General features: G+C 38.9%; 1 protein-coding gene, 1 long non-coding RNA gene and 1 pseudogene across 2 annotated transcripts; 1 reads left to right on the top strand and 2 right to left on the bottom strand.

The window, feature by feature from the left end:
• Positions 1 to 49,928: 49,928 nt before the first annotated feature.
• On the top strand, positions 49,929 to 66,066 carry LOC125415862 (uncharacterized). The gene is made up of 3 exons (XR_007236709.3): positions 49,929 to 50,037; positions 59,700 to 59,844; positions 65,754 to 66,066. It is a non-coding gene; the product is annotated as an uncharacterized LOC125415862 (long non-coding RNA).
• A 34,538-nt stretch (positions 66,067 to 100,604) lies between these two features.
• LOC146890712 (R3H domain-containing protein 2-like) lies at positions 100,605 to 137,845 on the bottom strand (annotated as a pseudogene).
• A 1,181-nt stretch (positions 137,846 to 139,026) lies between these two features.
• On the bottom strand, positions 139,027 to 358,706 carry Kcnh8 (potassium voltage-gated channel subfamily H member 8). The gene is made up of 14 exons (XM_087897874.1): positions 358,631 to 358,706; positions 357,834 to 357,961; positions 351,936 to 352,176; positions 317,261 to 317,418; positions 312,866 to 313,073; positions 240,658 to 240,855; positions 229,027 to 229,226; positions 227,571 to 227,820; positions 217,862 to 218,076; positions 181,652 to 181,690; positions 162,540 to 162,898; positions 160,055 to 160,161; positions 157,864 to 157,940; positions 139,027 to 141,202 (listed from the first exon to the last, which is right to left on the bottom strand). Exons 1-14 carry the CDS (start codon positions 358,704 to 358,706, stop codon positions 140,525 to 140,527), a joined length of 2,934 nt encoding a protein of 977 aa, XP_087754000.1. The 3' UTR covers positions 139,027 to 140,524.
• Positions 358,707 to 416,362: the final 57,656 nt, after the last annotated feature.

The following is a 416,362-nucleotide window of genomic DNA, read 5'->3' on the forward strand; positions in this document are numbered from 1 at the left end:
AACGAAAGTTTAACTTCATCCTTTCCAATTTGAATCCCCTTGATCTCCTTATGTTGTCTTATTGCTATTGCTAGAACTTCAAGTACTATATTGAAGAGGTATGGAGAGAGTGGACAGCCTTGTCGTGTTCCTGATTTTAGTGGAAAGGCTTTGAGTTTCTCTCCATTCAATTTGATGTTAGCTGTCGGCTTGCTGTATATTGCTTTTATTATATTTATGTATGATCCTTGTATCCCCAGTCTCTCCAACACCTTTATCATAAATGGGTGTTGAATTTTGTCAAATGCTTTTTCAGCATCCATATGAAATGATCATATGGTTTTTTCCTTTCATTTTATTTATACGATGGATTACATTGATAGATTTGCGTATGTTGAACCAGCCCTGCATCTCTGGGATGAAGCCTACTTGATCATAATGGATAATTTTTCTAATGTGTTCCTGGATTCGGTTTGCCAGGATTTTATTGAGAATTTTCGCATCGATGTTCATGAGTGAGATTGGCCTGTAATTTTCTTTCCTGGTTGTGTCTTTATGTGGTTTTGGTATTAAGGTAACTGTAGCTTCATAAAAGGAGTTTGGCAATGACTCTTCTGTTTCTATATTGTGGAATACATTAAGGAGTATAGGTATTAGCTCTTCCTGGAAGTTCTAGTAGAATTCTGCATTGAAACCATCTGGTCCTGGGCTTTTTTTGGCAGGGAGATTTCTGATAACAGCTTCTAATTCTTCACGACTAACAGGTCTATTTAGATTGTTCACCTGTTCTTGGTTCAACTTTGGTATATGGTACTTATCTAAAAAAATGTCCATTTCTTTTACATTTTCCAACTTTGTGGCATAATCTTTCGTAGTAAAATCTAATGATTCTCCGAATTTCCTCTATGTCTGTGGTTATATCCCCCTTTTCATTTCTGATCCTATTAATTTGCATGTGCTCTCTCTGCCGTTTGATTAGTTTGGATAGGGGTTTGTCAATCTTGTTGATTTTCTCCAAGAACCAGCTTTTTGATTCATTGATTCTTTGGATTGTTTTATCTGTTTCTATTTTGTTGATTTCAGCCCTCATTTTGATTATTTCCAGTCTTCTACTCCTCCTGGGTGAATCAGCTTCTTTTTTTTCTAGAGCTTTCAGGTGTGCTGTTAGGTCTCCAATGTGTGCTTTCTCTGTTTTCTTTAGTTGGGCACCTATTGCTATGAATTTTCCTCTTAGCACTGCTTTCATAGTGTCCCATAGGTTTGAGTATGTTGTGTTTTTGTTTTCATTAAATTCAAGGAAGACTTTAATTTCTTTCTTAATTTCGTCCCTGACCCAGGGGTGATTTAGTAGTTGACTGTTCAACTTCCATGAGTTTGTTGACTTTCTGGGGGTAGCATTGTTGTTGAATTCTAATTTTAATCCATGGTGATCTGACAAGACACAGGTGGTTACTAATATTTTTTTGTATCTGTGGGAGTTTGCTTTGTTACCGAGTATGTGGTCAATCTTCGAGAAGGTTCCATGAACTGCAGAGAAGAAGGTATATTCTTTCCTATTTGGGTGGAGTGTTCTATAGATGTCTGTTAAGTCCATTTGATTCAATACCTCCAATAAATCTCTTAATTCTCTGTTTGGTTTCTGTCTGATTGACCTGTCCATTGGTGAGAGAGGAGTGTTGAAGTCTCCTACTATTAGCGTGTGTGGTTTGATGACTGCCTTGAGTTCTAGAAGAGTTTCTTTTACATATGTGGGTGCCTTTACATTAGGGGCATAGTTATTCAGGATTGAGAATTCTTCCTGATGAGTTGTTCCTGTTATTAGTATGAAATGTCCATCTCCATCTCTTCTGATTGATTTTAGTTTGAAGTCGATTTTGTTAGATATTAGAATGGCCACACCCGCTTTTTTCTTAGGTCCATTTGCTTGGAAAACCTTTTCCCAACCCTTTACTCTGAGTAGGTGTCTGTCTTTGTGGTTGAGGTGTGTTTCTTGTAAACAGCAGAATGTTGGATCCTGGTTTCATAACCAATCTCTAAGTCTGTGCCTCTTTATAGGTGAATTGAGTCCATTGATATTAAGAGATATTAATGACCATTGGTTGTTGACTCCAGTCATTTTTTTTTGGGGGGGGGTAATAGAGTGTATGTGTTTTCCTTCTTTTAATTGTGCTAGTGAAGGGTTGCTAGATGTCTGAATTATTGTAGTCAGTGTTGGCAATGTTGGATTCCTTGGGATGTAATTTTCCTTCTAGTATTCTCTGTAAGGCTGGATTAGTATTTACGTATTGTTTAAATTTGTTTTTATCCTGGAATATTTTGTTTTCTCCATTGATAGTGAACGAAAGCTTGGCTGGGTAAAGTAGTCTGGGCTTGCATCCATGGTCCCTTAATTTCTGCAGTACCTCTATCTAGGACCTTCTGGCTTTCATGGTTTCTATAGAGAAGTCTGGTGTAAGTCTGATAGGTTTACCTTTATAGGTTACTTGACATTTTTCCTTTGCAGCTCTTAATATCCTTTCTTTAATCTGAATGCTTTGTGTTTTGATTATTATATGGCGAGGGGATGTTTTTTTCTGATCCAATCTATTCGGTGTTATGTATGCTTCTTGCACCTTCATAGGAATATCCCTCTTTAGGATGAGAAAGTTTTCTTTTATAATTTTGTTGAATATATCTTCTGGACCTTTGATCTGCAATTCTCCTTCTTCTACTCCTATTATTCTTAGATTTTGTTTTTTTATTATGTCCCATATTTCCTGAATGTTTTGTGATGAGAATTTGTTGGATTTGCTGTTTTCTTTGGTCAGGGCATTTATTTTCTCTATGGTGTCTTCATAATCTGAGATTTGTTCTTCTATCTCTTGTATTCTATTGGTTAAGCTTGATTCTGTAGTCTCCGTTCGTTTACCTAGATTTTCCATATCCAGTCGGCCCTCGGATTCTGTTTTCCTCACTGCCTCCATTTCATTTTTCAGTTCTTGAACTGATTCCATTACCTGTTTGATTGCTTTTTCTTGGTTTCCCAGGGTATCATTTACGAATTTACTCATTTCTTCAACCTTTTTGTTATATTTGTCTTCCATTTCTTTACTCATTTCTTCCATCTTTTTGGTATATTTGTCTTCTATTTCTTTAAGTGAGTTATTCATACCCTGTTTAAGAGACTCTATTGCTTTCATAATGACACTGTTTTCCACTTCTTCCGGAATAGGGCGTTCAAGTCCTTCTGTCGTAAGATCACTGGGATCTGGTGTTTTCATGTTATTTTTCAGATTGTTGGAGGAATTTTTGCCTTGGCGCCTGCCCATCTCTTCCTTCAGATGCTCTCAAATGGCTCTTCCCTCCGCTGGGTCTTCTGCTACCAGATTAGTGTCCCTTGCTATCCAGGAATCACTTTGCCTGCAGTCTTAGCTAGCTGCAGGCAGGCTATTAGAACAAAGGGACTTCCTTCCCTTTGCACTCACCACCTGTCCCAACCCATGGTGCCCACCCCGGCTGGGATGGAGGAATTTAAGCCCCGAAAAAGGGAGAGAGGAGGGGAGGGGTTCGAGGCCGAAAGCTGGTATGGCGAAGCAAGAGAGAGGGATTAGCTGGGGGAAGCTGCCCCTTTGGAGCAGCCAGGGAGATAAGGATGGCGGGAATACCGTGTGTACCTAACCAGACTTGTATGGCGGTCAACACACTCACCCCTCCACAGGATCAGAGCCCCTCGCTGGTCAGAAGAGTCCCTGCCTGCGGTCTTAGCTTGCTGCAGGCCGGCTATCCGATGAATTCTTTTGAATGGCTAGTGTGCAAAATTGGATTAAATCAGTGGTGTCAGGTTTGGCCAGGTTCCTTACTGTTGGCAACAGTAACTTCTCAGTGCCCCAGAAGCTCAAGACTGGTAGGCTCTAGGGTATATAAAGCTATTTCCATCTATAAGATTTTGTATTTTCCTTGCCTGCACATATTGAACATTTAAAAAAGACTATTAATGTGTATTAGTGTTTGCTTGCATGCATGCATATATACCACATTCATACCTGGTGCTCACAGAGACCAGAACAGGGCATTGGATCCCATGGTACTGGAGTTACTGACAATTGGTAGAAACTGAGCCAGGGTAATCTTCAAGAGGAGTGAGTGCTGTTGATCACTGAGCCATATTTGAAGCTCCATATTCAACATTTTAAATAAAATACATATAAACTTACTGTTTAGAAGTTTTATTTATTTAATTCATTAAAATGTATATGTAAATATTAAAGGCTAATTTTCTTCCTCAATCATCTAAATCATTCTTCTAAACAATGCTGTGGGAATATTATTACACGAACATGTTTGCATTGCTCCTATTTTAAAGATTTAGTTTTATTTATGAACTTATGTTTGCGAGTGTATATGCATGTGTGTGCCTGCAGAAGTCAGAAGAAACTGTCTGAATCCTGGATCTGGAATTTGAGATAGTGGTGAGTTGCCCAATGTGAGTCCTGGGAACTGAATTTGTGCCTTCTGTGAGAATGGTGATTACCATTATTTACTTTTTAAAGCTGAGTCATGTCTCCATTCACTGATCCTATTTTAAAGCTAGAAAGAAATGGTGAAATCCTAGCAGTCATTTATGTCTAACCCCTCTGACAACTTATGGTAAATATCTTTTCTACATACAATGGAATGAAAGATGTCAACAACAGGAAGAAAATTGAAAGATTCACACATATGCAGAAATCAGACACCTCTTCTTAAAAAACCAACAAGTCAAAGAAGAAATTAAAAGGGAAATGTTCTAGTTTGCTTCTTATTACTGTTATAAAACACCATGACCAAAAGCAAGTTTTGAAGAAAGGGATTATTGTACTTTACAGGTTGTTGTCCACCATTCAAGGAAGCCAGGCCAGGAACTCAAAGCAGAAATCTGGAAGCAGGAGCTGAAATAGTAGCCCATGGAAGAACACTGCTTACTGGCTGGCTCTCCTTGATTGCTCAGCTGGCTTTCTCATACATCCTGGGACCTCCTGTCCAGCCAGGGATCGCACCACCCACAGTGGCGTAAGACCTCCCGCATCACTTAAAAACTGCTCCACAGTATGATAGGACATCTCTTGGGTATATTCCCAAGAGTGGAATTGCTGGGTCCTGAGGGAGGTTGACTCCCAGTTTCCTGAGAAACCGCCACACTGATTTCCACAGTGGCTGCACAAGTTTGCATTCCCACCAACAATGGATGAGTGTTCCCCTCACTCCACATCCTCTCCAGCATAGGCTATCATTGGTGTTTTTGACTTTAGCTATTCTGACAGGTGTAAGATGGTATCTCAAAGTGGTTTTGATTTGCATTTCCCTGATGGCTAAGGAGGTTGGGCATGACCTTAAGTGTCTTCTGGCCATTCGAAGTTCATCTGTTGTGAATTTTCTGTTCAGTTTAGTACCCCACTTTTTAATTGGGTTATTTAGAGTTTTAGTGTCTATTTTCTTGAGTTTGTTGTATATTTTGGAGATCAGACCTTTGTCTGATGAGGGGTTGGTGAAGATCTTCTCCCAGTCCGAAGGTAGCCTTTTTGTTTTACTGACAGTGTCCTTTGCTTTACAGAAGCTTCTCAGTTTCAGTAGGTCCCATTTATTCATTGTTTCTCTTATTGTCTGTGCTACTGGGGTCCTACTTAGGAAGTAGCCTCCTGTGCCTATATCTTTTAGACTACTTCCCACTTTCTCTTCTATCAGGTTCAAAGTGGACAGATTAATGTTGATGTCTTTAATCCATTTGGACTTGAGTTTTGTGCATGGTGATAGATATGGATCTACTTTCATTCTTCTACAGGTTGACATCCAGTTATGCCAGCACCATTTGTTAAAGATGCTTTCCTTCTTCCATTGTATACCTTTAGCTCCTTTGTCGAAAATCAGGTGTTCATAGGTTTGTGGGTTAATATCCAGGTCTTCTATTCGATTCCATAGGTCGAGTTCACTGTTCTCATGCCAATACCAAGCTGTTTTCAATACTGTAGCTCTGTAATAGAGTTTGAAGTCAGGGATGGTAATGCCTCCAGAAGTTCCTTTATTGTATAAGATTGTTTTGGCTATCCTGGGTTTTTTGTTTTTCCACATAAACTTGATTATTGTTCTCTCAAGGTCTGTGAAGAAGTTTGATGGGATTTTGATGGGGATTGCATTGAATCTATAGATTGCTTTTGGTAGAATTGCCATTTTTACTATGTTGATTCTCCCAATCCAAGAGCAGGGGAGGTCTTTCCATTTTCTGGTATCCTCCTCAATTTCTCTCTTCAAAGACTTAAAGTTCTTGTCAAATAGGTCTTTCACTTCCTTGGTTAGAGTAACCCCAAGATATGTTATGCTATTTGTGCCTATCGTGAAAGGTGATGTTTCTCTGATTTCCCTCTCTGCTTCTTTATCCTTTGTGTATAGGAGGACAACTGATTTTTTGGAGTTGATCTTGTATCCTGCCACGTTACTAAAGGTGTTTATCAGCTGTAGGAGTTCTTTGGTAGAGTTTTTGGGGTCGCTTATGTACACTATCATATCGTCTGCAAATAACGAAAGTTTAACTTCATCCTTTCCAATTCGAATCCCCTTGATCTCCTTATGTTTTCTTATTGCTATTGCTAGAACTTCAAGCACTATATTGAAGAGGTATGGAGAGAGTGGACAGCCTTGTCGTGTTCCTGATTTTAGTGGAAAGGCTTTGAGTTTCTCTCCATTCAATTTGATGTTAGCTGTCGACTTGCTGTATATTGCTTTTATTATATTTAGGTATGATCCTTGTATCCCCAGTCTCCCCAACACCTTTATCATAAATGGGTGTTGAATTTTGTCAAATTCTTTTTCAGCATTCAATGAAATGATCATATGGTTTTTTCTTTCAGTTATTTATATGATGGATTACATTGATAGATTTGCGTATGTTGAACCAGCCCTGCATCTCTGGGATGAAGCCTACTTGATCATAATGGATAATTTTTCTAGTGTGTTCTTGGATTCGTTTTGCCAGTATTTTATTGAGAATTTTCACGTCGATGTGCATGAGTGAGATTGGCCTGTAATTCTCTTTCTTGGTTGTGTCTTTGTGTGGTTTTGGTATTAGAGTAACTGTAGCTTCATAAAAGGAGTTTGGCAATGACTCTTCTGTTTCTATATTGTGGAATACATTAAGGAGTATAGGTATTAGCTCTTCCTGGAAGTTCTGGTAGAATTCTGCATTGAAACCATCTGGTCCTGGGCTTTTTTTGGTCGGGAGATTTTTGATAACAGCTTCTAATTCTTCATGACTAACAGATCTATTTAGATTGCCTACCTGTTCTTGGTTCAACTTTGGTATATAATAATTATCTAAAAATAAATGTCCATTTCTTTTACATTTTCCAACTTTGTGGCATATAAACTTTCATAGTAAGATCTAATGATTCTCTGAATTTCCTCTGTGTCTGTGGTTATGTCCCCCTTTTCATTTCTGATCCTATTAATTTGCATGTTCTCTCTCTGCCGTTTTATTAGTTTGGATAGGGGTTTGTCAATCTTGTTGATTTTCTCCAAGAACCAGCTTTTTGTTTCATTGATTATTTGGATTGTTTTCTGTGTTTCTATTTTGTTGATTTCAGCCCTCAGTTTGATTATTTCCAGTCTTCTTCTACTCCTCCTGGGTGAATCAACTTCTTTTTTTTTCTAGAGCTTTCAAGTGTGCTGTTAAGTCTCCAATGTGTGCTTTCTCCGTTTTCTTTAATTGGGCACTAGTGCTACGAACTTTCCTCTTAGCACTGCTTTCATACTGTCCTATAGGTTTGAGTATGTTGTGTCTTTGTTTTCATTAAATTCAAGGAAGACTTTAATTTCTTTCTTTATTTCTTCCTTGACCCAGGGGTGATTTAGCAGTTGACTGTTCAACTTCCATGAGTTTGTTGGCTTCCTGGGGGTAGCATTGTTGTTGAATTCTAATTTTAGTCCATGGTGATCTGACAAGACACAGGTGGTTACTAATATTTTTTTGTGTCTGTGGAAGTTTGCTTTGTTACCGAGTATGTAGTCAATTTTCGAGAAGGTTCCATGAACTGCAGAGAAGAAGGTATATTCTTTCCTATTTGGGTGGAGTGTTCTATAGATGTCTGTTAAGTCCATTTGATTCAATACCTCCAATAATTCTCTTATTTCTCTTTTAGGTTTCTGTCTGATTGACCTGTCCATTGGTGAGAGAGGAGTGTTGAAGTCTCCTACTATTAGTGTGTGTGATTTTATGACTCTCTTGAGTTCTAGTAGTGTTTCTTTTACATATGTGGGTGCCTTTACATTAGGGGCATAGATATTCAGGATTGAGACTTCTTCCTGATGAATTGTTCCTGTTATGAGTATGAAATGTCCATCTCCATCTCTTCTGATTGATTTTAGTTTGAAGTCCATTTTGTCAGATATTAGAATGGCCACACCCGCTTGTTTCTTAGGTCCATTTGTTTAGAAAACCTTTTTCCAGCCCTTTACTCTGAGTAGATGTCTGTCTTTGTGGTTGAGGTGTGTTTCTTGTAAACAGCAGAATGTTGGATCCTGTTTTCGTATCCAATCTCTTAGTCTGTGCCTTTTTATAGGTGGGTTGAGTCCATTAATATTAAGTGATATTAATGACCAGTGATTGTTGACTCCGGTCATTTTTTTTGGGTAGTAGAGTGTATGTGTTTTCCTTCTTTGAGTTGTGCTTGTGAAGGGCCACTAGATGTCTGAGTTATTGTAGGCAGTGTTGGGAATGTTGGATTCCTTGGGTTGTGATTTTCCTTCTAATATTCTCTGTATGGATGGATTAGTAGCTACATATTGTTTAAATTTGTTTTTATCCTGGAATATTTCATTTTCTCCGTTGATAGTGAACATTATCTTGGCTGGGTATAGTAGTCTGGGCTTGCATCCATGGTCTTTTATTTTCTGCAGTACCTCTATCCAGGACCTTCTGGCTTTCATGGTTTCCATCGATAAGTCTGGTGTAAGTCTGATAGGTTTACCTTTATAAGTTACTTGACATTTTTCCTTTGCAGCTCTTAATATCCTTTCTTTAATCTGAATGCTTTGTGTTTTGATTATTATGTGGCGAGGGGATGTTTTTTTCTGATCCAATCTATTCGGTGTTATGTATGCTTCTTGAACCTTCATAGGAATATTGTTCTTTAGGTTGGGAAAGTTTTCTTCTATAATTTTGTTGAATATATTTTCTGGACCTTTGATCTGCAATTCTTCTCCTTCTTCTACTCCTATTATTCTTAGATTTGATTTTTTTTATTATGTCCCATATTTCCTGAATGTTTTGTGATGAGAATTTGTTGGATTTGCTGTTTTCTTTGGTCAGAGCTTTTATTTTCTCTATGGTGTCTTCATAATCTGAGATTCGTTCTTCTCTCTCTTGTATTCTATTGTTTATGCTTGTTCCTGAAGTCTCTGTTTGTTTACCTAGATTTTTCCATAACCAGCTGGCCCTCGGTTTGTGTTTCTTCATTGCCTCCATTTCAGTTTCCAATTCTTGAACTTATTCCATTACCTGTTTGATTGTTTTCTCTTGGTTTCCCAGGGTTTCAGTTACGAATTTACTCATTTCTTCAAACTTTTTGTTATATTTCTCTTCCATTTATTTATTCATTTCTTCCATCTTTTTGGTATATTTCTCTTCTATTTCTTTAAGTGAGTTATTCATACCCTGTTTAAGAGACTCTAGTGCTTTCATAATGACACTGTTTTCCACTTCTTCTGAAATAGGGTGTTCATGTCCTTCTGTCGTAAGATTGCTGGGATCTGGAGTTTTCATGTTGTTTTTCAGATTGTTGGAGGAATTTTTGCCTTGGCGCCTGCCCATCTCTTCCTTCAGATGCTCTCAAATGGCTCTTCCCTCCGCTGGGTCTTCTGCTACCAGATTAGTGCCCCTTGCTATCCAGGAATCCCTTTGCCTTCAGTCCTACCTTGCTGCAGGCAGGCTATTAAAACAAAGGAACTCCCTCCCGTTTGCACTCACCTCCCCGTCCCGGCAGCGCCCACACAGGCTGAGTTGAAGGATTTTATGCCCCGAAATAGGGAGAGAGGAAAGGTAGGGGTTCCAGGCAGAAAGCCAGGATGGGGTAGGAGGAGAGAGGGTTTAGCTGGAGGAAGCCACCCCTTTGGAGTAGCCAGGGAGATAAGGATGGCGGGAAGATTGTGTGTTCCCTTACCGGATTTGTGTGGCGGTCAGGAACACACTTACCCGTCCATTGTATCTTTGGCTACCAGATCAGTGCCACTCAGATTCATATTTTTTTTTTAATGAAAAAGGGTATCATTGGTACTGGCCCATGAACAATATTATAAAAATAAAATAACACCATAACCACCCTCCTGTCTGGGGATTTCACTTAATTCAATCTTACTAGATGCTGTTAGCAATTTTTGGAGGAGTTATATTTTGTTAATGGGGTTCTTGTTGTTATTGTTGATTATGGAACTTTTTTCTTTTCTTTATATTTCTTATGTTATTGTGTTGGAATTACAAATATGTTGTTACTTTACTGCTTTGTTTAGTTATATTGTTGCATACTTATTTCTATACTATTTTTGGCAGTTTATTTTTTAACAGTTAATTAAGTCAAACTGGCCTGTTGTTAGCTGGCCATAGTTGTAATACCCAGCAGTTGCAGGTGTCTTAAAACTTTATATTCTATTCAGGGAATAATACAGAGTTTATACTAAGTACCTTCAACTCCCAGAATGAGGAGCTATTTTATGAGGTACATACTCAACTTCACTACATCTAAGCCATACATGAATATTGCAAATGCTTTAACTGAAAGAATATTGCTGATTAAAAAATAGACCAAGCCAACTGGAAAGATGGCTCAGCAATTAGAAGCTTATACCACTCTTGCAGAGAATCTGAGTTTTTTGCCAGCACCCATATTAGTTGGCTTGCAAACACCAGTAACTCCAGTTCCAGAGAATTCTGCATCCTCTTATAGCCTCTAAAGGCACCCACACACATAATCACACATATAACACATTTTTAAAAGAGCACTATGGAGTGAATTGCTGACACAGCTGAGAAGAATTGAAAGATGAAGTTCTTTGATCCATCTGGTGTTTTCAGACTCCAGGTGGTATCATGTGGGAGCAGGGAGAATGGAGCCTTTAGTCTCTGTGTTATCTGGGGTCTGGTTTGTAGAGAAGTGGTGATTGTAGGTACTGTTTAGGCAGGTCTCTGGGAAGCCTGACATCTACAGCATCTTTTCCTGGAGCTGTAGGTCTGGGGTGTGTGAAGAGCAGTCTTTCCATTTCAGCCCCTACTGCTGTTCCATGGGAAATATTTTTGGCCAAGTTGGTTGAGTTCTGCTGAATGGAGAGGATATCCAGCTGACTTTAGCTTTTCTGCTTTACTGCAGAGTTTACCTCTGTCTTAGGAAGTTCATTTCATCCCCATTTCGGTACTGAGGCTTCTACATGTTACCAATCACTTCTCTTGACCTTAAAACTAAAATCTTCTGTAGAAATTTCTTCCATGGCATTGTTGGCTGCACAGCAATGAATAAAAATGCTGGTCAGACCCTGTGGTCTTTCTCGCTACACAAAGAATCACAGAAACTAAGGACTAATAGGAGCTGGAGAAATAGTCCTTACTAGCGAAGAACATACCAAATGTTTATCCAATACCAAACAGTCAGCTCTGAAAACATATACGTGAAATGCAGACATTATAATACTGAAAAGGTTATATTATGGGATGTATATACATATAGTTTTATGCATGTAACAACAATTGATGAAAACAGAGGCCATGAATTTAAAAGACAACAAGGAGAGGGGGATTTGTGAAGGTTTAAAGGGAAGAGAGGAAAGAGGAAATGATGTAATTATATTTTTCTTCAGTTTACATACCAGTCCTAGTTCCCCTACCCTCCCATTCTCTCATCTCAACTTCCTCCCATCACACTCCCCATTCTCTCCTCAGAAGGATTAGGGCCTCCCTTGGGGAGTCAACAATTTCTGGTATACCAAGTTGAGGCAGGACCAAACCCCTTCCTCCTGTATCAAGGCAGAATAAGGTATCCTACCACAGGGAATGGGCTCCAAAAAGCCAGTTCATGCACCCAGGATAAGTTCTGGTCCCACCGCCAGCCCCCCAATAGATCAAACCACATAACTGTCATCCTTATTCAGTTCAGTCCCATGTAGGATCCCCACTTGACAATCCATAGTCTGTGAGCTCCCACTAGCTCAGGTCAACTGCCTCTGTGGTTTTTCCCCTCATGATCTTGACCCCCCCCCTGCTCATATGATCCTTTTTCCCCCTCTTCAACTAAGCTCCAGGAGCCCAGGTCAGACGTTGTGTCCAGCTCATCTGCGTCCGTTAGTTACTGGATGGAGGTTCTATGATGGCAATTAGGGTAGTTACTAATCTGATTATAGGGTAGGTCAGCTCAGGCACCCTCTCCACCATTGCTAGGAGTCTTAGCTGGAGTCATCCTTGTGGATTCCTGGTTTCACATTACCCCCATAATGACTCCCTCTATCAAGATATCTCTTCTGTTGCTCTCCCTCTTTGTCACTCTTCTAACTTGGCCATTTCAAGTCCTCATGTCCTCACCCCATTTCCTCCCTTTTGCTCTCCTTCCCAGTTTACCCAAGAGATCTTAACTATTCCCCTTTTCTGGGGTCCTCCATGTGAGTCCCTGCTAGGGTCCTTCATTTTACCTAGCTTCTCTGGGGTTGTGGCTTCTAGACTCGTTACCCTTTGCTAATATCCACTTATAAGTGAGTACATAGTGTGTTTGTCTTTCTGATTTTGGGTTATCTCACTCAGGATGATTTTTTCTAGTTCCATCCTTTTGTCTGATAATTTCAAGATGTCATTGTTTTTATTGTTGGGTAATACTCCATTGTGTAGATGTACCACATTTTCTTTATCCATTTTTTTTGTTGTTGTTGAGGGACATCTAGGTTGTCTCCAGATTCTGGCTATTACAAATAATGGTACTATGATGTAATTATATTGTTTTTTATGAGAAAAGATTTTTTTCACACAATAGATTCTTATTGTGGTTTCCCTTCCCCCTGTTCTCCCAGTTCCTTCCCATCCCACTTCTCATCTGAATCTACCCCTTTCTTTCTTTGTTAGAAAACAACAGGAATTAAGGAATAATAATAAAATACAATGATAAAAACAAAAACAAATTGGAATAGGACAAAATAGTCAAATGACAGAGTCAAAGATAAAGCACAAGAAACATATATAGATGAAGAGACACAAATGTTTGTACACATAAGAATCCTGTAAAATCACAACTTTGGAAGTCACAATACATATGTGCAAAGAACTTGTAAGTTAAAAGCCAAGAAAAATGCTCTGATATAACATTATGAGACAAAGAACCTCCAAAGATGCTACTGGTTTATTTCATGTTGGCCACCTGCTGCTGGGTGTAGAGTCTACGCTTAAGAGTGGTTTATTTCCCCAGTGAGACTCTCCTGCAGAAAACTAATTTTTTATTTTCAAGTGGCTGTCAGTAGGAGATAGCTTCTGACTTAGGGATGGGGGTAGGTATCCAGCTTTCTGCCCTAGCACTCCATATGGCACAGAGCTGGGCAGATGCCATGCCTTCTGTCATAGTCTCTGTGAGCTTATATGTGAATCAATCCTATTGTGTCTAAAATGCCTTGATTCCTTTATGTCAACCATCCCCACTGGTTCTTCCATCCTTTTTGTTGCCTCTTCCACAGAGTTCCCAGAAGCCTGGGAGGAAGGGATTTGATTTAGACATTGCTTTGGGGGATGAGTTTTCCAAGGTCTCTCACTCTTGTATGTCATCTGACTGTGGGTTTCTGTATTTGTTCTCACATGCTAGAGGAATTATCACTGATGGTGGCTAAACAGGACACAGATATATGTGTATAGCAGAATGTCTTAGTAATCATTATTTGCTGTGTACCTTTAGCAAAACAGTAGTGTTTAGGTTTTCCTTATGTCCATAACCTGTCTAGTCACTGGTTCTTGTCTGCTTGTGCAGTGTCATGCCCGAGTTCCATCTGATTGAGAGTCTTAACTTGAACTAGGTATTGGTTGGTTACTCTCACAAGTATTGTACCACTATTATGCCATCATATCTTTTATTCAGGCCACCGTTGAAGATCAAAGGGCTTGTAGTTGGGTTGATATTTTCTTTTCTCCTTTGGTAGCATGCAGAATACCTTACAGTTCCATGAACACTAATAAGTATGGCAAAGGCTCTAAACTGGCTTGAACTCAACTTCTCCAGGTTCAGTGAGTTGTGTAGGTGAGGTCTTCAGCAGGAGGGCCTTACTATCAGTTTGTGGAGAGACACAAATAGCCTCTCAATAGCTTAGACTGTTGGGGCTTCCTATGGGACCCTTTGGTCAATTGCTCAATTAGATGTAACCTATTTTCATTGCTGAAAGCCTTACTTGGTGATGAGATTTGTTTAGGTAGAACTCCATCTCCCCTATTATTTGGCAGTATCATTTAGATCATCTTCATATATGTATATAGTACAAAAAGCTCCTATTGTGCTATGTTTTCATACAAACCCTCAAATAGCCCTTAGTTTTAGCTGTCACTCCCCATATTCCCTCACTCACCCTATTTTATCCTCCCATTTCAGTCCCCTACTACCCAATGCAACCATAACTAACTATTCTATGTCCCACTTCTAGGGAGATCCATCCCTATTTCCTAGTCCCTTACTAGTCCCTAGCATCAGTGGCTACATGGATTACAGCTTGTTTATCAACGATTTAACAGCTAGCATCCACATTCAAGCAAATACACACTATATTTGTCTTCCTGTATGTGTGTTGTTTACTCAGAATGATATTTTTTCCTAGTTCTATCCATTTACCTGCAACTTTTATAATTTTGTTTTTTAACAGCTGAGTAATATTCCATTGTATAAATATACCACATGTTCTGTATCCATTCATCCATTGATGAACACCTACTTTGTTTCTAATTTTTGACTGTTACAAATAGAACATCATGAATATGATTGAGCAAAAGTCTGTGTGGCAGGATAAAGCATCCTTAGAGAATATGTTCAAGAGCAACATAGCTGAATCTTGAGGTAGATCAATTCTTATCTTCCTGGTGAACATCCATTCTAATTTCCATTGTGACTGTACAAATTTATACTCTCACTAGCAATGAAGGAGTACACCACAACTTCACCAGCATGAGTTGCCATTAGCTTTATTAATCTTGGCCATTATGATTGGTGTAAGATAAAATCATAAAGTAGTTTTGATTTGTATTTCACTGATGACTAAGGATGTTGAACATTTCTTTAAATGTTTCTCATCCATCTGAGTTTACTCTTTGGGGAATTTTCTATTTAGATCAGTAACCACTTTTTTTTTTTAAAAAAATAGGTTATTTGTTTTCTTGATGTACATTTTTTGAGTTTCTTATATATTTTAGAAATTAGTCCTCTCTCAGGTGTGTAACTGGTAAAAAATTTTTTCCATTCTGTAGCCTGCTGCTTTGTGTTACAGAAGTTTTTCAGCTTAATGAAGTCCCAATTGTTAATTGTTGATTTTAGTGCCTGTGTCAACAATATTCTGGTCAGAAGGTCTTTTCCTGTGTCACTGAGTTCAAGTCTATTCCCCACTTTCTCTCCTATTAGGTTCATTATATCTGATTTTGGATCCATTTGGGGTTGAGTTTTCGGGATGTATTTATTTGAGTTCTTCTACACACAGCCATCCAGTTTCACTAGAACCACTTGTGGAAGATGTTCTTTCATTCAATTATACGAACTAGGTATGGAGAGAGTAGATAACCTTGTTTTTTTCCTGGTTTGACTATGGACTTATTGAAAATTGCCTTTGTTATGTTGAGGTATTTTCCTTGCATCCCTAATTTCTCCAGGACTTTTATCATAAAGGGGTGTTGGATTTTGTCAAAGGCTTTTTCTGAAAAGATGCTCTTATCTTCATATCTGGCCTCTTTATCAAAAAGCAAGTGTCCATTGGTGTGTGACTTTGTCTCAATCTTCAATTCAATTCCATTGATCAACATATCATTTTTATTTTTCAGTACCAATATAAATAGTACAATTTGAGGCTAGGAATGATGATTACCTTCAGTTGTTCCTTTCTTGTTGAGGACTGCTTGAACTATCCTGAGATTTTAGTGTTTTACATATGAAGCTGAAATTTGTCCTTTCAAAAACCTGTGAAGAAATTTATTGGAATTTTGTTGTGGATTGCTTTGAAACAGTAGATGCTTTAGATAGGATGACTACTTTTACTATGTTAAGCATACTGATCTGTATGAAAGATATTTACATCAGTTGACAACTTCTTCAGTTTCTTTCTATAGTGACCTGAAGATTTTATCATATAAGTCTTTCACTTGCTTTGTTAGAGATAACCCAAGATACTTTATTTTATTTGAAGCTATTGTGAAGGGTGTTATTTCCCTGGTTTCTTTCTTAGACTGTTTACCATTTGTACACAGGAAGGCAACTGATTTTTGTGTGTTAATTTTGTATCTAGCTACTTTGATGAAAGTGCTTATCAGCTGTAGGAGCTTCCAAGTGGATTTCTGAGTCACTTACATATACTATCATATTATCTCTAAATAACAATACTTTGACTTTTCCCTTTCCTATCTGTATCCACTTGATCTCCTTCAGTTGTCTTATTACTCTAGTTAAGACTTCAAATGCTCTATTGAACAGGTAAGGAGAGAGTAGACAACATTGTCTTCTTCCTGATTTTAGTGAAAATGCTTTCTTTTTAGGTCGATGTTGGCTATGGGCTTGTAAATTGCCTTTGTTATTTTGAGGTATATCCCTTGTATCCTTAATCTCCCCAAGACTTTTATCATAAAAGGGTATTGGATTTTGTCAAAGGCTTTTTCTTAATCTAATGAGATGATCCTGAGGTTTTTGTCCTTCATTTTGTTTAAATGGTAGACTACGTTTATCGAATTGGGTATATTGAAACTTCTGAGATGAAGCCTCTGGATGATCTTTTTGATATGTTCTTAGATTTGGCTTGCAAGTATTTTATTGAGATTTTTTTGCATTTATGTTCATAACGGAAATTGGTCAATAATTTTCTTTATTTTTTGGGTCTTTATGTGATTTGGATATCAAGAAAAATATGGTCTATTACAATAAATTGGCAATGTTCCTTTAGTCTAATCTGTTGACTAGTTTGAGGAGAATTAGTATTAGTATTAACCCTTTCTTAGAAGTGTGGTAGAACTCTCTGTGAAAACCATCTGGCCCTGGGCTTTTTTGTTTTTTTGGATTTTTGTTATTTGGTTTTTTTTGGGGGGGTTGTTTTTGTTTTGGGGGGTTTTTTGATTGGAACAATTTTTTCTCTTGTTTTTATTTATGCTATGAGTCTTTTGAATTATGTATCTTGATCCCATTCGTTTTCCCATCCCTTTGCATACATTAGTTAAAACATTTTTAGTGACTGTTTCTATTTCACTAGGGGTTATAGGTCTGTTTAAATAGCTTCTCTGATTTTCATTTAACTTTAGTAAGTGGTATGTACTTAGAATTTTTTTTCTTTCATATTTTTCAATTTTGTGGAGTAGATGTTTTTAAAGTATGTCCTTGTGATTCTCTGTATATCTGTTATGCCACCCTTTTCCTCTCTAATCTTATTAATTTGAATTTTTATCTGTGCCTTTTACTTAATTTGGCTAAAGGATTGTTGAACTTATTAATTTTCTAAATAAAAACCCAATCTTTGTTTCATTGATTCTTTGTATTGTGTTTTTATTGTTGTTTATTTCTATTTTGTTGATTTCAGTTCTGAGTTTGATTATTTCTTGCCATCTGTTTTTTTGGTGTGATTTTTTTCTTTTTGTTCTATGGCTTCCAATTGTTCTGTTAAGTTAGTAATATGAGATGGCTTCATTTTTTATGTAGGTGTTTAGTGCTATGAACTTGCCTGTTAGAACAGCCTCCATTAGGTCCCATAATTTTTTTTACCATATTATGCTTTCATTTTCTTTCAATTCTAGAAAGTCTCTGATGTCTTTCTTAATTTTAGGTTTGCCCAGTTTTCATTCAGTAGAGAGTTATTCAGTTTCTGTGAGTTCAAAAGTTTTCTCTTGCTTATGTTTTTGTTGATATCCATCTTTAATTCATGGGATTCATGGTGTTATTTCATTTTGATTAAATCTGTTGAGAGTTACTTTGTGTTCGAGCATGTGGTCAATTTTGGAGGAAGCTAAATGAGGTGCTGAGAAGACGGCATATTCTTTTGTGTTTGGGTGAAATATTAAGTAAATATCTGTTTGGTGCATTTGGTCCATAATGTCATTTCACTCCATTACTTCTGTTTTGTTTTTGTTTGTATGACGTGTCTGTTGGAAAAAGTGGGGTACTGAAGTTTCCCCACTATCTGTGTGTGAGAGTTAGTACATGATTTAAGCTGTAGTGTGCTTCTTTTATGAACTTGGGTGCCCTTGAAATCGGTGCATAGATGCAAAGAATGGCAATGTCCTTTACATGGATTGACCCATTGATGAGTATGTAGTGTCCTTCCCTATCTCTTCTGATCAGTTTTGGTTTAAAGTATATCGTCAGATAGTAAAATGTTTATGCAACCTTGCTTTTTCTGTCTGTTTGCTTAAAATATATTTTTCCATCTCCTTACCTGTGGTCTGTCTTTCTGTATGAATTATGTTTTTGGATACAACAGAAACATGGATCCTGTTTTTCTTTTATCCATTCTATTAGCTTGTGTCTCTGTATTTGTAAATTGAGTAAATTTGTAAATAAATACTGTGTTATTTCATTGTTGTGATATGGGTTCCCCCCATCCTTGAAGTTTGCTGGTCTGATATTATTTATTTCTTGTGTTTTCTTAAGTGTGCTTAGCCACTTAAACTTGAAGTTTTCCTTCCAACATCTTCTGTAGGGCTAGATTTGTAGACAAATACTGTTTAAATTTGGTTTTGTTATGGAATGTCTTTCTTTATATACTTTGGTGGAGCACTTTGGTAGATATGGTATTCTGGGCTTTCAACTGTCATCTCTTGGAGTGTGCAAAACATTTGCCTAGGCTCATCTGACTTTTAGAGTCTGCATTGAAAAGTCAGGTGCAATTATGTTATTTGGCCTTCTTCACTTTAGGTTTTTAATTTTATTTCTTTTCTCCATACATTTTGTGTTTTGATAACAATGTGTCAGGTGGGGAAACTCTTTTCTGTTCCAATCTATTGTGCATGCTTCTTGTATCCTTGATAGACATTGACACCTTCTTTCAGTTGGAGAAATTTTCTTCTTTGATTTTGTTGAAAATATATTCTGTGCCTTTGATCTAAGTTTCTTCTCCTTTTTCTATTCCCATTTTTCATAGATTTGGTTTGTTCATAATGTCCCAGATTTCCTGGATGTTTTATTCTTGCAGACGTTTAGATTTAACATTTTTTTTGACTGATGTAGTAATTTCTTTTATAGCATCTTCAATGTCTGATATTCTCTTCAATCTCTTGTAATGTGTTGATGAGGTTTCCCTCTGATGCTTCTGAATTTTTCATTTCCATTGTTTCTTCAGTATGGATTTTCTTTATTGATTCTATTTCCGCTTACAAGTCTTGAACAATTTCTTCATTTTATCCCACTGTTTGTTTATTTTTCATAGATTTCTTTCATGGAATTACTAATTTTCTCTTTAAAGACCTCTAACATTTATAGAGTCTATTTGAAGTCTTGTCTTGTATTTCAGACATGTCTTGTCTGTGTCTTCAGCTGTATTGCATTTCTCAGAGCAGGGTTATTGAGCTCTAGTGGAGACATGCTGTTTTGGCTGCTATTGTTTGTGTTTTTCTGCTGGTGTCTAAGCATCTGGGTTTCAGGTAATTGTAGTTCTAGGTGCTCTTTTCTCTTTTGGGTGGGTTTTCCATTTCTTGGTTCATGCTGCCTTGTCAAGATCTTAGGAATTAACTCACAGTTAGGTTGTAAGTTGCCTGGTAAAGAATGCTTCTGAGATTCTGTCAGGTGTGGCTATAGGGATTTCTGGATAGAATAATATAGCTCCTTTTATTGGGAGCTGATACTAGAGAGTGAGCTAGAAGTAAGAAGGCAGAGTGTCTGAGGGGTTCCAAAAGGGTCTCTTGTGTTACCAGGATTTTCTTGGTCTTCAAGGAATTGGGGCAGAGAGGAAGAGAAGACTATAGTAGATAGTTTGATAAGAGCTGGGAATAAGACAGGGATTGGATTTGGAGGCAAGGAGGGAGAATGAAGGTCTGAAAATCTCTTCTTCCTTGTTTCCTGAGGTGACATGGCTAGTAGATTGTACTATACTTAAAAAAATAGAAGTTATGAAAAAAAAACAAAAAGCGTATGAATATGTGTCTGTGGGGATGCAGATCAGAACTGGAGACATGATTCAATTGTTAAAAGTATTTCCTGCTTTTGCAGGACACAAATTCAGCTGACAGCACCAATATCAGGTGGCTCATGATTGCCAGTAATTCCAGTTTAGGGGATAGGATGCCTTCTTCTGGCCTCCATGAATACCAGACATACATATGGTACACAGACATGCATGTGGTCATTCAACGAACACATAAAATAAAAGTAAGTAAATAGTTTTCTAAAAGTATACTGATCATTGCTTCCTTAATATTTAGGTTAAATGGATTCTTAGAATATAAGTCACATAAATTCAAAGAGCTGAGAACTGTCTTTAAAATCACTTAGTTGTCAACTGGTAGTTTGGAGACTGTGAGTAAAAGTTATTCAGAGATAAGCCTTTCTCTTCCAATAGTTTCATAACCCTTTACCTATTCTGTAGACAGTTATAAAGATGACCTACAAAACGTATTTCTGCAAGAAATGAACTTTCAGAAACAAGTATGAAGCAGTGGCAATGCTGAGCAACACTGTTGGGACTATTTCCTCACCCACCTCAAATGTGACCTGGGAGTAATGTGATGGCTTTAAATGGACAGCTACACTGTTTCTCTCGTGCAAAACATTAAAAAGAGCCTTCCAAGAGCTGCTTTTATGGCTGTGATAAGATCATAGAAGTGGTTAAACTGAGTGAGTCTGTCAACTCCTGAGGTGTAGATTGTATTCTGGGTTTATTTCTCAGTGAGACTGGCAAGCAGTGCTACTGAAGAAGGAAGCAGTATTAATCAATCCTGGGAAGTCAGGTGTGGTCAGTACTAAGAGCCCCATTTCAGGCTGTGTCCACACATTACGTGGTGGGTTTTCTCTTTAGTTCTAGGATAGTGTGGTGGATATTAATAATTGTCACTGTACCACTCTCTGTGTATCTAATTGAGCTCTAACATTCATCTGTTACAGTAATAGCTTCCTGAACTTTGTTCCTGACTTGTTCAAGGTGATACTTTGATTATCAGAGGATCCTGTCTCGACATACTGTGTTTTTATTGAGCAGTTGTTACATGCTAGATCTTATCTAGACCTTAGCACAGACGATTCTTCTTGGGCTTGGCAGTATTTCTATGTGCCACTGCACATGGCATTGTCTAATTGGGGAATGACAGTGGTACTAGTTATAGGACTGTCTTAGTCAGTGTTCTATTTCTGTGGAGAGATACTTTTGTAAAAGAAATCATTTTACTGGGGCTTGCTTACAATTTCTGAACGTTAGTCCAGTATCAGTATGGTGGGAATCAGGGCAGAGAGAACACCAGACTTGGGCTTCTTAGACCCCAATGTCCACCCAAGTGACACACTTTCTCCAACAAGGCCACACCTCCTAATTCGCTCAAGTAACAGCATTCACATATATGAGTCTATGGGGGCCATTCCTATTCAGAACTCCACAGTGGCTGGAAAAGAAAAAGTCAGCCTTTTAAGACAAGGAAGCTGGCTCTGTATAATCAAAGAGGAAAACAGTGAGAAATGGAGATGAGCCTGACCCAAACTATGTTGCAAGAGTCCAGATTTTGTTTTATCTTATTACAGAGAAGCTACTAACATTTTCAAACAAAGAAGAAATGTGCTTGGGTTGACATTAACAAGCAAAACTGTCTCTTTGGAAAAGAAATGAAAGGTATAAACAGAAAAATGTGGGACCTAGGAGAATATGTCCCTACCCAGGAAATCTACAACACTGTCTTGAGCTAGAGTTGATTTAGCTAGAATGTTGCCTTGTATTATAATCACACCTACGTCTGTGCTGTACCACATACAATCTATTATGAGTTTCTTTTCCCTTTGTGTGTTTGCTGAAACCATTCAAGACTTGAATGCCATTCTTTCTTAAAAGATTTCTTAATTCCATAGTAGTTCTCCACTTAATGGGTAATGATTAAATGAACATGGGATGAGTATAAGAAATGCATATATTGTGATAGTACAATAAAATAAATGAATAAAAAGAAAAACCCTTAGTAAATTATTTTGATTTATACCAGTGAAGAGGAAGGGATGAAATTAATTTGTCTTGGGGCCTGTGTTGAACCCTTGGCCTGTAGAAATATATATAGTTTATATTTTATATAACTATATAACTATAACTATAACTATAACTATATATATATATGGTTTATAAATTTCCAAGAAAGACATATTTAAAATAATGATGGTGCTTGTGTTTTGGATTCTTTTTGAAGTTACATGGTAGGAAAGGTACGAACTGAAAGAAAGATATAAGGGTAAGGGTGCAAAGTACAGAAACTATCTAAACAACTCAGAAACAGGCTGTCACATGCTGCACCACATCTCAAACTTTTAAAAGGAACCATTTAAATATAGTACAGGAACTGACAGCAACTCTTTTTAGTCTTTGTAAATTTTTTTCAATTCAAAGGCAAATAAGATTACAAAACCACTCAGACAAAAAAATCACAGATATTATTTACTGAATAGAAATTATTGTGAGGAAATCACAATGAAAATTTTACAAATAAAAAGACTCCTTAATAAATAATATTCCCCCTTTAATAGCTCCTACCAATGCTTTCTCATCTGTAGCAGTAGATGCTGTCTCTCACACTCTCACAGTACAGACTGTGGTACTGGAGTCTGGATGCCGTAGTCACTGGGTAAATTTACATAATTTGCTTACATTCTATGTGGTTTCATTTCTGGCCCATACTAAGAGGATAATGGTGTGATAAACCAGAAAATTCAAGTGAAAGGCTAATGCTCATATGAGCATTACACACACACACTGTGTGTATGTGGAGCCAGGTTTCACTTTTTCCATGTAGAACTGAACTTATGTGGTCAGCTTTGGCAGAAAGCCCCTCTGCTCACTCATCTATTTCACCCACCCCAGAAATGTGGTTATTACAGGTAATAAATGTGGTATGTTCCCATTTGAAAGTCTGTGTTTACCTGTCTCCCTTAAAACAAACCTCCAGCTCCTCCACCAACCCTACAACTAGTTCTTTAGTCCTTAGCCATCTCCTCCTTTGCTCAAACAACACATAGTGCAACATATGGTCTTATGTATCACCAGCTATACACTAATGAGTCAAAGCTCCATCACCTTTCGTGTTCCTGCTAGCCTTTGTTTCACATGTGTCTATCTTTCTTCCCCTAGTCTGGATATTTGCAGCAGCACCGCATTGATTTCAGTTTTTCATCTTTCTTCACATTGGCGGCCTCTTTGCAAATGAAAGTTTCTAACTCGGACTTTGGGTGTGGCTTGTGCTGTGCTTTGGCTAGTGGAAAATGGGCTGAAGGGATAGTGTAAGGCAGTTTGAACACCCAGGTGGTGTTATTGCCCACCTCTCCATCTTCTTTCAAAAACACCTACAAAACCAAACTTATCCCCCATCTAAAAATGAAAATGTTCCTGAGCATCCAAAAACATGCCGTTTTGTGTTCATAAGATCCATATGGATGAGCAAACTCAGAGCAGAGTTTTCACATCCAACCCAACATCTGTGTGTTGGAGGAGGCTGCTTGTTTGTCTTGGCTGCCCAGAACTGAAATAATTGCACAGGAACTGTAATATTTTAAGTCACTGCTTGGCCCATTAGCTCTAGCTTCTTATTGGCTAACTCTTACATATTAATTTAGTCCATTTCCAGTAATCTGTATCTCTCCAGGTGGCAATGGCTTACCAGCAAAGGCATGTCTGACTCTGGCTCCATGGCGTCTCTCTCTGAGAGATTCAGCTCCACCCTTCTTCCTGCCAGCATACAGCCTACCTTTCTTTTCTTTTTTATTTTATTTTACTTTTCCTTTCAATTATTTACACTTCCTTCCCTCCTCCCAATCCCCTCCCACTCCCCTTTACCCCCTCCTTCCTCTCTCACCCTGCTTGAGAGAGGGCAGGGAACCCTGTCTGTGAGAAGTCCAAGGCGCCCCCCCACATCCAGGTCTAGGGAGCTGTGCATCCATATAGACTAGGGTCCCCAAAAGCCAGAACATGCTGCAAAAACAAGTCCCAGTGCCTTTATCAACAGCTTTTCAGTTCACCCCTATTGTCAGTCACAATCAGAATCCGGTTTGATCACATGCTCATTCAGACCCGTTCCAGCTGGATTTCAGCCTACCTTTCTTTGCCTAGTTCTGTTCTTCCCTGCCATAGGCTCAAAGCAGTTCTTTATTCATTAACCAATAAAAGTAACACACAGACAGAAGGACCTCTTGCTCCTCCATCTATGAGCTGGAACAGCAGACACATCCTTTTAGGCTAAGGATAAATAGACCCTCTGCCTTTTGTCTACAATTCCACTGTTTTTTTCCAGAGAGTGAGACCCTGCTAAGGAAAGAGCTGGACTAAACACATGTCTTCAGTTCCCTCAGAGCCATATATCTATGTGACTCTAGCCACAGGGTCATGGGAAGCCTCGTGGCTGATACTATGAGAGCTTCTTCTGCCAGAATGTATTCCTGAGTCTCACTATGGTGTGTGTGTAGGACCAGACTATGTTGGATCCACGAATCCAGTACCTTTCTTTCCCACTATACATAGAATTAAGTTCATGCCCCTGGCTGTGGGCCCTGGCTTCCTATCCAACTTCTAAAACAGACCATGTAACATGCCCTGTGAGAATAGAGAGCCTCTGGGTAAACATTGGCTGAATGAGAGGTAACAGATGCCCTTTGGATACTCTTTCTTCTGAATACCTCCCCAGTCTTATGAATTGGGTTACTTAGAAACTTTTTCAAAAACTTTCTTTGATTTTTCATGTTGAGCACCTCAATTCTACCTCAGTGGTTCTCAGCCTTCCTAATACTGTGACCCTTTAATACAATTCCTCATATTATGATGGCCAACCATAAAATTATTTTGTTGCTATTTCCTGACTGTAATTTTGCTACTGTTATGAATCATAATGTAAATACCTGAAATGTAGGATATATGTATGTTATGTGACCCCCAAAGGAGTCACAACCCACAGGTTGAGAACCACTGTTCTACATTCTTTAACTATTTTATTTGTTTCTAGGTACTTATTTTCCTGCATGCATTATAAATATCTAAACTCAAGGGTGGAGTTTATAGTAAATTCAAACAAAATCTCTTGTGATCTGACAAGTGTTGAGTTACTACTTGAGTCACTGTAGGAACACACAATTCACCATTCTTATTTTCAACCTCTTTGTTGCAGCATCCTTTCTTCTACATGGTGCTTGTTAGCTCAGTTCAGTTGTATTGCTGCACAGCTATAATTTGAGTTCTCTTGAGGCTAAAGCAGGGGGATCACAGATTTGAGACACTTCCTGGGTTACATCGCAGAACTCTGTGCTGAAAACAAATTCAAACAAAATTAACAAAGAATTGTTTCAAAGGTATAGGTCTGATTTTTCCAGTAGATTGTGTATTTCCAAAGGTGTTGCATGTACCTTAGGTGTTCCCAAAGCATTTATCGCAGAACTAAGTGTGAACTAGGTGTTCAGCAAATGTTAACATTTGCTGTTTTTTTCCACTGATAACAGCCTGTCCACCAGAGGTTGCATATTTTTGTCCCAAGAGATCAAATGCACCACATCTTGTACAATTAAAAGGTGGGCATATGGTTTGCTTCTGGAGATTAGTGTCCCTCATTGAACAACGTAACCAAAGGCACTATAGATAACTCAAAATTTCAGAGAATGCAACTGTAGAAAAAGATGTCATTCGGAGTATTTATAATCAGAACTTTGTGATGTAGCAATTCCTTGCTGATTTTCTAAAATCAAAATCTACTTTTTTAAGAGAAACATGCAAGTTTCTAAGGAGAGATGACCTAGGATGATAAGTGTTCCAATGAGTGCCGTGAATGCGTTTAAGGATTTCACCACAGAAGCTTTGAGAGTTGTCCAGCTTGTCTGTTTCCTGTGTAATTCTTGAGAAGCCCTTATACCTTGATTTTTTTTTCTCTGTGAGGAGGATAGTAGTGCTATCTGTTATTAGGGACTTGAAGTAGTTTTTAGATTCACTTCCTGGAAAATTATCTCCATCATGGTCAAGGTGATTAGGTTGTTAGGGTAATGGGGCCCTCATGAATGGACAGATGGCATGGGCAGAAGACCTTGGTGGTAATGGTCTGCTTGCCTCTGTTCCTCTGCCCTGTAAGCAATAGCGTTCCTCTCTATCTCCCAAATTGATTTTAAAACTTTTCCATTTTAGACATTTTGATTTTCTTTTATAGGTGTTTTTATGCATGTATGTTGGTGGATCATGTGTGTAGCTTTTACCTGCGGCTATCAGAAGGCATTGGATTTCTTGGAATAGGAGTTATGGATGGTTGTGACCACCATCTGAATGTGGCTGACAATGGGGGCTGACTGAGAAGCCAATGATAATGGCACTGGGATTTGATTCTACTGCATGTACTAGCTTTTTGGGATCCTAGTCTGTTTGGATGCACATCTTCCTAGGCCAGGATGGAGCGGGGAGGGCCTTGGACTTCCCACAGGGCAGGGTACCCTGCCCTCTCTTAGGACTGGAGGGGGAGTGGGGAAAGGGAGTGGAGGAGTGGGAGGAAAATGGGAGGAGGTGGAAATTTTGAATGGCATTATTTATAAAGCAATAAAAAATAAAAAATAAAGGAAAAAACCCAGATCTAAACAGAGCCAAACAGAGATGAAGTTAGCAAATTTCCAATCTCATATCACATTCAGGGACCTTAGCTTTTATTACTTATATTTCTGTTCTTCCTGACTGATAAAGAAAAAATTTCAGATGTTAATATTGTATGGGATATTTTCTATTTCCAGATTTAGCAAGCATTTCCTCTTCTTTCTCCTGGTTTGTCCTGTGGATCCTTTGCTGTAGGGCTAGAACCACTTTCACTGGGGCTCTTAAGAATTGAGGCAGCTCCTGACTTCTTTAAATAAATCTTGTTTAACATTTTAAGAAATTAATAACTGACATTCGAAGAAAGAAGATTGAAGGTAGATAGGCCATTGGGCAGTCAGCCAGATGCATCTCAGTCACTGACAAGCATCAATCCCCTGAATTTGGAAGTCTTTCAGACTATGGGTATATGGTTATTTAACTCAGAACTGGCAAAGCAGCTTGATCAAATAGCACTGTGTACATGGAAGGTAAATTTCATTAATAGTAATTGTTAATAATAAGAAAAATGTTCAATCCAATATTAATTTTCTAAGAGAAAAGAAGATTGACAAAGAACAAATTACAGACAAGTAATCTTTATTTCTGCAGAACTCCCCTTTAGTTAATAATGATAAAGTAGACAAGAAACTAAGTGAAGGACTGTAAAGACAGAGCATGCAAGCTGACTTTGATATGAGGAAAATGCTCAGTCTCACACTAATGAATGGCAGCTTTTTTTTCTCTGTGACAGCCCAAGAACCTCTTGTCTTTGTTCCACAATGAAGCTCATTGATTCTCTCTTCAAAGACTTTGCAGAGAAGACAATGCCTATGACTATTAGGAATCTTTTAAACCATGATTGACAATCTTTTAAAAAGAGTAAATAGCTCTTTCTTTCTGCTCCCTCAACAAATAATCGGTTGGCCCTATTTTTCCTCCTCTTTAATCTACTTACTTTGGCAGAACACTCCAAAAGTTTGTCAAACTGAAAAGATCTTTTTACCCAAGGAATTTAATTAAAGAGAAAAAATCTGTTCCTAATGTAGGAACAGATGATGGGGAACACAGCCTCCATGTGAACAAAGTGGCTGCACACAGACTGAAAGAAGTCAAGCAGATGATCATATACTACTCATACAGGAAACCCATCTCTTCATTTGTTCCCCAGGAAGCAAGCCATGTGCCTACATAGAGAAGTCCATTATCCTCTCTGAATCAAGAGGTGCCTTCAATCATTCATCATCTTGAAACTTCTGCCTTTATTGCTGCAAATCTCTGGCTCGCAAGGAAAACATCCTTTTCTTTCACCTTTAGCTGATTTTGAGCATTTGCCATTTTTTTTTGTTCTTTTTCTATGATGTAGTGCCCAAACTTCCACATCCAGAAGCTTTTCAAATGACACACAGTGGCACTTGCTGCTTATGATGGCTAGTTTTTGCTATCAACTTTACTGGATTACAGAATTCTCAGGAAACATAGAAAGCATGGCTCTGGCCAAGGGTGTTTCTTGAAGTAATTGTATTATGAGTGCTCAGACATGATGACAGTATTAATTACTTGATGGGTTCACCAGAAATATATATACTGTTTTATAATTTTTAAAATATAACAATTATTGGTATTATTAAAAAGTGGCAAAATGCAAAATGTGGGACCTCATTGGAGAGCATGAGTCACTGGGGATGTGCTTTGCTTTGCGGCTGCATCTTTCCCTGCCTTCTTGGATTCTGTCTCCCTGCTTCTCATCTGCCTGAAGCGAGGTGCCATATGCTCCAATTACCACAATGTCTTGCCCAAATTTGAGGGACCAAGAAAACTGGAATAGAACTCTCTGAAACCATGACCAAAATTAAATAATTCCTTTATTTGTATTTGTGTGTGTGTGTGTGTGTGTGTGTGTGTGTGTGTGTGTGTGAGAGAGAGAGAGAGAGAGAGAGAGAGAGAGAGAGAGAGAGAGAAGGGCGCTCAAGGAGATGTAGGTGCCTTGGGAGATGAGAAGAGGGTATCAGACTATCAGACTCCCATGGGACTGGAGTTACAGGTGATTGTGAACTTCCTGATACAGTGCTGGAGCTGAACTCAGGTCGCATGCAAGAGCAGGAAGCCTTCTTAACTGCTGAACCATCACTCCAGCCATAGTGTATTTATAATTACAGCCATAATGGATTTATAATACTGGGCTGGGGAACTTTGAACAGTGTTTCACTTATTCAAAGACATGAACATGAAAATCTTAGGGAATAATCTAAACCTTTCTTACTGTGGCTGAAACTAGACTTGAAAGGGTTAACTAAAAATCAGGCTTTGAAATAAGATTTGAGCCACTATGTAAACCTCCTTCTCATTTGACATTTTAGCTACATATGATGTTGGTATAATGTCAAGTTTTAACAAATAGTTGGAGACAAAAATCACACTAATACTTGCTAAGAGCTCATTTTATGTTTGTTTAAGGTGTTTTAATACCCTAAACCTGTTTAGGTTGGGGTGTTTTAAACCCCCCAACCTGTCCTATTGTCTGTGAGGTCCTTGGCCCAGGAACAGTTCCTGTTCCTTCACTGAGGCTACCCACCCAGAGGGGTGAGCTTGCACCTGTCCGGCCAGAGGGGAGTGCACGGCCCCTCCAGCTCCTGCTGCAGGGGCTTCTTAACTCTGCACAACTCTACCCTCCCCCTCGAGTTTGCCCTTTTGTCTGCAAGGTCCTTAGACCTCCAAGAGTCCTGTCCCTGTGCTGAGGACAACCTTTCAGACCGGCCAACCTGGGAACAGTTCCTGTCCCTGCACTGAGGAGATCCACCCAGAGTCAGTCACAGCAAAGGTTGGACCAAGACACCAAGACTCTCCTGGCTGCATTTGAAGGAAGAGATGGGCAGGGGCCAGTGCAAGAATTCCTCCAACAACCTGAAAGGCAACATGACATCACCAGAATCCAGGGATCACGAAACAAGAAGAATTGAACACCCTACTCCAGAAGAAATAGAGGAAATCAACTTTAAACGGAACTTTAAGTCTTTGAAGTAAGAAATTGAGGAGGATACCAGAAAATGGAAAGATTTCCCTTGCTCTTGGATTGGGAGGATCAACATAGTAAAAATGGCAATTCTACCTAAAGCAATCTATAGATTCAATGCAATCCCCATCAAAATCCCATCAAACTTCTTCCCAGACCTTGAGAGAACAATAATCAAGTTTATATGGAAAAACAAAAAACCCAGGATAGCCAAAACAATCTTATACAATAAAGGAACTTCTGGAGGCATTACCATCCCTGACTTCAAACTCTATTACAGAGCTACAGTATTGAAAACAGCTTGGTATTGGCATAAGAACAGAGAAGTCGACCTATGGAATTGAATAGAAGACCCGGATATTAACCCACAAACCTATGAACACCTAATTTTCGACAAGGGAGCTAAAGATATACAATGGAAGAAGGAAAGCATCTTTAATAAATGGTGCTGGCATAACTGGATGTCAACCTGTAGAAGAATGAAAGTAGATCCATATCTATCACCATGCACAAAACTCAAGTCCAAATGGATTAAAGACATCAACATTAATCTGTCCACTTTGAACCTGATAGAAGAGAAAGTGGGAAGTGGTCTACAAGATATAGGCACAGGAGGCCACTTCCTAAGTAGGACCCCAGTAGCACAGACAATAAGAGAAACAATGAATAAATGGGACCTACTGAAACTGAGAAGCTTCTGTAAAGCAAAGGACACTGTCAGTAAGACAAATCCAACAAATTCTTAACACAAAACATCCAGGAAATCTGGGATACCATGAAAAGAACAAACCTAAGAATAATAGGGGTAGAAGAAGGAGAAGATTTACAGCTCAAAGGCCCAGAAAATATATTCACCAAAATTATTGAAGAAAACTTTCCCAACCTAAAGAAGGATATTCCTATGAAGATTCAAGAAGCGTACAGAACACCAAATAGACTGGATCAAAAAAACCCATCCCCTTGCCATATAATAATCAAAACACAAAACATACAGAATAAAGAACAAATATTAAGAGCTGCAAGGGAAAGGGGTCAAGTAACATATAAAGGGAAACCTATCAGAATTACACCTGACTTCTCTATGGAAACCATGAAAGTCAGAAGGTCTTGGATAGATGTGCTGCAGACACTAAGAGACCATGGATGCAAGCCCAGACTACTATACCCAGCAAAGCTTGCATTCACCATCGATGGAGAAAACAAGATATTCCAGGACAAAAACAGTTTAAACAATACGTAGCCACAAACCCAGTCTTACAGAAAATACTAGAAGGAAAATCAGAAACCAAGGAAGCCAACAACACCCAAAATAACACAAGCATCTGACAACCCTCCATCAGCACAACTCAAAGAAAGGAAACACACAAACACTACCACCAGGAAAAGTAACCAGTTTCAACAACCACTGGTCATTCATATTGCTTAATATTAATGGACTCAACTCACCTACAAACAGGCACAGGTTAAGAGAATGGATACGAAATCAGGATTCAACATTCAGCTGCCTACAAGAAACACACCTCAAACACAAAGACAGACACTATATCAGAGTAAAGGGTTGAGAAAAGATTTTCCAATCAAATGGACCAAAGAAACAAGTGGGAGTGGCTATACTAATATCTAACAAAATAGATTTTAAACTAAAATCAATCAGAAGAGATGGACATGGACACTTTATACTCATATCAAGAAAAATTCATCAGGAGGAAGTCTCAATCCTGAATATCTATGTTCCTAATATAAAAGCACCCACATATGTAAAAGAAACATTACTAGAACTCAGAACATACATCCAACCCCACACTATAATAGTGGGTGATTTCAACACTCCTCTCTCACCAATGGACAGGTCACCTAGACAGAAACTTAACAGAGAAATAAGAGAACTAACAGATGTAATGATCCAAATGGACCTAACAGACATCTATAGAACATTCCACCCAAACAGAAAAGAATATACCTTCTTCTAAGCATCTCATGGAACCTTCTCAAAAATTGATCACATAATTGGTAACAAAGCAAACATCCATAGATATAAAGAAATTGTAGTAATCACCTGTGTACTATCGGATCACCATGGAATAAAGTTAGAACTCAACAACAATTCTAACCCCAGAAAGCCTACAAACTCGTGGAAACTGGAGAGTCAACTACTGAACCATCCCAGGTTCAAGGAAGAAATAAAGAGAGAAATTAAAGTCTTCCTTGAAATCAACAAAAATAAAGACACAACATACACAAACTTATGGGACACTATGAAAGCAGTGCTAAGAGGAATGTTCATAGCACTAAGTGTTCACATAAAAGAAACGGAGAAAGCACACATTAGAGACTTAACAGCACACCCGAAAGCTCTAGAAGAAAAACAAGCAGTCTCACCCAGGAGGAGTAGAAGACTGGAAATAATCAAACTGAGGGCTGAAATCAACAAAGTAGAAACAGAGAAAACAATCCAAAGAATCAATGAATCAAAAAGCTGGTTCCTGGAGAAAATCAACAAGATTGACAAACCCCTATCCAAACTAATCAAATGCCAGAGACAGAACACACAAATTAACAAGATCAGAAATAAAAAGGGGGACATAACCACAGACATAGAGGAAATTCAGAGAATCATTAGATCTTACTACAAAAGCCTGTATGCCTCAAAATTGGAAAATGTGAAAGAAATGGACACTTTTTTATGTAAATACCATATATCAAAATTAAGTCAAGACCAGGTGAACAGTTTAAATAGAAGTGAAAGTCGCGAGGAAATAGAAGCTGTTATCAAAAACCTCCCTACCAAAAAAAAGCCCTGGACCAGATGGTTTCAATGCAGAATTCTATCAGAACTTCCAAGAAGAGTTAATACCTATACTCTTTAATGTGTTTCACAGAATAGAAACAGAAGAGTCATTGCCTAACTCCTTTTATGAAGCTACAGTCACCCTAATACTAAAACCACACAAAGACTCAACCAAGAAAGAGAATTATAGACCAGTCTCAATCATGAACATTAGTGCAATAATTCTCAATAAAATACTGACAGAATTCAAGAACACATCCAAAAAATTATCCATTATGATCAAGTAGGCTTCATCCCAGAGATACAGGCCTGGTTCAACATACGAAAATCTATCAACGTAATCCACCAGATAAATAAACTGAAGGAAATAAAACCATATGATCATTTCACTAGATGCTGAGAAAGCATTTAACAAAATTCAACACCCCTTTATGATAAAGGTCTTGGAGAGATTAGGGATACAAAGTTCATTCCTAAATATAATAAAAGCAATATACAGCAAGCCGACAGCTAACATTAAATTAAATGATTCTACTGCATGGACTGACTTTGTGGGAGCCTGGTTTGTTTAGATGCCTGCTGCGGGAGTACCTTCCGCTGCTTCAGCCAATAGTCGCTGCAGCACGAGCCCACAGTGTTGTTGGAGCGCCTTCAGCTCCGTCAGCCAATAGCTGTTGAAATACCAGCCCACTGGGGCGTGGTATATTTCTCTTTAAAAGAACAACGGCAAGCTCCGCTGGGGCTTTTGGTTCCGCCAAGCTCGGCTCGGGCTCTTGGTTCCGTCCCTTGGTTCTGGCTCCTGCTCCCAGCTCCTGCTCCAGCGATTAGGCTCCCTTCCTGACGGTTTATGGTGTATATAAGTTTTACCCCCCAAAATAAATACCCCCTTAAAAATAATTGGTGTGGGATTGATTCGCCATTAGATGCCCACCTTTATAGACTTGGATGGAGGGGGGAGGACCTTGGACTTCCCACGGGACAGGGAACCCTGACTGTTCTTGGGACTAGAGAGAGAGGAGGAGGTGGGGAAGGGAAGGGAAAAGGGAGGCGGGGAAGAGGTGGAAATTTTTAATAAAACCCAGTGCCATTGTCCTTGGCTTCTCAGTCAGCCTTTATTGGCAGATGAAGGTTCTACGGTGATATGCAAGATATTCATCAGTGTGGCTATGGGACAAGGCCAGTTCAGGCACCCTCTCCTCTGCTGCCCATGGAACAATCTGGGGACCTCTCCTTGAACCTGGGAACCCCTCTGAATCAAGTCTCTTGCAAACCCTAAAATGGCTCCCTTAATTAAGATATTTACTTTCTTGCTCCCTTATCCATCCTTCTTCCATCCTACCCATCCCATTCCCCCAAGCTTTCCTGAATCCTCTCTTTCTCTCTTCTCTCTACCATCTCCCCTTACCATCTCCCCCCCATGCACCCAAGTTTGCCTGGCAATCTTGTCTACTTTCAATATCCAGGAGGATAACTATATGATTTTCTTCAGGTTCACCTTTTTATTTAGCTTCTCTAGGATCACGAATTATAGGCCCAATGTCCATTATTTACGGCTAGAATCCACTTATGAGTGAGTACATAACATATTCCTCTTTTTGGATCTGGGTTACCTCACTCAATAAAGCATTTTCTATTTCCATCCATTTGTATGCAAAATTCAGGATGTCATTGTTTTTTACCGCTGAGTAAAACTCTAATGTGTGTATGTTCCACACCTTCTTTAACCATTCCTCTATTGAGGGGCACCTAGGTTGTTTCCAGGTTCTGGCTATTACAAATAGTGCTGCTATGAACATAGTTGAACAAATGCTTTTGTAGTATGATAGGGCCTCTCTTGGGTATATTCCCAAGAGTGGAATTGCTGGGTCCTTAGGGAGGTTGACTCCCAGTTTCCTGAGAAACCACCATACTGATTTCCACAGTGCCTGCACAAGTTTGCATTCTCACCAAGAATGGATGAGTATTCCCCTTACTCCAATATCCTATTTTTATCTCTCTTGTAGGCCTCTAGGATCTCCCAGGCATCCAAGATCAAAAGATCAGTGCCCCTTAAGGGATGTCTGGCTTCAAATCAAAATTCTTTAGACATTACAGGGGACCAGTATAAATTTTACTCAGGTCTGAGCACTCTAATGACTGGAATTATTTCATTTCTGGACAGTTCATTTCTGGACAAGTGTCATGGTGCTAGGACTGGCTGTCATGTCCCCACAGAGTCATCTCTTTAGCTCCAGATCATCATTTTTTTTTCTTTTTTAGTTCCAGCTATATGACCAGCATGTAAAACTTATACATTAAACTTTCTACCTGTTTTACATAACATCTCTGTTATGAAGCTTAAAATAGATTTCCATGAGTCTCTGGACTGGTTTTGTCTCAAAGTTTGAGGGTTATAGACTGTTTTTTTACAAGTGATAGTTGAAAACATGTTCCCGTATCAATAAAATGTTCACATTTCAAGTGACTCATCAAATTGAGAAAAGGCATAAGAAATTTCTGTATCCATGAAGCAATCATTGAGTATTCTCTGTGGCCACTCAATATTTGAATAGTCATTTCTTCATCACAATATACACTATTGTTTGCATTATTTAATTCACTTCCACTATTTATTCCAACTTTTGCCAGACAAGCAGCAATAATATTTTTAAAATAAAGAACTAAAAGTAATACAATTGAGGTAAAATAAATCTAAATTTCTTCCTATCTTCTTCCACTGCAAGAAGATTGATTGACTTTTCAATACTTGGTCAATTTGGGGCTCAACCATCATAAATTAGATTTGGCATTAACTTGAAAAATAGGCAGAGAAAATTGTAATGTACTAAACAAGTAAAAGGACCATTTGTCAATTGAAGTCATTCACAGAGTACTGCAAGGGTTGAACTATAGTCACTGACAGCCAATGTCTGCATCAGGAAGCATTAGTAGTGCTGATTAGAAATGTCTTATCTGTGTGATGGTGCTACCCATGATTATCACACACTTAATTTTTAACACGTATCTTTTAGGTCTCCAGAAGTCCATATATTCACAAATGATCTAAAACTTGACTGTTGAAGGATTTGTGGTGGTGAGACAAAAGTCAGCACTTCTTAGCAACTTCTGAAATGTGTTTTCTATTCTTCAAAAAAGCCCTGATCCCCAAGCTACTTGTCTTTATAATCCACATGATTAGTTTCCGCCAACATCTCTTGAGTCTGTCACTGTGCTCAATGTCTGGCTGTCTCCACTATTCTCTCTTGCTCTTCTGCTTCCTGAGCCCTGGCTGTGTCCAGTCTGTTTCTTTCTCTCTTCTCTGGACTCTTTCATATGCTTGTGGATATTTTCTTTCTCTCGGTTACAATAATTGAATGGTCATTTCAGCAGTTTCTTTACTGTACCCTCTCCCACACTGTATCTTATTTAATATCAAAATCATGAGAAAAGCAATCATTTTTCTTTGAAACAGGGTCTTATATTTCTCATACCATCCTCAAATTCAATTCTATCTTATTTTCTCCCTCTCTCTTTCCTTCTCTTTGCTTTCCTTCTTTTCCCCTCATTACTTTCATGCTTAAGATTTTCCTTTACTGCTCTTCTCTAAACCTGTGAAACCAGTAACACTTCCTTTGCCCATTTAGTAATTAGATATCAATTCCCTGTCTGATGTGTAGTCAATAATTTTTTCCATTTTCCATGTTGTCTCTTTACCTGGGTAACTGAATTCAGCTTTATATCATCCCATTGTCAATTCTTGAGATTATTTCCTGTGCTACTCCAGTCCTTTTCAAGACATTCTTGCTTTGTCTGAGTTCTGAAAGTGTTTTATGTATGTTTTTCTCTAGCAATTTTAATGTTCCAGGTCTTACCTTCAGAGATTTGACTCATTTTGAGTCGCTTTGTGGGCAAGGTGAGAGATATGGATCTAATTTCAATTTTTTTTTTGCATGTGGATATGCAATTTTCTCAGCACTATTTAAGAGCTGTCGTTTCTTTCTTTTCCAATAAGAGTACCATGGGTTGAGTGTGAAATGTCTCCTATAGGTTGATATATTTGTACACTCAGTCCTTAGCTGTGGCACTGTTTTGGAAGGTTGCAGAATCTTTTGGAGGCAGAGCCTTACTGGAGTAAGTGAGTTACCAGGGGTGGGCACTAAAGATTAGTAGTTCAACCCACTTCTTGTCTCTTCAGTGATAGATACAATATAATCTAGTTTCTTATGTTCCTTCTGCCACACCTTCCCCATCAGGATAGACGGAATCACCTCATGACACAAGTCAGATTAAATCCTTCCTCCATTAAGTTCTTTCTTGTCAGGTATTGATCAAAGCAATAAGAAGCACAGAGAGCATTGTGGGCTGCACTGTTGCAATAAGCTGGACTTTGATTTGGAGTTTTTGGATTTGCAAGGAGGGGTGAGGAAGTATTTGAAACTGCAGGACAGAAGTGTCTGGGATACTGTAAGATGACTTTAATGGGCCATTCTGGTGGGAGTTCAGATGATCTGAATACTGAGAGAAATGTGGACAGTAGAAGTTATCTCAGAAGGTTTCAGAGGGGAACAATAATACTATTTGGAACTGTTATTTCTGCTCAGGATTCTTCCATGATTCAAAGTCTCTTGCATATTTTTATATTTACATTTTAATTAGTTAATTAATTAATCTTATGTATGTGGGAAATTTATTTGCTTGTATGTATTGCAAAACATATACAGTGTTCACAGAGGACAGAAGAGGAAATAGATCATCTAGGAGTGGAGTTTAGATAGTTATGATCTGCTACACGGGTGCTGGGACTGGAATCTGGGTCCCTCAGAAGACTAGCCCAGACCTTTAAACTATAGAGCCATCTCTCTAGCTGTTGTGCATCTATTAAGTGAGAGTCCTGTCAGGGAGCCATGTGACTAGAACCTTATTTAGCATGGCTTAACTCTTTTTTAGCACATCACACACCTTTTCCTGATCACCTTCTCCAAAGATATACAGTCTGGTCTACTCTTATACTGACTCTTCTCCCTGACGGATTCACATTCCACATGCAAGTGAGCAGTTTCTAGTCCACACCCAGAAATCTTTTTACTTAATTAACTAATCTATATATTTATTTTGAGATGGTGTCTTGTTGGGCAATGCAAAATGTTATGGAGCTCACTCTATAGCCCAGGCTGGTCTTGAACTCTGATCATCAAGCCATGGCCTCACAAGTGTTGAGATTATAGGCATGTCCTTCACTCTTGTCTCTTTCTGTTTTTTTAAGGAACCTTTTCTTCCTAAAAATATGCAGATATATTATTCTTTAAATTTTGCTGTGGTAAAGACAGTTAACATGAGATCTGTCACTAAGAGAACTCAGTGAACAATATGACATTCTTGGTTATATGTGTCATGGTATACACACAGCACATCTGTAAGGTATTATTCATCCTTCTTAACTGAAGCTACATGACTATTTATTTTTAATTCCTCATTTCCCCTCCAAAACCTCTGCAAATAAATTCAACATGTAATATAAGTGGAGTTGTGTACCACTGTTACATTGTGACTGCCTAATTACTTACTGTACCATCACCAAGTTTTATTCAGTTTGTCAAATATTATATATATATATATATATATATATATATATATATATATATATATATATATATGATGTGGGATTTCCTTATATATGCTGTGAATATGTTTTATTACCATTGGTTAATAAAGAAGCTGTTTTAGCCTATGGCAGGGCAAAATATAGTGAGGCAGGATGAGACATAGAGAGAGTAGGTGGAGTCAAAGAGCCACCATGTAGCTGCTGAAGGAGTCAGATGCCCCCAACCTTTACCAGGAAGCCACAGCCTTGTTGATGATACACAGACTAATAGAAACAGATTAATTTAAGATGTAAGAGCTAGCTAGAAGTATGCCTGAGTTGTTGGCCAAGAAGTGTTTTAATTAATATAGTTTCTATGTGATTATTTGAGTCTGGACAGCCTGGAGACAAATGAGCAATCTCTGCCTACATGGATACATCACGTTTCTTTATCTCTTATATGACAGTAGATATTTAATCTTTTCCGCATATCTTGACTATTATGCTTAGTTCTTCAATGACTATACAAGTTAACATTCCTTTGTTAGCTCAATTTTGTTTCTTTTGTAGAGACATCAAGAAATAGAACTGCTAGATTATATCTCCATCTGTTTTGAATTTTTTGAGGAAACACCATACAACAAGTACACAATTTTTCATATCTACCATAAGTATACAAGTCTCTCAATCACTGTTCATTCTTACCATAGTTACCTTCTGTATTTTGAGGACTTGACATCCTAAAATAGTATCTCACTGTGATTTTGATTTTGATTTCCTGAGTTTTAATGATGTTAGGAAATTTCCACAGACTAATTAAGTATCTTTGGACAATTATGTATTTCAGTCCTTAGGTCAGTTTTTTCTTTAACAGTTGTCTTTATTTATATCTAAGTGTGTGTCTGTGTGAATGTATGCCAGATTCAGGTTTCCATGGAGGCCGTAAGAGGCTGTCAGATTTCCCAGCTGTTGTGGTTATACGCTGTTGTGAGCTGCTTGACATGGATACTGGGAACAGAACTTTGGTTCTCTGGAAAATAAGAAGTTCTCTTAACCACTGACCCATCTCTCCATCCCTCTTAGCTGTTTCTTAATTGAATTATTAGTTGTTTTACTCCTGGGAGATGAGATTCTGACGATAAGGTTTGTGACACACAGACATTTCTCTCACCCCTTAGGCTGTGAATCATGTTACTCTGTTGGTTATTACCTTTGCTGTGCAGACATTTTAGTTGTCTCACATATTTGCTTGCTTGTAAGTTTTAATTTTCGCATGTGGTTTTAAAACCATAGCCCATCAGTTAACCCAGTCATGGTTTCTGCGGTCTCTGCATGGAGCGATGGGTAACTCCAGTTTTATCTGTTTGGTCTATGCTGAGAGACAGCGTCTGCCAGAGCTGCTTCCTTCATGCTCCCTGAGTTGGCTGCCCTAGTTCTATTAGGCTCTAGGCCTTGGGGATTCCAAGACAAGGGTTTTACATGACTACAGGGAGCTTGAGGAACCAGTTCATCCATAGGGGAGCTGAGCACCGTAGTTTTTCTGCTTATTTTTTCCTGAACTGAGAGGAAGATCATTGCAGACTGTTCTAAACCCTTCTAGATTCTTCAGAATTAAAAGACTTTTGAGACAGAAGTCTGTTTTCCAAGGTGCCCCCATGCTGAGGAGTTGGATACACTGAATCTTTCCTAGTGGGCCTTGGAGCTGGAGAGTTCTTTCTTTCTGGTGAGATCTTCCAGTCCTCTTTTCCTGCCTCAATGCCTCTAACTTCACACTCTCCTACCGGTGTCGGGGGGGGGGGGGGGGGGGGGGGGGGGGGGGGGGGTAAGGGAGGGGTGGGGGGGCTTTCAGTCAATTGCTGACATTTTCCTGTAAGGACATGACCTGGAAATTATTGTAGCGTTAGTGTTAGTGGGGAGGAGGTGAGTCTGGGACCTTCTCTTCCAGTCTTGCTGACATCATTACCTCAGGAACAAGCTTTGCCTTGAGATCACAGAGGGTCATGTTTCCTGTAAGCTATATAAGGTAAGGAACATAAGCCCCTTTGTAATAAAACAAAAGCCACTGGAGGCTGCCAGCACTAGGCCCTGTAAGCAAGCATTCAAGTCAGGAGGGGAATGGGGAAGAAAAGGGAGAGGGCCCTACTAACCTCCTGAGGACCATGCCTCCAGTGAGTGGAGCACTTCCCACCAGGTACCAGGCCCCACCTCTCTCTTTGACACTAAAGGTAGAGACTATGCCTTTTAGACACAGGCTTCGGAAGGCACCCTCCGTGTTCTCTAGCGAAGATTTTGATTGTTTGCCTACTGGAAAAAGCAGCCATCTCAGTTTCACCAAACATTGCTACCCATGTGCTGATTGAACCCACTTGGTCATCCATCTATCAATCCATACTCAGTATGTGTCTTTTACTCAATATGACAAGTTGATCTGCATTTTTCTCATGACTTCTCATCACCAGAAGCATCATTTTCGAGGCCATAAGCTTCATATTTAATGGGAGAAAATGACACCAGAAGTAGGAATAGAATATTGATTTGTATAGCTTCAGAAACTGTACTTTTTCTATGTTTAATGTTTTGTTACTATAAATCCTCTATAAATCACTTTTCCCTGAAAAATAGAAGTCCCTCTAGAAAAGAACCATTGATGGTTTTGTGTCATTATCTCCAGACTGTGTGTAAAAAGTGAGGGCATTATTATAAGATGTCAATCAGACTATATAATTACAAGTTCATACTATACAGCAGAATAAAGGTGCTGGCTGCAAGCACATCAAAATTTGTGTCAACTGTCAACTTTCTATGATTAAGGTACATTTACTTGTGAAAAGGAAGTAAAATATTCTAGGAGAAGAATCTTAGATGTATAATGAGGTCGTAGTTATAAAAGCTTAAAGAGCTGGTACAAAGCATACGTGTTTGACAGTACTGTAGCAAATCACTGAAGATTAGAACAGTGAAATAATCTAGGGGGAGACAGGATAGGTGGTACCTTATTGTAGTCTTCCTAACTGTATTAAATGCAGCAATCACTTATTAAGCATTATCTATGTGTAAGACACTAAGCTAGGACCAATAAATGCTATTCAAATGAAGAAAGTAAATTCAAAGAATGAATCTAACTTTCATGTGGATTATTTGATGTGAATCAAACAAACACTTATTACAAGGTATATTTTGATGAGAAAGCCCAAATGTGGGATATTCACCTCTGCAGAGATTTTGGGAATCTACTATATCACCAATGACCTATGTAAAGGAAGGCACAAATGACAAGATAATAATTTATAACCATACAGATGATGCCCAGATTAGGGCTGAAAGCAAAGGTAAAGACAAGCTTGCATTTAACAACTTAAATATGTAAGTATTTTAAGAATAAGGGTAAAAATTGAAATGAGGTTTTTTTCCCCCCTGAGATGGTGAGGAAATAAGTCAAATTAGTGCTAATAGTGAGGCTTCCTGGTGCCATCAGAGGAAATAGGTTCCTTTTCCTTTGACTTCACATGGGTAATAAAGACAAGAACAAAAAAACAGTCAGGAACAGAATTAGGACATGTCTTGCTGTATTTAATAGGTTAACATTAAGTCAACTGCCCCTTCTAATACTAGGAGACTGTCTTGGTGGACTTTCACCCTTCAACCTACTGCAGCTCAGAGAAGTCTAAAGGGGGCATGGAATAGTAAATGAGTTTCAAGTTCAGCTTCTCTGAATGGGAATCCAGTACTGTCAATAACTCCTACTGTGTTCTAATGGATTGAGGATAATACGGATTTAAGTGTATTGTGTCTTTCTCTCTCTCTGTAGTATGTGTGTATATCTTTGAGTGATAGTGTGTAGTGTGTGTATGTTTGTGTGTAGAGTGTATGTTTGTGGTGTGTGTGTGTGCACGTAGGCACACATGTGTATGGAGTTGAGAGGTCTACATTGGATGCCTTCCTTCATTAGTCTTTACCATTTATTTTGAGACATGATCTCTCCATTTGACTAGACTGAGGGCCAGCAAGCTCTAGGGATTGGATTACCTGAATCCCAAGTGCCAACATTACAGATATTCACTGCCTTCTATGCCCCACTTTTATGTGTGTGTTGTGGATCTGAATGCAGTTCCTCATACTTATGCTCTGAGCCCCAAAATGTGTATCTTAGTGACTACTTAGATAAGTCTAGGGGTAATGATTCTGTTTCCATTACCAGCACAGTTTTTCTCCTGTTGTGTGAGCCTTAAGTTCAGTCAAAAAGCTGTTCATTGTTTCTGACACGTGAGTGCCACTTATTGCACCTTTAGCCTTATTACCATGTTGGTAATTAACATGGTTCATAGGTGTTGCAGCTGGGTAGGGCTGTTCTATTACTTCTCTCCCTTGGCAGCTTGCATAGTACTTTTTGAAACTATGGAAACTAGACCAAAGGAAAGAAGCTTTTGGATTAGACCCAGTTCTGGTCATCTGAGACTAGTCCTAAGTGCTCACTGTGTTCAGCTCTATATTTTTTGGGGGAGTTACTTGAACTACTCTGACAAACCACTTTAAAGGAAGTTTCTTGTGCCTAGTATTGAGGATTCATTGGTCTATGATTCTTGTGGGGTGTTGTCAAACCACATGGCTCAATTTCTTTTAATGCACACATGCTAACTACACACACACACACACACACACACACGTTGGAGCAAAACGGGCCTTTGGGCACAGAACTTCTCCCGCTTTGACCACTGATAAATGCATGGTGTCCAGACTGGACAGTGGAATACAAGCAAAAATACTGTTAAACCTTGCCATGACAGGGTAAAAGAGTTTTGTAAATTTTCCTGCATCTGTCAGATATTCTAGGCCTTAGTCAAAGTTGGTTGCCCCAATGTTAAAAATGAGAGTTTGGTGGTTGCCCAGGTAACCAGTTGTCTCTTTCATTTCTTGCACATTTTGGAAATTGCTTGATTGCACTTCCTATTTACTCAAGTAATATTATTTTCCTTCTCAGGTCTTTGATGAGGTTCAAGACTAGAGAGAGTTACTTTCCTTTCATGACTTAGCCAAGCCATTTTTAATATAAGACTTAGACTCCTTAGGATAGGATAACTATTGAAATGTTTAGCATATGTTTCTTGTTTGATGTTGTTCATGATGGTTGTAATTCTAATTTTTATGTATGCTTTTGTCTCTTCTTTTTCCTGGACAATACTTGATATTTATTCATACTGTATGTAGTTTTATATTGGCTTAGAACTCTCATTTAGAGAAAAGGGGGAGGTGCTGTGGGAATTTCTTCAGTCAATAGCCCTTAAGATACCAGCCCAATTTGGGCATGACCTTATGTACTATAAATGCAGGTGTAAAGTGTGCATGAGCTTCTTGGCTGCTGGATTTGGTTCCAATTCCCAGTACATGAAGAGGACTGCAGATAGCTACTCTTTCTGTGAGTTTATCCCTAAATAAATGAACTTTTGTTATACTCCATTCTGGGCTATTGTGGAACTCTTTTGTATGCCAACATACAAACACACACACACACACACACACACACACACACACACACACACACACACACACCATGGTAGCTATGTGTATAGGGACTACAGTGCTCAGTATCACCTTTAGGACATCTATACTTGCCACTGTGGGGAGGATGGTAACTCAGTGGCAGATCACTGGTTCAATCATTGATAGCATCAACAAATAATGAAGAAAACCAAACAGGGTCATGTACAGTTTATTAACAGACAAATCAGAATTAAAGTACTGCACTCACAGAACAGAATGAAGCTGTTGCTGCTGCTTTGAGTCCAACTGATACACTGTTGATATTTCTGCTATCAGCACAATTTCATTCCAAAAGGGTATGTGAATCAAGCCACCAGCCATTTGTACTCCCATGGCTCACTGTCAGCTAGTCTACAAACACAAGAGAGCATCTTTCACCCAACCCTGGCCTTTAATTCAGGTATTCATGTCACTAATAAAAGTTCTGCCTTTGGGCCAAGTCACTCCTTACAGTTGGCTTACTGACTAATGAGAAAATTCCTGCAACAAACCAATAACCAAACAGCAATGTACCTCTAAATAAAATCCTCTATACCAATGATTCTCAATTTTTCTAATGCTGCCATCTTTTAATACAATTTCTCATGTTGTGGTGACTCCCAACCATAAAATTATTGCCACTTTTACTTCATAACTGTAACTTTGCTACCATTATGAATTATAATGCCAATATCTGATATGTAATCTTTGTGAAAGGGTTATTTGACCCACAAAGGGGTGGTGATCCACAGGTTGAGAAAGGCTGCTCTAAACTCTTCCTAACCAAGTGAACTTCACTTCTCATTATCTCCTCTAAGAGTTCACTACCTTCTTGCCTCCACTGCAACCATCTATTGTCTTGATACTGTGTGTTATTATGCTCTCTTCGAATTGTTTAAATGCTGAGGAAGGAGCAACAGCTTCTAAAAGATGTTTGCTTATAAATGCTGCTGAATTAATCCAAGATAGGCATTTTGAAAATATCTTGGCTTCAAAATTAAAGTCAAAAGGCATGTTACTTTGGAGAAGAGATTCTGCTTTTGTTTCCACAGAAAACGAGAGGCTCTGGATTTATTCAGAGTTAAGAAAAATCACCTTTGACCAAGGGAGGCCACCTGAAAAATCTCTGACAGGAATAGATGGCCCAGATGACAGAGTTCTTCATCCAGAACAGGTTCAAGACTGCTGCCTGAGATGATCAGACTCACAGGATACTCCAATCAGGACATGAATATAACTCTAAATTTTCTTTAGGTCCCCATAAGATTATCAGCGTCCCCAACCAGCAGGAAGTAGCCTGAAATACTATGCCCACATTCCCAACAAATGGACTATGGGTATTTTCCTTTGTTTAAAAAAAAAGAGGGAAATGGTGTGGGAGAATTGTCTGTATTCTGTCAATCATATTTTAATAAAACGCTGATTGGCCAGGCAGGCAGTATAGGTGGGAAAGCCAGACCGGAAGTAGGGGTGGAGCAAAGAGACTGGGAGTATTCTGGGACACAGGACACTCCCTCCGCCACTCCTGCGCAGACCACCGAAGAGGCAGCATGTAACTTGCCCAGCTGAGAAAGGTACGGAGCCATGTGGCTAACGTAGATAAGGATAATGGGGTAATATATGTTATAGGAGTTAACAAGAAACCTGATCTAATGGACCAATCAGCTTTATAACTTATAAAGATCTCTGTGTGACTCTGTGTGATTGATTTTCTCTGGGACTTGCCGACTGTGGGGTACCAGGCGGGAACAGATACCCCAACAAGCGGGCCATCATGTTACAAGGAAGTACATTGTAAGCAGCTTCCAAAACTCTAGAAATGACAGAGACATCTTGTTGCCTGGACAGTCAACCAAAGTTGTTCTGTATCATTAGAACATCCATTTTCAGCCTACAGTTCCCATAGTATCCTGCAGAATTTTCCATGAAGCAGGAAACTTCAAATAAAGTTCAGTCACTTTCTTCTGTATCCTGCAGAATGTCTTGCAAACTCTTTCATGAATCAGGAACCCCAAAGGATCATCTCACCTTTAGGCAATTTTAGCAGTCCTCTCTCTGTGGGTTCTTTGTGTCAAGTTAAGCAGTCTAGGCAGGATTGGTTTCTTGCCCAAATGGCTAGCAAACTCCATAAGAAACCTCTTCGATGCCCATCTTCTTCAGGAAGTAGCTTGGTGCTGCCAGGAGCAGATATGTCTCATTGTCATGAAAAGCCTTAAGTTATTAAAACATTTTAAATGCCATATTCTGTAGTCTTTGATAGATATGGAGAATGCCTATCTAACTGAAATATATCTCTATATATCTAGAAAATCTAACTATCATGACTATAAGCTTGATTATTATTGATGAATAGTCATTAACAACCTATATTTCCTAATTATACATTACATTTTTAAATGAACTACACAATCACAATACCTTAATCAATATCAGAATTACATATACATATAACAAAATTGACCTTAGATTTCTATCAATAAACCAAGATCTATACCAAAGCAAATATCTATTCATATCTATTCATATCCCCATTTAAATGTAAAAGACCATTTAGAAACAATATTTGGGAATATGGGTACAGTTTTTCTTTCAAAACTGCTTCGTGCTGAATGGGGGCACTGTTACTCAGGTCTTTTATCATGAACCTTGTTTGCTAGGTTCATCTCAGTCATTAGTTGAGTGAAGTAATTTTCTGAGGGTGTTTACAGCAACCTTTCAGGAGGGCATGATCTATCATACCATATTGGTATAGAAGCAATCTACAGGGTCTCATCCTCTGTGAAAACAAAAGAAGAACCTCTTTTCCAAAGCATTATATCCTTAGACCCAAATTCTAAAGTCAAGATATCTTTATAATATACATGCTGGATTAGCTTAGCAGACCACACAATGAAATGTCTTTCTGTACTTAGCTCCTTTACAGTCAAAAAATTTAAAGAAAACACAATAATACATACAATCTAGACTATCTGTGAATTTTCCATTTTTACGAGGCTTATTTTTTTATTTTTTTAATCTATGACTATCTGTACTCTATCTCTTTAAAGACTTTACCCATTTTTTAAAGCATTAACTGTATTAAGACTCCGTATACTCTTTATCTTTTTTCTCCCAAGCCTACGTGTTTTATCTAACACTGTGACCCATCTAGAGGTCTTTTATGCCTAAATTTGTCCTATTGTGAGTCTGTAACTCTTTGCTGTCCAGAAACACTTTAGCTTTGTGGTTTTAAAATGCTAAGTTCTTAAGAATCTAAGCTGTGACAGTCAAATACAGGTACTGCCTGCTTGCCCTGCCCAGTCCAACAAGGCGGAGCTGCTTGTGCCTCTGAGTCACTCGTGCCTCTGAGTCTCGGCATGCAATGTCCCCCTTTTAGGCACACAGTGAGTCCAGTTACCATCAAAGAAACCATAGTGCTTTAGTCACAAACCCCATTTAAATGCTCTGTCTCCTGCAAGAGATAGAAGTCATGCTGGTGGCACAGTCCAGAAACTGGTATTTCAAAACTGACACTTTCTAGTAGACCTGATCCCACTGCCTACCCAGGCAGGGAGTGCCAAGCCACAGACATGGTCTCAGATACTTTGTTCCTGACCCCGAGTGGGTACACAAACATCCGTGCCCATAAATGGTCCATAGCCAGAGTTTGCACTGGTGGAAGGGCCCAAGAAGCCTCGTTTTTAAATGGCGCAACTTTTTTTTTTTTCTTGCTACAGCTGAATCAGGAAAATCTCTATGTGGCACACCAGCAGCAAACAGCAAAAAGCTGTGTTAAACTCTCTCTCTCTCTCTCTTTCTCTCTCTCTCTTTCCTTTTTAAGCCCTCTCAGGTTTTTAAGTGGATTTAGTCCATCATGTTGGACGCCAAACTGTTGTAGGAGTGTGGAGCCCCTTTGTTCCATCCTGCCCAGCTAGCTTAGCCCCCAAAATAATCAAACAGAACTTGTATTAATTAAATTATTGCCTGGCCCATGATCTCTGGCCTATTATTGGCTAACTCTCACATATTAGTTTAACCCATCTCCATTAATGTGTATCGCCACTTGATTGTGGCTTACCGGCATGAGTCTAACCAGCATTCATCTCAGGCAGGAGAACTATGGCGTCTGCCTGTGTCTGCTTTCTTCCTCCCAGAATTCTGTTCTGTCTTACCTGCCTACCTGAGATCTGCCTTATCAACTAGGCCAAGGCAGTTTCTTTAATAACCAATGAAAGGAACACAAACACAGAAGGACCTTCTACACCAGCTGTGGAGGCTGTTATACTTCTCTGTGAATACTGGAGATCCAGATTTAGAATTCCAGGCACAGAATTCAGTTTCTCATCCTAGCTTCTCTTTCCAGCAAAATTACACAAGAGTCCGGTATCTCAGAGCACTACATACAAACAAACCAGCTTAGTATTTCTTGTATCTTGCAGCATTTTGAGCAATGACCAAACATGGTATGTTGAACAGAGGGATAGAGGCGAGGCCTTTTGTTTTATCCACTACAGCAGGGAACATAAGTGCTACCACTCTGTTGAGAGGACCAGATATTCAGCATGTGAGGGAACCAGCTCTACTGGAGACTTGGAAACTTCAGCAGAGCATAGTATAAGATAGAATGAGAACAGCACATCTGATGAAAGATGCCACCAGAGGAAGCATTAGTGAAATGGCCCATTTATTTGCTTTCCCAAATATTGGAGAGGCTTGCTAAAATTGTTGGCATTTCCCTCTCAGAGTCAGACCTGATGCTGGGGTGAGACAAGAAGAAATGGAGCCCGAGTCTCCCTCATTAATTCATACACTTGTGGGAAATCTGTAGGCACACCTGTGCTTGGGGAGAATTAACAATTCCAGGTGCTGGGTTTTGTGAGACAGGACCTCATTAGCTTAAACTTGCCTCGAATTTATGCAGCTGATAATTGAAGACCTGCTGGTTCTGACTTAGCCCCCCACAAATTCTAGGATTAGAAGTGTGCACCTGACATCTAGCTTCAGAAAAAGCTCTCTTGGGGGGAATTTGGAAAGTCTTTAATAATAAGTGAGGAAAGAGACAATGGTTTCTGTTCAGGTGACTTACTGTCAAGGTCATTCCTGTTCAGGTGACTTACTGTCAAGGTCATTCCTGTTCAGGTGACTCACTGTCAAGGTCATTCCTGTTCAGGTGACTTACTGTCAAGGTCATTCCTGTTCAGGTGACTTACTGTCAAGGTCATTCCTGTTCAGGTGACTTACTGTCAAGGTCATTCCTGTGGAAGTGCAGATGCTGAAGACCTGAGGTGGATTTTGTACATATCTACTGCCCCTTTTAACTCTAGTTATACTTAATCTGATAGCCAACTTGGATGCTTAAATCAAACTATTTATGTGTGTTTGGTAGTATTAACTTCGCTATTTGTTGCTGTTAACAGTAGATGGGGAGCCTTCTGTTTCACATTTTGATAACTGCTATGTTCCTAGTTGGTGACTCTGTCAGTTAAAATTATCCTGGCTGCTGTGTCCCCATTCTCTATATATGTGACAGGAGGGAATGACATGAATACATATACATGGCAAAGGCAAAGAAGGGATGAATGGAGGCAAAATTTAGCAAAGACATAGGAATTTCAAGCTTTGTCAAATTGACTCAGAAACTGTACAAAAAACTATTTTTAATGATTTCATATTTTTATATGGTAAAAGACATGTAATAAAAACAGTAGTCTTAATGAATACACATTTATAACAACACATGGCAAATTGTTAGTTGTGTTTATTGTCTATGCAGTGACTAAGGGAAATGGTTTATCAGAAGTTGTGATTGGAGTGGACTGAGACAGGAAATAGAAAGGCCCAAAATGGGCACAGGGGAAAGATTGAAAATGAAGGGATGCATTAAGGAAGAAGGACATGAGTCTGTTCCTTCAGACTCCTATCTGCTATCAGTTTGGTTGCTTTTCCTGGATTTTGCTCTGCATGCATCTCTAGATCTTGAAACAGAAAAAAACCTTCATGTATATTCTGGCTATATCTATTAAAAAACATTTAGAACACAAGGCAGAGCAAACTCTTCACTGAATCTGAAAACTGGTTAACCAGTAAGCCAGATCTATGACATCATTGTATCTATGAGGTCATAAATACAAACAGTGGCTGTGGCTGTTTGTCAACGATCAGTACAAGAGAAAGTCAGTCAACATTTCAAAAGAATGGAGGAAAGGCTTGTGAGGTCCCACTCATAGCTGAGGTGCTATTGATGGCTGCCTGGAGAGGGTGAGAGCGAGTTTTTCTCAGCGTGTGACTTCTTGTATGTTGTCTATGCTCTGGTGAATGGTTTCACATTCATATCCATATGCACATTGCTAACTGGGTCAGCACATGGTGGCTTATAAAGGAGGGAAGGCTATGATGTTGGGAAGGGACTTGGCAGAGAGTAGCAGGGGCTAGTTATGATCATATGTAGAATTCTTAAATAACAACAAAATAATTGAATCTAAGCATTGCCAACTGAAAAAAAAATGAAGCCATTTATAAGAGCTGCTTTATTAAGACCTGGACCTCTTGGGCTAGCTTGAGTCTTTTTCTATGATAAAGGCCCTTCTCCTTTTGTTGGACCACTTTACCTGAGGGGTGCACAGTGGGAGGAGATGCTAAATGCCATTGTCCTTCATAAGTAGTCACTTCAAAATAATATGAAATTACTTTAGGGTTTTATCAAAGTCATTAGAATAATTTTAATATCAAAAAGGCTTTCAATTTTATAATGGAAAGCTACCCTTCACTTCCAAAGGGAACAGATATAATAAAGATAAAAATATTTTTTATCTATTTATTTATGTCAGTCTGTGTGTGGAGGTCTGTCTGTGTATGTATGCTACTTTGTGTGTTGTTCTATGTGGCTGTAGTTGTCTGTGAGGCTGCATCATCTCAGTCAGTTGTCTTGAAGCTGTTCTGAATGTTGGAGCACCTAGGGCATTGCTCCCATGGACACTTCTCAGGGGGGTCTTAGTTGATCATACCATTAGACCTGAAGAAAATCCAAAGCTTCTCATCCTCTGTGGAAGTAAAATCAGAACCTCTTTTCCAAAGCAACATATCCTTAGAACCAAATTTTGAAGTCAAGATATGTTTATCTTTGTTTACCTTAGCAGCCCCCAGAATCAAATGTCTCTCTACAGTCAAAATTCAAAGAAAACATAAAAATATACACAGTTCAGACTCTCTGTATATTTTCCATCTTTACATGGCTTATTTTTCTTTACTCCTTTATTATATGACTGTCTGTACTGTTTTATATTATGTTTACTGTCTCTTTAAAGCTATTTACTTCTGTTTATAACTGTCTATAGTCTTTTTACTCTCTCTCTCTCTCTCTCTTTCTCTCTCTCTCTCTCTCTCTCTCTCTCTCTCTCGCCTTCATACATTTATCCAACACTGTGACCCAATCAGAGGTCTTTCTCATTTGAATCTATCTTTACTGCATATCTATAATTATTTTCTGACCAGGAGTGCTTTTTTTTGGAAATTTCTTCCCAAGCTCTCTCAGATTTTATGTGGATGTAGTTTTCCTACACTGGCATGTCATTTTGTAAGTGGAGACTGCTTTACAACACTGCTTGTCCTATTAGCTCAGGCTTATTATAACCAACTCTTACATTTTAAATTAACCCATTTCTATTAATCTGTGATTTGGCACGAGGCTGTGACTTACTGGTAAGGGTCCGGCATCTGTTTCTTTCAGCAGCTACATATACTTTCTCTCCATATCTCTTCCAACCTGGCTATACTCTGCCCTGCTATAGGCTGAAGCAACTTTATTCAGTAGCCAATAAAAGTGACACATATACAGAAGGACATCCCATATCGAATTATGTGTATGTGTCTATGTATATGGGTGAATTTGTACATTGGAGTTACTTTGCTTAGAAAAATATTTAAAGGGCACATAATTAGTGAGTCATATGAAAAGTACACACTTAGTTTTAGAAGAAATTTCTAAGATATTCTCCATAGTGTTTTGCAATTTTTCATTTTTAGCAGTAATGTAGAAATGGTGAGACTTTTCTACAAAATTACCAGTGTTTGTTACTTGCTCATTTTGAATTAGGTTGTTTATTTTCTTACTATTGTGTTTTGAGAGTTTCCTTTTTATAGATTTTGTTTACAGATACATCTCTTAATACACAGTTCTTGATTTTCTTTTATTCATTTATTTATTAATTAAAAATGTCTACCTCCTACCCTCCTCCTATTTCCCTTCCACTCCTCCCCCTCCCTCTCCAGTCCTAAAAGAAGTCAGGGTACCCTGCACTGTGGAAAATCCAAGGCCTTCCCCCCTCCATCTAGGTCTAGGAAGGTGAGCATCCAAACAGACTAGGCTCCCAAAAAGCCAGTACATGCAGTAGAATCAAAACCTAATACCATTATCATTGGTTTCTCAGTCAACCACATTCAGAGAGTCTGGTCTGATCACATGCTTGTTCAGTCTCAGTCCAGTTGGCCTTGGTAAATGCCCATTAGATCAATCACACTGTCTCAGTGGGTGGACACACCCCTCATGGTCCTGACTTCCTTGCTCATGTTCTTCCTCCTTCTGTTCTTCATCTGGACCTTGGGAGCTCAGTCTAGTGCTCCAATGTGGGTCTCTGTCTTTATCTTCATCCATTGCCAGATGAAGGTTCTATGGTGATATGCAAGATATTCATCAGTGTGGCTATGTGAGAATGCCAGTTCAGGCACCCTCTCCTCTTCTGCCCAAGGACCTGGCTGGGGACATTCCCTTGGACACCAGGGAAACCCTCTAGAGCCAAGTCTCTTGGAAACCCTAAAATGGCTCTCTTAATTAAGATATCTTCTTCCCTGCTCCCATATTCACCCATCCTCCATCTCAACCATCCCATTCCTTCAAGCTCTCCCCAACCTCCCCTTCTCCCTTCTCTTACCCCATCTCCCCTTCCCCTCACCTCACCCCCACCCCAACTTTTGCCTGGTGATCTTGTCTCTTCCAATATCCAAGAGGATGACTATATGTTTTTCTTTAGATTCATCTTCTTATTAAGCTTCTCTAGGATCACAAACTATGGGCTCAATGTCCTTTGTTTATGACTAGAGTCCACTAATGAGTGAGTACATACCATATTCATCTCTTTGGGTCTGGGTTATCTCACTCAGTAGAGTGTTTTCTATTTCTATCCATTTGCAAGCAAAATTTAAGATGTCATTTTTTTTTACCACCGAGTAGAACTCTAATGTTTATATGTGCCACACCTTCTTTATCCATTCTTCCATTGAGGAGCACCTAGGTTGTTTCCAGGTTCTGGCTATTAGAAAAAGTGCTGCCATGAACATAGTTGAACAAATGCTTTTGTAGGATGATTGGGCATCTTTTGGGTATATTCTCAAGGGTGATATTGCTGGATCCTGAGTTAGGTTGACTCCCAGTTTCCTGAGAAACTGCCACACTGATTTCCAGAGTGGTTACATGAGTTGCATTCCCACCAGCAATGGATGAGTGTTCCCCTTCCCCCACATCCTCTCCAGCATAGGTGAATTTTGGTGGTTTTGATTTTAGCCATTCTGACAGGTGGAAGATGGTATCTCAAAGTTGTTTGATTTGCATTTCTCTGATTGCTAAGGAAGTTGAACATGACCTTAAGTATCTTTTGGCCATTTGAAATTCTTGTGTTGAGAATTCTCTGTTCAGTTTAGTACCCCATGTTTTAACTGGTTATTCAGAATTTTAATGTCTAGTTTCTTGAGTTCTTTATATATTTTGGAGATCAGACCTTTGTGTGATGTGGGATTGGTGAAGATCTTATCCATTTCAGTAGGTTGCCTTTTTGTCTTAATGACAGTGTCCTTTGCTTTACAGAAGCTTCTCAGTTTCAGGAGGTCCCATTTATTCATTAATTCTCCTATTGTCTGTGCTACTGGGGTTATACATAGCAAGTGGTCTCCTGTGCCCATGTGTTGCAGACTACTTCCCACTTTCTCTTCTCTCAGGTTCAATGTGGTCAGATTTATATTGAGGTCTTTAACCCATTTGGACTTGATTTTTGTGCATAGTGATAGATATGGATCTATTTTCATTCTTCCACAGGTTGACATTCAGTTATGCCAGCACCATTTGTTGAAGATGCTTTCTTTCTTCCATTGCATAATTTTAGCTCCTTTGTCAAAAATCAGGTGTTCATAGGTGTGTGGATTAATATCTGGGTTTTCAATTAGATTTCATTGGTCAACATCTCTGTTGTTATGCCAATACTAAGCTGTTTTCATTACTGTAGCTCTGTAATAGAGTTTGAAGTCAGGGATGGTAATGTCTCTGGAAGTACTTTTATTGTATAAGAATTTTTTGACTATCCTGGGTTTTTTGTTTTTCCATATAAAGTTGATTATTGTTCTCTCAAGGTCTGTGAAGAATTTTGATGGGATTTTGATGGGGATTGCATTGAATCTATAGATTGCTTTTGGTAGAATTGCCATTTTTACTATTTTGATCCTTCCAATCCAAGAGCATGGGAGATCCTTTCATTTTCTTGTATCCTCTTCTATTTATTTCTTCAAAGCCTTAAAGTTCTTGTCAAATAGATCTTTCACTTCCTTGGTTATAGTTACTCCAAGATACTTTATGCTATTTGTGGCTATCATGAAAGGTGATGATTCTTTGATATCCCTCTTTGCTTCTTTGTTCTTTGTGTATAGGAAGGCAACTGATTTTTTTTGTAGTTTATCTTGTATTCTGCCATATTACTAAAGGTGTTTATTAGCTGTAGGAGTTGCTTGGTAGAGTTTTGGGGTTATGTACACTATCATATCATCTGCAAATAATGAAAGTTTGACTTCTTCCTTTCCAATTCAAATCCCCTTGATTTCCTTATGTTGTCTTATTGCTATTGCTAGTACTTCAAGCACTATATTGAAGAGGTATGAATAGCGTGGACAGTCTTTTCTTGTCCTGATTTTAGTGGGATGGCTTTAAGTTTCTCTCTATTTAGTGTGATGTTAAATGTTGGCTTGCTGTTTATTGCTTTTATTATATTTAGGTATGAGCCTTGTATCCCTAATCTCTCCAAGACCTTTATCATAAAGGGGTGTTGAATCTTGTCAAATGCTTTTTCATCATCTAATGAAATGTTCATATGTTTTTTCTTTCAGTTTATTTATATGATGGATTACATTGATAGATTTTACTATGTTGAACCAGTCTTGCATCTCTGGGATGAAGCCTACTTGATCATAATGAATAATTTTTGGTGGGGAGCTTGGATTTGGTTTGCCAGCATTTTATTGAGAATTTTTGTGTCGATGTTTATGAGTGAGGTTGATCTGTATTTCCTTTTCTTGGTTGAGTCTTTGTGTGGTTTTGGTATCAGGGTCACTGTAGCTTCATAAAAGGAGTTTGGCAATGACTCTTCTGTTTCTATTTTGTGAAATACATTAAGCAGTATAGGTATCAGCTCTTCTTGAAAGTTCTGGTAGAATTCTGCATTGAAACCATCTGGTCCTGGGCTGTTTTTTGCAGGGAGATTTTTGATAACAGCTTCTAGTTACTTGTGACTTATAGGTCTATTTAAATTGTTCACCTGGTTTTGATTTCATTTTGGTATATGGTACTTATATAAAAAAGTGTCCATTTCTTTCACATTTTCCAATTTTGTAGTATACAGGCTTTTGTAGTGAGATCTAATGATTCTCTGAATTTCCTCTGTGTCTCTGGTTATGTCACACTTTTCATTTCTGATCTTATTAATTTGCATGTTCTCTCTCTGCCATTTGATTAGTTTGGATAGGGGTTCATCAATCTTGTTGATTTTCTCCAAGAACCAGCTTTTTGTTTCATTGATTCTTTGGATTGTTTTCTGTGTTTCTATTTTGTTGACTAAGTCTTCAGTTTGATTATTTCTAGTCTTCTACTCCTCCTGGGTGAGTCTGTTTCTTTTTTTCTAGAGCTTTCAGGTGTGCTGTTAAGTCACTAATGTGAGCTTTCTCCATTTTCTTTAATTGGGCACTTAGTGCTATGAACTTTCATAGTGTCCCATAGGTTTGAATAAGTTGTGCCTTAATTTTCGCTGAATTCAATGAAGACTTTATTTTCTTATTTATATCTTCCTTGACCCAGGAGTGGTTCAGTAGTTAACTGTTCAGTTTCCACTAGTTTGTGGGCTTTCTGTGAATAGAATTGTTGTTGAATTCTAACATTATTCCATGGTGATACAATCGTACACTGGTGGTTACTACAATTTTTTTGTATCAGTGAATGTTTACTTTGTTACCAATTATGTGATCAATTTTTGAGAAGGTTCCATGAGATGCTAAGAAGAAGGTATATTCTTTTCTGTTTGGGTGGAATGTTCTATATGTGCCTGTTAAGTCCATTTGGTTCATCATATCTGTTAGTTCTCTTATTTCTCTGTGAAGTTTTTGTCTGGTTAACATGTCCATTGATGAGAGAGGAGTATTGAAATCTCCTACTATTAGAGTGTGGGGTTTGATGTATTCTTTGAGTTCTAGTAATGTTTCTTTTATATATGTGATTGCTTTTATATTAGGGGTGTAGATATTCAGGATTGAGACTTCCTCGTGATTAATTGTTCCTTTTATGAGTATAAAGTGTCCTTCTCCATTTCTCCTGATTGATTTTAGTTTGAAATCAATTTTGTTATATATTAGTATAGCCACACCCACTTGTTTCTTTGTTCCATTTGATTGGAAAACCTTTTCCCAACCTTTTACTCTGAGGTAGTGTCTGTCTTTGAGGTTGAGGTGTGTTTCTTGTAAACAGCAGGTTGTTGGGTCCTGTTTTTGCATCCAATCTCTTAACCTGAGCCTTTTTATAGGTGAATTGAGTCCATTAATATTAGGTGATATTAATGACCAGTGGTTGTTAACTCTGGTTATTTTATCTGTTGGTTGTGTTTGTTTTTCCCTTTTTTGAGTTGTACTGGTGGAGGGTTGTTAGATGCCTGTGTTATCATGGGTGTTTTTGGCTCTCTTGGTTTGTGGTTTTCCTTCTATTACTTTCTGTAAGGCTAGGTTTGTGGCCACGTATTGCTTAAATCAGCTTTTTCCCCTGTAATATCATGTTTTTTCCATTGATGGTGAATGCAAGCATTGCTGGGTATAGTCGTATGGGCTTGCATCCATGATCTCTTAATGTCTGCAGCACATCTATCCAATACCTTCTGGCTTTCACGGTTTCCATAGAGAAGTCAGGTGTAATTCTGATGGGTTTCCCTTTATATGTTACTTGACCCTTTTCCCTTGCAGCTCTTAATATTTTTTTATTCTGTATGTTTTGTGTTTTGATTATTATAAGACGAGGGGATTTTTTTTGATCCAGTCTATTTGGTGTTCTGTATGCTTCTTGTACCTTCATAGGAATATCCTTCTTTAGGTTGGGAAAGTTTTCTTCTATAATTTTATTGAATATATTTTCTGGGCCTTTGAGCTGTAAATATTGTCCTTCTTCTACCCCTATTATTCTTATGTTTGATATTTTCATGGTGTCCCTGATTTCCTGGATGTTTTTTGTTAAGAATTTGTTGAATTTGCTATTTTCTTTAATCAGTGAGTTTATTTCCTCTATAGTATCTTCAGCGTCTGTGATTTTTTTTCTTCTATCTCTTGTGTTGTATTTTATACTTGTTTCTGTAGTTCCTTTTTGTTTATCCAGGTTTTCCATATCCAGCTTTCTCTCGGTTTGTGTTTTCTTTATTACCTCCATTTCATTTTTTAATTCTTGAACTGTTTCCATTACTTTTTTGATTGGTTTTTCTTGGTTTTCTTGAGTATCTTTGAGAGATTTATTCATTTCTTTTACCTTTTTATTTGTCTTCATTTTTTTAAAGGAGTTTTTCACATTCTGTTCAAGGTCCTCTATTATTTTCATAATGTTACGTTTAAAGTCGATTTCTTCTACTTCTTCTGGAATAGGGTGTTCAAGTCTTGTTGCGTGATCCCTGGATTCTGGTGTTGTCATGTTGCCTTTCAGGTTGTTGGAGGAATTCTTGCATTGACTCCTGCCCATCTCTTCCTTCAAATGCAGCTAGGAGAGTCTTGGCGTCTTGATCCAATCTTTGCTCTGACTGACTGTGTGCTTGAGAATTTTCTTGGTCTGCCCTCTCTTAAGGCCTCTTGGCACTGGAGTGGGTAGTGCTGGTGTATCTAAGGACCGCTCAGATGAAAAAGAGTGCCCTCTGGCTGGATCTCCTCAGTGCCGGAGTAGGATCTATTTCTGGGCCAAGGACCTTGCAGACAATAGGGCAGGCTTATGGGAGGCAGGGTCGTGTAGAATAAAGAAGCCCCTGCAGCAGGAGCTGGAGTGGTCCTGTGTTCCTTTCCTGGACTGTCTGCCCTGGGTGGGCACATACTAACCCGTCTGGATGGATCTCCTCAGCACAGGAACAGGGACTCCTGGCAGTCCAAGGATCCCACAGACAAAAGCAGCTCTTGCTTTTCTTGTGTGTTTTTTTTTTACAGTGTAAAGATTTTTTTATTTTGCTAAAACCTAGTTTATCAGTAGCTGCATTTATGACTATGCTTATATGACTCCTCTATGAATTTAACCTGAAGCAGCAAAAATTTTTTTTATGTTTTTATTTTCTTCCTGTTTCTGAGTCTCTATTTCCTTTTTTTTTTTTTTTTGGTACAGGGTCTCACTATCTAGCATTGACTAGCCTGGAACTTGATATGTATACCAGACTGAGCTAGAATTTACAGAGATTCACTTGCCTTTGCTTCTGGAGTGCTGGAATTAAACGCATGCACCAACATGTCCAGCCCAAAATGTTTGAAACCTTTTAAAAAGGCTTTTGATTTGGATTCTTATACTGAGACGGGAAGGCTAGAGTCACCATGACTTTTATTTGCTTTTTCCTGCGACTCCAAGCTTGGAAATATTTTAATAAGGACTATCCCTACAGTCTGTGCATTCTTTAAAATATGCATGACTGATGCTCTGGTAATTTTCTTGCCTGGTACTCCTGAGTTCTTGGAATTATGCAAAGTATAACATTGTATCACCCTTTTCACACTATGACAAACTACTGCACTTATGCATGCAGACCCTTCCCCATCTGAAATTGTATCCATTTCCCCAGTTACTCACTGACTTTTCCTTGTCTCATGTTGCTGCTGGAGAAATGGTTTGATTTTCACTGGTTATTGATTCATAAGACAGCTTCAGTATAAGCATAATTTTAAATAAGAATTGCGTTTTATTTTTATTTTGTGTATGTATTTGTGTCTATGTAGGGCTTGTTAATATAAGTCCAGCACTCAAGAAGACCAGAAGAGGGCATGAATTCACCATAGAATTGGCATTATGAGTGGTTTAGAAGAGGCAGACATTGGTATTGGGAACCAAGCTTGGTCTCTGTTTAGCAAGCACTTAAACACTGAGCTGTCTCACCATCCCTTGGAAGCTTAAATTTTAATAACTTAATATTTAACCTATTTTAAAATTATTTTTATTTAAGTTTTTTCATTTTACATACTAAACACAGTTCCCTCTCCTACCCCTCCTCCCATTTCCCCACCATTCTCCCCAACCCCCATGTACTCCTCAGAAAGGGTAAGGTCTCCCATGGGGGCCTACAAAGTCTGGCATATCAAGTTGAGGTAGGACCAAGACTCTCCCAATATTTAACCTTATTTAAAAGAGAGAGAAAGTCTGATAATATTTGAATTTCATCTCTCATGTGGTCACATCTCTCTGACAAATGCATGGAGTCATTGACTTTTAATTGCTCAAGTTCTAAATTAAATCTCTTTGGGTTAAAGGGTACATTTGGAAAATTAACAATCACAATTTTAGACAAAAATCCTTTTTGAAAACTCATATTCATAGATAATCCCTTTCTACCTCTGTAAATAACATGTATGTGCAAATTAATGGAAAATGTTGCTATCTGAAGTTTCATTTATGTTTTAAGATATCCTGGGTTGAATTCCTCCCCACATCCACCAGACAGCGCAAACTACAAGTCCTACCACACCTGCACACTTGCCTATCCTTCTACAACCTCATTGGAACTCTGAAACATAGCCTGCTATATACAATACCGACAGAACCAAGAGGTGAGTGATGAGCCACTTAGTGGGACACCCCACTCTCTAGGTCTTCCATAATAGGGCAAAACATTAGGCCCGTCCCCCATTTACCTCGGGGTCTCTAGCCAGGCAGCAGGAGAGTTTCTGCAGGTAGGCTGCCCCAATACCCACCCCATCCCCCAAACTCTGCAAGCTATAAGCCCTATGCCACCCTCAAACATGACTATCCTCCTAAAAACTAGATGGAACTCTGAAATACAGCCTGCTACAATACAGAGAGGACCAAATGGTGAATGACAAGTTACCCGGTGAGACATCCCATTCTCTAGGCCCTCCATAGTGGGGCAAAACCCTGGTCCTCTCCCCTACCTGTGTTAGTTTCTCTAGCCAGCCAGCAGGAAAGTTTCCTACAGAGAAGACCAAGAGAAGAAACTAAAGCATAAGCTGCGACTGCACAGAGTGGACCAAGAGAGCAGGCTAAGAGAGACCTCAGTGGCTCCCTGAGACACGGACACTGAAAGTACAGAGCAGACCAGTAACAATTCCCAAAGAAAGACATTTTATACTCATTACAGGAATAACCCATCAAGATGAAGTCTCAATCCTGAACTTCTATTCCCCTAATATAAGAGCACTCACATATGTAAAAGAAACATTACTAAAGCTTAAATCGTGCATCAAACCCCACACACTAATAGTAGAAGACTTCAACACTCCATTCTCTCATATGGACAAGTCAACAATACAGAAACTTAACAGAGAAATAAAAGAACTAACAAATGTCATGACACAAATGGACTTAACAGACATCTATAGAACATTCCACCCAAACACAAAAGAATATACTTTCTTCTCAGCACCTCATGGAACTGTCTCTAAAATTGACCACATACTCGGTAACAAAACAAACCTCCACAGATACAAAAAAATTGGTGCAACTCCCTGTATCTTATCAGATCACCATGGTTTAAAGTTAGAATTTAATAACATCAGTATTCTCAGAAAGCCTACAAACTCATGGAAATTGAATAGTGAACTACTTAACCACCCGTGAATCAAGGAAGAAATAAAGAAAGAAATTAAAGACTTCCTAGAATTCAACAAAAATGAATGCACAACATACTCAAACCTATGGGACACTATGAAAGCAGTACTAAGAGGAAAGTTCATAACTCTAAGTGCCTACATAAAGAGAGTAGAGAGAACTCACACTAGTGACTTAACAGCATACCTGAAAGCTCTAGAACAAAAAGAAGCAGACTCACCCAAGAGGAGTAGACAGCAGGAAATAATCAAATTGAGAGTTGAAATCAATAAAATGGAAACAAAGAAAAGAATACGAAGAATCAATGAGACAAAGAGCTGTTCCTTTGTGAAAATCAACAAGATAGACAAGCCCTTATCCAATCTAATCAAAAGGAAGAGAGAGAACATACAAATTACCAAAATCAGAAATGAAAAGGGGGACATAACAACAGACACTGAGGAAATCCACAGAATCATTAGGTTATACTGCAAAAACCTCTACCCCACTAAATTGGAAAATGTAAAAGAAATGGAAAATGTTCTGCATAAGTACCATATACCAAAATTAAATCAAGACTAGGTGAACAATTTAAACAGTTTATAAATTATTATCTAAATTGTTATAAACAATTGTTATAAACAATTTAAATAGTTTATAAACTGCAAGGAAATAGAACCTGTCATCAAAAGCCCCACCCCCCAAAAAAAAACCCCAGGGCTTCAGTACAGAATTCTACCAATGTAGAGCCCACAGTGCTACCCCTCCTCCCAGGGTTCATCTCGAGGACAGCTTCTGGCCAAACATCCAGTTTGTTCCTGTGCTCCCTCTACCCCCACTGGTGGTTAGCTTAGCGTTTTCTTTATTCTTGAGCCTGGTAATTTCCCGCTTGCCTGGGGGGATTTCCATTGTGCAGCAGCTAGGTATTTAAGATTTTATGCTAGCTTGAGTAAATGGCATTCAGCATTCTCTCCACAAGAATGACCCACATCTCTTGTGTGTTCCTTTAATCTCCAGGCCCTTGCCTAGCTCGCAAACAGTACCTTAGAGAGTAATGCAGGTGTTACATACCAGAACTTCCAAGAAGAGCTAATACCTATACTCCTCAAAGTGTTCCACACAATAGAAACAGAAAAAGCATTGCCAAACTCCTTTTATGAGGCTACAGTTACCCTGTTACAGAAACCACACAAACACTCAACTAAGAAAGAGATTTATAGATCAATCTCACTCATGAATAAATGCAAAAATACTCAATATGATACTGGCAAACTGAATCCAAGAACACACAAAAAAAAATCAACCACCATGATCAATCAGCTTTATCCCAGAGATGAAGTGATGGTTCAACATACGTAAATCTAACAATGTAATCAATCATATAAATAAACAGAAAGGAAAAAAACATATGACCACCTCATTAGATGCTGAAAAAGCATTCAACAAAATCAAACAACCCTTCATAATAAAATCTTGGAGAGATCAGGGTTACAAGGAACACATCATAAAAAGCAATATAATACAAGTCAAAAGCCACTGTCAAATTAAATGGAGAGAAACTCAAATTGATTCCACTAAAACCAGGAACAGGACAAGGCTGTGTACTCTCTGGATATCTATTCAACATAGTTTTTGAAGTTCTGGCTATAGCAGTAAGACAACAAAAGAAGATCAAGGGGATTCAAATTGAAAAGGAAGAAATCAAACTTTCAGTATTTGTAGATGATATGATAGTATATATAAGTGACCTAAAAAGCTCTACCAGGGAACTCCTACAGCTGATAAATATCTTCAGTAATGTGGCAGGATACAAGATCAACTCAAAAAAAGATCAGTAGCTCTCCTATATACAAATGATAAAGAAACTGAGAAATAAATTAGAGATACATTACCTTTTTCAATAGTCACAAATAACATAAAGTGTCTTGGGGTAATACTAACCAAAGATGTAAAAGACTTGATCAAAAAGAACTTTAAGTCTTTGAAGAAAGAAATTAAAGTAAATACCAGAAAATGGAAAGATCTCCCATGCTCTTGAATAGGAAGGATCAACACAGTAAAAATGGAAATCCTACCAAAAGCAATCTTTTGATTCAATACAATCCCCATCAAAATCCCAACACAATTTTTCATAGACCTCGAAAGAACAATAATCAACTTCACATGGAAAAACAAAAAACTTAGGGCAGTCAAAACAATCCTGTAAAATAAAGGAACTTTTGGAAGCATCATTATTCCTGATATCAAGCTCTATTACACAGTACAGTTTTGAAAACAGTTTGGTATTGGCATAAAAACAGACAGGTTACCAAGGAATTGAATTAAAGACCCAGATATTAATTCACACACCTATGAACATCTTATTTTTGACAAAGAAGCTAAAATTATACAATGGAAAAAAGAAAGCATCTACAGCATATGGTACTAGCATAATGATGTCAACTTGTAGAAGAATGAAAATAAATCTTTATCTATTCCTATGCACAAAACTCAAGTCCAAATAAACTAAAGACCTCAATATAAATCTGACTACATTGAACCTGATAGAAGAGAAAGTAGAAAGTAGCCTTCGATGCATGGGCACAGGAGATCACTTTCTAAATAAAACACCAATAGCACAGACACTGAGAGCAAAAATAAATAAATCGGACCTCCAGCAACTGAGAAGCTTCTGTAAAACAAAGAACACAGACAATAAGACATAAAGGCAGCCTCCTGAATGGGAAAAGGTCTTTACCAGTTCCACATCAGACAAAGGACTGACCTCCAAAATATGTAAAGATCTCAAGAAATTAGACATCAAAATTCCAAATAAATTAGTTAAAAATGGGATACACAAGTAAACAGAGAACTCTCAACAGAAGAATCTCAAATGGCCGAAAGATACTTAAGGAAATATTCAACATCCTTAGCCATCAGGGAAAGGCAAATCAAAACATCTCTGAGATACCATTTTACACCTGTCAGATGGCTTAAATGAAGAAAAAATACCAATGAAAACCTATGTTGGAGAAGGTGTTAAATAAAGGGAACACTCATCAATTGTTGGTGGGAATGCAAACTTCCATAACCTCTCTAGAAATCATTATGGTGGTTTCTTAGAAAATTGGGAATCAACCTACCTCAGGATCCAGCAATACAACTCTTAGGAATATACCCAAAAGATATTCCATCATGCTACTAAAACATTTGTTCAACTACATTTATACAGCATTATTTGTAATAGCCAGAATCTGGAAACCTCTCAGGGGAAGAATAGATAAAGAAAATGTAGCACATTTACATCTTAGAGTACTACTCAGCAGTACAAAAAAAATAACATCTTGAAATTTGCATGCAAATGGATGGAATTAGAAAACACCCTCCTGAGGGAGGTAACCTAGACCCAAAACAATGAACATGGTATGTCCTCACTTATATCTGGATACTGGCTATAAACAAAGGATATTGTGTTTATAGTTCGTGATCCTAAAGAAGCTAAGTAACAAGGTGATCCCTAAGAAAAACATACATAAATCTACCCGGAAAGTCAAAATAGACAAGATTGACTGATAAAATTGGAAATATGGGGGTGGGGGAAAAGGGAGAGCAGAAGGGGAAGAGGAAAAGAGAAGGGGAGGGGGGATAAGAACTTGAGGGAATGTGATAGGTGAGATGGAGGAAAAACAGAGTTGAGAGCAAGGACAGAGATATTTTGATTGAGGGAGACATTATGGGGCTAGCAAGAAACCGGAATCTAGAGAAATTCCCAGGAATCCACAAAGATGACCCCAGCTAAAACCCTATGCAATAGAGGAGAGGGGTCTTGAGCTGGTCTTACCCTGTAGTCAGACTGATGAATATCTTAAGTATTACCATAGAACCTGACAGCAGGGCCTCTGATATCAGCACAGACCTTAGCTATGGCCAGGGCATGGACCCAGACATGGTCTGGTCACAGCCTTGATTCATATGATGCCTTGGCCCTATATGGCAATGCATGTCACTCAGGTCTGTAAGGACACAACAGTGGCATAGTCCTTGAACACCAACATGGCCAAAGGTGGCAACTGTTCATCCTCAGAATCTATGTGGCCTTTTATGGTATCACGGGCCATGGATATCAACACAAACTCAGGTTGTGATTGGACCAGGGCCTAGACATGGTTCTTGGCAATTGCCTAAGCCTGGTTATCATTGTGCCCCTAGTTGGCACTGCAGATTGCCCTGACCAGCACGGCCCCAAGTACAGTATTACTTTAAAATGCCAACAAATCCCCAGGTAGCAGCCCAGACCCCTGGCATCTGCTTGGTCTTTGGTGACAATAGGAGTCGTGAACATTAACACAGACCCTGGTTGCAGTAGAGCTTAGAAGCCAGACCTGACCCTAGACTGCAGTTTTGGTGTGGAGGACACCATGGCCCTCGGTGCCAGCACAGGCCACTCATGTCTGTATGGCCCCCATGGAACCTTGACCCTCAAAGACTAAAACAGTTGTTGGCCCAGTCTGTGGGCCTCTTCAGGATCCTCAGTGGTAAACCAGAGCCTAGCCGCAACAGGGCTATATAGACCAAGACATGGCCCTACAGCCTAGGATGTGCTATTACCATGGCCTGAGGGAAAGAAGCCCATCTACATCAGCCTATTTCTCACTGCCCTCACCTCTTCAGATTTATCTCTCTCCTCAGCCCACATACCATTCTGTTTTACTCTTTCTCCAATTTCCCCACCCTGTGGAATTTTTCCACCATAATAATGTCTGACGAGAGGTGCCCAGTGGCTCCTGTTTGATTTCTACCTGCCCAGGCCAAGAGGCCGGGGACAGAGCTGTGGCTGACCTCCATGTGTCTGCCAAGGCCTAACCTACTGACATTTCTTGATGTCATTTGTGTCTTTACTATTTGGCTTTTGTCCTCTTTTGTAACTTTACAGGCACAGAACAGCTGTACAATTACAAAGAAGACAATGCAACAAGGACTCGGAGGGGTTGACAAACAGGATCCAGCTGGAAGTTAGGCCATAAAGGATATTAGAAAGGCAAATGGAGAACTCTAGCACCATGACACCCTTCTGGATCATTGGCACAAAATGCAATTGAAATGATGGGTGTGAAGTAACCATCATAGACTTTTCACATTTACTGGATTGAGAATCTCAAAACAGAATCTTGGCAATTCCGTGTCTTAAGAAGAAAAAACAGTATTAATGTTTCTCAGAAAATAAATAGAACTGCCATATGACTCAATATTGTATCCCCCTATTGTGTAGTAATTTCCTCAAAGATAGAGCATCTCATTTTGAAGTGAAGGTTTTTAAGTAAACACATCAAAAGCTTCAGGAAGTCCTGGAACTATGAAATTTACTGGGCATTTCCCTCTTCAAAATTTTGTTAGCAGGAAGAATGTATGTCTGTGCTTTTTACTATGTGTGGGTGTGTGTTCATGAGCACAGTGCCTAGAGATATTGTCGATTATAACAAAATAGTCCCACACTAGCTCAGTATGGAGTATGATAAAGGTTTATTTACTTAGGTGTATACTCACAGATCTGTAGTCCTCTGCATGAGTGGGGAACAGGAACCAAATTCAGTAACCAAGGGGTCACACACATTTTTATATCTTATATATAGTATATTTAACCATGCCCCAAATGGACCAGTATCTTACAGGGTATTGACTGAAAGAGTTCCCACAGCACCTCCCCATTTTGTCTAAAATAATTCTAAGTCTAATATAAAACTATATACAATAAGAACAAATATCAAATATAAAAATTAGAATTATAACCGGTGTAAACAATATCAAGCAAGAAACATATGCTAAATGTTTCAATAGTTATCCTATCCTAAGGAGTCTAAATCTTGTATTAGGAATGGTTTGGCTAAGTCATGAGAAGAAAGTAACTATGACTATCTAGTCTTCAACCCCATCAAAGACCTGAGAAGGGAAATAATATTACTTGAATAAACAGATTGTACAATCAAGAAACTTCCAAATGATACAGTAAATGACAGAGACAACCAACTACCTGGTAAATCACCCATGGCCTCATTTGCAATGTTGTGGCTATCAACTTTGGATAAGGCCTAGAGTAACTGACAGACCACTTTCAGAGGCAAGAAACATTTTAAAGCCATCATACTCTGCCTTGGCATGGTTTGGCTATCTTTTCTGTGCCTCATGTTGCAAGACCCTAGAATTTCTAAAGCCATGAGGGAAGTCCCCAGACTCAATAATCCAGGCCAGCAGATGCAACAGCAAGAGGTTTATGTCAATAGCGCTATTGGGTGACTCAAGACTTCAGGGATACTGAGCACACCGAGCAAAATTTCAGAAAGCTTATATAGGCAAAATTAATTACGTAATCGGCAGTTTTCAGAGCATAAAAATCACTGGTTATTTTAAACAGATCAGACAGTGACAATGGACAATGTTGTTTATCCATGCTATTTCCTAGATGTTCCATTCTGGCCTTGAAATTTCCCATCTGGTCTTGTTAGATTACTCAAGGGGGCAGACTGTTTCTTTTGTAAACTGCTGACATTCTAAATTTGGCACATGTGCTGACCACAGATATCCTATTCTCCTAAGCAAACGGGATGTTCTCATGAAAACAGTACAGCTGCAGGTCCTGATGTAGAAGGAGTGGTGGGCCGCTTCCCGCCGCCCGCCTCCCAGCTAGCTTTACCCCTGAAATAATTACATGAAAACTGTATTCTTTTAAACACTGCTTGTCCCATTATCTGTAGCCTCTTATTAGCTAACTCTTACATATTGATCTAACCCATTTCTAATAATCTGTGTAACAAGGTGGCTTACCAGGAGGATTCTAACCTGCAGCTGTCTCAGAGAGGAGAGTCATGGCGATGGCCTCATTGCCTTCTTCCTCCCAGCATTCTGTTCTGTCTACTACACCTATCTAAGCTGCTGTCCTATCAAAAGCCAAGGCAGTTTCTTTATTAACCAATGAAAGTAACATATAGACAGTTAACCCTCCTCCATCATCCTGGGGGTCTTGAGGGCTTTCAACCAAGCAGGACGTTCTCATGAGAGCAGCTAGCTGCAGGTCCTGAGAGTCTTTCAAGCAAGCAGGATGTTCTCATGAGAACACACCAGCTGCGGGTTCTGAGCAGGGGATCCTAGAGGGACTTTCAATGTTTGTCCAGTTGATACACCATGCATTTTATCAGTGGTCAAGGGAGGGCAAGTTTGTTGTCCAAAGGCCAGTTTTGCCAAGAAGAAAACAAGTTCCAAGTGGAGTGTGTTTGGTGCCCAACATTCTCTAAGGAATAGATCAATGCTGCCAGAAGCAATCATGTCTCATGTCAACAGAACCCTAAGGTATTTAAATGTCATATTTTGCAGTTCTTTGAAGTGGTTAAAGATTACCTATCTATGCATAATACAATCTTTATGCATCTAAAGAACCTGATTTGTCTAACAATAAGTATGACAAGCATGGATGACTATTACAAAAGATGAACAAGGTATGTACTCACTCATAAGTGGATACTAAGTGAAAAGCAAAGGATATTGAACTTATAGTTCATGATCTTAGAGAAATTAAGAAACAAGGTGAACCCTAAGAAAAACATGCATAGATCCACGTGGAAAGGCAAAATAGTTAAAATTGTCAAAAAAAAATGGGAGCATGGGGGTGGGTGGAGAAGAAAGATTGGAAGGGGAAGAGGAGGGGAGAAAAGAAGGGGGAGGAGAACTTAAGGAAACTGGATAGGCAAGATGGAGAAAAAGCAGAGATGAGAGCAAGGAAAGAGATCTCTTGATTGAGGGAACCATTATGGGGCTAGCCAGAAACCTGGCTCTAAAGAAATTCCCAGGAATCTACAAGGATGACCCCTGCTAAGATCCTAAGCAATAGAGGAGAAGATGCCCGAATTAGCCTTACTTTGTAGTCACATTGATGAATATCTTAAATATCACCATAGAACCTTCATCCAGCAACTGATGGAAACAGAGGCAGAGAGATTCATATCAGAGCACTGGGCTGAGCTCCCAAAGTCCAGTTGAAGAGTAGGAGGAGTGAGAATATGAGCAAAGAGGTCAAGAGCAAAATGGATACACCCACTGAAGCAGTTTCCCCAAGTTAATGGAAGCTCACTAACTCCAGCCAGACAGGGAAGGAGCCAGAATAGGTCCAAACTAGACCCTCTGAATATCCGTTCAGTTGTATGGCTGGGCTAGACTGAGGGGCCACTGGTAGTGGCACCAGAATCTATCCCTACTGCTTGTACTGGCTTTTTGGGAACCCATTCTCTTTGGATGGATACCTTGCTCAGTGTAGATGCAGTAGCGAGGGTCTTGAACCTTCCTCAAAATAATTTCCCTTACCCTCTCTGGGGATTGGATGAGGGTGGAGTGGGGGGTTTAAGTGGAGGGAAAGGCAGGAGGAGAGGGAGTGGGAACTGGAATTAGTATGTAAAATAAAAAAGATAGTTTGTTTTCTTTTATCCTTTTTCTTTTCTTTTATATTTATTAAAATTTTCCACCTCCTTTCCACCTCCCTTTTCCCTCCCCCTCCCTCTCCAGTCCTAAGAGCAGTCAGGGTTCTTTTTTTTTTTAAAAAAAGAATTAACTAGGTTCAGCCAAGAAACTGTCCTTCCGAAAAGGAAAAGAAGACAAACAAACAAACAAACAAAAACCCAAAAATGTTCATGGAAACTTAAAAGAGAATGATTAATATGTCTGTGTTAAAAACTTCACATTTAAAACAAAAGCACCTAGATTTTCTTTAATACATAATTGTCTTGGATTAAGGACGCTTTCTTCTTCAATAATCACTTGAAGATACATAGATTTTTAAATCTAATCAATAGAAATCATAGTCAACTAGTAAGACCCAGAAATGACCTCCCATTCCTCAAACTATCACATCAATGAAGGGGATCAGAGCTTTGGTTGTGTGGTGATAGTCTGAAAGACTTGAGAACGCAGCAGTCTGCCTGCAAGAGTGACATGCAGACTGAGTCCGGCACCTCTAGTCACTGCCAATGAGCTTTTAAACAAGGCTGCTAAGAATAGCTTACATGAGAAATGGAGTGGGTCTATACAGATTGGAAAATTCTGTTAGACCACAAATTATAGAAGAAATTTAATGTATTTTTCTTTATAAATTGTCTGAGTGCTGAGACGAGGCATCAATGTTGCCAGTTGTGTATCTGTTGTTGAGCCCACCAGGCTTGAGTGCATAGCTGCAAACTTGGCCTTGGTTAAACTCAGTGAGTCACAACACGCAACTAGATATTCATGTCAGTGGAGATGCAGAGGGAGAGGAAGGAGGACTGAAAGAGGGTGACAGTGATCAGTATGCATTATGTACATGGATGAAATTTTCAAACAGCACATTCAGTTAATGAAAGTCTTAGGAAAGAAATCACCTGAATACTCATAAATATTATTAATGTTCTGGGTGACTAATTGTCAAAGTAATTAACCAAGCTCTGACAAAGGTTATGTTTAGGGTTAATATTCTACCAAATTTATTTTAAATTAACTAAGGTTATGCACACACTTTTTAAAAAAACAAATTATAAGTGTCAACTTTCAATTAAGGAGCTGCTATTATTCAGCTACAAAATTAATAATGGGAGATAGAATTGATTGAGTGCTCACTGTATTTGCAGGTCTGACTCTAAGCACTTTACAGATACAGTAGCTTTTAGCCCTCTTAATGGATAGTCTAGTCTGAGGTATGTACTCTTGTATCCTCTTTGGAGATGAAGAAGTGGGTTACCAAAGACTCAAAAGTACAAAACCAATAAATTAGAAAGTCAGGATTAGAACACAGGTTGCCTAACTGCAAAGTCAAATCTTAATATTTACTGTGCAAGTTGCCTGTATGACACACAGGATAGGACATACTGTGTGTTATAAGTAATCTATTCTCTCTCTCTATTTCTGTCTCTAGCCCCTCTCTCCTCTCTCTCTTAATCTTTCCTTCATCCTTTATTGTGTGTGTGTGTGTGTGTGCGTGTGCATGTGTGTGTGCGTGTGCGTGTGTATAAATAATCTGGGCAACTTCTCCACAATTGACCTATGCCCCAGCCTGTTGTCTATAGTGTTTAATGTTTGTTTGCAAAAGAATTTGCTCTAGTCAACTTTGCCTGTTAACTCGCCTCTGTCTAAAGTCATCTGTGGGGGGAATGCTTAGATTAGAGTGGCCTGGATGCATGTCTGTGGGACACCATCTTTACTGTTAATTAATTTAGGAGCACAGCCACTGTCAGTGGAAATGTTTGCTGGATGAGTGGTCCTGGAATTTATAAGAAAGCTAGCTCAGCATGGGTCTCTGAGTGAAGCATCCAGGAGCATTCCTTCACATATTCTGCTTCAGTTCCTGTTTAAGTTCTTGCCCATCTTGATGTTCCTTAATGATGGACTGTGTCCTGGAAGTGTAAAACAAATAAATTAATTCTTTCTCAAGTTGCTTTTGGTCATAGTGTTTGTCACAGCAAAAGAATAAAGCTAGAACAAAGCTGTGTTTCCTCCACCCCCCACCAAATATCAGTGTTTATTTACAAGATTATCCCAAATGTTTTAGTATAACGATATTTTAACAGGAAGTCATCAAATGGGAATCAGCTTGGGTTTAAAGAGCACTAAGGGAAAAGGAGCCTTAGGGATCCTTTGAGGTTGATGTCTTGATACAGAAGCTCCAGTGTCCCTGTCAGTTGAGGAAGTACAACCTTTCTTCTCTATTGCTTTCTTTACTCATTGAAGGTGTCAGGTTGATTCAATGGAAACTGCATTTCTATAATCACATGTTGTGTTAGGTGACTTCCATTACTTTAAAAGCATATGAGACATGCATGTCCAATGTCAGTGGGCCTGTAACCTATGATGGAGTTGCAAAGAGAACCAGCTTGCCTAATGGAGTCTCTGAAGTAAAGGAGACCATTAACCCCAACTCCTTAGTTTCCTGCTTCTCAGTGACTGAAAATCTCTCTTTGGCCCCATTTCATTTTTTATTCTTTAGTCTATATTGTGATGGTTAATCGTGACTGTCAACTTAACTGCAACTGGAATTAACTGAAACCCAAGCAGTTGAGCACACCTGTGAGGGGTTTTCTTAATTGCATCATTTAAGGTAGAAAGACACATCCAAAATCTGGGCCACACTTTCTGGTGGCAGCCTACATAAAAGAGCATGAAAGAAAGAAACGTTGCTTTTGCCCATCTCACTCTTGCTGGCAAGTCCATTTATGCTTCTGCTGCTGTGTTAAAGTCAGCTCTCCGGCAAATCTCCAGGACTCTAGTGACAGAATGTGACTACTGACACATCCAGCTTCATGGACTGAACAACTATTGGATTCTCAGACTTTCCATCTCAAGATACCCATTGTTTGACTACTGGGACTATATGCTATAAGCCAGTCTAATTACATAGATATATTCACTATATATACATTACATGTATATATACATTACATATATGTAGGTTATATGTGCATATTACATGTAATATATATATAATCATTATATGTATATTTATCCTCAATCATCAGTTCTATTCTTTTAGAGAACCTTCATTAATACATCTTTCTTACTTATTTGTTTATTTGATTGTTGAATATGTGGTAAGATTTGTGTGGAAGGTTGATTCATTGTTTTGTTTGTTGTGTTTTTAAAACCAGATTTTCTGACATCTAATTCACACACAGCACAACTTAACTACCATTCACAATGATAAATAATACCACAGTTGATTTTAGAACACCTTCATCACCACAGAGAGAAACCTTATCTTTTCAACACTATCCAAGCAATGCCAAACAGTCATAGACTAAGACTGCCAAAATTGTGAGCAGAAACAAAGCTTCATTTAATCTAAATTGATTGCCTTAGGCATTTGCAGTCTGTGGTAGTCTGAATGAGAATGGCTTTAATAGGCTCCTGTATTTGATTGCTTGGTCCCCAGATAGGGGAACTACTTTGGGAAGGATTAGGAGGTGTGACCTTGTTGGAAGAGGTGTGAAGTTGTTGGAGGAAGTATGATACTTGGGGTTAAGTATTGTTAAGCCCAATCTTCTGCTCCCTGCCCCCCCCCCTCTCTCTCTCTGCCCCTCTCTATTTCTCTCTGTTTCCTGTGGATCAGGATATAAGCTCTCCGCTACTGCTCCAGCATCAGGCCTGTCTTCCTGCTGCCGTGCTCTCCACCATGGTAGTCATGGATTAACCCTCTGAAACTTAGATTTCCCAATTAAATGCTTCTTTTTGTAAATGTCCTTGGTCAAGATCTCTCTTCACAACAATACAACAGTAGCTAAGATTACTACCATAGTACATAGCCAACTAACTCAACTAACACACAGGCAAGGTTGGAAATCAGTTCAGTGTTATCAAATGCTATTCAGGACTTGTGTCCTATTTATAAATTTCACAGGAACTGTGCATTTCTTTTCCTACCATTCTCTACTGGAGGATCACATCTCAAAGTTCTGTACGAGGGCAAAGGTAAACTAAGTGAAGTTCGAGAGTTCAGGTTCTGGGGTAGAGCTGACTGGGGGAATGGGGATGGCTGTTATCGGGAAATGCGGCCTTATTTGGTACTTTCTAATTTAATTACCTCTAAGGATTTCCAGTTTGAAGCTTTTCCCAAGATGATGTATGGATTTTCAGATTTCATTTGTTGAAAATGATAGGGTTTCACTTTTGTAAGACAAAGTCCCTCATAAGTTTGAACACTTGGTCTCCAGTTGGGGACATTGCTTGGAGAAGATATGAAATTTTTAGAGCATGCAATATTGCTGGAGAAAGTACATCTCTGGGGTTGGGCTTTGAGAATTTATAGCCTCTTCCACTTCCTGTATTGTCTTTCTGCTTTCTTACTGTGTGGATGAAAATATGACCAGCCTGCTACCTGCTCCTGCCACCATGCCTTCCTGGACATTACGGACTATGTACCTCAGAAACCATAAATTAAGGTAAACTCTTTCTTCCTTTAGTTGCTTTTTGGAGGATATTTTTATCACAGCAACAGTAATTTACATAATTTCTAAAGCAAAAATCCTTTGTGCTAGCAATAGTTTATGCTTTATGTATGGTGGTTTCATTAAGTGCATGCTGGCAGTTTGTCAGCATTCCAAGTGCTTCCATTCCCCAGCAGCAGAGATTTTTTTTTTTGATAATTTTAATTTGCAGATGAGACTCAGGAATGGAAACTGAATGGGGTGGAGATGGGTCCATTAAGGCTTCCTTGTCCATTGGCCCTCCTTGGGATATCTGTCTCTACGTCCCCGTAAATAGCACAGATAATGGGGTCATGGAGTATCCCACCAAACTAAGTCAAATCTATAATACTTTGGTGGAATATTCTCTAAAAGTACATAACCATTAATAACAGCAGATATAACAACTTCTTTGGAGCTGATGCGAGTGTTGTACCTGGAGAAAGCAAGGTTACAGAGTGGGAAAAGGTTAATAATGGAAGTGCAGTCGTGAGGATATAGTTCCCACCAGAGTGTCACCAAGACATCTCAGTGCAGAGATGACAGACGTCACGAGCAGGGCTGAGCATTGCAGGCAGACCAGGGAAAGAGCAGGGTCAAATAGAGAACACTGGGGCACACAGTACAGGACCAGGATGAGGAGGAATCACAAATTATCTTGCCATCAGTTATCAAGGTCATTTGTGGTGATTCATTTAAGATATGTTCTGAACAGTCAAATCTGGAAGTGTGAAGCTGAACAGAGTCAATTTGCTTTGTTTTAACTTTGTCTCAGTAAGTCTTGGTTCTGTGGAGATGCTCTGCAGTGGAGCCATGTTTCCCGAGACCTCCTGGCTCAGTTTACAGCATCCTGGGCCTCAGTTACTTCAACTCCTGATGTGTTTTCCTTCAGCTTCCTAACACTTTCTGGGCCTTTGTTAAACACTAGGTAGAAGCTGCCCACTTCTCCCTCTGCATTGCTGCAGTAGGGATCCAGGATGGGAGAGAGAACCAAGTTCAGATCAGTCCAGGAATCCAGTTCACCCCCTCAAGTTTTGTTCTTGTTGTGATAAAATTATACATGACATAAACCTATGGGCTTTTTTTGTTTTTTTGTTTTTTAAAGTTTTGGGCACATAATTGGTGGCAAGAAGCACATCCACACTGTTGTCAGCACCATCTGTGTCCAGAGCTTTACCCATCTTCCCAGTCAGAAAGTACATACTCACTCCTGCTGATTTCAATAGTTAACTTGACTGGATTAAAAGGCACCTGGGGTTTGGGAGATTGAACTTTGGTTATGTCTGTGAGAATGTTTCCGGAGGCTTGACTAAAGAAAGAAGACTTTGATGTGATTGACACCGTCACAGAGGCTGGAGGTCCAGGCTGAATGACAATGGGAAAGAAGAAAGAAAGCCCAGATCCTGGTGTTCCTCACTCTCTGCTTCCTGGTCAGTCCATGAACCAGGCTGCTCTGGCTGCCAAGTCTCCTTATGTGGCTTGATCATATTCTTATTGGTGTACTCCATTCTTCTGAACTGATATCCAAAATAAACTTTTCCTCCTACAAGTTGCTTTTTGTGAGGTGTTTACTCACAGTGATGGAGAAACTAGCCAGCATGCCACAAAACAATCAAAAGGCAAAACACTGACTCCTGCCAGGGAGACAGGTAGGCTGGCTGCAGATCCTTAGCTCAACTTCTGCTCCTTCAAATGCAGTCCTTTAGTCTCATCCCAAGATCTTTAGCAGAATATCTGCTAAGTTTCCCATTCCTCTCTGTCTCTGTCCCTAAAGGATCACAAAGATCTTCAACCTTGCTTCTCTGAATTCAGCCTATTCTCTCAGTCTCCAACACTAGCATGCATTCCCTGGGAACATATCTGCTGAGCAGGCCAGGGCAACAAAGAAGCTATCTCTCTTTGTTAGGATTTCTATTCCTGCAATGAAAAACTATGACCAAAATTCAAGTTGGGGAGGAAGAGGTTTATTTTATTTTATACTTCTATATTACTGCTCATCATGCAATGAAGTCAGGACAGGAGCTCAAATTCATCAGGAACCTGGAGGCAGGAACTGATGCAGAGGCCATGGATGATACAGCTTACTGGTCTGTTCCCCATAACTTTCTCATCCTGCTTTTTTAAAAAATAGAATCCAAGACTACCAACCCATGTATAACACTACTCACAATAGACTGGACCTTCCCTCCTCAATCAGTAATTTTAAAAATGCCTTACAGATGAATCTTTTGGAGGCATTTTCTTTATTTTAACAACAGTTGATCATTAATATTGTTTTTAATTTTTCCATTACATTATTATTATTAGTAGTATTCTTTCAATTATTGCAACCTTGTAGTAATATTTCATTTGTATTCTAATAAATAAAGCTTGCCTGAAGTTCAGAGAGAAAACAGCTTCACTTACATGCCTGGCAGTGAGGGCCCACATCTTTAATTCCAGTAGCCACACTAGTTTGCCATAGAAACCTGGAAGTAGTGGTGTATGTTTTTAATCCCAGCACTAGAGAAGAAGATAAGACGGGAGGAGGCTCATACATTCAGTCTCATTCAGAGATTCCTAGAGGTAGGATTGCCATTTCGGACGGAGAGAGATAACAGCCAGTGCTGTTTTGCTTTTCTGACCTTTAGATTGAACCCCAATTTTTTGTCTCTGGCTTTTCATTAATCATGCTACATAAACTGACCACAGTTTGCCCTTCTTCCCCTCCCCCAGCCTCTCCTCTCCATCTCCTCTCTCCTCCAGATCCATGTTCCCTCTGTCTCCCCTCAGGAAAGAGCAGGCCTCCCAGGGAGAGCAACTAAACATGACATAGTATGTACAATAAGACCAGGTACATCCCATCACATCAAGGCTGTATGAGGCAACCATAATAGGCAAAAGAGTCAGTTACTGCCTTCACTCCCATTGGTAGGAATCCCACAAGAACAAACAAGAGTGATATACTTGGGTCTCGACATAGCTTGATTCCCAATTTTCAATATCAGTGGAGTCAATTACCTAATAAAAAGATACAGGCTAGCAGAATTGATTTGAAAACAGGATCCATCCTTCTGTTGCATCAAAAAAATGCACCCCAACATCAAAGACAGACATTACCTCATAGTAAAGAGTGGGGAAAAGATTTTCCAAGTAAACAAATCTGAGAAGCAAACTGATATAACTATTCTAACATATAACAAAATAGACTCCAAACCAAATTAATCAAAAGAGATTAAGACGGTTATTTCATATTTGTCAAGGGAAAAATCTACCAAGATATTTCAGTTTTTAACATCTATGCCCCAAATGTAAGGGTACCTAAATTTGAAAAAGAATTGGAGCCAGCAGACATTATGAATCAAATGGAATCAAATGGACCTAATAAATGTCTTTTTCTCAGCACCTCATGGAACATTCTCCAAAACTGACCACACCCCTGGTCACAAAACAAGTCTCAACAGATACAAGAACATTGAAATAACCTCCTGCATCCTGCCAGAGCACCACAGATGAAAGCTAGATCTCAACAACAGAAAACCCACAAGTGCATGGAAACTGAACAAGTCCCCACTAAATAGCTGTTATGTCAAGAAAGAAATTTAAGACTTCCTAGAATTCAATGAAAATGAGAGCACGATATACCCAACTTATGATATGCAATGAAAGCTGTGTTAAGAGGAACCTTCATAGCACTGTGAACTATTTCATAGTACCTTCATTAAAAAACATTAAATGAAGACAATGTTAAAACTTAAAAAAAAACTTCAATAGCAGATGTGGAGGGACTTCCATTCATTCTCTGTCCCTCATTTCAAGGAGACTAAATGAGCAGATCCGGTGGGAACACTGCTTTCCCCACCCCTTCTGTATTTCCCCTCAAACTCCTAACCTATTCCTACTCCTAAGGATCAAGTCTCAATACCCTAGAAAACACATGATGGCTAAGAATTTTGAGAAATTCCTTAGGTGCCTTTGGCCAGTTGAGATTTCTCTATTGAGAAATATCTGTTTAGATCTGTAAATTAATAATTATCGAAAGTAAGAATTAATTAAATTATTTGATATTTTGATGTCTAGTTTCTTGAGTTCCTTGTATATTTTGGATATCAGCCCTCTGTCAGATGTGGGGTTGATGAAGACCTTTTTCCATTCTGTAGGCTTCCATTTTGTCTAAGTGATTCAATTCCATTGTCCATTTGTCTCATGTTGTGCTGATACCAAACTGTTTTCATTACTAGAACTTGGGCTCAGGGATGGTGATGCCTCTGGAAGTTCCTTTATTATACAGGATTATTTTGGCTATCCTGGGTTTTTGTTTTTCCATATAAAGTTGAGTATTGTTCTTTGAAGCTCTGTGAAGAATTGTGCTGGGATTTTTATGGGGATTGCATTGAATCAATATATCGCTTTTTTTAAGAGTGCCATTTTTACTGTGTTGATCCTACCTATTCAAGATCATGGGAGATCTTCCTATTTTCTAATGTCTTTTTTAATTTCTTTCTTCAAAGACTTAAAGTTCTCATCATACAGGTCTTTCACTTCCTTGGTTAGAGTTACTCCAAGATATTTTATATTGTTTGTGGCTATTATGAAGTACGATATTTATCTGCTTTCTTTCTCATTCAGTTTATTATTTGTATATGGAGGACTACTGATTTTTTTGAATTACTCATGTCTCTTGCCACAAAATTGAAGGTGTTTGTCAGCAATATGAGTTTCCTGGTAGATTTTTTGGGTCACTATTGTATACTACCATATCATGTGTAAATAGTGAAAGTTTTACTTCTTTCCTTTCCATTTGTTTCCTTTTGAACTCCTTTTGTTGTCATATTGCTCTAGATAGAATTTCAAGCAACACACACACATACACACACACACACACACACACACACACACACGTATGTATACATGAAGAGACAGAGATTGACCTTGTCATATTTCTAATTTTAGTGGAATTGCTTTGCATTTCTCTCCACTCAGTTTGATGTTGTCTGTTGACTTGTTGTAAATTGTCTTTACTATATTTATGTATGTTCCTTGTATCCCTGCTCTTTCCAAGACCTGTATCATGAAGGGGTGCTGGATTTTGTCAAAGGCTTTTTCAGCATCTAGTGAGATGAATATATTTGTTTTTTTCTTCTTTCAGTTTATTTATATGGTGGATCACTTTGACAGATTTTCATATGTTGAACAATCTCTGCATCTCTGGGATGAGTTGACTTGATCATAGTGGATCATTTTTTGATGTGTTCTTGGATTTGGCTTGCCAGTATTTTACTGAGTACTTTTGCATCTATGTTCATGAAGGAGATTAGTCAGCAATTCTTTCTTAGTTGTGTCTTTCCGTGGTTTGGGTATCAGAGAAATTGTAGCCTTGTAAAAAGAGTAGGCAACATCCTTTCTGTTTTTAATGTGTGGAACAGCTTGCTCCTCTTGGAAATACTGGTAAAATTCTATGCTAAAACCATCTAGTCTTGGACTTTCTTTTGTTTGGGAGACTTTTGATAACTGCTTCTATTTCTTTAGGTGTTACAGGTCTGTTTAAATTGCTTATCTGGTCTTGATTTAATTTGGGTATGTGGTGCCTATCCAGAAAATTGTCTGTTTCTCTTATGTTTTCCAATTTTGTGGAGTTCATGTTTTTAAAGTATGATCTGATGATTCTCTGGATTTCCTCGGTATCTATTATTATGTCCATCTTTTTATTTCTGATTTTGTTAATTTGGTTATTCTCTTTCTGCTTTTTGGTTAGTTTGTATAAAGGTTTGTCTTCCTTCTTGATTTTCTCAAAGAACCAATTCTTTGTCTCATTGATTCTTTGTATTGTTTTCTTTGTTTCTACTATATTTATTTCAGTCCTCAATTTGATTATTTCCTGGCATTTACTCCTCCTGGATGAGTTTGCTTCTTTGATCTTAAGTCACTAAAATGAGATTTCTCCAGGTTATATTGGTACTCAGTGCTATGAACTTTACTTTTAGCACTTATTTCTTAGTGTCCCCTAGGTTTGGGTATGTTGCTGTACATTAATTTTTATTGAATTCTAGAAAGTCTTTAATTTCTTTATTTCTTCCTTGATCCTGGGGGTAATTCAGCTGAGCATTGTTCAGTTTCCATGAGTGTCTGTGCCTTCTGCTATTAGTGTTGTTGTTGAATTCTAACTTTAAGCCATGGTGATCTGATAAGATACTGGGGTTTATTCTACCTTTTGTATCTGTGTATGTTTGCTTTGTTACTGAGTATGTGATCAATCTTAGAGAAGGTTCCATGAGGTGCTAAGAAGAAGGTATTTTTGTGTGTGTTTAGGTGGAATGTTCTATAGACGTCTGATAAGCCCATTTGGGTTAAACATCTGTTATTTCCTTTAATTCTCTGTTTAGTTTCTATCTAGCAGACCTGCCTATTGTTGAAGTCTCCTACTATTAGTGTGTGTAATTTTTAAGATTTAGTGATAATTCTTTCACAATGTGGGTGCCCTCATATTTGGGGCATAGATGTTTAGAATTGAGACTTCATCTCGATGGATTTTTCCTGTGATGAATATGAAATTTCCTTCTTCATCTCTTTTGTTTCATTTTAGTTTGAATTCTATTTTCTTAGATATTAGGATTGCTACACCAGCTTGTTCATTAGATTCATTTGATTGAAAAATCTTTTCCCAGTGTAATATCTGTCTTTGAAGTTGAGGTGTGTTTTTTGTACCTAGCACAAGGAAAGATCCTATTTTCATATCCATTCTAGTAGACTGTATCTTTTTATATTTTAATTTAGCCATTGATAGACAGATGTGCTGCAGACTCTAAGAGACCAGATGCCAGTTCAGACTATGTCCAGCAAGACTTTCAGTAACCTTAGATGGATAAAAGAATTGATTCCATAATAAAATCGAATTTAAGTAATTTCTATCTGCAAGTCCAATCCTATAGAGGTGCTAATAGGAAAACTCCAGCTTAAAGAAGTTAGCTACGACTATGAAAACACAGGGAATAAGTAATCTCAGACTAGCAAAATCAAAAGAATGGAAACACACACACACCATCACCACCACCATAATCACTATCACTAACACATTAGCAAGAATTAACAATCATTGTTCATTAATTGTGGAACGAACCAAGTGATGAACAGACACTTGAGAGAAATCCAACACTAGCTCAGAAATGAGAAATAAATAGTTATTTATTTAGGGGTAAACTCATAAATCAGAATCCCCTGCTTGACCGGTCAAATCACGCAATCCAAATGAGCAGCCAGTGGAAAGGAGGAAGAAAAAAGGACGGACACAGGTTCTGTGTCCACATATATAGTATAGCCACACCCTATATATTTATAGCCATGCCCCAGAAGGCAGGTAATCACAAGCTGCAGGTCTTCCTACAGCACCTCCCCCTTTTGTTTAAATAAGAGAGTTCTAAGCCTAATATAAAATTATATACAATAAAAACAAATAGCCTATTCTAACTAGCTTAAGTCTCGTATAATAAATATCTTGGCCAAGTCATGAGAGGAAAGTAACTACAACTATCTAGTCTTCAACCCCATTGAAGATCCGAGAAGGGAAATAATATTACTTGAGTAAGTAGTAAGTGCAATCAAGCAACTTCCAAAATGTGTAACAAATGACAGAAACAACTGGCTACCTGGGCAATCACCCGAAGTCTCATTTACAACATTGAAGCAACCAACTTTGGCTAAGGCCTAGTGTAGGATCCCGAGTTTTCCCCTGCTTCTTGTGGTGCAAGTCACAAGGACTGTTTTTGTTAGTCAACTAGCTACCTGCTACTTTCTGTGCTTGTTCTGCTTTAGCCTGGTGATTTAGCTGCAGGGCTTTGTTTTACTTTTGGTATGGTAATTTCCCACCTTCCTGGGAGAACATGGCGCCAAGTCCCCTCTCCACTGTCTGTTGCTGCTCTCTCTGCCCCTGACCCCCTGCCTGGGAAGGAATTCCGACACAGTGCCAGGTTCCTCGCACTGTGCTTTCCCATCTGGCTAGGAGGGAATACCTCTACTGGGGCAAAGGTATATTAACTTTGCAGAAAGCTAAATAAAGTGGCATTCAGCTATCTCTTGACAAATGACCCAGGTCTCATTGTGTGTATGTCTTTTATTTCAGTCTCCAGGACTTTGCCCAAGTTCGTGGCCAGTACGGAGGCACACAGACCGTACAGAGAGAGGGCGTCGCAGAACCAGGTGGGACAATTGAAGGCCCCACTGGGATCTGAAGCGACTACACTCGTCTTCGGGATCCATCTGCGAGTTTTAAGAGGTAAGGGTACCTGAGAGGTCGCCCTCAAAAGGCTGGTTGGTCAGCAGGTAAATAAGTGGTGAGGGTGTATTGACTAAACGGGTGCAAGTATTTCTGCTCCAGTGTTAAAAGGTCAATTAACAGGCCAATTGTTAGGTATTTTGGAGAGACAAGGCACTGGTATTAAGGTTGAGACAGCACAAGTGATCGTTAAGATGTTTTTAGAATTTAGTCCCTGGTTTCTACATGCAGGGAGTTTTAATATCACTGATTGGGAGCAGGTGAAGGCTGATCTTCAAAATGCTCTGAAAGAACGAGGGTCGGAAGTTTTCCCCTAGCAATTTTTTCGTTACGGCGTTTAGTCAGAGATGCTCTCCTTAGTAGTGATGTAATAGTAAAAGAGCAGTTAGAGGTTTTGAACAAAACCCTTGAGGAGATTCAGAAAGCAGAATCTGTGAGTTCTATTAGGAGTTTTGAGGAGTAGGATGTTAGGAGTGTTGGGAATATAGAAGAGGAAGAAGAAATTCTAAAAAAGGAGATCATACTTTTAAATAAGCAGTTAGAAAAAGAGGAAAGCGAGGATACAAACAGAGATCTCCCAATGAGACCTCTGCTGCAAAAAACATTTTTTGCCACCTCTAATCCTTGCGCTACTGCTTCCGCCCCTATAGACCTAGAGGCAGAAATTCAAGAGATTCAAGACAGACTGAATAATCTAAGTAGGGAGAGGCAAATGTATCCTGTTGGAGAAATTATTGATCCTCAAGAACAAAGGACCAGGCAGCATAACTCTCTGGCCTTTAAGAATATCAAGCAATTAAAAGAAGCAATTGTGGCCTATGGAGTGCACGCCCCTTTTACTGTGGCGTTACTAGAATCTTTTGCAAAGCTCAACCTTACATCCAGTGACTGGATGCAGCTTTGCAGGGCTTGTCTTTCAGGGGGAGATTATTTGCTATGGAGAGGTGATATGCAGGAAAATTGCAAAAAGACTGCACAGAATAATGTCATCGCGGGTTTCCCCCAGTATAACCTTGACATGTTAGCCGGTGAAGGACAGTATGCTGGCTTAGCAGCGCACAGTGCGTATGATCCCGCGATTTATGCTCAGATAGCTGCGGCGGCCATTAAAGCTTGGAAGACTTTACCTAACAAAGGAGTAGGAGAACAGTTTTCTAAGACTCTGCAAGGACATACAGAGCCTTATTCTGAATTTATTGACCACCTTTTACAGGTGGGCAATCGTATTTTTGGGGATGTGAGCTCAGCTATGCCAGCCATAAAGCAATTAGCCTATGAAAACGCTAACAGATTTGGAAATGGGGACTTAAATTACTTTATGCGTTTATGCCGGGACATAGATAGCACTCCCGTGGTGGGTCAAGTAACTGCTTCTGCCCTTAGGGAAGGTCAAGGCGGAGCTAGATCTAGAAATTGCTTTCATTGTGGAAGGTTAGGACACTTCTAAAGGAACTGCCCTGCCAGTATAGGGGCAGTTAATCAACCCAGGAAAAAAGTCAGGCCAGCCCGGGGGCTCCGCTTGCTGCAGCTGCCCCCGGGCGCCCCTGTTGCCCGCGAGCTACTGGAGACAGCAGCCCCATGCGGGGCAATGGTGGTGCATGCCTTCCATCCCAGCTCTTTGGAGGCAGAGACCTACAGATCTCTGTGCGTTCAAGGCCAACCTAAACTACAGAGTGAGCTCCTAAAACAGTTAATGGCAGGATGCATAATAGCACCTGGCATGGTCCAGATCCTATACTAATCTGCACCTGGTATGGTCCAGGTCCTGTACTAATCTGGAACAGGGGAGTGGTCTGTGTCTTTCTGCAGAAAGCTGCCAATCCAGTTTGGGTACTTGAACACCTGGTAAGTGCTGTGGATTCTCCTGTCCAGAGGCTCGAAGACGGGACTAAACCAGGAGATCCAGCAGACACTGACCTGCCAATGGAAGAGCTGTTGGATTCCTGAGAAGCTGTGGTGGTGGTCCACGTGCCACGGACCCTTCCTTTACACATCTACCACTCTCATGTTATTGACAGCCATTGCTGTGACTGCCAGAGCAGCTAACTCTGCTAGATTTTTCCCTAAATCAGTCAGCTGCTTCTGCTGGCACTGTGAATACCCTCTCAGGGCAGGTTGCAAATGCTGTGGCCATTCAAATTGAGCTAAATTTACAATTGAATACTGCAGTTAACTTTACAATTGGTTGTGACTTTTTGACCTCTGCTTAGTCAGGATAGCTTTTGCTGTTTTTATGGACCCTGGAGTACAAGATTTACTAATTGGCTATTAATTATTATTCTAGTTAACTATACCAGGGTTCCTTCCACCAGTGCTGAGACCTTACTTAAAGGGCTTCACTTCGAGCAGACTTTTTAAGATTGTGCAGGCACAGTCTACTTTAGGAATGCTTGTATGAGCATCATCTTCATGATTTCATGATGCCAAAGCTAAAGGCTAGCTCAGGTCCATGTTGCCACGTGGCAAGTCCTTTTAGCATTTGCCCCGGAGTATCTCTTAGCGTAAATTTGGCTGAACTTGGTGATGAGTGACTAGTGAGCCAATGACAGGTAAGGTTTTTTGGTGGGCTGCCCCAACCTAAGACAGGAAATGTGTTTGGACCTGGATACTTTCCCATGATGGGTAAGGAGTTTTGCCTGACATCCATTGCCACCCAAGACCGACCGAGTCATATAATTTATATAAAAGGGGGACCTGTATGATCCCAGGTTTTCCCCTGCTCCTTGAGGTGCAAGTCACAAGGACTGTTTCTGTTAGCCAACTAGCTTCCTGCTAATTTCTATGCTCGTTCTGCTTTAGCCTGGTGATTTGGCTGCAGGGCTTTGTTTTACTTTTGGTATGGTAATTTCCCACCTGCCCAGGAGAACACAGTGCCAAGTCCCCTCTCCACTGTCTGTTGCTGCTCTCTCTGCCCCTGACCCCCTGCCTGGGAAGGAATTCCCACACAGTGCCAGATTCCTCGCGCTGTACTTTCCCGTCTGGCTGGAAGGGAATACCTCTACTGGGGCAAAGGTATATTAACTTTGCCGAAAGCTAAATAAAGTGGCATTCAGCTATCTCTTGACGAATGACCCAGGTCTCATTGTGTGTGTGTCTTTTATTTCAATCTCCAGGACTTTGCCCAAGTTCGTGGCCAGTACGGAGGCACGCGGACCGTACTGAGAGAGGGTGTCGCAGAACCAGGTGGGACAGCCTAGAATAACTGACAGACTATTTTCAAAGGCAAGAAAATTTTCAAACTCATCTTACCCTGTCTTTGAAAGATTTGACAGTCCTGCTTATCCATTTCCAGATACTATGTATCTTGTCAGTGGTTGAGACATGGACATTTCTTTGCCCAAAGGCCAGGTTTTGCCAGGAAGAAAACAAGCTCCAAGTGTAGTGTGTTCCATGCTTAACATTCTCTCGGGAAAAGATCAGTGCTGCCAGGAGCAATTGTGTCTCACTTAAGCAGAACTCTAAGTTATTGAAATGCCATTTTTTACAGCTCTTTGAATTGGTTGAAGATTATCTATCTATGCAAAATATAATCTCTATGTATCTAAAGAACCTGATTAATCTAACTATAAGTATGACAAACATAGTTGACTATTGATCTATAATTATTAATACCTATATAACTTAGAGACTAAGACAATAAACAACTGTGCAATAAATGAGAACAATGACCTCCAAATGTAAGCAATGTATAAGTATCTTGATCAGAGGTAGAAATGTACATTGCAATATAATAAAATTTATATCAATATATAAAAATGTTTTAAGCATAGGTAGAAGCATGCATGTATACAATATTCAGTATAATTTAACTTTATATCAATATACAAAAATCTATACCAATGTAATTGCCTATAAATAATAACAAGTATTCACTCTATTACTCACTATTATTATTAATGTGAGTAAGCTCATACCAATGTATTATCCCATCCAATTTCCCCTCCTTTTTTTTTCAAAAAGATCCCTAAGTTTATAAAATTCCCCCAACCCCCAACTCTATACCATTTATAATCAACCCCTAAATGATGTTCGTAACCCTGAGAACAAACTTTGTTGGGTGTGGGGATGTTGTCTTCTAGAATTACTTCCAGCTGTCATGGGGCAATGTTCTTTCTATGGGATCCTGTAAAAGTAAAATAATGTTTAAGTTCCAAGGTTCATGTCTGGTATAATTGCAAATAGTCTCCGAGTATTTGGTGGAGGTCTGGCCAGAATGTTGTAAAAATGTGCTCCATTTCAGTTAACCAAGTAAGAACCATCTTGAGCAGTTGGTACCCAAAACAGGTCTTGAAGTAGTGCTATCAGCATCATGATATCATATCCACCAGGTGGAGTTGTTGTTGTGGGGCCCATCTTCTTCCTGGAAACTTTAAAGATTACTTCAGGAAAATTTATTGTTCATTGTGGAAAACTTAAGCAATATTTATATAGACACACACACACACATATCCAATGAAAGGTATGATAAAGACAAAAATAAATGTGAAGAAAAGTAAAAAAAAAAATTCTAAATACTTTTTTCTTTCTGTCCCATATCATGGCTCCTGACATGAGAAAGAAATTCTGGGCTTTTCTTTTAACATGTTTGAAATTAGAGAGGGACAGAGCCAGTGTCCACCTCTCTCTCTCTCTCTCTCTCTCTCTCTCTCTCTCTCTCTCTCCATATATATATACAAACACACACACATACACAAACATATATATGTATGTATATTCCTCACCACCTCTACGGTTATCACCATTGTGGATGAGCTGTCATTTCTCCTTTTCAAGAGGCTTCTCCTCTTCAAACTGAATCATTCCTAATTTTGATCATATCCATCATTTTTCTTTTCCTATGGAAATGAGAGCAAAACCCCTTCCCTAATGTAACACATCTCCTGGCTTTCATTGTGAGATCAGCACATCTTGAAATAAATCAGTTTATTTAATTCAGAAGACTTTTCCATTATCGAATGTCTTTCTGCTGCCATTGTCCCTTTCTCATTAGCGTTAAGAAAATTCAGGGTTAATAAAGCATTATGTAACATATTTCTGGGGGCATTTTCCACCCCATTTTGTTTGTTTAACATATTCTGTAGAGTTCAATTTGATCTTTCTATAACTGCTTGACCTGTAGGATTGTGTGGTATACCTATAACATGTTTAATATTATAATAAGCAAAAAACCATGTCATTTTCCTAGAGACATATGCTGGACCCTTTTATTTGTGCAGGTATACCCATGATGGCCATAACTTCTAATAAATGTGTGATTACTGAATTAGCCTTTTCTGAAGTTAAAGCAGTTGCCCACTGAAAGCCTGAATAAGTGTCAATGATGTGGTGTACATATTTTAATTTACCAAATTCTGCAAAGTGGAACACATCCATCTGCCAGATTTTATTCCTTTGATTACCCTTTGGGCTAGTCCCTGCAGGTAGCAGTGTATGGTTATAGAAAGAGCAAGTAAGGCATCTCTTTATAATCTCCTTAGCTTGTTGCCATGTAATAGAAAACTGTTTCTTTAAACCTTTGCTATTGACATATTTTTTTATGAAATTCTAAGGCCTGCAACATGCTTACAATCAATAATTGATCAGTTTCTGCATTATCTTGTGTTAGAGGACCTGGCAGACTCACATGGGATCAGGTGTGTATTATGTATATAGGAAAAAGCCTATTTCTGATTATGTCTTGCACCTGGATAAATAATGAAGTCAATTCTGTATCATCTGGTATACATTCAGCAGTTTCAATATGCAAGATAACTCTTTCTACATATTGTGAATCAGTAACTATATTAAGAGGTTCTTTAAAATTCCTGAGCACCATGAGAATAGCATATAATTCTGCCTTCTGGACAGAATTTTAAGGTCTTTGTTCCACCTTACTTAATTCGTCTGATTTCTAACCTTCCTTCCTTAATTTATTAGCATCAGTAAAAAATGTACAGACTCCAGTTATTGGAGCATCTTGTACAATTAGGGGAAGAATCCAAGAATTTCTCTTTATTTGGTTAAGTTTGCTTTGGGGATAATTGCTGTTAATTTCTCCCCCCAAAATAAGCACAAGCTCTTTGCCATAGTTCATTGTCTTCCCATAATATTTTTATTTTATCAGTAGTTAAAGGCACTATAATTTTTGCTTGGACTATACCTGCTAATTGGCAAAGTCTCAATTTACCTTTTATAATTAATTTAGAGACTTTTTACACATAAGTTTTTAAATCTTTTACTTGGTTTCTGTGGTAGAAAGATCCATTCTAAAATACTATCATCCCTTTGCATTAAAATTCCTGTGAGAGAAATTCTGGAAGGCAATATGACTAGAATACAACTAAGCTTTTGATTCACACTATGCACATGTGCCTCCTGTTATTTTTCCTCAGCAATTGTCCACTCTTTTTCTGATGCAGCTGTTAATTCTCTGGGACTATTCAAATATTTATCACCATCTAAGGTTTTGTTTAAATGAATTATTAGATCAGGTGTTAGCCCAACAGCTGGTTATAGACTGGAAATGTCTCACAACAATCTTTGAAAGTCATTAAGAGTCTGTAACCAATCTCTCCTAATTTGGGGCCTTTATGTCCTAATTTTCTGTAAACCTATTTTATAACTTAGGTAATTGAAAGAATCTCTTCTCTGTATTTTTTCAGGAGCAATTTGCAATCCCAATTTTGGCAAAACCTTTGATATTTCTTTAATCATTCTCTTGAAAGTATCCATGTGTGACTCAGATAGCAAAATGTCATCCATGTAGTCGCAAGTTATAGACTTAGGAAATTGCTTATGTATTATTTCCAATGGTTGACTTACAAAGTATTGAAACAAGGGGAGGGCTATTGAGCATTCTCTGTGGGAGGACAATCCATTGATATCTCCTAGTAGCTGAGAATTATTATAAGTAGGCACTATGAAGGCAATTTTTTTCTATCGTTTTCTTGTAAAGGTATAGTAAAGAAACAATCTTTCAAATCAATAATTATAAGAGGCCATCCTTTTGGTAATAGAGAAGGCAGAGGAATTCCAGATTGTAGAAGGCCCATGGGTTGAATAGCCTTGTTGACAGCTCTTAGATCTATCACATTCTCCATTTATCAGACTTTTTTTGTAACAAATACAGAATTTCAAGGGCTGGTTGATTCCTCAATATGGTGAGCATCTGATTGCTCCTGTACCAGCTGTTCTAAAGCCTGCAACTTCTCTTCAGCTAGAGGCCACTGCTTAATCCATATTGGCTTCTCAGTTAGCCATTTTAAAGGTAGGGCTGTAGGTACCTCTAAAGGTTTACTAGTTGTTTTATGTTCTTGTAGAGCCTGAATGACTGGTGACCTTTGTTCATAATACTTATTATATCCTTCCCAGAATTATGAGTTCCTGGGACTGTAGAAACGTTAATCTGGGTATTTTATTGCTGTAGCAGGTCACAATCCCATAAATTTATTGCAATATCAGCTACATATGTCCTTCGTTTCCCTCTTTGACCTTCTGCCCCAATACAGTCAACCCATCTTGCGCTTTGTTTAACTTGAGATATGATTCCAGTTCCTAGTAATTGAACATCTGCCTCTTGAAGAGGCCAATTTGGATGCCAAGATTTTGGAGTGATGATACTCACATCCACTCCTATCAAGCCAACAATCACAATTCCATTTATGTGCACTATTAGGTTTGGTTTCTGATCAGTTATAGAAGTTTGCCAGAATATATGTTTCTTATTTCTTATATGAATTTTTGACTTATCTTTCATGTTTATGACATCATTCAGAACAGTATGGTCTTTTACAGATGGCTCTGAATTTTTTTTTTAAAATTTTCCTTGTGTGACATGTCTTCCACAGTTACTGGGAACAACTGGGCCACTTTCGGCTTGGGGGTCTGTGAGAGACCGCTCAAGGAGTTTCCCAATGTTATCAGGTTGCCTTGTTTGTCTGTTATTGACCTGCATTCATTGGTCCAATGTCAGCCTTTGCCACACCTGCTACATATATCTGAAGGCCAAAGTCTCCTATTTCACCATTCCCAGAGGAGATATTATTCCTAGAAATTCCTTGTCTACAATCCCTTCTCAGATGTCCTATTCTACCACAATTAAAACGCTTGGCAATTTGATGCCTTCTCATTACTTTGGAAATTGTTTCTCCTACCCAAGACTCAGCATTATAGTCAAATGTCTCAACATTCATTGTATGTAGAGTCCAACCTTTAAAGGCACAATTATCTTTTTGCATTCTAAACTTGCATTTTCAAAAGCTAGAGATTCAAAAATTATATGTCTGACATCTGTGTCTTTTATTCCTATTTGTTTTTTTCAGGTTTTATTATTATTACTAAAAATTTTCACCTCCTCCCTTCTTCCCATTTTCCTCCCCCTCTCTCAATTCCCCCTCCCCATTCCTCTTCAGTCCAAAGAGAAGTCAGGGTTCTTTACCCTGTGTGAAGTCCAAGGTCCTCCCCACCATCCAGTTCTAGGAAGGTGAGCATCCAAACAGACTAGGTTCTCAATAAGCCAGTACATGCAGTAGTATCAAAACCCAGTGCTATTGTCCTTGGCTTCTCAGTTAGCCCTCCTTGTCAGCCATGTTCAGAGAGTCTAGTTTGATCACATGCTCCCTCAGTCCCAGTCCAGCTGGCCTTGGTGAGTTCCCATAAGATCAGCCCCACCATCACAGTAGGTGGGCGTAACCCACTGTGCTTGGGATCAACCTACCCCAGGATCCAGCAATATCACTCTTGGGAATATACCCAAGAGATACCCTATTATACTACAAAAGCATTTGTTCAACTATGTTCATAGCAGCATTATTTGTAATAGCCAGAACCTAGAAACAACCTAGATGCCCCTCAATGGAAAATTGGATAAAGAAAGTGTGGAATATATACGCATTAGAGTACTACTCAGCGGTAAAAAAACAATGACATCTTGAATTTTTCATGAAAATGGATGGAAATAGAAAACACTATCCTGCTTCAGGTAACCCAGACCCAAAAAGATGAATATGGTATGTACTCACGCATTAGTAGATTCTAGACATTAATAAAGGATATTGAGCCTATAATTCTTGATTCTAGAGAAGCTAAATAGGAAGGTGAATCCAAAGAAAAACATGTAGATATTATCCTAGATATTGGAAGTAGACAAGATTGCTAGTCAAAAATTGAGAGCCTTGGGGGTGGTGGTAGGTGGGGGTAAGGGGAGATGGGTAGAGAGAAGTGAGAAGGGGAGGATGGGGAGAGCTTAGGAGAATGGGATGGTTTGGATGGAGGAAGAGTGGATATGGGAGCAGGGAAGTATAGATCTTAATTAAGAGGGCCATTTTAGGGTTGGCAAGAGACTGGACTCAAGAGGGGTTCCCAGGTGTCCAAGAAGATGTTCCCAGCTTGTTCCTTGAGCAGCTGAGGAGGGGGCACCTGAAATGGCCTTGTCCCCCAATGAATATCTTGTGTATCACCATAGAACCCTCATCTGGAGATGGATGGAGACAGAGACAGGGACCCACATTGGAGCACTGGACTGAGTTCCCAAGGTCCTTTTGTTCCTATTTGTACAACCTTACTTAATCTTTATAAAAAGTCAGTAAATGGTTTTCTCTGACCCTGTCTAACCCTGGCATATGATTCAATTCTTTTTCCTAGTTCTTGAATCCTGTCTCAAGCATGTAAGGCCACTTTGTGGCATAGGGATAAGATTTCTTTATCATAAAGAGCTTGGACCTGTGGGTCAGCATAAGGGCCTTTGCCAAGAATTTGATCTTGGGAAACCTCAAGGCCTGCTACATCCACGGCTGTCTCACCAGTGTAGCAGAAATGCTGACGGGATGGGCAAATATTGCCAGCAGGATTGGGATTTGTGCTTCTAGGAGCTGTGTGTTCCAGGCGGTCCCTTGGCAACCAGTTGTGGTGTAATGCTACCTGAGTCGCCATTAGTACTGACTCGACCTGGCTGTTCTTGGAGCCATATGTGTGTCTTTTCCCTTGTCTGTGTGTTCTTTGTGATTCTTACATATTGCTAACAGATCAGACTATTCCAGACAGTTGCGGATACAAACAAGACTGCTAAGGACATTTTTGAATTCTGCTCCGCTATTAATTAAAGCCTTAGAAAAGTAGCCAGTTCTGGGAATTGCCAAAATCATCATTAGGACAATTCCTTGATGATGTGGAACAAAAGGAGTTAATTTTACTAGGAAAAACCTTAAAAGCTTTAGGCATTTGTCTGAGAAATATGTACAATTGTAAACAGAAGGCCTATGAAACCTTTCTTATGGGAAAAAAAAGACCTAGCCTAAACTGACAATATCTAAACCTGAGAATTAAAAAGAGAGGAGAGTTAAAGTTAGTAAACTAAACTAAGTTTAGTAAAGTAAACTTCAGAGAGATTCAAGATTATGTATTAGAATTTTCCTAACAGAAAGCTTTCCCAGGGAGATAGTAGCCTTTTACTTTCTCACCCAGGCACACAAGGTCACTTAGCTCAAACCAACCAGCCACCTGCAAGCTGATAAAGATGGTCTAGCTCAAGGGCAGTGATCTCTTTAAAGGCAAGAGGAAAGAGTTTGTTTTGTAAAGTGTGAAAAAGCAGAAGTCCTTGTGCCCAAGTCAAAGCATCTTCAAAGATTCTTTTTGTAAACTGTTTTATACTGTTCTTTTCTGTTTTATGATTTGATGATGTATGCCATTGCCAAGTTCTTTGATTGTAAAAAAATATATAATCCTGCACTGAAGTAAGTAAATCGCAACAGCATGTCTCAAAAACATTGAGAGTGTCTGTGTGTCACTTTTCCTCGCCGTATCCTGATTTCTCCTGTGCCTTCGCCCTGATTCCCTTACGGTCTGAGTGGCTCTCCTGAGCCAGTCCGTAGCAAAGGCCTTTTGCTTTTCCCTGATATTCCATACTTTTGGATTCTTCTCTGAAATAAATTCTAAATATCAAGGCAGGTCCATCATCCAGGACTGCTGAAACTAATTGAAAAAAGTCAATGGGGTTTGTCCTGACATTAGAGGCCCAAGTCTTTATCATCCCCTATAAAATGTGGAATGTAATCCATAAGTTATGACAATTTGCTTAATTTCTTTTAGATCATTCATTCCGATAGGTATTTACCTACCTTCTTTGGCTCCCTTTGAGCCTTTAGAAGCTGATGCTTTGTCAGAGTAAATTACAGGGTAGAAAGCTAAAACCCTTGGTAAGCCATTCCTGACAATCACTGATGGTGCTAAATCCCATCCTGTGCCTTCTTCCCCTGTTCATCAACTCCAATAATTTCCTCAATCATTTCAAATATTTTTATTATTGTCTTTTGTAAAGCCTGAATCTCCTGACCTGTATATATTTGAGGTGACTTCATGGAGGCACTTTGTCTCTGGTACTCATTCTGCACATATGGTTCTAAGGTTTGAATTTTCTCTCTTAAAGATAATATCTCCTCCTTGAACTTTACTTGAATATTGTGTAAATTGCCACCTTGGAGATACATTTTTTTTCTGTTAATTTATCATAACTTTTTGACAACTTTTGATTGTCAAATTCAACAGTATGAATTCTTTCAGATAATTTCCTGGTACCCTTAAATATTCAATTCTGTCTGTCATAGTATTAACTTGTTCAGATAACCTCTGATTTTTTGATGATATCAATCCTGTGAACTAGCTGTTCATTATTAGTTTGTAAAATTGTATCATTCCTAAGAGTACCATATTCTTCCATAATGATAGAATATGGAAAGAAAACTGAAACCTAGAAACCGATAAATTGCGGTATCCCCATAGTCATATAAGCCTTGCATAGTACCATCCATAGTGTTAGTGAAAAAGGTATTAAAGGTAGCATTGGTAATAAAATCTGCATTATTACCTGTTATGTGATTTAGTAAACAGCAATCTTTATTGTCCAGCAGATGGTGTGGTTGCAGAGTCATGACTATAAACAATGCAATTGGTGAGAGTCCTGGGCTGCTTTAGTTTCTGCTTTGGTACTGGCTAAATACAGAGAAATGTGTGTTGTTTGTTAAATTAAAAGCAATTAAATCAATTATATACATGGAGCAAAAAAATCCAGAATCTAGAGGTAGGAAACAGAAACTCAGAAGCTGCAGAAGGCTGCCACATGGCAAGGAATCACCCTGGGGGGATGCAGTAGTTATGCATACATGCACCTGGGAAATTTCCAAGTCACCACACACAGCAAACTCTGCTGTGAAGGGGATTCTAGAAAAAACTGCTTAGGTAAAAGCAGGCCTGTCTGGGCTATGGAAGGGCCAAGCTGTCCACCACGTGGGCACCAAGTGTGGAGCGAACCAAGTGATGAACAGATGCTTGAAAGAAATTCCACACTAGCTCAGAAATGAGAAATAGATAGTTATTTATTTAGGGGTAAACTCATAAACCAGAATCCTCTGCTTGACCAGTTGAATCCCACAATCCACATGAGCAGCCAGTGGAAAAGAGGAAGGAAAAAAGGGGTGGACGCAGTTTCTGCATCCATGTACATAGTATAAGAGGCTACTCCCTAGTAGGTGGGTAATCACAAGCTGCAGGTCTTCCTACAGCAACTGGTATCTCTCAACATAATGGTACCAATTCCCCAACAAAAAGACACAGACGAGCAGAATGGATGAGAAAACAGGATCTATCCTTCTGCTGCATTCAAGAAACACACCTCAACATCAACAATAGATATTACCGCAGGGTAAGAAGCAAGCTAGAGCAGCCATTTTAATGTTGGACAAAATAGACTTCAGACTAAAACCAATCATGATACATAGAGAAGAAGACTACATACTTATAGTATGTAGGAAAAAGTCCACAGAAAAGGTACTACAATTCTTAACAACTATGGATCAAACACAAGGGCACCAAGTTTGTAAGAGAAATACTACTATAGCTGAAATCACATATTAACTAACCCTCACACACTGATAGTGGGAGGCATTGGTACGCTCTTCTTACTATTAGAAAGGCCATCCAGAAAGAAAATGAGCAGTGAAGTGTTGGACCTAAGAGATATTATAAACCAATTGGGCCTAACAAACATGTATAGAACATTTCACCAAAACACAAAAGACTATATCTTCTCAGCACCTCATGGAAGTTTCCCCCAAATTTACCACATACTTGGAATCAAAGAAAGTCTCACTAGACACTAGAAAATTTAAATAACTACCTGCATCCCATCAGACTATCAGTTTAATGATGAATCTCAAAAACCACAGAAACAACAGAAATCTGACAAACTCATGAAAACCAAACTACAAATGGACCAATACAGAAATTAGAAACTTTCTATAATTGAATGAAAATGAATACACAATATGCCCACAATTATGGGAGTGAATACATGTGGTTCTAAGAGGAAAGTTCATAGTACTAAGTGCTTACATAAAAAATGGAGATATCTCATACTAGCAACTTAAGAGCACATGTCATAAGCCACATTTTGGGGTGACTTCTGTCATAGTCCAACCATGACAGGTTCGTAGGCTTCAGGGTAGGGGAATATGGATTAGAAATGTTAAGAAGTAGGGACAGAGACACAAAAGAAATACAGAGACATAGGATAGTACTGGGAGGGAAGCTCAGTGTGTAATGTTCTGTCCCATTAAGTGACAAGCCACACCCACTCCCTTCCTGCTTGCAGCCTCAGCCTGCATCTCTCTCTCTCTCTCTCTCTCTCTCTCTCTCTCTCTTTCTCTCTCTCTGTGTCCTCTCTTGAAGAGGCAGCCTCTTTCACCCCCTTTCTCTTTCTCGCTCTCTCTTTCTCTCCCCTCCTTTCCCCCTTTTCCTTCTCCTACATAACCCATCTAATAAAAGTCCAATTTTATTCTGTATGGTGTGCCTATCTCTGTGCCTCCCACCCATCATCTACCCACACCACTCTTCAGGGACCAGCCAGCTGCCACATGCCTGGGGATCAGTCACCTTCATTTGGGGACCTACTGCCTAGTCTCAACCCCAACAAGCTGCTGAGGACTTGCAACAAATACATTTCATTGGTGCCGTGACTGAAGGGACTCTTCTGCTCCAGTTATTCTCCATGGCTCGGGATTCTGAACTAGGCTTTTTTCTACTCCCATCACCAGCTTCCTGGCTTCAATTGGTGAGTCTCCCCCATTCTGCTATGGTTGCTTCCCTTAACTAAAATTGTGTTTGGACTGACACAGGGTCAGTCAGCCCTGCTTTAGCACTGCAAACTCTGTGTGTTGCATTTGACTGGGGACCTAGGGTCCCTCACATTCTTTCTCTTTTTTTTTTCCATTTCTTCTCTTTTCTTTTTTTTCCCTCACTGTAAAAGGCCACTCAGAGTGGCCTCTGGCCTCCCTGGCTTCCAGTCATGACTGGATCCAGCCAGGCCTTACCTTCCCACTCATGGCCTGGGAGGACACCCCCCCTTGAGTCTTGCAAAGGTCATGCACTGATTCACACCCCGCCACAGTCAAGAGACATCTCACAGTGTGCCTTGTGCTGTTCTGCGGGTTTTCACAATTTCAGCTGTGGGGAGCAGCCTTCCATGTCTGTCCTCTGGCTTTTTTTAGTTCCAGCTGTGGCATGGTGCAGATTTTTCAGTTCCAGCCTTTTGCCCCCCTCTGTGGCTTGTGGTGTGGCATGGCAACTCTGCCACAGTACATATTATGCCTCTGGGTCCCTCTTATTAAGCTTAAAATCCCAGCAGCTCAAAGATATAACATGTGACTACTGCCATTTTGACTGGGGTTAGGTGACTTTAGCACCATCTTAGCTGAGAGCCAGATCAGGTGACCAAGTTCAACCATCTTTACTGAGGTAATCCCTGCCTGGTTTTCCAGTGTTAACTCTGCTACCTTACCGCCAAGCCAGGTCAGGTGACCAGGTTCTCCCATCTTTACTGAGATATACCCTGCCTTGTCCCCCGATTTACTTATGATTTTTTCAGTAAATTCCTCATGTTGACTCTGTTACATGTGTGTTTTGTGCAGTGGCATGCCTTTGGTAGGGTCCACCAAGACCATCCACTTTCCCCAATTCCTGTTCACTCTATGTGTGTGTTCATACATGTAATTTAAATGCACCCATGTTTTCTATTAAATGTTATAATTGTTCATTGAATCTCATTTCAGACAACAAAAACAATAAGTCTCATGTTTTATACTGGTATGTACTTTTAAATCTCTTACAAAATACCTGATATTTGATCCAACCCTCATTTAAAATACATTATGATGTTCTCTACTATTGTCAGTTCTGCTGTTAACCTTCTATTACAAGCAGTTTCTTCTTCTTTCTGTTTTTTTATGAGTGTAAATCTTACATGTTAACTTGAGAGCCAATGTGGTCAAGCTCAGACCCAGCTTTCCAGGTGGATTCTATACTGTAATTATGCCTAATAAATAGCCCTCAACTGCTCAGAGATCTGGGGAATGCGATATTTAAACATTTGATTACTAAAAAAATCTTTCATAACAGAAAGAGACAGACTGACTTTTAGCAGCAGCACTCTACTTCCTCCAAAGAATACAGAAGATAAATGAACACACAACTGTGTCCATCCACAGTTCACTTCAACTGTCAAGCACTGACCACTTGGCAAAACTGCCTTTCATCTAAACTGAAGATCTCCAGACAGTGGACAGAATCATTGGAATCAACAGCCTAGCTGCTCAGGTCAAGGTAGGCTTGTCTTCCTACAGATTTCTCAGCCCACAGGATCTTCTGGAGCCTGGCAGGCCCTGCGCTAAACAGCAAAAGGCAAGTGTGACCTTCAGTGACCATGGAGGACCCCAAGGAGTAGCTCTAGGTGCCAACCAAGTAAGTTCTCTGTCACTTTTTAATCAGTAACTCAAGTAAAATTTTATCCTTCTCAAAGATCTCTGATGCACTTTGACAGCTGAGAGGTTTTGTCAGTTTAAAAAGACAACCTCACTAAACAAATTTCAGATCAAATTTCTCTCTTATGCTGCCTTCCATAGTCTTAAAAATACTTTTCATTCTGCAAAAATTTCTGTCACAGTCATTCTAACATAAATATCCTACTGTTTATACAATATATATGTCTAAAACGTCTGTCTTCACAAACCCAAAGAATTTTTGTGAGTTTCAGGGAGCCAAATTGAAGGATCCAACTTAAATAGGTCAGACACATCCCTCTCAATTTCCTGGTCCTAAAATTTTTTTCCTTAACTTAACTTTGTCCTCTATTCTGCAAATACCTCAAACAGGTGTAAGAGACACCATACATTTCCATACCACAAACACTGGACAGAAGCAAAGAGACCAACTATACCAGGATGTGACCAGTACCCAGCCTTCTTAGGTTCCCCCTCTTAAAGATGATGCCCACAAATAAGCAGAAAGAAGACTTGAGAATCCACTGATCCAATTCCTTTAACCTGTGGTTCTAATCTCCTGCTTTTTATTATAAAAAAGAGATGGAAATGTAATGTTCTGTCCTTTTAAGAGACAAGCCATGCCCACTCCCCTCCTGCTTGCAGCCTCAGCCCCACTCTCTCTCTCTCTCTCCTCTCTCAAAGAGGCAGCCTCTCTTCCCCCCTCTCTCATTTATTTCTCTCTCTCTTTTTCTCTCCCCTCCTTTCCCCCTTTTCCTTCTCCTCCATAACCCATCTAATAAATGTCCAATTTTATTCTGTATGGTGTGCCTCTCTCTGGTTCCCCCTACCCACCGCCTGCCCACACCACTCGTCAGGGACCAACCAGCTGCCACATGGCGTGGGACCAGCCACCTTCATTTGGGGACCTGCTGCATGGTCTCTACCCCACAGCAAGCTGATGGGGACTCGCAGCAAATCCATTTTACAGTGAATACTGAATACTAAATTCACTTGTGTCTAACTTTCATACAATACAAAGGGGAGGGGGAAAGAAGGCTAAAACTGCTTTCACATGACACAAAGGACAATCAGAGCAGTTACTTGCTTCAATACTTGAGACATCACGCCATTATTTCCTGAGTAAAGCATTTTATGCTTTGGACAGAATATGCAGCAAATATGTCCTAAACCTAGTATACTGTAGGGAGCCACTCTCTTTGTCAAACTTCCTACTTTAAAATGAAGGAACAGGAAGGAACTTGAATTCTCTGCTTTTGTTGGGGTGTAGTGAGCTTATTTCTATACCAAAAATACTAATTAACCCCACATTAGGTCAGAATTTCTTGTTTATAGTCACATCTGTTATCAGCAACTTTGAAATAGCAAAAACAAGCTCAAACTCTCTGACAAGGTGGAAGAGACTCACATCTGTGTGTCCTCACAATCAGAAAGTTCTATGACAAAAAGAAGGAATCACATCCAAAAGGAATTTACAGCAATAAATAATAAAACTCAGGGCTGAAATCAATACTTTAGAAACAAAAAAACCCAAGAGTTTTAAAAAACCAAAGTATTAAAGAAACCAAAAGTTCCTTTGAAAAAAATCAAAAGTGTTGACAAATTTCTATACAAATTTACTAAAAGGCAAAGAAAGACTATCTAAATTAATGAACTCAGAAATTTAAAAAGGGACATGACAACAGATACCAAGGAAATCACCTAAAAACTTGAATTACAACAAACCGAAAAATATAAAAGCAATGGAGAATTTTCTATATAGCTTAAATCAAGATCAGATGGGCAATCTGAACAGATCTATAACTCCTGGTGAAGAGAAAATAGTCATTAAAAGTCCCCCCCCACAAAGCCAAGGCCAGATGGTTTAAGCATTAGTTCTGTGGGATTTTCACAGAAGAGTTAATGCTAATACTCCTCGAATAAATCCACAAAATAGAAACAGAAGGAACATTGCCCAATTCATTTTGTGAAGCCACAGTTACTCTGATATCCAAGTCACATAAAGACTCAACAAAGAAAAATATAGACCAGTTTTCATTGTGAACATAGATGCAGAAATGTTCAATAGATCCTGCAGATAGAATCCAAGAATACATCAATAAGATTGTTCATCCTGACCAAATATGCTTCATCTCAAAGGTGCAGGAATGTTCAACACACACACTTCCCTAAGTAACTCCCTGAACTAATGAAACAAGAGATTAAATAAAATATACAATGAATATACTCAGCAGACATTGCAATCGAATACTATGTATGTTATTGACACACAAATCTGAAAAAAAACCAGCATGCAGTGTTCTGGGGAAGGGACAGGGAGTCCCAAGTTTTTTTTTTTTTTTTGTAGGGTTTTTAGAGAGAAGATAGGGAAGTGAGAGAATAGGGAAATCAATTTATTTTTCTTACTTCTGTCCATATAAATATTTACATCAAGACCAAAAGAGAAAAGGGACATTGAGATGGCAAGAAAATGGGAGAAGAGGGGAGTGCGGGGCTTCAAGATTCTACTTGATGAAAATTATAATTGATGAAAATAATGAAAATAATAAAATTTTCATGGTGGGAAAGGAGATTTTGAAAAATGATAGAAGAGGGTGGGAAGAAGAGGGAAACAGAATGGGACCAACAGGGAAAACCATGGCAAGGGAGTGAAAAGGAGCTCCGTGGTGGTGTGAGAATCTGCTTCTCTCTTCAGTCATAAGGTGATAGAATTTAGGTTCCTCTGCTCAGTCCCCACTCCTACTGTACCAGCCCCTGTCTTCCTCTATTTATTCAGAACTAGCTTGCTCCAGGAGTCTCAGGTGGTAGCTCCTTTTAGCCATTCAAAGTTTGAAGCGACTCACAGAGTTGTTGAGGTGAAGGGAAGCATTTCAGATGGCCAGGGGACTGGGGCAGACAGTCTCTATAGTGGACAAGGCAGCGAGGTCCCTGCAGTGGCTGTTCTCGGCACCATTGTTCTCGGCACCATTTGTCCCATTGTTCTCCCCGCCACCTGCACCAGGCAGCCCCTGAGAATCCTTAAGCCACTGGATCTTGGAGCCAGACAGGGCAAGCTGGGTGAAGAGTTTGTCTGCCTCTGTACGGGTAATTTCTACAGGGAGGTCTGTCACCTCGAGCACCCTTTACAGCACACACCAGCTGTCCGCAGATCAGTGGAGGCAGGTCTGAGTGCTCCCCCAGTGCATCAATTTCCTTGCTTCAATTCACTCTGTCTCTGGTGCCATGTAAGTTGACTGACATGGAGCAAGGGAGGACAGAAGGACAAATTATATTATAAACCCTGATCCTATAGGGAATAGCATCCATCACCCTGTGCAAGACCTTCAGACTATGAGAATGATAGTGAGGACAGGCCATGGACAGAGTACAGACTTGCTGAGGCTAGTGACGGGAGGGTGCTGGAGACTGAAAAAACAAACCAAAAAGGAAATATCACATGATCACCAGGTGCCAAAAAAGGCCTCTGGAAAAATCCAAAATCCTGTCGTGATAAAAGTCCTGAAGAGATTGGGGATTCAAGGGACAAACCTTAGCAGAACAAAGGCAGTTTATAGTTGAACTATAAACTTAAGTTGAAAATCAACTTAAATGGAGGGAAACTCAAGATACTACTAAAATCAGGAACAAGACAAGTCTGTCCACTCTTTCATTATCTATTCAATGAAGTCTTAACTAAGAGTTTAAGGCTTGGCTAGAGCAAAAAGACAACTGAAGGGTATCAAGGGAATATAAATAGGACAAGAAGAAATCAAAGTATCTTTATTTGCAGATGATATGATAGTATACATAAGTGAGCCAACCTTCTGTTGGTTTGCCAACTTTGATAGTTCTTGTTTTATCTTATTATATTTTATTTATTTTGCTTTGTTGTTCTTTTCTAATGAGAGACAGAAAGGGAGTGGACAGAAAGGGGAGGTGGAGAAGAAGTGGGAAGAGTAGAGCAAGGGGAAACTGTAATCAGGAGACATTGTATGAGAAAAGAATCTATTTCCAATAAAAGGGGTGAGGATGTGTCATCACGATTAAATAATTTTTGAAATGAATTCTGGGGTAAAACTTGGAGGCAGAAAAATTATTTATCCCAAACTAAACAAATGGTTTCATGCTAGAAAGACATATTTAGTCATGTTTCAAAGAATAAGTACATGTTTGAAGAATATGGTTCCATTGACATAGATTTTGCTGCCGAACCAGAAGGTGTCCCCATGACTTGCTTCAGTTTCTGTCTTCCCAGGGTATTAAGGTTGTTGTAAAAAGAAGGCTTACACCACTGATGGACAGTGACTCATTCACTGATTTCTTTTAATACACAGCTCGTGTGACCTCCACATACTTTAAGACTTGAGGCACAAATGACCTATATATAAAGTTTAACTGATGCCAACCAACTACTAGGAGAGTAAGAACTGGGCTTACTTCTGAAGCTGTTGATTTTCTTTGTTTATTTGAGAGTATGCCTAAATCTCATAAATCTGCAGCATGGTGAACAGAGCAGATAGCTCTGTATTTTTAATGGAATTGGAAGAAGTTAGCTAGAAGCAAATAGTTATGATCATTAAAATTCCTTTGCTGAAAGAGAAAGCAGTAAAGAAGAAACAGCTGAATGATGTAAACTAGGACAGGCTAAGAAACCTAACACTAATTGGATATTTTACCACAAGAGAGTTTTGGGATTTGGCAAGAAATAGAAGAAGTGACTCCTATAATTTGAAATCGAACTAAATAGTTCTACTAAGTAGTTCCAGCTTGCTCATCTCAAAATAATTTATTGGATATTCACACAAATCTAATTCAAAGACCTTGGACTACTAAAAAAAATTGTGCTAACACTAACCTAGTAACAAAATTAATAAATGTAAATGTATTTTCAAAAACAAACACACAAATAAGCAAAAAATAAAATAAAATGAAAAGACTGATAATGCAGAGACCAGACAGGAATAAACAGAAAGAAAATGCTAACATTAGTCTTGATTTTAAGTAAATAAATTGAAATAGAAAGAAAAATGTGATGCAAGGCACTATAAAAAGAGGTTATGGACCCTAGATAACAACCTACTTTTACCTCTTCCCTAAAATCAGCATAATTTCTAATTGCATTCTAAACACATATCTTCATACCTACAGATAGTTGCAGCTCTTCTCAAATCAAAGAGGCCATTTCAAAAATCCGTAGCATGCAGGGATCTGTGATTTTCAGCACCATCTGATAGATACATTCATAACTCAACCCTGATACCCAAGGCTCAGAGAACATCGCAGAAGAGGATGCAGAAAGATTGTTAGAGCAAGAGGACCACGAATTTTGCTTTGAGGTTGTGATTTAGCTAGCTATCTGTACCTGTTAAATCTCAACACTATAGTAGTCTAAGCAAAAACCAGATGACATGGATGGATGGGGTTGATCCTCATCCCTGAATAAAGAGCTACAGAGAATTAATTGTCACTGAAAGGGGATTAGATCTTCTCCAGGGACAAACTTCCTGATAGGTTACCCAATCCCAAGTAGTCAATTTTAACCACATACATACAAGCAACACTAAGTGAACTCAGCAGGTTGTATTTATACACACACGCAGTATGAGTATTGGAAAGGTGAGATGAAGGAATAGAAATGATATAAACACAGAACCCTTGTATGATACTCTCAAAAAAAATAAAAAAATAAATTAAAAAACAGTGGAATCTACAATATCTGCCCTTTTGTGTCTGCCTTATTTCACTTAGCATCAGATCTTCAGGCTGATTTTGTGGGGGATGTTTGTCAGCATTTCCCTTTTAAGGTTGAATCATATTTTATTTTAATTATATACAGCACTTTGTATTCATTGTGTTCATCAATTGGTGGGTGCTTGGCTTATTTCTACATTTTCATTACGATGAATAATACCACTATGAGCACCAGTATTCCAGCATATACTTTGTTAAGACTATGATTTCAATTCTTGTGATTATATACCAAGAATCTGGATATCTGTATCAAATGGTAATTCTATGTTTAATTTTTGGAGAACCTATCATGCTACTCTCCATAATAACTAGATCATTTAGCGTTTCACTAATGTTTATGAGGTTCTAAGTTATACATTCCTTCAACATTTAGCTTCTGCTTTGTTTATTCTTCTATTGTCAATGCTTATTCTAATTGTCCTACTTGTTTTCAGTTGTGATAACCACCATTACCAAAAGCAATGGGGATAAAAATGGGTTTGTTTCATCTTATAGTCTATAAAGAAACAAAGTCAGGGGAAAACTCAGGGTAGGAACCTGGAGACGGTAACTGAAGCAGAGAACGTGGGAGAATGCTGCTTACTGGATTGTTCCCCATGGCTTACTCAACTTGCTTTCTTACACAACCCAGGATTACCTGCCCATGGTGGCACTGCCCAGGGTCGATTGGGTCCTCTCATATCAAATTAATCAAGAAAATACTGCACAGGCTGCCTACAGTCTGATTGAGGCAATTCCTCAGTTGAGGTTCCATCTTCCATTTTTTCAGGAGGACTGTGTTGTCATCTTACAGTTGAGAAAAAAGCAAGTGTTTCCACTCATTGAAATGCTTTGCCCTTAACATTTCCTTCCATGAAATGACAATTGTTCTCAGAGGCTGCTTGTTTGTTCCCGGCTGCTGAGACCCAAAGTAATCACTCAGAAACTATATTAATTAAGACACTGTTTGGCCAATCCCTTAGGCTTATTGCTAGCTAGCTCTTTTATCTTAAATTGACCCATTTCAAATATTCTATATTTTACTATGAGGTTCATGGTTTACTGGTAAGGTTCCCAGGCATCCGTCTCCTTCAGTAACTACATGGCATCTCACTGACTCTGCCGACTCTCTCTGTACATCTTTGCTTGGATGTTCCACAAGGATCTACTCTGTTAAACCATTGACTGAAAGCAGTTTCTTTATTAACTAATGACAAGAAAACCTATTAACAGCATACAGAGGGGAATCCCACATCAGGTAATGATCATTTCATCAACAACAAAATTGAAGGATTTATCAGAATTCATTATCTTTTAGGCTACCCAGATGGCCTAAGTATTGTCTAGTTCTACCATAGTTGTGTACATCATGGGAAGAGTAGATGCAAAGCAAATACTTTGTCCTTCTGCCATCATGTGTCTGATGTTCCATAATGAGATAAACCAAAGATCACAAGGTCACTGTGTTTAGTTCTAGCCTTTAAAATAAATGAAACATTGGGCATTTCATTATAGTTCCTCTTCAGAAAAATAAATAAAACCCAGATCTTCACAAAGCTAATTTCTGAAAGCAAAGAACATTCTTTGTGGACATAATAATCACGGAGATGTTATTTTTCAGACCATGAATAGATTTAACTATGCCACCTTGGCAGTTTTGTCATCTCCATTCTTTTAATTTATCTTCTGTTTTTGACAAGCTACTCTTTCTAAAGGACTCTCCTGTCCATATTTTAGTAAGTAAATCTCCTTTCCAAATTATTTCCTAGAAAGAAGATAGAAATATCTGCATCCCACATGAATGTGCTTTTATGTTTCTTGGGATGGAAGTACACACAATAGCTGATAAAGGTATAAGAAAGAAGGATGTATTTTTTTTCTTTAAGGTTGAGTCTCTATCACACAAAATAATTTGAAAGTCTCTTATTGGTGTTTTTGGTGATACAGTTCCTGCAAAGACCTCACTTTGGAAATTTATGCTCTTATAATAGAGATGATAGGAGGGATGTGGGAGAAAGATACAGAATATGTCTAGGGTATGTCTGTTTTTAACGGGGTTTAGAATGGTATATGTGTTGTTTTACCTCTATAATTCAAATTTGAGTTTCACATTTTACTAGCTCAAGATCTTAAAATTTATATGTAGCAAAATAATCTATCTAAATGCTCTGTGACTTGTGTTCTTTGTTCAATAACTGGGAAAGTGAGATGCCTGCTTCACTGAGAAGAGGAAATGGAATACATGAACATAGGTTAGAACCAGAGTGCTATGTGAACTGCAGTTACAATTAGTTTCTTGTGGTTTGGATTCAATTTGAGATGTTTTTCTTAGAAAAGGTAAAGATCAGTTGAATTCTGTGACCACACATATGGTTCCAGAGGTTATATTCTTAAAGAGCTAAATTAAGTATGTATTTAACTAAGTTTGCCCCAGTGAAGGAGAAACAAGATTACTTAAGTAAGAGAACCTTGTAGTCATTTCAGGACGTAAAACTTTGGGGAAACTGTGATGGGAAATCCTAGTTTAATAGTGCAGGGGCAGGATCAACCTTGTCAAGGAGATAAGCGTGGTACAGCAGATAAGCAGAGGTTTGAAATTAGAGTTGCCTGGAAAAAAGCCATGAGGTCTGTGGAGATCTAAGCCTCCCTTGGCCTTCAGCAGAACTTGGGAGCAGGTACTGCCTGGACTATAAAGTCAGAAGCCATATAAATTGTTACAGTTTGGAGAAATCATGAGTGGACACTGGAAATCTCTACATAGACAAGAAATGGCAAGAGTTAATACTTGACATAATGAAGGTCAGCTTTACTATAAATTCAACCATTATATATTTGTATTCTCAATTTTCCATATCAGAAAACCAAAGATGGGTGTATGAAATGTAGTAATCATGACTGTTTTAATTGCAGATGACTAAAACCAGTGTGAACTAGTTAAGGCCAAGTGGAATCAGTGTAGGAGGTTCTTCTGTCTATGTGTTGCTTTCATTGGTTGAATAAAGAAACTGCCTTGGCCTTTTGATAGGGCAGAATTTAGATAGGTGGAGTAGACAAAACAGGATGTTGGGAAGACGGGAAGTGTGGCAGACACCATCCTTCTCCTGCCCAAGATGGACATTGGTTAGACTCATGCCAGTAAGCCACAACCTCGTGGTAACACACAGATTAATAAAAAAGGGTTAATCAAGATGTGAATGTTCGCCAATAAGAGGCTAGAGCTAATGGGCAAGGCAGCAATATAATTAATATGATTTCCAAGAGGGTTATTTCAGGGTTAAGCTAGCCAGGCAGTGGGACACAGCCCACTCCCCATTACTACAGGAAATTGGGGCAATATTCAAACCATGGAGTAGCTAAGATAATCTTGAATATTAGTTTTCTAGAACAAGTGAGATAAAGTTGTCAGGCCCATTCTCTTCCTGGCCCCTACTCTCCCTACACTTTTTCTGGTTTCAACCTCATGCTTTAACAGTGATTTTTGCCATATAATTGGGAACATGGGTCTGGAAGTCCACCGCCTCACACTTCCATTATTCAGGAGACACTGACTGGTCTAGTGTGGACCATGTGGCCACTCGTAGGCCATTGAGAGTAAAAGGAATCAGATGCTCAGCTTGGTTGTATCAAAAAGTCCGGAACTTCAGTTTCAGATGGATAATTCAAAACCAAAACTCCATCACTCTGGTTGACTGACCAAAACTCTTCCATAGCTTGTAGATGATGGAACTGGAGTTGAAGTTTTCTCTGTTTTGCTCAGAAGTGCCTTTCTGTCCTTTGTAATCATTACTTTCTCTAAGCAATGACAACTGTCAGATGATGCATGGTGCTACTAATGATATCTAACAAATGTTTCACGTCCTTTAAAGTATGCTCATTAGTGATATCAAGTTCCTGTGTTAGTGCTCTCAGAAGACCCTTGTCGTGTAACTTCTGATTCTTTGTCTCTCAAGAACCTCAACTGTGTCGAGGAGTAGAATTTAACAAGAAATAAAGCCTAATGAATTGTTTATCCAAGATGTTCTTGCAAAGTCATACAGCTCATTAACTCCTGTAAAGGGCTTATGTGTAGACGTGGTGAACTGTTTGCTTATCACTGAGAGGATTGTGGGTCTGTGGTGTTTTGGAGAGAAGCATTTTATGTTTTGCATTTATAAAAAGCCAATGGCTGGTTAGAAAATGATTTCCTGTCTTTAGTTTCTATGTATTTCAAAAATCATCCACACAGTTCACTTGCTCACTTGTCTGTCCCTAGAAATTGTGACTCATGTTCATATATTAACATTCTGTTTTCTATGATTGTGACAGGGATTAGAAAATTCTGCTTGACCCTTATTTCTAATGTAATCTACAAGGCAGGCTACTACTTTATTTCTTTTTTTATTAATTTATAAAACTTTCCACTTCCGCCCCTCCTCCCACTCCCCTCCCACTCCCCCTACTCCCTCTCCTCCTCCCTCTCCAGCCCTAAGAGCAGTCAGGATTTCCTGCCCTGTGGGAAGTTCAAGTTCCTCCCACCTCCCTCCAGGTCTAGGAAGGTGAGCATCCAAACAGACTAGGATACCCAAAAGTCAGTACATTCAGACAAAACAAGTTCTAGTGCCATTATCGATGGCTTCTCAGACAGCCCCAATGTCAGCTACATTCAGAGAATCCAGTTTGATCACTTGCTTTTTCAGTCCCAGTCCAGTTGTCCTTGGTGAGCTCTCATTAGATCAATCCCCTTGTATCAGTGGGTGAACACACCCCTCACAGTCCTGACTTCCTTGTTCATGTTCTCCCTCCTTCTGTTCCTCATTTGGACCTCAGGGGCTCAGTTCAGTGTTCCAATGTGGGTCTCTGTCTCTATCTCCATCCATCATCGGATGAAGGTTCCCTGTGATCCTGCCTTCCTTGCTCATGTTCTCCCTCCTTCTGCTTCTCATTTGGACCTAGGGAGTTAAGTCCAGTGTTCCAATGTGGATCTCTGTCTCTATCTCCATCCATTGACAGATGAAGGTTCTATGGTGATATGCAAACCTGATAGAAGAGAAAGTGGGAAATAGTCTACAAGACATAGACACAGGAAACCACTTCCTAGGTAGAACCCCAGTAAAACAGACAATAAGAGAATCAATGAATAAATGGTACCTCTTGAAACTGAGAAGCTTCTGTAAAGCAAAGGACACTGTCAGTAAGACAAAAAGGCTACCTACCGACTGGGAGAAGATCTTCACCAACCCCTCATCAGACAAAGGTCTGATCTCCAAAATATACAAAGAACTCAAGAAACTAGACACTAAAACTCTAACTAACCCAATTAAAAAATGGGGTACTGATCTGAACAGAGAATTCACAACAGATGAACTTCAAATGGCCAAAAGACACTTAAGGTCACACTCAACCTCCTTAGCGATCAGGGAAATGCAAATCAAAACAACTTTGAGATACCATCTTACACCTGTCAGAATAGCTAAAGTCAAAAACACCAATGATAGCCTATGCTGGAGAGGATGTGGAGTGAGGGGAAGGAAGGGAGCCAACCTCCCTCAGGACCCAGCAATTCCACTCTTGGGAATATACCCAAGAGATGCCCTATCATACTACAAAAGAATTTGTGCAAATATGTTCATAGCAGCACCGTTTGTAATAGCCAGAACCTGGAAACAACCTAGGTGCCCCTCAATAGAAGAATGGTTAAAGAAGGTGTGGAACATATACACAATTAGAGCTTTACTCAGCGGTAAAAAACAATAACATCTTGAATTTTGCTTGCAAATGGATGGAAATAGAAAATGCTCTACTGAGTGAGGTAACCCAGACCCCAAAAGAGGAATATGGTATGTACTCACTCATAAGTGGATTCTAGCCATAATTAAAGGTCTAGGTCGTGATCCTAGAGAAGCTAAATAAGAAGGTGAACCTGAAGAAAATCATATAGTTATCCTCCTGGATATTGGAAGTGGACAAGATTGCCAGGCAACCTTGGGTGCACGGGGGGTGGGGGCATAAAAGGAAGGGGAGAGGGTTAGAGAGAAGGGAGTAGGGCAGAATTGGGGAAAGCTTAGGGGATTGGGATGGGAGAGGAAGGAAGGATGGATATGGGAACAGGGAAGTATATATCTCAACTAAGGGAGCCATTTTAGGGTTTGCAAGAGACTTGATTCTAGAGGGGTTCCCAGGTCCAAGGAGAGGTTCCCAGATTGTTCCCTGGACAGCAGAGGAGAGGGTGCCTGAACTGGCCTTGGCCCATAACCATACTGATGAATATTTTGCATATTATTTTTCTCCGTTTCTTATCTCGGATGTTGCAGCTGAGTATTTCATTTTGTACAAGCAAGGCCTTTCTGGAATACATAGCCGATTGGGAGCACCGACCAATTCCTCTAACCAGGACAGGATTTTGTCTACCATAAGACTTCCCCTTCTTGGGCTGTTTAGCCTCAGGGTCACTCTTTTTGACTGCAGCATTGGCAGTGGCATCACTGCTGGTCTTCTTGGCTGCAGGTTTCTTTTCTTTTGCATCAGGTTTCTCAGATTTTTCACCCACTATCTTGCAAGATGGGAAAGAGTCTCATAGGCTTTTATATATCTGAAAGCAAAAATTACGTTCAGTCCAATTTAAAGTTCCCATAGTCTTTTACAATCTCTATACTTTTTAAAAGATAAAAGTTCAAAGTCTCTTCTGAGACTTATTACAATCTCTTAATTATAATCCTGGCAAAATCAAAATTAAGAAGCAAGCCACATACTTACAATATATAGTGGCATGCAATATACATTACCATCCCAAAAAAGCAGGAAAGGGATCATAATGGGAGAATATTAGACCAAAGCAAGTCCTAGTCCCAGCAAAACAATCTCCGAATTTTGCATCTCCATGTTTGATGTCAAAGGCACTTCAGATTTCCAGATTCTTTTAGAATTATTCGCTACAACATACTTCTCTCTCCTGGTCTGGTCCCACACACAGCCTGCAGTTTTTCTTGGCAGATATCAAATGACTCTGATATCTCCAATATCTTGGCATCTCCAAGACAATCCAGGCTCCATTTTCATGGTGCATGCAATTTTTCTCTCGGAGCCTTTCTTTAGGAATTCCCCTGACACATGCCTGACCTGCCCATCTTTGTTATCTATGGAAGGACATTCTGAACCTTTTTCTTGAATCCTTGACTCTAAATCCAGAACCACAGAGCTTGGTGGAATTGGAATTTGGCTCCTTTGCTCAATCATCCTGTTGATGATGGCTTTTTTCACTACTTAAGCTTTTCTTTGATTTCCTTTTCTTCTGTCAGTGCCTTTCAGCTTTTTTCTCTTTTACTATTATTATTATTAATTTATTTATTTATGAAAAATTTCCACCTCTGGTAGCAGAAGATCCATCAGAGGGGTAAGTGTGCTCCTGACCCATGACAGAAGCTGGGCAACAGAGCACAGACATAATCTGACATCCTTAACTCCCTGGTCATTCTGCAGGGGCTATTCAACCCTGCTATGCCCTCTCTTCTCCTATTCCATCCCAGCTTTCACCCACGAACCCCTTCCCTTCTTCTGCCCTTCCTCAGGGCCATAAAATCCCCCAGGTCAACCCCTTTGGGAGCTGAACAGGGTGGTGAGTGCAACCAGGCAGGTGGGAGTTCCTTTGTTTCAATAGCCTACATTCAGGAAGGTAGGCCTTTTGTTATCGAGATTCCTGGCCAGCAAGGGGCACTGATCCTGTAGCAGAAGATCCATCAGAGGGCGAGGTCCCTGGCCAAGGGAACCCGATACTGTACCAGAAGATCCATAGGAGAGCATTTGAAAGAAGAGATGGGCAGTCGCCAAGGCAAGAATTCTTCCAATAATCTGAAAAACAACATGAAAACACGAGATCCCAGCGATCTTACAACAGAAGGACTTGAGCACCCTAATCCAGAAGAAGTGGAAAAAAGTATCATTATGAAAGCGATAGAGTCCCTTAAAAAGGGTATGAATACTCCCTAAAAGAAATGGATGAGAAGTATAACAAAAAGTTTGAAGAAATGAGTAAATCCATAAATGATACCCTGGGAAACCAAAAAAAAAAAACAATCAAACTGGTAATGGAAACAGTTCAAGAATTGAAAACTGAAATAGAGGCAATGAAGAAAACACAAACCGAGGGCCAGCTGGATATGGGAAATCTAGGTAAATGAACAGAGACTACAGAAACAAGCATAACCAATAGAATACTAGAGATAGAAGAATGAATCTCAGATTCTAAAGACGCCATAAAGAAAATAAAAGGTCTGATCAAAGAAAACAGCAAATCCAACAATTTCTCATCAAGAAAACATTCAAGAAATCTGGAACACAATAAAAAGACCAAACCTAAAAATAATAGGGGTAGAAGAAGAGGAAGAATTCTGGATCAAAGGCACAGAAAACATATTCAACAAAATATAGAAGAAAATTTTCAGAACCTAAAGAACGATATTGCTATGAAGATTCAAGAAGCATACAGAACACCGCATATACTGGATCAAAAAAAATAATCCCCTTGCCATATAATAATCAAAACACAAAACATTCAGATTAAAGAAAGATAATAAGAGCTGCAAAGAAAAAAGATCAAGTAACTTATGAAGGTAAACCTATCAGACTTACACCAGACTTCTCTATGAAAACAATGAAAGCCAGAAGGTCTTGGATAGAGTTACTGCAGAAACTAAGAGACCATGGATGCAAGCCCAGACTACTATATCCAGCCAAGCTATTGTTCACTATCAATGAGGGAAACAAAATACTCCAGGATAAAAACAAATTTAAACAATACATAGCCACAAATCCAGCCTTACAGAAAGTAATAGAAGGAAAATCACAACCCAAGGAATCCAACATTGCCAACACTGCCTACAATAACTCAGACATCTAGCAACCCTTCACAAGCACAACTCAAAGAAGGGAAACACACAAACTCTAATACCCAAAAAAATACAAATAAAAAAATTAACCAAAGTAAAAAACCACTGGTCATTAATATCACTTAATATCAATGGACTCAATTCACCTATAAAAAGGCACAGACTAAGAGATTTTAGTGGAAAGGCTTTGAGTTTCTCTCCATTCAATTTGATGTTAGCTGTCGGCTTGCTGTATATTGCTTTTATTATATTTAGGTATGATCCTTGTATCCCCAGTCTCTCCAACAACTTTTTCATAAATGCATGTTGAATTTTGTCAAATGCTTTTTCAGCATCCAATGAAATGATCATATGGTTTTTTTCTTTCAGTTTATTTATATGATGGATTACATTGATAGATTTGCATATGTTGAACCAGCTCTGCCTCTCTGGGATGAAGCCTACTTGATCATAATGTATAATTTTTCTAATGTGTTCTTGGATTTGGTTTGCCAGTATTTTATTGAGCATTTTCGCTTCAATCTTCATGAGATTAGCCTGTAATTCTCTTTCTCGGTTGTGTCTTTGTGTGGTTTTGTTATCAGAGTAACTGTAGCTTCATAAAAGGAGTTTGGCAATGACTCTTCTGTTTCTATATTGTGGAGTACATTAAGGAGTATATGTATTAGCTCCTCCTGGAAGTTCTGGTACAATTTTACATTGAAACCATCTCGTCCTGGGCTTTTTTTGGTAGGGAGATTTTTGATAACAGCTTCTAATTCTTCGCGAATAACAGGTCTATTTAGATTGTTCACGTGTTCTTGGTTCAACTTTGGTATATGGTACTTATCTACAAAATGTCCGTTTTTTTTTTTTTACATTTTCCAACTTTGTGGCATAATCTTTCGTAGTAAAATCTAATGATTCTCTGAATTTCCTCTGTGTCTGTAGTTATGTCCCCCTATTCATTTGTGATCTTATTAATTTGCATGGTCTCTCTGTGCTGTTTGATTAGTTTGGATAGGGGTTTGTAGATCTTGTTGATTTTCTCCAAGAACCAGCTTTTTGTTTCATTGATTCTTTGGATTGTTTTCTGTGTTTCTATTTTGTTAAGTCTCCAATATGTGCTTTCTCCATTTTCTTTAACTGGGCACTTAGTGCTATGAACTTTGCTCTTAGCCCTGCTTTCATAGTGTCCCATAGGTTTGAGTATGTTGTGTCTTTATTTTCATTAAATTCAAGGAAGACTTTAATTTCTTTCTTTATTTCTTCCTTGACCCAGGGGTGATTTAGTTGTTGACTGTTCAACTTCCATGAGTTTGTTGGCTTCCTGGGGGTAGCATTGTTGTTGAATTCTAACTTTAATCCATGGTGATCTGACAAGACACAGGTGGTTACTAATATTTTTTTTTATCTGTGGAAGTTTGCTTTGTTACCGAGTATGTGGTCAATTTTTGAGAAGGTTCCATGAGCTGCAGAGAAGAAGGTATATTCTTTCCTATTTGTGTGGAGTGTTCTATAGGTATCTGTTAAGTCCATTTGATTCAATACCTCCAATAATTCTCTTATTTCTCTGTTTGGTTTTTGTCTGATTGACCTGTCCATTGTTGAGAGATGTGTGTTTAAGTCTCCTACTATTAGAGTGTGTGGTTTGATGACTGCCTTGTGTTCTAGAAGAGTTTCTTTTACATATGTGGGTGCCTTTATATTCGGGGCATAGATATTCAGGATTGAGACTTCTTACTGATGAATTTTTCCTGTTATGAGTATGAAATGTCCATCTCCATGTCTTCTGATTGATTTCAGTTTGAAGTTGACTTTATTAGATATTAGAATGGCCACACCCATTTGTTTCTTAGGTCCATTTGCTTGGAAAACCTTTTCCCAACCCTTTACTCTGAGTAGATGTCTGTCTTTGTTGTTGAGGTGGGTGTGTTTCTTGTAAACAGCAGAATTTTGGATCCTGTTTTCATATCCAATCTCTTAGTCTGTGCCTTTTTATAGGTGAATTGAGTCCATTAATATTAAGTGATATTAATGACCAGTGGTTGTTGACTCTGGTCATTTTTTGGGGGGTATTAGAGTGTATATGTTTTCCTTCTTTGAGTTGTGCTTGTGAAGGGTCGCTAGATGTCTGAGTTATTGTAGGCAGTGTAGGGAATGTTGGATTCCTTGGGTTGTGATTTTCCTTCTAATATTCTCTTTAAGGCTGGATTTGTAGCTACATATTGTTTAAATTTATTTTTATCCTGGAATATTTTGTTTTCTCCATTGATAGTGAACAATAGCTTGGCTGGATATAGTAGTCTGGGCTTGCATCCATGGTCTCTTAGTTTCTGCAGCACCTCTATCCATGACCTTCTGGCTTTCATGGTTTCCATAGAGAAGTCTGGTATAAGTCTGATAGGTTTACCTTTATAAGTTACATGACCTTTTTCCTTTGCAGCTCTTAATATCCTTTCTTTAATCTGAATGTTTTGTGTTTTCATTATTATATGGTGAGGGGATTTTTTTTCTGATCCAGTCTATTCGGTGTTCTATATGCTTCTTGAATCTTCATAGCAATATTGTTCTTTAGGTTGGGAAAGTTTTCTTCTATAATTTTGTTGACTATATTTTCTGGACCTTTGATCAGCAATTCTTCTCCTTCTTCTACTCCAATTATTCTTAGATTTGGTGTTTTTATTATGTCCCAGATTTCCTGAATGTTTTATGATGAGAAATTGTTGGATTGGCTGTTTTCTTTGGTCAGAGCGTTTATTTTCTCTATGGTGTCTTCATAATCTGAGATTCGTTCTTCTATCTCTTGTATTCTATTGGTTATGCTTGTTCCTGAAGTCTCTGTTTGTTTACCTAGATTTTCCATATCCATCCAACCCTCGGTTTGTGTTTTCTTCATTGCCTCCATTTCAGTTTTCAATTCTTGAACTGATTCCATTACCTGTTTGATTGTTTTTTCTTGGTTTCCCAGGGTATCGTTTATGAATTTACTCATTTCTTCAAACTTTTTGTATATTTCTCTTCCATTTCTTTACTCATTTCTTCAATCTTTTTGTTATATTTCTCTTCTATTTCTTTAAGTGAGTTATTCATACTCTGTTTAAGAGACTCTATTGCTTTTATAATGACACTGTTTTCTACTTCCTCTGGAATAGGGTGTTCAAGTCCTTCTGTCATAAGATTGCTGGGATCTGGGGTTTTCATATTGTTTTTCAGATTGTTGGAGGAATTCTTGCTTTGGCGCCTGCCCATCTCTTCCTTCAGATACTTTCCAGTGGCTCTTCCCTCCGCTTGGTCTTCTGCTATAGGATCAGCTCCCCTTGCTGGCCACGAGTCACTTTGCCTGCAGTCCTACCTTGCTGCAGGCAGGCTATAAAACAAAGGAAATCCCTCCCATTTGCACTCACCACCCCACCCCGGCAGTGCCCACAGAGGCTAAGTTGGAGGATTTTATGCCCCGAAAAAGGGAGAGAGTAAGGGAAGGGGTTCTTGGCTGAAAGCAGGAATGGGGTAGGAGGAGAGAGGGTTTAGCTGGGGGAAGCCACCCCTTTGGAATAGCCAGGCAGATAAGGATGGTGGGAAAATTGTGTGTTCCCTTACTGGGCCTCTCCATTGTATCTTCTGCTACAGGATCAGTGCCACTTGCTGATCAGAAATCTCCTTGCCTGCAGTCTTACCTTGCTGCAGGCAGACTATTAAAACAAAGAACCTCCCTCCTGCCCGTTTGACCTCACCACCCCCTATCTCCATTTCTTTATGGAAGTTTTTCACCTCCTGCTTAAGTTCGTCTATTATTTTCATATAGTTTCACTTAAAGTCAATTTCTTCTATTTCTTCTGGAGTAGGGTATTCAATTCTTCTTGTTTTGTGATCCCTGGCTTCTTGTGATGTCATGTTGCCTTTTGGGTTATTGGAGGAATTCTTGCACTGTCCCCTGCCCATCTCTTCCTTCAAATGCAGCCAAGAGAGTCTTGGTGTCTTGGTCCAACCTTTCCTGTGACTGACTCTGGGTGGATCTCCTCAGTGCATGTGTAGGAACTGTTCCCCTTTTGGTCGGTCTGAAAACTTGTCCTCAGCACAGCGGCAAGACTCTTGGAGGTCTAAGGACCTTGCAGACAAAAGGGTGAACTTGAGGGGGAGGGGAGAGTTGTGCAGAGCTAAGAAGCCCCTGCAGCAGGAGCTGGAGGGGCTGTGCACTCCTCTCCGGCCGGGCGGGTGCACAATTACCTTTCTGGGTGGGTAGCCTCAGTGAAGGAGCAGGACCTGTTCCTGTTCCTGGGCCAAGGACCTCCCAGACAATAGGGCAGGCTTTGGGGGGTGGGGGTGTGGGCAGGGAAGTGTGGAATAGAGAAGCCCCTGCAGCAGGAGATATTGGGGCCCAGTCCTTTTCTTTGATTTCTTTTCATAAGTTGGAAGTGTTACTGTGTGGGGTCTTGCCATCAGGTCACCATTCCCTTAAATCCATTTAGCATCAGACTTTTCTTTAAACTTTGTATCTCCAAGTACTGTACTTAGTTCCATTACGCTTCCTGACATTTCTTTTCTACTCAACTCTGTATTTTATATTTTTGCTTGCTTAGCTTACTCCTTTTTGTCATACATCTGCACAAGAGTGATTAATAATAATTATTTTACATTGTCAATACTAGGCTGTCTGGAAATTTCCTATGCCAACACTATTAATGTACAACTTTACCCTCAGCCAGATTTGTATAGTAAATGCATATTCTTTCACAAGGATAATTTCAAGGTCACTTACTAATATTCTTCTTCTCTGAAACTTCTTGGGCAAGGCCTACATAGTTCAAATTATAATCAGTACTGTCTTCTATGTTCCTATCAGTGTGGCCCATTAAGCCCTGCATTGAGTGTTCCTGTGGGATGATCTTTCTTTATGCTGTGAATATCTGTTGCTCTCATTAGTTGATAAAAAAAGCTGTTTCGGCCAATAACCAGGTAGAATAAGATTAGACAGGTACAATAAAGCTGAAGATGGAGATGTACAAGGGTGGAGCTGAAGAGACACCAGTCACCCACCAAAGAAGGAAGATGCTAACAGACTGATAATGCCACAGCCACGTGGTAATACATAGATTAATAGAAATGTGTTGATTTAAACTATAAAGCTTGTTAGTAATAAGACTTCTCAATAGATCAAACAGTTTGCAATTAATATTAAACCTCTAAGTGATTATTTTAAACATGGCCGTGGGACAGAGTGTGACCAGAGAAACCTGCTTTCACATTCAGCACCCAATGTGGGGCACAAACATCCACATAAAGCCTGAGAAAGCTTAAAAAGGGGTTCTAGAACACATAAATGGAGCCAAAACAGCTTCCTACTTGTGTCTTCATGCGGGCAACAGTACAGAGATGCCGTCGCATGTGAGCTTGAGCTACAGCATGGAGGAGTCCTGTTATGGTACACGGAGTTGTCTCCAAGCAACATAGCATACTGCTTGGCAGATTTAGCTTTTGCTCATACAGACTTGATTCTTTCAGAAATCACTTGCTTATACTTCCTGCTTATTCAGGTAATATTATTGCACTCAGATATTTGATGGAGAAATGTAGATAGTTATAATTGTTTTCCTTAGTTATGATAAAAGATAAATTAGATATGAAGTTTAGAAGTCACAAAGATAGGATGGATGGTGGAGTATTTTCTTTAATCTTTCCAAATACAAGTAGACTGTATATTTTCTCTGGTTCTTGTTTACATACAACTGTTTTGTCATATGCAATTTTACTATGTTAAAAGATAAACCTTCTTTTCATTAGGCATGGTCTTTCTATCTGCTGTGAATATTTGTTTCTCTCATTGGTTGACACCAAAACTGTTTGGCCAATAGGTAGGCAGAACAAGGTTAGAGAGGTACAATCAAACAAAAGACAGAGATAAAAAAGGGCTCAGTTAAAGAGATGCTAACCATCTGTCCTAGAAGCAAGATGCCAGCAGACCAGTAACACCCTTACCACATGGCAATACATAAATTAAAAGAAATGGTTTAATTTACGTTGTAAAAGCTAGTTAGTAATAAGCCTGCTCAATAGGCCAAACAGTTTGTAATTAGTATTAACACTCTGAATGATTATTTTCAATGCAACTGCTGGGCAAAGTGGGACTGAAGAAGCCTCCTTTTATAGACTGTCCAAACATTTATGTTTTTTAAGGTCCCAAAGTCTTTCACATACCTTCAACAAACAGCATGATCATGCCTGTGACAACAACTCTGTCTTAGGCACTGTTAGAAATTCTATCTTAGTTGTTGTTATATTTCCATAAAGAGAAACCATGATCAAGGAAACTCTTATAAAAGAAAACACTCACTTGATGGCTTGCTTTTAGTTTTAGAGGGTTAGTCCATGATCATCATGGTGGCAGGCAGACAGGCATATCACCAAGCAGCAGCTGAAAGCTTTATTTCCGCAGTAGGCAGAGAAAGAGAGAGAGAGAGAGAGAGATTGGGCCTTTTGAAACTTCAAAGCCCATTCCCAGTTACACACTTTCTACAACAACCCACATCTACTTCAATAAGGCCTCACCTCCTAGTCCTTCTAAATAGTCTTTCAAATAGTGCCACTCTCTGATGACTAAGCATCCAAATACATAAATCTTTTGGGACCATTCTTATTTAAATTACTGCAATGGTAAAAACAAACAAACAACCAGACCTTAGAAACAACATAACAGAAAGAATCAACATTAAAGATATTTATGTATTTAGAACATTAAACATGTACTCAGTGTTGGCCTCTGCCATGGTAAAGAAAGAATGAGTCATCCTAGGAAAAATAATGCCAACTTTGTCATCTCATGTTGCAAAGACTATGAAAGAGCTAAGAGACGAGACGAGTGACTGATAAGAAAGCTAAGAGTTGCTGGCTACATCAAAAGATGTAAAACTTACGCTGACTTCTGTTTTAATTGCTGTGAAAACATACCATGATCATAGCCACTCTTATAAAGAAATGCATTTAAATGGGATGGCTTATAGTTTTAAAGATTTAGTCCATTATTATCATGGTGGGACATGATGGCATCCAGGCAGACATGGTGTTGCAGAAGGCGCTGATAGTTCTATGTCTTGACCAACAGGCAACAGAAAACTGTCTCAGACAGTGGGCCTAGCTAAAGTATATGAGACCTCAAGACTCACTTCCACACTTCCTCCATAAGGTCACACCTTCAAGATCATGCCTCCTAACAGTGATACTCCCTTTGGAGGACATTTTCTTTCAAAGCACCACAGCACCTCACTTATTTATCAAATTGCATATTATTCTTATCTTGTTTTGCATGTTAGAATTTACTAAATCATTAGAAGGTAGAATCTGAATCAGAACTCAGGAATGTTCAATTAAAATCTGTGAATATTCTAAGCTTTTCAAAGAGGCAAAACAAAATACTTGGGAAAGTCTCAAAGACTCTGGATTATAGAGTCTAGATATAAGATCATAATTAACTTTCTGGAAGCTAATTATCTGTCTGTCCAAAAGTCTAGATATGAGATCATAATTAACTTTCTGGAAGAACAAGCTGGGCCAGGAGTTGCATTATGTAGTGATATTTCATTTGCATTTTAATAAATAAAGTTTGCCTGAAGATCAGAGAGTAGAACAGTTCCACTGGTCAGTCCTACAGACCAGTCAGTGGTGATTGCCAGTAGTCACACTAGTTTGCTATAGAAACTGGACAGTAGTGGTATATGCCTTTAATCTTAGCCCTAGAGAGGAAAATAAGACAGGAGGAAACAGCTCACAGACACAGTCTCTCTGAGAATTCCTGGAGGCAGAATTGCCATTTTGGACTGAGATAGCAAAATAGCCAGTGATTGGCTGTTTTGCTTTTCTGACCTGTAGGTTGAGCCCCAATATCTGTCTTTGGATTTTTATTAATCATGCTTCAGCATTACTCAAGTAGATAAAAGGATGCTGTCAAAAACAGGGTGTGAGTACAGACAGTTAGGAACAATATTATGATCTAAGTGGTAGACAACTCCTTGGTGGGTGGAAGCTAAGGAACACCATAAAATCACACCTTGCAAGAGATCTCATGAAAGAGGTTTATTGGGTGAGGTAGGTGTACAGAGGTTGCCTCTGAGTGAGGGTGGAAAGACAAAGAGAGCAGGGAGAGAAAGTTCTTTCATTTTATAAGGGGATATAGCACCTCCTCACAGGAAGGATTCAAGACTTGTGGTGACAATGGAAATGTGTCACATCTTGGTGGCTGATGATGACATGTCCTTTTGTTGCTAGGTCACTAAAAGTGGACTTAGGAGTGGGATTTATTGCAATCACTCCCTCATATTTATTACAAATGATGACAAAGTATTTAGGTGTGACTGGTGGGAGCCCCATGCTTTTCAGATTGCTTCCTGTTGTCTGGGGCTGTCAACATCTTCACTGTCAGAGCATATTCTGGAGTCATGAGCTTCAGGCTCTGTGACGAGAAACTGGTAGTCCTGTAACAATAACTGATTAAATGTTTGATTAGAGAGTTTTTGAATTTGTTAATGGAGGAGCAATTGATAAAGCAGGGTGTGATTAGTAGAAGCAAGAACACTAGGTGAGGGATCAGGAAGGGAAGTATCCACTTCCATATGAAGTACTCAAGGGCCCCGGAGCTGGAAGCATCAAGTTGTTTTTGACATTTTTGTAGGTGTATTTGAAGTTTTTGGATTTTGCTGTTTTTTTAAATCATACTTTGTTAGTTGCCAAAGATGCAGCATTTTGAAGTCCCACCAATTTTGAAGTATCACTGCTACTAAAGAGTCAATTTGTTCTTGAAGGGTTTGGGCCCCTTGCTAAAGTATGGTTTGGGCCCCTTGCTAAAGGTCCTGGATGAACTGTGGGAAAAAACCTGATGACTCAAGGCCAGGGAGGTCAGTAAAGCTGCTGTTCTAGTGGAGACACCTATATTTATTTCTGCAACAGCCAGAAAGGACAGGACTTGGATCATCCTTCTATTACAACAGACAGCTATTGAGTCCATGACTGGAATCAGTATGGCTTTTTCTCCATGTATTACCTCCAACTTGGGGACGAGAAACACAAGCACTCAAACTCCTGACCAACTAACAGGTAGGCAATGATAGACTTGAGAACTACAAAAACTGAGGTGTTTCAACAGTAGAGCACTGAGCTGGGGTGGGATGTCAAGGTTTAATATTTTGTTGTAGTCTAGGTGATTTAATGCTCCTACAAAATGTGTTCCAGATGCCTTAAAGTAGTTTTCCATGCCAAAGAGGGTGAAAAGAAAAAAAGGTAGGGACTCATGGCAATACTGGACTCAAGGCAGTTGGTTTAAGGGGAGGTAAGATTAGAAGTTGTAAGTGACTGTGTTGAGCTAGTCCCAAGAGGAGCACACAGCCAGCGATCCCCAAAGCAGCCAGGTTGGGTGACATTAAGAAGCCAGTAGGCAAAGATCAGAGTCTGAAGATGGAAATGAAGTGACAGGTTTGCATTGTTTAGGAGAAGGGAAGTTGAAGAGATTATGATCTTGAAAGAATGTTGAATTATCTTCCCTGCCTCCCCTATCTCCAAGGCTTGAGGAATTGGGATATATTTTCTCTGGATTTTAGTTGTGATCCCTGTATGCCAGGAGTTGAGAAAAACAGTAGAGCTTATGGACAGCAGCCTGGGATCCCATAGGTCCACGATATAAGAAGTAGAGGGCCCCATCTTGTTGATAGAAGAGGAAATTGTAGCGAGGATGTATATGTGGCAAATGTTATTAGCAAGACCAGTGTGGGCAGCCTCTGTATCTGTCTTGACACTCTTTGCAATAGCCTCTCTCTGGTTACAGAGAAAACAGGCAAAAAAGTCAATAAATAAAGGGTGGATATGTGGTGTTGGGGATTTTAATTGATTCCTCATAGCCTGCTATAGAACAATTTCCCAACCCTTTTTTGGAAGGACTGTTAAAAATGAGGGTTTCCTGAACCCCAGATCTCCACATGTAAGAGTTTCCTGGAGGAAGAGGAGGAAGCATCTGTGTCCAATCCAGTAGAGTCAAGCATGGCTGTCAGGGTAAAGCCTCCTTCTGGAACTAGAAACAAGGTGGTCCATCTTAGTCTTCTGAAACTTGAGGAAGCAGGGTCCTTTTGGGGTTCATGTGTAGGAAGGGAAGTAATCTTGAGGAAGAGAAGTAAAGATCTTGAGGTGGGAATAATCCAAAGAGGAAGACCCTCACATTAAGCAGCTGTGGGGGTTGCAGGAATCACCTTGAAGGGGCCTCACTATTTAGGAGACGGAGGGAAGGACCTTGATTTGGGGAAGAGAGAAGGACCTGTTCCCAAAGCTGGTTGAAGATGGACAGGAGTTGGCATATGTCTGTGGTAGGCAGTGCTCAGTAAATTTCCATAGGAGGGAATGAAGATGCCAGAATAAGAGAGTGAGGAGGTGCTTAGGGAGAGGTGAGGGTTTGGGGGAAAGACCAGGAGTCAGAATCAGCTGTCTGGACATGAGCTCAATCAGCGGGGGTGAAGAAAGGTTGCTTGGGGAGAGCCCGTAGCCCAGGAAAGACCAGCAGTAGAAGCTATACCAGTGAAGGTGAAGTTCTAGTGAGTTCTAGTGACAGTTTGACAAGGTTTTTGTTTGTTCGTTTGTTTGTTTTTTTTTAAAGCAGTTAGTTTGGTCTATACCTTTCCCGGGGTGTCTGGGGATAGCATGGGTTATGGACATGTGAAGGATTATTGAGGGCTTTGGATAGGGTTTGAGAAATCTAGGAAGTGAATTCAGGGCCAATGTCCAACTGGTGGGAGGCAGGGATTCCAAACTTGGGAATGATTTCCATGAGGAGGAGGTCAGAGATGGTCTGAGCCCATTTGTTGGTGGTGGGAAATACCTCTATCCACCCTGAGAATGTGTTCACCAAGACTAGGAGGTACCTAAAGCATCAGACTGTGGGCATGCTGGTAAAGCAGGTTGTTAGTCAGTTCCAGGGAGATGATCTCTGGTCTAGGAAGTATGAAAAGAGGAGCTTCAAAAATTGGAGTTGTGGTCTGATATATGACGTACTATACAAGAGGTATTAATAGCCCTTAAGAAATGTAAATCCTCGGGGATATGCTGCAGGTAGGCAGTAATGAAGTGAAACAAGGCTTTTCTATCAGGGTGAAAGAGCTGGTGCAGATAGGACAAAATTTGTTAAGTGTCAAGGGTAATAGTGGGGATGTGGGTTGCAATACAAGAATTTCTGTGGTGATTGAGAATGGTCAGGGCTTCCAAAGGCTGTTGCTCTAACTGCCTCATTGGCTTAGTTATTTCCCTTAGAGATGATGGAATTGTTGGCATGGACTGGATGTGGAAAATTCTTTAGCCATGGGGAGCTCATGGCCATAATTTGGTCTGAGTTGTTACTGATCCTCCTTTTGTTATAAGTAGTTCAAGCTCTTTTCAGATGGCAGCATGGGACAGGAGGATATGAAAGGCTGATTTAGAGTCTGTGTAGACACTTAGGGATTGTCTTTGTGACACTCGGAAGGGGCAGGTGAGAACTATTAGTTCAGTCTGCTGATTAGTGGTGAGGGCAGGTGGGTGCTGCGCTTCAACTACCTCAGTACCTGATCCTGTGCCCCCTTTTGGGGCACTCCTGTGTAAAAAGGAGGTGCTGTGTTTGTACCATGTATAAATGACCTAGGACAATGTTCTCCCTCCCTCCCTCCCTCCCTCCCTCCCTCCCTCCCTCCCTCCCTCTCTCTGTCTCTCTGTCTCTGTCTCTGTCTCTGTCTCTGTCTCTCTCTCTCTGTGTGTGTGTGTGTGTGTGTGTGTGTGTGTGTGTGTGAGGGGTGGGGCAATGGTTTCGACATAAGAATGGGGGGGAGTGGCCTGTGTGTGGTCGAGGAAGAAGATTTGAAAGTGAAGGGTGGACATAATTGGAAAATAAGCATGGCATCTTCCACTAGTACCATCTGAAGAGAAAGAATCCAGAAGGGAGGTAGTGTTTGTAAGTCTTTATAAATTAAAGGTACATCTGAGACAGTTTTTGTCATGGAGAAGATAGTAATAGGTGGGCTAAAAGTAGGTTTTGCAATTCCTGAATGAGGAACTCCGCAGCTGCTAAAGTGTATAGGGAGGCTGCCCATCCCTGGATGGCACAGGGTTAAGAAAGGGAAAAGGAGGGACTTCAGAAATGTAAGAAACCACCTATTCCTAGGAATGATAAAATCTTCTTTTTGCAAGGGATTAGATTGCATATTTTCTATCCAAGGTAATGGCTTTTTTGGTCGGGGTAACGGTTTGTCCCCAGTAGGTGACCTGAGAAGTGGAGAGTTGGACCTTAGATGGTGAGACTCTATAGTACAAGCTGGACAAGACATTTAGAAGAGCAGAGGTGCTGGTGTTGGTCTGAATTGTTTTTTTTTAAACATACAGATTGCAGAGGAGAAGGTCATCTTAATTATGTATGAGTTTAGATTTGAGGAGAGACAGTGAGAGTAGATCAGAGGCTGGGTCTGGTCAAATAGGTGTGGGTTGTCCTGAAACTCCTGAGGTAGAAATGTGGGTGTTAGGGTCAATCCAGATGAAAGTAAAAATGTTGTGGGATTGGGTGTCAAGGGGTGATAGAGAAAAAATATTATTGAGGATATTATTGAGGTCCAGATTGAGAAATGGAGGTCCCTGAAGGCACAGTGGAAAGTACTTGTAAGGGTTGATTATGGTAGGGTAGGGTTGGATCACTGCAGAACTGACAAACAGAGATCATGAACCAGGTGATAAGTCCTGTTGGCTTTTTCAAACTGCAAATATAGGGGTGTTAAAAGGAGAATATGTGAGGTGAAGTAGTTTTCTCTTTCCCCCTTTCCCTCCCTATCATTCAGAGATGATAGGCATAAACCCACTGAGGCTCTGGGGTGAGAGTGGACACTGGGCTTGGGTGATATACTGGGTCATGCCCTGTAATTGATGATGATATGGAGAATGGTATTTGGCAACAGCTGGGAGGTTGGCAATGGAAATGACAAGTTGAAACCAGTATGCTGGGGGTCTAGGAGAATGACAAAAGGAGCTGCTACAAATCTGGGGCCATGTGAATTGGGGGAGCAAAGAAAATAGAGATTGCCACTTCGGCTAGAAGATGGCTTCCTAGTAAAAGGACAGGACTAGGTTGGCACCACTAGGGAAAAATGGGTAAGAGGAATGCCCCTGAAAATGCAATTGAGTGCTGGGGTCTGGCAAAGTTGGTAAGGTTGTCTCCCTACCCAGACAAAAGGCAAACAAGGAGCAGTGGGTTCCCAAAACTCTATCAAGACTGAGTAAGTGGTCTCAGTGTCTAGGAGGAAGGAGATGGGTCACCTTGATACCACAATGCCTACCTGGAGCTCTCTGTAGGAGATGACAGAGGTCAGGACAAGGAAATCTGGGACCCCTTCAGTAGTCCATGGCCAGTCCTTAAATGTCAGATGTAGGGTGATTTTGGTTCTGGTGCCCTTGTACCATGAAGGACAGAGGGGCACTCAGCCCAATGCCCCGCTTAATAGCACTTTGGACATGGGCAGGAGAGCTTGTGCAGGTTAGAACAGACCCAGCACCAGTGACTCTTCTGATCATAACTGAAACAGGGACCCGGTGATCCTTGATCCTTAAGGAGGCAAAAAATTCTGGGAAGTAGCTGAAGCTGGTTGAATGGCCTTGGTCAGTATTTGGTATTTCTGTTTATGGATTTTTTTCATCTTTCCCATGGTACACCTTAAAGGCTAGCAATGACTTCTGCCTGTTTAGTCAGTGATCCTCTCTCCAAATGCTAAAGTTTGGCCCTAATGTTAGGAAAACTCTGGGAAAATAAATAGGTCTTAAGGGGTTGTTTATCTTCTGGGTTTTGGGGGGTCTAGATTGGTATACTATAAAATGGCCTTTGTGAGGAATTCTAGGAACTCAGATGGATTTTCCTGTTTGTCCTGGATGACTTCCTGGAGTTTCTCATAGTTTACTGGTTTAAGCATGGCCTTATGAGACCTTTCAGGAGGCAAGTTATAAACAGACCTCTAACTAGAGTGCCTACTGGGGTATTGTAGTTCCATTGGGAATCACAGTTAGGGACCACTGCAGTCCCGAATGGGTGTCCTGTGGTAGTGTGGTGGGTTTCACCTGCATGTACTCTAGCCTGCTCCCAAACTTTCCTGTTTTCCTTCAGAAGCAGGATTTCAGTTGAAATCGTGTGTGTGTGTGTGTGTGTGTGTGTGTGTGTGTGTGTGTGTGTGTGTGTATGTGTGTGTGTGTGTCTAAGGTGAGACTATAGGGTTGGATGATATACTGGAATTCTGTAATGAAATTAGAGAATGTAAAGGAAACAATTTTTTTTTTCTATTTGAGAGAGTTTACTTAATGAAAAGGGAAAATGTAACTTGACCATGCCTTCCACCCTGGCAACCTCCTGCAAAGGGAAAAGTGTGAGTGAGTTAGACTGGATAGGGAGGGATTGAGGGGGTCACCCTGCAGAGTGGGAGCAAACAGTGGGAAGAGTGAAGGCTGCTAGTGGCGTGAAAGTGGGTACCAGAGTGGGAAGGTTAGAACAACACATGTTGCTGGGGAGGGAGAAGACGAGACCAAAGGAGCCGAAGTAGGTAAAGGAGCTGTGGGTTGGAGATGGTTAGGGGCAGAGTAATTGTTAGTAGATCAAGAGTGGGGGAGGATTTCTCTGGTTCAGACTTCATGACTAGAAGGAGCTGAGTAAGGGAACAGAAAGAGCAAAGGGAAGGCTTGGAGTGAAGATATGAGAAAACCTGGACAAAGGAACCCCTGCCCCATGTTTGCCTGATTGTCACAGCTGTAAATGTCCTGAATGATAATGGAATCTAGAGGACCATTAGGTGGCTATTTGTCTAGTTATCTAAGGTGTATTGAGGCAATAGCTGCAAAGGCAGAGAAATTTAGAGGCCTTTAAGTCAGGTGCTAGGTGTAGAGGTGTGAGGTTTTCCAAAACGGTGGAAATGTGTTGCATCTTGGTGCGGATATAGAGTAGTGCTGTTGCCAGGTTGCTAAAAATTGGCTCAGGGAGGGGCTTTTCCAACAAACAGGGCTGTGAGAATGATGTCATGCACATCTTGAACCACCATTTTGAATTTCCACACAGTCAATATGTAATTTAGAAGCTGAGGGACAAGCCTTTGAGACTAGACTCTCATCTCAGCTCTTCTACATACACTGAACATAGAATCTCAAGGGTATAAATGGAGCTGCAAATTCTGCAGTTATTGGTATAAGATTATGATGTAAACAAATATCTCAGTGGACAGATCTACATGAAATTTAGAGATCATGTAAGCTAATCATTTTGGTCAGAGGGTTATGAACACTGAATAACAGTACAAAAGGTTGAGTTCTACTCAGTTATATTATAACTGGACAGTCTAAGGAAATAGCAAAACAGAAGCAACCAAGCCTAACCTGCTTTTGTTTTGTTTTTCTGATCCTGTTTAAAAGAGAGATCATAGGTTTTCAACTACAGATGAGGATTCTGTTTTACTTTATGCCATATTTCCCAAGCAACCCACCTTGAAGTGAGTTAGTACTCTTTTTTTTTATTTCATTTTGTTTTGTTTTGTAAGTCTTTCAAGGAGAAATTGGCTTCTGCTCAACTGAAAGAATAAATGTCCCATTTTGATTGCACAAGTTTTCACTTGCTGTGCAACAACAACTGAGGCTAATGTCATTAAAAAAAAAAAAAACTCCATTGCATTGGGTTGGAACTGGAAGGCAGGTTGACTGAGTCCTGCATCAGAGTCTAACACAAGACTGCAATGAAGATGTAGGCTGGGGTGCTGTGTAGTGTGTCCATGATTGTTGCTACTGCTGTAGCCATCACTAGAGCAAATGTCCAGTTCAAGGGTCTACTGGATTAAGATGGAATTCCAGGCTGCTGATAGCATGGGTTCTTTGCAGTTTGTAAGGCCTCAGTCCCTTATCAGATTTTTAGCCAAATTCTGTCCTCAGTGAATAAGGTACCCAAATGAAAAACCAGCAAATAGGTCACAGTCCTTTGTTATGTCATAGTGGAGGTGACATCATTTTCTCTTCTTCTTCTTCTTCTTCTTCTTCTTCTTCTTCTTCTTCTTCTTCTTCTTCTTCTTCTTCTTCTCCTCCTCCTCCTCCTCCTCCTTCTTCTTCTTTCTCCTCCTCCTCCTTCTCTTCCTCCTCCTCCTCCTCCTTCTTCTTTTCTTCTTCTTCTTTATTTGCTGGAAGAATTCATGAAGTCTAGTCCACAGTCAAGAGAGTCACAGGAAGGCATGAACACCAGAAGGCAGGCTTCTCTGGGGCCTCTCAGAAATTGGATGCCACACATTCTCTTCCTGCAGATTGTTATGTCAGAGATATCATGACATCATGATGACTGAAAATGAATACAGCTAATTACTTAGAAAATGCAGACACTCCTGCAGTTTGTTGAAAACCCTTTATAAATGAAAAATGGAGTTCTTTGCTTCCCATAAGAGAGTTATTTTATGTGAATCATTTCTGATTTCATTTAAAGCGATAAAAAGACAGCCACATAATAGCCCCTGTGTGTCTACTGTGGCCTCTAACATGGCCTTCTCCTTGAGTAACCTACTTTTAAACATGTCTCAGTGAGTAAAGAAAGTGAGGTCCCTTGATATATGGTTTTCAAAGTATGTTTACACTCCATTTGGGTCAACAATCTTGATATTTGGCAGAGATATCTGAGAAGATGATGGAAATATTTTATTTCACATTTCTTCTGTTGATATTTTGACTTACAGGATAGGGCTTTAATGAGGACAGGGTGAGAGAGGGCAACGGAAAGGGATGGGGGAGGGTAAAGAACTTTCACTAAGTCTCAAGACTTACAATGATTTAATTATTTTAAAAAAGAGATTCTAGCAATATACCTGAGAATTTGGGATGTCCCCTCCAATTTATGTTTATTCCAGAATAGTTAAAACAGGACAGGAAGACTCACATTTAACTTATGTTTTAATGAGAGAATGAGAAAAAAAAAGTTATTTGCTTGTTTTGGGTGTTTGTGTGTGAGTGCCAAGGGCATGCCACTTTATTTTGGAAAAAGAAATTTTTTTTTGGTTTTTTTTTTCAATTTTTTTTTATTAAATTATAAAAGTTTCCATTTCAGCCCCTCCTCCCAACACCCTCCCACTCCCCCAACTCCCTCTCCTCCTCCCTCTCCATCCCCTAGAGCAGTCAGGGTTTCCTGCCCTGTGGGAAGTTCAAGTTCCTCCCCCCTCCCTCCAGGTCCAGGGAAGGTGAGAGTCCAAACAGACTGGAGCGCCAAAATCCAGTATATGCAGAGGAAGCAAGTCCCAGTGTCATTATCAATGGCTTTTCAAAAAGGCTCCAGGCCAGCCACATTCAGAGAATCTGGTTGGATCACGTCCTCGTTCAGTCCCAGTCCAACAGGCCTTGGTGAACTCTCATTATATCAGTCCCCTTGTATCAGTGGGTGCTCGCATCCCTCGCAGTCCTGATTACTTTTTTTATTTTCTTCATCCTTCTGCTCCTCATTTGGACCGTGGAGTGCTCAGTTCGGTGTTCCAATATGGGTCTCCATCTGTATCGCCATCCAACGTCCGATGAAGGTTTCCTGTGCCCTTGCCTTCTTTGCTCACGTTCTCTTTCCTTCTGCCTCTCATTTGGACCTAGGGAGCTAGGTCCAGTGTTCCAACGTGGGTCTCCGCCTCCATCTCCATCCATCGCCAGATGAGGGTTCTATGGTGACATGCAAAATATTCATCAGTATGGTTGTGGGCCAAGGCCGGTTCAGGCACCCTCTCCTCTGTCCAGAGAACCATCTGGGGATCTCTCCTTGGACCGGGGATCCCCTTTATAATCAAGTCTCTTGTAAACCCTAAAATGATTCCCTTAGTTGAGGTATATACTTGCCTGATCCCATATGCATCCTTCCTCCCTCCCCCCCATCCCAGTCCCCCGATCTTTCCCCAATCCTCCCCTACTCCCTTCTCTCTAACCCTCTCCCTTTCCGACAACCCTCCCACCCCCCCATGCACCCGAGGTTACCTGGGACTCTTGTCTGTTTCCTACCTCCTGGCGGATAGCTAAATAATCTTCATCAGGTTCATCTTCTTATTTAGCTTCTCTAGGATCACGAATAATAGGCTCAAAGACCTTTAATTATGGTTAGAATCCACTTATGAGTGAATACATACCATGTTCTTCTTTTTGGGTCTTGGTTACCTCACTCAGTAAAGCGTTTTCTATTTCCATCCATTTGCATGCAAAATTCAAGATGTCATTGTTTTTTACCGCTGAGTAAAACTCTAATGTGTATATGTTCCACACCTTTTTTAACCATTCTTCTATTGAGGGGCACCTAGGCTGTTTCCAGGTTCTGGCTATTACAAATAGTGCTGCTATGAACATAGTAGAACAAATGCTTTTGTAGTATGTTAAGGAATCTCTAGGGTATATTCCCAAGAGTGGAATTGCTGGGTCCTGAGGGAGGTTGACTCCCAGTTTCCTGAGAAACCGCCACACTGATTTCCACAGTGGCTGCACAAGTTTGCATTCCCACCAACAATGGATGAGTGTTCCCCTCATTCCACATCCTCTCCAGCATAGGCTATCATTGGTGTTTTTGAGTTTGGCTATTCTGACAGGTGTAAGATGGTATCTCAAAGTGGTTTTGATTTGCATTTCCCTGATCGCTAAGGAGGTTGAGCATGACCTTAAGTGCTTTTTAGCCATTCGAAGTTCATCTGTTGTGAATTCTCTGTTCAGTTCAGTACCCCATTTTTTAATTGGGTTAATTAGAGTTTTACTGTCTAGTTTCTTGAGTTCTTTGTATATTTTGGAGATCAGACCTTTATCTGTTGAAGGGTTTGTGAAGATCTTTTCCCAGTCAGAAGGTAGCCTTTTTGTCTTACTGACAGTGTCCTTTGCTTTACAGAAGCTTCTCAGTTTCAGTAGGCCCCATTTATTTATTGTTTCTCTTATTGTCTGCGCTCCTGGGGTTCTGCTTAGGAAGTGGTCTCCTGTGCCTATATCTTGTAGACTACTTCCCACTTTCTCTTCTATCAGGTTCAAAGTGGTCGGATTAATGTTGATGTCTTTTATCCATTTGGACCTGAGTTTTGTGCATGGTGATAGATATGGATCTATTTTCATTCTTCTACAGGTTGACATCCAGTTATGCCAGCACCATTTGTTAAAGATGCTATCTTTCTTCCATTGTATAGCTTTAGCTCCCTTGTCAAAAATCAGGTGTTTATAAGTTTGTGGGTTAATACCCGGGTCTTCTATTCGATTCCATAGGTCGACATCTCTGTTGTTATGCCAATACCAAGCTGTTTTCAATACTGTTGCTCTGTAATAGAGTTTGAAGTCAGGGATGGTAATGCCTCCAGAGGTTCCTTTATTGTATAAGATTGTTTTGGCTATCCTGGGTTTTTTGTTTTGCCATATAAACTTGATTATTGTTCTCTCAAGGTCTGTGAAGAAGTTTGATGGGATTTTGATGGGGATTGCATTGAATCTATAGATTGCTTTTGGTAGAATTGCCATTTTTACTATGTTGATTCTCCCAATCCAAGAGCAGGGAAGGTCTTTCCATTTTCTGGTATCCTCCTCAATTTCTTTCTTCAAAGACTTAAAGTTCTTGTCAAATAGGTCTTTCACTTCCTTGGTTAGAGTTACCCCAAGATATTTTATGCTATTTGTGGCTATCATGAAAGGTGATGTTTCTCTGATTTCCCTCTCTGCTTCTTTATCCTTTGTGTATAGGAGGGCTACCGATTTTTTGGAGTTGATCTTGTATCCTGCCACATTACTAAAGGTGTTTATCAACTGTAGGAGTTCTTTGGTAGAGTTTTTGGGGTCGCTGATGTACACTATCATATCGTCTGCAAATAACGAAAGTTTAACTTCATCTTTTCCAATTCGAATCCCCTTGATCCCCTTATGTTGTCTTATTGCTATTGCTAGAATTTCAAGCACTATATTGAAGAGGAATGGTGAGAGTGGACAGCCTTGTCGTGTTCCTGATTTTAGTGGAAAGACTTTGAGTTTCTCTCCATTCAATTTGATGTTAGCTGACGGCTTGCTGTATATTGCTTTTATTATATTTAGGTACAATCCTTGTATCCCTAGTCACTCCAACACCTTTATCATAAATGGGTGTTGAATTTTTTCAAATGCTTTTGGAAAAAGAAATCTTGTATGCATTCCTGTCTTGTTGTCCCATAAGAGGTAAGGTATTAACTTCAAACTATTGGTGGCCCTTTAAACTTTAAGAAAAGGAGCCAGTTACTTTGACTTGTAATTTTTGAGAAATAAGAATGAAATACTATGTGCATAGGTATGTATTTCCTAGATAATCTGAGGCATACATATCCTTACAAAATCCCACATACAGACTGTGTTCAGGGAATAGGTTAGGGATGCTGAAGACAGTGTCTGAAAAATGCTAGTGGAGTTCCTGCCTGACTCTGAGCCTCAAAGTCCTGTCCTCACCCATGTTTTGCTCCTATTTGATGACAGAATTAGATGCACAAGAAAGCATGTACTTAAAGAGCCTGATGTTCTTCAGTGCTGAGGAACTGCATAATGACAGGTCTTCTTATCAGTTTGCACATTGACAATGACCATTGCCAGATCACATGGTTGCTGAGATGGAATATTGATGTCCCTCTCCTGCCTTTCCTCCCCACTTTCCAACCAAGGTTTTATGATGTCATCCCTTAAATCATTTCACCAAAATCTTCAGAACATGCTTCTAGGGAAACACAAATTGCATCTCAGAGATGAAGGAAGAAAGTGTCTAAGAAATCAAGTAGTCAAGCAGTAGAGGTGAGTTCTCACTTCATCTCTGAAGTTTCCAGACTTGGGGAGAAAATGGTTTACTTCATTTTACATGTCACAGTCCATCATCAATGGAAACAAAGGCAGGAAATCAAGATGGAAGCTTGAAGCAAAAACCACTGAGGAATGTATACTGGTCTGCACAGCTACATCATATATACACACACATATATATGGCTACAGTTAATATATACACATATATGTTTATATAAATTTGTTCCCATATCTAGGAATGGTGCTGTCCTCAGTGGGTTGGGTGTGCATAGTCAATGAACAATCAAGTAATTCTCCATTGAGTTGCCCACAGGCCAGATTGATGGGGACAAGGAGGTTCTCTCTTGTCAAGTTGACAACCAAGATTAGTTAGTCATCACACTCTATAAAGGATTATCATGGCAGGAACCTGAGTAACATTAAAATAAAAAGTAATTTCTAATGATAGAAGAATCCTTTCTGTATAATATGCTGTCAGAGTGTGTTACATGAGTAGGGTGGCCCTTTGTTCCAGGCACTGGGCTAGCTTACACCCAAAATAATGACACAGAAATTGTATTAATTAAATCGCTGCTTGGCCCATTATCTCTAGCCTTTTATTGGCTAACTCTCACATCTTGATTTAACCCATTTCTAATAATCTGTATATCACCACAAGGTCGTGGCTTACTGGGAAAGATTCAACACGTCTGACCTGGCGGCTCCATGGCAGCTTTCCCACTCTGCTTTCTTCCTCCCAGAATTCAGTTCTGTCTTCTCCGCCTACCTAAATTTTGCCCTATTAGAACAAACAGTTTCTTATTAATCAACCAATGAAAGCAACACACAAATGAAAGTATACCAAGAGTGTACTGTCTCTCTAATCATATCCCAGGTGGCGTCTTATTTTCTGTGTCAGATGAGTAAGGTGTTACTGTTATGAATGATAATTCTGTTATGGCAGACAGTGGTATAGTTACACATTGAAAATTGAAGCTCTGATGCCTGAGTAAAACAATCATTTGAAATAAACACCAGTGAAGCCTTGGAACTACTATCTTCAGTCTTGGGAACTTGATGTCACAGGATCTACAGTGGTGATCTTATGCTATAGTCAATAACCATTTTTTCTCAAGCTCAGCCTCATAAGCCATCCTAGGACAGCACTTTGATAAACATGTTCCTGGCCTACACTGCAGAACTAGGCCAGATGGTGGGTCCGAAGTAGATTCTAATTCGAGGACATGTGACAGGCCCCATCTCTCAACATGGTTTAAAATAAGGAATAGTTCAAGGAGAAAGTGATGAGTATTCGGGAAGAAACTGGTGAGCATCTTATGATAGAGACACCATTGCTATGCACAAGTTCCTCCTACCTAACATTCCCTTCAGTTGACACCTCCTGTCTATGATGGAGTTGTATTTTATATATGGGGCTCAAGTTCCACTTGAGTATCAGAAGCAGAGGTGACTATTTGAACTGACTCCACAGGTAGTCTGATTAGAGTACCAAGAGATGTCATAACTTATTTTGGGCAACAGGTTGCCAAGACAACATTCAGGAATGGAGATGCTAATTTCTCAACATCACTACAAAGGTTAGCAAGGGGCCCAACAGACCTTAAGCACATTGGCCTTGTGGTTGCAGTGACAACAGGTAGTTTTCTGAGCAGGACAGTCATGTATGTACCCCTCAGCACTGTTCAGCCATGACCTGCCTGTTGAGCTCTGGGATAATTCTCTCTTGGGACAATAAATCACAGTGAAAGAGAGCACTATAGCTAGAGTTCAAGGGCAGTGCCCAGGGGAATATGACACTCTTCACCCTAAAGGGAATTCCTAAATAAAATAGTTCTTTCAATTAATTTGTTCTCAAAAATAAAAAGCATGTGCACACTTTTAAGTCTCACTTTCTTCAAATTTATTAATTGTTATGTTCACATATATCACACATGCTTTACTTTTTTGAGAGAGACAGAGAGAGAAAGAGAGAGAGAGAGAGAGAGAGAGAGAGAGAGAGAGAGAGAGAGAGAGAGAGAGAGAGAGAGAGAGACTGTCCAGCCCAATCTGTGAAACCCACTCTTCGATGCGGGTGCGCGCTTCCCGAACCGAGTCCACGAGAATGGATCAATATCCTGGGAGTTGAACGGACACACACAGAGAGACCAGGCTCATTCACCCAAGGAGTAAATGGCAGCTTTATTAAGCGCAATTCGGGTATATATACTTGGAGGCAGAAGGACGAGTGCCCCCTTCCATCCGGAACAGGGAAAGAGGGTGCCAGGCGCCCGGTGCCACCGGCTAGAGAGCAGCTGTGGTGTCAGATGTCAGACAGATTAGGCTCCTTGCTTGCAGGTGGAATTACCATAACAAAAGAGGACCAGGCTCTCTCTAAACTAATCCCCCAAGCTGGCGCAGTGAGCAGAGAAGCCAGGAAGTCAGAGGAAAAACAGCCCTGCATAGCACCTCGAAGAAAGGAAAAAACCCGGGTACCAACAAGAGACTAGAGGTTTAGTCAGCTCTAGCATCAAATTCCCTCAAGTCCCAGGCTCTTCTCTCCATATGGAGGAACCTAAACCAGAAGGAAACAGCCCAAGCAGGAAATGTTTTGCCTTCAAGGTGTATTTTGATCATTTGTCCTTCTTTTCCTTTCTTTTAATAATGCACTGCATATTAATCACTGGAAAGAACAGGTGTGAATATAGGGGTTCTCTCCCTTATTGGCTTGCCTTAACATCTTTAAAGAGTTATTTATTCAGAGCTCTGCTGAAAAATGAAACCCAGGGGAATAGTTCTTTCTGGACACTAGGTACATGGAGTAACATTTTACTCATTCATTCTGGAGGAACCCACCGGTTCCTGGGGGTTCCAGGAGGAGCTTGGAAGGCTTCCCTGTGAACTGGTGAGGGGTGATGGCCATTTAGCACTGAAAAACTTCTGTGCAGATATTCTTATTACTGCGGTAGTGGGTATGACTCCTCTATGTACTTAACTTCTGAAGCAACAGCAAATATCTTAAGAGAAATTTGGAAATGGGCAAATAGAAAAAACGGCTTGTGTTATGGAGCCCATTTCTGTTAATGAGTAAATTCCACAAGTCTTTATGAAATCGTAAAGAGGTTTTCAAAACACAGCTTGCTCAAATAAACCCACAACCCATGGTATGGAAGCTGGGGCAAGTGAGATAGATTTCTTTTATCTTTTTTGCCTCTATTACAAATTTCGTTATTAAAAGGTGAATGCTGACCTGGGTGCTGACACTGTAAGGCCCATGGTAGTTGGAAAGTTGTGTTCTGACCTATGGAGAAAAGACAAATTTCAGTCTCATATTTCAGACATTGGCCTAAGACAGGGAACAGACGATAGGAGAGGACAGAAAGAAGGCAGAGAGAAAGGGAAAAGAGAAAGACAAAAAGGGAGAAAGAGGAAATCCAGGAGAAGCTGGGGAGGAGACAGTTGGAGGTCAGTAAGAGTAGTTGAGTACAGAGGCAGGGAGAAACCCAGATGGCAAAGGGAAGGAAAGTGGGAGAGGGCCTGGAGGGGAATAAATCAGCATTTGCTGAGAGGTCCTTATATGCCGACTGGTGGGCTCCTACTTAAACTGCTTCTGTAAATCTCAGAGGTGTCGCATGTTAGAAGTGGTGGAAGGCCCACATTTTGGAAGCTCAGCAGTGTTGAATAACTGCCCGAGGTCATGCATCCAGGACCGTCCACAGTGGATCTCAAAGTCAGAGTTCTGTCTCCTTCTCAAGATCGTCTGAGAAATACGTGATTTGATGAAAGTTGCAAGCTATCTTACTTTGGGACTAATCAAGCTTATGCAGAATGCAGATACAGACTCATGACTCTTTCATGGATTTAGATTCTGGTCCATTTATATACACATCAGTAAATTGTAAACTTGTAATAGAGTTTAGACTAGTATTTGTTAACTTTTACTATATGTTAGTCACTCAGGGAGCTTGCCAAGTGCCAAATTCCTCAGACTCCAACTAAAGGCTCTGGCTTGAAGCCAGATGTTCAATGTTTCAAACACACTAGCTCACAGCTGACAGTCTATAACTCTCAGAACAGTACCATTCTGTCGAATAGCCAGTCTTTGAAGAGGATACTTTCCCTATTGCACATAACAAGCTCTATTTATAAGAAGCTTCAATATCAGAACATCCCTCTTACATTGAGCAAATAGATCTCACATAATCTGTCTGGTTTACTTAAACAGAACTGCATGTAGAAGATTAGAAGATTTAAGTTCCCATTATCATTATATTTCGTTTTTAAAGGTGTGTGTGTGTGTGTGTGTGTGTGTGTGTGTGTGCATATGTGTATACAAGTGTGTATACCTGAGGAAGCTGGAAGAGAGTATGGGATTCCCTGGAGCTGGAGATACAGGTGATTGTGAGGTACCTGGTATAGATCATAGTAATTGAACTTGGATCATTGGAAAGAACAGCAAGTGTTCTCAGGAGACCCCTTTCATTTTTTTAAAATATAATTTTTCCTGAATATTATTTTTAAGACAGTGAACTTGGTAAAGAAAATAACTATTTATGTTCCTTGTAGATCTGAGACTTGCTCCTCAGCACCTCTGATCGGACGATGGACTCTATGTTCTTTGCTGGGCAGTTGTCCGTAGGGAACCTCACACTAGAGAAGATGAGACTTCTCATTTCCTGTAGCAACATCATGGTGTGCATGGCCCAAATCAAACAAACCACCTCAGTCAGTGTTGCCTCCAAAATGGAAGATTCCTGTGTGTTAAGGTGGAGGAGAGGTTGGCCCCGAAGAGGAAGGCATTCTCCAGCTAGGCACCACTAGAAGCCCTGCCAGTTCTGAGGTTCTGCTTGCTTTTCTTTAGTTGCAATTCTATGCTGGCAGGAGCTGGTTCTTAAGCCACTAAAATCAACTGTGAGGAGAGAAGGTGCTGCATAGAAAAATACCACGTGTTTCCAAACATATCAATAGATATCTCAAATCCTTAGAGACTACTTCGTACCTGTTCACCTACTTAAAAAAACAGGAACAAGTATTTATTCATTGATTTAAGAGGGAATTAATTACTTATAAATTTTAAAAGGCCGCAAGTGTTCAATGTGGATGTGAAGCATCTGAAATGACAGTTTGAGTATATGTTCTGAAATTTAAAACAGTGTGATGAGGAAAATCAAAAAGAAATTATTCCAATTATTTATTTTAAAATAGAGATAATGATGATGATTTCTGTTGTTTGGTGATCATATGAGAGAGTAAAACGCATGTTAATTTCTAAACATCTCTTGCATACTGTCAGCACCAGAGAAGAGGTATCATTTTCTGAACGGAGAATCAGTGACAGTCCTGCTGATTTGTCATGAGGCTCTTCATGAACTTTTGGTTTAGCAAACTCTCCTTGAATAGCACTGAAAATGATGAGACAAGTAGAGAGAAGAAGTGTGGAGCACACAAATGAGCACATGAAATCTGGATGGTTGCTCTTTCCTCAGCTTGCCCCAAACCTAAGAGGAAACTCAAGACTGAACGTGTGAAGGCTAGACCATCTCAGGCTTTGGGTAGGTTGCCTAATTCTGTGCTGTTTCTTTTTCTTTCTCTTTTTTTTTTTTAAAAAAGATTTATTGATTATGTACACGGTGTTCTGCCTGCAGGTACACCAGCACAACAGAAGACACCACATACTTTTTTACATGGTTGTGAGGCACCATGTAGTTGCTGGGAATTGAACTCAGGACTTTTGGAAGAGTAGCCCTGACTCTTAACCCCTGAGCCATCTCTTCATTCACTGACCCCCCCCTTCCCCAACGTGTTGTTTTCTTAAAAGTTCTTTTTTGATTCTGCTGCTCTATCCAGGTTTAGGGTCACAAATCACACCAGAAACCTCAGCTCATTTTGATATATTTTTTTTAATGATGAAATTCTGCATTGTTTATCTTCTATGATGGGTATAAAACCAGAAGAGCTTCATAATATGGACTTAAAGGGAAACTGGAGAGGATGAAGTCCAAATGTCCTTAAACAGAATATGCAGCTTATATAAAGGTGCTTACATCATTGCCAAACATAGCATTGTCATTTCATGTTGGTGTGTGTGAAGAACAGGAAACATTCTGGGCTCTAGCTGTGAGCATCCTAGCCATGTAACCTCTTTTCCTTTCTCCTTCCACACATACAGCATTTACTGTGTGGAGCTTTAATTTCAAAGGTTCAGTGCTGCCGTAAGTTGAGCAAGTATCACGAGCCGTTTAAGTGAGCACTGTGCCCAGCAGTCACAGACCAGAAGTCTTTGTCTCATTTGGACATTATTACATGGCCTCTCCTAAAATGGGGAACCAAGGTAGGACACGCTAATAGTTTTGAACCCTAATTGACTTAATATAGGTTGTGGTCACATATTATACAAAGCTTAAGCTCTTCCACCACAGAATACAATACTGGGGTCCACAGAATAGCATGAGTTAGCAGCGATGAGGGGTCCTCTCCACAAACAGTTCAAACCTCATGGACTTCACGCTGAGTCCTTGTTTCTTTTTTTCGTTAAGAAAATATGATCCCACTGTCCTTTTGTAGCCCAGAAGTGTGAGAGTACATTATTTTTACTGTTTTCTAAACTACATGCAGATAAAAGGGGATTCTTTTAGAAACTACAACCTCTTAATGATAAATAATTTTTGATTTACTATACATAATAGTAGTGCATTTCTTGTTAAAACACCAAGTTTTTTTTTACCAAAATGAAAAGAAAACATTCATTTCTTTATAAATAGTTTAAGTAGTTTAAATACATATTTCATAACAAGATTATAAAAATAGTTTTTTCAATAAATAAAGACATTTTTATTTACATGGCAAATAATGTGCAGCTAGCTGACCACTATAGGCCACCAGCTCTATTTTGCTGATTGTCTAAGAGATGACATGCAGTGATAATTGTTCTTCTGCCCTCAAAAAGGGGAAAATAGATCAGCAGGAGCCATGCACGCAAGGCTAACCGTGCTATGGATATTGTTCAGAAAGGACAATCGGGCACTCAGGAAAAACCTTTGCTGCACTTCACAAAAGCCACTTGTTTCAAAACTGGTTCCCAAACTCTTTGTCTGGGATTTCTATCTACTCAGACCCTCAGGGTCTTTGGATTGGTTACCAAAGTCTGCCAAACAGACTAGTAAATTAATACCTGTACAGAAAAAAGGTTGATTCTTCTAAGATCTAGAAATTGTTGGCTACAGTATAGAGGTGGATCTGCCTTTCTCTGGCCCCCTGCCCTCTTTTCTGCAGAATTCCCAACATTGCTTAGGCTCCATGCCTACTAGAGGCCCAAAAGGCAAGCTAGAGCAGTCATGCAGCAGCAGTTTGGCATAGGAAGCTGCCCCTAGGTGCTGATATCATACGTTTATGGCTTTGCTGTCCTTTGCGTCTACTGCACTGGTGACAACTTCCACTGGAAAGTTCTCCAATGGTTCTGTAGAGGCCTCTCGGTCCCAAGAGCCTGGTAAATTTTCCAAACTGAAGGAACTCACAGGTCTGTTGGTGATACTGCCTTCTTCTGATCTACTTGGGAGAACTAGGTGCAAGGATGTTTCTGAAGAGGAGCAGACAGAGGAGGAGAGACTGGCTGAGATGGACTGCAAAGGTGTCAGTGTGGTATCAGAATGGGGGGAGATGCACCTTAGGAACTGCAAATGACCTTCCTGGATAACCTGGCACTGGGAGGGAGAATCATCAAGATTAGGAGAATGAAGCGGTTCACTGTCTGCTGGGGTTTGCTCATGAATTTCAGTTTGTTGAGGGCTGTTGTACAAAGAGGCCGGATCCACACTCCAGATGTCAGAGGTGATATTACCATGATAAAGTTGTGCTCCACCTGCCTGAAAATGTAGGCAAGGCTGATGAGCACTCCAGCTCATCCTAGTCTGTAAGCTTTCTCTGGAAGGACACATCGGAGTAGGATGGAGAGAGCAAAATCTTGATGGTTGTTGAGGTGAGAACATATTTTCCAGAAGCTGAATGATGTTCCTCATATCTTTCCCTAGTTGGGAAACCTCCTGAGCCAATGTTGTCACCTGTGTGGAGAAAGCAAAGCCATCAACAATGGTCACAGGCACACAGAGTCGACAGGTTTCAGAGCACTGAAGACAGGAAGGGAAATTTCTTAATAAGAGGGGCACTCCAACTTAGAGCTAACGAAACGCAAAGTGGACATCTAGATAGATTTATAAGCTGACCTAAAGATACATGCACCTTGCAGAGATGAGAGTGCTTAGGGGTCTTAATTATTGGCTGTGATATCATTGCAAAGAATTGGAGAGGTTCTGTGGCCTTGAACACCAATGACAGCTTCCATTTTCTAAAAGTGAAAGGGATGAAGACAGGTACACAGATGTCACCCAATGATCAACCCAGAGGGGCAGATACCCAGTACAACGCACCAGACACATTGAGCCTCTGTTCAGTGTGGGAACTGCACAGCAGCTCTCTAGCTTGACATTTCTAGGGGAGGTCTTGTGACTAGATTTCCAGAACCAAAGGAACCTTCAAGAAGTACAAGGTGTTGAGACCTCTTACCAGATGTTCTGTCAAGAGAATTCTTGGGAAAAATGGAAGTTACCAAATGAGATGAAGAGAAAGAGACTGTGAACTGGCTAAGGAGAGGCAAGCACTGTGAAAACCCAAGTGTTCTGGGATCTCCCAGCTAACAAGGTTATCCTTCAGTGTAATCCAGATTGCATTATGTCTGCTTCACTCACTGTAGAGGTGAATTTCTCAAAGAAGAAACAGTCCCTAAACACAAAAACCACAGAGAAGTATTCATTTAAAACACAATAAAATTCATTGACAGAGTTGTTTTCTTAACATTAGATTTAGATTAAGGTAACAGCAACAAAACCTCAGAGTCCACTCGAAGGCTGACTGTGGTTCCAATCTGAGAATTCTGAAGGAAGTTTGTATCACCTCAAACAGGATACACACAAATTTCCACTCCTTGAATTATCCAGCTCTTACACAATCTTGTGATGCATTGCTATCTCCACTTTAACACCTTATATCTTATGATAATGTTGCTGTGATTTGATTTTACTACCACAACCCACAAATGTCCCAGTTGAAGCCCTAGAACACCATCAGCACCCAAACAGAGCAGTCAGTTTCAACAGCTATGCTACCAAAATCAAGACTGCTGCTTGGGACAGGTTTCTTTATCTCTCTCTGTCTCTCACACATGTACACATTCAAAAATTATCTATATATCTAATCTTTGTACAAATGTGCATCTTACGATGGATATACCCTTTAAATCCCTCACTCTCCCTCTTCTCTCCCCAGTTAGTTCCTTTTGTTTGCTTAGACAACTTTATTTTCATTGTCTACACATTCCTAATTCATCCAGTCCACTTCTGGCCAGAGCATTCTGAAGCCAGCTCTCATTTGCAGCCCCAACAGCAGGTGGCACTGCTCATTTTAGGCATTAGAAACGTCTAGAAAGAAGTCATTCTTTGGTTCAGGCCACCAGCTGTTAATATAATGACTGAAATTTCAAGACCCAAACTCTTTGTGTTGGTGTGGAACTGTAGGGAAGCAAACAGATGCTTGTCTCGTTTGTTTTCCGTGGATCTGCAACTGCTGGAAAGGGAATAGTTCCTACCAGTCTCCCTATGGAGAAGAAGGGTGAGTATAAAGGACCTAGCAGTTTCTCCTGCTCTGCATGTATGACTCACACCACTCAGTGTGACAGAATCCCTGCCCCACAGATGAGCTGATGGTTCTGTAGAGTCCTCAGCTCCACTATCAGCGTTTTAGGATATATTCTGTCACCAAATGGAATTATTGAAAGGACATCTGAACGACTCTTTCTGTGGTCAGTGAGCCCATTTCCAAATCAAACTCATCAGAATTAGTGGATTAACTGAGCTTTAAGTCAGGATACCCACATGTGCTGTTTTGAAAGGAAGTGGCCCCCAAATGTAGTAGCATGACTGGGAGGTGTGGCTTTGCTGGAGTAGGTGTGGTCTTATTGGAGGAAGTGTGTCACTGTGGAGGTGGGCTTTGAGCTCTCATATATGCTCAAGCCACACCGAGTACGACCAACTCGGGTTCTCAAGATGTAGGAAGCTTGGGTACTTCTTCAGAACCTTGTCTGCCTGCACGCTGCCTTGCTTCCTTCCATTGATGATAATGAGCTAAACTTCTGAACTGTAAGGGAGCCACCACCACAATTAAATGTTTTTACTTATAAGACTTGCTGTGATAGTGTCTCTTCACAGCAATAAAAACCCTAACTAAAATAGCCCACCTGACCTTTCATTAAGAACTGGATATAGACAGAGAATTGGCAGATTGATTTTAAACTTTAGGTATATTAGGCATTACAGAATTCAGTGAAAATTTTACCTAATATAATAATACAACATTTTTATGATCAAACTAACCAAAAACATTAAGACAGACAGGGTTCAGTGTGTGAAGCAGAAGACTGAGGCTCAGAAATAAATGATGTTTTATTTTTAAAATGACAAGTGTTTGTGTGTGTGTAGGTGTGTATGCATATGTGTGTGGTAACCTCAGAGACCAGAAGAGAACATCAAATACCCTGGAACTGGAGGTACAGGTGGTTATGAGCCCCTGACATGGGTGTTCGGAATTGAACTCCTATCAATTGCAAGAGTCCATTGCTGTCTTAGTTGCACTCCTAGCAATTGCAAGAGTCCATTGCTGTCTTAGTTGCTGAACCATCTCTTCTGCTCCCAGATGGTGCTTTTAAGATTACTCATTTCATAAGAGACGTCTTTGGTCTAGAACTCAGGCCTTATCTTTTGCTGCAGTATGTTATTGTGATGTTTCTGAAGGAGCTGGGAAGTTCTTGCTAACGTGTTTAGAATTCTCCACAGAGCACAGTGACACAGACTATTGCTTCATGGATAAGAGTTATATAGACTGTCAATTCAATATCAGATAAGCAAATAGTGTAATCTCAGGAAACAATTCCAGAATGATTAAACAGTAAATTCTCTTCAAAGAAAATTATATGAACAACAACAACAAAAGATTTACTATAGGGTAAACATCATTATTCAGAATAAATGCATTTCTAGCTTTCAAAATAAAAATTTTCTGTTTATTCAGAGCTGCATTCTTGACATCTAACTTACACTGTACAATCACCACAACTTTGAGTCCATGAACTCAATGGGAACCCATGGACTCCACTGACTCCAGGAATATAAACACATATAACTGGTCCAAAAGGCAAATTACTGTCTTAGCTGGAACTAAAAACAACAGAGAAGTCAAGAAAATAGAACTTTCAAGTGCTATGAGGGAAAATTTCCATCATTGTGTGCCCAGGGACACGCCCCTGAACCCTATTAAAGTTCCATGAAGGAAATAATCTCTTTTATATAAGGAATCTCTCCCTTTTTAAGAACCAAGTCAGTTGCCACAAAAAGAGACAGCATCTCCTGAAGGCGGAAACTCCTGATGGGGGTAGTGACATCCACAGAAGACACAGTACATTTTATTGCGGTGGTGTGTGCTGGCCCCTGCTGGGTTGCAGAGTCTATTCTAAGACACAAAAGACAGTAGCTTTGATCAAGCATAAAAAACAAAGAGTTTACTTTTTGAGGGTGGTAGAATTCAAGTTGCCACCTGATTAAGAGAAATAGAATTGCTGATGAAGACTGTTGAGGCTGCTTTCTGTGTGGGATTGTCCAGTTGCAGAGTTGTGTCTTCAGCATAGAACTTAGTGCCAGAGCACTGTGAAGTGAAGTAATACAGCCAAAAAATCATCCTGACCAGACAAAGGCAAGTTTTCTTCTTACCCCAACAGCAACCTAAAATCCTTATATTTTTGTCACTCATATTAGAAAACATAGCGGTCTTTTCAAGCCCCACCTCTTTTCTTTTTTTTTTTTTTTTTGAAACTTTGCACATGAGGAGGCTATGTCGATGTGGACTTCTGATTAAGGTAGAGAGAATGTATAAAATGAACAATATTTGATGTGTATTCTCCATATGTATGTTTTGTCCATTCATTTTTATTTTTCTTCCTCTTCATTCCTATTCTTTGTCCCCTCTTCCTTCTCCTATGTGTGAAAACCCAGAAGTCTTGAACTTAAACCTGTTGGCCGAAGCAGTTCACCATCACCATCTCTCCAGCAAAGGGCTCACACTAACATTTCCTTTTTTCTCCAAGTCCTGTCAGAAAAAGGGAAGGAAGAAAGAACTATCTGTGCTCCCAAGTGACTCAGCTCTCTACTCCTGCACCAGAGCGTCCAAAGACTCCCCTCTTTTATTTTTGTCCCAGGATCATGCATTAAGGTTTCAGTTCACCAGGACCAGGAAGGTGTGTTAGAAATGTCTCTGCCATTCACAGGCATCCCCTCTTGTTACACAGCATGGGGCATCAAACTTGCCCAGAGTGATGGTCCATACACTGCATTGACCTTGACATGCATTGAAGAAGGGAACCACTAATTTACCACACTTCCTTATTTCACTCACATCCAAAATTCCTTAAAACTTCTCTGTCCTTGTTGGCCAATATTTCTAGAGCATACTGTTTACTTCTGTTGTGTTTGATCAGCTACACTGATGTATTTTTACCTGTCTCCCTCCCTCCACTGCATCATTTTCCCACAAGGACTATGATGTAGGACTTAAATAATACATGTATACATTCATACATATGAATCTCACATGCTTAACTACACACACACACACACACACACACAATCACATGTTTAACTATAACCAAACAGTATTTCCCCTGATCGCCTTCCTTTGTCCAACTGAAACCTTATGTCCTTTGCCTACTACCCCATCCTTCCAGTTCCTTGTACTCCAATCTGCTCTCAGTTTCTATAGTTAATTCCCAGTTCTCACAGAATTGCATCCTTTGGTTAACCCCTCACACTCTGAGCATGTAAGTCTCTTGTTCTCTGTCCTATTGGTGAATCTGCAGGTGGTGTTGAGCTGTGTGCACATGGCTCCTGGCAGCTTTCTTACTGTGATGTTGGCAGGCATGGCCTTGAAGGCGAAGATTAGAAATGCAGTGGGATTCAAGTCTCAATATATTCAATGATACAGTTTCACTTAGCTGAAATAATTTTACAAAAAGATGTTTCCTTACAGGTTATCTGATTTCCCATTCAATACAGGAAAAAAATGTAAATGTTTGATTTTTTCCTTTCCCCCAAATCAATGTTAAAAATAAGCTTATCTGTTACCCCTGAAATTGGTCAACTGGTTGCATACTGATAAGCATCTGAAAGAAATCCGTGAATCTAGGTGTATTAACATTATGATCTACTCTAGTCATTATTTCCACAGAAATTGTCATCTTTACAAGTGTGTATGTGATTTGATTACCTTGGAGACTGGTCACGGCTGAGCCCACTAACGTGCAGTCGTGAGATGAGGAGGGACTCCCCAGGTCTTGCCTTTCCCTGAGTATAAACGTGGACAGAAATAGTTGCAAAGAGTGGTGTAGTAGCTTCTTCAGTCACCTAAAATCCTATAAGTAACCTTGGCTGTGCTCATCCACACCCCTGTAAGTTACCCCTCAACTGTGCCTACCTGTGCTCCTGAGGGTAGCGCCATACCTTTACCCTTCTAAATTACCCTAAATTAATTCAGTGGTTCGATCAGACAGACTTAGGTGTAGTAATTGGTTTAGTCTGCTGTTGGTGCCTTATCTGAGGTGAATAGACCTGTTTGTCTTCTCAGAAAAAGATGCCAAACAATACACTACTGCATTCCTTCATAGAGTATAGGTGCTTCAAAGTCTAACGAAGAGTCTGCTCATCTCTCCATGTAAGTCTCTTATAAGAAACATTGACTAGATGTCTGGGGAACTTTTAAGGTCCAGAAACCTACCCCAAAACTACAAAGACTTGGAAATATATTAAATAGATCTACATAACAAGCTGCAAAATTAATGATTAAGAATAGTTTCATCTATGGTAGAACTAAAGGAATGGTAGAACTTAGGAAACTAGTATGTGTGAAACAGGTAGATCTGAAGTTGGGAACTGAAAATTTTAAAATATTGCTTGGAAAAAATCCTAGAAACATAATGAAATCCTTAGTTCATGAATGAGAAGATCTTCAGGTGAAAGTATTCCTCACTATGGTTCATGGGCAATATACTTACTTCCAGAAATTGAGGAAACATCACAGAAAGAAAAAGCCTAAGAGTTGTAGGCTAGAGAGGAGTGTCATGAAGTGTTGCCTTCTTGATCTGACATGGCTGTTTTACATGGGAACACAGCAGCTGCTGGTCAAGACCAAAGTGAACACACTTTTATTATTCTGCTAAATGGATATAGCATCAAACTGTCCTGTAAATTTGTCTCTCTACCTGTAGAATAGTACAGATCTTAGAAGTCATGAGATTAAGTTTCTTTGGGCAGTGGATGGTGCTTAACACAGAAACTCACAGCTGTTCAGAGTGCAGAGAATGAATGTCAGCAGAGTGCTCAGTCACAAATGGGACATCAGTATCACATGCCCTCCCAAGGCTCAAGGGCCATCATGAAAGAGTGGGCAGAAAGATTATAACAGCCAGAGGTCAGAGAGGACTCAAGGAAAGGAGTGTCTTTGTGATTTGATGGGGTCTTCACACTCATGGACTCGGCAGTACTGGGTGTCTGCATAAAACCAGTACAAGATCAAGTCATTCATCATTATAGCACAGAGCAGGAAGGTGTTGAGAAGATTGAGAAAAACCACTGGGGAGCAGTGGCCAGTAGGTAGCCTCTGGGGGAGGGAGGGTCACATTCTAACATGGAGCAGGAAGGTGTTGACAAGAACCCTCCTAGCTAGGGAGCTGTGTGCAGTTGATAGTTTCTGGGGTTGGAAGGGTCAGCATTTCAGCATGGAGCAAGAAGGTGTTGATAATAACCCTCCTCACTGGGGAGCTATGGACAGCTGGTAGCTTCTTGTGGAGGAAGGGTTGGGTTTCTGTAAGGGTAAGGCTACTGTAAGTGGATCATGCTCAAATGGATGCACCCATACCCAGAATCAGCACCCAGCGTAAATTGGAGTTGAAGGGCTATGAAATAAAAAGAGAGAACCTTATGTAGGGGGTAGGAGGTAGAAGTAGATCTAGGAGATGTTAGGAGGAATAGTGGGGCTGAATAATTTCAAAACACATTGTATGAAATTCTCAAAGAATTAATACATATATAATTTTATATATACATATTAAATTTTATATATACATATTATATATATATATTAAATTTCAGCATGGTGTGGGGAGGGGCTCACAAATCTCCACCCCATCTGATGAACTATTAGCACTTGATGGCTACTGGGAGAGGACGAGTCAATGTTCTTTGGGATTGTGGCCACCAGTGGGATGGCACCATGGCTATATATATATATATATGGGCAACACTGACTGGACTCAGTGGGTTGAAATACATAGTAAGTAAGTAAATAAATAATAGTGTGGGTGAAGTTGAGAGGGAGATGAGATTTGATCAGTCATTCTGAGATCAGTTGAGACTAATGTGATCAAAATACATTGTATACATGTATTAAATTTAAAACAATAAATAAAAATAACTTTACAAAAGAAAGCATACTCTTCTTTTTGTAGAAACAGATGTTTCTAAAGTTGGCACAAAGTCCTGGACTGTCAAAAGCTATCTTGAAAGAGGAGACTGAAAATGGAGGACACTTATCTTTCCATTTTGGAACTTGTTACAAAGCAAAGTAATAAAGACAGCAAAAAGCTAGGATACAGATAGACATAGTCAGTAGAATATAATTTTGAGGTCAGAAATAGCTAGGTATGGTAAGACACACCTGCACTTCTTCCTCTCAGGGGACTGAAGCAAAAGGACCATAAGTTTGAGACTATGCTGAGTTTTCCAGAAAGACTCTAAGTTAAAAAAAAAATATGTTCTGAGGTAAACTGCAATAGTTAACCTTAATTGTCAGCGTCACCGGAGTTAGAATTGTGATAGAAATGATCCTTTGGTGTGTTTATGTGTTTAAGTAGTTTTAGAAAAACTACTTGAAGAGGAAAGACCCATTCTATATGTGGTTGTCAGTGTCCTATGGACTTGAAACCCTGAGTGAATAGAAGGAGAAGCAGGTTGAGCAACATTAATTTCCTGAGCCTTATGATTATGAATGCAATGTGATGGTCACCTCACTCAGTTCCTTCCTCATGAGCTCCAAACCAAACAAATGTCCCTTCCTAGCATGGCTTCTTGTCAGATATTTGGTTATAGCAACCAGAATAGTAACACATGCACTAGTCATCACATTCACAGTCCACTGATTTATGAACATCGTTTTCAGACCTCTCAGCTGGAAATAGTGTTTTAACCAATGATGCTGTGAAAATCCATGTACAAATGTGGCTAAATGCACAACTCACACAATATATACAACTTAACCCAAAACAGATCAAAGGTACAAGTCCCAGAGACTACAGTATAAAATTCTGAGAAGAAAACAGAGGAATAAATATTCATTACACTGGATTTCTCACAGATATGACTCCAAAAACATAAGAAGAAAAATGAAGACAAGTTGGCTTTCTCCACAATTAATACTCATGTGTTTCAGGGGAGTCAAATGTCAATCTACAAAATGAGAGGAGAAAATCACAAATCATGTACTTCATAAGGGACTTGGTTCTGTAAATCATAAAGAACTCTTAAGAGTTAATAATAAAAAGAGAACCCAACTGAAACTGGGAAAAAGTTGGAAAGGAACAGTTCTGAAAAGAAGAGAGATAAATGACCAAAACACAGGCAGGCAAAGAGAGAATGTGAGTACCTGTTAGGAAGCTCTAACACAGAAGGAACCAGTATCTAGTTCTCCTGTATTCAAGAGGCCACAATACTTCACATTTGGTGACTACATTCTCAATATAGTTGTAAGTTCACATACAAACTCCTATTGTAGATCTTCTTACCTGCTGTGGGACATTGGCCTTGTACTTTGTAAAGATTTGTCACTTGTACTTTAATAAATGCTGGTTGGCCTATTAGATCAGACTTATTAACTAATTCTTCCATCTCAGATTAGCCCATTATTCTTGTCTATGTTAGCCACATGGCTTGGTACCTTTTATCAATGAGGTGTTCTCACCTTGCTTATTCTGTGTCTGGTTTCCTCTGTGTCAGCCACAGACTGACTCTTTCCTTCTCTCAGAATATTCCTGTTCTTCTCGTCTTGCCTCTACTTTCTGCTTGGTTGCCCTGCCTATACTTCCTGCCTGGTTACTGAACAATCAGCATTGTATATTATTGTGTTTTCTTTGAATTTTTTGACTACAGAGAAACATTTGATTCTGGGGACTGTTAAGCTAAGCCAGCATATATACTTTATTTTTTTCTAACTCTTTTATTTATTTACTTATTAAAAATTTCCACCTCCTCCTTGCCTCCCTTTTCTCTCCCCCTCCCCCTCCCTCTCTAGTCCTAAGAGTAGTCAGGGTTCCCTGCCCCGTGGGAAGTCCAAGGTCCTCCCCCCTCCATCCAGGTCTATAAATGTGAGCATCCAAACAAACCAGGCTCTCACAGAGTCAGTCCATGCAGTAGAATCAAAACCCAGTACCATTGTCCTTGGCTTCTCAGTCAGCACTCATTGACAGCCACAACCAGAGGGTCAACTTTGATCACATGCTCCATCACTCCCAGTCCAGCTGGCCTTGGTGAGCTCCCATTAGATCAGTCCCACTGTCTCCGTGGGTGGACACACCCCTCGTGGTCCTGACTTCCTTGCTCATGTTCTCCCTCCTTCTGCTCCTCATTTGGACCTTGGGAGCTAAGTCCAGTGCTCCATTAGTTATCCTCCTGGGTATTGGAAGTAGACAAGATTGCCAGGCAAAACTTGGGTGCACAGGGGTGTGGGGGGGTGGATGTAAGAGGAGATGGGTAGAGAGAAGGGAGAAGGGGAGGATTAGGGAGAGTTTGGGGAAATGGGATGGGTAGGATGGAGGAAGGGTGGGTATGGGAGCAGGGAAGTAAATATCTTAGTTAAGGGAGCCATTTTAGGGTTTGCAAGAGTCTTTAGAGGGGTTCCCAGGTCCAAGGAGAGGTCTCCAGATTGTTCCTTGGGCAGAGAGGAGAGGGTGCCTGAGCTGGCCTTGTCCCATAGCCACACTGATGAATATCAAGCATATCACCATGGAACCTTCATCTGGTGATGGATGGAGATAGAAACATATATACCTTAAAGGTATCTTGATTTCAAAATACGGGTCTAAAGATATGTTGGTTTGGAAAAGAGGTTCTTTTGTTTCCACAGAAGATAAGAATCTGTGGATCTCTTCCAGACTAGCATGGTTTGATAGACCAAGCCCACCCCTCAAAATTACTTTGCCCAACAAAAAGCAGGAAGTAGTTTGGAGAGAACTATGTACAAATTCCCTAAATGATTGTTTATAAATGTCTGTTTACATTTAAAGAGTGATATGCTGTAGAGATTTGCATTGCTATGGCTCTTGCTTTATTGATACAGATTTAAGATCAGTTTTGTTATATGTATATTTCTGGTCTTGATTAAGGTATTGTGTTTGTGCTGCTCATTTAGAAATATAATATATAATAAAGAAATACAGTTTAATAGATGATCATCTATAGTAGTCAAACTTGTAGTCATGTTAGGTTTTCTAGATATACAGAGATATACTTCAGTTAGACAGGTATTTTTCAAATCTTTCAGAGACCTTCAGAATATGGCATTTAAACTTTTTAATAACTTAGGTCTTTTCCTTTTTAGACACATGTGCTTGTGGCAGCACCAATTATATCAAGAGGATGATGGACATCAAAGAGGCTCCTTATGGAGTTGGTTAGCCAGTTGGGCAAGAAACTGCTCTTGTCTGGACTGCTTGATGTCATGCTGTATGAAATGGACATGCTGAACCCACAGAAAAAAGACTGCTGAACTTGAATAAAGGTAAGACTGTTTGGGGGGGTTTCTGCTTCATCAAAGAGTCTGCAAAATATTTTGCAGGATGCAGAAGAAAATGACTGATGAACTGACAATATAGGTGGAACTGTCTTTAGAATTTCCTGCTTCATGGAAAAGTCTGTTAAATACTATGGGCCTTTGGGCTGAAGATTGGATGCACCAAAAATACAGAAGAACTTTGAGTGACTGTTCAGGCAATAAGGTGTTTCTGTCATTTCTAGAGTTTTGGAAGTTGCTTACAGTGCACTTTCTGTTAACTTAGGTAATATTAAATTTTTCTAGGGCCTTTGATGGAATTGAAGAATAGATAGTTACAATTATAGCTTTCGTTAGTTATGATAAAAGGTAAAGTAGATATAAATATTTTAACTGTAATTTTGCTTGATACCTGTTTTTTATATGTAATTTTACTATGTCAAAGTTAAAACCTTTCTTTTTTATTTAAACAGAAAAGGGGAAAAGGTGTGGGAGGTCCTTCTGTCTATTTGTTGTTGTTATTGGTTAATGAATAAAGAAACTACTTTGGCCTATAACAAGGCAGAACTTAGCTAGGTGGTGGAAAACTAAACTGAATGCTGGGAAAAAGAAGGCAGAGTCAAGGAGAAGCCATGTAACCTTACTGAAGACAGATGCCAGAAATTTATTCGGTAAGCCACAGCCATATGGTCATACACAGATTAATGGAGATGGGCTAGTTTAGAGTATGAGAGTTAGCCAGAAATACGCTTAAGCTATTGGCCAAAAAGGTTACAAATAATACAGTTTCTATGTGATTATTTTGGGGCAGCCAGGAAAAAAACAAGCCGTTTCCACAACACTTACCTGCTAAGAGAAAAACAGTATACGACCAGGGAAGACAGCCACCTTATAGAAGAGACCGAGTGTGACCCTCAGCATTGCTTCCCTCCAGGGCAACTTTTCTTTTTCAGCAGTGTTTATCTTTTGTGCTTACTACACCTAAGCAGTTTTTTCCTTCTACACTGCTGTGATGTCTTTCTGGGTCAGCAGATTTGAGAAACTGGAGCACATGTAGCATTTACCTAAAACCCCTTCAGAAATGTAGTGTTTCACTCTAACAGCTCACGGCCCCTGAAGTGAGTTTTTATTGAAGTTGTCAAAGAATTTTCTTTGAGTCACAGCTTCAGTGCACTATAAAGCATGGGCACTGCATCTAAAGCAGATTAATACTGGTGCCTGCCCAACATCTTTAAAAATTTCTCATGTGTTCTGGGAATCTAAGTTAGTGCCAATGTTGTGCATTTTCTGACATTTAAAATGTATTTAACCAGTTAATTATGAAATGTACACAACAGAAAACAATTTCATACATATATATGAATTATATACATAAATAATTTCATTGTATTCTTGTGTGTGCATGCACGTGTGTACGTTTTTATGTATGTGAGTGTGTGCAAGTGCACAAGGTACCCAAACTGACTAGAAGACAGCATCAAATCCTCGGGAGCTACAGTTGTAGGAGGATATGAAGGTTCATGAGCTGCTGACATAGGTGGTGAGCACTGAACCCGGGTCCCCTGGAAGAGTACAAGTACTCTTAACCACCGAGTCATTGCTGTATGCTAAATCTTAGAGCAAATATCAGATGCGGATTCATAAGTGCTCCAGGAGTCAGCTGGTGCCTGCAGTCTGCACCATAGTTTCTATACTGCTGTCTGGCACTTTGGTAACAAACAAGAGTCATGCAGTAAATTCCACACTTACTACCAATACATTTCTTTCTTGATAGTAACCAAAGTAAGAGTAAAGCAATCAACCAGTTCAATCTACAAAAAGTAAGATTCATAAAAAGCAGAAATTAGGCATTGACTTGATTGTTTTGCTTTGTCCTATGTCAGCAATATGACTCTGTAGGAGGTGTGAGGAAAACATATGTGCACATTCTGAAGCTACTTTGTATTCTCACTGTACATGGCTTATTGACTTTTGATACATTACAAACAGGGTCAAGGCTATATAAATTAAATTATGTATAAAGGGTAAAGTTGCTTATATATTTTCTCTTTCTCTTAAACTACAACTGTGAGGAAATCAAGTATTTTACTATAAAAAGAATCTAATCCTTGGGAAGGGGGTGATTGGTCCACAATAATTTTTCTTGGCCTTCTTACTTCAATGAGTATTTCTCAACAGAAGAACAATGAGGAATATCTAGAATTGCAAGGCTCCTTTGTTTTTCAAATGGATCTCAGTTTATACTGACTGCTGGGCCACATTATCAAAGAACAATAATATAGCAATAATTCTTTAGCCTGACTTGGATAGTGTCCTTACTCAAAAGAAATAAGCTTCCTTTCCCAAGAAGAATGACTGACTCTAAGATTCAGTTAAAAAATAGATCAAACATTGAGAACTCTTCCGTATTTGTGTCAAATGGGAGTGGGAAGAAGTCCACTGGCAATATGTGTAGATTTAGACAGGCAGTCTCTAAAATGAAATTGCACAAAGGCAGGCTGATATTCAGATTACCAACAACATGTCTAGTTGCTCTTTTTCTCTTCTGTTTTAAAAAGCATTCAATTTTTAATCTTAGATCTTTAATCTGCATACCATATGTGCCTGATGCCTACAGAGGCTGGAACAGGTCCTGGAACATACGAAACTACAGCTGCAGGCAGTTGCAAGGTGCACCTGTGGATGGCAGGGACCAAACCTGGGTCCTCTGCGAGAGCAGACAGTGCTCCTGATACCTAACACTGGAGACATCTCTCCAGCTCCTTCTGCAGTTTCCAGTGGGGGGTTATTTGGGGGATCCCATATAGTTTGGACTAGTCACTATGATTTAAGAAATGTCAGTCCTGTTAGGGAGTTCTCTATACTGTCATTTCTGTTCTTCTCCGGATACTTTTCCCTCCTGTTAGTCATTGTTTCACTCTGGAAGGAGTGGATGGAAAGAGAGGTGGCAGCTGAGTACAAATCTTCACTAAGAAAGGACCCAAGTTTAGGAGAGACCTGGGCTGTCTCTAGCTATTACTACAGATCATTGTAAGTTTGTGTGACCACATGAATTTCATTCAGAAAATTCTCATTATTAACAGCACATGCTGATTCTACTCAGGATGATGACATGTAAGTTCTAACTTCAGTCTGAACTCTCCTACCCTTTTCCTCTTCACATGTCCATCCCATGGTCCAAAAGCATCCCAGAACTTCCTGAATTTTCATGTGAGTCTCTCCAGACTGTTCTGTGGCTAGGCTACTATAGACCCTCAGTCCTTCTTTTCTTTGTTTCTGGGATGAACATGTTTGAGTTGTCCCTGCAATCTCTCAGAGGTCCCCCAGAGGCCTGACCGCAAATTACCCACAAGTTAACTCATCAACACACATTTACTCTTCACCTTCAAGCTGTTCCATTCTCTGTTTTTCCATCATGCTTCATTCACTACTTCCGAAATAATTATTTTCATCTAAAATGTCCCAGAATATGTTTTAAACTACTGTTAATTGGGGAAAGCAATTAAAACTGAGACAGCAACCAAAAAACTATCAGAAAGTAGTCCCACAGTTTCACAAGGTATGGTTTCCTAGACTAAATGTCAATTTGAATGAGAGGTATTACTGGGGAGACCAAGCATAATCTAAAGCTAACTCTTGGTGATGGCTAAATGAATAAAAGACTAAGGCTTACTTAACCACCACATATTTTAAAATAGACAAATTTTATAATACCTAAATACATCTTAGTAATGTTGCTAAATATTATTTTCTTTTATAAGGACAATCCGAAGATTAAGAGAGGTAAAATGCTACATAGGAAATGAGTGTGGGAGAAAAAGCAAAACTTAGGCCAAAATGAGAAGTCACATTCCCCATGGACTAAAAATCTTGCTTTAGCTCATTAAAATGGAAGGATATCAGTTAAATAAAACACCTGCTCAGAATAAAACTTATACTTTTGAAAACAAAAGTTGTCACATGCTATCAAGGTTGTGGAAAGCACTATAACATCAAAGAGGCCCTGCCTGGTGTCAGATTCAAATCCATTTAGGTAAAGTGTTCTCTAAAAGCCTGTCCTGGCTCATTGATCTATGACAGAAAAACGGGAAAACAGTAATCAAAAAAGAGGTTAAAAATGCACCCGTCAGTAAACCCAAAGAAAAACATGTAGTTATCCTCCTGGATATTGGAATTAGATAAGATCTCCAGGCAAAAGTTAGGAGCACGGGGGTGGGGGTGGAGTGGGGGTAAGGGGAGATGAGGAGAGAGAAGGGAGAAGGGGAGGATTGGGGAGTGCTTGGGGGAATGGGATGGTTGAGATGGAGGAAGGGTGGATATGGGAGCAGGGAAGTAAATATCTTAGTTAAGGGAGCCATTTTAGGGTTTGCAAGAGACTTGACTCTAGAGGGGTTGCCAGATCCAAGGAGATGCCCCCAGCTTGTTCCTCGGGCAGCAGAGGAGAGGGTGCCTGAACTGGCATTCTTCCATAGCCACACTGATGAATATCTTGTATTTCACCATAGAAATTTCATCTGGCGATGAATGGAGATAGAGACAGAGACCCACATTGAAGCACTGGACTGAGCTCCCAAGGTCCAGATGAAGAGCAGAAGGAGGGAGAACATGAGCAAGGAAGTCAGGACTACGAGGGGTGCATCCACCCACTGAGACGGTGGGACTGATCTAATGGGAGCTCACCAAGGCCAGCTGGACTGGGAGTGATGGAGCATGTGATCAAACCAGACTCTGAATGTGTCTGTCAATGAGCGCTGACTGAGAAGCCAAGGACAATGGCACTAGGTTTTGATTCTACTGCATGGACTGACTTTGTGGGAGCCCAGTCTGTTTGGATGCTCACCTTCCTAGACCTGGATGGAGGGGGGGAGGTCCTTGGACTTCCCACAGGGCAGGGACCCTGACTGCTCTTAGGGGGAGGGGAATGGGGGAGTGGAAGGGAAATGGGAGGAGGGGAGGAGGTGGAAATTTTTAATAAATAAATAAATGCACTCATCAGAACATCTGGAAGATAAGCCATTTCTTTTGTAATAGAGGTTGCTATTGCAAAAACACCTATGGGGGAATAGGAAGCCAGATGCTCGCCCATGGAGAGAGCTCTCTGCTCGGCACAGGTCCCTTAGTGAGTGGGGAGAGTTGGGAGTGCCCTCGGGCTTGTTGGGTGCTGTGAGCATGGGCACCAATGCCATGTTGGTGCCTCTGCTTGCTCTTCACTGTGCTTATTCCACTTGTCTCTGTTGAGTGTTGTAGGGAGTGATGGGACTGCAGTTTGCTGTCTGTCTGTCACTTCTCTTTGGACAGTGGGTTAAAGGGCATGTATTCCTGTCTTCCTACGCATACACGGGGAAATGGAGGTTGCTGGTGAGTTATGTCCAGGGGTACAGCTGGCTATTATGTCACACTGCTTCTGCTGTAGGTAGAATTCTGACACCCTTCTTTGTAACATGGATAATAAAAACCCAGAGACAGAAATTGGGCTTCTACCCAAAGGTCAGAAAAGCAAAACAACCAGTCACTAGCTTCTACCTCTACCTCCGTGTGAAATGGCAATCCTATCTCCAGGAATCTCAGAATGAGACTGTGTCTGAGAGCTGTCTCCTCCCATCTTATATTACTCTCTTGGGCTGGGATTAAAGGTGTGATCCACTACCACGAGGTTTCTATGGTAATTAGTGTGGTTACTGGGATTAAAGGTGTGTGTCACCACTGCCTGGTCTGTAAGGCTGACCAGTGGGACTGTTTTACTCTCTGATCTTCCAGCAAGCTTTATTTATTAAAATAAAATGAAATATTGTTATACTTCTCTCCATACCTCACTGTTGAGCTTGTTTATCTGCTGCTTGGTTTCTTCAGCTTTGATGAACAGAACAGCGGCTCCAATCTCTGCGTCTGAAAAGCAGGGAACACAAAGTAGGCTTTAGGAACACATTGTGTATTCAGGCTTTGGGATAGCTTCGGTGTGGAAGGAAGGCTGTCACCTCAAACAACCCTGCTGCCTGAGCTCATGGGTTTTATCTTCCCAGGACCAGACAAACCTCTTTTCCTTCTTTGGGCAGCACTTGCTAGTCTCTGAGGAGCAGACTCACAGCACAGTGGTTGGTGGCTGCACTGGCTGCGTGTGTCCCCACACACCACCATCAGCATGTTCTAACACTATATCTCTGGGTCTTTTCATTCTCATTGTCACACCCCATGCCGCCCACACTGACCATTGGAAAAGGAATTTGCTTTGCCCATGAGAACATTTCATTGCAGTCCTAATCTCTTTTGCATGCTTCATATCCTTCCCTGTGCCACTCCACTGCTCTCATTTCCGAGTTCATGTCTCTAGTTTCTCCCTACTCTGTCCAGGACAAGAAGCACAAATCAGTCATGTCTTTGGCAAGAAAAAGATTTGATGATGGGACAGAATTAGCCTGCCACTGATCAGTTGTGAGTAGAATACTTGTTTGCAAAGAAGAAAAATCACTCAGAACAGATCGAAGTAGATATAAGAGCTGATTTTGATTTTATAGAGATATCTTGCAGACAGTCAACAGACCATTCCCATCATATGCAATAGGCCAATGCCCCTTTGTGGGAGACATCAGTGAATAAAGAACCCAGCAAAGGCAAAAGACATTTAAAGGCAATTAGGCAGTGGGTTTGGATTTCATGATAAAGGCTGATATGAAAGAGCTCTAGGTTTTAAGCACTGAAGTTGAGCCATACAAATATATTTATACTTTTAAAATGTTATTTCTGCCTTAAAAAGCAGTGTGAAGACAGGAGAAATTTGGTGGCAATTCAGGCAAGGTGTATGTGTGACCGTAGAAGAAGGACTGGTCTAGGCAGAACTGAGAATCATTTAAGAGGTAGAATAAGAAAAATTTTTGTTTAAATATTTGAGCATAGGGCTTAATAATGGGACCAGGAAAAGGAAGAAGTTAAGAGGTGAGTGGGTGGAAAGGCCAAGGCTCTGTACATGGCCCCCAGGGGGCCACAATGAAACTGCTGCTGCTGAGATTCACTACTGGCTTTTGTGGCAAACACAACGTTTGATGTAATTATTATTTCCTTGACTGTTGCTCCAAAATAAAGCCAACATGCATAATTTAGCTGAGTTAATGACCTTACACTCTATTCTTTCTCTAGTTGCATCAAGTCTTATGCGGACCCTCTGTTTTTCCAGAAGGCAATGAGTACTAGAAAGGATTAATTTCCAATAAAATTCTAAATTTACTAAAGAGTGGAGTCTCTTCCCTCTTTTCGTCCTCAAGTTTGGGCTTATGCAGGGAGTGGCTAGCTAGCAGAAGAATGAAATACAAGGATCTTAACATTTGGTCAGAAGCAGGGAATGACTAGGCCAAGGAGTGTTGGTCTTGCATACCAATTTTCTTCATTGTTTTTTATCTACAAGCATTTAACAGCTTTTCAGTGTCCTGTCTTTATCAAATTAAGCTGTTTTCCTTAGAGTTTATTTCTCATTTCTGGTCCTGATTATATTGACAGATCCATTTTGTGGATGAGATTGACAGAAGTGGAGAGAGGTCAAATTGGGCTCGAGTTGGAGGTGTCTTCACACTAATTCACCATTCTTACAGGTTGGTGTCTCAGAGTCAACTGTCTTACTTCATTTCAAGGTTGTTTATTCTGACAGTCTGAGGAAAAAAAAAACCTCTCTTGAAATAAATGATTAAGGACTACCAATATTTCCGGAGCACACAAACAAACATAATGTATCTGCTAGGTAGTGTTTTTGTGAATTCATCTGGAGGTGTAATAGGGAAATAGGACACCCCCTGATGATTACTCTGTCTGTCAAGGATGGTAAATGGTGGGCATGGGCCTGATTAGAGAGCAATGACAAACTCTCCTGGTACAAACTTTGGTACCTGGAAGTGGCTCCGACTCAAGTCAAATCACTAACTGTCCTGTATAACCCATGGGATTGGAAGACTACAGTGTCAAACACCACACATTAGAGAAAACATCATTCTCAAAGACGATTAACAGATGCTTACCTCCAAGGGTAGGGGAAATTCTGGGCTCCGACCTGATTTGTTCAGAGCCAAAGTCAAAAGTCTGAGTCTCCTTACTGCTGTTGGCCTCTTCAATTCCATCAACAATCCTGCGTCAAGTACAGGAAATTAGTTGACTGTGCACTTAGCGTTATGAATTCCAGAATTTATAGAAGACCTCTAGGACACTTTGTATTCAATTTCTAAATTCTGGGTGCCATAAGGTAACTGCTTTCTGTGATGACGCTTGGGGGCGTGACTGCTAGTTGTGTGTTTGTAACACGCTCTGCAGAGCTTGAAAACAAGTTTTAAAAAGAAGCGTGAGTCATTTAAGGATTTCCGTATTTTTCTCAATTAGAATTACAGTGTATGGGATACATGGCACGGCATGAAGTGTCAGCAAAGTTAACTGTACTTAGGGCTTACTTTAAAATGTGAAACTAGGAACTTTAAAGCTGTAGATGTGACTCGCATTTTAGATTACATTTTATTTTTGTTGGACATTGATGATATAGAAATTAGACTTATTTATTCTCAGGCTTAAAAACAAGATTAAGAACACACACACACACACACACACACACACACACACGTATAATATTTTATTTGTGTTCTGACAAATAAAACTTGCCTGAAAGATTAGAGAAGCAGAGCAGTCATCCACCAGAAACTTCTTAACTCTACTAAACTTCAGACTGAATGGGGAGGGGGCTTGTCTCTACAAATTCTCAGACTGAATGGGGAGGGGGTCCTGTCTCTATAAATTCTCAGACTGAATGGGGGAATTTTGTCTCTACCCGCCTTATATTTCTGTCTCTACGTCCCCAGAGTTGGGATTAAGGGTGGGAGTCTCCCATGTGCTAGGATCAAAGATTTGAACTCCCAAGTGCTGGGATCAAAGGTGTGAGCCACTATCACCCGGATCTGTTTCTCTTATAGACTGGTTCAATCTCTTGTAGCCCAGGGTGGCCTTGAAATCGTGATCTTCCTGGCTTCTCCTCTCAAGCACTGGGATTAAATGTCATCACTGCTAGGTCTCTATGGCTAACTAGTGGCTAGCTCCACCCTCTGATCGTCTGACAAGCTTTATTTGTCAGAACACAAAATATCACATACACAGCACACATACATTTTACCTCCATCTAGGAGAAAACATTTTAACTCAATGACTGAAACATTGCAGAAAGCAAGTTCAATGATAACTTTAGACAAAGGTCTAAAACTACTTCTTTAAGTGTTAAAGAATTTTATTTTCTCAATATATTTGTGGTTGTTGTTATTATGTTGTTATTCTGGGAACTGAATAACATGTATACCAGGCAAGTGTGTTCTACCTTGCTCTGGCTCCAGCCCAAGTGTTTAAATCACTGAGAGGCGTGGAGTCTTTTTCCTTTGTGAATGGGGTCTAATTTGCTCACTGCTGAATGCAAGTATTCTGTGGAAATATATACGGAAAGATAAAAAATTCAGAAATGAATGTCCCCAGTCATTTACTGCAACTATAAACATTTTGCCAAATGCCCATGAAATGCTCTCCATGTAAAAGAACACACATTCATGGGACAAGTGTGTGATCCTAGTGTCCCTTCTCTTCCAGCTCTGAAACTTTTCTAATTAAAAGTTATCACCCTTCCTTGCTATTCAGCCTAATGTGCTATACACAGATACTACAATGTGTTTTTTGCAAGTGGCTAAAGAATGAGTATATTAGAGCCAATATTTGGTTTACAAGTAGAGAAAAAATTTGAATACAGCTTCCAGTCCTTACTATTCCTGAGGTCTTTGACAGAATATTTAAGTCTTAAGTTTTATTTTCACAACACTATAGGAAGAAATAATACAAATGACTTCTTTTGACTCCAGGAAGAGTAAGTACAAAAATGAATGGAAAATCACCTCATAAGGTGCATGGAAGCATTGGGGATATTTTTCTCATGTGGGTGCTCAGGTGTTAGAGATTCTGACAGTTTTTAGTGCCTTTCTGACACCACAACATGGGTTTCCTACCATCTCGATTCTCTTTAATTGATTCTAAAGTGATTTAATTTCAGTGTGAATAAAAGTGGCTTTACTATATAGAAGAGAAGTAAAACTAGCTTTCGTTATCCACGAATAACAAGCAGAATATTGTGGCAAGGACAACAGACCACAATCATTTAGCATTTCAGCTTGTTATTCCATTTTTATTGTGAATTCAATTATAAATTGCATCATGAGAAGTTGACATAAATTAGTACAAAGAAGAAGTGAGAAATATTTCCTGGAACCCTTTTAAATGATCGTAAGTACAATTTTCAAAGGACAAGTATACACGTGTGAGTACATATAGATGAAAACAGTGCACATGGTTCAGGAAAACTGAAGAATTGAGGTGGTGACCATACTTATGGGACAGAAAGGCTAATCAGGCTGTATAATTGACAAGGTGTGTTCTCATTTGTTTCTGAGCACACTCACCTGGGAGACTGTTGTACCAGTGCATTCTTACCTTGGACTGAGCTCTGGGGTTCCCGCACTATTCAGGCTGCAAAGCTGTACTTTAAGGTGCTTCTCTTTCCTTCTGCCATGGTTAGGTGGGTCAGTCTCCTGCTTGGTTTTAGGGGAGGTGGCAGTGGAGACTCTGATTGGTGAGTGAAATGGTACTGTCCCTGAGGCTAGTTGCTTTAGGCTTAAACCTAGACAACTCTTATTACTTCCAATCTTTTTATTGCATGAAACAGAGGATCCCCTTGTATAGATGGGAGAGAGGGATGTGGTCTCCTCTTCCTCCACCTCTTCCTCCTCTTCCTCATCTTCCACAATGGATGGAAGTCTCTTGTTGATGCTTCCATTCCCCTTGGGTTCTACCTAGATCAGTGGATAATACAGATTAGTACCTATCGCCAAGAGGCATATCATTCATGCCAAAGGTCCTACTGAAAAAGATCAAATTCATTAGAGATTAGTAAATCTCTGTATGTTTTGCTCTTAATTTCCAAGTTTTAAAAAGTTCTTTAGTTTTCACACCCAGGCTTACCTTCTCTGCTTTCCTGGCTTTAAATCCCAATTATTCACTTGGACTTTAAAAATATCTGGGTGGGAAGTTGTGTGAAGATGTATTGTACATGCTTCACACCTAGATTTAACTCAGCCATGCATTCATAATAATAATTGATGGCACTCTTTTATGCACATGATCATTTTAATTTAATTTTTGTGTATTTTGTTCATTTCTATTGTTTTTATTAAGCTATACATTCTCCACACTTCCCTTCTTCCTCCCTCTCCCTTTCTATCTTTCCATTATCCCTACACTCCCAATTTATACTTTTAGATCTTGACCTTCTCTCCTTCCTAAGTGGATCCATGTATGTCTTTCTTAGGGTCTTCTTTGTTGTCTAGGTTCTCTGGGGTTGTGGATTGTAGGCTTGTTATAAGTTGCTTTGTCCATATATGAGTGAGTGCATACTATATTTATATTTCTGGGTCTGGGTTACCTCACTCAGGATTTTTTTCCAGTTCCATCCATTTGATTGAAAATTTCAAGATGTCATTATTTTATTTTTCTCGCTGAATAGTACTCCATTGTGTAAATGTACCACATTTTCCTTATCCATTCTTTGGTTAAGTGGCATCTAGGTTGTTTCCAGGTTCTGTTTATTATGAATAATGCTGCTATGAGAACAGCTGAGCAAGTATCCTTGTGATATGATTGAGAATCCTTTGGGTATGTGCTTAAAAGTGGTATTGCTGGATTCCTAACTTTCTGAGAAACTGCCATACTGATTTCCAAAGCAGTTGTACAAGCTTGTACTCCTACCAGCAGTGGAAGAGTGTTCCCTTTACTCCACATCCTCTCCAGCATAACTTGTCATCAATGTTTTTGATCTTGGCCATTCTGACAGGTGTGAGATGGTATCTCAGAGTTGTTTGTTTTGATTTGCATTTCTCTGATGGTTAAAGATGTTGAGCATTTCCTTAAGAGTCTTTTAGTCATTTGAGATTCATCTGTTGAGAGTTCTCTGTTTAGATTTGTACACTCTTTTTAATTGGGTTATTTGGTATTTTTGTGTGAAGTTTCTTGAGTTCTTTGTATATTTAGGAGATCAGTCCTCTGTCAGATATGGGGTTGGCAAAGATAATTTCCCATTCTGTAGGTTGCCTTTTGTCTTGTTGACCATGTCTATTGCTTTATAGAAGCTTCTCAGTTTTAGGAAATACTGTTTATTAATTGTTTCTCTGAGTGATTGTGCTATTGAAGTTATATTTAGGAAGTGGCCTTCTGTGCCAGTATGTTCAAGGGTACTTCCCACTTTCTCTTCTATGAGGTTCAGTGTGGCTGGATTTATGTTGAGGTCTTTGATCCTTTTGGACTTCAGATTTGGGCGTGACTATAGGCATGGTTCTATTTTCATTCTTCCACATATCTACATCCAGTTATGCTAGAACCATTTGTTGGAGACATCTTCTTTTTTTCCATTGTATAATTTTTGCTTCTTCGTCAAAAAATCAGGTGTTTATAGGTATGTGGATTGATGTCCAGGTCTTCAATTCAGTTCCATTGGTTTGGTCAACCTGTTTGTTTTTATGCCAATACCAACCTGTTTTCATTACTGTAGCTCTATAATAAAGCTTGATGTCAGGGATTGTGATGACTCCAGAAATTCCTTTATTGTACAGGATTGTTTTAGCTATCCTGGGTTTTTTGTTTTTCCATATGAACTAGAGTATTCTTTTTTGAGGTCTGTGAATAATTGTGCTGGGATTTTGATGGGGATTGCACAGAATCTGTAGATTGCTTTTGGTAAGACTACCATTTTTACTGTTAAACTTAAAGGCTACCTTCTGACTGGGAGAAGATCTTCACCAACCCCTCAACAGACAAAGGTCTGATCTCCAAGATATACAAAGAACTCAAGAAACTAGACACTAAAACTCTAATAAACCCAATTAAAAAATGGGGTACTGAACTGAACAGAGAATTCTCAACAGAAGAAGTTCGAATGGCCAAGAGGCACTTAAGGTCATGCGCAACCTGCTTAGCAATCAGGGAAATGCAAATCAAAACAACTTTGAGATACCATCTTACACCTGTCAGAATGGATAAAATCAAAAACACCAATGAGAGCCTATGCTGGAGAGGATGTGGAGTAAGGGGAACACTCATCTATTGTTGGTGGGAATGCAGACTTGTGCAGCAACTTTGGAAATCAGTATCGCGGTTTCTCAGGAAACTGGGAGTAGGCCTGCCTCAGGACCCAGCAATTCCACTCTCGGGAATATACCCAAGAGATGCCCTAACATACTATAAAAGCATTTGTTCAACTATGTTCATAGCATCATTATTTGTAATAGCCAGAACCTGGAAGCAACCTAAGTGCCCCTCAATAGAAGAATGGTTAAAGAAGGTGTGGAACATATACACACTAGAATTTTACTCAGCGGTAAAAAACAATGACATCTTGAATTTTGCATGCAAATTGATGGAAATAGAAAATGCTTTACTGAGTGAGGTAACCCAGACCCAAAAAGATGAATATAATATGTACTCACTCATAAGTGGATTCTAGCCATAATTAAAGGACTTTGAGCCTATAATTTCTGACCCTAGAGACGCTAAATAAGAAGATCATAAAGCTATCCTCCGGGATATTGGAAGTAGACAAGTTTGCCAGGCAACACTTGGGTGCATGGGGGTGGATGTAAAGGGAGATGGGTAGAAAGAAGGGAGAAGGGGAGGATTCGGGAAAACTTGGAGGAAGGGATGGGTGGGACGGAGGAAGGGTGGATATGGGAACAGGGAAACAAATATCTTAATTAAGGGAGCCATTTTTAGGGATTTGCAAGAGACTTGATTCTAGAGGGGTTCCCAGGTACAAAGGGAGGTCCCCAGATTGTTCCTTGGGCAGCAGAGGCGAGGGTGCCTGAACTGGTCTTGTCTCATAGCCACACTGATCAATATCTTGCATATCACCATAGAACCTTCATCTGGCGATGGATGGAGATAGAGACAGAGACCCACACTGGAGCACTGGACTGAGCTCCCAAGGTCCAAATGAGGAGCAGAAGGAGGGAAAACATGAGCAAGGAAGTCAGGACCACGAGGGAATCTTCATCTGGCGATGGATGGAGATAGAAACAGAGACCCACATTGGAGCACTGGACTGAGCTCCCAAGGTGCAAATGAGGAGCAGAAGCAGGGAGAACATGAGCAAGAAAGTTGGGACTGCAAGGGGTACGTCCATCCACTGAGATGGTGGGACGGTTCTAATGGGAGCTCACCAAGGCCAGCTGGACTTGGACTGATGGAGCATGTGATCAAACTGGACTCTCTGAATGTGGCTGATGGTGGAGGCTGACTGAGAAGCCAAGTACAATGGCGTTGGACTTTGATACTACTGCATGGACAGGCTTTGAGGGACCTTGTCTGTTTGGATGCCCCCCTTCCTGGACCTGGGGGGAATGGGGAGGACCTTGGACTTCCCATTGGGTAGGGAACCCTGACTGCTCTTTGGCCTGGAGAAGGAGGGGGAGAGGGGATGGGGGAAGGGGAGGGAAGTGGGAGGAGGGGAGAAGGTGGAAATTTTTAATAATAATAATAATAAAAGAAAAAAAAGAAAAAAGAAAAAAAATTACCTATGCAAGAACATGAAAAACCTTTCCATTTTTTGATGTATTCTTAGATTTCTTTCTTCAAAGATTTAAAGTTCTTGTCACACAGGTCCTTCACTTCTTTGGTTAGAGTTACCCCAAGATATCTTATGTTGCCTATGGCTTTTGCAAAGGGCAATGTTTCTCTGATTTCTTTCTAAGTCTATTTATCATTTGTATGTATGAAGGCTACTGATTTTGTTGAGTTAATTGTGTATCCTGCCTCATTACTGAAGCTGTTTAGCAGTTGTAGGAGTTCCCTGGTAGAATTTTTGGGATCGCATATGTATACTATTAAGTCATAAGCAAATAGTGAATGTTTAACTTCTTTTCCAATTTGTATCTCCTTGTTGTCTTATTGCTCTAGCTACAATTTCAAATATTGTATTGAATAGATATGGAGAGAGCAGACAGCCTTGTCTTGTTCTTGATTTCAGTGGTATCATTTGAGTTTCTTTCCATTTAGTTTGATGCTGGTTGTTGGCTTGCTGTAAATTGCCTTTATTATGCTTAGGTATGCTCCTTGTGCCCCTGCTCTCTCTAAGATCTTTACTATGAAGGAGTGTTGGATTTTGTCAAAGGTTTTTTTCAGCATCTAATGAGAGGATTGTGTGGGTTTTTCTTTCAGTTTGTTTATATGGTGGATAACATTGATAAATTTTCATGTTGAATTATCTATGCATTCCTGATAGAGTTTACTTGGTCATGGTGGGTGATTTTTCTGCTCTGCTCTTGGATTTGGTTTGCCAATATTTTTGCATCAGTGTTCATGAGGGAGATTGGTCTCTTGTAGGTACCCAGGTCTTTTTCCCTTTTGTTCCTGGCGATTTGCAGGGCTGTTTGACCTCTGGTTCCCTGGCTCTTCTGTTATTGCACCGGCCTGAGGGTTTAGCTTAGAAAGAACTTGGCCCTCTTTTGTTATGGTAATTCTATGAATTCTAACTTTAAGCCATGATGATCCAATATTGCATCTGTTGAGATTTGCTTTGTTATCAAGTATGTGATTAATTTTGAAGAACGATCCATGAGGTACTGAGAAGAATGTATATTCTTTTGTGTTTGGGTGAAATGTTCCATAGATGTCTGTTAAACCCATTTGAGTGATAAAATCTTTTAGTTCCCTTATTTCTTTGTTAAGTTTCTGTCTGGTAGACATGTCCAGTGGTGAGAGTGTTGTTTGAAGTCTCCCACTGTTAGTGTGTGGGGCTTGATGTATGATTTAAGCTTTAGTAATGTTTTTTTTTTTTTTAATGAATGAGGGTGGCCTTGTATTGGGGCATCAATTGAGACTTCATCTTGACGAACCTTTCCTGTGATGAGTATGAAGTGTCCTTCTTCATCTCTTTTGATTAATTTTAGGTTGAAGTCTATATTGTTAGTTATTAGGATAGCTGTTCCAGCTTGTTTCTTAGGTCCATTTGATAGGAAAATCTTTTCCCACCCCTTTAATATGAAGTAATATCCATCTTTGTACTTGAGGTGTGTTTTTTTTTATGCAGCAGAAGGAGAGATTCTGTTTTTGTATTCAATCTGTTAGCCTGTGTCTTTTTATAGGCAAATTGAGCCTATTGATATTAAGGAATATTAATGATCAGTAATTAACAGTCCTGTTATTTTACTTATTTATATTTTTTATTGGTGATAAAATTGTGTGTGCATTTCTCTTCTTTTGGATTTGCTGATGCATGATTACCTATTTCCTGTATTTTTTTTTGGAGGGGTGTAACTAACTTCCTTGGGTTGAAGTTTTTCTTTCAGTATTTTCTATAGAACTGGATTTGTAGATAGTTATTGATTTAATATAGTTTTGTCACAGAATATCTTGTTTTCTCCATCTATATTGATTGACAGTTTTACTGAATATAGCTTTCTGGGCTGGCATCCATGGTCTTTTAGTGTCTACAGCACATCTGCCCAGGACTTTCTGGCTTTCAGATTTTTCCATTGAGAAGTCAGGTATAATTCTGATAGGTCTACCTTTGTATGTTACTTTGTCTTTTTCCTTAGCAGCTATTAATATTTTTTTATTCTGTATGTTTAGTGTTTTGATTATTATGTGGTGAGGGGACTTATTTTTTGATCCATTTCCTTTGGTATTCTGTAAGCTTCTTATATTTTCATAGGTATATTTTTTCATATGTTGGGAAAGTTTTCTTCAATGATTTTGTTGAATACATTTTTTGTGTCTTTGAGTTGGACTTTTTTAATTTCTATTATTCTCAGGTTTGGGTTTTTTCATGGTGTCCCAGATTTCCTGCATTTGTTGGATTTGACAATTTCTTTGAACAACATATCTATTTCCTCTATGACATCTTTTACACCTGAGATTCTCTCTTCCATTTCTTGTATTTTGTTGTTGATGCTTGTAGTTCCTGAACGTTTACCCAGAATTTTCCCTTTCCAGATTTCCCCTTGGTTTGTCGTGTATGTGTGTGTGTGTGTGTGTGTGTGTGTGTGTGTGTGTGTTTTATTGCTTCTATTTCCTATTTCAAGTTTTGAACCATTTCTTTCACCTATTAGATTGGTTTTCCTTGGTTTTCTTTAAGGGATTTGTTGATTTTTTTCCCCATTTTTTTTGTTTGTCTTTTCCTCCTCTTCAAGGAAAATTTTTATTTCCTCTCTAAGGGTCTCAGTTGTTTACATAAGGCTATTTTTAAGGTCATTTATTTCTGCTTCATCTGTGTTAAGATGCTCAGGGCTTGGTGTTATGGAACCAGTAATTTCTGGTGGTGTTGCATTGTCTTTTTATGTTGTTGGCTGTATTCTTACCCTCTTGTCCACCCATTTCTTCTTCCAATTGAAACAAGTGGGGCCTGTGTTTCAGGGGTGTCTCTTTTTCTCCAATTCATGTAGCTGGGGCCTGTGGCTCCCTCGAACATTCCTCAGGTATAAGCAGGGCAGAGCATCCTCTAATCACTCCTCAAGGAGCCTACATGCCCATGGCTCTGCTGGTGGCTCCCCACGGTGTAGGTGTGGCTTTTGCTCTGATGGTTGCTTTCCAGTTGCAGTCATGTTTGAGACTGAGGCTCCCATGGCCAGACAACCTCCTGAGGCCACTGCTGTCATTGCAGCCTACTACTCTGCTGAGGCTTCCTTTCCTTATGGTCTCGTGGCTTGCTTGCCATGCAGTGCTATATCTTTCTCTCTAGAGGCCTGGTGACTCACCTGTAGCACTGGTTGACATTTTAACTTTGCTAAGGGACTTCGGTTATAGAATTTTAAACTGAAATATCTTTAAGAGGAACCTGCCTTGAAGATCAGCATTTACTTGAGAATTTAAGTCTCTCTAATCTATTTTGGACTTCATGACTAAAAATACGAAGCATTGTTGGCTTCCTTGCTTCTAGCTCCACTTGTTTTACAAGTCACTGACAAGATATAGGGCAAATTTCTGCTCCACTGAAGAACCTTGAGACTTGTACAAAAACAGTCTTTCCAGAATCCATCTGAGGAGCATAAAGCTCTTAACTGTGACATCTAATCCCATAAGTCAAAAAAGAGATAATAGAGAAAATAACAGACTGAGTCAGAGACCTCCGCTGGACCAGGTGCCAGTCAGGGACCTCTGAGGGAGCAGGCTCAAGCTAAGGACCTCTGGGGGAGTAGACCCAAGCCAGGGACATCTGCAGAAACAGGCTGGAGCGAGAGACCTCCACTGGGGGCAGATCTGAGGCAGCAACCTCCACCAGAGAAAGCCTGAGCCAGCGACCTCCATGGGAACAGGTACAAAGGAGAGACTAAAAAAATTTGCCTGAGTCAGAGACTTCTGCAGTACTGGGCGTGAGTCAGGGAACTACAAGCGAGTAGTCCCAAGCCAGAGACTTCTGCGGAACAAGGCCCAAGCCAAAGACCTCCGTGGCAGCAGGCACAAGCTAGGGATGTCTGCAGGAACAGGCCTGAGCCAGTGACCTCCCCCAGAGTAGGCCCGAGGCAGTGACCACCACAGGAGCAGGTACAAGGGAACTACCGCCAAGGGAGCAGGCATGAGCCAGAGACCTCTGCAGAAATGGGCCCACATAAGGGACCTCCGTGGGAGCAGGCCCAAGTCAGAAACATCCGCAGGAACAGATCTGATCTAGTGATCTCTTCTGGAGCAAGCCTGAGCCAGGGACCTCTGTCAGAGCAGTGACCTCTATAGGAACAGGCCCAAGGCAATGACCTCAGCGGGAGCAGCCTCAATCAAGTGACCTCTGGGATTACAGAGCGACCCCCAGGGAGTGCCAAGTGACTCTGGGAACACTGAGTGACCTCCAGGTCATGTGATTTGAACGGCTGCCCTGACTGCACCATGAGGAGCAGCCATCTGAGCCTTGGATCCACTGGCACCTGGAAGATTGATCGCTAGAGACACAGCCCCAGCTATGCCAATCAGAGGAAAAGGTGGGTAGACAAGGTAAGAACACACTTAACACCACAAAAAGCAACTCGACAACAACAAAAACTAGTGGTTCTACAACAGCAAGACTTGAGCACCGAAATACAGACGAGGAAGGAGAAAATGACTTAAAAAAATAACATTAGGAGAATGTTTGAGGCCCTTAAAGAGGAAATGAAAAATTCCGTCAGAGAAATGGAAGAAAAGACAAGCAAAAAATTGGAAGAAATAAAAAAAATCCCTTAAAGAAAATAATAAAAAGCATTCAAGCAGATGAAAGAAATGATTCAATCCTTGAAAACCGAAATAGAGACAATAAAGGAAACACAAACTGAGGGAATTCTGGAAATTTTTCATTTCCATGAAATGAAAAAATGAAAAGATGAGAAAATGATCCGTAACTACAAATGCAAAGATACAAACAGCAGAATACAAGAAATGGGAGAGAGACTCTCAGGCATTGAAGATATCATAAAGAAAACAGATAGAGAAAACAGTAAAAGAAAACATTAAATATAACAAAAACTTAACACAAACTATCCAGATATATGGAACAACATGAAAAGACCAAACTTAAGAATAATAGGGATAGAAGAAAAAGAAGTTCAACTGAAAAGCACAGAAAATATATTTTACAAAATTATAGAAGAAAACTTGCCCAATCCAAAGAAAGATACACATATAACGATACAAGAAGCTTACAGAACACCAAACAGATTGGCTCAAAAAAGTCCCTTTACCCCATAATAATCAAAACACTAAACACGCAGAATAAAGAAAGATATTAAGAGTCACAAAGGAAAATAGCTAAGTAACACATAAAAGCAGACTTATAAGAATTACACCTGACTTCTCAATGGAAAAAAATGTAAGCCAGAAGGTCCTAGTCAAGCATTATGCAGACAGTAAGAGACCATGGATGCCAACCTATGCTACTATACCCAACAAAACTTTCAGTCATCATAGATGGACAAAGCAAGATATTCCATGACAAAACCCGATTTAACAATTACCTAATTACAAACCCAGCCCTACATAAAGTACTAGAAGAAATACTCCAACCCATGAAAGCTAGCTACATCCGCAAAAACACAGATAATAGATGATCTCACAGTAGCAAATCCCAAAGGAAAAAAAACCACACACACAATAACATCATCGACAATGAAAACTAAAATAACAGGAACTAGTAATCACTGGTCATTAATATCCCTTAATACAAATGGACTCAATAGACCTAACAAGCATGTTGGTGTAGCGATCCTAATACCTAACAAAATAGACTTCAGACTAAAATTAAGCCAAAGAGATGAAGAAGAACATCATTTCATATTAATCACAGAAAAAAATCTATGAGGAGGAAATCTCAATACTGAATGTCTATTCCCCAAATACAAGGGCATCCTTATATGTAAAAGAAAGACTACTAAATCTTAAATCACAAAATTAAACCCCACACACTAATAGTGGGGGACTTCAACACCTCATTTTCACCACTGGACAGGTCTGTCAGATAGAAAATTAACAGAGAAATAAAGGGACTCACAGATGTTATGACTCAAATGGACTTAGATATCTACAGAATATTCCATTCAAACATAAAAGAATATACATTCTTCTCAGCATCTCATGGAACTGAGTCAAAAATTGACCACATACTAGATAACAAAGTAAACCTCAACGATACAAAAAATTGGAATAACATCATGTATCTAAATGAATCACCATGGTTTAAAATTAGAATTCAACAGCAATGCTAATTCCAGAAAGTTCACAAACACATGGAGATTAAATAGTGCTCACCTGAATTATCAATGGGTCAAGGAGAAATAAAGGAAGAAATTAAAGACTTCCTAAAATTTAATGAAAATGAGCACACAATAGACCCAAATTTATGGGACACAATGAAAGCAGTGTTAAGAAGAAGAAAGTTTATAACACTAAATGCCTACCTAAAGAAGCTGAAAAAGAAATCCACACTACTGAGTTAACAGAATTCCTGAAATCTCTAGAACAAAAATAAGCAAACTCACCAAGGAGGACTAGATGGCAGAAAATAATCAAATTGAGAGCTGAAAACAACAAAATAGAAACAAAGAAAACATACAAAGAATCAATGAGACAAAGAGTTGGTTCTTTGAGAAAATCAACAAACCCTTATCCAGACTAATGAAAAGACAGAGAGAGAATATCCAAATTAACAAAAAATCAGGAATGAAAAGGGGGACATTACAACAGACATGGAGGAAATCCAGATAATCAAAAACTTGTATTCCACAAAATTGGAAAACTTAAAGTAAATACCAAAATTAAATCAAGACCAGATAAGCAAATTAAATAGACCTATAACTGCTAAAGAAATAGAAACATTCATCAAAAGACTCCCATCCAAAAAAAAAAAAAAAAGCCCAGGGCAAGAAGGTTTCAAGTCAGAGATTTTCAAACAAGAAATATTAATACTCCTTAATTTTTTTCGCACAATAGAAACAGAAGGAACATTGCTAAACTCTTTTTATGAAGCTACAGTTACCTTGATAGCCAAAGCACACAAAGACATTAGTAAGAAAAAAAATTACAGACCAGTTTCATTCATAAACATTGATGCAACAATACTCACTATAATACTGGCAAACTGAATCCAAGAACACATCAGAAAAATCATCCACCATTATCAAATCAGCTTTATCCCAGAGATGCAGGAATGGTTCAACATTCGAAAACCTGTCTATGTAATCCACCATATAAACAAAGTAAAAAAAAAAAAAACCTCACATGATCATCTCATTAGATACTGAAAAAACCTTCAGCAAAATATAATATCCCTGCATAATAAAGATCTTGGAGAGAGCAGGGATCCAAGGAACATAGGTAAATATAATGAAGGCAATATACAGCAAACCAACAGCCAACATCAAACTAAATGGAGAGAAACTCAAAGAGATCCCACTGAAATCAAGAACAAGACAAGGCTGTCTTCTCTCTCCATATTTACTCAATATAGTACTTGAAGTCCTAGCTAGAGTAACAAGACAACAAAAGGAGATAAAGGGGATACAAATCAGATAAGAAGTCAGACTCTCACTATTTGCTGATGATATGATAGTTTACATAAGTGACCCCAGAAATTTTACCGTAGATGTCTACAACTCAGAAACACCTTCAATAATGTAGCAGGATACAAGATCAACTCAAAAAAATCAATTGCCATCCTTTACACAGATGATAAACTGGCTGAGAAAAAAATTAGAGAAACATCACCCTTTATAATAGTCACAAATAATGTAAAATATTTTTGAATAACTCTAGCCAAACAAGTGGAAGACATGTGTGACAAGAACTTTAAATTTCTGAAGAAAGAAACTGAAGAAGACACCAGAAAATAGAAAGATTCCCCACTCCCCACACTCTTGGATAAGTAGAATTAACATAGTAAAAATGGCAGTCTTACCAAAATAAATTTGTAGATTCAATGCAATGCCCATCAAAATCTCAGCAAAATTCTTCATAGACCTCAAAAAAATAATACTCAACTTCATATGGAAAATCAATAAACCCAGGATAGCCAAAACAATTCTGTACAATAAAAGAACTTCAGGAGGCATCACAATCCCTGACTTCAAACTCTACTACAGAGATACAGAACTGATAATAGCCTGGTAGTGGCATAAAAACAGACAAGAGGACCAATGGAACTGAATCAAAGACCAAGATATCAATCCACATACTTACGAACACCTGATTTTTGACAAGGAAACAAAAAATATAAAATGGAAAAAAGAAAGCATATTCAACAAATGGTGATGGCATAACTGTATATCAGCATCTAGAAGAATGAAAATTGATCCATATATATTGCCATGCAAAAATTCAAGTCCAAATACATCAAAAATCTCAACATAAAGCCAACCACACTGACCCTCATAGAAGAGAAAATGGCAAGAACCCACAGAAGACTGCTTCCTAAATATAACTCCAGTAGCACAGACACTGAGAGAATAATTAATAAATGGGATCTCCTGAAACTGAGAAGCTTCTGTAAAGCAAAGGGCATGGTCAACAAGACATAGCAACAGTCTACAGAATGGGTAAAAATCTTCACCAACCCCATATCAGACAGAGGTCTGATCTCCAAAATATACAAAGAACTAGAAAAAAAAGGATCTTAAAATGAATATATAATCCAATAAAATATGGGGTACAGACCTAAACAGAGAACTCTCAAGGGAGGAATATAAACTGTTCTTTTTCTACTTTATACTTTCCATGTAGATTAGATCTATGTAAGTCTCCCTTAGTGTCCTCATTGTTGTCTAAGTTCTCTTGGATTGTGTAAGTAGGCTGGTTTTCTTTCCTTTATGTTTAAAAACCACCTATGAGTGAGTATATGTATAAAAAAGGTGAAGAACAAAAATAATTATAACAACTTTTGTTGAAGAAGATGTGGGGTAAAGAGAACATTCCTCTAATCTTGGTGGGACTGCAAACTGGTCCAGCCATTTTGGATGCTTATATTGTGATTTCTCAGAAAATTAGGCAACAACCTTACCCAAGACCCAGCAATACCACTTTTAGGTATATATCAAAAGGATGCTCAATCATACCACAAAGACATGTGCTCAAGAATGTTCATAGAAGCTTTATTTGTCATAGCCAGAACCTGTGAACAATCTAAATAGTCCTTCACCAAAGAATGGATAAGGAAAATATGGTACATTTACACAGTGGAGTACAATGCAACAGAAAAAAATAATGCAATCTTAAATTTTCTGGGCAAATGGGTGGAACTAGAAAACATCATATTGAGTGAGGTATCCGAGACTCAGAAAGACAAATATCACATGTACTCACTCATAAGTGGCTTTTAGATATAAAGAAAAGAAAAACCAGCCTAATATTCACAATCCCAGAGAACCTTGACAACAAAGAGGACCCCAAGAGAGACATATATTGATCTAATTTACATGGGAAATAGAAAAAGACAAGATCTCCTGAGTAAATTGGGAGCATGGGGACCAGAGGAGAGGGTAGGAGGTGAGGGCAGAGGAAGGGAGGAGAGTGGAAAGAAACGTTGCTCAATAAATACAATTTAAAAAAAATAGAGAAAATAACTGATGTGGGGTAGGGCAGCAGAGTTGGGAATAGAAGAGCCAAGGCTAGCTCCTCTGAACTATTCCAGTGCTTCTTTCTTAGACACAGACATGACCTCTGGGCATGCTCAAAAGTCAGTTTGTTTGCAGAAAATAAATTCATTTTCTGTGCTTCACTTTCCTTTCCAGATCCAGTTGTGTATACACACTTACAAATAGTTCCCAATGAAAATAATAGAAACACCAAAACCAGCTAAGATTGTTATTTGATTCTCATGAGCTGATATTGTGATTATGCCAACTAGTGATTGGTGCATTGGTATATTTGAATTTGTGGTATCTATAATAGGTATAATGAAACAACAAAAATACTGTGGTGGCTTCAAGGCCCTGGCTCATTTAGCTTAGGTGTTAGTCACTAAGTGAAATAAAATACTAGTTATTCAATTTTTTATTAATCTAAATACCTCAAAATTTTTAATGATTCCTAGCTCCATATTCTTTCTAGCTACATATAATTATTTTAATCAACTTTGAAGCTTTGCATTCTTTATTGGAAAGTCATGGTGCTGCTTTTCCTTGTTTATTTTGTTTTCAATATCATTTAATACTTTGTGTTTTATCAAAAATTGGACCCTCATGAAATTGTACAGGATCACTTTATACTTTTTTTGTAGGACAGAAAAATTAGCTTGCCATGCTAAAGATACAACAGAGCAAACATTTAAAAGAAATGAAAAACCTTAAATACAACCTGAATTAGGTCTGTTACACTGGTTTTGAAAATTTACTCGCACCTTTATTTGAAGAAGTCTCCATTGGTTCTATTAAAATCCTCTGACTGATAACTTACAAAATGTTTGTACTTATGCACGTTCACTTACGTCTCATAATTCCACTTTGTCAAGGAATCTATTGCCTTGAGCAAGTCTCTTGAAAATTAACTCTTACATGAATTAAGATGACAGATACTACTTATATCAAGAATTCATTCTCTTACAGCCATCATTGTAGACAGGACCTAAACTTATGCCATTATTAGATACTTAACCTGCATTGAGTCTCTTCTATTCAGGAGAACTCATGTGTGGTTCAAATGGGGAATGTCTCTGAGTGCCCCAGATGTTTGAACACCAGGTTCCCAATTTGTGGCATATTTGGGGAGGTCATGCAGTCTTGCTGGAGGAAGTGTTCACTGGGGGGTGAGCTGTGAGAGTTTCGCCCTAGTTACAATTTGCTCTCTCTGTTTACTGTTTACTGTTTGTGACTGAAGATGTGATCACTCAGCTTCATGCGCTTGTCACCAAGCATGCCTGTTACACTCTTATCATGATGGACCCTTGTCTCTCTGCAACTGTACCCCAAATAAGCTCTTTCTCCTATAAGTTGTCTTGATCATGGGATTTTAACACAGCAGCAGAAAGTCACTAAAAAGTGACTTGATTCTCTCTGTTGCTGCAATTCTCTTAAAATGCTGCCAAGAAGTTCTACTATGGATCTTCCCATTCACCAGGGTACTTACTTCACTGACTGTCAAATGCTTTCATGAGGTTGCATTGAGGTTTTGATAGTCATAGTTTAAGGAATTTCAAATTTGCTTCTTCATATTCTGTTAGAACTGCTACTTCAGACTCAAAAATGTCCCATCAAATTGTCTCAAAGGCAGTATAAAGTATTATACCAAGTGAATACTTACACATATTTATGAGGTTCTGGTCTTTACTTTCTAACTAAAACTTTGGTAGGAACATAATCCTTAAAATTCTTACGTTCCTCATCTTCAAATCAAAGTTGGGATTAGAGGTGTGTGCCACTACTGCCCAGTTCTTACATTGTTCTTTGATGGAGAATTTTAATATAGCAACATAAAAGAAACCAGGAGAGTGATGATGATAAAAAATGGCATTTACATCAGGGTAGGTGCTTGTTACTCTTTATAAATAACTCCCCTTCTTTCTTACTTAATAGATTGTTAGCAATCATTGAGACTATTGGCAATAAACCATCCTAGGTAGTTTTAATTATCAACTTGATACAGCCTACAGTCATCAGAGCAAAGCCCCGATGGAGGAAATACCTAAATCAGAAGTACAAATCAGTTCATGGACCTATACAGGTCTCACTGTTATGATGGTTTCCCATTATTACCAACACAAGTCAGGAAACGCTTCCACCTCAGTCCTTAGCCACTCCAGGCAGTGAGTCTTGGGAAGGTGGAGCCTAGCTACCTAGAATTCCATATTAAGTGTGACTAATAAGAACCCTAGTCTATACAGAAGGGAAACTTCTAAAGCAAGACAGCTAAAATGGAGAGTCAGAAGGGTCATGAGATCCTTTTCAGTGATAGAGATTCATGCTGCCGCTGCCATGCTTGCCTTTGATGTGGGTTCTGGGGATCGTCTCATGCTATACAAGTGTTCTACTCCTTGACCCATCTCCATAGTCCTTCAGATGAAGATTGCTAAAGTGAATTAGTGAAAATGATCAGTCACTTCATCCCCACAAAAGACACAAAAATGCAGATATATCCAGTCTAGGCTCTGTAGAGGAAAGATAGCGACATAGAAGGAAAAGTTAGCAAAACAGATGGAGCAATCAGCAAAATGGAAGAAGAAATTAGCAACATGGAAAAAAAATGAACAAGAACATAAAGATTTCAAAAAAATTAAAATGTCAAAAATGGAAAGCTTAGTGAACTAAACAAGAGAAAAAACCTAAGTGGCAAGTATCAGTAGATTTTGACTATAAACAGAAGAAACACTATCAGGATTGGAATATGATTTGGAGGAAACATTGTAATTAAACATTAATTATGGAGAAAAATAAATAAACACAACCACAATATCCAAGAATTCTGAATATAATCAAAAGTTCAAATTTAAGAATCTACAGCATGTAAGAATAAACAGAGATAAAAACAGAAGTCATAGAGAATCTATACAATGGAATGATAGCAAAAATTTCCCTAACATAGAGAAAGAAATGGACACTGGAATGCAAGATGCATTTAGTACCTCAAATAAACATGGCCAGATAAGAATTTCCCTGTAGCACGAGAGAGCCAAGATGTCAGAAACACAAAGCAAGAAGCATTATTTAGTGGTAAATTCCAACTCACCTTACAAACACAAACACACCAGAATAACATCCAAACTTTCACTTGTAACCACAAAAGACATGAAAGAGGAAATGACATGTACTAAGTCAAAATTAAATAACTGTCACTCAAGATTGTTATACATGGTAGAGCTATCTTTGATGGCAGAATAACAATATTTTGAGCTAGGAAAAACTAAGGTGCTCCATGAAAACAATGCCAACATTACAGAAGGTACTTACAGGAAGAGGAAAGTCTTATGGGAGCACGGGAAAGAAAAAAATGATAGTTGAGAAGGAGTCAATAATGTCCAAAATGTAAACCAGAAAATCCCTACTACTAAAAGAAAAGAAAGAAAATACACAATGATCTAATCAACCAGAAAAACAACCAATAAAATCTCAGTATTTAACAAGTAACTCTCAGTAATATCCTTAAATATAAACAGCGTCAATTCACCAACAAAGAGAATTAGACTGATTTATTAGATTAAAAAATCATTTCCATTATCTTTTTGTCTCCACAAATCATACCTCATTGGCAAAGACATTGGTAGGCAGACAGTGACTACAGGAAGAAAGTCATAAGACAAGCTGTTTTGGCTATTTTGACGAGTAATAAAGTAGACATCAAGCCAAAACAAGAAGAGAGAAAAAAGGGTAAGTCAACAAAGGGAACAAAGGATACAGCAGTTATAAATATAAATGCATCAAAATTGGGACCCCCATTTTCATAAAGTGGATATTAATGGGCATAAAAGTTTACATATGCTTTAACATAACAGTAGTGGGTGACCATTGTTATCTGTGAGCTTAGCATTTACAAGTTTAACTGAATTATTGTGAGTTATTATTTTAACCCAGCAAAGATGTGTTACATTTGTTTATGCTGTGGAATATTACTTGAACTATGTGAAGGTACGTTACATTTGTTTCTGCTGCCTTGATTAGTAATGAAAAGATGTGTTACATTTTTTCTATGCTGCATTTGTAGTTATGTCTTGTATTTGTTTTACCTTCACTGCCCAAGGCATCTCATTAGCCTAATAGAAACCTGAATGACCAATAGCTAGGTACAGAGGGATAGGTGGGCTGGTGGGCAGAGATAATAAGTAGGAGGGGAAATCTATGCTCTGGAGAGAAAAGGAGGAGAGAATGAGGGAGAAAGAGAGTGATACACTCCAGATCAGAAGTCAGGCTGTCAAACACTGGAGGATGTAGAAAAGTAAGATATACACAAAAAAAGAAAGGAAAAATGTCCCAAGGCAAAATGCAGACAAAGAGAAACATTAAAATAAGAGCTAAGATAAGACCAAACATTCATAACTAATAAGAAGTCTCTGTGTCATCATTTGGGAACTAGTTGGTGGCCTAAACAAAAAGCCTGGTACACTGAATGCAATGCTTTAATTTTAAACTATGACCCTTTAATGCCCCTAACAGAATAATGTGTGTGTGTGCATGTGTGTGTGTGTGTGTGTGTGTGTGTGTGTGTGTGTGTGTAGCAGTGGACATTGAAAGCACCGTTGCAACCACGATAAACATTGGACACAACATGGAGATACAGATGGATAGCATCTCTTAGCAGTTTTGCATGTTATTTGGGCCAGTAAAGTACTTCCTTTTTAAAACTCTGCTAAAAAGTTTTAGCCAAAGACTTCTTATTCCTCTTGCATAGCGTGTTCAGCAATAAGAAGCAGTACCATCTGTGTGGCAGACACAACAAGAACAGATGGGGACACTTGGAAAGAAGGAAACAGATCAAACCAGGCTTGCTCTAGTTTCTGTGACACTAATCGGTAGATTCATTTCTTTAATGTGGCATCACCACAACAAGCCAAATGTGAGATAATTGATAAAACAGAGAACAAAGTACAATGCATAGAATCAATCAAACAAAAAATCAGCTTTTTGAAATAATAAAAAATGGCGACCTTTAGTCAGAGGAACCAAACGTAGAACAAAACTCAAATTAATAAAATTAGAATTAATTCAAATGAAGTCCATAGAATTGAAAAAATACTTCAGAAACTTTATTTTAAAAAATATAGAAGAAATGGATAAATTTCTAGACATTATGCTCTTCCAGGATATAAACAATGTAAGAAGAAATGGGGCTTAAAGAGTTGCCTTTGTCTCTCTACAAAGAAAACCCCAGCACTGAACTGGCTGCTGAATTCTATCAATTTTATCCTTTAAGGAAGACATAGCATCAACATTTCTCAAAACACTCTGTAAAATGGAAAAAGAAAGAACACTACCAAACCTAGTTTTATGAGGCTACTCTTATCACGGTACCAGATCTGGATAAGAACAAAACATGCAGAATAATGGTTGAGTTCTAGGTCAACCTTGACTGCATAGCAAAGCAACAGCAAAAATAAAAAAATATAAATCAAAAGCCAGCCATACCTGTGAGATTGCCGTTTTGTTTGATAATCTTGATATTACCTGAAAGAACAAACAGACTGTTTAACAGCCATTTTAGTCATTTCAATGAAGTGTGTGATAACAACTCAACAACTGAATTTTTAAGATCATATCACTCACAAAATGAAAAAAAGTCTTGCCAATCAAATTGAGACGTTATCAAATACAAGAAATATTTCAAATCTCCGACATGCAAAAGATACACCTTAGAATGACTTATGACCCCAGAATATATCTTGTATAAAGCAGAAAAGTACCTTAAAATACATATTTTCTATGATTTATAAAAAAGCTATGGAAATTATGACATATTCTTAAAACATACCCTGATATTACCCATATCTTTTTAACATAATTACAGTTTCTTTTATTTTTTGTGTTAATAGATGCTATAAATTAACAAAATTTTATTCAAATGTACAAATACATTTAAAATAGCTCATATGGTGAGCCAGGCATGTTTTCTATATCTGTCTCCCATTCATCATTTACACCCTGAGATGTTGAGAGAAGAAGATCTGCATTATTTATGTGCATGTGGCATCATCATTGCATGTATACAAATACACATTTCATCAGTGTTTAATTTTACGAAATCAATCAGGCCATTCTGCATCTGCTTAGTTGTGTAAATATGCATTAATCAGAAGCATTTTAGGCATAAGTTTGCAATAATTCTCGAAGCAGAGACAAATAAAGGGAGACAAAATTATGGTGCTCTTGATATTATGGTAGACATGAAAATGTGCTTCAAAAAAAATCCTGTTATTTACAGTTTGGGCTAAAGAAAGAGCAATGATATCTAGGAAGCTTCGAGGTCTTTGAAAAGATGAAATGGTGAACTTAAAATCTTGGGATGTGGGTGGGTATCCAACTCCAAGTCTGTTGACTTAAAGTTGGCATGAGTCTGAGTCCCAGGAGGATTTTCTCTATTAGGGTCTCTCAGTCATCCTTGTGCCTATGAGTAAACACGGAATCTCATTAGAAGATAAGTTTTGATGCAGGAGGTCTGGGCTGTGTTTGAGAATACGTTTTATAGCTGACTTCTAAATTCTACCTATGCTGCTGACCATTAGAAAATTGGAGGGCAAAACATCATAGCTAACATTATGATTAATGTCATTCTTCGCCTGTCAGTTTAGCATTCAGCATGTGATTAGCATTTGGAGAAGTATTTTCAGGCATAATGCCTGTGCACTCTCATTTTGATCCTCTAAGGTAGGTACTTTAAAACATCCATACCGCTAAATAACTAGACAATATAAAGGCTGTCTCGAGGTTTCAAGGCAGCTGCGAAGTAAGAGTAGATTAGCCACTGCAGGTAGCAAACATGACCACACATTTTTATTTTTAATGTTTTATTATTAGTAGTATCTTTACTAAAATATCATTTCAGTATTTTCTTCCATTCCCTTCCCTTCTTCCAACACTCCCACCATGGCTCCCCAACTTGGTACCGAGCAAACTACTGGCCCCGTCCTCCATAATTGTTATTGTTGTGTGTATATAATATACAAACATACAAATGTAGATATAACTTGCTGAGTCTGTCCAATGTTGCATGTGCATGCCTTCAGGACTGACCAGTTGATATTGGATAACCAATTAGAGTGTTCCTCCATGAAGGAAGACTACTTCTCTTGCTTTCAACATGCCTTAGTTGCCTGTAATTATTTATTTAGGTGCCCAACCATATAAGGTCATACTTAAAGATGACCTGTATGAGATGTATTTTTATTTACTTATTTTCTTATTTTCTTTGATTAACAAACTTGGTATTATCTAATCTTTTACTGGACTCATTTATGGTCTAGAGTCAAGTAGGATTAAGTATACTATATAATATAATATATAATTAAGTATACTATATAATATAATGCATATATGTAATTCACATACTATATATATGAATTTATGCTTGGGAAAATTACCAGCAAAGATAAACTCTTTGAATAAATAAATAGTTCATGTTTTGAAGAGTACATGATACATTCATTCCAGTAACTAACACTTCATGCTCTTCTAGTTTATGTATTGGAAATCCAAGAATTTACAGCTAAACTTGATGCTAGATCTTCTGGCACAAAGGATTTCATACCTATGTGGTAACAGGTTACCTTGAGAAATTGAGAGTTTGCAATGGGTGGGGTATAATAACCCAGGCTTAAAAAATATTCAGGTCAGGTTAGAAGAACTGTATAAGGTAAACCCAATCCATTTCAACATCCAAAGAGTAGAGCCTTATGAGGCCCCCATCCATACCCAAGGAGCTAAGTAATTGATGGTTTCTGGGTGAGGAAGAGTGAGTTGCCTATGGTTCCATGGATAATCCCATCCTCAAGTGTATATTAGGCAGCACAAATTAGACTCAGTAGGTTATACATTCAAAAGATAACCAAGAGGACATGAAGTTAGGAAAGGGGAAAGGTGATAGGAAAGAGATGGAGTTGGGAAATGAGAATGTATATGCTCAAAATACATTGCATCCATGCAGGAAATTCTCAAAGAATAAGGAAGAATAGAAAAGGAAAGAAAACAGAGATTTAGAGATCAACTAACTGTAGTTCAGGGAGATAAATAACTTGCCCATGCCATTCATTAAGTTAACAGCAGACTCTCTGCTGATTATCCGAAAGAGTGAGCTTCTGTGTCTGGGTTACTTTACTCAAAATAATGTTCTCTAGCTCCATCCATTTTCCTGCAAAATTCAAGCTGTCATTTTTTTGTCTGCTGTGTAGTACTCCATTGTGTAAATGTACCACATTTTCATAATCCATTCTTTGGTCAAGGGGCATTTAGGTTGTTTCCAGGTTCCGGCTATGGCAAACAAAGCTGGTATGAACATAGCTGAGCACCTGTCCTTGTGGCATGATTGAGCATCCTTTGGATATATACCCCAAAGTAGTATTACTGGGTCTCGAGGAAGACTGTTTCCCAATTTTCTGAGAAATCTCCACATTGACATCCAAAGGGGTTGTACCAGCTTGCATTCCCACCAGCAATGCGGAACTGGTCTCTCTTCCCCACAACTTCTCCAGCATAAGTTGTCATCAGTGTTTTTGATCTTGGCCATTCATACAGGTGTAAGATGGAATCTCAGACTTGTTTTGATTTGCATTTTTCTGATGACTAAGGATGTTGAACATTTCCTTAAATGTCTTTCAGCCATTTTAGATTATCACATGTACTCACTCATAGGTGGTTTTTTAAACATAAAGCAAAGAAAACCAGTCTACAAACCATAATCCAAGAGAACTTAGACAACAATGAGGACACTAAGGGAGACTTACATAGATCTAATCTACATGGGAAGTAGAAAGTAGAAAAAGGCAAGATCTCCTGAGTAAATTGGAAGCATGTGGGCCTTGGGGGAGGGCTGAAGAGGGAGGGGAAAGGCTGGAGGAGCAGAGAAATGTAGAGTTCAAATAAAAAATCAATAAAAAAAGACATTCAAGAGTCAAAAAAAAAAGAGTGAGCTTCAAACACCTCCTACCTGATCCTAAACCACCTAAGATGGTGAGTAGCAAAAGTAAACTTCCACTCAATAAACTACTCAATGCAGGGGGGCAAGAAACTGATACCAAACATACAACCAACAATTTCACTCCAGAGGTTCAAGTCCTAGCTCCTAGCACAAAACAAAAAGAATATAAAAAACCAAGCCAGATCCCAGCCTTCATCCAGGTACACCTGCCTCTCTTTCTCCCTTCCCGCTGGGGCCACAAGATCTCCCCAGAGCTGGGCTGTGGGCTCAGCCGGGCAGCGGCAGTTCCTGTGCTTTGAGAGCCTGCCTGACAGGCAGGCCCTGAATCACCTCAGCCACATTCCTGGCCAGCAAGAGACAGTGATCTTCTAGCAGACATCCATTGGAGGAGGGATGAGTTTGCTTCAGCTAGGAGGAATTCAGACTTTCCCCGCCCCCCTCGACTTTCTGGACAGGTGAATCAAACAGAAATTCAACAGAGAAATAAGAGAATTATTAGAGGTAATGAATCAAATGGACTTAACAGATATCTATAGAACATTCCACCCAAATAGGAAAGAATATACCTTCTTCTCTGCTGCTTATGGAACCTTCTCGAAAATTGACCACATACTGGGTAACAAAGCAAACTTCCACAGATATAAAAAAATATTAGTAACCACCTGTGTCTTGTCAGACCACCATGGATTAAAGTTAGAATTCAACAACAGTGCTATCCCCAGGAAGCCAACAAATTCATGGAAGTTGAACAGTCAACTACTGAATCACCCCTGGGTCAAGGAAGAAATAAAGAAAGAAATTAAAGTCTTCCTTGAATTTAATGAAAATAAAGACACAACATACTCAAACCTATGGGACACTATGAAAGCAGTGCTAAGAGGAAAGTTCATAGCACTAAGTACCCAATTAAAGAAAACGGAGAAAGCACACATTGGAGACTTAACAGCACACTTGAGAGCTCTAGAAAAAAAAGAAGCTGATTCACCCAGGAGGTCTAGAAGACTGGAAATAATCAAACTGAGGGCTGAAATCAACAAAATAGAAACACAGAAAACAATCCAAAGAATCAATGAAACAAAAAGCTGGTTCTTGGAGAAAATCAACAAGATCGACAAACGCCTATCCAAACTAATCAAACAGCAGAGAGAGAACATGCAAATTTATAAGATCAGAAATGAAAAGGGGGACATAACCACAGACACAGAGGAAATTCAGAGAATCATTAGATCTTACTATGAAAATTTATATGCCACAAAGTTGGAAAATGTAAAAGAAATGGACTTTTTTTAGATAAGTACCATATACCAAAGTTGAACCAAGAACAGGTGAACAATCTAAATAGACCTGTCAGTCGTGAAGAATTAGAAGCTGTTATCAAAAATCTCCCTACCAAAAAAAGTCCAGGACCAGATGGTTTCAATGCAGAGTTCTATCAGAACTTCCAGGAAGAGCTAATACCTATACTCCTTAAGGTATTTCACAATATAGAAACAGAAGAATCATTGCCAAACTCTTTTTATGAAGCTACGGTTACTCTGATACCAAAACCACACAAAGACACAACCAAGAAAGAGAATTACAGACCAATCTCACTCATGAACATTGACGTCAAAATACTCAATAAAATATTGGCAAACCGAATCCAAGAATACATTAGAAAAATCATCCATTATGATCAAGTGGGCTTCATTCCAGAGATGCAGCGTTGGTTCAACATACGCAAATCTATCAATGCAATCCATCATATAAATAAACTGAAAGAAAAAAACCATATGATCATTTCATTGGATGCTGAAAAAGCATTTGAAAAAATTCAACACCCCTTTATGATAAGGGTGTTGGAGAGATTGGGTTTACGAGGATCATACCTGAATATAATAAAAGCAATATATAGCAAGCCGACAGCTAACATCAAATTGAATGGAGAGAAACTCAAAGCCATTCCACTAAAATCAGGAACACGACAAGGCTGTCCACTCTTTCCATACCTCTTCAATATAGTGCCTGAAGTTCTAGCAATAGCAATAAGACAACATAAGGGGATCAAGGGGATTCGAATTGGAAAGGATGAAGTTAAACTATCTTTATTTGCAGACGATATGATAGTGTACATAAGCGACCCCAAAAACTCTACCAAAGAACTCCTACAGTTGATAAACACCTTTAGTAATGTGGCAGGATACAAGATCAACTCCGAAAAATCGGTTGCCCTCCTATACACAAAGGACAAAGAAGCAGAGAGGGAAATCAGAGAAACAACACCTTTCATGATAGCCACAGATAGCATAAAATATCTTGGGATAACTTTAACCAAGGAAGTGAAAGACCTATTTGACAAGAACTTTAAGTCCTTGAAGAAAGAAATTGAGGAGGATACCAGAAAATGGAAAGACCTCCCCTGCTCTTGGATAGGGAGAATCAGCATAGTAAAAATGGCAATTCTACCAAAAGCAATCTATAGATTCAATGCAATTCCCATCAAAATCCCATCAAACTTCTTCACAGACCTTGAGAGAACAATAATCAAGTTTATATGGAAAAACAAAAAACCCAGGATAGCCAAAACAATCTTATACAATAAAGGAACTTCTGGAGTCATTACCATCCCTGACTTCAAACTCTATTACAGAGCAACTGTTGAAAACAGCTTGGTCTTGGCATAAGAACAGAGAAGTTGACCTATGGAATCGAATAGAAGACCCGGTGTTGGGAGCCACCTGGAGGCACAGGTGGTCCTGCAGTTTGGAGGTAGCCATGTGGGGCTGAGCACCCTTGCCTGCACCCTTGCTTGCACATGCTCAGACCAGCACAATGGCATTAACCAATCAGGACAGCGTTCAAGCCTCTCCACCTTTTAAAAGCAGCTGCCTCGGGGCCCAACCCTCTCTCTCTAAGCTTTCTCTTGTCCCTGCTCTATCTTCCCTTCCCCCAATTTTCCTCAAGGGAATGCTCCAAATAAAGATGTGACCAGAGAAGGAATTCTCGTTTTTGGTGGCGTTCATTCCTGCTGGTCAGGATGCGCCCCGCAACCCGGGTATTAACCCACAAACTTATGAACACCTGATTTTTGACAAGGGAGCTAAAGGTATACAATGGAAGAAGGATAGCATCTTTAACAAATGGTGCTGGCATAACTTGATGTCAACCTGTAGAAAAATGAAAATAGATCCATATCTATCACCATGCACAAAACTCAGGTCCAAATGGATTAAAGACATCAACATTAATCTGACCACTTTGAACTTGATAGAAGAGAAAGTGGGAAGTAGTCTACAAGATATAGGCACAGGAGACCACTTCCTAAGCAGAACCCCAGGAGTGCAGACAATAAGAGAAACAATGAATAAATGGGACCTACTGAAACGGAGAAGCTTCTGTAAAGCAAAGGACACTGTCAGTAAGACAAAAAGGCTACCTTCCGACTGGGAGAAGATCTTCACCAACCCCACATCAGACAAAGGTCTGATCTCCAAAATATACAAAGAACTCAAGAAACTAGACACTAAAACCCTAATTAACCCAATTAAAAAATGGGGTACTGATCTGAACAGAGAACTCACAACAGATGAACTTCGAATGGCCAAAAGACACGTAAGGTCATGCTCAACCTCCTTAGCGATCAGGGAAATGCAAACCAAAACAACTTTGAGATATCATCTTACACCTGTCAGAATAGCCAAACTCAAAACACCAATGATAGCCTATGCTGGAGAGGATGTGGAATGAGGGGAACACTCATCCATTGTTGGTGGGAATGCAAACTTGTGCAGCCACTGTGGAAATCAGTGTGGCAGTTTCTCAGGAAACTGGGAGTCAACCTCCCTCAGGACCCAGCAATTCCACTCTTGGGAATATACCCTAGAGATTCCCTAACATACTACAAAAGCATTTGTTCTACTATGTTCATAGCAGCACTATTTGTAATAGCCAGAACCTGGAAGCAGCCTAGGTGCCCCTCAATAGAAGAATGGTTAAAAAAGGTGTGGAACATATACACATTAGAGTTTTACTCAGCGGTAAAAAACAATGACATCTTGAATTTTCCATGCAAATGGATGGACATAGAAAACGCTTTACTGAGTGAGGTAAGCCAGACCCAAAAAGAGGAACACGGTATGTATTCACTCATAAGTGGATTCTAACCATAATTAAAGGTCTTTGAGCCTATTATTCGTGATCCTAGAGAAGCTAAATAAGAAGATGAACCTGAGGAAGATTATTTAGCTATCTGCCAGGAGGTAGGAAATAGACAAGAGTCCCAGGTAACCTCGGGTGCATGTGGGGGGGGTGGTGGGAGGGTTGTTGGAAGGGGAGAGGGTTAGAGAGAAGGGAGTAGGGGAGGAATGGGGGAAAGCTCGGTGGACCGGGATGGTGGGGGGAGGAAGGATGAATATGGGATCAGGGAAGAATATATTTCAACTAAGGGAGTCATTTTAGGGTTTACAGGAGACTTGATTATATATGGGATCCCAGGTCCAAGGAGAGATCCCCAGATTGCTCTCTGGACAGAGGAGAGGGTGCCTGAACCGGCCTTGGCCCATACATACTGATGAATATTTTGCTTCTCACCATAGATCCTTCATCTGGCGATGGATGGCGATACAGAGGGAGACCCACATTGGAGCACCGGACTGAGCCCCCCATGGTCCAAATGAGGAGCAGAAGGAGGAAGAAAATGAAAAAGGAAATAAGGACTGCGAGGGATGCTATCAACCCACTGATACAAGGGGATGGATCTAATGAGAGTTTACCAAGGCCAAGTGGATTGGGACTGAATGAGGATGTGATCCAACCAGATTCTCTGAATGTGGTCGGATTCTCTGAATGTGGCTGGCCCGGAGTCTTTCTGAAAAGCCATTTACAATGACACTGGAACTTGTTTTCTCTGCATATACTGGATTTTTGGGATCCAGTCTGTTTGGATACTCACCTTCCTGGACCTGGAGGGAGGTGGGAGGAACTTGAACTTCCCACAGGGCAGGAAACCCTGACTGCCCTTAGGGACATAGAGGGAGGAGGAGAGGGAGTGGGGGGGAGTGGGAGGGTGTTGGGAGGAGGGGCGGAACTGGAAACTTTTATAATTTAATAAAATTACTTTCTAAAAGTAAAAAAAAATACATAGAGAAATAAAATTTACAGTATTAAAAAAAGAAAAAAAAACCAAGCCAATATCTCTCTCCAAAGACCAGTAATACAATAAGAATCTTCCCTGACAATGACAAGCCAAGATGGATCTGGAGAAACAGAATTTGCAATAGCAATGATAGACATAGTCAAAGAGTTCAAGATGTTTAAAGAGGAGATGACTGAACTTAGAGGTCAGGAAAAAAAAAAACAAACCTCTGAAGTCCATGAAAACAGAAACCATTGACTAAATGAAATAAATGACATCAATTCAGAATTTGAAAAGTGAATTTAACAAAGACAATGAAATACTAAGGGAAAAACCAAGCCATGTGAAACAGAAAGAAAAAATTTAACAACTCAATAAAAAAGATTCAAGAAAGTTTAATCAATAGGCTAGATCACAAAGACAGAATATCAGAACAAAATGAGGAAGTATACCATTCTGTTAAAACAAAACAAAACAAAACAAAAAACCAATGATACATTTAGGGGGTTGCAGCGATGGTTCACTAGTTAGGAATCCACACTTCTTTTGGAGAAGACCCAAGTTCAGTTAGCAGCCCCACACTGGGTGACTTACAATTGCCTGCAGCTCCAGTTCCAGGGAGATCTGATACCTGTGGCCTCTGAAGACATCTATATTCACATGCATAAAGCCAACAAACATGTATACACATACATAAACAAAAATAATAAAACAGAAATCTTAAAAAGAAAATTATGGACCTCACAAGCTGGTCAATGGGCAAGCCTCCTGCAGGCAAGCTGTTGCAGCACCATCCCCATTCGATCCTGTGATTTACAATTCCTACTTGTCTCCAAACTCACCCATCCCAAGAGAACTCAGTGTTTCCCCGAGAAACAGACAAAGATTGCACAGAGCACACCAAGAATAACTTTCTGAGGTACAGAGACAGCAACTACAAGGACTGGATCAAGAGCAAAAACACTGCCTGAGCCAGGTGGAGGAAAAGATGGGTAGGTGCCAGTGCAAGAACACATTCAACAACCAAAAAAGCAATATGGCAACGTCAACACCTGTTGTGGTCCTACAACAGGAAGACCTGAACATCCTCACCCAAAAGAAGAAGAAGAAGAAGAAGAAGAAGAAGGAGGAGGAGGAGGAGGAGGAGGAGGAGGAGGAGGAGGAGGAGGAGAAGAAGAAGAAGAAGAAGAAGAAGAAGAAGAAGAAGAAGAAGAAGAAGAAGAAGAAGAAAATAACCGAAAGTATAACTTGATGAAGATGATAGAAACCCTTAATGAGAAAACAAAAATTTCTCATAGAGAAATGGAGAAAAAGACAAATAAAAAATTGGAAGAAATCAATAAGTCTCTTAAAGAAAACCAAGAAAATCATCAAGAAACAATCAAACAGGTGACAGAAATAGTTCAAGACTTGAAAATTGAAATAGAGGCAATAAAGAAAACACAAACCGAGGGAACTTAGGAAATAGAAAATCTGGAAAAATGAACAGGAACAAATGTAAGCATAACCAATATATTACAAGAGATGGAAGAGAGAATCCCAGGAATTGAAGGTACAACAGAAAAAATGGATTCATCGGTCAAAGACAATGTCAAATCCAACAAATTCTTAACATAAAATAACCAGGAAATCTAAGACACCATGAAAAGACCAAACCTAAGAATAATAGAGATAAAAAAGAGAACTCCAGCTTAAAGACACAGAAAATATATTCAACAAAATCATAGAAGAAAACTTTCCCAACCCAAAGATGGAGATCCCTATGAAGGTACAAGAAGCTTATAGAACACCAAATAGACAAGACCGAAAATAATGTCCCCTCATCATATAATAATCAAAACACTAAACATACGGAATAAAGGAAGTATATTAAACTTTGCAAAGGAAAAAGACCAGGTAAGATATAAAGGCAGACGTATCAGAATTATATCCAACTTCTCAATGGAAACCATGAAAGCCACAAGGTCCTGGACAGACACTAAGCAACCATGAACACAAGTCCAGAGAACTATACCCAGCAAAGCTTTCAATCACCATAGACAGAGAAAGCAAGATATTCTATGACAAAACCAGATTTAAACTATACCTAGCCACAAACCTAGCCTTACAGAAAGTACTAGAAGGAAAATTTCAACTCAGGGAACATAGTTGCACCCACAGAAAATCAGGCAGTAGTTAAGCTCACACCCACACCAGCAAAACCCCAAAGAGGGGAAACACACAAACACTACCACTGAGAAATAACAAGAATTAACAATCATAGGTCACTAATATCAATAAACTCAATTCACCTATAACACAGGTTAACAGAAGAATACGAAAATAGGATTTATCTTTCTGCTGCATAAAAGACACACCTCAATCTCAAAGACAGACATTACCTCAGAGTAAAGTGTTGGGAAAAGGTTTTCAAATTATATGGACCTAAGAAACAAGCACGTATCACTCTTCTAAGATCTAGGAAAACAGACTTCCAAATAAAATCAATCAAAAGAGATGGACAGGGATACTTCATATTCATCAGAGGAAAAATCAATCAAGATGAAGTCTCAATTTTTCAACATCTATACTTCAAATACAAGCGCATGTAAAACAACATTACTAAAGCTTAAATTCCACATCACACCCTACACACTAATATAGGAGACTTCAACACCTCACTTTCACCAAAGGACAGGCCTGCTAGACAGAAACTTAATAGAGAAATAAGGGAACTAACAGATGTCATGATTCAAATGGACTTAACAGACATATATAGAACATTTTACCCAGACACAAAAGAACATATGTTCTTCTCAGCACCTCTTGGAATCTTCTCTAAAACTGACCACACACTTGGTGACAAAGCAAACCTCAACAGATATAACAGCAACACTAATTGCAGAAAGTCTACAAACTTCTGGAATTTGAACAATGCTTAGTTGAAACACCTCTGGTTCAAGGACAAAATAAAGAAATTAAGGACTTCCTAGAATTCAATTAAAATGAATGCATAACATACCCAAACCTATGAACAACTAACTATAAAAGTGCTAAGAGGAAAATTCATAACACTAAGTGCCCACATAAAGAAAATAGAGAAATCTCACACTAGCAACTTAACAGCACACCTGAAATCTGTAGAACAAAACAAAGCAGATTCACCCAGGAATAAACAGCAGGAAATAGTTAAATTGAGGGCTGAAATCAATAAAATAGAAACAAACAATACAATGAATCAAAGACACAAAGAGCTGCTTCTCTGAGAAAATCAGCAAGATATACAAACCCTTATCTAAACTAACCAAAAGGCAGAGAGACAATATCCAAATTAACAGAATCAGAAATGAAAAGGGGACATAACAACAGACAATGAGAAAATCCAGAGAATCCTAGGTCATACTTTGAAAACCTGTACTCCACAAAACTGGAAAATTTAAAAGAGATGCACATTTTTCAGGATATACCACATACCAAAATTAAATCAAGACCAGTTAAACAATTCAAATAGACCTAAGGAAACAGAAGCACTCATCAAAAGTTTTCCAAACAAACAAACAAAAAAGTCTAGGGTCTGATGGTTTCAGCACAGAATTGTACCAGAACTTCAAAGAAGAGCTAATACCTATACTCCTCAAATTGTTCCACACAATAGAAATAGAAGGATTGTCAAATTGTCAAACTCTGGTTATTCTGATACCCAATCCACAGAAGGGCTCAACTAATAAAGAGAATTACACACTAATCTCCCTCTTGAACTTTAATGCAAAAATACTTAATAAAATACTGGAAAATTGGATCCAAGACTACATCAAAAAATCATCTACCATGATCAAGTTGGCTTCATCCTAGAGATGCAGGGATGGTACAACATAAAAAACTCTGTCAATGTAATCCACCATAAAATTAAACTAAAAGAAAAAAGCCACATGAACATCTCTGTAGATGCTGAAAAAGCTTTCAATAATCCAACACTCCTTCATGATAAATGTCTTGGAGGGATCAAAGAATACAGGGAATGTATCTAAACATAATAAAAGCTGACAGTCAACATCAAATTAAATGAAGAGAATCTCATAGTGATTCCACCAAAGTCAGGAACAAAACAATGCTGTCCACTCTCTCCATATCTATTCAATATAGTACCTGAAGTTCTAGCTAGAGCAATAAAACAAGAAAAGGAGATCAAGGGGATACAAATTGGAAAGGAAGAACTAAAACTTTCATTATTTGCAGATGATATGATAGTATATTTAAGTGACCCCCAAATTCTACCAGTGAACTCCTATAGCTAACAAACATCTTAAGTAATGTGACAGGATACAAGATCACCCCCCCCCCAAAAAAAAATCAGTAGCCCTCCTATATACAGATGGTAAAAGAGCTGAGAAAGAAATCAGAGAAACATCAATCTTTACAATATCTAAAAATAACACAAAATATCTTGGGGTAACTCCAACCAAACAAGTGAAAGACCTATATGACAAGAACTTTAAGTCTTTGAAGAAAGAAATTGAAGAAGACTTCAGCAAATAGAAAGATCTCCCATGGTCTTGGATAGGTAGGATCAACATAAAAAAGAATGGCAATCTTACCAAAATTAATTTAGAGATTCAATGCAGTCCTATCAGAATCACAACCATAATTCCCACACACATCAAAAGAACAATGCTCAACTTCATAAGAAAAAAACAAAAAGCCCAAGACTGGTCAAAACAATCCTGGGCAAGAAAAGAAATTCCAGAGGCTCACCACCCCTGACTTCAAGTTCTACTCTAGAATTGTAGTGTTGGACATATAGATATTGACATAAAAACAGACAGGTAGACCAATGGAATTGAATAGAAGACCCTGATATTAATCTACACACATATGAATACCTGTTTTTTGGCCAAAAGCTAAAATTATACAATGTAAAAAAGCACCTTCAACAAACGGTTTTGTCAGAATTAGATGTCAACTGGAAGAATGCAAATAGATTCATATTTACCCCACATACAAAACTTATGTCCAAATGGATGAAAACCTCAATATAAGTCCAGCCACACTGAACCTCATAGAAGAGAATATAGGAAGTACCTTTGAAGGTGTGGACACAGGAGACCATTTTCTAAATATACAACCAGTAGAACAGACACTGATAACAACAATTAATAAATGGCATCTTCTGAAACTGAGAAGCTTCTATAAAGCAAAGATTACAGTCAACAAGACAAAACAGCAGCCTGCAGAATGGGAAAAGACCTTCAACCTTCAACAACCCCATATCTGACAGAGGGCTCATTTCCAAAACATATACAAAGTTTAAGAAACTAGACATCAAAATATCATATAATCCAATTAAAACATGGATACTGATCTAAACGTAATTCTCAACAGAAGAATCTCAAATGGCTGAAAGACACTGAAAAAATTGATCAACATCCATAGCTGTCAGGGAAATGCAAATCAAAATGATTCTGAGATACCATCTTACACAAGTCAGAATTGCTAAGATCTAAAACACTGATGATGATAGGTTATGTTGAAGAGGATGTGGAGCAAGGGGAAGACTCTTCCATTGTTGATGGGAGTACAAACTTTTACAGCTGCTGTGGAAATCAGTATGGTGATTTCTCAGAAAGTTGGGAATCAATCTACCTTCAGACCCAGCAATATCACTCTTGGGCATATACCTAAAGGATGCACACTTTTAACACAAGGGCATCTGTTAAACTGTGCTCACAGAAGCATTATTTATAATAGCCAGGATCAGGAAACAACCTAGATGCTCCTCAACTGAAGAATGGATGAAAAAAAATGTGGTACATTTACACAATGGAGTACCACTGAGCAGAAAAAAAGATACCTTAAAATTTGCATGCAAATGGATGGAACTAGAAAAAACCATCCTTAGTGAGGTAACCCAGACCCAGAAAGAGAAACAAGGTGTGTACTCATTCATAAGTGGATATTAGACATAAAGCAGTCTATAGTCTACATCCCCAGAGAAGCTAGGTAAAAATGAGAATCCTAAGAGAGACATACATGGATCCTCCTGAGAAGATGAAATAGACAAAATATCTTGAGAAAATTGGGAGCATTGGAGGGAGAGCAAAAAAAGAGGACAAGGGGAAAAGGGGAGGGTGTAGTAATAGGAGTGGTGGGCTGCTTCCCACCACCGGCTAGCTTTACCCAAAATAATTACATGGAAACTGTAATCATTTAAATACTGCCTGGCCCATTTGTTCCAGCCTCTTATTGGTTAACTCTCACATCTTGACTAACCCATTTCTCATAATCTGTATGTCACCACGAGTTCGTGGCTTACCGACATGAGTCTAGCCAGTGTCCGGCTCGGGAAGGGGAATCATGGCATCTGACTGAATCTGCTTCTTTCTCCCAGCATTCTGTTCTGTCTACTCCACCTATCAAAATCCTGCCCTATCAAAAATCCAAGGCAGTTTCTTTATTAACCAATGAAAGTAACACATAGACAGATGACTCACCTACATCAGGAGGAGAAGGAGAACTGAGGGAATTGTCCTCATAGGGAACAGACAGAAAGGGAAAGCAAGGAAAGAGATAGTCCTGATTGAGGGAGTCATTATGTGGTTAGCTAGAAACCTGGCACTAGGGAAATTTTCAAGAATCCACAAGGATAACCCCAACTAAGAATCTAAACAACAGTTGAGAGGATGCCTAAATTGGCCTTCCTCTGAAATCAGGTTGATGACTTCCTTAATTGTCATTGTACAACCTTCATTCAGTAACTGATGGAAGCAGATACAGAGATCCACAGCTAAGTACTGGGCCAAGCTCCTAGAGTCCAGTCAAAGAGAGGGTGGAATGATAATATGAGCAAATGGGTCAAGACCTTGATGGGGATACACAGAGAAACAGCTGACCTGAGCAAGTGGGAGCTGACTGATTCTGGACTGATAGCAGGGAAATCTGCACAAGACCAAACTAAGCCCTCTGAATGTGGGTGACAGTTGTGTGGCTTAGGCAGTCTGTGGGACTACTGGCATTGAGACCAGGATTTATTCCTAGTGCTTGAACTAGCTTTTTGGAGTCCATTTTCTTTGGAGGAATACCTATGTCAACCTAGATATAGGGGGAAGGGCCTTGTTCCTGCCTCAAAGTGATGTGTCGGATTTTGTTGATTCCTCATAGGAAGCCTTTTTCTCTCTGAGGAGTGGATGGGTATTGGGGGAGAATGTGTGTGTGGAAGAGGGGGAGGGAGTGCAAGCTGGGATTTGTATTTAAATAAGAAAAGGTTGATTCATGCCTCCATTTTCCCTCAGCTAATCACTTAAGTTTTTGTACACTTGACTTCCCCACAATGATGGACTGTAACATGAAATTGTGCACTAACAAACCATTTTTCTCCTAACTTGCTTATATCACATAAAATGGAAAGGACACAAAGAGAGAAATATAGTCACAAGTCCCATTCTCAAGTGTAAGGAGAATCACAGTGACACATATGAAGTGTACCTCCTCTTATAAATGTAAAAAACAGGACAAGTCTATTGTAAATGGTTATAAAACATTTACATTGGGTTATTCTTAAATTGGTTTAATTCAATTATGTGTATACTCCCACAAAACTCTTGCTTTTTTTCTGAGTGGGGGTGTGTGTGTTTTGTGTGTGTTATTTTTAAAAGAGTTTTTTTAATTTTCTGTTTTCTAAGATTATGTCCATGGTGCTAAACATGGACAATCTGCTCTAATGGGGAAGACATACATGACTGTTTTCAGAAACCTGTGCTCTTCAATTCAGTTATTTAGCCTTTCAGCCTACTACACCAGACTACTTGCTAGCCTGTTTCGTTAGGGTATGCAGGGAAACTGCAACATCTCATTTTCTGAAGGAATGACTCTGGCTTTAGAACTAAGAGTATTAATCCTAATCCCAACCCTAACCCTAATTATAGGTTTAATGCCTAAGGCTTAAAGATCCTCATTCATGACTCTCTGACAGGATCCTGTTTGTTTTTCTTCCATATATGATGTCAGTATTTGTTATTAATCACCAGGATGGGAATGTGGATAGTAGTCTTAAAGAAAAATGTAAACTATATAGCTAGGATATGAAAATATTTCATTTGGTTCCCAGATTTGGAAGTGTTTATGAATGCGAGGAAATGCAGTGACTCAAGAACAGTCACCGTATGTTTTACTTTCAGGGACTCTAATCTTAGCAGAAGAAAATGTAAGTGGGATTACCACATCACGAAAAGCTTAACATCTTACGGATGCTTATCTCAGAGTTTTCCTTAATCATTTTGCTCAAAGGCATGGAACCAAAGGGCTTTAAATCTCATTCATTTGTTGAAACACACTTTCTTACCCCACCCCTTCCTCAAGCTGGCTTTCTGGTTCATAATTTTAAGGAAGTAGAGTTTTTCCCCAGACTTAGCATCTTGTTTGAGTTGTTTCTGACTTTTTGACTGCTGTCCATTCCACTCAAAGTTACCACTCCACTGGTCCCAGAATACTGGGTTTAAATGGTAAACAAACTAGATTCCTCAAATCTTATAAGACTGTAGACTGTCAGGTCTGCCTGCTGAGCTCAGTCTGTAAGACGGCTGTCTCTGCCATATGCTGCTCTCTCTGCTGCCTCCTTCCTTTGGGGGAACTTCATAGAAAAAGTGTCATTAATGTTATTTATCCTAGGATTTTGTAAATTGTTTTTAACTTTAATTTTATGTCTACCAAGTTAGTTCACTTACAACTGCTTCAATCATGCAACCCACAACTTTACACTGTAACAGCTGAACCAGGGCTTAAGACTAGGGACCTAACAGGAAATGTCCCAGGTGACCAAGAATGAACTTGGAAACATTCCTAGACTCACACAGCACCATTCCATTAAACGTTGGCTGCAACAAAGCAGTTGGGATTCCTATGAAAGTAAGTTCTAGGACAAAGAACACAATAAAAATTATGCTTTGAGAAAGTTCTAATATACTCACAGGTAAAGATTTACAATTTGACTGAGAAGTGTGAACAAAACCTAAAGTAAAGAGTTCACTTACGAACTCAGTCCTTCAACACAAATGTGTGTACACGAGTGTGTGGGTGTCTTTAAGATATACCGAGAAAGTGTTATTTGTTGGCAAATGTGATGTATTCATGTTTAAAAAGTTCTTTTAAGAGGTGTTTATTCAGTTTAATTAAGAAGACTTTAAAATTCTTACCAGAATAAATCTGAGACCATAAAAATAATCTAATATTATTTGGTATATTTGGAATGACAGTGCAATGGAGATTTCATATGTCTCTTCTTTAAAAATGGGGTAAGATAAGGAAGGGGGAAAAGGACAGCAATGTAAATAGCACTCTAAAAAACCACATTCTTGAATAGGAAGAAATTCTTCCAGGGCAAGACCGAGACCTAGAACCGCTAGTGAATGGATGTCTGCAAACAAACAGGAACACATACACAACAGGGAGAAAACAAAAGAAACATCCAAGGCATAGTACTGCCGCCATATTTCTTTCCTTCTGGTTGTGAGATATGTTTCCGGAAATACTTAATTGCACTGAACTTCTTATGGGTTAAGAAAAGAAATAGAATTCAGGCTAAAATACTGAAGTAAACGTGATTTGAACACTGGCGGCAGCATGTCTAGAGTAGACCAGGGCTTCCACTTTTGAGGTGGAAGATATTCATAGACAAATATTTCAGGTTTTATTCAGAAGACTAGAATTTGATTAAGTTTAAATCCTTCACTAATTCTGAAATCTTAGGGAGTGTACCACTCAGACACTCAGTTGCCATGTCTATGAGCATGATCCAAACTCCCAGAGATTAAAAAGTGAATTAAATAATATAATGTAACAATTCACACATAGTGTACAGCTGGCAGATATTGACGTCTTTTCTTCTTTGTTACATGTACTACTAAACAATCATTTGAAAGAAAAAAAACAAAATTTGGTGAGATTTATTTTTATTTGAAGCATGTGCTTGATGTGGTTGATGGGAGACTTTATCCAAGTGAGCAATTCCTCTTGTACTGTGCAGGTCAGACACCTAACCAAAGACTGGATTTTAATTCTAGGAATAAATAAACTGGTGCTTCTCATTAAGCTAATTTGAGTGAGTTAATGGAATCAGTGATCAAACAAAAAACAGTTTTATGGAATCACACACAAAACCCCTTCCATTCTAATATTTTGCTATTTTCTAGACATGAAAATTGATCTCTGTATCTATCTATCTATCTATCTATCTATCTATCTATCTATCTATCTATCATCTATATTCTATTATTTATCAATCTATGATATATCAGTTGTCTATTGACTGATCATATTTTTTATCTATGATCAATTTATCAATCATCTATATATACCATGTCTATTACCTATATATTATACATATATATCATCCATTTATGTATGTATTAATATCTATTATCATTTAACTATAATCTATTTTCTACCTTCCCATTCATGCATTATCTATGTATTTATATACACTCATATATGTGAAGTATAAATTACTATAGGTATTTATCAAGCATACAATATGTTGTTCTACTTATTACTCCAGGAATAGATTGAATATAACAAAAATTTGCAAATAAAACTGAAGTCTTCACTCACAGGTTGGCTCACTGAAGTATAGCATACAGAAAACGTTCACAAATAAAAAACATATATCTTGATTTACTGTCAATTAAGTGCAGTGGTTCCTTTACCAAAAGGGTGATGTACAAATTTTCAGCAGTGGAAACTTTTCTAATCCTCCATTATCTAATGTGAAGCTGGCACCCCATGCTTTTAGGATCAAAAACCTTGGTAAGCAGTTGCAGCTTTATATTAATGTATACTAAGCTCGAACTGGGATTCAGGACAGTTTATGCCTGAAGTTCAAGTTTCTCATTTCCCTTGCCTACTTTATGAAGAATTCTACACTGGTTTTAGCTTGTAGGCAAATCTAACTCTATTTATTTCAGTCTAAACATCTGTTTCCTACAGGGTGGAAACAACCAGGGAAGGAAACATGTTTTTTGATATTATTTATGGAATGGCATGTGACCTTTCTTTCTCTATCTTTCCAAGCTCAACTTACCTCCCCATCCTCTGAAGGAGCTTAAATTTAGCTTCTCAGGTTCCAAACTGCAAGCACAGCTTGAAAAACTTAAATGACATCAAACAGGGTTGCTGATTGTTGTGGGGTAGGTGTGGTATTTGATTGACAGCAAGGGACTGCACAGAAGAGAATCCAGGGGATCGTCACTGTCTCTTGTATGCTCATGAGTTGAGGGCTTGGCTTCTTGTGCACAGGTAGGCTTTCATAACTGAACAGAATATGAAGACTGGTATCTGACAGATGGGTTAACCCAACTGCTTACAAATCAGAGGGATGCTGGAAGGTGGTGGCCCCTATTGAAGAAAGCTGGTCACTGGTGTTTGTCCTTGGAGAGCATACCTGTCCTCTCCTCTCTTCTTGACCACCACCATTTGTTCCAGCACACCTTCCCACTGTTTTCTGTTCACTACAGCTAAGAAACTACAAGAGTCAGAGTCAGACAACCATGGATTGAAATCTCTGATGCCTTCAGCTAAAATTAACCTTTCTTCTTTACTAGGATTTTCTCAGCTGTTTTGTCACAGAAGCAGAGAACTTGTTAGCAATGAGTCACTTCAGGATGACTTAAATCATTGAATGTGCATTTAGATGGTATTTGGTGCCATGGGAATGCTGCTGAGATATATTTTCATGGGAGCCTCTAGTGATACAGTTATTCAGAAGCGACCTGTCCTTGTCATTACCTGCTCTGCTTCTGCTCTGCTTTGCCCAGCAGACTTTCTCTGAATCTTGTTACTTTTCTCGAGTCTTCATGTCACAGGGTTTCCATGGAAGCCATCAAGTAGTATAGTGTTCTTTGCTTATTTCATACCTCCTCCCCACAATAAATGATGAAAATGGGTCATTTGACCCAGCTTTAGCACCTAGCATTTTTATACCAGAATTAGTCTAGAAGTATAGAATTAGTCAATAATCCATTTCTTCTATTTAGATGAGTAAAGAAAAATGGTGATCGTATTGATAGAAGAATACAATATGATAAGAATAAGAGGCAATACAGAGAAAAGTAAAAGCAAAAAGTTGAAAGAAAACTTTGCCAGAGGTTTGAGATCCTGAGGATTAAGTTTCTGAGATCTAGGTTGTATGTGCTGTGCTATGTGTGTGTGTGTGTGTGTGTGTGTGTGTGTGTGTGTCTGTCTGTCTACTTATCTGTCATCTGTCTGTGTTATTTAGGTCTGGGTGGCTGGAAAACAAAAAAAGGAGTCTCCATTTACATAACAGTTATGTGTTTCACAGTGTCCCCAGAGTTAAGGTAGTGAGCACGGCTCCTAGCCAGCAGGCGCAGAGCTAGCAGTACATGTATTTCTACCATACTGAAAGATCTAGAGAGGAAGAGCCAGCATCCAGGGCCACTGTGAACACATTACTTACCATTTTAAAAAAAGTTCCTGGTCAGAAAGAATTTCAGATACACAATAAGACAGATTCAGACATAAAAGACCTTTAAATGAGAAGCAGTGTGTTTAAAAACATGTATATAGGCCTCAGAGAGAGAATAAAAAGAGTATAGATAGCTATAAAAAGAAATAGTTTCAAAAAATAAAACAAAATCATTAAAGAGACAGTAAAAGTAATATAAAAGAGTACAGACAGTCATAGATTAAATGAATAATGATAATAAAATGAATATTAAAAAGTAAAAGAGTAAAAATAAACCACATAAAGATGGAAAATACACAAAGAGTCTGGATTATGTGTATCATTGTGTTTTCCTTGAATTTTATGACTGTGAATGAGCTAAGTACAGAGAGACATTTTATTGCACAGGCTGCTAAGATAAGCCAACGTATATATTTTAAAGGTATCTTGACTTAAAAATTTGAGTCTAAGGATACTTTACTTTGGTTAAGAATTTCTGCTTTTGTTTCCACAGAAGATGAGAACCTGTGGATTCCTTCCAGACTAATGTGGTTTGAATGAACAAGAACCCCTGAGAGGTCTTGATAAACCCTAAAAATACTTCATTCAACAAACAATAGGAAACAGTTTGGAGAAAACTACACCCAAATTCCCAAAATGATTGTTCATAAATGTTTGTTTTCATTTAAAGGGGGATATGCTATAAAAATGAATGCTTTACACTAGTATGGACTTTGATTTATTGATAAAAATCCAAGTTCAATTTTGCTATATGTATATTTCTACTCTTGTTTAAGGTAATATGTTTGTACAGCTCATTTAAAAATATAATGTATAATTAAGAAATACAAATTAGGCCCTGCTGAGGAGTTCTTCCCAGAGAGATCCTTCATCTGGCGTTGGATGGCGATACAGACGGAGGCCCGCGTTGGAGCACTGGACTGAGCCCCCCAAGATCCAAATGAGGAGCAGAAGGAGGAAGAAAATGACGAAGGACTGCGAGGGATACTATCACCCACTGATACAAGGGGTCGGATCTAATGAGAGTTTACCAAGGCCAGTTGGACTGTGACTGAACGAGCTTGTGATCCAACCAGATTCTCTGAATGTGGCCGGATTTTCTGAATGTGGCTGGCCTGCAGTCTTTCTGAGAAGCCATTGACAATGACACTGGGACTGGTTTCCTCTGCATATACTGGATTTTTGGGATCCAGTCTGTTTGGATGCTCACCTTCCTGGACCTGGAGGGAGGGGGGAGGAACTTGGACTTCCCACAGGGCAGGAGACCCTGACTGCCCTTGGGGACAAAGAGGGAGGAGGAGAGGGAGGGGGGGAGTGGGAGGGCATTGGGAGGAGGGGTGTAAATGGAAACTTTTTATAATTTAATAAAATTACTTTCAAAAAAAATATAGGTATGGAGGTAGATAGATAGATAGATAGATAGATAGATAGATGATAGATAGATAGATAGATAGATAGATAGATAGATAGATAGATAGAAAAATTATACTTAATGATATTCCACTATAGTTATAGATCAGCATCTTGTCCAGGCATCATCAGAGAGGTTTCCTCCAGAACCATAGGAGGACAGATGCAGAGACCTATAGTCAGAAATTATGAGGAGAGAGAGTCTAAATTGGAAGCCTCCATCAAATTCCTCCCCCTAGAGCTCAGGAAATCCTGTGGAAGAAGAGGGAGAAGGAATGTAAGAACCATGCAACATGGAGGACATCAGAAGAACAAAGTCTGCTGAATCTAATAAGCCAGGTGCATATGAGCTCACAGAAAGTTTAGCAGCAAACACAGGGCCTACATGTATCTATACCATTTCCTTGGATACATGTTATAGCTTTTATCTCAGTATTTTTCTTGGACTCCTAACTGAGGGAACGAGTGACTGGGTGAAGCACAATTAAAAAAAAAATAATCTCAGGGTCAACCTGAAGATCCAAAAAGCATAGCAGCCAGTCACTGGCTCTTACCTCGACCTCAGTCTGAAATGGCAACCCTGCCTCCAGAATGGAGACTGTATCTGAGAGCTGTCTTGCCCCATCTTATATTCCTCTCGAGGGCTGGGATGGAAGGCATGCACTACTGGTATTAAAGGCATGCACCACCCAATTTCTTTGTCTACTACTAGTGTGGGTACTGGGTTTAAAGGTGTGTGTCATTGTGGTTACTGGGATTAAACATGTGTGTTACCATAATTTGGTCTGTAAGGCTGACCAGTGGGACTGTTTTACTCTCAGATCTTCAAGCAGTCTTTATTTATTAAAATATATTTAAAATACAGTTGAAAAAATATATTGAAAAACTAAAAAAAGAAATACAAATTAACAGATGATCATTTATAATAGTCAAACTTTTAGTCATGATAGATTTTATAGATAAACAGAGATGTATTTCAGTTAGATAATCTTCAAAACTTCAAAGCCCTATAGAGTACAACATTTAAAAGTTTAAAGAACTTAGACTTTTCTCGACAGTGAGATATTTCTGTTTTTGACAGCACCAATTACTTTGGAGAGGTTGATGGGCATCAAAGAAACTCATTATGAAATTTGCTTTCAATATGACAAGGCTAGCCATGTGGGCAAGAAAGTGCTCTTGCCTGGATGGCTTGACTGTATGCTGTATAAACTGGACATGCACGACCCCCAGGAAATAAAATGACTGCCGAACTTGCCTAGAGAAGGTGAGGTAGTCCTTCAGCGTCCCTGCTTCATGAAAGATTCTGCCAGACATGCAGAACACAGAAGAAAGTGACTGACAAACTGCCAATATAGGCAAAATAGTCTTTCAAATTTCCTGCTTCACGAAAAATGTCTGCTGGATACTGTGGGCCTATAGGCTGAAGATGGATGTCCCAACATTACAGAATAACTTGGAGTGACTGCCCAGGCAGTGAGCTGTCTCTGTCAATTCTCGAGTTTTGGAAGTAACATACAATGCACTTCTTGTTTACTCTGGTAATATTATATTCTTCTGGGGTCTTTGATGGAGTTGAAGTAGAATGAATTTGTCAATGTCCCTAGACTAGCTCTAACCCTAACATCTAGAATGTGTTTGTCGATGTCCTTAGATTAGCTCTAATCCTGACATCTAGAATGCGTTTGTTGATATGCTTGAGAAAGGATAAGAATAACTTCCTGCCGTTGCTATCTTTGGGGATTATAAACTCTTATGTCTGAAGCAGTGATTTAAGCAGGATAAACAGAGTATCAGAACTAGACAACAACAAGCATTCAGAGTTTATTGAAGTTTATTGAGCCAGGCTTCAATGAGATTCTTAATAGTGGAAGTGGATGAGGCCAATCACAGTGCAAAGGATGATGCGAAGAACCAAGTAATCATTAAGAAAAACGAGCTGGGTGGTGGCCTTGAGATGACTCAGGTTGTCAAACCCAATGACTCAAGTTCAATACTTGGAAACAATTGTAGAAGGAGAGAGCAAACTTCTGAACATTGTCCTCTAACCTTCTCTCTCTCTCTCTCTCTCTCTCTCTCTCTCTCTCTTAAAAGCAATAGAAAGAGGCACTGGGTTACTTTGCTGGAGTCAGACTAGGTGGTGTCAATTGTGAGAAACTTAACTACAAAGTTGATTCAAACACCATGAGCATGAACACAACCATGGACTCTGGAGATGGTAAAAGAGACATTTTTGCCTTCAAGGTACCATGTTTGCATCAGTTCTTCTAAAACCACCTAAAAACCCCAGTATGAGAAAAGTTTCCAAACATAAAGTTAGATACAAGAACATGCCCAGGCCATCATCCACCACGCTCTCCCTATCTGACTCCCGTGAGCTCTGTAACAGCCTACAGTTGGTCAAAGACTGACTGCGGGGAGTTTTGAAGACTTTTTACTTTTGTTTCCTAAAGGAGGAAAATCTAAGAGAGACAAATGAAAAACCAAGACACCTTGCTGGGCTACAAATGACAAGCGAAGTTGACATGATAAAGTAATATGTGAGTCATTCAATGTGCAATTTTCTGGGAATACTTCTCTCAGAGTGGGACAGTGTTAATTATATTCTCTTCGTACCCTAACCTGAGCTAACAAATGTGCACCTACACACAGTCTACTCTTGAAGAACTAAGAACCTAGGCTGTCAAAAGTGATTTGTAAAATTATTACTATTTGGTAAATCACTTTAAATGAAAATTGCTTCCAAGCAGCCTGATTTTGTTTCACATTGAAACAAGGACTAAATTTAAACCAAGTACCTTCCTTGCAAAAGCTCCTTTTCCCCATGTAGTCTTGAAATAAGTTACATCGTAATATCGCCACACAAACAGCACAAAATGATGGTAAATCAAAGCTTTCACTGAAGGATCTTGCCAGTCTCCATTCTAGGAAGCATGGAGCTGATTGCAATGGCTTTAGGACAGCTTAGTCAGGGAAGAAAGTGCGTAGACCAGGCATAACTCAGCAGGATAGGAAACTTAATGCTTTTGCAGTGACACCTCATTTGGCAGGGCTGGCAAAAAAACATAAAACTGTGCCTGGGGAGATGGGTCAGTTGGCAAAGTGCTTGTTGAGCAAGCATGGGGACTTGAGTTTAACTCCCAGCCTCCATAGAAATATCTGTGTATGTTGCTGTGAGCTTGTACTGGGAGGAAGGAGCTGGGGCATCCCTGGGACTTTCAGGCCAGGCAATCTAGTCAAGTCAGTAAGCCCTAAGTTGCAGCAAGAGAATGTCCCCAAAATCAAGATGGACAGTGTCTGAGGAAGAGAATTTGAAGCTGATCTCTGGTTTCCACGCACATATATATGTACTCATATATTCATATATGTGCCATCACACTTGAATCCATACACAACTGCACATACACACAAAGCGAACAAACAAATAAGTAAAATAATGAAAAGGGAAAAGGAAAATGGAGCTAAAGCTTGAGTCTGTGTATTACAGACCCAGGGTTCATAACCTGGACAAAAATATGTATTTCCACTTTGATACCTGAAGTTAACACCAAGCAGGGATGTTAGGAGAAGCCTGGGAAGATTTCCTCACGTGAACTGCAGATTTGTTCCCAAAACTCATCACTGAGCACAACAGAAGGATGGATTACACATTCTTGAATTATTTTATAACTGTAGGTAAGCAATTTTTTCTAGAGACTTGAGTTCATCAATTTAAATTCATTTCTCCTCTCATTTTTTCTAAAGAATTATTTATCTTTTCTTTCATATGTGAATGCATTCTTTGGATCCAAATCCATTCCTCACTCCAACTCATTCTGGGCCCATCTCCAAATCACCCCATAACTTTCATAGTCTCTTTTTAAAACACACACACACACACACACATACACACACACACACACAATAAACCCCCCCCACAAATACACATGCACTCACATATACATACACAGACTTCCTCCACACTCACACCCATTCACCCCCACACCCAGAAACCCCCACAATCAGAAAGCCCCATATACACACACACACACACACACACACACACACACACACACACCTTTAGAGCCCAACTAGGGTTTTACGCAGTATGTATATGGCATGAGTCCACTATAGCATGAGAAATCTACAAGAGGTACCAACTCTTGAGAAACAAACTTTTTATTTCCAACCAACCATTAAATGCCAATAGCTTCTCAAGCAAAGAGTGGGGTCTTGAAATCTACACCCTTCTCAAGCACCCACACTGGAATATGGACTAAATTAACTAGTGCAGGCTTTGAATTAGCAGCACAGCTCTGAGAGTTTTCCTGTCTAAAGAGACTGTTTTGCAGCTGTGCTCCCTAATCTCTGGGTTTTTCAAATTTTCTGTTTCTTCTTCCCTGTTTGCTGAGCCTGGCAGAGAAAGGTTTGATAGCACCTTCAAAATAGTAGAGTCATGACCCAGGCAACACAAACAGTAACTGGTGGGTTAGAGTGCTGGTTCCTTGCTCTCTGGGGCATAGTGTTTCATGGGTTGACCTATTTCTATAGAACACGGCATGGTAGCTAGGATTCAAAGACAGATAGGAGGACTTACAGCTTTCAGACCGCAAGCTTTTGTTCCCATTGTTCTGTTAAATTCCTCACATGGCTCATGAAAATTCAGTACTCTGAACTTCAGGTAAGTGAAAAATCTGTTGTTTTTCAGTAAAACTATTTTTTTATTTTATTGTTTTCTTTTGAACATCCTCTTTAGCTTTGCTGCTTCTGAGAGATGCAAACCTAAATTCCCATAGCATTTCAATTTAGACAATGTCCTGGATCTATAACCAGTAAACACTTAGTATCATCAGGATGCCTTATATCATCATTTCATTGGCCACATGGGGTAGTATTGTAGAATATTAGAAAGTCTGCATTAAAGTAAGCATTCTATTAGGCAACACTGTCCAGGAATAAGGAAATATATAATTCAAATAATTTTTAAAGGGTTGAATGCTTTGAAAAACTTAAACAAGATAATATGACAAAAAAGCAGAAGGAGATAAATAGTATCATGTGGTCAGGTAAGGCCAGAGAAGCAGCACTGCCTGTGGGGGAGCAGGTGAGGAAGTGCATAAGCCAGGAATCCTGAAAGACAGCAGAATCCAGTGAGGCAAGAAAGACTGGATTCCTGCCAACACCACGAATAGCAGGTGACCTGGGAAGGCAGGCTGGGAAAAAGGCATAGGACCTAGACTGTTATGGTTAGAAGTCTAGATTTGCTTGTTTTTTGTTCAGGGCTGAGGTCTCTTTAACTTGTATATGTCCACCTTAATATGCTGTTTTTGTTCAACTCATGCTTAGGAGTCATACTGGTCATACTGGTGAGACTTTTATAGGAAAAACAATCTCATATCAAACTGTCTGAGTATTTAGACCTTACAAGTTTTCCAGCCTCTCTTCTTCTATGATCTTTGATCAGGAATTGTGTTGTTGATGTAGAAGGTAGGACTCAACTCTACAACTCTGAAATTTGATTGGTTGTTGTCTTCTGTAATAATCTCTGTGAGGTTGCCAGTGATCCATATGTGTTTTGGGAGTTCCTTGTGAGAACCTGTAGTGTGGTATAATAATATGGTATACCATATTCACATATTTCATAGGTTCACAGACTCTTTTCAGACACATGTTATGAAATAAAATATTAGTTTAAGTATGTAAAGTTATGTTACATTTGTTTATGTTGCATTTTGTTTAAGTATATGAAGTTCCTTTTTATGCTTCTGCTTTTTAATTATGTAAAGATGTGTTGCTATGGCTGCCTAAGGTATTTGATGGGCCTAATAAAATTCTGAAGAGCCAATACCTAGGCAGTAAGGGATAGGTTGGGCAGGTAGAGACAATAGATAGAGAGAGGAGAAGGGAGAAGAGAGAACAAGGGAGAAAGACAGGGAGATGCCCAGGGCCAGGCAGCCACCAGCAAGCTAGATAACAGAGGAAGGCATAGAGAATGAGGAAAAGGTAAAAAGTTCTGATGCGTAATGTAGATGAAAGGGAACAGCTTAAAATAAGTTATGAGCTAGTGGGGCAAGCATAAGACAAGACTGAACATTCATAACTAATAATCAGTCTCTGTGTCATGATTTTGGAGCTGGTTGGAGGCCCAAGAGAAACTCTGCTACACCCAAGTAGTTAGTGATACATGGTAGACCAGCGAAGTAAAACCAGATAAGTTGGTCAATACAATAGATATATGCATAGCTGAATTATTTTCTTAGGGTTTTTATTGTTGTATTCAAACACAATAACCCAAAGTAATTCGAGGAATAAAGGGTTTGTTTTAACGTTCAGATCCACATCACAGCTCATTACTAAAGGAAGTCAGAACAGGAACTCAAAGAGGCCAGGAACTGACACATAGGGCACTGAGGAGTGCTGCTTATTGGCTTGCTCACCCTCTTTTCTTTCAGCACCAGGATGACCACCCCAGAGGTTACATAAGTGGGTTCAGCTTTCCCTCATCAATCATCAATCAAGAGAATGCACTGCAGACGTTTCTACAGGCTTATCTAGTGAGACCATTTTCTCAACTGAGGTTCTCTTTTCCCAAATGACTCTAGCCTATGTTAAGTTGATAAAAAAAAAAACAGCTAGTATAAAGACTGATAGATAGGCTTATAAATGGTAGATAAGAGGGAGGGAGGAAGAAAAGGAGGGAGAAGGGGAAACAGAGTGGAGAGAAAGGCAAAGAGGCATTGGGGAGGGGAGAAGGAGAGGGGAGAGGACCTAGACATGTAATAGTGAAACAGAAGAACACTAAAGACAAAAACAAGGCCTTAAAACAGCCAGGGAAGAAGTGTTGACAAGTTACTTAAAGAAGCAACAATTAGATTGATAAAAAATTCTCAACATAATGGAGAAATTCAAATTAGTAACTTTGAAGAAATGAGAGAAAAAAACCAAATAAATTCATACTTCCAAACAAGAAGAAAAGTCAGGGATCCCTGCTTCCCTAGAAACTGAATTTTATTACAAAAGTGAAGTAACAAACATGGAGTGCTGTTGTGTAAACACAAAGGACACCATAGAGGTATCTTTGGAGCGATTCCAGAAACTAGTGCACACATATGTAACATGTAGTAAGCATGGCACGGAGGAAAGTAGGGAAGGTGAGGACTCATTAAATTATGATGCTGAGAAAATTCATTAACTATACGGAAAAATAAGTAAGAGTTTTACATCAGTTCATTAACAAAACAATTCTGGATAGCTTAAAGAAAGGTAAAAAGGCAAATAAATGCTAAAATAACAGAGCGAAATAAAATCAAATGTATTTATGATCTTGTGTTGTGGTGTGGAGGCCCAAAAACGTGATCCTATTTCCACCTTGTCTGAAGGTAAAAGGTGTTGACGAGTGTAGCTACACACCCTGACCTAGGGTGTGGTTACTTGGTGTTTTGAACATTAAGATGGCCCATACAGGTAGATCCACTCCTCCCTGACCAGTGGTCAGGAAATACAAGCATACTTCTGCTCCTTCATTTGAAATAGGGGGTTTGACTTTGACAGTAGCTGTTTTCAGGATACTCGGTCTAGGGTGGGTTCATTGCCTAAACAACAGAATGTTTTTCTCATGGATTAATTGCTTGATGCCTCAAAGTATTGAATCAAGTAACTGTTGTAGTTATCTTTTGTATTATATTAAAGCAATCTTTTATCTTCTCCCCCCCATTGTATTGTGGTATAAAAGTGTATGGAAAATTAAGTACAGGGGATTTCAGTACTCACTGAAACTCCCTCCCAATACTATTCTATGTTTATGTTTTATTGTTCATCTTCTTTACTATTTTTTTTCTGATCCCCATGCCCCTACCCTCATAAGCAGTAATTTTGTTGAAACTAGTCTCCGATATTATGGAATCATTTTTTTAAAAAATAATATATAGATAAAATTAGCCTTAGAATAAAATATTTTTAAATTTGATTTATGAAAGTAGAATTATCTATGTATTAAATGGCACTAAATGTTTACATATTCACAGAATGGATGTTTTAGGTAGCGAGGGAGAGAGGGCTATTTGTAAGAGCATGGATGGGTCAATCCTGGAATCAATGCTGACTCCAGTGGAAGGAGTCTTGCAACATGGCACGTGGTACCATTTCAACATCATGTGTGTCTGTAAACTGATGGAAACAGAGGCAGAGACCCACAAAAGAACACTGGGCTGAGCTCCCAAAGTTCAGCTGAAGAGTGGGAGGACTGAGAATATGAACAAAGACCATGATGGGTTCACCCACTGAAACAGCTTACCTGGGCTGATGGGAGTTCACCAACTCCAAGGAACCAGCATAGGACCAAACTAGACCCTTTGAATGTGAGTGACAGTTGCATGGTTGGAGCAGACTGCGGGCACTAGGATTTATCCCTACTGCTTGTACTGGCTTTTTGGAATCCATTCTTTGTTGATGGATACCTTGCTCAGCGTAGATATAGCAGGGAGGGCCTTGGTCCTTCCTCAAAGCAATGTACCTTATGATCTATGAGAAGTGGATGGGGGTGGGGTGGGGGAGAAGATGGAGGAAATGGGAGGAGGGGAAAGAGTGGGAACTGGGATTTATATGTAAAATGAAAAAAAGATAGTTTGTTTTCTTTTTTAAATAAATAAATAAATAGAGTGAGCTCTTGGTTCACTAAGAGACTCTGCTCCGTCTCAAAAATAAAAAAAAAATAAGATAGAGATTGAAGAAGGAAGACACCTGGCATTACCTCTGACCTTCACATATGCAGGTAAAAGCCCTGCAACACATATCAAACTCTATGGTAGTATTTACACAGACAAAAACAAACAAGATCATGAAGTGAGTTTGCGTGGGCATTGGGATTGATGAGAAAAAGGAAGAAGAAACAACAGGGCAAGTTTGTAGAGGAAGATATTATACTTTGAACATATTAAGTCTTTGGGGCCTGCCCTCAGCACTTCAACATATAGAGCAGAGCTCTCAAAAGACAAAAGTATAGAGCCAAGATATAGTAGGTAGGGCCTTGAACATTCCCCAAAGTATTCCTTACCCTTTCTGAGGAGTGGATGGATGGGGGTGAGGTGGGGTTGGAGGGAAGTGGAGGCGATGGGAGTAGTGGAGGGCGTGGGAACTGGGATTGGTATGTAAAATGAAAAAAAGATAGTTTGCTTTCTTTTTAAAAAAAATAAAATAAATTAATCAGTAAAGATACTCTTTGTAAGTAGATATAGAAAAGAGTTGGACATCACTAGTAATCATGGAAATGCAAAATAAAACTGCAATGAGATATAATCTCACAGTAGCTGGGGTGGTTGCTGTCACAGTGCTGAGAGGTGAGATTAGAAGGGGAAATCCTCACATATTGTAGGATGAAATGCACAGTAGACACTAAAGTATAGCTACTACTGATCCAATAATTCTACTACTTGCTATGTATGCAAATGAACTGAGATCAGCATGTGTCAGAGACATATGTATTCATGCTCATTGTCACATTCTTCCCAATAGTGAAGACGTGGGATCAACTTAGATATGAATCAATGAACAAATGAATAAAGAAAGCACAGTATTTATGCACTCTGAAGTACTATTGACTCTTGATGAATAAGGATGTTCCATCATTTACAACATTGATGAACTCAGGAGTGGGAGCACTATGCTTAGTGAAATAAGTCTGACATGATCCCATATGATTTCACCTTTGTTGTGATCTGGCTGCACCCAGATAAATGGCTTGGCTGCCCTCACTCCCCTGACAGACAGCTGAACTTCCTTGTACCCTGTGTTTGACAAGGATGTTTGTGTTCTTTCTGGTGTGTGGTGTTTTGCAGAAGTATTCTTCCGTACACAATGCCCTGACCTTGACCTCAGGTTCTGGCTGCTCAGTGTGGCTAGGGCCAGTTGCCTAAAGATATAAAAGGCTTAAGTTTAGGGCAAATAAAAGTTTCTTTCTCCTGCATTGAAGCCTCTGTGTCTTAATCCCGGCACCCCAGGACGCCAGTTTCGGTATCATTGCCTTGTTGGCAAGGCAAGTGGAGATTCCACTGAAATCTGGAAAGTGGGGACTCATGAACAAAGTTGTTCTGTCCACCAGCTAAATAGAGGAGCATATTGGGGAAGGTAACAAGTGCTTAAAATGGGGTCATATACCAGTAAAGTAGAAACGACAGACCAGATACTGAATCTCTTAAAACAGCAGGGCAAGGAAGTGTTAAGAGGGAGATGACCTCTATTGTTCGCACCATAGAAGACACAAGCCCCTGGTTTCTTGCAGGGCGGGGGCGGGGGGGGGATGGGGGTTAAAAGTTCCTGACTGGGAACAAGTTAAGTTAGCCTTACAAAGAGAGTTACAGAAACAGGGGGCCAGAACACTTGCCTATGGGGATATTCTTATGGAGATTGGTAAAGGACACACTGCTAATGGAGGAAATGAAAGTACAGTAACTGTTGAAGGAGGTTAGCATAGCATTTACAGAAGTGCAAGAAGAAGAAACTAGATGCTTGGTGGGCATAGAGGATAAGGACATGAAAGAGGTTATGGTTAGTCAGAATCCTAGTGAAGAAAGTTCAGAGAGCGAAGGCTCATGGGGAGAGGAATCTGAGGAAGAGCAGCTAGAGAAAAAGATCACAGAGCTGAGGCACTGGTTGCGAGGCTGCCGAGTCCACAGGAGCCCTTCCTGGCCCCCATCCTGCACCCCTATGCTGGCCTCATGTGTCAAACCTCCGCTATGGCCCGAGAGATGTCTGGTGTCATGGTTATCGAACCCCTTTTATCCAAGATTCCCAAGAATTTTATTACAGAAATCCAATCCTGGCAGGGGAAGTCTCTGTGTTTACAGGAATGCATCTCTGTGGACCATGTGCCATCCTTGAGGAAGGGCTTGTGTTTAATGAAACTTCCAGTTATAATCAGACAGATATTTTCGAAAATTCCCTACACGGCTGGGAGCAATTTTTCTATTCATTCTTCCCCTTGTGTATTGGCACCCTTCTTTTTTGTGACATAGAATGGGTTGGGATCTAACGAGGATGGGAATCTTAACTGTTCTTTCAGCAATTGTACCCTCACTAACTGCTGGAACACAGAAGACAATGCCCTTCTTGTAAGGATTCCTGCTGCCATGCCTATGCCAGTTAAGGATGAAGGGTGTGTCCCTGTTGTTCTGTATTGGCAGAGGAGAGATTTTGAAATCACCACAGTCGTGATTGCTGTTATTGCCACCACAGCTACTGCTGCCAGAATTGCTCTCTCCTAGACTGTGCAGATGGCTGGGACTGTCAACCAGCAAGCAAAAAGCATTGCTGAGTCAGCAATGCTTTGGACATTCAAAATGACCTTAATGGACATATTCAGTTGAGTTTATTGATCTTGAACCAACAAGTGGCTCTGGTTCAGGAGCAAGTGAACTATCTTTGTACTTTTCAACAGTTAACATGTTCCAGCCTTTATCATGTTATGTGTGTTACTCTTGGCTCTGTATTGCATGTTTCTACTACTGTTATGGAGCTTAATTGTTATATGAGAGGGGTTTGGAATATTGCTTTTGTTAATTTTACTACCCAGTTAGTGCATACTATTTAGTCTGTAAATTCCACCCGGGTTGAGCCTGTCCAGGCCAGTGATTGATGGGCGTGGATGGCTAAAGTAGAAGGATGGTTTCAGCACTGGTCCTGCTTGTTGGTGCTGTCAGTCCTGGGGATACTTAGTTTTGGGCTATGTGACTGGATCCTCTGTTGATTCCATTGCCAGTATCAGAATCAGATGAGTGTCATCCGACAGACACTCATAGCTATGACTGTGCAGCCAGAATCCACCCCAGTGTGGCTGCAGATGCTGGATAAGCGGTAACCATGGACGGGCAATGCTTTGGAGTTAGGATGCCACCCAAAACAGGGCTATTTCCCATGACAGTCAAGGTACTGCATTCAAAGTAACCTAAGACAGGCACCATTTATTTTAATAAAATAATAGGGAGGAGTTGTGATATGGCTGCTCCCAGATGGCTTGGCCACCTTTACTCCCCCTGACAGACAGCTGAACTTCCTTGTACCCTGTATTTGACAAGGCTGTTTGTGTTCTTTCTGGTGTGTGGTGTTTTGCAGAAGTGTTCTTCTGGACACGATGACCTCAGGTTCTGGCTGCTCAGCATGGCTAGGGCCAGCTGCCTAAAGATATAAAAGGTTTAATCTTGAGGAAAATAAAGGGTTATTTCTCCTGCATTGAAGCCTCCATGTCTGAATCCCGGCACCCCACACCAGTTTGGGTATTCAAGCTGCACTGGTGCGGCAACCTTTATGGGAAATGTGGAGAAAGCTGGAATCATAGAAGCTGAGAAAAGGATGGAAGTTACTTGAGGAAGGAAGGAGATACTGATCTAAAGACACAAAAGTTTCACTGCTATTTCAGCATGGGGACTATCTTAAACAATGGCATGTTGTCCACCTGACTATTGCTGAGAACATTTTAAATGTTATAATGAATGAATATGAATATAAGAAACATACATAAGAATTAGCTTGACTTATGTATTTAATAATTTATGCATATTTCAAAACAATATGCTATACTCCTCAAAACAGCCATTTTATACTATCACAGAGAAAAACTGTATCTTGAATTTTAGGGTTCAGTCTATGGTGTGAGATGCATGGGAGCGCTTTCAGAAGGCAGAACCTTTGCTACCCAGCTGCAGACTTTAATCCTGGGTCTGTTCTCTGGTGCTGCACTAGTCACCTGCAAACTCGCATAACCACAGCCACTCTGATCCTGTTTGCTCTGCCATGAAAATGGATTGACACTAATGTTAAGGGAGCTTTTAATCATTTAATCATCAATGTTTGTATAGGAAGAATACTTGGCAGAATAGGTAGCTTATAAATATTGACCCTCATTGTTGTATTCTATTAACAGTGGAGAGGATGGGATATCATACCTTTATCTAACATCACTTATATCCCATACCTAGATAAAAGAATATGCAATTTTCTATCAATTTTTAAAAGAGATAATGCTAATTATTACCCAAAATGTTTGTATATTATGAATTAGTCATAACTCCAGTTTCTTAAAGTTCTAAGTGCTACAAATATCTGAGACAAGACACTGCTACACAATGAGCTGCATGCTCTGGCTTGCCTTTCAACAGTCATTCCTATTAAGTCATTATCACTGACACATCTAACAAAGTCATGTTCACGATCAGCTTAAACACAAGACACAGTATAGTACATATTTTAACAGGAAAGCTTTTTGTATAAATGGAAACATGAAACAAATATATAATTGCACAAAATGGTAATTATGCTTTAAGTATAACAATCTTGGGATTGAATCCATTTATGATAATTTTGTCACTTTGAGATAAATTATTGTTTTAGAAAAAAGATTAGTTTCAAGCAAATTTCCTGTCGAGCAGCTGAAAGGTGAACACACAACAAACACACAACAAGCCCTGACTCACAGACTTTCTCTTGAAGTCCTCAAATGCTGAAGGGTGTCACTAATTTCCAGGTAAGTACTGTATGTCACTGAAGTTGCAATTAGGCGTGAGCACATGAAGACGAACAAGCAAGAAACTGCCACAAGTAGTACTTCCCTCACATGTTAGCAAAGAACTGCAGGCTCTGCTGGATACATCAGTTACCTAGAGGCTGAATGTCTTACCTGCAGAGTCCTTTGAAAGAAGGCTATGGCATTTGCCTCTGCTGTTCTATCTTATTCCCAGTCCCACATGTTATATTAGAAAGGGGACTTACATCGCTCTCATGACCTTCCCGAAGATTGTACGTGAGGTCGTGCTGGATGTCTTCTACAAACTTGTGTGCGTACTCAGGGTAAAGGCCCAGGACCTCAAAGAGCCCTTTAAGGATGATGCACTGAAGATCACAGTAGGTCAGTGCCTTCACGTCAGCATTGGTCTTGATCACTTGGTCTTTAGTTGATAGATTTGCTCCAATTAAATCCCCCTTCCCTAGGAACAGTGAAAACAATCATATCATTTTGAAGAAAAGCAGAACTGGGGCCAAGAAACTTCATTTGCTTTACAGACTATTTCTCTCAGATTATACAAGAAAGTGAAGATCATCGAGAGCACAGATACTCAATTTCAGCATTGCTGAGAGCTGGAGCTCAATTGGTCTTTTGTTGTGGAATGCAAGATATTAATAACAGAAAAGATTGTCACATGTGCTGTTGTAGATAGAGCGGCCACTGGTTGTGAGCACTAGTTAGAGGACGTATGTGGATGGCTTAGGCATCACAGTTCACCCATGGGCTCTAAACAGTTCTCTGGCAGGAATTGAAAAATGACTTTGAACCAGTCAGTTTGTCACAGTCATTTTAACCATTCACACTAGTAATGACTGATTTTCCTACGGAGACAAATGGCTCTGAGCTTCTCAGATCAGTGCTGCAGCAAACCTATTGTCTAGAGTCTAGAACTTTTGATAGTAATCAGACTTTTGGTAGAAGCATGATATTCAGCAGACTAAGATTGTTTCATTTACTTGTGATTGTGTCTCCAAGATGGACAGAAGTGTGAACTGGAAAAAGAAACTCTCTGTCCCTCTTCTGAGTAAGGGGTAAGAGCTGGACATTTTGGACCATGGTTTGCAGATGGTAGTGTGCAACCTTAGAGCACAGCTCCCAGTTGTCATTTTCGGTGACAGTGTAAGAATGCACTTTCCCACCCAGACAAGGAGTGAATAGACCAATAACTAGGGTCTTACAGGACTATTTGTGGGGCCAGTGTTCCCCAATTCCCCTTGATGTCTAGCAGCAGTATGGCTGTCTACAGTAATTAGGCAGCCTTCTAGGAACTACCTTGCTTGTTTGTTGATGAGCTAATATTGGACAGTTTCATCTTTTAAATCCTTTATGTGATTTCAAGAGTTGAAAGTACCAGAAGGGAGAAATAACCTGAAATATCAAGAAATCACTGAATTCAACTTCTGATGTTCTTTGAACACAGCCACATAGTCAACCAGAAGCCACACAAAAGTAATGAAGAAACATTTAATTTTTAGATAAACTTGGGTTGAAGGCCAGAGGAACAGCAGTATGTTCGTAGAACACTAGGCACTGGTATTAACTCAGGTTTCTGAGTCTGTCCATCAAAGAGCAACACTTCCAGGCATCATCTTATCATTCCTATCTGAAACGCCTTTTCACTATGTTGTAAGCAATCAAAGCAAACAGCTGCACACAGTCCTCAGTGAAAAAGAAGACAAGCCACTGCAATGTTATCAAGTGGGCTGGAGAGATGATGGCTCAGCAGTTAAGACTGTTGAGGTGCTGAATTCAATTCCCAGTGACACATGCAGCACCTACATGGTGTCTCACAACATCTATAAGAAGATCCAAGTAGTATGCACAAGTACATGCAGACAGAGCACTTGTATGCATAAAATACATAAATAAGTCTCTATTTAAAAAAGAAATATTACAAGTAAACTTCTCCACTCCATATTCAATTATTTTCTTTATAATTTTCCACAATATAATATTTTTATTAATTATTTGGGAATTTTGTACAGTGCACCCTGATCACATTTGATTCCTATTTCTCCCATGTTCACCCTCCTATCCTTGTGTCCCCCCGCAAAAAAAACCCAAACCAAAAAACCCATAAAGTCCAATTTGTGTTGCCCATATATTCTTTGGAGGCATTATCAAACGTCCAGTGGCCAGCCCGTTAAAGTGAACTGAGTCCAACCCTCCAATCCCACCTCTTCTCAGAACCCATGAGCTGTAAAGAGTTACACATTAGCATATTTATCACAGTTTTGAAGGACTCTCTTCATTAGGTTCCTGTCTGGACTCTTTCTTTCACAGCATCTTCAATGTCTCTCATTTTCAGTTGAGTCTGCAGTCAATGATACTGCTACAAAAGATACAATGATAATGCCCATAGTAGGCACTGGCAGCATGGGTCATGCACTTCTACCTAGTTTCTACCTGGTCCACAGCAGCATCATGGATTACAGACATCATCTTGAACTGCTGTGGCAGTGTGGACCACACAAGCCATTCAAGGAAACTTAATACACAAAATGAACCATTCTTTATCTCAGATACGTTGTTGCTCAGTCAGGGTGATCTTGTGGCTGGGCAGTGTCTCCTCTGGCAGGATCTGCTTGAGTTCCAGAATATTGTATACCATACACTTGGTGCTGGCCACCCCAGGTATGGCCATCAGGCTTGTGGCCTCCAGCTCTCCTCTCTGCAGCAAGGAGAGCAGCTCTAGGGACCACAACTGCAGCTGAGGCTTCATGCTGTGGGTCAGCTCTGCAGGGGAGCAACAGCACTGGCCTGGTGTGTGAGGAAGGGGCAAGGCAAGGCCCAGTGGTGGCCTGAGCCTCCAGGTGGCCCAAAGACTAACCTTACTTGGCAAGGACATGCTTCTTTTTCCACTATGGCTACAAATCCACAGCTGTCTCCAAATCCACATCTCTAGCTTCACTTTGCCCCTGCTGACCTTGCTGTTTCATTATACCATCCTTTTCTCCAGTTCCATGAAACCACCTCTTAAAAGCATCTTCTTTTAGTTGAGCTTCTTTTACACCGAGCTCTGTCTAGGCCTCTTTGTCTTCTAACTGCCCTGTAAGTTCCTTCCTGCCTTCTGTTATTTGTTCCCCAAAGCCTCCGTGTGTCTCTCGAGTTCCTTAGAGCTGCTCTGAGGCCCTGTGGGTTCTGATAGCTGCCGCCACATTACAAAATTCCAAGTTCTGTCCCTCACTGCCTGACAGCGCTCTGGCTCCGGCTTGGGTCCTGGCGGTGCAGTGGTGGCCTCAGCTCTTACATCTAATTTCTATATGATTACTTTATTGTGCTCAGAATTTCGGAAACAAAATTCAGTCCATTCTATTTAATTTATCAGTAGAAGGAAAGATGAAATTAATCACACATGATTAATATTGAGAATATGTATAAAATAAAAAATTAAGGTAAATTATTTAATTACATCAAATGTTAATTTCAAATTAATATTAGATTTTAAACTTTAAAGTTAAGTTTACTTTGGCAGAAGAAAACAAAGCATATTATAGTCTTATTTTTAGTTTCTGGCCACATTTTCTGGAAGAATTCAAACCTGACTTATTATAGTCATTAATATTGCTGCTAAATTTGAAATTATGTTTTCTGTATGTTTTTGTTTAAAATCTCCACAGTTGCTTAACAACGCAAAGTTGAAGGTGGATATAAGTTGGAATCACAGACAGGAATTCTTTACTTTTGTCCTTCTGAGGATGAGGATTAGGACAGCGTCGCAGATAGAATTCTGTTATGCCAGGGACATTTGGAGGGACAGTAAGCCCCCTATACTTTCATATTTATGGTTGCTGTGGTATGACTATAAGCAATAGAGTACCACAAACACTTAGCTAAATTTGGCAAAGAATTCCAGCTTTTATTTTTTCGCTTTGGTGAGAGTTTAAGGAGCATAGACAAAGTGTTGAGTCTTACACTGAGCTCTGTCTGGGCCTCTTTGCCTTCTAACTGCCCCATAGGTTTCTTCCTGCTATTGTTGAGATTTCTGAACTATTCTTTAACTACTCCAGGTCTTAGTAGTCTTATTCCTGAAAGAAAAGAATGATTTCTCTGCCCTCTTGGGTGATGATAGGTAGTCTCTATCTCTTTAGAGCTGGTTTGTCTATGAGAGTTAACCACAATAACAAATAGGGATATTTAATTACACAGAGGCAGGTGAATATCATCCGCTGGGACACCGCTCATCGGTCATTGCCATTTTGTGCCTTCATCACAAATTCCTATGACAATTTTCTCCATGCATGAGAACTGGAAATGCTGATTGGAAGATGCTGTTGCTTGAGTTTTTGCTTAAAAACTTCTTCCTCACAAGACCACTAATTCATTTCAGTGACAGAATGAACTCCTGTTAAGTAACTAGAGAGCAAATATGAAGCCGTATGCTTAGTAAATCAGTGTAGTTTGAATTAGTCAACGTGAAGTAATATTGTGATGAAGAAAGTTACATCATCCCACCTATACGTTAATCTTGACTTGTCAGAGTTTGGAATGATCATGGGACAAGCTGGACCTACACCAATTTTGACACATACACGGTGGGAGTAGAGCAGTGAAATACCATCATAAAAAAAAAAACCCACAATTTATGGAGAAATTTGGAGCAGGGAGCAAAACAGCAATGAAGTAAATCTTTCAGCAATAAGCAATTTTAATTATAAGAGTGATTACGGTTGTATCATGTTTTATAAGCTACAGCACTCATATTGAAGCCATTAACTTTTCACATTTTTGTTCTAATGTCATGGACTTATTCTTCCATTCCTAAAATTGTTGTTAGTCAACAAATTGAAAAATGCACAAGAATTAAAAAAAAGCCTGACTATTGTTAAATGGTGTGTTATATCTGCTTGCATGTATGTTATATCATAAGGTTCTAAAAAATAATCAGATGCTCTCAAAAGTAGACTGTGTGCAAATCAGCAGGCCATAAAAGTTTCAGTGGTACCAGGAAAATACGAATTAAACCATGTTTCAGAAGCAAATTAGAAATCATTGTCAATTCTAAGCCAGAATTACAAAGTGGTAGAATGATTGTTCTTTGATTTTGCAAGTCAAGAATAGGAATCAACTTCTTTTTACATCTTCTTCACTTACCTAGAGGAGAACATCACAGAAGGCTAATAAAAACTAAAGCAAATCTTGAAGGGCAATCCCACCTTTTCTTCTTTAAGTGAAACTGAAATCCTCAGGAAGCAGGAAAAGCCAGAATCCCAAGGCTCTGTCAGTACCTAGTCACCAGCTAGTCCTCTCTAGTTGAAGCACTTACACTGTCATGGTCTGTTAGCTATGCTGTAGCACAATGCAGCTAAGGTATGATAAGCAACAAAGATATATTTCTGATGGTTCTAGAGCTGAGAAATTGAAGGTCAGGGCTTTGACTGCTTAAGTGTATAGTAAGGGCCAACTTTCTCCTTATCTTCTGATTTATCACTGTGATATCATGGCAGAAAAAGTTAGGCAGCTCTCTGAGTCTTCCACTTTGGAACGTACCAATCATATCTCAGGTTCCCACAACCTAATTTCATCTTCCCAAAGACATGTTTCAGGAAATGAATTTGGAAAACATATTCAGATTTGACAAGATTTCAAGACTTGATAATGGCCCTAAGGCCATTCATACTTGGGACTCAGAATTATCACCTCTCTCGTATAAAATATAATCTGTCTGGAAGCTCACCACCTCAGAAGCAGGTTGACAGTGCTGATATAAAATAATATGTATTCTTTACATAAGGAAAGCAAAGTAGGCTCCCACCTAGAATCAGAAAATGCCTCTACATTTGTGTCTACATTCCGTGATGGAGGAGGGTTATCTGTCTATTGTGTTATTTTCATTGGTCAATAAAGAGACTGCCTTGGCCCTTTGATAGGACAGAAAATTAGGTAGGCGGAGTAAACAGAACAGAATGCTGGGAAGAGGGCAATGAGGCAGACGCCATGGAGCCAGCCACCAGGTCAGACATGCTAAATCTCTCCCGGTAAGCCACGACCTCGTGGTGCTACCACGAGATTATTAGAAATGGGTTAATATCAAGATATGAGAGTTAGTCAGTAACTAACTCTCTAGAGATAATGGGCCAGGCAGTGTTTAAATGAATATAACTTGTGTGTTATTATTTCTGGGGCTAAGCTAGCCATGCAGGAGCCGTGTGGGATGAAAAGCAGGCCTGCCCGCAGTCCCTCACTACAGATGGCGCCAACGTGGATAACTGAATCCACAGAAAGCTTGAGAAAGCTTGGGAAAGAATAGAGTAAAGCATGTTTTCTTGGTAGCAGCAATTTCTCGGGTCTACTCTGCTTGCTAGAGGCAAGCAAATGCTCTCGTCTAAGAGAGGCTTCCAGACTCAGCTTTAGCTGCAAAACCCTGCAGCTCATTAAGAGGTCTTGCCATGAAACACTTAAACTGTGTTGATGAAAAGCTGAATGCATGCTTTTCGGTTTTCAGCAGTAGCAGGAAAAAAGCTGCGCTGTTTTAAAATGCTGGCTTTCTGGACTGTCCTGCCAGAGCAAACTCTGACTCTTTCAGGCAGGTAGTCCGACTAAGAGTGGTCTGTGAGCCGAATGCTGCAGCTTGCTTGCTGACAAGGACCTTGAAACGCCATAGAGTTGTGGCAGTGAACACAGCTCTGGCTGGTACCTCTACCATGAGTCTGGAAAGCTAAGAAATGGACTGGGTCTAGCCATCAAAGCCACGGTTTTAGACTCATGTGGTCAGAAAAAGAGATATACAGTAAAAAGAGAGTCAAAGAGGAAGGAAAACCTCTAAATGGTTTACTATGAGTTAAAAATATATGTAGGCTAAAGGTTAAAGTTCTTAGGGTAAAAAAGGAAGAAAGAGAGTAGTTGGGTGTGGTGGTATACACCTTTAATCAAAACACAAGGGAGGCAGAGGTAGATTGACCTCTGTGACCTCAAGGTGTGGTAGTACACACCTTTAATCCAGTGCCTGGGAGGCAGAGACAGACAGATCTCTGTGAGTTCAAGGTGTGGTAGCATACACCTTTGAGCCCAGCACTTGGGAGGCAGAGACAAGTGGATCTCTGTGAGTTCAAGGACAGCCTGGTCTACAGAGTTATTCCAGGACAAAGATATACAGAGAACCTGTGTCAAAAAGTAAAAGTAAAAATAAAAGAAATAGAGGTAAAAAATAAAGCTGCATAAAGATGGAAAATACACAGAGAATCTTGATACTGTGTGCTATTATGCTCTCTTTGAATTGTTTGAATGCTGAGGAAGGAGCAACAGCTGCTAAAAGATATTTGTTTATAAATGCTGCTGAACTAATCCAAGATAGATATGTTGAAAATACCTTGACTTCTGAATTTGGATTTAAGGATATGATACTTTGGAAAGGAGGTTCTTCTTTTGTTTTCACAGAGGATGAGACCCTGTGGATTGCATCTATCCCAATATGGTATGATAGACCACGCCCTCCTGAAAGGTTTCTGTGAACACCCTCAAAAATTTCTTCACTCAACTGCCGACTGAGATGAACCTGGCAGACAGGTTATACCATGAAAGACCTGATTAACTGCGCCCCTATACAGCGGGAAGAAGTTTGGAGAGAAATAACTACGTCCATATTCCCAAATATTGTTTACAAATGTTCTTTTACATTTAAAGGGGGATATGATAGATATGAATAATTTCATTGGTATGGATTTTAAGGTCAATTTTGTTATATGTATATATATTTCTGTTCTTGATTGAGGTATTGTGATTGTGTAGTTCATTTAAAAATGTAATGTATAATTAAAACATAGGTTGTTAATGGATAATCATTGATAATAGTCAAGCTTGTAGTAATGTTAGTTTGATTTTCTAGATGTGCATAGATATATTTCAGATAGGCATTCTTCATATCTTTCAAAGACTACAGAACATGGCATTTAATGTTTTAATAACTTAGGACTTTTCATGACAATGAGACACGTCTGCTCCTGGCAGCACCAATCTACTTCAAGAGGAAGATGGGCATCGAAGAGGCTCCTTATGGAGTTTAATAGTCATTTTGGGCAAGAAACTGCTCTTGCCTGGACTGTTGTATAAACTGGACACAGAGAACCTGCAGAGAGAGGACTGCTGAACTTGCCTAAAGGTGAGGTGATCTTTCGGGGTTCTTGATTCATGAAAGAGTCTGCGAGACATTCTACAGGACACAGCAGATAGTGACTGAATTGCCTTTGAAATTTCCTGCTTCATGGAAATGTCTCTGGATATTATGGGTCTGAAGGCTGAAGATGGGTGCCCCAACGATACAGAGGAACTTTGGGTGACTGTCCAGGCAGCGAGATGTCTCTGTCATTTCTAGAGTTTTGGAAGTTTCTTACTTCTTGTTTACTTAGGTAATATATCCTTCTGGAGTCTTTGATGGAGTTGAAGAATGGATAGTCATAGTTATAGTTCTCCATTATTATGATAAAGATATAGTTATAAATATTGTGACTGTAATTCTTGCTTGATAACTGTTTTGTTATATGTAATTTTACTATGTTAAAATGAAAGCCTTTCTTTTTTGTTTAAACAGAAAAAGGGGAAATGATGGAGGAGGGTTATCTGTCTATTGTGTTATTTTCATTGGTCAATAAAGAGACTGCCTTGGCCCTTTGATAGGACAGAAAATTAGGTAGGCGGAGTAAACAGAACAGAATGCTGGGAAGAGGGCAATGAGGCAGACGCCATGGAGCCAGCCACCAGGTCAGACATGCTAAATCTCTCCCGGTAAGCCACGACCTCGTGGTGCTACCACGAGATTATAAGAAATGGGTTAATATCAAGATATGAGAGTTAGTCAGTAACTAACTCTCTAGAGATAATGGGCCAGGCAGTGTTTAAATGAATATAACTTGTGTGTTATTATTTCTGGGGCTAAGCTAGCCATGCAGGAGCCGTGTGGGATGAAAAGCAGGCCTGCCCGCAGTCCCTCACTACAATTCCGTGAAGGTTTAAATGTCACATGTGTCAAAATACTTCACAAGGCATTGTTCACAAATCAGTTTCTTAGAAGATCAGAACAAAAAGTACTGCATTATCCATTTACTGACGTGATTTTAGACATTTCTGTATTGCTTTGCTGTTTAAAATGTGCCTTGGATTCATCTGATGCTCAACTACCCCACACCCTGGGCAAATTTTCTATCTTATCCTTCTCTTAAGTTTAATCCCAATAAAGGCAAAACTTAAAGCAAATTTTTGTTCTGCCACAATCTTAGTGTCCAGTTCACTTACAGATCTACAATAAGGGTTGTCTGAACAAACAAATGAGAGTGAATTCAAAAAGAAACTCATAAAATTGGGAGTAATTTTTTTTTTCTACATAAGGTCATATATCATCTTCTGCCAGCTTCCCTTTACATTTCATTGAAAAGTAATTATGTTAGCATTTGAAGTCAACATCAAATGGCACAGAGTTTTCACAGCTATGAGTTTTCTTTGAGGAACTGACAGGAGCTTGTGTCCACCCTAGAAGTATTAGGTTAATGGGAGTGATGAAAATTGTTCTCAAAGTTAAATCATTTTTGCTCTATTTCTGGCACAGATAAAACTTAATTATAACATTTTTTTGACTGACTCTTCACAAAATTCAAAAGTTCTTTGTGAAAATAGGGCTCCTATTGTACAGAAAACTGTATGGGCTGTGATTAGAACTCAGAAAGACTTTTATATGGGTACAGTTAACTAAGGAGACATTTACTCACTTGTAAGATGTGGATAATATTTATATTGTCTGAACTTTGTTTATATAAGAATCATGATATGGTGTATATAACACTTAGGTAAATTGAATCCAATATGGAGTCCATATATGTATCTGTAATTTGCCAACTCCTCTTAATATCTACCCTACCCTTCCCTACTTTGTATTCCTCATACTCCAGAGTAAAATTTCAGAGAAACTTTTCAGTCAAAACCTACCTAGAATAGCCAATACCATGCTGTCTTTAAGAACCTCCATGGAACCTGAACACACAAAGTAGATGGCCTGCAGAGCATCTCCCTGGCGTAGCAGATACTCTCCTGGAGCACAGAATGAAGTTTTGATATGGAGAGACAAAGATCTGAGGCAGCCTCGGCTGGCACATTCAAACAGTGACAGCTGTAAGATCTCCTTGTTTAGATGCATTGTGATGTCAGAGCGCAGCTCATCTGGAAAGTCTTTCAAAAGCTGTTGGGGAAGAGGAAGGGAAAAAGAAAAGTGTGGTGAGTCTGGTCTAGTCAATGACTTTGCGAGACACCAGTGGCACTCTTCCTACATGGTCAACTGCATTATATAAGAGAAGGCTTATGTATCCTATGAGAGTTCTCTGCACAATCTCCAGGGCTATATGGTGAGTTTGACCTTAGCTATGTACCACTGAATAATCAGGTGATAATAAATCTGGAGACATGTTTTAAAATTCTAAAGTATCCTGGTAGGAAGGCTTGTGACTCTTCTAGTGGGACTTGAACACACCAATCTTTCTTAATGTGCCATGATCTTATGAAAAGATCAAGTTATCACTCTTAAAATACTTATTCTTAGGTTTAAAATATGAGAGAAAATGAGACATTTGTCTTTCAGTTTCTGGCTTATTTCATTAAACATGTTGATCTGTCCATTTCTGCCCTGAAAATGTCATAATTTTATTATGAGTAAAATTCCATTATAGGTATGGGGGCACAAATATGGATGTAGAAAGGGAATCATCAGGAATAAGGAATCTTAAAGGAGAGCTAGGAGGTGGAAAGAGAGGATCATGGAATTCATATGGCATGAAAGCAGAGGGTTTAGTGGGGGCCAAAAGGAAACCAGCAAGAGGGGACCCCCATTCCTGTTCCTTAAGGGACTCGGGAAACAACAAACAAAACTACAGCATGTATAAAACTGGGTTATGTTATAAGTTATCTAACTAAAACATAGTTGGCTACTTGGCTATTGAACTGGTTGATGTATTAGTTTGATCTAGTTGTCTTTCTTACAAAGGGGTTGTTTGGAGCTTTCTTGAATTCTACATATATCGTATTTGCCTATAATTTGTTTCTTTTTTAACTTTATAGATCACTGCAGCAAGTTTACATTGAGTAATCGTTCAACATTATGACATTAAACTGTCCTAAGGATGAATCCTTTCAAAAATCACGAGTATAAAAATAAATCCATTTGATTGACTAAAGTAGTGAATTCTTATGAAACTGTCATCACAGAGTAGCAGTTTAAAAGCATCAGTCATGATGCATGGTAGGTTTTAGGTCTATGATGACAAAGACAAAAAGATGAAGAGGCTGGTAAATGAGTCCCTCTCTTTATGTTTGCATTAGAACATTTTGCCTTTACCTAATGATGTCTGGGCTTTTTTTGTCTGATAATATCAAGAGATGAAACACACATTACCTCATTTGAATCTATTCCGTTGTTGACTGACCAGGTTGTCTGAAAGTACTCGAGCATCCTCTGCTTGAGCTGCTGGGGAAGGTGATGCACACGGATGAAATCCTTTAGGTCCTTGGTTCTGGTGTGATAGAGACTCCATCTGGAATACATCCTCTGTATGATGGCGGTCACATTCCCAAACACCAAGGCATGCATCAGGGCTATAGAGCACAACAGAACTCAAAATAGTCAGACAGAGGCCCCTGTGCATATAAGTCTAGCTTATAGATGGATTAGAGTAAAGCATACTTGTATAGCCTTACTGATATGACTATTTTGCAAGTATGATGTAGGCACAGCCCCTCTGTCACAAGTTCACTCAATCCTAAAGCAGTCATTTTGCCTTCACATGGATTGATTCAAGAAAAAAGAATAAAACATGGATTTGATTCTTTCACACACATGCAATCCCTTAGTTGTCACTGTGCTTCTAAAAACTTGTAATTTGAATTCTATCAGCATAAGGATTACTTTAGTAGTTACACATAGTTTAATGCTATGATAAAATTGTATCAATACTTTTATAGAATAAGCTATACATTTACAGTTAACAGACAGATCTTCTTAAAAGACAAGTCTACTATAATAACTGGGTAGCTACTTTTGGAATTTAGTATCATAGGTCCAAATCATCACTTTAAGGTCTCAGGACATAACTTAGAGACATAGCACTCACTCAACTCATGTATGACCCGGGTTTGAGTCTATGAACCACAAAAATAAGCAAGTAAATAAAAATAGTAACAAAATATTAAAAAGGATGCATCTACATTACTATTAATATTAAGATAGTTGTTATAAATGTAAGGATTCCCTGAAAAGTGGGAAACTGAGGCAAAGATGAGTTCAATTCTCATCATCACCTCAGCTTTGTAAGCATTTTAGTCTTAAGGGAGATAACTCAAAATCCGAGATCATGAAAGACACAAAATAATGTACTGTAGCGCAGATGCTTGAGTTACTGTCACTGTCTTGGTAAAACCAGCCTGCCTACTACTACAGGCATATTCTGCTTCAGTGAAGTTTGTAACCTAGCTGGCACTTGGCAATTGTTTTACTGTGTTTCTCCTGATATGGTGAAACATCCTGTCCAAAATCAACTTATGGGAGAAAGGAATTCACTTCATCTTAAACTTACACATTACAGTCCATCATTGTGGGGAAATCAAGTCAGGAACTTCAAACAGCTAGTCATATCACATCCACAGACAAGAGAGAGAGAAATGAGTGCTATCACGATGGCTTGTTTTCTTAATTTCAGGACTCTTGCAGAGTTCAATTTCTCCTGCCTAGGGAATCCGCAGTGAGCTGGGTTTCCCACATTGATTACCAAATCTTCTTAATATGTGTTCACAAGCCAACCAGATAAAGACAGTTCCTCTTGGAGAATCTCTTCCCAGGTGACTGTTGAAGGAAGCTGCTTAGCCGCTTGTTGTTTCTTGGCTGCTCAGCCCCAAAATAATCACACAGAAATGTATTAATTAAATCTCTGCTTGGCCTATTAGCTCTAGATTCTTATTGGTTAACTCTTACATATTAATTTAATCCATTTTCTATTAATCTGTGTATCACCATGTGGCTGTGGCTTACTAGCTAAAGTTCTGGCTTCTGTCTCTGGCAGAGCTACATGGCTTCTCTCTGACTCTGCCCTTCTTTTTCCAAGAATTCAGTTTAGTTTTCCCCTCCTTTTTTTTTTTTTTTAGTAAATTTTATTAAATTATAAAAGTTTCCATTTCCGCCCCCCTCCCAACACCCTCCCACTCCCCCCACTCTCCCCCTCCTTCCCCTCCGTCCCCCAGGGCCTTGATCTGTTCCCCTATAACTCTTATATAGGCCCAAAGCAGTTCCTTTATTAATCAATAGTAATCACAGCATATAGAGGGAAATCCCTCATCAGGTGACTCTGGAAGACAAGCCAATCCATGTCTAAAACTATTACAAGAGTTTGACAAGATACAAGTGTCTGTTCACCAGAATTATAGCGTCAATGGGAAAGGGATGCAGAAGGCTGTTTCTTGTAACAGAACCACAGTTAGAGGACTGGGTTTGCTTTCCAAGATTTTTTTCTACTTTTGGAAGTAGCTGGCAACAAGGCAGAAAAGAAGCTGTAAGATTTTCATCTTATAGTGATTGGCAAAATGGAATGAGAATGGTTTGTTTAAATACTAATAGACGACTCAAGAAGGCTCAGTTTTACCTAGGGCTATGAAATTAGAAGGTAGAGGAGGGCCTGGATTCTTATTCTCACAAGCAGATCAGTTTGCAGTGACACTAGATTTGATCCCTGGTCCCTACGCTGAATTAGGACATGATGAGATAAAAAAACACAGAAGTTCTGTAAAATCTCCTGTTTCATTTTTTGCCTTATAAAGGCACCAATCAGATGGGGCTGGTACCATAATGTCTTTATAACATAAAGAAACAGTAGAAGCTTCTTAGTGGTGTGGGAAGTCCTTCCATATATGTGTTGCTTTTATTGTTTAATAAATGAAGCTGCTTTTGGTCAGTGGCTTAACAGTGTAAAGCCAGGCTGGAAGAACTATATAGGGAGAGTAGTTGGAGTCAGGAGATGCCATGTAGTCACCACAGAGACAGATGTGACAGAACCGTGCAGGTAATCCACAGTCTCACAGAGATACTTAGATTAATGGGTTAATTTAGGATTTAAAAGTAAACCAGAAATACACTTAAGCTATTGGTCAAGCAGTATTGTAATTAATACAGATTTCTGTGATTCTTTTGAGAGTCTGAGTAGCTGAGAATGAATAAGCAGCCTCCCCCAACATCCTGGCACCAAACTGTATACACAGTAAACATGGAAATGCATGAGCAAAGCTAGCTCCTGAATATTTCAGGACATCCCCAGTTCATTTTGCACCCTTAGCCACCAGAGATTGCCAGATGCTGAGGTATAAATTTCTTTTTAATCTAACACTGGAACTAAAATTCTGCATCAAGTTATATATCATAACTTTTAATAGAATAATAGTCACCATGCCTATAAAGTCACATTTTAATTACAAGATCTTAGAATCTTGAAAAAGTGACTTGAATAGAGTTAAATTTGGAATTTGTATCCAGGAGAAGAGAGGGTACAGAAGCAGACTAAGTTAGATCTGCAGCCCAGCTTTCCTCATCCTAATTGTGTGAATGTATCAAGTTAAATCTTTAGAAACAATAAAAAATATTAGAATGGGGCTTGTGAGATGAATATTTCTTGATATGGAAGATTTTTTAATCAATTTTTGATCCTGAAACCCATGTAAAGTATGAGGAGAGAACCAAGTGCATAAACTTGTCATCTCATTATACACATATGTACACATACTAGTAAGTAAATATTAAATGTCTTTATGTGGCCCTCATTCTCTTACATGCTAAGTAGACATACTATTATCTTAAGTGTAGGGCTACTCTGAGCTACAAAAAGTTGGAGTATCCCTGTCTGCGTGGATGTATCTAGTATATGTGTAAAACAGTAGTTGTTCATGTTAACTTTTTCCTTGAATATGCAAAGTATTAACAAATGTCAGTGAACTCAGGGAGTAAGATTTGGAAAAAAAAGATTTAAGATTTTGCTGGTAACTCTTTTTTTTTTTTAGGGCTGGGTTATTATTTTTTCATTGATTTTTATTGAGCTCTACATTTTTCTCTGCTCCTCTCCCTGCCTCTTCCCTCTGCCTTCAACCCTCCCCATCTTTAAGAGTTATATTGTTCTTGAAAGAAATCACTTCTTGATGAAAGAACTCAAGAAATACTCAGCTAGTGCCTGCTGCATGAAGACACACATAAGAACACGGAAGTAGAATGTTCTCAAATATCCAAAAAGACCTAAAAGAAAACAAATAGTCCTTAGCAACTTTATGGTGTGTGGATTTATGGATTCTAAGTAGTTTATTCTGTGTGATTTTACAAGCACAATAGCTCAGGGGTTTAAATATTTTACTTGGAAGGAAAAAAAATCTTTACTTGCAAAAATTTCTTTGGATAAAAAACTGATTAAGCAGCAAATCAAAGAAATTAGACAGAGATTTCGGGCTCTGCAGTAAGCTGACGAGCAAGCGTTGGCTGTTCTGTCGTCTGCCTCTGTGTGTAGTGGTTTTCTTCTAGGGAATTAACACTGTGTTTCTTAATTGTAAGTATGATTTTAACTTTATTTTGCTTAATTACAATGTGCAAAGCACTTAAACTGAGAGAAGTAATATGTTTAGATCAATTAGCATTCTAATTGTACATTATCAATAAAATAAATAACTCGATTAATTGTAGCATTCATAAATGTTGTTGGAAAGATCCCATCTGTCTGAGTCACCACAATTTTGAAGTATTATTTCTGCATAGAAAACCACTTTTAAGTTAAGAAGTTAGAAATAAAACTCCAGTTCTCATAGCCCCCCCCCCACTTGGGTCACTGATGCTCATTCTGTCGTTCTGCCTTGGCAGAAAGTGTGGGTGTGACTGTCAGGCAAAATCATTCCATCTACTGCGAAAGCTTGACTCAAAAACCTCTGTATCCAGATCAACTTGTAAATTATCACTCACCTTTCCCTCTCTCTCAGAAAACCTATATATATATATGTATATATATACATATATATATATATCTTGAATGATAGACGTGCTAAGTAAGCTGGAGGCTCTTTCACTTTATGTGGTACCTTTACATAAAATGAATTTGTACCATTTTATTGTAGTGTCAGTACCTTGAAAGAACCTTCCCAGTTGTGATCTTAGGAAAAGGTAAACAGGATGCAGAGGAGTGAATATCACACTACAGCCTGGGACTGGCTGTTGCCTTTTCTCTCTTCTTCTCTTTTGCTCTATTCTCTTTTCTTCCTTGAACTTGGGCATCATTGTTTTCTCACATGATACTATTACCAGTGCTTTTTTAACAGCATTTCTACGGTGGTTGCAGACTCTGTATAGGGGCTCTTTTCTTTTGATGGGAAAGGGGATCAGATCTCAACTTTCAGATAACCCTGTTGGTTTATGTCTTTTCTCCTACCTCCTCATTGACCTGGAATTTTTTGTTCTTTATTAACCATTCTTGGGTTAATACTGGGTTATGAATGTCAGGAGGCATACAAAACAAAATGAGAAGATTTCTTAAAGGTTGAATTAAATGTTTCAAAGACATCTTAAGAATGGCCTAAATTTAAGGAATTATATCTAGGTTCAAATAAAAATTCATGCCAGGGAGTCTCGAGTTGGCAGACCTGAAGGAAGTGTGAAAATAGTGCTCCACTGGGACTACACATGTCTCAGTCTGTACCAGGAAGCTTTATCTGGCCATCAGGGCTGAGCTGATTGGCACATAAACTAAAGTAAATGTATCAGTTAACTCCAGGCAGTTAGTACTAAGTTTTAAAGAAAAAATTTCAAAGATTTGGAAAAAGTTTCTGTTTAGTGTCAACAATAATATATATTGCTTTATTAACTATTTCAGAAAAAGATACATAAAACTACATTTTGGTCATGCATTATGCATGATTCTGCAGTTTTGTATGTCTGCCAGTTTTTCTAAGTGTGTATTACAATACAAAACAAGCTCTAAAGAAGCCAGGTAACAAGTCTGTGATCTTCTTGCATACTTGTATCTATCACTAAGTTGTGAACTCGAAGGGCCGCATTTGTCCTTAGTGATCTGTTTTCAACCATCCAGCACACTTGGCATCATTCCCATGCAGCATAAATATTTATTGAGCTAAATGGATCTATTGCAACCCTGTAGCATCATTTATAGCTTTATAACTGTAAACAAGAAGCTAAAATTTTATGATGACTGGTTCAGAAAATTTATGCCCACTTCCCTTGACAAAGGCAGCCTTCTGAAAGCTTAGATTCTTGTGGTTATCATCTACATATTAAGTAATATGACTTTCTCCAATTACTTGGATCAGTCTGTTGACACAAATGGAAAACAACCTGATATGGTAAATAAGAATTTGGTTCTCTTCTGTAGCTCTTATTCTCACTTGATAGCTACATTGCTTTTAGCTCACCTGCCTTAAGTTTACAAGGTAAAACCAAACTAATACTCTTTCTCTATCAAACACACACACACACACACACACACACACACACACACACACAGAGACACACAGACACAGACATGCATACACAGACACACACGCACTCACACACACAGACACACATATACACATATGAACACACACACACAGACACACAGACACACTCTCTCTCACCCATACACACACTCACACACAGACATTCACACTCTCACATACATACACACTCACACACACACACACACACACACAAATAAAGATGCATAATGAGGTTTCACAAAGTGATCATGAGCATGGAATGGCCTTTTAGATTCATAACCCATCATGTCCTTCAGAGCCACCAATCACCCTTCTTACCAAAGGTGACAACTCACAAATCACATTGCAACCAATAAACTGATCAACTACTAAATGTTCTCTACTCAAAATCATACAGGATGTAATCTAACTTCTCTGCTCAGCATTGAGTTTGTGATTCATCTATAGCTTTGCAGGAAAATTCATCTTCATTCTGGTATAGTTCTGAGGGATAAAATTGTCTCATAAACTTGATGGCTTTCTTCTATCACCCTGGCATTTCCTGCTGGAGGATCTGAAAATCACTCTTTTAAAGGTAGCTTTCCCCTCTTCTTCTCCTTCTCCTCCTCCACAGGGCCTTGGAATCATAATGTTCTGACACATTGACCCAAGTAGTGGAATTGAAGACAATGTATTGAAACTTATGAAACCAAGATGCAAAGAATACACATTCACACACAAAAAAATGCACATAAATGCACACAATGCATGCTTAGGCACACACACACACACACACACACACACACAGACAGACACAGACACAGACACACACTTCTATTGACTATATACATGGAAGGGGAATCATTGGGTCACCGAGTACAGGTGTATTCAGATTTGATGGATGTTGATAACATTGTTGTTGACTGGATAGAAATGACCACGAAGAGCATACGGAGGCCGAAGCATGGAATATCTCTCAAAGCACAGAAGACTCCAGTGCTTTCTTGTGAATGCAACATGGTGTTTACTTCTGGTTTTACTTTACATTTTCATGAATGGTAGAGAGCAGTGTTTTAGTAAACTTATTGTTTATTCAAATATTGAAAATCTTTTTTTTGAAACAGGTTTTCAAATGTGCTTTAATTTTTCCTTACAGATTTGTTTACCTTTTAAGAAAATATACTGGAAAGTAGTCTTTTGGATGGTAAATGTTTGTCAGTATCTAAACTTTTGCAGATTCTTAATAAAGCTCTAAGTAATGTATTCCAATAAGGAGAGATGCTATAGTTCAATTTATAGTTCTTTGTAAAGACAAGGAGGCATCTGTGCCAGACTTTAGAAACACAAAATTCAGGCTCATGAGAATATGCACTAATGATGTCTTCTTGGTGATTGTTTTATGTTTATCTCAAAACCTCATTTGCAGTTAATTTTCATGTTGTTTAGTAGGTGTCCAGGCTACCTTAACAAGTAGTCATACATTGGACACAGTAACATTTACTTTAAATTTACTTTAAGAAACATTTTATTGTTTTAATTTATCTATCTATCTATCTATCTATCTATCTATCTATCTATCTATCTATCTATTTTTCTGTGTATGTCTATTTGGGTGTGGATGTGAGTGTGAATGTCTCATGGTGCATGAGTGAATGTTAGAGGACCACCTATGGAGTCGTTCTCTCCATCCACCATGTGGGTTCCAAGGGTTGAACTCAAGTTTTCAGCCTTAGCAGCAAGCACCTTTTTCTGGTTCCCAATACCACTCACTGGCCATGCCATCGTCCTTGACCTATAGTCCAAAGTCAGTACCATACCTGAAGTGATCATGCAGATGTGGGCATTACTCTGATCCCTTCCCTTCAGTGTCAGCAGCTTATGGGTCTGCCCTTTGCCCCGCATCATATTTCCTTCCTACTTCTTCTTCTTCTTCTTCTTCTTCTTCTTCTTCTTCTTCTTCTTCTTCTTCTTCTTCTTCTTCTTCTTCTTCTTCTTCTTCTTCTTCTTCTCTCTCTCTCTCTCTCTCTCTCTCTCTCTCTCTCTCTCTCTCTCTCGGTTATTTTGAGACAGTGTTTTTCTGTAGCTTTGAAGCCTATTCTGGAACTAGCTCTTGTAGACCAGGCTGGCCTCAGACTCACAGAGATCCGCCTGCCTCTGCCTCCCGAGTGCTGGGATTAAAGGCGTGCACCACCACTGCCCAGCACACATTATATTTTCTTAATGATTGTAACATTCCAATACACATTGGTACTTCGAATGTAGCTCTTCTGATTTTGTGTCTATTCATGCTTTGTTTTGGATAGTTTCAGCTCCAATTCCCACTGTCTTTAAAAACACTCGTTCATTTGCAGTCCCATGTGCATACAGACACAAGGCTGCTTTGACTTTTGTTTTAGAGATCACTGGAAACTTTAACTTAACTGGGTAAAACCAGTATTGTGACGTTGAACTCTTTACTTTGTATACCTTCCAACAATCTAAAACCATTTGCAAAATTTGTAAAAAAGTGCTTTGCAGTTTTCAGTATACTTTTGTAGAATTATAGTTAAAATTTTTTCTCCACATTTGAAGTTCCTGTATTGTTTTCCATTTCACTTTTTTATTAATGTTACTATTAGATATGCATGTACTTGATCTTCATACATTAACTTACTATTAGCTTACAAAGAGTTTTCTCTTTGTAAATTTTTAAAAATTACTTATTCAATGGATGTTTTCAAGGTACTTGTAGGTTTTTCTTGGTATGAAATTTTAAATAATTTTGCTTAATTTCTTTTCTGTGCACTTTAAAATACTCGTACTACATGCCACTTAGGTTTACACTCCATAATTACAGATGATTATATTGAATATATATGTGAATATCAACATGGGAAATTTTTTAGGCTTATTTATTTTTATTTTATATGTATGAGTGTTTTTGCTTTCATGTACGTCTGTATACCATATGCATGCCTAGTGCCCACAGAGGTCAGAAGAGGTCATTGGATCCCCTGGAACTGAATAGACAGTTGTGAACCACCTTGTGCTTGCTAGGAATCAAATCCATGTTCTTTACAAGAACAGCAGGTATTCTTAACAATTGAGTTATCTCTCCAGCCCCTTGAAATGTAAGTTTCGCCCTATGCAAATTACAAAACATGTGAAACTTCTGAAGAGATTTTGGAGCAAAGAGTTTTCCATCTTCCTAGACTGGTTTCGCTTTACTCAGCTACTCACTGGCATAGCTTTATCTGAGGGGTGCTGTTTCCTTTGTCCTTCAACAGTGCAGCTGCCTACTCTCATAGTGACTATTTCTACTGTTACCAGCTTCTGCAGCTCTGTTTGGAATTACATATTCCTAATATACACGTTAAATTTTAACTTTTACTTTTTTTCTTTTTAAGAATAAATCATTTGTTTATATTAATAAACCTTAAGTAAATAAAATTAATTCCTAGAATATGACACAATGGATGCTTCACCAAAAAAATGTCAGATATTAGAGTCTTGGCAATCATATTTAATCTTTTGTGGACTTTAGTGTAACTGAAGAGATTAATATCTGTTTCATAGCACTATCAGAATTACATGAATAAAGTACCCTATGTTTTGAGTATTTATAATTAGTTTTCAATGATGTGCAAGTAATTTTTAATTGGGTAATTCTCACAGTATTATACAGTTATTTCCACAAACACAAATAAAAAGCCTTAAGAATTCAATGTACTTAGGTCATTTTACATGAAAGCAATCTGATGTTTCCACCTGCTGTTAGGTCGCTCCAAGTTCCAATGGCACTTACATACTACTTTTGCAACAGGAAGTTTGATCAAAATAAATTTAACAAAGAACTAACAAAGTGACATTATCAAATTATATCCCCTATATTTTGAGTTTGTGACTAGTAGGGCTCCCTGTTCTGTGAGAAGCAGGGAATAGATTATATTTTGACAAATTCTGGTCAAGGATCACTCAGTATGGTAGGCTGGTCAAAACAGTATGCCCAGTTGTCTAACAGATTTCTCAAATGTACAAACTAGTAGGTTTTAACATTAAGCATTTCACACCATTTCTACCCGGGTAAGAAGACACATGGGCAACTTTCAGTAAGTATAGATTCTGCTTACTTGCAAAGTGCATCTCATTTTGTTAGACAGAACAGATGGGTGATTGTGGAGAGTGGGATTATGTGAAGCGTGAGTCTGGATATGAGGTACCCACCATGGGTTCTGGCAAGATGTAGCTCTTTAGAAAAGAGAATTCTTGTTCTCTGCTCTCTAGATTGTTTGTGTTTAGCATCAACAAAGAGTCTGTTAAAACTGCTGTAGTCCCAGCATGTTGCCTCAGCAGCTCTTTCCAAGGAGGACCGCAGATACTGGCTCTCCTTGTTTATTGCTTCTCAGCTTCCTCACTGATTTGGCACTAAATACTCTTTTCCTGGTGCTGTTCAAACTCCATAAAATTCCAGCTTCTTTCTGTAAGCCAGGTCACAAGCTCCCCAAGGAAAGCTTTGTTAAGATGTCGGTCTCACCGTGTGGATGAAGACTTCTGTAAGCTTTAGATGAGTCATTTGAAAGGTCAGCAAGAGTAGTGACAATTTTCTGTCAATTCAGGTTCAGAAAGGAGAAATTACGCTGAATATTTCAGTGAGGCACTCTACATGTGAGCTATGCTGGTTGGTAGCAGACGGCTGAAGCAGAAAGCTGAAGTGTGGAGGTCACTGGATATAACTGAGGGAGGTGCTAGAGCAGGACACACTAGGTGAAGAGGCTTAGACCGCCCTAACTGTGACTTGAGGTGTGCTGGGCAGCCCCAGAATGCGGAGATCTCTGAGGAGTGTGTGAAGACAGGAAGTTGAAAGTTACTGAAGGTGAGGGGAGGCTGTCTCCCCCGAAGGAAAGCCTGTTCCCCGGAAGCAGGCAGAGTCTTGCCGCTCTTGCTGCCTACCAGTCTCTCATTTGTGCCTTTACCGGCAGAAGTTAAGATTGCTGCCAAAGTAGAAAGGTTTGTAGAGTCAAACCCCAGATTTTTAAAGCTGAATACTAAAGGCTCGTAAGAGATGGTGCAGTAACACATTGGTTAAATGGGAAAATGCTGACCCTACAGACCTGCTTCAAGTACCCCACAGTACTGCACCATGTTGAAAACATGCAAATTACTAGTTTCTTCCATTTTTCTTATTATTTTAACAACAATATATTAAGCATTCAATGTTCATAACAGTAGAATGAGTTAAAATAGCTAACACTAACTTTGGTGGCCATTTCTAGCATCTACCTACAATTCACATTGAGGGAATTCCTGAGCGATAAATGATACTTTAAGAAACAACATTTGCTCTTCCCAAATAGGTTTTCATCAGCCCAGAAGAAACCACCTTGGTTTCTGCTAATTCACATGTCCATTAAAGTTCCTGTTGCTTATTTCCTAACTAGTGCTTCTAGTTAGGTTCCATTTCAGGATCAAGCGATGTATCGTTATTGTATTTCAGACCTGAGCAAAACGTTCAAGAGGGCACCTGGAGATTCAGTTTCTTTTCCTGCTCTAGAAAAAGAATCCTTACCTCCAATCAGCATGGTACAGATGGAGAAGATCTTCTCTGCATCTGTGTTAGCAGACACATTCCCAAATCCAACGCTGGTGAGGCTGCTGAGAGTGAAGTACAGGGCAGCAATGTAGGCGCTTCGGATGGACGGGCCCCCCAGTGTGTTGTTGCCATAGTATGGAGATTCCAGTCTCTTTCCCAGCTCATGAAGCCAGCCTAAAATGGAGGGAAAATGGTAGTTTAGGACTGAAAACAAGTCCCGGTTTAACTCATGTCAGTATCTACATATGGACAATTGGCAGTGTGATTAAGGGGGGAAATAGTTAAAAAGGAAATTAAGCACATATTATATATCATTGCTATAAAATCAGAAGTATAACTTTTATTCATTGCAATACAAAATATGATAATTAGATAATCAAAGTGATTGGTGGCTGCAGAGGATGAAATAGAGACCTTAGCACCTGTGAGTGGCACTCATGTTCCATGAACTCATCTCAACTGCCATTTTAAAAGAATGAAAGGGCAGAATCCTGCTTTGTTTTACTTTGTTTGTCTGTTTGGTGCTGAAATGGAGAGAGCCTTGCCTTTCCAGGCAATCCCACCACTGCTCAAGCTACAGCCCATTCCTGAGTGCATACTTTAAACCCTACATGATTAACAGCTTCACAGAAAGGGTCTTTACTTCAGTTGGGCAAAACCTTATCCATGTCTTTAATTCATAGATGCATAGTGACCTTCTAATCACCAACTAGTTATCTTAGGCCTCCTTGCTTTACTCTGCAGATCTCTCCCAAACTTCATTCTTAGTTAGGGGCTGGAGAGCAGGGAACCTGGATGTATTAAGAGGTATTGGAATATAATTTGATGCCCCAGCATGGTTTTAGGAACCAGTGTAACATTATCAAGGAAGATTCTTTAAATATTAAAACTCAGTTATAAAATATATGTTAACTGAGAAAACAGTATGTTTAATGCTAGTATCATCTACAATAGAAACACAGCACAAAATCACTTTAAACCTAGGAAACTATGTAGGGTTAGTGAAGTTAGGGATCTTGGAGGAGAAGCTACAACCACCACACTACTAGGCCAGCACAATTTCTAACTGCATTTTAAGTGTTTTTCCTTATACCTACAGATTAGTGTAGTCCTCATCCCTCATCAAGGAATCTTCTCTTTGCAACAGACGTAGACCATCATAGAAGATCAAAACCACCCAAAATGCAGCTATGGAGCTTTGTCCCAGTGGATATATTTACAATAAAATGCCTGCATGAAAGGTTCAGGGATCATTGCAGAAGAGAGGGCAGAAAGATTGTAAGATTCAGTGGAAGGGAGAGTTTGTTGTGAGACTGACTAAACATGAGCAGAACAAGGACAGCAATAGCTATAACCAGAGTGGGTGAGGAAAGTCCACAAATGTCTCAGTCCTACACGAGGAACCATGAGCCACTAAGCAATGCTATGTGTAGGGGAAACAGGAATCCCCAGGAACAGTCACACCAATGGGCTGTCCAATACCAAATGATCAGCCCTGAAAACACATGCAAATAAGTAATGTTTAGACAGAGCAAGTTCCATTTATGTATCTAAGAATGCATCTGCATGCAACAGCAGTTAAAGAAGAAGGAGCTGGGAATATGAACAGAGTAAGGAAGAAATGTATGGGGAGATTTTGAGGAAGAAAAGGTGAGGGTGAAATTGTTTAATTATAATCTCAAAAAATGAAAAATAATACAAGAGCAGAAAGTATCTTTTAAAATCACAATTCTTATAATAACATTAAATAAATTGGCATAGGAAGGTCTTTTTCTATGTGTTGCTTTCATTGGTTGAATAAAGAGACTGCCTTGACCTTTTGATAGGGCAGAACATTAGGTAGGCAGAGTAGACAGAAAAGATTGCTCGGATGAAGGAAATGTGGCAGACACCATGGTTCTCCTCTCCGAGACAGACGCTGGTTAGACTCATGCTGGTAAGCCACAGTCAAGTTGCAATACACATTAATGGAGATGGGTTAAACTAATATGTGAGAGTTAGCCAATAAGGGGCTGGATATAATGGGCTAGGCAGTGTTTAATTAATACAATTTCCATGTAGTTATTTTGGGGATTAAGCTATTCATGCACCAGGAATGCAGCCACTCCTCATTACAACAGAGTGGTGCTCCAATGTGGTCTACTGACTCCAGGTAAAACCTGAGAGGGCTTAAAAAGGAGAGAGAGAGAGAGAGAGAGAGAGAGAGAGAGAGAGAGAGAGAGCTTAGCACAGCTTTTTGCTGTTTGTGGGTGGCATGCCACAGAGAGAATTCCTGACTCAGCTACCTTACAAAAAAAAAAAGCCATGGCATTTTAAAATGAGGCTTCCTGGGCCCTGCCACCAGTGCATGGAACATTCATGGGCTAGGATGTTTGTGTGCCCACTCAGGGTCTGAAACAAACTAGCTTTGACCATGCCTGTGGCTCAGTTCTTTGTGCCTGAGTAGGCAGTAGGATCAGTTCTACTAGAAAATGGCAGTTTTGAAATACCAGTTTCTGGGCTGTGCCGCTATCATGATCTCTGTCAGGCTCCTGTGGGAGACAGAGCTTTTGAATGGAGCATTTGGAGTAAAGTGCTACAGTTTGTTTGATGGCAACTAGACTCACTGTGTGCCTAAAAGGGGGACATTGCCTGGGTTGCTCAGAGGCACATGCATCTCTGTAAGTCTAGCAGTGCAATGCACAAGGCTCAGAGGCACAAAGGGCTCTGCCATTTTGGACTGGGTGGGGCAAGTCTGAAGTACCTGTTTTTGACCTAGGAATGTCACAGCTTAAATTCTTAAGTACTGAGTGATTTAAAAGTGCAAAGCAAAAATGTTGCTGGACAGTAAAGAATTACAGACAATGCAATAGGACAGATTCAGACATAAAAGAACTCTAAATGGGTCATAGTGTTAGACATATGTAGGCTTGGGTGAGAGAAGAAAAAGAATATATAGAATAAAGTTAATTCCTTAGAAAAGGGGGGTAAAGTCTTTAAAGAAACAGAGTACAAATAGTTATAGATTAAAAGAAATAAAGAAAAATAAGCTACGTTAAAAACAGAGAACTCACAGAGAGCCTGGATTCTGTATATTGTATTTTTCCTTGAATTTTTTGACTGCAAAGGAGCTAAATCCAGAGAGACATTTCATTGTGTGGTCTGCTAAGCTAATCCAACATGTATATTATAAAGCTATCTTGATTTAAGAATTTGGATCTAAGGATATGATGCTTTGGAAAAGAGGTTCTTCTTTTGTATTCACAGAGGATGAGATCCTATGGATTGCTTCTATCACAATATGGTATGATAGACCACGCCCTCCTGAAAGGTTGCTGTAAACACCCTCAAAAAATTACTTCACTCAACTACTGACTGAGATGAACCTAGCAAACAAGATACATGATGAAAGACATGATTAACAGCACCACCATTCAGCGCTAAGCAGTTTTGAGAGAAAAATTGCACCTATATTCCCAAATATTGTTTATAAATGCTCATTTACATTTAAAGGGGGATATGATATAGATATAAATAATTTGCATTGGTATGGATTTTAAGGTCAATTTTGTTATATGTATATGTATTTCTGATCTTGATTAAGGTATTGTGATTGTGTAGTTCATTTAAAAATGTACAATTAAGAAATATACATCAATAATAGTCAATCATCAATCATAGTCAAGCTTGTAGTCATGTTAGTTAGATTTTCATCAATAATAATCATCAATAATAGTCAAGCTTGTAGTCATGTTAGTTAGATTTTCTAGCTATATAGAGATATATTTCAGTTAAATAGGCATTCTTCATATCTTTTAAAGACTACAGAGTATGGCATTTTAAATGCTTTAATAACTTAGGGCTTTTCATGACAATGAGGCATGTTTGCTCCTGGCAGTACCAATCTACTTCAAGAGGAAGCATCGAAGAGGCTCCTTATTTAGTTGGTTAGCCATTTGGGCAAGAAACTGCTCTTGCCTGGACTGCTTAACTGGACACAAAGAACCCACAGAAAGAGGACTGCTGAACTTGCCTAAAGGTAAGATGATCCTTCTGGGTTCCTGATTCATGAAAGAGTCTGTGAGACTTTCTGCAGGATACAGTAGAAAGTGATTGAACTGTCTTTGAAATTTCCTGCTTCATGGAAATGTCTGCTGGATACTATGGGCCTGTAGGCTGAAGATGGTTGCCCCAACAGTACAAAAGAACTTTGGGTGACTGTCCAGACAGCGAGATGTCTCTGTCATTTCTAGAGTTTTGGAAGGTGCTTACAATGTACTTCCTGTTTACTTAGGTACTATTATATCCTTCTGAAGTATTTGATGGAGTTGAAGAGAAGATAGACAGCTATAGTTTTCCTTAGTTATGAAAAAAGATAAAATAGATATAAATATTGTAACTGCAATTCTTGCTTGATAACTGTTTTGTTATATGTAATTTTACTATGTTAAAATGAAAGCCTTTCTTTTTTGTTTAAATGATAAAAGGAGAAATGGTGTACGAGGATCTTCTTTTTATGTGTTGCTTTCATTGGTTGAATAAAGAGACTGTCTTGGCCTTTTGATAGGGCAGAAAATTACGTAGGTGGAGTAGACAGAACAAAATGCTGGGAAGAAGGCAATGTGACAGACGCCATGGCTCTCCTCTCCGAGACAGATGCTAGTTAGACTCATGCTGGTAAGCCACAGTCAAGTGGCAATACACATTAATGGAGATGGGTTAAACTAATATGTGAGAGCTAGCCAATAAGGGTCTGGAGATAATGGGCCAATCAGTGTTTGATTAATACAATTTCCATGTGGTTATTGTAGGGGTTAAGGCAGCTGGGCACTGGAAAGCAGCCACTCCTCATTACAACAATAAATTAAACAATTCAGTAAGCATAAAACATTTTATTTGAAACATTTGCCATTTCAGATTTTCTGTTTTATAATTCTTTATATTATAAGCATTCAGGCTTCATACGACTTTGAAAAACTACCACAGCCACCCTATGATCCATCTTTTCAAAAGAGAGAAGGGAAATGAACGTTTTCTAGCAAGTTTTGAAATGTAATTTAAGAGCTACCAAATGGTGTGCATGGTGAATCCAGCACAATTAACAGATTCACCCACCAGAAGCCCATCCTACACCTGGGTATGTCTCACTTTTCTTGAGTCCCTTAGAGAAACCTGTGGCTACGGTCAGAGTGTGTTTTCTTCCATCCCCAATGTTCTCTTTTTATTTCAGTCCCCACTCTTGGGCCTCCATTAACCCCATCTTTAACAAAATATTCATCTCTTTTTCAAAGAGACTATACTTGGAATTCTTTTCTGAATCAAAGCCAAAAATCCCACTTTGACCAAAGCCTGGGAGAGATTAGACCCCACAACTGCTGGGGGACAGGTTTTCATGTCCTCTCCAATGACATTGTTACCTAAACTGAAATACCGAAGGCACAGAAATTCAGAAAACTAAGAGAACATATGAGACTAGGAATGAAGTAGAACGATAAAGAGGAGTGGTAAAATTTGTTGGTAAAATCCAGGAGAAAAGGTGGTATAGCTTATCAGTCCTAAATGTAGGACTTGTGGAGGAGAAAACCCAAGGAACAAGAGTTCTTCATATTTGGACAGCTTTTTGTATGTACATAAAGGAAGTGTCTTTTTGTCAGAATTGTGTGAGTGTGAAAGTATACATGAAGCTTTGCATATTCTTCTGTAGTCTTCTATTTCTTATACATTTTCACACATGCTCCACCCAAGGGCCCAGGTTAAAAATTCTCCTCTAGAATATTAATTGGAGGAAGTATGGAAGAACTGTTAAAGTATGATTTGGTAAAATTTAGTTATCTATCTTATGAAACAAGACTTAGGAGGCTGGAAGGTCACAACAGGGGAGTGCAAGACACCTTCAGCTTCTTCTGCAGGGACTTCTTGGTTTCACATGATTTTGCCCTCCCCGTAAAGATATGCAGATGACAAATAAAAAGGTAGAAGAAATGAATAAATCTCTCAAAGATACCCAAGAAAACCAAGAAAAAGCAACCAAACAGATAAAGGAAACAGTTCAAGACTTGAAGATAAAAATGGAGGTAATGAAGAAAACACAAACCGAGGGAAGGCTGGATATGAAAATTCTGGGTAAATGAACAGGAACTACAGAGACAAGTATTACCAACAGAATACAAGAGATAGAAGAAAGAATCTCAGACACTGAAGATACTATAGAGGAAATAAACTTACTGATTAAAGAACAAAACAAATCCAACAAATTCTTAACACAAAACATCCAGGAAATCTGAAACAACATGAAAAGACCAAACCTAAGAATAATATGGATAGAAGAAAGTGAAGAATTACAGCTCAAAGACCCAGAAAATATATTCAACAAAATTATAGAAGAAAACTTTCCCAACCTAAAGAAGGATATTTCTATGAGGGTACAAGAAGCATACAGAACACCAAATAGATTGGATCAAAAAAAAATCCCTCACCATAGAGTAATGAAAACACAAAACATACAGAATAAAGAAAGAATATTAAGAGCTGCAGTGGAAAAAGGTCAAGTAACACATAAAGTTAAACCTATCGTAATTACACCTAACTTCTCAATGGAAACTATGAAAGCCAGAAGGTCTTGTATAGATGTGCTGCAGCCACTAAGTAACCAGGGATGCAAGCCCAGAGTACTATACCCAGCAAAGCTTGCATTCACCATTGATGGAGAAAACAAGACATTCCAGGACAAAAACAGTTTTAAACAATACGTAGCCACAAACCCAGCCTTACAGAAAATACTAGAAGGAAAACCACAAACCAAGGAAGCCAACAACACCCAAAATAACACAAGCATCTGCCAACTCTCCACCAGCACAGCTCAAAGAAGGAAAACACACAAACACTACCATCAGAAAAAATAACTGGAGTTAACAATCACTGGTCATTAATATCACTTAATATCAGTGGACTCAATTCACCTAAAAAATGGCACAGGTTAAGAGAATGGATATGAAATCAGAATCCAACATTCTGCTGTTTACAAGAAATGCACCTCAACCTCAAAGACAGACACTACTTCAGAGTAACAGTTGGGAAAAGGTTTTCCAATCAAACGGACCAAAGAAACAAGCAGATGTGGCTATATTAATATTTAACAAAATCGATTTCAAACTAAAATCAATCAGAAGAGTGGAGGACACTTTATACTCATAACAGGAACAATTCATCAGGAGGAAGTCTCAATCCTGAATATCTACAACCATAATATAAAAGCACTTGCATATGTAAAAGAAACATTACTAGAACTCAAAGGATACATCAAACCTCACACTCTAATAGTGGGAGACTTCAACACTCATATCTCACCAATGTACAGGTTAACCAGCGACAAACTGAACAGAGAATAAGAGAACTAACAGATGTAATGAACCAAATGGACCTAACAGACATCTATAGAACATTCCACCCAAACAGAAAAGAATATACCTTCTTCTCAGCATCTCATGGAACCTTCTCAAAAATTGATCACATAATTGGTAATGAAACAAACATCCAAAGATAGAAAGAAATTGTAGTAATCACCTGTGTACTCTCGGATCACCATGGAATAAAATTAGAATTCAACAACAATTCTACCCCGAGAAAGCCTGCAATTCATGGAAACTGAACAGTCAACTACTGAACCATGCCTGGGTAAAGGAAGAAAGAAATAAAGAAGTTAAAGTCTTCCTTGAATTCAACAAAAATAAAGAAACAACATACGCCAATCTATGGGACACTATGAAAGCAGTGCTAAGAGGAAAGTTCATAGCACTAAGTGCCCATATAAAGAAGACAGAAAGCTCACATTAGAGACTTAACAGCACAGCTGAAAGCTCTAGCAAAAAAAAAAAAAAAAAAAAAAAAAGAAACAGACTCAACCAGGAGGAGTAGAAGACTGGAAGTAATCAAACTGAGGGTTGAAATCAACAAAATAGAAACACAGAAAACAATCCAAAGAATCAATGAAACAAAAAACTGGTTCTTGGAGAAAATCAATAAGATTGACAAACCCCTATCCAAAATAATCAAAAGGCAGAGAAAGAACATGCATATTAATAAGATCAGAAATGAAAAGTGGGACATAACCACAGACACAGAGTAAATTCGGAGAATCATTAGATCTTACACAAAAGCCTGTACACCACAAAATTGGAAAATGTGAAAGAAATGGATTTTTCTAGATAAATACCATATACCAAAATTAAATCAAGAACAGGTGAACAATTTAAATAGACCTGTAAATCGTGAGGATTAGAAGCTGTCCTCAAAAACCTCACTACCAAAAAATGCCCAGGACCAGATGATTTCAATGCAGAATTCTAGCAAAACTTCCAAGAAGGGCTAATACCTATACTCCTTAATGTGTTTCATAAAATAGAAACAGAAGAGTCATTGCCAAACTCCTTTTATGAAGCTACAGTTACCCTGATACCAAACCATACAAAGACTCAACCAAGAAAGAGAATTACAGACCAATCTCACTCATGAACATCAATGCAAAAATTCTCAACAAAATCCTGGCAAGCTGAATCCAAGAACACATTAGAAAAATTATCCATTATGATCAAGTAGGCTTCATCCCAGAGATGCAGGGATGGTTCAACATACGCAAATCTATCAATGTACTCCATCATATAAAAAAACTGAAAGAAAAAAAACCATATGATCATTTCATTATATGCTGAAAAAACATTTGACAAAATTCAACACCCCTTTATGATAAAAGTGCTGGAGAGATTAGGAATGCAAGGATCATACCTAAATATAATAAAAGCAAAATACAGCAAGCCAACAGCTAACATCAAACTAAATGGAGAGAAACCTAAAGCCATTCCACTAAAATCAGGAACAAGACAAGGCTGTCCACCCTCTCCATACCTATTCAGTATAGCGTTTGAAGTTCTGGCAATAGCAATAAAAAAAACATAAGGAGATCAAAGGGACTCGAATTGAAAAGGAAGAAGTCAAACTTTCATTATTTACAGATGATACAATAGTGTATATAATAGACCCCAAAAACTCTACCAAAGAACTCCTACAGCTAATAAACACCTTTAGTAATGTGGCAGGATACAAGATCAACTCCAAAAAAATCAGTTGCTCTCCTATACACAAAAGATAAAGAAGCAGAGATGGAAATCAGAGAAGCATCACGTTTCACAATAACCACAAAAAGCAAAAAGTATCTTGGGATAACTCTAACCAAGAAAGTGAAAGATCTATTTGACAAGTACTTAAAGTCTTTGTAGAAAGAAATTGAAGAGGATACCAGAAAATGAAAGAATCTCCCTTGCTCATGGCTTTGGACAATCAACATAGTAAAAATGACAATTCTACCAATAGCAATCTATAGATTCAATGCAATCCTCATCAAAATCCCAACAAAATTCTTCACAGACCTTGAGAGAACAAAAATCAATTTATATGGAAAAACAAAACCCTGGATAGCCAAAACAATCCTATGCAATAAAAGTACTTCTGGAGGCATTACAATCCCTGATCTCAAACTCTATTACAGAGTTACAATAATGACAACAAGTTGGTATTAACATAAAAACAGAGATGTTGACCAATGGAATTGAATCGAAGACCCGGATATTAATGTACAAAACTATGAATACCTGATTTTCGATAAAGGAGCTAAAATTATACAATGGAAGAAAGAAAGCATTTTTAACAAATGGTGCTGGCATAACTGGATGTCAACCTGTAGAAGAATGAAAATAGATCCATATCTATTACCATGCACAAAACTCCAGTCAAAATGGATTAAAACCTCAATATAAATCCATCCACACTGAACCTGATAGAAGAGAAAGTGAGAAGCAGTTTGTAGCACATGGACACAGGAGACCACTTCCAATGTATAAATAACCCCAGTAGCACAGACATTAATACCAACAATGAATAAATGGGACTTCCAGAAACTGAGAAGTTTCTTTAATGCTAAGGACACTGTTATTAAAATAAATAGGCAACCAACTGATTAGGAGAAGATCTTCACCAACCCCACATCAGACAAAGGTCTGATCTCCAAAATATATAAAGAACTCAAGAAACTAGACATTAAAACTCTAATTAACCCAATTAAAAAATGGGGTACTGAACTGAACAGAGAATTCTCAACAGAAGTTCAAATGGCCAAAAGACACTTAAGGTCATGCTCAATCTCCTTAGTGATCAGGGAAATGCAAATCAAAACCACTTTGAGAAACCATCTTACATCTGTTAGAATGGCTAAAATCAAAAACACCAATGATAGTCTTTGGTGGAGAGGATGTGGGGTGAGGGGAACACTCATCCATTGTTGGTGGGAATGTAAACTTGTGCAACCACTTTGGAAATCAGTGTGGCAGTTTCTCAGGAAACTGGGAGTCAACCTACCTCAGGACCAAGTAATTCCACTCTTTTAAATATTTCCAAGACATGCCAAATCACACTACAAAAGCATTTGTTCAACTATGTTCACAACAGCACTATTTGTTATAGCCAGAACCTGGAAACAACCTCAATAGAAGAATGGATTAAGGTGTGGCACATATACACTTTACAGTTTTACTCAGTGGTAAAAAACAATGACATCTTGAATTTTGCATGCAAATGGGTGGAAATAGAAAACACTTTACTGAGTGAGGTAACCCAGACCCAAAAAGATGAATATGGTATATACTCACTCATAAGTGGATTCTAGCCATAGTTAAAGGTCTTTGAGTCTATAATTCGTGATCCTAGAGAAGCTAAATAAGAAGGTGAACCCAAAGAAAATCATATAGTTATCCTCCTGGATATTGGAAGTAGACAAGATTGCCAGGTAAAATTTGGGAACACGGGTGTGGGGGTGGGGTCGGGAGAAGGGGAGGACTTGGGGGAATGGGATGGTTGAGATGGATGAAGGATGTATATGGGAACAGGGAAGTAGATATCTTAATTAAGGGATTCATTTTAGGGTTGGCAAGAGACTTGACTCTAGAGGGGTTCCCAGGTGTCCAAGGAGATGTCCCCAGCTTGTTTCTTGGGCCGTGGAGGAGAGGGTGCCTGAACTGACCTTATCCCATAGCCATACTGATGAATATCTTGCATATCACCATAGAACCTTCATCTGACAATGGATGGAGATAGAGACAGAGACCCACATTGGAGCACTGGACTTAGCTCCCAAGGTCCAAATGAGGAGCAGAAGGAGGGAGGACGTGAGCAGGGAAGTCAGGATCACGAGGGGGGCGTCCACCCACTGAGGCAGTGGTACTGATCTAATGGGAGCTCACCAAGGCCAGCAGGACTGGGAGTGATGGAGCATGTGATCAAAATGGACACTCTGATGAGTATCTTGCATATCACCATAGAACCTTCATTTGGCAATGGATGGAGATGAGACAGAGACCCACTGGACTGAGCTCCCAAGGTCCAGATGAGAAGCAGAAGAAAGGAGAATATGAGCAAGGATTAGTTGAGGAACAGTTGGCCGCTGGTGATTTTTAGGGAAGGGAAGAGTCACTGTTCTTCATGGATGTGGCCCATGACAGATTGTAAATGACAATACCCATATGTACATGAGTAGTGCTAATTTTCTCAGTGAGCTACAGAGAAGAAGAGGAGGAGGAAGTTGGGAGGGAAATGTCATGGTGGTGGGTTATATGAGGGCTTGGAATGACTAGATGGTGGATATGATCAGAATACTTAGTATGCATAAAATATTCTTTGAAAAAGAAATGAAAGTCCATGTGTAGAAGGAAGGCATTATGCAACAATGGGGCTACATTTCTTATCTAGCAAGAGGACCTGGAGGGAAACAAGCAATACACATGAACAACAGATTTTGGTATACGGGATCTTGCTGTGCTGTAGGAAGGGGCAGGACAACAGTGAGGTGGGAGCAGGCCTCATATCTGCCTGCATCACTTTCACGATGGGTCCCTGTGCAGCATTTGACTCTCTGAGAACAGTAGTGGGAGGCTGAGTAGCTGGGGCCAAGTTCTCCCTCAGGACTGCTCAAGCTGCGCTGTAAGGAGCATCACTTTATCTTTGCTTGATGAAGAATTGATTGGAAAAGTGAGGCCCTTTCCTGCTCTTTGGGCTTTCTTGCTAACAACAGGAAGTTGGCTAGATGTCCCTGGCCAGAGAGTAAACATTACTCGACCTACTTTTTGGTATTAGTCAAAGCAAAAGGAGGAATATTTCCACAGTGAAACCTTCACATCCCAGGCAAGTTGTGTAGTCAGACCTGGAACTTGGCATCGGAATCATCTACTGACTCTAGCTGATAGAGTAGCTACTAATCTACAGAGCTCAGCTTTTTTTTTCATTAAAAATAGACATGGACAGTGTACCTAAGAGCTTTCTTTACTTCCATGCCTTAATCTGTACTAGAGTGAAACATTTACTTTTCTGCAGCAGCTCATTTTCTTAGTGAAATGGCAGTTTATGTTAGGACACACACAGACTGTTTTCATTCTCTGCCCAGTCTTTTACACATATGAGATTACATTTAGGCAAGCATCACACCACAAGAGAACAGACCTACTTTTTTTGTTGATACTGTATCTCTTTTCTGTCTAGCCAACTGTTCAACCTACTCTGAAAAACATCTTGCTTTTGCAAAGAGTTGCTTCTAATTGCTACACCTGATGCAGTGGCAATAATGATAAGGGGAAGAATACCTTGGTAGCTAGAAGGAGTTCACACCCACAAAGCCGAAGACTGGTTCCGGCCTAAATAAACTTTACAGAACATCTTCCCTGAAATGAGCGCTCCTGTTCTACAATGAGACAGCTCCCTGCAAAAGACACTGTTTAGCCAATTTTGATTCCAGTCTGTTTTTACACTTGGGAAACTTAAATTTTTAAAGGGAAAGGATGCAGAACAATCTACTGTTTCTGCTCAGATCTTCCTTCTTCTAAAGAATGGAAATAGCTGTTTACAGAAAGGCATAGAATGTTTGGAACACACTGTCATATGACTAAAGAAAAAGGTTGACAATAACCTTGCTCATCAAACAGAGCAGAGATTTCCAAAGTAAGCAAGCAGTGGATCTGAAAGACAGAATTATTCTTGGTAAGCACACCTACAAAAACTCATAATTCACATGATGATTCAATATGCATATACAGTTGGAGACTTGTTGTGGACCCATAGTTTATCATAATAGCAACATTTAACCCTGAAAAGTTTGAAAATTTCTCTCTCTAGGGTTTCTACATTAATAGCTGTAGCCATAGTGTTTTCATGTATGCACTCACAATTTATACAAGTGGGACCCACAAGTGGTTTATATTAGCGTCTAACAAATGCTCACATATTTTAGAATTGGAATGAAATATGTTGTGTAAGAAAATAGGATATGAGTTTCTTTGGCTTTATAAAAACTATGAAAACAACCAAGATTATGAAAGCAGTTCAGTAAAAAGCAAGCAATTTAGAGATTAAATGTCTTTAGATATGTATTTACAGAGAAAGGAAGAAATTAGCAAATAACTGAACCTATAATTCAAGCAATGCTCTACTTAAGAATGAACCAAATTCTAATTGAAGGGACTCTACCTAGTCTTAGTATGCAAACATGGCTCTGGCAGACCTTACCCTAATCCCACATTGCCTCTGCCTTGCTAAAAACTATTAGATTGCATTCTTAAAGTTAGCCACCAAGGTCTATTTCCTTATTTAGTAACTTTCTCCTCCTGAGGCTGACAACCAAGGTCAGATCATAAAAGTATTAATGTTCAGCAATCAAAAGCCCCTTTTGGCTACCCTAATTAACGTGCCCAACTAAAATTAAACACCTCATCCTAACATGAGGTTTCACCTTTTACCTTGATAAATTGTCATTTGCCTGTAGGCTAAGCCTCCCTATCCAGAGGCAATCCTTCCCGTTCTTTTTCCCTTGTCTTCTATCTCCTGTCTCTGCCTTTTATTCCCTCAGCTTTGTCCCTCTTGGGAAAATAAACATTCTTTGTGCTGAGAACTTTGTCTTGGGGTGTTTTGAGACAAATACCAGTCCCTTCAGTAATGACAGTCAGCTAGAAGCAAGAATGAGACAGACTAGGGTTTCCTTTTAGTTGCTTAGTGAGTGGATAATTTTTCATCTGCTACTGCTAGAATTCTGGACCATCCTTGAATGGTGTCCTTTTAATGGAGTGGATGCACAGGAACCTTAGGGAAGAGGCACAGTTGACACCCAGTTTTTGATCCATTGCTTTTTTTTTTTTTCAGGACAGGGTTTCTCTATAGCTTTGGAGCCTGTCCTGGTACTAGTTCTTGTAGACCAGGTTGACCTCAAACTCAGAGATCCACCTACTTCTGCCACCCGAGAGCTGGAATTAAAGGCGTGTGCCACCACCTTGATCCATTACATCTCTCATGATTGCAGTTTAGGAATTGTTATTCATATTTGAAAGATAAGGAAACTAAGGCTCAGAGATTTTAAGTAACTTGTTCAAAATTTCTGCAGGGGATTTTAAATCAAATTTTTGTGTCACTTGACCCAGAAAATATCTTTAAGAAGCAGTAAGGAAGGGACTCAGAGAAGGGCCAGCAATGAGACAAGCACACTCAGGAAAGTTGGTAACATTTGCACCTGGATCTCGATCCTAACCAGAAGAATCCACAGATGGAACTGACACTGACTGGATGTGCAGGATAATTAGTGAGTGCATCTTGTAATTACAAGATGACCTCTCCAATGGAGGGATGCACTGGGCATTGTATCTTCACTAGTGAATGTGAACAGATGAAACTTCCTCAGTTTGGACAACAATGCAGGCAACTAGACATGTGTCTATTGGCTGAGGCTGCTTGGTCATTTCCTGGCAGCCAAGGCCCAAAATAATCACACAGAAACTGTATTAATTAGAAACTGCTTGACCAATAGCTTAAGCGTATTTCTAGTTATCTCTAATATCTTAACCCATCTCTATTAATCTGTGCATAAACATGAGGTTGTGGCCTATGGGCAAGTTCCCAGCAGGCTCCTGCATGTATCTTTCTCCTTTGCCAGCTGCATGGTGTCTCTCCGACTCCACCTACTTTTTCCCAGCATTCAGTTTAGTTTTCCCGCCTAGCTCTATTCTGTCCTGTCATAGATCTAAGCAAATTCTTTATTCATTAACCAATAAAAGCAACACATATACAGAAGGACTTCCTACATCATAGATTCTACCAGTGGAGAATCTCCTAGTGGAGGGACCCTAGATGGTGCAGTGGCTGTGTTCTAGCAGGCACTTCCACAGGGCAGAGTTTCTTCATCTTTCTCATTAATTACATTTTTGGGTTTTAGATGGGTGTCAAGAGATAAATTATCAGTTTATCTCTTTTTAAAGATTATTTATCTAAATGCAAACAATGTTTACCACCATCACAGGGCCAAGCCAATAGCCCTAATGGCCAAAGATGCTCAAGAGTAAATGTCATGGACAGAGCTCTCTAAACCAACAGGATTGATGAACTCATAGCACACTCAAGACCTGCAATGATCTGCACCAGTTAGGGTTCTGTAGCTGAAAGGAAAAGTGGACCCAGGCCCTTATCCTTAGCTCAGAAACAATCTCCAGTTGATTCCTACTTGCAAAGGAAAACTTAGTTTTCTTTGAGGGAGTCTTACTGGGGAAACAAACTACTCTAAATTACAGGGTCCATCACCAGCAGTACATAGCTAATAGAAGACAAACTTAGTAGCGTCTTTGGGGGTTCCTTGTCTCATAGTCAGAGCCTTTACATTTTTTTATCTAATTTTTAATTTTTATTTCATTTATTTTTTTCCTTTTTACCTTTCCTGTACTTTGGGTAGATAATATATCTTCCAGTTTAATGTTTTTAGAGGTTTGTTGAGAGTGCAAAGAAGTGAGTCTCTGCATCTATATTTGTTTCTCACGCCTTTTCTGGAGCTCTTTTCTTTCTGTTGTTTTTTTTTTAATTCTGATATGTTTGCTTTTGCCTTGTCTTATTTTATTTTGTTACTTAGAAGCCTTTTTTTCTAATTAGAGAAAGAAAAGATCTGTATGGGAGCAGAGGTCAGAAGGAACTGGGAGGATTAGAGGAAGGGGAAACTGTAGTCAGGGTATATTATATAATAAAAATCTATTTTCTATAAAAGGACAAAAAAGAATAAATATCCAGAGTAACACGTTATCTTTGCTGTCTGTTATATGTTGTATCTTATAGCTCTGTTGTGTGGAGTGTAGAAGAAACACACCAGACATCACCCAGGTGCCTGCCACAAACTATTCTTTTCTTTAATATCCCTTTTAATTTTTTATAGTTTAGGTATACATGACTAAAATCTTAGCACTTGGATTGGGAGATAGAGGCAGGAGAATCTCTGCAAGTTTAAGATGACATTAGTCAACACATGAAGTTCCAGACTAGCCACTGCTACATAGAGATTCCCTGTCTCAAATAACAACATTAAAAAGAATCAGAGTATAGAGTTCCTTATATATCATATGCCTTTTTCCCAATTTCCCCAATTTTACTATTCTATATTATCATGTGCATTTGTCAAAAAATATGAAGTTAGCACTGGTATCTTAGTACCTAGGCCGTGGACTCTTCACCTTTTAGTTTAAGCTGGAATTTGTTTACAGACTTGGCCCTCACCCCCAGAAGAGCACTGCATCTTGGCTGTAATAGTAGGCTGAAGGGGACATTTAGTGATACCTGGTGACAGGGAAGCAGTCATTACTTGTGGGTGCCACTAATTCTCTTCCTTTTCCACATTTTTAAGCAATACATTTTGAGGCAAACAACTAAAACAAAAATAATTTATTGTAACATAATGGACACTGTTGGACACTGTTTTGAGAGTCAGAAAACTGAGATCCTGTTTTGGCTGTATCAATAAACAACAGCCAATTCTTTATGCACCACTAGCTTTTCAGATTTATTTAGTCAGACATGGATGTGAGGTAAAAGAATATCAAGGAATCTTTAGATTCTGTTTCATATCTAGGAACTTATGAAATAAGTTATTGTAATGTTTCTTCAAATATGGTTAATGCCTTGAAAGATCAAATGCTGGTGTGATTATGACTTCATCTTTCAGTTCTATGATGAATTTCCCTGTGATCTTTGTTCCACACCAGTATATCACCAACTAGAGTGCATTCAAAATGAGGTGCAAAGGGAAGTAAGGTTAGTTCAATTCCTTATTTAAGCTAATATTATACATTATTAACTATTGCATGTCTAATGAGTATTTTTCTCAATATTAAGAATTCATAATTCCTCTAACAGAACCCAAAACCCAGATAATTATGCTTATTCATTGTTTACCCAAAGTTTTATTCATGGTCATCATGTGCCAATCAGAGGGCAAATCAAAGTTTACATTTTGTTACCATGCTATTCTATTATAAAATAAATAGGAGTTGGATAGTGTAAGGCCAGATAATGACAATGTCATACCTTCAAAGAGGGAAGGATGATAGTGTGGCAGCAGTAGAGGAAGTCTATATTGTCTCACCCACAATGTGTGAGGTGACTTGTGCAGTAGTGACAGGGACCTGGTTCCCAGGAAACCCTGCTATTTGAAAAGCTAACATATTTTCTTATTGACTGAAGTCTTACCAGTAGCTACTGCTGAGATAAAGATGAAGTCTATTACATTATGGAGCACATATACTTCTGCCATATTTCCATGGTCAAACAACCCTTCAGACCAAAGGATAATATGTGCTCTTAGAATAATCAAGAACAATTGACCAATTATGCTAAAACTACTCATGCATTTGTCAGTCTCTGTAGTCTACTGAGAACTTGAAAATTATGCACAATAAAAAAGCTCTAAACGTTGATTGGGGGTGCCCTTCACTTAAGCACTGTGTGATGGCTATTTTTGACTCCTACAAACATCTGGAAGACAATTCTCTACAAAGGCCTGTGAGGAATTATCCAGATTTAGTTTAACTGAAGGGAGCTCCATTATTCCATAGACTGGGGTCCTGAACTGTGTAACATGATGGGCCGGCTTGTAGGGGTATCTGTTCCCGCCACAGCCGGCAAGTCCCAGAGAAAATCAATCACACAGAGATCTTTATAAGTTATAAAGCTGGTTGGCCCATTAGGTCAGGCAACTTATTAGCCCTTATAATACATATTACTCCAATATCCTAATCTATATTAGCCACATGATTCAGTACCTTTCTCAGTGTGACAGCTCACATGTTGCCTCTTCGGTGGTCTGGACAGGAATGGAGAAAGAGCTTCCTTCTTCCCAGAAGAAATACTCCTGTTCTCATCACCCCGCCTCTACTTCCTGTCTGGTTGACCCGCCTATACTTCCTACCTGGTCAATCAGCATTTATTTAAAATACATGATTGACAGAAAACAGATAATTCTCCCACACCATTTCCCTCTTTTTTTTTAAGCAAAAGAAAATACCCATAGTCCATTTGTTGGGAATGTGGGCGTAATATTTCAGGCTACTTCCTGCTGGTTGGGGGCACTGATGGGGACTTAAAGAAAATTTAGAGTTATAATCAAGTTCTGAATGGAGTATCCTGTGAGTCTTGATCATCTCAGGCAGCAGTCTTGAACCTGTTCTGGATGAAGAACTCTGTCATCTGGGCCATCTGTTCCTATCGGAGATTTCTCAGGTGGTCTTCCTTTATCGAACCTGATTTTTCATAACTCAGAATGAATCCACAACCTCTCATTTTCTGTGGAAACAAAAGCAAAATCTCTTCTCCAATGTAACATACCTTTTGACTTCAGTTTTGAAGTCAAGGTATTTTCAAAATACCTATCTTGGGTTAGTTTAGCAGCATTTATAAACAAAAATCCTTTAGCAGCTGTTGCTCCTTCCTCAGCATTCAAACAATTCAAAGAGAGCATAATAGTACACAGTATCAAGATTCTCTGTGTATTTTCCATCTTTTTGCAGCTTTATTTTTACTCTTACTTTTTGAGACAGGTTCTCCGTATATCTTTGTCCTGGAATAACTCTGTAGACCAGGCTGTCCTTGAACTCACAGAGATCCCTCTGTCTCTGCTTCCTCAGTGCTGCCCTCAAAGGTGTATGCTACCACACCTTGAACTCAGAGGTCTGTCTGTCTCTGCCTTCCAGGCATTGGGATTAAAGGTGTGTGCTACCACACCTTGAACTCACAGAGGTCAATTTACCTCTGTCCCTTGAAGTCACAGAGGTCAACCTACCTCTACCCCTTGAAGTAACAGAGGTCAATCTACTTCTGCCTCCTAAATGTTGGGATTAAAGGTGTGTACCACCACACCCAACTACTCCCTTTTTCTTTTTTACTTTTAAGAACTTTAAAAATAAACCTTTAGCCAGCATATATTTTTAACACAATATAAAACATTTAGAGGTTTTTTTTCTTCTTTGAATCTCTTTTTACTGTATATCTCTCTTTTTCTGACTTACATGAGTCTTTAAGGAGAGGATGAAAGCCGTGGCTTTGACGGCTAGATCCAGCCCATTCCTTAGCTCTCCAGCTTCATGGTGGAAGAACCATCAGAGCCATTTTTTGTCGTCACAACTCTACAGTGTTTCAAGGTCCCTGCTAGCAAGAAAGCTGCAGCATTCTGCTCACAGACCACCCTCAGTCAGACTGCCTGCCTGAAAGAGTCAGAGTTTGCCCTGGCAGGACAGCCCAGAAAGCCGGCATTTTAAAACGGCACAGCTTTTTTCTAGCTACAGCTGAAAACTGAAAAGCATGCGTTCAGCTTTTCATCAACACTTTTTAAGTGTTTCGTGGCAGGACCTCTTAAAGAGCTGCAGAGTTTTGCAACTAAAGCTGAGTCAGGAAACCTCTCTTAGATGAGAGAATTTTCTTGCCTCTAGCAAGCAGAGCAAACCTGAGAAATTGCTTCTACCAACAAAACATACTTTACTCTATTCTTTCCCACACTTTCTCAGGCTTTCTATGGATTCAGTTATCCACATCTGGGTGCCATCTGTAACATGATGGGCCAGCTTATTGGGGTATCTGTTCCCGCCACAGCCGGCAAGTCCCAGAGAAAATCAATCACACAGAGATCTCTATAAGTTATAAAACTGATTGGCCCATTAGGTCAGGCTACTTATTAGCCCTTATAACACATATTACCCCATTATCCTTATCTACATTAGCCACATGATTCAGTACCTTTCTCAGTGTGACAGCTCACATGTTGCCTCTTCAGTGATCTGGGCAGGAATGGAGAAAGAGCTTCCTTCTTCCCAGAAGAAATACTCCTGTTCTCATCACCCCGCCTCTACTTCCTGTCTGGTTGACCCGCCTATACTTCCTACCTGGCCAATCAGCATTTATTTAAAATACATGATTGACAGAATACAGATAATTCTCCCACACCAGAACTGAGTACAAGGGAGAAAGCAAGGTGAGCACTAGCATCCATTCTTGTTTTCTGACTGCAGAAGGAACATGGCAAGATGTCACCAGCCGCTGCTGTTGTAATTTCCCTGCCTTGAGGGACTGTACCCTCTGACTGTGGACCCACATAAACCCTTAATTCCTTAAGTTGTTTGTGTTAGAGTATTTTACCATAGCACTAGAAGAAGTCACTAATATAATATGACTAATTTAAGGATAACATTGCCAAAACAGATCATCTTGAAACTCTCTCTCTCTGTCTCTCTCTCTGTCTGTCTGTCTCTCTCTGTCTCTATCTCTGTCTCTGTCTCTGTCTCTCTCTCTCACACACACACAGACACACACACACTGTCACCACCAACCACCACCTCAAACATAAACAAACCTGGTAGGCATGAAAAACATCTGAAAGTACAGTTGAACAGCTACTGTGGAGTTCCTGATTGATTATGCCGAGAAGCAGAGCATACCATATGTTTCTAGCTAACTAGGGCACTTTGAGCTACTTTCAAAATCTTTACTAAAAATAGAGGAATTGTAGTAAAGATTAGGATCATTGGTAAGTTGGCAGAACACAGATGGTGGACTGCTTGGTTCAGCCTTCTTATGTAACACATGTGCTGGTAACCTAAAATCTCTGTCTTCAGTTGAAAAGGAGTTTTAAGTTGCTCTGATGGGCAAAGCTTGAAGTTCTAAAAATATTTCTTTCAAGTGATTAAAGGGAGGCACATTTCACCATTACAAGACGTATTCCAAAGTATATCAAATCATGTAACACCTTTGAATCTCTTACAAATGGTCCATTGGATGTTCTTGGTGTCATGTTCTCCCCAAAGACTTTTCTTCAAGTTTCTAGGAAATGTATAAATCTGTATGAAATATCAGTTTTTATTCTCTTTTAGAAGAGTTTATTCTGGATCTTATGTCTAATAATACACCTAGAACTTTCGGGACTTGATAGGTTAGGAAATACAATAAATAGTGAGAATTTGCTTAAGTACATTTCAAAACACCCTTTTGTTGGAGGTCCAACAGTTACAGCAGATGACAACTAGTGTTCAGATGTCAACCAACCAGAGGAGTGAAGTTTGACAGAGATTAATCTTATTCCCAAGGCTTTCTGTACAAAACTCTTGATTACATTTACTAAGGCAGTGTAGTGTCTTCAAAATACCTGTTCTGTAGCATGCAATCTCATGTGATGCACATATGTAATCTCATGATTACAGTTCAATCTTATGGGTACATATGTCTGTGGGTGGGGAGGAAGATACTTTTTCATTTCCTGTATAATTTTGATGCATAGAAAATATCCTAGGGCATGCTTCATAACTAAATCTATAATCTCATGAGACTGTAGACACTTAAAAGCCTGCTTTGTTCCTTTTGCTCAGACTAACTGCACACAATTAGCTCAATTCTCAGAGCAAGTTCAAACTAGATTAAAGGTTTTTTATAAATAGATCACAAGTGTAAAGCTTTACAGCTATGCACAAGGTCAGAGTCACAGGTGTCTAACCAAAGTTACTACACAAAGCACCCTAAGAAAAGCATGCTAATTCTTCCCTTGCCAAGTCTGGCTGACAACAGACCTACATCTCAAGTTTGCCACTGGGCAGTGCACTACCAGGCCCTGATTACAGTTTTATTCATGAAGCCTTGAAACCTTGTGTTGCCATGGTAAATAGCTTGATTCCTTATTACTTACCCTAGGAATGTGGTTTTGATCAATGAGAGGTAACTCTCATATTTTTTTCATTGTTTCAAGCCACACATGGGGAAGAGAGGGAGATATTTTTTGTTAGGATAGAAGAGAAGAAACTAGAAGGAATTAGAATTAGAACAGGAAAATTAGAATAGAGTCAGAAGAATAAAGAAACATGTTTGAAACAGAATACATTCGTTCACCCTCAGATACCCTAAGTCCCTTTCATTTGCTGTAGCACCTGATCTAAGCCCTGAAATGGACCTTTGGGCAGGACTCCAAAGGCCCTCAATATCCTTTGCATTACTGACTAAGTGACTGGCCTGAAAGTAAACACAACAGTGGGAACACTGAGGAGATCTGAAGGTCTGATATAAAACTTTTAAATGACATACTTAGTGCCTAGGAATGAACACTGGGCCGAGAAGCAAGAGACACAGGAAAGAGAGCAGAGAAGCATGAATGTAATGGTGTCTGTCAGAGCCAGGCATTCAGAAACATGTTACAAATCCAGAACCAGAGCATCGCAGCTGTGGACGAGCAGGGAATACCTATTTTAGAAGGATGCTATCTATAGTTTCCATTTTCCTGCCATTTAAGAGCTTAAATTGTTAGTCTCCACTCTAAAATGGAGAAGATGAGAGCAGCTCACTTCCCAGGCAGATTTGAGGTTAAGTGACACAGTTCATGCAAAGGGCCCAGAGATGCATGTGGTATCATAAACAGATGACAAGAGGTTGCTGTTTTAAAGATGTGGATACTTGGTTGAACTAAGACTGATAATATGGTTTATTGTTGATAACTTAAAGTATCAGTCCAGTGTTCTGAAAAGAAACAAATGACATATACATTTGCCTTACTCTTGGGAGTCAAGGGCTTGTCAGTTACATTTACCAATAGCAGTTTTTATCACAAAAATGAACAAAATGTAAAAAAAAAAATGTTACCAGTTTGTTTTCTGTTCTTCAACACCCTATGCTAAAAGTTGTGTGTTGCAATATTTTCATGTGTGCATTCATGATGAACTCATGCACTAATCATATAAGGCAATTATAGACTATTTTGTTTAATGCTATACCATATAATTTGATGTATTGAAATTGTAAGAGAAAAGGATTACAGTCCTCAATGTAAATATTAAAATCATGATGACTAAGAAGGTTGAAATAAAACACAACCAAATGTAGGTATGTGCTTGAAAGAACATTGAGGTGTTGGATCTGGTCTTGTCAGAATTGGACTCATATTATCTGATATGCTGTTCTATGTCCTCTCTTTTTTGTCAGTCAAGATTTTGACATCCACAGTCACCTGATAGCGTCTAATCTCTTTCACAGAAATGGTGACCCTTGACATTATTTTTCTGGTATCAATTTCCTCTTCTCCCTGCATATAGAAATGTCTGTCTCATTATGCCATGTCTCCACTACTTACTGTTATCACACCGGGTCATATGACTTGTGGACCTTCTGCTCTTTCTGGGGATGGAAAGTTTCATGAGGTCTCTCTCCCTCCTTCCCTTGGGAGGCCTAGCTATTTTTCTGTAGATAGAAAGTGATGTGTTAATGTACCATGTTGGCAGTCATGGTTATTAGAAGAGCTTTTCAGAACCACAGATTGAACTCTAACATTTTTTTGAGGTTTCATTTTCCACAAATAGAACTTGGGTTACTCTTTTACTGACTTTGCAAGAGATTTTATATAGGTCAGACCTACACTGCAGGACTGTATTTTTCTTATGAAAACCTACTTCTTCATGCAATTTCTTTTGGGGGGGTAGGTTTCGAGATAGGATCTCTGTGTAGCCTAAGCTATCCTGGAACTCTCTGTGTAGATTAGATTGACCTTGAATTTATAGAGCTCCACCCGCTTCTTCTTCCCAAACACTGGGATTAAAGGTGTGTGCCACCACTGCCTGACTTTTCATGTAATATCTCTGACGTTATTAAAGTTATTAGCAAAACTAGGCCATCCAAATCACCTGTTAACCCTACTATTAATTATTATTTGACTTCTATTTTCAGCCACAGACACCAACTATTTCACTACAAATGAGTATTTGGTCACTCTAGTGCTTTCTTAAAGAGAGGATAAGGTAGAGAGAAAGTGTTTAATCTCCAGCCTGGCACACGTGTTGGTTTAACTCACAATGTAACCAAAGGAAGCACATTACTTACTCATAAATCTAACCAGGATCAACAACAGTCTTTGAAAGCAGTGCTGAGTGATGGAGCACCCCAGAGCAACCAGAGCCTATCACCCTCTGAGGTAATTTTTAAAAATTCTACGAGGCTGCTCCCTTGCTAGGGTTTTCTTCTTTGAGCATTCTGTAATCGTGTAGACTGTCAAAGTCTTCCTTGGGGCTTTGTCTCAGGCAATGGGGTGTTTTTTTTTCTTTCTTTTGTCTGGTAGTGTTTATTGATGTTGTCTGGGGCTTTAGCAGCAATTGTCCCTTCATGACAAGATTAATCCCTGAATTCTCTGTTTTTACATTTGGTTCCCAGTCAATTGACATTCACATCAATGCCACTTGCTTTTCTTCCACCTACTTTTGACCTATTTCCTTTAACCAGAGAAAGTATAATATTAACTTGGTGTTTTCTTTGTCCAGTTATCTGCACCCTGAAATGACTTTTGAGCATAAACCATATTCTTCACTATGCTTTGTAAGAACCAAAGGCAGGGATGGATGCTCAACATCCTGTATCCTGTAGGAGGAACTCTGTACATGTGTAAGTAATACTGTGTAACTGGACTAAACAAAGTGATAGCTGGAGCAATGAGAACACATCTTACAGGACACTATGTCATCCTCAAAGACCTCTTGAACTCTGATAACTATGATGCCCACAGGGGACCATACAAGATTGAGCTCACATCATGGTATGGTTGATGGGCTCACAAGGCCCCACCTTTCTACAAAGACATGATGACATTTAACATTGACTGGGCATGGGGAGCAGGACTCAGAACACTGACCCCTATGGAATATATACTAATGCTTAGCACTTGCTGGGAGGGAGGATATTCTTTTTACAGTGGTGCAACCACTTGTAAGTTTCCCATGATTCTGTGAAAGTGACCCCTCAACTATGTTCCTACAAGTGATCATAAGTAACTTCATTGAATCCTCAAATTCAACATGGGTAGAATTATTTCTCTCTTATATTTTTTTATTGTTGGTGCCCTCTCTGGAGTGACCAAATCTCTGCTTATTTGTCCATGAGAATTCCATCCAACTGTGGGCTTAAGAGAGAGGGACAGGTTCACATTACTGTCCAAGGTCAGTAGGACTTTGCAGTGGAAGCAAAGTGCATTTAAGGCCTCTGAAAATACACAAGTGACAGGCACAAGGCCAGGAAGATGTGTACAGAACAACACGGCTGACTTGAGAGCACAACAATTTGACCTGAGAAAGTGACATACAACCCTTTCAAATGCAACCACCATCTTTCTGACTTCCTTCCCCTGACAAGCAACTGAAACCATACAGGATAAGAAGAAAATCTATAATACCTCAGCGACCATTTCCTGTTTTGTATGATCAGCCTGCTTCTGTTAAAGTGTTAATGTTTCTGAGAAAATGCAGGTGAGGGATCACCCTGTCCTGCTCTCATCAGGGATGCAGTTCTGACCACACATCATTGCTCAAGCACACTTTGTTCAGTCCTGGATTTGTCTGTGTCTTCAGTTCATCAACAACACCTTCTGCCATTGGCAGCTGGTTCTCAAGAACTGTTGTGTCAAAACAGTATGGTGCAAGAAGCTGGGTCAAATACATTTAACATTCAAGTTCTCAAGTTTAAAAATAGCTTCCTTTCCTTCAAAGATATCAAAATCAGAAGTTACAGGAAAATATGGATTTAAACTGCTAGAGCAAAGACAGATGCTCAGTATAATGGTTGGTATCTTACAAAAACTGAAAAAAAGTAACAGGAAAAATGGTGAAGTCATAGTCCCTTGTGTATGTGTGAGTGTGTGCATATAAAAGTGGGAGAGAGAGAGAGAGACAGAGAGAGAGAGACAGAGAGAGAGAGAAGATTATGGGGGCTTGGAATACCTCTCCCTGATGTCAGAGAGTTTATTGTACTTTACCATAAAGATAATTTACAGTAAAAAGTTAATGTACATTTTGCTTTTCAACTTAGAAAACTTAGAACTTTTCAATAAATAGTAAGGCAAATAGCATTGAAACTTGGGGAAACTGTGGAGAAAGTGTGTTAGGTTTGTTTTGGGTGCTTCTGTGCAACAGAAAAGCCAAACACAGAAGCACGAGACACCCTTCAGTCTCCAGAGAGGCTCACACAAAACCTTCCATACTGCTGAGACTCAACTCTTATGCCTGACTCTAGATGGCAACTTCAATTGCAAATCATTGTTATGATGCAATAACTATACACATTTTGAGAATATTTCAAGATTTATTTTATGTGATCTGATCTTATTTCAAAGAGTTTTGTCATCTCATATTTCAGCCTCCTAAGGAAAGCGTCCAATTATTCTTTTAGCAGTTGTGCTTGGCCCTTATGGAGCCCTTACCAGATATCCTTAGGAGCACTGAAGACAGAATCCTGACTGACTTTAGTCAGTAGGCATCATTATTCAAAAGTAAAGTTCCCCGTGGTTAAAACCATAGCGAAAAAAATCACTTATTGATGGGATAATAATATTTCTAAAACTTAAATTGAGAAAATTAGATTTTAAAAAGTATCATGCAAAAAGCCTCATTGCACCTGGAACAGGAGGTTTAAAGCTCCGCTGTAAAGAATCAGAGACAAAAGCCAAGCTAGTTAACAAGGAACAGAACTGGAAAGAGTGTGAGAAAACAAACCTCCTACAGATATGTGATCTAAAAGTTAGATTAGCTCTGTGAAATTCTGGAAACTTCTCCAAAGACAAGAGGTCTTAACTGTGCTGCCGTGCAAATGAAAATGTCTGGATTAGTGCACGCGGGGAAATGTGCTCAGTGATCAAGAGTCTGGGGACAAAGTGCATAGGTTAAAGCAAGAGCTTCAACGTGAGACTCACATTTTATACTTAATCAAAATCAATTCATTACTTGATCAGAGACTATCTGTCTAACAGTCCAACAAATAATTTTTGAATTAGAAACTCACAGAAAACTAAACTGAGTTACACAAAAATAATTTCATAAAGCATGTCACTCAAAGATAGAATATTCAATTTTCCAGTACAGCCAGGCCTGATGGCATACTGAAGCAGGAGGATCAGGAGTACTTAGTGAAGGCTTGTCTCAAAAGAGTAAAATTTTTAGTAATAGTGTAAGTGGTTAATTAACTGCTCTTTTCCCACCCTGTACTGGCTTGCCACACACACTCACACATACACACACACACATGCACGTGCACACATGCACGCACATGCATGCACACATACACACATGCACATACACACACATGCACGCACATGCATACACGCACACACATACATACAAATGTATACATTCACATACACATATACACATATACATACACACATACACATGCATACACATGTGCACATGCACACACGAATGCACACACATACACACATACATACACACATGCGCACACACACACGCACATGCACACACACATACACACAAACATATACATACACACATGCCCCCCCACACCCACACACACATGCACACACATGCACACACACACATGCATGCACACACACATATGCATACACACATGCACACACTCACACTCACACACATATGCATACACACATGCATACACACATATACCCCCATACGCCCCCCCCACATGCCCACACACGCCCCCCCCACATGCACACACACTCACACACACACACGCATACACACATGCATACACACACACGCATACACACACACACACACACACACACACACACACACACACACACACACTGGCCATGGTCTCCATTAACAGATGACTCCCATGTAATCACTTGTTTCTACCAGTCAGTATATGTACAGACAGCAGAGAAATTTACAGAACACTCCATGTTCTCAGTTGGCAACCTAATATCACTGGCTTATTCTTTTTTTATCTTTAACCTTTCTAAATTCCAACACATTATGCTTCAGATGGTGATATATCTACACAGTTGTGCAGAAACATTTTTGTATGAAACCCATAGAGTCCCCTCAACTGCAGTGTGACATCCTGCAAGCTGTAGCATCACCTCTTGAAGTGTGGTGATACATACTTTCGTGAATGGTAAGCTCACGACATGACCCACTTGCTAACTGATTTTTAGAACAGTTTTCTGAGTCCATCCCAAGTGTGTCACAAAGTGTCTTCATATATCCCAAAATGCACTGCTTCAGCCACAAAGCAGTCTTGCTAACTGTAAACGTACACAAGTGCACTTTAAAAATCAATGAAATTAGCTAGCACTGAAACATGATTTTATGGTCAGATGATAAAATTAGAAATACTGCCCGCCTTCTGTGTGTCATGCTCAAAAAAGCCAACCTTGACTGAATTCCAACTCAGTCTTGAAAGATGGCTAAAAATAAGCCTGTAATCCCTGAACATTGGCAGCAGGTAGTTGGACACACTTCCAGAAGTTTGGGCCATGGACTTGAACATATGCACAGCTCCCAGGTCTAACTGTCAGAGTCAGTAAATTCCCACCGGGGCAATACCAACAAGGGCAGCAGTGGTCCTGAACACACAGGCTGGATGGTCAGTAACCCCTTTTGCATCACTTACGTCCACTCTGCATTTCCTTGCTAATTTTTATTGAAAGGAATTTTTCATACAATATATTCTGATGATATTTTCCCTTCCCCCAACTCCTCCCAGATCCTCCTCACCTCCCCACGCACAAAACTCTATGTCCTTTCCTCATCTCTAAAAAAAGAAACAAAAAGCAAAGAAACAAATAAAAAACCAAGAACTCATACAAAACTCTCAGACACACTAAACATACACACAGATAGAAACCAAAATATAGCAAAATAAACCAAAATAAGCAAAAGAGCAAAAACCAAAAAATACTCAAACAAAGCAATTTGAGACAAAATGTCTAAAACACACCAAATATCATTGAGTTTGTACTTATCTCTCTTAAGACAATGCCATTACTAATGTCTTTACTTTATAATTTGTACTTTAGACATATAGCACATATATTTGTACATGGAAAATAAAGAAACAAGGGTTTAAAGTCTGAATTTTAAATTCACATCCTTTAATAACAAGCATCCTAAAAGATTTTTTTTCCACAGGTATCAGTCCTGGGTTTACAGAGAGTATCAAGGTCAAAGGTCAATTGGAAGTCACACCTGAATAGAGTGTGAAGCAATACTGAAAGCTACATGGAGCTAGATGCACAATGAATGACTGATACAATTGCCCATACAGTCTCAATAGGCTGCCGGTTTCCTCCTCTATAAAGAGTAGGGTGTATACAAGCATTATAAAACTTGAATCAACCAGTAATAAAAAGGCAGGGTCTTAGATTTGGGTAAAATTCCAGGCTCTGAAGTTCCTGAGGAATTTGACTTGAGTTTTGTCTATCTTTTCTAACTAATCTTAGTAGGAAAAACAAAAAGAGACAAATTTTCCACAAAAAATATTAGGTCCAAGTAAAGGTCATGTGAAGCAGGAGATTTAGCATTAATTTTCTTAGAGTTAAAGACTGTGAAACTTGTTTTAATTATTCTTTCTTTGAGATGCTAGTTGGAAAACAAATCTCTTAAGTACAAAGATATTTGCCGCATTGGCACACATGACAAGAAAGGAGAGAAGGGATGCTGTAGATTGTATGCCAGATGTCTAATTAGTTCAGATGAAACAACTGCCATTTATTTTCTATCATGTGTCTGTACTATATTCAACTTTGTTAATATTCCATACTGGGGAATGATTGCAGTGGCAATGCTTTATTCATATAAGCTTCCCCATAATTAAGATATCAAGAAAGTTCTTCCTAAGTTCAAGGGCAAGGAGTGAGACCATGAACTTTAAACAATATCTGTGTGTGTGTTCTTGGTGGGGGCAGTCATATGAGGTACATAGGGGGACAGTGAAGAGTAGCTCTCCACACGTTTTTTTCTCTCTTGGCTTCAGATTAAATTCCTAATGTCTTCTTTAGTCAGCCAAGACCCCCTCTCTGACCTCTGCTGTCCTAGGCCAGACTTCATATTGCAGCTCAGTTCACAGTCCATCATGCTGGTTTTAGTCGCCTGCTTCCTCAGTCTTTCTCTGGGACTACGTTAGTGACCAACAGTGATCCTCTTCCTAATCTTCAGTGCTTGCACTGTGCTTTTCATTTTTTATTTACTTGCCGTTGTTTAACTATTAGAAATTTATTGGCATGGTTAGAATAGTGAGATTCCCAGATTTCCCCCAGAAAACAGTCATATAGGCAGATATAGCCAAAGAACAACACTGTCAAGTGGGGCTGTAGACTTTGCCAAACTCCCCTAATGGGTATTAACACTCTCCACTTCTCCCAAAACAATCCCAATTTGCTTTGATGTAAGGATCAGTGTCATTTTCTCAATGTGTTGTCACTGCAGATATTAATTAGTTCTCTACACCAAACAAATGACTCCTTGTAACAATCCTTTCAGCAGGCTTTGGGAGTTCCTACCTCCATAGTTTCCTCACACTCAATTTCTCACCTGAATGGTTTCTAATGAATCCTCCAAATGTACCAGCCTTCTGAGGCTCCACTCAGGTGTCATCTTTGGACTGAATTTGAATTACCTCTACCATTTTCTGATCCTTTATAGAAATTTTTATACATATGAATATAAAAGAAAATTGATATTTTTGTCTTATTTGCTTGTATGTTTGTCCTGTAATCCTTTTGGGCTCTCAAGTTGGTACCTACAGCTAAGTGTGGGCTCTATCACTAGCTATATCCCTAATCCTGACATTTTTTGTCTTTTAACTTTTAAAAAAGTTCTTAGTGTGTGTACATTTCATGCAGTGTCTGTTTTTTAGTTTTTAATATTGTTCACTGTCAATAGTGCAATATCTCCATGAGAAAGTCAACAATATTTATTTCATAGGAAATATGGGAAATCTGGTAGGCTTTAATTGCAAGAATCTCAAGAACTTCTCCCTTGTTCCCTGCACTTTGTTTTTTCTCCATAATTATTTTCTCAGAAACACAACCTGAACTATGTGAATTTGTCACACATTCCATGAGGGTCACAGTGTCGAATGCAGTAGCTGGAAGAAATGATTTTACAGAAAGCACTTTGAGGCTATCCTCTCAAGACACCAGCATCATTTATATTCTTGGTAACTGGAAATTCTATTTAAAGAACTAGAGATTTAATGTCCTAAGTTCAAATATTTTCCTCACAAATACATTCCAAGTAGGAATAAATTCTAGAATAATTAACTGTTATTTGTGTAACCTCATTCCTATGCTTCAGAAAAAATGACAACAAAAGTTATGACAGAATTTATATTAGATTATGTGGTAATAAAATGACACCATAGTTCTAAAAAGATCATAAACTTAGAGGATATATTTGTGCTACCCCACCCCATATAACTACTAGCATGTTCTAAAAGTGTGTGTGTGTGTCCATGTGTACATTCACAGGCATTCTTGCTTTGACTTACAAAGAGAAGGAAATGTTCACATGAAAAAAAAATGAGAAGGAGAAAGTCTGTCACCTGGTGTCAACAGAGAGGAAAAAGATGGACAGACAGCAAGTCACTGGCAAATGGTTTCATGCCCATTGAAGACACAAAGAAGAAAACACCAAATTTCTACACACACTGGAACCTGGTACAAAACTGGGACACTCACTGTGGTACATGCTGGGAGGAGGGTAGATATAGCTGTCACACAAGTTCCTGGGAAAACAATGAAACTCCAGCTTAACAAACAAGTCTCTATTTAGAAATTAATAAAATGTAGCTTTGAATTTTTCATGAATATTGTCATGAGACACAAAAACATTGATGCTATAATTATCCAATGGAAAAAAGGAAAGTATCTTCAACATATGGTGCTACCATAACTGAATGTTAACATGTAGAGAAATGCACATAGATTCATATCTATCCCCATGCACAAAACTCAGGTCAAAATGGATCAAAGATCTCAACATAAATCCAGCCACCCTGAATCTCATAGAAGAGAATATGAGAAGTAACCTTAAATGCACTGGCACAGGAGACTACTTCCTCAATATAAGACCAGTAGTACAGACACAGACACTGAGATCAACAATTAGTAAATGGGGCCTCTTGTAACTGAGAACCTTTTGTAAGGCAAAGGAAATCATCAATAAGACAAAACAGCAACCAATAGAATAGTAAAAGATCTTCACCAACCGCACATCTGACAGAGGGTTGATCTCCCACATATATAAAGAACTCAAAAAACTAGATATTATCAACATACTAAATGGTCCAAATTAAAAAAAAATTGTGATACAAATCTGAACAGAATTCTCAACAGAAGAATTTCAAATGGCTGAAAGACACCTAGGGAATTTCTCAACATTCTTAACCGTCAAGGAAATGCAAATGAAAATTAGTCTGAGATACCGTTTCAGTAAGAATGGATAAAATCAAAAATTCTGATGATAGCTTATGCTGGAGAGGATATGGAGTAAAAGGAACACTCCTCCATTGCTGGTGGGACTGCAAACTTGTACAGTTGCTGTGGAAATCAGTATGGAAGTTTCTCAGAAAATTGGGAGTCTACTCAAGACCCAGCAATAATACTCTTGGGCATATATTCAAAGGATGCTCACATATACCACAGGGACATGTGATGAACTATGTTCATAGCAGCATTATTCATAACAACTAGAACTGGAAAAAAAACTAGATGTCTCTCAACCAAAGAATGGATAAAGAAAATGTGGTACATCCACACAATGGAGTACTACTCAGTGATAAAAATAAACAATAACATCATGAAATCTGCAGACCTCTGTATGGAACTAGAAACAGAGCAATTATAAGTGAGGTAACTCAGACCCAGAAATGCAAACATGGTATATACTCATTTATAAGTGGATATTAGACATAAAGCAAAGGATAACCAGTCTGTAGTCCATGGCCCCAGAGAAGCTAGGTAACAAGGAGAACCTTAAGAAAGATACACATTGATCCCCTGAGAAGGAAAAATAGACAAGATCTGAGAAAATTGGGAGCATGGTGAGGAGAAAGGAGGGCAGAAGAAGAGGGTAAGGGGAGGAGGGGCAAAAACATGAGGGAATGGGATGGTCGAGATGTGGAAAAGACAGAGAGGGAAAGCAAGGAAAGAGATATCTTGATTGAGGGAGTCATTTTGTGACAAGTGAGAAACCTGGCACTAGGGAAATTGCCAGAAATCCACAAGGAAATTAGAAATTCCCTCAAAGAAATGGAGGAAAAGACAAACAAAAAATTTGAAGACATCAGAAAATCCCTTTTAAAGAAAACCAAGAAAAAGAAATCAAACTTATGAAAGAAACGATTAAAGACTTGAAAATGGAAATAGAGACAGTAAGGAAAACACACGCTGAGGAAAACAGGATTCTGAGGAAAACAGAAATCCTGAGAAAACAATCAGGTGGTCTGCAAGGTCCCTGGTCATCAAGGGGCCCTGATCCTGTAACAGAAGATCCATCAGAGGGGTGAGTGTGTTCCTGACAGGTAGGCAGAAGCCCCAGAATGGGAGCACAGACATTCCTCAACCCCCTAAACTTTCTGGTTATTCTGCAAGGGCTTCCCTCCCTGGCTACTGCCTCTCTCTTTCTATCCTATCCTGGCTTGCTCCCAGGCACCTCGTCCCTTCTATAGGGTCATAAGATCCCCCAGCTCAACCTGTTTTGGGGCTGGGATGGGGTGGTGAGGGCAACCGGGCAGTAGTTCCTTTGTTTCACTAAGCCTGCATGCAGCAAGCTAGGCCTTTTGTCTGGGAGGTCCCTGGCCAGCAAGGCCCTGATCCTTTACCAGAAGGTCCATCAGAGAGGTCCCTGGCTAGCGAGTGGCCCTGATTTGAAGGAAGAGATGGGCAGTTGCCAATGCAAGAATTCCTCCAACAATCTGAAAAACAACATGATAACACAAGAACCCAGAGAACATACGACAGGAAGCCTTGAACACCCTAATCCAGAAGAAGTAGAAAAAATAGACATTATGAAAGTGATAGAGTCCTTTAAACTGAAAAACTCTCTTTAAAAAATGGATGAGCAAACAGAGATATAGAGAATAGGTAAAGTCAGGGAGATGCCATGTAGCTGCCAAAGGAGACAGACATCAGAATTTTACTTGTAGACCACAGCCTCATGGTGATATATAGATAGACAGAAATGGGTTAATTTAAGATGTAAGAACTAGTTAAATTTATGCATGAGCCATTGGCCAAACAGTTTTGTAACTAATATAGTTTCTGTGTGGTGTGATTATTCATGTCTGGACAGTCAGAAAATGAATGACCTGTCTCCTCTCTCCATAGACTTGAATAAAATCAGGCACTGTCAAAAAAAATGGATGAGAAGAATAACAAAAAGTTTGAAGAAATGAATAAATACCTATAAGATCCCCTAGGAAACCATGAATAAACAATCAAACAGATAATGGAAACAGTTCAAGACTTGAAAACTGAAATGGAGGCAATGAAGAAAACACAAACCGAGGGAAGGCTGAATATGGAAAACTTAGGTAAACAAACAGAGACTACAGATACAAGCATAACCAACAGAACACAAGAGATAGAAGAAAGAATCTCAGATGCTGAAGACACAATAGAGAAAATAAACGTACTGATCAAAGAAAACAGCAAATCCAACAAATTCTCATCACAAAACATCCAGGAAATCTGGGACACGATAAAAAGACCAAACCTAAGAATAATAGGGGTAGAATTACAGTTCAAAGGCCCAGAAAATATATTCAACAAAATTATAGAAGAAAACTTTCCCAACCTAAAAAGGATATTCCTATGAAGGTTCAAAGCATACAGAACACCATATATAGACTGGATCAAAAAAAAAGAAATCCTTTAGCTATATAATAATCAAAACACAAAACATACAGAATAAAGAAATAATATTAAGAGCTGCAAAGGAAAAAGGTCAAGTAACTTATAAAAGTAAGCCTATCAGACTTACACCTGACTTCTCTATGGAAACCTTGAAAGCCAGAAGGTCTTGGATAGATGTGCTGCAGAAACTAAGAGACCATGGATGCAAGCCCAGACTACTCTACCCAGCAAAGCTTTCATTCAACATCAATGGAGAAAACAAAATATTCCAGGATAAAAACAAATTTAAACAATATGTAGCCACAAATCCAGCCTTACAGAAAGTAATAGAAAAAAATCAAAACCCAAGGAATCCAACAAGGCACACAATCACTCAGACATCTAGCAACCCTTCACCAGCACAACTCTAAGAAGAGAAACACACAAACTCTAACACACACACGCACACACACACACACACACACACACACACAGACACACACAAAAGAAATGGAGTTAACAACCACTGGTCATTAATATCACTTAATATCAATGGACTCAATTCACCTATAAAAAGGCACAGGCTAAGAGATTGGATGAGAAAACAGGATCCAACATTCTACTGTTTACAAGAAACACACCCCAACCACAAAGACAGAAATCCACTAAGAGTAAACGGTTGGGATAAGGTTTTTCAATCAAACAGACTTAAGAAACAAGCAGGTATGGCTATACTAATATCTAACAAAATTGACTTCAAACTAAAATGAATCAAAAGAAATGGAGATGGACACTTTATACTCATAACAGGAACAATTCATCAGGATGAAGTCTCAATCCTGAAAATCTATGCCCCTAATGTAAAAGCACCTACTTATGTAAAAGAAACATTACTAGAACTCAAGGCAGTCACCAAACCACACACACTAATAGTAGGAGACTTTAACCCTCTTTTCTCACCAATGGACAGGTCAATCAGACTGAAACCTAACAGAGAAATAAGAAAATTAATGGAGGTAATGAATCAAATGGACTTAACAGACATCTATAGAACATTCCACCCAAACAGAAAAGATTATACCTTCTCAGCATCTCATGGAATTTTCTTGAAAACTGACCACATACTCGGTAACAAAGCAAACTTCCACAGATATAAAAAGATATTAGTAACCACCTGTGTCTTATCGGATCACCATGGAATAAAGTTAGATTTTAACAATAATTCTACCCCCAGAAAGCCTACAAACTCATGGAAGCTGAACAGTCAACTACCAAAGCACCCCTGAGTCAAGAAAGAAATAAAGAAATTAAAATATTCCTTTAATTCAACAAAAATAAAGAAACAACATACCCAAACCTATGGGACACTATGAAAGCAGTGCTAAGAGGAAAGTTCATAGTTCTAAGTGCCCACATTAAAAAAGAGAGAGAGAGAGAGAGAGAGAGAGAGAGAGAGAGAGAGAAAGCTCACATTAGAGACTTAACATCACACCCGAAAGCTCTAGAAAAAAAAAGAAGCAGACTCACCCAGGAGGAGTAGAAGACTGGAAATAATCAAACTGAGGGCTGAAATCAACAAAATAGAAACACAGAAAACAATTCAAAGAATCAATGAAGCAAAAAGCTGGTTCTTGGAGAAAATTAACAAGATTGACAAACCCCTATCCAAACTAATCAAACGGCAGAGAGAGAATTTGCAAATTAATAGGATCAGAAATGAAAAGGGGGACATAACCACAGACACAGAGGAAATTCAGAGAATCCTTAGATCTTACTATGAAAGTTTATATGCCACAAAGTTGGAAAATGTAAAAGAAATGGACTTTTTTTTAGATAAGTACCATATACCAAAGTTGAACCAAGACCAGGTGAACAATCTAAATAGACCTGTTAGTCAGGAAGAACTAGAAGCTGTTATCAAAAATCTCCCTACCAAAAAAAGCCCAGGACCAGATGGTTTCAATGCAGAATTCTACCAGAACTTCCAGGAAGAGGTAATACCTATACTCCTTAACGTATTCCACAATATAGAAAAAGAAAAGTCACTGCCAAACTCCCTTTATGAAGCTACAGTCACCCTAATACCAAAACCACACAAAGACACAACCAAGAAAGAGAATTACAGGCCAATCTCACTCATGAACATCAATGCGAAAATTGTCAATAAAATACTGGCAAACCGAATCCAAGAACACATTAGAAAAATTATCCATTATGATCAAGTAGGCTTCATCACAGAGATGCAGGGATGGTTCAACATACGCAAATCTATCAATGTAATCCATCATATAAATAAACTGAAAGAAAAAAACCATATGATCATTTCATTGGATACTGAAAAAGCGTTTGACAAAATTCAACACCCATTTGTGATAAAGGTGTTGGAGAGACTGGGTATACAAGGATCATACCTAAATATAATAAAAGCAATATACATCAAGCCGACAGCTAACATCAAATTGAATGGAGAGAAACTCAAAGCCTGTCCACTAAAATCAGGAACACGACAAGGCTGTTCACTCTCTCCATACCTCTTCAATATAGTGCTTGAAGTTCTAGCAATAGCAATAAGACAACATAAGGGGATCAAGGGGATTCGTATTGGAAAGGATGAAGTTAAACTTTCATTATTTGCTGACGATATGATATTGTACATAAGCGACCCCAAAAACTCTACCAAAGAACTCCTACAGCTGATAAACACCTTTAGTAACGTGGCAGGATACAAGATCAACTCCTATACACAAAGGATAAAGAAACGGAGAGGGAAATCAGAGAAACATCACCTTTCACGATAGCCACAAATAGCATAAAATATCTTGGGGTTACTCTAACCAAGGATGTGAAAGACATATTTGACGAGAACTTTAAGCCTTTGAAAAGAGAAATTGAGGAGGATACCAGAAAATGGAAAGACCTCCCCTGCTCTTGGATTGGGAGAATCAACATAGTAAAAATGGCAATTCTACCAAAAGCAATCTATAGATTCAATGCAATCCCCATCAAAATCCCATCAAGCTTCTTCACAGACCTTGAGAGAACAATAATCAAGTTTATATGGAAAAACAAAAAACCCAGGATAGCCAAACGATCTTATACAATAAAGGAACTTCTGGAGGCATTACTATCCCTGACTTCAAACTCTATTACAGAGCTACAGTATTGAAAACAGCCTGGTATTGGCATAAGAACAGAGAAGTCGACCTATGGAATCGAATAGAAGACCCAGATACTAACCCTCAAACCTATGAACACCTAATTTTTGACAAGGGAGCTAAAGGTATACAATGGAAGAAGGAAAGCGTCTTTAACAAATGGTGCTGGCATAACTGGATGTCAACCTGTAGAAGAATGAAAGTAGATCCATACCTATCACCATGCACAAAACTCAAGTCCAAATGGATTAAAGACATCAACATTAATCTGTCCACTTTGAACCTGAGAGAAGAGAAAGTGGGAAGTAGTCTACAAGATATAGGCACAGGAGGCCACTTCCTAAGTAGGACCCCAGTAGCACAGACAATAAGAGAAACAATGAATAAATGGGACCTGCTGAAACTGAGAAGCTTCTGTAAAGCAAAAGCCACTGTCAGTAAGACAAAAAGGCTGCCTTCTGACTGGGAGAAGATCTTCACAAACCCCTCATCAGACAAAGGTCTGATCTCCAGAATATGCAAAGAACTCAAGAAACTAGACACTAAAACTCTAATAAACCCAATTAAAAAATGGGGGTACTGATCTGAACAGAGAATTCACAACAGATGAACTTCGAATGGCCAGAAGACACTTTGGTCATGCTCAACCTCCTTAGCCATCAGGGAAATGCAAATCAAAACCACTTTGAGATACCATGTTACACCTGTCAGAATAGCTAAACTCAAAAACACCACTGATAACCTATGCTGGAGAGGATGTGGAATGAGGGGAACACTCATCCATTGTTGGTGGGAATGCAAACTCGTGCAGCCACTGTGGAAATCAGTGTGGCGGTTTCTCAGGAAACTGAGAGTCAACCTCCCTCAGGACTCAGCAATTCCTCTCTTGGGAATATACCCTAGAGATTCCCGAACATACTACAAAAGCGTTTGTTCAACTATGTTCATAGCAGCACTATTTGTAATAGCCAGAACCTGGAAACAGCCTAGGTGCCCCTCAATAGAAGAATGGTTAAAAAAGGTGTGGAACATATACACATTAGAGTTTTACTCAGCGGTAAAAAATAATGACATCTTGAATTTTGCATGCAAATGGATGGACATAGAAAACGCTTTACTGTGTGAGGTAAGCCAGACCCAAAAAGAGGAACACGGTATGTATTCACTCATATGTGGATTCTAACCATAATTAAAGGTCTTTGAGCCTATTATTCGTGATCCTAGAGAAGCTAAATAAGAAGACGAACCTGATGAAGATTATTTAGCTATCCGCCAGGAGGTAGGAAATAGTCAAGAGTCCCAGGTAACCTTGGGTCCTAAAGGCCTCCCTGAGGACAGGTGGTCCAGGTGCCAGCTCAGCCACATTCCTGAGCAGCAGGGGCCCTGACTTCTAGCAGAGGGCCTTCTGTGGGGTGAGCTGGCTTCGGGCCGTGGCAGGGCCCCGGTGAGGAGGAGCTTGGGCGTTCCCCGACCCCTTAGACGCCCAGGTCGCCCTGCAGTGCTGGCTACCCCCTCCCGCCTGCCATCCCGGCTCCCATCCAGCAGGGGCCCTGACTTCTAGCAGAGGACCATCGGTGGGGTGAGTTTCCTTCGGGCCGTGGCAGGGTCCCGGTGAGGAGGAGCTTGGGTGTTCCCCGACCCCATAGACGCCCAGGTCGCCCTGCAGTGCTGGCTACCCCCTCCCGCCTGCCATCCTAGCTCCCATCCAGGTACGAATTCCTATATTTCTCCCTTCCCCCTGGGGCCATAAAATTTCCCCAGCTCAGTTGCCTTGCAAGCTGGGCCTTGGCTGTAGGCGCAGCTCGGCTCCAGGCAGTTCCTGGGTCCTAAAGGCCTCCCGGAGGACAGGTGGTCCAGGTGCCAGCTCAGCCACATTCCTGAGCAGCAGGGGCCCTGACTTCTAGCAGAGGGCCATCAGAGGGGTGAGTTTGCTTCGGGCCTTGACAGGGTCCTGGTGAGGAAGAGCTTTGGCGTTCCCTGAACCCACAGTCGCCCAGGTCGCCCTGCAGTGCTGGCTACCCCCTCCCGCCTGCCATCCCAGCTCCCATCCAGGTACGAATTCCTATATTTCTCCCTTCCCCCTGGGGCCATAATATTTTCCCCGGCTCAGCTGCCTTGCAAGCTGAGCCTGCATTGTAAGCGCATCCAGGAAAGAGGGAGTGCCTGTGCTTCAATAGCTTTCCTGAGGAAAGGTGGGCATTCTGTCAGTGAAGTCCCTGCCCAAGAAGGGAACCTGACCCGGTAACAGAAGTTCCAATAGAGAACATTTGAAGTAAGAGATGGGCAGACGCCAAGGCAAGACCTCATCCAACTATCTGAAAAACAACATGAAAACACCAGATCCCAAGGACACTACAACAGAAGGGCTTGAAAACCTTAACCCAGAAGAAGTGGAAAAAAGTGCCATTATGAAAGCAATAGAGACCCTTAAACAGGATATGAATAACTCCCTTAAAGAATTGGATGAGAAGTATAACAAAAAGTTTGAAGAAATGAGTATAGAAATTGATGAGAAATATAACAAAAAGTTTGAAGAACTAAGTAAATCCGTGAATGAGACCCTGAGAAACCAAGAAAAAACAATCAAACAAGTAAAGGAAACAGTGCAAGAATTGAAAACTGAAATGGAGGCAATGAAGAAAACACAAACGGAGAACCGGCTGGATATGGAAAACCTAGGTAAACGAACGGAGACTACAGAATCAAGCATAACCAATAGAATACAAGAGATAGAAGAACGAATCTCGGAATCTGAAGATACCATAGAGAAAATAAATGCTCTGGTCAAAGAAAACGGCAAATCCAACAAATTCTCTTCACAAAACATTCAGGAATACTGGGACACAATAAAAAAACCAAATCTAAGAATAATAGGGATTGAAGAAGGAGAAGAACTGCAGATCAAAGGCCCAGAAATATTTGAAAATATGTTGAAAATATATTCAACAAAATTATAGAAGAAAACTTTCCCAACCTAAAGAACGATATTCCTATGAAGGTTCAAGAAACATACAGAACACCGAATAGGCTGGATCAGAAAAAAACATCCCCTCACCATATAATAATCAAAACACAAAACATACATATTAAAGAAAAAATTTTAAGAGCTGCAAAGGAAAAAGGTCAAGTAACTTATAAAGGTAAACCTATCAGGCTTACACCGGATTTCTCTATGGAAACCATGAAAGCCAGAAGATCCTGGATAGAGGTACTGCAGAAACTAAGAGACCATGGATGCAAACCCAGGCTACTATACCCAGCCAAGCTATTGTTCACTATCAACGGAGAAAACAAAATATTCCAGGATAAAAACAAATTTAAACAATACGTAGCTACTAATCCAGCCTTACAGAGAATATTAGAAGGAAAATCACTACCGAAGGAATCCAACATTCCCAACATGGCCTACAATAACTCGAACATCTAGCGACCATCCACAAGCACAAATCAAAGAAGAAAAACACATACACTCTACTACCTAAAAAAAAAAAAAATGACCGAGTCAACAACCACTGGTCATTAATATCACTTAATATCAATGGACTCAATTCACCTATAAAGAGGCACAGACTTAGAGATTGGATACGAAAACAGGATCCAACATTCTGCTGTTTACAAGAAACACACCTCAACCACAAAGACAGACACCTACTCAGAGTAAAGGGTTGGGAAAAGGTTTTCCAAGCAAATGGACCTAAGAAACAAGCGGGTGTGGCCATTCTAATATCTAACAAAATCGACTTCAAACTAAAATCAATCAGAAGAGATGGAGATGGACATTTCATACTCGTAACTGGAACAATTCATCAGGAGGAAGTCTCAATCCTGAATATCTATGCTCCTAATATAAAGGCACCCACATATGTAAAAGAAACTCTTCTAGAACTCAAGGCGGTCATCAAACCACACACACTAATAGTAGGAGACTTCAACACTCCTCTCTCACCAATGGACAGGTCAATCAGACAGAAACCAAACAGAGAATTGAGAGATCTATTGGAGGTATTGAATCAAATGGACTTAACAGACATCTATAGAACACTCCACCCAAATAGGAAAGAATACACCTTTTTCTCTGCAGCTCATGGAACCTTCTCGAAAATTGACCACATACTTGGTAACAAAGCAAACTTCCACAGATACAAAAAAATATTAGTAACTACCTGTGTCTTGTCAGACCACCATGAACTAAAATTAGAATTCAACAACAATGCTCCCCCCAGGAAGCCAACAAACTCATGGAAACTGAACAGTCAACTACTAAATCACCCCTGGGTCAAGGAAGAAATAAAGAAAGAAATTAAACTCTTCCTTGAATTTAATGAAAACAAAGACACAACATACTCAAACCTATGGGACACTATGAAAGCAGTGCTAAGAGGAAAGTTCATAACACTAAGTGCCCAAATAAAGAAAGCGGAGAAAGCACACATTGGAGACTTAACAGCACACTTGAAAGATCTAGGAAAAATAGAAGCTGATTCACCCAGGAGGTCTAGAAGACTGGAAATAATCAAACTGAGGGCTGAAATCAACAAAAGAGAAATAGAGAAAACAATCCAAAGAATAAATGAATCAAAAAGCTGATTCTTGGAGAAAATCAACAAGATTGACAAACCCCTATCCAAACTAATCAAACGGCAGAGAGAGAACATGCAAATTAATAAGATCAGAAATGAAAAGGGGGACATAACCACAGACACAGAGGAAATTCAGAGAATCATTAGATCTTACTATGAAAGTTTATATGCCACAAAGTTGGAAAATGTAAAAGAAATGGACATTTTTTTAGATAAGTACCATATACCAAAGTTGAACCAAGAACAGGTGAACAATTTAAATAGACCTGTTAGTCGTGAAGAATTAGAAGCTGTTATCAAAAATTTCCCTACCAAAAAAAGCCCAGGACCAGATGGTTTCAATGCAGAATTCTACCAGAACTTCCAGGAAGAGCTAATACCTATACTCCTTAACGTATTCCACAATATAGAAACAGAAGAGTCATTGCCTAACTCCTTTTATGAAGCTACAGTTACCCTAATACCAAAACCACACAAAGACACAACCAAGAAAGAGAATTACAGGCCAATCTCACTCATGAACATCGACGCAAAAATTCTCAATAAAATACTGGCAAACCGAATCCAAGAGCACATTAGAAAAATTATCCATTATGATCAAGTAGGCTTCATTCCAGAGATGCAGGGCTGGTTCAATATACGCAAATCTATCAATGTAATCCATCATATAAATAAACTGAAAGAAAAAAACCACATGATCATCTCACTAGATGCTGAAAAAGCATTTGACAAAATTCAACACCCATTTATGATAAAGGTGTTGGAGAGACTGGGGATACAAGGATCATACCTAAATATAATAAAAGCAATATACAGCAAGCTGACAGCTAACATCAAACTGAATGGAGAGAAACTCAAAGCCTCTCCTCTAAAATCAGGAACACGACAAGGCTGTCCACTCTCTCCACACCTCTTCAATATAGTGCTTGAAGTTCTAGCAATAGCAATAAGACAACATAAGGAGATCAAGGGGATTCGTATTGGAAAGGATGAAGTTAAACTTTCGTTATTTGCTGACGATATGATAGTTTACATAAGTGACCCCAAAAAACTCTACCAAAGAACTCCTACAGCTGATAAACACCTTTAGTAACGTGGCAGGATACAAGATCAACTCCAAAAAATCAGTGGCCCTCCTATACACAAAGGATAAAGAAGCAGAGAGGGAAATCAGAGAAGCATCACCTTTCATGATAGCCACAAATAGCATAAAATATCTTGGGGTTACTCTAACCAAGGAAGTGAAAGACCTATTTGACAAGAACTTTAAGTCTTTGAAGAAAGAAATTGAGGAGGATACCAGAAAATGGAAAGACCTCCCCTGCTCTTGGATTGGGAGAATCAACATAGTAAAAATGGCAATTCTACCAAAAGCAATCTATAGATTCAATGCAATCCCCATCAAAATCCCATCAAACTTCTTCACAGACCTTGAGAGAACAATAATCAAGTTTATATGGCAAAACAAAAAACCCAGGATAGCCAAAACAATCTTATACAATAAAAGAACTTCTGGAGGCATTACCATCCCTGACTTCAAACTCTGTTATAGAGCTACAGTATTGAAAACAGCTTGGTATTGGCATAAGAACAGAGAAGTCGACCTATGGAATCGAATAGAAGACCCAGATGTTAACCCACAAACTTATGAACACCTAATTTTCGACAAGGGAGCTAAAGGTATACAATGGAAGAAGGAAAGCATGTTTAACAAATGGTGCTGGCATAACTGGATGTCAACCTGTAGAAGGATGAAAGTAGATCCATATCTATAACCATGCACAAAAATCAAGTCCAAATGGATTAAAGACATCAATATTAATCCGTCCACTTTGAACCTGAGAGAAGAGAAAGTGGGAAGTAGTCTACAAGATATAGGCACAGGAGGCCTCTTCCTAAGTAGGACCCCAGCAGCACAGACAATAAGAGAAACAATGAATAATTGGGATCTACTGAAACTGAGAAGCTTCTGTAAAGCAAAGGACACTGTCAGTAGGACAAAAAGGCTGCCTTATGACTGGGAAAAGATCTTCACCAACCCCACATCAGACAAAGGTCTGATCTCCAAAATATACAAAGAACTCAAGAAACTAGGCACTAAAACTCTAATTAACCCAATTAAAAAATGGGGGTACTGATCTGAACAGAGAATTCACAACAGATGAACTTCGAATGGCCAGAAGACACTTAAGGTCATGCTCAACCTCCTTAGCGATCAGGGAAATGCAAATCAAAACCACTTTGAGATACCATCTTACACCTGTCAGAATAGCTAAAGTCAAAAACACCAACGATAGCCTATGTTGGAGAGGATGTGGGGTGAGGGGAACACTCATCCATTGTTGGTGGGAATGCAAACTCGTGCAGCCACTGTGGAAATCAGTGTGGCGGTTTCTCAGGAAACTGGGGGTCAACCTCCCTCAGGACCCAGCAATTCCACTCTTGGGAATATACCCTAAAGATTCCCTAACATACTACAAAAGCATTTGTTCTACTATGTTCATAGCAGCACTATTTGTAATAGCCAGAACCTGGAAACAGCCTAGGTGCCCCTCAATAGAAGAATGGTTAAAAAAGGTGTGGAACATATACACATTAGAGTTTTACTCAGCGGTAAAAAACAATGACATCTTGAATTTTGCATGCAAATGGATGGACATAGAAAACGCTTTACTGAGTGAGGTAAGCCAGACCCAAAAAGAGGAACACGGTATGTATTCACTCATAAGTGGATTCTAACCATAATTAAAGGTCTTTGAGCCTATTATTCGTGATCCTAGAGAAGCTAAATAAGAAGATGAACCTGATGAAGATTATTTAGCTATCCACCAGGAGGTAGGAAATAGACAAGAGTCCCAGGTAACCTCGGGTGCATGGGGGGGTGGGAGGGTTGGTGGAGGGGGAGAGGGTTGGAGAGAAGGGAGTAGGGGAGGAACGGGGAAAGCTCGGTGGCCTGGGATGGGTGGGGGGGAGGAAGGATGAATTTGGGATCAGGGAAGAATATATTTCAACTAAGGGAGTCATTTTAGGGTTTACAGGAGACTTGATTATATATGGGATCCCAGGTCCAAGGAGAGATCTCCCAGATTGTTCTCTGGACAGAGGAGGGGGTGCCTGAACCGGCTGTGGCCCATAACCATACTGATGTGTATTTTGCTTATCACCATAGATCCTTTGTCTGGCGAAGGACGGCGATGCAGTCGGAGACCCACATTGGAGCATCGGACTGAGCCCCCCGAGGTTCAGATGAGGAGCGGAAGGAGGAAGAACATGAAAAACGAAATCAGTACTGCGAGGGATGCTGTCACCCACTGATACAGGGGAACGGATCTAATGAGAGTTTACCGGGGCCAGTTGGACTGGGACTGAACGAGGAGGTGATCTAACCAGATTCTCAGAATTTGGCTGGATTCTCTGACTGTGGCTGGCCCGAAGTCTTTCTGAAGGGCCATTGACTATGATACTGGGACCTGTTTCCTCTGCATATGCTGGATTTTGGGGATCCAGTCTGATTGGACGCTCACCTTCCTGGACCTGGAGGGAGGGGGAGGGAACTGGGGCTTCCCATCGGGCAGGAAACCCTGACTGCCCTGGGGGACGGAGGGGGAGGAGGGGGGGGGTGGGGGAGTGGGAGGGTGTTGGGAGGGGGGGCGGAGATGGGAACTTTTGTAATTTAATAAAATTTACTAAAAAAAAATAGAGTAAAAACAGAATTTAAAATTAAAAAAAAAAAGAGTCCCAGGTAACCTTGGGTGCATGGGGGGGGGGTGGGAGGGTTGTTGGAAGGGGAGAGGGTTAGAGAGAAGGGAGTAGGGGAGGAATGGAGAAAGCTCGGTTGATCGGGATGGGGGGAAGGGAGGAAGGATGAATATGGGATCAGGGAAGAATATATTTCAACTAAGGGAGTCATTTTAGGGTTTACAGGAGACTTGATTATATATGGGATCCCAGGTCCAAGGAGAGATCCCCAGATTGTTCTCTGGACAGAGGAGAGGGTGCCTGAACCGGCCTTGACCCATAACCATACTGATGAATATTTTGCTTATCACCATAGATCCTTCATCTGGCGTTGGATGGCGATACAGACGGAGACTCACATTGGAGCACCGGACTGAGCCCCCCAAGATCCAAATGAGGAGCAGAAGGACGAAGAAAATGACGAAGAACTGCGAGGGATGCTATCACCCACTGATACAAGGGGTCGGATCTAATGAGAGTTTACCAAGGCCAGTTGGACTGTGACTGAACGAGCACGTGATCCAACCAGATTCTCTGAATGTGGCCGGATTCTCTGAATGTGGCTGGCCTGGAATCTTTCTGAGAAGCCATTGACAATGACACTGGGACTAGTTTCCTCTGCATATACTGGATTTTTGGGATCCAGTCTGTTTGGATACTCACCTTCCTGGACCTGGAGGGAGGGGGGAGGAACTTGAACTTCCCACAGGGCAGGAAACCCTGACTGCCCTTAGGGACAAAGAGGGAGGAGGAGAGGGAGGGGGGTAGTGGGAGGGTGTTGGGAAGAGGGGCGTAAATGGAAACTTTTATAATTTAATAAAATTACTTTCAAAAAAAACCACATGATCATATCATTAGATGCTAAAAAAAGCTTTTGACAAAATGCAGCATGCCTTCATGATAAAGGTCTTGGAGAGAGCAGGGATTAAAGGGACATACCTAAACAGAAAAAAGGCAATATACAGCAAGTTAACAGCCAACAAAAACTAAATGGAGAGAAACTCCCAGTGATCCCATTGAAATTAGGAACAAGACAAGATTGTTCATAGTCTCCATATCTATTCAATAAAGTTCTTGAGGTCCTAGCTAGAGTAATAAGATACCAAAAGGAGATCAAGGGGACACAAATTGAAAAAGAAGTCAAACTCACTATTTGCTGATGATATGATAGTTTACATAAGCGACCCCAAAAATTCTACCAAGGAATTTCTACAACTCATAAACACTTCTAGTTATGTAGCAGGATACAAGATTAACTCAAAAAAAAAATCAGTAGCCCTCCAGTACACAGATGATAAAAGGGCTGGGAAAGAAATCAGAGAAACATTACCCTTCACAATAACCACAAATAGCCTAAAATATGTTGGAGTAATTCTAACCAAACAAGTGGAAGATTTGTATGACAAGAACTTTAAATCTTTATGAAATTTTTAAAAACTTAAAATGAAAGAAATTGAAGAAGACACCAGAAAGTGGAAAGGTCTCTCATGTTCTTGGGTAGGTAGAATTAATATAGTAAAAATGTCAATCTTACCAAAAACAATCTACAGATTCAATGCAATGCCCATCAAAATTCAAGCAAAATTCTTTACATACCACAAAAGAACGGTACTCAATTTCACATGAAAATGCAAAAAACCCAGGAGAGCCAACGTAATCCTGTACCATAAAAGAACTTCTGGATGCATCACAATCCCTGACTTTGAACTCTACTACAGACCTACAGTACTGAAAACAGCCTGGTATTGGCAGAAAACAGATAGGAGGACCAATGGAACTGAATTGAGGACATGGATATTAATCTAGACACATGTGAACATCTGATTTTCGACAAAGAAGCAAAGACACTGAGAGAAACACTTAATAAATGGGACCTCCTGAAACCGAAAACCTTCTGTAAAGCAAAGGACACAGTCAACAAGACAAAACAACAGCCTACAGAATGGGAAACGATCTTCACTAACCCCATATCAGACAGAGGGCTGATCACCAAAATATACAAAGAACTCAAGAAATTGGTCATCAAAAGAACAAATAATCCATTTTAAAAAGATGGAGTATAGACCTAAACAGGGAACTCTCAACAGAGGAATCCAAAATGTCTCAAAAACACTTAAGGAAATGTTCAACATCCTTAGTCATCAAAGAAATCCAAATCAAAACAAATATGAGATTCCATCTTACACATGTAAGAATGGCCAAGATCAAAAACACTGATGACAACTTATGCTGGGAAGGTTGTGGGGAAAAGGGAACACTTCTGCATTGCTGGTGGGAATGCAAGCTGGTTCAACTCCTTTGGATGTCAGTGTGGTGATTTCTCAGAAAATTATGAAGCTACCTTCTTCAAGGCCTAGGAATACCACTTTTGAGTGTATAATCAAAGAATGCTCAATCGTGCCACAAGGACATGTGCTCAACTATGTTCATAGCAGCATTGTTTGTCATAGCCAGAACCAGGAAACAACCTAAATGCCTCTTGACCAAAGAATGGATAAGGAAAATGTGGTACATTTACACAATGGAGTACTATACAGCAGAAAAATAGAGACATCTTGAATTTTGCAGGAAAATGAATGGAACTAGAAAACATCATTTTGAGTGAGGTAACCCAGACACATAAAGACAATCATCACATGTACTCACTCATAAGTGCTTTTTAAACCTAAAGCAAAGAAAATCAACCCACAAATCGCAATTCTAGAGAACTTAGACACCAATGAAGACCCTACATACATACATAGATATAATGGGAAGTAGAAAAAAACAAAATCTCCTGAGTAAATTGGTAGCATGGGAACCTTGGGGGAGGGTTGAAGGGGAAGGGTAGAGGCAGTAAAAGGAGCAGGGAAAAATGTAGAGCTCAATAAAAATCAATAAAATAGGAAAACTCTGATATTCTGTCAGTGGAGGAGAACAAATCAACCAGAGGAATTAAAACAAATCTGAGAAAGGAAGTAAAAAACTAAAAATAAACACAAAAGGCCCACTTCCAGGATGTACAACCTGTCTTATCTCAGAGAAATTAATCAATCAACATGTGTCTATTTTCTTATATATATGGAGGTATTAACGTATGAACAATATTTAGCTCTGACAGTACCCATGCTCCAATGAGGAAGCATTCCTGCTGAGCACCACAATGAACTGAGTCAGAGACCCACATGCAGGCACAAGGTGGACAACCCCAGGCTTCCAGTAGAAAACACTGGCACTCCTGGCTCCTTGTGGTGTTGGGAAGGTGGTACTATTATGGTGAGCAAATGTATGGTATGGTCTGGGAAAGCAAAAGGGAGCCCTGATGGTTCATGTCCTGTGGACAGAAGCATATCCAAAGAGGTGAAAGTGGTGAGGAGCTGACTGAAGTGGTTGTCTTGATTACCACCGTGGGCCATGGTGATGCCTGGGACTGGGCTGCTGCTACGGCTCATGTCTGAATTCAGGACCCTGATGCAAGCCACTGTCTGTGTTGACATCTAAGGTACCTGATACCACCGAGGACAGGATAGCTGTACAGACTTTGCCCTGACCCTCACTGCTGCAACACTAGGGAGAACTGGTCCTGCCCCTCACAGTCTTCTGCTATGTGATGGCATGGGTGAGGGAAAGTTGTCCTCCTCCCCTCACCACTCAAACACCTTTACCAGGTGGGGGACGTGTCCCAACCCCTCACTAGTTGAAGCACTCAGGAGAATGGCCCCTGGGCCTTGCCTGGACAGAACAATACTGCTGACTCTGTAAACAGAGGTGCAGATGAATCAGCCCTAGGGACCTAAGAGGGGTATACTGCCTTCCTCATCTGCTGTATAGTGTTGGGGGTGAGGGAAAGATGCGCTCCTCCCTGCCCCATACTGTCTCCACCTGGTGAGGGCGGTGACCCTTCCCTTTACCAACTGTAACACTCAGGAAAACAGACCCTGCACCTTGTCTGGGCAGCACAGTGGAGGTGACCCTGTTGACAGGACCCCGAGTGAGCTGGCCCCGAGAATGTGAGCATAGAATATCTGGCCCCACCCCTTATCTGCCATTTGGTGACATGGGCAGGGGAAAGATGCCCCACAATATGCCTTAAGCAAGTGGGAGAGCTGGCTTTGAGGTCATAAGAATGGGAGAGCCGTCCCTGTGCCTCAACAGCAGTAGCACTCGGAAAAGTGGGCCCTGCTCCTCCTCTGGGTAGCACAGTAGAGCTGACCATGTTGGCAGAGGTGTAGGTGAACTGGCCCTCAAATGTGATAATGGAAGAGCTTGTCACATCCTCGTTGTCTGCTATGTGGTGGTGAGGACAAGGGAAAGATGTTCTGTCCCTCCTCTACCAGCTGCAGCACTCCCATGCAGGTGGATCCTGCACCTCTCCTGGGAAGCCCAGTAGCACAGTAAAGCTGACCCTATTGATGCGGCTGTGGGTGAATCACACCCAAGAATGTGAGCATGGGAGTGTGACCCCTACATCTTGCCTGGCCAACACAGAGTTGGCCCTGAAAGGGTGAGTGTGGGAGAGCCAGCCATGAGGGTCTGAAAGCAGCCCATTGCTCATCCATGCAAGGGGTGAACAAGCCAGGCAATGTTGAAAGAGTCACCCTGGTTGTGAAGATTGGGCAGAGCTGGCAGGCTGATCAACCCTGCAAATACCCAAGTCCAGAACCAGAGCTTCGATTTGGACCTCCCCAACATCCATCCACTCTGTGATCTGCTGGAGCATGTGAAGTAACCCAAAGCTCCAGGATTTCCATAACACAGGGCAACAGGACGATATCCAAGAGGAGTCCAAGTGAGGGTCTAGTGTTGATTGTAGAGTAGAAACCAGAGGCCTCAAACCAGACCAGTGACTCTTCCCAATGCGCACTTGTAAGCAAATATATATGATAAAAGGGTATACTGTGTGACTTACTGTGTCACACTACAGCTTCCATAATGAAAATTTTCCTTTTTTCCCTTTAAATTTTATTTTATTATTTTCTGGGGGGGGGCGTTGCAAGGGCAGAAAGCAGTTACAAATGGATCGGAAATAAGTAGAATTGAAATGCATCATGTGCAAGACACAAAGAATGAATAAAAAGAAAATTAATAAAAAATAATTGGTTGAAAGAATTATTTCACAACCAAATGAATTAATTTACATACAGCACCTATAACAGTACTTGTGGGAAACAAAGCCTGTATGTCTGAATTATATATTATTAATAATAAATAATTTTATTATTACCACTATGGCATTGTTTGTGATTATTTACACAGATAGTTTGACAAGTAGTTTTGTAATATATTTTTCTTTTAGACATAGCATCTAAGAAATTTTTTGATACTACTTTTAGAAAAAGAAGGAGGAGGAGAAGAAGGAGGTGGGAACACCTGGCAGCAAGTCCATTGACCCACTGAGTCATCTCGCCAGAACCTTTACTTTGCAGTGTCTTATATAGTGGTGGTCAGTGAATTATACAGAGGGGAAATAAATTCTTTAACCAGGATGAGACCTTTCATTTCCAAACATTCTTTTCAGAATGAGATTTTATGATAGAGGGGGAAAAAATCAAAGGTTTAGAATGTCTCATCTCTAAGATCTTTGTGACATCCACAGGTAGGGAATGTGCGAATCAAGCAAGCTTGGTCTGAAAGAAAGAGTGTCTTAAATGGAAACAAATCAGTTTTATAAAGTCATCAAGCACAGGGCTGATAGCATCCCATGGAGTGAAGGGCTACTCTATGCAGGATCTCAACTACCCGGATGTAGAGAAAGAACAGAGTCCATGATACCAGTTTTACTGACAACAAAATCAGGGGTATGACAGTTTTCTTAAAGGCTAAATCTTTAAGCTGAAAACAATCTGAAAGGTCAACTACTTCTAGAGTGTTTTTATTTCATTTCCTTATAAAGATCCCATGAACAAAAATAATGGAATAAATAGGCTGGCAACTTTTAAGTTCAATGGAATAGACAGGCAACTTCTAACCTCATGCAAAGTATTATTTATATATGGGTAGATAAATTTGTCATTAGAGAAGATCTCTAATTCTCATTTATTTTTCTAAAGGGTTTATGGCCCGAGAAAGGCCCAAAGTCACTAAGAATTAACTTAATGTTAAATTTTGAAAGATAATATGGTTTAATGGAACAGAAAGTCTAATGCCATACAGCTAATTAGTGAAATGAACTCAATCTCCAGGCAAAGAATTGACCCATCATTCTTTGTTCTTCTAAGAAGTATATAAATATCACTTTTCATTTTTGAAATTAAAATATAATTACATTGTTTTTCACCCTTCCTTTTCCTCCTTTCAACTGCACATATGTACACTCCCGTGCTTTCTCTCAAATGCCAGATACATGACCTCTTTTTCTTTAATTAGTGTGTGTGTGTGTGTGTGTGTGTGTGTGTGTATGTATTCCTCAATATATAACTAACATTTGCTCAGTTGATATACTGTTACTTGTACGTACATGATGTCAGGGCTGAACATTTGGTATTAGATAACGAATTGGGGAATTCCTTGCTTGAAGAAGACTATTTCTCAGACTCTCAGAGTCAAACATGGGGGTCGAGAACAGAGAGATGATTCAGCAGGTAAAGGTTTTTGTAATCAAGCCTGATGATACGATTTTAATTTCTTGGACCTATATGATCAAAGGAGACTCTACTTTTGCCAGTTGTCCTATAACATGTGTGCCACAAATAAATAAACATAATAAAATTTTCTTTTCTGAACTCTCAAGGAACAATAATAATAATAGCGATATTGGTATTTAAACCATTTTCAGCAAATCTTTTAGTAGTTAATTAAGCAAATAACTTCTTGAAATTTGCTAGTATTTGTAGGTGAACTGATTATTTTTGAAACTACAAAAACTAATTAAAGCTTATGAAACACATTAGGTATATATTACTTGGAATTCTGTGTAATATTTAAAAGTCAATAACTTTAAATAACTTTATTCAGTCATAATTATAACAAAATTGATGTAAAATGGATTTCACTCATAGAAGCACAAAATCTAAAAATGGTTAGAAAAAAATTCAAGAATTATATGCAACTGGTGTGAAGGAAAAGACCCATTTTTACTTAATTATTAGATAATATTTTAAGTAGAGACTGAATACCAAAGCCTTTTGCCAAAAATGCCTCAGTGTTACACAAGAATTTTTCTCAATCTTGTTTCTAAAATGAACGTCAACTAAAATCCCATTTGGATTTTGATGGAAGTAATTTTCTTATAATATTGATTTAAGTAAAAAGGCAGATTAGAATGGTTCCCACTCTGCTTATTCTACGAAGTTTTAAACAGCACAATAATTAAAATGCTGAAATAACAGTGCAAAATTAGATTTGATGTAAGAAGAATTAAGTCTCATAATGTCATAAACCATAATTAAATATGATTAAAATGACATATTTAATTAATGATAAAGAATGAACCATTCCAAAAATGATATTGAGAAACTGGTTGGGCATTTGGAAATCAATTAGTTAATTAACCTGATATAACCCAGCCTCAGATCAGCTAAAGCAGGCTCAGCCTTTGGGGATGCTGTAATGGTAGCACTTTCTGTGTGACATATTTCAAGTTTGAGAACCGTTATCAGTGAAAATCAGTTCATACAGGACACCAAAGGGAGGAGGTCAGAAAGAGTGTTTCCAGGGAGTGATACCACAGGCATGAAATAGGAAGCCAGTCGGTGGAGAATATACTCAAAGGAGACTCTCTTTCAAGTCTGAATCTGGGACAGTAGGCACAATATTTAAGATCCAAGACCAATCTGTGAAGACTGAAGAACAAGGAATATCTCTGTGGATAAGAACTCTGGACTGAAGAGCTATGAACAGTGCCAACAAAACCTTACTCTTTGAGGATGGACCTATGTTTGAATTACTCTAACAGATAACACAAAAGAGTGGCACAGTGTGATAGGGAATAAAGAGGAGGGGCTTAAATTATCAAGTCACACACGACTGAAACTGTTGCTTGCAATTTTCTACCTCAATGTGACGATACAGTTTGAAATTATGTAAGAGCTGGAAGACATTGTGAAAGGCTACAATATGGTATGATTTATGTTCAATCCTTGCACTCAGTAACTCACAACAACCTGCACTAGCCCCACATGAGATCAACCACCAATCATTCAAAGAAGGGGAGAGTCAAAGGCTCCAACTCTTTACCTCTGAACTAGATTCTGGGAAAGGTGTAATAAATCATTCTTTTTAGTGTGTACCATTGTCAAGTGTACCAGATCTCAGTGAATACTGCCTAACCCATGGTAAAAGATGACCCTGGTTAATCACAAAACAAAATGAAGAGGCAAGAATGTGAGAGAGATTTGTGGAGTGTGACGGGGGGGTAGGGAGATGGATGGTAAGAGTGGTTAGTATATAATATGCATACGTGCAATGTCTAAGAACAAATTTTATTAATGAAAGTTAAAATAGCAATAGACAAATTCAGTAAAATATCAAAAATATAAAGGCATTAAGAAATTGTATGTCTAAAATCAACATTTTAAAATTTCAGAGAAGATATAATATGAGAGATAACATAGGGATTTTAATGAAATACACACATTTTAATAGAGCTCAAGTGGCCATGACATCACTGGATAGTAATAATTAATCTGAATCACAAATCTTATCTTCTCAAGAATCTTTTATCCTCAGGAATATGACATGAAGGTTCTAGAATTTAATTCTATCAATAAAGTTTATCTGTCTAAACTGGGTAAAGTACATTAGTGTGAATGATAAAAGACCAGAAATATTTTTTAAATACATACATATAGACAGACAGACAGAAAGTATTTTTACTTATGTGTATGTATGCTTGTATGTGTGTCTGTGTTCAGATTGTATGGATGCCCACAGAGCCCTGAAGAGGGTATCAAATCTCTTGGAGCTGGAGTTACATATAGTTTTTATCTGCCTATCATGGGTGCTAGAAATTGATGTCTGTTTTTCTACAAGAGCAGCAAGCAATGCCCTTAACTATTGAGCCACCTTTCCAGCCCTTCCTGGAAGTGTTTTGAAGTGTCATCCTTTACATTTTAAATCAGAGATTTAGCCTGAGAATAGCAGAAGTTAAGTGTTCATAGTCTTTTATTCTAAGAATTAATTTTCACAAGAAATCATAAATAATCAGTAATGTAAGAGCAATGACTGATATTTTTCTTTACTTATATCATAAATAAGGCTTGTTACACATATAAATTTCTGAACAACTTAAATTAACAAATGGAAAACCAGTAATAATTACGAGTTATAATTCAAAGGGAAATAGATGGTTGAAAGTTAGCCATTGCTTTTCATGGAGTTGTTAGAGTTCTATTGTAGTAAGATTTTGTTTATAATTTCACAAGTAAAGCTTGCCTGAAGGTCAGAGATCAGAGCTAAGCCACTGGTTAGCCACAGAGGTCAGGCAGTGGTGGTGTACATCTTTAGTCCCAGCACTCGGCAGACAGAGGCAAATAGATGTTCAAGCCTACCCTGGGCTACACAAGATTGAATCCATCTAAAAGCAAAACAGAGCTTACACAAAGGTGATCTTAGACTTGGGATTACATGCCTTTAGTCCCAACACTAGGGAGACAGCTGGGCAAAGAGAGGACTATAAGGTGGGGGTGAGGGGGGTGGAGAAACTCAGGGCATTCAGTCTGAGCATTTAATCTGAGGTTTCACAGTGAGAGTCTCTCCCCATTCAGGCTGAAGCATTGGTAGAGGAAAGAACTCACTAGTATTTTGCTGATCTTCTTTTTTGAGGTTTCAGTCTTAAACCCCATATCAAGCTCTGGATTTTTATTAATAAGACCAATTGGAATTCATGCTATACACTGAAGAATGCATATCTTGAATCCAAGTTGATTAAGAGAAAAGGTCAGCCCAGATCACCTTCATCCTTTTGGGACACTGCCTTTTAGTGAAGACTCAGGACCTTCCTCTAGTCCTGCCCTGCTTCCCCTTTTCTTCCATTCCATCCCGAATCTCCAAACCTTTGTGACTTCTTCAACCCATAGAACCATTCTGAACAGGGACCTACAGTCATACCTGACTGGCACTCAGTTAGAGCACCAGTCACCCGGCATCTGATGTAGGTGGGTCCTCAGTCTATGTGTTACTTTCATTGGTTAACAAAAAGACTGCCTTGGCCTTTTAATAGGGCAGAAAATTAGGTGGATGGAGTAGACATAACAGAATGCTGGGAGAAAGAAGGCAATGAGGTAGACGCATGAAGCTCTGGTCCTAGATGGACGTAGCTTAGAATCTTCCCGGTAAACCACCACCTTGTGGTGCTACACATATTAATAGAAATGGGTTAATCAAGATGTGAGAGTTAGCCAATAAGAGGCTAGATATAATGAGCCATGCAGTGTTTAAAAGAATACAGTTTCCATATTGTTATTTCAAGTGTAAAGCTAGCTGTGCAGGAGCTGGGAGGAATAAAAAGCAGGCCTGCCTGCCTCATCACTACAAATGGCACCCAACATAGATAAATGAATCCACAGAAAGCCTGAAAAAGCTTGGGAAAGAACAGAGTAAAGCATGTTTTCTTGGTAGCAGCAATTTCTTGGGTCTGCTCTGCTTGTTAGAGGCAAGCAAGCGCTCTCATCTAAGAGAGGTTTTCTCACTCAGCTTTAGCTGTAAAATCTTGCAGCTCTTTTAAGAGGTCCTGCCACGAAACACTTACATAGTGTTGACAAAAAGTCGACTGCATGCTTTTCAGTTTTCAGCCATAGCAGGAAAAAAAGCTGCATCATTTTAAAATACCAGCTTTCTGGGCCATCCTGCCAGGGCAAACTCTGACTCTGTCAGGTAGGCAGTCTGACTGAGTGTGGTCTGTGAACAGAATGCTGCAGCTTGCTTGCTGGCAGGTACCTTGAAACATCATAGAGTTGTGGCAATAAAAATGGCTACAGCCGGTACCTCCGTCATGAGGCTGGAAAACTAAGGAATGGGCAGGATTTAGTCATCAAAGTCACAGCTTTAATTCTCTCCATAAAGACTCATGTGGTCAGAAAAAAAAGAGATATACAGTAAAGAGAGATTCAAAGAAAAAGAAAACCTCTAGATGGTTTACAGTGTGTTAAAAATATATGCAGGCTAAAGGTTAAAGTTCTTAAAAGTAAAAAAGAAAGAAAGAGAGTAGTTGGGTGTGGTGGTACACACCTTTAATCCCATTGCCTGGGAGGCAGAGACAGACAGATCTCTGTGAATTCAAGGTGTTGTAGCACACACCTTTAATCCCAGCACTGGGGAGGCAGAGGCAAGTAGATTTCTGTGAGTTCAAGGACAGCCTGGTCTACAGAGTTATTCCAGGACAAAGATATACAGATAACCTGTCTCAAAAAATAAAAGTAAAAATAAACGAAATAGAGGTTAAAATAAAGCTGCACAAAGATGGAAAAAACACAGAGAATCTTGATACTGTATGCCATTATGCTCTCTTTGAATTGTTTGAATGCTGAGGAAGGGAGCAAAAGTTGCTAAAAGATTTTTGTTTATAAATGCTGCTGAACTAATCCAAGATAGATATTTTGAAAATACCTTGACTTCAAAATTTGGATCTAAGCTTATGATGCTTTGGAAAAGTTCTTCTTTTGTTTTCACAGAGGATGAGACCCTGTGGATTGCTTCTATCCCAATATGGTATGGTAGACCATGCTTTCCTGAAAGGTTGCTGTGAACACCCTCAAAAAATTACTTTGCTCAACTGCCGACTGAGATGAATCTAGCAGACAAGTTATACTATGAAAGACCTGAATAACAGCGCCCCCATTCAGCATGAAGTAGTTTGGAGAGAAATAACTGTGCCCATATTCCCAGATACTGTTTATAAATGTTCTTTTACATTTAAAGGGGATATGATATAGATATGAATAATTTTCATTGGTATGGATTTTAAGGTCAAATTTGTTATATGTATATGTATTTCTGATCTTGATTAAGGTATTGTGATTGTGTAGTTCATTTAAGAATGTAATGTGTAATTAGGAAATATAGGTTAATAGATAATCATCTATAATAGTCAAGCTTGTAGTCATGTTAGTTAGATTTTCTAGATATATATAGGTATATTTCAGTTAGATAGGCATTCTTCATATCTTTCAAAGACTACAGAATATGGCATTTTAAATGTTTTAATAACTTTGGTCTTTTCAAGACAATGAGACATGTCTGTTCCTGGCAGCACCAGCGACTTCAAGAGGAAGATGGGCATTGAATAGGCTACTTATGGAATTTGTTAGCCATTTGGGCAAGAAACTGCTCTTGCCTGGACTGATTCATAAACTGGACACAAAGAACCTACAGAGAAAGGACTGCTGAACTTGCCTAAAAATGAGACAGTGTTTTGGGGTTCCTGATTCATGAAAGAGTCTGCGAGACATTCTGCAGGATACAAAAGAAAGTGACTGAACTGTCTTTGAAATTTCCTGCTTCATGAAAATGTCTGCTGGATACTATGGGCCTGGGGGCTGAAGATGGATGCCTCAATGGTACAAAAGAACTTTGGGTGACTATTCAGGCAGTGAGATGTCTGTCATTTCTAGAGTTTGGAAGTTGCTTATTTCTTGTTTGCTTAGGTAATATATCCTTCTGGAGTCTTTGATGGAGTTGAAGAATGGATAGATAGTTATAGTTTTCCTTTGTTATGATAAAAGATTATATATATATATATATAGCAACTGTAATTCTTGCTTTATAACTGTTTTGCTATATGTAATTTTACTATGTTAAAGTGAAAGTCTTTTGTTTTTGTTTAAACAGAAAAAGGGGAAATGATGTAGGTGGGTCATCTGTCTATGCGTTACTTTCATTGGTTAATAAAGAGACTGTCTTGGCCTTTTAATAGAGCAGAAAATTAGGTGGGTGGAGTAGACAGAACAGAACGCTGGGAGAAAGAAGGCAATGAGGCAGACACATGAAGCTCCCGTCCTAGATGGACGCAGCTTAGAATCTTCCCAGTGAACCACCACCTCGTGGTGCTACACACATTAATAGAAATGGGTTAATCAAGATGTGAGAGTTAGCCAATAAGAGGCTAGATATAATGAGCCATGCAGTGTTTAAAAGAATACAGTTTCCATATTGCTATTTCAAGTGTAAAGCTAGCTGTGCGGAAGCTGGGAGGGACAGAAAGCAGGCCTGCCTGCCGCATCACTACACACTTCAAAGAACCTTCTGGGAGTAGATTGCAATTAACAGACAGACCTACAACTAGACTATTTACAGAGAGAGATTTTGGAGCAATCAGTCCTAAAAGGAATGTCTTCATCAAACCCCTCCCTTCAAGATTGGGGTTCGATGTGGAAGAAGAGGCAGGCGTATTGTAAGAGCCATAGGTGGTGGATGACTCCCATATGTGACAAGGCTGGCACACATGTGATTTCAGACAGACAATGGCAGCAGGCACAGGACCTTCACAGATGTGAAACAGACAAATCCCAGCACTGAGAAGGGAAATGTCGACACCAAAACCCTACCCCTAATCCAGGAACTATTTGCTATTGATACCTACGGAAAAAGGAAAAAAAAATCCATTTTCTCCAATGTGTCTTTGGATAGATCAGCCACAGTCCAGATCAGGTCACATGCTTAGATTAGATTAGTTGGCCAACTCAAAGCAGACTCCAATTTTGGTTGTTTGGGCATTTTGTTTGCTTGTGCTGACTTTTGTTTTTCTGTTTTTAGACTTTTTTGTCTTATTTTTGAGACAAAGAACATAAATGGTGGGTAGAGAGGTGGGAAGAATCTGAAATGCTTTTGGGAATGAAAGAATATGATAAAATACATTTTTCTTTTCATCAAAATAACTTTTTTGCTAGATAGTGGTGGTATACACCTTTAATTCCAGCACCCAGGGGGGCAGAGGCAGGCAGATCTCTGTGAGTTGGAGGCAACCTAGTCTACAAAGGGAGTTACAGAACAACCAGTACTGTTACACAGAGAAACCCTATCTCGAAAAACCAACCAACAAACAAACCAAGAAACCATAAATAAAACCCTTTTTTCATTCTAAATATAAAAATGTAAAAATTTTTAATAACAGTTTAAAAGGGCAGAGGTAATGTTCAAAGGGAACAGGAATGAGGTTATGGTGTTACAATGAAGACATTGGTACAATATCCCTAGACAATGTTTTATGAACCAGAAAAATAAAATGGCTTCATAACAATATATATGAATGCTTAACTATATCAGTAATTATTGTAATGTGTACCAGGTTCCATGAGAAAAGCAAACTAATTTCTTCTTACATGGTATTGAATACTGAAGAATTAAAAAATGTAGACTTCAAAATTCTCCAGGACAAAATTACAATTTAACAGCAAAAGAATCCCAATGTTTGACATCTTCTGCTTTCATTGTCTCTACTTCATAACACTTCACTTTAATCCACACAAATAATGAATATTCTGCTCTTTAACCACACATAAAGTATCATTATGAAATATAGAAATTATGTGATTTATTTCAAAGCATTGAACAAGAATTGACTTTAGAAATTCTTCTCTTATTGGTAGTATATAAGGAACGACCCATCAGGAGATCCTCTGTACTCACTTAGATCAGTCCGCATCACTTAGAGCACATGTTTGTGGCATAAAAATGATTTATAGATATCTATTCACACATGTTTGTATTCATATATACTTGTGTGTATATAGTTACTTATAACAAAATACCATATTGTAATCCCGTGGCATTCCTGAAGAGTCTAGCTGCTTTTCCATGATATTATTTAAGCTCATTTGTGACTCTCCAATTAGACATTATTTATTGTTTTTATTTTATAAATAAGGATAATCTCTAGTATGGGTTTACTATGAGATAATGCATGTAGTGTTCTCTGTTATAAAAAGATGAAAATCATTGGTTTTCTTTCCTATTGTAATACAGAGTTTAAAAACATTTCCCATGATATTTTCTTTTTAACCCCAAATTTACAAGTTGCCAGAAGAAACTAAAAATAGTGCCAAAGATTTGGTTAAATAGAGTTGTAGCTAGTGCATTCTTCAGTATTTCACAGGTTGCCCTATGTCTTCAAGTCCTCTAGGACAGGGGTAAAAATGTACTGTTTTTCTTCAAACCGCTATGACAATAGCTTTGTGACTGGGAGCTTATGTTCTGAAGTTTGAGAACAGGAACTCTGGGGCAAAGATTCTATGTGGATTGTAACCAGTTCTCTGGATGCTACTTTGCCCTTCTCTCCCAGCAGCCCTGCAATCCTGTGAGCTTCCTGCCTGTTCTTTGAAATACAGAAATTCTTTTATAAAGGACTGACACATGTCATTGAAAACTCTATTTTCCTTCCTTCCTTTTTCTTTCATTTTTTCTTTCATTTCTTTATTTTGTTTTTGCTTTGCTATTTCAAAATGCCTGAATAGGTTTAAACAGAAGACCAGACTGCAGGAACAGTAGATAGACATTTCTATTTCTTTTATTTCTCCAAAATCTATGAGAAAAAAAACGCAGTTATATACTACTAAAAATAATAAGGGAGTCTGGATTTTTTAAACAAACCATTTGTTCTCTATGGCAAAAGGGTAGAAATATGAAATATTTTCCATTTTCCCAAAGCTTCCTTCCAAAGCTGAATAGAGAATTAGATGCCCTTTTCAGTAAAGACACTTTGTTTTCATTTCCCATAACTAACAGGAACAGGAACATTTTCTGATGATGGCCTTCAGAACTGTGCTGAATTGTTTTAGCAGTGATGGTTGTTATTTTCTAGTAGACCTCCACAATCTATTAGGAACAAAGAAATTAGTAAAGAATCTGGGGATAGAAAAGACAGAGACAATGGAAGAAGAACAAAGCACCGAGCAGCTTCAAATGAAAATTCTTTGTTACTGGCTGCATATGATTCCTTCAACCTCAAGACTTCCACAGCATGTCTAATCAAAGGGCAGAGTCATCTGGGAGCTGGGTGCAAAGAAAGGGACTGGGCTGCCCAACAGACCTACTGACCTGCATTTTAATTACTTTTAATCATGTGTGTGTGTGTGTGTGTGTGTGTGTGTGTGTGTGTGTGTGTGTGTGTGTCTAGAGTTATATGCATTGCATGTAAGTGCCCACAGAGGCCAGAAGAAGAAACCTGATTCCATGGAGCTGGAGTTACAGGTGTTTGGAGGTCACTCAATGCCATTGCTGGAACTGAATGTGGATCCTTGCCTGTGATTGGCATAGGTACATTTTATACATCTACAAAAGATAAGCCTACTCCAACCTGAGAATTACGAGATAAATCACCTCTTATGCTATAAATTACCTCTTACATTATATCCCTTGGTAGATCATTTATTTCAAAGTTCAGCCTATTAGTATCTTAAGTTGAGAAATTTGAGAAAGAAGATAAAATGATATAAACTGACTTGGATCAGTTTAGCTGAGGAAATAAGCACTGTTCACTGTTCACTGTTGCGCATGCCTAAGGAGTACAGACTGTGTTATGGCAAGTAATGCGTGTGGAACATCAGCTTGACTTGACATGATGGCATTGTGAAGGCTGTGATGATTCAAAAAGGAATTCTAATAAATATTTCATCAACTTTTCTGATGTTTTTAAATATAAAATTAAAGGTGTTAGACATTTGTCTTTTTTACTTAATGAGGAATTTCCCTATTGCATATGTACTGGAAAGACAGAATAAGAGGAAAGGAGTTTGTATTAGTTTTAACTGCTAAGATGCCATAACCTAGAATCACCTGCTAAGACACTCTTGATGAGGAATTATCTTGATCATACTGGTCTGTGGACATGCTTGTAGGGGATTGTTTTGATTGTTAATTGATGTAGGAAGATTGAGCCCATTATGGGTGGCAATATTCCCTTGGTGAGGAGTACAGTTTGTCAAGGGAGATTAAGAGCAATCAATCAAGCAAGGAAGCCTGCCTACATTCATTTCTCACTACGCTTGCCTGTGGATATGATGTGACAAGCTGCTTGAATTTATGTTTTGACTTGCCCTCAATCATTGACTATGATGTGGTATGCCCCTCTGTGTGCTGGCTAATAAAGAAGCTGTTTTGGCCTATGGCAGAGCAGAATATAAGTAGGCAGGAAAGAAGGCAGGGTTAATGGAGACACCAGCAGACACTCAGGAAGTTGTGAGGTAACAAGCCATGAGCCGAATGATAAAATATAAGCTAATGGAAATAGGTTAAGTTGCAAAAGTTAGTTAATAATAAGCCTGAGGTCAAGCAGGGTATAATTAATGTTAAGCCCCAGAGTGGTAAATCAGGAACTGACAGGCAGGAGAGAAGCCTCCAATTAAAAATGGTGCCCAACATAGGACATGGATCCACATAAGGCTTATCTTTAAAAGCATTTTAAATGCACAGAAACAGAGCCACCCTGGACTTCCTTGTCTCTCATGCTGGCCATGGAGCCAGTCACCATGAGCTATGCTGTACAGTCTCTCACAGGACTTGGTACAGAGAGGCTACTTGGTTCTGTGCTGTGTGGTGGATTTAGCTTTTCCTCATGTGGACAAAAAATGTTTGTGTGCCGGCTGCATGCTGCCTGATGTCAGCATTGGTGGCAGGGTAAGTTGGACTCTCACTGTTACCATCACCATGTTGAAATCCGAATGGGGTGGAACCAACAGTCAACACAGCTGCTCTGGTCCTAGCCATGCCTGCTTAACAGTTTAAAACAGTGATGAAGAAATGATTATAGATATGCAGTAAAGACAGGTATAGACAAAAATCCTCTAAATAAGTCACAGTATGTTTAAAAAAGTATGTAGGCATGGAAGAGAGAGAAAAAGAGTATAGACAGATAGTGAAAGAAATAAAGAGTTTTAAAAAATAAAACAAAGTTTTAAAGACATAGTAAAAATAATATAAAAGAAAAAAGCCACATAAAGGTGGAAGATACACAGAAAGTCTGTAGTATGTATACTATTGTGTTTTCTTTGAGTTTTTTGACTGTTAATGAGCTAACTGCAGAGAAAAGTTTGATTGTGGGGACTGCTAAGCTAAACCAACTTTAAGGTTGCTTGATTTAAAAACTAGAGTGTAAAGATATGTTGCTTTGGAAAAGAGTTTCTGCTTTTACTTCCACAGAAGAAGAGAAGCTTTGGATTTCCTTCAAGTCTAATGGTTTGATCAAGTAAGACCCCAGAGAAGTCTCCATGGGAAGAATGGCCCATGTGCTCCAACATCCAGAACTGCTGCGAGACAACTGGCTGACATGATACAGCCTCACAGACAACTACAACCAAGATTTAAAATAATTCTAAATTTTCTCAGGATCCCCATAAGATTATCAGCAACCCCTAAAGCAGGAAATAATATGAAAAACTATACCTAAATTCCCAAAATATTGTTTATAAATGTTTGTTTTCATTTAAAGGGGAGTAGTTACTGATCTTTTTCTAACAGAAGAAAAGGTGATGTTATAAAGAAATGAGGAAAAGTGGTAGATCATTGAATTTAAATTCTTACACCAAAGACAATAATTGATCTCAGAATACTTGATATGGGTATAGATTTTAGTCTACTAATGCAAATTTAAGGTCAATTTTGTTAAACTATATGTATATTTATGCACTTGTTTAAGGTATTATGTTCATGCAGCTCATTAAAAATGAAATGTACAGTTAAGAAATATAAATCTATAATAGTCAAACTTACAGCCATGTTGGTTAAGTTTTCTAGATATGCAGATATATATTTCAAATAGATAGGTGAGCTTCAAACACTTCAAAGACCCACAGAAAATGGCAATGAAAATGTTTTAAGGACTTAGACTTTTCTCAGTGAGACACATCTGCTTCTGGCAGCACCAATTACTTCAAGAGGATGATGGGCATCAAACAAGCTCCTTATAGAGTTTGCTTTCCTTGTGGAAGGGTTAGTTATTTGGGAAAGAAACTACTCTTGCCTGGACTGTTTGTCAGTATTCTGAGTATACTGGACATGCAGGACCCATAGAAAAATGACTTCTGGATTTGCCAAAATAGTTGGGACAGTCCTTTAGAAATCTGCCAGACATTCTAGGCCTATAGCTGAAGATGGTTGCCCCAATGATACAGAAGAACTTTGGGTGATTGTCCAGGCAGCCAAATATTTATGTAATTCCTAGAGTTTTGGAAATTGCTTACAAAACACATCCTGTTTAATAGATAATATTATATCCTTCTGGCATCTTTAATGTAGTTGAAGACTAAGTGGTTATGATTGTAGTTCTACTTAGTTATGATAAAAGATAAAATTGAATATAAAAGTTTAGACTCATGAAGATAAAATAAATGGAGTATTTTCTTTAATGGTTCCAAATACAGATAAACTAAATATAGTAACTGTAATTCTTGCTTGATACCTGTTTTGTTGTACATAATTTTACTATGTTAAAGTTAAAACTTCCCTTTTTAATTAGACAGAAAAGGGGAGATGTTGTGGGATGCCCTAATTTATGCTTTGAATATGTTTTATTATCATTAGTTAATAAATAAGCTGCTTTGGTTCTATGGCAGGGCAGAGTATATCTAGGCAGGATAGCCAAATGGAATACAGGGAGAAAGAAGGCAGAGTTAAGGGAGACACCAGCAAGCACCAGGGAAGCAAATAACAAGAATTGAGCTTCAAGGTAAAATATTAGCTAATAGAAATGGGTTAAGTTGTAGCAACTAGTTAATAATAAGCCTTGGCTAATAGGTGAAACAGTTTTTAAATAGTATTAAGTCTCAAGGTGGTTATTTAGGAAAAGGCAGGCAGGAAAGAAACCTCCAGTTACAGACTATAACCTGGAATTATAAGCTAAATAAAATCTTTCTTCCCTAAGTTGCTTTTTATCAGGATGTTTTCTCACAGAAATAGAAATAAAAGTAAAACCAAGTCTGTCTTTGTCTGGGCAGTCTGAAGATATTACACATTTGTTGGCATGTGACTAATATCTGGTCATTCTGTATTCACCCTTCAGGGACCATGAAGCAATGGTATGGAGGCAGGGAGAGCTAACAGGAAATCCCATCTCAATATATGAAGAATAATTGTTAAGTTGGTCATGTTTATTGTATCCTTATAGATCATTTCCCAAGATTTGTTCTGTGAATTGATGAGTCAATGGGCCTGAATTTTGTTTCTGTAATTCAGAATGTGAATGAAGCACAAAGCTCATGTCCTCACTAGACTTGTATAGAGCTTCATTTTTTCTCTAGCGCTGTTCACTGAGATGTGGATGTCAGAGAGTTGGAAGATGGGCTTATTACCTGGTAAGAACACAGGGGACAATTGCAGGAGCCAGAAACAGGAGCATCCAATGCTCCAGATACTCTGTGAGGCAGCTTCCAGGAAGAGCTATGCATCCACACTGCTACAGATGAGGAAATGAGAATCATTCAGGCCATGTCACAACTGGGGTCACAGGCTTAGCAAATCTTTGAGGTGGATTCAAATCTAAATTGTAGCAGTCTGAAACTAAATTCTTCTTAATTAAGATCCCAAAAGAGTTCTTTAAAAGCAAACTCAATGTCATCAACTGAACCTTACAGGTGCCATTAATTGAATTCTAGAAATGATAATAATTGCAACAGAATGCACACTTACTAACTGAGACATCTGGAAATCTGAGAATCTCACAGCTCCCCTGCTTGCCGCACAGAGGGTGGATCCAGTGCCTCCTGCATCACTCGTAAGGGTTCCACCACTGAATAATATTCCAAGACCGTTTTCGTAGTTTGCCCTTGTTTGTTTATTTGTTTGTTTGTTTTTTGAGACAGGTTTCTCTGTAGCTTTGGAGCCTGTCCTGGGAATAGGTCTTGTAGACCAGGCTAGCTTCAAACTCACAGAGATCCAGCTGCCTCTGCCTCATGAATGCTGGAATTAAAGGTATGCACCACCACTGCCTGGCTTGTATTGAAGATTCTTATAGGAAACAAACAGACAGAACAGCTCCCGGAAAGACACCAGTGAAAACATTTCCTTGCAGCCAAATAAATGCTCAACTTTAGAAAGTACTCTCAAATTTACTTAGGATACATTTCTTCATTGTAGAGTTAAATATTACCCTTAACAATCTATGTCCACATTCTCTAAAATCTTTCCTGCCTTAACAGGAGAGAACTATTAAGGCAACAGGTGTCAGACCTACCTATTATGTTAATTTTAACTAGTTTACACTCTGAACAGAACAGCCTATAAGTAATGCATATGACTTGTTGAGCACAATACCTAAATCAAATGGCAACACTCTACAATTACCTTCTATATAACCTTCCCATGTAAAATGATATTCATTGGTTTCTTTCGTAAGAGTAGTTGTCATAATAATATTAATGATAGCTACAGTAGACATCACTTATTGCCAGTGACTAGGTGCTAGTTACATGGGTTTACTTTTCATTTTCCCTTCACATGTGTGTGAGATGTGTATATATGTGTAAATGTATGCACACACATGTATGTGAATGTGGATGCACAATGACAACCTTGCTTGTTGGTCCTCTATATTACTTCTTGCTTTTACATGGAAATCTAAAAGGAGGATTCCCACACTTACACAGAAAGCAATGAAACAGCTCCCAATATGCTACACATCAGTTTATGTGCTTGATAACTTAATTCTGGCCACGTCAAGGAGACTTACAGCATTGTTGCCATTTTACAGACATTACAGAAAAAGCAAAGTTAATGGTATCTTCCTGTTTTCTGCTGTTCTACGCTCTGAATTCTCAAGAATCCTCTGAGATGTTCTACCTTAGCAGGAAGCACAAGCTGTAGAGATAGTATAAATAGTCTAACATCTTGGTTTTGATAGAGAAAACCAAGCATGCAATGTATACCTAAAAGTGTTATTTTTCAGGTAAATGAGTAAACCTATAGTGATCTGCCTGTTTGTTCACTCTGTCTTAGCCAGAAAGCTTTCGAGTCTTTCCTTGCAATCTTCCTAATATTCAAGACTGTAGAGAAATTTCTAGATAAGTTTCAGAGGCTAGGTTCCTGAGGTAACCAAGACCCAGAAAGATAAGCATAGTGTGTACCCACTCATAGGTGAATACTAGTCGTAAAGCAAAGGATAAGGAGCCTATAGTACATGACTACAGAGAAGTTAAGTAACAAGGAGAACCCTATGAGAAACAGACATAGATTCCCATGGGAAGGGACAACAGGCAAGATCTCCTGAGAAAATTGAAAACATGGGGAGGAAGATGGAAGGGAAGGAATGGAGAGGAGGGGAGAACAGGATAGGGACAAGAACTAGAGGGAATGGGATGGTCGAGATATGGGAAGGACAGAGACAGAGAACAAGAAAAAAGTTATCTTGATTGAGCAAGCCATTATGGGGCTAGGAAGAAACCTAGCCCTAAAGAAATTCCCAGGAATCCATAAGGATGACCCCAGCTAAGACCCTGTGCAATAGAGGAGAGGGTGCCTGAACTGGCTTTGCCCTGTAGTCAGATTGATGAATATCTTAAATGTCATCATAGAACCTACATCCAGCAATTGATGGAAACAGATGCAGAGGATCACAGCAGATCTTTGGGCTGAGCTTCCAAAGTCCAGTCAAAGAGAGGGAAGAGAGAATATGAGAATAAAGAGGTCAAGACCATGGTGGGGGCACCCATTGAAATAGCTTACCTGAGCTAATGAAAGCCTTCCAACTCCAGCCTGACAGTAAGGGAACCAGTATAGGATGAAACTAGGCCTTCTGAATGTAGGTGACAGTTGCATGGCTTAGGCAGACTATGGGGTCACTGGCAGTGAGAACTGGATTTATCCATGCTGCTTGTATTGGTTTTTTTGAACCTCATTTTCTCTGGAGGGATACCTTGCACAGCCTAGATATAGTTGGGAGGGCCTTGGTCCCTCCACTCCTCAAAGCAATGTGGTAGACTTTGTTGACTTCCCATGAGAAGCAATACCCTTCAGGAGAAGTGGATGAGGGTGGAATGGAGGGTTGGGATGGGGGAAGGTGGAGGGAGCCGGAGAAGGGGAGGAGTGGGAAATGGATTTGGCATGTAAACTGTGAAAAGATAGTTAAAAAACAAAACTGGCATTGACCAGGCTTAAAGTGGTTTACAGATGAATTTGGGTACGTTTGGAAACAAAATACCAAAGCACTTTAGCTATCAGTATTGAACTTGCCAAGAACAAAGGGAGAGTAATTGGATAGTTGAAAATGATTAGGAAGAGATCTGTCCTTTGGACATAAGAACCTGTTCTATATGTTAGTCACAAAAGGAAGAGTGATGTGTTCTCTAACAGGATTTTATTCATGTGCTGAATTTTTTGATTTATTGTAATTGGGAAAAAAGGACAAAACTTACCACCACAAAAAAGAAATTACATAATGAAAATAAGCTAACAGGTAGAAAAGCTTCGATTATTTAATATTCAGACAAATCTCACCTGGGAAACAATTTAGTCAGCACAAATAATACAAGGAATTCTAGAGGAAGGGGAAGACCTTGTCCAAACATATTTACAGGCATAATGAATATACCTTGTTTTTAATCACACTGCAAGAACTATTTAGACAGAAAATCTAATCTCATAAGAGATTACTTGCACCTTACCTGAATAAAAGCAGTGATTCTATGATAAGACATAATCCTAGTAAAACCTGGAGATACATCCTCAAACTAGCTGATGTCGGGTGGCTGCAGCGGATAGTGGATGGACACTAACAAATACATACCCCATGTATGCCTACGAGGCACACAGTTTTAAATTTGTGTATTTTTGAAAATTATATAATGGAATTCAGAAAAAGACTTTTCAGTTATTTAGTGGGGTTCTTAATTTGTAGACATGGTGATTGTGCTCCAGGCAGGCGAACTAAATTACTAGAAATCTAGGAGTTGGTTAGGGAAGGCAGAAAAGGTTTACATATGCGAGCACCATGCTTTCCTGCCACTGCAGTGTATCATTCTGCCTTTACCAGGATGAGATCCAGTTTACCATCTTCCTATTACAGTGGGCCCTAACACCAGGGTCAAGGCTGGGGCTAATATGCTACACTTTAGGTTGCTGGCTCCCTCTTTCTTAAAGAATAAACAATTCTGTATGTTTGTGAGAAGAAAAACAAAAGCTAGATTTCATGTCTGTAGCACAGCTGACATGGTAGAAGTGTAACAAAAACCATTCCTCACATAACTCAATTTTGAAAGTGTGAGGAAGCTGAATTTGCCCAGCTGGAGACTCAGATGACAAACCTTACAAAGTACTATGAATGCCCAGGTCTGGAACCGGAAGGAAATCAGGCCAGGCCTCAGAGAGAGTCAGATGCTGAGCACAAGACAGAATGTGCACATGGACTAAAAATAAAAGGCAGATAGCAAATCCCGAAACTCACACTAGGGCCTCTCTCTCTCTCTCTCTCTCTCTCTCTCTCTCTCTCTCTCTCTCTCATTGGATCTCAAATTTTTTTGTTTGAAAATCTAAAACATCTTTGCTTTGCTTCAAGTCTACAGTTTTATTTATGTCTGAGAATTAAGAATCCTAGCAAGATATTTAAAACATGGCCTGGAAAGGAAGAAAAAAAAAGCTTTCTGAGAGGAAAACCATGACAGTGCATTGGCTGCTTTGTGAAGCTCAGCTGAGAAGAGTAAGGTCATTTTGTTTCTTAAAGAACTTGGTAAGGAAATTACTTTTCTTCACCCTGATTCCTCTAGATCTCCAGCTTATATTTCAAGGATGCCCTGTGAAGGTTTTGGACATGCTCTGTGGTGAGAGAGTGACATTTATGACAGCCAACACAGAATGCTCCAATCACAAGCTGCTTCAGGAGCTGGACACAGAGGGCACTTCTCTTGCTGTAGTCTCCTGTAGTTTAGTCCTCTGCAAAGGGCTGAGCTTCTTTCAAAAGTTCAAAATTGATTTTTTTTTTGGAGAAGATAAGTGAAATTTCAGCCAACTAAGAAATTTTGGTTAAATGTCAAAAAAAGGAGTAAAAACAATGGTCCTCCAATAGATAGTACCATGGCAATTCTACCGAGTGTGGAAAAGATGGTGACTGCTTATGCATAAAAGGGTATCTACTTCTTGGGAACTTTTAATTTATGTAAGTCTCCATATATATTACAATGTGTTCCTATGCTTGGCATTGCATATTCATTTATGCTAAACTGTATAACACCTGAAAGAGAAATCCCAAATTTTTATGGATTGTGGACTGATGGAATGTTATAAATATTTGTAAATGATCTTGTTTTCTGTGCCATCACTGGTTCTTTAAGTATGACACAACCTTTTGGTACTTTCCTTTCCTGATGGGAGAAAAAAAGGTTCATCTTCTTCATTAGAAAACCAACTCAGGTATAAATGATTGAAGGGCCTTGGATCATTTTCCCATGATTTAATGACTAGCTCTGCACTGGAAATTGACAAGGTACTAATATACACTTAACCTAACACCTCCATAGCCTTGTTGGACATTTTGAACAACTTAGATCTTTTTCAAGTTTCTTGAGCCTAAAAGTTGAATCTGATAAATTTTAATAACAATGCAAGCTCTTGAAGGAGATTTTGTCACTTGTGTATAGATTGATAAAGATCAGTAAGAAGGACTATATTTATAAAGCTGTACAGGGAAAAGGACCGGTGCGAGTGAGGAGGGCACGGGAGAGGAGAGTGGAGGAATACTGAAACTGCACTGAAAGTACTATATACACAGATGAGAATGGTCTACATAATTCAGTGTAATAAAAATTTGATAAATAAATGACTAGAACAAATACATTCACAAACACCTTTCACTTCCCTCAAACTCTACACAACATTTCCTTTTAACTAAAAGCGGAAAATTTTACAGAGGCCCTTACCGACTTCCCACTTGAGAAGGCTGTTGTCCTCCCTCTCCATTTTTCCAATGACGTACCAGATACATGCCATCCAGTGTGCAAGGAGAGCAAACATGGACATGAGCAGGGTGAGGACAATTGTGCTGTGTTGAGAATAACGATCAAGTTTCTGCAGAAGGCGCAATAGACGCAGCAGCCGGACAGTCTTCAGAAGATGCACAAGGGACACCTGTGGTGGGGACAGAGAAGCATGGCTTGGCACAGCAGCTGCACTCACAGCATAGTGTTTTATGGAACCCACACCCAAGGTGGAAAGTTTCTGAAATGAAGAATGGTGGTGGTTTCACCACTGTGGCCATACTGATGAGTGTTTTGACCTCAGATACTGTATCAAGAGCTGAAAGGATGAGGCAAGGTAGGCTAAAGGTTACAGAGGTTGTTTCTGCAAACACTTAATTCATAATAGTTGATTTGATTTTCAACCTGATCATGTAAGATTGTGTATATAATGCTGTGCAACTAAAACACACTGAGTATAAGATGTCTCCATCACCTTGAACACATTTTCTGTCAATTCTGATTTCTCTATACAGAGAATATATTTGTGTTGTGATTAATCCATACATATTAAATAAAATCTTAGAAAGTCATAATAAAGGTAATTTTAATTTAATAATTTTTGGTATTCATTTTCTGAGGCTTTAATGGTTCAGTTAAAACTCATCCTGACCTGCAAAGATTCATTTCTTTAAGTGAGCTGACCCCCAAACTTAGTAAGTACCTCACACTCAAGTACCAATGGCACCTTCTGTGTCACTTGCTGAACTACCTGACTTCTGCCACCATCAATGAACAGAGAAAACATTCAGTTAGGCACTCAGACCTGGAGCTGCTCTCCAGAGTGTTCAGAAGACAAAATCAAGTGGAACGGGAAATTTTGGTGCATCTCCTATGCCCTGTCTTTTCCTATATTTAGACTTCTGACTCAAGGTCTACTTTCCTGAATTTAGACATAAATTGAAAGAGACCCACCATTGGTAAACCCAGGCAGTCAAAGTTAGTGTTAACAAGAGGTTCACCTACTACCAACTTCATGGAACTTCAGAGAGCCTTCTATCAACTTATCAGAAACAGTTGGAAAGACTCCTTGGCCAGGACTACAACAGAGGAAGACTGAATGTAGCTAGTGGCTACAGTTAGTTTGCCCTTTATAGAATATAATCACAGACAAAGTCAGCATCTTCAGAGGGATTGCCTAGAAACCAGCTAGTCAGTTGATTTCAATTCTTTCCTCAATTACCCATCTTCCCTTATCTCTAAGAAAAACAGCTAGAGCATGGCCGGTGTTTAAAAGACTTGAAATAATTGATATAAGAATGAATGGACACTTAACGAATGGACAGATCTTTAAGATGTAAGATATTCAAATCTCAACATAGGAACAGATATTCAACAAAATTGTAATCAATCCTAATCTTGTGAATTACACACTTAAATATAATACAATCTTTTTTAAACCTTTTTTCTTCTTCTTCCTTCCCATCGCTCCCTTCTTCTTCCCCTTTTCCCCTGCCTCTATGCATACAGATACCCCTGTATGTCACAGCATAACCCTTAGGAGTGGGTCCTCTCTTTCCACTCTGTGGGTTCCTGAGCTGAAACTCAGGTCGCCAGGCTCATCAGCAAGCACCTTTACCTGCTGAGCACCTGGGATCCTGATGGATATCGTGATCTTTATGTCTCCTTAGTGCTCTCTATGGTCAAGTTTAGCTGACTCTCTCCCTTCAGAATCAAGATTTCATCTACCATTTATCAAGCTGGTGTGGAACACATGATCACACGTTAGGGTTTAATAATCTCTACAGTTTGATTCAGAGAGCTATTGTGAATGGAGCTTCTTTGATCGGTAGCAGAATTTGTTGGACGGGTGACAGCTTTAAGTGAAATGAGTCTGTGCCGACTCCCAGTGGAGGACACCATCTGATCGCGGTATGGGCGCACATGACTCATTTTCTCTGACCTCGGATGTGGTGGTACAGGAAAGAATATGAAACTTCCCTATGTGCCATTTCACAAGTAGGGCATGTCAACTCTGGTGATATGCTGGGATATTCCAAACAAACAAAAATATTACTAAACTTGTTCTCAGCAGAGTCAACGGCTTCCTGCTCTGAAGGTTTCTGGTGGACGGAGGAGGTCATAATTCTTACTCCCTTTGGGATGACTACCCTGGATTGTCACGAATGATAATTGTACACTACTTGTGGGCAAGCGTATCTGTTCAAACTGGTAGTGTTTTCCCCTTTTACCAACTGGCCATGTCCATCTGCCTGGCTGGGGAAATAGAAGTATTCTATTTATTCCCACACAGGGGTGGGAATAAACGATATTTCTTGATGTCAGAAATTAGGCAAAGCATTGGATAGATATATTTTGTTTTTTACTTGTTCAAGAGCTGTAGGAAGTTTGGATAGTCCGTGAAGGTAAGTGATCTACACCATTTCCTTTCCACTTAATTTGACATTTCTAATTTTGTCTTTCACCGAACCTTTCAGTGAGATGCATGGTACATTTCAATGGATGAATATATGAGTGTATTAAAAACATTTGCCAAGGGCAGTTAGAACTAGGCAGAGTCAAAATCTAAAGAGCACTTTCTGATGTCCGTACTGCATTTTGAGTTTCTTCTATGTATTAAATGTATTCCCTGGACACATTTAAAATCTGGTAGTAGCAGTCTTATTTTAGATTCCATGTCTAAGAACATTTCTTATAAGTTGTCCTCATCATGTATTTTTTTTTGAAAGGGAACAGAATATCTTGAACAAATTTTTCTGTTAAACTAGAATATTTTGTACTTATTAACTTAGTTAAGGGTAGCAGATTTGTGCTGCTTTTTAGGTGACCAGGCCCATGAAAAGAAGCAGTGTCTCTGGTAGAAAGCCCCCTTTCCCTCTCATTTTTCTTTCTGATTTCCAGCATTCACAAAGCATTGATCCAGAATTCCAAGACATCGAGCAAAAGGGGGAGGAGATCAGTGACATTGTCACTAAATATAAAAATCTCACCTGTTAAGTTAGACAGCAATGATGTTAATTGTTTAGAAACATACACTGAATATTTCTTGTATATATTTATCATCATATTACATTTACATATCTAAATTATCTTATTTCAGTACCCAAAAAAACAGACCAGTTAAGCAGAATTTATTTGATCATTTGGCCAGCAAATTCAGAATATTTTAATAAACATTTTTTTAGATTATTTGCAGTTTTGCAAAATCCTTGTTTTTACTCATTGCATTTCATTATGGTACTTATATAGATAAATTCAATCTCACAAAGAAAGAAATCTCAAATTCAATAGGTCAACATTCAGTATCATTTGGATTAATACTATGTGCTAACTTTTTTTTTCTTGATAGCTTTTTTCCTAATGATGTCACCCTCAAACTTCCAACTCAAAAAAATAAAGATAAGACAAACAGACTCTCATGGCACAGGCAATTAGCAAATACGCAAATGTGCTAACCTGCACTAAGCAACTGGGATAGAAGTTGTATGTTCATCTAAAAGCCAATGGTATCTGCGTTTGAAATTCTGATCACTTTACTACTCTTAGAAACCAAAAGAATATGATTCATACGAGGGGTATCAACTGATAAGGAAATTTGTTTAATTTGAACTCATGCTTAGTGCTTTGTTTTTACAGGCTAAAGTTGGTGACCACGCCAAACCACGTGCAAAATCAAAATTGGTCTTCCTAAATATATCTCTGGTTATAAGTAAGACAGTTTTTAAAAATGTCCCTCACTGAATGTAAAAACAGTTTTAGTAACAAATGTAAGATGGTTTTCCTCATGACAAGACATGGTGAAAAGCAGGAAGGAGAGGGAGTGCAGGTGATAATCCACTCAAGAATCTGAAGTTTATGAGACTGTGTCATTTAAGCAGGTGAATTCCCTTACTCCAAGACTAACATTCCTTTTTGTCTGATCAGCCTTCAGTAAGCTGTGTTCATGAATAATGAAATAAGAGAGACAGAGTTAAAGAAATGTTTGCAATTCCCCACCAAATTCTCCAGCTGATTTTCTTTAGGAATCTAAAGCGATGCTTCCATCCCTAGTGGTGGTTTGGTACCAAAGGATTATTTAGTGAGTCACAATTTATGACAAATCCAGGATTTCTTTCTTTCTGTATGTGCTTTATCTGATTCTGAGCATTGAAGGAAGGGATCAGAAGAGCGTCCCCTCTTCAAGTTCAGAATCTGGCCTGTGTGCCACTGAATATCTCAGAATCCTTATTACAGAGCGCACAAACCTCGGTGAGCACCAACTGCCAACAACATTTAACACCAAACATATGCAAATCAAACACAGCACATAAAGGCCACATGGAAGATGTTTCTACTCACCACAGTGACATTGAAAGCATACAGGAGATCAAAGGGCAGGGCAGCAATCAAATCAATGATGAACCAGGTTGTGACATAGTGGATACAAATAGATCTTGCTTCAAAGATAACTTGGCCAGACTTGCTGACATAAGTTGTTCGGAAATTTAGAATAATATCTGCTTGGGAAAAAAAGATAATTAAGAAAAAATGAGGGAAAAGGAGAAGAAAAAGAAAAAGTAAAAAAAAAACTAATGAAAAAGAGAATAAATGAAGGGAGGAATCTGGGAAGACAGCAGTTAGGGAAGAAGGGGCGAAGAAAGGCGTAAAAATTATACAAAATCAAGCAAAAAGGAATTTTAAGCTATTTCAGATTAGTGTCCTCATGAATTCAATATAAATTAATGAGAAAATGCTGAAGAAGGGTGAAGGACACGTGGAATACTATGTTTAAATGACTAATGATTACAGCCATCAGAACAGTTGTGACATTCCCAAGTGCCCAATGTGAAATATTCTAGAGCTTGTCTGGAGATTGTTCCATTTCCATGGTAGAGGTAGAAACAATAGTTGTCATATGCATAACACTACTTTATTGCATGCACAAAACTTACTAGATCACTGTGTGGACATGAAATTTACCCTTGACTGGAAGTCACATCTCTTACCAAGTACAGCAGTTATTAATTTGGTTCTAGAGCTTATCTTTCCTTTTCTGCTCTTCTATTTTAGGTATAATTTTAAACCTTCCCTATATGATTCTTTTGTTGTGTATTTATTGAGTCTTTTACTACACACGATACCCTCACTGGTGCTAGTCAAAAGGCAAACTACAAACAAACATGTTTTCTTAAGTTTGAAGTCTCTGTGTAAAAATGAGTATTTCTCAGACTGATATATTATTATTTTCTGGATTATGTAAAATTAAGTTGTGTGTTTTCTTTAAGATCATGTGCATGCAAGTCCCAGGACATTGTAGAATGGTTACGCACAGGAAAGGATGACACGTGACAGCTGATGCTAACAGAGAGACATTACTTCATGAGTCTTATTTTGGGGGTAATACACTGGTTCAACTCCTCACAAACCAAATCAAGATACATGGGGGGGGGAGTATCTCAGGCAATGAAACTAGGAATTGAAGTAATTATAGAAAAATAAACACTCTGAATTATAGAATGGATCAGCATTATCAGATGAATTGGCACACTTGTTGGTTAATTTGGACTATTAAAAATAATAACAGTGTTCTTTGAGGTGAAGGATGTGCTGACACCATGATTATAATATTGACTGCTAAAACCTACGCATTGGTAAACCCCAGTAAAACAGCAACAGCACAAAGAACAAGAAGATGAAAAGTTTTGTCAGAGGATTGGATGGGGAGATAGCGGTGGCTATGATTGTATTCGCTGCATTTGTTTCTCTACTCTCAGGAGTAGAGACAAATATTTAAAACTGTTAAAAATAAACAAAAACAGAATTTAAAACTCATGGTTTTGCTCATTATTAACTTGGATTTTATTTTGATTTTCATTTTGTGCTCACCCTTCTGTAATAGACTACGCATCCATAGCCCTGGGCTCCCTCCTGCGCTCAGATATTTGACAGAGAATCTGTGTACATAGTAATATGGGTCCAGGGTTAGGCTACACTTTAAGCAGAAAGGGGGCTGTACTGAGGGGCAGACCTAGGCAAGGCCACTGAAGAGACTTTTCTTTACATGGTGACAGGAAAAGAAAAGATAATAAATAGAAAACAGCAATGGTGTCATGGATTGAAGTATGTAGCAGGGCAGATAGGTGGTCTCTAGGTGCTGTGTGAAACCAAGACTGGTGTTTGCTAAGTAAATGTCTGTGATGGAGGATTCATGATGGGTTAGAAGCAGGCAGCACTTCCAGTTTCTGTGTCTCAGAAACCAAACAACAAAGCACAATTCCTTACTGGGTGTGGGATGCGGAACTGTGGGGGAGACAAGCAGAGGAGAATGTGACCTAAAACTGATATAGAACTGAAGGACCATTTGAAGCGACCATGAGGAACATGTTTGTTTCTCAGTAAAAACTGTTTTAAAAGGCAGCTGTGGTGAAATGCGTGCAGCTTTGGGGAAAGTCCAAGTTTTTTTTCTCTTGGAATTCACAGCAAATATTTCTATGCTGTCTGCATAGCACACAGTGTTTGATAAGACATGGTGAGATAAACTCACTAGAAAACATAGGCAAGTGATTCCAGGTGGAATTAACGAATGTAGTTTATTCTTAAGAGGATGGGTCAGTGGGCCCCCTAAGGAAGCTCAGTACACGATCCATCCAGCTGACTTAGCCTTGTGAAGCAGGGCTGTCTTAAGTGGAACAGCGTGGAATCTGTTGTGCCTCCTCCACCCAGCCCAGTCTGTGGTTTGTTCCTCTTTGTAGAATGTCTGAGATCTAGACAGAAAGAGGAGCTGCAAGTGCACTGACCCAATCTGTCCTCCAGAAACTCCCTCTGAAGGATCTCTTTGGTTCCATGCTACCAGTGATCAGGAAAGCAAAGCTATTCCAGCCAGCTCTGGTCCTGAACAATTCTCATTGTTCTAAAGCAAACATCACATGAAAAATGAAAATCCCTTCACTGCTGTCTTCTCCATGGGCTGCAGAGCTCAAGCAGACAAGGAAAGGACACAGCCTGGCAGAGCGGGTTCAGTCATGCACATGGCCACCCCGAGAAGCAGCACACAGCCTGTCATCCCCCTCCACTTCTTTCATCCTATTTTCTAAGTTGGTTTGTATTGCATACACATATATATTCCCCTTTTGTCCCATTATTGACCTTTTATTTGTTTGCTGTTCTTCCTGCCTTTTCTCTCCCTCTAATAGCTGGTTTCTTTTCTTTTCTCTATATACATCCTTTTTTTGTTTCAACATAATTATGACTTTTGCTTTGTACCTTTTGTTTCCTTTTTCCATGTCTACTTTTTGAATATTCTGTTGTTTTTGTTTTCTACTTATTATTTTCTTTTATCCCAAGATACTGCAGCCTACTCTTAAAGTCTCCTACAGAGCTGCAGTGACAAAGTCAGCATGGTACTGGCATGAAGCAGACATGGGACAGAATAGGATATCCAGAAAAAATAAACTCACCAACATTCAGTAAACTGGTTCTCAATATGGGAGTCAAAACCTACATTAGGAAAGCAGATATTCACATATAGAAGACTAAAGCTAACTAGATTTTAGCTTGACCCTGAAAAAAGTCATTTCTTTTTTACTTTTTTTTAAAAAAATGGTTTGAGCAGGAGAAGGAAGAGGAATAAGAGAGGGGATGGGTGATAAAATAATTAGAATTCATAATGCCTGCATATGAAATTTTGGAGAATAAAAAAATAGAAAACTGCTTCAAGGACCGTAACATTAAAAACTGAATCATTAAGAAAAAATGTTCAAGGGCTGGAGCGATGGCTCAGCAGACTGGCTCTTAACTTCTAGAGGACCAGGTTTAATTCCCAGCACATGTGAGTAACTACAGTACAGTATAGCTCACACAGACATACATGCAAGCAATACACCAATAAAATAAAATAAAAGTAGATACATTGTAAAAAAAAGTTTAAAAAAGGAAGGAAGAAAAGAAAGAAAGAGAGAAAGAAAGAAGGACTTGAGTATTAAATTCACAAAGATATGAGTTCTCCTAATGACCGTACATGCTTTGGGAGAAAATATAAGATCCAGTGTGGTGATATTTTCTTTGTGATCTAACAAATGAGGCTTGCCTGAAGATCAGAGAACAAAGTTAAGCCACTAATTGGCCATAGAGGTTGTGCTGTGGTGGCACACACCTTTACTTCCAGCACTTGGGAGGCAGAGGCAGATGGATCTCTGTGAGTTCAAGGCCTCCCTCAGTTGCACAAGACTGATACAGTCTACAAGAGAAACAGAGTGATTCACACTTTTGATCCTAGCACTAGGAAAATGGAGACAGGAAGGGCTCTGACTGTGCAGAGAGAGGAATGTAAAGTGGGAGGAGACAGGAACTCAAGGCATTCAGTCTGATGGTTTGTAGAGACAGGATAGCCCTTTCAGTCTGAGGATTTTGCAGAGGTAACAACTAGTGGCTGCTGCTCTGCTGATCTTTCAGTTTTCACTCCTTAATCTCGGACTCCAGGTTTTTATCACTGAGACCAATTAGGAATCGTGCTACAGTGCAGGAAAGGCGACACAGCGATGGAGTGCTGGGCTCACACTTTACTCATGTGTCTGTGCAGGGGCCACGCAGCTAAACTCTGCCTGGATTTCCTGTGTTACGCAGACAGAGAGGCAGTGGGCAAACACTGTTCTACATTGAACATCTGCGGTTACTTGCTATGCAGGAATAATGACACTATCAACAATTGCCTGTCATTTGTCACTCATCAAGGCAGAAATGACGTGATAGAAGTGATAGAAGGACTTATAACATGTTTGTAGTTACAAATAACACACATGTTCTCAGAAGTGCATAATGCTGTTTTTAATTATTTAGAATTGTGACCTCATTCGTTCATCAAAACAATACTATTATGTAAGTGTTTTCATTACTCCCCTTACAAGTAGGGAAACTGAGTGATAAGAGAGATGAAGTAACTTGCCCAGAATCACACAGATGACAATAGTACACACATACTTAATCTTCACTGCTAGCTAACATAGGAAGAGTTGAGCTCCACACCTCTAAGTTCCAATTCAGAACTACGGGTTTTGTGCCTTGGTGGAAACCAGTCACATTAATAATCTGGAATCATGTTCTCAGTAATCCCCAATTCCCGAATTATAATTGTTATAGCCCATAGTGCATGAGGTAGCGTATAAACTGATATTAATTTGGACATTTGTTTTGTTGATATTGAGAACATGAAAGGGCAATGCTAACAGAAAAGGAACACTCACAGCAGATGGTGATTTGTACCACAGGGTAAGACGACGAGGTGACTCAGTGCCACTGCAGTGCCATGCCTGGCCACAGTGGGCAGCAGAGGAGAGAGAATGTCACCAGCCCTTGAGTGATGTGAACTCTGTATACCTCCTCTTCAACTGTCTAAGCTCACGAATTTCTGCAACAGTGAGCAGCTTAACACGTGCAGTCACCATTTTGGAATGGAAGCAGGCATTGCCATTTCAGTGTGACTAGAAGGAAGCTCAGGCTAAGTATTTCTGTTCTAGGGACACAGTGTTGCCAAATTCATGGTGAAGTTTGGTTTCTGTGGCATAGGTTGAGGTAAGTGTGTGAGTTCACTATAAAGTTGAAAGAACCATACAGTTAGAAAGGAAGAAAGGTCATAATGTTAAGATGACATAAGAGAATAGCCAGAGTTTATGAAATTATTAAATATTTCAAAATAGCTAGTACAACTGCATGCTCTTTAGATAAGGACATAATGAATTTTCAAGATATGCCAGCTATCCCTATGCAGCCATTTTACATTGTGTGCATGAACTGAGCTCCATATGTGTCAATTAACAAATATATATATATTAAAGTGAAGTGTTGAACCTACAGAGATGGCTCAGTGGGTAAGAATACTTGATGCCAAGGCTGACGAACTGAGTTTGATTCCTGGAAACAATGGAACAGGGAAGCTGATTTCACCAAGTTGCCCTAGAACCTCCACACATATGCCATGGCACACATAAGCACATGCACTAACAAAACAAACATGTATATGTTAGAAAAAGTTTAAGATACAAAACAATTGTAGTGATAATTCCTTTCATGGTTACTGATCACCATGTCTATCACAAATTTTACAGAAAGCCTGCTGTGCTAACTCACATACTGACATACTTCCATAAACACCAAAAACAAAAAATCTGAGTAAAGTGAATATTTACTTAACTGCACCCCTCTTTAAGGCCATGTGCCTACGTAGTAGACAAAGACAAACGAGAAGTTACACTTCTCAATAGAGCGGGTATTGGATGAGTCATTATAAAGTGCAGTTTAGAAGGCTTCTATGAGACAACTTGTTAGTTGATTGAACTTACATGATGAAACGTGACCTCCTAGCTCTAACTTGAAAAAGAAGCAACCATGAACTTTTGTGAACAGATGGTGACAACACTAATGAAAATATTTAAGGATTTTTTAACTTGCATTTGAAACTTGAATATTGTTTATTTTCAAAGAGGAAATGCACTTAGTTATAATCTAAAAATTGGATTTTTCCAGGATAAGGATAAAATGGTGCAGTGATTGATCTAAATAACTAATGGTTTGAGTAACCAACTTTAAAACAACAACAAAATACTTTTTGTCAAGCATTATAAAGGATGCAGTTCTGGACTATCCACAAAGGTCTTCACATTTGCCATATACTTTGCTGTTGATCAGACTGACATCATCCCCAGTTCACCAAAGTTGCAGAATAGTTAAGCAATTGTGTGTGGGGTAACTTTTCACACTTAATGTCATTTTATTCCTATATTCTAAAAGACAAGAGTGTTGCACCAGTGGCTTTTTCTTATAGAGAATTACCTTAGATTGGTACAATGAAATTCTCAGAAAAAAAATAGGATGTTAGGAGGATATTTTCCCTGAACCTTTCATGTCTTATTCTTCCTGTCAAAGTACTAAACAGGCCTGATCTTATCGACCTTCTGACATCAGTGATTGCCATGCTGGGGTTTATATGTTGCAGACCAATCTCACTCTGAATACTTTCTGGCTGATTGTGAAAACTCTGCTCTCTTATACCTTCCAAATTATGATGAACTAAACTTTCAAACCCAGGAGCCAAAACTAAACCCTTTAAGTAGTCCTTTCATATTTACATTCATGGCAATACAAACGTAGCAATCTGATCCAGGAGAAACATTCCCGAATCCATAGAAAATTAACTGAAAATAATCTTTCTCCTCAAAATTTTTATGTACTTATGTGTTGACATCTGATATAGCATTCATTGTGCTTCGTGGTATAGGGATCCTATGTAATGAGCCCTTAACAGACCTTTACAAAGGGTTGATCCTAATCTATTGCACCAAAATGAAGATACAATTGAATTCTCTGATGACACAGACCACAGGTAATTATATCCTGAGATAATTTACCTGTTGTCTTCATGCTTTATATAGTACAATTAAAGTCAAGCAATAGAGAAATAACTGGATATGGTATTTTCTTATTTTCAGACTTCCAAAAGTATTTCTTTTCCCTCCCACTAACTTGCTATATGTGTGAGCTGAAAAGCAAAGGAATTAAATGTATTTACCCCCCTGAGTTTGATTTTCTGTAGAGCAATGTCATTAGAATGTCTACAGTTCTAAATAAAAAGAAATGACAGGTAAGTTTGATATAGTATAAATTAGTAGATTACTTTATTAGCCTTCATGTCAGGTGGGAAATCATTTAAAAAATGTATTGAATTACTTGTTAAAAAGTACGTTAAAGTATAGTGGTGTGCACAAAAGCATGTGCTCTGCATATAAATGATTACTAACTTAGGCATTTCTTTAAAAACTAATTGATGTGGTACAGTGTGGGTGGAGGGACATGTAACAAAACCAGCTCTAGCTGATGATCTAAAGGTACTCTGATTGTTTCCATTGCTTGTGAGTCAGTCCTTTAAGAACAGCACCAAGTCACAGCACACGTGGGCCAGAGGGTGTGGGGACAATATATAGAGGGGAAATTGATCAGGAGGCTGGAGGGACAGATAATCCTAACAATTGGTGTCAGGAATAAAAGTTCCTGTCATCTGACCTTGCTCATCACATCAGCATTTGTCTCTCTCTCTTACTATAAAAGGTATAGATTTATAAAAAATGAAAAATAAAGAGCAATAGACTCCGTGGGAGATAGCAACATATAAGTACAAGAGGACTCACAACAGAATGATTAGGGGATGAAAACACCAGATTAAGTGATGTGGACCCATACTGATGCTTATTTCTGTTTTGTGTCAGTTGACCACTGCAGTCATGGAGACTCATACACATCATGGCATCCTCCATCAACTTCAACATACTGTGAAGGGAAGGATCCTAGAAGCCCTGTATCCTAATGGCTTGCCATATGTAGAAACTTTGCATTGAATAAGAAATATCCCCTAAGGCTCATATGTTTGAAATAATTTAAATAATAATTTCAAGATGGTGGCATTGTTTGGGGAGACTGCAGAAGCTTTGGGAGGCAGAGTCTTATTGGAAGAAGTATGTCACTGAGAATGGGTTTTGGAGGGTTTATGGCCTTGCCTCACTTTCTTTCCTGTTGCTCTTTGCTCCTTTTGTGTAGATGAAATACATTTCTCTGCTTGCTTCACTGCAGATACTAAACTGTTCACTTTATCTTTATATTTAGAAAAACAGTTAAATATCTTAACATAGTAAAGAAGACCTCTTTTGAAAGTGATTACTATTCCTTTAGAGGCCAAGTACTAAGAGTTCAAGTGACCATCCTAGTGTAGTCTCACTGTGGGACAGCAGCACACAGGTGTTTTTCCGCTGACATTCTCAGAATCCAGTTACCCCAGAACTTTCCAACTGAAATGATTCCTTTCACTGTTCCAACATATTAAATACTGCCACAGAGGTCCATAGTTTTTTATTCTGCTCAAAGAAAGCTAATCTCTACAGGTTTTCACTTTCTTATGATGTTATGCTAGTAAATCCTTATATGCACAATGAAGTAACGTTATTCAAAATAAATACTAAAATTGCCTACTACACATCATTGAAATTCTGTTTCTCTCATAAACTATTCATTTCTATCAGACTGAGCTTGTACATGACTGCTCCTTTGCTGTGCAGCTCTGCCGTATCAAAAGACTTCTGTGTATCATGGATGAGACTACTGGCTTGGATTCTCTATAAATTAATCACCTTTTCAGTGATGTTTAAACCCAAATTAGATGCTGAGCTTCAATAAAAAAATACTTTAATGGGGATGGAGAGGTGGGTTAACAGTCAAGCACACTGGCTTCCCTTCCCAAGGACCTACGTTCAGTTCTCAGCACCCACATGGCAGAGACCACTGTGAACACAGAACATGTTTGAGACACAAATCTTTCACTATATCCCAGTGACATGTTGACTGTGCTTGCCATCACAGCAGACCCTGCTAAGAATGTCTTAATGGCCATACAGAAGAGGGGCTGGCAATGTAGAAAGAGGAGTCAAATTCCCTGCATTGTGGGCAGCATAATAAGTGTTCGCCATCATTGTCGCTTTACTTACAGGCTTCCAAACCGAGAAACAGGATCTACGAGTTGCCTAAATTGCTCGCTGTCACTTCTGTTTCTACTTTACAGACCTGGAACACACCATTTAGTCTTGTCATGCCAATAAAACACCAATAATAACCAGTATGCATTACATCATTACTTTATTGACAGGGCTATTTCTGTGGCTTCCTGTGCATTCACTGTTACCCTTATTGGGGTCACTGTATAGGCAGTGGTCTGTCCTCTAACAATATGTGCCCAATTCAGCTATTCTGTGAAGATGGCAGATGACCTGCATTTGGAAAACATATACATATATATATACATAGATACATATATATACACATATATATATATGTATATATGTATATATGTATATATATGTATATATATGTATCTATGTATATATATATACATATATAAGTCAAGGCTACATTTCATTCTTGATGCCTTTGTCTCCTTCAATCACAGTGGGAAGGAAATTCCATTGATTTCTATGAGCTTTTATGGTGTTAAAATAAGTTTTAGAATGATAAAATTAGTATTTAGAATTGTTATTATAGATTTGCCACACATAAAATATACAATTTTTAAAAATATAGTTTAAGAATATATATGGCATATATACTTAAAATGAAATAACACTAAGAAAATAATTGGATGAATTTTCCAAGGCCGGCTGTCCCTATAAACCCCATGGTCAGAGTCACAACTAGAGCCAGAATAATTCTTTATTAGCCACACTGATTGTTACCTTCCCCAAAGTAACCAGTGACCTTATTACCATACACTAATCATGTTTGGATCAGTTACAAGCACAATGCAAAATAAAAAGTATAGTTTTGCTTTTGGTTATAGAGGCCTTTACTAGGAAACCAAGTATTTTTTATTGCTTTATTGTGTTCCATTGCCTTATTATGCATATGTCCATATTTTAATCTAATTGTATGCAATATGGGATCTTTTGAATTCAGGAAAGTTGGGTATTAGTGTTAGTTATATACATACTGCATGCATATGTGTGTATATACGTATATATATGGAGTGAGTGAGGGCCTGCTTTTCGTCCTGGTTGCCTGGCTAGCTTAACCCCAGAAATAACCACACAAAAATTGTATTAATTAAATTACTGCCCATTAGCTCTAATTTTCCATTAGCCAACTCTTACATCTTAATTCAACCCATTTCTACCAATCTGTGTAACACTACGAGGTTGTGGTTTACCAGGAGAGATTCTAACCAGTGTCAGTCTCAGGCAGGAGTTTCATGGCAGCTGCCACTCTGCCCTTCTTCCCAGAATTCTGTTCTGTCTTCCCCGCCTACCTGACATCCGCCCATTGCTACCATTTCAACCCATTTCTACCAATTTGTGTAACACCACAATATATATGTATATGTGTATATATATATATACACACATATATATATACACACACACAAACACTATATATTTTAAATAATCAAACACAGACATGTTTTACTTGTAAATACGTAGGATGAGCATTGATTTTTAAGTCCACCTTTCTAGGCCACCAAGTATGCATCTACTTTTATAGCGACTGCTAAGGAATTTAATAGAAAGAACAGACTTATTAATAGCTGTCCCTGGAGTATAAGATCATTTAAGTTACTCTACATATTACCTAAATTCATTACAATTTTTCCCCTTCTTTCCAATGATGTTTTTAAAGATTTTTCTGGTGGTAAAGTGATGCTGAGCACTCTAACTACATCTGTACACCCTTTCCTACAAGATGCCAGTCAGGACATCTGTTCAGTGGAAGTCACCTCTCCTCCTCCTGTTCTGCTTGCATGAACTGCATTCTATTTGTGAGATTATGTCCACTCACAGATCAGTAAGATACACCACTCTAGTGTCTTTCTGTCCTTTCAAGTCTTGCAATTTGCTTACAGCTTTTCTGCTATTACTTTATACAGTCTGAAAAGTGAGACAAGATTCGTATTTTCTAAATGGATATCCAATTGATCCAGGGCTATTTTTGAGAACATCATTTCCTGAAAACATCTCAGTTGTAGCTCTGCTGTACACAGTGGCATGCACATGTGTATGGTTCTATTTCTGTATTTCTCAAGATACCCCATTTTCACCTTCATAGCATAGAGGTAGAAGTGTTCAAACTAGACTTATAAATTCGCAAGAATATTTACAATACAGTCAATACATTTGACTCTTGAAGAAAATTCAAGTATGATTTAATAAAAGTACAAAGTATTATATTAAAAATAAAACAGTTAAATTTTAATGTTTGAAATTATGAAACTACTTGATTAAATGAGTGTGTTTGTGAGTGTCATCAGTGGAAGCTGTTCATATTTTAGTATTATGCTACAGCTGTGGGAGCTTGTGGTTTCCATAACTCAATCTATTTTTAGGCGCTGTACACAGGGCCAACACAAAGATCAGTTTTTCTAAGCCACACTCACCCAATTGCTGTAAATTATGAACAATGCCAACCAACCACCCTAGAGTCGGAATCCAAAATTCTAGTTGCATCTTAATCTAGCCCATTGATGTAAAAAGGCAACTTGAGAAGCAAAATGATTTATATTTTTCATTAAATGTTCCTTCTTTGTCTGAGTTGCCTGCCTAGTGTCAAGGCAAGTTGGTATCTCTGGGTATTTAGGAACCGCACAAGAAGATGACTCCAGGGCAGGTAGTCACAGGACAGGGAAAATCTGGAGTCCAAATAGTTGCATGTGAGAATTGACAGGAATAGCAGGGGCAGAGAAGACCAGCATTCAAAAGTCAGCAGACTCTTGGGAACCAGGTTGTAATGCCAGTCAGGGTGAGCGAAAATAGTTTTCCTAACTCCAGATGGAGTTTTGAGTTGCAGGATACTTTTAACTATTCCTATCTTGCATTGAAGGTTTCTCTTCAAACCCTAACAAAATAAACTCCATCTTGAACCAAATTATTGAGCCCACCATCACTTCTGCACTGAAACAGTAGGCAGAACTCTGAAATGCAGAATTCCCTCATCTCATGTAGACTGAGCATCATACAGGACTCTCAGAGAGGAAGACACAAAGCCAGAGGTCTGATAATGGCCCTAGTTTTCAATTCTGTTGTAAGGAATCCCAATATATCACTTTACTCTCCTTTGGGTTCTTGAGTCTGAGTTGAGGTCAAACTTTGATTACCTATCCTTGAGAAAGTCACGTGCTATTTCTGAGCCAGTTTATCCCTGTGTTATATACTATTTCTAGAAAGAATGGAAGAATAGCTACCTGTCTATATAAAAATATAGTTTCTAGAGTTTTTCAGAATTGTTTTAGACAAAGCAAACATAGCATTCAAAATATACCAATATATTTGTGTGTTCATAAGTCACAGGCTACCAAAATATAAAGAAAAATAACCAGATCTTGGTAGAAACACAGTGATTCATTAAAAATGTTCTGCTTATTAGTCCAGCAAAGATGTTACCTACACATTAATAGTTTTAATCACAATGAAAGAGCCTCACAGCTCTTTGCCTTGTGGATAAACATGCATGATCTTTATTGGGCAGTTGAATAACACACACAGTTCAGTACTCAGGACTGAAGATGGTCACTATACGACTATAACTATAAGGCTAAGACTTTGTCTCAAAAAGTTGATATCTGAAGCATTGTTTTAGCCATTGAAGTGCAACTGAGGCCCTCATCCTTCCTTCCATAGGACTTGACTGCATGTGACTTTGGCGAATCTTATGACCCAAGCTAATGCTTACTGCTTCATTAGTATTTCAATGTTCACTCTCAGTCATGCTCATCTTAGAAAGCAAAAGCCCAAAGAGAGGTCCAATGAGATGACTTAGAGCGAGCATGCTTTATCCAAGCCTGATGGTCAGGGATCAATCCTCAGACCCATATGGAAGGAGAGGACCAATTCCTACAAGTGTTTGCTAATGTTGAGGGACAGCTGACTTCGTTTTCTTCTAAGTTAAACAATGTTAGATTTTGATCATGTTCTTAACTGGAGGTCAACAGTTTTGCTGATTCTTCCTCAATTGTCTTGGGAATGATACACCATAAATTACTTCTCTTGTTCTGAGAGTTGACTGACCATTCGATGTTTCATGGTATGTTAACTGTCTGACCATAAACCTACAAAAACAACTGCAAAATTCCACATTTAATCACTTGCTCATTTGGTGTAAAAAGACTACTATGCCGTTAGCTTGAGTTGTTTTTTTCATTTTTGTACTATGGAAAATGGAAAATATGATCTGGACATTATTTTTTAATTAATTAATTAATTTTACATAATGAATGCAGTCTCCCCTTTCTCCTCCCCTCCACTCCTTCACATTTCTCTTCAACCCACTCCTCGTGCATATCAGGCCTCCTATGGGCATCAGTAAAATATGACACATCAAACTACCATAAATACCAAGTCCCTCTGCTTTTATTCACACAAGCAAGGCAATCCAGTATGAGGAATAGGTTCCCAAGAGCCAGACAAGCACAGGACAGCAGTGCTCCCATTGCCAGGAGTTCCACAAATAGACTAAGCTATACAACTGTCACATAAATGTAAAGGGCCTAAGTTGGTTCCATGCAAGTTGCCTGGTTGTTGGTTTAGACTGTAAGTTCCCATGAGCCAGGCTAGCCTTATCTGTGGATTTTCTTCTGATGTACCTGAACCCCATGGTGCCTACATTCTCTCCCTGCTTTCCTTAGCAGGACCCCTAGAAGTTGATCTAATGCTTGGCATGGCCATCTGAATCTACTTCTGTCAGTCATGGATGCAGGCTCTCCCCCTGACAACCGCGTAGGCATCAATCTGAATACAGGGGATGGCAAGTTCAGGGTATGCATTCATTGCTATCTAGAGTCCTGGTTGTGGCCATCCTTGTTTCCCTGACATCAGGCTTCTATTGAATCTTTCCAGTCATCTCTCTTAGCACTCTCCCCATCTACTCATGTCTAAACACAACTCCTCAGGTTTCTACACCTATCAGCCACCATGTCCAACCAAAAAATCTTCTCTACTTTCCCTTCCCTAAGAGACCACGTGTTGCACCCCCACCTCCATCCTTGGCCCGGCCATTATTAATTTTTTGCTGGGAAACATCTTTGCTTTAGTTCCTGGTTTTAGACACTATAATGTTAACCTACACATGTAAAGCATGTGCATAGCACCTAAACTCACCATTAAATAAATGTGACATTTTAAGAAAAAAGCAGGAATTGAATCTAGATCAGTGGTGCAGAGCTTGAACAGTCTCTGTGGTCTTAGATTTAAGCACCAGCACAATTAATCAATAAATCAACTAATCAATCCAAATTAATGATCTCCCCATTCTACAGGAAACATAAAAAAGATCAGCTTAGAGCACCTCAGAATGTGGTCATTTTTTTCAGTTCTTATTACATATTCTTCTTCCATTCTAATATGAAAAAAATTGCATCTAATGTTTAAAATTACCTTTCTTTTCTTCTTTCTGTTTAAAAGTCTTATAATGTGACTCTTAAATTTGATAAGAAACATGTCCAAAAATAGTTGGCTCCCTTTTTTACAAAGTAATAGGATTACAGCTAGAATGATGCTACTCAACCTCCCCTTGCAAAGGATGTGGTTTCGTGTCTAGGCTGTTGCAATGGCAGTAGTCTGTGACAGGTTGCAAATGTGCTCATGAAGATGTGCACAGTGACTTTTCCATACTCTGTTGACTTGTTGGTTTTTTGCTGCAGATGGGATCAAAGACAGGTGAAGTGACTTAGTAGCAACCCATTCGAGATGGGAGATCAGCAGCCAGCCTCAACTACAAAATTATTTGTAAGATTTCTCACTCCTTCTCCTCCCTCCCCCATCTTACACACACAGCCTTCTACCCACCCCTATCTACCCACCCCCACTCAGATCATTTGATGTTAATTGCCATATTTCTCCAACAAACTCAGTAGCAGCATTTCCTCACATCCAGAAGAGTATCTAGATGATTAGCCTCAGCATTCTTCGGCCATAATGAGAGGTGATCACCAGTTCTGAGCCCCCACTCCTTAGTAGTTTTCCTTAACACATAGTGAGCAGTGTTATCTTGGGATACACTTCTGCAGCTGCTTGGTAAAATAAGGCAATGAGATGTGGCAGACACACAGGCCAAGTATGTGTTTTCATTCTCAGATGGAGAAAGGATTCTTCATTAGCATATGTCTATCTCATGCAAAAGAAAATACCTTTATATTGCTACAACCGGCTTTAGATCCTTGATTCTTAGTGAGATGACCTGAAACTGACCTTGTAGTATGAACACTAGCTCCTGCAAAGAAGCTTTGCAAAGACTGATTGACTGTTAGAGTTAAAAAGATATGGAGAGGTTCAAATGAGGCAAGTTCGCAATGTATCTTGAGCTAACATTTTATTTTTTCTTGGGCTGGGTTTAGAACCCTATGTACACAGAGCTAGCATCCTGTAACTAATAGAAAAAATCCTTTTGGAATCCACTAACAGAACAGACCATTAGCTTCCACTAACCCAGTGCTAAGAACATTAGCAGATGACATCTAACACCTGGAGGGAAGCATCGCCCAGTCTGCTGCAACTGACTCTCTGATGCTTTCACCAAGGTAGATTTAAACTGGTTTATGATTTTTTTTAATTTTGCTAATGAAAACTTCATGGAAAAAAATCGTTCTATATGGGAACAAGGCATCTGCAGCAGTCTAGTTCCATGTTTCCCAGACATAAACACTCAAATTTGGCTCTAGAATAAATATTTATCCCCTTAGAGATAAGGATTTTATCTTGATGGTGTCTCCCTCAGACATATGCAACAATACACTTAATATCCAAATCAAAAACTATAAATAAAAGCTCTTGTGTGGGTATATATCTATATATTTGGGCATGTATATTGTGCACACCTATGTGTAGTTGATTATGTCCATGTGTGCATATGTATGTACATGTGGATCATCCCACGGTGTAGACAAGTGGATATTTTTATCGTTGTATGATATGGTCAAGTAGATCATTATATGATATGGATGTGTGGGTCATTTAATAGCATAAAAGTGTAGATCATCATATGACACGGATGTACCTTACAGTGAAGCAACATGTTCTCAAGTCATACTCATGGAATACTGTTTCCTATTTGCTTCCCTGCAAATGATATCTTTTGTTTTAGTTCTTTGAAAAAGATTCATTTCTTGGCTCCTTCAACTGCTAATTTCCTTGTTTCTTGCCAATTTGTCATTGCCTGGTAGTTTTTCAGTGTAGTTTACAATCTCTATTGCATTATCATTTAAAGAAAAGAAAACATCCCAGACCCAAAAATACAAATATCACATGTACTTACTCATAAGTGGTTTTTAAACATAAAGAAAAGAAAACCAGCCTACAATTCACAATCCCAGAGAACCTAGACAACAAAGATGATTCTAAGAGAGACATCCATAGATCTAATCTACATGGGAAGTAGAAGAAAACAAGATCTCCTGAGTAAATTGGGAGCATGGGAACCCTGGGAGAGGGTCAAAGGGGAGGGGAAAGGCAGGGAGGGGAGCAGAGAAAAATGTAAAGTTCAATAAAAATCAAGAGAGAGAGAGAGAGACAGAGAGAGAGAGAGACAGAGAGAGAGACAGAGAGAGAGAGAGAGAGAGAGAGAGAGAGAGAAAGGACAACATCTTCTCCCTGTCTTTCCCATATACTTTCACAGCAATGCACTCAGGTTCATCACCTTGTCTATTTACATCCCTGCCCTGTATCTATAGACAGATTATGTATTTTCACACATACTTTCTTTAAGTAATTAACTTTAGATATTTAGATATTACTACTGGTCAACTAAAAAGTGAATGACAGTTTCTTCTTGATTAACCAATGAAAACAAAACATTTTGAAGTTTCTACAGAGGAATACAAAGGAAATACTAATTTCTATAAAAATGAAAATAGATGATGCTGTCAGTTCAATGCCATCAACTTAAAATATATTCTTTGTATGTTGTTATTTGAAAACATAATCTCTTATTTAAGTTATATAAGATAATATGATAAAATGTTATGTTTCTGTGAGATCAAACATGCATTTATAATAAAAATGTATCTAGGTTTTATCTCCAGTTCTACCACAATGTGACAAAGTATCATTTGGAAACCTAATTTTCTTTCCTAAATAAAGACTTTCATTTAAGTAAAGTAGAACTAGCAATGTTAGCTCTTCATCTATTTACCAATATTTACTGTATCTATTGACTTTCTGTTCATCTCTCTGACTAGTTAAGCTGGAGTCTTAGAGCACAGTAGGAAGTTCATACATTCAAAGAAATTGGAGTACAGCAGAGGATGCAGGTGAATGAATCAGGAAGTACAAAGTCATTTGACCAATGGCTTAGAAACACTTCAATGGGATAATTCACACAGATACATTATGTTTCTACCTTATTGCCCTTCACATTTACTTTCTTTATGAAGCGATTTAAACATTCCAAGCTTTAGGTCTAGCATTTCCATCTATAAACTGAAATAAATATTGCCACCCACCTTAGCTTCATTTATAGGAGACAAAACAAGAAAGAGGTCAGTCTTTTAGAAGGACCTCTGCATGGTTAAAGTGAGCATAATTTAAATAGGTTTTAAGGTATACCATATCACAAAGTGTTGAAACCAGATCCAACATCTTTTTTTCTTGCTGTGCATATAATTTTGTTTATGTGAATATTAACTTTAACATGCTAATAATAAAAAACTGTGTTCAGCAAAGCAGTTTTTCTTACAACCAAAATCCATTCTCAGAAATATCCACTTTTAAACACTCAGTATCAATTTACTGAAATTATCAAATATAAGCTACCAAGAATCTGGTACATTTTTACTCTGCCCTGATTCTAAGTAAGATGGTTTCATTTGTAGAATGCCTCCCAAAGCTTTCTATTCCAGAGATACACTGCTTTTGTCATTCAAGGAGGACCAGGGGGTCTGTGGATGACTAATGACACATCCAGCTTCTTTATTGTTGCCACCTTGAAAAACTCCTCCAATGGCAAGGCCTCTACATTTATCAGCTTCTTCCTCTGATCATGTCTACAAAGTCAATGACAAATATTGAGAAGCTTTACATCTAATTCAAGATGTACCACAAATGTCTTCAGAACCTGGAACAAGCAGTTATTAGTCTTTTACTTTCTGCAAAGCATTTCAATGCTAAAGACAAATCCCTTCTACTTCTGTATCAGCTTTAACTATATATTGCTCTTGGGATTTTTAGCCTACCTTTTGTGATTGTTAGTTTTTATTGTAAACTTACTACAAACTAGAACTACCTGAGAAGAAAGTCTCAATGAGAGATTGTCAGATCAAGCTGGGTCGTGGAAAGAACTACATGGGATTGCCGTGACTATCTTAACTGATATGGGAAGAACAACTCATAAGTGGGCTGCACCACTGTCTAATTTGGGATACTAGATTGTGTATAGAAGAAGCTGGCTGCGTACTGAGCCTGTGTGCTTTCATTCATCTCTGCTCTTGGCTGTATATATGATATGACTAGCTGTTTGAAGTTCTTGCCTTGAATATCCAAAGCACAGGACCAAGCTATATAGGCCTCACGTGATTAAATCAAACCATCTATCAATGAGTAAATAATTCCTGTTAATTAATTTAAAAATATGTTCAATTTTGTGGTAGTCATTGTTCCTGATGAGTTAGGACTACATCTTTTTATTGATCATCTGGATATACAGAGGTTTCCCTTCTGGGCATGTCATCACAGAAGGATTATATCTTCACATTTACCACTTAGAGCTGCTGGACTCCCTCATGTTGTCTACTGTGTAATTTGAGAGATTTCTCAAAGCATCTGTCATTTACTTTATGCCACTTGACTTAAAAATCGGTGACTCTTATGTGTGCTCTCAACAGTCTACAAATAAAGATCCACCATCTAAAGGAAACAGTGCATACCTACTTTGAGTAATAAGGTGGTTGCTCACCTCAATGGGTCTATTTCAAGTTTTATATCTGAATAATGTGATGGGTAGGCAAATATCTACTTAGTGACCTAATATATTTTAAATAGTAAATATTAGGTTTTAAATCTAGATAAACAAATAGCCATTTATATTTGCAGATAAACAAAGAGAATAATAATATCTAGAGATACAAAGAATGAGAGAGGGAAATAATTTTGTCCATTCCTGAGGAAAATCTATCCTGGATTCATGGTGATGGGGAAGAAAGGCAGAGTTTTAGAGATGTTGCTTCAATAACAAGATAGATGCACTTAGGAGCTGTCTCTCTTGGTTTCCTAGGAGTTGAAAACAAGAGTATATGCAATCTGGGGAATAAACGACTGAGCTGGAGAATTTCAAGTGGCCCAGCTGGCTGAGGCATAGGAAAGTGGAGCCAAGTGATAGGAGGTAGAAGAATAGAAATGTAGAGTTCAGACCATGGTGGTAAGGGATTCCTATATGCACTCACCTGAATAATATCTTGTTAGCCTTAGTAAATAGTTTAAGAACATTGAACAATAAGCAATGACTTATTTATAGGCCCACCCAGGGGCAATATTGTTTTCTCTCATGTAAATGTCTGTAAATAAAACTTTCCTGTATTCAAAATACCTTTACTTTAAAACATTGTTAATATTAATAGGCTTATTTAAACCCTGGGTGTCTGATCTTCACCTCTCCTCCTGCTTCTCCAGACCCAGTTCTCCAGTCTCATCCAAGATTTGCAGCAGAACATCTGCTGTGATCTCCTTTTTCCTCTCTGACTCCACTTTTAATGGATACCAAAGATCATTTCCTCTAACTTTCCTTTCTCCACCTCATCCCATTATCCTGGCCTCCAACACCAGCAGGCATTTTCTGGGAATACACCATCTCAGCAGGCCAGGAAATCAGATCCATAGGAATGGCCTACAAGGTAATACACAGACATCACATTCTCTGAAAATTCAGAGAAGAAACAGAAACCAAGGAAAAAACATCAACCCAACAAAGACAATCCCAGAAATCAGCTTCTATGACTATAATGATGTGGGATTCCCCTCTGTATGCTGTGAAAATCATTGATTAATAAAGGAACTGCTTAGGGCCTATAGCAGAACTATAGTGGAACAGAGCTAGGTGGGGAAAACTAAATGGAATGCTGGGAGAAAGGAGGCACAGAGTAGAAGAGAAGAAGAAGTAAGAGAAGAAGTAAGGAGAGAAGCCACATAGCCCCACCAGAGACAGACACCGGAACTTTAGTCAGTAAGACACAGCTATGTGGCGGTACACAGGTTAATAGAAATGGATTAAATTAATATTTAAGAGTTAGTCAATAAGAAGCTATAGTTAATGGGTTAAGTAGTGATTTAATTAATACAGTTTCTGTGTGATTATTTCAGGTTTAAGTGTCCAGGAAGGAAACAAGTAGCCTCCTGCAGCAAATTGGCACCCAATGTGGCCATCTAAAATCCACTAAATCCACTAAAAACCTTACAGGGCTTGGAAAGGCATTCTAGACACTAAAAATAAAAGTTAAGCCACATTTACTTTCATGAATGGGTATTGCTTGCTGACAGCATGCTGTGGCTCCTTTAAGAGAGGTTTTCCTGATTGAGTGGTTGCAGGAAAAAAAGCTGCACTATTTTGAAATGCCAGATTTCTGAGCCATGCTGCCAGCCTGACCTCTGGCTTTTTAAGGAGACTGAACATTTGAATGGAGTTTTTTAGCAATGTGCTACAGCTTGCTTGGTGGTAACATAGACCAGCTGTGTGCCTAAAGATGGATGTACATGGATCTTGGAGGCGGTGAGCAGCTCCACCATTCTAGACTGGGTAAGGCAAGCAGAAAGTACCATATTTCTCCTAGCAATGGTGCTGCTTAAGCTTTTAAGAAGCACTTAGTATTTTAAGAAGTGCTCCTGGACATTAAAAAATTATACATGCACAATAAGACAGATTCAGACATCAAAGACCTCTAAAAAAGACAGCAGTGCTTAAAAATGTACATAGGCTTGGGAGAGAGAAGAAGAAGAAAGAGACAGTAAATGTAATATAATAGAGTACAGACAGTAAAAGATTAAAGGAATAAACAGAATATTGGGAGAAATGAGGCAGAGTCAGAGAGAAGCCATATAGCCCCTCCGGAGACATATGCCAGAACTTTAGTCAGTAAACCACAGCTATGGCTATGTGACGATACACAGGTTAATAGAAATGGGTTAAATTAATATGCAATAGCTAGCCAATAAGAAGCTAGAGCTAATGGATCAAGCAATGACTCGATTAATACAGTTTTTGTATGATTATTCTGTGGCAAAGTGGCCAGGAAGGTAACAAGTGGCACCCTCTAACACTATAATCATCTCAAATACAGATGCCTAGACACCAGCATAGAAATGTTATTAATAGCAGCAAGGGAAATATGTCTTCACCAAGAATCAGCAATCTTACAACAGCAAGCCCTAAATATTCATCCATAACAGAAGCACAAAAAACAACCTTAAAGCTGTCTGTGTGGAGACTATAGAGTTACCTAAACAGAAAATTAATAAATAACTTAAAGTAATCCAGGAAGACACAAACAAACAATAGAAGAAAACAAATAAAACTATTTAAGACCTGAAAATGGAAAGAAAATCAACAAAGAAAACACAAACTGAAGAATTCTGGAAATAAAAAATTTAGGAATTCAAACAGGAACTACAGAGGTAAACTTCACTAACAGAGTTCAAGGCTAAGGAGAAAGACTCTCATTCGTTGAAGATATGATAGAAGAAATAGATAACTAGCCAAAGAATTGTTAAATCTAAAACCTCCTGAAAGAAAACATCAAAAAAATCTGGTATACTGTGAAAAGGCTACATCTAAAAATAAAAGGTATAGAGGACAGAGAAGAAAGCCAGATCAAAGGCTCAGAAAATACTTTAAACAAAGAAAATTTCTCTAACTTAAGAAGGAGACGACTATAAAAGAAGGAAAAATATGCAGAATACCAAATAGTTTATACCAGAAAAGAAAGTCCATTTGGCACGTAATAATCAGAACACTAAATTACAGAAATAAGAAAGAATGGTAAAACTGCAAGGGGAAAAAACTAAATAATAAATAAAGGCAAACTATTAGAATTATACCAGTCTTCACAATGAAGACTCCAAAAGTCAAAGAACCTGGACAGATGTCTTGAAGACTCTAACATATTACAATGTCAGATCAGACTATTATACCCAACAGAACTTTTCATTGCCATAGATGGATTAAAATTAGATAATTCATAATAAAAGAATATTTAAGCAATACTTACCTAAAATTGTTATGTAAGCACTAGAAGGAAAACTCCAACCTAATGAGGCTAACTACAACCATAAAAACAAAGAAAATAAACAATTTTAGACCAGCAAAGTCAAAAGAATGGAAACATATCTACCTACCTACCTATCACCACCAATATAACAACTACCACCAATAAGAACAAAATAACAGAAATCAGCAATCATTGGTCATTGGTCTCTCAATAACAATGGTCTAAATTCCCCGATAAAAACACTCAGACTAACAAAGTATATGAAAATACATGATCTATTCTTCTACTGCATCAAAGAAACACACTTCAGCATCAAGAATAGATATTAGCTCAAAGAAAAGATATTTCAAACAAATGGACCTAAGAAGCAAGCTGGTGTAATTATTTTAATATCTGACAAAATAGACTTCAAAGTAACACTAATCAGGAAATATAAGGAAAGACACAAAATATTCATCAAAGGAAAAATCCATCAAGAATATATTTTAATTCTTAAACTCCATGCCCCAAACAGGAGGACATCTAAATTTGTAAAAGAAACACTACCACAGCTTAAGTCACACATTGACTCTCATACACCAAAATTGGGAGACTGTAATTTCTCATTCTCACCAATAGACAGATCATCCAGACAAGAACTAAACTTGAGAAATGTTGAAGTTAACAGACATTATAAACCATATGTACCTAACAGACTTTTACAGAACACTCCACTTGAATTTCACTTATTCTTTGCAATTCGTAGAATTTTCTCTAAAACTGACCACATACTCAGATACAAAGCAACTCTCAAGGGAAAAAAGACAACTGAAATAACATCCTGAATCCTATCAGATCAACATGTATTAAAGTTAAAGTTGAATATCAACAACAGAAACAGCAGAAAAGCTTACAAACCCACGGAAGCTGAACTACTCTGTGCTGAATGAAAAAATGGGTCAAGACAGAAATTAATAAAGAAATCAAAGACTTCAACAACTAAATAAAAATGAATGTATACCATATCCAAACTTATGGGCCACAATGAAAGCAGTTCTAAGAGGCAAGTTCATAGCATTAAGTGCCTACATAACAAAACTGGAGATAGTTCTTACTAGCAACTTAACAGTACACATAAAAGCTCTAGAACAAAGAGAAGTCACATCTAAAAGGAGCAGACAGCAAGAAATAATCAAACATTAGGCTGAAATCAATAGTATAGAAACAAAGAGAACAATACAAAGAAACAATGAAACAAAGAATTGGTTCCTCGAGAAAATCAATAAGATAGTCAAATTCTTATTGAAACTAAACTAAACTAAACCTAGAAAAATAGAAGTAGCAACTAAAAGTCTCCTAACCAAAACCAAAACAAATCAAACAAACAAACAAAAAAAACAAAAATGGAAAGCACAGGCCCTATACAGGTGTGTAACAGGTCCTCTGCATACATGTTACAGATTTTATTTTCCTATTTTTATGGGACTTCTGAATGTATTTCTGATTCTTTTGCCTTCCCTTTGGGTTCTTTTCTGCCTGTTGGTTTGCCTTGCCAGACTTTGATGTTGTGGTTTTTGTTCTTTATATTATATTTTGTGAAAAAATAAGACTATATTCTTTGGATTTGTAAATCATATATACACAATATATCTTAACTTCCATTCTTCAAAATAAAATAAAACATCCTGGGATGACTGAGAGAGATGAGGTTACTTTAAGGGCGATTGCTAACTTCATGTCTTGAACTGAGAAGCATCAATCATCTTAAGAGTGCCATTTCTACAGCATGATTTCAGCCATTCTTGAAAGAACAGAAAGAAGAGAGAACAGCATCACAGTAGACAAGTGAAACAAACTGCTCACCCCTCTGCGATGCCTTTAAATTAAGAAGTCACAAGTTTCTTCTCAGTTTCTAAACTTAGTCACATCCCAGTCTTCATATCCCTATCTCTTTCAAAACAATCAGCAAACTCCTTTATATTTTATGAACATGTGTCCCTTCATATGCATAACTACAGGTGTATCAGGGTGAGTATTGCTTAGTATACAGGGCAACTCACACATGTTTAGACCCAGGTAATTTGTTGGAGAGGAGCCACTTGTTCATCTAGGCTACCCAGAACCAAAATAATCACTCAGAAATTGTATTAAATAAAACACTGCTTGGTCCATTAGCTCTAGCTTCTTATTGGCTAACTCTTACATATTCATTTAATCTGTGTATCACCACATGTCTGTGGCTTACTGGCAAGATTCTAACCAACCTCCATCTCAGGCTACTCCCTCTGCCTCTTCTTCCCAGAATTCAATTCTGTCTCCCTGCCTACCTAAGTTCTGTCCTATCCACAGGCCAAGGTAGTTTCTTTATTCATTAACCAAAAAAAGCAACACACAGCCAGAAGGACCTCCCACACCACATTGTGAAGGTTGCTTTGTGTTTGTCAGACAAATACAACTCTGGAATAAATAACAATATACAGATATCTTGATACAATTTATCTAAATGATTCTTTTAATTCAAGTTACTTTAAAGTACAATAAAAAATTCAGAAAGCAAAAATACCACCTAGAATTTCTTAATATAGCTATCAGCATAATCAATACTATCATGGACAGATTGCATTTTGGCTAGAGTTTTATTAACCAATAATCATCACTTAGAATACTGTGATGTAAAACAACTTTTGAAAAATTTTCAGAAATACTTGTGTATGTATATATAACTGGTATTCCTGTCTAATAATTTTGTTTCCTTCTTTCTGAAAAATCACTTTATATGGGAAATCATCTATACTTCCTGTTCCTCTTACATAGACTCTTACCCCTACAATGATACAGCTGCTTATTTCATTTTCTTGCTGCTTTATTTAAATATCAAGTTCTCAATAATACTTTCCCTAGCCATTTCTCAAAATTGCAGACTATTCCATTTCTCTGCTTTACTTTTCTCTATCAACTCACTGCTACATGGTTACAAATAAGTTTTTTTCTTTTTTTCTTTCCTTTTTTTTTACTTATATCCTATTAGGGATTAAATTTTAGAAGTTGAAGGGTCTTGTCTGTTTGCCCTGGTCTTCCAGCTCATATCTAAGACATTACTTGGAAAATAACACGTAATTAATGCAGATTTATTTAATTAGTGAATAAATATATTTTCACAGCAATGTTTATTATAATTTTTTACTCTAGGGGCAAAAAGTCATCTTATATTTGTAAAATTAAAATATAGATAATAAACAATTATATGTCATGACACATTATATCCCTTAAGAGGTGTTTAGAAATATTTCTAAAATGGGGAATATTTATATTAAAATATCATGAGAAACCATTTCCAGTTGAGGATATGCCATAGTGACAACTGCATTAAAGGAAGTATGGAAAGTAACCATCAGGGTCAAAGTTGTTTGTAGACAATGACTAAGGAACATTTGTTTGTCTTGACTTGCCATTTCTATTTTAAAGCTTATATAACTAAAGTAATATATAAACATATGCCAATTTACATCCAACAAAACTTGATACTGCCCTTTGTGTGCTGGTTCAAGCTTGGAATCCCATCATTCTGGAAGCAGATGCTCCTGGGTTGAAGATAAACCTAGGCCACAAAATGAAGGCTTGTCTCAAAAAGTAAGCAAAATAAACAATATAAAACCAAGACCTAAGAATATAGTTCAGCAGAAAATTGTTTGCTTAACATGGGCAAAGGCCCCAAGTTAGATTTCCGGCCAAAAAAAAAAAAGTTTTGTTGAGGACATTTCTTCTAAGTCTAAGTCTGATTTTGTTCACAACAACGATTTTTGAGAATGAAGCCAAAGTTCATGGGTCTGACTAATAGGAACCAAGGCAAAGAAAATAATTTTTAATTGTAAACACGAAGCACTTATGTTTTGCCCAAGAAAAATATCAATTGCTAACTTTAGATTAGTTAAAGAAACCATCTGGTCCAGTCCAACTAGGAATAAACTCAGATTTAGCAAATGATGAAGTTGTTGATAGACAACTAGCTATTCTAAAGATTGTGATTAAGGTTTTAAATTATGATGTCCTCTAGACTGCATTACAGGAAGCCTCACTCACTTTGAGACCTCATCAGACTTGGCAGCAGAAAAAGAGCTAAGGTGAAATCCAGGTTATCCTCCCTTTCTTGTTCCTAGGTGTGCTGATGGAAAACAGGATAAGGGGTATTCTAGACTGAACCCCTCTGGTCTGATGTTATATTGGGGTCATTCAATGCACACGTACTCTGTGGCACAAAGGACGCTGAGTAGACTGTGTATTAACAGATGAGACCCAGGAATTTTGCTCCTGAAAGCTGCGGGGTGGGAAATGCACTAGTGTTTCTCAGGCTCGGAATTATCTGTCTTATTCAACATGTACAAATGCACTCCATTCTCTGTTGAAATGCTGTTATTAAAATGAACAGAAGATGCGGGATTAAGAGCCTCGATGGGTTCAGACTGCCACCCCACGAGGCACCACTTTTGTGCTCTGCTTTGAGCTGAAGGCACAAAACACAAAGCAGGGAAAGTGCTTTGCTGTCCCTTTTCTACCTATTAGTAAGTCCTAAAGTTCCTCATTAGAAGGCACCCTTCACCCTCTGTGTCTTGAGAACATTTTCACTGTTGAAGACACAGTCGATGGTGAAACACAGCTGGACCAGTGCACAGATCAAAATGCTTCTTGTAGTCTGTGTTCATGGTGTTTTTCCTAGTCAGGATCATCAAAATTTGTCCTCAGCACAAGGCCTCTCTGCTCTCGTTGCCTTGTCACTACTTACTTTTCTTTGTTTTAAAAGTATGTGCAGCTGGGGAGCCGGTTTGATCACTATGCCGGCACAGGGACCTGAGCTGCCACCCTCAGCACCTGCATTTGAAGCTGTGCTATGGTGGCCTGTCTGTTAATTCTAGTGCTGAGGGACAGGCAGGTCCCCCCTAGAACGTGCTGGCCAGTCAGTCTAAATTCTCAGATGAGCGAACAGCACTGAAGAAAACACTAATGATGATCTGTGGCCTGAATGCTCACATGCTCTACTGAATACTCCTGCACACACACACACAAAGCGAGTAGATAAATGAATCAACTCCAGCTCACAGCTTCTCTGACTCTTCCTTTTATTTTTGAGACCCCCTGTATATAGAAAAATCTAGAACAAATCTTGCCTGCACCTTTCCTGCTAATCTATCTTATGTTAATAGATGTTTCTGCCAAAGGATATTTTCCTCTGAAGCGTTACTGACAATTGAACAGGGAGTGAGCCTTCCCAATAGAACAGCCACAGAGATCCACATGATTGCCTGTTTTCCAAATGAAGGCTTGCAGGTCGTAGTCTGGCTTGAATGTAATGAACAAGTTGTACATAAACTGTTTGTTTTTGTTGCACCAACAGATATGCCTGTGTTAATTACACGCAGAGAGTTACAGTAAAAATTAGGTAATGTAAAAAGCAGACTCTATCACAGCAAAATTTGAGTCTCTATAAGTGAACAGAAATATTAGCTAATAAAAATGCTACTAACAAACATAAGAATAAATCAAATAACCAGATATAATAAAAGTAGGAATCTATGTTCAAAGAAATACTGCAGTTATAATTCACCTGTTTATATTTTTTTAATAAAGTCATTTGTGAATAGGTAAATTATAATTAAATCAACACCAATTGGCATAGTCCTGATGATTGAATGTAAACTGTTCTCTGTGATTATGTGACACAATCCCACTGAGGCTCCGTGAATTAAGAGTTCCTTAAGTCAACACAGAAAGCTAATTTAACTCAGTGTGCTTCTCAAGCAGGAACAGAATATCTGGATTGCAGGAATGATCATGGGATCAGTGGGCAAAGGTGTTCATGTTCTGTCCTGGTCAGGACGGTCTCACATTGCATGACTGCCTTTATCACAACATACCAACCTCCCTGATGAACTGGACCTCCACTAGATTTTGTCACTTCCTCACTCAGGTCTGATGTTTATCTTGGCCTGCTATCCCTACTTGAACTACACACTTCTTTGTCTAGGTTATCATGTACAACGTGTCTGCTCTTATGGATACTTACACATGCAGTTCTTATTGTCCAGCCTTCAACAGATGTCCCTGAACCCAGGTGATTCATTACAAAAATATGAAATTGTTGACTCTTTCTGATTTTGGGTGCTGTCATGCTGCAGAGATTAAAAATTGAAATCTAGGAGAAATACCATAAATTACTTATTTTGTCCTCTGCTTCTTAATAATTAAGGTGTTGCAGTGTTTCTTTAAGAAGACATTACATAATGTGTATTACAAAAAGTTGGTGTTTGGTGAGAAGACAGTGCCTTAGATCAGATAGTATTATTATTTTTTTTGAAGGACTTAACTGTGAAAACTCATTTTGTTGTATATTTAGTCTCTGCCATGCACAGTTAAATTCGCTATGTGAAAGCAGCATGTGGGATAAGAGGAAAGGACATGACCAACTTAACACTGACGTGGTTTTCTTTGCTCATTTTCATGCTGGATTCCTTTTCTCACTGGACTCCTCTGAGTACCACAGTCTATGCTTGCTGGTGGAAGTCTGGTTTGTTTTCATTGTGTTGCTTCTATAAATAGTAAGTCCCAACAAACTTTACACCTTTCCCCATTTGCTCTGAAAGCAATTCTCCACCTAGACAAAGAGTGATATTCCTTCTCTATGTCATTTTACTCATTATTTTTCTTTGGGTTTATCATACTTGATATTTTCTTTTTCTTCCTTTTTTTCAGAACCAATGATGAGATAATAACATTCTGATTTTATTTATTGAAAATTACTTATTTTTAAATATATATAATTCATTGCATACATTTCTCACAACACCGCAGGTTCAAGTTTTCTGCACTTACTATGAACATTCTAAAATGTGAAATATTTCTTGTTATTTATCTGTCATTATTTCTCTGTTCACCATGGTTTAAAAACTTTATCTTCTGCCCACTTAACAAGTCATAAACACAACAAGGGTTAATGAAGTTTGCTGACATTTTTTATCAGCATGTATATTGTAACTTTACTTCTCTTTGCTCCATCTGAATAATATCATTTTTCTCATATGACTGTTTATCTAATCTATTGACTTATTTGTTCAAATTTCATCTTAATCATTCTTTTCTTATCTTAAAGTTGCTTCTTTCTTTTGGGTTACTTTTGCATTGGGTAAAACAAATAAAAAGCCAACATATTTAAATAGTCCTTCTAATGAGAAACTGTGAGTGACACCACTATGCCGTGTCTTATGAAAATGCTTTCATTGTATCCGCACTTCTGAATGCACTGCAAACTGAAGAAGAGGGATGGAAGAAAAAGAAGTGAAACAGAGACAAAGAAAAGTAAGGAAGAGGGAAGGAAAAAGAAAAAAGGGATGGGGAGAAGAAGGACAGAGGATGAGGAGCTGATGCCTTTCTAGTGGGCCAGGTATTGCCTTTCAGCTTCCAACCCTACTAGGTGGAAAAGTTGATTTTCAGCCTAATTAGTACCTATGCAAGTCAATCAATTGTCTTCTTTTTCTAGACTTTTTGAAGATTTCTCTTTTAGTCCTGTATAATTCCAACCATTTCTGTGTTGTGTTTAGAAGTAATGACATTTTCATTGATCTTGTATAGTATCTAGAATGATCTCTGCTTCTTCCAGTTCACATATTTTTCCATTCTCAAAATTCTTGGCTCCTAACAGTCCAGTTGCAACGTCTCACTTATCTGTCTCTTGTGTTGTTTTGGAGCCTTCTTAATAGTTCAGTGGTTGAAAACTAATATGACCATACAGTATGCAGTTTGCCCTCTTCTTTCCTGTGACTTTCAGATTTCTAAGGCATGCTCTTTATTGTTTTATTAATTTATTTTTAAATCATTTTTTCTATTTTATATATAAACCCCAGTTCCCTCTCACTCCCCTACTCCAACTTCCCCAACTTTCCCATACCCCAGTCCCCATCCATTCCTCAGAGAGGGTGAGGTCTCCTGTGGGGAGTCAACAAAGTCTGGCATATCAAATTGAGGCAAGACCAAAGCCCTCTTTCCTGTATCTAGGTTGTGTAAGGTATCCCTCAATATGAATTGGGCTCCAAAAAGTCAGTTCATGCCCTAGCCCAACTGTCAGTGGCCTCACAAACTACCCAAGTCACACAACTGCCACTCACATTCAGCAGACCTAGTTTAGTCCTGTGCAGGTTCCCCAGCTGTCAGTCCAAAGTCAGTGAATTCCCACTAGTTCAGGTCAACTGTTTCTGTTCTGTATGTGTCCCCATCATGGTCTTGACTCCTTTGCTCACATTATCACTCCCCCTTCTCTATGACTGGACTCCAGGAACTTGGCCCAGTGCTTAGCCATGGATCTCCACTTCTGCGTCCATCAGTTGCTGGATGCAGGTTCTATGCTGACAATTAAGGTAGTCACCAATCTGATGACAAGGGAAGAGTGGTTAAGACAGCCTCCTATAAAGAGAGACTGGACTTTTGTTTCCCTGATGCCAAGACCCGAGTAATCACATGGAAATGATATTAATTACAAAACTGCTTGACCAATGGCTCAGGCATATTTCTCAGCTAGCTATTATATCTTAAATTAACCCATTTCTATTAGTCTATGTATTACAACATGGCCTTGTATTACTTCATTTTCTATATGCCTTGTTTCCTTGGTGGCTAGCTGAGATCTACCTGACTCCACCTTCTTTCTCCCTGCATTCAGTTTAGTTTTCCTGCCTTGCTGTATTATGCCCTGCCATAGACCAAAGCAGTTTCTTTATTAACCAATGGTAATAAAACATATTCACAGTATACAGAGGGGAATCCCACATCACCCTTTCCACTATGGCTTAGATTCTCTAAGATGTTCTTGAAGAGACCAAGTTGGGTGCTATAGCCTTTCAAAGTAGCCTACAATGCTATGCTAATTAGATTAACTGACTAACTGATCTCCTTGTACCTATACCAAGCACTAGCAAAGGGGAATGAAATTAGAATTGTCTGGAACAACTCACAGTTCACTCCCAGGTCTGTGGACATTGCTGCATGTACACCTTTGGGCTTTTGGGGGTTGATTTTTAGGATGGGAATGAAGTGGAAACCTGCTGAGCTAGTTTGTACGAAACAATCTGTAATGTTCAAAGTGTGATTGTGTTACAAGTTTTGGAAATAAAATCATTGTATGAAAATTATCAGTCTTAAAATGGCTACTGATTTAAATGTTACAGGAGTTTAATAAATGACTTGCAGTAATTTATTAATTAAACACAGTTTTACATCATAGTAAGGTAAGAAGCCACAGAAATATGCAAAGCAACATTAGGTCTCCAGTGCTACAGCAGGTTTAGCCAATGTAAGTCTGTCTTATAAAACACTTGACTTTGTTCCTTTGTTCATAATAATGAACCAGAAAGTGAGAAAGAGAAGGTTGAACTTCTTGTCTTCCTTCTTTGAATACAGGAATTTACAATGAGAGTTTCTGCCATCTTGAGCTAATGACATGGTGAGACAGTTAGAAGTTTAAAGTTGCCTTGACTAACTCTGAAGTCAGATGTTTTCCTTCTGGTGAATCCAAGTGGAAATGGCATTTTTCAGTCATGCCAAAAGAGCATTGCTAACTGGTCTGTGGAGGATGAGCTCTCGAGTAAAGTGAACCCAACGAGAGACTTCTGAATCATATTTAAACAGGTTTTCTCAGCACAGGATTCCTTTGAGGATTTACAGAGCTAAAATGTATTATGAATCTCCCAAAGAAATTTATCGTCTCCCATCTTTAATTCTGACTAAGAAACTTTTCTGCATGCAACATTTAATTATTCTCCAGTTGAAAAAAAAAAAAACATGTACTGTCTAACACTGGTGGTAGTGCAAATAGCTAAACAATGAAACCTGTCTTTCCCAAATCTTTAGTGGATTTGGGTGAACTGAAGGCGCAGGTGAACTGAGGCTTAGAAGCCTCCAGGAGTATCCCCAGTAGCACAAAAACAAAAAGTAAAAAAGAAATGGAAAGCCAATTGTATTTTGAATATGTATATTCACCATACCACAGAAACTAATTGTGAAGATATAGTGCTATAGGAAGAATGCATTTTTATTCATGGTATTATTGTTATTATCTTTGACTTTGAACATAAAGTTCAATGTGTAACCCCATCTGGTCTTCAACTCTGGGTCTTCCTGTCTCCGTCTTCCAAGTGTTGGAATTACAGGTGTGTAGTGCCATCACCTGCTCTTACTCCATTTTTGACCACCTGAAAAGATGGTGAAAATATATATATTTTTGACCACCTTTTCAAAAAGATGCACATGATAAGAGTTAGGGTAAACAGGAGAAACTCTACTATAAATAAGATGTTCATATGCTTAAACTCATTTAAAAGAACAGGGTATCCACAGCAGAAAATTGCAAGCAACTCCCCATGGCCTGTGAAATTAAGTCAATGAGGGACTCCAGGCAGACTTTTATAGTGCTGGCAGAGTTATGTCTCCAGCTGTAAGGCAATCAGCATCAACACCACTGGGTAGTTCATATTGTGCTGGGTACTGTGAAAATTGATTTACTCCCTAAGCAATAGACATTATAGAAAGACTGACCACAGACAGACTGAGGGCAGCATCAGAGGCACACACCAGTCTCCATAAGTCTCCCACAGGAAAGCACACCCCAATAAAATAAATCTTTCTCTGAGTGTGAGTTCTCATGGGTCATCCTCTGCCTGAGAGCACACAGTGACAGAAAAGATCTCTGACTCCATGAGTTTTCAAACCTCAAATACCAGGAAAATATGGTGAAGAAAATTCCGGAAGCAGCGTTGCCCAGATGAAAGAACTGTAAGTAGCAGCATTAGAAATCAGATGGCATGTGTTTTTAACAAATCCTCTGTGAGACTTTGTAAACTTACCACCTGGAAGGAGACTAGGCTCAGACATGCAATGACAGTTTGAGTTTTTCAGAACTTTGACATGCTTATTGAAACCATTTCTAGTGATGGCAGCATCATTGTATTAGTCATGAATCCATAGAAGAAAACATTAAACTAAGAGGAGATGAAACCAAGTGGATTGGGAAATAGGTACATCCAATGTCTGTAACTTCATTTTAAATTCAGATTATAATGATGCAATATCCTGTTTTATCATGATCAATCTGATAACTGTATTCTTATAAGTTTCTCTTAATGGATATATTTAACTGAAGAAATTAAATTGATTTAAAAGTTTTACCTAGGTACCCAACTTGACATCATTGCCATCTAGTGGTCTATTGTACTACATTAACCACTTTTGGGGTGCTAACAGGCAGGGCTCATGGGTAATAACAGTGGAGCAAGATTCATGGGGAGAGCAAGGACATATGTCCAGAGCAAACACAAACTGACATTCAGTTCATTCGGTCACAGAATCGCACTCCTCTAACTTTCATTACACAAGCACTCTGGCCCCAAGTGTCAGCAGCTTCACTGATAAACTACCACCACTAAAAACCATTTTTGATCTGCTGTACTTCTCGTTTTTTCTTTAAAGGTCAATTTCTCACTCCTTGATTCAGCCTCTTCTTAAAGACATTTCTCTAACATTTTTTGATGTTTCTTTATCATTCTGACTAGGTAAAGGCCCAGTATTTGTTTCTAATGGTGCCATTCAAACAGTATGGTGTTAATCTAAACTAAAAAAAAAATAGTCTGTTCTAGATGGATGGACAAGAACCGGGCTTCAGTCTTAACAAATGAAGGTATAGAGAACAAGACAATAGGACAGGTCTACATAGTCAAGCCAATGTCAGTCTACTGAAACACTCATGGTTCTAGAAATAAATACTAGGAGCAAACATCCCCTTGGGTTTCCTTAGCTAAATTCAGATCCTCTAAGCCCTCTGCTTTCTCTGCTTCTGTAGGCAGGTTACTTGCTAAGTCCATCCAAAACACTCTGAAAGAACCACAACCCCAGGATATCCTGGACCATCGTCTGATTCTACTGGTGGGTTTTTGCTAAACTAGTCTCTGACTTTGCATAGTAACTATCTGTAAGGATGTCAAAGTCTAAACAACAGACAACCATATCTTTCTTTAACTCATTTTTAAAATAAAATAAATGTAGAAACATGGAGCATTGGCTTAGACATTTCAACACAGGAACAGCAGGAAAACTGGAAGAAGCAATTTTCAGAAATACAAGCAAGTGAGTAGCCAAAATTTACATCACAGGCTGAGACACACCCTTCCAAATGAACCTCAGTTCAAATTTTCCACAGAAAATTCTGGAACACGCTTGCTTCCCACATGCAAATCTCTGAGATAAGAAATTACTGGATCTTACCTATTATGAAAAGAATCTCCACGGCAATGTCACTGACCGTTGTGCTCCGAGTTGTGGACAGGTCCTCGTTGCCAATGAAGCACACATTGTAAGGAACTGTCACAGCAACATAAAACGTCGCCAGCAGAATGAGCCAGTCCCAGCCAGCTTTGAAAGTGCTGAAATGCAACAGGATGAACTTGGATTTCTTTGCATCAGAAACCTTATACTCTGGAAATGCAGGTTTATCTACAAACACATTCTGTTGATAAAGACATAAAAAAGAGAAGAAACAGAGAAGCAAATGATTAGAAATGGAGATTGAAGAACCCTAAATGTACACTTCAGGAGCCAGGACCATCCATACACTCAACATCAAATACTTTACAAATGACGTGTAAAATTAAACATGAGTCTACTGTCCAGTGGTACCCAACTGCACTGCACTGCACTACAGGCTTCATTGTGATGCTCATCCCACAAGATTCCAAATGAGATAAAAATCATGACACCTAGGGAAGATGCAGGCCATGCTTCACCATAGTCTGTCTGTGATGCTGCTCTATAAGAACATACGGAATCATGTACAATACACCAGAGATAATTATGCATAATACACAATATCAGTGTTAGTCATAAAATGTATTCCTGCTTTATGTCTTTATAATATGCTCATCCTACTACTGCTTCAGAGTGTGTTCCTACACATTTAAAAGGTTCACTGTCAGCGTTTAGTATACAAACTACAAGCTCATACATCAACTGCTGACCTCATTGCTTATTGGCACATTGAATGGCTGGCTAGCAAACCTATAGGTTTGTACACATAGATTCAAATGCCCAAGGAAGTCAAAAGAGTATGTTGGATCTACTAAAAATGGAATTACAGGCAATTGTAAGACACCTGACCAGAGTAATGGAGACCAAACTCAGCTCTTCTGCAGGGGCAGAATGTGTTGAGTCAGCTTACACTCAGGCATCTCCAGTCCAGCCCTGCACTGTGGAGATTTTTACTGACACCCTCTGTGGAGTTCCTACAATATAAATACCCTTAGACAAATACAATACAAATATCCTAATAACACACTTCTTAGAATGTGTCCTGCTTGTTATTGAACTAAAACTAAACAGTGATCTTTTTATGTCCATAGTACTCTGCAGATTGTGACTGCTAATTGAGTAATCTAAATTTTGGTCATTAAAAATGAAAAAGCTCTCAAATGTCAGCTAAAAGCATCCAGTTGCAAATGGCATCCTATACATCAAGTAACAAGAAAGGCACGCTTGCATGCTCATTTGTATGAATAGTCTGCACATGGGTAGATTTCAGATGACAGTCATGAACCAAAGAGCTCTGACCTGGGGTTCTGCTGATGGTAGGGGTGATCAACATTTTCCTGCAGACATCCCTGTCAAAATGCACCGGTGGTGCACGCTATTGTGCATTGTGGGTATTGGTAATGTTTCTAGTCACAACCCAAGCTTCATTACTTTGATTAATATGGATACATATAAAAATGGACCACCCAGTAAGGAGAGAAACAGCTACTATTATTCAAGTCATGGAGGAGGAAGGTAATGCTCACCACACAGTGGATCAACGGAGACTAGCTAGAGCTTTGGATGGCTGCTGAAGCACTTTGCTTTAAAAGCAGGCCAAACTGATGAACAATTCCCTTGTTTCTTTGAAATAAAAAGAGGCTCAACAATAACATGTGCGGAAATTCCACAAGCCTGTGGCCAGGTACTTACAGATTTTGCTTTGACCTTAATTAATGAGAAATGCAAGAAAGGTAAAGAGAACTTAGACTTGAAATTTAACTTGAATGAACAGAAGAAAGTATTGGATATATAGTACTTGTAGGCCACAGTGCTGTTTCCTTGTCTCAGTCACGGAGGGAAAGGCAGATAATATTATGTGTTCAGGAAGTACCAGAGCAGAGGAGTCCAGGGACATTGATAGAGATAAGACTTGTAATTACTGGCTCCACTCCTTGTTGGAAGGTAGTGGTTCCCAACAAATGTCTATTTGCTGCTAGCAAATCTACTTAGTCAAACAAGTATGCTCTTGGAGCACGGTGGGCCATTGTTTCACTTCTAAATGATTGGTTAGTGACATTGCATGTGTTCCATACTACTACCCGGTAGTTAAGGACAATCTCCAAAGCAGGACTGTGTCATAAAACTAAGACAATGAATTACTTTGTATGTTTATGGGCTGTGTGTGTGTATGTGTTTGTGTGTGTGTGAAAAGCTGATTCAAGAACACAGAAGAGAGAACTGGTGTCCACAAATACTCATCTCCCCAAGGTTGATAAGATACTTATGAAGTTATAATAGCATATAATAATTTTTAAAGGTTTATTTATTCTGTTTTATGTGTATGACTTTTTAAAATCTGTATGTGTGTCTATGCATTACATGCATACTTGGTGCTTATAGAGGTTAGAAGGAGGAATCAAATTCCCTGGAAAAAGAGTTACACACAGTTTTGATCCACTGTTTGGTTACTGGGACTCAAACCCCAGTTCTCTTTAAGACTAGGAAGTGCTCTTAATTGATGAGCCATCATTTTGGCCCTTTGCATGACAGATTGAATTACAACTTTATCCCTAGACATTTATACTTTATTTATAATAGGAAACTATCAGTATTCACCAGAAGCACTTTATGCTTCTATCCAAATAACTACTATCTTTACCATTTTGCTGCAGTGCCTTGGATTGTACCTAGTGTGAGAGAAGGAGGCCTAGACTGAAGACCGTGCACTCATGGCAAGATGTCTGTTTTGTTCAAACTGATTCCATTTCAGTCTGCAATGCTGACACGAAAGCTGAGAAACATGTGACCATCTTTCAGTTTCATAGACTAACTCAACCATGTAAGCTAAAGTTACTGTCAAATTATTGTTACAGCATGGTATTTAAAATTTATACTTAGGATTCAATACATCTCAGGTTTGACTTAATTTTTGAAGGATCAAGAATTCAAACCTGGATACATTACTACATAGTCACCTGAGTGGCAAGAGACTTACTACACCAGAGTCTTTAACAAAATCCTCTTGAATCAAGCAAATTCTTACAACCATAAAAATATGCATGTGAGACTGGGCAGTGGTGGTGCACGCCTTTATCCCAGCACTCAGGAAGCAGAGGTAAGTAGATCTCTCTGAGTTTGAGGCCAGCCTGATCTACAAGAGCTAGTTCCAGTACAGGCTGCAAAGCTTTAGAGAAACCCTGTCTCAAAAATCCAGAAAGCAAAACAAGACAAAATAAAATTTGAAAGAGTTGTGCAATCTATGGAAACGGAAGGAATGTCTCAGTGTTTATAATTGTTAAACACATGGTGCTTGTTTAAGGACTATGATAAGATTTTAAACAAAAATAATAGATTTAGACCAGCTGTATTTCTTAATTTTGAGGGTCATGCTTTAGAAATAATCTTGTTTTAGTTGGTTAATTTTTATCCTATGAATTACTCAAATTCACTAGTTAACTCCAAAGTCTAATTGAGATGTTTGTTTTCTAAAGTATTTTGCAACATTTCTCTGACATTCTCCTCTGAATGTATGAGGGGGCAGAAAAAGTGTTCTTAAATCACTACACTGGGCAGGGCCTGTCTTTGATAATGCTACTAATGAGTGAGGCTTCCTAGAGCTGGTGATATTTGGGCATGGCTAGCATTCCTCCCAAGCTTTTGAGTGGCTCTCTCCTAAGAGCTGTACAATATTTATTTCTTTTGCATAGACTAGCTCCTTTCTCATCTCATTTCACAGAGCAAAGAATCAAAATAAAAATGAATTAAAGTCTTTTTCCAGCAGTTTCCAGGGAAACTTAGAACCTGTGTTAAAGGTATTATCTTCCCATCCCCACACCTGGACACAGGAACAGTTCTTTTGCCCATAATTGCATTATAGGACCACCGATGGGGAAAGCTGCTCAAGAGCAAAACAGAGATTTGAGCCAGAAAAATTCATGTCTGAGAACCTTAGCTGGCTCTTCTATTTCAGAGAGTTTTAATAACTTGTCCACATAGTTGGATTTTCCCTTTGTTAAGATGAAGTCAAATGTAGTACTAGCTTGCTGTGAGGATGGAATAACAGAATGAAAGGAAGGAAGATGTAAACATCCAGTGTGATAAAATGATGGTGGTTCTATTTATGTGCATGGTGCATAGCAACTAGAATTCCTCTAAGATCTTCTTTCCTTTGCCAGTAAGTGCAAGGCCTTTTCTGTCCTTCCTTCTGTGTTCCTGCTGTCTGTCCTGCTGAGAAGGGTACAGTGACTGAGGCCAGTGCAGAGTCTACAGCAGGCTGCAGAATCAGGGCCCCTGTGCTCTCGGTGTCTCTGAACTGCTGAAGCATTCTTAGTTACCACCCTCCCTCCTGAAATAGGAAGGAGACATAAAGTAAGTCACTAAAGAGTGAGAGTTATAACTTTCATACAGATTTTTAAGTAATACTTTATAGTTTGTTAAATCTATAGGGGAAAATAGCAAGGTTCGACAAAGGCAGTTTAATCTCACTGAGACACGCACTGTTTCAGTGAATCTCATGTAAATGCTTTTCAACTAAAGGAAAAAGACAGCATAACCGAATCTCTGCATATATGTCTATCAATGGTATACACACACTTAAAAACACACACCAAAAACAGAAAACTATCATAGTAAGTCAGAACAACAACAAAAAATTCTACACCACCATGTTGAACTTTTCACAGGAGTGAAGGGCTGAACAGCCAGTACTCGTTGGCTGAAATGGACCAGAACATGGACTGTGACTTCCAGAAGGGAGTCACATTAAAGCCAAATCACATTTGTAGCATATTCAAGTTGTCCCCCACACCCTAGGCTTATACACCTTTCTTTGTTGGCTACAAACTGGTACTTTGTAACCCTGAAGCAAGGCTTGTGTCATCAAGACTGGCTGTAAGTCAGTGTCCCCATGGTGTTGACTGTAAAGGAAAGCTGTGAGAACCCAGTGTCCTGAGCTCCTAGGACATCTGGATCAGTCTCAAAATCCCAAAGAAGTTCTGCTTGTTGGGTATGACTGTTTCTGATTCCACTGACAAGTAGACAGAGCGTTCAGCTTTCCACCCATAGTCACCTGCAAGCCTACGGAGTCTGATCACTCCACACTGAAAAGCTGTCTTTGAAGGTCAGGAACAAAACAGACACTGTTCTGGGTTCCTCCACCAAGTTCCTTTGTGTTCAAAACCAGTTAAGATAAATTTCTTGAGAGTATGATGTGTGGTTAGATCTCTACAAAAACAAGACAAGCAGGCTTTATCGGCACAATGGCTTTTGAGAGGTGAGCACACTGCTTTAGGAAGCAGTCCTCACTGTAATTCACTAAAAGTGAAACTTTTTATGTATCCTAATCAGGATAGCCTGCAATTCCAATACAAGTTCCATTTGTTTTGTATAGAAGCAAAGTCTTCAATGGAATGATGCCCTATATTGGCCCCTGGTTACCCTGAATGAAGGCACAAAGGGAAATGAGATCAAAAGTAGCGTTGACACTGAAATTAAACTTACAAAGTAGTCAGTAAACGACAATCACTATAAATGTGACTTGCTCCACTGTCTTGTTTCCTAAAGCACAGAGTCTGTCTGGTATGTTGCTCCCCAGCACCCCGTGCTGTCACCTCAACAGCACTCTAGCCTCTGTGCTCTGGTAACACTACGATTGCACGTGTTTCACATAAAAGACTCTTGATGCTGACCTTTCCTAGTCTGTTCTTTACGGGTAAATGCAAGTCAAAGTGGGAAGAAGAAAGCTAAAAGAAACTAAAAAAAAAAATGAATAATTGGAACTTTTCCTTAGGTATCAAAAATAGCTCTCCAGGGGAACTGGGGTCCACAATACACACACACACACACACACACACACACACACACACACACACAACCTACATTATTTATTTTCAATTTGTTCTTTTCTCTTCGTTGCAGGTGTCCTGAGATGTGATAAAGGACGGCTCGGCTCCGTCTCCGGGCAGAGTCAAAGTGGGTCCCTGCTCTTGATCTTCCTTTGGTTCTGTCTGGAGGAAAAAAAGACTCATATGACAACAGAGAATGCAACATTTCATCTCACAAATGCCATGTTCTGATAGATCATGTGCAAGGACACCATATTTTCTATATTTTCAAACACTTAAAATTACCTGATACATACTGATAACATTTATTTCAATTTTAGTTCAATATAATTTACTTGTTTTTCAATATTATCCTAGCTGCATTGTTACTTAAACATCAAAGTAAAATATACATGAAATAGAGCATTCAGTGAGCACAGGATTCTGCCTCCACCTGGATCTATCACACTCCTATTGCTAACTATAGGTAACATTTAGAAAGCCTTTTTCCCCTAGGTAATTTCCAAAGCAAATATAAGAGTCACATTTTAAATAATTCTTCTTTGTATAAATAAAAAGTTTATAATAAAACGGTTTATATAGTTTTTGCATTAACTATCAACTTGACATAGTCTTGTCAATTTCAAAATTTTTCAGTTTGAATTTAAAAAATTAATTGATTCTTTTTTAATTCCTAGCTCTTCCTTTTAACTCCAACAAGATTTGTCCCTATCTCCTTAACCTCCCAATTTCATGTCCTCTTTTATTATTTTTTCATAAGCCTTTGAATTCAATTTGTGTTGTCCATATACTTCTTGGTGTGTGGAATTCACTAGAATGCAGTCAACTTACCAGGAGAAAGAAAACTGACTCTTCCTCTGCCCGAAGCTATGAGCTCCCAAAGCTTCTCAGCTAGGTGAAGGTTCATGAACTGCCTCCTGTTCACACTAGAATGGTGACTGGCTTGACCTTGAGTGGTTCTTAAGCAAACACCCACAGCTGCTATGAGATGGTGAGCACAGTGGTCCTCTCAGGTCCAGAAGACAGTGTTGTCTCTGGTCCTCCATAATCTCTCTCTTCAAGGTCTTTTGCCCCTTCCTCCCTAACTTCTGCCCCCTCCTCACTGATGGTTCCTTAGCCTTGGAAATAGGTATTATATCTGGTTTATGGCTGAACACTCTGCTTAGCCTGTTCTCTGCAATTTGACCAATTGTGAGTTTTTGCATTAAACACTGTCTACTTTACAAAGAAATTTTCATGGATGAAGTATGAGAGCTTCACTGATTATGATTAGAGAGATATGAATGCTAAAGACAATTTAATACTTTGTTCGAAATGGGGCAAAATAATAGTAGGTTCACCATTGGGAATTGTAAGTACTGGCCATGTGTTGTATCTTCAGGAGCAGGTTTTAAATCTATCAGAAAGTAGTTGGTTCCCTTAAATCATTCATGCCACCCTGGCTCCAAGGGTGTATCTTGTCACACTGGTTGTTATTGTAATTCATTGTTCACAGCTGGGTGGGACTGTTGATGACTTTTTTCACCAGGACCCTACACAGCCATACTATGAATGCTAGGCAGTAAGGACAAAGCTTCATGGAGAAACCAACTTAGTTTTTTCATTTTTAAACAAATAGCCATTTTCTTGTCATATTTATGGCTGAAACTTTATTTTTTTGATTTTGTTCTTTATGTAGCAAAAATAAATATTTTTCATGTTGTCAGACTATCAATTTACCTGTTTCTGGTCAAACGTTGAGGTGCCAATCTGTAGTATGAGGGGCGGGCCGCGTCCTGCTGCCCGGATAGCTTAACCCCCGAAATAACCACACAGAAATTGTATTAATTTAATTATTGCCTGGCCCATTAGTTCTAATTTCTTATTGAATAACTCTTACTTCTTGATTCAACCCATTTTATTTTTTTCATAGACAAATATATATGCATACATTTATTTAATATTAACCATATTCTTAATATAGTATCACTTGCATATATTAAATATATTTATTTAAATTTCATCTGAGTCCCTTTCTCTTGAATCGTTACTCTACTCATGACATACACCCCAGGCCTAAATTGGATCTCTTCCATCACGTTTTTCAGGGGTCAGTCCTGCAACCTCTGCTTCATCCCTTGCTGCGTTCAATGCATCCTTACAAAGCAGTCTCTCTCTCTCTCTCTCTATTTCTCTCTCTCTCTCTCTCTCTCTCTCTCTCTCTCTCTCTCTCTCACACACACACACACACACACACACACACACACACACACACTGCATAATATAAAAAGCACTTCTTTCCACAATGTTAGATTTAGCCACTGCCCGGTTCTGATCTCAAGAACTCAGAGTTAGTTGGCCTGCTGGTCATGTGTTTACTTGAAGATACCCTACAATCTACGGTTCTCTTCCTTTGATGGGACACCCCTGTCACTTATGACCATACCTGATGTGGAAAAGTTACCAGATTTTGTCATGCTGCCCACTTCCTCTAATTCTTTTCACCCACAATTTGAATTGTAACCCACAGATCATGACTCAAAACTGTAAGCATGATATGACTTGGACTTTGTCCTGAAATTTGCCCATAAACAATTTGAAATGTTAGCCACTTTAAGGCTGTTGTGCACTTGGACAGATACCTGTAGAATCTATATACCAGTATTTCCTCAGCGGAGAATGTAGCCCATAAAGCTCTCATATCAACTGCTATTGGGTTGGATTGAGACCTAATGACAAACATGGGCCAAAGCTTTCCTCAGAGAACAAAGAGATGTGCTGGGATCACACATGATGTGGGAGCCATCCTGTGGCAGGCTGGGAACCATGATCTAGTGCAAGACTGCTATAGGAAAAGCCAGTTCACTATTCTAGACAGTCCAAGTCCAGCATCTGTTGGAAGCTTCCAGCTAAATGAGATCTAAAGCTATCTTCTGGTTTCCATAGACACTTCTCCATTGAACACACACACACACACACACACACACACACACACACACCAATAAAAATAAAATCTGAAAGGAAAAGAAAGCCAGGATGGGGGTTTGGTATGAGGAGGAAATCCACTTCAAAAAATTCAAAGTAATTGAAAAGAAAGATTGGATTAAACAATATGTAAGTAAGTATGAAAAATTTTATGGAAATCTAGCATGTGTAAATATAAAGTTACATGTTTTTTTTTCTGAACGAACGGTGTTTATTATTTGATTTCATTGACACACATACACCAAATAGGCCAGAAAGAGATGTAAATGTTGACCAAAATGGAAAGATCATTTACAACTGCCTTTTCTTTTTTTTCTCACTTCTTTTTTTTTTCGTTAGACTTGTTTGTTCAAGTATCAAACACTCTTTCCACTTACTCCCCTCCTCCCAATACCCTCCCGCTCCCCCCACTCCCTCTCCTCCTCCCTCACCATTCCCAAGAGCAGTCAGGGTTTCCTGCCCTGTGGGAAATCCAAGTTCCTCCCCCCTCTCTCCAGGTCCAGGAATGTGAGCATCCAAACAGGCCAGGATCCCAAAAAGCCAGTCCATGTAGACGAAACAAGACCCAGTGCCATTGTCAATGGCTTCTCAGTCTTCATTTGGACCTTGGGGGCTCAGTCAGCCCCCATGTCAGCCACATTCAGAGAATCCGGATTGACCACATGCTCATTCAGTCCCAGTCCAGCTGAACTTGGTGAGCTCTCATTCGATCAATCCCCTTGTATCAGTGGGTGAACGCACCCTTGGCGGTCCTGACTTCCAGTGCTCCAATGGGGGTCTCCGTCTCTATCTCCATCCATCTTCAGATGAAGGCCCCCTCTGATTTTGCTTTCCTTGCTCACAATCTCCCACCCTCTGTTTCTCATTTGGACCTATGGAGTTAAGTCCAGGGTTCCAATACGTGTCTCTGTCTCTATCTCTATCCATCGCCATATGAAGGTGCTGTGGTGACATGCAAAATATTCATCAGTATGGTTATGGGCCAAGGCCAGTTCAGGCACCCTCTCCTCTGCTGTCCAGAGTACCATCTGGGGACCTCTCCTTGGGCCTGGGAACCCCTCCAGAATCAAGTCTCTTGCAAACCCTAAAATGACTCCCTTAGTTGAGATATAAACTTCCCTGCTCCCATAACCATCCTTCCTCCCTCCCCCCTCCCATTCCCCCAAGCCATCCCCAATCCTACCCCTCTCCCCTCTCCCTAACCATCTCCCCTTACTTTCACCCACCACCCCACGTGCATCCAAGTTTGCCTGCCAATCTTGCCTACTTCTAATATCCAGGAGGATAGCTATATGATTTTCTTCAGGTTCACCTTCTTATTTAGCTTCTCTAGGACCACGAATTATAAACTCAAAGACCTTTAACTATGGCTAGAATCCACTTATGAGTGAGTACATACCATATTCCTTATTTTGGGTCTGGGTTATCTCACTGAGTAAAGCGTTTTCTATTTCCATCCATTTGCATGCAAAATTCAAGATGTCATTGTTTTTTAACGCTGAGTAAAACTCTAATGTGTATATGTTCCACACCTTTTTTAACCATTCTTCTATTGAGGGGCACCTAGGTTGTTTCCATGCTCTGGCTATTACAAATAGTGCAGCTATGAACATAGTTGAACAAATACTTTTGTAGTATGATAGGGCATCTCTTGGGTATATTCCCAAGAGTGGAATTGCTGGGTCCTGAGGGAGGTTGACTCCCAGTTTCCTGAGAAACTGCCACACTGATTTGCACAGTGGCTGCACAAGTTTGCATTCCCACCAACAATGGATGAGTGTTTCCCTCACTTCACATCCTCTCCAGCATAGGCTATCATTGGTGTTTTTGACTTTAGCTATTCTGAAAGATGTAAGATGGTATCTCAAAGTGGTTTTGATTTGCATTTCCCTGATCGCTAAGGAGGTTGAGCATGTCCTTAAGTGTCTTCTGGCCATTCGAAGTTCATCTGTTGTGAATTCTCTGTTCAGTTCAGTACCCCATTTTTTAATTGGGTTAATTAGAGTTTTAGTGTCTAGTTTCTTGAGTTCTTTGTATATTTTGGAGATCAGACCTTTGTCTGATGAGGGGTTTGTGAAGATCTTCTCCCAGTCCGAAGGTAGCCTTTTTGTCTTACTGACAGTGTCCTTTGCTTTACAGAAGCTTCTCAGTTTCAGTAGGTCCCATTTATTCATTGTTTCTTTTATTGTCTGTGCTACTGGGGTTCTACTTAGGAAGTGGCCTCCTGTACCTATATCTTGTAGACTATTTCCCACTTTCTCTTCTATCAGGTTCAAAGTGGACAGATTAATGTTGATGTCTTTAATCCATTTGGACTTGAGTTTTGTGCATGGTGATAGATATGGATCTACTTTCATTCTTCTACAAGTTGACATCCAGTTATGCCAGCACCATTTGTTAAAGATACTTTCCTTCTTCCATTGTATACCTTTAGCTCCCTTGTCGAAAATTAGGTATTCATAGGTTTGTGGGTTAATATCGGGGTCTTCTATTCGATTCCATAGGTCTACTTCTCTGTTCTTATGCCAATACAAAGCTGTTTTCAATACTGTAGCTCTGTAATAGAGTTTGAAGTCAGGGATGGTAATGCCTCCAGAAGTTTCTTTATTGTATAAGATTGTTTTGGCTATCCTGGGTTTTTTGTTTTTCCATATAAGCTTGATTATTGTTCCCTTAAGGTCTGTGAGGAAGTTTGATGGGATTTTGATGGGGATTGCATTGAGTCTATAGATTGTTTTGGTAGAATTGCCATTTTTACTATGTTGATTCTCCCAGTCCAAGAGCAGGGGAGGTCTTTCCATTTTCTGGTATCCTACACAATTTCTTTCTTCAAAGACTTAAAGTTTTTGTCAAATAGGTCTTTCACTTCCTTGGTTAGAGTAACCCCAAGATATTTTATGCTATTTGTGGCTATCGTGAAAGGTGATGTTTCTCTGATTTCCCTCTCTGCTTCTTTATCCTTTGTGTATAGGAGGGCAACTGATTTTTTGGAGTTGATCTTGTATCCTGCCACATTACTAAAGGTGTTTATCAGCTCTAGGAGTTCTTTAGTAGATTTTTTAGGGTCACTTATGTACACTATCATATCGTCAGCAAATAACGAAAGTTTAACTTCATCCTTTCCAATTCGAATCCCCTTGATCTCCTTATGCTGTTTTATTGCTATTGCTAGAACTTCAAGCACTATATTGAAGAGGTATGGAGAGAGTGGACAGCCTTGTCGTGTTCCTGATTTTAGTGGAAAGGCTTTGAGTTTCTCTCCATTCAATTTGATGTTAGCTATCGGCTTGCTGTATATTGCTTTTATTATATTTAGGTATGATCCTTGTATCCCCAGTCTCTCCAACACCTTTATCATAAATGGGTGTTGAATTTTGTCAAATGCTTTGTCAGCATCCAATGAAATGATCATATGGTTTATTTCTTTCAGTTTATTTATATGATGGACTACATTGATAGATTTGCGTATGTTGAACCAGCCCTGCATCTCCGGGATGAAGCCTACTTGATCATAATTTTTCTAATGTATTCTTGGATTTGTTTTGCCAGTATTTTATTGAGAATTTTCACATCAATGTTCATGAGTGAGTTTGCTCTGTAATTCTCTTTCTTGGTTGTGTCTTTGTGTGGTTTTTGTATCAGGGTAACTGTAGCTTCATAAAAGGAGTTTGGCAATGATTCTTCTGTTTCTATATTGTGGAATACATTAAGGAGTATTGGTATTATCTCTTCCTGGAAGATCTGACAGAATTCTGCATTGAAACCATCTGGTCCTGGGCTTTTTTTGATAGGGAGATTTTTGATAACAGCTTCTAATTCTTCACGACTAACAGGTCTATTTAGATTGTTCACCTGTTCTTGGTTCAACTTTAGTATATTGTACTTATCTAAAAAAATGTCCATTTCTTTTACATTTTCCAACTCTGTGGCATATAAACTTTCGTAGTAAGATCTAATGATTCTCTGAATTTCCTCTGTGTCTGTGGTTATGTCACCCTTTTCATTTCTGATCTTATTAATTTGCATGTTCTCTCTCTGCCGTTTGATTCATTTGGATAGGGGTTTGTCAATCTTGATGATTTTCTCCAAGAACCAGCTTTTTGTTTCATTGATTCTTTGGATTGTTTTCTGTGTTTCTATTTTGTTGATTTCAGCCCTCAGTTTGATTATTTCCATTCTTCTACTCCTGCTGGGTGAATCAGCTTCTTTTTTTTCTTGAGCTTTCAAGTGTGCTGTTTAGTCTCCAATGTGTGCTTTCTCCATTTTCTGTAATTGGCACTTAGTGCTATGAACTTTCCTCTTAACACTGCTTTCATAGTGTCCCATAGGTTTGAGTATGTTGTGTCTTTATTTTCATTAAATTCAATGAAGACTTTAATTTCTTTCTTTATTTCTTCATTGACCCAGGGGTGATTTAATAGTTGACAGTTCAACTTCCATGAGTTTGTTGGCTTCCTGTGGGTAGCATTGTTGTTGAATTCTAACTTTAATCCATGATGATCTGAGAAGACACAGGTGGTTACTAATATTTTTTTGTATCTGTGGAAGTTTGCTTTGTTACCAAGTATGTGGTCAATTTTTGAGAAGGTTTCATGGGCTGCAGAGAAGAAGGCATATTCTTTCCTATTTGGGTGAAATGTTCTATAAATATCTGTTAAGTCCATTTGATTCAAAACCTCCAATAATTCTCTTATTTCTCTGTTGGGTTTCTGTCTGATTGATCTGTCCATTGTTGAGAGAGGTGTGTTGAAGTCTCCTACTATTAGTGTGTTGTTTGATGACTGCCTTGAGTTCTAGTAATGTTTCTTTTACATAAGTGGGTGCCTTTATATTAGGGGCATAGATATTCAGGATTGAGATTTCCTCCTGATGAATCGTTCCTGTTATGAGTAGAAAATGTCCATCTCTATCTCTTCTGATAGATTTTAGTTTGAAGTCAATTTTGTTAGATATTAGAATGGCCACACCTGCTTGCTTCTTAGGTTCGTTTGCTTGGAAAACCTTTTCCCAGTCCTTTACTCTGAGTAGATGTCTGTCTTTGTGGCTGAGGTGTGTTTCTTGTAAACAGCAGAATGTTGGATCCTGTTTTCGTATCCAATCTCTAAGTCTGTGCCTTTTTATAGGTGAATTGAGTCCATTGATATTAAGTGATATTAATGACCAGTGGTTGTTGACTCCGGTTATTTAATTTTTGGGGGGGGGTAGTAGAGTGTATGTTTTTCCCTTCTTTGAGTTGTGCTTGTGAAGGGTCGTTAGATGTCTGAGTTATTGTAGGCAGTGTTGGGAATGTTGGATTCCTTGGATTGTGATCTGCCTTCTAATACTTTCTGTAAGGCTGGATTTGTAGCTACATATTGTTTAAATTTGTTTTTATCCTGGAATATTTTGTTTTCTCCATTGATAGTGAATGATAGCTTGGCTGGGTATAGTAGCCTGGGTTTGCATCCATGGTCTCTTAGTTTCTGCAGTACCTCTATCCAGGACCTTCTGGCATTCATGGTTTCCATTGAGAAGTCCCGTGTAAGTCTGATAGGTTTACCTTTATAAGTTACTTGACTTTTTTCCTTTGCAGCTCTTAATATTTTTTCTTTAATCTGAATGCTTTGTGTTTTGATTATTATATGGCGAGGGGATTTTTTTTTTTGATCCAGTCTATTTGGTGTTCTGTATACTTCTTGAACCTTCATAGGGATATTGTTCTTTAGGTTGGGGAAGTTTTCTTCTATAATTTTGTTGACTATATTTTCTGGACCTTTGATCAGCAATTCTTCTTTTTCTTCTACTCCAATTATTCTTAGATTTGGTTTTTTTATTGTGTCCCACATTTCCTGAATGTTTTGTGATGAAAATTTGTTGGATTTGCTGTTTTCTTTGGTCAGAGCATTTAATTTTTCTATGGTTTCTTCAGAGTCTGAGATTCTTTCTTCTATCTCTTGTATTCTGTTGGTTATGCTTGTTTCTGAAGTCTTTGTTCGTTTACCTAGATTTTCCATAGCCAGCTGGCCCTCGGTTTGTGATTTCTTCATTGACTCCATTTCAGTTTTCAAATCTTTAACTGTTTCTTTTACCTGTTTTATTGTTTTTTCTTGGTTTCCCAGAATTTCATTTACGGATATACTCATTTCTTCAAACTTTTTGGTATATTTCTCTTCCATTTCTTTACTCATTTCCTCAATTTTTTTGTTATACTTATCTTCCATTTCTTTACGGCAGATTTTCACCTCCTGTTTAAGTTCCTCTATTATTTTCATAAAGATCCGCTTAGAGTCGGTTTCTTCTATTTCTTCTGGAGTAGGGTGTTCAATTCTTCTAGTTTCGTGATCACTGGATTCTGGAGATGTCATGTTGCCTTTCAGGTTGTTGGAGGAATTCTTGCATTGGCGCCTGCCCATTTCCTCCTCTCTGGATGAAACTCCTCAGCACTCTCTGGATAGAACTTCTCAACACTCTCTGGATAGGACTCCTCAGCACTCTCTGGGTAGAACTCCTCAGCACTGCAGCAGGGATATCTGGTGTTTCCAGGACCCAGGAACCAAAAGGGCGGCAGCAGTGGGGGCAGGGAGGGGTCCCGTGGAACATCTAAGACCCTGCCACAGAAGCTGAGGGGGGAGGGGCTGTGCTCTCTTTGGGGACAGACAGCCCTGGCGAGCACCCACTCACCTCTCTGGATAGAACTTCTCAGCACTGCAGCAGGGATATCTGGTGTTTCCAGGACCCAGGATACAAAAAAAAAGCGATTCAACACATTTTAATAATCACTATAGCACCATGAGGTCATGGCTTACCAGGAAAGATTCTAACCTATGTCCATCTCAGGCTGGAGATTCATGGCATCTGCCTGACTCTGCTCTTTTTCCCAGCATCCAGTTCTGTCTTTCCCATCTAACTAAGTTTCTACCTATCAAAAGGCCAAGACAGTCTCTTTATTCAACCAATGAAAGCAGCACATCGTACACCAACAGGATAGTTATTTTAATATGTATAAGCATTTCTTCTGATGTATTTATCTTTTTATTCCAGAATTTGAAATTTTAAATAAAGTATAAATCATTGCTATAGATTCAAATAACTAATAAATATTGAAACCTACATTATTTTTATTATTGTGATTGTTACCTGTTCAGATAAGGTCTTTATGTGTTAATCTTTTATTTTCTTAGCATCCATCACGTCCCCAGTTAAAACAAAATTACTACAAGAGTAAGAGTAACTTAAGTATATTTACAACCAACCTGAGTTCTGTGACAATGTCTCTAGGAATGTGGTAAGACTAGCAGGATGTTAGTTGCTTGCAAAATGACAAACAGAATTATAATGTTATTAAGAAATGGACCTGAGATGATATTTATGACAGTCAGGTGGCTCTCTTCTCATGGGGAAACCTAATTAATAGCTGAGATTTTCCAAATTAAACATCAATAATTTCATTATCTTAAAAAAGGGCCCTCAAGGAAAATGTCAAAGAAACATTTTATCTTAGTCTTGGCGCTAAGTAGAAGCAAGATATATTCCCTAAAATGTGCCATTAGAACTAAGCCTTTGTCCAAGTCTGACTGTGAAAATCACTCCACTTACAGGAACTAAAACCACACTATTTATCAGACATAAGAGCACTCCACTTACAAGACCTAAAATCTCCCTGTTTATAGTGGTTCTGTGTTTTGGATCATAGCCAAAGGAAACAAACAAAATTAAAAATTCAAATAATTTAAAGATAAACACATTGTTTTGTAACAACATACATACAAAATATTTACTTCAGAAGTATTTATAATATACATGCATGAACACATCAGTAGACACATATGCACATAATACAGGTATGTACTTGTGTGAATAACTGCAAATCAATCAAATGTCCATACATAAATACTATAAATTGCAGTCCAGGCATGACAGAGTATTATAGTCCCAAATAACTGGACTTATGTAAATTAAACATAAAAATAAAAGAACGCCTATCTCTTAAGACAGAAGTATCTTATAAAGGCAACATTGAAAACACAAATGGATAAACATCACAGGCACCATGGCAAGCCTTTTTATTGTATTTTCATGAATTCAAAACTAAACAGTATTGCTATGGAACAATGCTCTTGTACACTGTAAATATTTGTCACTCATATTGACTTAATAAAACACGAAGTGACCAGTAGCCAGGCAGAAAGTATAGGTGGGACAACCAGACTAGGATATCTGGGAAGAGGAAAGGCAGAGAGTCAGTCACCAGCAAGGTACAGAAGAAACAAAATGAGAATGCCTCATGAGAAAAGGTAGTAAGCCACTTGGCTGAACATAGATAACACTATGGGTTAATTCAAGTTGTAGGAGTTAGTTAACAATAAGCCTAAGCCAATAGGCCAAACAGTTTATAATTATTATAAACCTCTGTGTATAACTTTGGGACTAAATGGTTGTAGGACCAAGTGGGACAGAAACTTCTATCTACCCAATATATTTTAACAAAATATATTGATATAAAATAATATGCTACCACAATGCTAGTAAAGAGCCAAAGTGATTTAGAAATGTTATCTCCAGATGGTCTATTATGTCCTTTTCTAAGTGATACATGTCAAATTCTATTTTTCAAAGTGGAAGTAGGATGTATTTTGGTTAGAAAAAATATTTTCTAATACATGTGATGTGGGAGAATTATCTGTATTCTGTCAATCATATTTTAATAAAACGCTGATTGGCCAGGCAGGAAGTATAGGCGGGAAAACCAGACAGGAAGTAGAGGTGATGCAATGAGAACAGGAGAATTCTGGGAAGCAGGAAGGTCCCTAGCCACTCCTGCGCAGACCACCAAAGAGGCAACATGTAAGCTGTCACACTGAGAAAGGTACTGAGCCCGTGTGGCTAACATAGATGAGAATAATGGGTTAATATAAGCTATAAGAGTTAACAAGAAACCTTAGCTAATGGGCCAATCAGTTTATAACCTAATGTAGACTCTGTGTGATTGATTTTCTCTCAGACTTGCCGGCTGTAGGGTACTGGGCGGGAACAGATACCCCAACAAGCCGGCCCTTCATGTTACATACATGTACTTTACATTTTAATTTTGAGGTATTTTGTAACAAAGCTGACCAGCTATTCAACAATGGGTTTAATTAAATTATTTGGACTGGGCACACATACCACATACACACATATAATTTATATACTACACATAAATAAAAATAATTTTAAAAGCATATAAAGAAATTTTATGACAGTTAGTAAAGGAATTGTACACTGTAAGCCACTCTTCTCTGTAAGCCAGGGTACTAACCAACAGAAGTACACAGTTTACATTGGGCTTGTTCACAATCCTCATTCTTTGGCCCTCAGCCTAAACTGAGTTCTGTAGAAGAACATCATCCTGAAAAAGGTCACATTTCTTTTTCAGAATATCTGCACTCATTATCCAGTCCACATGATGGTGTTACAGGTGTGCCATAGAAGACTCTGTTCTTGAAGAAATTAATAATAATAATGATAATGATAATAATAATAATAATAATCTCCTAAAGCTACTCAGTTTCAGCTGGTGGTGAATGAATATGGAGTCAACAAATAATCTTCTTGGAATTGGACTGCAGCCCAACCTGGTTTGCCAGCAGGGCTTCTGCAATATGAGTGCCTGCTTGTTGGGATTTCTGTCCTGTCTGGTTCCCACAGTCATTGGGTCCCAAAGAAAATCACGCAGATGTCTCCATAAGTTATAAACTGATTGGCCCATTAGCTCAGGCTTCTTATTAACTCTTATAACTTACATTAACCCATTATTCTTATCTATGTTAGCCACCTTTTTCAGCGGGGCAGATCACTGCTTCTTCAGTGTCTGGATAGGACTGGGGAGGAATTAGCTTTCTCTTTCCCAGAATCCTGTTGTTCTCATTGCCCTGCCTCTAATTCCTGTCTGGTTGCCCCACCTATACTTCCTGTGTGGCTACTGGCCAATCAGCATTTACTTAAAACATGATTGACAGAATACAGAATTGTCCCCCACCAGAATTCTAAGAGCTCTCCCCATTAAAGTCTCTGCAGTTACTTCCCCAAGTGTTTACCAGAGTGAATGACATGTACCACATCACATCTTAAGACATGCTCTTTGTATATATACACAGACAACTGGTGTTGTGAATGGGGATGTAGGGTATGTTAGCTACTATCTGGACTATGGGGTAGAAAACATACCCCAGAAAAAGTTATGCTCCCACATAGAGGACTAGAAGAGAAAATAAAAAAGGAATAGTGGGGGGCCTTGACAAAGGGTCTAGTTTACTCTGAGAACTAAATTGTGAACTGAATTGAAGTGGTTAAGAAAAGGCAAATTTTTATTTTCCATATTTTAAAGTCATAATTTTAAGCTATTTTTGCTATCTGGAATATATCATTAAGCAATAATTTGGGAAAAGTTACACGGGGAATGAATTATATGATTCTGCACAAGTGAAATGTTTATCAGTCTTGCAAATTATGTTACTCTGATAATGTCACACAAATGTATCTGTGAAAATTTAGAAGCAATAATAAATCATATTGCATTTGGCCAACATTTTCCTATCATCATGTATGGGTAATTCTAAACAACAACAACAAAAAATATTTTGTTAACTTAAATGGAGACAATGACTGAATTTTAATAATGTGTGTTAACCTCAAAGTGCCAAGTATGCCGCATATTACATGCTGGGACACAGTATTTCTCTCGCATGTGACAACAACTTCACAATGTGTGAAAAACTCTAAGAACTGAATATAAAGAAAACCAGTCTAATTGGGAAATAAGCATGAGACCTGAAACATTTCCACAAATCTTGAGCATAGGAATCTGGGCACCACAGGAAGCCAGCACACACCTGCTGCAGGAGCTGGAGGAGAGCAAGCAGCACCACCATCACTCTGGATGGGGAATTTACATCTATGATGCATTGCCACTGATGGGGGTAAAATTTGAACCAAACCAAGATCACCTCTCTTATGCCTTCTCCATGGTCACGAGTACTCACTAGTTCCCAAAATGAGTTGAACTCCACCGAGGGTATGATTAATGACAGTCATTAATCACAAGGCTAGGGACAGCTCCTGACCACATGCCTCATCCATACATGATGTATTTTTAACTATTTTACTGTTAAATTCTGTACTTTCTCTTGCCACAAGCATTCATGTTAAATGTCAACAACCCTAAGACCCTCTGACAAGGCTGTGAGCTACTTGTCTGCTTCCCTTTGGTTTTTCCCTATATCAGCTCTATCCTGTAAATGTTCTACATGGCTCTGTTTCCCAAAACCTGAGCTGCTGCCCATATCTGGATCTGCCTTCCTCAATAAAACCCCTTTGTGTTTGCATCGGATACCTGTTCTGCGGTGTTCTTGTTTGGGAATCTTGCAACACAGGCACAACATTATTTGAGGGATCATCCAGGAGTCCCCAAGACACCTCCCAGTCCCCAGCCTGAGGGGTTTCTGGCTGGCCGGTAAGCCTTTCTTTGTTTCTGTCTCTATGCTGTTTTATACTTTCATTTTCCAAAGCACACAGAGTATGTGGTGCGGTCTGGCAACAGCGGAGGTTAAAACAAAGTGGGTTAGAGTCCCACCTGAGCTGCTGAGACCACCAGCAGATGTGCTGGAGACTGGGATGTGAGGCTTTCAGACCCTGTGGAAGGAGATCATGGGTTTGGGTCTTACCTCCTTGTGGAGGGAGATCATGGATTTGAGTTCCACCTCCCTGAGGAGGGAGAAGTGAGTTTGGGTCACACTTCCCTGTGGAAGTAGATCATGGATTTGGGTCTGCTTAATCAGGGACAGAAAGTCTTGTGTCTGGATGGTGGGTTGCTGCCTCCTGAGAAAAATTTTAAGGCATTTGTGTGTCTTTGATTTGGGTTGTTGTCTGTTGTCTTTTGTGGGAATTGCAGCCCCGAGTTACATTTCCCTGCCCCCATTTGAGGTGCTTATCTGCAAAGAAAACATAATAACTTCCCTCTGCTCCTGGAGTTGGGTAAGGAAGTTTAAGTGCACGTGATCATTCCTTGATCCCTGCTGGGGTCAGGTGACAGTCCCTACAGGGGTCAGGTGACAGTCCCTTTGCAGCCCCCTCCTCATTTGGTGGCATGGTATAAAAGCTAGCCCCAGCAGAACAATAAAGAAGCTGTTCCACCTCAACCTCTTGCTCTGTAGATTCATTCAACCTGGACACCCTCTGCCGAGACTCGTGCAGACTCGTGGTTCCAGCCCATGCAGGTGCGACAGTCTTTGTCTTTATATCTCCTACTGAGGTAGAAATTATGGGACAGTACCCTCCTTACCCCTAGACTTATGTTAGCCTCACTGGAAGGACATAGCAGCCATGGCTCACAAACAATGGATTAAAATTCACAAAGGAAAGTTCATTATTGTTTGCAGCACAGAATGGCCTGCTTTGAATGTCAGATGCCCTCCAGAGGGACCTTTTGATGTTGGTCTGATTGGAGATATGTAGGACATTGTGTTCAGACTTCTAGTTACACACGAGATACCTATATTGCACACAATACCTATATTGTAACCTGGAATAGTCTGGTAGAAGACCCTCCTTCCTGGCTTAGTTACACACGAGATACCTATATTGTACACAATACCTATATTGTAACCTGGAAAAGTCTGGTAGAAGGCCCTCCTTCCTGGCTTAAAGCTTTTATTCCCCAGCAAGTCAAGATAATGGCAGCAGAGAAGAAATGGCCATCTGTCAGGGGCATCTCAGCCCCATTAGCCCCACCCATGCCCCCAGTATCGTAGGGTGGAAACACAGAGAATGACATCTTCCCTCCCCCTCCTTATACCCAAACTCCTGGACCTGGGCCAGTAGCCCAAGAGGAACTTCCTATGCCCCTTGCAGGCTCCATGCAGGAGGTAGAAGTAGGACTGACCAGAGGCACTAGGAAATGGAGGAGGAAACTCTGATTCCACCGTGGCTGTCCTCTTGAGGGCCACCCTGACCAATGTGGGCTACATTGAAACCCCTTTTCAAAATAACCTTTGTATTTGCCTTGGGTTTTGTTTTAAGATCAACAGCATCCAGTCATGGTGCCTCACCCTTATCAGTAATATCAGCCCTTGGAAGAGGATTTGCTTTGAGTTTGAAGCTAACCTAGGTAATCATATGAGACTCAATATCAGAAAAAAAATAATAATAAAGAAAAGGGAGGCCTTTCTCCTGGTGGTCACACACATGTACTTTGAAAGCATGTGTGGCTAACAAAGTGTGCACATGGCTGACCCTGCCATCTAGTACTTGACCATACATGGAGTTAATTACATACCTGCCAACCATTGAGAAAATGGGGCAAAGCGGGTAGAGGCCTCAATGTACTGTCCTCAAACCCTCCTGGGAGTTTGCACTCACTTCACAATGTGCCTGTTCTTCTTGACTCTGTGATCTCTACTGTGAGATCTTTTTACTAGCTCATGACATTGAGAACCTAAACATTACAAAAGCCTGGAACTGGTTTTTCCATGTGCAGTGGTGACGGCTCATCCTGTAAGTTTATGGTAATTTGAAAAAAGAGTTATTCTCCAGAGCACATTATTCTCAGTTGTTACAAAATCTCACAATGAATTCATCTTATTAGACGATCAGCTCTGAGTTTACAAACCAACTTCACTGTCTCATTACATAAAATATATCATAAAAGCATGTATGTGTATATGAACATAGTAAATCTGTATATCTTTAAATCTACTACCCATGTGCAGATGCACATGGTTTATTATGATATTTCTAATATTTAAAACAGAGACTGACTATTCACAGATTTGTTACCTTTTCTTCCCAGTGAAAACAACAAATAAAAAGGAAAACATACCTGTGAAGCTATATGTGGCATTAGCGTTTGAATTTCTGAGGGTTCTTAGTAGTCTGACAAGTATTCGGTCACCATCACTATTTCTATCTCTCTAGAGAGAGTCTACAGGAAGCTATGCATATGGCTTAATTATTTATTTGAATACATGTTTTATACAGCCTCCATAATTATTTTTGACTCACTAATTTCTATTTTTGGTTAATATTTTTAGTATATACACAGAAACAATAAGCAAATAAATACTGATTTTGAATACATAAAAGAAAAATGCAAAGAGCCCTGGGATGTTCCCCTCTGGGGTCAAGGCTTGTTCCACTGTAGTAGGCATCTGCTCCCCATCCATCCTTTCCGTAGGTGAGCAACAAGATTCAGCTTTGAATATGTTAACATGTTTTTTAAAATCATTATAAACTTAGAAGAAGCTGGGCAGTAGTGGTGAACACCTTGAAACCCAGCACTCAAGAGGCAGAGGCAGATCTCCGAGTTTGAGGCCAGCCTCATTTACAGAGTAAGTTCTAGGACAACCAGGGATACACAGAGAGACTCTATCTTGAAAAACCAAAATCCAAAACCAAAGCAAAACAAAACAAAAACTTAGAAGAAAAATAAAATTCCTTGTCAAAATCAACTTAAATCTGAAATACTGTTTGTCCAAAAATTAGAATTACATTGTTTAAAGTACATAATGGGATAAATAGGATTCATGGGATAATATATTACAATTAATAGAATTATGTTTCATATGCTTTCTGACATCAGAATTAGGTATCTTTTTATTCCTCTCTACAACATACAGTTTCGAAAGTAGAATGCATGGCTTGTAAACATCTTCACTATCCACAGCTATTAAATCCGTCAAGTATTTTACAACTTGGCAACTCCCTATCCCTGGCATTGTTTTCAAATACTTGCTCTACACCTTGAGCAACTGTGCGTGTTTGGGCCTCACATCTCCTTCATATTCATGATACAACATGTGTTCTCAATTGCTGCAGTCAGTAGAAGCTCACTGACTGTATAAACACATATCCAAATCTATTTGCCCACTGGAAGCCAACAAAAGAAAGTGGCTAAGAATTTAACTTCAGAGGGAAGATATAAAACCTAGGTTGTATGTAGAATCCATAGTCTAAAGCCTTTTGATATCAGTTTTATTTGAGTAAACAATTCTCCATTTCAGTATATTGTAATGCCTGGACCAAATCCTGGGTTTGGCTGACACTCTGACTTAACTCTATTAAACTTACCATAACAGAATACTTCAAATATCAACTGGAAATCAGAAGTAGGGAAGAAGCAGAGAAACTGGAGATGTGGTTGGTGGCTGGACTGACAGCATCTAAACTGCTTAGAAGAGGGAGTGATGGACTCTGGAAATCAGACTCTTTATCCACACAGAGGATTGCTAAGTGTAATTGTTCTCTGAGAAGAATTTATCTGACTGGAGAAGTTAGGAAGGAGAAGTTATACAAAAACTGGGGTAAAGGGAAGGACAATTGCTTTAGAATTCAATGACTTGATGTCAACTTTGCTTTGAGTAGGATGCCTATCACTGAGTTAGAAACGCTCAGGAGAATGCTGGGGTCATCACAAGATCAGACTGTTTTCCTTGAGAACAAGAAGCAAAAGGGATTTAAGTGCTGCATCCAAATAGGAATTAACTGAGAAAAGATAAGCTAATAATCAGAACTATAATTTAGTTTTAAAGAATTAGCCATTAGGATGCACTCTTGGCTTGAAGGAAAATATAGCTTAAATAGCAACACAAAGCAATATATTTCTTTTATACAACCTAAATATGCTTAGTTTCAAAGTGACTCTGAAGTCATCTCACTTCAGGTCACTTCACTGATTCTTAGAGTTCATTTATAATCTTTTGTTTTAAATGATGTTAATCACAGAACAAGGAAACATGTGCCATCATGTCATTGTTATCCTCCCAGATTTTTCTCTTAGCTTGAAAACTTTCATGATATAATCCAGACTGAACTCAGATCCACAATCCTCCTATCACAGGCTACTGTTTCAAACGATTATAGGCATATACTAACACATTGTCTCATATAGAGAATGCTAACATTAAAATACAGTAAGGTTGGAAGTTGTTAATCAATATGAGGACAATTAACTATTTATGGATTTTTACAAACAAGAATATCTTTTTGTTCTTGAATTAAAATGTCTAAAATTTAAAATAAAATCAAAATACACAGAAGTTAGCAGAGGAAAAGAAATAACTGGAACACTTTTTCTTATTTCATTAATTTTAAGTAGTATTGTTATAATTGAGACACAGTATCACTATGAAGTCCAATACTGAATTATATTCACAATATTCCTGCTTCATCATCGTGATTTTTAAGATTACAGGAATGGTTAGCCTCTAAGTTTTGAATTTTTTTTTATAAAATCTGTGGTTCTTAATAATGCCTGGAAAGATTGTCGAAAAATGTCATAGAAATGCTCATGTTTTGATGAATGATTTGACAAAAACAAAGTTGATTATTTGATAAAAACAATGTTTGATGAATGATTTGATAAAAACAAAGTTCAAGAAAATACATACACATGTGTGCGTGTGCACATGTGTGTATAGTTTGAGGCTAAGGTAATCACAATTTATTAACAATAATTTATTGGTGGTGGTATTACATACATGACTGATTGATAAAACGTGGCATCACATGCCTCTGCACTTTCCTGCTGTGGAGGAGTGAGTGTCCAGGTTTTGCTACACTCCCGTCAGTTAGGGTACCTGTTTGCAGGGAGGTAGAGAGCACTCAGGTAAGTTGATTCATGTGACAGATATCTCAGGTCACAAAATGGCCACCATCACTAGCTCAGTCACAGTTCTGCATGACTGAGGGTGAGTTTCCTCTGGCTTATGCACCCCTCCACCAAATCACATCTTCAAACTGATTTCTAAGGTTCCATTTTCCAGCTACTAAACCCTGGCCACTTCAAAAAGAATTCATGGACGATGTCAAAATTCTCAAGACTTCAAATTTCAATAAGAAATTCAGACTTCTTAATATTATTGATAGACAATTTTCCTACTGTCAGTATTTTTATTTTCTACAGAGCATTAGTCTCTGACCCCTCTTTCAATATACAGTTAGGTTAAATTAATCAATTTATTACATTTTTATTTTCAAAGATACTTTACTACAGCTACAACTATCTGTGCCCTTTTATTTAAAATTGTATCCATTTAAATTCTCACTCATTTAAAAATACATTGTTCAGTACTTTATTTTTTTATTTTTTGTTGTTTTTATTGGACTATACATTTTTCTCCCCTTCCCTCACTTTCTCCCCTCTTCCTTTCTTCCCTATCCTGTGATTCATACTCTCCCAGTTCACTCAGGAGATTGTGTCTTTTCATCCTTCCTATGTAGATCCAAGTATGTCTCTCTTAGAGTCCTCTTTGTTGTGTAGGTTCTCTGGGATTGTGAATTGTACGCTCGTTTCCTTTGCTTTATGTCGAAAAGCCACTTATGAATGAGTCACACATTATATTTGTCTTCCTGGGTCTGGGTTACCTCACTCAATATGGTTGTTTCCTAGGTCCATCCATTTGCCTGCAAATTTCAAGATGTCATTATTTTTACTGCCAAGCAGTACTCCACTGTGTACTTTAAAACAAACATTTACTTCAGTTAATTTTCTTTTGCCATGTACATTGTTCTAATCTATTTAATTGCCCTTATTTCCTTTATTGATTTTCTTTATTTTTACTTTTTAATTAGCATACAATGCAACAATTTTCCTTCCCTCCCATTTTTTTCCACCATCTTGCTGCCCTCCTCTCAGCTTGCCATCTTTTGCCCCAGCATTTCCCTTTCTGTCTTTATGCTGCATGTGTTCTATCCCTCAAAGCCTTTCTTAAGACCTGTTTCCTGCCTCTCCTCACGGACCCTTTTTAGTGTGTAAGTATCAGTACACACACACATGAATAAACACTTAGAGGGCTGGGGAGATGGTGCAGTGGGGAAGGTGCTTACGACACAACATAAAGTCCTAAGTCCTGTCCTCAAAACCCATGTAAAAGAGAAAGACAAGCAAAACTGGATGTCGTGACAACACCCATGATCCCAATGCTGGGAGCTGGACAGGTAGAGCCTGGAACCTGCCACATACCCGATGAACATTTTGTTCAGTGAAAGACAGTGTCTCAAAAAGTAAGGTGGAGAGACGCAGATGGAGCATTTAGCATTCAATTTCTGGTCATGATGCATGTATGAAGATATACAGATAATCACACCTGCATACATGGGGATAGACACATCACTGAATAGTTTTTTTTAAAAAATCTAGAATTCATATCTTAGGGGTAACATGTCTTTCTGAGGTTTGTTATCTAACTTAACACATTGTTTTCTCTTTCAACTGGCTTTATTTTAATGAGAATAGATTTTTTTGTACAATATATTCTGATTATGGTTTCCTTAGTCCCAACTCCTCCAGGCTCCTAACCTCTTCTCACATCTGAATATACATTGTTTCTGTTTCTCCTTAGGAAACAAGCAAGTACCTAAATAATAAAATAAAATAAAACAAAATAAAATAAAAAATAACCCGGAATAAGACAAAATAAATAAACAGACAGAAGATCTGAAGAAAAAATACACCAAACACATATAGACTCAGAGATACACAAGAATCCAGTAAAAACACCAAACCAGGGTAGGATGGGTGTGGTATAATATACTTAAAGGAGCTATACGGCAAAAATGAAATAAAATGAAGAGCCCCCAAAAACCTTATGTTTTGTCAAAGAACCTCCAAATATGCCATTGACTTCATTTTGTATTGGTCAATATTACTGGTGGGCATGTGATGTGCTCTCAAATGTGCTCTGTTGCCATTGTGACAGTGGTTACCAACTGGAGAGTGCTTCTGGGTTAGGGATAGGCACTTGTGCCCACTTCTTTTCACTGTTGGGACCCATATCATGCATGCCAATGCAGGACCTGTGCATGCTGCCCCAGCTCTAGGAGCTCATATGTGACTGTCCCATTGTCACAGAACGGACTGTCCCGTTGTTGTTTAGAAGGCCTTATTGCCTTACTTTTCTTCATTTCCTCTGACTCTCATCATTGTTTTGTCTCCTTTCCAAAAGGTTCCCTGAGTTATGAGGGCAGGGATTTGATGACATTCCATTCAGGATTGAGTATTCCATGTTCTCTCACTCTCTGCACATTGGATGTGGGTTTCTATACTTGTTCCCATCTACTGCAGGAGAAAGCTTTTCTGATGGTGCTTGAGCAAGGCACTTATCTATGAGCATTGCAGAGTGTCATTAGGAGTCATTTTACTGCTATAGTCCATTAGCAGAAAAGTAACATTTGGTTTCTTCCTAGGTCCCTGGGCTATCTAGTATCAGTTTCTTTAGCCATTTGAGTAGAATGAAATCAGATATTGGTTGGTTACTAGACTATATATAAAAGGGACATACCTCAAAATATTAAAGAAGATTTATAGCAAGCCCACAAACAGCATCAACCTAAATGGAGAGAAACTTGGGCATTTACACTAAAATAAGAAACAAGACAAGGCTGTCAACTTACTACTGGAAGTCTTAACTATAAGACAACTGATGGATATCAAAGAATACAAACAGGAAAGGAAGAAATTAGAGTTATCATTATTTGCAGGTTATGTGATTATATATATATAATTCTACCAAAAAATTGGTACCAAAATTTCTACCAAAAAACTTTTATAGCTGGTAAACATTTTTGGCAAAGTATCTGGATAATTATCTCAGAAAAAAGTAATCCTCCTACATACAAATTAAAAATGAACTGAGAAAGAAATCAGGGAAACAATAATTTTTCACAACAGCATCAAAAACGAATGAAAAAGTTCAAACAAACAAACAAAAACACATTGGAGTAACACTAACCAAGCAAGTGAAAAATTTGTATGATGAAAACTTTAAGACATTAAAGAAGATCCCAGAAAATGGAAAGGTCTTTCATGTTTATGGATATAGTGGTATTTTAGTTGTGTAAGATTGAAGATCTGAGAGTAAAACAGTCCCATTGATCAGTCTTACAAACTAGGTTATGGAAACACACACCTTTAATACCAGTAGCGATAATGACACGCATGCACCTTTAATCCCAGTAGCCACAGTAGTTGTCATAGAAACCGGGCAGTGCATGCCTTTAATCAGAGTGGTGCATGCTTTTAATCCCAGTTCTAGAAGAGAATATAAGAAGCGGGGAGACAGCTCTCAGAAAGTCTCATTCTGAGATTCTTGGAGGCAGGATCACTATTTCAGACTGAGGTCAAGGTAAGACCAAGTGGCTGGCTGTTTTGCTTTTTGGATTTTCAGATTAAATCCCAGTTTTTGACCCTTAGCTTTTATTAATCATGATTTACATGGATTGGTGGGATCAATATAGTAAAAACAGTCATTGTGCTAAAAGCAATATACAACAGATTCAACACAATTCCCATCGTAATTCCAGCCCAATTTTTCACAGACATAGTATTTTCTAATTTTAAGTATTTGATTCAAGTTTACCTTGTTTATATGGCTGAATAAAACTCCAGTGTCTATGATGTACCACATGATCAAATCCATCCAACTATTTAAGGACATTGAGGTTTCTTTATTTATTTATTAAAAAGAAAACAAACTATCTTTTTTCATTATACATACCAGTCCAAGTTCCCACTTCCCTTCCCTCATTCCCTCCACACCCTCCTACCCCTATTCATTCTTCTGAGAGGGCAAGGCACATTGCTTTGGGGATGGTTCAAGGCCCTCCCTACTATGTCTAGGTTGAGCAAGGTATCCATCCAAAGAGAATAGGTTCCGAAAAAATCAATACAAGCAATAGGAATAAATCCTGGTGCCACTGCAAGTGGCCCCCCAGTCTGCCCCAGCCAGGCAACTGTCATCCACATTCAGAAGGACTAGTTTGGTCCTATGGTTGTTCCTTCCCAGTCTAGCTGGTATTGGTGAGCTCCCATTATCTCAAGTAACCTGTTTCAATGGGTGTTCCCATTATGATCTTGACCTCTTTGCTCTTATTCTCATTCCTTCTGCTCTTCAACTGGACTTTGGGAGCTCAGTCCAGTGCTCCAATGTGGGTCTCTGCATCTCTCTCATCAGGTGCTGGATGAATGATCTATGGTGATATTTAAGAAATTTATCAGCTTGACAACAGGGCCAGGCCAGTTTGGACACCCCCTTCTATGTTGTTTAGGGTTTTAACTGGTGTCTTCCTTGTGGATTCCTGAAAATTTCTCTAGTGACATATTTCTTGCTAACCCCACAATAGCTCCCTCAATCAAGATACCTCTCTTCTTGTTCCCATCTCTGTCCTTCCTCCATCTCAACTATACCATTCCCTCAAGTCCTTCTTGCCCTTCCCCATTTCTGTTCCTCTTCTCATTCTACTCTCCCTTCTCCTCCCACTCCTATAATCCCAATTATGTCAAGTGATCTTAACTACTTCAACTTACCAGGTGGATCTATATATGTCATTCTTAGGGTTCACCTTGATACTTAGCTTCTCTAGGATCATGAACAATATCCTTTGTTTATGGCTAGTATCCACTTATGAGTGAGCACATGCTATATTCACCTCTTTGGATCTGAGTTATGTCACTCAAGATGGTGTTTTCTAGTTCCATTCATTAGCATGCAAAATTCAAGATGTCATTGATTTTTACCGTTGAGTAGTACTTTAATGTGTAAAGGTGCCACATTTTCTTTATCCTTTCTTCATTTGAGGAGCATCTAGGTTGCTTCCAGGATCTGGCTATTACAAATAATGCTGCCAAGAACATAGTTGAACAAATGTTTTTGTAGTATGATTAAGAATCTTTTGGATATATGCCCAAAAATGGTATTGTTGGATTCTGAGGTTGGTTGATTTCCAATTTTCTGAGAAACTGCAATACTGATTTCCAAAGTGGTTGTTCAAGTTTGCATTCTCACGGAGCAATGGAGGAGTGTTCCCTTTACTCCACATGCTCTCCAGCATAAGTTATCATTGGTGTTTTTGATCTTAGCCATTTTGGCAGGGGTAATATGATATTTTAGAGTTGTTTTGATTTACATTTTTTTGATGGCTAAGGATGTTGAACATTTCCTTAAGTATCTTTTGGCCATTTGAGAGTCTTCTGTTGAGAATTTTGTTTAGTTCTATACCGCATTTTAAAATTTGGTTATTTAGAATTTTGATATTTAATTTGTTCAGTTTTTTTTTTTATATTTTCTAGGTTGATCCTTTGTCTGATGTGGGGATGGTGAAGGTCTTTTCCCATTCAGTAGTCAGCCTTTTTGTCTTATTGACTGTGTCCTTTGCTTTACAGAAGCTTCTCCATTCCAGCAGGTCCCATTTATTCATTTTTGATCTTAGTGTCTGGGCTATTAGAGTTATATTTAGGAAGTGATCTCCTGTGGTCATACATTGAAGGCTACTTCCCAAGTTCTTTTCTATCAGGTTCAGTGTGTTTGGATATATATTGAGGTCTTTAATCCATTTGGAATTAAGCTTTGTTAATGGAGATCGATATGCATCTATTTTCATTCTTCTACATGTTGACATGTAGTTATGCCATTACCATTTGTGGGGGGGGTCTTTCTTTTTTTCCATTATATAATTTTAGCTTTTTTGTCAAAAATAGGGTGTTTACAGTTGTGTGGATTAATATCTGGGTCTTTGATTCAATTCCATTGGTCACCCCCTCTGTTTTTATGCCAGTACCATGTTGTTTTCATTACTGTAGCTCTGTAATAGACTTTGAGGTCAAGGATGGGGATGCCTCCAGAAATTCCGTTATTGTACAAAATTGTTTTGGCTATCCTGAGTTACTTGTTTTTCCATATGAAGTTGATTATTGTTCTTCCAATGTCTCTGAAGAATTGTTTTAGGGTTTTGTTGTGGATTGCATTGAATCTGTAGATTGCTTTTGGTATGATTGCCATTTTCATTATGCTTATCTTACCTATCCAAGAGCATGGAAGATCTTTCCATTTTCTATTATCTTCATCAATTATTTTCTTCAAAGGCTTAATGTTCTTGTCGAATAGGTCTTTCACTTCCTTGGTTAGAGTTACCCCAGGATATTTTATGTTATTTGTGGCTATTGTGAAAGGTGATGTTTCTCTGACTTGTTTTTCAGTTTATTTATATTTGTATATAGAAAGGCTACTTAAATTTTTTTTTGAGTTGATCTTGTATCGTGACATATTACTGAAGGTATTTATCAACTGTTGGAGTTCCCTACCAGAGTTTTGGGGTCACATATATACTATCATATAATCTGCAAATAATGAAAGTTTGACATCTTCCTTTCAAATTTGATCCCCCTTGATCTCCTTTTGTTGTCTTTTTACTATAGTCAGAGCTTCAATAACTATGCCATTTCTGATTTTGTTAATTTGGATGTTCTCTCTCTTCCTTTTGATTAGTTTGGATAAGGATTTGTCTGCTTTGCTGACTTTCTCAAAGAGCCAACTCTTTGACTCATTGATTTTATTTGTATTGTTTGCTTTGTTTCTATTTTGTTGATTTCAACCCTTAACTTGATTATTTCTTGTCTTCTACTTCTCCTGTGTGCAACTGCTTCTTCTTGTTCTAGAGCTTTCAGATGTGTTGTTAAGTCACTGATGTGAGCTTTCTCCGTTTTTTTTTTTAATGTGGGCACTTAGCGCTATGAACTTGCCTCTTAGCAAGGCTTTCATAGTGTTCCATAAATTTGGGCTTGTTTTTTTAAAGCTATGTCTACTGCTAGCTGGGAAAAACATAAGAAAACTATAAGGAAATAGATCTGATTTTGTCAGAAGTGTAGTTTACACAGGTGAAATTTATTTTAAAATGCCAATAGCATTAAAAATGCAGGTCTCCCATATTTTAATAAGCAATAATCTCTCATGTGCTTCCTTCCTTAATGATTTGAAGTGCTTAGGGTGTGTTTGGAAGTGAAAAAGTTTGGAGAAAAAGGACTTCATCATTTTGCATTAGACCTGGTCTTGTCATGTCAGAAAATACATTTTAAACATTAACCACTGTTAAAGTTATTCCAGGTCAACATGTGCCTATAAGTGTTACCAGCATCCTGTGGTCACAAATCTAGACAACAATAAAAATATAAAACACAAATTCCATACAAAAAAAGTGCTTAAAATTATCAAGTCCTCCTTACAGCCTCCAGAAAATCAGTAGCTGCTCAGTTTAAGGCTGTTCTTCAGGGAAGCTGGCAGACACTAGCCAGGCACCAATGCTTCAAACTGCACTTCTGCACTAGAGAACATGACATTACAAAGAACAGGAGAAATGGTATGATTGAATTTGGGCACATAGTTCAATAAACCCAGATACACAACAAGTATGTAATTTTTCTCTTTCTGTAGCTGCTGCTCTATAGGTGAACAAATTTGAAGAAATGACAGCTATTCTCTCATAAAATTATCCTAATGAATCCAGTCTACTTGTACTAGATGGAGACAAAATATAGCTTAAAATTATACTATTAATGGCTAATAATTAAAGAAAAAATTTTGGAAACTCTCCATTTCCTGATTAATCTTTAAATATTCCTGGTTTTGTGCTTATAATATACTAAAGTGGCTGACAGTAATTTTAGAATAATTATGATGTCCCCCAAATTAAAGGAACTTTAACTGGACTATAGTGTCACAATAGATGACTTTCAAAAAAAAAAAAAAGATTCTATTCCCGAGAGAATGTTGAGTACCAAAAACACTTCACAAGGAGTTTGTTTTCTTCTTGGCAAAACTGGCCTTTGGGCAAGAAACTACCCATGCCTTGACCACTGACAAAATGCATGATGTCTGGACAGGGCAAACAGAATACATGAAAAAAAGAACTGTTAAATCTTGACAAGACAAGGTAAAATGGTTTTGAAAAATTTCTTGCCTCTGAAAATGGTCAGTCAGTTACTCTAGGCCTTATTCTAAATTGCTTGCTCCAACATTACAAATGAGACTTTGGGTGTTTGCCCAAGTAGCCAGTTGTCTCTGTCATTATTGCACATTTTGGAATTTACTTACAATGCATTTTCTGTTTACCTAGGTAATATTCTATCCTTCTCGGGTCTTTGATGGAGTTGAAAAATAGATAGTTCTAGTTATAGTTTTCCTTCATTATGATAAAAGATAAAGTATATATCAATACTCCCAGTGAAATCCACTGAAATCAAGAACAAGAAAAGGTTGTCCACTATCTCCATACTTTTTCAGTATAGTTCTTTAGGTACTAGCTAGAGCAATAAGACAACAGAAAAAGATCAAGGGTATACAAATCAGAAAAGAAGAAGTCAAACTCTTGCTGTTTGCTGGTGATATGATAGTTTACATAAGCAGTCGCAAAATTTCTACTAAGGAACTTCTACAACTCATAAACAATTTTGGTAATGTAGCAGGATACAATATTAATTCAAAAAAATCAGTAGCCCTCCTGTACACATATGATAAAATGGCTAGGCAAGAAATCAGAGAATCAACACCCTTCACAATAACCAAAAATAGCATAAAATATCTCTGAGTAACTCTAATCAAACAAGTGAAAGATTTGTATGACTAGAACTTTAAATCAATGAAGAAAGAAATTGAAAAAGACACCAGAAAGTGGAAAGATCTCCCATTCTTTTGTGTAGGCAGAATTAACAGTAAAAATAGCAAATCTTACCAAAGGCAATCTATAGATTCAAATCAATGCCCATAAAAATTCCTGCAAAATTCTCCACAGACCTTGAAAGAACAGTACTTGCTTCAGATGGAAAAGCAAAAAACCCAGGATGGCCCAAACAATCCTGGAAGCATCACAATGCCTGTCTTAAAACTCTAATACAGAGCTAGAGTATGAAAAAAAAAGCCAGGTATTGACATGAAAACAGACAGGAGGACCAATGGAACTGAATCAAACAAACAGATATTAATCCGCACACCTTTGGACACCTGATTTTTGAAGCAAAAAAATCAAATGGAAAAAAGAAAGTGTATTTAACAAATGGTGCTGGCATAACTGGATATCTACATGTAGAAGAATGAAAATAGACCCATATCTATAACCATGCACAAAACTCAAGTCCAAATTGATCAAAGACCAGCCAGCCACACTGAACCTTAAGAAGAGAAAATGGGAACTACACTAGAATACATTGTCATAAGGAGACCACTTCCTAAATATAACCCCAGCAGCACAGACACTGAGAGAAACAATTAATAAGTGGGACCTCCTGAAACTGAAAAGCTTCTGTAAAGCATAGGATATAGTCAATCAAGATAAAACGACAGCCTACAGAATGGGAAAAAGATCTTCACTAACCCCACATCAGACAGAGGTCTTATCTCCAAAATATACAAAGAATTCAAGAAATTGGTCAGCAAAAGAACATATAATCCAATAAAAAAAATGGAGTACAGACCTAAACAGAGAACTCCAAACAAAGGAATCTAAATGGTTGAAAGACACTTAAGGAAATGTTCAACATCGTTAGTCATCAGAAAAATACAAATTAAAACAACTCTGAGATTCCATCTTATACCTATAATAATGGCCAAGTTAAAAAACACTAATGACAACTTATGCTGGAGAGGTTGTGGAGAAAAGGGAACATTCATCCATTGTTGGTGGGAATGCAAGCTTGTATAACCCCTCTGGATGTCAGTGTGGTGATTTCTCAGAAAGTTAGTAAACAACCTTCCTCAAGGCCCAATAATACCACTTTTGGGTATATATCCAAAGGATGCTCAATCATGCCACGAGGACATGTGCTCAACTATGTTCATAGCAGCATTGTTTGTCATAGCCAGAACCAGGAAATGATTTAAATGCCTCTCGACTGAAGAATGGATAAGGAAAATGTGGTACATTTACACAATGGAGTCCTACACAGCATAAAAAATTAATGATATTATGAATTTTGGAGAAAAATAGATGGAGGTAGAAAACATTATTCTGAGTTAGGTAATCCAGACCCAGAAAGACAATTGTCACATGTATTCACTCATAGGTGGTTTTTAAGAAAACCATCCTACAAATCACAATCCCCGAGAATGTAGACAACAATGAGGACACTAAGAAAGACTTACATAGATATAATCTATCTGGGAAGTAGAAAGTAGAAAAAGACAGTATCTCCTGAGTAAATTGGGAGCATTGAAACCTTGGGAGAGGCTTGAAGTGGGGAGGGGAGAGTCAGAGATGGGAGCGGAGAAAAATGTAGAGTTCAATAAAAATCAATTTAAAAATGAAGGAAAAAAGGTTTGTTTTATGAAGTTTAATAAGTTGACACTAATTGTAATATAAAAATAAACCAAAATTTTTGAGAACAAAAATATAAATTAATACAATTATTCTATTAAGAAATCAATTGTGGCAATCAATGCCTTTGAACTTAAGAATATCAACTGATCTTGTCAATAGGAATAGAAAGTTAATCTAAGAGAAATTCGCATTTCAAAGGGCTATTAATCTACCTATGATTCTCATTTCTTCTAGCATTGATTTAGTTTTTACTCCCAATCTCTGGTAATAGCATTTTAGAAACCATGTTGTACTATATTCAAGTTAAGAAAATCCACAAATTGCATAAAAGAAAGCCATATTCATCTGCTTATATTTCATGAAATTTTATTTCTTTCTACTTACTGTACTTTTTTACTAAATAGGATCCAGTAAAATTTTCTAGAAGGGGAGAATTTAGCACCAGATTGGTTCATTTTTTTTTTCAAAGTTGTTTCATGAGTAAGAATGCATCATTCTTTAACAAGGAGTCAAACACATTCCTCAACATGGAATGAAGAGGTACAATGAAAGGCTTTGCATTAACCTATTCAAGACATCTCTAAGTAGGGCCCAGCCATGACAAGCTCCACAGAGGCCTCAGTTTCAGTTTACCCTAATACAATACCTAGTTTCGAGAAGGACCACCCAGACACCACTCAGGAATGGGTCACCCACAAGAAAATATCTAACATTTCAAAGCCCAGCACACAATCATCCCCTTTACTAGGACTCCCCTAGACAAATGCCAGCCAATTGGGGGTCCTGAAACTTAGAAATCCTTCACTCCAATTTCTGCTATTATAAAGCCCCCACCCCAAATGAGCTTGAGGCTATTTAATTGTGTCAATGCATTAGACACATGGAGAATCAAAGTTTGAACTTGAATAAAACTCTTTGCTTTTACATATGGAACTTGGTTTCATTGTCAGTTTTGGAGGAACTCCATGACCTGAGCATAACATTTGGGGGCTCTCTGGGATCCCCAAGCCCACTGGGACAACCACCCCCTAGAGCGTTCAGCTGGTAACTGTGTTTTCTGTTTTTACGTGCTTTGTTTCGTGTCTTAATGTTGTGGATATCCTTCTGTATGTTAGTCCACAATCTCTATGATCCTATATACACTCTGAGTGGATGCAAGCAAGATGACCACAGGTGGGGTACCTGAGAAGACATCCTGGGCCCATCTGCACAGGCAAAGATCCCCCTGGTTAATTTAGATCCCTTCTGTATAGGATCCCTTTGATTTCTGTAAAAAGACAGAGAAAGTCACACTCTCATTCTGACACAGAGCTGGTGTATTCAGTTTAGTTTAGTCTACAGCCACCAGGAGGACTGTGTGTTGTTCTGTGTAATCTTTTGTTTTTATCTTTTGTCTATTCTCTCTCTGATTTAAAATAATGGGACAGACTCAAAGCATGACTCCTTTGACTTCGATATTGGATCATTTACAGGACTTTAGAGATAGGGTCATAGACTTAGGGTTTGATACTAAAATAGAGTGATGTGGGATTCCACTCTGTATGCTATGAATACCATTGATTAATTAAAAAAAACTGCTTTGGACCTATAACAGGGCAGAACAGAGATAGGTGAGGAAAACTAAACTGAATGCTGGGAGAAAGAAAGTAGAGTTAGTGAGAAGACATATAGCCCTGCTGGAGACAGACACCAGAACTTTATCCAGTAAGTCACAGCCACATGGCAATACACAGATTAATAAAAATGTGTTAAATTAATATGTAAGAGATAGCAAATAAGAAGCTAGAGCTAATGGGCCAAGCAGTGATTTAATTAAAACAGTTTTCTGTGTGGTTATTTCAGGTCTGAGCAGCCAGAAAAAACAAACAAGCCTCCTATTACAATGGGGGAATATGTTCCTGAAAGGGATGAGACAAATAACCTCTACATGCCTTTAACATTTCATTGAAAAGAAGTAGCACGGGGGCATAGCAGGTGGACAGGGCAGGTCTTTACCAGGTATGCCATATAAGTATGGGCAGGGCTGTAGAGGGCACCTGTAACCTGCCCTGGTGGTTATCTGCCTCAACTTCTGTTCAAACGAGGATGTGGGTTGACTCTTACCCAAAGGCGGGGAGTCACTGCTTATGACTGCTAAGCTATGGTGGCTGTGTTGTGATGCTGTAACCAGACATCTCCCCACCAGGGCTGCTTGATCATTCAGATCCAATGGGTTATAAATATCTATCATCATTCAGAGCAGGTTTTTACAAGTTATTATAGGTTAGGAAAGAAAAAAAATGCTGTCAGTCTCAGGTGCATCATACTGGTGCAAGTTTCTGTGCTGATGAAAATTTAGAAGGATTTTGTTGTGGTATATGCATGTTTCTGTTCTTGTTTAAAGCATTGTAGCCATACAATATATTCTAAATTCCTGAGGGAAATGTCAAGAAGGGTTTTTGTAAAAGTTTTATGTTGTCTGGGAAAAAATGCATGAGACTGAAATAATGAAGACAGAAAATTAAAAGAGAAATTTGTCTGAAGTCAGAGGAATGAATGGAAGGTATATAGAAAATTGTAGAAGAGGCCAGAGGGGATATGAACTATGCTTGCTGTGGTTTCTCATACCTGCAAATGCTGTATTTGAAAAAAAATAAGCTAAATTTTGAACATAGTAGGTTGATTCTAGTTCTAAAGTTCATTTGTCTTGTTAAAAAATTTCTCTGTTCAGGAGCTTCTGAGTAAACTGGGAGCATGGGAACCATGGGAAAAGGTAGAAGGGGAGGGCAGAGGAAGGGAGGGAGCAGAGAAAAAAGTAGAGCTCAATAAAATTAATTTAAAAATTATAAAAATTTGGTGTTTCCTGAAAAAGTTATGTATATTTGTTTTTTTGGAAACTTTTGCCTATGTCTTATGGTGTGTTCATAAGTTTTCTTGCAAGAATGGAGATTGAAGAAAAATAGTCTGAATAATTTTGTTATCTCTGCCATTCACTGCTGCTGTGGCCACATTTATGGACAAGGCTCAGAATTTATCTTTGTGTTCTGGTCATTGGATTCAGGTTACCAGAAAATCAAATGACTTATTGATGTAGATAACATTGAAATTGTTCTATGCTATTCTTTATTGGAAAGCTTACTCTAGAGTTATATTATGCCTCTTCCTTCACTAGAACCAGGTATGCTTAGGCAACAGCTTCCTGTATGTCATTCTGTCAGTCTGAGTTTGGAGAGGAACAAAGCAAAGCAGAAGAGTCCAAAAACTGGACTTAGTTTATATGAACATTCTGTCACTTGAAATTTATATGATTTAGTTAGATATAGTTTAAAATCTGGTTAGATAAAATGTTAAAATTGGTAATAGTAAAAATTAATAATTAAAAATCTATGTGGGGGTAATTTTAAATAAACCATATGGCATGATTCCAATTTGGATAACCACCAATTTTTAATCAATCATGCGTCTGGTTACCATTTTGCTGGTGTTTAAAAAAGACGGATGTCACCAGCAAGGGGCACTGACTTCTAACAGACAGCCATCGGAGGGGTGAGTTTGCTTCTGGTCCACGGCAAGAGCCCTGCGAGGAAGAGTTCAGACTTTCCCCGACCCCCTAGACTCCCAGGTCACCCTGCAGTGGTGGCTCCACCCTGTTAAACTCTCCTGCCTGCCATCCCAGCTTCCATCCAGGTACACTTTCCTATATTTTTCCCTTCGTCCTGGGGCTATAAAATTTCCCCAGCTCAGCTGCCTTGCACTCTGGGCCTGGGCTGTAGGCGCATCCTGGCAGGAGGCAGTTCCTGTGTTTTAAAAGCCTGCCTGAGAACAGGTGGGCCCTGTGTCAGCTCAGCGACATTCCTGACCAGCAAAGGACACTGAATTCTAGCAGACAACCATCAGAGGGGTGAGTTTGCTTCTGGCCCACGGCAGGAGCCTGGTGAGGAACAGTTTGGAATTTCCTCGGCCCCCTAGACTCCCAGGTCACCCTGCAGTGGTGGAAAATCACAACCCAAGGAATCCAACATTGCCAACACTGCCTACAATAACTCAGACATCTAGTGACCCTTCACAACTACAACTCAAAGAAGAGAAACACACAAACTCTACTACACACACACACACACACACACACACACACACACACAATAATAACCAGAATCAACCATCACTGGTCATTAATATCACTTAATATTAATGGACTCAACTCACCTATAAAAAGGCACAGACTAAGAGATTAGATACAAAAACAGGATCCAACATTCTGCTGTTTACAAGAAACACACCTCAACCACATAGATAGACATTTACTCAGAATAAAGGATTGGAAAAAAGTTTTCCAAGCAAACGGACCTAAGAAACAAGCGGGTGTGGCCATTCTAATATTTAACAAAATTGACTTCAAACTAAAATCAATCAGAAGAGATAGAGATGTGGGCATTTCATACTCATAACAGGAGCAATTCATCAGGAGGAAGTCTCAATCCTGAATATTTATCCCCCTAATATAAAAGCACCCACTTATGTAAAAGAAAAACTTTTAGAACTCAAGGCAGTCATCAATCCACACACACTAATAGTAGGAGACTTCAACACACCTCTCTCACCAATGGACAGGTCAATCAGACAGAAACTCAACAGAGAAATAAGAGACGTACTAGAGGTAATGAATCAAATGGACCTAACAGATATCTATTGAACATTCCACCCAAATAGGAAAGAATATACCTTCTTCTCTGCAGCTCATGGAACCTTCTAGAAAATTGACCACATACTCAGTAACAAAGCAAACTTCCACAGATACAAAAAAAATATCAGTAACCACCTGTGTCTTGTCGGATCACCATGAAATAAAGTTAGAATTCAATAACAATTCGAACACCAAAAAGCCTACAAACGCATGGAAGTTAAAAAGTCAACTACTGAATCATCCATGGGTCAAGGAAGAAATAAAGAAAGAAATTAAAGACTTCATTGAATTTAATGAAAATAAAGACACAACATACTCAAACCTATGGGACACAATGAAAGAGGAAATTCATAGCACTAAGAGGCAGTTAAAGAAAACGGAGAAAGCATACACTGGAGACTTAACAGCACACTTGAAAGCTCTGGAAAAAAAGAAGCAGACTCACCCAGGAGGAGTAGAAGATTGGAAATAATCAAACTGAGGGCTGAAATCAACAAAATAGAAACACAGAAAACAATCCAAAAAATCAAGGAAACAAAAAATTGGTTCTTGGAGAAAATCAACAAGATTGACAAACCCCTAGCCAAACTAATCAAATGGCAGAGAGAGAACACTCAAATTAATAAGATCAGAAATGAAAAGGGCGACATAACAACAGATACAGAGGAAATTCAGAGAATCATTAGATCTTACTACGAAAGTTTATATGCCACAAAGTTGGAAAATGTACAAGAAATGGATTGGTTTTTAGATAAATACCATTTACTAAAGTTAAATCAAGACCAGGCGAACAATCTAAATAGACCTGTTAGTCACAAAAAATTAGAAGCTGTTATCAAAAACCTCCCAACCAAAAAAAGGCCAGGGCCAGATGGTTTCAATGCAGAATTATATCAGAACTTCCAAGAAGAGCTGAAACCTATACTCCTTAATGTATTCCACAATATAGAAATAGAAGAGTCATTGCCAAACTCTTTTTATGAAGCTACAGTTACCCTGATACCAAAACCACATAAAGACACAACCAAGAAAGAGAATTACAGGCCAATCTCACTCATGAACATCGACGCAAAAATTCTCAACAAAATCCTGTCAAACCGAATGCAAGAACACATTAGAGAAATTATCCATTATGATCAAGTAGGCTTCATCCCAGAGATGCAGGACTGGTTCAAAATATGCAAATCTATCAATGTAATCCATCATATAAATAAACTTAAAGAAAAAAAACCAGGCTAAGCTCTCCTGCCAGCCATCCCAGCTTCCATCCAGAGGGCCATCAGAAGGGTGAGTTTGCCTTGGGCCTGCGGTAGGGGCCCGGCGAGGAGGAGCTCAGACTTTCCCCGACCCCATAGACTCCCAGGTCATCCTGCAGTGGTGGCTCCACCCTGCTAAGCTCTCCTGCCTGCCATCCCAGCTTCCATCCAGGTACAAATTCCTATATTTCTCCCTTCCCACTGGGGCCATAAAATTTCCCCAAATCAGCTGCCTTGCACACTGGGCCTGCTCTGTAGGTGCATCCCGGAAAGAGGGAGTACCTGTGCTTCCATAGCCTGCCTCAGTAAAGGTAGGCATTCTATCAGTGAATTCCCTGCTCAACAAGGGAACCTGACCCGCTACCAGAAATTCCAATAGAGAGCATTTGAACAAAGAGATGGGCAGACGCCAAGGCAAGACCTCATCCAACAATCTGAAAAACAACATGAAAACACCAGATCCCAACGACCCTACAACAAAAGGACTTGAACACTCTAACCCAGAAGAAGTGGGAAAAAGTTCCATTATGAAAGCAATAGAGTCCCTTAAACAGGATATGAATAACTCCCTTAAAGAACTGGATGAGAACTATAACAAAAAGTTTGAAGAAATGAGTATAGAAATGGATGAGAAATATAACAAAAAGTTTGAAGAAATAAGTAAAACCGTGAATGATACCCAGAGAAACCAAGAAAAAACAATCAAACAGTTAAATGAAACAGTCCAAGAATTGAAAACTGAAATGGAGGCAATGAAGAAAACACAAACCGAGAACCGGCTGGATATGGAAAACCTAGGTAAACAAACAGATTCTTCAGAATCAAGCATAACCAATAGAATACAAGAGATAGAAGAACGAATCTCAGATTCTGAAGATACCATAGAGAAAATAAATGCTCTGATCAAAGAAAACGGCAAATCCAACAAATTCTCTTCACAAAACATTCAGGAAATCTGGGACACAATGAAAAAACCAAATCTAAGAATAATAGGGATTGAAGAAGGAGAAGAACTGCAGATCAAAGGCCCAGATAATATACTTAACAAAATTATAGAAGAAAACTTTCCCAAACTAAAGAATGATATTCCTATGAAGTTTCAAGAAGCATACAGAACACCGAATAGACTGGATCAAAAAAAAAATTCCCCTTGCCATATAATAATCAAAACACAAAACATACAGATTAAAGAAAGAATATTAAAAGCTGCAAAGGAAAAAGGTCAAGTGACTTCTAAAGGTAAACCTATCAGGCTTACACCAGACTACTCTATGGAAACCATGAAAGCCAGAAGATCTTGGATAGAGGTACTGCAGAAAATAAGAGACCATGGATGCAAACCCAGACTACTATACCCAGCCAAACATTCGTTCACTATCAATGGAGAAAACAAAATATTCCAGGATAAAAATAAATTTAAACAATTCGTAGCCACAAATCCAGCGTTACAGAAAGTAATAGAAGGAAAATCATAACCCAAGGAACCCAACATTGCCAACACTGCCTACAATAACTCAGACATCTAGCGACCCTTCACAACCACAACTCAAAGAAGAGAAACACACAAACTCTACTACACACACACACACACAAAATAATAACCGGAATCAACAACTACTGGTCATTAATATCACTTAATATTAATGGTCTCAACTCACCTATAAAAAGGCACAGACTAAGAAACTGGATAAGAAAACAGGATCCAACATTCTGTTGTTTACAAGAAACACACCTCAACCACAAAGACAGACATCTACTCAGAGTAAAGTGTTGGGAAAAGGTTTTCTAAGCAAACGGACCTAAGAAACAAGCTGGTATGGCCATTCTAATATCTAACAAATTTGACTTCAAACTAACATCAATCAGAAGAGATGGAGATGGGCATTTCATACTCATAACACGAACAATTAATCAGGAGGAAGTCTCAATCCTGAATATCTATGCTCCTAATATACAAGCACACACTTATGTAAAAGAAAAACTTTTAGAACTCAAGGCAGTCATCAAACCACACACACTAATAGTAGGAAACTTCAACACACCTCTCTCACCAATGGACAGGTGAATCAAACAGAAACTCAACAGAGAAATAAGAGAATTGCTAGATGTAATGAATCAAATGGACTTAACAGATATCTATAGAACATTCCACCCAAAAAGGAAAGAATATACCTTCTTCTCTGCAGCTCATGGAACATTCTCAAAAATTGACAACATACTCAGTAACAAAGCACACTTACACAGATACAAAAAAATATTAGTAATCACCTGTGTCTTGTCGGATCACCACAGAATAAAGTTAGATTCAATAACAATTCGAACATCAAAAAGTCTACAAACGCGTGGAAGTTGAACAGTCAACTACTGAATCATCCCTGGGTCAAGGAAGAAATAAAGAAAGAAATTAAAGTCTTCCTTGAATTTAATGAAAATAAAGAAAAACATACTCAAACCTATGGGACACAATGAAAGCAGTGCTAAGAGGAAAGTTCATAGCACTAAGTGCCCAATTAAAGAAAACGGAGAAAGCACATATTGGAGACTTAACAGCACACCTAAAAGACCTTGAAAAAAAAGAAGCAGACTCTCCCAGGAGGAGTAGAAGATTGGAAATAATCAAACTGAGGGCTGAAATCAACAAAATAGATACAAAGAAAACAATCCAAAAAATCAAGTTGGTTCTTGGAGAAAATCAACAAGATTGATAAACCCCTAGCCAAACTAATCAAATGGCAGAGAGAGAACACTCAAATTAATAAGATCAGAAATGAAAAGGGGGACATAAACACATCCACAGTGGAAATTCAGAGAATCATTAGATCTTACTACGAAAGTTTATATACCACAAAGTTGGAAAATGTACAAGAAATGGATTGGTTTTTAGATAAATACCATTTACCAAAGTTAAAACAGGACCAGGTGAACAATCCAAATAGACCTGTTAGTCGCGAAGAATTAGAAGCTGTTATCAAAAACCTCCTGACCAAAAAAAAGCCCAGGACCAGATGGTTTCAATGCAGAATTCTACCAGAACTTCCAGGAAGAGCTAATACCTATATTCCTTAATGTATTTCACAATATAGAAACAGAAGAATCATTGCCAAACTCCTTTTAAGAAGCTACTGTTACCCTGATACCTAAACCACACAAAGACACAACAAAGAAAGAGATTACAGAGCAAACTCACTCATGAACATTGACGCTAAAATACTCAATAAAATACTGGCAAACCGAATCCAAGAATACATTAGAAAAATTATCCATTATGATCAAGTGGGCTTCATCCCAGAGATGCAGGGCTGGTTCAACATACGCAAATCTATCAATGTAATCCATCATATAAATAAACTGAAAGAAAAAAAAACATATGATCATTTCATTGGATGCTGAAAAAGCATTTGACAAAAATCAAAACCCCTTTATGATAAAGGTGTTGGAGAGACTAGGGATACAAGGATCATACCTAAATATAATAAAGGCAATATACAGCAAGCTGACAGCTAACATCAAATTGAACAGAGAGAAACTCAAAGCCATTCCACTAAAATCAGGAAAACGACAAGGCTGTCTACTCTGTCCATACCTCTTCAATATAGTGCTTGAAGTTCTAGCAATAGCAATAAGACAACATAAGGGGATCAAGGGGATTCAATTTGGAAAGGATGAAGTTAAACTTTCGTTATTTGCAAACGATCTGATAGTGTACATAAGCGACCCCAAAAACTCTACCAAAGAACTCCTAGAGCTGATAAACACCTTTAGTAATGTGGCAGGATACAAGATCAACTCCAAAAAATCGGTTGCCCTCCTATACACAAAGGATAAAGAAGCAGAGAGGGAAATCAGAGAAACATCACCTTTCATGATAGCCACAAATAGCATAAAATATCTTGGGATAACTCTAACCAAGGAAGCGAAAGACCTATTTGACAAGAACTTTAAGTCCTTGAAGAAAGAAATTGAGGAGGATACCAGAAAATGGAAAGACCACCCTGCTCTTGGATTGGGAGAATCAACATAGTAAAAAAGGCAATTCTACCAAAAACAATCTATAGATTCAATGCAATTCCCATCAAAATTCCATCAAACTTCTTCACAGACCTTGAGAGAACAATAATGAAGTTTATATGGCAAAACAAAAAACCCAGGATAGCCAAAACAATCTTATACAATAAAGGAATTTCTGGAGGCATTACCATCCCTGACTTCAAACTCTATTACAGAGCTACAGTATTGAAAACAGCTTGGTATTGGCATAAGAACAGAGAAGTCGACCTATGGAATCGATTAGAAGACCCGGATATTAACACACAAACCTATGAACACCTAATATTCGACAAGGGAGCTAAAGGTATACAATGGAACAAGAAATGCATCTTTAACAAATGGTGCTGGCATAATTGGATGTCAACCTGTAGAAGAATGAAAATAGATCCATATCTATGACCATGCACAAAACTCAGGTCCAAATGATTAAAGACATCAACATTAATCCGACCACTTTGAACCTGGTAGAAGAGAAAGTGGGAAGTAGTCTACAAGATATAGGCACAGGAGACCACTTCCTAAGCAGCACCCCAGGAGCACAGACAATAAGAGAAATAAGACAATAAGGATTCAAGAAACTGGACACTAAAACTCTAATTCATTCAATTAAAAAATGGAGTACTGAACTGAACAGAGAATTGACAACTGATAAACTTTGAATGGCCAAATGGCACTTAAGGTCATGCTCAACATCCTTAGCGATCAGGGAAATGCAAATCAAAACAACTTTGAGATATCATCTTACACCTGTCAAAATAGCCAAACTCAAAAACACCAATGATAGCCTATGCTGGAGAGGATGTGGAATGAGGGGAACACTCATCCATTGTTGGTGGGAATGCAAACTTGTGCATCCACTGTGGAAACCAGTGTGGCGGTTTCTCAGGAAACTGGGAGTCAACCTCCCTCAGGACCCAGCAATTCCACTCTTGAGAATAGACCTAAGAGATGCCCTATCATACTACAAAAGCATTTGTTCAACTATGTTCATAGCAGCACTATTTGTAATAGCCAGAACCTGGAAACAACCTAGGTGCCACTCAATAGAAGAATGGTTCAAAAAGTTGTAGAACATATACATATTAGAGTTTTACTCAGCGTTAAAAAGCATTGAAATCTTGAATTTTGCATGCAAATGGATGGACATAGAAAATGCTTTACTGAGTGAGGTAAGCCAGACCCAAAAAGAGGAATATGGTATGTATTCACTGATATGTGGAGTCTAACCATAATTAAAGGTCTTTGAGCCTATTATTCGTGATCCTAGAGAAGGTAAATAAGAAGCTGAACCTGATGAAAATCATGTAGCTATCCGCCTGGAGATTGGAAATAGACAAGAGTCCCAGAACCTTCATCTGGGGATGGATGGAAATAGAGACAGAGACCCACATCGGAACACTGGTCTTTACTCCCTAGGTCCAAACGAGAAGCAGAAGGAAAGAGAACGTGAGCAAAGAAGGAAAGACCAGAGAGAACCTTCATCCGATGATGGATGGCAATACAGACGGAGACTCACATTGGAGTACCGGACTGAGCCCCCCAAGGTCCAAATGAGGAGCAGAAGGATGAAGAAAATGAAAAAGGAAATGAGGGGTGCGAGGGATGCGATCACCCACTGATACAAGGGGACGGATCTAATGAGAGTTTACCAAGGCCAGTTGTACTGGGACAGAACGAGGATGCAATCCAATCAGATTCTCTGAATGTGGTTGGATTCTTTGAATGTGGCTGGATGGAGTCTTTCTGAAAAGCCATTGACAATGACACTGGGACTTGTTTCCTCTGCATATACTGCATTTTGTGGATCCTGTCTGTCTGGACACTCACCTTCCTGGACCTGGAGGGAGGGGGGAGGAACTTGAATTTCCCACAGGGCAGGAAACCCTGACTGCTCTTAGGGATGGAGAGGGAGGAAGAGAGGGAGTGGGGGGGAGTGGGAGGGTGGTGGGAGGAGGGGGTGGAAATTGAGACTTTTATAATTTAATAAAAATGCTTTCAAAAAAAAGTAAAAGTAAAATTAGAAGAAATAGAGGTTAAAATAAGGATGAAAATATTAAAAAAAACCATATGATCATTTCATTGGATGTTGAAAAACCATTTGACAAAATTCAACACAGATTTATGATAAAGGTGTTGGAGAGACTGGGGATACTAGGATCATACCTAAATATAGTGAAAGCAATATACAGCAAGCCGACAGCTAACATCAAATTGAATGGAGAGAAACTCAAAGCCTTTCCACTAAAATTAGGAACACTCTCTCCATACCTCTTCAAAATAGTGCTTGAAGTTCTAGCAATAGCAATAAGACAACATAATGGGATCAAGGGGATTCGAATTGGAAAGGATGAAGTTAAACTTTCGTTATTTGCAGACGATATGATAGTGTACATAAGCGACTCCAAAAACTCTACCAAAGAACTCCTAGAGCTGATAAACACCTTTAGTAATGTGGCAGGATAAAAGATCAACTCCAAAAAAATCGGTTGCCCTCCTATCCACAAAGGATAAAGAAGCAGGGAGGGAAATCAGAGAAACTTCACTTTTCACGATAGCCACAAATAGCATAAAATATCTTGGGGTTACTCTAACCAAGGAAGTGAAAGACCTATTTGACAAGAACTTTAAGTCTTTGAAGAAAGAAATTGAGGAGGATACCAGAAAATGGAAAGACCACCCCTGCTCTTGGATTGGGAGAATCAACATAGTAAAAAAGGCAATTCTACCAAAAACATTGAATCTATAGATTCAATGCAATTCCCATCAAAATCCCATCAAACTTCTTCACAGACTTGAGAGAACAATAATGAAGTTTATATGGCAAAACAAAAAACCCAGGATAGCCAAAACAATCTTATACAATAAAGAAACTTCTGCAGGCATTACCATGCCTGACTTCAAACTCTATTACAGAGCTACAGTATTGAAAACAGCTTGGTATTGGCATAAGAACAGAGAAGTAGACCTATGGAATTGAATAGAAGATCCGGATATTAACCCACAAACCTATGAATACCTAATATTTGACAAGGGAGCTAAAGGTATACAATGGAACAAGAAATGCATCTTTAACAAATGATGCTGGCATAACTGGATGTCAACCTGTAGAAGAATGAAAGTAGATCCATATCTATCACCATGCACAAAACTCAAGTCCAAATGGATTAAAGACATCAACATTAATCTGTCCACTTTGAACCTGAGAGAAGAGAAAGTGGGAAGTAGTCTACAAGATCTAAGCACAGGAGACCACTTCCTAAGTAGAACCTCAGTAGCACAGACAATAAGAGAAACAATGAATAAATGGGACCTACTGAAACTGAGAAGCTTCTGTAAAGCAAAGGACACTGTCAGTAAGACAAAAAGGCTACCTTCGGACTGGGAAAAGATCTTCACGAACCCCTCATCAGACAAAGGTCTGATCGCCAAAATATACAAAGAATTCAAAAAACTAGACACTAAAACTCTAATTAACCCAATTAAAAAATGGAGTACTGAACTGAACAGAGAATTCACAACAGATGAACTTCAAATGGCCAGAAGACACTTAAGGACATGCTCAACCTCCTTAGCCATCAGGGAAATGCAAATCAAAACCACTTTGAGATACCATCTTACACCTGTCAGAATAGCTAAAGTCAAAAACACCAATGATAGCCTATGCTGGAGAGGATGTGGAGTGAGGGGAACACTCATCCATTGTTGGTGGGAATGCAAACTTGTGCAGCCACTGTGGAAACCAGTGTGGCGGTTTCTCAGGAAACTGGGAGTCAACCTCCCTCAGGACCCAGCAATTCCACTCTTGGGAATATACCCAAGAGATGCCCTAACATACTACAAAAGTATTTGTTCAATTATGTTCATAGCTGCACTATTTGTAATAGCCAGAACATGGAAACAACCTAGGTGCCACTCAATAGAAGAATGGTTAAAGAAGGTGTGGAACATATATACATTAGAGTTTTACTCAGCGGTAAAAAACAATGACATCTTGAATTTTACATGCAAATGGATGGGAATAGAAAACGCTTTATTGAGTGAGGTAACCCAGACACAAAAAGAGGAATATGGTATGTACTCACTCATATTTGTGATCTTAGAGAAGCTAAATAAGAAGGTGAACCTGAAGAAAATCATATAGTTATCTTCTCGGATAGTGGAACTAGGCAAGATTGCCAGGCAAACTTGGGTTCATGGGGGGTAGGGGGTGGTAGTAAGGGAAGATGGTCAGGGAGAGGGGAGAGGGGGAGGATTGGGGATGGCTTGGGGAATGGGAGGGGAGGAGGGAGGAAGGATGGCTGTGGGAAAAGGGAGGTTTATATCTCAGCTACAGGAGCCATTTTAGGGTTTGCAAGAGACTTGATTCTGGAGGGGTTCCCAGTAAAAATTAAATAAAAAAATAAAATAATAATAATAATAATATTAAAGAAAATGCTTCACTGAGTCAGGTAAGCCAGACCCAAAAAGAGGAATATGGTATGTATTCACTCATAAGTGGATTCTAGCCATAGTTAAAGGTCTTTGAGCCTATTATTCGTGATCCTAGAGAAGCTGGATAGGAGGGTGAACCTGAAGAAAATTCAGGTAGTTTTCCTCCTGGAGATTGGAAATAGACAAGAGTCCCAGGTAACCTCGGGTGCTTGGGAGGGTGGGAGGGTTGCTGGAAGGGGAGAGGGTTAGAGAGAAGGGAGCAGGGGAGGAATGGGGAATGCTCGGGGGACTGGGAGGGGGGAGGGAGGAAGGATAGATATGGGATCAGGGAAGATATATCTCAACTAAGGGAGTCAGTTTAGGGTTTACAAGAGCCTTGATTATAAATGGGATCCCAGGTCCAAGGAGAGATCCCCAGATTGTTCTCTGAATAGAGAAGAGGGTGCCTGAACTGGCCTTGGCCCATAACCACACTGAAGAATATTTTGCTTATCACCATAGATCCTTCAGCTGGCGATGGATGGAGATGGAGACAGAGACCCACATTGGAACACTGGATTTAACTCCCTAGGTCCAAATGAGAAGCAGAAGGAAAGAGAACGTGAACAAGGAAGGCAAGATCAGAGGGAACCTTCATCCGACGATGGATGGCGATACAGATGGAGACCCACATTGGAGCACCGGACTGAGTACCCAAAGGTACAAACGAGGAGCAGAAGGAGGAAGAACATGAAAAAGGAAATCAGGACCGTGAGGGGTGCGATCACCCACTGATACAAGGGGACTGATCTAATGAGAGTTCACCAAGGCGAGTTGTCTGGGATTGAGCGAGCACGTAATCCAGCCAGAATCTGGCTGGACACTCACCTTCCTGGACCTGGAGGGGGGGAGCTTGAACTATCCACAGGGTGGGAGACCCTGACTGCTATTGGGGATGGAGAGGGAGGAGGAGAGGGAGTGGGGGGAGTGGGAGGGTGTTGGGAGGAGGGGCGGAAATGGAGACTTTTGTATTTTAATAAACTTTGAGGAAAAAAAAGAACCTCTTAATATAATTACTGACTCATAATATGCAGAAAGAGTTATCTTGCATATTGAAACTGCTGAATTTATACCTGATGATACAGAATTGACATTATTTATCCACATACAAGACATGATTAGGAATAGGCTTTGCCCTATGTATATAACACACATCCAATCCCATACGGGTCTGCCAGGTCCTCTAGCACAAGGCAATGCAGATATTGATCAATTATTGATTGGTAGTGTGCTGCAGTCATCTGAATTTTATAAAAAACATCATGTCAATAGCAAAGGCTTGAAAAAAGAGTTTTCTATTACATGGCAACAAGCTAAGGAGATTGTAAAGAAATGCCCTACTTGCTCTTGTTATAACCAAACGTCATTGCCTGCAGGGACTAATCCAAAGGGTATTAAAAGGAATAAAATTTGGCAGATGGATGTGTTTCACTTTCCAGAATTTGGCAAATTAAAATATGTACATCACACCATTGACACGTACTCAGGTTTCAAATGGGCAACTGCTTTAAGCTCAGAAAAAGCTGATTCAGTAATCACTCATTTATTAGAAGTTATGGCCATCATGGGTATACCTACACAGATAAAGACGAATAATGGTCCAGTTTATGTTTCTAGGAAAATGACACGATTTTTTCTTATTATAATATTAAGCATATTACAGGTATACCATACAATCCTACAGGTCAAGCAGTTATAGAAAGATCAAATCGAACTATAAAAGATACGTTGAACAAACAGAAAGGGGTGGAAAATACCCCCAGGAATAGGTTACATAATGCTTTATTAACCTTGAATTTTCTCAATGCTAATGAGAAGGGGACAACGGCTGCAGAAAGACATTGGATATTGGAAAAGTCTGCTGAATTAAATCAACCAATTTATTTCAAGGATGTGCTGACCTCACAGTGGAAACCAGGAGATGTGCTGCGTTTGGGAAGGGGTTTTGCTCTTGTTTCCACAGGAGAGGAAAAAATGTGGATACCATCAAAATTAATAAAGGTTTGGTTTGAAGAGGAGAAGCCTCTTGGAAGAGAAAAATGATAACTCACTTACAAGGATAATAATCACACCAAAGCTAAGAGAAATATATAGGTTGGGGGCAGGGTTCTCTTCTTGTCTCCACAGGAGAATACTCATTTTCAAAAGGAACCAAGAGACCCTGGATAATTGAAGATAGAAACCACCTACGACCCAAAGAGGATCAACATGAATCCAAATAGTTTAGGTAAGTATTACTATTTTTTAATATGTATTAATGTGCATTTATTTATAAATATGTAGAGCTGATTTTGGAAATGGACAATGGCTCAGTCCCTCTTCATTTCCAAGCCTGTTGATTAGAGATATCCCAGAGTTTCTGTCTCATGTCAAGAGCCAAGATACGGGACAGAATAACTATAATTGATAATTTTTTTGCCTTTCCCCACATCTGTTTATATATGTGTGTGTGTGTGTGTGTGTGTGTGTGTGTGTGTGTGTGTGTGTGTCTGTATATGTCTTTGTAGATAATGTTTAACTTTCCCATGACACACAAGAAATTTCCCTGCAGTAATCTTTAAAGCTTCTAGGATAAAAATGGGGCCCCACAACACCAACTCCACCTGGTTACTATGACATCATAATGTTCATAGCACTATTTTTTAGACCTGGTTTTTGGTACCAGCTACATAAAACAGTTCCGGATGATGCACAATATTTGACAATACTCTGGCCAGACCTCCTCAACTTATTCAGAGACTATTTACAACTCTCTCACACCAAATGTTTATATGGGAATTTTACCATCAATTCTTTTCACAGGACCCCCTAAGAGTGATGTCGCCCCCATGACAGCTGGAAGCAATTTTAGAGGACGATGTCCCCTCTCCCAGTAGAATTTGCCCTCAGGTTTAGGGACATCATTTAGGGATTGGTTATAATTGATATAGGGTTGAGGGAATGGGGGAGGTATTTTATAAACTCAGGGGTGTTTATCAAAAAAAGGGGATTGATTGGTGATGGGATAATAGTATACTGGTATTTGTGAGTTATTGTTTTTAAAAAATTGTATTGGTGTTGATTTTTATGCATTGACATATTGAATATTGTATGTGAGTATGCTTCTACCTCTATTTGTATTAATATATATACATATATTTACATTCCTACCTCTGATTAAGATATTTATGTAATGATATACATCGTTTACATTTAGAGGTCATTGTTCTCCCTCATTGCACAGTTGTTCATTCTCTTAGTCTTCAAGTTAGATAGATAGAAATCAATAGTCATATATGTTTATTATATTTATATTTAGGCTAATCAGGTTATTTAGGTGCATAGAGAACATACTTAGTATAGATATTATAATCGTCAACCTCTTCGAAGAGCTGTGGAAAATGGCCTTTAATCTAACTCATAGTAGTGAGACGCAATCGCTCCTGACATCACTGCTCTACTTCCCGAGAGAATGTTGAGCACCAAAGACACTCCACATGGAGCTTGTCTTCTTCCTGGCAGAACTGGCCTTTGGGCAAAAAAAAAGCCCATACCTCAACCACTAATAGAATTACAGGATATCCATAAATGGATAAAAGCAGGATTGTCTTATCTTGCCAAGACAGGGTGAGAGAGTCCTAAAAGGTTTCTTGCCTTTGGAAAATGACATGTCAGTTACATCAGGCCTTAGCAAAAGTTGGTTGACTCAACATTGCATCCGAGACTTTGGGTGATTGTCTAGGTATTCAGTTGTCTCTTCCATTTGTTGCACATTTCGGAAGTTTCCCGCTTGTACTTCCAGGCTGCTTGAGTAAAATTATTTTCCTTCTCAGATCTTTGATGGAGTTGAAGATTAGATAGATGTAGTTACCATCTACATTATTTAGACTCCCCAAGATAGAATGTTTAGCAGAACTTTTGTTATATGTTTCTTGCTTAACATTGTTTGTTCTTTGTAACTTTATATTTATTATTTGCTTATATTGTATAGTTGTATTTGGTTTGGTTCTGTCTTATTTTAGAAAAAAAAAGGGGAGATGATAGGGGAGTTCAGTCAATCATGTTCTGTTTGGGAGGGTGTCGCCCTTAGGCTAAAGCATGCCTATAAACCTGCAAGCACGTTCCTGCTAGCTCTCTCTTTCGCCTGGCTCCTGCGTCCAGGACAGATCATTTGGATTCTGGTGTAAGCTGTTGTAAGTCTTACTTCTGTTTATTAAAGCTGTATATTTTGTATTAAGATAGTCTGGGGACTTTTCATTACCAATCACTCTGCGGCTTCAGCCTAAGTTTTCTCCACCTGTCTATTCCTGAGGATGATAATTTTTTTCTCTCCTGGTCTTCAAACTCCTCCCCTTTCCACTTACTAAGACTATGGGCCTGACAGTTTCAAATGTAATATTTTCCTTTAAGTTGATAAATTTTAACTTCTGTTTCTAGTTTAATCTTTTTTCAGCAGGTTTCCACTTGGTTGACAGATACATGCAAGTATCACTTGCTGAGTACAACCTGCCTGAAATGCCTGAGAGCCCTGGACTTACTAAAAGTTGGTGTGGACCACTCCAACTGAACAGAATCACTGCACCACAGTTTCAAATTCTGCCTTTTGCTTTATCTCAGTGGCCAATGTTCTTTATCAGAATTGTCTCCCAACCTCTAATCAGCTAGATTTGGCTTATTCTTTATAGTGAAGTGATTTTGTATGTCTTCAGAGTCAGTCTAGTTTGGAATATTTGTTTGTCACAACCTAGGCTGAATCATTAAACACTCACCAGCCTAAGAAGAAACACAAACCTCTCACCCTATGCTGGATGATGACATTCTCACCAGTTATAGAGATTTCAACAAAAAAGTTAACTTTTAAAGTTTATTTTGGTGTCATTTTAAACAATATTTTACACATTATTTATTATTGATAATTTAGTACTGATTTGGATGAGTGCAATTGATCTGAGAATTGATTTTTTAATGCATTTGGTGTTGTTAATTTAGCATGCATATTGTTTTAAAAATACAAGGCATTTTCCAATTTTATGTCATACAGGCTTTTGTAGTAAGATGTAATGATTCTCTGAATTTCTTCTGTGTCTGTGGTTATGTCCCCTTTTCATTTCTAATCTTGTTAATTTGCATGTTCTCTCTCTGGCATTTGATTAGTTTGGATAGGGGTTTATCAATCTTGTTGATTTTCTCCAAGAACCAACTTTTTGTTTCATTTATTCTTTGGATTGTTTTCTGTGTTTCTATTTTGTTGATTTCAGCCCTCAGTTTGATTATTTTCAGTCCTCTACTCCTCCTGGGTGAGTCTGCTTCTTTTTTTCTTGAGCTTCCAGGTGTGCTGTTAAATCTCTAATGTGTGTTTTCCCCGTTTCCTATATGTGGGCACTTAGTGCTACGAACTTTCCCCTTAGCACTGCTTTCATAGTGTCCCATAGGTTTGATTATGTTGTGTTTTTATTTTCGTTGAATTCAAAGAAGACTTTAATTTCTCTTTTTATTTCTTCCTTGACCCAGGGATGGTTCAGTAGTTGACTGTTCAGTTTCCATGAGATCGTAAGCTTTCTGGGCTTAGGATTGTTGTTGAATTCTAACTTTATTCCATGGTGATCCAATAGTACACAGGTGATTACTACAATTTTTTATATCTATGGATCTTTGCTTTGTTACCAATTATGTGATCAATTTTTGAGAAGGTTCCATGAGATGTTGAGAAGAAGGTATATTCTTTTCCGTTTGGGTCGAATGTTCTATACATGTCTGTTAGGTCCAATTGGTTCATTATATCTTAGTTCTCTTATTTCTCTGTTAAGTTTCTGTCTGGTTGACCTGCCCGTTGGTGAGAGAGGACTGTTGAAATCACCCACTATTAGAATGTGGGGTTTGATATATGCTCTGAATTCTAGTAATGTTTCTTTTACATATGTGGGTGCTTTTATATTAGGGGCATAGATATCCAGGATTGAAACTTCCTCCTGATGAATTGTTCCTGATATGAGTAAAAAGTGTCCATCTCCATCTCTTCTGATTGATTTTAGTTTGAAATCAATTTTGTTAGATATTAGTATAGCCCCACCCGCTAGTTTCTTTGGTCCATTTGATTGGAAAACCTTTTCCCAACCCTTTACTCTGTAGTAGTGTCTCTCTTTGTGTTTGAGGTGTGTTTCCAGTAGGCAGCAGAATGTTGAATCCTGATATCGTATCCATTCTCTTAATCTGTGCCTTTTTTATAGGTGAGATGAGTCCACTGATATTAAGCAATATTAATGACCAGTGTTTGTTAACTCCGGTTATTTTTCCTGGTGGTAGTGTTTCTGTGTTTCCCTCCTTTGAGTTGTGCTGGTGGAGTATTGTCAGATGTTTGTGTTATTATGGGTGTTGTTGGCTTCCTTGGTTTGTGATTTTCCTTCTAGTATTTTCTGTAGGGCTGGGTTTGTGGCTACGTATTGTTTAAATCTGTTTTTGTCCTGGAATATCTTGTTTTCTCCATCAACGGTAAATGCAAGCTTTGCTGGGTATAGTAGTCTGGGCTTGCATCCATGCTCTCCAGTTTCTCAGCACATCTATCCCAGACCTTCTGGCTTTCATGGTTTCCATTGAGAAGTCAGGTGTAATTCTGATAGGTTTCCCTTTATATGTTACTTGACCTTTTTCCCTTGCAGCTCTTAATATTCGTTCTTTATTCTGCATGATTTATGTTTTGATTATTATATGGCAAGGGGATGCTTTTTTTTTTTGATCCAGTCCATTTGGTGTTCTGTATGCTTCTTGTCCCTTCATAGGAATATCCTTCTTTAGGTTGGGAAAGTTTTCTTCTATAATTTTATTGAATATATTTTCTGGGCCTTTGAGTTGTAACCCTTCTCCTTCTACCCCTATTATTCTTAGGTTTGGACTTTTCATGGTGTCCCAGATTTCCTGGATGTTTTGTGTTAAGAATTTGTTGGATTTGTTTTGTTCTTTAATCAGTGAGGTTATTTCCTCTGTAGTATCTTCTGTGTCTGAGATTTTTTCTTCTATCTCTTATATTCTGTTGGTAAGACTTGTCTCTGTAGTTCCCGTTCATTTACCCATATTTTCCATATCCAACCTTCCCTAAGTTTGTGTTTTCTTCATTACCTCCATTTCATTTTTCACGTCTTGAACTGTTTTCCTTACCTGTTTGATTGCTTTTGCTTGTTTTTCTTAGGTATCTTTGAGAGATTTATCCATTTCCTCTACCTTTTTGTTTTTCATCTCTATTTCTTTATGGCAGTTTCTCACCTCCTGTTTAAGGTCCTCTATTATTTTAATAATGTTCTCTTTAAAGTCGATTTCTTCTATTTCTTCTGGAGTAGGGTGTTCAATTCTTCTTGTTTCGTGATCCCTGGTTTCTGGTGATGTCATGTTGCCTTTCAGGTTGTTGGAGGAATTCTTGCATTGGTGCCTGCCCATTTCTTCCTTCAGATGCAGCCAAAAGAGTCTTGGTGTCTTGGTCCAAATTTTGCTGTGACTGACTCTGAGTGGATCTCTTCAGTGCAGGCGCAAGAACTGTTCCCCAGTTGGCTGGTCAGGACAGTTGGCTGTCCTGAGGTTGTCCTCAGGACAGAGACAGGGCTCTTGGAGGTCTAAGGACCCTGCAGACAAAAGGGCGAACTTGTGGGGGAGGGGAAAATTGTGGAGTCAACAATCCTCTGCTGCAGGGGCTGGTGGTGCTGTGCACTCCCCTCTGGCCAGGAGGATGCAAACTCAACCCTCTGAGTGGGTAGTCTCAGTGAAGGAGCAGGACCTGTTCCTTTTCCTGGGCGAAGGACCTTGCAGACAATGGGGCAGGCTTAGGGGGGTTAGTGACAGGAGGGTGGGCAAGGAAGTGTGAAACAGAGAAGCCCCTGCAGCAGGATCTAAAGGGGCCCAGTGCTCCTTTCCAGGAAGTTCCGCGCCGTCCCAGGATGGCACCCATACACCGGTCTGAAACATTGTCCTCAGGTCAGGGACAGAACTCTTCGAAACAGATTTTTTTCAAGGCTTGTGACAGAGCTCATTAGAATGGTGATTTGGAGTAAGATGAGGGACAGTTAAGAAAGAAATAGCTCTGGTTATGCAGTCTTTCTGAGAAGCCATTGACAATGACACTGGGACTGGTTTCCTCTGCATATACTGGATTTTTGGGATCCAGTCTGTTTGGATGCTCACCTTCCTGGACCTGGAGGGAGGGGGGAGGAACTTGGACTTCCCACAGGGCAGGAGACCCTGACTGCCCTTGGGGACTAAGAGGGAGGAGGAGAGGGAGGGGGGAGTGGGAGGGCGTTGGGAGGAGGGGCGTAAATGGAAACTTTTTATAATTTAATAAAATTACTTTCAAAAAAAAAAAAAAGAAAAGACAAGCATCATTCAGGTGAAAATTCTTGGGCTTCTTTGGGACAATAAGAAAGCTTTTCCTCAGTCAGCACACAGAATCTGTGGTTCATTGGGGCCCAAATTACAACTCCAGCAGGAAGCTGAATGTGGCCATGTGTACCAGCACACCCTGTGGCACTGGTTGTGAGGCATGAAAGCTGCAAAACTGAAGCGTCATGGAGAAAGAAGCCATTTAATATTGTCATCTAATAAAAACTATACAATCAACTATGAGATATTGAGAGATTCAACAAAGGTGTACAATTGCTGCCATCTAGAAAGCTGTTTCCTGGCAAATTATCATAGTCTTTATTTACAAGGGGAAGCAATAATTACCATGTGTGGCGTATTGATGCAATCAATGAAAGTTCAGCCTAAGCTGCACTGGAGATCGCGTATACTGGATATCCCAGGGACATGGGACGTCTGCTCAGGACAGTAACACGTGTGGAATACATCCAGCCTAAGTCTACAAAGACGTGTGTGCTGTAGTTGGCACAGACATAGTACTGGGACTGCCCAAGTCCTTTGGCGTCAGAAGATACAAGGAATTCTCAATGCCAGATGTTCAGCTACAAGATTTGTATGTACATTGTAAGATTTTGGTTTTATTTGGCTCTGATTCTTCCAATGATCCTTTTATTCCCTTTGGGAATAAGGAATTTCTAAATTAATATTTTTATTTTACAGAAACCTGAAATGAAGACTTTAGATTTTAAGAAATACTTTGGATGTATACATTGTGGGGAATTTTAAAGATTGCAGGACTTTTAACAGTTGAACTATGTTTTGCATTATGATATTTACATGAAACTTTGAGTAACAAGGAATGAAAGGTTGTAGCTTAAAGTGATACACTTGTGTCAAGTTGGCAAGAAAGGGAGTATAGTGGTTAGCTTTAAATATTAACTTTAACCAGTCTATGGTCATTTGAGAAGGGATTCTCAATTGAGGAACTACCTAGAACAGATTGCCTATAAAAATATCCATGGAGGACTGTCTTAATTGTCAATTGATGTGGAAGGACTCATTCTAATGTCGATGGTACCATTCTCTATGCAAGTGGTGGTCTTGAGATGTATAAGAAAAATAGCTTAACATAAGCCTGAGAGAGTAAGGCAGCAAAACAGCATTTCTCCACAGTTTCTCCTACAAGATCCTGCTTGAGTTCTTCCCTGACTACTTTTATGATCAACTGTAACCTAAGTGATTAAGTAAAGTTATCCTTCCCTGGCTACTTTATATCAGAATATTTTTTAAGAACAACAGAGTGAAACTAGAACAGATTTAAAATGCTCCCACCCTACCCACATATGTTCTAATATCTCTAGACATGTACATACTACTTAGCTTCTGTTCATATACATCTATAACTAACTTTAACTTTAAAACTTAAGCCTTATAACAAGTAACTAATGAGAAAATATAATTTATGAAAAATAACTTAATAAAATTACATAACCAAAATTTCTCTCTCGGAAAATATTAGTACTAACTAATATTTTTAGTCATAGTTGACTTTGGATGTCTAAGGCCATGGATAGCAACAGTGTGGAGAACTGTGATGTAGCTGTAGTTTTCCAAGCTCAATGCCCAGAGTTTGTGGAAACTGAGACATTTGATGAGTAATGATTTTTTTCTAAGTGGGGATGATAGAGCCTGAATCCTGAGCTTTTCTTCAGCTATTCCTTCACTCTTGAAGTATGCTACTTGGTGTTTTGTTTTTTTGGATGTTTTCTTTGGTTCAGATCTAATGATTCTTTGAATTTTTTTATTTGCTTTGTGTTTTATTTACTTCTGTTATTGTGACAAAACACCAGACAGAGGCAACTGTGAGAAGGGTTTATTTTGGCTCAGTATGAGAGTATAGTCCATCATGACTGGAGGTCAAGATGGCTGAAGTATGAGTCAGCCAGATACATTATACCCGAGGTGAGTACTGGTCTGTAGATCACTTTCTCCTGATACTTTAGTCTATGTCCCCAAACATAGAAAGATGCTTCCATATTCAGGATGGGTCTTCCCTTCCAGCCTCTATCAAATATGACCACACATACATGCCAGAGGTCCCATCTTGGTAACCGTCATACTTTGTTTTTATATTTATCATTAATAAATTGTAAATTTTCAATTATGTATTAAATGTCTCTCAATATATCTGTTGTGTCAAGATAAATGTCAATTAAATTTAAAAGTGTATTAATATATCTGCCTACCTGATTCGGTGCAGCTTCTTTTGTGACCCTGCTCACCATCCTAGTTATCTTTTCTGTCCTCTTGTATTGTGTCTTTGTTTCTGTGATCACCAGTGTCTTCTTTTCTATTAGTTTGATGCACCACAACCCATAACAGAACACTAAGGAAAAGCAAGTGAAAGCCCCAAATTTTTGAGATTCCTATGCCTTGAAATACAACTGTCTGTTCCACTCTTAGCTGCATGGGCAATTTGACAGGGTTCAGATTCTACCTTAGTTTAATCATCTTGATTTTTAATACAATATTTCACTATTTGCTAGCTTCCAGAATTTCTCATGGGAAGTTAAAGGTCTTTCCAGTTCATGACCCTTTCTGCTGTTGGAAATCCAAAGAGTCACTTTCTGTTTTATTTGTAATGCCAGAAAACTCAAGTGTTTTAGTTTTGAAAATTCCAGCTAGTTCCTGTATGGATTTCTCACCCTGCTGGTTTCACACATCTGCCTGCCCTGTACATCTGTCTGTTAATATACTGATTACATTTGCTTATTTATTTACTTACTACTGTGAGCTTCTGTAGCACATTATAGTGGATATTAATTTGACTTATCTATTTCCTTTGAAACTCAGAATTTAAGAGTTTCAGAAGTTCATTCATACTCATTCATTTATTTTTCATCTTGAATTACTTTGTTGATTTTATTATGATTATCATTGATCCATGGACTGTGTCCTTTAAAAATCTCTCCACTGTCATTTGATTAATGCTTTGGAAACACATAAACTTCAAATTTGCAAGCAAATGGAGGGAAATAAAAAATAAAAAAAATCAACCTGACTGAGATTTCCCAGACACAGAAAGTCAAAATGGTATGTATTGGCTTAAATGTGACTATTAGCTGCTAGGTCAATGATACTGTTATGTAAATACTGTGGGAGTGATGTTGTGACTCACACGCTGAGAACTGATGAACTAGAGGAAACAGATAGATCTCATTAGAAAAAGAAAGTACAATAGAGAGATTGAGATGGAAGCATGAGAGAGCTCTAATGGGAAGATCAAGAGGGGAGGAGGAGAGGTTTTGTGGGAGGAAAAAATGGGGTATGTGGGGGAAAAAAACAGAGAGAGAGAGAGCTACAGTTAAAGGCTATTTGAGGGGTAGTATGGAAACCTAATAGAGTAGAAACTTCCTAAAGTACATAAATATATGAAGACAATCTAAGTAAGATCATCAAATGGTGAGGGAGACAGAGTCCTCACTGCCCATTTCTTCTCACCAAATGAAGCTTCCACAACCAGGATTGAGTTGTTTCTAGCTGAGTTGTTGACTAAAGGGACCCATAGGAAGCTCCAATCAACCCAGGCTGTTCTTCAAAGAGGAGGCTGTTCTCCATGACAGCAAAGTCCCATTGCTGAAGATAACACCTATACAACTAGGTGTACATAGACATGTTGAATTGGTGCCTAAACAGAGCTTTCAGTCCTTTATTCTAATGTCTTTGGTATAGGAGGGTACTCTACACTCTTTCAAAAGATAAATATAAACATCAAGCTAGTCACAAACCTTTTATCTACAGCGATGTACTACTTGTAAGATATGATAGGACAATCATGGCATGAAGCTTGTGGGAGTAACCAATCAATAATTTATTTGACTCAAGGCCCATTCCAACACTGTACCCAACACTGAGTAGATGAGCAAGAACCAGAAACTGCCCCAGGAACCTAGGATAAAAGCAAATGCTACTTATATTTTTTAAGAAAGTAGTGACAAAACGACTCTTAACAATGTTCGTTACTCCCATGCTCATAGACCAGTGCTTTGCCCAGCCATCGTCACAGAAGCTTTCTCCTCCAGCAGGTGGGAACAAATACAGAGACTCACAGCAAGACATTATGCGGAGTGAGATCTTGAAGCATGCAGCTCTAAATGTGATATCTCCGTCAAATTCTTCTCATCAGAGCTATGGTAACTCATGGAAGAGGAGGCAGAAAAAGTTTAAGAGCCAGACAGAATGGAGGACAACAATAAAACAAGGTCCGCTAAATCTACATGAGCAGGCTCACGTGAACTCACAGAGCCTGAAGCAGCATGGATAGGCCTGCATGAGTCTCTACCAGGTCTTACGCACTTACCTTATGACTTCAAGTTTAGTATATTTATAGTTTTCTGAGTGGGTCTCTGACTCTTATGACTTCTCTTGGGTTCCTTTACTTAGTTGATTAGTCTGTGCAACCTTGATGTGATAGTTTTTGTCTCATTTTATTGTATTTTATTTTTAATTAGATTTTATTGTATTAGATTTTTAATAAAATGAATGAATGAATGAATGAATGAGCGAAAGAACAAAACTTAGCCACTAGGATAAAGACTGGCAGCTGAACTGTCATTTATACCTGCTTCTGGCAGAGGGAAAGTCAGTTTTCACCAATGGAGTGACACCAAGTAGATCAACTGTGTACAGAGTAACTTACCAACGTATAATGAACTCCAGTTTTTCTGTATACATTTATTTGTTCACACTTTGATGTGTTTTGGGGGGATGTTTTATTTTGTTATCTTGGTTTTGGGGAGGTTGTTTTATTAGGATTTTGTTTTTTGAGAAGAACAAAGTTGGGTGGATAGAGAGAGGTAGAAAAGAACTTGGGAGAGGAAAAGAATATGACCAAAATCTATTTAAATTTAAAAAGTATTTTAAATTTCAATTTTCTAATATAAAATTTGTATCTGGAACTTATAAAATTTTATTTTCAGGCCATATTACACAGTAAAAATAAAAATCATCATTAAAATATTTGAATTTCACTAATGAAGAAACAGTGAATAAAAAATGTATCTTGAAATATATGTTCTTGAGAAAGTGTGTGGTTAGAAACTATCAGAAAAAAGCTCATTGTCGGTGAAGTTAAAAGGATTTGCAATATAGGGATCTGAAAAACTAAGTAGAAATTAAAACACGAATAATCCCAAGCATCATAGTGGCTCGTTAAGTAGCAGTCATAATGACTTTAGACAGTTATCCTGAAGCTGCAGAAGACTGAAAATGCAGGCACTTAAGAGCTAGGCTTTCATCAAATTCATTATTTATGAGATTTACAAGACATAATATGTACAGGTGTGCACTGAGTCTCAAAGGTTCACAGGAGCTTAAAGGAAAGTAGCCGATGATGAAAGAGTTTGAGGCAAAGGAACCCAAATAGAGAGCAGAAGAACCTGCAGTTCTTCCAGAAGAGACGGATCAGATGTTTTTCTAATAGTCAAAGCAAATGAAGTTTTCTTTTACACATTATGAATGCTGTTTTCTTTCCTTGAGAAAATTTAGCTGGATAATTGATCAATGAAAGTACTTGTTTAATGTTACTTGTGTTCTTTTATACAGAATTCATGTATGGTAAAAATCCTCTTTAGCTTCGATATAAGTCAGTTTTCTGGAAGGTGGAATTGGTGTAGAAGTCTGTCCTAGTTTCCTAGCTTCAGGGACATCAAGGAGTCAGGAACTCTAGCAGCTATTTCCATCACATCCACA

This window comes from Myodes glareolus, chromosome 18, assembly GCF_982192425.1.
Source record: "Myodes glareolus chromosome 18, mMyoGla1.1, whole genome shotgun sequence".
Taxonomy (NCBI): domain Eukaryota; kingdom Metazoa; phylum Chordata; class Mammalia; order Rodentia; family Cricetidae; genus Myodes; species Myodes glareolus.

Excerpts from the sequence above, each read along its gene's own strand:
- Kcnh8 (XM_087897874.1), bottom strand. The coding sequence starts at position 358,706 with ATGAACCTTCACCTAGCTGAGAAGCTTTGGGAGCTCATAGCTTCGGGC. Across the intron at positions 357,962-358,630 it reads AGTCAGTTTTCTTTCTCCTG|ACAGAACCAAAGGAAGATCA; the intron begins GTAAGTTGACTG and ends TTTTTCCTCCAG. Across the intron at positions 162,899-181,651 it reads ACAAAACGGCAATCTCACAG|GTAGAACCCAAGGGGAATGG; the intron begins GTATGGCTGGCT and ends CCACTGATCTAG.